Here is a 433,050-nt window from a genome sequence, read left to right on the forward strand (position 1 = left end):
AGTAAAGTAAATTTTGAAACAGATGTTCTTGATTGCTTTTGGTCAGATCATAAAGTTATATATGTGGCCATTGAAACACAATGATTCAATGTAATGATTATGTTATATGCCAAAACCAGTTTGTCTGAAACAATAAAAATGAAACCCGCTGGAAAATATGGCTCATTTCAGGTTGCTGAAAAGGCAACCTCAAATGTGCATGGAGTGGTTACAAAGAACACAAATGGGTTCCACTCCAACAGATTTGCCTTTTCATGAAAAATATATTTTAGAAATAGAAATGAATTCTTTAAAATAGTGGACTTCAAGACTCCTAAAGTCGATTTCACAAAAAAAACTTACCACTAAGATTGGTCTTAAAGTCATGAACAAACCAGTATACCTACGATCAATCTTAGTCGTTTTTTGTGAAATCGACTCCTGATATACAGAATTACCTTATACAGAAGACAGCTTTTTTACAAAACTTTCTTCTTTATAGGTGCAATGTTAAGGGTACCAAAATTAAGAAATTTGAAAGTGTGTTATTTTGACTTCCATAAACCAGAAAGACATTTTATCAGTAGACAGTGTCATGCACTTTGCATGTGAACACTCCTGATATTTACCACAAATATTGTTTATATATATATCCTTGACATATTTGTCTTTTTACACACTCAAAACCATCTCTTCAATATAGATGTAAAATAAAGGAGTTTTATGGACTACATATTTTATGTCACATTTCTCTTCATACAATATTGATAATACAATCTTTATGTTTGATAAACTATGATAAAGTCCTCAAGTCATCAGAATGATTATGAATGTTAAAATCTTTGCTGTCAATTGAATAATAAACACAAATGATGTACATATATATATATTGTTATATTAATATAGATTTTTTCAATACTTTTGTTCAATTTACATTTGTTAGCTCTCGCTGCAATATAGCCTTTTTGTGCTAATGTGGAATAAAGCAATCAACAATTAAATCATCAATCACTTTACATTTGATAACTGGATAATATTCAACCATAATATATATATAATTGTAAATATTTTAAACATTCTTATATTTACATACTAAATAGTGTGTTAAACGCCAATCTATAATTTTAATTGTGTAATTGAATTAATCTCTGTACTGATAATCCACACTCCCATAGATTTGTATGTCATGTGCTGCTATTTATAGGCACTTATATATATAAATGTATGCATATAATTTGTTTTTACTAAACATATAAAATGTTTGTACAATGTACTTTTGTTATGACAAGTTTATTTGTATATACTAGTACATGAATGTCTTATTTAACATCCATTGCTATTTCTTTTCAAACATGGTCTCGTGAACATTTTCATCAGACAAAAACAAATTTCAAATTTGATTATAATATGACTACTTGAAGTTCTTTAAATTGAAATAAATGCATTCATCTGACATTTCAATTTCCAGGTTTTCAATTGTTTGTTATACTTACCACAAGTTTAACAAAATGCATCAATATTGAATTCATTCAAAGGGCTGAACATTGAAAACAAATCAAAACTTGCATTGAAGTGTCATTCTACTCATCTATGTTATTGCTTACATTTGCTACATGTGTATTCAACATTAATTGAACAGTAATAAATGAACAATCAATGTGAACATTTGCCATGTTTGCTTATCAAGGAAAAACTTGAAAATTTAGTAAACTTACTGATGAACAAATTGGAATTATACAGACTGTTTCTGTGGTTGTTATATTGCATACAACAATAATGAATGGATTAAACACTTGGTCTTGAATCTTTCAGTCAAAGTATTCAATAGAACTGAGATGAATTAATTTTCAACATTACAATGAATAGAAAGCAAACAATGTGAACCTTTATGATATTGCATTATTATAACCCAATGCAACACTAAAGGAAGTATACTAACTGCTGAACAAATTGGAAATATAGACACTGTTCCAGCGCTTGTTAGTATTAACATTCACCAATAATGATGGACTAAACTCTTGAATCTTACAGTAAACCTATTCACTAGAATTGATATGAAAGAATTTGTCACAAAGACAAAACTGTATAACTCTGTATGCAATGCACAGAAAGGAATCAAAATTGACAATTCATTTGACAGACTGTTTGTTTATTGCCTAAGAAGAAATGAAATATAAATTCTAGACTTTTAAGTTGAAAAACTGCTAAACAAGTGTTTCCTACAAATTAAAATCAAGACATTTTAAAGGTCAAGTTATGGGAACCATTCTCAATATGTTGCTTTACATGCACACTGTCTTTTACAGTCATATTTTATTTGAATTGAAAATTTATTGTATATAAAGTTAATATTATTCTAGAGGTGAACTGTTTAACTGGACATCATGTACAAATAAAACATTGAAGACAACATATATTTTGATTTAACACTTGATGAGTCCACATTTTCTATCATAAACAATTAGATTTGATATCCTTTTCATATTATTTTTCCAACCCCATTCATACTTCTTAAAACATTAGAAAAAAACATCCAGTCAAGAAGACCATGAAAAACTATTTTGCAATATAGAGAAAATCAGGATTGATTCATATAAAAACATAAAAAATTAAAATACAAGTTTAACACATCAACTTAAGATGACCACACAAAACAATTTAAAATATGATCACATCTTAAAAATAAAAACAACAAATACTCCTCACATGGAAGAAAAACTGTAACTTAAGAGATAGTTGTGTGCATTTATCATGTTTATTATAATTGTGATTTTGAAATTTTAGACTAAATGCAATTTTAATAATTGCAAAATTGAGAAAATCGAGTTAAATTCATATAGAAACAAATAAAACACAAGTTAAAAATTGTGCTATTGTAACCCTGTTGCATAACAAAAAACACTAAATTCACAGTACTAATGAAAAAGGTTGTCTATATATAGTGGAAAAAATTGAGAATAGAATTGACAAATGTGTCAAAGAGACAACTACCTGACCATAAAAGGAACAACAGCAAAAGGTCACCAATAATTCTTCAATGCAGCATGAAATTCCTGCAACCACGTCCTTCAGCTGGCCCCTAAACAAATATATATTCTACTTCAATGATAATGAACGCCATATTAAACTCCAGATTATACACAAAAAATTATAATTAAAAAATACAAGCCTAACAAATGCCAACTAGAAGCACCTGACTTGCGACAGGCGTAAAAATGTGATGGGTTTAAACATGTTTATGAAATCTCAACCCAACCCATCTACCTCTAACCAATGTAGAAAAGACAACATATTTCTCTGTGACTGCCTTCTTATATTGCTTTGATATTTTCTAAAAGTCATATAAGTCATATAATTAAAACATGTCATATTACAGATAAATTTCAATTTTTGTTTCAATCTGATGATTTTTTTAATTCAACTCTTTATATCTCAATTTATTCATCATGTTTGAACATTTTGATATTATATATGTACCTTATCAGGCACATTACATAAGTCTTTCATTTGGTATATATAGTTTAAACATGACAGGTTCTATATGAGAAATCAGTTTTGTTTCAATGGGATAATTATTTGTTAAATAATTAACAAAAGACTTAAATATAAGCAATAATTATTAATCACTTTTGATTGATTCATTATTTTACACTCATTATCAAAATTTTACTTCCAAGCAAAGACTCTATATACAGTGGCCCATCCAGGAGGAGGATTCCAAGGGTTGGAATGTCCTTTTTTGGCCAATCAATGCATATGGCTGGACACATAAATTGGACCCTCCCTTCTTTTTTTTTAAATGGCTGCAACTGCCCCAGACATTATCATATAAAGTCTGTTTGCCAGCATTATAGAATACCTTAACTTAAAACACTTAAATATTGTTCTCATTTTAACAGGGGTTTATTTAACCATCTTTACTAGGCTATTTTTTTCTTTTGTAAACAATTACCCATTTGGGTACTCCAATATTGGAGAAACATTCGCCTAAGACACACAGTCGGTTTACTCAAATATACACATGCCATGATTACAAAGTAGTTCAATGAATCCTGTCATTGTTCATTCTAATGAAATTGAACATGAAAAAAGTGAAACTGTTCACACACTGTACAATGTTCACTAAACCTCTTTTCGAAATGTATGATACAATTTCTCCGTTAATTTTATTTATTTTTATTTTCTTTTAAATTACTACGCATTTTCCCGCGTATATGTCATTCTTAACAAAATGGCTAAACGTAAATTGGACATGGACTCTCTAACTGGTTATTTACACAATGTCTCGACAGTTACTTTATCAGCAAATGGTAAAACAAAGTACTTTACAGGAACTTTTCAAATGACCAAAACAGATACCAAGAGACTTGTTTGTTTTGCACCTGATAAGCATGAAAAATTCGTCTCCGCTGCCACCATGAATTCACCAGTAAAGTTGACAGGTGCAACTGTAAGCCCTGGCCGTTCGGGCCAAGTTGACGTGATTTGCAATAAATCAACAACACTGCAAGTGGCAATGAATGAATTAACATTCAAGAAGCAAAAGATGCAAACAAATGACGAATCCGAACCAAAAGATTTAATCAACTTGTCTGAGAACATGACCGTAAGTATTTCTTATATTCATCAAGATTAAAGATCATCATGAGCAAATCAACAAAATGTAAAGTTTTTTTACTAAATTTTATCATGAAATTTAAATTTATAGGGAGATGAGGTTTGTCACAGAATCAATCTAGTACAAAATTGCTTACAGGCACTTGTCTTTTCTTCTTTCTTCTTAATAGTAAATTAAATTTTTGTATTTATATACGAATTTCTTCTTAAACAAATGCCTATGGGCCCAATCCAGAAAACAACCTGCTAGTATGTCCTGTGACAAACAATCAAAATTCCACCCCCCTGAACACTCCCACTAAACCCACATTATGCCCTTGTTATTGTATTAAAAAAATTACAAACTTTGAACTAAAAGTGTTACACTTTTGTTTAACGTCACAGAACCAAGATATATGTTATCACTAATCCTGGCTGACCAAGCCGCTTGAACTTTTGACTCAAACAACGATCACCTTTCATTGTCACGTCATATATTTTGTTCTATGACAATAAATTTTTTACAGGAACCGGTGTGATTTCTAGTAATGGCGTACAAATAGCGATAAGGTGTATTGCACCAAGTACAGTTGTGAATCTCTGTGTCAATTTGGTCTGTGTACATAGTTTTCTCATTCACAATCATAACACATCTTAAGCTTCTTTTTTATATTGAAATATTCTCGGAATGCATGAAAACACATTTTTAACAAGTCTTTATTTGTTATTGCCATATATATTTCTCACGATAAAACATGTTCACCTTATTGCTCTCATGATTATCTGATGGCATATGTAAATACAGACTTTTTCATTGATAACTTCAATTTGAAAATACCTGTGATTTCTTCAACGTAAAGGCGTCGAATTAAAAAAAAATTATTGCTTTTCAAAACCTCATAATTATTTGGACTAAGGAGAACCCAACTAAGCATTCTCAACCGTTGAGTCAAATCAGGCTTATTTGAAATACCATTTTGTTTCCAAAATTATAGTATACCTACAACAAAGTAAAAGAGAACACTCAAACTTGAAGATTTTAGATAAACTGACAACGCTATACATTAAAAACAAAACAAAACAAACAAACAAATATATGAAAATGAATAAAACAACACACAAACTAACTAATAACAACCATGAACTCCACCAATAACTGGCACTGATCTCAGGTACTATGGAAGGTTAAACAAATCCTGCTCTACAAAAATGTATGGAAAACCTCATGTACACATGTAACATTTCAATTTTTAATCTGCTCTTAATCCAAACTACAATGTATGTCCAACTTATATTTTGATACTTTTTTTTCCAGGCCACAATTTATGTCAAAATTGTCAAATTTATAGAGGAAGAAATGACAATCCCAACAAAATATGGGATGAAACAAAGAAGACAAGCAATCTGCGCTGACAACACTGCCTGCAAAAAAATGTCCTTGTGGGGACATTCCATTGCTGAGGTAGAGGAAGGCAAATATTACAAAATAAAAAATGTTATTTCCAACAATTTCAATGATGAAATGTGGATCAATACCTGTGCCACCACCAAAATCATAGAGATAGACAATTATGGTCAAGTAATGTTGGATCATTCCTTGCTGCTAAATGAACTAAAACAGATTTGTATTGGACAAATAACTGTCACCAAGTCGACAAAATGCAGTAACCAAAAATGCATGAAGGCCATTGCAGTAACCAGTGCTGACCCAACAATCAAATGTGACACCTGCAAAATGAAGCAGAGAGTGCAAAATCTTCACAAATCAACAAAAGCAATGATAAACACAACGGACAACATTTCTTACACAATCTTTGAACCCCAGTTAAAGTCTTTCCTAGAAGCAGAATCTCAACAGGACCTCATAGAGGATTGTGACAGTCTAGAGGATTATATACTGAATGTCAACAACTTTTCTGTAGAAATCAACCAGAATAACAACATTCTGTCATTTGCCAGAAGTGCCATTTGAAATTTCCATGATTCAAGACATTTCTAGTTCCTAATTATTTTTTGTTTTTTCTCCATGTATAATAGAAGACAATATACAAAATTTTATTTTAGATTGAATTACATGAACATGACAAACAGAGCTTTTGTCAATATCAATTATTTTACTTCTTTCAGCATAAAAATATTTATGCTTGTGTTTTCTTGACAACTGCACAATATTGTACCACAGTGATTGTTCATGTCAATTGTTTATTGCTCTTACAATTAATACATTTAAAAACTATTATTGTCAAAAGATAGTTTACGATGGACAAATTTTTGTTGTTACTTATTCTGAAGAAGTCTACAATATTAGACCATAAAAATTACGTTATGAAACATTTTTGAATAAAAATTGCAATGAATGCATATACCATAAACCTTTTTTTGAATACAGACTATCAAGAATGTTTTGATTGTTGTTACTTATTCTTAAATGATAAGAAATTAAAAATTTAATCTGCTCATTGCATCATACATGTATGTACAATGTACATAATACAAAAGTTGACATTTCTACCTCATTATTACATTATCATTACTTTTATGCAAATCATGCTAACTAATAAAAAATATAAAATTTTCCCATGCTGCATGTATCTCAGGAAATTCAATAATGTTCTGTACCTAACTATTGTTTTTTTAATCAAAATTTAATTAACCCAAATCCAAACCATGTTCACACTGCCCATAGGAGACATTTATGTGTACACAAAAATTATTTACATCTTTGAAATCATGTCGCTAATCAATTGTTAAAAGTTTACTAAATTCTATATTGAAAAGTTAATTAATAGCTAAAAATGTTTATAGAATAAAGGTTGTATTTATTTATCATCGATATACAAAATGTCAATTCAACTTATTTCAACCTTGTTTAAACCTCAATGTGAACATGGCCTTATACATTTCTACATGTATACATGCAATTTACTTGGTCTAATATATATGTAAACTATACTTGTGTATGTAAAAAAATCTTTGACCTAATATATATGAAGATTTTAATTGTGTAAATGTATATATTTTTAAGTTTTGCTTTATTTTTATGTTTTTGAACATCATTTTCAAGCAACAGGCCAAATAAGCATTTTTGTGCTTTCCAGTTAATAAGCATCTAAATTTCTCTGAAATTAATATATCACAAGATTCCATACTACAAAAGGGTAATTATGGCTCAAATCACATAGCCATTAGGAATAAAAAGACCAAAAAACAAACTTTTTTTTCTGTTTGGAAGAAGTTTCAAAACACTGTAAGGGAAGTAATCAAATTAAATTTAAACAATACTGTTATATATATATATATAAATATATGATTGATTACTTGTTACCTCCCTTGCACTGCTTGAAAATTATGTATTGAGAAATGATGATTGTTTTGACATGTGTAGCTGTCAATTAATTTTAGAAATTCCTTTGAATATTCTGTCCATACTTGATCCAACCGTCATTGCTTGACCTCTACAGTCTAAAAATACTTAACACAGCCTCAATTTTACATTTAACACTTCTAAATCATCATATACTCTTTTTAAAGTGTGATTTAACAAACTAATGTTAATTGTTCTTTATGTCTCTAAAATTCCATGATAACTTAATCTCACAAATCAAGAATCTATTATTTATGTCTATTTGTTAATTAGCTTTACATCTTCAAATTTAAATGTCCCCATATTTCAACCATACCAAACATGTTCTTTTAGTCAAATGTTTTTAACTGTACAGTTATATCTTGTTAGTAAATAAATATTTGTTCTCAACTGCTGGTTCTTTATTTACTTTTTATTCAAATACCAACATGTACAAACATAATCACTACATAATGCATGAAAGATAACATACAAAGTAAAAAAATGTGTCAAATCACAACACACATGACCTCTATTATTCAACTTACACACAAACAAATTATATATCTTGCTAAAATATTGATAAATTAAATCACAATTCTTTGTTCTTAAGCTCACTTGTACAACTTGTTTTCTGTTATCTGAGGAAGGGAAACAACCCTTATATTTGATTGTATCTGACTGATAGAACTAATTTTATTCTCAATTGTTTATGTTTACTGTTTTACCTCTTTCTGTCCCATGAATATTTTTGTAGCATTTTTCTTAGGAACTACACTACAACGAATTCTGAAATATGGTTTCAGCGTTTATATAAGTCTGCTATACCGTTTGATGCGTTTTCAGACTCATCAACCAACAACTTCCTGTTTACCAAACTCTTGTATTATTTTACACATGATAACCAAAATGAAAATTTTGTCACATTTTTCAGAAGAACTACAATATAAGGATTTCTGAAATTTGGTTTCAAAGTAGAACTACAATATAAGGATTTCTGAAATTTGGTTTCAAAGTTTATATAAGTATGCAATACTGTGATGCGTTTTCATATTCATCACTGAACAACTCCCTGTTTACCAAACTCTTACATACTATACACTTAAAACTATACACTTGCAGTGGGGCATCATCAATGAGCAGTACCTCACAGTTTCACTTGTTCATCTATTAAATATTCTTTTCTGCTTCAAAAAATCAAGAAATATATATAAACTGTTAAACATTTTTCCCTTGACAAATTATTTGCTTTAATTTATAATACCACATGTACCTTAATGAGACATAAGAATTTGCACTAAAGGATAACTGCAAGTCAATCTGAATTACAACTACACTTCATGACTATGAATGTTCTTCCGTCTCTCTTGTGTAAGGTTAATGTCTGTATAAACAGACATTAAAAGATGTAATATAAATGCCAATGAGACAACTCTCCATTTAAATAACAATTTGTAAAAGTAAACCGTTATAGGTCAACATACCACCTTCAACACACAGCCTTGGCTCACAATGAACAACAAGCTATAAAGAACCCCAAAATTGCAAGTGGAATACCATTCAAACAAGAAATAAAAAACAACCAATGAAAAACATGTATATAAAATTACATAAACAAACAACAACTACTGTACATCAGATTCTTGACTTAAAACAGATACAAACATTTATAACTAGATTAAACCTTTTAATGCTACCAAACCTTCTCCCATTTACTGAGACGACAGCATCACAAAACAGATAACACGATAAAATACCAATTCGAACGCTTAACTCAATCAAAACAGCTCATCTCAATCAAGTTAAGGTTGTTTATCTTGAAATAATGTTGAATCTACTTGTAACTCTGTATTGCCTCAAATATAAGTTATGAAACTTTTTCACAATGCTAATTAAAGACACATCAAGTTTGAATTTTGGTAGAAAAACTTTTACCATTCTATTATAATGCCCCTCTACATATAAGAACAACATTTATAATGCAATAACCTGCTTTTAATTTAACAGCTGGACCAAAATAAATCAAACTTAAAAACTCCATCATTATAGAGCTTTTTAAAGCTTGTCATAATGATTTCAATCTTATTTTTCATCATTTATAAACCACATTACATACTGGTGAGCGACACAGGCTCTTGAGAGCCTCTAGTTTTAAGGGGCATTATACCTGTTTTAGGTTTTTGGAAAGACAAAATCAGCTTTTACTATATAACCAAAGGTCCTAGACCCATGGGCTCTTCGGCAATGACATTGGGGATTAATGACCTTGACAAAGGTCAAAAGGTCAAAGGTCAAGGTCATATCCCATATAGCGAATTTAGTTTTTTAACCTTATTTAAAGGATTTTCAGTGTGTTTTAAAGCTTTTCAATACATTCTATGTCTATTTGAACATTTATTTTACATTACAAAAGGAAAGACCTCTCAATTGTTCAAGAACAATTGACAGTTTAATTTTACTCATATTATTGTTCTGAATTAGAAAATATTACTCCTTTTCATGTTTCTTAAAAAAAATATTTTATTAAAATGAATGATTATACTGAATCTACACTAAATCCTGTTGTTAATTATACAGGTTTAATGAACAAATATTTGTAAGAATCATATAAAGTGGGGTCTCATTTTGCTTGTTTTGTTCTACTAAATCCATTGATATAATTATTTTACACATTTCTTGAAAAAAATATTTTTTTAAGATATCAGGTTTAATGGAAGTTCTGACATTTCACAACAAAACATGTTTATTTATTGTTTATGTACAATATAAATACAAGTGTGACTGGTCATTGTATTCAGTTTTGACCACTGATTCATGTGATATATATTTTGTTTATATTTATTACACAACATTGTCCAGTTTATCAGACAAGTTTTGATGTCAGTTGTATTATTCCAGTTTGATGGACAGACAGCATTAATGAGGGCTGCCAGGTGGGGACACCTGGAGATCTGTAGATTCCTCATTGATAGAGGATGTAAGATCGACATCACAGAGGTATGTTATCTACTTAGTCTGATCACATTACTATTAATCTACACCAAATCATGTTGTTAATTAGACAGTTTTAATGAACAAATATTTGTAATAATTATATCAAGTGGGGTCTCATTTTACTCGCATTATTGTTCTGAAACAGAAAATATAACTTTTTTCATGTTTCTTTAAAAAAAATTTTTTTTACTAAAATGAACAATTATACTGAATCTACACTAAATCATGTTGTTAATTAGACAGTTTTAACGAACAAATATTTGTAATAATTATGTCAAGTGGGGTCTCTTTTTACTCATATTATTGTTCTGAATTAGAAAATATAACTCCTTTTCATGTTCCTTAAAAAAATATTTTATTAAAATGAATGATTATACTGAATCTACTCTAAATCATTTGTTAATTAGACAGTTTTAACGAAACAAATATGTGTAAGAATCATATAAAGTGGGGTCTCATTTTACTTGTTTTGTTCTACTGAAACCATTGATATAATTATTTTACACATTTCTTGAAAAAAATATTTTTTTAAGATATCAGGTTTAATGGAAGTTTTGACATTTCACTACAAAACATGTTTATTTATTGTTTACACTACTGGACGAAAAAACAACTGTCCATACCAGTAACAGTCATTGTACGACTGTTTTAGTCTGTAAAAGACCAGTAATGACTGTCAAATCTGTCATATTTCGTTGCAACAGTTTATTTATGTCTGTCCCAACTTTTCTACGGGTTGTGAAAGTCAAAAAATGCTACCATCAGTCATTTCAGAACTGTTGCAGTGGTTTACGGTGTTGTCACAGTCAAAATCTATTTATTACAGTCTTTCTAATAGTTGTGGCAGTTGCATAATGTCCGTCCCAACCTTTTCATAGTTGAGACAGTTAAAATTTGTTTGTGTCAACTATTCAGACGTTGATGCAGTCAAAAAATGTTTGTCACAACGTTTTTAGAGTTGGGACAGTCGTTAAATGTTTGTTACAACTTTCTAAGGGTTGGTACAGTCATTAAATGTTTATAACAACTTATAAAAGGTTGACACAGTCGTTAAATGTTTAAAACAAACACTTCATAGGTTGATACAGTCGGTAAATGTTTTAATACAAATATTTTAGCGTAACGGTAGTCGGCCATCAGTGTAAAAAAATCACGTCTCACCCGGCTCTCAAGATTTGATTTTGTTGTGAAATAGTCTTTACTTATACTATTATCGTCTATTGTGCGATTGTTAACATGGTTAACTTGTTTTGCTGTTTATTCATTTATTTTGCGATCGTAATTTGTCTTTTGTCGTTTTCTATTTATTGCCGTAGTATTGTCCGTTCATTTTTGACAGTCATGTGCGTTTGACTTTAAATAATCCTTCTGATATCCTTACTTTTTATTTTATAATATCTGTTTTATAACATTTTCGTTCATTACTGGTTTTAAAAACCAGCAGCTTTCGTTTAAAATAGAGTTTTAATATTATTGCAGAAGAATAAGAAGATGACAATGAATTCATTCAAATTTATACTTAAAAAAGTTTTGATAAATTCTGCGCAATAGAAAAATGTACAAGGGTGTACTTGAAATAAATTTAAAGATTATGACTCAGTTACCAATATTGTACAGCATAATAAAACAGTTTTAATTCGAATTTCACCAAGAAGGACATTTCCGATGATTAAAAAAATAACTAGCAAAATCTGTCAAGTTTCATTAAAAACGGAAAACAATTCTTCACCGTAAACGATTTACCCTCTTTAATTTTTTGTCGGCAAAAAACCTTGGACCTCAGGTCGGCAAACTATATTTTTACACAGGTAACTACAGATGTTAGACCACATGTTTACTAATCTTAGCTGGAAATTACAATCGGTGAGTAGAAATTATCAATATTTTATAGCATGTCTATCGAATAATCATGGATTCATAATTTTGAAGGGAAAATGTGCACATTTGTCGGCTTACAGACCTTACAATTTGTTCCCATTGGCGGATCAAAAGGGGGGTGGGGGGAGAGGGTTCGAACCCATTCCTTTTTTTTGGCCGCTCAATGCATTTGAATGGGGACATATATTTGGACCCCCACTATTTTGTCCTGGGTTGGACCCCCCCCCTTTTTAAAATGTCTGGATCCACAACTGATCCTACGGAATTTATGTATTTAGATACTCCGATAGGCTATAGCTATGAATCAATGTTCTATATTAACACACTCGTGCAAAGTTGCATATTCCAGGGAAAATATAGGCTTTGAGCTTCAATGTTAAAGTTGAGCATCATAATAAATCATTGAAAGTCATAAAGGACACCGTTCCCCTCCCCCTATTATCATGTGTGAACAGTATGCCATTTTTACCTTAATTATTTTGCATACATCACCCTGAGTGGAATACAGAAAAGGTTACTCTATATCTTCCCCTTTTTTGTGGGAAAAATTTGGTTGAATATATAGGGAATCACTCAAGCATGACTGGATCTGTGTCCCTAAGGGCAGTCAGCAACCCTGTCCCTTATGAAAAGTTTCGGATGTGCCACTGACCTATACATCATGTATCGTACATATTGAATGTTAAAGTATTGCTAACTCGGGTCATAAATTTGCATGAAATACTTGTCACTGGACATTTTATAACCAACAACCAACTGATCTTTACATGTACGTATCCATATAAATGTGTTTCTTATCATGCTTATGCAGGATTACTAGTATTTCCCTGATTTTGCTTTATCAGCTGATAGTTTTTGTTCAATTAGGAATGCATTGCGATGTCACAATTTCCATAAAAAAAAACATGCATAGTACAAAAACATACGATTTGATCATAAAATGTTATGAAAACTATTAACTTTAAGATTAATAGTGACTTATTTAGCAAGTGTCCACTTTCATTTAGATTTTAAATAATTCTCAAATCATGGACAACAAAACATTAATATATATTTTTGATAATACATGATAGCAGGAATTGAAAGTGAATAGGTATTTCAGAAATGGTTTAAAATAGCATTAATCATCAAAATAAAACAATATTATTAAATTAATGTTCTTGAAACAAGGCACAGAGTCATAAACAGTTGCCATTTAAACACTGTTGATTAAACAAATTGTGCTTATTCAATTAGTAATTGTTTTATCATGTACTGCATTGTTTAAAAAGCAAATATTAAAAGAGGAAAGCTAGCATCATAATTTTATTCTTTTTAGATTTAACATAGAATTTATATTAAATCACTATAATTTGTTAATAATTTGAACCTAAACTATATATTTTCATGTGAAATTTTTATATAAACTGTGCCCTGTTAGCATTGTTTTTAAAAATTCATTTGTGCAATACATGTTATGTAACTTACAAGTAGTAACATTCAATGGTCTTTTTATTATTCCCACAATTATTAAGGACCTTCTAATCATGAGTCATATTTTTTGACACGCATTCAATTGTGTTTTGGTTACTTTATTGTTGCCTAACTGTTGGGTTGATGCATCATTGATATATCCCACACCTCCTTTGATTATGTGCATTCACAAACGATTGCTGATTTTTTGCATTTTCTACATAATCATGATAATTATTTTATGTTAAAATTCAATATGTCAGGAAAACATAACAAAACAATCTATCTGTCATGTCTGTATGCATTTTTGTTATGTTAACATGGTATAAACCTTTTTAAAGTATTTTATGAAGCTCAAAATATTTTAAAAAAAATAGAAAAATAAAATCTTTGTATTTACTGAATATGACCATGCAAATGTGACATTAAAATAGGTAATAATCAGGATGTTAACACTGGATAGCTGATAGGTATTAATAAGAAATTATTATATACATGATGTAGCTAATATACAAATTAAGACACAATAGTTTATTGCCCTGGGGATGATATTTAATCTGTCATTGGTATAATGATATAATTTTAGGATAATCTTCACAAATTATCATGATTAAAATTTTGATAACTTTTTCAAAACAAATTATAATTTTAAATAATATGAAACAGCAGGATATACTATTATTTTGGATATAAAAATTCAAATTTTAAAAGTAATTTCAATATTGATTTATTAAAATAAAATTGGTTAAATGACTAAATTAAATAAACAAAAAGTGTTGTCTGAGCTGCAAAGCATTATTTAATGCAAGCTGTAATAAGAAATGAATAAGTAAAAAGTATTCAGGGTAACACAAAAGATGTAAAAAATATTAAACTCGAGGATTTAAAACATTAACTGGGATGGTTAAGTCTTGGAACAATATATTTACATCACAAAGGTTTATTCATTATATGCACTGGACAAAGGTAAAGTCAATATTATCTAGTGCATGTATATAGTAACAGTGCAAAGTTGTTTATTTATTTTATTTTTTCATTCCTTAAACTTTTCTTTGTCATGTTTGTAGTATCAATATATTTCATATTAAATTATAAACATAATTAAAATGAACAAAAGAAATAACCTGTTGTGTTTTAAAGAATTGATGAACTAAAGTATGGTGTGAGCCTCAATAAGACAGTAACCCTTCAATGAAAGTACTCAATCACACTTAAAATATCATTAATGCAGGAAAAAAAGACAACACTAGTATAAAGAATTTAGACCCCCTTAACAGATTTATTTTTCTTGTTAATAGTGACTTGAAAATAGAATTGTATTAGTGCTAGAATTTTTCAGTCAATGAGTGCCATAGTTTTAGGTAAATACAGTTATTGTAATTAACTTTCTTATTATTGCACAATGTATATACATGTACATGTAGTATTATATATATTTATTATTAGTTAAACATTTACTGTACTTGAGTCTTAATGTATATTTTATTTTGTAGAATCATACTGAAAATGTATTGGTTTGACCATGATTCCCACTTGGAATATGATGCCTGCTAGTACATGTGCACTTTGATGCATAGGAAACATGTGCACTTTGATGCATAGGAAATGTAGACGTCACTGAGTCGCTCTCATAGCTGTAAATTGTGAAACAATGGAGTAATTCATTATTTTATACTAGTTATCTATTGTTTTTGAAATAAAGAATAGGGCTTGCAGCATTATTCAATGATGATGATGTGATGTTCTGATTAAATTGAACAAGAAGAAAATTGTGCCTTGTACAAATAGGAAACTTAATATATTGTATAAAAAGGAGGACCACATTACTGGAGGACTAAATACCTGGGATTATCATCAATCATGATCAATTGTGAATTTGGAATAACAAAATTCCATAGTTGTAGTGCATATTAATACTGCAATCATACATGTACATTGTTTCTGAGTTCCATGAATACCCAGGATAATTATTCATTTGAAATAGCAATTTGGAATAATGAAAATTCATAGTTTCAGTGAATACTACTAATAATAGTGCATCATATCTGAATTCATGAATACTTTTAATTAGTGGATTTATTATAATAACAATATCATGAATATGGATAATGTGAATTTCTAGCTTCAGTGAAATTTACAAAACAGTACATGTATATCACATCTGAAGTTTATGTTGGCATTGCAATTGTTAACTACCACCAGCTTGTCCAGGGTGTGTAAAAAGATCTTAACCAACTATGAGGGTCTCGTGCAGTCTGTGTCAATTGTTTAGTGTCAAATGACTGCTTGCTGTACTTAAATTATTAAAGTCTGAATTAGAATTAAATAAAAATCTTAATAAGCATGATTAGTGGCCAAGTATTTGAAACAAATAAACCATGCATGTACTTTAAAGTATAATTTTATTATTCCACCTGCAACAAAAGTTGAAGTACATGCATGCAAGAAATTGGTATTACAATCTGACTACAATGTACCGTTTTGTATTTGAGCTTCAGCAGATACATTTTAGAAGCTGAAAGGCCTGGGTACTTCCTTATGTTATGACATTTCTGTTAGTGACTTGTCCCTTGCACGTAACCTAGTTTGCATGGTACACTACATCATGCTACATGAACATGTAACTGTTTGGAAAAAAATATTACTGTTTGAACAGTCACAGTGGAATATACTCTAAGTCTTACATGTATAACATGGATTAATTTTAGGTAAACCCATTTATATATATACATGTCTGTCAGGCAAGGTTGGCCTGATCCTGACTTCATTTCATGGATCAGTGATTAAGGTTACTTCAGTTAGTACATGTAATTTGTCAAGTTTGTTTCTCACACATGTTAAATACTACAAGCAGTAGGAAAAGTAGGTCAATTATATATATTTGGTGTATGAAAAAATGTCTTAATTGCAAGACTTACATCGGACTTTGACCTCAATGAAAATATCATGGTTCATTGAACAATGCTTAGTTTTTGTTGTTTGATCTATTTCCAAATGTTTCTCAGATGCTACAGTATAGACTACATGTACATGCATGACATGTATAGGATCACTATTTTTGGCATATTATTGGATATATATTCATAAGGTGTACAAGTTTGATTGGCAGGCTTTACATCTGACCATGACCTCATTTCATGTTTCATTGGGCAATGTTTAATTTTCATGGTTTGTATGTTAAGAATGTTAAGTCTATTCCACTGACAGTATAAATCACTAAATTTTGTGTATGGAATGTCAGTTTGTACGGTGTACATCATCTGTCTGGCATGGTTAATTTTACTGTGACTTAAATTCTTTTTCAAAGGTTATTTATAATGGAAAGTTTGTGTGATACCTGTACATGTACAATGTACTAAAACCTTCATACATGTAGGAAAAGCAAGATTATACACATGTAGCTGCTTTTTGATAACAAAAGTCTGACAACTATTAACAATTGTTATAATTCATTTGATAATACTAGGTATTGTATAACATGAATACTGTATGATAACCAGAATAAGGAGATGTGGTATGAATTTCAATAAGACGACCATCAATCGTTAGCCAAGTGATGTAATTGTTAGTAACTGTACATCCTTCAACAATGAGCAAAATCAGTTCCGCATAAGTGTGATAATGAAAAACCTATAACAGGCCTAGCCATATTGGATGATGTAACACAATGTAAACAAGTTTAGATGAGAAACCCAAGTTTGATTTTTATACCATGTACACAAAAGCAACATTGATACACCAATGATGACACATATATTGTGTTTAACCAAAGACTTGTACTTTAAATAGGTGATTTTCTGCCCTTATTCATGTTTTTTTCTTCAAATCCATTCTATCTGCTTTTGAATAAATGCCTTCTAAATATATGACCCAAGATGTTAAGCAACATTTTCCCATTGGTTTCCATAAACACAATAAGCATTACAAAGTCATACATGTATAATGCACTAATAGTGAGCTGTTTGTTGTAATTTAATTATAATATTGATGTTTGGAAGCATATTTTTGGGGTTTTAATTTGCTATTGTCCAGTAGCAAATATTACATGCATGTTCAGGACAAAAACAATTTACAATGAATACACTTGGTAGGTTCTTTAATAGTTGCCATCCGGGATGAAACGAGTCACAAGTCACTGAATCTGTGTATTTGTATACCCGAACTTTAAAAAAAGGGGGGTATACTGTTTTACCTCTGTCTGTCCATCAGTCCGTCCGTCAGTCAGTCCCTCCCATGAATATTTTTCGTCGCATTTTTCTCAGGAACTACAATACAAGGATTTCTGAAGTTTGGTTTCAGGGTTTATCTAAGTCAGCTATATCGTGTGATGCGTTTTCAGATTGATCACTTGACAACTTCCTGTTAACTGAACACTTGTATGATTTTACACATGAAAGCCAAGTTGAAAATTTTCGTCACATTTTTCTCAGGAACTACAATACAAGGATTTCTGAAATTTGGTTTCAGGATTTATATCAGTCATCTATACCGTGCGATGCGTTTTCAGATTCATCACTCGACAATTTCCTGTTTACCGAACACTTGCATATTTTTACACTATTTATATTATCCACTTGCGGCGGGGTATCATCAGTGAGCAGTAGCTCGCAGTTTCACTTGTTTTTTCTAAGGTGTATATATGAATTCAGAATATGGGACCCATTTTCGTAATTTATAAATGTGACCATTTTTAAAATTTCCATTACTGTACTGTCATAGATAAAGGAAGATTGGGTGTGTGTGCCAATGAGACAACTCTCCATTCAAATAACAATTTATAATAGTAAACCATTATAGGTCAATGTAAGGCCTTCAACACGGAGCCTCGGCTCACACCGAACAAAAAAAATATTAAGGGACCCAGAATATTGTCTACATCTAGTAACATTGTTACTTTTCTTTACTAATTACATAGTATGTCATTATTGTACAAGCATTTACAAGATTGAATAATTTGAAGTTGAACAATTGAAATGGGAAAATATTTTGGATAAACGTAATTAGTACGACATCTGATCAACTGAAACCACGTAAGAGAATCCGATGTCAGTCTTTAGAATTGACCAAATACATCAAGTTATAAACCATGATGTGAAAAAACATAAAAGAAGATTTGATTTTCCTGTCTGAAACAATGCGAGTTTTCTTGTTTTGAACATTTGAACTTTCACTTGCGCTAGTTATTTTGTCAGGTCTTGTATGAACAGTATGTCCATCTACTAGTATTTACAAATGTACAAAATATGTATGGTAAATTGTTTGCGAAAATCCGGTGAAAATATGATTTTTTCTCGCGAGTGACAATATTTGTTCACCTCAATCGTGAATGCTGACGTGCTATTTATATGTATCATGTGTATCAATTACAATTGAACTCATTGACCATTTCGTACAATATGAAGAATATACAGTACAAAGTCGAGTTAATATTGAACTATTCTAAAATAAAAAAACGATAAAATAAAATAAATTAAATTTGGATAGATTTAAAATTTGTTTTCCATAGCCGCTAAAGATGTGTTAAATGTCCGTAATAGCTTTGATTATATGTTTTACATGTATAGAAATCAATATGGTTAATACGGCAATATTTATAATTTTAAAAGAAAAAAATGTAGCCCCGAATAAAAAGCTCAGAATAAGTGTCTGAAATAAGCCCTAAAAAAATATAAAGCAGTTTTGTATGGGGATAAGTTTGACAAGTGTGTGTATAAGGAGTTCCCGGCTAGGTTTAGTGTATATCATGTATATTAGCGTTATTATGAAGTAATGTGATTCGTAAAACTACGGGTATTGAAAACAATTGTGTATGCATGAATGATTTCACACCTAACTGATTTAATAATAAAAAAAAAATAATATTAAAAATTGTCAACTGTTAATTCAGTTATAAAGATACGTTTGGTTTACAAATACATTGGGTAATTTTTCGCTTTTTCTGTTAGCAGTTATATTTTATCTAGTGAAATTGCAGGTATCTATGGCTGGTTCCGATTTAATTTGTTCGAAGAGATAATGGCGAGGAAGTGTTAAAAAAATATATAAATTCAACACATTCACTAAATAACCGAGGAATACAAAAATGTGTTCAGCGGCAAATATTTCAAAAAACTATTTTTTTTTAAACAATATACATCTAAAATTAATGTATTAAATGGGAATGAAAGTTGTTTCTCTTTGTCACAACCTTATATTTCACATGGTAAAATTGTTTTACAAATAATTTAACCTTTATCCCGGGCCTGGCTGTCAGACAATTTGTATCCGTGACTTTTAAGTGTACACGAATATCAATGTTTTGAAGTTGCTACGCTTATAAATTAGCTAGGCCTATACAATGGTTGAAGCTATTATATTTTAACTGTTACAACTTTTTCTGCGTTTAGACAGTTTATTTATGACTGTTTCAACGTTTTCCGTGTTGGGACAGTAATAAAATAACTGTTACAACTTTCAAATAGTTGCATCAGTTTTATTACGACTGTGACAACTCTTTAGGCGTTTAATCAGTTTTTTAGTGGAAGAAGACGTCAAGTCTTCTGAAGACGCAAGGGGCCGACCCTTGTCATTGAGTCTCTGTATGCCGCATTCATTTCGTATATTACAATTTCAAAACAACTTAGATTCCTGACACCGATTTTTACACATGATTAGGCATCTGAATCATTTAATTTGTAAATTATGATTGTAAAACAATCACTATCGTAAATATGACCCTTTTATTTATGTAAATAATTAGATTTCATCTCATCCACATGAACGTTATTTGTTTACTTGTAACAGGATGTTTTAACTGTAGATATTTGTATTACGCATGCGTGAATTTGGTATCGGGACAACTCGCCCTGTTTACAAGTTCGCCCTTGAAGTTACGAATTTGCAATCCTGCAGACAAGAAGATTTTGTTTTTATATAAATAAAAAGGATATATAAAGTGTTGTCTTTATTCATGGTTTTCCTTTGTCATGTGAATTAGATACCCTTCGTAACATACATTTCAGGGGTCTCCTCCCGTCCTCCCGTTTAGGAGAAAAAACTCACGAGTATGAAATATTTCATGAATGACAATTTTCAGACGCCATATTTAATCACTTCTTACTACTGTACGGGTGTAATTGACACCTGTGTTAAATTTTACCTGAACATCAAAGAAGATGTATAATTATATGGCTTCACTTGACAGCTTGGGTGTCAAACATACTGGTAATCAACGATGTTTACCTCCGGCTAACTGCCGTTGTGTTATCAAAACGATGTGTATTGGGAATATTGAAATACTTTTTTGTTACTTCCCTTTGTTTTAGCCTGTTTTCAGTTATTTTGCTTTTATATAAAAATGTAAATTGTAAAAATACTATAAATGATTAATATTTTAATCAAATAATCATAAAATGATGTTAATTAAATGTATTTAAATGATTTTGGACAAATAAAAAAATTAAAATTTATAAATTATTTTAGCAATCTAGACCTCCTTTCAAGGATTACATTGAAGTTTATATGGTAAATTTGTTTCCATTATTTAAGTTAACATGCAATATGTGCAATTAGACTAATAAAAGGTCTAGTAGTCAGATTAATTTAAATTTAAATTTAAATTTGTAAAAGTTAGTTTATATTAGATTTCATTGTGTAAGCTAAGAAATCTTCTTAATTTTACTGCCAAATTAAAGATTTTACCTAATTTTCATAGTCAACTGAACATAGAAAGAGATTCACATTGTACGGATGGGAAATCCATGTACTTAAGACCTTTTCTTGTTTGAAGAAAAAAATACATTTTAACAATAATGGAACAAAGCAGCCTGGGTAAGTGGGGCTGCTTTTATGGTAATTCAAGTTACTTTTTATTCACCTTCTTCCACTTCAGAGCTATCAGCTCTTTGATTTATGACTGTTGCAACGTTTTTCGAGTTGGGACAGTTGTAAATCAACTGTTACAACTTTGAAATAGTTGTATCAGTCCTTTAATGTCTTTGGCAGTTATTTCTTGCGTTGTTGCAGTCGATATATGTTGTAGACAAACACTTTTAAAGTTGGGACAGTTACAAAATAACTGAAGCAGTGAAATTTAACAACTGTTACAACTTTAACAGGCATTATCAGTCTTAGAACGACTGTTACTGGTATGGACAGACGTTTTTTCGTCCAGTAGTGTTATATACAATATAAATACAAGTGTGACTGGTCATTGTATTGAGTTTTGACCACTGATTCATGTGAGATATATTTTGTTTATATTTATTACACAACATTGTCCAGTTTATCAGACAAGTTTTGATGTCAGTTGTAGGATATGTTGTATATTATTGATATTGATAACAAAGAGTTGTACATTATAGTTACATGTTATTTGGTTATACTATAGTTTGAGGGAAGAACAGCTTTACATATAGCTGCTGAGAGGGGATATCTACAGATCACAAAATGTCTGGTAGAACAAGGAGGTGCCAGTCCTTTGGTGACAACACATCAGGTAATATTTTATAGTATATGACCAGTGTTCAACTATTAAGTAATGAATCACTAAAATGATGTATAAGATATGGTTGGATTTTATTTAAAGACTATAGTTAAAAGTCATAAGATTATTTAAATTGGACTTAAAATATGAAAAAGTTATATAGCCTTGAATGGCTAAATTTTACTATAAAACAAATAGACTATCATACTGGCTGTAATTTAAGTCAGTGTAAACAAACAAATTGTCAAACAAAACTTACACCAATCCGTTGTCATGACAGTTATAACAAAGACTAATTACTAGACAATATTTGTATGTTCAATAAGGAGGAAATAAAAATTGTTTAATAATTTTATATTGAGTTGGCACTTTGAAAATGATTTGAAAGAGATGATCCTATAAAGACTATAATTTTTTTCAAATTCCTGTATTTAAATTGTGTAGTGGCAGAGATACCTATCATCTTTGTCATCGTTTATTTATTTCCTTACAAGATTGATCGTTTATATAAATATACAGTGTTAATTTCCAATGTTTAACGCAAGCGTACATTTTAGATGAATAAATAGAATGAAAACTACGGTTCATTATTTGTGCATTGCGATTAAAAATTCGTATGTATCATTACTTTCATTTGTTTACAACTCTGTCTTGTATTGTTCTGGTCGTACTACTGCAAATATTAAATTTCATGACTGTATCATGTGTTTCTAACAGTTTACCATAGTACTCTCACATGCTTAGGTTAGAAATTAATGGTAAACCCTAGTGTTAAATGTTTTAATGTCTAATCTTACCGTTTTAATTTATTGACATAACTGCAGGACTCGATTCTCAATTAACAATTATACTGTAGTAAGATAACCATTGCAAAGAATACTGCTCAAACTTTTGTGAAAGACGGTTTTAACTTTGCAGTGTTGCGAGAGTTTTATGTTCTATGTTGAAGGCAATTGTAGTGACCTGCAATACAAGTACCGTTCATTTGAGTTTAGTTATATGTCTTGTGTTTCTGTCTCTGACCTAGGTTTTCTGTATTTGACATGTGTAGTGCATCATGACATAATACATTGTTATGTGTACCATAACATGATGAACTTTTGTGCAGGACTGCTGTGTATTTTTGACATGGAACTCTTGACCAGACTATGACTTTTTTACTCTTGACCTTTGCATGTTGGGTGTGTCATCATGATACAGTTTGTTCTTTGGTATATTACCTTGACCTCAAAATATAACTTCAATTGACCTTGCTTCTGAATATGTGGCATAATGATTTATTGTCATAAGATGGTGAGTCTAGTGGCACGAGAAACTTCATGTGAGCTTGACCTTTGCCCTCAATGTACAACTTGTATATTTTGTTTCAATTAAATGGAGAATTGTCTGATTGGCACTCATACAACATCTTCTTACATCTTTATAAGATATATAGAGATATTTGTTAGTTTTGTGTACCACGATGACCCTTTTCTCAAAATCCGCTTTGTGTTTTTTTTTTACAAGGATCTCTTGACCAGACTATGACTTTTTGACTCTTGACCTTTGCATATTGGGTGTGTCTCTTGGTATGATTACCTTGACGTCAAGTCAGGAGTCTTTGGTTTTTGTTAGTCTTGTATGTTTTTAATTGTAAGTTTATTTTATGATTTGGAGTTTGAACTGGTACACATTTTGTTAAGGGTCATCTGAAGCCCGCCTCTGGGTGAGGGATTTTCTAGCTTTGTTGAAGATATAAAAAAGAAGATGTGGTATAATTGCCAATGAGACAACTATCCACAAAAGACCAAAATGACACAGACATTAACAATTATAGGTCACCGTACGGCCTTCAACAATGAGTAAAGCCCATACCGCATAGTCAGCTATGAAGACCCATTAGTGGCCTTTGACTGCTTTCTGCTCTTTTGACATGGTTACTGTCTCTTTAAAACATTCCACATTTCCATTCTCAATTTTTAAGAATGTTTGGTTCAGATGAAACTAAATCCTTTAATTTCCGTGAATATCAAGTAAGAAAATTCACTGCTTCAGTAGCATCGTGTGCTGCCAGTTGTGATAGATAATGCAAAATGTTTCAATCATTTTACCTTAGACATGTAGGTATGGATAGTCTGATTTTACATCATAAATATTCACACAGAAGGTATACGCATATCAATAAACTTAACTCAATGCTTAGAACCTTTAAAGTACACTTAGACAGAGAGCTCAATCTAGTGAAACACTTTGTTAAGTTGGTCACATTTAACTTGAAATATTACTGTCTGTTACCAAACTGCACCGAGATCCTGAAAAAAAATGTGCAAGCACACAGAAGGTATACGCATATCAATAAACTTAACTCAATGCTTAGAACCTTTAAAGTACACTTAGACAGAGAGCTCAATCTAGTGAAACACTTTGTTAAGTTGGTCACATTTAACTTGAAATATTACTGTCTGTTACCAAACTGCACCGAGATCCTGAAAAAAAATGTGCAAGTTAAGTCTTTTTAAAGCAGAATTCAATGGAAGTAAATAAGCTGATTACTGAAATAAATGTAGAATATGTCTATTAACCACAGATGCCCCTGCTTGTGAAAAAATTAGCAAACTTCCACATATAGATGCAGGATTCGCGTAATTTTGACCATTTTGTGACCATAAGCATTGTGAATAAGTTTAAAAACATTTGGTTGAATGTCATTTTTTATGTGTTACATACTTGTTTTTCGTTCATTTTTATGCCCCACCTACGATAGTGGAGGGGCATTATGTTTTCTGGTCTGTGCGTCCGTTCGTTCGTTCGTCTGTCTGTGCATCTGTCTGTGCGTCCGTTCGCTTCAGGTTAAAGTTTTTGGTCAAGGTAGTTTTTGATGAAGTTGAAGTCCAATCAACTTCAAACTTAGTACACATGTTCCCCATGATATGATCTTTCTAATTTTAATGCCAAATTATAGTTTTGACCCCAATTTCATGGTCCACTGAACATAGAAAATGATCGTGCCAAATTCTTGTTAAAGTTTTTGGTCAAGGTAGTTTTTGATGAGGTTAAAGTTACATCAACTTGGAACTTAGTACACATGTTCCCTATGATATGATATTTCTAATTTTATTCCAAATTAAAGTTTTTACCCAATTTCACAACATAAAAAATCATAGTTGGAGTGGGGCATCCGTGTACTATGGACACATTCTTGTTTGTACATAAATTTGTTCGTTTATTTTCTCGTTTGAATATTGTTTTACAATGTCATTTCAGTGCCTTTTATTGCTGACTATATGTGGTATTGACTTTGCTCATTGTTGAAAGCTGTATATGACCTATAGTTGTTAGTGTTTGTGTCATCTGGTCTTTTGTGGAGAGTTCTCATTGTCACTCATGCCACATAAGGGGGAGGGTTGGGATCCCGCTAACATGTTTAACCCCTCCTTGTTTTATATGCACGTGCCTATCTTGTTTTTCGTTTATTTTTTGTACATAAATTAGACCGTTTGTTTTATCGTTTGAATAGTTTTACATTGTCATGTCGGTGCCTTTATTGGCTGACTTTGCGGTATGAACCTTGCTCATTGACGAAGACCGTGTGGTGACCTAGGCTACATTGTATTAAAAATAAAATCAACGGTACCAATTTTGTTGCACCAGATGCGCATTTCGACAAAACATGTCTCTTCAGTGATGCTCGTGGCCAAAATATTTGAAGTCCAAAGCTTATATAAAGGATGAAGAGCTATAATCCAAAAGGTCCAAAAAGTATAGCCAAATTCGTGAAAAGAATCAGAGCTTTGCATGAGGGAGATACATTCCTTAATTTATAATAATTTTTAATACTTTGAAACAGCAAATTTTAATAACACAAAAAATCCGTATTTTCATGCCAGTACCGAAGTACTGGCTACTGGGCTGGTGATACCCTCGGGGACTAATAGTCCACCAGCAGAGGCATCGACCTATAATTGTTAATTTCTGTGTCATTTAAGTCTCTTGTAGAGAGTTCTCATTGGCTCTAATGCACCAGCTTCTTTTATATATTGTATAAGATTTGTAGTATTTGGTTGAGGCAAACTAAAGTTAGGAGAGCTGAAACCCGTTTTTATGGGACGTTCGGGACAGACGGACTAGTGTAACTCTTTATGCCCCTAAATCATGGCGCCAACACAGAAGTTCTGACTATTGTGCTGGTGATACACATCCCACTAGCACTGTCATTAACACATGTTCACATAATTTTATTATAAAAATATTCAATCTTAAATTTGATTTCTTTATTTTTTGCAGAATGATTATATGCATGCCCTTCACAATGACTGAATGAGTATCAAATTTGACAAATTTAATGTACATAATTATACATTTTATTATATTTTATAACTTTTTTTCCAACTAATTAAAGCTTACCAACTTATTGATCATCACTTTCCTTTATTTGTCTTTTAACATTCTGTTTTGAACAAAAAGATTTGTTACATATACTTCACATGTATTTCTTTCAAATCTGACATTATTAAAAAGCCATTAAATAAAATTCAGTCGAACTTGATAATAAATGTGCAATCAAATATGTATGCAAGTCGTCAACTGGTCAAGTGGCTAGATGCACATATCGTTAGCCATATAAACAACATGTCCTAATTGGGTGGTTTTAACCCCTTTCGTGGGAAAAATTTAGTTGATTATATAGGGAATCATTGAAGCATGACTGGAGCGGGCCCCCCTTAGGAAAAGTTCTGGATCCGCCACTGTCTAGACATATTTACATAAATAAGGGATGAGTAAAGGAAAAAAAAAAGAAAACAAAACGACTGAATTAAATAAAAGGATGTTCGATGTAGCCTGGGAACAGTATAACTAACATATATATGTTCCTGCTGTAGCCTACTGTATACTTCGGTTTGTTTTAAAAATCTATACGATGCTTTATTTTTTTCTAGTTTCCTTATCAAAATATTTAAAATGAGAAGATAAATACCTTATAGCTTCCTTTACCGTCAATGCTTAAATGTTTAATGTTATAAAATAGTTTTAGCTTCTTTGACCTACTTTACCTTTTTATTCGTAGACTTGCGGTTATCTTCTGTTCTGTTATTTTCAACGGAACATTAGAATGATCTAGAATAGAACCCAGATGGAACCAAGAAGTTGGGTTACCATGGTTTTGAACCAAAGAACCAAGGTTTAGAACCAGAGTGCCTGGATATAACCTAATTGAATTCGGAATTCTCATGACTTTTTATACCTTCAATGTATTTTCCAAATCATTTATTTATTTAGTATATTTATATATAATTCTAACAATATCAGTGATAACACTAAAAACTATAAAATGCTGTAAAATAATATAAAGATGTAGGAGGGTAGAAATAATGCATACAAATATAGGAGGGTGTGGATGGGGTACACATATATAGAAGGGTGTGTAGGGGGTATACAGATATAGGAGATTGTGGAGGGGTATACAGATATAGGAGGGTGTGGATTGGTTAAATAGATATAGGAGGTTGTGGAGGGGGTATACAGATATAGGCATGCAGGGATTGGGTATACAGATATAGGAGGTTGTGGAGAGGGTATACAGTTGTAAGAGGGTGTTGATTCTTTAATAGGTATAGGAGGTTGTGGATGGGTTTTGCAGATATAGAAGGATGTGGATGGAGTATACATATATAGGAGGTTGTGGAGGGGTATACAGAAATAGGAGGTTGTGGAGAGGGTATACAGATATAGGAGGGGGTGGATTGATTATACAGATATAGGAGGTTGTGGAGGGGGTATACAGATATAGGAGGATGAAGAGGGGTAAAACAGATATAGGAGGTTGTTGAGGGGGTATACAGATATTGAAGGGGTGGATTGGTTATACAGATATAGGATGTTTTGGAGGGATTATACAGATCTAGGAGGGTTTGGATGAGGTATACAGATATAGGAGGTTGTGGAGGGACTATACAGATTCAGGAGGTTGTGGAGGGGTTAAACAGATATAGGAGGGTGTGGAGGGGTTAATCAGATATAGGATAGTTTTGGAGTGGGTTTACATATATGGGAGGGTTTGGAGGGAATATACAGATATAGGAAGGTTGTGGATGGGGTATACAGATATAGGAGGGTTATGATTTGTTAAAACAGATATAGGTAGTTGTGGAGGGGGTGGATTGGTTATACAGATATAGGAGGGTGTGAAGGGGGTATACAGATATAGGAGGTTGAGGAAGGGGTATACAGACATAGGAGGTTGTAGAGGGGGTATACAGATATAGGATGGTGTGGAGGGGTTAAACAGATATAAGAGGGTGTGGGGGGTATACCGATATAGGAGTATGTGGAGGGGGTATGCAGATATAGGATGTTGTGGAGGGGGTATGCAGATTATCAGATATAGGATGTTGTGGAGGGGGTATCCAGATATAGGAAGTTGTGGAGGGGTATACAGATATAGGAGGAGGTGGATTGGTTATACAGATGGGGCAATATGTGGATTGGTTATACAGATATAGGAGGGTGTTGATTGGTTAAATAGATATAGGAGGTTGTGGAGGGGGTGTACATATGTAGGATGTTGATTGGTTAAATAGATATAGGAGGTTGTGGAGGGGGTATACAGATATAGGCGTGCAGGGATTGGTTATACAGATATAGGAGGTTAAGGAAGGGGTATACAGACATAGGAGGTTGTAGAGGGGGTATACAGATATAGGATGGTGTGGAGGGGTTAAACAGATATAAGAGGGTGTGGGGGGTATACCGATATAGGAGTATGTGGAGGGGGTATGCAGATATAGGATGTTGTGGAGGGGGTATGCAGATTATCAGATATAGGATGTTGTGGAGGGGGTATGCAGATTATCAGATATAGGATGTTGTGGAGGGGGTATCCAGATATAGGAAGTTGTGGAGGGTTATACAGATATAGGAGGGGGTGGGTTGGTTATACAGATGGGGCAATATGTGGATTGGTTATACAGATATAGGAGGGTGTTGATTGGTTAAATAGATATAGGAGGTTGTGGAGGGGGTGTACATATGTAGGATGTTGATTGGTTAAATAGATATAGGAGGTTGTGGAGGGGGTATACAGATATAGGCGTGCAGGGATTGGGTATACAGATATAGGAGGTTGTGGAGAGGGTATACTCTCACTAAAATACTGATTTTTTTTTAACAGCAGAAATCAGGTATTTTCAACTATAGAAACCCCTTAAACTGTTGTGAATGTCATATTTGTCATATAATTAAAGTGCAATGAAGTGCAAATTTTCAAAACTTGTCCTTTTACATAAATCTATTTAAAAAAATTTTTTTTTAAATGTTTTACAGCTCACAGTGACACCCTTTTTTATTAATAAGAAATGCATATGAGTTTTTAAGTTTTTAAGACAATACAATGACATCATATGTATAATGATGTCATTGAATAACGATCGATTAAAATAATGCTACATTTGTAAGTACAGATTGCAGAATAAGATACATGTAACCAACAGTTGCCTCATGGTTTAACTGGAAATGTCGAGTAGAAAAAATCAGTAACTAAGGATTTTAATATGATAGCAAGACCATAGCAACAGTTTACATATCAGCATATATTCAAAACTTTGACATAAATAAAAAAAAAAACAATTTAAAACTTGCCTAATACATTTTAATGCTCACCTGTAATTCAGACTTTTTAAAACCTCTAATTTGCTGTCTCAGGCTAAACTGGAACGAAACGTCTGAAACTGAAATAAAACCAAAAAATTACCTTAGGTTGTGATATCATTTTATTTAATACAAAACAGTATTATTTATAGAGAGAAAAAAACACACTCTTGGAAGTTTTTCACTAAAAAGCAAATTGCTTCTCCCTTGTGGTTTTACAATTTTAATTTTAACATGTTTAATGAGGAACAATCAATAGTAGCTTTATAGTTTACTAGGTGGAAAGGTTTGACCCTCCCCCTTCTATCTTGTGATTTGTTAATGTACATTAAAATGTAAAAATATGTTTTTCTTTATTATATTTGTCTGTATATTTGCATACTTAAGTGACCAGCTGCTAAATAATGATCATATAATGGTTTAAAACACATGTGTCAAATTATACTCATACAAAGTGTTATTTCCCTTGATTATCAGCTATTCCTAAACACGTGTGTAGTGACTGGAACGATAATGACTCAAAACTGTCTTTAGTGTGCTATATTCACTTACAATTTAACAATATTAAATGTTCCCATAATCATAATAAAATCATAATTTGAAGTGAGTGCCTTTTTCAGCCACTGACACTTTCTGAATCTTTCGGGGTAACACCAATTTGATTTTTAATCCATATGGAATCATAGAAAAATTGGTCTAAACTGACCTCCAAACCATCAATGATTCTGAAATGAGGAGTACCCAAATTGCATCTATGCTTAAATTCGCATCGTCAAAAGTCTAATTACAGAGCTTTTGTTTAATTTCTTCAAATATTTTGAACAATTGGATATTAGTCCCTGCTTACTTGTCGTTTTAAAAAAAATTGATACTTGTAACATTGTATTTGCTCATTTTAAAAAGATGACGTTTTGATGACGTCGCATCGCGATGTTTCAGTACATTTTGCTTTTTCAGTAAACACTTTATCTGTTGACAAATACTGTAAATGTTTTGTGCATATCTAAATATGTTTACCTATGTTGAAAGATGTACATAGTATCAAATCATAAAAATACAAATGGATTAGTCTCTAGGATATCTTGTAAGATTTCAGCTGCTATTTTTGCTAAATAGGTGCAATTTGGGTACTGGGTGCAATTTGGGTACCGTTACATTAAACATAGTTTTTATAGTGCCTTAAAGGGGTCTCACTAATTAGCAACAAGAACACTATTTAGCGACAAGAAGACTATTTAGCAACAAGAAAACATTTTTTTTTTAATAGATATAAAGAAATTTGTATTCAATGTTTTTTTTTAGCTCACCTGACCTGAAAGGTCAAGTGAGCTTTTCTCATCACTTTGCATCTGTTGTCCGGCGACCTTCGTCCTTCGTTCTTCATCCATAAACTTTTACATAAATCTTCTCCTCTGAAACTACTTGGCCACAATCATCATTGGGGTATCTAGTTGAAAAATTAGTGGCGTGACCCTGCCAACCAACCAAGATGGCCGCCAAGGCTAAAATTAGAACATAGGGGTAAAATGTAGATTTGTTGCTTATAACTCTAAAACCAATGCATTTAGAGCAAATCTGACGAGGACGTGGTTCTACCTTGGGGTCCATATTTTGGTTTTCTTTTTGGTTTAAAAATAAAAAATTTAGTAATTATATAGTAATATGTACATTCATATCTAACATAATATTTATACATTTTGTACATAGAAATTGAAACCCTGTACCAAAGGGTTCGTTTGATACCATGCAGTACCAAAGACGTACAAACTATACTGATTTATTAATCAAAGGTAAACTGAGATGCGTTTCAGATTCTAGCAACTGCAGAGGGCACATCATTTTGCGAGAATAAGACTGAAATGCTGACAATTCGCCTATCGCCCATATTGGGTTATGCTCCGCCCATTTATGCTAATTAGCTATTACCACGGAGACTCAGACAAACAAAGCGAAAAAGATGGCGACCGCCAAGCCTTATCGAGCGTCAAGTTTGTCTGATCTGCCAAACAATTTTCAGTTGGGGTATCTTAGTTGTGAAATTTCTTTGAAATGCAAGCAGACTGGTTTCAAATATTTCAGCGAGGGATACATTCATAATGTGAAAATGTTAAAACACATCGCTGAGCAGACAGTTAACATCTCCGCGAAATGTCACAGAAGTCAGAGGAAGAACGAGATCCCACACAGTGTTGAGATCGATATAAATGGAGGACAGATAGAACTTTCCAACTGTTCATGCACTGCAGGGTAGGTTTATTTCAATCATGATTTTTATTTGCATGTCAATTCAGCTGTAATCATGTTCCTCTCAACCTTAAAAGGTGACGCCCCCTTTTTTTTACTCCAAGGCCATAACCACATCAAAATTCTGTCTGTAACTCTGTTCAGTTCACAGGTATTTGGGGCATGGATCCCCCCTTTTTTGGACCTCACTAAGAAAAAATTGTTTGGTGTTTTTTTATTTATTTACAATTTTCTACCATGTATATATATATCAATACCTTTTTCACTATCCATACGAGCTGCAAGTGTTTTTTCACTTGGGGCTCGTATGGATAGTTAAAAAGGTATTGTAATCGACTAGCAATGGATTGTTGAGACTTGATATATGTTTATACATTGTCAAAAATTGTAAATAAATAAAAAACACAAAACAATTTTTTTTTAGTGAAGTCCAAAAAAGGGGGGTTCATGCCCCAAATACCTGTGGTTCAGTTGTATATTATATTTTGAAACTATCAAGTATCTGACATTATAAAAATGGTCTGTCTCTTTTTTTCACAAAGAAGTATGTTCCTTTTGGTTAAGGGGAACTGTCCTATTTCTTTGTGATTATTATAATAATTAAGAAACAGTGCCATATAAAAAAAAAAATGCTTATCTATGCATGACATTGATTTTGTCTATTGTAAAGGAAATACCATTTGATTTTTTTTAGGTGATGGGGTTGGGTGTGTGGTAAGCTTTTCAATTCTTTTAGAGCTCCCCTTTTCTGTATTAATTTATCCAGAGGTCGAAACCAAGTTATATGCTTGTTTCCTACTTCTTCGAAAATTATAGGGCAGGGAGGGATTTCCCCCTCCCCATTTTTTAGGGTTTTACATGGAGTCCATCATGTCTATGGGAGAGACAATTTTTACCATTTTTGGCATGCCCAGTCTGCTGTTTGCTTTATCACAACTCCTGTGCTACCTAATGTTTACAATTTTCATCCTATCTCCATGATTATTATTTATTTTGGGGTATTTTTTTTATATTTTCATAATCTGTTATATAATCATGAGTTGGGATTCAGGAAAAAATTAATTCAGTTTTGATCAATGATAAAACATGTTCAAAAAGCCTAAAAGTTTAATATTATGAGACATCTTGTGCATTTATGTTTATTTTTATTTACAATATTAATGTTTGTTCATAATCTGGTGTAAGATGGGAACATACATTTGTATAATATGTATATATTTTATATTCAATATCTTCACATGCAATATATCATAATGATGTAGGCTCAATATACTTCCCGTCAGTGTTATATATCTAATGATCCATTTTGGACAGGTTTCGAAACGATTTATAACAATTTATTAGATTTGGTTTGGTGTCCAGATTTCCAAATTTTTAACCTTTTGTTTTTTTGTTGTTTTTTTTTGGGGGGGACTGTTGAGGGTACATGCATGTGGACCCATATATACCCTTGTCAAGGCAAACAATCAAATTGTAGGATTAAACAAGATTTTTTTGTAATATTAAATTCTTTTCTTATTATAAATAATAAGATAACTATAATTTGGTATGTGCATACCTTGCAAGGTCCTCATGCCTGTCAGACAGTTTTCACTTGACCTTGACCTCATTTCCTGGATCAGTGAACAAGGTTCAGTGGTTATAGTTAAGTTTTTGTGTTTTGGTCTGTTTTTCTTATACTGTATGCAATAGGTCTATTATATTTGGTGTATGGAATGATTGTAAGGTGTACATGTCTAGCTGGCAGGTGTTATCTGACCATGACCTCATTTTCATAATTCAGGGGTCAAAGTTAAGTTTTTGAGTTTGGCCTTTTTTTTCTAATTCCATATGCAATAGGTCAACTATATTTGGTGTATGGAAATATTTTATGATCTTTATGTCAGTCATGCAGGTTCTATTTGACCAAGACCCCTTTACACGGTTCATTACTCAGTGTAAAGTTTGTGTGCTTTGGTCCATTTTTCTTAAACTACATTTATAAGCAATACATATAGGTCAACTATATTTGTTGTATACAGCTCTTCTATAAAAGCATGCTAAACAAAACTATGATTGACTTGCTTGCTATGTTTGCTTGGCTGTTTGCAAACAATAGGTAGATGTAGTTTCAGTCTGTTTTTTTATATTTATTGGGATTTCATTGGACAATTACAGAGTTTTCGAAAAGTGGTGGTCCTCCGGATTTTACCACCAAAATTTTGCATAGTACTGACACAATTTCAGTATTTTTCAATAGAGTTAATAGTGAGGACCAGCAGATTTTCTTCAAGGACCACCAGGGAAAAAAGATTTTGCGAACTCTGCTAAATTAAAATTGACATGCAATGTGGAACTTAATCTTAAAATGAAGTGTATGTTTATTGTCCAATCAAATTCAGGTATATAGTTACAGACTGAAACAGACTACATAACTTTGGTGTACCAAGATCCGAACAAACGTAGCAAGCCAGTTAATCAAAGGTTTGCTTTGCAGGCTTTTATAGAACAGCTGTAATGGCACTTTACAGTATGTCATATCATTTTCTGTGAGGTTATATATATATGTTCCATTTTCAACAACACAATATAGTGTAACTTGATTGTCTTCTCTTGAGTCTGATCATATTATTATTTAGTAGGTTTAATACTGCTCCTCTAAATGCCATAGATGTGCTCCTAAATGTACATGTAAGTTTAATTAACAATGTATTAAATTGTTTGTTCGAAGTACAATAAGTAATATTTATAAAATAATGTCTATGATTGCAGGAAGATCCAAGTAAAAGAATAAGATATTTCATATCTGAACAGCTTAAAAGGTTATCCTATCAGCTACCTAGCACACAACACAGCAGTCATGTAGGACATAAGTTATGGACCCTTTCCACTTGGAAATGCATTAAGTACTCAAGTAAGTTAAATTAAATTATAAACAATACTTTCTAATAATTTGTATACCTTGTTCGGTTTTATTTAAAATTGAATTATTTGGGTTCTTTAATATGCTGAATCTAACGGTGTACCTAAAGGTTAAATTTAAGTACTGTTTTGATAAATTGGTCTACATCATATAAATTAAGGTCCAAAGGGTCCAAAATAAACTTAGTTTGAATTCTTAAAAAATTGAATTCTTGGGGTTCTTTTATAAGCTGAATCTAATTGTGTATTTAGATTTCTAATTTTGGGTCCAATTTTCATATTGGTTTACATTAAGGTCCAAAGGGTCCAAAACTAAACTTGGATTGATTTTAACAAAAATAGAATTCTTGGGAGTTATTTGATATGCTGCATGAACACATGTATTAAGATTTTTAATTATGAACCAAGTTTTCAAGTTGGTCCAAATTAAGGTCGAAAACTAATCTTCAACAAAAATTGATTTCTGGGGTTCTTGGATATGCTGAATATAACTGACCCCCAGAAACCCACTCTGGATCTGCCACTGTAACTGTGAATTAAATACTTGTAAGCTGTACATGTCTTTTGTTTCAAGTTATTGGTTGAACTAGTGCATACTATACTTAAATGTTTAATGCAATATGATAATGAGGGAGGATAGGAGGGGTTCTAATCCTGAAAATCCCAGGATTAAAAACATGAAATCCCTAGGTCCTGAATTTAAAGTAAATGAATTAGCTAAATTTTAATTTAATTGATAATATGAACAGAAACAGACACATGTTCATTGTACTAAAATACATGTAATTATTTTCGGCTAAAAATTGGTTTTTGAAAAGTTGTCAGAAAACATCAAACATTCCAAATCTGGTTCACATGTCCAAACAAGGATAAAGTTACTTTTTGTCCAACTATTTTAAACTTCTTCACAGAACCTATAGTACGCTCAACATGAACTCGATGTGCAGCAATCTTCTTGGTTAAAAGTGCATCTGCTTGAGTCATTTGTAATCCAGCATTAGCAAAAGGTGGGATGTTTAACTTTAGTTTGCATTCTTCAACTTCTTTATGAATATTAAAACCCTTGTCTGCCATAATACCATCACCTTCCTTGATATGACCATGCTGTACTAAGTTTTGTAACATCTTCTTTAATCCCGATTGCTCAAATATATCTTTGTCTGATATAGCACCAGAAAATAAACATGATGTAAATAAAAGTGACCCTCTTGGATCTACTGCAACAAAAGCTTTTAACGTGTTTGTAGACTTGTAATTTGAATATGACTGTGACTGTGCATGCAGAGAAGAAGGCTTCTGTATTTTGATTTCAGTACCATCAGTAATTGCCAAAGTACTAGGAAAATCCTTTTCTCATCACTTGGCGTCCGTCGTCCGTCGTCCGTCGTCCGTCGTCTGTCGTTAACAATCTTCTCCTCTGAAACTACTGGGCCAAATTAAACCAAACTTGGCCACAATCATCCTTGATGTATCTAGTTTAAAATTTGTGTTTTTTACCCGGCCAACCAACCAAGATGGCCGCCATGGCTAAAAATAGAACATAGGGGAAAAAATGCAGTTTTTGGCTTATAACTCAAAAACCAAAGCATTTAGAGCAAATCTGACATGGGGTAAAATTGTTTATCAGGTCAAGATCTATCTGCCCTGAAATTTTCAGACGAATCGGACAACCTGTTGATGGGTTGCTGCCCCTAAATTGGTAATTTTAAGGAAATTTTACTGTTTTTGTTTATTATCTTGAGTATTATTATAGATAGAGATAAACTGTAAACAGCAATAATGTTCAGCAAAGTAAGATTTACAAATAAGTCAAATGACCAAAATGGTCAGTTGACCCCTTTAGGAGTTATTGCCCTTTATAGTCAATTTTTAACCATTTTTCGTAAATCTTAGTTAACTTTTACAAAAATCTTCTCCTCTGAAACTACTTGGCCAAATTTTACCCAACATAGCCAGAATCATTATTAGGCTATCTAGTTTAAAATTTGTGTTTTGTGACCGGGCAAACCAACCAAGATGGCCGCTATGGCTAAAAATAGAACATAGGGGTAAAATGCAGTGTTTGGCTTATAACTCAAAAACCAAAGCATTTAGAGCAAATCTGTCGTGGGGTAAAATTGGTTATCAGGTCAAGATCTATCTGCCCTGAAATTTTCAGATGAATCAGACAACCCATTGTTGGGTTGCTGCCCCTAAATTGATAATTTTAAGGAAATTTTACTGTTTTTGGTTATTATCTTGAATATTATTATAGATGGAGATAAACTGTAAACAGCAATAATGTTCAGCAAAGTAAGATTTACAAATAAGTCAACATGACCAAAATGGTCAGTTGACCCTTTAAGGAGTTATTGCCCTTTATAGTCAATTTTTAACCATTTTTCGTAAATCTTAGTTAACTTTTACAAAAATCTTCTTTTCTGAAACTACTGGGCTAAATTTTACCAAACATAGCCAGAATAATTATTAGGCTATCTAGTTTATAAAATGGTGTTTTGTGACCGGGCAAACCAACCAAGATGACCGCTATGGCTAAAAATAGAACATAGGGGTAAAATGCAGTTTTTGGCTCATAACTCAAAAACAAAAGCATTTAGAGCAAATCTGACATGGGGTAAAATTGTTTATCTGGTCAAGATCTATCTGCCCTGAAATTTTTAGCAGAATCGGACAACTCGTTGTTAGGTTGCTGCCCCTAAATTGGTAATTTTAAGGAAATTTTGCTGTTTTGGGTTATTATCTTGAATATTATTATAGATAGGGATAAACTGTAAACAGCAATAATGTACAGCAATTTAAGACTCAAAAATAAGTCAAAATGACCAAAATGGTCAATTGACCCCTAAGAAGTTATTGTCCTTTATAATCATGATAATCAATTTTTAACAATTTTCATAAAATTTGTAAATTTTTACTAAAATTTTCCACTGAAATTACACGGACAAGTTCATTATAGATAAAGATAATTGTAAGCAGCAAGAATGTTCAGTAAAGTAAGATGTACAAACACATTACAATCACCTAAACAGAATTTTGTCATGAACTGTCTGCTTCCTTTGTTCACATATACCAAGGTGAGCGACACAGGCTCTTTAGAGCCTCTAGTTATAATTTTGAGGCATATTTTAAATAATTATGTCACATGGCGGCCAAATACATACTGCTCCAAACCTTAAGTACATGAAATTTATCCAGTCACAAAAAAGTGTACTCGTCTTGTGTAGATATTTGAAATCTGTATCCCAAATCTGTAAAGTCCAAATTATTTCTCAATTTACATAATGTAAAAAAAAGCTGGTCCTTGATTTTAATCTTTATCTTCATATTGCAAAAACTGCATTAAATTCAGAATTGTTAAAGCCACAGTAATATCTCAGCATTTTATCATCTTTGGTGAAGTTTTCTGCTGAAAAGATTGACCTTTCCCTATGTTGATAAATGTTATGTGATTTCCTGGGTGCATTATGTATTGTTAGCTTTTCATTATCTAATATTTTTCTTGCAAGGTCTCTCTCCAAAATCTCCTTTTGCACTGTTAGAGACAAAATATCAATTGGGTCAGCCCCTGAAATATAAAAAAATATCATTAGATTCTTATTAGTTTTAAATATGTTTGTTAAAGGAAAACAAAATTTGTGTTTGTCGCATGATAAGGCTCCAACCATTCATATTTTGTGGTGGGGCATATATTTTTTTTATTTGAAAAAAAAGTTGGAATATGAATTTCTTGGATTTTTTTTTAGTTTCACACAGATCAGAAAATAATTTAATTTTGGATGTAACGTGTCTTCTGATTTGATGACGGTGTTTTGTCTATCAGCTCATATGATAGACATAATTTGGTCATGTGAGCGTGATGTCATCAACTTTTTTTCATGGTTTACTCCGGTTTAAATTGGAATTTAGAATTAAATTATAAGAAAAAACTGATATATTTTATCTGTCTATTCAAAATAACATAAAAAATGTGGTGCAGACTTAAAAATAAAAAATTCAGTGTGCACCATTTTTTTTTATGTTATTTCTTCATAGACAGAAAAATTATTGCAGTTATTCCTTAAATATTAAAATTAGTAAAATTTTAACAATCCCCTTTCTTTTTAGGCAGACTTTTATTCAGAGAGAGATAGTTCCAGTGGAAACCGTTTGTGGAGATTAAGTTTTTCTGAAAGAAAATGTTCAATCTGTTTTATCAGAAAAATACCACCTTTTGATGAAGTAAGAATAAAGACGAACAGACCAGAGAACAATCTCAATGTGAAAAGAGGTTCAAGGAAAGAGAAAAGAGAAAAACAGCATCAAACTTTCACAGAATTGTCAAAAGAAAAGCTGCAATTAATGACAAGTTCATTCTTTCCATAATGAAGCCAAAGCCTTTCACTAGTAAAACAACATCGTATGGAAAAAACAATGAAATCAAAGCAAGAAACTTATATGTTCAAACTGCTGGCCATCATGTTCATGATTGTGGGTTTGTAGTTAACCCGAGGTACCCTTTTATTGGTGCCACTCCAGATGCCAAAATATGTGAGAATGGTGTAACTGGAATTATGGAGATTAAATGTCCATTTAGCCAAAGAGATAACCTAATCACTGACGCAATGCATGGTGCAGACTTTTGTTTAGAGTTGTCTGAAAATGGACCTAGATTAAAAATCAATCATGATTATTTTATTCAGGCAGAAGGTCAATTACTTGTAACAGGTTCTCAATTTTGTGATTTTGTAGTCTATACAAAAAAGGACATCCATATTGAAAGAATTTATCTAGACAAAGCTGTAATGCAAAACATTCTTAATAAATTTGCAGACTTTTATTTTATTCATGTACATTTATAATTTGATTCAGTGTGTAAGAAGTTTCTTGCAGGTTAATTCAGTCCATGTTTGACAACAAAAAATCATTTATAAGAATAGTTGTCCCATTGGCAGCATATCACATCTTCTTATTTATTTACAATGTATTAGGTGAAAAAAAAAATGTACAATTTATAAATCAGAAAATAAATAAGAAAAGCATTACTTAAGGAACAAAATATAAGCTGAAAATTTGTATATGTTAAGGAACTCCTTATCAAGATATTTGATGTTAAAAAAATGGCAGGGAAAGGATTTCTCTGACTTTTACCTTATATATTTGGCATGAATATTATTTGGGTCACAAATAGAAATCTTCAGGTTGCTTAGATTTTGTTAATGATCATTAAAATATTTCTGTGAAAAGAAAAGTGGGTGTGATGGGGCAAAATATTTAACCCTGTGTCTAAGGGGAAACGCAAGACATTCGAAAATTTGACGTGTAAAACCAAAAATCTCACCCTAGTAAATCTTATGGTGATTTTTGGAAAATTGACGCTTTCAGCGGCATGTTTCCCATATTAGTGAACTGAACTTCCATTACATTTCTCTGCATACCGCACTTGGTTCGTATTTACTTTCCATTACATTTCTCCGTCTACCACGCTTGCTTTCGTATTTACTATTTCACATACAAACTGGAATTTGCTTGTATTATAATTTTTGTGTAATAATCAACTGGGAACCAGTTTACATACCTCAGGTGCTTCTTATTACCAAAAAGATCGAAGTGTACCAACCAATGTTGTTAAGATACTCATAAATCTATTTTTATAACTTTATTGATTATGTGAAGTAAAATTAAAACATTGTTAAAACATTAAAGATATAGAATTAATCAGGGAAAACTTGATAGTCTTTTCTTTTTACAAACAACTGCCTTTTTTATAAGAAAATGTAATGTGTCTGTGTTGGTCCACTTTCTACTGGTTATAAGACAGATCGAAGTACCGGAAACCCGACTCAATCTTTGTTTACAAAGTTACAACAGTAGAGTCTGTAACAGACTGTATCTGTATGATATGTGAATAAATTGTCGATATCGATGCTGGCTTTAATACAACGGTTTTATTGGCGGGGCGGGAGAACAGATTTAAAACTCTCTACGTTTGATGCGTGCACAACAGTGTTGTCTAGCTGATTTGGCGCGATCACTGTCTTACGATTTGACTAGATGTCGATTTAACCAGGTGCCGATTTGACTTTTTCTATTGGTGCCGATTTGACCAGGTACCGATTTGACTTGTACCCTATTATTAAGGCCCTACAGTGAGTTTGAATATTGTACGGTGTTTTACTTGGTGGAATGTCAATACACTCACAGTTAGAGTTATTCTTTACTTGCTTTTCCACAATAATTGTTGCATGGTATTCTTTGAGTTTCTCGGCAGATATGGTTCTCTTTGAACATGCTTTTAAGAGGAATTCGTCTGGTTCAATAGTGTGAATCAGCCCCTCAACTTCTTTGTACATAAATACTAACTTTCAATTGGCTTCAAAGCCTTGTTCGTCCTTGTCTGGTGATCTTGTTGTAGTTCCAGTTTGGCAAGCATTTTCGAGACTTATCCATCCTCTTTTGACTTGTAATCTCTGGTGATAAATTTTGCTGCTTGACATGTTTATTTTTGTTACCGAGTAGGGGTCGCATACGATAGATCCATATTAAATTATGAGATCAATTCCTAAAGGTCTAGCTAGTTCCTTATCCAATCTGACACAAATTTCAATAACTGGAATGCCACCCAAGATGAATATATGGTGACCCTCTATAACAGCATAATTACTTGGAATTGTGTTTAATACCATGATGGTTCAATGGCATAAACTTAGATGGAGACAAAATTTAACATGAAAGGTTGTGGATTAGTGTAAAATAAAAAAACTAGCTTACTAAGATATATGGTTAAAGAATGAATATCAAGGAGGGACGAAAGATACCAAAGGGACAGTCAAACTCATAAATCTAAAACAAACTGACAACGCCATGGCTAAAAATGAAAAAGACAAACAGAAAAAAAATAGTACACATGACACAACATAGAAAACTAAAGAATAAACAACACGAACCCCACCAAAAACTAGGGGTGATATCAGGTGCTCCGGAAGGGTAAGCAGATCCTGCTCCACATGCGGCACCCGTCGTGTTGCTTATGTGATTACAAATCCGGTAAATAGTCTAATTCGGTAGGTCAAATTCATGAAAGGGAAGGGGGTTGTAGTTACGACGTGAGGAACATATCCGATATCATTTGTGAAATGGTTATTCCATAACGGTCAACCAACTCGTGATGGCGTCCGTAAAATTTACGAAGGGATGATTTCAACTTCACCATTTGGAACTCTTGATTTAATAGCTTCCTTGTGAGCAGTAACCCTCTATCAAGAAAATCATGATAGGAAATGCAAGCACGGGAATATTGTATCAATTGAGAGAGATATACCCCGTATGCAGGTGCTGCTGGAATGTTGCTACTTAGAAATGGAAAGTTCACAATTGGAAAGCTGAAATCATCTCTTTTGTCGTAAAGTTTTGTCTTCAACCGACCCTCATTGTCAATTGCTAGATGTAAGTCAAGATATGAAGCTGACTTAACTGTATCTGTAGTATCCTTTATCTCCAATTCGATGGGATAGATGCGTTCCACATAGTCACCAAATTTTGAATTGTTTAGTGAAAGAACGTCATCTATATAGCGGAAAGTAGAGTTAAAGGATATTGCTAACTTCTTATCTTTCTTCCTAAGAAGTTCCTGCATGAAGTCAGCCTCATAATAATAAAGAAACAAGTCAGCAAGTAGAGGGGCACAGTTTGTTCCCATTGGGATGCCAACAGTCTGTTGAAAAACACGTCCTCCGAACGTAACAAATATGTTGTCAATCAAGAAATCAAGCATCTTGATAATATCGGTTTCAGAGAATTTTTTGTTTGAATCAGAGTGATTCTTTACAAAGTAGGATTTATCCCTCCCTAAGACAAGATACTTGTATCTACGTTGGCCATTCTTTTTTATGAAGCAAAGTAATACCAACTCTTTTAATTTGTCTTTAAGTTTGGAATGTGGAATACTTGTGTAAAGAGTAGAGAAGTCAAATGTTTTAATACTGTTACAAGATGAAAGAGAGTTAGATTGTATGTACTCTAAAAGATCTTTGGAATTTTTAAGTATCCACATCTGATTCACGCCACCTCTAGAATAGGCAGTTTCACAATAACTTTGAAGCCCGTCTTTGATTGCTGATAAAATGCATGTTAATAATTTAGAAAGAGGTTTTGTGGAGCACTTGGAAGACCCAGCAATAAACCGCTGTTTGTAAGGACATTTATGTAGTTATGTATCCAATACATTGATGGAAGATCCAGTTCTTCATCTTTGGTTGAAATACCAAAGGAACAAAGAACAGACCTATGATTATCCAATATTTCCTCTTTGGTAAGTGTCGTGAGGGTATATGTTAAGTTTCCAAGTGAATTGTCTATACCTAATTCGTTTATCAAGCAATTAATGTAATGACTTTTACAGACAAAAACGATGTTATTTGGGGCTTTGTCTGCGGGGACAACAACATATTTATCATGGAGGTCGGATAGGTGTTTAGCAACTTTTGGGTCTTTAAAAATTGTCATAGCATGGGCATTGATGGACCCATTCAGTTTCTTAATTCTGATTTGTATTAGGGACCTCACTGCCTTTATCCATTCGGATAGAGTGTCTACGTCTTCTTTCTCGCTCTTAGCCCATTGCCTGGCATAATCCTTGACTGAATTCATCAAAATTTTAATTTTAATCAATTGATGGATTTAGGGTCACGATATTTTGGACCTTTCGATAACACGTTTCGTAGAGAAGTGTTATTAACAATGTTAAGGTCACCGGTAATAACGTGGCCAGCAGGATTATATGTGAATTGGGAACTAGCACAAGTGCAATCAGGAGGTTTAGACTTGAAGTCGTCAATATCGAGATCCTGCAAAACACGTTTGTAATTGAAAATTTTAGTTGCAATAGGTTTGGTATAGGTATAAGAAATTATTGGTACAGACTGGTCTTTAAAATAAGGAGGTATTTTCGATTGAACTAATTTATGATGAAGGATATTGCAAAGGTTGACGCCATCGAGACCCTTGTTGGCAAAGGAAAGATTTAGAAAAGATCTTTTCTCTTTTTCATCTTTTCCAATGCGAACTGGCTTGAAAAGTCTATGACTTGCAATATCCGAAATTATAGCTTGAAGTTTGTATTGGTTTGAATGAGGGTTTGTAACAGTGGATTCCAAACATAAATTGAACAGAGAATGAAGTTTTGAAAGGGGTAATGAATAAAGTTTCGTGCGAATGTGATGAATACCTAACGGTTTTTGTATGAATGGCAGCAAGTCATTAATAGAGACATCATGCAGAGAGGATGATGTATAATGACGATGACCATGACTGCGTCTACGTCGAGGAGTCGAGTTGAAAATATTCATCACATTCACCGAGTTACACGAAGGACTAGATAGAATACCTATACCATCAATTTTGTCATTGCAGCCATACAGTGTTGCAGTTCCCAATTGTCTAATCCAGTAGTCTTCTTTTTGTCTACGGAGAGTCGTTGAAAGATTAGGATTGTTAGAGCTATGGTATATCTTTTCGATAATGCGAACTGTCATAGAAACGATGGAATGATCGGGCTGATTGAAATGCTGGTATAGAATGTCGTTAGCATTGAGGTTAATGTCTGATCTATGACCGCACATCCGTTTGTTTAGCCTTCCTTTCGTTTCACCGACGTATACCAATCCACAAAGGTTGCACTCTAATCCGTAGACGACATTTATTGATTTACAATTCATATCAAATTATATGGGTCATGGGGAAAGTTGTTATAAAATATCAATATGAAAGAGAAGTGGTTTCAAGTTTCATATAAAGGGACCTGAGTGACATGAAATAAAACAAGAACTATCTTTAAAAAAGATATCCGACGTATTTAAATTTGAGTATATGTTTAAAACTATCATTTCGATAACCGTCAGAAGCACAATGGCTTAATGATGCAGGACCTCTTTAATAAATTCTCCATCTAAATGTAACTACAAGAAATTCTTGACTAAGCCTGGTTATATTAAGGCAATAATATATAAGAATATTGTGATGACACCTAAAATTTTTATTTGTCAAATAATCTAGTGCAAATAAAAAGAAACAAATATACATTTACTACTGTTTACATTAAACTTAATTCATGGTTAACAAAGCTAGAAACTATTGGTAGTATAAGTAGTATATTTCTGTTTACATTCACCAAAACCCCGCGGAAATCTCACATGCGTAAGTGCGTTCGTACAACAAAGTTTACATTAAAAATTATATAATTGTCCCGAATAAACAGCTGTCATGGATGCAAAAGGCTATTGGAGAAACAATTATTGTAAGATCTAGTTCAAATATTTATGGATTTTCACTTGCTTTCCATCACGATATAATTTTCGAGACGTTTTTTTCAAACACAACCAAATCACCCACCAAAACAGCATTTTGTCCAATCACAGAAAGAATTTTCGAGCATGCGTAGTCTGTTGCCATAGTGAAGCGTCCTTAAGTTCAAAGTGCACAAACCGAAACTATACCGTCTACGTCGGAAAAATCAAAGGAGTATCCCTATTTGTCTAATCTTCAATGTGAAATAAAACAAGTATAACAATATTGTGTAAATCTACAGAAATAGAATTTGCTTCAAGTAACAGAAGTAACTACATTTGTGTATGTCAATAGTAACTTATTTAATGAGTGTGTGGGTATTAATTAGTCCTATAACATATTACCTCAGGAGCATTATTTACTATTTCTATTTACTGTTCTGATAAAAAAAAAAATTACTATCAATGTGTCATACTTTTCATTCAAAAATTTAAAAAAATGAAAATATTAGTATAAAAACGTTAAAAATTTAATAAGAATGCGAAGTCATATGTTATAGGACTAGTGGGGTATAAGAGCTTATTACAACAGGCTCTTCATAATCATTTGGTTTGAAAGGATACTAGTAGTCTGTATTCTTAATTTAGAAAAATGTAATTGCAAGAAAAAAAAACCACATTACTTAGAATACTTTAGATCATTCAGGTAGTCTTTATTTAGAATGTACAAAAGAAGAGCTAGTAGTCATTGGATATTGTAGATCATGATATAAATAGTCTTGACCTATTTATTAGTACAAAAGAATAACTAGTAATCATTTGATACTGTAGATCATTCAGGTAGTCTTGACCTATTTATTTGTACAAAAAAAACCCAGCCAGTAGTCATTGGATACTGTAGATCATTCAGGTAGTCTTGACCTATCTATTTGTACAAAAAAAAACCAGCCAGTAGTCATTGGATACTGTAGATCATTCAGGTAGTCTTGACCTATTTATTTGTACAAAAAAAAACAGCCAGTAGTTATTGGATACTGTAGATCATTCAGGTAGTCTTGACCTATTTATTTGTACAAAAAAAACCAGCCAGTGGTCATTGGATACTGTAGATCATTCAGGTAGTCTTGACCTATTTATTTATACAAAAAAAGAAAAACAGCCAGTAGTCATTGGATACTGTAGATCATTCAGGTAGTCTTGACCTATTTATTTCTACAAAAAAAACCAGCCAGTAGTCATTGGATACTGTAGATCATTCAGGTAGACTTGACCTATTTATTTGTACAAAAAAAACCAGCCAGTAGTCATTGGATACTGTAGATCATTCAGATAGTCTTGACTTATTTATTTGTACAAAAGAAAACCAGCCAGTAGTCATTGGATACTGTAGATCATTCAGGTAGTCTTGACCTATTTATTTGTACAAAAAAAAACAGCCAGTAGTCATTGGATGCTGTAGATCATTCAGGTAGTCTTGACCTATTTATTTGTACACAAAAAAAACCAGCCAGTAGTCATTGGATACTGTAGATCATTCAGGTAGTCTTGACCTATTTATTTGTACAAAAATAAAACCAGCCAGTAGTCATTGGATATTGTAGATCATTCAGGTAGTCTTGACTCTTAACCTATTCATTTGTATTTAAAAAAAACCAGTCAGTTGTCATCTTCACTTCACACACTCATATACGAATATCAATTATATGCTTACGAGACATGTTGCAATGTTCAACTTATTACGGTATGTGAAAATCAAGACTTGTATAAAAAATATTCCAATATTAGAGGCAGTGGCGTCATTTTTCCTCAGAGCTTTCAGTTCTTTGATTTGCAGAGTTATGGTCCTTGGATTAAGTAACTACACGCAAGAAATAAATGTTCCACTATTGTTTTGTCATACTAAAGGATTTTGATTTGTTATTTGGTTTATAGTTTTACCATTACAAGTTTAAGATCAAGTTTAAATTTTGTTCTGATTTGATGATATTTTGCAGAGTTTTATGATCCTTAGACTTAGAAAAATCACCTAATTAATAAATTTTCTGCACTTTTTTTTAGTGATGTCTGACATCCGTTGTGTTGATTTGATATTTAGTATCTAAAGGGTTTTTTAATATGACAATTTACATATCAAGTTCAAATTTTGTTTTTGGGAACAATGCATTTTTACCGGTAAGGGACTATTTCCATTGTATAGCCATGCAATACTCTCAGAATGATGGATACTATCTATGCTGATCTGTGTCCACACTTGTTCGTTACAAGAAAAGGGGTGCAGTTTCCAGACTATAGCACAACTTCCTTTTACCCTTTTTTAATGTTATATTTCTGTGTGCACAATAATTGTGTATAAAGTGCTCAGGGTCAGGCTTTTTTTTTAATGAATTCAACCTTTCTTTCTTAAGATAGAAATCTGTTTGCAGGATGTCTAAGCATAATTTTTAAAAATATTTTATTGGAAGTTAAGGTTGTACCTAACAATTCAGGGGATTAACTCTGTGAAATCACCTAAACGTTTAAATCACCTTGTATTGTTAATGAAATATTAAGCTTTTTAATTATCAAAATTAGTGTTAGTCAAACTACTATATATCTAACCATTTTTTCCGCAGGAAAGTGAAAAGTTCAAGTTTTTTTAAATTTTTATACTTTTTTCAAAGGATCAAAATAAATATTTTGTAAAAGAATTTATGAAAATTAAACGAGCCAAATTAATTTTAGTCAAGATGTTGGGCAACACCTAAATTGATGTCATTTTGGTATATACATGTATAGTACATATAAATGGTTTGTCAAAGAAACCCTTCTTATTTTTAAGCCTGGGACATTTTATAAGAATCCCTCCTCATGCTGACTTTATGTAGAACATTCTTTTTAATCTGCACGATTTGTACTTTATCAAAATTTTCAGCTCTTAAGGTGGTACCTGTCACTACAGGGAGATAACTTTAAAATCAGCTAAACGTTTTAATTATGTTGCTTTGTTAAGGGAATATTCAGCTTCTCAATGATCAAAATTAGTGTTTGTCAAACTGCTATTTAACCAGTGTGATTTTTCTGATAAAATACTTGGTTCAAAATTTTAGAAATTTTTATATTTTTGTCAGGATCAAAGTAAATACTTTTTCAAAATTTTGTGAAAATTAAACGAGCCAAATTAATTTTAGTGAAAGCGTTGGGTATTCCACCTTAAAAGATTTTTCTATCAATATTAACTTTTTTGTCGCTAAAATTGGTTTCTTTTGCATATTCTTTTAATATTTATTTGGAATAAGTAATTTTAATTAAAAAAAATATATTTTCTTGTCGCTTTAAAGTTTCTTATCGCTTCTTGTCGCTTTTTGACGCTTCATGTCGCTAAAATTCTTTTTGTCGCTAATTAGTGAGACTGCCTAAAAGAAATGCCAGTAATACATTTCAAAAGCAAAAATTGATGCAGATCTTTATAAATAATCTTAATCTAGAAGCAGCAGTGATTATTTGCAGATTATAAAAGACAATTTACCTTCCATTTTCACAATTTTCTCTGGTGTACAAGATGAAATTATGGATACATCAGTCTGACAACTTCTCAGATCCATCTCTCCAAATGGGGAAATATGCGCAATTGTTACTCCATAGGCCGTATTGGTAACGTTTTCTTCTATAGCTCAGCCCATATAATAAACTTGTATATGTATGATGGCTTGTTTCGAAGCTGAGACATTTTCACATCTGTGGTTAAATTTTCGAGGATGAGGTATACAGATATAGGAGGTTCTGAATGGGGTATACAGATATAGAAAAGTGTGAATAGGGTATACAGATATAGAAAAGTGTGAATGGGGTATACAGATTTAGGAGGGTATGGATTGGGTATACAGATATAGGTGGGTGTTGATTGGATATACAGATTTATAATTAAAAATGAAGACACCCAGAATCCAACACCCCTCATGTAGACATTATAAAGGATGCATTTGCCAGTCTTCAAACTGTAAAGAAAATTATGAAGACCAAATGGTGACAGATGGAATTTTTATTCATATGCTTTATAAAGAAAAGTAAAGATAATCTGAATGGTAAGAATGAAAATAAAACGGTAAGCATCTGTAAAAATAAAATAAAACACTGCTACTGGTCTCACTTATTGTAAGATATACGTTACAGAAGCCTTCTCTGTCAGATGAAGGCAATATATATATATGTATCTGTATTTCAGGGTGAAACTCCATACGATCTAGCAGCAAGAGAGAAACTGAGGCAGTATAAAGATGTGATAAAATACTTAAAGGTACATATAGTGATAGATATGGTGTTGAATTACACATGTTTACACCTTAGAATGATTCAAGTAGAAAATAAGTTACAAAATTTAAAGAAATATTTCAAATATTTTGCTTTGAGCATTCCTGATGAAGTTTAATCTAGAAAAGTGCTTCAAACGCATGAAATTATTTTACCTGTTGTTTTTATTTTTTACATCACTTGGTCGATACCTCTGCTGGTAGACTATCAGTCCCTGAGCGTATCACCATCTCATTAGTCAGTACTTCGGTAGTAACAGTAACATGATTTATAACAAACCTTTCCAAAATTGTCCGTTTATAAATTTTGAAATTATAAAGAAACTAAGGTTTCAACTCTCTTAGGCATAGTTGACCTTGGATGGATTTGACTACTTTTTAGGTCCTTTTTAGCTCACCTGGCCCCAAGGCTCAATGAGCTTTTATCACCACTTGGCGTCCGTCGTCCGTCTTGAAAATCTTCTACTCTGAAACTTCTGAGACAAATTTTACCAAACTTGACCACAATTATCATTAGGGTATCTAGTTTAAAAATGTGTCCGATGGCACCGCCTGCCAACCAACATGGCTAACATGGCTAAAAATAGAACAATCTGACTCAGGGAGTAAACATGTTCATCAGGTTTAGATCTATCTTCCTATTAAATTTTCAGACAAATCAGACAACCCGTTGTTGGGTTGTTGTCCTGAATTAGTAAAATTTGAAAGAAAGTTTGCAGTTTTTTTTTTTATTTTGAATATTATATATAATTTTAGATAGAAATAACTGAAAACAGCAATAATGTTCAGCAAAGTAAAATCTACCAATAAGTCAAAATCATCAATTGACATCTTATTAGAGTTATTGTCCTATAAAGTCATTTTCTGCAATTTTTTGTAAACTTTTTTTAAAAATCCTCTGCTTTTAATTTAACTACTAGGCCAAATTAAACCAAACTTGTGCCTCAAATATTATTAGGATATCTAATACTATTTATTATGATTTTAACCTTATTTAAAAAGGTGATTTCCAAAACCACAGTAGATACAGGTGAGCGACACCGGCTCTTGAAAGCCTCTAGTCATATTGCTCTCCAACTGTCTTGGTTCTTGTACATTCTGAACTCAGATTTCAAAATATTTGGCTTTGAACATTCCTGATGAAGGTAAATCCAGAAAAGCTCTTCAGGTGCATGCAAATATTTAACATGTTGTTTTCTTTTTTATGCCCCCATGCACGTAGGTGCATTATGTTTTTCGGTCTGTGCATCTGTTCGTCCGTTCATCCATCCCTTCGTCCGTTCGTCCGTCCATCTGTCCCACTTCAGGTTAAAGTTTTAGGTCAGGTAGTTTTTGATGAAGTTGAAGTCCAGTCAACTTGAAACTTAGTACACATGTTTCCTATGATATGATCTTTCTAATTTTAATGACAAATTAGAGTTTTGACCCTAATTTCACAGTCCACTGAACATAGAAAATGATAGTGAGAGTGGGGCATTTGTGTACTATGGAAACAATCTTGTTTCTAAGAGATTAAATGCTGCAAAACCAAGATACTTCAGGAGAGACAAACATCAAATATTTGAGGTGCTATATTCCAAGCTTTACTGGCATTTAACTAAGCTTAGCCGTCATTTTTTGAGTTCAGGAATTTATTGTTATGTGATTTCTTCAATAAACAACTAAATTAGCAGATGTCTTCTATTTCATTCAAGAGTGAAAGAGACTAGAGCGAGATTTTTAAATTTCGATTGATGAGATTCTTACACTGACAGTATTTTGATAATTAAATGCTTTGATAATTAGGGCCCGCCTTTAGGCGAGTCGCCCTATAGTGATCAGTCTGTCCGTCCGTCCGTCCGTAACACTTTAACTTTGTGTCCGCTCCATATCTGGAGAACCATTATGATTTCATACTTTATACTTTACATGTTTATTAACCACCACCAGAGGGCGTGTCATGATGTATGTACAACTTCCTAGGTAAAAGGTCAAGGTAAAAAAACTTTGGTTTCAGTTGACAACCCTGTGTCCTGTGGTGAAGATCGTGTCCGCTCTATATCTTGAGAACCGTTATGATTTCAAAGTTTATACTTGACATCCATTTTAACCAACACCAGAGGGTGTGTCATGATGTTTGTACAACTTCCTAGGTCAAAGGTCAAGGTCAAAAACTTTGGTTTCAGTTGACAACCCCGTGTCCTGTGGTGAAGATCGTGTCCGCTCCATATCTAGATAACCGTTATGATTTCAAAGTTTATACTTGACATCCATTTTAACCACCACAAGAGGGCGTGTCATGATGTATGTACAACTTCGTAGGTCAAAGGTCAAGGTAAAAAAAACTTTGGTTTCAGTTGACAACCCCGTGTCTTGTGGTGAAGATCGTGTCCGCTCTATATCTTGAGAACCGTTATGATTTCAAATATTATACTTGACATCCATTTTAACCAACACCAGAGGGTGTGTCATGATGTATGTTTAACTTCCTAGGTCAAAGGTCTGTCTGTCTGTAGGTCTGTCCATCGCTAACAAATTTGATCCACACTATATTTTGAGAGGACAGCTGTTATTATTTCATACTTTATACCTGACAAACATTTTCAACTTAACATTTATATTAACCAACACCAGAGAATGTGTCATAATGTATGCATCTTAGGTCAAAGGTCAGTCCGTCGGTCTGTTCATCGGTTCTTTGTTCATAACAAATTGTGTCCACTCTACCTCTCGAGAACCGTTAATATTTCATACTTTATACTTGGTGGGTCATAATATATTGAAGGCATAATTCTAAAAATATGTGACAAATATCAATTGGGCAGCACCTTAAAACATATTGTTCAAACATCAATCCATATATCCAGTAGTCAACAATGAGTTCACATCATGCAGTCATATCACTATTATACTATGAAAGTAAGTTGAGAATATTTATCAGTTTTAACTTAAAATCTTAGAATAAAATCACACATGAGACTATGTAATAACTTCAAATAATGCTTCATATCAGATTATCCATACAACTTATTTACCTCCGTTATTGACAGCGGGGCCCACAGAGATGGCTCCCATCTCAATGGTATCTAGTTTTGTATTAAAATGCATGAAAATGGAGATAACTGTACTGTATTTTTAGCTTGGCCTACATGAAACTTTGTCCTACTTTATCAAATATCCTTTTATCTAGTTAATTTCTGTTTTACCTAGTTTATTTCTGTTTTACCCAGTTAATTTCTGTATCACAAGCCTTCTAACACTCAGGTTGTAAGTTTGAGTCCCTCATATGGCAGGTCCTTGGACTTCTCAAAATTCACTCAAGTTATAGTTTGTCACATTTTTTTTCGTCATGCTTGAAGGTATTGATTTAATATTTGGTAGATAGTTTATCATGAAAAATTACAGATCAAATTCAGATTTTGTTCCGGGCTGATAATTTTGTTCAAAGTTTTGGTCCTTAAAATTCACTCAAATAATCAGATTTTCGAGGATTTTTTTTTTATTATGCTTCAAGATATTGATTTGATATTTGGTATATAGTTTTACAATGACAAGTTGCAAATCAAGATTGCATTTTTGTTCAGTTCAGATGATTATTTTGAAGAGTTATGTTCCTTGGATTTGAAACATTCACGCATAATAAGTTTTACACATTTTTTCTGTCATGTTTGAAGATGTTGATTTGATATTTGTTAGATACATTATTAAGTTTACAACATGATAGTTATAGATCAAGTTAACATTTTGTTCCAGTGCAATGAATTTTTAACCTGTAGGGGACTGTGTTTTGCTATGCAATACTCTCAAAATGCTTATTTTCATTTTTATACGCCCATTTACGGGACGTATTATGGTAAACTGTTAACCGTCTGTCCATTCGTCTGTCCATCCGTCCGTCATCAACATGTCGACCATTTACTCAAAAACGCTTGAACCATTATGCATGAAACTTTGATGAATTGTTTATATCTATTGACTTGAGCTTCCTCTTGTTTTTTTATAAATTTCAGATTTACCGTTTCCGAGTTTTGGGGTTTTATTCATAAAAACAGTGGGGATTTTCCTGTTTTTGGACAATAACTCAAAAACACACCAATTTGCAAGAAACTTTTGTAAATTGTTTGTTTCTATGGACATGAGCACCCGTTTGATTTTTATAAATTTTAGACTATAGGTTTCCGATTTATGGGGTTTTAGTCATTACAAAAAGGGGGATTTTCGGGCAATAACTCAAAAATGCTGAAAGCATTTTTTATGAAACTTTGGTAAATTGATTATATCTATTGTTGTAAACTCCGATTTGATTTTTATAAATTTAAGATTTTACATTTCCGAGTTATAAGATTTTATTCATAAAAAAGGGTGATTTTCAAGTTTTTGGACAATATCCTTAAAGTGCTTAGAGCAGTTTTTATTTAACTTTGATGACTGATTTATATCTATTAAGATAACCTCCCTTTAGTTTTTTTTATTAATTTCTGATATAACAAATTAAGTGTTGGTAAAAATGCCAAGGCAAACGATACAAGTTTCCACTTTATGTTAGCTTACCTGGCCAATGGCCCAAGTGAGCTTTTCTCATCACTTGGCATCCGTCGTCCCTGCTTGCCAAACAACATGCCTGACATGGCTAAAAATAGAACATGAGGGTCAAATGCAGTTTGTGGCTTATATCTCTGAAACTAAGGCATTTAGAGCAAATATGACAATAATATTTAAGGATAATAGATAGAGATAAATTGTGAATAGCAATAATGTTCAGCAAAGTAAGATCTACAAATAAGTCAGACATGACCAAAATTGTCAATTGACCCCTTAAGGAGTTATTGCCCTTTAAAGTAATTTTTTAACATTTTTTTGTAAATTTTTGCAATCTTTTACAAAAAAATCTTCTACTTGAACTACTACATTTCAGGGGCATTACTTAAACAAGTAACAATTAAAATTACCTATACAAGTAATGTTGAAAACGAGGCTTATTTAAATATAACTTATATAAGTTATTTTTCTGAATGTTATTTTTATCGGTGTCCAAGAATACAGATTTTACTAGCTTTTAATAATTTTCACAGTTATCTGGTTATTTTTCCGTTGATATATAAAAACTAATTCTTCAGAAACACTAATTAACTTTCCGACGCACTTATCTTTCATACGGACGCTTCTGGGTCAAAGATTGGTCTCTTAGGACTATTAAATTATCATTTTCCTCTAAAATCTTGAAGGTAGACTGATATAAATAGATAGATACTTGTGAATTATTTAAGACCTGAAGTTATTTACAATTTGTAACCTAAATCAATTACATATGTGCCTTAGATAAGTGTAATTGCTATTTTTTTTCAAAAATGTCTAAAATGACTTATTCAAGTAATATTTTTGTCATTATTTTCAAAGTAACCCTTTATCTCTATACTCCTCTCAAATCTGATAAATTCTTTATTTTATGATATAAAGTGTTGTTTAAAATCATGAAAACTACATTAAGTCTATGTTTCTATTGAAAATTAAAATAACTCTATTAAGTAATTTTACTATTTTTAAAATAAAAAAATACTTGTATAAGTAATTAAAAAAAATTACTTGTTTAAGTAACGCCCCTGACTGTACTAAGACAAATTTTAAAAAAAATAAAAAATGTGTCCGTTGACCCCCCACCCCCTCCCCCCCCTTTTTCCAACCAACATGGCCGACATGGCTAAAAATAGTACATAGGGGTAAAATGCATTTTTTTGCTTATATCACTGAAACTAAAGCATTAAGAGCAAATCTGACAATAAGCAAAAATGTTAATCCGGTTAATATCTATCGGCCCTGAAATTTTCAGACGAATCAGACAACCCGTTGTTGGGTTGCTGCCCCATTTTTAGGAAATTTTCATTTGCAGTTTTTGGTTGTTATCTTAAATATTATTATAGATAGAGATAAACTGTAAACAACAATAATGTTTAGAAAATTACGATCTACAAATAAGACAATATGACCAAAATTGTCAATTGACCCCTTAAGTAGTTATTGCCCTATATAGTCAATTTTTCAATAAATTTTGTAATCTTTTACAAAAATCTTCTCCACTTAATCTACTGGGCCAAATAGCATATAACTTATCCACAATTTTCAATATGGTATCGATTTTGATTGAAAAATGTATCGGATTACCCTGCCATCCAACCAACATGGCTGCCATGGCTAAAAATAGAACATCTAAAGTAGTTTACTATAGAAGAGAGGCGAAAGATAACAGAGGGACAGTCAAACTCATAGATTGAAAATAAACGGACAACACCATGGCTAAAAATAGTACATAGGGGTAAAATGCAGTCTATAGGAAAATTGTAAAAAAAGAATTTCAAATGGTCACTACTTAAATACTAATTGAAATAATGATAAGGGGTCTTCAGTAACTATTGTATGACTACAATGGGATGACCTGTTTTTATTTAACTACTGGGCCAAATTAAACCAAATTTGGCATCAATCATTATTAGGGTAACTTATACTATTTGTTATGATTTAAACCTTATTTTACATGATTTCCAAAACCACTGTAGATATAGGTGAGCGACACAGGCTCTTGGTTGCCTGTAGTTGTTAAAACTATAAAACTTGGTCAAGCCAAAATGATCAGCAGGACAGGTTTTGGACCACAGATTCCACTAAACACAAATATTATATTCTTGTTGCATTGTATATTTTTGACAAAACATACCTGCAAGGGTATTTTACAAATGCAAAAATAACCTGTACACTTTAAACTATATCTCTCTGTTTATTCTGGGCCACATATTTTCCTAAAAAATTGTGAGAATTTGTTCAATATATTTTATATAATGTGAAACATTTGTATTATATGTTATTTTTTGGAAGTTTATATTTTAGAAATTTAATAGTTTTACAAGTGACATGAATGAAGATATATTTACAATGCATATTCCTCCTTTTGTAGACAGGTGTGATGGCTAGACTCGAGATTGAAGGTAATTTTCTATAACTTTATTTCATTATTAGTTTAAAGGCATTATATGTAATATCTTCGCTCTAGGAATTGTAGAATAACAAGATATTTTCTGTATGAAGTCATGGAATTAAATTCAATGTATTGATGAGATTAATCACTATAATAAATAATAACAAACTAGTATAGTGTGCTATATCATTATCAGTTTTCACATATAAGAAAAACATGACATAGCTAGTATCATCATGGTCTTCTGTAGGATGCTGTAGTACATGTTTATCCATACTCTGCAACCGCAATCAATATTCTACTATTCTAGAAATATTTCCCCAAGAAAAAAAGTAGCCATTGTATAGATGACATTTCGACACAATAGCTGTTAGAAACCATTAATTTTTGTCTCATTTGCAACAAAAGTTCTTTTATGTGAGACATAGGGATTACAATCCAGTCATGGGATCAGTGAACAAGGTTTTCCTTGTCATGTCAATATCTCAGATACTATAAACAGTAGGTCGACTATATTTGTTGTATAGAATGATTGTACGGTGAACATGTCTGTCTGGCAGTTTGCAGCTGACCTTCTCTTCGGTTTAATGGCTTATTGGTCAATGTTGAGTTCTTGTGTTTAATTCGTTTCTGGGAACTTGTAAGCAATAGGTCAACTATACTTTGTGTTTGGGATGATTGTAAGGGGTACAAGTCTGTCTGGCAGGATTCCTCTGGCATTGACAACATTTTCATGGTTCAACAAATATATAAACCAATTGGTTGACAACTTATAGGAGTAATTACCCTTAATGACGATTTTCTGCTAACATTTGAATTTTTCTTATTTCAATTTTTGTTTCTAATTTATTTTTCTGTCTGTTGTGGCAGTTTTTTTGTTGTTGTTGTTTATGTTTGTTTTTGCTGTGGTTTTTATTCAGTTGTGTACCCTTTTTTGTGCCTCTAGGCTGTTTATAGGTAAATTCTGATTTCCCCCGTGCTTGTTGGGCTTTCGCAACTTTGTTCTCAATAAAACCTTAGTCAAGCATTAAGACTTATTTACTTATACCACTGTTTCCCTTTATCAATCGTGGTTTCTGGCTCATCTTGCTAAAACTTCTATATTATTCTATTTCTTTTTTGAGCCCAATTCAAGAAAGTTGTCGGTTTATCACTATTCAGTGATGTTTTGGTAAATGTGTTGGTATCATTAAATAGATAGTGCATACTCATGCGCTTTCTTTGGATTATATGAATATGGGCAAGTCTTAAAAGATGTTTTTGTCTGACCAATAAAAATTCAATTTCTATATAAAAATAATAATATCTTAATAATAAAATTGAGAAAGGAAATGGGGAATGTGTCAAAGCAACAACAACCCGACCATAGAGCAGACAACAGTCGAAGGCCACCAATGGGTCTTCAATGTAGCCAGAATTCCTGCACCCGTAGGTGTCCTTCAGCTGGCCCCTAAAAATATGTAAACTAGTACAGTGATAATGGACGTCATACTAAACTCCGAATTATACACAAGAAACTAAAATTGAAAATCATACAAGACTAACAAAGGCCAGAGGCTCCTGACTTGGGACAGGCGCAAAATTGTGGCGGGGTTAAACATGTTTATGAGATCTCAACCCTCCCCCTATACCTCTAAGTGAATCAATATTAAAGCCAAAATATGCAATCTTTAATGATCTGACAACAGTATTGTAACTATATCCCTTCTTAATAGGTTTGTTTAAAGGTGTTGTAAGCTTTTGAGGTAAATACTGACATTTTTGTGCTTTGTAAAGAATATTACCATAAAAGATTGGATGTGAAATACCTGAACGTATAAGATGTCTGCATGTTGAGTTATATTTACGAATTATTTCCTTATACCGGTGATAAAATTTAGTAAATGTTTTGACCAGTTTATGATATCGAAAACCCTGGTGTAATAATTTTTCAGTAATACATAAATTTCTCTCTCTAAAATCTAATACGTTGTTACATGAATGTTAACAAATGGCTAAGATTAGCATCAAAATATATGTCATTCGTCTTTTATGTACAAAATGTACTACATATATATATGTTCTTGAAAAAATTGTTATCTTAATATTTTGTGAAAATCGTAGATACTGCGTCTTTAAATCAATTATGTTTATGTGTGTAACGGCCTTATGATATACAAAGGATATCAAAACTTATTGTTATCCATTCATTTGATTTGTTTGAACTTTTGATTTTGCCATTTGATTAAGGACTTTCCGTTTTGAATTTTCCTGATGGGACAGTATTTATAAAATTAATGTACATTGACTTCAATGTCATTTGATCTTTGATTGAAATTTGCAATCATACCACATGTTCTTATCTTTATATTGATCCAAGGTTAGTTAAGATAATGCATGACATGTGAAATATTGCCTTAAATTTAACAGTTAAGCACATCACTCTAAAGAAAAAAAATCATACATAACAATTTTCCAAATTAAGAGGGAGTTTACTTCACATGTACTTCAATTAATCCCATCAACAGCCGAAACTAATCCTAGCTAAAGTAAAAGAACGAAACCAATGTCGGGACGTATGTACGCACGGACAGACAGACATACGTACAAGATTTAACCTAATGCCCCCTCCGCTACAGCAGTTGCATAACAACTATTCTTCTTTGCTTTTAAATTTTCAAGTGTGCTATGATTTTGCGTCTTGAATTGATACCCCATATATTATCTATAAGAAATTATCATAATAAAGCCTTACCAGAAGTATTTGTCCTTTGTAATCATATTGAAATTGGTGAAAAAATTTAACAGAATATTGAAGACATTAAATCAGACTCAGAAAAGCATTAGTTAAGAAACAAAAGAAGCTAAAAATATTGGTAAGTTATGGAGCTCCTTTTTTGGGATATTTGATTTTTTTTTAAATGGGAGATAAATGCTGACTTAAACTTTTACCTTATATTTAGCATTGGCATTATTTGGGTCTCAAATTGTAAGAAAAAAGTCTAGAATCTTCTTACATTTTGGTAATGACCTTTTTATGAGCTTTTGAAGTCTTCTATGAATAGAAAAGTGAGTGATATGGGCCAAAATATTTTAAAGTGGTTCATATGAAAAAACCCAAGGAGTCAGAACATCTGACACAAAATCATAAACCTGACCTGACTACATCCTTAAGTAAAGCATATACTGTGGATTCATTTATTTTCGTGGGTACCAATTTTCGTGGATTGAGGAAAACTTGTATTTTCTTAGATAATTTATTCCATGGTTTTTCAAAAATCTGCATATAATTAAACAGCAAATTTGTAATTCGTTGAACATTTAAATTCGTGGTTTCCCTGTACCCATGAATTCCACAAAAAAATGGTATCCAAGGAATGATAATGAATCCATGGTATGTCAAGATATATATGATGGATAAATTGACAGTGAATCACTGCACACAATTACCTGTGAATAAGATATCGTAGGCGGCTTTATGTTTGTTCCTTTGACATATATTTCATATTTCCATACAGTGATAACAGATTATGTCAGATAAACAAAAGAATAAAGAAAATAGGTCTTTCAAATATCTTTGTAGATAATAAAGTTCCAACTGAAATCAAATTAATGGCTGACAAAAGATCTGTACCTTTGTACCTCAAATTACTTGAGTCAGGCTCTGAGAAAAAGAGAGACATACGTTTAGTAATAGTTGGGAAGAAAGGTGCGGGTAAGACCTCATTGGTTAAAAGATTATTCAACGAAGGAAAGAAAGGTTCTGGACTAACATCATTTTTTAAAAGATGGTTTGGAGGAAGTAGTGCAGATGTTACAAGCACAAATGGAATAGAAATTCATAGGATAAAATGCAAAACAAAATCTGGTGATAGCATTTGGAATGGATTAGAAGGTATGTATGGTGTTCTAAACAGTTTAACTTTACTGTTTTCCTTTCTCTACAACAAACAGGTAGTTTAAGTCTATGAATTAACCATTACATCATTTTTAGGCAGTTAAGCTGCCTTATACGAGCACCCTAGATTTGTGTTCTACCCAATAAATGCTGAAATACGTGCCATTGTTATTATCTAGCTGGCTATTACGTTATTTATAACTAATTGGACACTTTTTTCATACTTTTAATTCTGGATTACAAAAAATATGACCAGAAAAACCTTAAATGATTGGCGAACCACCCAAAAGTTTTGAAGTTGCACATAGGAAGTAGTGCTCAATAGATATCCTTATGTAGTTTATTTTCCCCTGTGCCTTTGGCTAAGATGTCAAAGAACAATTGTATGAAATATTAAATCGCCGAAAATCTCTAAAGACAAGTCGTTTATATTTCCCAAAATGGCAAAAGTCGTAGTAATATTGTTTGTTGTCAATACGTACTAAATACGTCAGTAGTCTATTAATAATAATATAAGTTGGCGGCAATTTCAAATTCGAAGACGAAATTTACATACCTTTTAAAATTGGAGAATTCTGATGATAGAAAGGTAATTATTGTTAATCATGATACTCTTTTTATTTGAGATGAGTGTTAATAAATTGTGTATTCACATTTGAATTTCATTCTTTTATATTACTTCGTTTTTCACATATAAATGACCTTGTCAAGTAATGCACCAACATATGGATGGTACGTGTTTACAATAGAATAAAACCAGAAATCTAGAAGGTCTCAGTAATTATCGACAAGAAGATTGTAGAGACAATAAGCGACAAGTAGAAAAAAACTTAGGACACTTAGCGACAGTAACAACGAATTTGAGACAAAAAGATAAATTTAGAGACAAGAAAGTTTATACACTATTAGAATAATAAATTTATAGAAAAGGGATTAATTACAGTTGATTATTTTCTGTTTTGTGAAGTTTAAAATTATGTTACATTTAGTAGCCCTAACGTTTAACGTTTCTTGACGCTTCTTGTCCGTAATTAGTGAGACCTTGTAAATATGTCAAATTTACCGAGAATGACAGTAGTATGTGATATATATGGATTTTAGACTCAGAAAGATCGTGTGATAATAGAAAGTCACATGAAAATGTAGAAAACCCATTCATATATCACTGTATACAGGTATGGATGTCTGAAAAATGTATAAATTAAAGAAAATCAAAAAAGAGCAAATTTGAATTGGGAAATACATGCGGATAAAAGAATTCGGTCAACACCACCTTGATCATGACATGAAGCCAGTGTCCTACTCTCAGGCCCTTGTTTATATCCATGGGAAGAGTTAGGAGCTCAAAATATACGTTGATAGTGTGTCTTCCATGCATAGACACTGAAAAGTTAGGATTACTCACCAAGTTGTCTCACGAAGTTGTCTTCGTCTGTAGGGCGCCCTGCTCGAACTCCATGCAAATCAAGAATAATAATTCCCGCCACTTGCGGGTCCGACTGAAAACCAAACTACGGAACATGCTAATAAACGGAACTTAACAAACTCCCCTTCTTTCTTTTGAAGGAACTAACTGTTCAATAATGTTGTCATTAATTGGTAGATGTTCAATTCCTTTGAACTCATTAATATAATCCACATAGTCTATGTACACTATTTACAAATCTGGCTTTAGAAAGTTACTCATCCAAACACCTAGCTGTTCCCTAAGACACCATCTTGAGTGCCCTGAGCAGGTTATGGCATGAAGCTCCTTTTTATCTCACCTGGCCCAAAGGGCCAAGTGAGCTTTTCTCATCACTTTGCGTCCGCTGTCCGTCGTCGTCGTCCGACGTTAGCTTTTACAAAAATCTTCTCCTCTGAAACTACTTGGCCAAATTGAACCAAACTTGGCCACAATCATCATTGGGGTATCTAGTTTTAAAAATGTGTGGCGTGATCCGTTCAACCAACAAAGATAGCCGCCACGGCTAAAAATAGAACATAGGGGTAAAATGCAGTTTTTGGCTTATAACTCAAAAACCAAAGCATTTAATTGTAAGCAGCAAGAATGTTCAGTAAAGTAAGATGTACTAACACATCGCCATCACCAAAACACAATTTTGTCATGAATCCATCTGCTTCTTTTGTTTAATATTCACATATACCAAGGTGAGCAACACAGGCTCTTTAGAGCCTCTAGTTTAGTCAAGCAATCAGCAAGTCGATGTTTTGTTTCAATCCATTTGATCGATTCTATTTAGTGCATTTAATTAATTCTCGAATGCTGCTAATTTCAAGCCTAAGTCTTTTTTTCGGAAACTTGTTTTGTTGATTTAATGGCATCCCACAATGAATGACAGTCCGTTAAGCAAGTTATTGGCAATTGAGTTGGATTAGCTTTACCATACATAAGCTCTGTATACAGTGAAGCTATAAAAATACCACTGTCAATAGCATCAGCCATAGCCAGGGTTTATGCTGCTAGTGTGCTACTTGCCACTCTTCTTATTCTTTTTGATTGCCAAGTTATAGGCGAGAAAAGTCCATTTTCACCAACAAGCACAATGAAATGTCCTCCTTGTGTGCCTCCGTCAGATAAATTACCAAGGGAAGAATCACTAAATACTACAAGTTTAATTGCATTATCATTTCCAAGTTTTTTGAATTTCAAAGTGACAGTTTCAGATTTAAGATTCTTGATTATTTTGTTTGCTTCATTTAAAGTTTGTATGTTTGCATCAAATATCACATCTGGTCGACTTTGTCTTGCAATCCAAAGTATTTGTCCAATTTTAGATTGTAAAAGTTCTCGTTCTTCTTTGGTAAGAAGTTCTTCTTTGACTCCCATACGACTTTTTTCAATAGGAATAAACTTGAGACTATTCTGATAAGTGTTTTGTCTTAAATGCAAGTCATTTTCATGTTTTGATAGTTCTATTCCAACATATGGGAATGACCCATTTTCCTCTTATTCTTCCTTTCCAACACGAAATGTTGATCTTATACTATTTATAACTTTCTCTTCAAATTATTTTGATCCGCCCCATAAAAAGTCATCAACATGACAAGTAAGTACACCTTCTAGGCTGCCTTTATTATTTTTCCAGTAAAATACATCTGGGGCAACCTTGGATACACTTACTTTACATTGTTCAAGAACTTCTTTTACTCTATTATACCAACTAAGAGAGGCATCCGACAGACCATAGACACATTTGTGAAGTCTCCAGATAATATCTGTGAACTGAGCTTCTATTGGTGGTTTGACATAAATCTTTCTTTCTATTTCAGCTCCTTATAAAAAAGCAGTTTTAATGTCCATTGTTCGTGTTTCCCAACTTCTTTGAGCTAGAATAGCTAGAACTAATCTTAGGGAATCTGTTCCACAAGTGGGTGAATCTTTCGGTATATCATCTCTCTTGAATTCTTCAAATCCTCTGGCAACTAATCTTGCCTTATGTATTTTTCCTTCTGAGGTGTCCTTCAAACTACATATCCATCTCGTAGAAATACACTTTTGACCAGTATCTGTGCATTCTTCATAAACACTGTTGTTTTTCCATGAATTTAGTTTCTTTTTGTTTAGCTTCCCTGAAAGATACATCTTCAAAAATCATAACACTATCGTCGTCAGATCTAGGATCTGGAGCAACATTTTCCAATTCCTCCAATTTACTCAAATAAACTGAAATTTCTGCTCCTTTCAGTGTGTTAGGTTCCAAGTATTGCAAGTTAAACCAGTTCTTATTACTACCCGTCACCTTTCCCGCACGTCCAGTGACCTTTGCAACACACTGTTCACCACTTTCAGCATTTCTTTATTTCACCGTTTGTCCTATTTTCATGTCTGCAAGTTTAGGTCGTTCTGTTTCTGCTATTGCATTTTCAACTTGTTCTTCATTATTTGCATTTTCGATTTGTTCTTCATTATTTGCATTTTTACTTGTTCTTCAATATTTGCATTTTCGGCTTGTCCTTCATTATTATCAATTTCAACTGTTTCAACATTACTATCACTATCGTTAAACGGTTTTCATTATCAGTGTCACTGTCACAATAACTTACAGATCTGTTTTCATGAATAGGCATTGCCTTAGATATAATCCTCTTTGCTTCTTTTTCTTTTTCAGAATTATTAGTATTTTTGTTTTGTTCTGTTTCAGGTATTGTTTATACCTTAGTTAATCTGCACTGATGCACTCTTACAAGCATCCAACCATGTCTTACAAAAACAACAGCTCCATCCTGTCCAATCACAACGCCAGGCCCTTTCCACTCTTTGTTATCTGGTCTTTTATAGTAAACTTTATCACCTGTCTGGTAGGAAATACCACTTGAACGAGTTTGTTTTCTCAATGCTCTGCGAATTCTTTCAGAACATTCACTTCTGGTGAAAGCTGTTCTAGCTGAGTGCAAGGTCTCAATATGTTTTCCAACAATTTCACTCATAAAGCCAGTACAGTACCAGCCTTCTTCAATGATGCCTTACTGAGTAACAAAGGGATATATATCAGCTTTTACAATTTCAGTTTCAATTTTGCAATTGATACTTCCTATCTGAGCAGGTATAGTGGCATGCATAAAAGAGTTAACTACTTTTCCATCACCAAACTTAAACGCTCTACTACTTGTCACTGTAGTATTGTCCCCAGTTCTCTCTAAAAGCTGTTTAAACCAATTTTCTCCACACACAGTACGAGTACATGCAGTTTCTATGATTGCTGAACATGCTGATTCAAGTACAAATATTTCATTGACGGGTGGCTGCTCTTTTGTGAAAAGCGTTATATTGCAATTCTCTACAATTTCACTTTCAGACTCAACAAATTAAAATTAACAGAATTCACTTTGACAGGACAGTCCTTGGCCCAATGAAAAACACTCTGGCAGATAGCACATTTTGTTCTTTTTTCAAACTTGTTTAAAGTATAAGTGCCTTTTTCTTTTGATTTACTCCCTTTATTTTGTTGTGTATAATATACTGGTTCTTGTTTAATTGTATTACTTGGAACAATACTAGTATTTTCTGAAGGTCCAGACATTCGTTCACCAAATATACGTTGCAATGCTGACTTCATAGAGGTATATTTTACATCACTAGATGCTGTTAAGGCTAGTTGTTTGTCTGTGGAAGACATTATCTACTAGTTTAAAAGCAAGAACAGCTTCTGGGAGTGTCATATCATATTTTTTAGATTTGCTATATCTTTTGTCGAATTCAATAATGTAGTCTGACATTCATAAATTTTCAGTTTTTACAAACGTATCAAAATTTTTGTAAGCTTCGTAAGCTTTGTCCTTATCATCTCGTAAGAACGCCTTGTCTAATTGTGTTATCAGTTTTGCCATGCCGTCTTCCTTAGCCAGATCGGCAGCCGGGACATCCATAGCCACTTCCCGTGTATTTCCCGTAAGTGTAAGTGAAACAGCAAGTGCTTGTTTGTCAACTTTCAAATCAGTAACTAATTGCCAGATGGAAATTTCATTCTTCCATGTTTCGTTAGTCATTGAGGTCAAACGTAGGTGGATTCTTAAAACTTGTTGCCATTATGATCTCTATGCTCTGCTATCATGAAAAGTTAGGATTACTCACCAAGTTGTCTCACCAAGTTGTCTTCATCTGTAGGGCGCTCTGCTCGAACTCCATGCAAATCAAGAATTATAATTCCCGCCACTTGCGGGTCTGACTAAAAACCAAACTACGGAACATGCTAATAAACGGAACTTAACAGACACAAGTGCCTGTGGTCCGACTTTGACATTTCAATGTTTACGATATTTTTTCTAAACTAGAACTTTTTTTTATTTCTGGGCCTAAAACAAATCTTCATCTATGGCCCATTTTAAAAAAGATATATCTTTCAAGAAGTATAAAGTCCAAGACTGTTTTTCCAAACGTTTATTTATACCAATATTGGTATAGATCTTGAGTAACATCATCTACTTGGAGGGGGCGGGTCATTTACATTTACTAAAGTCAGGTCAATCAGACCTCACCTTTGATATTTTTTATACACACAGTTTTCAGTAATGAGAACAGGACGTTAAACAAAAACACAAACAAATGTGTTAGGGTATTTTAAAAATTTTAATAACTTTCATAAACTATCCTGGATTTGTCCAAACTTGGACAGAAGCTTGTTTATTATCAAAAGCTAGAATCTAGAAGTAAATTTTGTAAAAAAAAATATTTCCTGTTTTTCCGCATTTTTTCTAGTTTATAAATGGACTTAGTTTTTCTTCCAGTTAACATTACATACAGTTTGCAGTTAAAGTTTTTAATAAATTTTGTTGAGCCTGCAACTAACAGCAAAAGTAGGCAAGACACTGGGTTCCGTGGAACCCTTACACATTTGTTTGTGTTTTTGTCTGTTTAATATAGAAGCTATAGACTAAATAAATCGGATCAATACTGAATTTCACAGTAGCAACTAAAAAACATGTAAAGGGGGTATTAGTCCCACTATGTGGAAGCTCTTGTTTGACCAAGTGATTACCGGGCTCTTGGTTTTAGTTTCTTGGGAGCCTCTTGCCTCAAATAGTTTGACTATGTAAACAGCATATAGAAATGTTTTCTTTTTTTCAAATTTTAAAATATTCCTTGTTATTTATCTAAGGGTGTTAACTCTATTCACTGTACAATCTTGTTCGAGATTCAAGAGGAAGAGAGAAAAAGCTGTTTTTGTACATTTTAATTTTAAGAATGACTTCCCCTCCCTCCAACCCACATGGCATCGGTCACTAAGAATATAACAATTAAAAAGCAAAAGCGATGTTACCAAGGGGGCAATGGAGTATCATAAGTCAAGCAATGCTATATACAAGTAATAGTTATATTATCAGGGAAAATATTTGAAAATATTTGAAATAAAAATATGCTCACAATACAAAGAGATATATCTACAAACAACCAAATTTTAAAGACTTTGAAACTTCATAAGTCAAGAAATGCTATATGTTTTTATAAATAGGAAAAATATTTGAAAATATTTGAAATAAAAATATGTGCACAATACAAAGAGATACACCTACAACCAACCACATGTTTTAGATCACTCCTTGTAGAAGTAATTGATCTTTAATTATAAATGATTGAGTCTCACAACATGCACAAACATGAAATTTGGAGACTGATCATATCCCATTCTAGCAAATAACTTGTATATCTTTCAGTCAGATTAGTTTTGAAATTCCAACTCAAATACTTTATATTGGGTTGCAGCCTTACTTGACAACAATAATGATCAGATCATCCCTATTGATTTTAGGTCAATATCATAGACAAATAGACCATTATTTGTTCACATATGACACATACTGAAAGTTGGGGGGGGGGGGGGAAATTGTTTTACCCCTGTCCGTCCGTCCATCCTATTATGGGTATATAGTTATTCCACCTACAGTTTGAACGTGAGGAAGTTTTCACTTTGCTGGCTGGCTGCAGCAAAAGTACGTACTTCTAGAGGACAAGTTACCACACGACCAATTGTGAAATTATATTCATTAGAACTATAGTACTTGTTTAAGGATTTTGTGATGGACAGTTAACGTAAAGTGAAATTACAAAAAACTTTCAATTTGATCTATTTATAGAACTTTAATAGTTTTGATTATTCATCATTTTAAAATAATTTTATTTCTTATGTATTTTGAGGCCCCCAGAATGTCGTGAATATAGGCCAAGAGACTTAAGAACGTTATGTTATGTAATTGTTTCCTGTACTTTTGCGCACACTTTTGAAATGTAACGTAACGCTTTTGTTACGTATCTATTTATCTTACGATCATAAAGCATCTCAACTAGCAAGACGTTATTTTCTTCCACAAGTATTACAAAGTTAATAACCCTCAAAATACTGGCTGTTTGTACATATATTGAAGGTGTGCATAATATTTGCTCTTTATGGAGATAGTTGAACTTTGTCATTTTTTGGGTATAAGCGATTAAATGTTATAGTTATTTTAAAATAATACTTTGCATCTGTGGGGGTATCAATTGTGTCTCCCAGAAACAATAATATCTTAAAGAAAGTCCTACATTGACTTTCTTATAATAAAGTTACTTCGGAGTGAAGTGCGAGGGTATCACTTTGTCTGGTGGTGAATTTGGTGCTTTGTTTTATGCATGGGGATCTATATAGCTATTTAGAGATTCTTTGAGAGGCAGAAATGAAGATTAGGGTTCACAGTAGCTCCTTATTAAGAAACTTTTATTTTCATCTTTAAATGGTGGTTACTTGAGAACCGTGAGTGATATGAAGTCATTAGATATGATCAAAGAATTAAATGACTTACTTAATGACTAAAAGGTCAATGGTTAATATGACCTTGACCTTCGACTTTGATCCTTTTTTTCAAATATCACAAAAACAGATAGAACATGCTAGACACGACGAGACAGATCAAATGAAATATAGAAGGAGTCCCCAAGGGTTATATCCAACCCTTGCTGTTTAAAAGGTTCAAAAATTCCTTCCCCTGAACCATATATTTTCCTGTTTGACACATCAAGAAGCATTAGAAGATAGATAGGATAAGTGCCCAGGAGTCATCTCAACCTTTTCATTATGGCTATAATATAACTATACAGATTGATAGACAAATTTAGTAATAACATCATTAAAGTGGAGTTAAAGTCTTATAGGATTGTAAGTATATTTTATTTTATCACCTTGCACTTTCACATTTTGACAGAACAATTTGTTCAATATTCTGACCAGTTGAACAATTTGATTTTATAAAACAAATTGCAATTTGGTCAAAATTTTGAATGAGTTGCAATCGGTGGATAGCAACACTAACAGTCAAGTCACTGTAACACATTTTAAATGAAAAACATAGTACATGTAGTTTCATTTTTTTTAAATTGTAGGCAACCATGAAGAAACTGAACTTCATGCAAGATTATTAAAACCATACGAAGAAAAAATAGCCAGTGAGGACAGCTCAGCCATCATTGAAGAAGCAGCCCACAAGAAGTTTACGGACACCACTTCAACAACAAGTTTTGATGAATCAAAGGAACCAAGAACAGTATTTCAGCCTAAAATACTTAAACCTCCAGTAGCCACTGAATATAAAACCCAACCTCCAGTAGACATTCAAATTATACACCCAGTAGCCACTGAACATAAAGAAAAAACCTCAGAAGACACTAAATTTAACTATGCAATGGGAGATCATGAAACTGTCAAAGACAACACCCTCATAACTATTTTGTACAGACGTGTTGATGAATCAACGGAATCAAAGACTTTATCTCAGCAGCCTGAAAAAATAAAACCTCCAGTAGTCACTCCAGTTGAACCACAAGCATCTCAAGTAGCCAATATTTATCATGAACAACAGCAAAACCTATCAATAGAAAAAGCTCATAAAGATATCAATTCCATGATGGAAAAATCGGAAGTTGATTTACATGACAAAGAGGAGTATGCCAAGTTGTTATTATGGGATTTTGCTGGAGATGAAGAGTTTTACCACACACACCAAACATTTCTGTCCCAAGATGCAATTTATCTTGTTGTAACAAAACTTAATGAGGCTGATGACAAAAATGCACAAGGTAAGTATTGATATGATGTTTGATACATTTTTATACGACTGCAAATTTTTTTTGGGTTCGTATCATGCTATGATGTCGTCGTCTGCGTTGTCATTGTCCAAAGACACCTTTGGTTTCTGTACAATAACTTTAGTTTAAGTGAATGGATTCTGAATGAATGAATTTTGCAAGAAGATTCAATACCACAAACGGAAGGATGGGGTTGATTTTGGAGGTAATGGTACAAACAGTTTAGGAATTAGGGGCCAAAAAGGGTTAAAAAACAAGCCTTTTTGTAGTTTCCAGACAATAACATGTGTGTAAGTATATGAATCTCTCTGACATTGTACCACAAGGTTCCATATCAAAAAGGGAAGGCTGGGATTGAGTTTGGGGGTAATTGCCCCAAACATGCAGGAATCGGGCAAAATAGGTGCCAAAAACGAGCATTTTTCTAGTTTCCAGACAATAAATTGTGTTTAAGTGTATGGATCTCTCTAAAATTGTACTACAAGGTTCCATACGGTCCGAGACCACAATTATTTCGTAGTGCATTTCTTTTAGAAGATAAATGAAAATTAAAAAAATCCCACCTGCGCTTTCTCAATGAAATTGTACTACTTTTGGGACAAATTATATCAAAATTATAGAAAACTGCATCAGCTCTAACTCAAAATATGGACAATTTTATGTTTAGGGCGTCTTGAAAACTTTTGACAGCTTCCGAAGTGCTAATTTTCACCCTTTTTCAGCTGGACCAAATCACTACTTTCCTTTAACATTCTGAACCCAAATTTTTTTACAGTGTAATTTCACCCCCTTCTTTCAATACGAGGCATTAAACATCGAGAAATAAATTTGGAAGAGGTATAAAAATTAATGGCAAGTAACCCACTGTCAACACTAGGGACTATATTTATGAACAACGAAAATCAAGGGACGACAATTGTGGTCTCCAACCATACTACAAAGGGAAGGCTGTGATTGAGTTTGGGGGTAATTGCTCCAAAGTGGGGGTCAGAAAGTTTGGGGGGGGGGATTTTTTTCCTATTTTTAAGTGGTTCATATTTTATTTTATTTCAAATTTTTTCAAGTTTCAATAGATTTTTAAGATCTTTGACCTTATTTATTTTTTGTCAGAAACCTATATTATGTAAAAAAATTGATCACAATCCAAATTCAGACAGTATCAAGCTTGAATATAATTGTGTCCAAATTTGCCCCAACTGTTCAGAGTTCGACCTCTGCGGTCATATCAGGCTGCGCTCAGCGACGCATTTTATTATTTTTCTAAACTTGAGCATGTTCAGAGATAAACACATTTCTGTTAAATACAGTTTTATAAATAATCCATTTTAAAGTATTTTAACTTTTATTATCGAAGAATATACATATGTTCGTGATGTTAAAGATCAAATTTACAAATGTTACACTCACGAGGGAATATTTTCATGATTATATCATGTATATGGTCTCGACTTGACAGAGTCAAAAGTCGAGATTAAGGTATTCTGTTTCCAAAGGTGGCGGCAGCATTAACAATATGTTAAAGATTGTGATTAGGCCAGGTTATTGGGAACCACTAAAGATAAATCAATGCTATTTGATATGTAGTTGTATATCTTTAATAAGCATTGGCACATCTCATTTCCATGGAGATTATTAGCCTTACCCCCTCAGTCATTGTCAATTGACTTTGAAATATTGAAACTTTTGTAAAGTTTACTGATTATGTCAGTTTTAGAGGAGCCACTTATGCTAAATCTATGATATTTGGTATGCAGTTGACATATTGAAGTTTGTAATTAAGTCTCTTTAAGGGAAATGACTCATGATAAGTTATTCATATATATGTTGCACAGTTGTATTAGCATTGTCATATCTTATGTCAAAGTTTAAAGGAAAAATCATTTGGCTCTGTAACTTCATTCATAGGTCATATTTTGCATATTTTACATGTAAAATTATTGCTTTTTTCATTTCCACATTTGCATTTTACTTTCAAAATACAAAGAGTTGATATATATATCTGTGTGAACAGTTTATTTAAATCATGTTCAATGATGTAAATTAAAGATTATCAAACATTTCCCCCCTTATTGTATTTTGTATTCAGTCGAAGGTTTTAGGATGTAAATTGTTTGGACTGGAAGGAGGAATACTAGTATATATGTCCTTCTGTCACCAGTCCATTTGCCTCTTTTTTGTTTTCAAATGATAGTTAAAGTTCAACTTGACAAAACCTTCTGAATGGATAACGTGCAATATGGTCATTTTTTTGTCAAACCACCAAATTTGTTTTAATTTGTAATTTTATTTCTCTATACAATAATCCTTAAAAAAATGGCTACTTAGCAACAAGTGTTGCAGCCAAGGTCAAATCAATAAATATGCTAGATATGCAGTATTAAGCTATCAAGATTCAAGATTCAGCCTGTATAACAGAACATTTATACTTTCATATACATTTAAATCAAACATACAATATATTGCAGGTGCGTAGCTACATTTACATCAAAACGCTACGGCGTAAAAATCATACTTTATCCTGGCGGCATTGCAATGTTTACAAAATGCATGTCCAGGCGTCAATCAGGCGTAAACCAGACGTAAACCAAGTGTAACTGAGGCGTAAAACAGGCGTAGAATTAGGCGTAATATTTGAATGAGTACGCCTGGTTCACAAAAAATAGGCGTAATATGCAAATGAGTACGCCTGGTCAATAAATAAACCAGGCGTAATATCCTTATATAATACTACACTTATTTTAGTTCAGTGTATTAACCTAGCTGTGTACTGTTGTGTATTTGATACAAACTTCTGTACTGTTTCTTTTATTTCTTATTGTTTGACAAAAAACTTGAAATATAAACCATTGCAGAAGATAATAATATATGCAATAGGTCAACTATATTTGTTGTGTGGAAATATTTTACGACCTACATGTCAGTCTGGCAGGTTTTTTTTTTTAACTTGACCTCAGTTTCACGGTTCATTGCTCAGTGTTAGATTTTATATTTTGGTCTGTTTTTCTTAAACTATAAGCAATAGGTCAACTGTATTTGGTGTATGGACTGATTGTAAGGTGTATATGTCTGTCTGGCAGGTATCATCTGACCTTGACCTCATTTTCATGGTTTATTGGTCAATGTTAAGTTTTCATGGTTAAGTTTGTTTCTTAGATACAATGAGCAATAAGTCAACTATATATAATGGACAGATTTATTGTAAGGTGTACAAAAAATTGTCTGTCTGACATGGTTGATCTGACCTTGACCTTTTTTTCATGTTTCATTGGTCAATGTTAAGGTTTCCTGGTTAAGTTCGTTTCTAAGAAACTATAAGCAATAGTTCAACTATATTTGGTGTATGGAATGATTGTTAGGTGAACATGTATTTCCAGTAAGTTTTCCTCAACCAAATGTTATACACAATGCTTATTACCACAAAACACAGGTCAAGTTTGAATTTTGGCAGCGTCACTATAACCTTTCTAGAGTAATGCCCCTTAACAAATGGAAAAATTGCTATATTTTTTCGTTTATGTTCTCTTACTTTAGTTGCCTCAACTAAATGTTATGAAACTGGTACACAATGCTTATTACCACAAAATACAGATCAAGTGTGACTTTTAGTGGGGTCACTCTTACTGTTCTAGAGTTATGTCCCTTTACAAATGGAAAAATTGCTGAATTTTTCGTTTCCGTTCTGTAACTTGAGTTAACCTCAACCAAATGATATGAAACTTATGCACAATACTAATTACCACAAAACTCAGATCAAGTACAAATTTGAGTTGCGTCACTTTTACTGTTCTTCATGGACACATTCCCCATTTATTTTTTTGGCAATTAACAGACGGCTTGGGATTAATTTCTTTTTACGTGATAAATATGTCAACTTTAATAGATTGTTATGAAACTTGGAAATAAGTAAATCTTTATGATCAAGAAAAAGCATTTAAAACAAAGTTAGATTTTTTTTAAATCCTGTATTTGACTGATAAATGGATTAAATCTTCAGAGTCATTATTACACTTCTACACTGACATCAGCAATCCTAGGTGAGACACATGGTTCCAAGGAACCCTTTACGAATTTTTATATTACACCTAGCCATTTATGAAAACTAATTATTCAATGTGTTTATTAACAAAATATTTCGCTAATGATGGGTATTTAATGACAGAAATGCACTTTCTAGATAATTCCTGAGCTTCCAGGGGCTTAAATTTGATCCTTGTTTTCTGCCATTGACCTGCTAAGGGCTCACAGGCCTCACAATTTTTGATATTCTTGTAACATTCCTTTGGTCATACAACTCTTAACTTTTCTACATATTTATGTATATCCCTTAGTTTCAAATGATTAGATTGGAGTGTTCTTGATGAATTTTCCTTTTCTACATATTCATGTATATCCCTTAGTTTCAAATGATTAGGTTTGAGTGTTCCTGATGAAGATAAATGATTAGGTTGGATTGTTCCTGATCAGGCTGATGAAGATAAATGATTAGGTTGGAGTGTTCCTGATGAAGATAAATGATTAGGTTGGAGTGTTCCTGATGAAGATATATCACTTAGTTTCAAATGATTAGGTTGGAGTGTTCCTGATGAAGATATATCCCTTAGTTTCAAATGATTAGGTTGGAGTGTTCCTGATGAAGATATATCACTTAGTCTCAAATGATTAGGTTTGAGTGTTCCTGATGAAGATATATCCCTAAATTTCAAATGATTAGGTTGGAGTGTTCCTGATGAAGATATATCCCTTAGTTTCAAATGATTAGGTTGGAGTGTTCCTGATGAAGATATATCCCTTAGTTTCAAATGATTAGGTTGGAGTGTTCCTGATGAAGATATATCCCTTAGTTTCAAATGATTAGGTTGGAGTGTTCCTGATGAAGATATATCCCTTAGTTTCAAATGATTAGGTTGGAGTGTTCCTGATGAAGATATATCACTTAGTTTCAAATGATTAGGTTGGAGTGTTCCTGATGAAGATATATCCCTTAGTTTCAAATGATTAGGTTGGAGTGTTCCTGATGAAGATATATCACTTAGTCTCAAATGATTAGGTTGGAGTGTTCCTGATGAAGATATATCCCTTAGTTTCAAATGATTAGGTTGGAGTGTTCCTGATGAAGATATATCACTTAGTTTCAAATGATTAGGTTGGAGTGTTCCTGATGAAGATATATCACTTAGTTTCAAATGATTAGGTTGGAGTGTTCCTGATGAAGATATATCCCTTAGTTTCAAATGATTAGGTTAGAGTGTTCCTGATGAAGATATATCACTTAGTTTCAAATGATTAGGTTGGAGTGTTCCTGATGAAGATATATCACTTAGTTTCAAATGATTAGGTTGGAGTGTTCCTGATGAAGATATATCACTTAGTTTCAAATGATTAGGTTGGAGTGTTCCTGATGAAGATATATCCCTTAGTTTCAAATGATTAGGTTGGAGTGTTCCTGATGAAGATATATCACTTAGTTTCAAATGATTAGGTTGGAGTGTTCCTGATGAAGATATATCACTTAGTTTCAAATGATTAGGTTGGAGTTTTCCTGATGAAGATATATCACTTAGTTTCAAATGATTAGGTTGGAGTGTTCCTGATGAAGATATATCCCTTAGTTTCAAATGATTAGGTTGGAGTGTTCCTGATGAAGATATATCCCTTAGTCTCAAATGATTAGGTTGGAGTGTTTCTGATTAGGTTGGGGTGTTCCTGGTTGGAGTGTTCCTGATTAGGTTGGAGTGTTCCTGGTTGAAGTTTTCCTGATTAGGTTGGAGTGTTCCTGAGGTTGGGGTGTTCCTGATTAGGTTGGAGTGTTCCTGATTAGGTTGGAGTGATCCTGATTTAGGTTGGAGTGTTCCTGATGGAGATAAATCCTGAAAAGTGCTTCTGATGCAAGAAATTTATAAAGTGTTGTTTCATTTATCTTGTACATTTGCTTTATGGATTAATACATGTACACCAAATATCTTTTATGTTCAATTATATTCTAAGATTTTGCCTCTTATCGTGTGTAAATTAAGTATAAACATGAAGAAAAAAATTTCCTGCTTGAGCTGTCTTCAAAGATCTTGACCGATTTCAATTTTTTTTTTAAATATAAACAATGCTTGGAGATACTTTGCATTTAGGTATTATTGGACGTAATTTGAAACTTTTGCATTCTACCAGAGAACCTTGATCTATCTTTGTACCCCTACTCAGAAAGAGTGAATGTAAACGGAGTATTTCCTGTCGCTCTGTTAGTCGTCCCATGAAATTTTCATTTGAGGGGGTTATGGTCCCAACAGTTTAGGAATTAGGGGCCAAAAAGGGCCCAAATAAGCATTGGGTTTGGTGGGGGGGGGGGGGGGGGGGGGGGGGGGGGGGTTATGGCTCAAACTGTTTAGGAAGTACAATACATAATTTAAAAGCAGTGTAAGGGAGGTCTTTCAAACACAACATTTTGAATTACGTCTCTTACACTGCTTTTAAATTATGTATAAAGAAATGTTGTATTGGTTTGAGGTGATTAGCTGTCAATTTATTTTTAGAAGTTACTATTTTAAATATGCTGATGCATGTAATTTAATTTTAGGCATGATTATGTATGTCATTTTCTATTATAAGAATTATGATGTATTTAAACGGATTTTTATGGTTGCAAACTCCATTTGAAATTTGAATTGTGATTATGACCACTACTTTGAAGGAAAGAATTTTTTTATTAGAAAAGGGGGGGGGGGGGGCGGTGAAAAAAAATTGGAGGGACAATTTGTTCAGAAATTAAAAAGATTTTTTTTTTTATTATTGGGCGTAATTAGAAACTGATGCATTCTACAAGAGAACCTTGATCTATCTTTTTACCCCTACTCAGAAAGAGTGAATATATACAGTGTATTCCCTGTTACTCTATTAGTCGTCCCTTGAAATTTTTATAAGGTTCCCGTCATTTTGTATCAGACTTGCGTAATATATTACACATTCTTTGCTCTTCAACATCCTTTAACAGAATTGTCATATATTTTTACACATACTGTTCATGTGTAATGAAATTTTCATTTGTTTGTTTTTTTGTGGGAAATACAAGTCAGAGCGGGGGTCAGAGCTTCCTGGTATTGTAATCAGGCTTCATGGCAAATTACTATCATATAGCCGGTTATTTTCGCAGGGGTGTTTATTTTTGCGGATAAATGAAAATATCGAAAATAAATTCCACAAAAATATATGCGGTATAGGTTAGTTTTAACAACATAAATGCCAAAGGACATTGCACATACATGTATTTTATAAAATGACTGTCAAGTGTGTATAGGTGTAATACCACCATTGATTTTCCCCTATTAGTCTTTGTTAAATTTGCTCTTTTCAAAAAATTTTGCAGAATTTATCTTTGTTTTAAATAAATACTTGGCATGAGTAAAGCATGTAAAGTTTTATCCTGTCCAGTTCTATAGAAAAAGTTTCACATAACATTTCATTGCATATAAGAAAATAACCATCATTGGAAGTTAACCAATCAAATTTCTCCCCTTATTCTATTTGTGTACAAGGTTTAGTCACCATGTAACCTCAAGATTACAAAATTTTCTATAGAAATCACAAATAAAAAATAATGGTGTTTTGAAATACCCAAGACATATGTTTATGACACAGAAATAGTTTTACTGCAATAAAATGTAGGATTAATTACCTACAACGGTCAAATTCAAGGGAATATTTTTTTAGACCTACTTTCGTATGCAACTGGATGTGACGTGACGTACCATGATTTGGTGGTATTACACCTAAACCCTTATCAATTAGTGTCAAATAGATTAAGAGTGTAAGGTACTCTATCAGGTAATTACCCTTATTAATTAGTGTCAAATTACATAAGAGTTGTAAGTCACTCTTGATAATTTTATAACCTAATTAGTAAGTACAAAGGTCCGGTCAATTTCGTAACTAATCAACCTTAAAATTTAAAGAAGTATGTATACCTGTGACAAATATCTAAGTTACCTGTATTCTATTGATTAACTGTATCAGAATATAATCAATAAATAAGATGTCATTCTGGTAAAAAAATTAACCATAAAATATAGACACTTGCTTCTCAATTTTTACAGCTTTTTATCTGCAACAATTTCAGTATCCCCCAAAATATTTAATTGGGATTTTAGAATCCACAAAAATAAAAGCCTCCAATTTTTTTCGTATACTTTGTTGCCTCTAAATCGCAAAATTTTACACCTGCGAAAAATAAACCGCTATACGGTATTTTGTGTGAGGTATTTCCCAATTTGTTGATTTTAAACTTCCTGTATAATTAACACATACCTTAATACAGGTTTTCTTACACATAATTATATATAATGATCATGCAAGAAAGGTTTGTCTCATTTATCAGAAAATACAATTGATAGCCCTGTGAAAATTTCAATCAACATTTACATGAGCATGCTAAAATATGTGAGGTCTTTTCATATTTATTGCTTTTTAAATTTACACATGATAGACTATAAAAGTGGCTTATACATTTTTAGCTCACCTGGCCCGAAGGGCCAAGTGAGCTTTTCTCATCACTTGGCGTCCGGCATCTGTCGTCCGTCGTCGTCGTCCGTCGTCGTCCTGCGTTAACTTTTACAAAAATCTTCTCCTCTGAAACTACTGGGCCAAATTTAACCAAACTTGGCCACAATCATCATTGGGGTATCTAGTTTAAAAAATTGTGTCCGGTGACCCCGCCAACTAACCAAGATGGCCGCCATGGCTATAAATAGAACATAGGGGTAAAATGCAGTTTTTGGCTTATAACTCAAAAACCAAAGCATTTAGGGCAAATCTGACATGGGGTAATTTTGTTAATCAGGTTAAGATCTATCTGCCCTGAAATTTTCAGATAAATCTGACATTCCGTTGTTAGGTTGCTGCCCCTGAATTGGTAATTTTAAGGAAATTTTGTTGTTTTTGGTTATTATCTTGAATATTATTTCAGATAGAGATAAACTGTAAAAAGCAATAATGTTCAGCAAAGTAAGATCTACAAATAAGTCAACATTACCAAAATGATCAGTTGACCACTTTAGGAGTTATTGCCCTTTATAGTCAATTTTTAACCATTTTTCGTAAATCTTAGTAATCTTTTAGAAAAATCTTCTCCTCTGAAACTGCTGGGCCAAATTGATCCAAACTTGGCCACAATCATCTTTGGGGTTTCTTGTTTAAAAAATGTGTCCGGTGACCTGGCCATCAAACCAAGATGGCCGCCACGGCTAAAAATAGAACATAGGGGTAAAATGCAGTTTTTGGCTTATAACTCAAAAACCAAATAATTTAGAGAAAATCTGACATGAAGTAAAATTGTTAATCAGGTAAAGATCTATCTGCCCTGAAATTTTCAGATGAATTGGACAACCTGTTTTTAGGTTGCGGCCCCTGAATTGGTAATTTTAAGGAAATTTTGCTGTTTTATATTGAATATTATTATAGATATAGGTAAACTGTAAACAGCAATAATGTTCAGCAAAGTAAGATCTACAAATAAGTCAACATGAACGAAATGGTCAATTGACCCCTGTAGGAGTTATTGACCTTTGTAGTCAATTTTCAATCTGCTTCCTTTGTTTAATATTCACATAGACCAAGGTGAGCGACACAGGCTCTTTAGAGCCTCTAGTTATGCACCTGTCCTAAGTTAGTTGTTCAGCGGTTGTCATTTGTTGGTGTGGTTTATAAGTGTTTCTCGTTATACCCCCATTTAAAAAAAAGGGGAGGTATACTGTTTTACCTCTGTCTGTCCATCAGTCCGTCCGTCCCATGAATATTTTCGCCGCATCTTTCTCACGAACTACATTACAAGGATTTCTGAAATTTGGTTTCAGGGTTTATATAAGTCAGCTATTCCGTGTGATGCGTTTTCAGATAGATCACTCCACAACTTCCTGTTAACTGAACACTTGTATCATTTTACACATGAAAGCCAAGTTGAATATTTTCGTCACATTTTTCTCAGGAACTACAATACAAGGATTTCTGAAATTTGTTTTCAGGGCTTATATAAGTCAGCTTTACAGTGTGATGCGTTTTCAGATTTATTACTCTACAACTTCCTGTTTACCGAAATATTTGGGCGGGGTTTCATCAGTGAACAATAGCTCACAATTTCACTTGTTTTTCCTTTTTTTTTTTTTTATAGATTAGAAGGTTGGTTTTCCTGTTTGAATTGTTTACACTATATTTTTATATAGTCATTTTGGGGCCCTTTATAGCTTGTTGTTCGGTGTGAGCCAAGGCTCCGCTCCATCTTGAAGGCCAAAATTTGACCTATTTAGTTTTAACTTGTACACATTGTGAATTGGATGGAGAGTTGTCTCATTGGTACTCATACCACATCTTCTTATTTATATTATAGCAGGATATCATTAGTAAGCAGTAGCTCACATTTGAAAGTGTTAATCTTATTTTAGAACAATTGAAATTGATGCAGGGGCCAATACAGGATGCATTTTAGATAGATTGAAACATTAACATTGATATACATGCTGCAATCATTATTTTGTAGAAATGTTTCAGTTGTGGATGAATTCAATACATTGCTACTGTAGACTTGATGATCAGCAAAATAAACCTGGAAGTTTTACTGCTAAAATAGATGAAAGTACTGAGACACAGGAAACAAATATTCTCGATCCACCAGTGATTCTTGTTGGTTCACATAAAGACAAAGTCAGGCTTTCAAAGGGAGAAAAGGTGTGTAAAGACACTGTTCAAAATATATACAATATAAAAAGTAAAATAACAAAAATACAGAGCTCAAATTCAAATTTGAAAGTCCTTTATCAAATGTCAAAATCAAAAGCTAAAACACATTAAACGAATGGAAAACAACTGTCTTAATTCTGAATTGGTACAGGCATTTCCTTATGTAAAAAAATTTACCCATATCAAGCGAAGGCAGAAAGAAATCGTTATTACTGTAAAAACAGAGTTAAGTATACAGGATTGAACAAGATTTAGATTACCATGGTGGCAGAACTTTGAACTGAATATGACCCCATCAGTAGGAGGGGTAAATTCATTGAAATTGTAATTCAATTAATATCCAATAAAACATGCATAATGGAATCGGCTGTCTATATTTTACTGGATCTACTTTTGTAAGGGTTGCATAATATTTGTAATGAAACCTTGATCTTAAATGCTTTCAACCTATCTTTAATCGTCAGTAAGATAAGCATGAAATCTCATGATCTGCACTCTTGTTACTAACGGTAGACATATAAACAAAATAATTAAAAACTGCACCCATCGAACACAAGTCCTGATTATTATAGTATTAATGAATGGGTGTTTTTATAATGGCCCTGTTATATGTCCAAGGTCTGTAATAAAGGTTGAGGAAGTCTGTAATGGCCCGAGGCAACGCCGATGGCCATTACAGACATCCGAGGCCATTATTACTGACCGAGGACATATAACAGGGCCATTATAAAAACACCCATTTGGGACAACATCCCTAATGCGCCTTGAAATGAGGAACTCAAAAGTCACATGTAAAGAAAAAATCTCTGTGTAGTGATATTGGACATGTTTCTATTTTTAAAAAATGACTGAACTTAATTATTTGTGGTGATTAAGAAAGTAGAGGAACATAGAATAAATGTGTAAAAACTATGGAGCTATTGAATGTGTTCAAAGTATTAAATTTTCAAAGAACTTATTGTGTTAAAAAGGGGATATTTTACCACAAGGAGCCGCATCACAAAAGGATGTTCGGGGTTTGCTAATTTACGGAAAAAGTAATCTCACTTCGTACCCCGAAAATTTAACCACATATGTGAAAATGTCACAGCTTCGAAACGAGCTATCATACATATCCAAGTTTGCGATATGGACTGAGCTACAGGAAAAAACGTTACCATTATCGCCTATGGAAAAACAATTAAAGATATTGAGCCTATTTACAAAAAGATAAATCAGAAGTTTCCAGAGTGATCTATGGATGATTTCACCTTGTACACCCGGGAAAATTGTGAAAATGATGGTAAGTATTTTTTTATTTATACCTAGATATCCCAGATGATTTCAGATAACCATTATAGATAAATACCAGCAGATACTCAATGAATTTTTCGCTTTTAGAAAGCATTGCAGGCACGGGGCTGAACACTTTTTTTAGGCACAATTCTAACTTTGTTTACACCCCCGAGAGATCCGAAAGGAATTTGTTTATGAATTGAAAAAGGCATGAACTAACATAATAGTTTTATCTGTAAGTAAACATGACACAATACAGTCTTTGTTATGTAATTATCACTCCGGTTTACAGGAATAACTGATAATCAAGGGAGATAACACACTCCATACGAGTAAAGTGAAATACATCATCATCATGTGCTTTTATCCAATAATGTGACCCATGGTTAGTCAGTAGATATCATATGCAGTTAATAAACAGACAAACATGTACATGTATTAAAGAAATCATGAATTATTATTTGTAATGCACACTAGCAAATCACAAGCTATTGTCTTTTCTCAGTGAAAAAGGGGGAGGGTCAACAAACCTTTCGAAAACAATATTGCTGCACCTTTTCAACTATTAAGCTAGTTAGCTACCACTCGTTGCTTCTAATATAAAAGATTTAAATGAAGGTTGATAAGCCACAAGGGAGAAGCATTTTTCTTTCTTTGCGATAAAACGTTCAAGAATTTGATTTTTGCTCTCTCAATAATATTTATGTATTTAAACCAAATAATAACATGAATAACACAGCCTGAGTATTTTTTTTTGTCTTATTTCAGTTCCAGACATATCATTACTTTTTAACCTGAGATGACAAACTAGAGGTTTTAAAAGGTCCTGAATAACTGGTAAGCATTTTGTTTTATTTGGCAAGCTCTAAATTGTTTATTTATGGTATTTATGCAATTCAAATTACAGTCGGTATGTTAAAAATATACTGATATGAAAACTGTTGCTATGGTCTTGGCATTAAATGAAAATGCTTGGTTACTGATCTTTTCGACTCCATATTTTAAGTTAAACCTTGCGGCAACTGTTCCTCATGTAACACTGCAAACTATAATTAGCATTATTTTGATATGTCGTTATTTAATGACGCCATACTACGTGTGATGTCACAACGTTTCCTTTAAAACCTCATGCCGATATCTCACTGATAAAAGATTTTCACTGAAATACATGTAAAAAACATTTTTTCTCAAATACAATTATGTGAAAGAACAAGTTTTGAAAATTTGCACTTCATTGCACTCTAATTATATGATTCAAATGACTTTTACAGTAGTTTATAGTGGTTTCTACAGTATAAAATACCAGGTTTCCACTGGCTAGAATAATTAAGTATTTTGGTGTTTTTTTTTATGAAATCTTCATTTTTGCATAATTTCTCTGTCAAAATGCACTTTTAGGCACCAGAAAATTTTATTGAATGCTTTAACAGGGTCTGTGTGTTGTAATTTAAGGTTACATTCAGATGTTTTGTCCTTCTTTTGACTAGTGAAGGTATACTGTAAGAAATTAATTATGCATACACATTGTATTCAAAATAAATAAATATAGTGATAAAAGTGTCATTGCCTTATAGTGCTGAAACAACTTTATTTTTTTTCAGAAATGGACAAAAATACACAGATTTATTCAGAATGTCATACCGATGAAGATCACATAAAAATATTTGGAAGAATCAGAACTATGGATTGCAATTTACAAAAAGATAAATCAGAAGTTTCCAGAGTGATCTATGGATGATTTCACCTTGTACACCCGGGAAAATTGTGAAAATGATGGTAAGTATTTTTTTATTTATACCTAGATATCCCAGATGATTTCAGATAACCATTATAGATAAATACCAGCAGATACTCAATGAATTTTTCGCTTTTAGAAAGCATTGCAGGCACGGGGCTGAACACTTTTTTTAGGCACAATTCTAACTTTGTTTACACCCCCGAGAGATCCGAAAGGAATTTGTTTATGAATTGAAAAAGGCATGAACTAACATAATAGTTTTATCTGTAAGTAAACATGACACAATACAGTCTTTGTTATGTAATTATCACTCCGGTTTACAGGAATAACTGATAATCAAGGGAGATAACACACTCCATACGAGTAAAGTGAAATACATCATCATCATGTGCTTTTATCCAATAATGTGACCCATGGTTAGTCAGTAGATATCATATGCAGTTAATAAACAGACAAACATGTACATGTATTAAAGAAATCATGAATTATTATTTGTAATGCACACTAGCAAATCACAAGCTATTGTCTTTTCTCAGTGAAAAAGGGGGAGGGTCAACAAACCTTTCGAAAACAATATTGCTGCACCTTTTCAACTATTAAGCTAGTTAGCTACCACTCGTTGCTTCTAATATAAAAGATTTAAATGAAGGTTGATAAGCCACAAGGGAGAAGCATTTTTCTTTCTTTGCGATAAAACGTTCAAGAATTTGATTTTTGCTCTCTCAATAATATTTATGTATTTAAACCAAATAATAACATGAATAACACAGCCTGAGTATTTTTTTTGTCTTATTTCAGTTCCAGACATATCATTACTTTTTAACCTGAGATGACAAACTAGAGGTTTTAAAAGGTCCTGAATAACTGGTAAGCATTTTGTTTTATTTGGCAAGCTCTAAATTGTTTATTTATGGTATTTATGCAATTCAAATTACAGTCGGTATGTTAAAAATATACTGATATGAAAACTGTTGCTATGGTCTTGGCATTAAATGAAAATGCTTGGTTACTGATCTTTTCGACTCCATATTTTAAGTTAAACCTTGCGGCAACTGTTCCTCATGTAACACTGCAAACTATAATTAGCATTATTTTGATATGTCGTTATTTAATGACGCCATACTACGTGTGATGTCACAACGTTTCCTTTAAAACCTCATGCCGATATCTCACTGATAAAAGATTTTCACTGAAATACATGTAAAAAACATTTTTTCTCAAATACAATTATGTGAAAGAACAAGTTTTGAAAATTTGCACTTCATTGCACTCTAATTATATGATTCAAATGACTTTTACAGTAGTTTATAGTGGTTTCTACAGTATAAAATACCAGGTTTCCACTGGCTAGAATAATTAAGTATTTTGGTTTTTTTTTTTATGAAATCTTCATTTTTGCATAATTTCTCTGTCAAAATGCACTTTTAGGCACCAGAAAATTTTATTGAATGCTTTAACAGGGTCTGTGTGTTGTAATTTAAGGTTACATTCAGATGTTTTGTCCTTCTTTTGACTAGTGAAGGTATACTGTAAGAAATTAATTATGCATACACATTGTATTCAAAATAAATAAATATAGTGATAAAAGTGTCATTGCCTTATAATAGTGCTGAAACAACTTTATTTTTTTTCAGAAATGGACAAAAATACACAGATTTATTCAGAATGTCATACCGATGAAGATCACATAAAAATATTTGGAAGAATCAGAACTATGGATTGCAATATGGGACAACATCCCTAATGCGCCTTGAAATGAGGAACTCAAAAGTCACGTGTAAAGAAAAAATCTCTGTGTAGTGATATTGGACATGTTTCTATTTTTAAAAAATGACTGAACTTAATTATTTGTGGTGATTAAGAAAGAAGAGGCACATAGAATAAATGTGTAAAAACTATGGAGCTATTGAATGTGTTCAAAGTATTAAATTTTCAAAGAACTTATTGTGTTAAAAAGGGGATATTTTACCACAAGGAGCCGCATCACAAAAGGATGTTCGGGGTTTGCTAATTTACGGAAAAAGTAATCTCACTTCGTACCCCGAAAATTTAACCACATATGTGAAAATGTCACAGCTTCGAAACGAGCTATCATACATATCCAAGTTTGCGATATGGACTGAGCTACAGGAAAAAACGTTACCATTATCGCCTATGGAAAAACAATTAAAGATATTGAGCCATTTCTTAATAAATTTATTTACCAACTGAACAAAAGTATATGTGTTGCTACCAACTTGATGTATCCTCTTACTCTTTTAATGACAGTTTAGTTTTAAAATGATAATTTGTACTTCACCATGATAAAGCTTTAAATATACCAAATATCCAAGATATAAAGTTGAAAGAAGTTATGTGTTGAAAAACAGGACGAACAGTGATCCCTTTATATGGTTCTTTATAACTCTTTAATGTTTGTTGCTGGTTACTAAATTACACAAAATACAAAAAGGTATTATACTCTTTACAACTCAATTTTATTAACTTTTTTAAAAACCCAGTCCCTAACTGGGCTTAATACAGACAAACTGGGCATAAATACAGGGCCATTACAGAAAAACAGGGCCATTACAGAAAAAACAGGGCCATTACAGAAAAATAGGGCCATTATAGAAAAAAACAGGGCCATTACAGAAAATATGTAATTTTTAATAAATAGTAATTTTTGGCAATAATGTACTTAGTTGGTTAATAAATATCCATAACAAACAATAATAATGATGCTTGAAGCCTGAAAAGTGCTTATATATATGGTCTTAATATTATAACTTTTGGGTTTATTTCAGGAATTAGAAATATATATTAAAATCATTTTTCGATTCATACTTGATAAAGCCTAAAGAAGATATCAAATAAAATTCACTCTTTTCTTACTTAGGAATTTTGTTTATTTATGGCTCCATTTTGTTTCCATACAAGAATAACTTTGATTATACAAATAAATATATAAACTAGTATCTCAATTGTTTGTTTGAAATGTTTTCGTAATGTAATTTGTACAACCTTTATTTGATATACGACAAGCATACAATGTATACATTATGACCTTTCATTTGATGTACAACAACCTTTTTCTTAAAAGTAAAAGTAAATAGAAATCTATGAAATTTAAACACAAGGTTTATGACCATAAAAGGAAGGTTTGGATTGATTTTGGGTTTTTTGGTCCCAACAGTTTAGGAATTAGGGGCCAAAAAGGGCCGAAATAATCATTTTTCTTGGTTTTCGCACAATAACTTTAGTATAAGTAAACAGAAATCTATGAAATTTTAACATAAGGTCTATGACCACAAATGGAAGGTTGGATTGATTTTGGGAGTTTAAGTCCCAACAGTTTAGGAATTAGGGGCACAAAACAGGTCCCAAATAAGCATTTTCCTTAATTTTTGCACAATAACTTTAGTATTAGTTTGTAGAAATCTATGAAATTTTAACACAAGGTTTATGACCACAAAAGGGAGGTTTGGATTGATTTTGAAAGTTTTGGTCCCAACGAATTAGTGTCCAAAAGGGTCCAAAATTAAACTTTGTTTGATTTCATCAAAAAATAAATTATTGGGGTTTTTTGATATGCCAATTCTAACTGTGTATTCAGATTCTTAATTTTGGGTCCTGTTTTCAAATTGGTCTACATTAAGGTCCAAAGGGTCCAAAATTAAACTAAATTTGATTTTAACAAACATTGAATTATTGGGGTTCTTTGATATGCTGAATCTAAACACGTACTTAGATTTTTGATTATTGTCCCAGTTTTCAAGTTGGTCCAAATCGGGATCCAAAATTAAACTTTGTTTGATTTCAACAAAAATTGAATTATTCATGTGTTATTGGGACTCTGATATGCTGAATCTAACCATGTATTTAGATTTTTGATATTTGAGTCCTGTTATCCAATTCATCCACATTGAGGTCTCAAGGGTCCAAAATTGAACTTTATCTGATTTCATAAAAAAATGAATTCTTGGTGTTCTTTGATATGATGAATCTAACCATGTATTTAGATTTTGGATATTAGACCATAAAAGGTAAATGTCCAATTTAAATAGTTTAAGTTCTTAGACGACATTAATTCTGTGTCAACTATTTAATCACAACCCAAGTTCAGAGCTTTATCAAGCTTGAATGTTGTGTCCATGCTTGCCCCAACTGTTCAGGTTTCGACCTCTGCGGTCATATCAAGCTGCGCCCTGCAGAGCATTTTATTCTTAAGTTTTAAGCAATAGGTTGACTGTATTTGTTGTATGGACATTTTTTTAGCTGTACTTGTCTGCCTGGCATGGTTCATCTGACCTTGACCTCATTTTCATGGTTCATTGGTCAATTCTTGGTTACTGTTAAGTTTATTTGACAGTTGTAATAAAGCTTTAGATTTAGGACTATCAACATAATATCAATGATAAGTAAAGAAGGCGAGACATTTCAGCGTGTGCGCTCTTGTTGTGTATTTTTGGGAAAAAATAACTGATAAAGAGAAATTGTATATAGAGAAATTCATGAGAGACCCTTATCATTAAACTTCCGTTGAGAGGACATAACCAATCTATATAGTGGAAAGTGAAGTTAAAGAATATTTCTGGCTTCTTTTCATTCTTTCTGAGAAGCTCAGGTATGAATTCAGCCTCATATGAATTAAGGAACAAGTTGGCGAGAAAATGAGGTCAGTTGGTTCCCATGGGAATGCCAATTATATGTTGAAAAACATGTCCATCAAACGTAACAAATATGTTGTCAATTTAGAAATCAAGCATCTTAATGTCAGTTTCAGTGAATTTTTTGTTTGAATCATTGATTTTTTTACAAAGGGGAAAATATCCCTTCCTAAAACAAGACACATTGTATCTATCATGTCAATGTTTGCCATGTCAACTTATGTACATATATATATATACTTTTTTCTGAAGAAAATTCCAAATTTAGAAGAAAGATACTTTTTTTAATTATTGGCTTCCAAGACAATAATTGGCCAACATGTTTTCCATATGCAGTTACCTCAGCGTGACCTTTCTCGTAAAAATCTGGTGATTGCAATACACAAGTGCGAAGGGGAAAACCAAATTGGCAGAGAGTGTCAACAAACGTAAACATCGCTCAATCATCGAAATAAACTATATCCTATTGTACATGTTATACACGTGCTTACCTCAATATCCATGCTTCTTTGTTAATTGTTTACAAAGGTGACAATCAGTAAACTTTGGCTTCAAAACACGACCATTAATTAGATGCGATATTTTCACAACAACACTGACCGAGTGAAATATTTTTTTTGACGATTATACGATATGGATGCGTAAAAAATTTAAAAAATCGTGCACAGAAGACTTATTATATATAATGCCTTGGTTTAAGAATTGGATTAACATTAACAGCAGTAACTTGTTTCAAATGAATTTAACAATGATAAATTAGTATTGACATGTTTTTACAGTTTCCTGTGTCAGACCTATTAAAGATTTTTTTTTTATTACAGATAGAGATCGAATGCAAGAAGCAGATTCAAAGCTATGTGAAAGATGTTTCAGATGATGCCTGTGGACATATACGATCTGAATACTTCATTTCAAATACAAAAGATGATGATGTTGTATTCCAGAAAATAAAACAGGACATCTTAAACTTAGCCAGAGGAATGAAATCGTGGAATAAAGAATATCCATTGAAATTTATTCAACTGGAAAAATGTCTTCAAGAGAGGAAGAAAGGGTTATCAATTCCAATTATAACCTTAAAGGAACTTGAGCAAATATCTCTTAAAACACTCATGCCAATGAATACGGAAGAACTAATGTTGTTTTTGAAATTGCACCATGAAATCAGAGCTTTAGTTTATTTTGAGGATCTTCCCGAATTTATTGTTTTAGATACCCAGTGGTTATCTGATGCCTTTAAATGCATAGTAACAGCAAAGAAATTTCAATCAGATATCAGCAGACATAGAATGAAGGACAAATTGGAAGATTTAAATCTTAGAGGAATATTGCATAGTGAAGTTTTAGAAGATATTTTTAACAATGAAAAAAACATTTTGAGCAAACATGATAGACATAAAGATGCTATCCTGAATATTATGGAGAAGTTTGATATTATCATATGTGTAACCATTGACGATGCTGATGAAAAACCTTGCTACTATGTACCTTGCATGGTCAAATCAAAACCAGAATATGACATATATGAAATGTTTAATGTTACCAAAGATACTTGTAAGAAATCCACCTGGTTATGTTTCAAGTTTAGGTTTCTTCCACCACATCTAATTAATCATTTAATTGCTGCACTGAGCAGGAAGTATAGAGTTGCAGAAGTTGCTGCTACTAAACAGGATAAAAAGCAAATTGCCCTTTTCAGTGGAACTGCTGTATTTGAGTTACAGATGATAACAAAATTAAGAAAATTACTCGTTATAAAATGTCCAAATGCTATTCAAATTCAAGTTTTGCAATTTGGGGAACAAATTGAAAGAGGTTTGTACAAATACATTGCTGACTTTATGACAGAGGAAATAATCAAGATAATAAGCACAAGATTTAAGATGCCCAATGTAAAATTTGAGAAAAAGTGGGAATGTGGCCAAACAAAACCAGAGTCTGTAACAGGATCAAATGACTTTTGTGAAGATCAGGATACAAAATATTATTGTGAGACATGTAAAATTACACACGAGTTCACTGGTGAATGGTCAGATCTACAACATGGAACAGTTGATGTAAGTAAAAGATTTATTTATGTTTGATGAGTTTTACATAGAAAATTTGTATTAAGGTCAAGGAACAGTAAATGGGCTATGTCACAGATTTTGCTAAAAATTTGTATACGACCTTGGCTCGTTGAACTACAACTGAAAATCGAAAAAATAATACATTTATCTCTTTTATTATCTGAAAAATTGCAGATTGATTTCTTTTGATATGGGTGAATATTTGTATAGAAAGCACATAAAATCGGCGACAAACCTTCTAAAATTTGTCTTAAAATCGCCAAATCTCTAATTCTACTCCATAGATTTTTCTTAAAAAACTATATATTGTTGACACAAAAAGACGTTACAATTATTTCGACGTTTTGTTGGTTTTTTTCCCAAATAACGCAACTTTGAATGATGTATACCGTAAAAACGAAGTCGGTGACCCTATCTTTATTTTGCATCATTATAACGGAAATTTATGTATCAACAACATATAGTTTTTTAAGAAAAATCTATGGAGTAGAATTAGAGATTTGGCGATTTTAAGACAAATTTTAGAAGGGTTTTCGCCGATTTTATGTGCTTTCTATACAAATGTTCACCCATTTAGTAAGAATTCAATCAGTAATATTTCAAATGATAATTGAGATAAATGCATTATTTTTTTCGATTTTTATTTGAAGTTCATCGAGCCAGAGTTGTATGCCAAATTTTACTGAAATCTGTGACATAGCCCATTTACTGTAACTTGACCTTAAGGTAATTCAGGGGTATACCGCCATCTTGAATTGTACAATCACAGTACATAATCGGTCTAGTTCTTTGCCAAAATCTGCAAATTTGATTTCGATTTATTGATTACACTGATTATTTATATAAAGAAAACTTAGTGATTCATTGCGTTATCGAAAATGTTTTATCAGACAAATCGGACAACCTGTTGTTGGGTTGCTGACCCTGAACTGGTTATTTAAAGGACATTTTGCAGTTTTTGGTTGTTATCTTGAATATTATTATAGATAGAGATAAACTGTAAACAGCAATAATGTTCAGCAAAGTAAGATCTACAAATAAGTCAAACATGACCAAAATGGTCAATTGACCCCTCAAGGAGTTATTGTCCTTTATAGTAAATTTTTAACAAATTTTGGTAAATTTTTGTAATCTTACAAAAATCTTCTCTTCTGAAATTACTGAGACAAATTTAACCAAACTTGGTCACAATCAGCATTAGGGTATCTAGTTTTTAAAAATGTGTCCAATGATCCCTTCTGCCAACCAACATGACCGACATGGCTGAAAGTAGAACAAACGGGTCAAATGCAGTTTTTGGCTTATATATCTGAAACTAAAGCATTTAAAGCAAATTTGACAATCTGTATAAAAGTAAGATCTATCTGTCCTACAATTTTCAGACAAATCAGACAACTTGTATGTGGGTTGCTGCCCCTGAATTGGTAATTTTAAGGAAGTTTTGCAGTTTTTGGTTATTACCTTGAATATTACTATAGATAGAGATAAACTGTAAACAGCAATAATGTTCAGCAAAGTAAGATCTACAAATAAGTTAACATTTATTAAGCAAAATGGACAAATAAGTTAACATAAGCAAAATGGTCAATTGATCCCGTAAGGAGTTGTTGCCCTTTAAAGTAATTTTTAACAATTTTTGTTAATTTTTGTAATTTTTTTCAAAAGTCTTACACTTTGAAACAACTGACACAAATTTAGCCAAACATGGCCAAAATCATCATTAAGGTATCAAGTTTAAAAACTGTGCCCGATGACCCTGCTTGCCTCCAACGTGGCTAAAAATAGAACATAGGGGGAAAATGCAGTTTTTAGCTTATATATCTTAATCTAAAGCAAAAGTATAACGGTTGCATTAATTTTTGCATCAATTGTAAATAAACATATCAGGTGAGCGACATAGGCTCCTTGGAGCCTCTACTTTTAAATTTACCTTGGAGTTTGGTATTTTTGATAAATAAAGTAAAATTAATAAAAAAATAAATAAAATAAATTATCTTTATTTCAAGAAGATGATCCCATTAGTTAAAACAAATCTTCCTGAGAATCCTCAAAAAAATAATAACATATTTATAAGTACATACAGTTTTATAATGATATATTATACACAATATACAATTGTATCTAAATAATAATGAAAAAGCATACTAATTTGCACAATTGATGAAAAATTTGTAACATTTTGTTTTAAAAAATACAGGTATATTACTCATTTTTATTTTATTTGGTAAACTGTTCCATATTTGAGAACCTGAATATGTAAATGTTTTCTTTAAAAAAGTTGTTTTTGGTTTTGGAATATTTAAAAGTTTTTCATCAGCTGAACGTTAGTAATAATTTTGATTATCAGTAAAATGTAAATTTTACTTGTAAATAGTTAGGCACCATATCATTGAGTGATTTAAATACAAGTATTGACTTTTGGTATTGAATGCATTTTTCCACATTTAACCAGTGTTAAATTTTAAACAATTAACCATTTTAACTGTATGATGTCATTATGTCAGCTTCTACTATAACCCTAACAGATTTCTTTAATAACTTATTAAGTTTATTTATTCCACTTTCATAACAACTTCCCCATATATTGCAACAGTAATCAAATAATGGCAGAATATAAGCATTAAAATAGATAATACGTATATGCATAGGTAAATATTTTCTTTCTTTTGTAATAAATTGATTCTATTTGATATTGTATCATTTTATCAATTTGCTCATTCCAATTTAGGTTTTTGTCAATCCACATTCTCTATTTGTTCATTTGAAATATTGATATCTAAACTGTTTCCAGTTGAACAAATCCTTTGTTTTGAACCAATAATCATTGATTTACACTTTTTGGCATACAATTTTGCGAACACCAGTTTTCAATTACATGAATATCATTTTGAAGGTTAAAAGTTAACTGAAGTACATCATTACCTTTACTATGTAATGTAGAATCTTTTGCACATGAATCTATTAATGAATGTTATATGTTAAGTGGTAAATCATTGATATATAAAAAAAAATAATAGAGGCCCTAGGATAGAGCCTTCTGATACATCAGTTTTTTATGCACTTAGTATCAGACATGCCGTTATTGACGTTAACTTGTTTGCTTCGTTCAAACAAGTATGACTTAAACCAGTCTAGTGTATAATCTGAAACATTATGATATTCAAGTTTTTTCATAAAATTATATGAGTAACCAGATCAAAAGCTTTCTTTAAATCTAAAAATATATACTTTTATTTTAGTTAATACAAAGAAAACAAAAACAAACAACTTTACCTGTTTACTGAACGAAATTGTGTATTAATATATGTAATATGTTTAATAAGTATTATGTAAACTTTCATCAGTTGGATGGATAAACATACACAAACGTCAAGTATTTACCTGAAATGAGTAGTGTGTGTGCAGAATTGGACTTAATCTTTTGTCAGGTTGATAAACATACACAAATAGCAAAATGAATAGCTTCGAATAGTAATAGACATGTTAGAAAAAAGGTTTACAATAGACAACTGATAGTCAAGAGTCTACATCAGAGATATTTAAGTAAGGAATCATCTCAAAAGTGTTAATTTATTTATTGATTTACTCTGCAGAACAATAGTTTTTTAACATAACTTCCAATAGATGTTAGTAAAACTTTCGAGTGAAGTCTTTCCGCCTCGTCTATCACTAAGTTGGTTGATTGGTTGATTGAAAAAAATATTTGCAGAACATCAGTTACTTCATCATTTAGATTGGTTGGGTGTGGATTGTTGTGAGATAGCCATTTTCATTGATTGACATTTTGCTTCATGTGATATTTGACAGAAATTGCATTCATTAGTCGATTGGGGTTAGTTTGTTTGCTTATATTAATTGGTCGACATTTTTTCATAGCGTACAGAAGGGCATATTGTATATTGGTTGATTGATTGATTGTTTCTATGATGTCGAGTAACAAATACTTCACTTTTATTCTTGACCCACAGATTGATAAAATAATCCTCCAAATAAAGAACCAATTCTTAATTTAAAAAAATAAATAAACAGGGTTTGGGTCCAAAGAACACACAAAAAAGGTAGGGACTGGCTCCCATTGAATTGAAGGTTTTCAGGTCAGCACAACATTTGTACCTAAATCATTGTACTTTTTCAAAAAATATTTTCGTCGTATATTGCTATCACGTTGGCGTCGTCGTCTGCTTCGTCGTCGTCGTCTGAATACTTTTAGTTTTCGCACTCTAACTTTAGTAAAAGTGAATAGAAATCTATGAAATTTTAACACAATGTTTATGACCACAAAAGGAAGGTTGGGATTGATTTTGGGAATTTTGGTCCCATCATTTTAGGAATTAGAAGCCAAAAAGGGCCAAAATAAGCATTTACTTGGTTTTCGCACTATAACTTAAGTTTAAGTAAATAGAAATCAATGAAATTTAAACACAATGTTTATGACCACAAAAGGAAGGTTGGTATTGATTTTGGGAGTTTAGGTCCCAACAGTTTAGGAATTAGGGGCCAAAAAGGGACCCAAATAAGCATTTTTCTTGGTTTTCGCACCATAACGTTAGTATAAGTAAATAGAAATCGATGAAATTTAAACACAAGGTTTATGACCATAAAAGGAAGGTTGGTATTGATTTTGGGAGTTTTGGTCTCAACAGTTTAGGAAAAAGGGGCCCAAAGGGTCCAAAATTAAACTTTGTTTGATTTCATCAAAATTGAATAATTGGGGTTCTTTGATATGCGGAATCTAACTGTGTATGTAGATTCTTAACTTTTAGTCATGTTTTCAAATTGGTCTTCATTAAGGTCCAAAGGGTCCAAAATTAAACTTAGTTTGATTTTGACAAAAATGAATCGGTTGGGTTCTTTGATATGTTGAATCTAAAATGTACTTAGATTCTTGATTATTGGCCCAGTTTTCAAGTTGGTCCAAATCTGGGTCCAAAATTAAACTTTATTTGATTTCATCAAAAATTGAATAAATGGGGTTCGTTGATATGCCAAATCTAACTGTGTATGTAGATTCTTCATTTTTGGTCCCGTTTTCAAATTGGCCTACATTAAGGTCCAAAGGGTCCATAATTAAACTAAGTTTGATTTTAACAAAAATTAAATTATTGGGCCTCTTTGATATGCTGAATCTAAACATGTACTTAGATTTTTGATTATGGGCCCAGTTTTCAAGTTGGTCCAAATCAGGATCTAAAATTATTATATTAAGTATTGTGCAATAGCAAGTCTTTTCAATTGCACAGTATTGTGCAATGGCAAGAAATATCTAATTTCACAATATTGTGAAATAGCAAATTTTTTTTTTTTAATTAGAGTTATCTTTCTTTGTCCAGAATAGTAAGCAAGAAATATCTTATTGCAAGAATTTTTTTTAATTAGAGTTATCTTTCTTTGTCTAGAATCAACTTAAATCTTTGTTATATACAATATACAATGTATATTCACTTTTTACTACCAACTGATAAATTTAAATGATCTTTACCATTTGTGATAACAAGCAGTTTTTTTACATCTTAATATTTTATGATGTATTTAAATGAGTAGTTATTGTTGCAAACTCCATTAGAATATTTTAATTGAGATTAGTTTTGGAATAAGGGAAAGGGGGATGTGATTAAAAAATTGGGTTCAATTTTCCCATTTGAAATTTCATAGATAAAAAGAAAATTTCTTCAAACATTTTTTTGAGAGGATTAATATTCAACAGCATAGTGAATTGCTCTAAGAGAAAACAAAAATTTTAAGTTCATTAGAACACATTCATTCTGTGTCAGAAACCTATGCTGTGTCAACTATTTAATCACAATCCAAATTTAGAGCTGAATCCAGCTTGAATGTTGTGTCCATACTTGCCCCAACCGTTCAGGGTTCAACCTCTGTGGTCGTATAAAGCTACGCCCTGCGGAGCATCTGGTTACATTTTAATATTTTATGATGTATTTAAATGAGTAGTTATTGTTGCAAACTTCATTAGAAATTTGAATTGAGATCAGTTTTGAAATAAGGGAAAGGGGGATGTGAAAAAAAAATTGGGGGGTCAATTTTTTTCATTTCAGATTTCATAAATAAAAAGAAAATTTCTTCAAACATTTTTTTGAGAGGATTAATATTCAACAGCATAGTGAATTGCTCAAAGGCAAAAAAAAATTTTTAAGTTTATTAGACCACATTCATTCTGTGTCAGAAACCTATGCTGTGTCAACTATTTAATCACAATCCAAATTTATAGCTGAATCCATCTTGAATGTTGTGTCCATACTTGCCCTAACCGTTCAGGGTTCAACCTCTGCGGTCGTATAAAGCTGCGCCCTGCGGAGCATCTGGTTCCCTTCTTAAATATTCTTGAATTTTATAAATTCCAATTGGAACTTTCAATAATTGACATCTTCCTCAAAATCATCCCTTATCAATTTCCCTTTCTCTAGCAGTACTCTAAATTTATGTTTTATTAATTAGATTTTTTTTCGTGTCTATTTAAATCTTAAAATTCCATCGTATTTTCCTTTTCGCATGTTCCAGGATTCTCGAGTTGCCTTACTGAATTTAAAGTCATGGAAGTAGACTACGTATCCGTTTTGTTCTTTTTTTTTTAAAGTGGGATATTTAACCTGTTTCTCTGAGTGAAGAATATTCGTTAAATATTTGTTACTTAAACAATCAATGAATTGGACAATACTTTTCTTTACATTAAGCAAACTGTCAATAAATCAATTCATAAATAAATAAACTAAGGAACCAATCAACGTTTACATCCAACAACCAACCACATGATCATTAAGAAGAACTTATGCATTGATCATGTTGATATCAACCAAGCAAGCAAGAAATCAACTAATAATTTAAAAATATCATTAATATATATAGGAATGACTTTTATTTACAATTGTTTTTTTCTAAAACAAATATTAACTACAACAATAATTATATATTAAATGTTAGCAAAGTAATAAAAGCTGTACCTAGTAAAATCAGTCACAAAATTCATACTTTTGAGATGATCTCTTCAAATGTCTCCGTTGTAGACTCAATTCTCAATTGTAAACATTTTCTCACTGTCAAATATGTGAAGTGAGTACCGTGTACACAGCAACTGTCATATGGTTGATAAAAACATACACAGACACTTAAATGAACTATTATTATTATGTTGAGTGAGTAGGATTAAGGTCAGCTTTGGACGTAAACTTTCATCAGGTCAATAAACATACATTAACAGCTGCAATTTACTATAATGCATGTGAAGTTAGTAGTATTTGTTAAACATTGGACATAACTGTCATCAGGTCAATAAACATACACTAATAGCTGATAATGACTGTAACATCATGTACATGACGTCAAAGTTAAGTGTTTTCAATTAAAAGGCAAAAATGATAGAAAAAAGTAAAATCACAAAAATACTGAACTCCGAGGAAAATTAAAAACGGAAAGTCCATAATAAAATGGCAAAATCAAATGATAAAACACATCAAACGAATGGACAACAACTGTCATATTCCTGACTTGGTACAGGCATTTTCAAAGGAAGAAAATGGTGGATTCATGAATCTAGTTTTATAGCGCCAAACCTCTCACATGTATGACAGTCGCATCAAATTCCATTATATTTACAACGATGCGTGACCAAAACAGACATAATAGGTAAAATGGTCAAAATATGGGTACAGCAGTCATCACTGTGTCACAATCTCAAACCAAACAAATATTTAAGAAAAAAAGCACAAAACACATCTATCAAATATTACAACCACATGAATTGCTTTGCGTGTTTGACGTCAGAAAATGTAAACGTCACACATGAAAAATATAAAATAATGTTGTCGTTCAAAGTATTTTCAAAACAATTATAGTTTCACATGGGTAATGGAGGTATACAGGGTTAAAAAATCAAAAGTATTGCAAGAACTTAGTTCAGAAAAAGACCGAGATTTAAAAGTATCCAGAAGTTCTTTAGAATTTTTAAGAATCCACATATGGTTAATACCACTACGCAAGTAAAATAATTTTGTCGTTCAAAGTATTTTCAAAGATATTATAGGACAATAACATTATGGGCATTATAAATAGAACTATAACATACATGTTATGACGGGATCCTCAAAAGTCACATGTACAAAAAACACACCAGCAAAAATGAAAGACTTCATACTTTATTTGGCCTTTTTAACTTTTTTTGGATTCGATGATTTGATGAGTCTTTTGTAGACGAAACGCGCATCTGGCGTATATACAAAATTTAGTCCTGGTATCTATGATGAGTTTATATATAATACAAACACATTGACGGGATAATACAAACACATAGAATATTCAGTATAATAAATTAAATAACACATACCTGAGAGGGGGAAAGAGCAGATTGGCACGCTAAAAATAACATTATTAACCTTGACCTTGCATCGGTTGACAATGTTTTCTCTGAGTAAAAGTCTGCTCTATCACCCTCTCAGCTATGTGAAATTTATATATTGTATATTATGCATTTTAGAATAAAAAAAACCCCAACTTTTTAATTAAATGCAATCAGTTTGTTTCAAAAGAAACTGTTCTAGATGGCTTCAAATTTCAAATAAGGATGTATTAACCAATATCACAATGAATCATAGCTAAAACAGTGACTTGATATGAAACATGTCATTTAGATTATTTCTTGGTGTCACAAATAGTACAAATCCACATGTTCCACAAAATTCAATGTTCACAAGCATATTTTCATTACATTGTTTTTTAGGAACGGAAACGTAGAGCGCATTGGTCAACAAAAAACGTCTGTGAACATAATGATTATTTGTTATAACAATAAACATATTCACCTCGGATATTTAGTTTGTCAAAGCCTGCGCTGTATGTTCCATAGAATTCAATTTTATAAAAATCAAAACAATTTTGTCAAATTCAACAGTATCTAAGGCAAATTAGGGAATGTAAACACGGTAAATGATAATGCTTGACAAGAAAATGCTGACAAGAATATCTCTTTCGTACATGTATTTTAATCAACATCATGAACATGAACATGGTGAAATATGTTGATCTTGAAACAATGGACCCAATGTTCAGGGTCAAATGAGGTTATTACAGACCTTACTCCTTTCATAGTCATCATACTGCTATGCATTAGTTATTTGAAACAAACATGTACCAAGACAAAATATTGCTGAAATATTTCTGAGTAAGATGTTTTTTATAATAATTTTAAACAGCATTCCCAGATTTATTTGTTCCAAAACATGGAGCAAGAGTTATTTTTAGATGCTAGGTACCAGGTCATTGATTTTACTTTTTAAGTTTTTTTCTTGTAGGAATTTCCATGAGTACTTGACCAAGTTAATTGATTTCAAGAAAAAACTTATGTTAAACCAAATTGTATAATATCTTTTTCATCTTTTACATTACGATTCCTTACGTTTACGTTTATCTTCTTTTCAGTTCACCAAAGAGGAAATCAATTATACAAAAATGGGAATGATCGTGTTGAATGTTCTCGCTGATGTTTCATATGACCTTCTAAAACCAGATAAACCAAATCTACGTCCGAGAAGCGATTGTGATATAACACACTTGTACCAGGAGCATTTCAAACTTAAAAAACATATTCCAACTAATGGATGGGGAGGGAATTGGCAAACCATTCAGGGTACAGACATAGCTGTTGGAGATGATATTGAGCGCATAAGACTTACACGGAATGAACTACAACACTCAACGGCAGCTGAAATTGGAGATACACGTTTCATTGAGTTGTGTAACATATTAAGTGATCTTTTAAAACGTTTTGATCAACTTAACAAACCAGCAAGGCTTTATACAGATCAACTAAATAAAATTTTGTCTAAAACTATGTCTGCTGAGGAAGTTCAATCAATGAAAATGAAACATTAGGTAAGTTGAAGTTCTTAGCCTTTTTAAAACCAAAATGTGTGCACAAAGTTCGTTATGATTTTATCCATTTTATTATACGACCGCAAAAACATTTTGCGGTAGTATATTGGTATCACGTCGTCGTCGTCGTCCGAAGACAATAACTTTAGTATACGTAAATAGAAATCTATGAAATTTACACACAAGGTTTATAACCACAAAAGGGAGGTCGGGATTGATTTTGGGGATTGTGGTCTTCACAGTTTAGGAATTAGGAGCTCAAAAAGGAATTTTTGTATTTTCCTGACAAATGGCTCAAAACTTTTAGGAATTAGGGTTAAAACAAGGGGAAAACAAGGGTTTCCTGGTTAGTGGACAATAAAGACAGTTTAAAAAGAGTGTAAGGGAGGTAACCCAATCACATATTACGAGCAATGTTATGTATCTTTGATTACCTCCCTTACACTGTTTGTCAATTATGTCTGAATAAATGTTGTATTTTCTTGAGGTGATTAGCTGTCAATTTATTTTTAGAAGTTACTATTAATTAATAATGATTTTAGTCATTTTCAATTTTAAGACTTATAAGAAGGAACTAAATGGGTAATTTTGGTTGCAAACTCCATTAGAAATTTGAATTGAGATTATGCCTATATGATCTTGAAGGAGAGAATTGTTTTTGGAAAAAGGGAAAAGGGAAAGGGGGAGGTGAAAAAAATGGGGGGGAATAAGAAATTGTGGGGGAAAGACATTTTTTTACTGATTTCAAAATGATTTCAGAAATTAAAAAGAAAAATTATTCAAATTTTTTTTTTTTTATTTGCAAACAAAAAGGGGGGTGGGGGTGTCAATAATACAACAGCATAGTGCAAAAGCAAAAAAATAATATAAATTCAAATCATATGACAAATTCTTTGACTACAGTTATTCTGTGTCCGAAAACCTATTATGCATTAAATATTTTATTACAATCCAAATTCAGACTTGTATCAAGTGCAAGGGTTGGACTTCTGCGCTCAGCGAAGCAATTTATTACAACAGTATGAACGTATGCAAACATAAAACATTAGTTTTTAGAGAACAGCGTGTTTCCAGAAAGATGTTTCATTGCATGATATTCACTATCATTTTCTTTTTCTACTGGTCCAAAATAAAAAATGGATATCTCTATAAAACTGTTGAAGTAGAACTTAAAACGGAAACTAAAATTATCTTTGCAGTTGTGATTTATTTTGTTTTCATTTCAGAAATGGACATTGAAGTTGAAATTATTCCAACACAATAGAGAAATAAGTTCATGCTGTTTTTAATTGCAATTTGTAATTTCAAAACTTTTTAAGAAATTTACCTACTACCTACTATACAAACTTCTTGGCATTAGACTGATCAGTTTTGACTATATCCGTGTATTGAGAAAAAATGCTACCAATTAAAGTCTGTCTTAAACTGTCTCTACATAGAGTTATACAAATAAATGAACCAGATGAAAAAGTCAACCAAACTGTTTATTCATAGAGTTATGGAATGTGATTGCCAAAATGAAATAGAGAACAAAACTGTTTCATAGAGTTATGGAATGTGATTGCCAACATGGAATATAGAACAAAACTGTATATTCATAGAGTTATGGAATGTGATTTCCAAGATGGAATAGAGAACAAAACTGTCTATTCATAGAGTTATGGAATGTGATTGCCAAAATGGAATAGAGAAGAAAACTGTCTATTCATAGAGTTATGGAATGTGATTGCCAAAATGGAATAGAGAACAAAACTGTCTATTCATAGAGTTATGGAATGTGATTGCCAAGATGGAATAGAGAACAAAGCTGTCTATTCATAGAGTTATGGAATGTGATTGCCAACATGGAATAGAGAACAAAACTGTCTATTCATAGAGTTATGGAATGTGATTGCCAAAATGGAATAGAGAAGAAAACTGTCTATTCATAGAGTTATGGAATGTGATTGCCAAGATGGAATAGAGAACAAAACTGTCTATTCATAGAGTTATGGAATGTGATTGCCAAAATGGAATAGAGAAGAAAACTGTCTATTCATAGAGTTATGGAATGTGATTGCCAAGATGGAATAGAGAACAAAACTGTCTATTCATAGAGTTATGGAATGTGATTGCCAAAATGGAATAGAGAACAAAACTGTCTATTCATAGAGTTATGGAATGTGATTGCCAAAATGGAATAGAGAACAAAACTGTCTATTCATAGAGTTATGGAATGTGATTGCCAAAATGGAATAGAGAAGAAAACTGTCTATTCATAGAGTTATGGAATGTGATTGCCAAAATGGAATAGAGAAGAAAACTGTCTATTCATAGAGTTATGGAATGTGATTGCCAAGATGGAATAGAGAAGAAAACTGTCTATTCATAGAGTTATGGAATGTGATTGCCAAAATGGAATAGAGAAGAAAACTGTCTATTCATAGAGTTATGGAATGTGATTGCCAAAATGGAATAGAGAAGAAAACTGTCTATTCATAGAGTTATGGAATGTGATTGCCAAAATGGAATAGAGAAGAAAACTGTCTATTCATAGAGTTATGGAATGTGATTGCCAAAATGGAATAGAGAAGAAAACTGTCTATTCATAGAGTTATGGAATGTGATTGCCAAGATGGAATAGAGAAGAAAACTGTCTATTCATAGAGTTATGGAATGTGATTGCCAAAATGGAATAGAGAAGAAAACTGTCTATTCATAGAGTTATGGAATGTGATTGCCAAAATGGAATAGAGAACAAAACTGTCTATTCATAGAGTTATGGAATGTGATTGCCAAAATGGAATAGAGAAGAAAACTGTCTATTCATAGAGTTATGGAATGTGATTGCCAAAATGGAATAGAGAACAAAACTGTCTATTCATAGAGTTATGGAATGTGATTGCCAAAATGGAATAGAGAAGAAAACTGTCTATTCATAGAGTTATGGAATGTGATTGCAAAAATGGAATAGAGAAGAAAACTGTCTATTCATAGAGTTATGGAATGTGATTGCCAAAATGGAATAGAGAAGAAAACTGTCTATTCATAGAGTTATGGAATGTGATTGCCAAGATGGAATAGAGAAGAAAACTGTCTATTCATAGAGTTATGGAATGTGATTGCAAAAATGGAATAGAGAACAAAGCTGTCTATTCATAGAGTTATGGAATGTGATTGCCAAAATGGAATAGAGAAGAAAACTGTCTATTCATAGAGTTATGGAATGTGATTGCCAAAATGGAATAGAGAACAAAACTGTCTATTCATAGAGTTATGAAATGTGATTGCCAACATGGAATAGAGAACAAAACTGTCTATTCATAGAGTTATGGAATGTGATTGCCAACATGGAATAGAGAACAAATCTGTCTATTCATAGAGTTATGTAATGTGATTGCCAAAAGAGAATAGAGAACAAAACTGTCTATTAATAGAGTTATGAAATGTGATTGCCAAGATGGCACAGAGATCAAAACTGTATATTCATAGAGTTATGGAATGTTTAATGGATATGATGAAATAGTGAATCAAACGCTATTCGTTGAGTTAAATAGAGTAATGGTCAAGATTAAATATTGGATCAAATTGTCTATTTGTAAAGTTACAGAAAGTAATGGTCTAGATGTAATAGTGTACCATAATCGAAATATTGGACACAACTTAAAATGTGAACCAATATTGGACTGTCTCAGTATTATTTATAGTTTTGCAGTACTTGCAGCAAACCGCTAATGTAAAAATTTCTAACACTACACTCGTTATGTACAGAACTATTTTAAAAATGTGTTTATTAGTATGTTTTAAGCGTAAAAAGTGTTTGTTAATATGTTGTTTGCGTATTATCAATAATACGAAATTTCCAGTTACATGTAAATGTGTAAAGTAAAGACGAATGACAAGAAGACAGTAAGGAAAACATCCGGTTCAATTGAGATTGTAAATGGAGAATGTGTCAAGGAGACAACAACCCGAACAAAGAGCAGAAAACAGCCAAAGTCCACCAATGGTTGTACCTTTTTCATGGGAAAGATATATACATTATTTTAATGTGTTTGTCCTTTAGTAAATCGAATGTAGATGTTCAAATTTTTGTCGTCATTAAATATGTTTACAGCATTTTGTATAAATGGCCCAAATCAATTTTGTCAACATCAGAGGTAATTGAGGTATCGAAATATGTTATTTTCTGATAAGCAATAAAACCCTTGCCATATTAGGTCATATAGCTGTGTGTGATGTTTAAATACGCATTTATAATAGAGACAGTAGATACCGTACTTGGCCTGTTGAAAGGGAAAAGCGACTGACTGTCCAACATACCATTTTTTTCCAGTGGAGGTCCAATTTGTTGCCCTTCATCCAGGTTTGCTATTTGTTTACTTGTTCTTATCCTTGTGAGCTATTCTCAGCAACTGCCGCCTGTCGTCCGTCATCCGCCATTGTTTCTCATCAAAACGATGAGCAAGACATCATCAACAATCAAGTCAACATAGCAAAACAATTAGTTGATTCCTTGTGAATACTTTTAATCGTTTTGATTTAGGTTTAATTGTACGTATATAAATATAGCATTGGGCTGTTTGTCAGTGGGTAACATTGTTATAGACGACTGTTTAATACACAATACGACATTTTAAAATTCACGTCGAAACTCATGGTTAAAGAAAATCAATTAACATGTGACTAAGATTTTAAAATCATTACATAGGTTAATCTCTCATACATTCTGGTTGTTATTTATAATGCCTTTCCAAACAATTTTCAAAAAAAACAAACAATATCTGCAGTTAAATTTAACTGTTTCAGTTTCTATGTCTCTTTAGGCATAATCATTTAAGATTTTTAAGCATTTCTTGAAACACGCATCTAATAGAATCAAGCTGATTAGCAAGTTAGACACATGACACTGTGATACTGTAGACTTTAGACTAGTTCAGAACCTTTTTAGAAATGATTCATTTGTTGAATAGATGAAAAGATGTAGGAGAAAGTTTCCATATATCTTTATTGATTATAGTTGTTATTTGCTTAACGTTCATTGGAAAACAGAGGGGCCTCGTAGTCTGATCGGTCAGTGTATCACAGAAAACAGAGGGGCCTCGTAGTCTGATCGGTCAGTGTATCACAGAAAACAGAGGGGCCTCGTAGTCCGATCGGTCAGTGTATCACAGAAAACAGAGGGGCCTCGTAGTCCGATCGGTCAGTGTATCACAGAAAACAGAGGGGCCTCGTAGTCTGATCGGTCAGTGTATCACAGAAAACAGAGGGGCCTCGTAGTCTGATCGGTCAGTGTATCACAGAAAACAGAGGGGCCTCGTAGTCTGATCGGTCAGTGTATCATAGAAAACAGAGGGGCCTCGTAGTCTGATCGGTCAGTGTATCACAGAAAACAGAGGGGCCTCGTAGTCTGATCGGTCAGTGTATCACAGAAAACAGAGGGGCCTCGTAGTCTGATCGGTCAGTGTATCACAGAAAACAGAGGGGCCTCGTAGTCTGATCGGTCAGTGTATCACAGAAAACAGAGGGGCCTCGTAGTCTGATCGGTCAGTGTATCATAGAAAACAGAGGGGCCTCGTAGTCCGATCGGTCAGTGTATCACAGAAAACAGAGGGGCCTCGTAGTCTGATCAGTCAGTGTATCACAGAAAACAGAGGGGCCTCGTAGTCCGATCGGTCAGTGTATCACAGAAAACAGAGGGCCTCGTAGTCCGATCGGTCAGTGTATCACAGAAAACAGAGGGGCCTCTTAGTCCGATCGTTTAGTGTATCACAGAAAACAGAGGGGCCTCGTAGTCCGATCGGTCAGTGTATCACAGAAAACAGAGGGGCCTCGTAGTCTGATCGGTCAGTGTATCACAGAAAACAGAGGGGCCTAGTAGTCCGATCGGTCAGTGTATCACAGAAAACAGAGGGGCCTCGTAGTCCGATCGGTCAGTGTATCACAGAAAACAGAGGGGCCTAGTAGTCCGATCGGTATAATTAGTATAACTAGTGTATCACTAGCATGTCAATACTGAGGTTGTCAGTTCATTGGAAAACAGAGGGGCCTCGTAGTCCTATCGGTATAATAAGTCTAACTAGTGTATCACTAGCATGTCAATACTGAGGTTGTCAGTTCATTGGAAAACAGAGGGGCCTTGTAGTCCGATCGGTCTAATTAGTCTAACTAGTGTATCACTAGCATGTCAATACTGAGGTTGTCAGTTCAAACCCCACTCATGACTGATACACTGGACTCAAATCATAATTGACAATGATTGTCACTTTAACTGCCTCAGGTCGTTGCTACTCTCCGAGCATTCCTGTTACCTCCTCCCACCCAAACCAAGAAAAAAATGCACCGCCACAAAATTGACCAAGAGACAATAGTGCTGAAAGTGGCTTTAAACAACTATCAATCAAGTGGCAATTATGTAATGCATATTCAGTACAAGAACAATTTAGTATTACATTCAGTGAAAAAAAAATGATACTTTAGAAGAGGGAGAATTAATAAAGGAGCCACTCAATAACCGCGAGTCGAGTTAGACAAAACCATGGACAAACCGACAAATGATTTTTAAGAAGAGAGAGAAGATATAAAGGAGCCACTCAATAACCGCGAGTCGAGTTAGACAAAACCATGGACAACCGACAAATGATTCTTAAGAAGAGAGAGAAGATATAAAGGAGCCACTCAATAACCGCGAGTCAAGTTAGACAAAACCATGGACACACCGACAAATGATTCTTAAGAAGAGAGAGAAGATATTAAGGAGCCCCTCAATAACCTCGAGGCGAGTTAGACTAAACCATGGACACACCGACACATGATACTTTATAAGAGGGAGAAGATATAAAGGAGCCACTCAATAACCGCGAGTCGAGTTAAACAAAACCATGGACACACCGACACATGATACTTTAGAAGAGGGAGAAGATATAAAGGAGCCACTCAATAACTGCGAGTCGAGTTAGATTGAAAGGGGTGCTCCGGAAAGGTAAGCAGATCCTGCTCCAAGTATCAAATTGGCATCTACTGATTGACAGTTCTGAGTTATTTTTGATGTCTCAATCATAGGCTTCTTATTGAAAGGGATGCTCCGGAAAGATAAGTATATTCTGCTCAAAGTATTAAATTGGCATCCACTGATTGACAGTTCTGTGTTATTTTAGATGTCTCAATCATAGGCTTCTTATTGAAAGGGGTTCTCCGGAAAGATAAGCAGATCCTGCTCCAAGTATCAAATTGACATCTATTGATTGACAGTTCTGTGCTATTTTAGATGTCTCAATCTTAGGCTTCTTATTGAAAGGGGTGCTCCGGAAAGATAAGCATATTCTGCTCAAAGTATCAAATTGGCATCTACTGATTGACAGTTCTGTGTTATTTTAGATGTCTCAATCTTAGGCTTCTTATTGAAAGGGGTGCTCCGGAAAGATAAGCAGATCCTGCTCAAAGTATCAAATTGGCATCTACTGATTGACAGTTCTGTGTTATTTTAGATGTCTCAATCATAGTCTTCCCATTAGACAAAACAATGGACAAACCGACAAGGATGTTATGATATTTTAGTGGTTTCTTATTAAAAGGGGTGCTCCGGAAAGATAAGCAGATCCTGCTCCAAGTATCAAATTGGCATCTACTGATTGACAGTTCTGTGCTATTTTAGATGTTTCAATCATAGGCTTCTTATTGAAAGGGGTGCTCCGGAAAGATAAGCAGATCCTGCTCCAAGTGTCAAATTGGCATCTACTGATTGACAGTTCTGTGTTATTTTAGATGTCTCAATCATAGTCTTCTTATTGAAAGAAATGCTTCGGAAGGTTAAGCAGATCCTGCTCCAAGTATCAAACTGGCATCTTCTGATTGGCAGCTCTGTGTTATCTTCTCAGACAAAGGCACCTCACAATAAAGTCTGAGAATTTCCAGTGTCCCTTAAAATCTTAATAGGCTGAGGAGTATCAACAATAGAAACAAACCCATCAGACATAACGGGTTTATAATGCTCCATGTAATCACAAAACTGGACTTTAAAGCCTGACTCGCAGGACATTCCAACGTACTGGTAATATAAGGTGTCGTACACGCACTGGTCTTGGGCTTATTATCTCTTTCATTCTTCTCATCAGAGGCGGATTTAGGGGGGGGGGGGGGGTCCAGGGGGCCCGGGCCCCCCCTTTTTGGGAAAAAAATGGTTGCTTATATAGGGAATCACTGAAGCGTGACGCGAGTGGACCCCCTCTTAGGTCAGTCAATGGGCCCCCACTTATGAAAATTCCTGGATCCGCCACTGTTCTTCTGGTGTCTAAAACAGTCAGCCATCAGGTGATTTCTCAAAAGTACCAAATTTTGGGCTAGACATAATATAACTATACTGACTCTTGTTCTGTGCAACAGGCTTACTATCAGTACTTGTAATTTCCACTCGAAGTATTAAAATTTTGACCTTTGAAACTTCTATTATGTGAAAGGGTATATTTGTCGGAAGTAACAGCTGCATCATGTAATGTCTCAACAGATTTTTCATCTTAATGTGTTTTTAAGTCTAAATGTACTCACTGCTTGAACTCTTCTAATAACATCACTTGTCTTTAATTATCAAAATTTTAATCTATTTTCTTTTACGTAAGCCATTTATCAAATAGAGTTGTTAGCAAATTCAACACAGGTTTGTGAGTAAATTTCAGCGCGCCTTGCCCTCAAAAACACTTTGCAGCATTGTTGTCCAATAAGCTTCAGCCAATTCAAATTTTGAGCAATTTTCTCAAACTGTGTAAAAAATTTATCAACTGTTTTTTTCACAAAATTTGGGAACCAAACGTATATTTTTTGCTGCATCAAAAAAAAATGTTCTGACTCTATATTAGTGTTGTTTTCAACTTCTTTGACCATTTCAATTTTTATTTTCCCATCTCTAACCTTTCCCTCGTTTCAAGTTCTGCCTGTTTTGATTTGAATTCATCTTCTTTTCCTTTCATATTTTCCATCTCTAACCTTTCCTTCATTTCAAGTTCTGCCTGTGTTTCTTCTTTTTCTTTTTCCAATTGTTTTATTTTAACTTAGTTTTCAAAGTGATTTTCCATTTGTTTTAATTTACTTTCATCTTCCTTTTCTAATTGTTTCCTGATGAAAGTGCTGAGTACAATATCATAGCACACTTAAAAAAAATAACCTCCGTTAGAAACACTTTAGACAAAACGTTTAACCTAAATCAGGAACACTTTAGACAAAAAGTTTAACCTCCAATAGAAACACTTTAGACAAAACGTTTAACCTCAATCAGGAACACTTTAGACAAAAGGTTTAACCTCCATCAGGAACACTTTAGACAAAAAGTTTAACCTTCATCAGGAACACTTTAGACACAAAGTTTAACCTTCATCAGGAACACTTTAGACAAAAAGTTTAACCTTCATCAGGAACACTTTAGACAAAAAGTTTAACCTCCATCAGGAACACTTTAGACAAAAAGTTTAACCTTCATCAGGAACACTTTAGACAAAAAGTTTAACCTTCATCAGGAACACTTTAGACAAAACGTTTAACCTCAATCAGGAACACTTTAGACAAAAGGTTTAACCTCCATCAGGAACACTTTAGACAAAAAGTTTTACCTTCATCAGGAACACTTTAGACAAAAAGTTTAACCTTCATCAGGAACACTTTAGACAAAAAGTTTTACTTTCATCAGGAACACTTTAGACAAAAAGTTTAACCTCCATCAGGAACACTTTAGACAAAAAGTTTAACCTTCATCAGGAACACTTTAGACAAAAAGTTTAACCTCCATCAGGAACACTTTAGACAAAAAGTTTAACCTTCATCAGGAACACTTTAGACAAAAAGTTTAACCTCCATCAGGAACACTTTAGACAAAAAGTTTAACCTTCATCAGGAACACTTTAGACAAAACGTTTAACCTTCATCAGGAACACTTTAGACAAAAAGTTTAACCTTCATCAGGAACACTTTAGACAAAAAGTTTAACCTTCATCAGGAACACTTTAGACAAAAAGTTTAACCTCCATCAGGAACACTTTAGACAAAAAGTTTAACCTTCATCAGGAACACTTTAGACAAAAAGTTTAACCTCCATCAGGAACACTTTAGACAAAAAGTTTAACCTTCATCAGGAACACTTTAGACAAAACGTTTAACCTTCATCAGGAACACTTTAGACAAAAAGTTTAACCTTCATCAGGAACACTTTAGACAAAACGTTTAACCTTCATCAGGAACACTTTAGACAAAACGTTTAACCTTCATCAGGAACACTTTAGACAAAAAGTTTTACCTTCATCAGGAACACTTTAGACAAAAAGTTTTACCTTCATCAGGAACACTGTAGACACAAAGTTTAACCTCCAATAGAAACACTTTAGACAAAACGTTTAACCTAAATCAGGAACACTTTAGACAAAATGTTTAACCTCAATCAGGAACACTTTAGACAAAAAGTTTTACCTTCATCAGGAACACTTTAAACACAAAGTTTAACCTCCAATAGAAACACTTTAGACAAAACGTTTAACCTAAATCAGGAACACTTTAGACAAAAAGTTTTACCTTCATCAGGAACACTTTAGACAAAAAGTTTAACCTCAATCAGGAACACTTAAAACAAAACGTTTCACCTTCATCAGGAACACTTTAGACAAACAGTTTTACCTTCATCTGGAACACTTTAGACACAAAGTTTAACCCTCATCAGGAATACTTTAGATAAAAAGTTTAACCTTCATCAGGAACATTTTAGACAAACAGTTTTACCTTCATCAGGAACACTTTAGACAAAAGTTTAAACCTCTATTACGAACACTTAGACACAAAGTATAACCTTCATTAGAAGAAACACTTTAGACAAAAAGTTTACCTCAATCAGGAACACTTTAGACAAAAAGTTTAACCTCAATCAGGAACACTTTAGACAAAAAGTTTAACCTCCAATAGAAACACTTTAGAGAAAAAGTTTAACCTTCATCAGGAACACTTAAAACAAAAAGTTTAACCTTCATCAGGAACACTTTAGACAAAACGTTTAACCTTCATCAGGAACACTTTAGACAAAAAGTTTAACCTTCATCAGGAACACTTTAGACAAAACGTTTAACCTCAATCAGGAACACTTTAGACAAAAGGTTTAACCTCCATCAAGAACACTTTAGACAAAAAGTTTAACCTTCATCAGGAACACTTTAGACAAAAAGTTTAACCTCCATCAGGAACACTTTAGACAAAAAGTTTAACCTTCATCAGGAACACTTTAGACAAAAAGTTTAACCTCCAATAGAAACACTTTAGACAAAAAGTTTAACCTTCATCAGGAACACTTTAGACAAAAAGTTTAACCTCCAATAGAAACACTTTAGATAAAAAGTTTAACCTTCATCAGGAACATTTTAGACAAACAGTTTTACCTTCATCAGGAACACTTTAGACAAAAGTTTAAACCTCTATTACGAACACTTAGACACAAAGTATAACCTTCATTAGAAGAAACACTTTAGACAAAAAGTTTACCTCAATCAGGAACACTTTAGACAAAAAGTTTAACCTCAATCAGGAACACTTTAGACAAAAAGTTTAACCTCCAATAGAAACACTTTAGAGAAAAAGTTTAACCTTCATCAGGAACACTTAAAACAAAAAGTTTAACCTTCATCAGGAACACTTTAGACAAAACGTTTAACCTTCATCAGGAACACTTTAGACAAAAAGTTTAACCTTCATCAGGAACACTTTAGACAAAACGTTTAACCTCAATCAGGAACACTTTAGACAAAAGGTTTAACCTCCATCAGGAACACTTTAGACAAAAAGTTTAACCTTCATCAGGAACACTTTAGACAAAAAGTTTAACCTCCATCAGGAACACTTTAGACAAAAAGTTTAACCTTCATCAGGAACACTTTAGACAAAACGTTTAACCTTCATCAGGAACACTTTAGACAAAAAAGTTTTACTTTCATCAGGAACACTTTAGACAAAAAGTGTAACCTTCATCAGGAACACTTTAGACAAAACGTTTAACCTTCATCAGGAACACTTTAGACAAAACGTTTAACCTTCATCAGGAACACTTTAGACAAAAAGTTTAACCTCCATCAGGAACACTTTAGACACAAAGTTTAACCTCCAATAGAAACACTTTAGACAAAACGTTTAACCTAAATCAGGAACACTTTAGACAAAAAGTTTTACCTTCATCAGGAACACTGTAGACACAAAGTTTAACCTCCAATAGAAACACTTTAGACAAAACGTTTAACCTAAATCAGGAACACTTTAGACAAAATGTTTAACCTCAATCAGGAACACTTTAGACAAAAAGTTTTACCTTCATCAGGAACACTTTAAACACAAAGTTTAACCTCCAATAGAAACACTTTAGACAAAACGTTTAACCTAAATCAGGAACACTTTAGACAAAAAGTTTTACCTTCATCAGGAACACTTTAGACAAAAAGTTTAACCTCAATCAGGAACACTTAAAACAAAACGTTTCACCTTCATCAGGAACACTTTAGACAAACAGTTTTACCTTCATCTGGAACACTTTAGACACAAAGTTTAACCCTCATCAGGAATACTTTAGATAAAAAGTTTAACCTTCATCAGGAACATTTTAGACAAACAGTTTTACCTTCATCAGGAACACTTTAGACAAAAGTTTAAACCTCTATTACGAACACTTAGACACAAAGTATAACCTTCATTAGAAGAAACACTTTAGACAAAAAGTTTACCTCAATCAGGAACACTTTAGACAAAAAGTTTAACCTCAATCAGGAACACTTTAGACAAAAAGTTTAACCTCCAATAGAAACACTTTAGAGAAAAAGTTTAACCTTCATCAGGAACACTTAAAACAAAAAGTTTAACCTTCATCAGGAACACTTTAGACAAAAAGTTTAAACCTCAATCAGGAACACTTAGACACAAAGTATAACCTTCATTAGAAGAAACACTTTAGACAAAAAGTTTAACCTTCATCAGGATCACTTTAGACAAAAAGTTAAACCTCAATCAGGAACACGTAGACAGAAAGTATAACCTTCATTAGAAGAAACACTTTAGACAAAACGTTTAACCTCAATCAGGAACACTTTAGACAAAAAGTTTAACCTCAATCAGGAACACTTTAGACAAAAAGTTTAACCTTCATCAGGAACACTTAAAACAAAAAGTTTCACCTTCATCAGGAACACTTTAGACAAAACGTTTAGTCTTCATCAGGAACACTTTAGACAAACAGTTTTACCTTCATCAGGAACACTTAAAACAAAAAGTTTGACCTCAATCAGGAACACTTTAGAAAAAAAATTTAACCTCAATCAGGAACACTTTAGACAAAAAGTTTAACCTCAATCAGGAACACTTTAGACAAAAAGTTTAACCTTCATCAGGAACACTTAAAACAACAAGTTTAACCTTCATCAGGAACACTTAGACACAAAGTATAACTTTCATTAGAAGAAACACTTTAGACAAAAAAGTTTAACCTCAATTAGGAACACTTTAGACAAACAGTTTTACCTTCATCAGGAACACTTTAGACAAAAGGTTTGACCTCAATCAGGAACACTTAGACACAAAGTATAACTTTCCTTAGAAGAAACACTTTAGACAAAAAGTTTTACCTTCATCAGGAACACTTTAAACACAAAGTTTAACCTTCTTTAGGAACACTTTAGACAAAAAGTTTAACCTCCATCAGGAACACTTTAGACAAAAAGTTTAACCTTCATCAGGAACACTTTAGACAAAAAGTTTAACCTTCATCAGGAACACTTTAGACAAAAAGTTTAACCTCCATCAGGAATACTTTAGACAAACAGTTTTACCTTCATCAGGAACACTTAAGACACAAAGTTTAACCTCCATCAGGAACACTTTAGACAAAAAGTTTAACCTTCATCAGGAACACTTTAGACAAAAAATTTAACCTCCATCAGGAACACTTTAGACAAACAGTTTAACCTCCATCAGGAACACTTTAGACACAAAGTTTAACCCTCATCAGGAATACTTTAGATAAAAAGTTTAACCTTCATCAGGAACATTTTAGACAAACAGTTTTACCTTCATCAGGAACACTTTAGACAAAAGTTTAAACCTCTATTAGGAACACTTAGACACAAAGTATAACCTTCATTAGAAGAAACACTTTAGACAAAAAGTTTACCTCAATCAGGACACTTTAGACAAAAAGTTTAACCTCAATCAGGAACACTTTAGACAAAAAGTTTAACCTCCAATAGAAACACTTTAGAGAAAAAGTTTAACCTTCATCAGGAACATTTAAAACAAAAAGTTTAACCTTCATCAGGAACACTTTAGACAAACAGTTATACCTTCATCAGGAACACTTTAGACAAAAGGTTTAACCTCAATCAGGAACACTTAGACACAAAGTATAACCTTTATTAGAAGAAACACTTTAGTCAAAAAGTTTAACCTCAATCAGGGACACATTAGACAAAAAGCTTAACCTCAATCAGGAACACTTTAGAAAAAAATGTTTAACATTCATCAGGAACACTTAAAACAAAAATGTTAACCTTCATCAGGAACACTTTAGACAAACAGTTTTACCTTCATCAGGAACACTTTAGACAAAAAGTTTAACCTCCATCAGGAACACTTTAGACAAAAGTTTAAACCTCAATCAGGAACACTTAGACACAAAGTATAACCTTCATTAGAAGAAACACTTTAGACAAAAAGTGTAACCTTCATCAGGATCACTTTAGACAAAAAGTTAAACCTCAATCAGGAACACTTTTGACAAAAGGTTTAACCTCAATCAGGAATACTTTAGACAAAAAGTTTAACCTCAATCAGGAACACTTTTGACAAAAAATTTAACCTTCATCAGGATCACTTTAGACAAAAAGTTAAACCTCAATCAGGAACACTTTTGACAAAAGGTTTAACCTCAATCAGGAATACTTTAGACAAAAAGTTTAACCTCAATCAGGAACACTTTTGACAAAAAGTTTAACCTTCATCAGGATCACTTTAGACAAAAAGTTAAACCTCAATCAGGAACACTTTTGACAAAAGGTTTAACCTCAATCAGGAATACTTTAGACAAAAAGTTTAACCTCAATCAGGAACACTTTTGACAAAAAGTTTAACCTTCATCAGGATCACTTTAGACAAAAGTTTAACCTCAATCAGGAACACTTTTGACAAAAAGTTTAACCTTCATCAGGATCACTTTAGACAAAAAGTTAAACCTCAATCAGGAACACTTTTGACAAAAAGTTTAACCTTCATCAGGATCACTTTAGACAAAAAGTTTAACCTCAATCAGGAACACTTTTGACAAAAGGTTTAACCTCAATCAGGAACACTTTTGACAAAAGATTTAACCTCAATCAGGAACACTTTTGACAAAAAGTTTAACCTCAATCAGGAACACTTTTGACAAAAGGTTTAACCTCAATCAGGAACACTTTTGACAAAAGGTTAAACCTCAATCAGGAACACTTTTGACAAAAGGTTTAACCTCAATCAGGAACACTTTTGACAAAAGGTTTAACCTCAATCAGGAACACTTCTGACAAAAGGTTTAACCTCAATCAGGAACACTTCTGACAAAAGGTTTAACCTCAATCAGGAACACTTCTGACAAAAGGTTTAACCTCAATCAGGAACACTTTTGACAAAAGGTTTAACCTCAATCAGGAACACTTTTGACAAAAGGTTTAACCTCAATCAGGAACACTTTTGACAAAAGGTTTAACCTCAATCAGGAACACTTTTGACAAAAGGTTTAACCTCAATCAGGAACACTTTTGACAAAAGGTTTAACCTTAATCAGGAACACTTTTGACAAAAGGTTTAACCTCAATCAGGAACACTTTAGACAAACAGTTTTACCTTCATCAGGAACACTTTAGACAAAAGGTTTGACCTCAATCAGGAACACTTAGACACAAAGTATAACTTTCCTTAGAAGAAACACTTTAGACAAAAAGTTTTACCTTCATCAGGAACACTTTAAACACAAAGTTTAACCTTCATCAGGAACACTTTAGACAAAAAGTTTAACCTTCATCAGGAACACTTTAGACAAAAAGTTTAACCTCCATCAGGAACACTTTAGACAAACAGTTTAATCTCCATCAGGAACACTATAGACAAAAGTTTAAACCTCTATTAAGAACACTTAGACACAAAGTATAACCTTCATTAGAAGAAACACTTTAGACAAAAAGTTTAACCTTCATCAGGAACACTTAAAACAAAAAGTTTAACCTTCATCAGGAACACTTTAGACAAAAAGTTTAAACCTCAATCAGGAATACTTAGACACAAAGTATAACTTTCCTTAGAAGAAACACTTTAGACAAAAAGTTTTACCTTCATCAGGAACACTTTAAACACAAAGTTTAACCTTCATCAGGAACACTTTAGACAAAAAGTTTAACCTTCATCAGGAACACTTTAGACAAAAAGTTTAACCTCCATCAGGAACACTTTAGACAAAAAGTTTAACCTCCATCAGGAACACTTTAGACAAAAAGTTTAACCTTCATCAGGAACACTTTAGACAAAAAGTTTAACCTCCAATAGAAACACTTTAGAGAAAAGTTTAACCTTCATCAGGAACACTTAAAACAAAACGTTTAACCTTCATCAGGAACACTTTAGACAAAAAGTTTAAACCTCAATCAGGAACACTTAAACACAAAGTATAACCTTCATTAGAAGAAACACTTTAGACAAAAAGTTTAACCTTCATCAGGATTACTTTAGACAAAAAGTTAAACCTCAATCAGGAACACTTTTGACAAAAGGTTTAACTTCAATCAGGAACACTTTAGACACAAAGTTTAACCTCAATCAGGAACACTTTAAACAAAAAGTTTAACCTCCATCAGGAACACTTTAGACAAACAGTCAATAAAAAAAACCCTCTCAAATACTATCGAAAACAACGACTGGTCACGACTGGACTGGGACAATAAAACAACCCTCAAACATGAGTGGAAAACAACGACTGGACTGGGACAATAAAACAACTCTCAAACATGAGTGGAAAACAACGACTGGACTGGGACAATAAAACAACCCTCAAACATGAGTGGAAAACAACGACTGGACTGGGACAATAAAACAACTCTCAGACATGAGTGGAAAACAACGACTGGACTGGGACAATAAAACAACTCTCAGACATGAGTGGAAAACAACGACTGGACTGGGACAATAAAACAACTCTCAAACATGAGTGGAAAACAACGACTGGACTGGGACAATAAAACAACTCTCAAACATGAGTGGAAAACAACGACTGGACTGGGACAATAAAACAACTCTCAAACATGAGTGGAAAACAACGACTGGACTGGGACAATAAAACAACTCTCAGACATGAGTGGAAAACAACGACTAGACTGGTACAATAAAACAACTCTCAGACATGAGTGGAAAACAACGACTGGACTGGGACAATAAAACAACTCTCAAACATGAGTGGAAAACAACGACTGGACTGGGACAATAAAACAACTCTCAAACATGAGTGGAAAACAACGACTGGACTGGGACAATAAAACAACTCTCAAACATGAGTGGAAAACAACGACTGGACTGGGACAATAAAACAACTCTCAAACATGAGTGGAAAACAACGACTGGACTGGGACAATAAAACAACTCTCAGACATGAGTGGAAAACAACGCTGTTGATTGACAGAGATAAATGGCCCGGGTTAAAATGTAGTCATTGATATCCAATCTATAGTATGATTGAAGATTGCACTTGTGTGAATAATACACAAATTTAGACGACCCTTTATTTTCAAAATTGAAAATTTGATTTTTAAACCAAACGGAAACATTTAAAAGCACTGGAATTACAAGAGTTGCCTCATTATATGTTTTTATATTTTTATCTCTTTTCCATAGCTCTATTTGATTATATCTTAATCTTTTCATATTTAATCATACGAAGTAGCTAGATTGCAGTCTTGTTTATACTTTCTTAAGTAACTGATCTACTTGCTATCTTCTGTATATAAACAAGTTCCTATATCAATCGCGTGAGTTGGGTTTGAATTGTCAGTACTAGTATTAGCTTGTAGGTAATTTATATATTATATAGAATCATGCACTGCCAACCGTGTTTATATATTTTTTTTATTCTTTAGCTGGTTTTTTTTTAACAATTCAGAATATCTTTTGGCACCAGTGTTATTTTTGAAGGAGTTCGTTATAATAAGCCATGATAGCTATACGTATGATTACAAGTGAGTCATTTATAGCCACCAAATTCATCGAGACAAGGCTATAAACTACGGGTCGTCGTACTGCCTTCGACAATAGTTATGTATATATGATCTCCCCCAGTTTTTGGTTTGGTTGATGTTGCTCAGTCTTTAGTATTCTTTTCTGCCTGTGTAAATTTAACTTGTCTTTTGGTCAGTATTATTTTTTGCCATGGCATTGACTTGTGAGTTTGACTATCTCTTTGGTATCTTTTACCTCTCTTTTTGTATACACGGTTGGTCACTATATAATGCAATGTGAAACATTTAAAATGAGATGATCATGACATGTTTAAGCTTTAAGCATTGTAGGATCGAAAAAAAAAACCAACATGAAAAACAAAAGGTACGACAGCCACTTTGCCAAAGGCTTCTTCCTGGAACAACTCTAATCTAGAACTGTCGGGTACCAGTTTAATATTAGAACAGACAAAAAAAATTGACCAAGCACAAAAGACAAAACAACACAGTAACAAAGGACAGAAATAAATCCAAAAATGCGCAGTAAGTGTTGGGTAAATCAAAACACGATCTTAACTCAAAATTGAATATGTATTCTAATATTGAATTGACAACAAAGTGAGACACATGGACACATAAGCGGAGTATGCAGATTGTATGCCATAATTAAGTATTAGAATGATAAATACAAAAATCCGGGTCAAGTTTATTTTGTTTTTGCAGAAACTTATGTTAAAATGAGAAGACTTGCATTGTCAAAATTATTCCTTATAAGTGTGATGAATTTGCAAACTTACCTGGTTCTTGCTTATTTTATAATCCGATTGTAAAGTCCAACAGAAAGAAATATCATTCATTCCCTTCATTTATTTACACATTGTTTTACTTTCACTTTCGATTTGTTTACATTTTACTGGGTGAGTAGTAATTGTTTTGGGGTCAGGAATTGACCTGTAAATCCGGAATTCCCACCATCATGATCAGTTGTTACAAAGTATATAACCGTCACCATAATGCTTTGTTATATCATATATGCTTAGGTGTTGTAAAACGTTTTAGTGATAAAGTCGTTTTAGGAATAGTCTATTGTATGGATGAGTCTACAATTTACTATATATACCAAGGTTTTCACAGTTCACATTGTTCTGGGTTTAGAATTCAAGCCGAGCAGTTGGATACAAGAGAAGAAGAAAGGTGAGATTAATCTATAGTTCTGAATAAGAATTATAAGTAGTGGTCCTGAATAAGGAGCCAATTGATTAATTCAGTATTGCTGCTGAAGAAGCAGTGGCTTCAGAAAGAAGCATTAGCGGTATACAAAATAAAGCATTTCCAGTGGTCCTGAGTAAGGAGCCAAGTGATTAAATAAGTATAGCTGCTGAAGAAGCAGTGACTGCAGAGAGAAGCATTGAATAAGAGCAAAGAAGTGACCAAACAGTCCAACACACGCACTGGCCCAAATAAAGTAGATATAAAGCAGTGGCTACAAGTAAAGCACTGGCTCAGTATATTAATAATTCGTTGCTTTTAGAAAGTTAGAAAGCACTGGCTAAGCAAAAGTATATCAATATATTAAATCATCCTTGGCATTTATCGTCTGATACCCAAAGCCTACTTAATTTTGACGCCCAACACCAATTAAGGGAATCCGAATATTCAGTTGATAAAATAACGCTACCAATTCTTGAGCCTTGACTGTATCCAGAGAAACGACTCTGGTACGAAACCCAGAGTTACGCAGTTGCGTACCCCCGGTACGTGACATATTTTTGGTGGCAGCGGTGGGATACAGCAAGGCTCTGGATATATTTTAAATCAAATATTAAAAATGGACAAGTATAATGAGTTAGGGCAACAAATAAGTTTGTTAGAAGAAGAATTAAGCGATAGAATGCAGACTTTAATGAGCCAGGGACCAAGTGCAAATTTATATTCTACCCCAAAAATCCCAGTAAAAGATTTAAGTGACTCTGGTATAATTCAAACGCGTCACGGCGATTTCATGCAAGATACGCATGGTGCCAGTATCGGTACAGATCGGAATGTTCCAACACCCGAAGTGCCGCGTTTATATGGGCCATTTACCACTATAAAGACGGACGACAAAGGAGCGCGGCCAAAAGAACAGACAACGCAGAAAACACACACCACAAAGAAAGAAGCAGGAACCGAAGCAATGCCGATGCCAGATGTATCAGCGATACTGAGAGAAGAATTACGCCAACACAAGCCAGTCCGCAACACTAATTCCGCTGACAAACCTAGCCACGGGAAGACACGGCGTGAAATTAAGCTTGCCAACTATGATGGAACGAGTGAATGGAGCGATTTTAAGTCACATTTTGATGCCTGTGCGGTGATCAACAACTGGGATGACCAAGAGAAGGGTCTGTACCTTGCAACAGCTTTAAGAGGACAAGCACAGGGAGTGTTTAGTGATCTACCTTCTGAGAAAAGAATGGATTATACTACCTTAATAAAAGCATTGCAAGAAAGATTTTCGCCTCCAAACCAGACTGAGTTGTACCGAGTACAATTGAAAGAAAGAAGACAAAAAGCTAGTGAAAGTTTGCCGGAGCTTGGTCAGGCCATAAGAAGATTGGTAAACAAGGCTTATCCTAACGCACCAAGCGAGGTTAGAGAAACTTTAGCAAGGGAACAATTTTTAGATTCTCTTGTGGATTCAGAGATGAGAATAAGGATAAAACAATCTAGGCCGGAAAACCTCAATCAAACAATATGTCTTGCCGTAGAATTAGAAGCTTTTTACAAGGCTGAAAGAAAATACGACACTGGCAGAGGTCATTTGCGTGCCACATGCACTGAACCAAATGAGTCTTACGATAAAATGGCAAAAATGATGGAAGACTTTTCAACAAAAATTGAATCCCTCCAAAAGGACCTTGATAATTTTAAAAGCGATATGACAAGGAAAGACTCCGATACCAATATGCCTGGATGGAAAGACAAGATACAGTGCTACAATTGTGGAAGATTTGGACATTTTAGAAATGAATGTAGAGCTCCTAAGAAGCCTTACAATGGAAGCAATGGTAGGGGAAACGGCGCAGTGCGGCCTTTACACTACAACAGTCGGCACAGGCGGATGGAAAGAAGAAAAATTAACGTGGGAGCAGATGCTTCAAACATGGAAGCTGGAGCGTACATTGACGTCGCCGTTCATAACCAGCATACCAAGTTTTTAATAGACACTGGTGCCACGGTAACTTTAGTTTCGCACGCTTTGTTTTACAGAATACAGAAAAAGGAACGACCGGAACTTGAACCAATAACCCAAGTCATTATTTCGGCAAATGGAACAGAGCTGAGCATAGCTGGTAAGGGAATGTTCTGTATAGAGATTGGACAAGACAAGTTTATAGTCGAAGCTTTGGTTGCCGATATATCTATTGACGGGATACTAGGTTTAGATTTTATGAAAAAGAATAATTGTAAAATAGATTTACAACAGGAAACCCTTCAATGCAAAAGTAACACATATCCTATGGCGTTTTCTGGCAAAATAGGCTGTTACAGAATTTCAGCTGCAGAGGATATCAGTATACCACCAGGAACAGAAGCTTTTGCACGTGGTAGGATTAATGACTATGATACGTTAACCAGTAAACTGCAGATAGGCATTATTGAGCCATGCGAGAAGTTTGTAAAAAGGGACAACGCTTTACTGGCAAAGACACTGGTTGAAGCACGAGAACATGTGCCAATTAGATTGCTAAATGTTTCAAATAATGTAACAACAATACGAGCCGGAACCATTGTTGGAGAAATAAGTCCAGTAGAAGATGTCATCACCATGACTGGAAACACCAGTAAAGAACACAAAAATCCTAAATTGGACAACGAACTGCAGAAGCTGGTCAAGGAAGCAAGTTCCCATTTGACCGAGAAGCAGAGACATCAAGTTACTAACTGTTTACAGCAATACAAGTCGCTGTTTGCGTTGTCCGATAACGATCTCGGATGTACTAGTATTGTACGCCATCGCATCAACACCGGAACAAACTATCCTGTCAAACAACCACCTCGGCGGACACCGGTAGCCATGCGCGACGAAATTGACAAACATATTGACAATATGTTAGAACGGGGCGTGATCGAGCCGTCTGAAGGGCCATGGTCATCAGGGATTGTACTTGTTAAAAAGAAGGACGGGTCGACTCGTTTCTGTGTCGATTATCGTCGACTCAATGACCTTACGGTAAAAGACGCGTATCCGTTACCTCGAATAGACGATTCATTGGAGCAGCTAGCTGGCAACAAGTGGTTCTCAACTTTAGACCTTTGCTCAGGTTATTGGCAGGTAGAGGTAGAAGATAGTGACCGCCCTAAAACTGCGTTCGCGACACGGCGTGGACTTTTCCAATTTCGTAAAATGCCGTTTGGACTTGCATGTGCGCCGGCAACATTTGAGCGATTAATGGAAAGAGTTATGGCTGGACTACAGTGGAACATTTGCTTGGTGTATTTGGATGACATAATTGTAGTCGGCAGAAATTTTGAAGAGATGTTAACTAATTTGCGACAAGTTTTTGATAGATTGATTGACGCCGGGTTAAAGTTAAAACCCAAAAAGTGTTCGCTGTTCGCAAAATCAGTGTCCTTCCTTGGACATGTAATAAGTGAGGATGGTGTCGCCACGGATCCACAAAAGGTGGAGGTTATTAAGCAATGGTCAGAACCGAAAGATGTAAGCGAGTTGCGATCTTTTCTCGGCCTGTGCGGATATTATAGGAGATACATAGAAAATTTTGCAGGCATTGCAAAATGTTTGCACAAATTAACAGAAAAGGGTCGCGAATACTTGTGGACAGATGAGTGTCAAGATGCGTTTCAGACATTGAAATCCAAGCTCCTCGAGGCGCCAATACTCTCACATCCAGATTTTTCGAGACCTTTTATACTTGATACGGACGCAAGTCAGTCTGCAATTGGAGCAGTCCTGTCCCAGGAAATAGACGGAAAAGAAACGGTTATTGCTTATGGTAGCCGTACACTTTCGAAGACCGAGCGTAAATATTGCGTCACTCGAAAAGAGTTACTCGCCGTAGTTCATTTTGTTAAGCATTTTAGGCATTTTCTGTATGGAAGAACGTTTGTTGTCAGAACTGACCATAGCTCTCAGCAGTCGTTAATGAATTTTAAGAACGCAGAAGGACAGCTTGCGAGATGGCTGGAAGTCCTTAGTTCGTATAACATGAAAATTAAGCACCGACCTGGAAATCAACACAGAAATGCTGATGCACTTAGCAGAATGCCATGTAAACAATGTGGCTTCGAACAAGACTGGGAGAAGAAACTAGTACGTGTTAATGTTGTTACACAAGCACCACCTATAGAGGTGAACGAATCAGCTATCTGTACAAATGATGGGAGTGATGAAAATAAGACGCTGTTGGTACTACAACAAGAGGATGAAAACATATCATTGATAAAGAGTTGGGTATTAAATGGCAAGAAACCGCTTTTCAAAGAAATTGGGGAATGTAATTATGCAGTTAAGAGTTTATGGTCGCAATACGAAACATTGAAAGTTGATAACGGTTTATTGTGCAAGGAGCAAAGCACGGGAGGCAAACTACGCGTCATCGTACCCATGAAAGAAAGGCGCGTCGTTTTACAGCAATGCCATGACAATAAGACATCGGGACATCTTGGGATAAGAAAAACATTAGGAAGATTAAAATACAGGTTTTATTGGCCTGGAATGCGTCGTGATGTGGTGGCCTACATAACAGGATGTGAGACTTGTGTAAGAAGGAAAGGCCCACAAAAACGAAAGAGAGCGCCAATGCAGATTCAAAGGTCAGGCTTCCCTATGGAAAGGATAGCCGTCGACATTTTGGGCGAGTTGCCAAAAACCGCCAACAACAATAAATATATACTGGTGATAGCTGATTACTATACAAAATGGACAGAAAGCTTTCCCATGGAGAACATGGAAGCATCGACGGTTGCAAATATCATAGTAACAGAAATTATTTGCAGATTCGGGGTACCTACACTGATTCATTCAGATCAAGGAAGGCAGTTTGAGAGTGAGCTTTTCTCTGAAATGTGTAACCTCCTACAAATCAGCAAAACCCGTACAACCCCATATCACCCACAATCCGATGGTATGGTTGAGAGGTTCAACAGTACTCTAGTAATAATGCTAAGTGCGTACGTGGACGAGCATCACACAAACTGGGATCAGCTTCTACCTTATGTGATGATGGCTTACAGAACAGCTGTACACGAAACAACCGGCAGCACTCCGAACCGTATGATGATGGGAAGAGAAGTAGCTACTCCTGTAGATATTATGTACGAACTCCCAAGGGAAGTGAAGTCTATTCCAGCTAACAAGTGGGTATGGGAGTTACAGGAAAGAATGGAAGACGCCCACCAGTTTGTACAGAATCATGTTAACAGAGAAATGCTTCGGCAGAAGCAATATCATGACAAACATTTAAGTTGGAATAAATTTAATAAAAATGATAAAGTGTTTGTTTTCTTTCCTGTTCGTAAGCTTGGCCAATCCCCTAAGTTTACCAGTTATTGGCGGGGTCCCTTTAAAGTGTTAAAACAATACTCAGAGGTAACATACCTAGTTAATTGTGGCAGAAAGGGTCGACCACAGGTAATACATGTTGATCGCATGAGACAATGCAAGGATCAACGTTTGTTAGGTGAACCATTACTAGGTGAGCGTTTACAAGGGCTCGAGCCGTCAAATCAGGTATCCGAAATGAACGATCGAGCCCAAGTTGTTGACGAAAGCGCCCCAATTGAATTTGATTTTGAGAATATATATGAGACCATTGAACAAGACGAACACATTAATTTACCAAGATTAAGACGGGAAAGGAAGCCTCCCACTTGGTTAAATGATTATGTTCAAGATTAAAGTAAAAGAAAATATAAAACAATTTACTATATATACCAAGGTTTTCACAGTTCACATTGTTCTGGGTTTAGAATTCAAGCCGAGCAGTTGGATACAAGAGAAGAAGAAAGGTGAGATTAATCTATAGTTCTGAATAAGAATTATAAGTAGTGGTCCTGAATAAGGAGCCAATTGATTAATTCAGTATTGCTGCTGAAGAAGCAGTGGCTTCAGAAAGAAGCATTAGCGGTATACAAAATAAAGCATTTCCAGTGGTCCTGAGTAAGGAGCCAAGTGATTAAATAAGTATAGCTGCTGAAGAAGCAGTGACTGCAGAGAGAAGCATTGAATAAGAGCAAAGAAGTGACCAAACAGTCCAACACACGCACTGGCCCAAATAAAGTAGATATAAAGCAGTGGCTACAAGTAAAGCACTGGCTCAGTATATTAATAATTCGTTGCTTTTAGAAAGTTAGAAAGCACTGGCTAAGCAAAAGTATATCAATATATTAAATCATCCTTGGCATTTATCGTCTGATACCCAAAGCCTACTTAATTTTGACGCCCAACACCAATTAAGGGAATCCGAATATTCAGTTGATAAAATAACGCTACCAATTCTTGAGCCTTGACTGTATCCAGAGAAACGACTCTGGTACGAAACCCAGAGTTACGCAGTTGCGTACCCCCGGTACGTGACATAAGTTATAACTTTAATATTTGTGTTTTTAAAACTAGTGAAGTCAACCCATGTTTAAGCCAACCCCAAATGGGTAAATTTCTCAAGAAATATGATGGGTAAAATAGTGTATTTAAAAAGAGATATTCCCGGATTCTACCGACTATATTTGCAGAGCAAACCATCTAAATTTGAACTAACAGTTTTATTGAATAAATTTACAAACAACAAACTATTAAACAAATTATCGAATGATTTTCGATCTGTAACACTTCACATTTTAAAAATCGCTAAAACCTCAATGGTTTTACTGCAAAACGGTTCCAGTAATATCAAGTACCTGCCACTTTTATACGCATAAACGTCACACACAGCATCAGTTTTGATGACGTCATTCAGGTAAACGTTGCAATTTAAAAAAAAAATAACAACTTTTTTTTTACAGTCAACCATGTGAGCTAATTTCACTCAGTTAATTTAAGAAATAAAGGCATACAGTTTATAATTGGAGTATAGATTGTGTAAAAATTTGCACATAATCTCAGAAAAAACAGTTTTCAACCTCAAAAATTCAATATATATTTGAGACTTTTATGTGTATTCTTGAATAACAGAACAAAGTCAATTATTTTTCTTTAAATCTAATATGGTTTCGGTAGTCAAAAGATTTTTTTTATATATACATTTTAAATGCTTTGTATGTTCTACTGAAAAGCGACGACAAAAATGTCGTTTTGGCGTGCTAGCGGTAAACGACAAAAATGTCGTTTTGGCGCCGTTGGTAACGTTAACATTTGCATTATATTCTCAACATACTGGGTGGCCGCAAATGTTATCTTTGTATAAAATTAAAATATTTCTTTAACTGTCCATATACGAAACGAAAAAATATGATTTAAAATATGATGGGTAATTACTGTCTCTAGAAATCACTATAAAATCGGACACAAAATTAATGTCTAAGAATTTGTCCAGGTTTTAAAATGTTCTCCTTTGCACGCATAACTGCCTTTCGCATATGCACTGTTCTTCTGGTATCTACTTCATCCGTCTCATCTGCTTTATTTGGTAGTTCCTCTTCGTTGAACTCTAGCGGATAAAGTTTGACGACTGGGCGAGTCGTACGGCCACTGTTAGTTCTGATAGTTGCAGATCTGATAAAATCATCATTTCCAACAACTTATTCTTCAACAATTGCTATTTTCCACCGATTTCGAGGTTTGTCGTCATGAACTTGTACAATATCTCCTACCCGGATGTTGATTTTGTTGTCTCCACTCTTTTTATGAAACTCTCTAAATGCTGTTAAATATTCGGACTTCCAACGGTTCCAAAATTGTTTAATTATAAACGAAAGTCGTTGTGCACGCTTTGAAGCATAAGACGTGTTCATTACGTAAGGTTCGTCAATATTATCTATCTCAATTCTCGAATATGGTACAGATGTAATACGACGACCATATAGTAGGTAGGCCGGTGTTAATGGTTCACTGTCATCAATGTCTGTAGATACATAAGTCAATGGTCGATCATTTAACATCTTTTCAATTTCGGCAATTAACGTTTGCAGTATCTCCATGTTATTTAATGCACGTCCAAGTAATTTCTTTAAATTGGTTTTAGTTAATACGATCAGTCTCTCCCACCATCCCCCGAACCACGGGGCTCGGCTAGGGACAAATCTCCACTCGACTCCATACGTAGATAATGTCTCTTTGATCTTCTGGGATTTACACATTTGTTTAATCTCTTGTGATGCTGAAATAAAAGATGTAGCGTTGTCTGATAGCATAACATGTGGTAAGGATTTTTTACAAGTAAATTTTCTAAATCCTAACAAAAATGATTCTTCTGTAATGTCGGGTTACGTACAACCTCTAAATGAACAGCTCTTGTCGATGCAGAGGTAAATAAACATATGTATGCTTTAATTAACGTTCCGTTCTTTTCCTTAATATGAAGAGCTCCAGAAAACTCTACACCAGTGACGGTAAACGTTGGGGCTTCTTGAAGTCGTATTTTATGTAACGGAGAAGGGTCTGGTGCCCTGTTTGGTTTTTCTATGACTCTTTTACATGTTGTACATTTTTTGTACATCTATGTAATAATTTGCGCGTAAATTGACGCAACGATGGAATCCAAAATGTTTGACGGACTTGCGTAACCGTGGCATTAACTCCAGAATGTAAAACTAGTTCGTGTGAGTTCAATACAATAAGTTCCGATATTCGGTGATTTGGCGGTAAAAGGTAAGAGTGTTTTGCAGATTCGGGTATTGGCGCATTACGAATTCTTCCCTTACATCTCATTAAATCGCTGTTATCTAAATATAACTGAAGTTGTCGAAGTCGTGGCAATTTAGTTTTCTGTATCTGTTTTAGCTTTAGTGCGCGCACTTCATCTTGGAATGCGATCGCTTGACAACATCGTATCCATAATATTGTCGATTGACAACATCGTATCCATAATATTGTCGATTGCTGTAGTTCATCTGTCTACAACGTTTCTTAGAGATTTAGCTGTTCTACAATTGTGAATAATACATTGGACAAAGGCTGACACTCGCAAAATTTTCTTGTATGATCCATAATTGTTAATATCTATAATTCTGTCTATTCCAAACTGAATATCATTTTCGCAAGTTTTGCTCTCTTCGTCGACTAATGGTTCTTTGTCGTCGACGGTAAATACGGATAAAGCTGTATTTATCTCTATAAAAGCTTTCGGGTGTTTTGATTTATCACCTATCCAAATCGGTCCTTTTCTCCATAACTTGCTTTCCTTAAACTGTTATGTAGTCATACCACGTGATAGTAAATCAGCAGGGTGGTAATTTGTCATACCACGTGATAGTAAATCAACAGGGTTGTAATTTGTCGGGCAATACTTCCATTCACAGTTGTCTGTTAATTTCTTAATTTCATTGATTCTATTTGAAACGAAACGTTTTATAATGTTTTGGTAGTCTTTATCCACTGTAATACAATTTGACTATCTGACCATAGTGTAATATTTGAACATTTTAATGTAGTTTGAAGATGACATGCTAAACGGGCTCCTATTACTGCAGCCATTAACTGCATTTCTGACACAAATTTGGTAATTTTACACAAGAATATATGATAAATGAAGATATACTTGTACAAAATGAAAAATCATCACTCTGAGTATGGTGCACCCTCCTTTTTTCGATTTTTTTTTTTTTTTTTTTTCAAAATTATAAAATTTGTTGAAAAAAATGTGGTATCTCTTTGTGTTTACTTGTGAACTAAGTATTTTAAGAATATAAGCATAACACAACTTCTAAAGTTGAGGGCAGCATATGTACCCTCCCTTCAATCTTATATGTAAGATTTGTCATAAGTTTTTAAAAAAATGGTAATACGCAAAACCCGTTGTCGTGCCTTAGACTGATGCTGTCAGTGAAAAAGAATAATGTGGAATCCAAAACTTAACTACTGGTACAGTGGAGATCAGTTCTAACCTCTCATTAAATCTGTCAGAATCTGTCAGGAGAACTGTTCTAGAACAGTACGTAGAACTGTCAGCCTGACACCTTTTAGTCAGTTCTAGGTTAGAACTGTTCTACCTAGAACTGACTTGGTCAGTTCTAGCGAGAACTGATTTGGACAGTTCTACCTAGAATTGATTTGGACAGTTCTACCCTAGAACTGATCCTGACAGTTCTACCTAGAACTGATTTAGTCAGTTCTACATAGAACTGATCCTGACAGTTAACTTTTACTAAAGTTAGAGTGCGAAAACTAAAAGTATTCGGACGACGACGACGACGACGACGACGACGACGCCAACGTGATAGCAATATACGACGAAAAGTTTTTCAAAATTTGTGGTCGTATAAAAACTAACAAAAATTTCTGAATTTACAGTAATTATTTGTCTACTACTTAATTATTTCCTTTATTTAAGCAGATAGCCATTTGTTTTTGGTAAGAACCATGGTGTAGCAAAATACCACACAAGCCTAATATGGGTCCAGGTGCAATCGAAAGCAATTATTAGGGATCTAGAAGGATTATAATTCATGTATATCTTGCTACTTAATGCCAACTTTTTACAATCTAAAGTGGATTTCAAATTTAAATAACACCTGTCATACTAAATATATTTAATTTATTACTTTAAGTCTGCAATAACTTCAATAAGAGTTTTTTTCTCCCAATGTATTGAACAATTCTCATTGATAATCTGGCCTATAACCAATATAAACCTGTTAGGACAACTAGTGAAGGTGTAATGTGATGATCTTTATTGTAATGATTGTAAACTGTAATATGCATACCAACAGAGCAATCAGAAGAGGAAGAAAGAAAAGTAGTTTTATTAAAGTAGCTTTTCTTAATTGACTGCCAAAGCTGTGCAAATCAAATGTGTAGTTATATGTAATTGGGATCCCACATAAATGTGCATACCATGCCATTGTGTATTCTGAATACAGAGATGGATTTAGAGGGTTACCAGCCACACACACCTCCTCTTTTCTGAGGTAAAAAAATGATAATTTAGGGAATCACTAAAGCCTACCACCTCTTTGGCAGTTGGTGGGACACCCTTATGAAAATCTCTGGATCTGTCACTGGAATCCAAAGTGTATACAAATGGTGTTTGTCTGTCCAGTCCTTGCAGCGCTCGCACATGTACAAATCCTGTCAGATTTTTACGAAACTAATACTTTAGGTATAAGCAATATCTCAAACAAGTTATATATTGGTGGCCAATCGACTTTTATAAAAACAGTTATAACCCTTGAAAATAATAAATTTATGGAAAATAGCCCCGTTAGCGCTACCACAGGTACAATTCTTGCCAGATTTTTAATAAAACTTATAAACTAGTTTGACATCAACAATATCTCGGACAAGTTCTATAATGATGGACAATGGATTTTTTTTTAAAAGAGTTATGATAAATTTATGGAAAGTGGCCTCGTTAGCGCTCTCAATGGTATAAGTTTTTTATTTTTTATTTTCGGTTTATTTCTGATAGAACGGACGTAGTTCTTTTTTAGCTCACCGTTTCAAAGGAACTGTGAAGTTTGCCATCACTTGGCGTCCGTCGTCGTCTGTACGGTGTTAAATATTTGAAACATCTCCTCTGAAACTACTGAACCAATTCCAATAAAACTTGAACTGAATGATCCTTAGGATATCGAGAATAAAATGTGTGTTTTTTTTCTATTTTGTAAAAAAAAACATGGCCGCCATGGGTAAAAATAGAACATAGGGGTACAATGCAGTGTGTGGCTTATATCTCAAACACTAAAGCCTTAAGAGCAAATTTTCAGATGAATCTAACAACCCATTGTTCGGTTGCTGTCACTAAATTTAGCAGTTTTTGGTTATTATCTTGAATATTATTAATGACAAAGATAAACTGTAAACAGTAAAAAAATCATTCTCTGCCATTACAGCGGGAGGTTTGGCATGCCACAAAACCAGGTTCAACCCACCATTTTTTCATAAAATGCCCTGTACCAAGTCAGGATAATAGCCATTGTTACATTATAGTTCGTTTCTGTGTGTGTTACATTTCGGTATTGTGTCTCTGTTATATCGTAGTTCTCTTATATTTGATACGTTTCCCTCAGTTTTAGTTTGTAACCCGGATTTGTTTTTTCTCTATCAATTTATGAATTTTGAACAGCGGTATACTACTGTTGCCTTTATTATTCAGCAAAGTAAATAGTTATCAAAGGTACCAGGATTATAATTTAGTACGCCAGACGCGCGTTTCGTCTACATAAGGCTCATCAGTGACGCTCATATCAAAATATTTATAAAGCCAAACAAATACAAAGTTGAAGAGCATTGAGGATCCAAAATTCCAAAAAGTTGTGCCAAATACGTGCCAAAGTAATATCTACAAATAAGTTTATATCACCTTTGTCAATTGAATCCATATGGAGTTATTGCCCTTTAAAGAAATTTTTCACAATTTTTTCATCTAGTTTGCTTACTTTAAAAAAAATCTTCTTAATCTGAATATGCTAAATCAATTTCAGCCCAACTTGGGGGTATCTTGTATAAATTTTGTATTTTATTTCCTTGTACTTCAAGAAACTTAGCCACTATGGCTAAAATGGAATATCGGGGTAAAATGCATTTTTTGCTTTTGAAGAAAAAACGACAGATACAAAGAACATTTAAACGGAATTTTTAAGCCACTCATTGATATATATTGAAAAACACAGACAATCAATGATGCAAGATTTAACCAAAAAATTACAGGTGATCGATTCAGGCTCAAGAGCCTGTTGTTTAGAATTAAAACTTAAAGACAGTCTGAGACTAAGTTTTTGTTTTACATAGATTGAAGTGAAACTTGGACAGAGTCTAATTTTAAAAACCATGAAATAGCATCTAAAGGTTTTTAATTTCAATTTGCACAAAACAAGTGTATTTAGGGACGCAGCTATCCTTCATAATTAAATTCCATCTTTTAAAGTTTTGATATTTTATTGAATTTAAAAAAAAAAGGGGGGGGGGGCACCATGCCCAGAGAGAAAAATTTTCCTTCTCTACCAAAATATCTCTATCAATCATATATTTCATTTATTTATAACCAAATTTGTGTCAGAAATGCACGTATAAATGGAATGATTTAGCTTTTTAAGTTCAAAATGTTTCAGTATTCATCTGTTTGGTAATCTGAATTTTGGTGAAAATTGACAATTTTTGACTAAAATTATTTTTTCAAAGAAAATAAAACACACGACTTTCTTTTTATTTTATTAATATATAGAATGTTGTCTTTCAAAATTTGTCAATGACATGTCATAGTATTGTTGGTCTTGGGAGATAAACAGATTTAAAATTTAAGAGTTTTTAAAAAATTTCATTTTCGAATTTTAACACATTTTTAAATGGTTGCTATGGAAACAAACTATTTAGTAAATTCAAAATTTTAACGTTTTTGTAGAGTTTGGGGTTTTGTTTGTCAATACTGTAAATATACATATTGTTTGTATTGATTACATTTATTTCTATGGTTCTTTAAAATCCCTTATATTTCATTTTTCAAAGGCTACTTTTTTACGTATTTAGGCAAAATTTTGTAAGGATGGTTTCCATGGCAACCAAGGTTCAAAAGAAAAAAAATAATACATAAAACTTATTTTCATACCTTACCTTCTTCATAAACAAAATATAAAGAAATTTGAAGAGGGGTCATGAATCGCCTATCAACAGGAACCTGTAATTAAGGAATGACTGTAATATTTTTTTCTGTCTATTCGAAATAACATAAAATATGTGGTGCACACTGTTAAATAACCCGCTACGCGCGTTATTCAGTGTGAACCAATTTTTTTATGTTATTTCTTCATAGACAGAAAAAAATATTACAGTCATTCCTTAATTATTTAACTGGGAAATAAATGTAATTCATTGCAACCAATGTGATAATAAGTTTTAAATATATCATGATAATTATATTGGAATTTGACTTCTATAGTTGCAAAACGTGATTTTTCTTGGTGATTTTCATAGGATTGTATCTCGCCCTTATGTGTTTTCTTAAAAGTACTGCATGTTATTCCATTTATTTTAAAAGTTCCAAGTTTTATTAAGGAAGTTGAAATATTTTGACAGACAATTTTGTTCCACCTTTTGAAACTACAGCAGATTTTTTCATAGATTTTGAAGTAGAATTACACTTAATTGCAATTCGATAATAGTACCAAGAAAAACGCAAATAGCTGGGTGACAACTATAACAATGCTAATTTTTATGGGAAAAAGTTCAGTGCAATTCAAACCGAACTAATAATGGTCCAAAGTGTTCCATGCTCTTCATCAGATTTTCTCAAAACCTTGTTACAGCACTTTTATGGCCTGCTCTCACCGCTTTCAGTTTACTTTCCATGGCGTCATGGCACCAACATGTAATGTAATAAACGAATAATATAACTCTTTACTTTGCGTTGTGTTACGATCAAAATCTATGTCGAAGGCGCCAATACAAAGGTAAAAATTAACGTCATAAACATAAGACGAAAATATGGGAAACATAACGTTAACTCTAGATGTCTTCGGTTCGTTAGTCTCAGAAGAAGTGATGAAGAACGTACATTGACATATAGATGTCTTTGGTTCGTTAGTCTCAGGAGCAGTGATGGAGAACGTACGTTGACCTCTAGATGTCTTTGGTTCGTTAGTGTAAGGAGCAGTGATGAAGAACGAACGTTGAACTATAGATGTCTTTGGCTCGTTAGTTTCAAGAGCAGTGACGAAGAACGTACGTTGACCTATAGATGTCTTTGGTTCGTTAGTCTCAGGAGCAGTGATGGAGAACGTACACTGACCTGTAGATGTCTTTGGTTCGTTAGTCTCAGGAGCAGTGATGAAGAACGTACGTTGAACTATAAATGTCTTTGGTTCGTTAGTTTCAAGAGCAGTGATGAAGAACGTACGCTGACCTATAGATGTCTTTGGTTCGTTAGTCTCAGGAGCAGTGATGAAGAACGTACGTTGAACTATAGATGTCTTTGGTTCATTAGTCTCAGGAGCAGTGATGAAGAACGTACGTTGGACTGTAGATGTCTTTGGTTCGTTAGTCTCAGGAGCAGTGATGAAGAACTGACGTTTACCTCTAGATGTCTTTGGTTCGTTAGTCTCAGGAGCAGTGATGAAGAACGTATGTTGACCTCTAGATGTCTTTGGTTCGTTAGTCTCAGGAGCAGTGATGAAGAACGTACGTTGACCTATAGATGTCTTTGGTTCGTTAGTCTCATGAGCAGTGATGAAGAACGTACGTTGACCTTTAGATGTTTTTGGTTCGTTAGTCTCAGGAGCAGTGATGAACGTACGTTGACCTCTAGATGTCTTTGGTTAGTTAGTCTCAGAAGCAGTGATGGAGAACTGACGTTGGCCTATATATGGCTTTGGTTTGGTAGTCTCAGGAGCATTGATAAAGAACGTACGCACGTTGGCCTATAGATGTCTTTGGTTCGTTAGTCTCAGGAGCAGATATGGAGAACTGACGTTGGCCTATAGATGTCTTTGGTTCGTTAGTCTCAGGAGCAGTGATGGAGAACTGACGTTGGCCTATAGATGTCTTTGGTTCGTTAGTCTCAGGAGCAGTGATGCAGAACGTACGTTGACCTATATATGTCTTTGATTCGTTAGTCTCAAGAGCAGTGATGAAGAACGTACGTAGACCGCTAGATGTATTTAGTCGTTAATCTCATGAGCATTGATGAAGAACGGACGTTGACCTCTAGATGTCTTTGGTTCGTTAGTCTCAGGAGCAGTGATGGAGAACTGACGTTGGCCTATATATGGCTTTGGTTCGGTAGTCTCAGGAGCATTGATAAAGAACGTATGCACGTTGGCCTATAGATGTCTTTGGTTCGTTAGTCTCAGGAGCAGTGACGGAAAACTGACTTTGACCTCTAGATGTGTTTGATTTGTTAGTCTCAGGAGCAGTGACGGAGAACTGACTTTGACCTATAGATGTCTTTGGTTCGTTAGTCTCAGGAGCAGTGATGGAGAACTGACGTTGGCCTATAGATGTCTTTGGTTCGTTAGTCTCAGGAGCAGTGACGGAGAACTGACTTTGACCTATAGATGTCTTTGGTTCGTTAGTCTCAGGAGCAGTGACGGAGAACTGACTTTGACCTATAGATGTCTTTGATTCGTTAGTCTCAGGAGCAGTGATGGAGAACGGACGTCGACCTCTAGATGTCTTTGGTTCGTTAGTCTCAGGAGCAGTGATGGAGAACTGACGTTGGCCTATAGATGTCTTTGGTTCGTTACTCTCAGGAGCAGTGATGGAGAACTGACGTTGACCTCTAGATGTCTGAGTTTGGTCGTTTCATTAACTGTCACCTAAAATTAACTTGTATATATAATATAAAACGGTAAACATCACATTTTAGTTCTCAAGTCCTTGATTCTAGCATTTTACGAGATCAAATATTTCAATCAGTCATATTGACAGTTTTTTAAAAGGCTAACATGCTAAAACGTTCTTTCTGGATTTGAAGTATATGTTTGCACAAGATTATTTTTCAATTTTAATACGAAATATTAGTAGGAACACTAATTTTCTTTTTATTTTTCGTTTCCATTTTGATATTTCTTACTTCCAACTTGACATTTTTAAGTTCAAATTTTTCATTGCCCACTTCCAAGTTAACATTTCTCAGTTTAAAATTTTGTTTGTGTCACGAAACCCTGACAGTTCCATCTGCATTAGGAACACATCGTGTTACTGCATGGGATGTTTGTCTCATCCATGACTGATCATAGATATAGGAAGATGTGGTATGAGTGCCAATGAGACAACTCTCCGTTCAAGTCACAATTTATAAAAGTAAACCATTATAGGTCAAGGTACGGTCTCATGGCTCATAGCGAACTGATCACTCTGTATTAGGAACACAGTATTACTGCATGGGATGTTTGTCTCATCCATGGCCGATCACTCTGTATTAGGAACACAGTATTACTGCATGGGATGTTTGTCTCATCCATGACTGATCACTCTGTATTAGGAATACAGTATTACTGCATGGGATGTTTGTCTCATCCATGACTGATCACTCTGTATTAGGAACACAGTATTACTGCATGGGATGTTTGTCTCATCCATGACTGATCACTCTGTATTAGGAACACAGTATTACTGCATGGGATGTTTGTCTCATCCATGACTGATCACTCTGTATTAGGAACACAGTATTACTGCATGGGATGTTTGTCTCATCCATGACTGATCACTCTGTATTAGGAACACAGTATTACTGCATGGGATGCTTGTCTCATCCATGACTGATCACTCTGTATTAGGAACACAGTATTACTGCATGGGATGTTTGTCTCATCCATGACTGATCACTCTGTATTAGGAACACAGTATTACTGCATGGGATGTTTGTCTCATCCATAACTGATCACTCTGTATTAGGAACACAGTATTACTGCATGGGATGTTTGTCTCATCCATGACTGATCACTCTGTATTAGGAACACAGTATTACTGCATAGGATGTTTGTCTCATCCATGACTGATCACTCTGTATTAGTAACACAGTATTACTGCATGGGATGTTTGTCTCATCCATGACTGATCACTCTGTATTAGGAACACAGTATTACTGCATGGGATGTTTGTCTCATCCATGACTGATCACTCTGTATTAGGAACACAGTATTACTGCATGGGATGTTTGTCTCATCCATGACTGATCACTCTGTATTAGGAACACAGTATTACTGAATGGGAAGTTTGTCTCATCCATGACTGATCACTCTGTATTAGGAACACAGTATTACTGCATGGGATGTTTGTCTCATCCATGACTGATCACTCTGCATTAGGAACACAGTATTACTGCATGGGATGTTTGTCTCATCCATGGCTGATCACTCTGTATTAGGAACACAGTGTTACTGCATGGGATGTTTGTCTCATCCAATACTGATCACTCTGTATTAGGAACACAGTATTACTGCATGGGATGTTTGTCTCATCCATGACTGATCACTCTGTATTAGGAACACAGTGTTACTGCATGGGATGTTTGTCTCATCCATGACTGATCACTCTGTATTAGGAACACAGTATTACTGCATGGGATGTTTGTCTCATCCATGACTGATCACTCTGTATTAGGAACACAGTATTACTGCATGGGATGTTTGTCCCATCCATGACTGATCAGTCTGTATTAGGAACACAGTATTACTGCATGGGATGTTTGTCTCATCCATGACTGATCACTCTGTATTAGGAACACAGTATTACTGCATGGTATGTTTGTCTCATCCATGGCTGATCACTTTGTATTAGGAACACAGTGTTACTGCATGGGATGTTTGTCTCATCCATGACTGATCACTCTGTATTAGTAACACAGTATTACTGCATGGGATGTTTGTCTCATCCATGACTGATCACTCTGTATTAGGAACACAGTATTACTGCATGGGATGTTTGTCTCATCCATGACTGATCACTCTGTATTAGGAACACAGTATTACTGCATGGGATGTTTGTCTCATCCATGGCTGATCACTCTGTATTAGGAACACAGTATTACTGAATGGGAAGTTTGTCTCATCCATGACTGATCACTCTGTATTAGGAACACAGTATTACTGCATGGGATGTTTGTCTCATCCATGACTGTTCACTCTGCATTAGGAACACAGTATTACTGCATGGGATGTTTGTCTCATCCATGGCTGATCACTCTGTATTAGGAACACAGTGTTACTGCATGGGATGTTTGTCTCATCCAATACTGATCACTCTGTATTAGGAACACAGTATTACTGCATGGGCTGTTTGTCTCATCCATGACTGATCACTCTGTATTAGGAACACAGTATTACTGCATGGGATCTTTGTCTCATCCATGAATGATCACTCTGTATTAGGAACACAGTATTACTGCATGGGATGTTTGTCTCATCCATGACTGATCACTCTGTATTAGGAACACAGTATTACTGCATGGGATGTTTGTCTCATCTATGGCTGATCACTCTGTATTAGGAACACAGTATTACTGCATGGGATGTTTGTCTCATCCATGACTGATCACTCTGTATTAGGAACACAGTGTTACTGCATGGGATGTTTGTCTCATCCATGACTGATCACTCTGTATTAGGAACACAGTATTACTTCATGGGATGTTTGTCTCATCCATGACTGATCACTCTGTATTAGGAACACAGTATTACTGCATGGGATGTTTGTCTCATCCATGACTGATCACTCTGTATTAGGAACACAGTGTTACTGCATGGGATGTTTGTCTCATCCATGACTGATCACTCTGTATAAGGAACACAGTGTTACTGCATGGGATGTTTGTCTCATTCATGACAGATAACTCTGTATTAGGAACACAGTGTTACTGCATGGGATGTTTGTCTCATTCATGACTGATCACTCTGTATTAGGAACACAGTGTTACTGCATGGGATGTTTGTCTCATCCATGACTGATCACTCTGTATTAGGAACACAGTGTTACTGCATGAGATGTTTGTCTCATCCATGACTGATCACTCTGTATTAGGAACACAGTATTACTGCATGAGATGTTTGTCTCATCCATGACTGATCACTCTGTATTAGGAACACAGTGTTACTGCATGAGATGTTTGTCTCATCCATGACTGATCACTCTGTATTAGGAACACAGTGTAACTGCATGGGATGTTTGCCTCATTCATGACTGATCACTCTGTATTAGGAACACAGTGTTACTGCATGAGATGTTTGTCTCATCCATGACTGATCACTCTGTATTAGGAACACAGTGTTACTGCATGGGATGTTTGTTTCATCCATGACTGATCACTCTGTATTAGGAACACAGTATTACTGCATGGGATGTTTGTCTCATCCATGACTGGGATGTTTGTCTCATCAATGACTGATCACTCTGTATTAGGAACACAGTATTACTGCATGGGATGTTTGTCTCATCCATGACTGATCACTCTGCATTAGGAACACAGTATTACTGCATGGGATGTTTGTCTCATCCATGGCTGATCACTCTGTATTAGGAACACAGTGTTACTGCATGGGATGTTTGTCTCATCCATGACTGATCACTCTGTATTAGGAACACAGTATTACTGCATGGGATGTTTTTCTCCTCCATGACTGATCACTCTGTATTAGGAACACAGTATTACTGCATGGGATGTTTGTCTCATCCATGACTGATCACTCTGTATTAGGAACACAGTGTTACTGCATGGGATGTTTGTCTCATCCATGGCTGATCACTCTGTATTTTGGAACACAGTATTACGGCATGGGATGTTTGTCTCATCCATGACTGATCACTCTGTATTAGGAACACAGTATTACTGCATGGGATGTTTGTCTCATTCATGACTGATCACTCTGTATTAGGAACACAGTATTACTGCATGGGATGTTTGTCCCATCCATGACTGATCACTCTGTATTAGGAATACAGTATTACTGCATGGGATGTTTGTCTCATCCATGACTGATCACTCTGTATTAGGAACACAGTATTACTGCATGGGATGTTTGTCTCATCCATGGCTGATCACTTTGTATTAGGAACACAGTGTTACTGCATGGGATGTTTGTCTCATCCATGGCTGATCACTCTGTATTAGGAACACAGTATTACTGCATGGGATGTTTGTCTCATCCATGACTGATCACTCTGTATTAGGAACACAGTATTACTGCATGGGATGTTTTTCTCATCCATGGCTGATCACTCTGTATTAGGAACACAGTATAACTGCATGGGATGTTTGTCTCATCCATGACTGATCACTCTGTATTAGGAACACAGTATTACTGCATGGGATGTTTGTCTCATCCATGACTGATCACTCTGTATTAGGAACACAGTATTACTGCATGGGATGTTTGTCTCATCAATGACTGATCACTCTGTATTAGGAACACAGTATTACTGCATTGGATGTTTGTCTCATCAATGGCTGATCACTCTGTATTAGGAACACAGTATTACTGCATGGGATGTTTGTCTCATTCATGGCTGATCACTCTGTATTAGGAACACAGTATTACTGCATGGGATGTTTGTCTCATCCATGGCTGATCACCCTGTTTTAGGAACACAGTATAACTGCATGGGATGTTTGTCTCATCCATGACTGATCACTCTGTATTAGGAACACAGTATTACTGCATGGGATGTTTGTCTCATCTATGGCTGATCACTCTGTATTAGGAATACAGTGTTACTGCATGGGATGTTTGTCTCATCCATGGCTGATCACCCTGTTTTAGGAACACAGTATTACTGCATGGGATGTTTGTCTCATCCATGACTGATCACTCTGTATTAGGAACACAGTGTTACTGCATGGGATGTTTGTCTCATCCATGACTGATCACTCTGTATTAGGAATACAGTATTACTTCATGGGATGTTTGTCTCATCCATGACTGATCACTCTGTATTAGTAACACAGTATTACTGCATGGGATGTTTGTCTCATCCATGACTGATCACTCTGTATTAGGAACACAGTATTACTGCATGGGATGTTTGTCTCATCCATGACTGATCACTCTGTATTAGGAACACAGTATTACTGCATGGGATGTTTGTCTCATCCATGGCTGATCACTCTGTATTAGGAACACAGTATTACTGAATGGGAAGTTTGTCTCATCCATGACTGATCACTCTGTATTAGGAACACAGTATTACTGCATGGGATGTTTGTCTCATCCATGACTGTTCACTCTGCATTAGGAACACAGTATTACTGCATGGGATGTTTGTCTCATCCATGGCTGATCACTCTGTATTAGGAACACAGTGTTACTGCATGGGATGTTTGTCTCATCCAATACTGATCACTCTGTATTAGGAACACAGTATTACTGCATGGGCTGTTTGTCTCATCCATGACTGATCACTCTGTATTAGGAACACAGTATTACTGCATGGGATCTTTGTCTCATCCATGAATGATCACTCTGTATTAGGAACACAGTATTACTGCATGGGATGTTTGTCTCATCCATGACTGATCACTCTGTATTAGGAACACAGTATTACTGCATGGGATGTTTGTCTCATCTATGGCTGATCACTCTGTATTAGGAACACAGTATTACTGCATGGGATGTTTGTCTCATCCATGACTGATCACTCTGTATTAGGAACACAGTGTTACTGCATGGGATGTTTGTCTCATCCATGACTGATCACTCTGTATTAGGAACACAGTATTACTGCATGGGATGTTTGTCTCATCCATGACTGATCACTCTGTATTAGGAACACAGTATTACTGCATGGGATGTTTGTCTCATCCATGACTGATCACTCTGTATTAGGAACACAGTGTTACTGCATGGGATGTTTGTCTCATCCATGACTGATCACTCTGTATAAGGAACACAGTGTTACTGCATGGGATGTTTGTCTCATTCATGACAGATAACTCTGTATTAGGAACACAGTGTTACTGCATGGGATGTTTGTCTCATTCATGACTGATCACTCTGTATTAGGAACACAGTGTTACTGCATGGGATGTTTGTCTCATCCATGACTGATCACTCTGTATTAGGAACACAGTGTTACTGCATGAGATGTTTGTCTCATCCATGACTGATCACTCTGTATTAGGAACACAGTATTACTGCATGAGATGTTTGTCTCATCCATGACTGATCACTCTGTATTAGGAACACAGTGTTACTGCATGAGATGTTTGTCTCATCCATGACTGATCACTCTGTATTAGGAACACAGTGTAACTGCATGGGATGTTTGCCTCATTCATGACTGATCACTCTGTATTAGGAACACAGTGTTACTGCATGAGATGTTTGTCTCATCCATGACTGATCACTCTGTATTAGGAACACAGTGTTACTGCATGGGATGTTTGTTTCATCCATGACTGATCACTCTGTATTAGGAACACAGTATTACTGCATGGGATGTTTGTCTCATCCATGACTGGGATGTTTGTCTCATCAATGACTGATCACTCTGTATTAGGAACACAGTATTACTGCATGGGATGTTTGTTTCATCCATGACTGATCACTCTGCATTAGGAACACAGTATTACTGCATGGGATGTTTGTCTCATCCATGGCTGATCACTCTGTATTAGGAACACAGTGTTACTGCATGGGATGTTTGTCTCATCCATGACTGATCACTCTGTATTAGGAACACAGTATTACTGCATGGGATGTTTTTCTCCTCCATGACTGATCACTCTGTATTAGGAACACAGTATTACTGCATGGGATGTTTGTCTCATCCATGACTGATCACTCTGTATTAGGAACACAGTGTTACTGCATGGGATGTTTGTCTCATCCATGGCTGATCACTCTGTATTTTGGAACACAGTATTACGGCATGGGATGTTTGTCTCATCCATGACTGATCACTCTGTATTAGGAACACAGTATTACTGCATGGGATGTTTGTCTCATTCATGACTGATCACTCTGTATTAGGAACACAGTATTACTGCATGGGATGTTTGTCCCATCCATGACTGATCACTCTGTATTAGGAATACAGTATTACTGCATGGGATGTTTGTCTCATCCATGACTGATCACTCTGTATTAGGAACACAGTATTACTGCATGGGATGTTTGTCTCATCCATGGCTGATCACTTTGTATTAGGAACACAGTGTTACTGCATGGGATGTTTGTCTCATCCATGGCTGATCACTCTGTATTAGGAACACAGTATTACTGCATGGGATGTTTGTCTCATCCATGACTGATCACTCTGTATTAAGAACACAGTATTACTGCATGGGATGTTTTTCTCATCCATGGCTGATCACTCTGTATTAGGAACACAGTATAACTGCATGGGATGTTTGTCTCATCCATGACTGATCACTCTGTATTAGGAACACAGTATTACTGCATGGGATGTTTGTCTCATCCATGACTGATCACTCTGTATTAGGAACACAGTATTACTGCATGGGATGTTTGTCTCATCAATGACTGATCACTCTGTATTAGGAACACAGTATTACTGCATTGGATGTTTGTCTCATCAATGGCTGATCACTCTGTATTAGGAACACAGTATTACTGCATGGGATGTTTGTCTCATTCATGGCTGATCACTCTGTATTAGGAACACAGTATTACTGCATGGGATGTTTGTCTCATCCATGGCTGATCACCCTGTTTTAGGAACACAGTATAACTGCATGGGATGTTTGTCTCATCCATGACTGATCACTCTGTATTAGGAACACAGTATTACTGCATGGGATGTTTGTCTCATCTATGGCTGATCACTCTGTATTAGGAATACAGTGTTACTGCATGGGATGTTTGTCTCATCCATGGCTGATCACCCTGTTTTAGGAACACAGTATTACTGCATGGGATGTTTGTCTCATCCATGACTGATCACTCTGTATTAGGAACACAGTGTTACTGCATGGGATGTTTGTCTCATCCATGACTGATCACTCTGTATTAGGAATACAGTATTACTTCATGGGATGTTTGTCTCATCCATGACTGATCACTCTGTATTAGGAACACAGTATTACTGCATGGGATGTTTGTCTCATCCATGACTGATCACTCTGTATTAGTAACACAGTATTACTGCATGGGATGTTTGTCTCATCCATGACTGATCACTCTGTATTAGTAACACAGTGTTACTGCATGGGATGTTTGTCTCATCCATGACTGATCACTCTGTATTAGGAACACCGTATTACTGCATGGGATGTTTGTCTCATCCATGACTGATCACTCTGTATTAGGAACACCGTATTACTGCATGGGATGTTTGTCTCATCCATGACTGATCACTCTGTATTAGGAACACCGTATTACTGCATGGGATGTTTGTCTCATCCATGACTGATCACTCTGTATTAGGAACACAGTATTACTGCATGGGATGTTTGTCTCATCCATGGCTGATCACCCTGTTTTAGGAACACAGTATTACTGCATGGGATGTTTGTCTCATCCATGACTGATCACTCTGTATTAGGAACACAGTATTACTGCATGGGATGTTTGTCTCATCCATGGCTGATCACTCTGTATTAGGAATACAGTGTTACTGCATGGGATGTTTGTCTCATCCATGGCTGATCACCCTGTTTTAGGAACACAGTATTACTGCATGGGATGTTTGTCTCATCCAAGACTGATCACTCTGTATTAGGAACATAGTGTTACTGCATGGGATGTTTGTCTCATCCATGACTGATCACTCTGTATTAGGAATACAGTATTACTTCATGGGATGTTTGTCTCATCCATGACTGATCACTCTGTATTAGGAACACAGTATTTCTGCATGGGATATTTGTCTCATCCATGACTGATCACTCTGTATTAGTAACACAGTGTTACTGCATGGGATGTTTGTCTCATCCATGACTGATCACTCTGTATTAGGAACACAGTATTACTGCATGGGATGTTTGTCTCATCCATGACTGATCACTCTGTATTAGGAACACCGTATTACTGCATGGGATGTTTGTCTCATCCATGACTGATCACTCTGTATTAGGAACACCGTATTACTGCATGGGATGTTTGTCTCATCCATGACTGATCACTCTGTATTAGTAACACAGTGTTACTGCATGGGATGTTTGTCTCATCCATGACTGATCACTCTGTATTAGGAACACCGTATTACTGCATGGGATGTTTGTCTCATCCATGACTGATCACTCTGTATTAGGAACACCGTATTACTGCATGGGATGTTTGTCTCATCCATGACTGATCACTCTGTATTAGGAACACCGTATTACTGCATGGGATGTTTGTCTCATCCATGACTGATCACTCTGTATTAGGAACACAGTATTACTGCATGGGATGTTTGTCTCATCCATGGCTGATCACCCTGTTTTAGGAACACAGTATTACTGCATGGGATGTTTGTCTCATCCATGACTGATCACTCTGTATTAGGAACACAGTATTACTGCATGGGATGTTTGTCTCATCCATGGCTGATCACTCTGTATTAGGAATACAGTGTTACTGCATGGGATGTTTGTCTCATCCATGGCTGATCACCCTGTTTTAGGAACACAGTATTACTGCATGGGATGTTTGTCTCATCCAAGACTGATCACTCTGTATTAGGAACATAGTGTTACTGCATGGGATGTTTGTCTCATCCATGACTGATCACTCTGTATTAGGAATACAGTATTACTTCATGGGATGTTTGTCTCATCCATGACTGATCACTCTGTATTAGGAACACAGTATTTCTGCATGGGATATTTGTCTCATCCATGACTGATCACTCTGTATTAGTAACACAGTGTTACTGCATGGGATGTTTGTCTCATCCATGACTGATCACTCTGTATTAGGAACACAGTATTACTGCATGGGATGTTTGTCTCATCCATGACTGATCACTCTGTATTAGGAACACCGTATTACTGCATGGGATGTTTGTCTCATCCATGACTGATCACTCTGTATTAGGAACACCGTATTACTGCATGGGATGTTTGTCTCATCCATGACTGATCACTCTGTATTAGGAACACCGTATTACTGCATGGGATGTTTGTCTCATCCCTGACTGATCACTCTGTATTAGGAACACCGTATTACTGCATGGGATGTTTGTCTCATCCATGACTGATCACTCTGTATTAGGAACACAGTGTTACTGCATGGGATGTTTGTCTCATCCATGACTGATCACTCTGTATTAGGAATACAGTATTACTGCATGGGATGTTTGTCTCATCCATGACTGATCACTTTGTATTATGAACACCGTATTACTGCATGGGATGTTTGTCTCATCCATGACTGATCACTCTGTATTAGGAACACAGTGTTACTGCATGGGATGTTTGTCTCATCCATGACTGATCACTCTGTATTAGGACCACAGTATTACTGCATGGGATGTTTGTCTCATCCATGACTGATCACTCTGTATTAGGAACACAGTGTTACTGCATGGGATGTTTGTCTCATCCATGACTGATCACTCTGTATTAGGAACACAGTATTACTGCATGGGATGTTTGTCTCATCCATGGCTGATCACTCTGTATTAGGAACACAGTATTACTGCATGGGATGTTTGTCTCATCCATGACTGATCACTCTGTATTAGGAACACCGTATTACTGCATGGGATGTTTGTCTCATCCATGACTGATCACTCTGTATTAGGAACACCGTATTACTGCATGGGATGTTTGTCTCATCCATGACTGATCACTCTGTATTAGGAACACAGTATTACTGCATGGGATGTTTGTCTCATCCATGGCTGATCACCCTGTTTTAGGAACACAGTATTACTGCATGGGATGTTTGTCTCATCCATGACTGATCACTCTGTATTAGGAACACAGTATTACTGCATGGGATGTTTGTCTCATCCATGGCTGATCACTCTGTATTAGGAATACAGTGTTACTGCATGGGATGTTTGTCTCATCCATGGCTGATCACCCTGTTTTAGGAACACAGTATTACTGCATGGGATGTTTGTCTCATCCAAGACTGATCACTCTGTATTAGGAACACAGTGTTACTGCATGGGATGTTTGTCTCATCCATGACTGATCACTCTGTATTAGGAATACAGTATTACTGCATGGGATGTTTGTCTCATCCATGACTGATCACTTTGTATTATGAACACCGTATTACTGCATGGGATGTTTGTCTCATCCATGACTGATCACTCTGTATTAGGAACACAGTATTACTGCATGGGATGTTTGTCTCATCCATGACTGATCACTCTGTATTAGGAACACCGTATTACTGCATGGGATGTTTGTCTCATCCATGACTGATCACTCTGTATTAGGAACACCGTATTACTGCATGGGATGTTTGTCTCATCCATGACTGATCACTCTGTATTAGGAACACCGTATTACTGCATGGGATGTTTGTCTCATCCCTGACTGATCACTCTGTATTAGGAACACCGTATTACTGCATGGGATGTTTGTCTCATCCATGACTGATCACTCTGTATTAGGAACACAGTGTTACTGCATGGGATGTTTGTCTCATCCATGACTGATCACTCTGTATTAGGAATACAGTATTACTGCATGGGATGTTTGTCTCATCCATGACTGATCACTTTGTATTATGAACACCGTATTACTGCATGGGATGTTTGTCTCATCCATGACTGATCACTCTGTATTAGGAACACAGTGTTACTGCATGGGATGTTTGTCTCATCCATGACTGATCACTCTGTATTAGGACCACAGTATTACTGCATGGGATGTTTGTCTCATCCATGACTGATCACTCTGTATTAGGAACACAGTGTTACTGCATGGGATGTTTGTCTCATCCATGACTGATCACTCTGTATTAGGAACACAGTATTACTGCATGGGATGTTTGTCTCATCCATGGCTGATCACCCTGTTTTAGGAACACAGTATTACTGCATGGGATGTTTGTCTCATCCATGACTAATCACTCTGTATTAGGAACACAGTATTACTGCATGGGATGTTTGTCTCATCCATGGCTGATCACTCTGTATTAGGAATACAGTGTTACTGCATGGGATGTTTGTCTCATCCATGGCTGATCACCCTGTTTTAGGAACACAGTGTTACTGCATGGGATGTTTGTCTCATCCATGACTGATCACTCTGTATTAGGAACACAGTATTACTACATGGGATGTTTGTCTCATCCATGGCTGATCACTCTGTATTAGGAACACAGTATTACTTCATGGGATGTTTGTCTTATCCATGACTGATCACTCTGTATTAGGAACACAGTATTACGGCATGGGATGTTTGTCTCATCCATGACTGATCACCCTGTATTAGGAACACAGTATTACTGCATGGGATGTTTGTCTCATCCATGACTGATCACTCTGTATTAGGAACACAGTGTTACTGCATGGGATGTTTGTCTCATCCATGACTGATCACTCTGTATTAGGAATACAGTGTTACTGCATGGGATGTTTGTCTCATCCATGACTGATCACTCTGTATTAGGAATACAGTATTACTGCATGGGATGTTTGTCTCATCAATGGCTGATCACTCTGTATTAGGAACACAGTGTTACTGCATGGGATGTTTGTCTCATCCATGACTGATCACTCTGTATTAGGAACACAGTGTTACTGCATGGGATGTTTGTCTCATCCATGACTGATCACTCTGTATTAGGAACACAGTGTTACTGCATGGGATGTTTGTCTCATCCATGACTGATCACTCTGTATTAGGAATACAGTATTACTGCATGGGATGTTTGTCTCATCAATGGCTGATCACTCTGTATTAGGAACACAGTGTTACTGCATGGGATGTTTGTCTCATCCATGACTGATCACTCTGTATTAGGAACACAGTGTTACTGCATGGGATGTTTGTCTCATCCATGACTGATCACCCTGTATTAGGACCACATTATTACTGCATGGGATGTTTGTCTCATCCATGACTGATCACTCTGTATTAGGAACACAGTATTACTGCATGGGATGTTTGTCTCATCCATGACTGATCACTCTGTATTAGGAACACAGTATTACTGCATGGGATGTTTGTCTCATCCATGACTGATCACTCTGTATTAGGAACACAGTATTACTGCATGGGATGTTTGTCTCATCCATGGCTGATCACTCTGTATTAGGAACACAGTATTACTGCATGGGATGTTTGTCTCATCCATGACTGATCACTCTGTATTAGGAACACAGTATTACTGCATGATGTTTGTCTCATCCATGACTGATCACTCTGTATTAGGAACACAGTGTTACTGCATGGGATGTTTGTCTCATCCATGGCTGATCACTCTGTATTAGGAATACAGTGTTACTGCATGGGATGTTTGTCTCATCCATGGCTGATCACCCTGTTTTAGGAACACAGTATTACTGCATGGGATGTTTGTCTCATCCATGACTGATCACTCTGTATTAGGAACACAGTGTTACTGCATGGGATGTTTGTCTCATCCATGACTGATCACTCTGTATTAGGAATACAGTATTACTGCAATGGATGTTTGTCTCATCAATGGCTGATCACTCTGTATTAGGAACACAGTGTTACTGCATGGGATGTTTGTCTCATCCATGACTGATCACTCTGTATTAGGAACACAGTATTACTGCATGGGATGTTTGTCTCATCCATGACTGATCACTCTGTATTAGGAACACAGTGTTACTGCATGGGATGTTTGTCTCATCCATGACTGATCACTCTGTATTAGGAACACAGTGTTACTGCATGGGATGTTTGTCTCATCCATGACTGATCACTCTGTATTAGGAACACAGTGTTACTGCATGGGTTGTTTGTCTCATCCATGACTGATCACTCTGTATTAGGAACACAGTGTTACTGCATGGGATGTTTGTCTCATCCATGACTGATCACTCTGTATTAGGAACACAGTGTTACTGCATGGGATGTTTGTCTCATCCATGACTGATCACTCTGTATTAGGAATACAGTATTACTGCATGGGATGTTTGTCTCATCCATGGCTGATCACTCTGTATTAGGAACACAGTGTTACTGCATGGGATGTTTGTCTCATCCATGACTGATCACTCTGTATTAGGAACACAGTGTTACTGCATGGGATGTTTGTCTCATCCATGACTGATCACTCTGTATTAGGAACACAGTGTTACTGCATGGGATGTTTGTCTCATCCATGACTGATCACTCTGTATTAGGAACACAGTGTTACTGCATGGGATGTTTGTCTCATCCATGACTGATCACTCTGTATTAGGAATACAGTATTACTGCATGGGATGTTTGTCTCATCAATGGCTGATCACTCTGTATTAGGAACACAGTGTTACTGCATGGGATGTTTGTCTCATCCATGACTGATCACCCTGTATTAGGACCACAGTATTACTGCATGGGATGTTTGTCTCATCCATGACTGATCACCCTGTATTAGGACCACAGTATTACTGCATGGGATGTTTGTCTCATCCATGACTGATCACTCTGTATTAGGAACACAGTATTACTGCATGGGATGTTTGTCTCATCCATGACTGATCACTCTGTATTAGGAACACAGTATTACTGCATGGGATGTTTGTCTCATCCATGACTGATCACTCTGTATTAGAAACACAGTATTACTGCATGGGATGTTTGTCTCATCCATGGCTGATCACTCTGTATTAGGAACACAGTATTACTGCATGGGATGTTTGTCTCATCCATGACTGATCACTCTGTATTAGGAACACAGTATTACTGCATGGGATGTTTGTCTCATCAATGGCTGATCACTCTGTATTAGGAACACAGTATTACTGCATGGGATGTTTGTCTCATCCATGACTGATCACTCTGTATTAGGAACACAGTGTTACTGCATGGGATGTTTGTCTCATCCATGGCTGATCACTCTGTATTAGTAATACAGTGTTACTGCATGGGATGTTTGTCTCATCCATGGCTGATCACCCTGTTTTAGGAACACAGTATTACTGCATGGGATGTTTGTCTCATTCATGACTGATCACTCTGTATTAGGAACACAGTGTTACTGCATGGGATGTTTGTCTCATCAATGACTGATCACTCTGTATTAGGAATACAGTATTACTGCATGGGATGTTTGTCTCATCCATGGCTGATCACTCTGTATTAGGAACACAGTGTTACTGCATGGGATGTTTGTCTCATCCATGACTGATCACTCTGTATTAGGAACACAGTATTACTGCATGGGATGTTTGTCTCATCCATGACTGATCACTCTGTATTAGGAACACAGTGTTACTGCATGGGATGTTTGTCTCATCCATGACTGATCACTCTGTATTAGGAACACAGTGTTACTGCATGGGATGTTTGTCTCATCCATGACTGATCACTCTGTATTAGGAACACAGTGTTACTGCATGGGATGTTTGTCTCATCCATGACTGATCACTCTGTATTAGGAATACAGTATTACTGCATGGGATGTTTGTCTCATCCATGACTGATCACTCTGTATTATGAACACCGTATTACTGCATGGGATGTTTGTCTCATCCATGACTGATCACTCTGTATTAGGAACACAGCGTTACTGCATGGGATGTTTGTTTCATCCATGACTGATCACTCTGTATTAGGACCACAGTATTACTGCATGGGATGTTTGTCTCATCCATGACTGATCACTCTGTATTAGGAACACAGTATTACTGCATGGGATGTTTGTCTCATCCATGACTGATCACTCTGTATTAGGAACACAGTATTACTGCATGGGATGTTTGTCTCATCCATGACTGATCACTCTGTATTAGGAACACAGTATTACTGCTTGGGATGTTTGTCTCATCCATGGCTGATCACTCTGTATTAGGAACACAGCATTACTGCATGGGATGTTTGTCTCATCAATGGCTGATCACTCTGTATTAGGAACACCGTATTACTGCATGGGATGTTTGTCTCATCAATGGCTGATCACTCTGTATTAGGAACACCGTATTACTGCATGGGATGTTTGTCTCATCCATGACTGATCACTCTGTATTAGGAACACAGTGTTACTGCATGGGATGTTTGTCTCATCCATGGCTGATCACCCTGTTTTAGGAACACAGTATTACTGCATGGGATGTTTGTCTCATCCATGGCTGATCACCCTGTTTTAGGAACACAGTATTCCTGCATGGGATGTTTGTCTCATCCATGACTGATCACTCTGTATTAGGAACACAGTATTACTGCATGGGATGTTTGTCTCATCCATGACTGATCACTCTGTATTAGGAATACAGTATTACTGCATGGGATGTTTGTCTCATCAATCGCTGATCACTCTGTATTAGGAACACAGTGTTACTGCATGGGATGTTTGTCTCATCCATGACTGATCACTCTGTATTAGGAATACAGTATTACTGCATGGGATGTTTGTCTCATCCATGGCTGATCACTCTGTATTAGGAACACAGTGTTACTGCATGGGATGTTTGTCTCATCCATGACTGATCACTCTGTATTAGGAACACAGTATTACTGCATGGGATGTTTGTCTCATCCATGACTGATCACTCTGTATTAGGAACACAGTTTTACTGCATGGGATGTTTGTCTCATCCATGACTGATCACTCTGTATTAGGAACACAGTGTTACTGCATGGGATGTTTGTCTCATCCATGACTGATCACTCTGTATTAGGAACACAGTGTTACTGCATGGGATGTTTGTCTCATCCATGACTGATCACTCTGTATTAGGAATACAGTATTACTGCATGGGATGTTTGTCTCATCCATGACTGATCACTCTGTATTATGAACACCGTATTACTGCATGGGATGTTTGTCTCATCCATGACTGATCACTCTGTATTAGGAACACAGCGTTACTGCATGGGATGTTTGTTTCATCCATGACTGATCACTCTGTATTAGGACCACAGTATTACTGCATGGGATGTTTGTCTCATCCATGACTGATCACTCTGTATTAGGAACACAGTATTACTGCATGGGATGTTTGTCTCATCCATGACTGATCACTCTGTATTAGGAACACAGTATTACTGCATGGGATGTTTGTCTCATCCATGACTGATCACTCTGTATTAGGAACACAGTATTACTGCATGGGATGTTTGTCTCATCCATGGCTGATCACTCTGTATTAGGAACACAGCATTACTGCATGGGATGTTTGTCTCATCAATGGCTGATCACTCTGTATTAGGAACACCGTATTACTGCATGGGATGTTTGTCTCATCAATGGCTGATCACTCTGTATTAGGAACACCGTATTACTGCATGGGATGTTTGTCTCATCCATGACTGATCACTCTGTATTAGGAACACAGTGTTACTGCATGGGATGTTTGTCTCATCCATGGCTGATCACCCTGTTTTAGGAACACAGTGTTACTGCATGGGATGTTTGTCTCATCCATGACTGATCACTCTGTATTAGGAACACAGTATTACTGCATGGGATGTTTGTCTCATCCATGACTGATCACTCTGTATTAGGAACACAGTTTTACTGCATGGGATGTTTGTCTCATCCATGACTGATCACTCTGTATTAGGAACACAGTGTTACTGCATGGGATGTTTGTCTCATCCATGACTGATCACTCTGTATTAGGAACACAGTGTTACTGCATGGGATGTTTGTCTCATCCATGACTGATCACTCTGTATTAGGAATACAGTATTACTGCATGGGATGTTTGTCTCATCCATGACTGATCACTCTGTATTATGAACACCGTATTACTGCATGGGATGTTTGTCTCATCCATGACTGATCACTCTGTATTAGGAACACAGCGTTACTGCATGGGATGTTTGTTTCATCCATGACTGATCACTCTGTATTAGGACCACAGTATTACTGCATGGGATGTTTGTCTCATCCATGACTGATCACTCTGTATTAGGAACACAGTATTACTGCATGGGATGTTTGTCTCATCCATGACTGATCACTCTGTATTAGGAACACAGTATTACTGCATGGGATGTTTGTCTCATCCATGACTGATCACTCTGTATTAGGAACACAGTATTACTGCATGGGATGTTTGTCTCATCCATGGCTGATCACTCTGTATTAGGAACACAGCATTACTGCATGGGATGTTTGTCTCATCAATGGCTGATCACTCTGTATTAGGAACACCGTATTACTGCATGGGATGTTTGTCTCATCAATGGCTGATCACTCTGTATTAGGAACACCGTATTACTGCATGGGATGTTTGTCTCATCCATGACTGATCACTCTGTATTAGGAACACAGTGTTACTGCATGGGATGTTTGTCTCATCCATGGCTGATCACCCTGTTTTAGGAACACAGTATTACTGCATGGGATGTTTGTCTCATCCATGGCTGATCACCCTGTTTTAGGAACACAGTATTCCTGCATGGGATGTTTGTCTCATCCATGACTGATCACTCTGTATTAGGAACACAGTATTACTGCATGGGATGTTTGTCTCATCCATGACTGATCACTCTGTATTAGGAATACAGTATTACTGCATGGGATGTTTGTCTCATCAATGGCTGATCACTCTGTATTAGGAACACAGTGTTACTGCATGGGATGTTTGTCTCATCCATGACTGATCACTCTGTATTAGGAACACAGTATTACTGTATGGGATGTTTGTCTCATCCATGACTGATCACTCTGTATTAGGAACACAGTGTTACTGCATGGGATGTTTGTCTCATCCATGACTGATCACTCTGTATTAGGAACACAGTGTTACTGCATGGGATATTTGTCTCATCCATGACTGATCACTCTGTATTAGGAAAACAGTATTACTGCATGGGATGTTTGTCTCATCAATGGCTGATCACTCTGTATTAGGAACACAGTGTTACTGCATGGGATGTTTGTCTCATCCATGACTGATCACTCTGTATTAGGAACACAGTGTTACTGCATGGGATGTTTGTCTCATCCATGACTGATCACCCTGTATTAGGAACACAGTATTACTGCATGGGATGTTTGTCTCATCCATGGCTGATCACTCTGTATTAGGAACACAGTATTACTTCATGGGATGTTTGTCTCATCCATGACTGATCACTCTGTATTAGCAACACAGTATTACGGCATGGGATGTTTGTCTCATCCATGGCTGATCACCAATTTTAGGAACACAGTATTACTGCATGGGATGTTTGTCTCATCCATGACTGATCACTCTGTATTAGGAATACAGTATTACTGCATGGGATGTTTGTCTCATCAATGGCTGATCACCACTCTGTTTTAGGAATACAGTATTACTGCATGGGATGTTTGTCTCATCAATGGCTGATCACTCTGTTTTAGGAACACAGTGTTACTGCATGGGATGTTTGTCTCATCCATGACTGATCACTCTGTATTAGGAACACAGTGTTACTGCATGGGATGTTTGTCTCATCCATGACTGATCACTCTGTATTAGGAACACAGTATTACTGCATGGGATGTTTGTCTCATCCATGGCTGATCACTCTGTATTAAGAACACAGTATTACTTCATGGGATGTTTGTCTCATCCATGGCTGATCACTCTGCATTAGGAACACAATATTACTGCATGAGATGTTTGTCTCATCATGACTGATCACTCTGTATTAGGAACACAGTATTACTGCATGAGATGTTTGTCTCATCATGACTGATCACTCTGTATTAGGAACACAGTATTACGGCATGGGATGTTTGTCTCATCCATGACTGATCACTCTGTATTAGGAACACAGTATTACTGCATGGGATGTTTGTCTCATCCATGACTGATCACTCTGTATTAGGAACACAGTATTACTGCATGGGATGTTTGTCTCATCCATGACTGATCACTCTGTATTAGGAACACAGTATTACTGCATGGGATGTTTGTCTCATCCATGGCTGATCACTCTGTATTAGGAACACAGCATTACTGCATGGGATGTTTGTCTCATCAATGGCTGATCACTCTGTATTAGGAACACCGTATTACTGCATGGGATGTTTGTCTCATCAATGGCTGATCACTCTGTATTAGGAACACCGTATTACTGCATGGGATGTTTGTCTCATCCATGACTGATCACTCTGTATTAGGAACACAGTGTTACTGCATGGGATGTTTGTCTCATCCATGGCTGATCACCCTGTTTTAGGAACACAGTATTACTGCATGGGATGTTTGTCTCATCCATGGCTGATCACCCTGTTTTAGGAACACAGTATTCCTGCATGGGATGTTTGTCTCATCCATGACTGATCACTCTGTATTAGGAACACAGTATTACTGCATGGGATGTTTGTCTCATCCATGACTGATCACTCTGTATTAGGAATACAGTATTACTGCATGGGATGTTTGTCTCATCAATGGCTGATCACTCTGTATTAGGAACACAGTGTTACTGCATGGGATGTTTGTCTCATCCATGACTGATCACTCTGTATTAGGAACACAGTATTACTGTATGGGATGTTTGTCTCATCCATGACTGATCACTCTGTATTAGGAACACAGTGTTACTGCATGGGATGTTTGTCTCATCCATGACTGATCACTCTGTATTAGGAACACAGTGTTACTGCATGGGATGTTTGTCTCATCCATGACTGATCACTCTGTATTAGGAAAACAGTATTACTGCATGGGATGTTTGTCTCATCAATGGCTGATCACTCTGTATTAGGAACACAGTGTTACTGCATGGGATGTTTGTCTCATCCATGACTGATCACTCTGTATTAGGAACACAGTGTTACTGCATGGGATGTTTGTCTCATCCATGACTGATCACCCTGTATTAGGAACACAGTATTACTGCATGGGATGTTTGTCTCATCCATGGCTGATCACTCTGTATTAGGAACACAGTATTACTTCATGGGATGTTTGTCTCATCCATGACTGATCACTCTGTATTAGCAACACAGTATTACGGCATGGGATGTTTGTCTCATCCATGGCTGATCACCCTGTTTTAGGAACACAGTATTACTGCATGGGATGTTTGTCTCATCCATGACTGATCACTCTGTATTAGGAATACAGTATTACTGCATGGGATGTTTGTCTCATCAATGGCTGATCACCACTCTGTTTTAGGAATACAGTATTACTGCATGGGATGTTTGTCTCATCAATGGCTGATCACTCTGTTTTAGGAACACAGTGTTACTGCATGGGATGTTTGTCTCATCCATGACTGATCACTCTGTATTAGGAACACAGTGTTACTGCATGGGATGTTTGTCTCATCCATGACTGATCACTCTGTATTAGGAACACAGTATTACTGCATGGGATGTTTGTCTCATCCATGGCTGATCACTCTGTATTAGGAACACAGTATTACTTCATGGGATGTTTGTCTCATCCATGGCTGATCACTCTGCATTAGGAACACAATATTACTGCATGAGATGTTTGTCTCATCATGACTGATCACTCTGTATTAGGAACACAGTATTACTGCATGAGATGTTTGTCTCATCATGACTGATCACTCTGTATTAGGAACACAGTATTACGGCATGGGATGTTTGTCTCATCCATGACTGATCACTCTGTATTAGGAACACAGTATTACTGCATGGGATGTTTGTCTCATCCATGACTGATCACTCTGTATTAGGAACACAGTGTTACTGCATGGGATGTTTGTCTCACCCATGACTGATCACTCTGTATTAGGAACACAGTGTTACTGCATGGGATGTTTGTCTCATCCATGACTGATCACTCTGTATTAGGAACACAGTATTACTGCATGGGATGTTTGTCTCATCCATGACTGATCACTCTGTATTAGGAATACAGTATTACTGCATGGGATGTTTGTCTCATCAATCGCTGATCACTCTGTATTAGGAACACAGTGTTACTGCATGGGATGTTTGTCTCATCCATGACTGATCACTCTGTATTAGGAATACAGTATTACTGCATGGGATGTTTGTCTCATCCATGGCTGATCACTCTGTATTAGGAACACAGTGTTACTGCATGGGATGTTTGTCTCATCAATGGCTGATCACTCTGTATTAGGAACACCGTATTACTGCATGGGATGTTTGTCTCATCCATGACTGATCACTCTGTATTAGGAACACAGTGTTACTGCATGGGATGTTTGTCTCATCCATGGCTGATCACCCTGTTTTAGGAACACAGTATTACTGCATGGGATGTTTGTCTCATCCATGGCTGATCACCCTGTTTTAGGAACACAGTATTCCTGCATGGGATGTTTGTCTCATCCATGACTGATCACTCTGTATTAGGAACACAGTATTACTGCATGGGATGTTTGTCTCATCAATGGCTGATCACTCTGTATTAGGAACACAGTGTTACTGCATGGGATGTTTGTCTCATCCATGACTGATCACTCTGTATTAGGAACACAGTATTACTGCATGGGATGTTTGTCTCATCCATGACTGATCACTCTGTATTAGGAACACAGTGTTACTGCATGGGATGTTTGTCTCATCCATGACTGATCACTCTGTATTAGGAACACAGTGTTACTGCATGGGATGTTTGTCTCATCCATGACTGATCACTCTGTATTAGGAACACAGTGTTACTGCATGGGATGTTTGTCTCATCCATGACTGATCACTCTGTATTAGGAACACAGTGTTACTGCATGGGATGTTTGTCTCATCCATGACTGATCACTCTGTATTAGGAACACAGTGTTACTGCATGGGATGTTTGTCTCATCCATGACTGATCACTCTGTGTTAGGAATACAGTATTACTGCATGGGATGTTTGTCTCATCCATGGCTGATCACTCTGTATTAGGAACACAGTGTTACTGCATGGGATGTTTGTCTCATCCATGACTGATCACTCTGTATTAGGAACACAGTGTTACTGCATGGGATGTTTGTCTCATCCATGACTGATCACTCTGTATTAGGAACACAGTGTTACTGCATGGGATGTTTGTCTCATCCATGACTGATCACTCTGTATTAGGAACACAGTGTTACTGCATGGGATGTTTGTCTCATCCATGACTGATCACTCTGTATTAGGAATACAGTATTACTGCATGGGATGTTTGTCTCATCAATGGCTGATCACTCTGTATTAGGAACACAGTGTTACTGCATGGGATGTTTGTCTCATCCATGACTGATCACCCTGTATTAGGACCACAGTATTACTGCATGGGATGTTTGTCTCATCCATGACTGATCACCCTGTATTAGGACCACAGTATTACTGCATGGGATGTTTGTCTCATCCATGACTGATCACTCTGTATTAGGAACACAGTATTACTGCATGGGATGTTTGTCTCATCCATGACTGATCACTCTGTATTAGGAACACAGTATTACTGCATGGGATGTTTGTCTCATCCATGACTGATCACTCTGTATTAGGAACACAGTATTACTGCATGGGATGTTTGTCTCATCCATGGCTGATCACTCTGTATTAGGAACACAGTATTACTGCATGGGATGTTTGTCTCATCCATGACTGATCACTCTGTATTAGGAACACAGTATTACTGCATGGGATGTTTGTCTCATCAATGGCTGATCACTCTGTATTAGGAACACAGTATTACTGCATGGGATGTTTGTCTCATCCATGACTGATCACTCTGTATTAGGAACACAGTGTTACTGCATGGGATGTTTGTCTCATCCATGGCTGATCACTCTGTATTAGGAATACAGTGTTACTGCATGGGATGTTTGTCTCATCCATGGCTGATCACCCTGTTTTAGGAACACAGTATTACTGCATGGGATGTTTGTCTCATTCATGACTGATCACTCTGTATTAGGAACACAGTGTTACTGCATGGGATGTTTGTCTCATCAATGACTGATCACTCTGTATTAGGAATACAGTATTACTGCATGGGATGTTTGTCTCATCCATGGCTGATCACTCTGTATTAGGAACACAGTGTTACTGCATGGGATGTTTGTCTCATCCATGACTGATCACTCTGTATTAGGAACACAGTATTACTGCATGGGATGTTTGTCTCATCCATGACTGATCACTCTGTATTAGGAACACAGTGTTACTGCATGGGATGTTTGTCTCATCCATGACTGATCACTCTGTATTAGGAACACAGTGTTACTGCATGGGATGTTTGTCTCATCCATGACTGATCACTCTGTATTAGGAACACAGTGTTACTGCATGGGATGTTTGTCTCATCCATGACTGATCACTCTGTATTAGGAATACAGTATTACTGCATGGGATGTTTGTCTCATCCATGACTGATCACTCTGTATTATGAACACCGTATTACTGCATGGGATGTTTGTCTCATCCATGACTGATCACTCTGTATTAGGAACACAGCGTTACTGCATGGGATGTTTGTTTCATCCATGACTGATCACTCTGTATTAGGACCACAGTATTACTGCATGGGATGTTTGTCTCATCCATGACTGATCACTCTGTATTAGGAACACAGTATTACTGCATGGGATGTTTGTCTCATCCATGACTGATCACTCTGTATTAGGAACACAGTATTACTGCATGGGATGTTTGTCTCATCCATGACTGATCACTCTGTATTAGGAACACAGTATTACTGCTTGGGATGTTTGTCTCATCCATGGCTGATCACTCTGTATTAGGAACACAGCATTACTGCATGGGATGTTTGTCTCATCAATGGCTGATCACTCTGTATTAGGAACACCGTATTACTGCATGGGATGTTTGTCTCATCAATGGCTGATCACTCTGTATTAGGAACACCGTATTACTGCATGGGATGTTTGTCTCATCCATGACTGATCACTCTGTATTAGGAACACAGTGTTACTGCATGGGATGTTTGTCTCATCCATGGCTGATCACCCTGTTTTAGGAACACAGTATTACTGCATGGGATGTTTGTCTCATCCATGGCTGATCACCCTGTTTTAGGAACACAGTATTCCTGCATGGGATGTTTGTCTCATCCATGACTGATCACTCTGTATTAGGAACACAGTATTACTGCATGGGATGTTTGTCTCATCCATGACTGATCACTCTGTATTAGGAATACAGTATTACTGCATGGGATGTTTGTCTCATCAATCGCTGATCACTCTGTATTAGGAACACAGTGTTACTGCATGGGATGTTTGTCTCATCCATGACTGATCACTCTGTATTAGGAATACAGTATTACTGCATGGGATGTTTGTCTCATCCATGGCTGATCACTCTGTATTAGGAACACAGTGTTACTGCATGGGATGTTTGTCTCATCCATGACTGATCACTCTGTATTAGGAACACAGTATTACTGCATGGGATGTTTGTCTCATCCATGACTGATCACTCTGTATTAGGAACACAGTGTTACTGCATGGGATGTTTGTCTCATCCATGACTGATCACTCTGTATTAGGAACACAGTGTTTCTGCATGGGATGTTTGTCTCATCCATGACTGATCACTCTGTATTAGGAACACAGTGTTACTGCATGGGATGTTTGTCTCATCCATGACTGATCACTCTGTATTAGGAATACAGTATTACTGCATGGGATGTTTGTCTCATCCATGACTGATCACTCTGTATTATGAACACCGTATTACTGCATGGGATGTTTGTCTCATCCATGACTGATCACTCTGTATTAGGAACACAGCGTTACTGCATGGGATGTTTGTTTCATCCATGACTGATCACTCTGTATTAGGACCACAGTATTACTGCATGGGATGTTTGTCTCATCCATGACTGATCACTCTGTATTAGGAACACAGTATTACTGCATGGGATGTTTGTCTCATCCATGACTGATCACTCTGTATTAGGAACACAGTATTACTGCATGGGATGTTTGTCTCATCCATGACTGATCACTCTGTATTAGGAACACAGTATTACTGCATGGGATGTTTGTCTCATCCATGGCTGATCACTCTGTATTAGGAACACAGCATTACTGCATGGGATGTTTGTCTCATCAATGGCTGATCACTCTGTATTAGGAACACCGTATTACTGCATGGGATGTTTGTCTCATCAATGGCTGATCACTCTGTATTAGGAACACCGTATTACTGCATGGGATGTTTGTCTCATCCATGACTGATCACTCTGTATTAGGAACACAGTGTTACTGCATGGGATGTTTGTCTCATCCATGGCTGATCACCCTGTTTTAGGAACACAGTATTACTGCATGGGATGTTTGTCTCATCCATGGCTGATCACCCTGTTTTAGGAACACAGTATTCCTGCATGGGATGTTTGTCTCATCCATGACTGATCACTCTGTATTAGGAACACAGTATTACTGCATGGGATGTTTGTCTCATCCATGACTGATCACTCTGTATTAGGAATACAGTATTACTGCATGGGATGTTTGTCTCATCAATGGCTGATCACTCTGTATTAGGAACACAGTGTTACTGCATGGGATGTTTGTCTCATCCATGACTGATCACTCTGTATTAGGAACACAGTATTACTGTATGGGATGTTTGTCTCATCCATGACTGATCACTCTGTATTAGGAACACAGTGTTACTGCATGGGATGTTTGTCTCATCCATGACTGATCACTCTGTATTAGGAACACAGTGTTACTGCATGGGATGTTTGTCTCATCCATGACTGATCACTCTGTATTAGGAAAACAGTATTACTGCATGGGATGTTTGTCTCATCAATGGCTGATCACTCTGTATTAGGAACACAGTGTTACTGCATGGGAAGTTTGTCTCATCCATGACTGATCACTCTGTATTAGGAACACAGTGTTACTGCATGGGATGTTTGTCTCATCCATGACTGATCACCCTGTATTAGGAACACAGTATTACTGCATGGGATGTTTGTCTCATCCATGGCTGATCACTCTGTATTAGGAACACAGTATTACTTCATGGGATGTTTGTCTCATCCATGACTGATCACTCTGTATTAGGAACACAGTATTACGGCATGGGATGTTTGTCTCATCCATGGCTGATCACCCTGTTTTAGGAACACAGTATTACTGCATGGGATGTTTGTCTCATCCATGACTGATCACTCTGTATTAGGAATACAGTATTACTGCATGGGATGTTTGTCTCATCAATGGCTGATCACCACTCTGTTTTAGGAATACAGTATTACTGCATGGGATGTTTGTCTCATCAATGGCTGATCACTCTGTTTTAGGAACACAGTGTTACTGCATGGGATGTTTGTCTCATCCATGACTGATCACTCTGTATTAGGAACACAGTGTTACTGCATGGGATGTTTGTCTCATCCATGACTGATCACTCTGTATTAGGAACACAGTATTACTGCATGGGATGTTTGTCTCATCCATGGCTGATCACTCTGTATTAGGAACACAGTATTACTTCATGGGATGTTTGTCTCATCCATGGCTGATCACTCTGCATTAGGAACACAATATTACTGCATGAGATGTTTGTCTCATCATGACTGATCACTCTGTATTAGGAACACAGTATTACTGCATGAGATGTTTGTCTCATCATGACTGATCACTCTGTATTAGGAACACAGTATTACGGCATGGGATGTTTGTCTCATCCATGACTGATCACTCTGTATTAGGAACACAGTATTACTGCATGGGATGTTTGTCTCATCCATGACTGATCACTCTGTATTAGGAACACAGTGTTACTGCATGGGATGTTTGTCTCACCCATGACTGATCACTCTGTATTAGGAACACAGTGTTACTGCATGGGATGTTTGTCTCATCCATGACTGATCACTCTGTATTAGGAACACAGTATTACGGCATGGGATGTTTGTCTCATCCATGGCTGATCACTCTGTATTAGGAATACAGTATTACTGCATGGTATGTTTGTCTCATCCATGGCTGATCACTCTGTATTAGGAACACAGTATTACTTCATGGGATGTTTGTCTCATCCATGACTGATCACTCTGTATTAGGAACACAGTATTACTTCATGGGTTGTTTGTCTCATCCATGGCTGATCACTCTGTATTAGGAACACAGTATTACTGCATGGGATGTTTGTCTCATCCATGGCTGATCACTCTGTATTAGGAACACAGTGTTACTGCATGGGATGTTTGTCTTATCCATGACTGATCACTCTGTATTAGGAACACAGTATTACTGCATGGGATGTTTGTCCGATCCATGACTGATCACTCTGTATTAGGAACACAGTATTACTGCATGGGATGCTTGTCTCATCCATGACTGATCACTCTGTATTAGGAACACAGTATTACTGCATGGGATGTTTGTTTCATCCATGACTGATCACTCTGTATTTGGAACACAGTGTTACTGCATTGGAAGGATGTAACAACTGCACCTCGTTCGGATCCATGCCAACGCCATCTGCATTAGGAACACATCGTGTTACTGCTTGAGTTGTTTGTCTCATCCACCACAGATCAATTGTCTTCCTGATACAGATGGATCTGTCATTGATTCGTAAAACAGACAACCGATACAGTTCAACATAATGCAGATGGCGCTGTCATAGATGAGACTAACAGCCCGTGCAGTAACATGGTTTGGTCCTAATAGTGCAGATGGAGCTTTTACGTTACTGCATGAGAACAACCTTACAACTGCACTCCATTTTGTCTTTGATACCGCCATCTGCTTAAGGAACACATCGTGTTATTGCATTGGTAATTTGTCTCATCCATGACAGATTTACTAGTATTTTGTTCCTACTGCAGATGTAATAGATTCATGAAACATATATATAACCCATGCAGTTACACGATATGTTGCTTATGCAGATGAAGGTGTCATGGATTCGCGAGACTAACAACCCATAAAATTGCACGATGAGTTGCTAAAGTAGATGCAGCTGTCGTAGGTTCATGAGACAAATAACCCATACAGTAATACGATGTGTTCCTAATGCAGATGAACCTGTCATGGTTGAGACATACGATCAAATCAGTAACACAACCAAATAAGTACCACAATGTGCTCATAATGCATATGGAGATTCTAATGCTAACATGTTTAACACCGCCACATTCGGTATGTGCCTGTCCCAAGTCAGAGCCTGTAATTCAGTGGTTGTCGTTTGTTGCTGTGTAACATATTCGTTTTTTGTTCATTTTTTTGTACATAAATACGGCAGTTAGTTTTCTCGTTTGAATTGTTTTATATTTGTCATTTCGGGGCCATTTATAGCTGACTATGTGGTATGGGCTTTGCTCATTGTTGAAGGCCGTACGGGGACCTATAGTTGTGAATTTCTGTGTCATTTGGTCTCTTGTGGAGATTTGTCTCATTGGCCATCATACCACATCCTCTTTTTTATATTTTCACGTATGAAACAAACAACCAATACAGTAACATGATGTATATAGATAAAAGAAGATGTGGTATGAGTGCCAATGAAACAACTCTCCATCCAAGTCACAATTTGTAAAAGTAAACCATTATAGGTCACAGTACGGTCTTCAACACGGAGCCTTGGCTCACACCGAACAGCAAGCTATAAAGGGCCCAAAAATGACTAATGTATAACCATTCAAACTGTTCCTCATGCAGATGTAACTTTGATGGACGAGACAAAAAAAAGACGCAGTAACCAGATCCAGAAATTTTCTTTAGGGAGGGGGAGTATTGACTGCCTAAGAGGGACCCGCTCCAGTCTTGCTTCAGGGATTCTCTAAAAAATCAACCAAATTTTTCCCACAAAAGGGGGGTCCCGGGCACCCTGGCCCCGCCCCCTAAATCGGCCTCTGGTAACCAAAGTGTTCTTAATGCAGATGGAGCTGACATGGATTCATGAGAACAATTACTCATACAGTAGCTCTACGTGATCCTAAAGCACATTGAGCTGTAATGGATGAGACAAAGAACCAATTTAGTACCATGCACGATGTGTTCTCATGCAGAAAATGTGAAAACAGATACTGAAGATATTTTCCCATTTTTTTTTTTATTAAATGGTTGTTCGTAGTTACACGTCCAGTAGCAAATATTTCATGCATATCCAGTAAGAGAACAAATTGACAATTACTTCAATAGAGTCTAAGTCAGCGACTCTTTTCACAAAAAAATCTTACGATTAAAATTGATATACTGAAATGTGTAGGACTTACGAGTTTTTTTACTCTTATGATTTTTTGTGAAAAAAACCACTGGTTCTTTATCAGTCACAGAAAGCCAATACCAAGACAAACAAAAAACGACGACTAGACAAACCACTGGTTCTTTAGCAGTCACAGAAAGCCAATACCAGGACAAACAAAAAACGACGACTAGACAAACCACTGGTTCTTTAGCAGTCACAGAAAGCCAATACCAAGACAAACAAAAAACAACGACTAGACAAACCACTGGTTCTTTAGCAGTCACAGAAAGCCAATACCAAGACAAACAAAAAACGACGACTAGACAAACCACTGGTTCTTTAGCAGTCACAGAAAGCCAATACCAGGACAAACAAAAAACGACGACTAGACAAACCAATGGTTCTTTAGCAGTCACAGAAAGCCAATACCAAGACAAACAAAAACCGACGACTAGACAAACCACTGGTTCTTTAGCAGTCACAGAAAGCCAATACCAAGACAAACAAAAAACGACGTCTAGACAAACCACTGGTTCTTTAGCAGTCACAGAAAGCCAATACCAAGACAAACAAAAAACGACGACTAGACAAACCACTGGTTCTTTAGCAGTCACAGAAAGCCAATACCAAGACAAACAAAAAACGACGTCTAGACAAACCACTGGTTCTTTAGCAGTCACAGAAAGCCAATACCAAGACAAACAAAAAACGACGACTAGACAAACCACTGGTTCTTTAGCAGTCACAGAAAGCCAATACCAAGACAAACAAAAAACAACGACTAGACAAACCACTGGTTCTTTAGCAGTCACAGAAAGCCAATACCAAGACAAACAAAAAACGACGACTAGACAAACCACTGGTTCTTTAGCAGTCACAGAAAGCCAATACCAAGACAAACAAAAAACGACGTCTAGACAAACCACTGGTTCTTTAGCAGTCACAGAAAGCCAATACCAAGACAAACAAAAAACAACGACTAGACAAACCACTGGTTCTTTAGCAGTCACAGAAAGCCAATACCAAGACAAACAAAAAACAACGACTAGACAAACCACTGGTACTATCAGTCACAGAAAGCCAATACCAAGACAAACAAAAAACAACGACTAGACAAACCACTGGTACTATCAGTCACAGAAAGCCAATACCAAGACAAACAAAAAACAACGACTAGACAAACCACTGGTTCTTTAGCAGTCACAGAAAGCCAATACCAAGACAAACAAAAAACAACGACTAGACAAACCACTGGTTCTTTATCAGTCACAGAAAGCCAATACCAAGACAAACAAAAAACGACGACTAGACAAACCACTGGTACTATCAGTCACAGAAAGTCAATACCAAGACAAACAAAAAACGACGACTAGACAAACCACTGGTTCTTTAGCAGTCACAGAAAGCCAATACCAAGACAAACAAAAAACGACGACTAGACAAACCACTGGTTCTTTAGCAGTCACAGAAAGCCAATACCAAGACAAACAAAAAACGACGACTAGACAAACCACTGGTTCTTTAGCAGTCACAGAAAGCCAATACCAAGACAAACAAAAAACAACGACTAGACAAACCACTGGTACTATCAGTCACAGAAAGCCAATACCAAGACAAACAAAAAACGACGACTAGACAAACAACTGGTTCTTTATCAGTCACAGAAAGCCAATACCAAGACAAACAAAAAACGACGACTAGACAAACCACTGGTTCTTTAGCAGTCACAGAAAGCCAATACCAACACAAACAAAAAACGACGACTAGACAAACAACTGGTTCTTTATCAGTCACAGAAAGCCAATACCAAGACAAACAAAAAACGACGACTAGACAAACCACTGGTTCTTTAGCAGTCACAGAAAGCCAATACCAACACAAACAAAAAACGACGACTAGACAAACCACTGGTTCTTTATCAGTCACAGAAAGCCAATACCAAGACAAACAAAAAACGACGACTAGACAAACCACTGGTTCTTTAGCAGTCACAGAAAGCCAATACCAAGACAAACAAAAAACGACGACTAGACAAACAACTGGTTCTTTAGCAGTCACAGAAAGCCAATACCAAGACAAACAAAAAACGACGACTAGACAAACCACTGGTACTATCAGTCACAGAAAGCCAATACCAAGACAAACAAAAAACGACGTCTAGACAAACCACTGGTTCTTTAGCAGTCACAGAAAGCCAATACCAAGACAAACAAAAAACGACGACTAGACAAACCACTGGTACTATCAGTCACAGAAAGCCAATACCAAGACAAACAAAAAACGACGACTAGACAAACCACTGGTACTATCAGTCACAGAAAGCCAATACCAAGACAAACAAAAAACGACGACTAGACAAACAACTGTTCATACACAGAGAACTGAAGATTGACCTACGGAAATATAATCAGTTCTTTCTCAACTAGTTGCACCCGTCATGTCGTTCAGGCCATTAGTGGCACCCGTCATGTCGTTCAGGGTAAATTTCAGTGATTATTTACATTCGGTGACAATCGATTATAATGATGAGGATAGGTTGGTGTTTAAAAGCAAGCAGTAGTAAATTTTACATGTATATATAGCTATGGACGAACGTGTGACATGCAAGCTAGTGTGATATGAACATGTTAACTGACATGCTTAATTTCAATCAGAAAAGTTTAAACTCGCAGGAAGACATACCACCCTATCTGGACACAGTATTTTGATTCCAAGTCGACCAGTATTTTGTTTTACTCCTGAGTACCGTGTGCTATGTACAGAATTAACAATTACTAATTTTCAGATTTGGTTTCACGAGATCACCTAGGAGGTTTATCTCCTGGATATCAAATCTACAATCTGTCACACTCAAGGTGAACATCTACCACGAGATCACCTAGGAGGTTTGTCACATCTACAATCTCTCACACTCAAGGTGAACATCTACCACGAGATCACCTAGGAGGTTTGTCACATCTACAACCTCTCGCACTCAAGGTGAACATCTACCACGAGATCACCTAGGAGGTTTGTCACATCTACAATCTTTCGCACTCAAGGTGAACATCTACCACGAGATCACCTAAGAGGTTTGTCACATCTACAATCTCTCGCACTCAAGGTGAATATCTACCACGAGATCACCTAGGAGGTTTGTCACATCTACAATCTCTCGCACTCAAGGTGAATATCTACCACGAGATCACCTAGGAGGTTGGTCACATCTACAACCTCTCGCACTCAAAGTGAACATCTACCACGAGATCACCTAAGAGGTTTGTCACATCTACAATCTCTCGCACTCAAGGTGAACATCTACCACGAGATCACCTAGGAGGTTTGTCACATCTACAATCTCTCGCACTCAAGGTGAACATCTACCACGAGATCACCTAGGAGGTTTGTCACATCTACAATCTCTCGCACTCAAGGTGAACATCTACCACGATATCACCTAGGACGTTTGTCACATCTACAATCTCTCGCACTCAATGTGAACATCTACCACGAGATCACCTAGAAGGTTTGTCACATCTACAATCTCTCGCACTCAAGGTGAACATCTACCACGAGATCACCTAGGAGGTTTGTCACATCTACAATCTCTCACACTCAAGGTGAACATCTACCACGAGATCACCTAGGAGGTTTGTCACATCTACAATCTCTCACACTCAAGGTGAACATCTACCACGAGATTACCTAGGAGGTTTGTCACATCTACAACCTTTCGCACTCTAGGTGAACATCTACCACGAGATCCCCTATGAGGTTTGTCACATCTACAACATTTCGCACTCTAGATGAACATCTACCACGAGATCACCTAGGAGGTTTGTCACATCTACAACCTCTCGCACTCAAGGTGAACATCTACAACGAGATCACATAGGACGTTTGTCACATCTACAATCTCTCGCACTCAAGGTGAACATCTACCACGAGATCACCTAGGACGTTTGTCACATCTACAATCTCTCGCACTCAAGGTGAACATCTACCACGAGATCACCTAGGAGGTTTGTCACATCTACAATCTCTCGCACTCAAGGTGAACATCTACCACGATATCACCTAGGACGTTTGTCACATCTACAATCTCTCGCACTCAATGTGAACATCTACCACGAGATCACCTAGGAGGTTTGTCACATCTACAATCTCTCGCACTCAAGGTGAACATCTACCACGATATCACCTAGGACGTTTGTCACATCTACAATCTCTCGCACTCAAAGTGAACATCTACCACGAGATCACCTAAGAGGTTTGTCACATCTACAATCTCTCGCACTCAAGGTGAACATCTACCACGAGATCACCTAGGAGGTTTGTCACATCTACAATCTCTCGCACTCAAGGTGAACATCTACCACGAGATCACCTAGGAGGTTTGTCACATCTACAATCTCTCGCACTCAAGGTGAACATCTACCACGATATCACCTAGGACGTTTTTCACATCTACAATCTCTCGCACTCAATGTGAACATCTACCACGAGATCACCTAGAAGGTTTGTCACATCTACAATCTCTCGCACTCAAGGTGAACATCTACCACGAGATCACCTAGGAGGTTTGTCACATCTACAATCTCTCACACTCAAGGTGAACATCTACCACGAGATCACCTAGGAGGTTTGTCACATCTACAATCTCTCACACTCAAGGTGAACATCTACCACGAGATTACCTAGGAGGTTTGTCACATCTACAACCTTTCGCACTCTAGGTGAACATCTACCACGAGATCCCCTATGAGGTTTGTCACATCTACAACATTTCGCACTCTAGGTGAACATCTACCACGAGATCACCTAGGAGGTTTGTCACATCTACAATCTCTCGCACTCAAGGTGAACATCGACCACGAGATTACCTAGGAGGTTTGTCACATCTACAACCTCTCGCACTCAAGGTGAACATCTACCACGAGATCACATAGGACGTTTGTCACATCTACAATCTCTCGCACTCAAGGTGAACATCTACCACGAGATCACCTAGGACGTTTGTCACATCTACAATCTCTCGCACTCAAGGTGAACATCTACCACGAGATCACCTAGGAGGTTTGTCACATCTACAATCTCTCGCACTCAAGGTGAACATCTACCACGATATCACCTAGGACGTTTGTCACATCTACAATCTCTCGCACTCAATGTGAACATCTACCACGAGATCACCTAGGAGGTTTGTCACATCTACAATCTCTCGCACTCAAGGTGAACATCTACCACGAGATCACCTAGGAGGTTTGTCACATCTACAATCTCTCGCACTCAAGGTGAACATCTACCACGAGATCACCTAGGAGGTTTGTCACATCTACAATCTCTCGCACTCAAGGTGAACATCTACCACGAGATTACCTAGGAGGTTTGTCACATCTACAACCTTTCGCACTCTAGGTGAACATCTACCACGAGATCCCCTATGAGGTTTGTCACATCTACAACATTTCGCACTCTAGGTGAACATCTACCACGAGATCACCTAGGAGGTTTGTCACATCTACAATCTCTCGCACTCAAGGTGAACATCGACCACGAGATTACCTAAGAGGTTTGTCACATCTACAACCTCTCGCACTCAAGGTGAACATCTACCACGAGATCACATAGGACGTTTGTCACATCTACAATCTCTCGCACTCAAGGTGAACATCTACCACGATATCACCTAGGACGTTTGTCACATCTACAATCTCTCGCACTCAAGGTGAACATCTATCACGAGATCACCTAGGACGTTTGTCACATCTACAATCTCTCGCACTCAAGGTGAACATCTACCACGAGATCACCTAGGACGTTTGTCACATCTACAATCTCTCGCACTCAATGTGAACATCTACCACGAGATCACCTAGGAGGTTTGTCACATCTACAATCTCTCGCACTCAAGGTGAACATCTACCACGAGATCACCTAGGAGGTTTGTCACATCTACAATCTCTCACACTCAAGGTGAACATCTACCACGAGATCACCTAGGAGGTTTGTCACATCTACAATCTCTCGCACTCAAGGTGAACATCTACCACGAGATCACCTAGGAGGTTTGTCACATCTACAATCTCTCGCACTCAAGGTGAACATCTACCACGAGATCACCTAGGAGGTTTGTCACATAAACAACCTCCCGCACTCAATGTGAACATCTACCACGAGATCACCTAGGAGGTTTGTCACATCTACAACCTCTCGCACTCAAATTGAACATCTACCAAGAGATCACCTAGGAGGTTTGTCACATCTACAACCTCTCGCACTCAAGGTGAACATCTACCACGAGATCACCTAGGAGGTTTGTCACATCTACAACCTCCCGCACTCAAGGTGAACATCTACCACGAGATCACCTAGGACGTTTGTCACATCTACAACCTCTCGCACTCAAGGTAAACATCTACCACGAGATCACCTAGGAGGTTTGTCACATCTACAATCTCTCGCACTCAAGGTGAATATCTCCCAAGAGATCACCTAGGACGTTTGTCATAATCGCGGGAAATATGGGGCCATTGATAAGTGAACATTTTAATGGTCATTTTTTTTTATAACGGTTAACCATATCATGGTGTTGTCTGTAAACCTTTCCAAGGACTCATATCAAATCTTCCATTTGAAAACCTTGTTCTGGTAAACATCAATTTATACCATAGCACTTTCAAGACCAATTTTGGTTATATTTTATACATAAGCATTCACCGATAAAAAAAATAACATTAAACACTGATTAGTTTTTAAATGCTGGGATTATACTTTTTGCTGGTCTTAACCGTGGTTGACTGTATCATTCAATGTTTAATGCTGGGATTATACTTTTTGCTGGTCTTAACCGTGGTTGACTGTATCATTCAATGTTTAATGCTGGGATTATACTTTTTGCTGGTCTTAACCGTTGTTGACTGTATCATTCAATGTTTAATGCTGGGATTATACTTTTTGCTGGTCTTAACCGTGGTTGACTGTATCATTCAATGTTTAATGCTGGGATTATACTTTTTGCTGGCCTTAACCGTGGTTGACTGTATCATTCAATGTTTAATGCTGGGATTATACTTTTTGCTGGTCTTAACCGTGGTTGACTGTATCATTCAATGTTTAATGCTGGGATTATACTTTTTGCTGGTCTTAACCGTGGTTGACTGTATCATTCAATGTTTAATGCTGGGATTATACTTTTTGCTGGTCTTAACCGTGGTTGACTGTATCATTCAATGTTTAATACTGGGATTATACTTCTTGCTGGTCTTAACCGTGGTTGACTGTATCATTCAATGTTTAATGCTGGGATTATACTTTTTGCTGGTCTTAACCGTGGTTGACTGTATCATTCAATGTTTAATGCTGGGATTATACTTTTTGCTGGTCTTAACCGTGGTTGACTGTATCATTCAATGTTTAATACTGGGATTATACTTTTTGCTGGTCTTAACCGTGGTTGACTGTATCATTCAATGTTTAATGCTGGGATTATACTTGTTGCTGGTCTTAACCGTGGTTGACTGTATCATTCAATGTTTAATGCTGGGATTATACTTTTTGCTGGTCTTAACCGTGGTTGACTGTATCATTCAATGTTTAATGCTGGGATTATACTTTTTGCTGGTCTTAACCGTGGTTGACTGTATCATTCAATGTTTAATGCTGGGATTATACTTTTTGCTGGTCTTAACCGTGGTTGACTGTATCATTCAATGTTTAATGCTGGGATTATACTTTTTGTTGGTCTTAACCGTGGTTGACTGTATCATTCAATGTTTAATGCTGGGATTATACTTTTTGCTGGTCTTAACCGTGGTTGACTGTATCATTCAATGTTTAATACTGGGATTATACTTCTTGCTGGTCTTAACCGTTGTTGACTGTATCATTCAATGTTTAATGCTGGGATTATACTTCTTGCTGGTCTTAACCGTGGTTGACTGTATCATTCAATGTTTAATGCTGGGATTATACTTTTTGCTGGTCTTAACCGTTGTTGACTGTATCATTCAATGTTTAATGCTGGGATTATACTTTTTGCTGGTCTTAACCGTTGTTGACTGTATCATTCAATGTTTAATGCTGGGATTATACTTTTTGCTGGTCTAAACCGTGGTTGACTGTATCATTCAATGTTTAATAATGGGTTTTACTGTCCACATTGGTTGTGATTCTGGCTTTGGAACATTTTCGAGTACATCTATACTATTTTTCTCCGTTTTTCAATACATTTCTTTATCTTAAATGTAAGATCTTAAAAAAAATACAGACGTTATATCTTCTACTAGTATCCAAATGTGTTGTGTCCATTTTGTCGCATCAAACATGTGAATACTATACAATAATGGGGGATACTCTACAACGTTTCTGATACGAGTCTCGTATTCAAACATGTGAATACTATACAATAATGGGGGATACTCTACAACGTTTCTGATACGAGTCTCATATTCAAACATGTGAATACTATACAATAATGGGGATACTCTACAACGTTTCTGATACGAGTCTCGTATTCAAACATGTGAATACTATACAATAATGGGGATACTCTACAACGTTTCTGATACGAGTCTCGTATTCAAACATGTGAATACTATACAATAATGGGGGATACTCTACAACGTTTCTGATACGAGTCTCATATTCAAACATGTGAATACTATACAATAATGGGGATACTCTACAACGTTTCTGATACGAGTCTCGTATTCAAACATGTGAATACGATACAATAATGGGGGATACTCTACAACGTTTCTGATACGAGTCTCGTATTCAAACATGTGAATACTATACAATAATGGGGGATACTCTACAACGTTTCTGATACGAGTCTCGTATTCAAACATGTGAATACTATACAATAATGGGGGATACTCTACAACGTTTCTGATACGAGTCTCGTATTCAAACATGTGAATACTATACAATAATGGGGGATACTCTACAACGTTTCTGATACGAGTCTCGTATTCAAACATGTGAATACTATACAACAATGGGGGATACTCTACAACGTTTCTGATACGAGTCTCGTATTCAAACATGTGAATACTATACAATAATGGGGGATACTCTACAACGTTTCGGATACGAGTCTCGTATTCAAACATGTGAATACTATACAATAATGGGGGATACTCTACAACGTTTCTGATACGAGTCTCGTATTCAAACATGTGAATACTATACAATAATGGGGGATACTCTACAACGTTTCTGATACGAGTCTCGTATTCAAACATGTGAATACTATACAATAATGGGGATACTCTACAACGTTTCTGATACGAGTCTCGTATTCAAACATGTGAATACTATACAATAATGGGGGATACTCTACAACGTTTCTGATACGAGTCTCGTATTCAGGATACAATTTACAAATGTATAGTCTAGCTTTTCCGTTATATTTTATCTTTATAAATGGGCACAAAAGCAGTATTTGTCGTTGACGCAATTGAAACCATGTAACACATAACTTAGTAACAAATTATTTTTCTTAAAATAAATGTCCGTATTTAACGGACATGCGATTGCAAAAACAGGACATGAGCTATATTGAATTGTCACTGTTATTCCTGCTTCCCTCTGTCAGTCACACAACCGTAAAAAAACAACAAATCAACAACTTCGTTATATTTTGAATAATTAACAAAAGGATAATTGTATTTCTTTTCGTTTTAATATTTCTAACTAATTCTGTTGCGCAATACTGAGTAATTCGGTTTTCGGACTTTATATACTGTTTTATGTGCCGTTTTCATTTCATCTAGATTTCACACACCAAAAATTTGTTCGACAACTTTACGTACAACATGAGTGACGAGGATGACCAACGCGATGTTACTAACCGAGATAATGAACCGCCAAATCAAAAACCCAGGTAATCATGTAAGATTTAATCCTGAAGACGTCCTTTCTTTGTTTTCCCGTCAACTGGATACTGCCGACCGTCCGAACCCTTATTACAGGAACTCAGTTGAAGAAAAGGCTACTCCTGATCCTTTTCTTCGCCCTAGCGCAGCATATACAGAAGACTCGTCTAGGAGTAGTAGCACGGCTGGTGGAAAAAAACGTTTACACATCAAGCGAGTACTTTGGTGGAAAGAAAGGAGCAACCCAATGGAACTACTGCAACGAGAAAGGTCATTGGGCCTATCAATGTCCCAGGCAAGTAGGCAGATTTCCACAAGAGAAGAAGCAGCAGTGAAACAGTTAAGTACCAGTCATTGGGCCTATCAATGTCCCAGGCAAGTAGGCAGATTTCCCCAAGAGAAGCATTGGGCCTATCAATGTCCCAGGCAAGTAGGCAGATTTCCCCAAGAGAAGCATTGGGCCTATCAATGTCCCAGGCAAGTAGGCAGATTTCCCCAAGAGAAGCATTGGGCCTATCAATGTCCCAGGCAAGTAGGCAGATTTACCCAAGAGAAGCATTGGGCCTATCAATGTCCCAGGGAAGAAGGCTGATTTCCCCAAGAGAAGAAGCAGCAGTGAAACAGTTTAAAAGTACCAGTTTTATAATTTACACAGCAAGATTATGAATATGAAAATTCACTCAAAGATAAAAACCCCATTTTATTTTGGTAGCCTTTACTCGGGCTTTACGAAAATTTTCATTTTGGATAGATATTTTAAAAGCAAACAATTTTGTTCTCAACGTAATTTCTAGTGGTTATTTAATACCTTTCTATGAACAATACTTGTGCTTTTAAACATTCAGTATTCGTTGAGCGTGCTATTAATAAGCTTTTAGAAACGGGGATAGCTATTGAATGCAAAGATCACATTCCTTTTTGTTACAGATCATCGGACATATTTAGGATTTTCGTGGAAATTTCAGAACACAACTAAATACTTTAATAATTTTCAGTTCTCCCATTTAGGTTATCTACAGCAGCACGTGTTTTCAAAAGTTCTACGTCCTGTTGCCAAGCATTGGCGTTCGCAGGGCCTTGAGAGTTATTTTATACCTTGACATTGTTTGTGGAGTAGAGTCTAATGCACAATCTTGTAAAATGTTATCTAATATCTTGCAGTTAGATCTTAAATCCGCAGATTGTTTTTTTGTTATCCAAGAAAAAAGCGTTTGGAAGCCTACTCAAAAATTAACTTGGCTTGGTTTTGAATGGGTTTTGCATAATTTAATTCTGAATCTTCCTTTAGATAAAATTATTCGTTTTTAAAAAAGACATTGAAAAACTTTAATACGCTGTCACTATGTTGCCCACTAACAGGAGGATTGCTAAACACTGGACGTTGCTCACTAACAAAAGATGGATTGCTAAAAACTGTATTTTGCCCACTAAATGTCTATTGGTTATTTGTGTTATTGCATTGTTGTCTCATTGACGTATATCCCACACCTTTCTTTACTCATACGTTGTGTGTTGTCCACTAGACGTCTATTGGTTATTTGTGTTATTGCATTGTTGTCTCATTGACGTATATCCCACACCTTTCTTTACTCGTACGTTGTGTATTGTCCACTAGACGTCCTTTGGTTATTTGTGTTGTTGGATTGTTGTCTCATTGGCGTTTATCCCACACCTTCCTTTACTCGTACGTTGTGTGTTGTCAACTAGACGTCTATTGGTTATTTGTGTTGTTGGATTGTTGTCTCATTTACGTATATCTCACACCTTCTTTTACTCGTACGTTGTGTGTTGTCCACTAGATGTCCTTTGGTTATTTGTGTTGTTGGATTGTTGTCTCATTGACGTTTATCCCACACCTTCCTTTACTCGTACGTTGTGTGTTGTCCACTAGACGTCTATTGGTTATTTGTGTTGTTGCATTGTTGTCTCATTGACGTATATCCCACACCTTTCTTTACTCGTACGTTGTGTATTGTCCACTAGACGTCCTTTGGTTATTTGTGTTGTTGGATTGTTGTCTCATTGACGTTTATCCCACACCTTCCTTTACTCGTACGTTGTGTGTTGTCAACTAGACGTCTATTGGTTATTTGTGTTGTTGGATTGTTGTCTCATTTACGTATATCTCACACCTTCTTTTACTCGTACGTTGTGTGTTGTCCACTAGATGTCCTTTGGTTATTTGTGTTGTTGGATTGTTGTCTCATTGACGTTTATCCCACACCTTCCTTTACTCGTACGTTGTGTGTTGTCCACTAGACGTCTATTGGTTATTTGTGTTGTTGCATTGTTGTCTCATTGACGTATATCCCACACCTTTCTTTACTCGTACGTTGTGTATTGTCCACTAGACGTCCCTTGGTTATTTGTGTTGTTGCATTGTTGTCTCATTGATGTATATCCCACACCTTTCTTTACTCGTACGTTGTGTATTGTCCACTAGACGTCCCTTGGTTATTTGTGTTGTTGGATTTTTGTCTCATTTACGTATATCCCACATCTCCTTTTACTCGTACGTTGTGTGTTGTCCACTAGATGTCCATTGGTTATTTGTGTTGTTGGATCGTTGTCTCATTGACGTATATCCCACCCCCCTTTTACCCGTACGTTGTGTGTTGTCCACTAGATGTCCATTGGCTATTTGTGGTGTTGGATTGTTGTCTCATTGACGTATATCCCACATCTACTTTTACTCGTACGTTGTGTGTTGTCCACTAGACGTCTCTTAATTGGTTATTTGTGTTGTTGGAGTGTTGTCTCATTGACTTATATCACACCCCCTTTTACTCATACGTTGTTTGTTGTCCACTAGATATCTAATGGTTATTTGTGTTGTTAGATTGTTATCTCATTGACGTATATCCCACACCTCCTTTTACTCGTACGTTGTGTGTTGTCCACTAGATGTCCATTGGTTATTTGTGTTGTTGGATCGTTGTCTCATTGACGTATATCCCACCCCCCTTTTACCCGTACGTTGTGTGTTGTCCACTAGATGTCTTTTGGTTATTTGTATTGATGGATTGCTATCTCATTGACATATATCCCACACCTCATTTTACCCGTACGTTGTGTGTTGTCCACTAGAGGTCTACTGGTTATTTGTGTTGTTTGATTGCTGTCTTATTGACATATATCCCACACTTTCTTTTACTCGTACTTTGTGTTTTGTCCACAGTGGTGTATTGGTTATTTGTGTTGTTGGATTGTTGTCTCATTGACGTATATCACACACCATTTTACTCGTACGTTGTATGTTGTCCACTAGATGTCTAATGGTTATTTGTGTTGTTGGATTGTTGTCTCATTGACTTATATCAGACACCCTTTTACTCATACGTTGTGTGTTGTCCACTAGATGTCTAATGGTTATTTGTGTTGTTGGATTGTTGTGTCATTGACGTATATCCCACACTTCCTTTTACTCGTATGTTGTATGTTGTCCACTACATGTCTAATGGTTATTTGTGTTGATGGATTGTTGTTTCAGTGATGTTTATCCCACATTTTCTTTTACTCGTACGTTGTGTGTTGTCAACTAGATGTCTATTGCTTATTTGTGTTGTTGGATTGTTGTCTCATTGACCTATATCACACACACCCTTTTACTCATACGTTGTGTGTTGTTCACTAGATGTCTAATGGTTATTTGTGTTGTTGGGTTGTTGTCTCATTGACGTATATCCCACATCTCCTTTTACTCGTCCGTTGTGAGTTGTCCACTAGACGTCCCTTGGTTATTTGTGTTGTTGGATTGTTGTGTCATTGACGTTTATCCCACTCCTCCTTTTACTCGTACGTTGTGTTGTGTCCACTAGATGTCCATTGGTTATTTGTGGTGTTGGATTGTTGTCTCATTGACGTATATCCCACATCTCCTTTTACTCGTACGTTGTGTGTTGTCCACTAGACGTCTCTTGGTTATTTGTGTTGTTGGATTGTTGTCTCATTGACTTATATCACCCCCCCTTTTACTCATACGTTGTGTGTTGTCCACTAAATATCAAATGGTTATTTGTGTTGTTGGATTGTTGTCTCATTGACGTATATCCAACATTTTCTTTTACTCGTACGTTGTGTGTTGTCCACTAGATGTCTAATGGTTATTTGTGTTGTTGGATTGTTGTCTCATTGACGTATATCCCACATTTTCTTTTACTCGTACGTTGTATGTTGTCCACTAGACGTCTAATGGTTATTTGTGTTGTTGGATTGTTGTCTCATTGACGTATATCCCACACTTCTTTTTACTCGTACGTTGTATGTTGTCCACTAGATGTCTAATGGTTATTTGTGTTGTTGGATTGTTGTCTCATTGACGTATATCCCACACTTCCTTTTACTTGTATGTTGGGTGTTGTCCACTAGATGTCTACTGGTTATTTGTGTTGTTGGATTGTTGTGTCATTGACGTATATCCCACACTTCCTTTTACCCGTACGTTGTGTGTTGTCCACTAGATTTCTTTTGGTTATTTGTGTTGATGGATTGCTATCTCATTGACATATATTCCACACCTCATTTTACCCGTACGTTGTGTGTTGTCCACTAGAGGTCTACTGGTTATTTGTGTTGTTGGATTGCTGTCTTATTGACATATATCCCACACCTTCTTTTACTCGTACTTTGTGTTTTGTCCACAGTGGTCTATTGGTTATTTGTGTTGTTGGATTGTTGTCTCATTGACGTATATCACACACCCTTTTACTCGTACGTTGTATGTTGTCCACTAGATGTCTAATGGTTATTTGTGTTGCTGGATTGTTGTCTCATTGGCTTATATCGCACACACCCTTTTACTCGTACGTTGTGTGTTGTTCACTAGATGTCTAATGGTTATTTGTGTTGTTGGGTTGTTGTCTCATTGACGTATATCCCACATCTCCTTTTACTCGTCCGTTGTGAGTTGTCCACTAGACGTCCCTTGGTTATTTGTGTTGTTGGATTGTTGTTTCATTGACTTATATCACCCCCCCCCCCCCTTTTACTCATACGTTGTGTGTTGTCCACTAGATTTCTAATGGTTATTTGTGTTGTTGGATTGTTGTCTCATTGACGTATATCCCACATTTTCTTTTACTCGTACGTTGTGTGTTGTCCACTAGATGTCTAATGGTTATTTGTGTTGTTGGATTGTTGTGTCATTGACGTATATCCCACACTTCCTTTTACTCGTATGTTGGGTGTTGTCCACTAGATATCTAATGGTTATTTGTGTTGTTGGATTGTTGTCTCATTGACGTATATCCCACATTTTCTTTTATTCGTACGTTGTGTGTTGTCCACTAGATGTCTAATGGTTATTTGTGTTGTTGGATTGTTGTTTCATTGACGTATATCACACATTTTCTTTTATTCGTACGTTGTGTGTTGTCCACTAGATGTCTTATGGTTATTTGTGTTGTTGGATTGTTGTGTCATTGACGTATATCCCACACTTCCTTTTACCCGTATGTTGGGTGTTGTCCACTAGATGTCTTTTGGTTATTTGTGTTGATGGATTGCTATCTCATTGACATATATCCCACACCTCATTTTACTCGTACGTTGTATGTTGTCCACTAGATGTCTAATGGTTATTTGTGTTGCTGGATTGTTGTCTCATTGACTTATAGCACACACCCTTTTACTCATACGTTGTGTGTTTTCCACTAGATGTCTACTGGTTATTTGTGTTGTTGGATTGTTGTCTCATTGACGTATATCCCATACTTCCTTTTACTCGTACGTTGTATGTTGTCCACTAGATGTCTACTGGTTATTTGTGTTGTTGGATTGCTGTCTCATTGACGTATATCCCACACTTCCTTTTACTCGTACGTTGTATGTTGTCCACTAGATGTCTAATGGTTATTTGTGTTGTTGGATTCTTGTCTTATTGACGTATATCTCACACCTCCTTTGACTCGTACGTTGTGTGTTGTCCACTAGATGTCTACTGGTTATTTGTGTTGTTGGATTGTTGTCTCATTGACGTATATCCTACATTTTCTTTTACTCGTACGTTATATGTTGTCCACTAGATGTCTAATGGTTATTTGTGTTGTTGGATTGTTGTCTCATTGACGTATATCATCCCACATTTTCTTTTACTCGTACGTTGTATGTTGTCCACTAGATGTCTAATGGTTATTTGTGTTGTTGGATTGTTGTTTCATTGACTTATATCACACACCCTTTTACTCATACGTTGTGTGTTGTTCACTAGATGTCTAATGGTTATTTGTGTTGTTGGATTGTTGTCTCATTGACTTATATCACACACCCTTTTACTCATACGTTGTGTGTTGTCCACTAGATGTCTAATGGTTATTTGTGTTGTTGGATTGTTGTGTCATTGACGTATATCCCACACTTCCTTTTACTCGTATGTTGGGTGTTGTCCACTAGATGTCTTTTGGTTATTTGTGTTGATGGATTGTTGTTTCATTGATGTTTATCCCGCATTTTCTTTTACTCGTACGTTGTGTGTTGTCAACTAGATGTCTATTGATTATTTGTGTTGTTGGATTGTTGTCTCATTGACGTATATCACACACACCCTTTTACTCATACGTTGTGTGTTGTTCACTAGATGTCTAATGGTTATTTGTGTTGTTGGGTTGTTGTCTCATTGACGAATATCCCACATCTCCTTTTACTCGTCCGTTATGAGTTTTCCACTAGACGTCCCTTGGTTATTTGTGTTGTTGGATTGTTGTGTCATTGACGTTTATCCCATTCCTCCTGTTACTCGTACGTTGTGCTGTGTCCACTAGATGTCTATTGGTTATTTGTGGTGTTGGATTGTTGTCTCATTGACATATTCCACACCTCATTTTACCCCTACGTTGTGTGTTGTCCATTAGAGGTCTACTGGTTATTTGTGTTGTTGGATTGCTGTCTTATTGACATATATCCCACACCTTCTTTTACTCGTACTTTGTGTTTTGTCCACAGTGGTCTATTGGTTATTTGTGTTGTTGGATTGTTGCCTCATTGACGTATATCCCACATTTTCTTTTACTCGTACGTTGTGTGTTGTACACTAGACGTCTCTTGGTTATTTGTGTTGTTGGATTGTTGTCTCATTGACGTATATAACACACCCCTTTTACTCATACGTTGTGTGTTGTCCACTAGATATCTAATGGTTATTTGTGTTGTTGGATTGTTATCTCATTGACGTATATCCCACACCTCCGTTTACTCGTACGTTGTGTGTTGTCCACTAGATGTCTTTTGGTTATTTGTGTTGATGGATTGCTATCTCATTGACATATATCCCACACCTCATTTTACCCGTACGTTGTGTGTTGTCCACTAGAGGTCTCCTGGTTATTTGTGTCGTTGGATTGCTGTCTTATTGACATATATCCCACACCTCCTTTAACTCGTACTTTGTGTTTTGTCCACAGTGGTCTATTGGTTATTTGTATTGTTGGATTGTTGTCTCATTGACGTATATCACACACCCTTTTACTCATACGTTGTGTGTTGTCCACTAGATGTCTAATGGTTATTTGTGTTGTTGGATTGTTGTGTCATTGACGTATATCCCACACTTCCTTTTACTCGTATGTTGGGTGTTGTCCACTAGACGTCCCTTGGTTATTTGTGTTGTTGGATTGTTGTGTCATTGACGTATATCCCACATTTTCTTTTACTCGTACGTTGTGTGTTGTCAACTAGATGTATATTGCTTATTTGTGTTGTTGGGTTGTTGTCTCATTGACGTATATCACACACCCTTTTACTCATACGTTGTGTGTTGTCCACTAGATGTCTAATGTTTTTTTTGTGTTGTTGGATTGTTGTGTCATTGACGTATATCCCACACTTCCTTTTACTCGTATGTTGTATGTTGTCCACTAGATGTCTAATGGTTATTTGTGTTGATGGATTGTTGTTTCATTGATGTTTATCCCACATTTTCTTTTACTCGTACGTTGTGTGTTGTCAACTAGATGTCTAATGGTTATTTGTGTTGTTGGGTTGTTGTCTCATTGACGTATATCCCACATCTCCTTTTACTCGTCCGTTGTGAGTTGTCCACTAGACGTCCCTTGGTTATTTGTGTTGTTGGATTGTTGTGTCATTGACGTTTATCCCACTTCTCCTTTTACTCGTACTTTGTGTTTTTTCCACAGTGGTCTATTGGTTATTTGTATTGTTGGATTGTTGTCTCATTGACGTATATCACACACCCTTTTACTCATACGTTGTGTGTTGTCCACTAGATGTCTAATGGTTATTTGTGTTGTTGGATTGTTGTGTCATTGACGTATATCCCACATTTCCTTTTACTCGTATGTTGGGTGTTGTCCACTAGATGTCTATTGGTTATTTGTGTTGTTGGATTGTTGTTTCATTGACGTATATCCCACACTTCCTTTTACTCGTATGTTGGGTGTTGTCCACTAGATGTCTTTTGGTTATTTGTGTTGTTGGATTGTTGTTTCATTGACGTATATCCCACACTTCCTTTTACTCGTACGTTGTATGTTGTCCACTAGACGTCCCGTGGTTATTTGTGTTGTTGGATTGTTGTTTCATTGACGTATATCCCACATTTTCTTTTACTCGTACGTCGTGTGTTATACACTAGACGTCTCTTGGTTATTTGTGTTGTTGGATTGTTGTCTCATTGACTTATATCACACACCCCTTTTACTCATACGTTGTGTGTTGTCCACTAGATATCTAATGGTTATTTGTGTTGTTGGATTGTTATCTCATTGACGTATATCCCACACCTCCGTTTACTCGTACGTTGTGTGTTGTCCACTAGATGTCCATTGGTTATTTGTGTTGTTGGATCGTTGTCTCTTTGACGTATATCCCACCCCCCTTTTACCCGTACGTTGTGTGTTGTCCACTAGATGTCTTTTGGTTATTTGTGTTGATGGATTGCTATCTCATTGACATATATCCCACACCTCATTTTACCCGCACGTTGTGTGTTGTCCATTAGAGGTCTACTGGTTATTTGAGTTGTTGGATTGCTGTCTTATTGACATATATCCCACATTTTCTTTTACTCGTACGCTGTGTGTTGTCCATTAGATGTCTATTGCTTATTTGTGTTGTTGGATTGTTGCCTCATTGACCTATATCACACACACCCTTTTACTCATGCGTTGTGTGTTGTCCACTAGATGTCTTTTGGTTATTTGTGTTGATTGATTGCTATCTCATTGACATATATCCCACACCTCATTTTACCCGTACGTTGTGTGTTGTCCATTAGAGGTCTACTGGTTATTTGTGTTGTTGGATTGTTGTGTCATTTACGTTTATCCCACTCCTCCTTTTACTCGTACGTTGTGTTGTGTCCACTTGATGTCCATTGGTTATTTGTGGTGTTGGATTGTTGTCTCATTGACGTATATCCCACATCTCCTTTTACTCGTACGTTGTATGTTGTCCACTAGATGTCTAATGGTTATTTGTGTTGTTGGATTGTTGTGTCATTGACGTTTATCCCATTCCTCCTTTTACTCGTACGTTGTGTTGTGTCCACTAGATGTCTATTGGTTATTTGTGGTGTTGGATTGTTGTCTCATTGACGTATATTCCACATCTCCTTTTACTCGTACGTTGTGTGTTGTACACTAAACGTCTCTTGGTTATTTGTGTTGTTGGATTGTTGTTTCATTGACTTATATCACACACCCCTTTTACTCATACGTTGTGTGTTGTCCACTAGATATCTAATGGTTATTTGTGTTGTTGGATTGTTATCTCATTGACGTATATCCCACACCTCCTTTTACTCGTACGTTGTGTGTTGTCCACTAGATGTCCATTGGTTATTTGTGTTGTTGGATCGTCGTCTCATTGACGTTTATCCCACATCTCCTTTTACTCGTACGTTGTGTGTTGTCCACTAGATGTCTTTTGGTTATTTGTGTTGATGGATTGCTATCTCATTGACATATATCCCACATCTCATTTTACCCGTACGTTGTGTGTTGTCCACTAGAGGTCTACTGGTTATTTGTGTTGTTGGATTGCTGTCTTATTGACATATATCCCACAACTCCTTTAACTCGTACTTTGTATTTTGTCCACAGTGGTCTATTGGTTATTTGTGTTGTTGGATTGTTGTCTCATTGAGGTATATCCCACCCCACCCCTTTTACTCATACGTTGTGTGTTGTCCACTAGATGTCTAATGGTTATTTGTGTTGTTGGATTGTTGTGTCATTGACGTATATCCCACACTTCCTTTTACTCGTATGTTGGGTGTTGTCCACTAGATGTCTTTTGGTTATTTGTGTTGTTGGATAGTTGTTTCATTGATGTTTATCCCACATTTTCTTTTACTCGTACGTTGTGTGTTGTTCACTAGATGTCTAATGGTTATTTGTGTTGTTGGGTTGTTGTCTCATTGACGTATATCCCACATCTCCTTTTACTCGTCCGTTGTGAGTTGTCCACTAGACGTCCCTTGGTTATTTGTGTTGTTGGATTGTTGTGTCATTGACGTTTATCCCACTCCTCCTTTTACTCGTACGTTGTGTTGTGTCCACTTGATGTCCATTGGTTATTTGTGGTGTTGGATTGTTGTCTCATTGACGTATATCCCACACCTCCTTTTACTCGTACGTTGTGTGTTGTCCACTAGACGTCTCTTGGTTGTTTGTGTTGTTGGATTGTTGTCTCATTGACTTATATCACACCCCCCTTTTACTCATACGTTGTGTGTTGTCCACTAGATATCTAATGGTTATTTGTGTTGTTGGATTGTTGTCTCATTGACGTATATCCCACACCTCCTTTTACTCGTACGTTGTGTGTTGTCCACTAGATGTGCATTGGTTATTTGTGTTGTTGGATCGTTGTCTCTTTGACGTATATCCCACTCCCCTTTTACCCGTACGTTGTGTGTTGTACACTAGACGTCCATTGGTTATTTGTGTTGTTGGATCGTCGTCTCATTGACGTTTATCCCACATCTCCTTTTACTCGTACGTTGTGTGTTGTCCACTAGATGTCTTTTGGTTATTTGTGTTGATGGATTGCTATCTCATTGACATATATCCCACACCTCATTTTACACGCACGTTGTGTGTTGTCCATTAGAGGTCTACTGGTTATTTGAGTTGTTGGATTGCTGTCTTATTGACATATATCCCACATTTTCTTTTACTCGTACGTTGTGTGTTGTCCACTAGATGTCTTTTGCTTATTTGTGTTGTTGGATTGTTGCCTCATTGACCTATATCACACACACCCTTTTACTCATGCGTTGTGTGTTGTCCACTAGATGTCTTTTGGTTATTTGTGTTGATGGATTGCTATCTCATTGACATATATCCCACACCTCATTTTACCCGTACGTTGTGTGTTGTCCATTAGAGGTCTACTGGTTATTTGTGTTGTTGGATTGTTGTGTCATTTACGTTTATCCCACTCCTCCTTTTACTCGTACGTTGTGTTGTGTCCACTTGATGTCCATTGGTTATTTGTGGTGTTGGGTTGTTGTCTCATTGACGTATATCCCACATCTCATTTTACTCGTACGTTGTATGTTGTCCACTAGATGTCTAATGGTTATTTGTGTTGTTGGATTGTTGTCTCATTGACGTATATCCCACATCTCCTTTTACTCGTACGTTGTGTGTTGTTCACTAGATGTCTAATGGTTATTTGTGTTGTTGGGTTGTTGTCTCATTGACGTATATCCCACATCTCCTTTTACTCGTCCGTTGTGAGCTGTCCACTAGACGTCCCTTGGTTATTTGTGTTGTTGGATTGTTGTGTCATTTACGTTTATCCCACTCCTCCTTTTACTCGTACGTTGTGTTGTGTCCACTTGATGTCCATTGGTTATTTGTGGTGTTGGATTGTTGTCTCATTGACGTATATCCCACACCTCCTTTTACTCGTACATTGTATGTTGTTCACTAGACGTCTCTTGGTTGTTTGTGTTGTTGGATTGTTGTCTCATTGACTTATATCACACCCCCTTTTACTCATACGTTGTGTGTTGTCCACTAGATATCTAATGGTTATTTGTGTTGTTGGATTGTTGTCTCATTGACGTATATCCCACACCTCCTTTTACTCGTACGTTGTGTGTTGTCCACTAGATGTGCATTGGTTATTTGTGTTGTTGGATCGTTGTCTCTTTGACGTATATCCCACCCCCCTTTTACCCGTACGTTGTGTGTTGTCCACTAGATGTCTTTTGGTTATTTGTGTTGATGGATTGCTATCTCATTGACATATATCCCACACCTCATTTTACACGCACGTTGTGTGTTGTCCATTAGAGGTCTACTGGTTATTTGAGTTGTTGGATAGCTGTCTTATTGACATATATCCCACATTTTCTTTTACTCGTACGTTGTGTGTTGTCCACTAGATGTCTTTTGCTTATTTGTGTTGTTGGATTGTTGCCTCATTGACCTATATCACACACACCCTTTTACTCATGCGTTGTGTGTTGTCCACTAGATGTCTTTTGGTTATTTGTGTTGATGGATTGCTATCTCATTGACATATATCCCACACCTCATTTTACCCGTACGTTGTGTGTTGTCCATAAGAGGTCTACTGGTTATTTGTGTTGTTGGATTGTTGTGTCATTTACGTTTATCCCACTCCTCCTTTTACTCGTACGTTGTGTTGTGTCCACTTGATGTCCATTGGTTATTTGTGGTGTTGGATTGTTGTCTCATTGACGTATATCCCACATCTCCTTTTACTCGTACGTTGTATGTTGTCCACTAGATGTCTAATGGTTATTTGTGTTGTTGGATTGTTGTCTCATTGACGTATATCCCACATCTCCTTTTACTCGTACGTTGTGTGTTGTCCACTAGATGTCTAATGGTGATTTGTGTTGTTGGATTGTTGTCTCATTGACGTATATCCCACATCTCCTTTTACTCGTACGTTGTATGTTGTCCACTAGATGTCTAATGGTTATTTGTGTTGTTGGATTGTTGTCTCATTGACGTACATCCCACATCTCCTTTTACTCGTACGTTGTGTGTTGTCCACTAGATGTCTAATGGTTATTTGTGTTGTTGGATTGTTGTCTCATTGACGTATATCCCACATCTCCTTTTACTCGTACGTTGTGTGTTGTCCACTAGACGTCTCTTGGTTATTTGTGTTGTTGGATTGTTGTCTCATTGACGTATATCCCACACTTCCTTTTACTCGTATGTTGGGTGTTGTCCACTTGACGTCTCTTGGTTATTTGTGTTGTTGGATTGTTGTCTCATTGACGTATATCCCACACTTCCTTTTACTCGTATGTTGTGTGTTGTCAACTAGATGTCTCTTGGTTATTTGTGTTGTTGGATTGTTGTTTCATTGACGTATATCCCACATTTTCTTTTACTCGTACGTTGTGTTGTGTCCACTAGATGTCTATTGCTTATTTGTAATGTTGGTTTGTTGTCTCATTGACTTATATCACACCCCCCCCCCCCTTTTACTCGTACGTTGTATGTTGTCCATTAGATGTCTAATGGTTATTTGTGTTGCTGGATTGTTGTCTCATTGACTTATTTCACACACCCCTTTTACTCATACGTTGTGTATTGTCCACTAGATGTCTAATGGTTATTTGTGTTGCCGGATTGTTGTGTCATTGACGTTTATCCCATTCCTCCTTTTACTCGTACGTTGTGTTGTGTCCACTAGATGTCTTTTGGTTATTTGTGGTGTTAGATTGTTGTCTCATTGACATATATCCCACACCTCATTTTACCCGTACGTTGTGTGTTGTCCACTAGAGGTCTACTTGTTATTTGTGTTGTTGGATTGCTGTCTTATTGACATATATCCCACACCTCCTTTAACTCGTACTTTGTGTTTTGTCCACAGTGGTCTATTGGTTATTTGTGTTGTTGGATTGTTGTGTCATTGACGTATATCCCACATTTCCTTTATACTCGTACGTTGTGTGTTGTACACTAGACGTCCGTTGGTTATTTGTGTTGTTGGATCGTTGTCTCTTTGACGTATATCCCACATCTCCTTTTACTCGTACGTTGTGTGTTGTTCACTAGATGTCTTTTGGTTATTTGTGTAGATGGATTGCTATCTCATTGACATATATCCCACATCTCATTTTACCCGTACGTTGTGTGTTGTCCACTAGAGGTCTACTTGTTATTTGTGTTGTTGGATTGCTGTCTTATTGACATATATCCCACACCTCCTTTAACTCGTACTTTGTGTTTTGTCCACAGTGGTCTATTGGTTATTTGTGTTTTTGGATTGTTGTCTCATTGAGGTATACCCCCCCCCCACCCCTTTTACTCATACGTTGTGTGTTGTCCACTAGATTTCTAATGGTTATTTGTGTTGTTGGATTGTTGTGTCATTGAAGTATATCCCACACTTCGTTTTACTCGTATATTGGGTGATGTCCACTTGATGTCTTTTGGTTATTTGTGTTGATGGATTGTTGTTTCATTGATGTTTATCCCACATTTTCTTTTACTCGTACGTTGTGTGTTGTCAACTAGATGTCTATTGCTTATTTGTGTTGTTGGATTGTTGCCTCATTGACCTATATCACACACATCCTTTTACTCGTCCGTTGTGTGTTGTTCACTAGATGTCTAATGGTTATTTGTGTTGTTGGATTGTTGTGTCATTGACGTTTATCCCACCCCTCCTTTTACTCGTATGTTGTATGTGTCCACTAGATGTCCATTGGTTATTTGTGGTGTTGGATTGTTGTGTCATTGACGTTTATCCCACTCCTCCTTTTACTTGTATGTTGTGTTGTGTCCACTAGATGTCCATTGGTTATTTGTGGTGTTGGATTGTTGTCTCATTGACGTATATCCCACATCTCCTTTTACTCGTACGTTGTGTGTTGTCCACTAGACGTCTCTTGGTTATTTGTATTGTTAGATTGTTGTTTCATTGACGTATATCCCACACCTCCTTTTACTCGTACGTTGTGTGTTGTCCACGAGATGTCCATTGGTTATTTGTGTTGTTGAATCGTTGTCTCATTGACGTATATCCCCCCCCCCCTTTTACCCGTACTTTGTGTTGTGTCCACTAGATGTCCATTGGTTATTTCTGGTGTTGGATTGTTGTCTCATTGACGTATATCCCACATCTCCTTTTACTCGTACGTTGTGTGTTGTCCACTAGACATCTCTTGGTTATTTGTGTTGTTGGATTGTTGTCTCATTGACTTATATCACACCCCCTTTTACTCATACGTTGTGTTTTGTCCACTAGATATCTAATGGTTATTTGTGTTGTTGGATTGTTATCTCATTGACGTATATCCCACACCTCCTTTTACTCGTCCGTTGTGAGTTGTCTTCTAGAGGTCTACTGGTTATTTGTGTTGTTGGATTGCTGTCTTATTGACATATATCCCACATCTCCTTTTACTCGTACTTTGTGTTTTGTCCACAGTGGTCTATTGGTTATTTGTGTTGTTGGATTGTTGTCTCATTGAGGTATATCCCACATCTCCCTTTATTCGTACATAACATTGCAATATTGAATGAAAATAACACATATAGTTAACATCTATCAGTGACAGCAATAAATATCGTTTTTATTGTAGAATTATGTATCATTTGAAAATTTTGGACTATAGATAAATTATCAGAAAGTTTTCTCACTTTTTAATTGTATCAAATGAAATATTCTCAAACTTACCATTTACGGAAATAATGGTTAAAACTATTCTACAAAAAAATTATTTGTCTCATTTCGAGCAGATCCCCCCCTCTCGTCTTCTATCTTAGGTAAACAAATATTACGAAAGTGAAAATCATGTGGTATTTAAAATCTAAGTAATTTCTTAAGTAAAATTCGACCTAATAGGTGGAACTAATTTCTTAAGTAAAACTCGACCTAATAGGTGTAAGTAATTTTTTAAGTAAAATTCGACCTAATAGGTATAAGTAATTTCTTAAGTAAAATTCGACCTAATTGGTATAAGTAATTAATTCAGAGTAGGATAGCCGAACATATGCATCCTCTTACTGGTAGATTTCTATGTCTGAGGTAACAAAACTAAACACCAAACATATTTCGGAAATTCTTTTGGAAATATAAAAAAAAAGAGAAAAAGTAATTTTTAAGAGGGCATTTGAACTTTAGTCATACGAATGTCCTGATATCTGAACTTTAGTCATAGGAATGTCCAGACCTTATCATTTAATAACAAATAAAAACATCTCATAAAGTTTAACAGGAAAAATTAATACATTTGTAGTTAAAAATTGGTATCAAACTGTATGTCATATTTCCATTGTCCTTGACCGTTTTTTCGTGGTTCAGCTTAAACATGAGTGCTCACACTGAATTGTTTTTTTTTCTGATCGTGATTGAATTTATGTTAAAAGTCTGTGACATGAAAGTTTTACTGCAAGCACACGTATCACATGAACTTAACATTACCAGTGATCGGTGCGAATGAGGTCAAGGTCTGATGGACCCTACCAGACAGACATGTTTTACAATCATACCAGACACCATACAAGTATATATATAGCCTATTGCAGACAGTATCAGAGAAAAAGATCTAATTACAAAAACTTCACATTTAGCAATAAACCATAAAAGTGGTGTATGAAATGATTCCAAGGTATACATGTAAGTCTGGCGATTACGTATGAGACATTTCTCCACAAGAGAAAAAATGACGTAGAAGTTAAAACAACGGTACGGCCTTCAACAATGAGAAAAGCCATATCATATTGCAATCTATAAAGATCCCAGAAATGACATATGTAAAACAAATTATACTAGAAAACGTACGGCCTGATTTATGTACAAACCAATGAACGAAAAACAAATATAATATGCAGCGAACAAACGACATTACTGAGTTATTGGCTCCTGACTTGGGACAGGCACATACAAAATGTGAAGGGATTAAACATGTTAGCGGGTGTCTCCCCCCTTTAACCTCGAACAGTGGTGGATCAGCACAACACAGGAACAGACTGTACAAAACAATAATTGGAACAGGCAAATATAGAATGTGGCGGGGTTGAACATGTTTGTGGGCGCCAAACCCTCCCCTTACCTGGTACAGTGGTGTAATAGCACAGCATTAGAACATTCTCTAAAACTCAGTTCCAAAAGGCTTAACTCATCAAATCGATACAAGCACTTAAACAACTAACAAAAAACACTAAAGACACAAAGTTAAGATTTGACTAATAAAAAAACATGTATCGAAAGGAAAAATATCTATCAGTACACATCCAACAACTTATATATTTAGTGTAATAAAAGACGAGAAAAACAAGATGCTAAAATATAGATATCGACAGAATCCTCTCATTATTCTGGTTGTTCTGGTGTAAAAATCAATTCAAGACACCAGCAACGCAACGACACATATATATAAAGACACCAGCAACCCAACGACACATATATCTAAAGACACCAGCAACCCAAGGACACATATATCTAAAGATACCAGCAACCCAACGACATATATATATCTAAAGACACCAGCAAGCCAACGACACATATATCTAAAGACACTAGCAACCCAACGACACATATATCTAAAGACACCAGTAACCCAACGACACATATATCTAAAGACACCAGCAACCCAACGACACATATATCTAAAGAAACCAGCAACCCAACGACACATACATCTAAAGACACCAGCAACCCAACGACACATACATCTAAAGACACCAGCAACCCAACGACACATATATCTAAAGACACCAGCAACCCAACGACACATATATCTAAAGACACCAGCAATCCAATGACACATATATCTAAAGACACCAGCAACCCAACGATACATATATCTAAAGGCACGAGCAACCCAACGACACATACATCTAAAGACACCAGCAACCCAACGACACATATATCTAAAGACACCAGCAACCAAACGACACATATATCTAAAGACACCAGCAACCCAACGACACATATATCTAAAGGCACCAGCAACCCAAACACATATATATCTAAAGACACCAGCAACCAAACGACACATATATCTAAAGGCACCAGCAACCCAACGACACATATATCTAAAGACACCAGCAACCCAACGACACATATATCTAAAGACACCAGCAATCCAACGACACATATATCTAAAGACACCAGCAACCCAACGACACATATATCTAAAGACACCAGCAATCCAACGACACATATATCTAAAGACACCAGCAACCCAACGACACATACATCTAAAGACACCAGCAAACCAACGATACATATATCTAAAGACATCAGCAACCCAACGACACATATATCTGAAGACACCAGCAACCCAACGACACATATATCTAAAGACACCAGCAACCCAACGACACATATATCTAAAGGCTCCAGCAACCCAACAACACATATATCTAAAGACACCAGCAACCCAACGACACATATATCTAAAGACACCAGCAACCCAACGACACATACATCAAAAGACACCAGCAACCCAACGACATATATATCTAAAGACACCAGCAACCGAACGACACATATATCTAAAGGCACCAGCAGAGCCAAAAACCAAACGAGAACGAGGCTAGTCGCCACAAAGATGTTTAAATCTCTAAATCGTTCTGATTCTAAATAAAGATGTCAACATACAGTCTTAAACAATAGACAAACGTCTATACAAAATGTCTAGCTCTAAGTCGTCCCGAGTCTAAATAAAGAGGTCAACATGCAGTCTTAAACAATAGAAGTTCTTAAAGGTAAAAAACGGACGAAAAGAGACTACTTTGACGAGGTACTTTGATTGAGATACGTGCGGCTTATCTAGTTCTAAAACGTAAAAAAGGGACGAAGAGAGACTACTTTGACGGGGTACTTTGATTGAGATACATGCGGCTTAACTAGTTCTCAAAGGTTAAAAAACGGACAAAGAGTGGCTAATTTGACGAGGTACTTTGATTGAGATACATGCGGCTTAACAAGTTCTTAAAGGTAAAAAATTGACGAAGAGAGGCTACCTTGACGAGGTATTTTTATTGAGATACATGCGACATAACTAGTTCTTAAAGGTAAAGAAGGACGAAGAGAGGCTACTTTGACGAGGTATTTTTATTGAGATACATGCGGCATAACTAGTTCTTAAAGGTAAAGAGGGACGAAGAGAGGATTCTTTGACGGGGTACTATGATTGAGATACGTGCGGCTTAGCTAGTTCTTAAAGGTAAAAAAAGGGACGAGGAGAGGCTACTCCGACGGGGTACTTTGATTGAAATACATGCGGCTTAACTAGTTCTTAAAGGTAAAAAAGGAACGAAGAGAGGCTACTCTGACGGGTACTTTGATTGAGATACGTGCGGCTTAACTAGTTCTTAAAGGTAAAAAAGGGACGAAGAGAGGCTACTCTGACGGGTACTTTGATTGAGATACGTGCGGCTTAACTAGTTCTTAAAGGTAAAAAAAAGGGACGAAGAGAGGCTCCTCTATTGGATACTTTGATTGAGATACATGCGGCTTAACTGGTTCTAAGAGGTAAAGAGGGACGAAGAGAGGCTCCTCTATTGGATACTTTGATTGAGATACATGCGGCTTAACTAGTTCTAAAAGGTAAAGAGGGACGAAGAGAGATTATGAACCATTTCTACTGGAATCATTATTTTTTGCCATCTTTTCCCGTTTTGAGTATTGAGTCTTGGATATTTTAATATTCATTTTAATACTGTTTCAATAAAAAATTGTGTGCCACAAAAAAGTATTTAACAAGAAAACTAACTCGACTTCTTACTGAAATTCATTGGACATTGCTGTTTTAAAAATGGAAGCAGTATTACAGGGTTTTTTTAAAGATCTGGACGCGCATTTAAAATTTATTGAACATGTTGAAGGACGAACTCAAATTAAATAACTCAAATCATAACTCGAAGTTTAACTTTCAACTTGAAATGCGACTCTAACTCGGAGCTTAAATCGAAGTGTAAAAAACGAAACTTGAACTTATTAATAAACTCGAACTTTAGCTCGTATCTATCTTGAACGCGAAGATTATATAGTATGGCCTTGTCGTCGAAAAAGTGGCTGTATGTAAAAATTGCCTCCACACTTCAACTCAACTTTATCAAGCTGCAGACCAAATATGCGATCATTCCCTTTCCATAGAATAGAAGCAAAGAAAAGTTTGACGACATATTATCTTTTACAATGTGTGTTGTTCAAACTATATATATATATATATATATATACGGTTGTGACGTCATTTATGACCTACGGTATGTTTGGCATTGAAGATACGTTCTGTAATAATTGTTGTAAGGGAGCTACCATTTTATTTCTAAGGGGGATGAGAGGAAGGCTAAGATGTAAAATTTTGTCCTGCATTTTTTTAAAGTGTAATCTCTGTCCTGTCTTTTTATTTTTCGCTCTATTCGGTCCCCTTCCCCCCCACCCCCACCCCTTTTTTACTGAAATTATTCCACAGTCACCATTTTTTTGCACGTGAACCAAAGACGACTGAAATCCCTATAAGACTAAGTTTTAAACGAATAAATATGTGCATCTTACAAACAAGTTTAAGAGCAAAACGGTAAAATATATTTTTGGAAATATGTTAATAATTTTTAGTTATGATTTATCAATTAGTTGTTGCTTAAAACGTCCAGTGGCAAATATTTAATACATATTCAGAACGAGAAACCATCAGTCCCAAATAGGTTGGCCGGTCGGAATGAAGGACGGGAAACTTGAACCCTTTACGAATTTGTTTCAAGTGTTATTTCAAGTGCAGAGGGCCAACCTACTTTCTCTACACGAAGCATCGATTTTGACCGGATGTGGCAGGGTATGTATACATCCCCGCCCTGTCAAACGGACGCATTCCTTCATCAAGGGTTAAAGTTTCTGCCGGAACGGGAGGAGTCCAGATGACCATATTTCCATGCCCCAGTCAACATTGTCAACCCTTGAGATGTTTGTAGTTATGACTCAGCATCATGTGCAATAAATTGTCAAAATGCATGTTTTTTCATCGGTTACCGCAGACCCCCCTTTTTGAAATTAATAGCCTTGGACTTACTAAAATCAGAGACAGATCATATACACATGCATGTAAAATTAAAATTGAGAATGGAAATGGGATATTTGTCAAAGAGACAACAACCCGACCATAGAACAGACGACAGCAGAAGGTCACCAACAGGTCTTCAAGGCAGCGAGAAATTCCCGCACCCGGAGGCGTCCTTCAGCTGGCCCCTAAACAAATATATATATATACTAGTTCAGTGATAATGAAATATGTCTCTGCTAAAATATACAATCTCCCTTTCTTTTATGAATGAAATATTGTAATATTAAATATTATCTGGTGCATGTTCAATTATAATCACTTAACGGCATTTTTAATTGGTTCAAATAAATATTTGTATATTGTATTGTATTGAATGGTATTGTATTACATTCTAGATACCCGTATGTAAAAATGTCTTTGCGACAGTCGTTATGTATGTGTGTTTACATATGAAACGAAAGTGGAAATTCATTTTAACCAAGTGGACAATTGTTTTTTAAAGGTAATTTAAGTTATTTCTGATAATAATTTAAGTATCTTATAATCTATATTTGTGTGTTACACGATTTAATATTTTTTTTTTAGAAAATATCATAGGCTCTGATTGTACTGATTAATAAAAATGGGGCGTACCAAGGAGGCACCTTATGGCCGAACATTGGATTTTATGTGCATTTCTCAGGCTTTTAACTGTCGGGTCCCCTGTTTTTTTTTTGTCCCCCCTTTGTCCTGGGTTGGGACCCCCCTTTTTTAAAATGACTGGTCCGACCCTGTTTAAATCTGGTCGTAAGGTAATACTTCCTTGTACTGGCCCCATATCTGTTTCCTTGGTATGCAAAAATAAATATGTAATAGTATCAAAGACTATTGCAAAGACTAAAGTTATTTAACTCAATCAATAGTAAACCAAATAGAAAAGATGGACTTATCTTAATACAATCTTTTGGTGTAAATTGCCGTGACATATTTATTCGTTTAAAGAAAGTTATTTATAAACTAGTCTAACAGGTTTTTCAATCGTCTTTGGTTACCGTCCCGTAAAATGATTTAAATTGTAATAGCTATAAGTATTCTTTCATAGGAAGCTAACAAAGATAAAGCTATTTAAAGGTCCATCTAACAAAGAAGTAAGCATAACGTCCTTATTGGTTGTACACGCACAGGTATCATTGACTATAACATTTAAAACTGATCCAGTCAGGTGAACTAGACACAGATTATTGATTTATTTCCTTTGCATGTAACCATGGTAACCCTAAACATCATATAAATCGTGAGTAGCATGATATTTTTTTTTTTCGATCAAAAGGAGAGAGATTGTACGCTCTAGACCTCTCCTCGGGCCTGGGTCCGCCACCATGCCACTGCAAGGGCCTGACTAGCCTCTTCTAATAGTGAGGCAATATATATATATTCGCCGAGCGAAGCGAGTCGAAAAAATTTTGGCGAGGGGTCTGGGGGCCGCTCAAGGCCCCCCAGAAGCTCTAAGGAAAATAACGCAAAATTGTGCATTCTGAGCGTTTCCCGGACTCTTTCTGACATTGAAACGTAATTAATTTTTAGCTATTTTTTCTCCGCAAAATTCTGGTCTCAAAGCAAAAACATAGATTCATTACAATTTTAGACTTTTACGTTTTATGGACAACATTAAAAGACCGATATGAAGGATAAAGCAAAAATCTTAATTCTCATAATCATTAATACCGGATCTGTCTGTCTGTTATCATCTTGTATTGTGCTTAGACTTTGTTTTTTTTATGACTAGATTTAAATTTAGTGACAGTGCAGTATTATACTTTAAGTACTAGTACTGCTTAAGTCTACACTAGGGACCAACTCGGTATTAATGATTCTTTTATTGTTTAAGAACGCTCCAGCAACTTTAGTATTTTTTCTATGCATTGACTTTGTGTGTGATTAGGTTTCGTGCACATTTACTCCATATTCCTTTATTTTCTGTTAAAGGGTCTGGACATGACTTAATGCAAGTTTAACCCTTCATATTGCAATACATTACTGTTTTTTGTCTTCAAATTATTTGATATCGGGAAATTGGTGACCTTACTTTAATTTAAACCTTGTCAGCTATCTAGTTTTATCTACAACTGAAAAGCCAGTTTTGTATTCTTTGATATCAAGTTCAATTCTCCATTCAGAAACGACCATTGTTTCTGTGTCTTGTAGCATCGTCTATTCCTTAAAATATCCTCTCTCCACTCTCTGGACATCGGTGGGCATGTAACATTGCAAAACCACACGTTTACAAATGAAAATCAACACTCAGACTACAGTTATAAAGTAGGACCTTAAATGAACAAAAGACAAACCCGGGACACAAAAGTACAAACAATAGACAATCAACTTTGAAAACTAAAAGTAAAATAGAAACATGGATCACGAAAAACATGCAGGGGCGACACCAGAGAGTGAAGAGAACTTGCTTCTTGCTAGACACTTTCCGTGAGAACAATTTGATATTAAGACAATCTTTTGTTTCATTTTTTTTTTTTTTAATTTCTTACATGAGGCATTTGCCTCATTTGCCTCAATGTAGTTACGGCCCTGACTGCAACCTTTTCTTCTTCCAGGTAAGGAACCGGATTCAAAACTGAATTTAATTGGTTCCGCGAAAAAAAACCTCATCTGACTTAAGATTTTCCGGAGAAACAACTCCTGAAACGAGTTGTATATTATACGCACCCGTTTCGCGCCCCTGACAAAAATATGTTTCCTAAAGAAAGGGTAAAACATACGATTTTGGTAAAACCTACTCAAAGATATACCAAGGTATTGTGAGAACACAGAGATTCAATTAAGATATAAGACGGACGTTCATTTTGATAAAGTTGATCCCATGTTGAGGGGGGGAAGGGGGGGTATCAATATCCCATATCCCATTAAGTTTTTATCTCAATATCCCGTATCTCTATAATGTTTACCCCTATTATCCCGATAATTATTTTTTACAAATATCCCATATCCCTAAAACTATTTTGAAATATCCAAAAAAATCATTATAAATTCATTCCCAAGCCCATTTTTTTCCTCATCACAAAGTCAACAATTTTGACTATGGGAAAACAATTTGTGTTAAAGGAAATTTAGTGCATACTTCTAGTGTTAAATATGAATATACAATGTATGTGTCCAAAAGAAGAAGTGTTCCATCTTAGAGCCTTGTATAACAATCTCTTTTATGTGATGTTAAACAGGTTGGGCACAACCCACCAAATGGGGAACTGTTCCCCAAATGAGTAACAATCCCTCATTTGAGTAATCATTTGGTAGTGCTAAAAATCTAAATTTTCTCAATTGAGTCTTTTTTCTTAAAATGGCACATATTCATGAAAAATGCCGCCAATTTTCCAAAAGATGATTATCCCTATCTTGATTTACTGAGAAGATACAAGCCTATAAAAACTTAGAAAATGTAACTATTCTCAAGGTTTCTAACTTTTTTAAAATCCATAATAAAAATATAATTCTTTTGAAGAAGTTCTTCCATTTTCTATTAATGTGTGCCATTTTAACTAAAAAGACCCATTTTTAGAAAATATTGTTTTTAACACTATGAAATGATTACTCAAATGAGGGATTGTTACTCATTTGGGGAATAGCTCCCCATTTGGCGGGTTGTCCCCAACGGCCCAACCTGTTAAAGATAAATTTAGTGTCAGGGGTCTAATTTCAGACTTTTTTTTAAAACCGTGATGCATATGACTGTAAAATATAATTTTGATAGCATTCTTCTTTCATTGATAAGAAACTTCATCCTACACGTTAACCTATGTTGGAAAGAACAGAAGGACGCAACCCTGTCTCTTGTCCAAGATTGCTCTGACATCCAACAGCTGTTTTGCCAGACAAGCTGAGACTGTGGGATGTCAGAGCACTTCCATATCAAAAAGTGGATATTTAGCATGCAAGTTCAATATAAACTCAAAATTTAACACAAGAAAGCTTTCTGCTAATGTACCTACATTACACTTAACTGTTGCAATATTATTACAGCAGGCAAAATTTGCACAGCCCTTGTTTTGCAAAGAAATAACACAACATTTGACTCTGTGATCTTGAACTTTATGAATTACATAGATCCCAATATTTTTGTTACTTTTTTTTAATTTCCTTCCTCACAACACCAGTAATAGGAAGAAAATATATTAATTTACATTGATTATTTAGTAATTATTCGTTATTAACATAGTTTATACAGCGAAATATCTACTTTTTGATATGAAACGTGCTCTGATGTCCCTCGGCCCTGCTTGTCTGGCAAAACAGCCGTTGCACATCAGAACAATCTGTAAAAAATGGAGATCTCTGAAGATCCTCGCCACGCCACGTAAAAAATAAGAGGTAAAACACTATAAAATATCCTGTAATCATATAAAGCATCAAGACAAATGAAAACATTGACAACAATAAGGCTTTACTCATCAGATGGATACATCTAACAAAAATCTCTGATTATTTCAAGAAAATTATCAATGCATATGAGCAAATAATATAAAAAAAGATGTGGTATGATTGCCAATGAGACAACTCGTCACAAGAGACCACGCGACACAGATTAAAATTAACAACTATAGGTCACCGTACGACCTTCATCAATGAGCAAAGCCCATACCTCATAGTTAGCTATAAAAAGATCTGAAATGACAAATGTAGAACAATTCAAACGAGAAAACTAACGGCCTAATTTATGTATAGAAAAAATGAACAAAAACAAATATGTAACACAGCAACAAACGACAACCACTGAATTAAAGACTCCTGACTTTGGACAGGCACATACATACAGAATGTGGCGAGGTTAAACATGTTAGCGGGATCCCAAACCTCCCCTTAACCTGGGACAGTGGTGCAACATAAGAACAAACTATACAAATCAGTTGAAAAAGGCTTAACTCATCAGATGAATACAAATAGAAATACATCTATTAAAAACAGAGAGTGGACGTGACCGAGAACTTGTACATCCCATCAACAAAAAGACACTAAGTACAGATCTGAGAGAACTTGCAGTTACTGACAGCTAGTTCAAAGCCAATTACAACTAATAAAAAGTAATGCATCTGAGACTAAATTATCAATCATTACACATCCAACATCCAATGGCACGGTAAACAACATATCCGTAAAAATGAGGATGTGCTATCCCGTTTGAAATAAATTTTTTACGACCGCAAAAATTTTAAGTTTTTTGTCGTATATTGCTATCACGTTGGCGTCGTCGTCTTGTGTCGTCGTCCGAATACTTTAAGTTTTCGCACTCTAACTTAAGTAAAAGTGAATAGAAATCAATGAAATTTTAACACAAGGTTTATGACCACAAAATATAGGTTGAGATTGAATTTGGGAGTTTTGGTCCCAACTTTTTAGGAATTAGGGGCCAAACAGGACCCAAAATAAGCATTTTCTTGGTTTTCGCACTATAACTTTAGTTTAAATGAATAGAAATCTATGAAATTTTGACACAAGGTTTATGACCACAAAAGGATGGTTGGGATTGATTTTGGGAGTTTTGGTTCTAACAGTTTAGGAATAAAGGGCCAAAAAAGGGCCCAAATAAGCATTATTCTTGGTTTTCGCAAAATAACTTTAGTATAAGTAAATAGAAATCAATGAAATTTATACACAAGGTTTATGACCACAAAAGGAAGGTTGGGATTGATTTTTGGAGTTGAGGTCACAACAGTTTATGAATTAGGGGCCAAAAAAGGGCCCAAATAAGCATTATTTTTGTTTTTTGCACCATAACTTTAGTATAAGTTAATAGAAATCTATGAAATTTAAACACAAGGTTTATGACCATAAAAGGAAGGTTGGGTTTGATTTTGGGAGTTTCGGTCCCAACAGTTTAGGAATAAGGGGCCCAAAGGGTCCAAAATTGAACTTTGTGTGATTTCATAAAAAATTGAATAATTGGGGTTCTTTAATTTGATATGCCGAATCTAACTATGTATGTAGATTCTTAGTTTTTGGTCCCGTTTTCAAATTGGTCTACATTAAGGTCCAAAGGGTCCAAAATTAAACTTAGTTTGATTTTAACAAAAATTGAATCCTTGGGGTTCTTTGATATGCTGAATTTAAAAATGTACTTAGATTTTTAATTATTGGCCTAGTTTTCAAGTTGGTCCAAATGGGGGTCCAAAATTAAACTTTGTTTGATTTCATCGAAAATTGAATAAATGGGTTCTTTGATATGCCAAATCTAACTGTGTATGTAGATTCTTAATTTTTGGTCCAGTTTTCAAATTGGTCTACATTAAGGTCCAAAGGGTCCAAAATTAAACTAAGTTTGATTTTAACAAAAATTAAATTCTTGGGCTTATTTGATATGCTTTATCTTAACATGTACTTTGATTTTTGATTATGGGCCCAGTTTTCAAGTTGGTCCAAATCAGGATTCCATATCAAGTATTGTGCAATAGCAAGAAATTTTCAATTGCACAGTATTGCACAATAGCAAGAAATATCTAATTGCACATAGCAATTAATTTTCAATTGGAGTTATCTTTCTTTGTATAGAATAGTAGTTGATAATATATGTTGGAAATTTGCCAGACATGACTATGATGTCATTTTCTATTTTTATTTGCCAATAACTTTATGTAAATAACTTCATTGGAAATTTGCTAATATAAAATGTTGCTGATGAAGCTTTTTTTCCTTATCTTATCTAAAATGTTTTTAGATAATGTATGTTGGACATTTGCCAGACATGACTATTTACATTTTGGATATTGAACCATAATAGTTTAATATTAAATTTTAAAACTTTAAATTCTAATTTTCATTTCTTAAACCAAATTCATAATGTGACATAAACCTATGTTGTGTCAACTATTTAATCACAATCCACATTTATAGCTGTATCAAACTTAAAAGTTGTGTCCATACTTGTTCTCATTTCAGATTTCATAAATAAAAAGAAAATTTCTTCAAATATTTTTTTGACAGGATTAATATTCAACAGCATAGTGAATTGCTCAAAGGCAAAAAAAAATTAAAGTTCATTAGACCACATTCATTCTGTGTCAGAAACCTATGCTGTGTCAACTATTTAATTTTAGATTTAAATAAGTTTGAAGAAGAAATCTTTAATTGATTTGTAAAATCTTGACATTTGTTTTGTGTAAAAAACCCATATAATGTCAAAAATTTGATCACAATCTAAATTCAGAGCTGAATCACGCGTAAATGTTTTGTCCATACCTGCCCCAACTGTTCAGGGATCGACCTCTGCGTTCGTATAAAGCTGTGCCCTGCGGAGCACCTGGTTTTACAGGTAGAACCAAACTTCAAAACCAAATCTAGAATTTAGTAAAGATTTTAAGTGATTTGTGGTAACTAAATCCCTGATTTAATATTATTTACCAGTAATACATAGATTTCGTTCATTAAAATCCAAAACATTACAACAGACACGGGCATAGCGGAGGTGTTATGATATATATACAAACACTAAGATAGTGCCAAAGGAACATCACCATCCAAAAAAGGAAAATTAACAATAAGGAACGAAGTATGGAAAGCAAAACAAATACTTTTAAAATTATCAGTACACATGAACATATAAATATCGAAAATAGATCAATACTTTTCGCTTGGGTTTGGATGACTTTTAAATAAAACGACCATTAACTCAATTAAAATCATCAAAGCACTAAAATGACCTTTAATATTAAACTTTTTGGGGCAGTTTTATCAAGTGAGATGTAAATATTTCTGTACTTAACTTTTTTCATGTTAAAAATTCAATATCCTTATAAATGCATCAATATCCCATATCCCATTTACTTTTAAGACAAATATCCTGTATTCCTAAAATTAAAATGGCAAATATCCTGTATCCCGTATACAAGCCTCCATGTTGTCTTGGTTCCAATCTGGGTCCGTTCGCCCAAATTCACGTTCGCTCCCATTCTCGTTCTTCTTCTTGTTCTCTACGTAGGCATCAAAGGTTTTGTGCTTTATTGTAATCGTCCTTTTGATAGTGTATTTTTATTAAATAAAGACAATTTGTTTTTTTATTGTTTAAAATAAAATAGTGACATTCTAAAAACGTAAACAGATTTTCTTTTGTGAATTATTTGGACAGAATTGATAATAAATATTGTCATGATCAAAAAGTGGTGGATCCAGAAATTTTCATATATGTAGGGGGGGGGGGGGTACTGACTGACTAAGATGGGGCCCGCTCCAGTCATGCTTCAGTGATTCTCTAAATATTCAACCAAATTTTCCCAACAAAAAGCCCTGGAAAACCCTCTAAATCAGCCTCTGTCAAAAACTAAGTCATCTGTCTATTAGACTTGCTAAAGTAGGGCAGACGAATCCAAATGGCTATCAAACTCATCACAAACTGTTAAAGATAGTTATCTTTCATTTAATTCATTAAAAGTCTTCATTGTTTTACTTATACCAAGCTACATTTGTATATATAGCTAACTACTTGTATTTTACTTTACACCAAACACAAATAAATCAATTTAAAACAGTAATCTTAAATAATAATAATAAAAATATTTCATTATTGGCATTAGACAGCCTGCAATGCTAAAAAACTCCTACACCGAGCTCTGTATGGTACTATGTATATATGGAAGGTTATATCTCTTTCACATGTTTCATTCATGACAAGATACTTGTTACAAGCTAAAAAAGTATATACATAATATATTCAGAAATGGTTTAACCGATATTCATCTGAAACTGTAATTGAGCTATTTTGTATTTTCAGTTTAAAGATCTACTGTTCGTTTTTATTTGATTCAAGTACAGTGGATTTAATACTTAGTAAAGGTAAGTAAATATTACAGTCAAATTGTATTGAATCGTTAAGTTATTTATTTTATTTTGTGTTTTGTGTACTGTTGTTTGTTAGTGTTTCTTTTTAAGCCTTGTCTTTAGTTTGAACATCTATTATTTGTATTTTGTAGATCCTTGTCCAGTCAATGTGATCCTTGTCCAGTCAATGTGATCCTTGTCCAAGCAGTCAATGTGATCCTTGTCCATGCAGTCAATGTGATCCTTGTCCAGTCAAGTTATTATAGGTAAGTGTACATTATATGTGAACTATATAGGATCATATTACTAAGCGAGATATATGTCAATGAGACAGCAATCCAACAAAGCAAGTATGGTGATGTATACAGGTCAATATATAGTCAACAAATCAAAAATAACCTCATATGACAAGGTCAACATTTTAATGAAGCGGGCCATAAAATTTAGGAATTATATTTATGGCAATGATATTATTCAGGCTCATTTTCATTTTCTGATGAGGTGAACACAAAGAAATTATTTGTGGAAAACTTTGCTATGTATTCTAACCAAATTAAAATCATTAAAATTTGCATTTGTGTTTCACCTATCAGAAAATGAGAACGACCCTCACAAAATCATGGCCAGATAAACAAAAAAACTATTACTACATCTTATGGTGTTTATTTTATAAAAATCACTCATAAAGTAATATTTTTTTTTGAAAAATATTAATTTTAGTTGAAATGATAGGACATGTTTTTATTGGGAACTCATTTTTGTCCACTATCTGTACCTTTATTGTAGGGGTAAATTCAGTAAATAAATATACGTCATCAGAAAATGGAAGAGCTTTCTGTATAACACTGAAGTCATATGCTCTTCTGATTGGTAAATAATGTTTGTAATAAATATTTTTTGGCAGATGGATCAAAACTAGAGTTGATAAAAAATCAAATAAATGCTGAATGAACTAAATGTTTTTACTACAGGGTTGAAAAGTAATGGGGGTCAGTATAGGAATTCAGTGCGAATCTACATTGTTTGTAAACAAGGCCATGTGAATGCCCAAAAATGCCGCATGACCCTATGTTTTTATTAATGCAAAAGATAGGGCTACATTTGTACTTTCATGAATGTTATATGAAAGTTTCCAATTTCTAAAGGTAAATCAGGTATGAATTTAATTCCATACATAGATTAGCATTAAAGTCAATGGGAGATTTTTTACTGAATTTACCCCTATAGGAAAATATGCACTCTTTCACTGTACAAGTCCAAGGCCACACAATAATCAACAAACTCATTTCCTGTAAATTTTAATGTAATGGAAGGATTTTGGAACCATTTGAAGTTGTTTTTTACACAAATTTCTATCTAAGCTGCGGCTATCCAGAATGCACTGAGTGTACTGTGAGAGGAAGCATGGGGTATATGGTAAAAATCAGTTTTTGTGTTCAGATTGAAATAAACAATAGAAATTACACTTTAGAGTTATGATATCAATGTAAGGCATAAATATTCTCCCCATTTACATCACATTTTGCACATATTTCTCCTCATAATGTATATAAAATCATATGAAAAAAATGGATTACCTCCCTTTGACATAGCGAATTTTTTTAGCTGTGTTTCCCATGTTAAGTTGTAGAACAAGTGGTAAATAAGCACTTTTCTAGTATTTTAATACTCGAATAATCTGACCACATGAAGGTATTCATTTATTTTACATAACGCATTGCATTTCTTTATTTAAAAACTATACTAGACAACTTTTCATGATTACATGTCCTTCATCTAGGAAACTGGTGTTGAAATGTTTGTAATTAAATTTTATGTTAAATAATTGCTTTTAAATATTCCAAATTGTTACTTTAATCTTCCATATATATATGCAAAGTTTGGTTATACTTAGTCTTATTTATTCATATTTGGCACTTTTTTCTACTTCAGTTCTGGCTGTCTAGTTTTAGCGAAGAATCCATCCTGATGTTGGTAACAGGAATTTCTGCAGAGTGATTGTCAATGACATTTTGTGAACTTTACAAGTAATTAAAAACACAAATTTAGTATTATGAAACATAATTGTTGTTTTAGTTGGTATCAAACTGCTTAAAAAAGCCTTTAAAAAGTTTTTTGTGGTCTTTTCAGGGTATTTAATCAAAAACTTCCATATAAGGAAAAAATTAACTAAAGAGTACACCAAGTCTTTAGTTTCTAGGTGTACTTGCAATACTGGTCAAAGTAAACACAGAAAACAATTCATATTTATTAAACATAGTATTTAATATAAAAAAGAAGATGTGGTATGATTGCCAATAAGACAACTATCCACAAAAGACCAAATGACACAGACATTAACAACTATAGGTCACCGTACGACCTTCAACAATGAGCAAAGCCCATACTGCATAGTGAGCTATAAAAGGCCCTGATAAGACAAAATGTAAAACAATTCAAACGAGAAAACTAACGGCCTTATTTATGTAAAAAAATTAATTAAACACCATTCTTTTAAAAACAGTCAATGTGCAACTTTATATACAGAATATACATTTAACCCCACCACATTATTTATGTATGTGCCTGTCCCAAGTCAGGAGCCTGTAATTCAGTGGTTGTCGTTTGTTTATGTGTTAAATATTTGTTTTTCGTTCATTTTTTTACATGAATAAGGCCATTAGTTTTCTTGTTTGAATTGATATACGACCGCAAAAATTGAAAATTTTTTGGTCGTATATTGGTATCACGTTGGCGTCGTCGTCGTCGTCCGAATACTTTATGTTTTCGCACTCTAACTTTAGTAAAAATCAATAGAAATCTATGAAATTTTAACACAAGGTTTATGACCACAAAAGGAAGTTTGGGAATGATTTTGGGAGTTGAGGTCCCAACATTTTAGGAATTAGGGGCCAAAAAGGGCCCAAATAAGCATTTTCTTTAAGTATATAGAAATCTATGAAATTTTGACACAAGGTTTATGACCACAAAAGGAAGGTTGGTATAAATGTTGGGAGTTTTGGTTCCAACAGTTTAGGAACTAGGGGCCAAAAAAGGGCTCAAATAAGCATTATTCTTGGTTTTTGCACAATAACTTTAGTATAAGTAAATAGAAATCTATTAAATTTAAACACAATGTTTATGACCACAAAAGGAAGGTTGGGATTTATTTTGGGAGTTGAGGTCCCAACAATTTAGGAATTAGGGGCCAAAAAGGGGCCCAAATAAGCATTATTCTTGGTTTTCGCACCATAACTTTAGTTTAAGTCAATAGAAATCTATGAAATTTAAACACAAGATTTATGATCATTAAAAGGAAGGTTGGGTTTGATTTGGGGAGTTTTGGTCCCAACAGTTTAGAAAAAAGGGGCGCAAATGGTCCAAAATTGAACTTTGTTTGATTTCATCAAAAATTGAATAATATGGGTTCTTTGTTATGCCGAATCTAACTGTGTATGAAGATTCTTAATTTTTGGTCCCGTTTTCAAATTGGTCTACATTATGGTCCAAAGGGTCTAAAATTAAACTTAGTTTGATTTCAACAAAAATTTAATCATTGTGGTTCTTTGATATGCTCAGGGGTGTGGAAATATTTGTTGTGAGCAATTGTCCCCGGGCAAGTGAAACCTAAAATTTTACTTGTCCGGAAATTTTTTTATTTGCCCTGATGATCCCAATAAATAAAGAAGTATTTCTTGTTAGCTAATATATGATTCTTACTTAGCACTGTTGTGCATCACAAACAAATGACATATATTTGTTTATATGTGTTAAAAAAATAGAAAAGTAGGAAATGGGTTGACATCAATGGCCCGGGGACAGAAACCTAACAGCAAACCAACCAATGAAATGAAATGTAAAGGACAATTTTGCAGCAGTTTTGAATAAAAATTGTAGCCAGTAGGTACATATACTGAATTTGATGACAGTGATTGAAGAAATGTAAACTAAATAATAGATAAACTATTGATTTTATGGTGTTTCTCTGAACTGACACACTTGGTTTTTTTCTTGATTATTTATTATTGTCTTGATGGGCAATTAATGCATCCCTTTTATAATGTTGTCAATGACCTTTAATCTATAAATAAGACTTCATCTATAAATAAGACAAAAACTTAATTTATTTTCCGAATTTCCATAGATAGCCAGGGGCAATCTGATACCCACGATGTCTGAAATTCTCGCTTCCATTTTTTTTTTAAAATACTCTGTGTCCTCCATTTGCATTTAAGGTTTTCTACTCGACTCATGACTCTTTTTGTCTTGCTTGTCCACCTTTTTATTAAGACGATTCTGAAAATGCTTGAAACTTTAATAGAGTAGGGATACAGGCCAGCCTTCTATCTGGTAAATGACGTCACAAAGGGGTGCGAAATTGATGATATTTTCCGGTGAAAGACATGATTCCAGAAATGGCCTATCACTTGCATGCAGCGACACAAGTCTATTTGTCTAGTTCGAAGTTACCTTAAGGAGGTGTGGTATGATTAACAATGATACAATTATTCCTAGACAATAGGACAAAGATATAAACAATTACAGGTCGTCCAATAGCTATCAACAATGAGCAAAAGTCAAAACCCATACCATATAATCATCTATTAAAAGACATGTTATGATAAAATGTGAAACATTTCAAAAGAAAAATTCAACAGCTTACTGCAACAATGAAGGAAAAACAAATATGGTACACAGCTTCTAACTATATCCACTATGTTATAGGTCTTTCGACAGGCACATACAGAATAAAAAAAATGATTGAATTTAATGTGACTGGTCTAGTTGATCATAGACAGTGTTTCGAGAAGCTGCAATATGATATTTAATATTGTTCTTTATGTGTGTCTTAATGCTGGTATATAAAACTTTTGAAATTCTTAGGTCTGGGAAAGTGCAATAGATGTTCTGGTGTTTGATGGGAAAAGTCACACCCTGCTTGTAGAATACATTTGTACCTCATAAAGGTATGTGATTAGATTTTTAAGGTTTTGAGTTTAGTTCATTAACTTTAAATAGTGCAGAAAAGTTGAGATAGATTACTGTTTCAATGCTATTATATATTATTTGAATGAAATAAGAAGATGAAAATATTAGGTCAGTATTTTACCACCCAAAGTGATCATGTTTTTTTTCAATTGGCAATAACACAAATACCTCAATTAAAACTCAACAGTATATATTAAATATAACTTTTCTTTTCTATTTTTAGGCTATAATGGGAAGATGGAATAGGGTAAGATTTACTTAATAGTCTTCTTGTCATTTGTAGTTTTGTTCTCCATTAGTGTACAATTAGATACAAGTATGTGATAACTTGGAGATAAAAACTAGTAGAATTCTAAGTGAACTACCAAACTAATTCCAAAAACCAAAAAATACAAAACTGGGACAAAGCAAGGTGCAAGGTGAAAAAGGATTCTAAAAGTAGGTGGTGGGAGATAGTGTATTATTTATGTAGTACCTTCAGAATCCTTGTTTATTTGTAACTCGAAGTGGGTCTGTAGAGTTATTTGAAAAAAAATATTGGGACAATTTTTCTAAATAAAAATAAAATACAGAAGTTATCTCCCCTTGCCATTGTTAAGTTCGTGTGAGTTGAATAAGACCAATCTATTTTATGGTATAAAGAGCCGACTGATACAACATACTTCAGTGTTCTCCCCAGGATTTTTGGATAGCACCAGGGTAACGCGTGGCGAAATGAATTTTACAGTATTTTGTGTCGCGTTGCGTCGCAGCGCTTATTTTTTTCTTGTTAGTTTTTGTCATTACCTGTTTCCCTTTGTTTTGTTAACTGTGAACAGTTATGATTATTGGTAGAAAAAGTAAATCAATAAAACAGTTTGTATACTTTAACATGTTTAATATCTTTGAAAAAGAAAAGAAAGCACAAGAAGTCACTTCTTATATTTTGATCAAGCCATTTTGTCCCAATACAAATTTGTTACACTACACATTCCCCATGTTAGATTTGACCATAATAATGAACTTTGAACAAGATTAATTTTTGATACAGAACCTTCAGTAAATTATAAACTATTTTCCATTCTTTTATACAGCATCTAAAAAATTACTTTTTTTTTTTATAGTTTTAACAAATATGTTGTATCGAATGTAAAAGTAATTTTAATACTTCAATTTCTACTATATTTAGGCATTTAGCTTTTCGTCTAAATTATTTATGGAAAATCTACCATCTCAATATAAAATGTCTGTGTATCAATAAAGGTATGATTCTCTAAAATAATTTGCAAAACATTTTTGTTGGTATATTCTTAGAAAGTTTTTATCCTTAATGTAACATTCTAATACAATTTTGCATTCAATTTAAACTTTATTTTAATTTTCAATGAGAAATTATATGTGAGGAGCATTTATTTGTAATAAGCAAAATCAGGGAAAGTAACTCCACAATTAATTTCTAACAGGCAAATTATTTTGACTAAAGACTGGCGTAATAGAGTTTATTTACAAATGTCTGCTTGTCCCCTATTACAATTCTGATATTAAAATTATGATCTCTTAGTTAATTAAAACACAAGAGAATCATGTACATCGATTAAGTCCAATCATCAACAAAGTTAACCTCAACAGGTAAATCCATCATGTGGTGTAAATAATCGATTTGTCAATACTGGATTAAACTGGTTAGAACTGGTCAATTTTCATGTAAAATTTTAACCCTCACTGAAAGTTGAAGTCATCTGAAACTTTACCGATTTTAATACGATTTTTTTACCGAAAACTTTAGCACCACGGAGAAAAATTATACATCGCGGCAAGAACGATACCACCGCGGTAGAAAATTATACATCGCGGGCCCGTGGTCCTTTAAGGGCCTGGGGAGAACACTGTACTTTTTTTCTTGTTAGGTTACATTCTCATTGCTTTATTATATCCCACATCTACATTTATTCAGTCTACATACATTTATATATGTATCTCTTTAAGTAAGTTAATAGAGAGATTTCTACTAGCTGATATAAAAAAGGATGAGAAAGTACCTAGGGGCAATTAAAGGACTAAGTGAATGAAACACAACTACATGTCTTCAAAAGGCAATTAAAGGACTAAGTGAATGATACACAACTACATGTCTTCAAAAGGCAATTAAAGGACTAAGTGAATGATACACAACTACATGTCTTCAAAAGGCAATTAAAGGACTAAGTGAATGAAACACAACTACATGTCTTAAAAAGGACAAAAGTAGGGGCAAATAAAGGACTAAGTGTATTACATGTCTTTAAAAGGACAAAGGTCAAAGTCCAGAAAACTCTACAAGAAAGAAAAATCAAGGATATGCTAAGTCTAGTCCATGATTCTATTAAAAAATAATTTTGGAAGGTTAACAATGAATTTTTGTCGAGCCTGCGACTTAAGTCCCAGAAAGCTCGACATAGGGATAGTGATCCAACGGCGGCTAACATCTTAAAAGCTTTATATTTTAAAAGGTTGAAGACCTGGATGCTTCATACTTTGTATAAAAATGCCTCATGTTATGAAGTTTCCGTCAGTCACATGTCCAATGTCCTTGACCTCATTTCCATGGTTCAGTGACTACTTGAAAAAAATAATTTTTGTAATGTTAAATTCTCTCTTATTATAGGTAATAGGATAACTATATTTGGTATGTGTGTACCTTGCAAGGTCCTCATACCCTTCAAACAGTTTTCACTTGACCTCGACCTCATTTCATGGATCAGTGAACAAGGTTAAGTTTTGGTGGTCAGGTCCGTATCTCAGATACTATAAGCAATAGATCTAGTATATTCAGTGTATGGAATGACTGTAAGGTGTATATGTCCAACTGGCAGGTGTCATCTGACCTTAACCTCATTTTCATGGTTCAGTGGTTACAGTTAGGTTTTTGTGTTTTCGTCTGTTTTTCCTATACTGTATGCAATAGGTCTACTATATTTGGTGTATGGAATACTTGTAAGGTGTACATGTCTAGCTAGCAGGTGTCATCTGACCCTGACGTCATTTTCATGGTTCAGTGGTCAAAGTTCAGTTTTTGAGTTTTGGTCTTTTTATTTAATATATTTAATACTTTATGCAATAGGTCAACTATATTTGTTGTATGGAAATATTTTATGATGTATATGTCAGTTGCTCAGGTTTTTTTATTTGACCTTGACCTCATTTTCACGGTTCATTGCTCAGTGTTAAGTTTTTGTGTTTTGGTCTGGTTTTCTTAAACTATAAGCAATAGGTCAACTATATCTGGTGTTTGGAAGAATTTTTAGCTGTACATGCCTTGACCTCATTTTCATGGTTTATTGGTCAATGTTTAGTTTTCTTGGTTAATGTTAAGTTTATGTGACAGTTGTGATAAAGCTTTTCATTAAGGACTATCAACATAATATCAATGATTAGTAAAGAAGGCGAGACATATCAGCGTGTGCACTCTCGTTGTTTTTCTTGATATTAAATACAAAATGCATAAATTCCAATTGAAGGAAGGATACTACTGATTTATGTAGTCATTGCTAAACAGAAGAAAACATAATTATTTAACCTAATTTAACAGTAAGGACATTCATTACAATATATTTTTATTACGGTTTACTTACAGAAACTTACTACAGCTGCTGGGAATAGAGATATAGAAGGCCTAAGATCACAATTTATTCCCTTTGTTCGTGGTCTAGGAATATAGTTCCTAATTATTATATGGGGTATTTCTTCCTAGGTGATCTGTCTACTGTTATCTTTGAAATGTTTACTATTTAAGTGGTCCTTTCAGTTGCATATATATTGAAATAAGTAAAACATGTGGAAACAAAATATTATTGAAAGTGAAAGTAGTGATTTGGCCAAAATGAAAGTAGGGTAGAAATAAGCCTTCGTCATTTATTCAAGATTCAAATCCTACCATTGGCATGTCAATAGGGACCTCAAAAGAAAAAGCACTGATGGATTGTCCTGGGACAAGCATATTTTATTAGAATAATAATGGTCTATAAGCAGTTAAATTTATTTCATGTTTGAAGCGGTGCAAATTTTTTAATTCAAATTGACTTTAATAAAAAAATGCATTGTAGCCAAGGGGAAGAATAATTGTGTTCTGAGGCCTAGGAAATGAGTTTGGACAAAACACAATTATTGTAAATAAAGGGTCTAACAGGTATAACATGATCTTTGTCTGATTACTTTTAAAGAAAGATAAAAGAAATTACACAAAATTTTTCAAAATAAGACATTTTTATACGACCGCAAAATTTGAAAAATTTTCGTCGTATATTGCTATCATGTTGGCGTCGTCGTCGTTGTCCGAATACTTTTAGTTTTCGCACTCTAACTTAAGTAAAAGTGAATAGAATTCCATGAAATTTTAACACAAGGTTTATGACCACAAAAGGAAGGTTGGGATTGATTTTGGGAGTTTTGATCCCAACATTTTAGGAATTAGGGGCCAAAAAGGGCCCAAATAAGCATTTTCTTGTTTTTCGCACAGTAACTTTAGTAAATGTAAATAGAAATCTATGAAATTTCGACACAAGGTTTATGACCACAAAAGAAAGGTTGGGATTGATTTTGGGAGTTTTGGTTCCAACAGTTTAGGAATTAGGGGCCAAAAAGGGGTCCAAATAAGCATTTTTCTTGGTTTTTGCACCATTACTTTAGTATAAGTAAATAGAAATCTATAAAATTTAAACACAAGGTCTATGACCACAAAAGGAAGGATGGTATTGATAATAATGGTCTATAAGCAGTTAAATTTATTTCATGTTTGAAGCGGTGCAAATTTTTTAATTCAAATTGACTTTAATCAAAAAATGCCAGAAGCCTTAAAATTATGTCTACAGAATGGTGCAGACATTGATTATCAAGATTAAATGTAATTTCTATGTTATACTTACAGAAACTTACTACAGCTGCTGGGAAGGGAGATATAGAAGCCTTAAAATTAAGCCTACAGAATGGTGCAGACATTGATTATCGAGATGTAAGTAAAATAGTCACATTCAAAACTACCTTATTTTAAAAATTCATAGAAAAATCATTTGAAGATACAGCCTTTTATGGTACATGTACAAAAAAGACACAAAACTACATGTTACTTAAAATTAAAGCACAGTGAAACAGTGAAAACTATAAGTAGCTTCAAAATGTTGAATATTGTACATAAACACATGACAACAATTTACTTTAGAACTATAATAACAAAAGTATAAAAAATATAAAAACAAGTTGCTTCAGAACATAACAGATTGTACATAAGCAGTATAAAACAAACAAAGTTCTAAAAATTACTTCAGAACAGAACAAATTGTACATAAGAAATATGTAACACACAACTACAAATTACTTCAGAACATAACAGATTGTACATTAGCATAATAAAACACACAACTACGAGTTACTACAGAACATAACAGATTGTACATTAGCGGTATAAAACACATAACAAGTTACTTCAGAACATAACAGATTGTACATAAGCAGTTTAAAACACTCAACCACAGGTTACTTCAGAACATAACAGATTGTACATCAGCAGTATAAAATCAGAACATAACAGATTGTTCACAATCAGCAGTATAAAACACACAGCTACAAGCTACTTGAGAACATAACAGATTGTATATATAAGCAGTATAAAACACACAACTGCAAGTTACTTCAGAACATAACAGATTGTACACAAGCAGTATAAAACATACATATACAAGATACTTCAGAACATAACATTGTACACAAGCAGTATAAAACATAAAACTACATATTACTTCAGAACATAACAGATTATACACAAACAGTATAAAACACATAACTACAAGTTTCTTCAGAACATAACAGATTGTACATTAGCAGTATAAAACACATAACAACATGTTACTTCAGAACATAACAGATTATACACAAACAGTATAAAACACATAACTACAAGTTACTTCTGAACATAATATAATAATATATCTGTATGGAAACTGATATTTATATCATTATACTGAATTTGATATTAAATCAAAATCTGTTTTTTATTTAACAGTTTAAATGAGAGAAAAAAAGTACATTAAAGTATTTTTTTTCTCTCATTAATTGTTTTTGTTTGTTTTGAATTATAATTGATAAAGTTCTTACTTTGAATATTTACAAGAACTTATTTTACACCAAGGTTTTACAGCGGGTGTAAAACAAATATCACACATGTATGTTATTGCTTCACTTTGACCACATTCCTTAATATATACAAAATTATCTTGTTAATTAGACAGGTTAATGGACAACAAATAATTATAAGAATCATATAAAGTGGGGTCTCATTTTGTTTGTCTCCTGGTGCTAAATCAGGAAATGTAACTATTTTTCATATTTCTTTGAAAAAGTTACTTTTTGAAAAAAATGATCATTATTCTGACAGATTTTATTCTTATATTAACAAATACTTGTTAGAATTATATAAAGTGAGATGTTATTTTACTCAGAGCATTGTAATGAATCCATTGATATAAATATTTTACACATTTCTTAAAAAAAAAACAAAAAAAATTAACATGACAGTTCTGATGGAAGTTTTGACATCTCACAAAACAACTTGTTGTTTATTTGTTGTTTATGTACAATATAAATACAAGTGTGACTGGTCATTTTATTCAGTTTTGACCACTGATTTATGTTATATATATTTTGTTTATATTTATTACACAACATTCATTGTCCAGTTTATCAGACAAGTTTTGATGTCAGTTGTATTATTCCAGGGTTATGGAGGGACAGCATTAATGAGGGCTGCCTTGGGAGGACACCTGGAGGTCTGTCGACTCCTCATTGATACAGGATGTAAGATCGACATCACATCAACAGTATGTTATCTACTTAGTCTGATCACATTACTATTAATCTACACAAAATCATGTTGTTAATCAGACAGTTTTAATGAACAAATATTTGTAAGAATCATATAAAGTGGGGTCTCATTTTACTCGTTTTGTTCTACTGAATCCATTGATATAATTATTTCACACATTTCTTGAAAAAAATAATTTTTTAAGATATCCGGTTTTATGGAAGTTTTGACATTTCACAACATAACATGTTTATTTATTGTTTATATACAATATAAATACAAGTATGACTGGTCATTTTATTCAGTTTTGACCACTGATTCATGTGATATATATTTTGTTTATATTTATTACACAACATTGTCCAGTTTATCAGACAAGTTTTGATGTCAGTTGTATTATTCCAGGAGGATGGATTGACAGCATTAATGTTGGCTGCCATGAGAGGACACCTGGAGGTCTGTAGACTCCTCATTGATAGAGGATGTAAGATCGACATCACAGATGTATGTTATCTACTTAGTCTGATCACATTACTATTAATCTACACTAAATCATGTTGTTAATTAGACAGGTTTAATGAACAAATATTTGTAATATTTATATAAAGTGGATTCTCATTTTACTCATATTATTGTTCTGAATCAGAAAATATAACTTCTTTTCATGTTTTTTATTTTTTTTTTATTTATTAAAATGAATGATTATACTGAATCTACACTAAATCATGTTGTTAATTAGACAGTTTTAATGAACAAATATTTGTAATAATCATATAAAGTGGGGTCTCATTTTGCTTGTTTTGTTCTACTGAATCCATTGATATAATTATTTTACACATTTCTTGAAAAAAATATTTTTTTAAGATATTAGGTTTAATGGAAGTTTTGACATTTCACAACAAAACATGTTTATTTATTGTTTATATAGAATATAAATACAAGTATGACTGGTCATTTTATTCAGTTTTGACCACTGATTCATGTGATATATATTTTGTTTATATTTATTACACAACATTGTCCAGTTTATCAGACAAGTTTTGATGTCAGTTGTATTATTCCAGGAGTATGGACAGACAGCATTAATATTGGCTGCCAGGGAAGGACACCTGGAGATCTGTAGACTCCTCATTGATACAGGATGTAAGATCGACATCACAAATGTATGTTATCTACTTAGTCTGATCACATTACTATTAATCTACACAAAATCATGTTGTTAATTAGACAGGTTTAATGAAAAAATATTTGTAAGAATCATATAAAGTGGGGTCTTATTTTACTTGTTTTGTTCTACTGAATCCATTGGTATAATTATTTTACACATTTCTTGAAAAAAATATTTTTTTAAGATATCAGGTTTAATGTGAGTTTTGACATTTCACAACAAAACATGTTTATTTATTGTTTATATAGAATATAAATACAAGTGTGACTGGTCATTTTATTCAGTTTTGACCACTGATTCATGTGATATATATTTTGTTTATATTTATTACACAAAATTGTCCAGTTTATCAGACAAGTTTTGATGTCAGTTGTATTATTCCAGGAGGATGGAGGATGGACAGCATTAAAGATGGCTGCCTATGGAGGACACCTGGAGATCTGTAGACTCCTCATTGATACAGGATGTAAGATCGACATCACAGCAGTATGTTATCTACTTAGTCTGATCACATTACTATTAATCTACACTAAATCATATTGTTAATCAGACAGTTTTAATGAACAAATATTTGTAAGAATCATATAAAGTGGGGTCTCATTTTGTTTGTTTTGTTCTACTGAATCCATTGATATAATTATTTTACACATTTCTTGATTTTTATTTTTTTTTAAGATATCAGGTTTAATCATGTTAATGGAAGTTTTGACATCTCACAACAAAACATGTTTTTTATTGTTTATATACAATATAAATACAAGTGTGACTGGTCATTGTATTGAGTTTTGACCACTAATTCATGTGATATATATTTTGTTTATATTTATTACACAACATTGTTCAGTTTATAAGACAATTTTTGATGTCAGTTGTAGGATATGTTGTATATTATTGATATTGATAACAAAGTATTGTACATTATAGTTACATGTTATTTGGTTATATTATAGAACAATGGATACACAGCTTTACATGTGGCTGCTTTGAATGGACATTTACTGATCACAAGATGTCTGATAGAACAAGGAGGTGCCAGTCCCTTGGATACAACACATAAGGTAATATTTTATAGTATATGACCAGTATTCAACTATTAAGTATTAAATCACTCAAATGATGTATAAGATATGTTTGGTCAAATGGTTTAAAGGCTATAGTGTCATGTTTAAATTGAAGATATGAAAAAGTTATTTAGACTATCATGCAAGTTTGCTGTAACCAAAATCAGTGTAAACAAACAAATTGTCAAACAAAACACCAATCTGTGTAAACTCCAATCTGTTGTCATGACAATTATAACAAAGTTATTAGATGGTATTAAACTATTAGAAGCAATGCTTTCATCTTGTTTTTAGCTCACCTGGCCCGAAGGGCCAAGTGAGCTTTTCTCATCACTTGGCGTCCGTCGTCCGTCGTCGTTAACTTTTACAAAAATCTTCTCCTCTGAAACTACTGGGCCAAATCAAACCAAACTTGGCCACAATCATCATTTGGGTATCTAGTTTAAAAAATGTGTGGCGTGACCTGGTCAACCAACCAAGATGGCCGCCACGGCTAAAAATAGAACATAGGGGTAAAATGCAGTTTTTGGCTTATAACTCAAAAACCAAAGCATTTAGAGCAAATCTGACATGGGGGTAAAAATGTTTATCAGGTCAAGATCTATCTGCCCTGAAATTTTCAGATGAATCGGTCAATCGGTTGTTGGGTTGCTGCCCCTTAATTGGTAATTTTGAAGAAATTTTGCTGTTTTTGGTTATTATCTTGAATATTATTATAGTTAGAGATAAACTGTAAACAGCAATAATGTTCAGCAAAGTAAGATCTACAAATAAGTCAACATGACCAAAATGGTCAGTTGACCCGTTTAGGAGTTATAGCCCTTTATAGTCAATTTTTAACCATTTTTCGTTAATTAAAGTAATCTTTTACAAAAATCTTCTCCTCTGAAACTACTTGGCCAAATTAATCCAAACTTGGCCACAATCATCTTTGGGGTATCTAGTTTAAAAAATGTGTGGCGTGACCTGGTCAACCAACCAAGATGGCCGCCACCGCTAAAAATAGAACATAGGGGTAAAATGCAGTTTTTGGCTTATAACTCAAAAACCAAAGCATTTTGAGGAAATCTGACATTGGATAAAAATGTTTATCAGGTCAAGATCTATCTGCTCTAAAATTTTCAGATGAATCGGTCAATCGGTTGTTGGGTTGCTGCCCCTGAATTGGTAATTTTGAGGAAATTTTGCTGTTTTTGGTTATTATCTTGAATATTATTATAGATAGAGATAAACTGTAAACAGCAATAATGTTCAGCAAAGTAAGATCTACAAAGAAGTCAACATGACCAAAATGGTCAGTTGACCCGTTTAGGAGTTATTGCACTTTATAGTCAATTTTTAACCATTTTTCGTAAATTAAAGTTTACAAAAATCTTCTCCTCTCAAACTACTTGGCCAAATTAATCCAAACTTGGCCACAATCATCTTTGGGGTATCTAGTTTAAAAAATGTGTGGCGTGACCTGGTCAACCAACCAAGATGGCCGCCACCGCTAAAAATAGAACATAGGGGTAAAATGCAGTTTTTGGCTTATAACTCAAAAACCAAAGCATTTTGAGGAAATCTGACATGAGATAAAAATGTTTATCAGGTCAAGAACTATCTGCCCTGAAATTTTCAGATGAATCGGTCAATCGGTTGTTGGGTTGCTGCCCCTGAATTGGTAATTTTGAGGAAATTTTGCTGTTTTTATACGACCGCAAATTTTGAAAAAATTTTCGTCGTATATTGCTATCACCTTGGCGTCGTCGTCGTCGTCGTCGTCCGATTTCGTCGTCCGAATACTTTTAGTTTTCGCTCTCTAACTTTAGTAAAAGTGAATAGAAATCTATGAAATTTTAACACAAGGTTAATGACCAAAAAAGGAAGGCTGGTATTAACCCTTTCAACGCTACACAAAAAAATAGAAAAATGGCTGCTGCTGCTGCATTTTTTTTAGTTCATTCATTAGAACAGTGTTTTCCTTTTCAGACTGCTGTATCTTTTTTATTATATGAGATACAGAGAAAGTTAATGCATGAAAAATGCTCAGGAAAGCATGAACTGTAATGTTAGGCAATTATTTTACTGAAATTTTTATCAGGTTACCTGCGTTTTCAGGTAATTAACAGGTAAAAGGTGTAATTTATTACATTTGTGTTGAATTTTGAATAAAAACTACTTTTAGTCTTCATTTATTTTGTTGTTTTATCTGCCATATTGTAAAGAAGACATCAGTTGCCTGATTCCGTAGCGTATTGTACCATACATAACGTTTTATGTAATAGTGGCACAAATAAATAGCTCCGTCCTAAAAAAATTCAGTCAACCTCCGTTTTCCCCCCTTTTTCTACGTCTCGTAATGATCAATCAAATCATATTTCCCACACGAACTTAATGTAATAAATACATTGAGATAACAAGAAACTTTTTAACTAATCCTCGTTGTTAGTTTCGCCAAGGAAATGCTGAAATTTTTCCATATTTACAGCTTCGTTTCCGATTTCCTCCATTTGCATTTGTCAAAATATTTGTTTTTTTTTTCCTTCTATTTTCCTTCTACTGCATGATTTTACTATAAAAATTGTCGGGATTTCAAGCGCAAATGAGACCTTGCATATCCTAGATTCAAACGATGAAAAATTAGAGAGAACCCGAATGAAAACCGAATGGTTTAAGAGTCCTAATGAAAAATCCTTTTTCATCGCGGCATATGCCGCGAATAGCAGTGGCGAACGGTGTACGTCATCGCGGCATATGCCGTGTATAGCGTTGAAAGGGTTAATTTTGGGAGTTTTGGTCCCAACATTTTAGGAATTAGGGGCCAAAAAGGGCCCAAATAAGCATTTCCTTGGTTTTCGCATTATAACTTTAGTTTAAGTTAATAGAAATCTATGAAATTTTGACACAAGGTTTATGACCACAAAAGAAAGGTTGGGATTGATTTTGGGAGTTTTGGTTTCAACATTTTAGGAATTAGGGGCCAAAAAAGGGCCCAAATAAGCATTATTCTTGGTTTTCGCACAATAACTTTAGTTAAAGTAAATAGAAATCAATGAAATTTAAACACAATGTTTATGACCACAAAAGGAAGGTTGGTATTGATTTTGGGAGTTTCGGTCCCAACAGTTTAGGAATTAGGGGCCAAAAAGGGACCCAAATAAGCATTTTTCTTGGTTTTCCCACCATAGCGTTAGTATAAGTAAATAGAAATCTATGAAATTAAACAAAGGTTTATGACTATAAAAGGAAGGTTGGTATTGATTTTGGGAGTTTTGGTCCCAACAGTTAAGGAAAAAGGGGCCCAAAGGGTCCAAAATTAAACTTTGTTTGATTTCATCAAAATTGAATAATTGGGGTTCTTTAATATGCCGAATCTAACTGTGTATGTAGATTCTTAATTTTTGGTCCCGTTTTCAAATTGGTCTGCATAAAGGTCCAAAGGGTCCAAAATTTAACTTAGTTTGATTTTAACAAAAATTGAAACCTTGGGGTTCTTTAATATGCTGAATCTAAAAATGTACTTAGATTTTTGATTATTGGCCCAGTTTTCAAGTTGGCCCAAATCGAGGTCCAAAATTAAACATTGTTTGATTTTATCAAAAATTGAATAATTCGGGTTCTTTGATATGCCAAATCTAACTGTGTATGTAGATTCTTAATTTTTGGTCCAGTTTTAAAATTGGTCTAAATTAAAGTGCAAAGGGTCCAAAATTAAACTAAGTTTGATTTTAACAAAAATTAAATTCTTGGGCCTCTTTGATATGCTGAATCTAAACATGTACTTAGATTTTTGATTATGCGCCCAGTTTTCAAGTTGGTCCAAATCAGGATCTAAAATTATTATATTAAGTATTGTGCAATAGCAAGTCTTTTCAATTGCACAGTATTGTGCAATGGCAAGAAATATCTAATTTCACAATATTGTGAAATAGCAAATTTTTTTTTAATTAAGAGTTATCTTTCTTTGTCCAGTATAGTAAACAAGAAATATCTGCAAGAATTTTTTTTAATTGGAGTTATCTTTCTTTGTCCAGAATCAACTTAAATCTTTGTTATACACAATATACAATGTATATTCACTTTTTACTACCAACTGATAAATTTAAATAATCTTTACCATTCAGTGATAACAAGCAGTTTTTTTACATCTTAATATTTTATGATGTATTTAAATGAGTAGTAATTGTTGCAAACTCCATTAGAATATTTTAATTGAAATTAGTTTTGGAATAAGGGAAAGGGGGATGTGATTAAAAAATTGGGTTCAATTTTTCTCATTTGAAATTTCATAAATAAAAAGAAAATTTCTTCAAACATTTTTTTGAGAGGATTAATATTCAACAGCATAGTGAATTGCTCTAAGAGAAAACAAAAATTTTAAGTTCATTTGAATACATTCATTCTGTGTCAGAAACCTATGCTGTGTCAACTATTTAATCACAATCCAAATTTAGAGCGGAATCCAGCTTGAATGTTGTGTCCATACTTGCCCCAACCGTTCAGGGTTCAACCTCTGCGGTCGTATAAAGCTACGCACTGCGGAGCATCTGGTTGGTTATTATCTTGAATATTATTATAGATAGAGATAAATTGTAAACAGCAATAATGTTCAGCAAAGTAAGATCTACAAATAAGTCAACATGACCAAAATGGTCAGTTGACCCCTTTAGGAGTTATTGCCATTTATAGTCAATTTTTAACCATTTTTCATAAATCTAAGTAATCTTTTACAAAATCTCCACTGAAACTACTAGGCCACAATCATCTTTGGGGTATCTAGTTTGAAAAATGTGTCCGATGACCTGGCCATTCAACCAAGATGGCCACCACGGCTAAAAATAGAACATAGGGGTAAAATGCAGTTTTTGGCTTATAACTATGAAACCAAAGCATCTAGAGCAAATCTGACAAGAAGTTGAATTTTTAATCAAGTCAATATCTATCTGCCCTGAATTTTTCAGATGAATTGGACAACTGGTTGTTGGGTTGCTGCCCTCCAATTGGTAATTTTTAAAGAAATTTTGCCGTTTTTGGTTATCTTGAATACTATTATAGATAGCGATAAACTGTAAACAGCAATAATGTTCAGCAAAGTAAGATCTACAAATAAGTCAACATGACCTAAATGGTCAATTGACCCCTTAAGGAGTTATTGCCCTTTATAGTCAATTTTTAACAATTTTCATTAATTTGGTAAATTTATGTAAATTTTTACCAAATATAGCTCTCTGTTACTAATGGGCAAAGTTCATGATAGATATAATTGTAAGAAGCAAAATCGTTCAGTAAAGTAAGAACTTCAAACACATCACCATCACCAATATACAATTTTGTCATGAATCCATTTGTGTCCTTTGTTTAATATGCACGTAGACCAAGGTGAGCGACACAGGCTCTTTAGAGCCTCTAGTTATATTTAAACAGATGAGAGGTGGGTAATGACAGATAATCTTTATGTTGGGTGAAACATATTTCCTATACAGGAATAAACACTACTAGACAATATTTATATGGATTCAATAAGGGGGAAATAAAAATCGCTTAATTATTTCATATTGTATACAGATATAGGAGGGCGTGGATGGGGTTTACAGATATAGGAGAGTGTGGATGGGGTATACAAATATAGGAGGGTGTGGATGGGGTATACAAATATAGGAGGGTGTGGATGGAGTATTCAGATATAGGAGGGTGTGGATCAGGTGTACAGATATAGGAGGGTCTGGATGGGATATACAGATATAGGAGAGAGTGGTTGGGGTATACAGATATAGGAGGGTGTGGATGGGGTATATAGATATAGGAAGATGTGGTGTGAGTGCCAATGAGACAACTCTCCATCCAAATAACAATTTAAAAATTAAACCATTATAGGTTAAAGTACGGCCTTCAACACGGAGCCTTGGCTCACACCGAACAACAAGCTATAAAGGGCCCCAAAATTACTAGTGTAAAACCATTCAAACGGGAAAACCAACGGTCTAATCTATATAAACAAAACGAGAAACATATATAGGAGGGGATGGTTATACAGATATTGGAGTATATGGATGGGGTATACAGATATAGGAGGGTGTGAATAGGGTATAGAGGGTATGGTTGGGGTATACAGATATAGGAGGGTGTGGATTGGGTATACAGATATAGGAGGGTGTGTATAGGGTATACATATATAGGAGAGTGTGGATGTGGTATACAGATATAGGAGGGTGTGGATCGTGGTATACAGATATAGGAGGGATTGGAACGGGTATACATATATAGGAGGGTGTGGATAGGGTATACAGATATAGGAGGGTGTAGATTGGGTATACAGATATAGGAGGGTGTGGATGGGGTATACAGATATAGGAGGGATTGGATGGGGTATACAGATATAGGAGGGATTGGAATGGGTATACATATATAGGAGGGTGTGGATAGGGTATACAGATATAGGAGGGTGTAGATTGGGTATACAGATATAGGAGGGTGTAGATTGGGTATACATATATAGAAGGGTGTGGATGGGGTATACAGATATAGGAGGGTGTAGATTGGGTATACAGATATAGGAGGGTGTGGATGGGGTATACATATATAGGGTGGTGTGGATGGTGTATACAGGTATAGGAGGGTGTGGATTGGGTATACATATATAGGGTGGTGTACATATGGATGGTGTATACAGATATAGGAGGGTGTTGATTTGTTACACAGATATCGGAGGTTGTGGAGGGGGTGTACAGATATAGGAGGGTATGGTGTGGGTATACAGATATAGGAGGGTATGGATGGGTTTACAGCAGATTAGAAAATCATGAATGGAAGAAGAAAGAAATGAAAAAGGAGAGAAATCAGTAAAAAATTAATGAATAGAAATAATTGGGTGCAAAAATATAGAAAATAGAGAACAATATTGGGGTGTTAAAAATATAAAGAACTGTCAAAAATGTGTCCACAAAATTAGAAAAGATAGTTAAAAATGAAGACCCCCAAAGTCCTCCACACCCTCATGTAGACATAAGGATGCATTTACCAATCTTCAAACGGCAAAGAAAATTATAGGACAAAAAAGAGTTATAAGCCTATTTAAAGTCTTCACAAAATTGTGAAAAATAATCTGAATGTCGTCTCATGAGTTATATATATATATGGTAAGCATCTGTTAAGATAAAATAAATCACCACTTAGCTGCTACTGGTCTTACCTATTGATCTGTGTTAAAAAGTCTTCTTTGTAGTTAACAGATGAAAGTAATATAAAGATTTGTCTGTATTTCAGGGTGAGACTCCATATGATCTAGCAGCAAAAAGCAAAAAGAGGCAGTATGAAGAAGTGATGGAATACTTACAGGTACATATGGTGTTAAATTACATATGCTTACAATGAATCAAGTAGAAAATAATTTACTAAATATAAAGAAATATAAAACTCAGAAATCAAATATCACAAAACCAAGATACTTCAAGAGAGAAATCTTAAAAAATTAAACATTCTTTATGTCTTGATCACAAAATTTAAATTATAATGCAATTTATTGATCATCACGATTTTGATTGGACAACATCATACATTTGAGGCGCTAAATCCACACTTAACAAGCTTTAAACTAAGCTTAGTTGTCATTTTTTGAAAACGACACTTCAGCGGCATTGTTCCGATACCATTGACCAGAACAACAGGAAGTCGATTATTGCCTCCGCCTACCACACTCGGTTGCATATTTACTATTTTACAAGCTAACTGGTATCTGCTTGTATTCCGCTACACTCGAACAAAGTGTTGTAGTCGGAAGGGAACCAGTTTACATACTTTATTTTATTTACAACAAAAATGTTGACCTGTGCATATAAAGGCTTGTATAGTCCGCGGTTTTATTCTCCAAAATTGGACCTTCCAGAGGGGGTGCAGACTATAGAGTACAATAAGCAAGAAATAAGAGAACAAGTTCAATTTCACGGCGAGGTGGTTGTTTACGTTTTGCCATCATTGATATTGCAGAAGGCGCTCTCATCATTTTTCAAACTTATAATTTTAACTCATCCATATTAATAAGTTATTTCTATTTAATATCAAATTAAAACTGGTTAATATAAAAACTAAACCTTTCATTACAAATTTCTCGTTTCTTTTCAATGCATTTGAAATAAACTGGTATCTGCTAGATTGAAACGATACAAACATAGTAAAAAAGACAACCGTAAACCAGCTTAAAATTTGTAAACTACAAAACGTTATCGGTTATTGTTCATTCTTTTTGGTGTTTCATACCGACTTACATATTTTGTATTAGCTTAAGACACTTCAAACATTAATGTGATAGGTATAATAAAGACTGTTTTACAAGAGGATGGAACTGTTTTACTTTCAAAGTCGTATTATCGTGATATCTGTCATGTACGGATTTCGACTCTCACCGGTTAATTTCTTCTTTTACACATGCTTTTTAAACTTCCTGTTTAAACATCGCAAGTTTCAAAATTGTTTTTTAAGTGAATTTAACTTATTTTAACAATCATGAAGCGTTCTAGAATTATTTTTAAGCAGTTTCTACTTCTGTTTGACGATGGAAAACAGGTTTTCTCAAGAAAATACCGCAATTGATTGCAGAGGATTTGAAATGTACAAGTCAAATCGGCACCTGGTTAAATCGGCATCTAGTCAAATCGGCACCTATTTGAAGTCAATTCAGCATCCAATAATATTTGTTATAATATTTTCTATTCAGTTGATTAATAACTTTTACCAAGTACATAGTTACTATGCTGTTGTGTATAAAGGTAAACAACGAAGCCCTTACCCAAACTGTTGTTTTAACAATGAGACAATTAGAAAAATAAAATGGAAAACTATGAATCCCTTTCAATAAATTAAACTTTTATGCCAAATAATTAGCAAATTTAAGGTGTTTTTTTTCAAGAAAGTTTATACAGCATTAAACCAACAATCCTGTAAAATGCTCAACTGGTTAAAAAATGCATAAAGAATATCCAATACCTCATATATATGATTAAAAATACACATTTAGTTGAGAAAAATAAATATATACAAAATGTACATGAACCCCCAAAAATGTGAAAGTTAATATTTTTGGACAATCCCTTCCTTAGGTATTTAACTCTTTTTGCTTAAAATACTGTCAAAAATATATTTAACATGGGTGACAAATTGACTATATCAGGTGTCGATTTAACCAGGTGCCGATCTGACTATACCGGGTGACAATTTAACCAGGTGCGGGTTTGACTAGAATTCTTTGAAATTACCTGGGTTTCATTAGACCTTTGATAACAGTAACAAAAAGATTATTTACTTAAAATTTTGTGGAGAGAAGGGGGTTTGGACTATGTACCAGTGAGAAATATACAAGCCTACAGTATTTATTTGTACAATTCAGGCAGTCTTGACCTATTCATTTGTCTTTAAAAAAAACCAGCCAGTTGTCATCTTCACTTCACACACACACACATATATATATGAATATCAATTATATGCTTACGAGACATATAGCATTGTTAAACTAATTATTGTATGTGAAAATCAAGACTTGCATAAAAAATATCCCAATATTAGAGGCAGTGGCCTCATTTTTCCTCAGAGCTTTCAGCTCTTTGATTCAATTCAGGAATTTATTATCATATGATTTCTTCAATATTCAATAAAATTCGCAAATGTCTTATATTTCATATTTTAGAGCGAACAAGACGAGAGCAAGTTTTCTTGATTTTTGATATTTAATTGTTTTTGGTTATTGATTTAAGGATGTACAGCGCCAGGTGGGCGGCTGCCAAAGACTGTCCGTTCATTAACATGAAAAAGCTTTGACGAAATCTTTTCAAATTAAGATATGTTGTTTCCTGTGACTAAATGAAGGTCAAGTTCAATTTTCACGATTTGAGCTGTTTTCGTTGTTGAGTTGTTGTCCTTTCAGTAACAAAAGTGATTTTTACTATGAATTTGAGCTATTTCCCTTTGAACAGAAATGGTGTAATTTATAAGTAATTTCTATGTCATTTGGTCTCTTGTTTATTTTGAGTTATTTCCCTTTGAACAGAAATGGTATAATTAATAATTAATTTCTATGTCATTTGGTCTCTTGTTAGGGCCCCGCCTTTAGGCGGGTCGCCCTATAGTGATCAGTCTGTCTGTCCTTCCGTCCGTCCGTCCGTAACACTTTAACTTTGTGTCCGCTCCATATCTAGAGAACCATTATGATTTCATACTTTATACTTTACATGTTTATTAACCACCACCAGAGGGCGTGTCATGATGTATGTACAACTTCCTAGGTCAAAGGTCAAGGTAAAAAAACTTTGGTTTCAGTTGACAACCCTGTGTCCTGTGGTGAAGATCGTGTCCGCTCTATATCTTGAGAACCGTTATGATTTCAAAGTTTATACTTGACATCCATTTTAACCAACACCAGAGGGTGTGTCATGATGTGTGTACAACTTCCTAGGTCAAAGGTCAAGGTAAAAAATTTAGAGTAGTCAACAATGAGTTCACATCATGCAGTCATATCACTATTATACTATGAAAGTAAGTTGAGAATATTTATCAGTTTTAACTTAAAATCTTAGAATAAAATCACACATGAGACTATGTAATAACTTCAAATAATGCTTCATATCAGATTATCCATACAACTTATTTACCCCCACGTTATTGACAGTGGGGCCCACAGAGATGGCTCCCATCTCCATGGTATCTAGTTTGTTTTGAGTTATTTTCCTTTGAACAGGAATGTTTTAATTATAAGTATCTCATCAATAATAGAATTCTTGGGTTTCTTTAATATGCTTATTCTAATAATGTACTTAGATTTGTGATATTGGACCATAATAGGTTAAGGGGGTACCCAACACTATACCCCAAAAAAATCCTGTTGTTTAATTTTTCTTAATTTTTTTTCATTGATAAACTAGGCCAACCTAAGCATCTTGTAAAAATTTTAAAAGGTGAAATATGTTAAATTTTTTTTAATTTAATCCTAAATTGACAATAGCATAGCTAATAATGATAGCTGAGGTGAATATTAGTTCACTGATACCCTTTTCTTGTAAGTTTTTTATTCTGGATCTAAAATTTTGTCTGAACTTTAATAGGGGTACCAGAAACTGCCCTGAAAAGTGAATGCTGTGCTTCTAGTATTTGAAGAAGATTTTTTTTTTTGAAAAAAAATGGGTCGTTTAATTTTTTCATAAAACTAAGCATTTGTAGTGCTATACTAGTCGGTTGTTCTTGCAATTTTTTTTAAAAATTTAACCGTTAGATTTTTTGGTATTTAAGTTTGAAATACGCCCCACCCTCAAATTGGTTCATAAAATAAGAGCAAAATCTATTCAAAAAGTACATAATGGCAATATTTTTTTTCGTCTTTTGAACTAGGCCTTAGATATTTGGCATGTGGATGTATCATAACGAGATTAAGTGTCTTGCATCAAGATGACCTTTGTGTGACCTTCAAATGTGACCTCAAGGTCAACTCTATGTTTTTTTCGTGAAAAACAACCATGTAGGCCACAACTTCTTCACCTTTTGACCTAGGCCTTACATCTTTGACATGTGGATGTATCATCATGAGGTGGTGAGCCTTCTTAAAATTTTGACCCTCATGTGACTTTGAACTTTGACCTCAAGGACGATAATTTTGTTTTTTGGTAAGAAACACTTGTACCGGCCATGACTTTTATGAAGTTATGAATTCATATTTATTTTTAAAAATCATAATACACAAGCTTTAATCGACCATACAACAATATAGACACATTTCATGACATGTCAACCCATTCCATGCACAAGGAATACATAATGGACATGTAGTCACATAAAATTGTTTGAAAAAGGGATAGTTTCCATTGAAGCGCAGTGTACGTACTTAACTACTCAACAGAAGGCAAAGTGAAAACTCCCTAGGAATCAAACAGTAGGAGTAGTTATTATATACCAATAATGGGACGGACGGAAGGACAGACGGGCAGGGGTAAAACAATAAACCCCCCCCCCTACTTTCAGTTGCAGGGGCAAAAAAAAGGATGTAACTGATTTTTGATTTGAGATACGAGCTGTTGAAGTTAAAAGCATGACACGTAAAAAATACCTATGATACATAGGGAAAAGCTTTAAAGTTGGCAGATGCTTTACATGATCAAGATTTTCAATTTATTGGTCTACAGATTCAAAAATATACAATTCAAAACTTAAGAAAAAAAACTATTCGTGCAAAGAACCAAGCCTTATAATGAGAGATAAAATAGAGCTGACTGTGCAAAATCCTTATACTGTGAAATCAAGTTCGTTAAACTTAGAACTGTTTTTTAGTATTTCTGCAGAGGTTATGAAAATTAGATACAACTGGTTTTTACTTAAAAGCACGGCAGTTACACTATTTATTTTACATTATTTTTTGGGACCCTTATTATTATAGAGAATGATTACTCTATTCAGTAATAATCTTGAATTGATAGTTGAGAAGAAACATTTTCACTTGTCACTTGCAATAACACCACAGTTTCTTTTTTTATATTTATTTCGAAATTTAAATTTCATAAAGCAAAAATAACATGTTCTATTTATATCATACATATGTGTAGTTTCAGTTTCAACCATGATTCTAAATATAGACTTGAATTTCCCTAAATTGCGGACGGAATAGAAGACACCCTTTTATTTTCTACACCTGTCAGGATAAAAGGTTGAAAAAAGATACTAGAAAGATGTAGTATTTTTTTTTTTATTCAGATGAATGTGAGAGTGCATGAATATGTGTTGTGTTTTGTGGACTGAATCGGATGGTTATTTTTCTTCTTTTTGTCTTTGTTCTGTAACATGTAAATGATGCACTGGTGGTTGAGTATCCCCCTCAGTATCTTCTAACTTTTAATAAATACTCAATTGCACTTTAAAAAAATATGCCAGAAATTTAAAAATTATAAATTAATCATAACCTGTTTAACATTAGTGTATTACTAATTAAAGCCCATAGTGTCTTTCATTAAAAACTACAGGTATGTTTTTAAAAAAAGTATTGTGGAGTCAATTCAGTTTTGAGTTTAATCAATTTGGTACAAAGATCTACAAACAGAAGCATTGTATAATTGTCCATGGTTTATTGTCGAGCCTTCGACTTTAGTCGAAAAAGCGAGACTAAGCGATCCTACATTCCGTCGTCGTCGGTGGCGTCAACAAATATTCACTCTGTGGTTAAAGTTTTTGAAATTTAAATAACTTTCTTAAACTATACTGGATTTCTACCAAACTTTGACAGAGGCTTGTTTATGATCATAAGATAGTATCCAGAAGTAAATTTTGTAAAAATAAAATTCCATTTTTTCCGTTTTTGTCGAGCCTTCGACTTTAGTCGAAAAAGTGAGACTAAGCGATCCTACATTCCGTCGGCGTCGGCGGCGGCGGCGTCCACAAATATTCACTCTGTGGTTAAAGTTTTTGAAATTTTAATAACTTTCTAAAACTGTACTGTATTTCTACCAAACTTGGACAGAAGCTTGTTTATGATCATAAGATATAATCCAGAAGTAAATTTTGTAAAAATAAAATTCCATTTTTGCCGTATTTGACTTATAAATGGACTTAGTTTTTTCTGCGGGGAAACATAACATTCACTCTGTGGTTAAAGTTTTTAGAATTTTAATAACTTTCTTAAACTATGCTTGGTTTGTACCAAACTTCGACAGGAGCTTGGTTATGATCTTAAGATAGTATCCAGAGGTAAATTTTGTAAAAAAATAAATCCATTTTTTCCGTATTTTACTTTTAAATGGACTTAGTTTTTCTGCAGGGTAACATTACATTCACTCTGTGGTTAAAGTTTTTAAAATTTTAATAACGTTCTTAAACTATCCTGGGTTTGTACCAATCTTTGACAGAAGCTTGTTTATATGATCATTAGATTGTATCCAGAAGTAAATTTTGTAAAAACATAACTCCATTTTTTTCTGTATTTTACTTTTAAATGGACTTCTATTTTCTTCCAGTTAACATTACATACAGTCTGCAGTTAAAGTTTTTAAAACAATTATTTTATTCATTAAACTATCGTAGATTTTTACCAAACTTGAACAGAAGCTTCTTACAATCATAAGAGAGTATCAAGAAGAATATTTTTATTGATTTTTCTTCATTTTTGTTGAGCCTGCGATTTACAGCAAAAGTAGGCCAGACACTGGGTTCCGCGGAACCCTTACAAATTTTTTACTATAAATGGACTTAGTTTTTTCTGCGGGGAAACAAAACATTCACTCTGTGGTTAAAGTTTTTAGAATTTTAATAACTTTCTCATACTATCCTGGGTTTGTACCAAACATGGACAGAAGCTTGTTTATGATCATAAGATAGTATCCAGAAGTAAATTTTGTAAAAATAAAATTCCATTTTTCCGTATTTTACTATAAATGGACTTAATTTTTTTCTGCAGGGAAACAAAACATTCACTCTGTGGTTAAAGTTTTCAGAATTTTAATAACTTTCTCATACTATCCTGGGTTTGTACCAAACATGGACAGAAGCTTGTTTATGATCATAAGATAATATCCAGAAGTAAATTTTGTAAAAATAAAATTCCATTTTTTCCGTATTTTACTATACATGCTATAAATGGACTTAGTTTTTTCTGCGGGGAAACAAAACATTTACTCTGTGGTTAAAGTTTTTAGAATTTTAATAACTTTCTCAAACTATCCTGGGTTTGTACTAAATTTGGACAGAAGCTTGTTTATGATCATACGATTGTATCCAGAAGTAAAGTTTGTAAAAAGATTACTCCAATTTTTCTGTAATTTACTTTTAAATGGACTTAGATTTTATTACAATAATAAAAAAGTAACAAGAGGAATATTTTTATTGATTTTTTTCCTCATTGTTGTTGAGCCTGTGATTTACAGCAAAAATAGGCGAGACACTGGGTTCCGCGGAACCCTTACAATTTTTTTATTTATTTGGTTACAATTTTATTGTCAGAGGGAGCTACCATTTGAGGGGAGGCTTTGATTAAATTTGAAAAAAGCAAGACAGGCTTTGAGCAAACAAGGCAGGAACAGTAATTTGGCATACACAAGCATAATTACAATTCATGTAAACAATTACAGATAAACTAATGAAAATTGCAGTTCCCTAAAGAATGAAAAATAAAAATCCAGGAAAATGATGTCAGATGAGGGAGGGTAGGAGGGGTCCTGAATCCTGATCCCAGGCTTAAAAACATGAAATCCCGAGTATAAATTTAAATCCTGACATCCTGAAATTTAAAAAAAGAATTCCCGGAATTCGGAAATCTCGAGCTTAAAACAACCGATCCCAGTCCCCCCTCCCCCTCCAATGATTACAACTAAACAAAATGCAGGACAACATTTTTAATTCTAGCCCTCCCACCCGTAAAATCAAATGGTAGCATCGTTGTACTTTATTTCATTTTATGTAAGATCTAGGCATTGGCAAGTAAAAAACGAAAACAGTTTTGGTCCTTTCTATTTCCCTCCTTTTCCAACGTCCTGGTTTTCTTTTGGTAAATTTATTTCACTCTGAAATTTCCCTATTATGTCTCCTTGAAGATTCCTTTATTGAAAATTAGTAACTTTAAATGGATTAAAAGATTAAATGAATAACAATAGGTGTACAGCTGCATGCTCTTAGCAATAATGTAAACATTCTGATCATGATCATTTAAAAGCTTGCATATTGCACACGATTTTAAAACGTAGCAATGAGTAAGAGTTATCTTTTTTAGGTATTCTGTACCCCCTTAATGTCCAATTTCAATTTTTTCAGTTTTGACCACATTCTTTTTGTGTCATAAACCTATGCTGTGTCAATTATTCAATTTTTTTAATTTTGTATAGAATGCATAGAAATGGAGATAACTGTAACGTATTAACTATTTTTAGCTTGGCCAACAATAAACTTTGTCCTACTTTAGCAAATATCCTTTTACATAGCTAACAACTATATCACTAGCCTTTTTACACTACGGTTATGAGTTTGAGTCCCTCACATGGCAGGTCCTTTGACTTCTTAAATTCACGCAAGGAATTAGTTTTCCACACTTTTTGTCGTCATGCCTACAGATGTTGATTTGATATTTGGTATACAGTTTTAGGTTTACCGTGACAAATTATAGAACAATTTCGGAGTTTGTTCCGGTCTGAAGTTTTGTGCAGAGTTATGGTCCTTTGGCTTAAACAATAAAGGAAAGTAATCAGTTTTCAGCATTTTTATACGTTCATATTTATAATGCTATGATGTTGTAGGTGTTGTCGTCAGCAGCCTCATCGTCCAAAGACTCATTTGGTTTCCAGATAATAAATTAAGTTTAATTGATGTCTCTCTATGAAATTTTACCAGAAGGTTCAATACCACAAAAGGAAGGTTGGGATTGATTTTCGGGGTTATGGTACCAACAGTTTAAGAATTAGGGGCCAAAATTTTTGAAAATTGAAATTTTTTGAAAAGTTTCAAGAAGAAATCTTCAAGAGCACTGTATTGCAAAAAGCACAGTATTGCACAATAGCAAGAAATCTTCCATTGCGCAGTAGCACAGTATTGCACAATGGCACAGTATTTGTTAATAGCAAGAAATCTTTATTTGCACAGTATTGCACAATAGCATAGTATTGTGCAATAGCAGGAAAACTTCAATTGAAAATAAAGACAAATCTTTTAACCAATTTTAATGGGATTAATTTAAAGTCTTTAATTTTTTTCAAGGAGAAATCTTCAATTGCACAGTTTTGCAAAAAAACACAGTATTGTGCAACAGCACAGTATTTCGCAATAGCATTGTATTGGGCAATATCACAGTATTGCGCAATAGCAAGAAATCTTTAATTGCAAAGTTTTGCGCAAAAGCACAGTATTACACAGAAGCAAGAAATCTTCAATTGCACAGTATTGCACAATAGCAGTTTTGTGCAATAGCAAGAAATATTTAAGTGTACAGTATTGCACAATAGCACAGTATTGTGCAATAGCAAGAAATCTTCAATTACACAGTATTGCACAATAGCATAATATTGCACAATAGCACAGTATTGCACAATATTGCACAATAGCAGGAAATCTTCAATTGAAAATAAAGACATTCTTTTAACCAATTTCAATTGGATTAATTAAAAGTCTTTTAATTTTTGGGGTTCTAACCTTGTATTACTATTTTAGATAATGAGCCCCATTTTTAAATTGATCTACATTGAGGTCAAAAGGGTCAATAATTAAACTTTGTTTGATTTCATCAAAATGTGTATTATTGCTTTTCTTTCATATGCAGACTAACTGTGCATTTAGATTTTTAATTTTTGGGCCAGCTGTCTTCAAATTGGTCAATATTAAGGTCCAAAGGGTCCCAAATTAAACTTTAATTTTAATTTCAAAAAAGAAATGAATTCTAGGGGTTCTTTAATATGCTGAATCTAAGCGTGTTTTAAGATTTTGATTTTGGGCACAGTATTTAAGTTGGTTAAAATTGAATTATTATATGCCCAATCAAACAGTGTTTTGAATTTTAGATTTTGGGCATGTTTTCAAAGTTGGTCCAATTTGTGTTCCAATATTAAACTTTGCTTGATTTCATCAAAAATTGAATTATCAGTGCTCTTTCATCTGTCTTTGGTTTGCCCAATCTTACACTGTATTAAGATTCTGGATTTTAAACTCCTGTTTGATATTATAAAAAATTGAATTCTTGTGGTTCTTTGATATACTTGGATTGTGGATATTGAACCATAAAAGGTAAATGTCAAATTTTCAATTTTTATTCATTCTGTCATTCATTCTGTGTAACAAATATATTCTTGAGTAATTCATTCAGAACGAGAATTTTCATTGTACATTTACAAATATTTTGAGGGGGTATTTTTGCATTTATAGCATTATTCATAATACTATGATGTCGGCCTTGGCGTCATCTTCAGAAAACGCATTTAGTTTCCAGACAATGACTTTAGTTTGAGTGAATGGCTCTCTATGAAATTTTACCAGAAGGTTCAATACCACAAAAGGAAGGTTGGAATTGATTTTGGGGGTTATGGTACCAACAGCATAATATAAGCATTTTTGGAAAATGACGCAGTCATTGTTCCATAACTGCCGACCTGAACTTCATTACATTTCTCTGCCTACCGCGCTTGGTTTCGTATTTACTATTTTCCATACAAACTGGAATCTGCTTGTGTTATCATTGTGTGAGTTCGTGGTCTAGTGGTTAAGACCGATGGCTACAGTGCTGAAGGTCCCGAGTTCGATTCTCACTCGGGGTGCTAAAAATATCAGTACATCAGAAGGGTAATTTTCACCCTCTCACACACATCTCTGGTACCCAGACCGGAGTTTAAACTAGAATGGGTACTTTGGGGGCCTCGGTTGGTCAAAGTTGTCCCCTACTTTGACCTGGAGATCAATCTTCTGATATCTCTCTGGTTTGTCTGTTTCCACCGAGTGGCCCGGTGGTTCTCTCCGAGTACTTCGGCTTCCTCCACCATAATAACAGACTTCCCGGTGTCCTACACGCTCCCTTAGGTGGTGTTGGGTGGGGATTGTTCTGGTGGTGGGATAATATTGTAAAGGACACATCTCCATTAATCCTTAGGGAGTGTACATGGATCCGCTGTACCCTTGCAATCAATCAAGGGGTGCGTCTAGATTGGCGGAATCTCGAGTACATACATTATGCATGATCATTGCGTAGTAATCAGCCAGGAACCAGTTTACACTCGGTTTCATATTTACTATTTTACAAACTAACTGGTTTCTGCTTGTATTCCACTACACTCGAACAAAGTGTTGTAGTTTGACGGGAACCAGTTTAGAATTTGTAAACTACTAAATTTGATCGGTTATTGTTCATTCCGTTTTGGTGTTTCATACCGACTTATATGGTTTGAATAAGCTTAAGACCCTTCAAACATTAATGTAATAGGTATATTAAAGACTATTTTACAAAAGGATTGAACTGTTTAACTTTCAAAGTCGTACTATAGTGATATCTGTCATGTACGGATTTTCACTCTCACCGGTTAATTTCTTCTTTTACACGTGCTTTTGAAACTTCCTGTTTAAACATCGCAAGTTTTAAAATTGTTTTTTGAGTGAATTAAACTTATTTTAACAATCATGAAGGGTTCCAGGATCATTTTTAAGCAGTTTCTTCTTCTCTTTGATGATGGAAAATAGGTTTTCTCAAGAAAATACCGCAAACGATCGCAGAGGAATTGAAACGTACAAGTCAAGTCGGCACCTGGTTAAATTGGTATCTAGTCAAATCGGCACCTATTTGACGTCAATTCAGCATCCAATAATATTTGTTGTAATATTTTCTATTCAATTAATTAATTACTGTTACCAAGTACATAGTGAATATGTTGTGTATTTAGGTAAAAAACAAAACGAAAGTGAATATGTTGTGTATAAAGGTAAACAACGAAGGCTTCAAGCCCTTACCAAAGCTGTTGTTTTAACAATAAGACAATTATTAAAATAAAATGGAAAACTATGAGTCCCTTTCAATAAATCAAACTTTCATGACAAATTATTAGCAAATTTAAGGTTGTTTTTTTAGCAAAGTTTAAACAGCATTAAACCAACAATCCTGTAAAATGCTCAACTGGTTAAAATAATGCAGAAAAATATCCAATATCTCATGTATTAGTCCAAATAATTATGACGTCTGGCATGGCTATTTTATTTTTTTTCTGGGACGCCTTCCTACGACGTTCGTAGGAAGGCGTCCCAGAAAAATATTAACATAGCCTTTCGGTCATAGGAAGGTGTTCCAGAATAAAATTAAAAAAGCCTTGCCAGACGTAATAATTATTTGGACTACTCATATATATATATCATTAAAAAAACACCAAAAAAGTCATTTAGTTGAGAAAAATAAACATATATACAAAATGTACATGAACACCCAAAAATGTGAAAGTTAGTATTTAACTCTTTTTGCATACTGAAAAAAATTCTGGCAACCCCTTTCTTATTTTTACTCTTTTTGCTTAAAATACTGTTAAAAATATATATTTAACATGGGTGAAGAATTGACTATATCAGGTGTCGATTTTAACCAGGTGCTGATTTGTCCAGGTGCCAATTCAACTAGGTGCCGGTTTGACTAGAATTCTGTGACAATTGTTTGAAATTATCTGAGTTTCATTAGACCTTTGATAACAGTAACAAAAAGATTATTTACTTAATATTTTGTGGGAGAAGGGGGTTCAGACTATGTGGTATCAGGTCTGTTTGCGCCCAATACATTTTCGCACCCTACACGTTCGCACATTCGCACCCTACACGTTCGCACATTCGCACCCAAGGTCCGTTCGCACTCTACTCATTCGCGCCCGATTTTAATTCAAATTCAAGTTGAATAATTGGAAAATCATGGTTGTTGTTTTAAATTGCTTTGGTGTAAATACTGAATGTATTCATAGCTTGGTATGAGTAAAACATTGAAGATTTTAAAGGAAAAACACAAAAGATAATTGTTTTTAACAGCTTGGAATTTACCATAACATTTGACTGGTGAATTAAATATAAACGCAGTACAATCGTAAATATATATATAAAAAATATTTACAATATGCATTGCCCATATATTAGTGTATCCTTTTGATTAAGCAGTCCACCCTGTTTGGTATTTTCATATCTCTGATAAATACGTTTAATTTGATTATTAGTACATATTGACGATCGTTCATTACAAAAATAGGCACGTAAATAATGATATTACTATATATAATAAAACTATCCTTTTGGCTAGACATCAACCATCAAGTTTTTGAGTCTTAAACCTTCACCGAAGCCACACAAACACATACACACATGCCTGGCTTATGCAAAAGTTCTGTTCTGTTCATACTATCGTAACAAAATTTAAGAAATTCATATATCTTTATATTCTTTACTTTAAAATTCCTACCTGCTTATGAATTTGATAATTGTGGTCATTACACGCAGATTGGAGAGTACCCAAAATTACTGGAAACTAGTTGATTGATTGATTTTCATAAATATTTATGCAAGTTCAGGATTTTCATTAATATTTATGCAAGTTCAGGATTTTCATAAATATTTATGCAAGTTCAGGACAATTTGATTTTTTTTACAATAAATACAACAGGGAGCTAGGTCCTGTAATAGGTGTCGTACGGGACGAAGTTCTGAAAATTTTAAAATGCCATGCATTACATCGGAAAATGATGGATTATTGGATAGGAGCAGAAACTTTGCCTTTCAGTAGACCAACTACGAACTCATCAAAGAGTAGCATTCTCTCTACAGCTAAGTGTCGGATTTACTGTCCCAATTCTGACCAGACGTGACTGTGTATTTATACATCCCACACAGCCAAACAGACGACCAACATTGGCAAGGGTTTTATTGTAGGTCGGATGAAGACAAAGTGGATAGCTAGTTGAAAACTAACAACAACTATAATTAAAAAAATCATGGCTCTAAATTGAGGTTCATTCAAATTTTTATTGACAGAAGTGAAACTATCTGAACCAAACTTTTTGTTTAGTTTCTATATAGGTACGTAAAATCATATATAACATTCAATTATATCCAATATTCCATTCACTAACTTAAGGACGAGAGACGAGTGTACAAATGATATTCGTCATCGATGATTAAAGAGTTTTGGCAACTTCACTGGCGTTCATCTACGAATAACGTTGTAACTTGTTTATTATTTTTTTTTAATAAAAAAAATATTTGTGCAAAAATTATGTGTAGGCACGTGCCTATAGTGCCTAACGGCAGCTACGCCCCTGGAAGCCCTTACCAAAGCTGTTGTTTTAACAATAAGACAATTATTAAAATAAAATGGAAAACTATGAGTCCCTTTCAATAAATCAAACTTTCATGACAAATTAATTATTAGCAAATTTAAGGTTGTTTTTTTTAGCAAAGTTTAAACAGCATTAAACCAACAATCCTGTAAAATGCTCAACTGGTTAAAATAATGCAGAAAAATATCTAATATCTCATGTATTAGTCCAAATAATTATGACGTCTGGCAAGGCTATTTTATTTTTTTTCTGGGACGCCTTCCTACGACGTTCGTAGGAAGGCGTCCCAGAAAAATATTAACATAGCCTTTCGGTCATAGGAAGGTGTTCCAGAATAAAATTAAAAAAGCCTTGCCAGACGTAATAATTATTTGGACTACTCATATATATATATATATCATTAAAAATACACCAAAAAAGTCATTTAGTTGAGAAAAATAAACATATATACAAAATGTACATGAACACCCAAAAATGTGAAAGTTAGTATTTAACTCTTTTTGCATACTGAAAAAAATTCTGGCAACCCCTTTCTTATTTTTACTCTTTTTGCTTAAAATACTGTTAAAAATATATATTTAACATGGGTGAAGAATTGACTATATCAGGTGTCGATTTTAACCAGGTGCTGATTTGTCCAGGTGCCAATTCAACTAGGTGCCGGTTTGACTAGAATTCTTTGACAATTGTTTGAAATTATCTGAGTTTCATTAGACCTTTGATAACAGTAACAAAAAGATTATTTACTTAATATTTTGTGGGAGAAGGGGGTTCAGACTATGTGGTATCAGGTCTGTTTGTGCCCAATACATTTTCGCACCCTACATGTTCGCACATTCGCACCCAAGGTCCGTTCGCACTCTACTCATTCGCGCCCGATTTTAATTCAAATTCAAGTTGAATATTTGGAAAATCATGGTTGTTGTTTTAAATTGCTTTGGTGTAAATACTGAATGTATTCATAGCTTGGTATGAGTAAAACATTGAAGATTTTAAAGGAAAAACACAAAAGATAATTGTTTTTAACAGCTTGGTCCCTTTGAACTGAAACAACGAAACAATAAAACATAGAAACCAAAATATAGCAATCCACTAATATAACCAAAACATGATAAAATTTATTCAACACACAGAAAAAAACTTAGTCAGAATCTCACTTCATTATGAAACAAGTCAATGAAACAAAGTTCCTCAGAGTTTAGTATTTTTGTGTTTTTACTTTTAAAGCAATACACTTACCAAACATGATTAAGAGTTATTCAACACAAAATAAAACGTTGACAAAGTACCACTTTATTTAGAAAGGATTATTATTATTTTTAACAATACGCTATCCAAAACATGATTAAGATTTATTCAACACATAAAAAGAATGCTGTCTCACTTTATTTTGAGACAATGACAACAATTATACATGTACTTATAAGAAAACACTTGCTTACAGAGTTATTAAACACAAAACCAATTAAGATTGGGTGCGAACATGTAGGGTGTGGTGTGAAAGTGAAAGGGGGTGAACATGAGTGGGCGCAAATATGAATGGAAGCGAACGGACCCAGATTCAGACTATGTACCAGTGAGAAATATACAATAAAATTGAGAATGGAAATGGGGAATGTGTCAAAGAGACAACAACCCAACCAAAATAAAAACACACAACAGCAGAAGGTCACCAACAGGTCTTCAATATAGCGAGAAATTCCCGCACCCGGAGGCGTCCTTCAGCTGGCCCCTAAACAAATATATACTAGTTCAGTGATAATGAACGCCATACTAATTTCCAAATTGTACACAAGAAACTAAAATTTAAATAATACAAGACTAACAAAGGCCAGAGGCTCCTGACTTGGGACAGGCGCAAAAATGTGGCGGGGTTCTATGGTATTTATTTGTACAATTCAGGTAGTCTTGACCTATTCATTTGTCTTAAAAAAAACAGCCAGTTATCACCTTCACTTCACACACACACACATATACGAATATCAATTATATGCTTACGATACATGTTGCATTGTTTAACTAATTACGGTATGTGAAAATCAAGACTTGCATGAAAAATATCCCAATATGAGAGACAGTGGCGTCATTTTTCTTCAGAGCTTTCAGCTCTTTGATTGTAGTTTCCAGAATAACTTTAGTGTAAGTGTATGGATCTCTCTGAAATTGGATCACAAGGTTCAATATCACAAAGGGAAAAGTGGGATTGATTCAATGAGTAATTGCCCTAAATGTTCAGGAATTAGGGGAAAAAAGGGCCCAAAAACAAGCATTTTTCTAGTTTCCAGACAATAACTTGTGTTTAAGTTTATGGAATCTCTCTTAAATTGTACAACAAGGTTCCATACCACAACGGGAAGGCTGGGATTGAGTTTTGAGGTGAAAAATCCATGGAGGGGTGTCAAAAAGTTTGGGGGGGATTTTTTTCCAATTTTTTGGGGGAGTTCATATTTTTTTTTCAAAATTTTTGAAAAGTTACAAGAAGAATTAAATTGCACAGTATTGCACAATAACTAGAAATCTTCAATTGCACAGTATTGTACAATAGCACAGTATTTTGGAAATTGTAAGAAATCTTTAATTGCACAGTATTGCCTAATTGCACAGTACTGCACAATAGCAAGAAATCTTCAATTGCACAGTATTGAGCAAAAGCACAGTTTTGCACAATAGTACAGTATTGCACAATTGTAAGAAATCTTCAATTGCATAGTAGCACAGTATTGCACAATAGCAAGAAATCTTCAATTACACAGTATTGTGCTGTAGAACAGTATTGCACAATAGCATAGCATTGCGCAATAGCAAGAAATCGTCAATTGCACAGAATTGTTCAATAGCAGAAAATCTTCAATTGAACATAAAGACAAAATTTTTAACCAATTTCAATGGGATAAATTAATTGCAAAATAGCACAGTATTTTTTGTTAATCTTTTAACCAATTCCAATGGGATTTATTTAAAGTCTTTAATTTTTTGGGGTTCTTACCTTGTAATTCTATTTTGGATATTGGGCCCCATTTTTAAATTGGTCTACATTGAGGTCAAAAGGGTCCGAAATTAAACTTTGTTTGATTTCATCTAAAACTGAGTTGTTGCGGCTGTATGATATGCTGAATCTTATTGTGCATTTAGATTTTGTATTTCGGACCCTGTTTTCAAATTAGTCCATATAAAGGTTAGAAGGGTCCAAAATTAAACAGAGTTTGATTTCAACTAAAATTAAATTTTTGGTGTTTTTTTATATGCTGAATCTGACCATGTTGTTTCATTTTGGATATCAGACCATTCTAGGAAAATTAAATGTCCCATTTCAAATTTTTAAGATCTTTGACCACATTTATATGTGTCAAAAACCTAAGTTATGTCAACAATTTGATCACAATCCGTATTCAGACAGTATCAACCTTGATTATTGTGTCCAAATGTAACCAAACTATTCAGGGTCCACGGTCGTATCAGGCTGCGCTCAGCGAAGCATTTTATTTTATTTTGCTTTAAGATATTGATTTGATATTTGGTATATAGTTGTACCATGACAAGTTACAGATCAAGTTCAGAGTTTGTTCTGGTCTGTTGATTTTGTGCAGAGTTCTGGTCCTTGGACTTAGAAAATTCGTTTGTATATATTGGTGTATACTATTGATTTTATTTGTACATGGTTTGTGTCTGTACTCAGGTACTTGTGTGTTTAATTATGATGAAGGACCAAAACATATGGACATTGAATACACAATCATCAAGTGTCATATCGAAAAAAGGCACACTGTTCAAAGTATCTATTTTACACACATCTCATAACTTATTTCATGCATTCCAAATTTATGACAACACACTCAACCTCGGATAAGTTGAACCTCTGATAAGTCGAAAACTTATATTGTTTATAATGTGACACATTTTTATTGTATATTATTTTTGGGGGTAAATATTTTAGAAATTTAATAGTTCTATGAGTGACATGAGTGAAGATATATTAACATTGCATATTCCTCATTTTTTAGACTGTCATGTCAGAGAAATCTTCAGGTGTGACTGCTGGACAAGGGTTAGAAGGTAATTTATTGTGGAGCCTACGACTTTTGTCACAGAAAGCTCGACATAGGTATAGTGATCCAACGGCGGCAGCGTTAGCTAACTTCTTAAAAGCTTTATATTTTAGAAGCTCGAAGACCTGGATGCTTCATACTTTGTATATAGATGCCTTATATTACAAAGTTTCTGTCTGTCATATGTCAATTGTCCTTGACCTCATTTTCATGGTTCAGTGATTACTTGAAAAAAAAGTCAACATTTTTTGTAATGTTAATTTCATTCTAATTATGAGTAATAGGATAACTATATTTAGGAGGTGTGTACCTTGCAAGGTCCTCATGCCCATCAGACAACTTTCATTTGACCCTGACCTCATTTTATGGATCAGTGAACAAGGTGAAGTTTTCGTGGTCAAGTCCATATATCAGATACTATAAGCAGTAGGTCTACTATATTTGGTATATGGAATGATTGTAAGGTGTACCCGTCCAACTGGTAGGTGTCATCCAACCTTGACCATATTCATGGTTCAGTGGTCAAAGTTAAGTTTGTGAGTTTTGTTCTTTTTTTCTAATGCCATATACAATAGGTCGTATATTTGGTGTATGGAAATATTTTATGATGTTCGTGTCAGTCTCGCAGGTTTTATTTGACCTTGACCTTGTATTCACGGTTCATTTCTCAGTGTTAAGCTTTTGAGTTTTGGTCTGTTTTTCTTCAACTTTAAGCAATAGATCAACTATATATTTGTTGTATGGAAGGATTATAAGGTTTATAAGTCTGTCTGGCAGGCATCATCTGACTCTGATCTCATTTTCATGGTTCATTGGTCAATGTTAAGTTTTCATGGTTAAGTTTGTTTCTTAGATACTATAAGCAATAGGTCAACTATATTTAATGCATACATTGATTGTAAGGTGTATGTCTGTCTGGCATGGTTCATCTGAACTAGACCTCATTTTCATGGTTCATCTGAACTAGACCTCATTTTCATGGTTCATTGGTCAATGTAAAGTTTTCTTGGTTATTACTGTTTCTTAGAAACTATAAGCAATAGGTCAACTAGGTCAACTATGTTTGGTTTATTGAATGATTGTAAGGTGTACATGTATTTCCTGTTTGGTTTATCTGACCTAGACCTCATTTTCTTGGATCATGTTAAGTTTATGTGTTACTTGTAGTGAAGCTTTATAATTAGGACTATCCACATAAAATCAGTGGTTAGTAAAGAAGGTGAGACAAAGTTATAACAAGTCAATCGTCCCTGTGAGTCTCAAAATTTTGTCATTCCAGAGTTATCTGCCCAAAACCCAAACCATAAAATCGTGTTAGTAAATAAATGCCTATGAGTGGAATTTGTTCAAGAACTCACACTATGACTTTGATTTATTTAAACCGAAAAGACTCCTTGGTGGGGTTATGCCCCTTTGAAAATTAAACAAAGTCAGTTGACCATTCTAAATCAGAAACCGTAAGTGGTAGACACTTGGGATTTTCACCAATGATTATTCATTCATGTGACCTTATAGATAACAGCTGGACGTTACACAAACAACAATCAATCCATGTTTGACATAGACTTTTAATGATTTGTTAATGAAATATATTGAAAACAAACTTAAATTGGTTAACAAATCTTTATTAAACTTAGACTTATTGATATTTTAATAGAAAAAGTTATAATTACAGATCCAATCCACACACAGACAAAGTCCGCTATGTTAAACAGGTTACTTGGCAGTGGAACGTATGTTTCCTATGACATGCGCTGTATGGTAACAGGCCAGTTCGCGGTCGGAAAATCAAGTCTTGTCAAGCTATTAGCTGGTGATGTCATCCCAGAAGGAAGACATCCTACTGATGGGATTTCCCTAATAGAAGGTCGCTGTGGCCTTGATGTGGAGACTAGAAGCTGGATTTATATTGATCCAGGTAAGAAAATCTACAACATTAAAACTTTTCATTTATATTTGAATACCTCTTTGGTATCTTCCACCTCTCTATTAGCTTCAGAATCAGGCCGTCTTTATAACTTGAAAAGACAAAAACATAGAAAAAACCTGCGGCTTATTGAACGAATTTAACGGTAATACGAACTCAATAACACTATTGTTGGCATTGGTGAATGTAGTTTCTCTTATGATTTAAACACAATTTTAGTCTGATATTCAGAGATATTGTCCTTTTATCATGTTAACGGTCACATTTTTGGCAATTTTTATATGCCTTAACCGGCTTAAGATATTGCTGTGCATTTTTTTTCTACAGGGCCGTTATACTGACTTCTGATAAAAAAATATATAATATTTGATTCTTACAACAAGTTCAAAAGGATATACTATAATGTACTCATCATGCTCATTGCATAGCTCTTTATTAGTACCCTACCGACAGGTTGTTCGTCTGTCTGTCCATCTGTCAGTCTGGCAAATCAGTTTTCCTCAGCCATTGTGGAGGGGGCATTACGTTTTACCCTTGTCGGTCTGTACGTGCGTACGTCCCAAAATTGATTTCTGTTCTCTAACTTAGCTGGCCTTCACCAAATACTATGAAACTAATACAGAATGCCTATTACCACAAAACACATATCAATTTTGAATTTTGGTGGCCTCACTTTTACTGTTCTAGAGTTATGCCCTTTACATTTGGAAAAATTGCTGAATTTTTCGTTTCCATTCTCTGACTTTTGTTTGCCTCAACCAAATGTTATGAAACTTTATATACACAATGCTTATTACCACAAAACACAGATCAAGTTTTAATTTTGGTGACATCACTTTTACTGTTCTAGAGTTATGCCCCTTTTACAATTGGAAAAAATCCTGAAATATATGTTTCTGTTCTCAATTAAACTTTAGTTTGCCTCGACCAAAGGTTATGAAACCTATGCACAATGCTTTTTAAGAAAAAACTCAGATCAAGTACAAATTTGGGTAGCGTCACTTTTACAGTTCTTGAGTTCTATCCCTTTCTATGTATATGCAAACAGGGGCATCATCTGTGTCCCATGGACACATTCTCCATTTATCTACTCCATGCTTGAATATATTGATTTGCTATTTGGTGTATAATTTTATCATGACAAGTTACAGATCAAGTTTGAATTTTGTTCAGGTCTGAAGATTTTTTGCAGAGTTATGGTCCTTTGACTTTCAAAATTCAGTAAAATAATCAGTTTTCCACACTTTTTTTGTCATTCATGAAGATATTGATTTAATAATTGGTATATAGTTTTATCATGACAAGTTACAGTTCAAGTTTGAATTTTGTTCCGGTCACATGATTTTGTGCAGAGTTATGGTCCTTGAACTTAGAAAATTCACTCAAATAATCAGTTTTCCACACTATTTTTTGTCATGCTTGAAGGTATTGATTTGTTAATTGGTATATAAGTTACAGATCAAGTTTTAATTTGTTTTCCAGTCTAATGATTTAGTGCAGATTTATGGTCCTTGGACTTACAAAAATCACTAAAACACTTTGAAGATATTGACTTGATATTTGTTAAATACATTTTAGTTTACATTATGACAAGTTATAATTCAAGTTAGAAATTTTGTTCTTATACAATGAATTTTTAACTGGTAGGGGACTATGTATTGACATGCAATACTCACAGAATGCTTGTTAGCTATTAACTTGGAGTTTATCGTCTGTTTATCTACTGTCGTTCTGTCTGTAAATTTTTAAAAAATATTTCTTCTTCTTAAACTGAACTTTAGTCATACCTGTGGCTTCTAGCTTCAAATTCATTCCTTAATTTCCTGCTTAAAATTAAAACACAGAAATAAAACAGACAAAATGGTAGTTTTTGTCTTTGCTAAAAAGACAGTACGACATATACATATAGGGACTTTATTTTTTCTGTTGACGCATATGTTACGGTTTTGTTAACAATTATTCAATGCTTTTAGTCTTGACCATGTCTTTTGATGATTATTTAAAAAGATGGTATCAGTATAACAGCAGCACATTATTAAACCAAAATATTTTTTTTTTAAATATTATCTATTCAAGTGATATATATTATTTTACAGAAACGTATGACGCTTTAGATGTTGTTTACAATAAGGTGTTGATGACTTCAGTAGAAGAGGATGAAAGAAAAGAAGAAAAAACACCAAAGAAACCGCATTCACCAGATACAAACCCTGTTAGAAGTGATGGTAAAGTGATGACCGCTGGTCCCTCCAAACAGCCTCTAGCAGCCACATCTGTCTCACCTCAAATATCTGACAGTGTGTCCAAGAGAATACCAGAGTTAAAAACACACATGAAATCGAAAATGACAAAAGAAGAAATAAGAAAGAGAATGGAAAAAGTCCTTAAAAGTGGAGACTACAAGATGAAAGTAGGAAGACTGATTTTTTGGGACTTTGGTGGACAGTATGTTTACTATACCACACACCAAACCTTCATGACGTTCAGAGCTTTGTTTCTTGTGGTATTTGACGGAAGCAAAGGATTACATGAACTAGTCCCAGATGTTATGTGTTTTCCAGGGCAGCACATGACACCAACCCCAGCAGGTACTGTATGTTAGTTACAATACAAACACTCATATTGAACATCATTTATTGTTTATTATGTTAAAAAAAAACATCTACTTTATCATCAGTAAAAACAAGGCTTCCAGGTTACTGTGCCAATACTTACTTTAATATTGTGAAGACAATGAAAACTTTCCCAATAATTAGTTTGAATTTACCTGTGATTTAAATATTTGCAAAGTGTACTGTCCCATTGAATAGTAACCGTAGCTTTGTTATCTGTGTTGATCATATTTATGTTGTTCAAGGGAAACTTTGAAATTTGTGAATTTTCATGAAATAAAACTATTCATTGATTATAAATAGGGCTGTACAAAAACAATACTAGTAATAAAAATCATTAAGGTGGTACCTAACAGTACAGGGAGATAACTCTGTAAAATCTGCCAAATGTTTTAATTACGTTGTGTTGTTAAGGGAATATTAATGTTAAGCTTCTCAATGATCAAAATTAATGTTTGTCAAACTGCTATATAACCAGTGTAATTTTTCTGATAAAACGATTGGTTCAAATATTTGAAATTTTTATATTTTTGTCAGAGGGTCAACGTAAATACTTTGTTAAAATTTTATGAAAATTAAACAAGTCAAATTAATTTTAGTGAAAGTGTTGGGTACCACCTTAAAACTAAATAAATGACAGATATTACAAAATTATATTAATAATAGACTAGAAATGTATCGTAGATAATTTCGAAAATCAGTGCCAATTAATTATTTTTAAGCATTCATGCCCCTTTGAAATATTAAATATATCTAAAATAGCTCTACATTTGCATTCAAGTCTGTGTTTTCTAAGTTTTTTAACCTAAAAAGAAAAAAGAACAAAAAAAGGTTATTTTTTAAGAAACTGCCACTAGACCTTGCAAAGGTGAAATATGTGCTATGCAGCGGACAGTTGGTGTATTTTATTTCAAATGGATTTCCGTCATCAAAAATAAATTATCTGTCAATTTGCTCCCCAATAAAATGTATTTCTTTGGTTTTTATCACTATCAATTATGTCATATCAGTTTCTATTTGTAGTAAACTTTTAATCATTTTTTTTTTTTTTTTTATATTTCAGTATTCCTTCAACATTGGGTTAACTCAATCCTAACGTATTGTAAGGTGGTATATGTAGGCATTCCAAAGATCTTGTTTGTTGCCACCCATAAAGACAAAATACCAGTGGTGAGTAAATTAGTTAAAACAGGAGGCTAATCAAGTCAATCTTGTCCCGTGTCCAATTATTTATGTATAGTTATAAACTAAAGATTTAGATTGTCTTTTATTCTTTCGTAAGATATGACATAGTAAATGTTAACTCATGACAAAAGTCTTGTGCAATGGGTCATAATTTATTCATTCTATTGATTCGTATGAATAAAAGCAGATATTTGTGTTGGTATTAACACTGTGTCTAAACCACACCGGCAAAATTTGTTCGGACTCGGATGGTATCTAACATCCGGCACAATGACGGAACATTAATAGACAGAAGGAAGCTAGGTTTCTCCTTATTTTCTATTTTTTTTTATGATATCGAAGAATATAAATACATATACAACTATTTTCTATTGTGATATGCAATATTTTCTTCAACCGTTCTATATAAATGGAGAAATAAGTAAAACTGCACGTCAAAATGACGAATTGAGTGAACCTTGCCTCGAAATTGTTTAATTTCTCTTTAAATTGTTCACATTGTACGGAAAGAAAGGTACGGGAAGATAGATATTGACACGGAGATTGCAAATTTAGTTATTATGAGTATCTCAATAATTGTAACTCTGTATATGGAACGAAAGAAATGGGTCATGTCAAAATGGAACTGGCCGGTTTCGTCAATGTATACAACCCGGTTTCGTCATAGATTTCAAAATGCATAACCCGGTTTGGTCAAATAAAAAAATCATTGCATTACATTATAATTGATTATTTAACTTCAGCGTTCAAAAGGAGTTTTGTGGGTCGTTCGAAAACAAGTTCGTTCACCGGACAGCGGTTCAGTATTATTTATATGAGTCTCAGATTCAAATAAATAATAAGCAAATTCCCACTCTTATAGAACACAAATATTTTAATTTTACTTTGCATTCCGAGCTTTTTTAACAGCATATTGAGATTAAAGCTCTCCAAATATGCGTTTTCTATATGAGGTATGGGAAAATATGTTGAACATGTTTAAACTTGAAATTAAAGTTTACGGTCTTAAAAATCGAAACACACAATTGATATGAGATTTTCTCGCACAAAAGAATGGACACCTTTATAATTAATCTAATCATTCCATGTATGTAATCTTTTCTACCATCGTTAAAAATAAATCTTCTTAAGGATAAACGTTGATAATAAGACAAATGTATATGCACGCATAATCGACATAGAAAATGAATGTAGGATTACAACTACCATGCATTAAAATTTATTGATCACTAATTGTAACTATACTGCTATGAACAAATTAGTATAATAGTCTCAGGTCATCGATAAAATTCAATAATAATTATTTTGCTAACATTATTAAAAAAACCGAGTCTGTACTGTCGCCATTGTGTTATGATGATCGTACACTGACGTTGGTCAATATATTTTGACAATATAATACGGACAGACGGATTCAGTTGATTTCAAAGTGGGCGTATTTCAAACAACTTTTCCATACCGCCGAGCGTAGCGAGTCGAACAATATTTTGATTATTTTTTGCTTTACAAAATCGTTAAGGAAGTACACCACTAATTCATGGTCCCATTACTTTCTATGTTAAATTCCTCTATTTCAACCAGGCACACCTCTTTCATTATAAGTTCAAGTGGCAATCATTGCATGACAAACAGACCGAATGTACCCTCTTTTTAAAATTTAGTGTAGTTTTTTTTAATATTTAAAATGTAAAGTCCAAAAGTATTCCACAATGATCACCAGTCCTTCAGCTTTCATTTGATGCCAAAAATACCTAAATATCCTACATATTTTGAAAGTTACACTCATGCATAGGAAACATTTTGGGTTAAATATGTTCTACTTTCGGGTATGTACTTTATGTGCTTTCTGGCCGGGCCTGAATTAGTGGTGTTACACCTTAAATACAGGAACAATATAGTTTTGGCAACCAAAGGTTGGGTCGGGGCGTGCAACATATACGTCATCTAGATTAGCCACTTATCTTATAAAGTGTATACCGAATTAAAATATTGTAAGAAATGAGAAAACAGGAACACCCGGGAAATCGGATTATGTGAGTTGGATTATGTTTATTATAATAAATGCCGAATATCAAGTTCTTTTTATCGATTTCTATACATTTTTCTCAAATATATATAAAAGTTGTATAGGAATATGATAAGGCAGACAAATATGCAAATAAATCGACTTGGTCGATATCCTAATAAAACTAATTGACCTTTAATTACGATTTTTTTTCATTTCTTTGTGTTTTACACGCCCTTCCCAATTTTGACAGGACGTATTATTGTATACACCCGTCTGTCCATCCGTCCGTCCTTCCATCCGTCAGTTCCTCCATCTATCAGTCATTCGGTCCGTCCGTCCGTCCGTCCGTCTGTCAGTCTAGCTATCCGTCTATCTTTCTGTCACAGCGTAAACATGTCGCACCGTAACTTGAGAACATCTTATCTAGTTTTCATGAAACTTAACAAAGTTATTTCTTCAAATGGTCAAACAATTTGTAAACCTTTTAGTGAAAATCAAATTAAAACATTTTAAGTTACAGAACTTTGTAAGTAAAACAGGAGTGTGTTTTTTAAAGGCAGTGCTTTAAGGCCTGACTTTTAAGTCATGAGGTTCATCTTTTCATACGCAATCCATGCTGGGGGTCTTTTGGCCAGAAATAGATCCGGAAATGTTCGAATTTCTCCTCTTCTTTTTATGGTATGATATGGTTTTTGTTTCTTTCATTTACATTGGGGACTAAAGAAACGATCAGTGTGTATTGTTCGTTTTATAGAACTTGTTATAAGTGTGTATTTTGCATTATAAGCAGTCAACCTGACTACAAACTATCATTATTTGTATATTCCGTGTGGAAAGAGGTCGGGTCAATTTCAAGTGTTATCTGACATCTAAAGATTCTTTAATTAGTTCAGACGTTGATATAACAATGAAAAGTCGACTGAACATGATTAATATTGCATCTTCTATAATTCAAAGCGGAATTCGGTTTATGAACGAGAAACCGTAAAGCGTTTTCAATTTCGGTATTAGTTATGTATGTTATCTACGTATTATCCTGGTTCCCGGTACTACGTTCCGTGTATTAGCTATTTGATATATTTGATGTGTAACATTACAATCGGGTACCAGCCAATCTACGTGTGTATGTGTACATGATTTACCGCCAAAATGACCGACTTAAAAAATAGTCCATAAACGTTCCGTATAATGATATGCAAATTCATAATTAATCGTAACTTTTTTTTATCTTTGTATAATTAATATAACAAAATGGATTCCACAAAATTGAAAATAGCATTATTTTACGAGGATTTCTCATATTTTTTTCACTTCCGGTGGAGTAATACGTATGTTTTGAAGAAGCTCGAAGAATTTGTCAAAGTGAATTGAGAAGGAAACGGATAGATATACGTTCTTGCTATCAGGTAAAACAATTTAAATGTACAGAACAAACACATTTACTTCACACAAATAGTACAGGCTTAAGCTTTTTATTGTCTAGCTTATACACGACTGTAGTCGAGTGTTTAAACGACGGCGGTGACATACTGGGTCAAGTCTAAATATGTAAACATATCCACGTGCTATTTAGGTAGAACGCATCGTAATGCAATATCTACAATTTTTCCTCCTTTATACATCGTTTAACCAGATATATGTCTCCTTTTTACATCGTTTAACCTGATTTATTTCTCTTTCAAATACACTTAAACACGGGTTGTATGTACGTATCTTTTCTAGTGTTTTCTTGTTATTAAAGTTCATTTGTTGATGTTTAGAAATTTTTGAACGACTGAACACAGGAGTGAATGAATGCAACAATTATATATACTGAAGACTTGGGCTGTACAATGATAGTGTACGTATATCATACTGATAATCATTCTAGCAGGAAATTATGTTAATTTAGGATGTAATGTCTAATGACAGGAATTCATGAGCTATGCCTCAGGCTTTCTGAAAAAATATCAATGACAATGTAAACAGGAACAAAACATTGACACGAATGATGCTCTCTTCTATGTTATATAGTTATTTAGGTATATGTGTTGCACAAGTTTCAATTAAACTTAAGTTATAAAACTTTTTTTCAGGGCACAAACCCATTTAAAGAGACTTGTCTACTGCCATACCCATCCTATTTTCATGCACCATTTGCAAGCAAGAGACTGAATGGTTTGCATAATTAAAAATCGGGACGGTGTCCAATTAAAACAAAAGAACTAAACTGGATGAATATTGTAGGAGAAATCAAGACATGCTAGAGGAAAGTTTTGATTTGTGAAATTGGTTTTCCTGAAAAGTCATTCATCCTAGCCTGCAGAAAGGAACTATAACTGTCCACCACCAACTGACGAGCTAATGTTGAGCTTCACATATGGAATTACTCAAATACCATCAATGTCTATGTTTTCAGCACAGATTTCACAATTTATGACACAGCTGTGCTTTTTTTTTATACCGTTAAAGAGTTGTATACTAAATTTTATTTTTTTTATTAATAAATATATATTATATTAATTGTGTCATCTAAGAACAAAGTCTTGTATTTTGCCAAAAGATGCATACTAGTGAATGAAAGTGGTGCAGTTCATTTTGCTTTGGTATATAGAATTGAATTACAATTGTTCACGTTATTGGAATGCATATAAAAATAAGGAGATGTGGTACAATGTATATGATATTTAGTGAGTTTATCAAGCAAAAGTGAATAATAAATAGGTATAAGCAGTTACAGGTACTACTGTACAATCTCAAACAAGGAGAAAAACTCATACTGTAAAGAGAATTTCATATTTACAAGTAAGTTTTGTTTTTGCGTTGAATAATTTTCTTCTATTGTTTTAATAGCAAATATGGGAAGTGGTTAAAATGCTAATGAGACAGCTGTTATGGCCACAGAGCCTTAATTGAAAACTTCTTTTTCATTCATACCGGTAGATTTTGCCTGGAGTTAGAAACATATCTGCCAACTTTTCAAAATGCACATGGGGGTTTTACGTGAAAGATGGTTCATATAGTCATACAAAACCTTCAAGGGGGCCTTCAAATGGAAGCAGGACAAGTAGCCCACTGGCTAATCGTCCCACTTTTTAAAAAAACACCACAAACTGATTTATCAAATCACCCCACATGTGAAATTGGTTAAATCATGTTTAATATTACTCCTGCCAACTTGCCCCACATGTGAAATTGGTTAAATCATTTTAAATCAGGGTTCTCGCTAAGGATTTTTGAAGGCGAGTCCAGGGACTCGTCATTTTTGGCCACGGTGAGTCCTGGTAACTGTGTTCAGTTTATACAAAATATTTCAATATTGATGTATTTGTGGACTCACCAGTTTTGAAAATGGTGAGTCCAGGACTCATGGACTCGCCTTAGCGAGAACCCTGTTTAAAATTACTCCTGCCAACTCACCCTACTTTTAAAAAAACGGTAATTTTTAGATTAATATATATATATATATATAATTTAAAATAAAAACTCGCACCACTTTAATGAAAACTAATCTACACAGAATACAAACAAACCGAAAATTAATTTAATTACTATTATTGATATATACTGAAGAATAAATGTAAGTTTTGAAGCTTAGTTATTTGCATAACAATTGAAAAGAAACCTGTTAATTGTATCATAATGCAATATAAGGAATTGAACTTATATTCAATAGCATAACATCTTTTTCCATACGTGAGGCGAGTTGGCATTACTAAATTCATCCTGGTTAATAATATATTTATCTAGATTTCACCGATTTCCATTAGGTGGGACCAGTTGGCAGGAGTAATATTAACAGAATTTAACTGACTTATATACAACGGGATTACATCATGATCTTTTTACATAAGTGGGGCGAGTTGGCATTACTAAATTCTTCCTGGTTAATAATATATTTATCTAGATATTATCAATTTCTATTAGGTGGGGCGAGTTGGCAGGAGTAATATTAACGGGATTTAACACAGTTCACAAGTGGGGCGATTTGGTAATCCAGGTTGGGGCAGGGTTTTTTTAAAAGTGGGGCGAGTTAGTGAAAAAGTGGGGCTATTTGCTAATGGGGCGATTGTCATGGATTCCCTTCAAATATATTCTAATGTGGTTTTTGGCTTCTTCTTGCATTAACAAGCTTATAGCCATTGTTGAATCAATTGTTTTCTTTAAATAGTCGAAAAAATTGCTCTTACAAAATTTCCATTTGGGAGCCTCGAGCTCGATGGGGGAAATACTCTGCAAATACTGACAGTTGGCAGGTATGGTCATCAAAAAAGTTGACATGTTACTATGTACATTTACCATTATGTTACTTGATGTTCTTGCTATACACACAGTACAGAGACTAGTCAATCTTTGTGAACTATTTTTTTATGGGAGTCATAGAATATGCTTATACAATCAATAATTAAAAATAGTCTACATTGAAGACCTGTTGGTGACCTTCTGCTGTTGTGTTTTTTTATTTTGGTCGGGTTGTTGTCTCTTTGACACATTCCCCATTTCCATTCTCAATTTTATTTATATTGAAAAGGAAAAGTTCTTATATGTCTAAAGAAGAGATACGAAAGACACCAAAGGGACAGTCAAACTCATAAATTTAAAGCAAACTGACAAGGCCATGGCTAAAAATGCATTTCATGGCGAAGCACAGAAAATATACTGTAAACAGTAGACTATAGATATAGGTGAACTAAGGTACAAAAGAACTCTAAATCTTAAATTCTACAAACCACCTCTGTTCTATGGAAGATAATGATATAACTGGACTAGAAATACACACAACCTGTAATTAACTGCCTTTACAGCGCTTTCGCGCTTTGATTTTAACATGTCGCGCCATATCTCAAAATGATTTATCATTATTGCATCAAACTTTACACACTTCTTAGTAATATAAATCTTAACTTCTGCATACTTTAAGGTGATGTTTTAAATTTTGTTTTTTAAGCATTAATTAGGTTTTCTTGGTAAAAAAAAAAAGGGGGGTCACATACTCCGATGTATCTCAAAACCTATATAAAAAAAATAGCATAATGTTAATGTTAAAAAAATAATTAGATATCAGTGTTTGCTATTGAGTATTTATATTCCATTTATAATTAGTTTGAAGATCAGTGAAATAACGGATACGACTTTCATTAGGAAAATGTGTAGTACTATAATTACCTATGTAAATAAATGTAAACACGCCAAGTTTTTATAATACATATATATTTAAATTCTTTCGAAAGACAATGTTCAGATCCGTGTTAACGTTGCTTTTCATAAATTGTTGGTTTTAAAAAAATATAAAAAACCGGGTGATATATATAGACGAAACCGGGTGTTGTGTAGTAAACAACAATGACGAAACCGGTGTATTTTAATTTGGCATGACCCATTTCTTTCGTTCCATACAAATAAATACAAGTATTGAGATGCTTATAATGACTAGTTTTGCAATCTCTGTGTCAATATCTATCTTCCCGTACCTTTCTTTCCGTACAATGTGAACAATTTAAAGAGAAATTAAACAATTTCGAGGCAAGGTTCACTCAATTCGTCATTTTGACATGCATTTTGACTTATTTCTCCGTTAATATAGAACTGTTGTAGAAAATATTGCATCTCACAATAGAAAATAGTTGTATATGTATACATATTCTTCGATATCATTAAAAAAAAAAAGAAAATAAGGAGAAACCTATCTTTCCTATGTCTATTGGTGTTCCGTCATTGTACCGGATGTTAGATACCATCGAGTCCGATCAAATTCTGCCGGTGTGGTTTAGACACAGTGATTAAGTAAGAACGAGAGCAGCCTAACATCATCAAAAACAAAAGAACTTTAGTAGTCAACAGTTATCAACAACAGACAAATGATTTACAATTATCAAGCACTAACTCATTTGACTGAAACAAAATTGTTTGAATTAAAGATCTGCTACTACGCTAATGTAACGTTAGAATACCATCTTCTCTATGGTCGGGTTGTAGTCTCGTTGACGCATTCCCCATTTCCATTCTCAATATTATTTAACTGTATTGAGAGTAGATAACATCAACCTTAAATATTATGTACAACAAATGTTCCAGGTTAGTGTACTCTACAATGTACAATTAAGGCCACACACAACAAATAGTGTGTTCATTGTCTGCAGGCCACACACAACAAATAGTATGTTAATTGTCTGCAGGCAGGTATGGATTAAGGCCACATATAACAAATAGTATGTTAATTGTCTGCAGGCCACACACAAAAAATAGTATGTTAATTGTCTGCAGGCCACACACAACAAATATGTTCATTGTCTGCAGGCCACACACAACAAATAGTATGTTAATTGTCTGCAGGCCACACACAACAAATAGTATGTTAATTGTCTGCAGGCCACACACAACAAATAGTATTTTAATTGTCTGCAGGCCACACACAACAAATAGTATGTTCATTGTCTGCAGGCAAATATGGGAACTTTAAGTACGTAATTGTGAACTGAACTCCCCATCCCTGTTCCTGTACAACCTACGCATGTATTTATGATAATTATGTATGCCTACAGTCCATATCAGTTAAGTTTACATGCAAGAATGAAGTCATGGTCAAAAATAGAACATAAGGGAAAGTTTTCCTGTGTATCTTGTAAACCTGTGTATTATATAAAAAAGTAAATAAGTACTCTGAAAACATGTATTGTTGTCAAGTCCTAGGTATTTTCTATATCATCATTTAGAAAAAATAAAATTTTAAAAAGAAGTTTTTAAAATTTTATTTTTTCTAAATGATGATATTGAAAATACCTAGGACTTGACAACATAATACATGTTTTCAGAGTACTTATTTACTTTTTTATATAAAACACAGGTTTATCAATAATTATCGTTTTTAAGGATGATGTGGAGATCAGACGTGAGGAATTGTACAATGGAGTAGAGGAATTGTTCAAGGACCACGAGGGTCGAAACCATCTAGTTCTAACACAACGGATATTTGTCAATGCAAGGGATAACACAGATACAGAAATTGAAGTCCTCAAGAAAGCCATCACAAAACTTACGTTTGAACATCCTTGTTGGGGGGAGAAGATGCCCAACGCTTGTGTCCCCCTTGAATTGGAGATTGCAGAGCTGGTGGCAGAAGGAAAACAAATCTTGTCATTAGAGGATGTTGAAGAATTGAATGCTATAAGCAAGGTGTCTGTATTGTCCCAAGACCAACTCAAAGATTTCTTAAATTTCCACCACTCACTGGGGAAGATTGTGTACTTTGATACTCCACAACTTCAAGATTTCGTAATCATCAACCCCTTACTCATGGTGGAGGTTATGAGGTCCTTTGTGACAGGTAGTTATGTCAATATTTATTATGGAAGTTATGATATTGTGTGACAGGTACCGTAAAGCGGGTTGATTTAACGGGGTGTAAATTTTCGCTTATTTTCGCGGATAGAACTAAATCGCTAAAATAAATTTCGCGAAGTTATAAATGTACATGCAAAGGTATTGATAAAAGTTTTCAATCCGCAAAATTATTAACCGCAAACAATATTCCATATACTGTGTATTCATTTATTTTCGTGGGTATCAATTTTCATGGATTGATGAAAACTTGCATTTTCGTGTGTATTTGATTTGCTGGTTTTGCCAATCTCTGCTTACAAAGTCTATAGAAAGTTGTTAATTGTTAACTTTTCTGTCCGTGGTTTACCTTTACCCATGAAAACCATGAAAATTGCGAAATATTGAATCCACAGTACCTTCTTCCGTGAAAATTGCGAAATTTTAAACCCGCAAAATGACACGCTATACAGTATTTATGTCAATACTTATTATGGAACTTACATGTATGAGATCCTTTTTGATAGGTATTTATGTCAATATTTTAAATAGTATAGAGGCCTAAAAAAATAGTTGTGTTTCCGGTCACCCGACCGACCGTCCTTCAAAAGTTTTTAAGGCTGATGTGGGAAAAAAAATAATTTGTTTCCCTACCGGACGTTTTTTCTGAAAGAAAATAAAAAATTCTAAGTCCCTCGATCTTTTTATTGCCCCAAAAGAAAACAACACTAATTTTAAACTTGAGGCTTATTTTTAGAATGTACTTGAAAGTGGAATCTTCTTGGCTAATTATATATGCGGGAGCATGCGCAGTAGTTATTTTCGTTTGTCAGTGTTTGAACACGGCAACACAGCGCGTCCTATTCAATGTTCAACGCGGAAAGTGTGGCCATTTCGCGGAGAAAAAAAAATTTTCTAAATTTTAGAGAAAGTAACACCTTTTTTTACATTAGCAATGAAATTCATCCAATGTCAAGTAAGACGATACACCTGCACAATGTGACCTTTCACCTGGAAATATAGTTTCGTATACAAAATTCCACTTCTTTCAGGTTTACACTTTCAGTATTAATGGTTACAATTTACAATTAAAAAATGTTAGGCTAGGTCTTGATTTATTTACGTCGATAAGTAAAGAGTGAAACACAAAAAGTCGGAATACGAAAATTCTGATACTTTTTAATCACACATATTCAAAATGGTGCATCGTGGTTTACTTGTACTGTACACACGCGAATAACATTAAACGAAATCGATCTTGGGAATATTTCACTAGGTTTCAATTTGACTATTATGGCTTTATCATTAAAGGGTTCATCTTTCATTGATATTCAGGATTCAGGTACACTGTTAAGATGCAATGACACAAATTTTACCAAATCCGAAACAAAGCGGACATTGGATCAAAGGCTGATTTTTATGCAAGTTAAATTATTGTCAACACTAGATTATTTATTTTATTTAAAAATAATAACAAAGAGTAGTTAAGAGTACTTTTATTTTTAAATAATACAAAGAGTTGTACAGAATACATTTAAGGTGGCACGGTAGTATTTCCTGGCCCATAAGGGATAATGATAGCCTTTTTAGAATTTTCACCACTTTCTAACACTGCAAAAAATTCTACATTCACAGTTAACTGAAGTACTTTCATTTTACTATTCAGAAATGAATTTGAATATGTATCATGACCGTTTACTTTTTTTGCTATTTTTAAAAACCTAAGGCCACTAGTACTTTTAGGTCTTTTATGGTGCAGTGAATACAAAATTTAAAAAAATTCTCAAAAATTCATTTTCATCTGTATGTAAAATTATTTCATATTTTTCTACACCTGATTCATCCCTCAGTTTGGGAAAGTAAGTTCAGTTGATACTGTATTTTTTGTCCAATCGCACTGTTTAGATACATTAACCTAAGTAGGGTACACAAAAGAGCAACCTAAATTCTGGAATGCAAATACTACCGTGCCACCTTAACCAAGACATAACAAACTTGAAACCAGTCATGACACCTATGATGCATAGACTTCTTATTTTGGTACATATTACAATAAAGAATACTAGTCAGCACTCATTTCTTACCCAAAAAAAATGAAACATTACATCCCTACCCCATCTGGCAGATATTCACTTTTTTTTCATCTTACCATTTTTACTTGAGGAGTGTCCAAAACCAAAATATATGATGTTTCAAATCAACACAGAAGTCAAACATGGTGATTCAGGAGGAATTATTGGATTGCCAACTCTATTTATGGTTAATCTTACTGAAAGAAACAGTTTAAGCACCAAATCATGAAAAATGATATTAAAGTCCATTCCACATTTTACAGCATGCCTTATACTACTTTAAACATTTCCAGATTATGAGGGCAATACAACAAGAGTCTTTAGATTGCAATTAACTATTATTCTAAAATCTTTTTCACAATACATGTACTAGAAAACATCTCTAAGTTGACTGTTTGTCTATTTCTCATGTATGCATTAAGTTAAATTATGTCCCCTTACATAATCAATTTGCCCTTATTGTGTTTTTCACTGTCAGAAAATCTTAACAATTAATCTTATTTGCATGGAAAAGGAATAAACCATTTTATCTTGCTGATACAACATCATAAAAACATTCTTTGTCAAAAATAATGTCTAGTCAATGTAAAGAAACCCCTATTTCTATCTCTATTTCAGACCAACATGAGAGCTAAATGAATAAGTAAGGACCCCTTAACCACTTACTGGTTCCCCAAAAGCTGCTACTGGTGTCATGTTACATCAGAACTACAAATTAAACCTGAAGAAAACTAGTATAGCTGTACTTATGTTGAAAAAAAAAAGAAATTATGCAATTTATTTATTTCGGTGAAAAAAATAGGATGTACATGCAACCGAAGAATGTCGCGTCTCAAATTTCAGAGGTTGCACATGTGTCAGACACTGCGAAAAGTTAAAGCGAGCATTTATAATTGAAAATGTTTTGCAAGTTACATAAAAATAATGAAGTTCTACTTTGTAGGTAAATTTTTACATTATTAACCACAGATCAGGCAAAATTTGCTGAATCAGCAATTTTTACTCTCAGGGGTGGAATTTAAGGCTTGTTTTTATCATAGTTGCCCTTAATCAACATTTTATTGATAAACTTACAAATTGCATAGGTAAAAAAAAATCCTTTATTGATTTAGTGTAAAAATATATATCCCCCTTAACCAAGACATAACAAACTTGAAACCAGTCATGACACCTATGATGCATAGACTTCTTACTTTGGAACATATTACAATAAAGAATACTAGTCAGCACTCATTTCTTACCCAAAAAAAATGAAACATTACATCCCTACCCCATCTGGCAGATATTCACTTTTTTTTCATCTTACCATTTTTACTTGAGGAGTGTCCAAAACCAAAATATATGATGTTTCAAATCAACACAGAAGTCAAACATGGTGATTCAGGAGGAATTATTGGATTGCCAACTCTATTTATGGTTAATCTTACTGAAAGAAACAGTTTAAGCACCAAATCATGAAAAATGATATTAAAGTCCATTCCACATTTTACAGCATGCCTTATACTACTTTAAACATTTCCAGATTATGAGGGCAATACAACAAGAGTCTTTAGATTGCAATTAACTATTATTCTAAAATCTTTTTCACAATACATGTACTAGAAAACATCTCTAAGTTGACTGTTTGTCTATTTCTCATGTATGCATTAAGTTAAATTATGTCCCCTTACATAATCAATTTGCCCTTATTGTGTTTTTCACTGTCAGAAAATCTTAACAATTAATCTTATTTGCATGGAAAAGGAATAAACCATTTTATCTTGCTGATACAACATCATAAAAACATTCTTTGTCAAAAATAATGTCTAGTCAATGTAAAGAAACCCCTATTTCTATCTCTATTTCAGACCAACATGAGAGCTAAATGAATAAGTAAGGACCCCTTAACCACTTACTGGTTCCCCAAAAGCTGCTACTGGTGTCATGTTACATCAGAACTACAAATTAAACCTGAAGAAAACTAGTATAGCTGTACTTATGTTGAAAAAAATAAGAAATTATGCAATTTATTTATTTCGGTGAAAAAAATAGGATGTACATGCAACCGAAGAATGTCGCGTCTCAAATTTCAGAGGTTGCACATGTGTCAGACACTGCGAAAAGTTAAAGCGAGCATTTATAATTGAAAATGTTTTGCAAGTTACATAAAAATAATGAAGTTCTACTTTCTAGGTAAATTTTTACATTATTAACCACAGATCAGGCAAAATTTGCTGAATCAGTAATTTTTACTCTCAGGGGTGGAATTTAAGGCTTGTTTTTATCATAGTTGCCCTTAATCAACATTTTATTGATAAACTTACAAATTGCATAGGTAAAAAAAAATCCTTTATTGATTTAGTGTAAAAATATATATCCCCCTTAAGGTGGCACGGTAGTATTTCCTGGCCCATACATTGCCATAAGGGATAATGATAGCCTTTTTAGAATTTTCACCACTTTCTAACACTGCAAAAAATCCTACATTCACAGTTAACTGAAGTACTTTCATTTTACTATTCAGAAATGAATTTGAATATGTATCATGACCGTTTACTTTTTTTGCTATTTTTAAAAACCTAAGGCCACTAGTACTTTTAGGTCTTTTATGGTGCAGTGAATACAAAATTTAAAAAAATTCTCAAAAATTCATTTTCATCTGTATGTAAAATTATTTCATATTTTTCTACACCTGATTCATCCCTCAGTTTGGGAAAGTAAGTTCAGTTGATACTGTATTTTTTGTCCAATCGCACTGTTACATTACCTAAGTAGGGTACACAAAAGAGCAACCTAAATTCTGGAATGCAAATACTACCGTGCCACCTATGACATTGACAACACATGATGTCTCTGTTTACTTGGCCAAACCTCGTTCAACATCGTATCCCAACTCGGAAAAAAAATGTCATGAAATCCTATAGTACTGCATAGTCCGCACCCCTTCCATCAATTTCAATGCAATGAACAAAGTGTTATGAAACCAAGACAGCAATGAAGCATAATAAAAAAAAAAATTTAAAAAAAAAAAATCCCTACCTACCGTCACCTCAAAATTTCAAAGGGGTGATTGGAAACACAACATTATTTTTTTTAGGCCAGATGTCATGCAGTCCTTCATGACAGTTATTCATGTCGATACTTATAATGGAGGTAATGAGATCTTTTGTGACAGTTATTTGTTTGTATTTAGTATAATGGAAGTTAAATATAAGAGATCTTCTGTGACAGGTATTTATGTCAGTACTTTAAATAATATAGAGGTTATAAAGTCCTTTGTGACAGGTACTTATGTCAAAACTTATCATGGAGGTTATGAAATCCTTTGTGACAGGTACTTATGTCAAAACTTGTCATGGAGGTTATAAAGTCCTTTGTGACAGGTACTTATGTCAAAACTTATCATGGAGGTTATAAAGTCCTTTGTGACAGGTACTTATGTCAAAACTTATCATGGAGGTTATAAAGTCCTTTGTGACAGGTACTTATGTCAAAACTTATCATGGAGGTTATAAAGTCCTTTGTGACAGGTACTTATGTCAAAACTTATCATGGAGGTTATAAAGTCCTTTGTGACAGGTACTTATGTCAAAACTTATCATGGAGGTTATAAAGTCCTTTGTGACAGGTACTTATGTCAAAACTTATCATGGAGGTTATAAAGTCCTTTGTGACAGGTACTTATGTCAAAACTTATCATGGAGGTTATAAAGTCCTTTGTGACAGGTACTTATGTCAAAACTTATCATGGAGGTTATGAAATCAATTGTGATAGGTGTTTGATTATATCGAAACTTTTTACAGAGGTTCTAAGGTCGTTATTAACAGGTGTTTCTGTCAATGTCGCAATATTTCTCAAATGCAGAATTTATCAAATCTGTAGTTTTCTTAAGAGACTTTCTATGCCTTTTAGCTCACAGTTGCACATATACCATGAACTTAGGATATATTTTGAGAAGGGTAAGGTGTCCTTTTAATACAAATTCTAGTTAACCTTCAAGATTTGCTTAAGATAAGATGACAATTGGCTTTCAAGTGAACTTTGATTAATTTCATGTTAAATATTAGATGACTTACATTCAAGTAGGTTTGTCTGTGGTGAATAGTTGTAACATTGATAATCATACCACAGGATCTCTTTTTTAAATAGTTTTTTGTATTATTTTTTTTATATTTTGTAGATAAAGTATTTTGGCCAGAGGAAACGAGAATTCAGGAAACCTTCAAACGAATGTCAACATGTGGGACCATCAGACAGGAAGACCTCTACTTAATTTGGGAGCAAAAAGATTTCAGTGCAATTTTACCATACAAAGAGTTTATATTTAACATCCTGATTTATCTAGATATCTTGGCAGAGCAAAGGAGATATGATACAACTACAGGAAGTCGGTTACCAGTGGAAAACTACTTTGTTCCCTGTATGGTTACAGAGAGAAACACCACCTGCTTCATGGACAAAGAATGCACACCAGAGAAAGCTATATGTTTAGCATTTTTATTTAAAGGGACTATTATACCACCAGCCCTATCAAATCGTCTGATCAGTGCATGTCTAAGCATGTGGACCGTCAAGCAGTATGAAGGGAGACAACTCCTGTTCTCTGGATTTATTGGGTTATCATTTGACAAGTCACATGATATTGTTGTATGCGTTGAAGGCAACAAGATTCTCCTTTACATTATTCACAGAACCTCCTCCGGGTTAATCGTATCTGATATAGCTACAGGTGTTAAGGAATGCCTGGTTGTAACAATGGAAAGAATCTCAGATTTCTATCAGTCCACAATCCATGCAAAACGCAGCCAACAATCGCCATTTCACATTGAGTATACATGTTCAAGTTTGAAATGCTTCATCAGTGAAGAAGAAGCCAACCAGACTAATGGATGGATTTGTGACAAACATAACCAAATACAAAAAGCAGGACACTGGCGTGTTTGGAATCAAGATCAGGTGTGTTTTATATATCTGTCGAAAAGTTAATAAACAAATGAATAACATAATCAAATCAAACACACTTATCATAGAATATAATATGGAACACAATCAAATCAAAAACTCATTAATCATATAATATAATAAAGAACATAATTAAACCAACACTCATTAATAAATGAATATAATATGGAACAAGCATCCGAGAGTCGTTGGTGGCAACATGTTGTAGCAAGTATGCTTCCAAGAGTCCAACAAGTCATTGTACAAACATCAGTTTCACTGCTTAAACTGTTAACCAACTTATTTAATAGCTTTGAGTCCTATCTGTCAGACTTTATATCAATTTACATTCATGATTGTCTAATTAGGCTCCCTGCAAAAACTTTTGTATTATAATCGTTTTCTCTGTCCATCAAACTGTTTGTCTGATCTTGAATGTCTTTCTGTGTATCAAACGTTTTTCACATGATAACTTGAGCATAACCTTGCTTGATCGAAACATAGATAAAAGATATACATATAAGGAAGAAAAAAAAGATAATTGATTTGTGTGTCAACATGACTGCTGTTTAATACCAGTTGAATAAAATATAATGTGCACTTAAAACATACTTATAATATATTATTAGAATCTGCCATACATATTATTCAGAATGATAATTAGGATATTCTTTATTCTTCAGACAAAAGAACAATGTGAAGAGGATTGTCAAGGTAAATATTGTGTCACTTCAAAATAACTCTAATCTTTAGAAAACTGTGTTATTAAACCTGTTAATCTGTGTGTTTAAATGTCACTCAATGTACTTTACATGGTGACTTGTATTGGAAAACCTGTTGATTTTTTTTGTTAAGGCGTCCCATATTGACTTTGAATGGTGACTTGTGTTGTGAAAAATGTTGATCTGTTTGTTTACGTGTCCCTCTATTGACTTGAAATGGTGACTTGTGTTGTGAAACATTTTGATCTGTTTATTTACGTGTCCCTCTATTGACTTTAAATGGTGACTTGTGTTGTGAAACTGGTTGATCTGTTTGTTTACGTGTCCCTCTATGTACCTGAAATTGTGAAATTTTTGTGAAATCTTGAAAGAGGATATGTTTATTAGATATATCTTTGTTTTATCTTCTGTATCACCTCAATCATTGCTGGTGATCCAAATGTACTCGTCAAGTTCATGTATCTCTAATGAAATATCTTCAATTCTGTTTGCATGTGATATTAATTTTCAAGGCTTTCCTGAATTATATTAATTGGATAATGTGTGTGTGAGGTGAGGGAGATAAAATAAAAAGTAAAAAAGTATTTGTTTTTTCAAGCACTGTGTATTTATTTTTATCTTACCTCCTATACATTTGTAGAAATATGATTGGTTAAAAGCGTCGGCGTGGAGGCGGGGATTATTTCATTCACGGTTCGTAATGGTGTTAAGTCCTTTTATATTCTATATTAGGTTAGAAGGGAGGCTGGGCTAATTGCATACACAGTTAGTAGTGGTTCCAGGTCTGTTTATAAAAACAAAATGGTGCTGAGAAAAAATCTTAAAGGTTTCAAAAGACGAAGACATGGATGATTAAGATTGAAAGACACATTTAAACCTAACAAGTTGTTTTTGTTGGCATCTGCTTTGGGTCAAGTAGTTTCTTAATGTTAACAGTATTAAAGACTTGCTCATTTTGATAGGTCACTTGTCTAAATTTATATGTAACTTATTATATCTGGTTGATACTTTAATTTCTTTGTGGTACACATTACATCTATGTAAGTTAAGTCATTACGATCGCTTTTCATAATTCTGCACTTTTTCAAGCATTTTTCATCCTTTTTAGCTCACCTGGCCCAAAGGGCCAAGTGAGCTTTTCTCATCACTTGGCGTCCGGCGGCGGCGTCGTCGTCGTACGTCGTTAGCTTTTACAAAAATCTTCTCCTCTGAAACTATAGGGCCAAATTAAACCAAACTTGGCCACAATCATGATTGGGGTATCTAGTTTAAAAAATGTGTCCGGTGACCCGGCCAACTATCCAAGATGGCCGCCATGGCTAAAAATAGAACATAGGGGTAAAATGCAGTTTTTGGCTTATAACTCAAAAACCAAAGCATTTAGAGCAAATCTGACATGGGGTGAATTTGTTTATCAGGTCAAAATCTAGCTGCCCTGAAATTTTCAGATGTGTCGGACAACCCATTGTTAGGTTGCTGCCCCTGATTTGGTTATTTTAAGGAAATTTTGCTGTTTTTGGTTATTATCTTGATTATTATAATAGATAGAGATAAACTGTTAACAGCAATAATGTTCAGCAAAATAAGATTTACAAATAAGTCAACATGACCTAAATGGTCAGTTGACCCCTTTAGGAGTTATTGCCCTTTATAGTCGATTTATAACCATTTTTCGTAAATCTTTGTAATCTATTACAAAAATCTTCTCCTTTGAAACTACTGGGCCAATTTGAACCAAACTTGGCCACAATCATCATTGGGATATCTAGTTTAAAAAGTGTGTCCGGTGACCCTACCAACTATCCAAGATGGCTGCCATGGCTAAAAATAGAACATAGTGGTGAAATGCAGTTTTTGGCTTATAACTCAAAAACCAAAGCATTTACAGCAAATCTGATTTTGGGTAAGATTGTTTATCAGGTTAAGATCTATCTGCCCTGAAATTTTCAGATGAATCGGACAACTCATTGTTGGGTTGCTGCCCCTGATTTGGTAATTTTAAAGAAATTTTGCTGTTTTTGGTTATTATCTTGAATATTATAATAGATAGAGATAAACTGTAAACAGCAATAATGTTCAGCAAAGTAAGATTTACAAATAAGTCAACATGACTAAAATGGTCAGTTGACCCCCTAAGGAGTAATGGTCCTTTACAGTCAACTTTTAACAATTTTCATAAAATTTGTAATTTTTTACTAACATTTTCCACTTAAACTACTGGGCCAAGTTCATTATAGATAGAGATAATTGTTAGCAGCAAGAATGTACAGTAAAGTAAGATGTACAAACACATTACCATCACCAAAACACAAAGTTGTCATGAATCCATCTGCGTCCTTTGTTTAATATTCACATAGACCAAGGTGAGCGACACAGGCTCTTTAGAGCCTCTAGTTTGCACATCCAAGAATCCTCTGTTTTTTTCTGTTCGAATTTTGAAGGTAAAGATCATGTTTGCAATGTGTATTTCAGGTTTAAGCAATGACGCTTTAAACAAGACACCAAGTGATATTGAACTGTTGCGTTTCTCAAACCACTGTGAATCAAATCAAATGCATGAATTAGTTACACATCTTGGAATGCTTAGGAAATGGAAAGATATCGAATACAATCATCCTAAAGATATAGAGGTTGCCAAATTTTTGCTGTTATCAAAATGGAAAGAGATGAAAGCTAAATCCAATTTCAAAACTTTGTCAGACGCTCTGATAAGAATGGGTTTATCAACCCATGTGTTGTGTCAAGTAAGTTTGTTCATAGTTTTTGATGAAAAGTGTTTTGTTATCATGGTTATATTATCCTTTGACGACAAATGTACTGAAATTTCCCAATCAATAATTATAAGACACCAGGATTTTAATCAAAGTAAAGAAAAATAAAAGGAAGAAAAAAGATGAAAGTGAAACAGCAGTTCTTAACAATTGTAACACTACACAAATAATCAAAGTACAAGCAAACAACAAGAACCCATCATAACACTAATGGTTATCTCTAGTCCACTGAAATGGTGAGACGGTCCAATTATTCAGTTGACTTGTGTCGTCTTTCTAATGAAACAAATACAAAGAGCAACAAAATGTTAACCATTGAACGCACAATTTGAGAGTTAAAGAATTCTTGGAAATCTAATATATTGAAATTGATGAATAGGAATTAGAAAAGGAAGGAAGTGCTGCTAAAAAAGACCAAACTCATTGGTTGTCAATCTGACTTATGTAGAAAAAGTTGTATTTTAGCATTATGATATCAATTTTTGCCTTTCAAACAAGCTAACAAAGTGTCCATTTCATAAGAACTCTGTCGTATATCAAGATTTATGAAATATATTGACTTTTCCTGTTTTTTTCAGTAACTATATAACATCAAATATTGTTGTCAATAGGATTTTAATCTTTGTTTTGTAAAAACATGAAAGCAAATATTTAATTTTTGTTTGCAGGTAAGAAGAATCATCTTAGCAGAAACAGGTAAGTAATATTTTATTCTCGAGTTTAGCTGATATCTTAAACATATTAAAAAAATACATGTTAAAAGTTAATAGAAACAATAAAACAAAGGATCAGCAAGATCTACAATTAAGTCAATATGGTGGAAATCGTCCGACAACTGTTTATTTGCCTAATTTTGCTTTGATAACATTTTATATCGTCTTTTGGCGTTTTGTCTTTAAAAATTATAATAGATATATAGATAGATAGAAACTCAAAGAAGCAACACGAGATCTAATCACAAGTCTTTGGATGACAATAAAGTTAGTAGACTGTCATTTATAAAGGCAGTGCTTTAAGGCCTGACTTTCAAGTCATGAGGTACATCTTTTCATACGCAACGTCCGACTAATCTATGTAGGGGGTCTTTTGGCCAGAAATAGATCCGGAAATGTTCAATTTTCTCCTCTTTTTTTTATGGTATGATATGGTTTTTGTTTCTATCATTTACATTGGGGAATAAAGAAACGATCAGTGTGTATTGTTCGTTTTAAAAAAACAAACTATCATTATTTGTATTCCTGTTCGGAAAGAGGTCGGGTCAATTTCGAGTGTTATCTGACATCTTGAGATTTTTTAATTAGTTTAGACGTTGATATAACAATGAAAGGTCGACTGAACATGATTAATATTGCATCTTCTATAATTCAAAGCGGAATTCCGTTTATGAACGAGAAACCGTTAAGCGTTTTCAATTTCGCTATTAGTTATGTATGTTGTCTACGTATTATCCTGGTTCCCAGTACTAAGTTCCAGGCATTTATAGCTATTGGATATATGTGTAACATTATGATCGGGTACCAGTTCCTTTATTAAAAACTCCTTTTTCATTCATACCGATAGATTACTTTATCATGTTTATACTGAAAATAATTTTGCTTGGATTTAGAAACATACCTGCCAACTTTTCAAAATGCACATGGGGGTTTTACGTGAAAGATGGTTCTTATAGTCCTAAAAAACCTTCAAGGGGGCCTTCAAATATATTCTAATGTGTTTTTTTGGCTTCTTCCTGACTTAACAAGCTTATAGCCATTGTTAAATTAATTGTTTTCTTTAAAATAGTGGACAAAATTGCTCTTACAAAATTTCCATTTGGGAGCCTCCATGGGGGAAATCCTCCGCAAATACTGACAGTTGGCAGGTATGAAGAAAAAGTATGGTCATCAAAAGAGTTGACATGTTACTATGTACATAATGTCATTTACCATTATGTTACTTGATGTTCTTGCAATACACACAGTACGGAGACTAGTCAATCTTTGTGAACTATTTTTCATAGGATGGGAGTCATTGAATATGCGTATACAATTCATAATTAAAAATAGTCTATTTATATTAAAAAGGAAAAGTTCTTATATGTCTTTAAAATGCATTTCATGGCGAGGTACAGAAAATATACTGTAAACAGTAGACTATAGATATAGGTGAACTAGGTACAAGAGAACTCTAAATCTTAAATACTACAAACCACCTCTGTTCTATGGAAGATAATGATATAACTGGACTAGGAATACACACAACCTGTAATTAACTGCCTTTTGCAGCGCTTTCATGCTTTGATTATAGAAGTGATAGCCCTTATATTTCGATTGTTTTTCCTCTTGTGTGTTTTGAGCAAACACCTAAACAGTAGAGAGAAAATAAACGGACTAAATGATCAGGAAAATAAAATCAACAAAACAGTTGTGTGTCATGAATTCTATTCTTGTCTACAATGTTGGAGAGTGTCCTTTGTTAAATAATCATAAAGAGCAAAGTAAGCTTACACAGGCTCTTTAGAGCCTCCAGATTGGTTTGCATTGCTATGAACCTGATATCGTGATAGACACAATTAACACGGCATTCCATCTATTTACCGGGATATAGGATTAGTCGTCAGAGTGCAAACATTAAAAACAAGGTACTACTTATCTCATAGAATTCACATTTTAACAGATTAATGAACTTGACAGTATTTTAAAGTTCTTATTTTTTGTTATTAAATGAGTTAATATTTCAGATATTCCAGACGATTACTTGGATTTTATTCCAACAGATGAGATTTTAGATGCATTAGCGCCCCTGATTGGTCACGTTTTTCTTCAACTCGGCACTGAAATTGGGCTATCAATTCCTGACCTGGAAAATATACAGAGTAATAATCCGTTTGACTTAGCAGAACAGAATAGAGTCGTATTATTTAGGTGGAAAGAAGACCAACTAGTAGTCAAACCAACAATACGGGTCCTAATTCAGGCTTTATTTAACATTGGGAGAGGTGCACGTTGTTTAGAAGAAGTTTTAAAGAATATTGAATTGAACACTCTTATAGTTTCACAACAGTCGAGAAGTAAAGGGGCAATTCCAAAGAAACCAAAAATAAAATTAGAACAGAAAACACAGAATCAGGGAGAGTCACAGATTGATATGAACACCCTGACAGTCTCACAACAATCGACAAAAAAGGGTTCATTTCAAAGAGAACCAAAAATCAGATCAGAACAGAAACCACGGAGTCAGCAAAGTAATGTGCGTAAACTAGCTGCATTGTTTGAAAAATAAGTTATGCATTTAGTTGTAGCTTCTGTATTTCATTTGTTTCATATTTTTTCATGTGTTAGCAAGGTCTGTTAGCAAGCAGTCACAATTTCCCTTTGATATCATTCACCTCTCTCATATTATTTATTTCATAAGCATTCAACAAATCCATAACCTGTTATTTTTTTTATTTTTTTTTTTATACCAGCCAACATGATTATTATCATACAAATACCTGAATAAATTTGTTTTTGGTGAATTGTTTTATCATAATGAGGCTAGTTAATTTTCTAAAAAGAAATTGTTTTATATTAATACCATAGTGTGGACTTTTTATAGCTGACAATGGGATGCACCTTGTTAATACAGCTGTTTCTCAAACCACATCACTTTTAGGAAATATTTAATATTCATAGATAATTTGTGTTGTACTGGTTCCCAGATATCATCTCTTTCTATCATCTTATAGGTCTGTGTTTTAACCTTTGAATAAAATAGTAGTGCATATCAACTTTCAATTCTAAGGTATAACTTTTTGCGAAAACAATGAAAAGTGGCAAACTTTTAGGAAATATCATTGTCTATATTTGCAGAAATGCTACCCTGATGGGTTGCTTTCAATAATAAATTTGTATAAATATAAGAACTGACTCATTACAAATTGATGCCTTTAGGAAAATAATTTATTTTAAAATCTTCATAAACACTTATGCTACGTCGAACAGCTACACATATAAGTATCCAAGGACCTCTAATCAAGTTTGATACCAGTCGAACCTAAAACCATTCAATATACAAACAGCTACACATGTAAGTGACATAAAACCTCCAATCAAATTAGATACCAGACGAGCATAAAACCATTTAATGTACAATCAACTCTACATGTAAGTATCCTGGGGTCTCCAATCAAATTTGATACTAGTCGAGTCTTTAAGCATCAAATGTACAATCAGCTACACATGTAGGAATCCTGGGGCCTCCAATCCAATTTGATACCAGCGGTCTAGCCTAAAACCATGCAATGTATGAACAGCTACACATGAAAGTATCCTGGGACCTCCAATCAAATCTGATACCAGTCGAGCCTAAAACCACTCAATATACAAACAGCTACACATGTTAATACCCTGGGCCTCCAATCAAATTTGATACTAGATGAGCCTTAAAGCATCCAATGTACAAACAGCTACACATGAAAGTACCCTGGGGCCTCCAATCAAATCTGATACTAATCTGAGACTCATTTAAGATTGATGCATTTAGTAAAACAATTTATTTTAAATCTTTAAAAACACTTATGCTACGTCAAACAGCTACACATATAAGTATCCAAGGACCTCCAATCAAGTTTGATACCAGCTGAGACTGAAACCATTCAATGTACAATCAACTCTAAATGTAAGTATCCTGGGGTCTCCAATCAAATTTGATACTTTTCCAGTCTTTAACCATCAAATGTACAGACAGCTACACATGAAAGTATCCTAGGACCTATATTCAAATCTCATACCAGTCGAGACTAAACCATTCAAAGTACAAACAGCTGCACATAACAGTATCCTGGGACTTCAAATCAAATATGATACCAGACGAGCCTTAAACCATTCAATGTACAAACAGCTCTACATGTAAGTATCCTAGGGTCTACAATCAAATTTGATACCAGTCGAACTTAAAACCATTCAATATACAAACAGCTACACATGTAAGTGACATAAAACCTCCAATCAAATATGATACCAGACGAGCATAAAACCATTTAATGTACAATCAACTCTACATGCAAGTATCCTGGGGTCTCCAATCAAATTTGATACTAGTCGAGTCTTTAAGCATCAAATGTACAATCAGCTACACATGTAGGAATCCTGGGACCTCCAATCCAATTTGATACCAGCGGTCTAGCCTAAAATTATCCAATGTACAAACAGCTACAAATGTAAGTATCCTGGGACCTCCAATCAAATCTGATACCAGTCGAGCCTAAAACCACTCAATGTACAAACAGCTACACATGTTAATACCCTGGGCATCCAATCAAATTTGATACTAGATGAGCCTTAAAGCATCCAATGTACAAACAGCTACACATGAAAGTACCCTGGGGCCTCCAATCAAATTTGATACTAATCTGGGACTTATTTAAGATTGATGCATTTACTAAAACAATTTATTTTAAAATCTTAAAAAACACTTATGCTACGTCAAACAGCTACACATATAAGTATCCAAGGACCTCCAAATAAAATTAGATCCCAGTTGAGCCTAAATTCATTTAATGTACAAACAGCTATACATGTAAGTATTAAACTTCAAGATTATAAAAAAACGTGTTTTTTTCTAAAGTGAACATTGATTGGTTAAATATTTGTCAGTGTGTTTGAATTTGTTTGTCAGCTTTTTGGTCATGAATGTTTGTCTCTAATATTTAATTAACTGTTCATTTGTATTCAGATATCGCAGATCATTCGTTCATTGTGTAATCATACGTTTTTTGATTGAGATAAGTCTGCAAATTGATATTTTATCGTATGTTTTTCTATGTTGTGATGTTATGCCATTGTTTCAGAAAAAGGGAGAAGGTTTGGATCCATTAAAACGTTTAATCCCGCTGCAAATGTTTGCACCTGTCCTAAGTCAGGAATCTGATGTACAGTAGTTGTCGTTTGTTTATGTCATATCTACGTGTTTCTCGTTTTGTTTATATAGATTAGACCGTTGGTTTTCCCGTTTGAATGGTTTTACAGTAGTAATTTTGGGGCCCTTTATAGCTTGTTGTTCGGTGTGAGCCAAGGCTCCGTGTTGAAGGCCGTACTTTAACCTATAATGGTTTACTTTTTAAATTATTATTTGGATGGAGAGTTGTCTCATTGGCACTCAACCACATCTTCCTATATCTAAGTATCCTAGGGCCTCCAATCAAATTTTATTCTAGTCGACCCTAAAACCATTCAATGTACAAACAGCTACACATGAAAGTATCCTGGTTCCTCTAATCAAATATCATACCAATCGAGCCTTAAGGGCATACGATACAGTTACAGGGAAGGTAATGACGTTGCTAACGTAATTTGTTATTTTCGCGACGTCAAACTGTGACATATCGGGAAAAGATGCATTTTTCGACTGATTTTTATCATTCAAACTGATTTAATTTGAAAACGAGTTCATGGACCCCTATTTTTCAAAACGGTATTTTGTTTCATTTTGCAGGGAGATGATGTGACCCAAATTTTATAAAACTGTAAATAGAGGATTTTTTAAAATTTTGATAAACATTCAGTAAAAAATGACGTTTTTTCCTCAATTCATGAACATTAGATAAATATGAGTTATTTCTGAATAAAAAAATGCATATTTTTTATGACATTTATCAAATACAGAAATTACCGATTATTTAACAAAAAACAATTTATGTTTATCTTTTATAACAAAAAAGTTATGTCTATCTTTCGAAAAAGAATTTACAGCCACAAATCTGAATTTTGAGCAAATATACAAAATTTCGACCTCATTTTACTCAAAAAGTAGCACATGGAGGTATATTTTTTATTGCACATTTGATTGAATCAGGTAAAAATTAGCCTTTATGCAAATTTTCACGAACTTGTAAATACAGGTTCAAAACTGTATCGTATGCCCTTAAACCATTCAATGTACAAACAGCTACACATGTTAATACCCTGTGCCTCCAATCACATAAAATACTAGATGAGCCTTCAAGCATCCAATGAACAAACAGCTACACATTAAAGTTCCCTAGGCCTCCAAAAAAATCTGATACTAATCTGGGACTTATTTAAGATTGATGCATTTAGTAAAACAATTTATTTTAAAATCTTTAAAAACACTTATGCTACGTCAAACAGCTACACATAATATATAAGTATCCAAGGACCTCTAATCAAGTTTGATACCAGTTGAGACTAAAATCATTCAATGTACAAACAGCTACACATAAAAGTATCCTAGGACCTATAATCAAATCTGATACCAGTCGAGACTAAAACCATTCAATGTACAAACAGCTACACATGTAAGTATCCTAGGGCCTCCAATCAAATTTTATTCTAGTCGAGCCTAAAACCATTCAATGTACAAACAGTTACACATGAAAGTATCCTGGGACCTCAAATCACATTTGATACTAGTCGAGCCTAAAACCATTCAATGTACAAACAGCTACACATGAAAGTATCCTAGGGTCTCCAATCAAATTTTATACAAGGCGAGCCTTAAATCATTCAATGTACAAACAGCTACACATCAAAGTATCCTGGGCCTCCAATCAAATTTGATGCCAGACTAGTCTTAAAGCATCCTATGTACAAACAGCTACACGTTAAAGAACTCTGGTGCTTCCAATCAGATTTTGACCTAGTGGAGTCTTTAACCATCAAATGCACAATCAGCTACACATGTAGGAATCCTTGGGCCTCATCAAATTTGATACCAGTTGCGCATCAAACCATCCAATGTACAAACAGCTACACACATGATACACGTAAGTATCCTGGGGTCTCCAATCAAATTTTATACTACGCGAGCCTAAAATCATTCAATGTACAAACAGCTATACATGAAAATATCCTAGAACCTCTAATCAAATTTGATACCAGACGAGCCGTTAAACATTCAATGTACAATCAGCTACTTATTTAGGTATCCAAGAGCCTCCAATCAGATTTAATACCAATCCAGCCTAACACCATTCAATGTACAAACAGCTACACATAAAAGTATCTTGAGACCTCCAATCAAATTTGAAACCAAACGAGCTGTAAACCATTCAATGTACAATCAGCTACGCATGAAGGTATCCTAGAGCCTCCAATCAAATTTGATACCAATTGAGCCTACAACCATTTAATGTACAATCAGCTACACATAAAAGTATCCTGAGACCTCCAATTAAATTTGATACCAATCGAGCCTTAAACAATCCAATGAACGAACAGCTGCACATGTTAATACCCTGGGCCTCCAATCAATTTGATACCAGACGAGCCTTAAACCATTCAATGTACAATCAACTACGCATGTAGGTATCCTAGAGCCTCCAATCAAATTTGATTCTAGACGAGCCTAAAACCATCCAATGTACAATCAGCTTTACATGTCAATATCCTGGTTTCTCCTAAAAAAATCGATACCGGTCGAGCCTTAAACCTTCCAATGTACAATCAGCTTTACATAAAAGTATCCTGAGACCTCCAATCAAATTTGATACTACTCGAGCCTTAAACAATCCAATGAACGAACATCTGCACATGTTAATACCCTGGGCCTTCAATCAAATTTGATACCAGACGAGTCATAAAGCATCCAATGTACAATCAGCTCTACATGTAAGTACCCTTGAGCCTCCTATCAATTTGATACCAGACGAGCCTCAAACCATTCAATGTACAATCAACTACGCATGTAGGTATCCTAGAGCCTCCAATCAAATTTGATTCTAGACGAGCCTAAAACCATCCAATGTACAATCAGCTTTACATGTAAATATCCCGGTTTCTCCTAAAAAAATCGATACCAGTCGAGCCTTTAACCTTCCAATATACAATCAGCTTTACATGTAAGTATCCTGGTTCCTCCTTTAAAATTCGATACCAGTCGAGCCTTAAACCTTCCAATATACAATCAGCTTTACATGTAAGTATCATAGTTCCTCCTAAAAAAATCGATATAAGTTGAGCCTTAAACCTTCCAATGTGCAATCAGCTATATTTGTAAGATTGCTGTTTATAATGAGCGCTTTCCAAAAAAAATTTAGTTGAATAGTAATGGTGACCATTTATTTTCAAAGGATATGGCTTGACTATATAGTATTTTATTTTATTTAAGGATTTTGTTTATTTCTTATGCATGAATTGTCCCTGCTTATTGTTAAACAATCATTATTTAGTACATGAAGATGTCACATATTCACACAATATGTGTGTTCTTTCAATCTTTTTACAGATATCTTTAAAGAACTGTACGTTTACTTTGGAATTTTTCATATAATTAATATGTCAAAGGGTCATACCTTTTAAAATAGTTCTGACTTTCGAACTTGTCCGAGATATTAATGAATAGTAAGGTGACCATACATTTTCAAGGGACTATATGTAAAATAAGACGATAAGCATTGATTTTCGAATTTGTCCGAGACATTGCTGAAATAATCCCTTGATATCAATTTCACAAGAATTTTGGCAAAATCGTACACTTGATAGTGCTCACAATGTAATTTTGTACTTAATTGCAATTTTAAAGGGATATGTCTTGTTTTAAGAATAGCTGATTGACACTGATTTTCAAGCTTGTCCAAGAGGCACAAATTGTACATGTGAGATGGCTTACAAAGCCAAATGTAAATATGATTTTTAACCTATAATTATGTTTAAATATGATTTGTACCATATGATTATAATTGTATATGATTTTTGTCGAGCCTTCAACTTTAGTCGAAAAAGCGAGACTAAGCGATCCTACATTCCGTCGTCGTCGGTGTCGTCGTCGGCGGCGGCGTCCACAAATATTCACTCTGTGGTTAAAGTTTTTGAAATTTTAATAACTTTCCTAAACCATACTGGATTTCTACCAAACTTGGACAGAAGCTTGTTTATGATCATAAGATAGTATCCAGAAGTAAATTTTGTAAAATGAAAAATCAATTTTTTCCATATTTTACTTTAAATGGACTTTTTTTTTGCCAGGAAACAACACATTGACTCTGTGGTTAAATATAAAAAAAAATTGATAACTTTCTTATACTATTTTTTATTTGTAACAAACTAAGACAGAAGCTTGTTTATGATCAAAAGCTAGTAAATGTACAGTAACTAGAAGGAAATTTTGTTAATATTTTGTACCTGTGTATCTGTATTTTACTTATAAATGGACTTTTTTCTTCCAGTTAACATAACATCCAGTCTGCAGTTAAAGTTTTTAAAACATTTATTAGATTCATAAACTATCCAGGATTTTTTACCAAACTTGGACAGAAGCTTCCTACAATCCAATCATGGTATCAAGCAGAATATTTTTATTGATTTTTTCCCTCATTTTTGTTGATCCTGCAAAATTTACAGCAAAAGTAGGCGAGACACTGGGTTCCGCGGAACCCTTACAAATTTTTACCATATAATAATGTTTATATATAGCATTGTTACCGTATTTGTATGTTTATATATGATTTTTAACCTACAATTATGTATATATATGATTTTTACCATATGATAATGTTTGTATAAAGTAAAATCACAAAAATACTGAACTCAGAGGAAAATCAATTTGGAAAGTCCATAATCACATGGCAAAATCAAAAAACAAAACGCATCAAAAACGAATGGACAAGAACTGTCATATTACTGACTTGGTACAGGCATTTTCATGTATATCAGTTTTAACATACAGTTATATGTAAATATGATGTTTAACCTATTATTGAATTTTAAGTATGATTTTTACAATATGATTATAAATATATATGATTTTTACCAAATTATTCTGTTTATACATGTTATATAAGTTTTAAGATAAAATTATGTGTATATTTGATATTTACCTTATAATCATATTAAAATATATAATTTTCTTCTTACTATGTACATATTATGATTCCTATAGTCTCTTAATTAATTTGGTTATTATCATGATTATATCATGTATATTGCCTAATGAGATTTTGTTAAGTAGACGAGATTGACCTTAAAAAAGATCGTATTGACTCTTGTTGTCCGAAAATAAGGAGATCGACATATTTTGACTTTACTGGCTGCCTTAGTTTTGGATTAGTTTAAATTACAAAACTTCAATATGAGACTGAAAAGATGTATATATTTGTTAGGATAAAAAAAAATGACCTGGCAAGGCCATGCATGTATAGTATTTCAGAATTTCTCTCCGAAACAAAATAGGCAGTTAAAAATAATCTATCCACTGTTAGTCCGGCGGCTTTGTGAAAAATTGTGCACAAACTGTTACAAGCATGAAATTTGGCATAGACCTTCCTCAACTATTATTCTTTTATTTCAGATAGGGAGGCATTTGAAAAAAATGTCTCACTTCCGGTAAAATCCAAAATGGCGGACGTCATACTTAAATCAGCCCAATATCGAAGGCTAGCGTGTAAAAATGTCCTATTATCATGCTACTATCATAATATTTGGTACAGACCTTTGTGTTTTACTACTTTTGGATAAATTGAATAGATTAGATGTCTTTAGAAACCCCACTTCCGGTTAAAATCCAATATGGCGGACATTGTACTTAAATAAGCTTATTTTTTAGGGAGGGTAATTAAAATGTGTTTCAATGTATTGCTACTATAATTACATTGTGTATGAACCTTTCTTTGGTGCTTCTGATGGAGACAAGTATAAGACTTATGTCTTAAAAACCCTTACTTCCGGAAGTATCCAAAATGGCGGATAGAGAAATATCATTTTTTTATTCAAATTTTCAACTTTTTCTAAAATGTAAAGAAAATGAATTTATTTTGTGCTGATCATTAAACTTTTGGCTTGAAGTTATACCCAAAACCACTTATTCTAGCATGTTGTAAATGCTAAGATATTGACACTTCCGGTAAAAATATGACGTAAATTTTAAAGATGAGTCCTCAATTTATTTCTTCGATGTAGAGTTTTGGATAGATTGATTTAAACAAAATAAAATCACTATAGTACTAAAAAATATTTAAAATTACTACTATTTGGCCAAGAATACATGCTTATTCACAGTCACCACCACATGCACACAAGGCAGTGCACGGGGTACCCGATTTTCCACATTAAAAATAACCGCGGCATCCTTTCTTACATCCATAATGTACAAGCTTCTGAAAAAATGATGAGGTCTCAGAAAGAGTTTTTTTTAAAAGGAACCCTCTTTGTTCCTTCGCAATCCATTAGTGACAAGACTAGTAGGTAGCATAAGAGTCAATCCAAAGATCGTCCCATAAACACCTGCATTAGTATATTACTCGTTTTACATGCTTGAAAAGACTAGAACAAGTCGTGGGAAAAGCCTCACTTAAAATGAGTTTTCCCTTTTGTGCAAAAATTGACTTTCTTGCTTCGTTAATCATGTTAGATCTGATAAGTTTGTACAGTACAACCCGGTGATTTAGGCTGATTAATCATCATTCTTTATGCTAAAATCACATCTTCAAATACCATCAATGTCTCCAACGCAGTCTTTTTTTTTTCCTTTTTCAAGCAAAGAGAGAACAGTATCACAACCCATTATAAGGTATGGGTCAGAAATAAAAGTGTGTGATCACTCATTGCCTTGTGCATTTGAAAGGCCATTGATAGATATTAATCAAATGATTTTTGCCTCCCCAAATACAATCCATAGTTCGTCGGCCCCTATGTCACGGAATAGCGAAATAGTATTGACAGCATCATCAGTGACTGTTAATCATGACTCGTTTAAGTGCGCGTTTCACTGCATCAGACACATGCACCTAATTTAAGTGTCAGTCTCTTTATGTGAACATGGTGCTACACTTAAAATACATCACGTGGTGAATAAGATAGAATATCCTGAGCATTTGTTGCTACAACTACCATACTCATTAAAGACTTATTCCACTCTTGTTACAGTCTCAATGTATTTTATTAAGGTAAGGACATAATATCCAATCATCATACTCGGTAGGAAACACCTTGAAACTGTAACAACAGTGGATGTAGTGTTTGATGTGAACATAGACAATACTGGTAGATTGAAAGCTGCTAAAAGAAGCAAGGGCAACATTTAGGAGAAAGGGAATACACAGACGAACCCAGGATTAAAAACATCCTCAAAATTGGGAAAGTTTCCTGGAAATGACGACAGTAAAAAAGAACTTTTAAGTTTTCATTCATGGGAGCTTGCTCAATACAATTTTGAGTACAATGTAGTTGAAGCAACAAATGCTCAGGATGTTCAGTGTTATCCACCACTTGATGATGTTTCAAGTTTAGCCCCATGTTTACATGGAGAGACTAACACTAGAATCAAGATAGATGTGTCTGATGCAGTGAAACATAGACTTAACTGAGTCATGACTCAAACAGTCGATACTGATGTCATTGCTGTTTCGCTATTCCGTGACATAGGGGCAGACAAACTTTGGTTTGCATTTGGAAGGGGAAAAGTATAAGATATATATCAATCAATGACCTTTCAAATGCACTAGGCATTAAAAGATAACACGTTTGCTGGAGAAGGCACTGCATTGGTGACATTAATGGAGTTTGAAGATGTGACTATAGCATTTAGAATGATGATTGACCAATTTATGGATGTGAGAAACAATACCACAGTCTTTGTAAATGTTGGAAATCAGCTCTCCGATTGTGAATTGCTGCCTACTGAGTATGCTGATTGGGTATTATGTCCTTACCTAAATAAAATACCTTGAAACTGAAATACGAGTGGATGAAGTCATTTTTTGAGGCCTCATCATTTTGTCAAAAGCTTATACATTGTGGATGTAAGAAAGGATACCGCGGTTATTTTTAATGTGGAAAATCGGGTACCCCGTGCACTGCGATGTGTGCATGTCATGGTGACTGTGAATAAATAGGTATTCTTGGCCAAATAGTAATAATTTTAAATAATTTTTAGTACTATAATAGTGATTTTATTTTGTTTTAATCAATCTATCCAAAACTCTACATCGAAGAAATAGATTGAGGACTCATCTTTGAAATTTACGTCATATTTTTAACCGGAAGTGTCAACTTTATATCTAAATATTTACAACATGCTAGAATAAGTGGTTTTGAGGATAATTTGAAGCCAAAAGTTTAATGACCAGCTCAAAATAAAATCATCTTTACATTTTGAAAAAAATGAAAATTTGAATAAAAAATTGATATTTCTCTGTCCGCCATTTTGGATATTACCGGATGAAGGGGTTTTTAAGACATATGTCTTATGCATTGTATCCATCAGAAACATCAAAGAAAGGTTCATACACAATGTAATGATAGTAGCAATAGGTTAAAACACATTTCAGTTACCCTACCTAAAAAAAATAAGCTTATTTAAGTACAATGTCAGCCATATTGGATTTTAACCGGAAGTGGGGTTTCTGAAGACATCTTATCTATTTAATTTATCCAAAAGTAGTAAAAAACAAAGGTCTGTACCAAATATTATGATAGAAGCATGAAAATAACACATGTTTACACGCTAGCCTTCGATATTGGGCTGATTTTAGTATGACGTCCGCCATTTTGGATTTTACCGGAAGTGAGACATTTTTTTCAAATGCCTCCCTATCTGAAATAAAAGAGTAATAGTTGAGGAAGGTCTATGCCAAATTTCATGCTTGTAACAGGATGTGCACAATTCGTCTGAAATATGCTTGTAGCCGCCGGATCTTAAATTTACGTATTTAAAGCAATAGAAAGTTTTAGCATCAAAAGTCTACATGATTATTGATTTAAACTGAAAATTCGCCTTTCAAATCATTTAATGTTTCACATATTATACTTGGATACAACGTAAAATCATTTCCTAAAATTTGAAGTAGGATCTGCTCGTCTTTCCAGTGGTTCTCACGTCAGCTATGACGATCACTTGGCGTCCGTTGTGTGGTCGTCTGTTAACAATTTACTTATTTAACATAATATATGCCACTTGTGGAGTAGAAGCTACTCGTCTTTATATGTCATCTCAGTTCAGCTGTTATCACTTGGCGTCCGTTGTGTTGTCGTCTGTTAACATTTTACTTATTAGGCAGTTAAGCTGCCTCATGCGAGCACCCTAGATTTGTGTTCTACCCAATAAATGCTGAAATATGTGACATTGTTATTATCTAGCTGGATGTTATGTTATTTATAACTAATTGGACAGTTTTTTCATACTTTTAATTCTTGATTACAAAAAATATGATCAGAAAAACCTTAAATGATCGTCGATTTATCCAAAAGTTTTAAAGTTGCACATAGGAAGTAGGGCACATTAGAAATCTTTATGTAGTTTATTATCCCCTGAGATTTTGGCTAAGCTGTCAAAGAACAAATGTATGAAATGTTTAATCGCCGAAAATCTCTAAAGACAAGTAGTTTAGATTTCCCAAATGTCATAAGTCATAGGAATATTGTTTGTTCTTCAATACGTAGTCAACTACGTCAGTAGTCTTAAAATAAGTTCCACTGTTCATGCTGTTGGCGGCAATTTTAAATTATAAGACGAATTTTTTGTATCTTTTCAATTTGGAGGCAGGGGTTCAAATTAGCGGTTGTCCGAGGTCTGCGACCTTCCACTTTTGCAGTCGGAATTCGATTTGGTTTCTAGCTACGATCGACATGCCCGACTTAAGAGGAAATAAAAAAATAACTTTGCAAACCTTTTTACCAAAGTCTCCTAATAAACGATCTCAAAACTTGTTTTTAGCATTATTATTCATGACAGCGATGTTCATTTTGTTCAACCGCTACCATTATACAGAAAATTGTTGACAAATAATGTGTAAATTCGAGTAAAATCGTATCTGACAAAAACAACATTGAAAACAAAATGGCTGACATGAGAAGAAAATTATAATATCGGATCTGATTCCGGAAGCGGATATGGGTAATTCCGGGTTTTGGCGATCTTTGAACTTTTAAAAAAATCAGACAGATGACAAAATACATCTTTGCATGGTAATTAAATATAAACACTAGAATTGAAAACCAAAAGATATATGCAAAAGAATGAAAAAACAGAAAATATTTTGTACTGAAACTCAAAATTACTTTTTGACAAATTTTAATGTCAAAATCCAATACAATGTGAGTCTTTGTGACAGCTGGGAACAGTATATCTATCAATATATATATATATAGTCCTGGTGACAGTATACATTTTCTTTACCAGTTATAAATGTTGGTAAAGCAAGTTAGATGCTTTTAAAGTGTAAACATATAACTGCAATTTCAATGGGTATTTTTTTTCCTCAATTTTGATGGGTCAGTTAAAATAGCTGGAAGTTTCTTATTTTATACATATAGTGCAACTAGATTATATGATACCTGAATGTAAGCAAATCATATGATATGTATGTGGAGTCCTTTGGGGCACTCTACCCCCTCCTGTTTGATAACTTTGAAATGGATGAGATCCCCACCTCTCAACCATATACATTCATGTATGCGACTATATAACTAATCAAATGAATTATAGGTGAAGTCCCTAGGGTCACCCACCACCTCCTGCTTTAGAACTTGGAAACAGTCGAGATCCTCACCCCTCAACCATATTTATTCATGTATGGGACAATATAACCAATCAAATGAAATACAGGAGGAGTCCTTGGGGTCACCCCACCCCTAAACCATATATATTCATGTATGAGACAATATAATAAATTAAATGAAATATAGGGGTAGTCCCTGTGGGTCATCTGTGACCCCTCCTGTTTGAGAACTTGGAAACGGCCGAGATCCCCACCCCTAAACCATATATATTCATGTATGGGACAATATAACAAATCATATGAAATATAGGTGGAGTTCGTGGGGCCACTCTACCCCTTCCTGTTTGAGAATTTTAAAACGGTTGAGATCCCCACCCTCAAACCATATATATTCATGTATGGGACAATATAACAAATCATATGAAATATAGGTGGAGTTCGTGGGGCCACTCTACCCCTTCCTGTTTGAGAATTTTAAAACGGTTGAGATCCCCACCCACAAACCATATATATTCATGTATTGGACGATATAACAAAGCAAATGAATTATAGGGGGAGTCCCTAGGGTCACTGCACCCTCATGATTACACATATCACGTGTGAGTTACGCTTATCATGTGATACAGGTTTTATCAAATGCAGATTATTCTGGGTATCGTATTTTCCACCAAACAATCGTACCTCTAACTGCTCTATTTGAAAGAGAGACCAACAAATAAGCAATGCATATGATTTGTTTTATAGTTATCAAAGGTACCATGATTATAATTTAGCACGCCAGACGCGCGTTTCATCTACATAAGAGGGACAAAATTACAAGTGGACGTGGCCGGGTATTTGTACATTCCAAAAACAAAACGACACTAGAATCATATCTGAGAGTACTCGCAGTTAACTGACAGCTGGTTCAAAGCCACTATATATATAGCTAACAACTAATAAAAAAAATCATGCATCTAAGACAAAATTATTAATCCGTACACATCCAACATCCAATCGATTTAGTGTAACGACGTCATAAACAGAGAAAAACATGACCTTGTGCAATATAAAAAAGAAGATGTGGTATGATCATGATGATTGCCAATGAGACAACTATCCACAAAAGACAAAAAAAACATTAACAACTATAGGTCACCGTACGGCCTTCAACAATGAGCAAAGCCCATACCGCATAGTCAGCTATAAAAGGCCCCGATAAGACAATGTAAAACAATTCAAACGAGAAAACTAACGGCCTTATTTATGTAAAAAAATGAACGAAAAACAAATATGTAACAGATAAACAAAGGACAACCACTGAATTACAGGCTCCTGAAATGCGACAGGCACATACAGAAATAATGTGGCGGGGTTAAACATGTTAACTGGATCCCAACCCTCCCCCTAACCTGGGACAGTGGTATAACAGTACAAAATAAGAACGAACTATGAAAATCAGTTGAAAAAGGCTTAACTCATCAGATAGACAAAAAATACAAGTGGACGTGACCGGGTACTTATACATCCCGACACAAAAAGACACAATGAACAGATCCGAGAGTACTCGCAGTTATCTGACAGCTAGTTCAAAGCCACTAACAACTAATGAAAAAATCATGCCTCTAAGCAATGCCAAGATACAGGTATCGTCAGATTGTAGATTCATGAATGTGTATAAGTATATAAGATACTAGTAATATCTAGTTTGCTTTTAAGACTGTTTGAAATAGCTAAGAACTGCTCGAATACAGATCAATGAATTGACTGAACTTCTGGATTTGTCAAAGATAAATAGTGTTTAATTGTTATATTAAGAACCGAAAAATATCAAACATATTTCTCTTAGTGAAAATAGTTTATATTACATAAAACGTCAGCGATTATTTGATTGGATTAATTGCAGATATCCTATATGAGGTCACATGTTCTGGTTTACGTCTTAAATCAGACATTTTGTAGTATATGTAGGCTTCAGAAGGCAATAACAGAGAAGCAATGATACAAAAGAGACATTCAAAATCATTAGTCGAAAATAAACTAATAACACGATGATTTGAACTGAAAATGTGTTTTAAACAACCCTCATTGTCAATTTCTTGATGTAAATAAAGGCAACATTAGTATTCCGCTTAAGATTTTAGGGGGACTTTTTTTCTCATTTTGGTCTATTATGAAGAGTTGTCTCATTAGCAATTTTACCACATCTTTAAATTTTTAATTAACTTTATGTGTTGTATACCTTATATCAACTTTGATAGAATAGATGCATTCAACATACATCCAATTGTTTTCATTATTGTGTGTGTGGGGGGGGGGGGGTCCGCTAACTATACAACACGTTTTTACCTTCCATATATAAGTAAACGCCTGTACAACGCCAAGATATGACAGTTGTTTTCCATTCAACAGAAGTATTTGTGCTTTTCATTTTGCCATGTTATAAAAGACTGTCCGTTTTGTCTTTGTCTAGCCTTTAGTTATTCATCTATATAACTGAAAATAAAGTTAAAGGATCCTGCCTACTTCTTTTCTTTTCCCCTTGCAAGTTTTGCATTTTGTTATCGAAATCATATATTTAGTTGTCAAGAAGAAAATTTACATAACGAAAAGCAACACATTAAAGTCGCAACATCACTGCATTAAGCTAGATACTGTGATATGAGAAATGAGTCAGCAGATACCCGGTATAAAAAGAATGCACACACAAGATGTCATTGTGTTGGTTTATCGAAATACCTTGCAATTATAAAAATATCTATGTCTAATAATTTCAGTTCAAAACGTTTGAAGACATTTCATTTATTTGCATAATATGTTTACTGTTTTATATGTTGTATTATATAAAGAATAAAACACAATTTTTAAATCTTCTCGCGTCTGAAGCGCTTTTCTGAATTTAAGGTCACCGGGAAAGCTCAACGCCGGATATATGAAAACAGAAGCTGTTTATATACCAAAAAGTTAGAAGACCAACATGATAGAAAAATCATACATACAAAAAAGTCAAATCGGAGGTCAATTTAAAATCGCATATAGCAAAATAATTTAACAATCTTACAAAAGGCTTCCCGATGAAAATTTCACCCACGTAAACAAAAAATTATCGAAGGTATGGTTTGCCGGCCTGGATGGTCGAGAGACCCGCGGTAGCTCGCCTGCGTCTAACGTGCGGCTTCCCGATGAAAATTTCACCCTCGTAAAATTTTTTTACCGATGGTATAGTTTGACGGCCTAGATGGTCGAGAGACCCGCGGTAGCCTGTCCGCGTCTAACGTGCGATTAACGAAAATAATGCTAATTTTCAAACTGATTTTTTGGAAAAATATAAAAAATATGCTTTGGGAGTTTGCAAAAAGGTTTTAGCTGTAGTTTAATTAAATGATAGATTTTATTGATTAAATGCAACATAAGGTTAACACATCAATATAGAAAAAGGCGTAAACAATTTCCATACATAAAACAAGCATTGACTAAGTATTTACTGCATTCCGTATCATCAACAAATACAGGAATGGATGACTATTTTATCAGTGCTTTAAGAGACATTATTGACGAAACTAAAGTAAGTTTTAATCTATCTTACAACTCTAAAAAAAAATGTGTGTATCATAGAAAAATCAACATAAATATATCTTTATACTTTTGTTATCTTTAATTAATGATATACAATTTATAAACATTGCTCTTGTTTATTTTTCGACTAGATCAAGATATTGAAAATGTCCAAGTAATGTCTCTAAATTATAACATGTTTTAACCAACATATGTTCAATCATCTCTATATTAAAGTCATATAATTGTAAGTATTGATAGCTTGGCGATTAAGTTGTTTAAGTTGCGACGAAAAGTGTAAAAGTCAATACTCAATCTTGTTAATTAGCTGCTTCGTTAGACGACTTCTTATAAAACATTATACCTAATCTGAATATTACAAGGTTTATATATTTACATTCTATCGCATGACATTGATACGTTCAAACGTTTTTATTTCAATCTATATTTATAAACACTGGGAAATAAAGTAATTAATCTTTATAATTGATAAGATTTATCAAAGGAAAGAGTGTGTGATTTTTAGACATGAATAATATATTTTTCAAGCGCTTTGTATGAACATGATAAAAGCATGCTGATCATATGTGGCTACCGTTTTCTTCCTAGTTAGCATAAATAAACTGCCATAAGCAATGAATTTAATTTTTGGTTTGTATGAAAAAGTCAGTAGCCTGTAATTTTAGATATACTTTTTATCAATTTTCTTTATCGTATAAATTAATTATTTTTATAATATGCCAGTGCAGTATATGTCAAGAAATAAATACAACAATATTAAAAAGCAGCCTGGCGTATAGTTAACTGCTGATCAAACGTTAAAAAAATATGTCCTGCATTAACTAAAAAACACTTAATATGTCTGAAAGATCCCGGAATAAATGTTCTGTATAAGAAACAATAAGCGTTTGTAGTATTGCTGTTGTGTATGAGAGCTTGCACCTTTGCTGATTTATAAGGATGCAAACAATGCATGCCCCCGAGAGTGAGATCGTGTCCATAGTTTATGCATGTTGTGTATCTGCACACCGGGAGTATATTCATGTTTATGGGTTAAACAATGTGTGTATCTGAACACCGGGAATTATTCCATGTATATAGGTTATACATTTTGTATATCTGCACATGGTGAGTAAATCCATGTACATAGGTTGTGTATAGTATATCTGGACACCGGAAGTAGATCCTTGTTAATAATAACGAAGTCCCCTATAACAGTAGAAAAAACATTTTTTTTAAATACATATACATAATTTCCAATGTACTTTCAAACTTTTTTATTTTCCCGCATTTGCGCAGAAATCTTTTTTGTTCTTCCGGTCTTGTTTGTAATGAGACTTTGAGTATTCCTAACAACAGGACCAACATCGGAAACGTTACGGAATTTCCGTTTCTTTTTAAACATTAAAATATGTAATAATAAAAAAAAGAATAATTGATACGGACTTCGCTCCCTTTAATAGGTATCGCCTGTCTCACATTAAGTTAAACAGTTTATGTATATGAACCCCGAAAGAAAATCCATGTCCATAGGTTATACATTTTGTACATTTTGACACCGGAAGTAAATCCATGTTAATAGGTCAAACAATGTGTGTATATGAACACCGGGGTTAAATTCATGGTCATAGGTTCTACAGTTTGTGTATCTGAACATAAAGAGGAATTTCATGTCCATTATTATACATTTTGTACATCTGATCGCCGTGTGTAAATAAGTTATATAGGTGGATTATCTGAAAACCGGTGGTAAATAAGTTATGTATTTTGTATATCTGAACACAGGGAGTAAATAGGTAATACATTCTGTATATCTGAAAACAGGGAGTCAATAAGCTATACATTTTGTATATCTTCTTCTATTAAACGAGAAGACCTCACTTTGTGTGTCGCTTCTCCTTCTTCCAGAATAAATTAATCATCATGCCTCTGTGTCCTATAGGTAACATGTATAGTCGCATTTGTCATCCATTATTATGATCAATCAGTTAGGGTTATTTTGGGATAAAAACGAAAAAGAATGCGTCCGGATATTTTCCCGTCATTGGACAAAACTTTAAGTCAGATTAGACTTCCGGTTTGTGTTTTTCTGTACTTTGAGCATACAAAGACTACGAATAAAGTATATAAATTTGCTTTCTAATATCATTTTGAGTTCTAGCATGTATCATCCTTGCTTAACGTGTTTCAGTTTGGGTTATTTTGGGAGGAAAACGAAAATGAATAATATTTGCTATTTACTATAAATTAGTTTACAGTGGTGGATGCAGAACTTTTCATAAGCGAGGGGGGCACTGACTGACCTAAAAAAAAGGGGGGGGCGTTCCTCTCATGCTTCAGTGATTCCCCATATAATCAACATTTTTTTTTTCGTAATTAAAGTATATATGCATGTTCATAGAGTGCAGAAAAACAGTAGGGAATAAAAATCGGTATTTGGAAAATAGGGGGAGGGCAAAAAAATTTGCTCAGTCCCTAAGTACCTTTGACTTTTGATATCTCTCCTGAAATTCTCCAGTCAGTATATTTTTTTTACAGTTTACATACGCTCTATTTCCCCGCGATTGCGCGGGTGTGTTCTAGTTGGAATTAGATCTAAAAAATGCTGGCAGAATCAAGGTTGTTATGAATTAAGTTGTTCGTCCGACGAATATTTTCTTGACACCGAAAATCAATGTTATACAGTATATAACACATGTTATATCTATATATCAATAGTTGTTGAAATCGTAGGACAAAGAGATTTTTCTTAATCCTGTGTTTGTGATTTTATAACAAAAATCCAGATTGTAAAACATCTTGACTTTATTATGTTCATTGCAATAAGGAAGCTACCAATTGGACATTCAAACCCAAAAGTTGAAAACAAACGTGTAACATGTGTAATGCCATGAATAAAACGACACAATGAGAAACTTAGCAATACTTAGCAGTTAAAGATGTACTTATGTGAAATTAGATTAATCAAGAATTCAAAATTGATACTTTAAGTAGGAAGTACATCAGTTATGGATCAAACCAAGCTGGAAACATTGATAGGTTATGGAGCTCCTTTCGAGATATTTGATTTTCAAAATTAAAGGCTGACTCGAACGTTTACCGTATATTTGCATTGTTATTATTTGGGTCTTAAATCAAAAGACAGAAAAACAAGAATCTGCTTAAATTTTGTTAAATGATCTATTATGAGCCATTAGGTATTATATGAAAAAAAAATGGGTGTTATGGGGTAAACTATTTTACCTTGTATCCTATGGAAAATTACCAAGGAGGCCGAATATCATCTGACACATAATTCAAAAATCAACCTAAGTACATTCTCCATATCAAACTTGTACTTCTCATGACAAGACAATTCAGTGAAAAACATTTCTACCTGTCGTCCAAGAATTGTATTGCATTTTACTTGAGCATCTCTTTATTTCTCGTAGAAGAGAATAAAAAATCAACAAATTGAAAAAAAGTAAAAGCACAAAAATACTGAACTACGAGGAAAATTCAATCGGAAAGTCCCAAATCACATGGCAAAATTAAATGACAGCATTCATCAAACGAATGGACAATAAGCAAACTCATCATAGATACCATGACTAAATTTAGTATATACGCCAGACGGGCGTTTCGTCTACAAAAGACTCATCAGTGACGCTTGAATCCAAAAAAGTTAAAAAGGCCAAATAAAGTACGAAGTTGAAGAGCATTGAGGACCAAATTTCTTAAAAGTTTTGCCAAATACAGATAAGGTAATTTATGCCTGAGGTAGAAAAGCCTTAGTATTTCAAAAAAAAAATTCAACAACTGTCACATTCCTGACTTGGCACAGGCATTTTCAAATATAGACAATGGTGTTTTGAACCTGGTTTTATAGCGCGAAACCTCTCCAATGTACGACAGTTTTATCAAATTCTGTTATATTTACAACGATGCGTGAACAAAACAGACATAATAATTAAATTGTCAAAATATGGGTACAGCAGTCATCACTGTGTTACAATCTTAAAGCAAACAATTTTACAAAAAAGCACAAAAAATAGGTAAATGTTGGAACAACCCATACATAGTGTTTGTTTACTTTGGTTAACAAAACTTGCATGCTACGTCGATCAGTTTGATTTTAAAAGTGTATTCCATACATCGAAAAAAGGACATGTAGAATTTGATTTGTTCATATGACATTTTAAAACTCACATAAATACCAATTGATGCAATATACATTTGATTTATTTCACCAATGTGTCTACGGCCGTGTTCACATTGACCTAAATTCGGTGTTGTGTTAGTGTAACTCACACGTAAACTAAACACAATTGCGTTCCCATTGACAGTTGATTGATAAAACTCAATGTTTACATGTAGTTTAAATCATGTTTTGTCTACACACAGTCGATAGTCAATGTAGGCCTTGTGTAGGTTAAGTGTACACAAAACTAGGCATTTATGACATTAGTTTTACCGTGTATATATTTAAGGAGGAAACTATTTTTGAATAAAATTACAGAAATTGTGGTCTAAAATTTACATGTTTATGTTGTTTTTTTTGTTTAAAAAAAATGATTTTCGGGGGCCTATCATAGTAGAATATAAAACATAAAGGCGGGATGGGGGGGGGGGGGGGTTTGTTTCACTCCAGCTGCCACTATATATAATGCTAAAATTGATTCCGACTTGCCTGAAAAAAATCTATAGCCCACGCCGAATCGACTTGACGTACACAGAAACATTCGCCACTGGTCTTTATTCAAACAACGATTTACGCATAAATGCATTATTAAAAAAAGTTTGAGGTAAATGATATGTGTGTCTAGTATCTCAGATCCGTTAAACAACACTTAAAATAAAAATAAAAAAACGTTACCATTCCCTTTGCCAAATACTCCTTGGAGAAGAAATACCATATGAAACAAACAGAAAAGATAAAAATGTAGTGCTCCCTAATATCTCAATCCTTTTTTTTTCGTCTGTAAGCACGCTGCTGCAGCTTACGTTTTATAATGCATAATCGAGACATCTTTAGTATATTTAAACTACTGAAAATCATCAAAATGGCTTTCATAATGGAGCAAACACTGAACTTCAAAAGTGTGTGTGTGTGTGGGGGGGGGGGGGGGGGGGGGGTATATTTTTTTTTTAACTGAGTCAGGTTTTTTTTTCGCGCTAACGTTTTATTCCGTTTTTGTTTTTTTTCTTCCGATGCTGGTGATCAAATTACTTTTTTCCCAATAGTTAACACTATAATGTATGGGAAAACTCTTGATTCAGAATACTTTTTTTTTATCATCTGTATGGCCAGATTTTTTTTTATCCAATTGGGGATCGGAATATTTCCATCCCCCCTTTGAAGTCAAATGGCCGTTCCCTTACAGCTAGAAAAGATGTCGGAAAACTTTGCATTCGGCTCTACGTAATGAACATTTAAATGACATATAGTTTACAAGTGTGAACAAATCTTATTGACAGGTAATTAAACAAGGTGTATAGATGTGAACAAATTTAATGTGAAACTAGTGTCCATTACATTAAACTAATTGTAAACATGTTTACTGTACACGGTGTTTGGTGTGAACACGGCCTACATTTGTCTCGCTTTGTCAACAATATACCATATGTATACATATTTTCAGTTGCATTGTATATGATTCTCTTATACATATTCTTTTGATTGTTAGAATATGACTATATCTACATGTATCTTGTTTATCCTTACCCGGCTCGTCCTTGGGCAAACACATATTTTTTAATTGTCAAATATACATGCAGAATCCATTTGATAATTATTAGTTTTATTTTGTATTTATTCTTAATACCACATTTGCAATGAAGAGATGATATATAAATGATATATCAGTTTAAGTAACATTGAAAGCTTATTACCTAGTATTGACATCATTTTAAAAGACATCAATTTGTGTTATTTGTAAAGAAACTAATTTAGGCTTCAAACACAAAGGAATATACATATCTCAAACAACACGCAATAAATACGCTTTGTAATTACCAATAGTAATTTACTTTTTTCTTGTCATCATCTTATGCGAAAACAATAAGTTTGTTGTTGCAAATGATTAGTATTGCAAAAAAAAAAGACAAATATAAAATAAAATATAGCAACATTGTATCTCCAACAAGAAAAGTATTGAAAAAGAACTAAGCGTTATAACAGATTCAACCGATTATATAAAACACCAACACTCATTATGTAATGACAATACGACGGGTCCATCGTTCTTAAAAAAAACTAAACAGTAACAAACAACATATATTATAGATATCTTAACTACGTCATAAAGAAATACACAATAATAAATTAACAAGTATTTAACCGAGGTTCAAATCTCGTACATCTATTATAATAAATCAAGGTAAAAAAACTTAGAATTTAAGAATTGATTAATTTAAAATGGAGAGAATCAATGTGTTAACAGATCGTTTTGTATTTTGCTGCCTATAATTAAGCTTTTAGTGCTAAGCGGTTATCAGCTTTATCAAGTGTGCAAGGCAGTTAATGTTGGCAACGTAGGAGACATTATTTATGTCAACCAGGCCGCTACTGGTCTCGATTTGATTAATGTTTGTTAACCTTGGCGGTTGGAGTATAGCATTGAGATTTTAAAATATTGTTTCATCGGTTCTCACATTTCTTTTGTTTTGTTTATCTGAAAAACATTGCTACAAAAATCAAGTTCTTTTGTACAGTTAACTATCATGGTCTTCATCTTGCTGATGCCATGTACTTATATGTATTACTGCACATGTAATGCTCTTTAACAGAATTTTGCCGACAAAAACTTTTGAAACTCAAATCCGTAGTATACAGTTATATTACAAAAAACTTTGTTACATATTATCATATAAGAAATTAAAATAGAATTGAATGCGATTCAATAATCTTCTTTTTCACTTGACACCAGCTTGTGTAGTTTGTAAAGATATCGATACAATTGATAAATTGAAAAGTTGTCTTTCATTTCTTACTTAATTTGTATTTGCATTGTGATTGTGATAAATGTTATTTGACAGAACTGTATTTATTTTATTTGAACATTCATATATTGAAGTTGATAAATGGCAGTTTTTCTTGCCAAATGTGTTTTAAATCAAAATAATACTTGACAATCGGAATAGATATCCTGTTTACACTTAAACACTCTATTGTCATTCTGATTAGCTCATCCAATGTGCCTTTACAGAGGAGATATACTCAATAGGGCTCAGTAAAGTTGGTACCGTTAATTGTATACTTTTCATCAGTAAACAACACAGATAAATGATATCTACAGGATCATGGAAGTTGATATAGCCGTAATTACTTATAGCTTTTTGTTTTAGTTTGATTAAGCATGAGTCGTCTTAGTTTTTTATCAGGTCTTGTCATATATTTAAATAAGTTTTGATAATGTATCATCGTAATACTTGTAATACTTTCAAATTCGACCTGTAATAACCAAATCTAAATTATATCTTTGTTTAAATGAATTCAGTTTGTTACAGTTAATTAGTGCACACAAGCAAGGTGTATCGATTCTTCAGACAGTTGGAGTAAAAGTGTTGAGTGAACTTAGAAATACAATTAAATGTTTAGCAGTTCAACTATCGGAGAAAACTTTAAAAAAAAAAAAAAAGAACGCCAAGGTCGTTAAAACCCCTAATATCAATAGATAACGCGATACATGGATCGATTGTTAACTTTGCCTTTGAATCAATGTAATATATGAAACGCTGTATTGGTGTAATATACCTTTAAATAGGGACGAAAGATACTAGAGGGACATTCAAACTATTAGAACAAAACTTAATATGTTGTCTCACTTCGTAAATGGAGAGAAACGGAGAAAAATATCTAAACAAATCGTAATAGTATTTGAATTTTAAATTTATATTTAATGTAAAAGGACCATATTGAACTATGTCATTTGTATTTAATAACACAGGGCTGTCTTGGCTATTTTCATGAGGTATAGGCCTCAAGCTTCCTCCGAATAGATTTGGTCACTATCCATGTGTTGATATACTGGTAACGTTCCCGAGTTGTGTTCCTATTAGTTGAAGCAGAGGGATCTTATCTAAAACCATACTTCAAAGTTGTACAATTAATGACCTTTTGCATGCTGTTCAACTGTTTTTCAAATATGAATCCAATAACTTTATAAAATGATGTCAATCAAAACGTCTACATGTCTTTTACTTCTAAAATTTTGTTGTTAATCATTATAATTCTTTTTTATTGATTTTGTCATGATACAAATCAAGGAATGTGTATTAATGTTTCTCGTTTTAATAAGGTTGAGAAAATATATATTCCCTGTAATATTTAATTTTGTATGTTTCTTTTTCGCTTTAAATGAGTTTAACTAAGGTTAATAGACAATTAGAACGAACAATTGATAGCTTAATTCACAATGTAAAATTATTATTTTTTTCGATTTTTGATTAAGCTTCTTCAAGCGTACACATGAATGCTTCAGTGTTATTATTGTATCTTAACTGTTTTCTATTAGTAAAGGAAACTAATGCACTGAAATTGGGTGCACAATCTCAAGTTAGCAATTGCATTTTCCTTAGAAAATTATACATGTCTGAAGGATGCACCATATATTCGTGGTTTTAAACAATTGATTTAACTGTTCTATTTTCATCAACAAAATCTTTTAGTATCTTTTGTTGTATTTTGTTTATTAATTTTACAATAAGACGAACTAAATTTGTTTTAACAACTGATGACTTTCTCATTACAGTAGATAATATCTTTACATCTTCAATTTAAAAGGTAAAATAAAAAGAATAACGATCTCCAAGTTAAATTTTAAACCGGGAGTCATAAGGCAAATGACAAAATCAAAATATCAAACACATCAAACGAACGGATTACAACTGTTATATCCCTGACTTGACACACATATGTTTTTGTGTAGATATATAGTTATCAAAGGTACCAGGATTATAATTTAGTACGCCAAACGCGCGTTTCGTATACATAAGACTCATCAGTGACGTTCATATCAAAATTATTGTAAAGCCAAACAAGTACAAAGTTGAAGAGCATTGAGGATCCAAAATTCCAAAAAGTTGTGCCAAATAACGGCTAAGGTAATCTATGCCTGGAATAAGAAAATCCTTAGTTTTTCCAAAAATTCAAAGTTTTGTAAACAGGAAATTTATAAAAATGACCACATTATTGATATTCATGCCAACACCGAAGTGTTGACTACTGGGCTGGTGATACCCTCGGGGACGAAACGTCCACCAGCAGTGGCATCGACCCAGTGGTGTAAATAGTTATCAAAGGTACCAGGATTATAATTTAGAACGCCAGACGCGCGTTTCGATATACCAGGTTTTAAAGTACAGCTAAACCTCTCACATGTATGACAGTCCCACAAAATGTCCTAATATTGACAACAGATGTAATAGGTAAACATGTAAAAAAAATATAGGGCACAACAGTCAACATTGTGTTATAATCTCAAATACTATTAAAACAAGCAAATAAAGATTTAACAAAGACGAACAAAAAGGCATCAAAGCAACGCAAATTACCAACAAATTGAAGACAAGAATACAACGATTTACATTAGCACATTGACGGGATGTTTAAGTACCGAGGCACGTCAAATGGATTTTGCTAAAAAAAGACTTAACAGTAAAAACGATGATTAACAAAGACAATGAGATCAATCAGTACTTAGCACCTATTCTTGAAACCCATCGTGTAGTATTTGAAAACTTGATACGGAATACTAATGAACATAATCTAGGTATCTTCCGATGAACTTTTTAGAAACAGGCAACATGTTCTTTGAAATACCCCTGTTCATCAGCTTTCTGCTCAGACAGTTGGACGTTTTAAAATGTATAAATAGCAGCTGCAAGGTCTAGAATACCAATTGAGTTTTAAAATATATATCAAATAAGCAGGTGAAGTTGTATTCTTGTTTCTTAGGTTGGGGAAATTGATAATTTCAAAATTGAAATTGTCTCGTTTTTAAAAATAGATTCTTGTAATGACATGACTTATAATAGCAAATTGTAATAAGTACATTATGTCAATGTTAAGTTTAAAAGTAGATGATGACTAAAACAGTAGCTCAAGAAGGGCTATATGATCAAAAGGGGCACAAAAAGATACCGAAGAAACCCCCATAGATCTATACCGGTAATATGATACTAATAATTAGATAAAGAGTGTGCTACATAGTCGTTTGAATAAACATTGAAATGTTAACTACTTGGTTTTGTGACAAAAAAGTTACAAAGTAAGGTCAAATGCATGATACGGTCCGCATAGTAAGGTAGTGTGGTACATATTAAAGTGATTTATGATAATTAAAAAGACAGGCAAAATATATAACAAATCATTCGAACTCATATGTAAAAAATAAACGGACAACGATAACCACAAAGAGACCTCAAAACACTGATCAATACAAACACCACCAAACGCTGGGGATATATGAACATGTCTTTAAAAATTGTGATACAAAGTATGTTTTAGTTTTACTTATATTAATAATTGTTTGGAACTTAAAACATATTTAGACTACTCATCCTACTTCTTGAATGCCATATGGACATATCAATGGTCGTCTTATAACTTTGGTACTTTGTGAATCTGGTTTTTTTTTTATAGTTGTAATACCATGTAGATATAGGAAGATGTGGTATGAGTGCATATTTGAATTGGTGCACCATTATTTCTTATATAATATAGAGTATCTTCCAAATTTGGTCAAGGAATACCTGTAAAGACCTGTTTAAAATTCTCTTATTACTTTGATAATTTAATATACATTGTTGACAACTAACAACATTGTTTTCTTTCCAAACGTTTCATATAAAAACTGAGGCGATGTTCAATTTCTAAAATCAAGAAAAGAAGCAGTAGTATACCACTGTTTAAAATTTAGATATCGATTGATAGAGAAACATCAGGGTTACAAACTGAAACTTAAAGAATCACAACAACAAAGAAAGGAAAAGGCTAATAGAAAACGCAGAGTATGAACATGATTTAGTAAAACGCATGAAATCAAAAATGAGACGGATTGGGAGCGTCTGTGCAAACACCACTGGGGTCACTCTGTTAAGATGTCACAAACAGAAAACCTGATGTATTGTCATTATTTAGAGCTGTTTTATCATCTAACCGACAGTTTGTTATGTTTTATCATTTGATTAGAGACTTTCCGTGTTGAATTTTCCTCGGAGTTCAGTATTTTTGCGATTTTTTTTTTTTCAATATATCTTGATGACCATCTACAGGCGGTGATGATCTTAATTTATCTGTTACTTCATTTTATACGGTATTAAATTGTATATCTGTGTAAAATAAGAAGAAGACTAACGGAATAACGAACGATCTACAGTCAGATATCAATCATCCTTTTAGCAATACATTGATCTATAAACTCTTCAACAAATAGACCATCGCTTCTGTTTTGTCTGAATTTCAAAGTCGTAGATATGCAAGCCATTGATATATATATATGTATATAAACTGCAGTTGAGTTATGATATGTATAAATCAAATCGTGATGGAGACAGATACAATGAGAAAGTGTCATTTCCTTCATTGTAAACATATTTATTAATCAAATTCAGTTAAAATAATATTCACAAACTGGTACTACATATTAAAACAAGTGAATAATTAATTGGACCCGGACGCAAGCTCTAAATCACTTTCTATAAGAATTCTATTTCGTATCAGCAAAGAAATGCTGATTACTTATTTAGTGGTCCACGTGTTGATGTTCTTTATATGCTGATGATGTCGTCATATATTTTATGATAAGTACAGTTTGTGTCATTTGGTCTCATTTGGTACCATATCTTTTATGTAATAGTACAAGCCTGAGTTGGTTTTGTAACAAAAACGCTCAAGAATCCAATTTTTGGCAACTTATATCGGATCTTGTTATTCTTTTTTGACTAACAAATGTTTTGTCTTCTATGTGTTTTCGTTTAGTTGAACTTTATACTTTCTACTAGTGTTTATTTGTCGTTTGTTTTTTAAGCCATGGCGTTGTCAGTTTGTTTTCAATCTATGAGTTTGAATGTCCCTCTGGTATCTTTCGCCCCTCTTTTATAATGTATACCAATTAAGAAGACTGACAAGAGAAGGTTATATTAATGTCTGCATATAGAGACGACTAATATTTTGATCATTTATTGACGTCTTTCCTAATATTTTATCTTAAAACAGCAATTTCATCTCAGCAGAAGTAATCTTCTATTATCTCCTTTCATACTTTTAAATTAATGTTCAGATCTCGCGAGTATAACGTTTATCAGGTCTGTCATTCTATATCTTAGCAATAGAAAACTTAACAATCTTTTTGTTCATATTATTGACTAGGTCATTGATCTCTCAGTCGAAATGATTTTTAATTAATGGATATTTAAAGATTTATCTTGACGTTCAAAATGTCTCCGGAAACAGCTTAGTGTTAATAATCTTAACTTTATATGAAGTCATAATATGCATCTACTCTACATGAAATCACCGCAATGATCGAATGTTTCGTGATATAAAAACAATGTATTACATATAAAAAACCACAACTCATAAGGAGTTAATAAAAATCTAGAATTAGAAACAACAGTACTAAAATAATGCAAACATATTCATTAAAACCTCATGAATAAGGGAAAAAAAAGTTGGTAAAAAGAGTACATTTTAAATAAGTTGAAATTGGCTTACGTCAAATCTGTTGGATACCTGACGGTGTCTTTATTTGTTAATGTTCAACTCAACAGGAAATGATACTGAAGACATCATCTTTGATTGAATCATTTACATTGTGATTTAAACATATTCGAGAAAAATATCAAAACTGATGATAAATTACCATTATTTCGAATACCAAAGTTGATATAAGTAATTTTGTTCTTTAATACCAGATGTATATAGAGAAATTAAACCTTGTCAGCTTCAGCTATGATAACTTCAGCACTCTTAAAAAAAAGCAGTATGGCATTATCATAAACATCCGTATTTCAATTCGTGCAAGCCAAAAACCTGATAAATCATATTAAGTTATCTGTTGTAGAAATCAAAATGTCATATAACAATAAAAGTCATTAAGGAATAAAACACCACGTAGAGAGGTATAGTTGAATTCTTTGAAACCAGATAGTTTACATGTGATAGGTCTACTTTTTCAAAAATTAAATTCGATTTATTAATTAAACAATGTTGGTTTTTTTTGGTTTGGTCTTTATTTATTATAAACCTTCACTGTTAAGTCCATGCTTTTGATAATATCATTTTGTTGTGTTACTCAGTAATGATATAACCCACCTAAGTGCGTTGTTCATTTGACATTATGTTTTTTTTTAGGACAAAGTTGTTAGAGCGAATAATAGATATAGGAAGATGTGGTGTGAGTGCCAATGAGACAACTCTCCATCCAAATAACAATTTAAAAATTAAACCATTATAGGTTAAAGTACGGCCTTCAACACGGAGCCTTGGCTCACACCGAACAACAAGCTATAAAGGGCCCCAAAATTACTAGTGTAAAACCATTCAAACGGGAAAACCAACGGTCTAATCTATATAAACAAAACGAGAAACGAGAAACACGAATATATTACATAAACAAACGACAACTACTGTACATCAGATTCCTGACTTAGGACAGGTGCAAACATTTGCAGCGGGATTAAACGTTTTAATGGGCCCAAACCTTCTCCCTTTTTCTAAAACAATAGCATAACATCACAACATATAAAAACATACGATAAAATATCAATTAGCAGACTTAACTCAATCAAAAAACGTATGATTACACAAAGAACGAATAAATTTGATCTGCGATATCTGAATACAAATGCACAGTTAATTAAATATTAGAGACAAACAGTCATGACCAAAAGGCTATCAAACAAATTCAAACACACTGAGAAATATTTAACCAATCAATGTTCACTTTAGAAAAAAACCGGTTTTTTATAATCTTGAAGTTTATACAAATGTTGTAAGAATAAGTGAAAAATTGAAGATATTACAAATAATCAAAGCTGGTATACAGCCAAGATCCATATAAATAAAAAATGACAAAAAAGCATTATAAACAGTATCAACAGGTCGAATTAACAAGAAAATACGATTTGAGAGTACTCTCAGTTACTGACAGCTAGTTAAAAGCCAAAACCAATTAATAGTAAAAAATCATGCATCAGAGACTAAAATCGACTAAAACACATCACAGGGATTTAGTATTTTAACGTCATTAATAGTCAAAGAAGACATGACTTGTGCAATGCCAAAAATAAATGTATCGACAGGTAGTAGTATAGTGAAGAGCGACTTCTATAGAAATAAAAGTTAACGTGGCTGTGTCCCCTATACATCTCGCCTCAAAAGATAATGAAATTTAGTTATGTTTTAATTTGCTAATGACAAAATCAATATTAGTGCCAATGTGAACTATATTCAGAGATCTAATTACAATATTGGTACGATAACCCTTACTTATAAGTTTGTTTAAAGGTTCGATGAGTTTACAAGGATCACATAGTGATTTCCTCGCTTTAAGTACAATATTACCATAAAATTTAGGATGAGAAATACCATTTTTAATAAGCTTTCTACAGGTATAGCCAAATTTACTAATCAAATCTTTGTATCTATGAAAGAATTTAGTAAAAGTTTTAAGTAATTTATGGTATCGAAATCCCTGACACAACAATTTACCAGTGATGCATTGATTACGTTCGTTAAAATCTATGACATCAGAACACACACGGGCAAACCGAACGAGTTGCGATATATAAACACCGTATGATGGAGCCAAAGGCACATCGCCGTCTAAAAAAGGAAAATTAACAATAGGAAATGAAAAATCGTCTCTTTTGTCGTAAATTTTAGTGTGAAGTTTCCCGTTTGAAATTGAAATGTCTAAATCTAGAAAAGGACAACTGCTGCTGTTTATGTTAGATTTAGTTAAAGTAAGTTCGTTTGGGTAAATTTCTGAAGTATATTTAAAGAACTCTGGATTATTCAACGAAAAAATATCATCGAGATAACGGTAGGTATTTTTGAATGTATCAACCAAATGTAACAATGATGGGTCTTTACTGAGTTTGGTCATAAACTGAGATTCATAGCAATATAGAAATAAATCTGCTATTAAAGGGGCACAGTTGGTGCCCATAGGAATACCTACTACCTGACGATACACTTTATCGCCGAAACGTACATAAATGTTATCAAGCAGAAAGTTTAAAGCTTCAATCATATCCTCACATTTCCAGTAAGTGTATCTAGCATACTTTCCTTTTTCGTTACAGAAAAAGGCCTTAAACGAGTTACAGCAAATAAAATTACAATGAGATTTTTCGAAAGACCATTTTATCAAATACAAAAACTGTTTCTTTATAAGATTGTGTGGAAGTGTAGTGTACAGAGTAGAAAAATCATAACTGTCAACAGAATTGTAAGGACCATTGAAAGCATGTATTTTATCTAAAACCTCTAAAGAGTTTTTAACACTTCAAAAATAATTAATACCATTATTTTCATAAGCTTTATTACAAAAGTTAATAACCAGTTCTTTGATAGTAGTTAGGAACATTACACAATGTATAAAGCTGGATCTCATTTTTTTACCTTTTACTTATCTGTTTTGTTTTGTTATCAAATAGTTGTCAATATGATCGAATTTTATGCGACTTTAATACAAGTGATAGGTTTAGCTAACCTTGAATTTCAGGTTTTATCCACTATTTTCTACAAAAGAAAATGATTGTTCCTAGTTGAGGATACGTTATTTGTTTGTCATTAGTTTGTAGTCTTTGGGAGTTTGATTTCGACATTCGATCAGGAACTTTTTCAGTTTTTAATTTTCCTTGGATTTCGTTATTTTTGCTATTTTGCCCTTTTCTTGTATAATCATTAAATAAGTGATTCAAAGTGTATTTGTTTAAGCAAGTTTTAAGACATTTACTTAAATATTGGCCATGCAACAGATTTCGCAACATTTGATTCTTTTTGAAAAGACATTACGACTGTCTATAACTTGCAGAGGACAGAAAATACCACAGGGAGAATGACATATTATCAACCAAAGAAAATCGGAGAATACCACAGCCAACAAAAAAAGTAATTCAAAGCGGTGATAATTTTGTTAATATCCCGTAACGTAACTGACCATAATTTATTCTTTTTACATCCCGAGTTGTAAATGTTGTAATAAGTAACCGACCATATTTAATCTTTTTAAATCCCGAGTTGAAATAAGCAATGTTTGAATCTGTTCTGTCCGTAACTTGTCTGTATTTCGGAAACATTATAAAACTATTCAGCTTTGCTAACTCAGTATTGATTATGTTTCGCCCACTAAATTGAAGCAATGACATACAAAAAAGTCCTGATGTGAAATACATTTATTCGGTGTATGGATTCATTAGGTTATAATTATCACATCAATCAAATTAATGAGATCGCTAATTTAATTTGATTATAGTCACTCTAAATGTCATCGGATTGATAAAGTTCCTTCAATAAATTATCGCTATGATCAGGATACCTAGATCAAAGAAACTTACATCCTAGGGGTACAAAATAGTTAGAACAGGTCGATTCAATAATAGATAGATACAATAGAAAAATAGCAATACTTATAGTTTATAACAGCGAATTAACAAAGATAAACGGTTGTATATATTCAATTTGTAAGATACGTTTGCTATACACTAGTCAGGGACCTACACAGCTACTTTTTCATAGGTACTGTTTCTGTACTAAAAATATGAAGTCCTGGAAATTTACTTTTAATATTCAGTACTATTTTGTAACTATAAAATTATTGTAATATTTAGGTACCTGTAATTTAGAGTACTTGATTTGTACTAAATGTTTTGGTACAGAAATAATACTAACAGTGATCACAATGTTCCGTTTGAAAATTATAACTTTAACAGAGTTAGAATAGAAAAACTTTCAAAATGCTTAAAATGTAACGGAATTAACCAAAAATGTGTAGTACCTAAAGTTCAAGTACAAATAAAGTACTGTAAAACACAGGTACCTAAATATTACAATAATTGATTAAGCATTATATGTTTCTTTTATAACTACCATAAGACTTAAGCACACACTAATACATTGTTCACTATTTGTGGTGTCATGTGCGGCCGTTAATTGATGATGTGTTTTGTTATTCTATGGTTTACTAATGTACTATTATATTATTCATTTATATTTTTATCTGTGCTTAGTGTTTTTGTATTTGTTTGTACTATATTTCTGTCACGTAGTATTGCCATTTTCGCATTTATTTTATTATACTTATATAAGGGAACAGTTTGATTAGCTTAAGAACTAGGTTCAACCCATCATTATTCACATAATGTCCTTTATGATATCAGGAATATTGCAGTTGTTTTCAAAGAATCCATGTATAAGTATGTTTACTTTTGTTAGTGTTGTACATCAGTGTTTCTGTTAATCCATTGTTTTTCTTTATAGTTTATGTGTTTACGTTTGTTAGTGTTGTACATCAGTGTTTCTGTTGATCCGTTGTTTTTTCTTTATAGTTTATGTGTTTACTTTTGTTAGTGTTGTACATCAGTGTTTCTGTTAATCCATTGTTTTTTCTTTATAGTTTATGTGTTTACGTTTGTTAGTGTTGCACATCAATGTTTCTGTTAATCCATTGTTTTTCTTTATAGTTTATGTGTTTACTTTTGTTAGTGTTGTACATCAGTGTTTCTGTTAATCCATTGTTTTTTCTTTATAGTTTATGTGTTTACGTTTGTTAGTGTTGCACATCAATGTTTCTGTTAATCCATTGTTTTTCTTTATAGTTTATGTGTTTACTTTTGTTAGTGTTGTACATCAGTGTTTCTGTTAATCCATTGTTTTTTCTTTATAGTTTATGTGTTTACGTTTGTTAGTGTTGCACATCAATGTTTCTGTTAATCCATTGTTTTTCTTTATAGTTTATGTGTTTACTTTTGTTAGTGTTGTACATCAGTGTTTCTGTTAATCCATTGTTTTTTCTTTATAGTTTATGTGTTTACGTTTGTTAGTGTTGCACATCAATGTTTCTGTTGATCCATTGTTTTTCTTTATAGTTTATGTGTTTACGTTTGTTAGTGTTGTACATCAGTGTTTCTGTTGATCCATTGTTTTTCTTTATAGTTTATGTGTTTACTTTTGTTAGTGTTGTACATCAGTGTTTCTGTTAATCCATTGTTTTTTCTTTATAGTTTATGTGTTTACGTTTGTTAGTGTTGCACATCAATGTTTCTGTTAATCCATTGTTTTTCTTTATAGTTTATGTGTTTACTTTTGTTAGTGTTGTACATCAGTGTTTCTGTTAATCCATTGTTTTTTCTTTATAGTTTATGTGTTTACGTTTGTTAGTGTTGCACATCAATGTTTCTGTTAATCCATTGTTTTTCTTTATAGTTTATGTGTTTACTTTTGTTAGTGTTGTACATCAGTGTTTCTGTTAATCCATTGTTTTTTCTTTATAGTTTATGTGTTTACGTTTGTTAGTGTTGCGCATCAATGTTTCTGTTAATCCATTGTTTTTCTTTATAGTTTATGTGTTTACTTTTGTTAGTGTTGTACATCAGTGTTTCTGTTAATCCATTGTTTTTTCTTTATAGTTTATGTGTTTACGTTTGTTAGTGTTGCACATCAATGTTTCTGTTAATCCATTGTTTTTCTTTATAGTTTATGTGTTTACTTTTGTTAGTGTTGTACATCAGTGTTTCTGTTAATCCATTGTTTTTTCTTTATAGTTTATGTGTTTACGTTTGTTAGTGTTGCACATCAATGTTTCTGTTGATCCATTGTTTTTCTTTATAGTTTATGTGTTTACGTTTGTTAGTGTTGTACATCAGTGTTTCTGTTGATCCATTGTTTTTCTTTATAGTTTATGTGTTTACTTTTGTTAGTGTTGTACATCAGTGTTTCTGTTAATCCATTGTTTTTTCTTTATAGTTTATGTGTTTACGTTTGTTAGTGTTGCACATCAATGTTTCTGTTAATCCATTGTTTTTCTTTATAGTTTATGTGTTTACTTTTGTTAGTGTTGTACATCAGTGTTTCTGTTAATCCATTGTTTTTTCTTTATAGTTTATGTGTTTACGTTTGTTAGTGTTGCACATCAATGTTTCTGTTAATCCATTGTTTTTCTTTATAGTTTATGTGTTTACTTTTGTTAGTGTTGTACATCAGTGTTTCTGTTAATCCATTGTTTTTTCTTTATAGTTTATGTGTTTACGTTTGTTAGTGTTGCACATCAATGTTTCTGTTGATCCATTGTTTTTCTTTATAGTTTATGTGTTTCCATTGCTTTTTATTTTGCTAACTAGATGTTTTTCTCTCATTCGACTCATGACTTTTGAAAAGCGGTTTACAACTGATACCTTTATTTATGACGCCGACGCCGCCGGTCGCAACCATAACAAATAGTACCTCAGATTTGTCATGCTTGTTTCAGACAAAAATAATAATAAAAATCTTGAAATCCAAACAACATAATGTAATCAAAGAGGATTGTTTACTCAAGTTTTGTTAAATTAAAACGTACTGTAATGTCATCAATGTCATACATACAGAATCCTTTTATCTTGCGGATTCTTGAAAAAGGTCATTTGCTCTCTATATAAATGCACATCTCTATTTAATGTACTGATTTCTACAGAAATCTAGTGATATGTCTATTCTAGAATAGGATTGTTTGATAGGTTTTCTGAGTAAACAAAATGACCCCCCTTGATTTGGGTCATCTTATATGTGTTTTATTTAAGATTTATAAGGATAACCGTTATAGATTTGATTTTATACATTTGTACCATGAACAAACATATTTAAACTTGTTAATCGTTTATGTTCATTTATATTTCTTTTGGTCAATTATCACTTAATAAGTGAAACATCATTTTACACCAGTTAAACCATTCGTTAAATCCAGTGATACTGAAAAGATGTTCAGTTGTTTAACCACATTCCGCCTCAAGTTATTTTGTCGGGTTTTATATCGTTAAATCTCTCTGTTTTTATTCCTTCGAATTGATAAGATAAAAGGTTGTGGCATGTGAACAATATAATTTTGTGGTTTAACACCAGACGAATATATATTTTGTTATTCATCTGTTAGCTTCCTCAGCACGGCCATTGACATTTAATAAATTTCTACGTAAGCATTGCTACAGAATTCCAATAAACAGCTGTCAAATTATTTTTTTGGAATTACAGCTGCAGTTTTTAATAAATCTCTGCATGGATCAATACGATTTTTAAATTGAACCATTCCTTCATTGAAACATAACAAAATTAAAAGAGAATGGAAAAGTACCTCACGTTAATAAGTAAAAACTCATTAGTCTGAAACTAATCTTCAAACACAAATAACCTGTTATCTCATTTCACATTTAAACGTCTTATTTTAAGTTTTGATTTGTAGAGATTTCTTATTTTGATATTTTGTTTACGTTTGACCAAATCTATCTTTAATATGGCTTCCAATAACGATTCTTGACTTTATAAGTATTTGCATACCGAATATGTTATATGCTAGTGCGTGAAATGAAATGATGTTAATATCATGTGTAAAAAACAAAATACCGTGTAAAAAGAGCAATATTCAGCATGTTTAGTAGGGAAATTCTACTCAAACCTGTATTTTTTATAATGTTACTGACCGGAAAATGAGATATAATCGGAATATATTAAAGGAAAACAATTCAAATTAAATATCCAAGTAAAGAATATTTTCGGAGGAAAATTCAAAACGGAACGTCCATAATCGGTTGTTATCCGTTTCGGATATATTCCTTACGTCGTAATTACAATCCCCTTCCCTTTCGTGAATGTGGCCTACCGAATTAGACTATTTAACGGATTTTTTATCACATAAGCAACGCGACGGGTCCCACATGTGGAGCAGGACCTGCTTACCCTTCCGGAGCACCTGAGATCACCCCTAGTTTTTGGTGGGGTTCGTGTTGTTTATTCTTTAGATTTATATGTTGTGTCATATGTACTATTGTTTGTCTGTTTGTCTTTCTCATTTTTAGCCATGGAGTTGTCAGTTTGTTTTAGATTTATGAGTTTGACTGTCCCTTTGGTATCTTTCGTCCCTCTTTTAATATATTGGTTCAAACTGGGTCGATGGCAGACCCTAGAATGGACGAACTCGCTTTTCTGGTGTAAGAAAAACTCATTGCAAGGGCACGATGAAATCTTGCGTGATGATCCATACTTATTGGTCTTGTCTGCAAAGTATGGGTGTCAAAATATGGCACTTAGGTTGAGTACTGGAGTCTCTCTGATGCATGTTGGCCTTAAACGTTGCCTACTACTACATCATTTTAAGACAGGAATATGGCAGTTGTTGTCAAATAGTTCTTGTCAATGTGTGCTGACGTTTATTTGGTTTACACTTTAGTGTTTCTTTTGTTTATTTGTTTTCTTCTAAAAGAGGATTTGTTTATTCCGGTTTTTGGTTTGTAACCCGGATTTAATTTCTCTCAATTGATAATGACTTTGACTTTGAACTCCGTTCAGCTACTGTCTCTTCTATCTTTTAAAGTATTTAGATTACAGTCACATGACACACACACATCCATACAATTAAATACCTATTATCGTAAGCAGCTGTTAACAGAATGCTTTTTTCAGCATACTAGTATATTTGGTTGACTCGATTTAACATGTTACAGTTCGTTCTAGGCAGTGTACATTTCTTCATTTGCAAAGTTTCAGCCCCAACGCACCATGCTCAATGTTGACATTATGACAGGTAAGTAACTGTTTACTAATTGGAGTTAAGGAGAATGATGAACGACGTCTTTTTGGACAATATCACAGAGTTATGCTAAATATTACAAGGCCGAATAATCTCTGACGTTTCAAAAACTTTCAGTGTTCGGTTTAAGAATGGGATTTGTCATACTACTGTTATTAAGCACTATTACTCGAACAGATGGTCTATTGATTCTTCAAGCCCAAAACCTGTGTTACACAGCATATGCTTATTAATGCTTTCGTTCAAGACTACAGCGGGTTGAGTGATATTGTTCCCTCCGCCTGTCAATTTGTCTTCAATTTTCTCATTTAATGGACCCATGCTTGTTAAATCGTTACTGGGGTTGTAGAACTGTACACTATTTACCAAAGACCTAATATTTAATGGATCCATGCTTGTTAAATCGTTACTGGGGTTGTAGAACTGTACACTATTTACCAAAGACCTTATATTTTAACACTGATGAGGTCCTCATCGATGTAGATACAATGCAGGTTCTTTTTGGTTTTTTTTACGGTAGATAAAAACGATGAGACACATGTATGTCATTTACAGCGGTAAGCATTATGCATACATATTTGTCCGATAACACATTAGCTTCAAGGTAACGTTTTTCTGGTCATTTGTACAAGGTGGTGCAATATGTTCAAGGTCTATTTGTATGAAAAAAATATGTTTGTTTTCCGTATTATCAATGTGATGCGATAATCTTTATCCTGAATGGCAGTACCTAACATGATATTCAACTGTCTGCGTTCGAATCATTTTTGTCTTGAATATACTTTCTTTTTGTTGTTTCACCTTGAAAAACAAACGTCAGTTTTTTTCATTTAACTATTCATAATTAGAAAATATTTTCAGGACATACTTACAAGTCGTGTATCTATTTTAGATACATAAAGAGTTCATACCAAGTAACCAAGAAATTACTAAGACTACATTTATTTAATTAATCGAATTACAGAATATAACTTCATCACATAAGTTCCTTATTGAGCGAACATTTTATTGACGTTGAGAATTACGTAGCAGACAAGGCATTTCCTATATCAAGTGTTATTCACTCAGAGTATAAATTGATCTAATTGATTTTCCAAGCTGCGCATTGATCTCTAGATCTTTTACACTATAAATCGCTAGTCGTTTGTAGGTTTGTTACTATTCATATGCTATATATTGTCATAATGTATAGTAAATGAGGAATGTATCGTTAAATGAATACAATGGTATGACTCTTTATACCCAGGTACAGCTGTATGTCCATCCGGCATCATATTAGGGTCTAATGGATGTGTAATTAATGTCATTCATTAATTGTGAAGATTTGCTAACTTTGACTTTAAGAGGAAAGTCATTTGTTCCGACGCTGAATCTTTCCTCTACCTCTGAGAAGGAGAATTTGAGTTATCATTTCTATTCAAGCATGTCAATACCGATATGCTCTTGATGTAAAATATACGTTTCAAATGTCAAACGATTCAATTAAACAGCTGTGTTATGTGATACCTCATTAATAATAATAAAAAAAGTCTTATTTCAAACAGATTTTTACAATTGAACTACATCAGTGATATTGAAGGTTAATAAAATCTATTTATAACTAATAACCAAAAGTTGAATTATTCGAGACTTTTCGGTTTTTCGTGTAAAGAATGTGGAATTCTTTTTTGGCACAATGTTTCAGACTTAACTGTTTAAGGTTAAAAGCATAAAGCAAAACTATATGCTCAGGTTTTTTTCGTTGAAACACAGTTTGGATTTAGAAAAAAAACGATATGGTCGGAAAACACAAATACTACCTCCGTTACATACACAATTTCATTTTAATGTTCTTTTAAATACATTAAATAACAGCATAAAAAAACTTAATGAAGGTAAACATAAAAATGCGATTCAGAATTAATAACATGTTGTTCTCATTTTTTACCTCTGCTATCAGTTCCCAAGGGTATCGTCAGTTGAATAGTATTTACTTCGTTACTGACATAACAGTCCTTTCGAAAAATTGTCCTTTTATAAATTTAAAAATTAAAAGAAAGTTAAGGATTTTACTCCTTCAGGCAAGATTTATCTATTGAAGTGGAGCAATTTTAAAAAGTTTTTAGAAGAAAAAAAATCTTATGATCCGAACACATGCATACCTTGATTTAAACAAGATTTTTTATATTTTTCAGGGAAACCTTACAACGATTCCAGCATGTAATTTGAATGGATCTGATTACAATCTACCAAACTGTTCAGACAGCAGTTTCAATTTCACATTCAAAAGTGAGACAGTGATAAGGACAACAGGACAGACATTTTTTACATATATTACACCCATTATATTCATTATCGGAGTTGTTGGAAATACATTATCTCTACTAGTGTTTCTGACGAGAAATATGCGACGATTGCCTGCTAGTTTATACTTAGCGGCCATTTCATGTGCAGATTTGATGGCACTTTTATCATATGTGTTAATAGAATGGTTGCGTAGAGGACTGCCGACTGCATTCGGTACATCTGCGCCGCTTTTTCTAGAAAGAGATGGTACATGCCACGTGATTTTATTTTTAACATATAACTTCCGGTTCCTGTCATCTTGGCTAGTTGTTTGCTTTACAGTTGAGAGATATATCGGAGTGTGTCACCCGTTAAAACGACGTCGGAACATAAGCGACACAAGCTCATCACGAAGAGTCATTACTGTTGTTATTGTTATATCAGTATGTGTAGCGTTGTTTCGTCCTTGGTTAAACAAAGAAATAAACATAGGACCAAACAAAGTGCCTTGGTGTGTGCGACGGAATGAGTACAGACTTGTTTCATTCATTTATGATTGTATTTTTTGTGTATCTATAACATTCATACCCTTCTTCATCATAACATGTTTGAACGCTTTAATCATACGAAAACTAATCAGGAGAAATAAACATCATCGACGGAATCGGATCATTTCTGAGGAAAGTATCATTCGGTTAGAATTTACTCTTATACTGATAGCGGTGTCCGTATGCTTTGTTGTTTTCAACACTCCTTATGCAGTTTTATGGTTAACTCATTTCATAAATTCAGGAGCGCGACATATGGACATAGGAGCAGTGTTAAGCAAATCACAAAATATTTTATACTTTACAAAAACTGTATACTTCATGAACTATTCTGTCCATTTCTTCCTTTATAGTATTACAGGTGCATATTTCAGAAAAGAATTGTTGATGTTATTTAAATGTAAAAGTAAAAACTCCAAATCTTACTATAGGTGTTCTGTCCGTACGACCAGTTCAATGATATCTAAATCAGGGGAATAGATGTCAGATTTATTACCTGTCCATGATATCTAAATCAGGGGAATAGATGTCAGATTTATTACCTGTCCATGATATCTAAATCAGGGGAATAGATGTCAGATGTATATTACCTGTCCATGATATCTAAATCAGTGGACTAGATATCAGATGTATATTACCTGTCCATGATATCTAAATCAGTGGAATAGGTGTCAACTTTATTACCAGAACGACCACTCTAAGATATCTAAATCAAGGAAATGGCTGTCAATTTTATTACCTGAGCTCGTCAAAGATTTGTCTTGCGTCATTATAACAATTCCCTATTGTCTTGTTTGATTTTGATGTACAGTTACCAATATATATTATGGGACCAGTTGTTTTATCTATATTACAGTCATTAGTCTCCATTGTGCGTCGGTTGGTCAGCTGATTTATATATTGAGAAGGAATTCCCTCGTCAAAATTCATCTGCGTTTTATTAAATTTGATATGTTGTATTTTCTAGAAACCCATTGCGTTGAGGCCAACGATGGTAATATGTAATTTTGCGATTGTAGGATTATTTCGATGGTCAAATATTTGTGGAATCGAAATGTTGTATCTTTTATTTGTTTATAGGTATGTTATCAGCATCACAAACTGTAAAAAAAATATTCAACCGTAGATAGCATCAATGTTCATCTTTTTTTTTGCCTAGCCCTGTCGAGAATTATTCTGAAATATATATTGGATGTAACAGAAAAATATGTCATATCTAGTTTATCAAGTTAAAGCATTTCAACCCAGAAATGTTTATTCTATGTTATAAATTAAATGCAGTAGAGACTTAGTTTGTAAGATACTGGTCTCATCCTCTGCTGGCATAAATATACTATTGATATTTACTTTAAAAACAAGTCAAAATTTATAATAATCAAATGTAGATGATATTAATAATGTAACAACACTGCCGTAAATTGAAACGGGGAAATTGACATGTTCTGTTTTGACACACAAAAATATGTATACAAAAATAATGTATGTGTCCTCCGTGTACCGATTATTTTAGGTGATTGCTATCTGCATTAGGTATCTTTTTTATTTTATTTCTTTAAACAATACCATTAGTTTTCACTTTAGAATTACGCTCATATTTTATTATCAATAATCTTACGTGTACTATACTGCATGTATTCTGCTAGTTGTTGAAAGCTATTTTGTGATTAACATCCTGGTACATTTATTGAATGTTGTTCATTAGCACGCTTGCCATATATTGTTTTTTATATTGACATGTGACAAACAAATTAATTTAAAAGAAAAATCACTGTTCTTGCAGCTCACTTAAAAAGTCGACATTCTCTGTGTAGTCACCTACGTTTGCGATATTGACGATAGTGTATACAATAAAATCCAATCGTACCATACAAAGTGGCATTATGTATAAAAACAAAAATATATCAAACATTCATTTAATGATTTTCATATGTCAATACCCGTTCGAATTAAAGTACATTGTACTTGTAAGGATGCCGTATAAGTCAAATACGTATTACTTTTAAGCGGCGACACTTTGAAACGTTTTAAGCTTAACAATCTTAATTGAAAGTAAATGACAAATTTACAGCCCGTTAATCGTCCGTCTTTCTAATTGAAGAAGTGACCACTTCCGTAAATCATTCAATTATATTTATAACATAGATGAGTTGTAACAAGTGCGAGTGACAATATAAAGTGGTTATATGAACGCTTCCCACATCAACTTCATCTTTCGTGGATTTGTTTCATTTACATGTAATTATTCCACTAAAACATTATTGCATATGATCACATTATATATAATATTTCATTTAATAAGTTGATGCAATGTGAACGTCACATTATGGGAATAATGTGCTGTCTGAATTATTGAACAATTGATTAATTATGGTTCTTATCAGATTGTTTAAAAGTTGTCTGTTGAATATAAACTATCTATCATTGGATATCAAACTATCAAATCAAACATTAATTCTTCTTTATATTAGTGAATGTAAAATATCAAAATGCTTCCTCATCAAACGAAAATTCAATTTTTAGTCTTCTGACGTCGATTTCCGTATTTTCCGTATTGCAAAATATAATTTTGTATGTTTTGTGTCACAATTTGTAGGTGCAGTTGTTCGCAGAATTATGAGTCAATGTTAGCCAATGCTCCGTGTTAAATACCATAGGTTTGACTGTTGGTTATCTCGTTTGACTGGTTTTACACCGGTCATGTGTAGGATTTTTAACGACTAGCTGTTCGGTTTTAGTCAAGGCTCCGTGTTAAATACCATACGTTTGACTGTTAGTTATCTCGTTTGACAGTTTTACACCGGTCATGTGTAGGATCCTTAACGGCTAGCTGTTCGGTGTTAGTCAAGGCTCCGTGTTAAATACCATACGTTTGACTGTTAGTTATCTCGTTTGACTGTTTTACACCGGTCATGTGTAGGATCCTTAACGACTAGCTGTTCGGTGTTAGTCAAGGCTCCGTGTTAAATACCATACGTTTGACTGTTAGTTATCTCGTTTGACTGTTTTACACCGGTCATGTGTAGGATCCTTAACGGCTAGCTGTTCGGTGTTAGTCAAGGCTCCGTGTTAAATACCATACGTTTGACTGTTAGTTATCTCATTTGACTGTTTTACACCGGTCATGTGTAGGATCCTTAACGGCTAGCTGTTCGGTGTTAGTCAAGGAAGAATCCTTACCGGCTAGCTGTTCGGTGTTAGCCAAGGCTCCGTATTAAATACCATGCATTGGCCTATTGTAGTCTTCCTTTTACTAACTGTGGTTTCAATAGAGAGTTGTATCATTGGCACACATTTATTTTCGTTCAAGCTTGATTATGGCATCATACTAGTATCTCAATTTCACAGTTTAATTAACACTTTAAAACATAGATCTGCCTAGGTTTTATATTTGATAAACAGATGCACAAACTATTTGTTTAACGTTTACTATGTCATTTTCTTGCATGTACTTAAAATAGTTTATTGTGTCCTTTTTTATTTATATATTAGTATTTAGCTATTATTGTATTAAAGTAGTTTGTAGAACTCTAGAATAAAATGTAACATGTTGTTTGAGTGTATGTTTGTAGTAAGCATGAATGTATATTATTGTGGATTCATTATTATTCGTTGGATACCAATTTTCGTGGCTTTCGTTGGTACATGTGAACCACGAAAATAATTGTTCAACGGTTAACCAATGTTTTATAGGCTTATATGCAGACTTCGACAAAACTACGAAATTTGATATCCACGAACATGCAAGTTTTTCGTAATCCACGAAAATTAGTACCCACGAAAATAAATGAATCCACAGTAATCATTTTTATTAGAAGTTTTAACCATTGCACATGCTAGATTAGTAATAATTCAAACAACGTTCATGTATTTTTTATGTCTGTCAGATAATCGTAACATATAAGTCTGACGTCAGACACACAAATCAATGAAAGTGTTTGTAGATAGAAGATGTTTTTGTGTTCTGTTAAAATGTTCCTTTTAAAATTGTTATACGATGATGACTAATGTACCCATATTTTGACTATTTTATTTATTGTGTCTGCTTAGTTAACGCATCAATGTTAATATAACGGAATTTGATGAGACTGTCATCAAAGTGATAGGGTTAGCGCTATAAAACCAGGTTTAATCCACCATTTTCTACATTTCAAAAGGCCTGTACCAAGTTAGGAATACGACAGTTCTTGTCCATTCGTTTTTTATGCGTTTTGTTATTTGATTTTGTCATGGTATTATGGACTTTCCGAATTGATTTTCTTCTAAGTTCAGTATTTTTGTGATTTTACTTTTTTCTGTTATGTATTTGTTACGAAATGTAAAAAGCAGTACAGCCTTTTAAAGATGAAAATTGTATATAAAAATAGTCCAACGTAAGGAAAATATTCCTAGATTTTAAGATGAAAAAACATTTTTTTCACTTAAATCGGCAAATAGTTTATACAGGGGTATTGTACGGCCTTTGTTTATATCAGAACCTTACCTTTGAGCTTGCGTTCAGTACGAACAAACAAACCAGGTTTAATCCATAATTTTAATCACGAGACAATGTCTGTACCAAGATAGGAATATAGCAGAGGATACCCATATGATTGTGATTGAGCTTTGAATTATGTCTTTTGTTCAAGGACTTTCTGTTTAGAATTTTTATCAAAGTACGGTATATAAAGGCAACAGTAGTATATCAAAACTCAAAAATCCTTGGACAAAAAACAAAATCGGGGTAACAAACTAAAACCGAGGGAAACACATTGAATATAAGAGGAGAACAACGACAAAACACTAAAATGTAACACACACAGAAACGGACCAAGCATCAGACAAAATCCCACGAGAATAACAAATATAACATCAAAACCGAATACATGAATTTGGGATAGACAAGTACCGTGGCACGTCTTATCGCAATGTGAATTTACACTCAAAAGTAAGAGAAAAAAAACGATGCAACGTTAAAATGTAACACACACAGAAACGAACAATAATATAACAATGGCCATATTCCTGACTTGGTGCAGGACATTTTTAAAAGAAAAAATTGTGGGTTGAACCTGGTTTTGTGGCATGGCAAACCACCCTCTTTATATTTGTTATTTTACTGTTTGCTAATGTATGTTATGCTAGCAAACAATATTGAGTGTTTGGTTTTTAATGTATCGTTCGTCAGAGAAAGCAGATAGTGTCCAATATTTGTCTTCACTAAGGGAATTTATTATTGGCAAAAGGAGATACACATGATGAATATCAAATATGATCTTTTACACAACTTTTCATGTTCTCTTGATTTCTTTTAATCATAATAATGGTATTATTGCAAGTCTGAGAAAGAAGAGTTAAAAGAGGTTAAATGTAATGTTTGTCTTTCGATGGACAGAATAATTATTATCAGCAGATAATGCAGTTTATTCGCATGTACCTCATCAATGACTGGTTCCAGAGATTTAATTAGGAGTGACATGGGTTTCCTCTTTACTTAACGTGTGTCGATGATTTAATCAGCAATCAATTTATAACGCAAATTAGTTTATTGTGTCAACTAGAAGAACCTTCAGAATATAATAGTCTAGTGGAAAGACATAAATGCAATAAACAAAAACTAAGGGAACGTTTGAGAGATGACACATAGAGTGGGGCGAAAGATTAAGCGTCTCATGTTTTGCATGCATCACCCGCTAATACAAATTAACACCAGATGCACCGTTCGATATGCTGATTCGTGAAGCAAATGAATTAATAACCCCAAATATTAAAAAAATATTGAGAGATTCTAACATGACGTCCTTCAAACGCTTTGAGTACACACCCGTGGTAAAATATGAAAATATTTCATGGGCTGTTCCCATTGTACCCCCACGTCATATGTTTTTTACTGAATGAGCTACTCGACGTCATAGAACAATGACGTCAGAATATAAGCAATTTACGGAAAAATACACGCTTGTGAAACGGAAAATCATCACAACAAGGAAACGTTAACAAATGATGCTAAAATGAGTTATATTAGCCGTTTTTGTATACATATGAGACATATAAGTACAATAATAATTAGATTAATCTAAAATTATCTAAATATGTTATTATAAATAGTTTAAGCATCATCATTTATTCAGTTTGCTCCGTTATTTTACGTCAATTTAATAGTGCGTTTATATATTGGAACGGCAAATAATGCCATCACCTAGAGCGCTTCGATCCTATATAATTGCCGTATTTGTCCTATTAGAATCGAAATAATTCATGGGGGCTTGAATATATCTAGATTTTACCACGGGTTGTCCCTTTATGCCGATATTTTACCCCTCGCTATCGCTCAGGGTAAAATATTTGTCATAAAGGGCCAACCCGTGGTAAAATCACGATATATTCAAGCCCCCATGAATTATTTCTTAATTATAGAATGAAAACGTAAAACTAGTATAGCCAAATACAGACAAGGACGAAGCGCGTAGCATTGAGGGTTTAAATACCCTTCAGTTCCAAAATGATTTCCTCAATTTAATGCAGCAAATTGCAGTTAACAAAATGTAGTACTAACAATACACCAGCTGTCGTATCGATCCAATAAAGAATATTGCGTGAACCTGTTCTAGCAAGGCATATAATTACAGATCTAGATCTGTAAACGCCATACTATTGAGCAGAAAATATGCTACTGTTTAATATGGTAATTAGAAGATCGTCTTATCGGAGCTAGTTTAAAGACAATAAGCCTGTTAACAAATTCAAATGATTAATTTCATATTATCAAAAATAATGGACCTTTCGAAAACAAAAAGCGGGCGATATCTAAGGTATTTTAAAATCTGATAGGTCGGAGAAAATTAGCAACGTCATAACACATTACATTACAACATGAAAGATGAACAAAGCCGACAAAAATATAGAAAAAAAAGAATGACCAATTAAAGTTGACAACTAACATGACTATTATTACACAGGACTTATTTGAACATATTTGTATTTATATTTCAACTATTTTTTTCGAGTGAATTTGTCCTTTTTATAAATGTAAGATAGGCTGTTTTTTTGGATGAAAAAGGATACGATCAAATCAACTTATTTTTTGTGACATATGTCCCAGTCTCATGAAAAAATACTTCAGCGTATCTTAAATGGTTTTAACAATTGCATAATTGGCATCTTTTTCTCATATATTTTAAAATCATGCTTTACTAAAGTACTAGAGTCGTATGATATTTTTCCCTATTCTTTAAAGCGACAATAAATAGCAACATTTATGAGTCTACAGGAATTCTGAGCCATTCAAACCTTACCAAAAGCGAGTTTAGTTTAAACATATTTTATTTGCAAAAGTAGCAAAAGGGATTAAACCATGTTTAACAACATTAGAGACGTCCTCTCCCAATACAAAAACAAACAGAAAGAACATTAGATAATGACGAAAAACATAGTAAATAAGAAAGAAAAAAACATACAATATCATAAGGAATAATAATATAAAAACTGGACTGGATAAAAGGGTTGTAATGTTAAAATTTAGAATGTTAGTTGATTGTTTTAGATCTTTTTGATATAAGATTGTACGGACTCAAAAATGTTTTTGTTTTGCTGAAAAGAAAGGTCACTTGCACCAGCCAATAAAGGCTCAATTGATAAAGCATATCTTTCTAATTTTGAAAACAGTATGTCTCTTGCTTTGTTGTGAAAAGCGCACTCTAAAACATAGTGTATACAGCTGCATGCTTTACTTTTTTGCGTATTAAAATTGCGTTATTTCACACTTTGTGGGAAAGTTATTCTAAGAACTTATTACCACGTGGACGGTTGATATGTTTGTTTATGTATTGAAATTAAAATATAATTTCCACCACATTGACCGATATCGCTTCAACAGCCTTTTGTATAAAGATTAAATCAAGTGTTATGATTGGTCGATTACATATTTTATCATGTTTATATTACCTACTAATCAATTTTTAACAGAACAATGCTCGCTTTTATTGGTAATCAATAAAAAATGTTTTGCTTTTCTCATTACAAGTCATAGTCTGCTTTCAAACGTGCACAGTTGTTAGCAGATCACATATACATTTTACCAATTATCTAGTTGACATGTTATAAGAAAGATAACTCAGATGTAACAAATGACAGACACATTGATCTTACCAGCAACATAAAAAATACGACAATTATAAATCTAAATTAAATAACCTTTAATGTAAAATATATAAATTCAAAGACATATCAATACAAACATTTTGATTGGATGGAAATATCATTGGTTTTCATTGATCTGTGTGTTTTGTGTCAGTTTGGTCTTTTGTAGATAGTTATTTCATTGGCAATCATACCACATCTTATTTTTTATATTCTATGTTTTCCCTGATCAGATAAGTTTTTGGTATCTCTTTTTATCATTCCTAACATTTTATGAGTCTTTGACTAGCTCTATTTAGGTTTTTGTTCTTTGGACGTTCATATTTTCCATTGTTACCTTAACTTGTTAGATACTGTGATCTTGCGCGCCTGTTCTTATATCACATAAGTTAACTTGTTGATATATCAATAATAAAAGAGAGGCGAAAAACACCAGAGGCACAGTACAGTAAAACTCGTAGATCGAAAACAAACTGACAACGTAATAGCTAAAAAGTGAGAAAAAAACATACAGACAAATAATAGTACACAAGACATAACATATATAGAACAATAAAGACCGAACAAACACGAACCCCTTCAAAAACTGGGGGTGATCCCTGGTGCTCCGGAAGGGTAAGCATATCCTGCTATACATATACATGTGGCACCCGTGTTGTTGCTCATGTTACTACAAACCCGGTCAATAGTCTGTGCCTGATGTTCATATGATGAAATCATAATCTTTCAGTCAGTTTAATTGAAGTCTGGAGCTGGCATGTCAGTTAACTGCTAGTAGTCTGTTGTTATTTATGTATTATTGTCATTTTGTTTATTTTCTTTGGTTACATCTTCTGACATCAGACTCGGACTTCTCTTGAACTGAATTTTAATGTGCGTATTGTTATGCTTTTACTTTTCTACACTGGTTAGAGGTATAGGGGGAGGGTTGAGATCTCACAAACATGTTTAACCCCGCCGCATTTTTGCGCCTGTCCCAAGTCAGGAGCCTCTGGCCTTTGTTAGTCTTGTATTATTTAAATTTTAGTTTCTTGTGTACAATTTGGAAATTAGTATGGCGTTCATTATCACTGAACTAGTATATATTTGTTTAGGGGCCAGCTGAAGGACGCCTCCGGGTGCGGGAATTTCTCGCTACATTGAAGACCTGTTGGTGACCTTCTGCTGTTGTGTTTTTTTTTTTTTATTTTGGTCGGGTTGTTGTCTCTTTGACACATTCCCCATTTCCATTCTCAATTTTATTATTCGGTAGGTCACATTCGTCTTGTTGCTCATGTTATAACAGACCCGGTCAATAGTCTTATTCGGTAGGTCACATTCGTGGTGAATAGGGAAGTTGATACTGATATAATCTTCATTTATTATTTAAATTTATAAAAAAAAATCAATAAATTTAATAAAAATATGTCTATTAATTATACTCCACTTACAGATGTTTTTTGTTTGTTTTAATTATGTTCCTTAGGTATGAAAAACCAACACTGTCAGAACAAATGCTGAATATATTTTTAATAAATATTTTTAAATAAGTTGTGCAGGATTCTTTAATAAAATCAGATTATAATATATCTCTGATTAAATTTAACAAATCTCACACTTTTCATCATTTTTGTGACTGTCATTTAATGACAGGAAACACAAGAAATGTTTATTGTAGTCATTAACTACTGGCACACTTCAAAGGTAAACATAGCAATAAAAATCATGGTGTTGGGAGAAACCACACCAAGGTAATAAACAATTATGGAGTTTTAGAGAGGAATTACTCCACGTTTCTCCCAATTTCCTCCCAAGATTTGGAGAAAGTTGTTGGAGTTTCCTGGTGTGACACCAAGTTTTTACACAGTGTAGGGAGTATGAGATTACATCCTCTCTGTATGTACTGTATTTATGACACAAGAAACATATATCCGATACCATATGTAAAACGGTTACTGTATAACGGTCAACCAATTCCTGATGTTGTACATAAATCAAAATAGTTCTTACTTTTAACTAATGAATCCGGGAGGATATGAAAATACCACCTACAGAAGTTTAGCACACACAATCAAAATAAAGTACAATACTTTATTCAACAATCTTGTTCGTAGATTGAAAATTTTGATATTTGAAGAAAGAAAAACTGCAATATTCATATGCTGAGATTTTCATTGCTCTTTTGTTGTTTTCTTTCTTTATTTCAATATTATAAAAAAAAATTATTTGGTTCAAATAGTCCAAAGATATGTATGTTGACGTTATCATGTTATACTTGTCTTGATAGAGTATCCGGTGATTACGAAACATATTTACTGACTATTAGTTTACAAATGCATACATCTCTCTCTCTCTCTCTCTCTCTCTCTCTCTCTCTCTCTCTCTCTCTCTTCTCTGTCTCTCTCTCTCTCTCTCTCTCTCTCTCTCTCTCTCTCTCTCTCTCTCTCTCTCTCTCTCTCTCTCATAATGATTTAATTTGTTACGTAGCATATGCAAATTTTATGTTATTTCAAATAGACCATGAAACATTTACCGACACAAATTATAATTAAAGCATACAAGATAAAGGAGAACTACGTTTTAAATATTTTCCAAAAAACAACTTTTTACAATTTAAACCGAAATGTTTCTGCAAGCAATGCGTGTTAAGTAATTCGTCAAACGATTATAAAAAAGCAATACAAAGCAATGAATAATCACTGTTTAATAAACTCGGAACAATATCATTAACAAAGATAAAAACAATCGATTAACAACAATAAAACAAACATGACACGAAAAAAAGATTGAACAACAAAATGTACACCTTTAGTAACAATAAAATGGCGACAAATTAAAGTAACAGAAATTTACGTATGTTCAAATGCCGTATTTTAAAAAAAAAAAAAGCAATCAAGGCAATACACAAGAAAAGGCAAATCAGTAACACAAAGGAAGAGGATAACAAATAAAACTTGATAAAAATTTAAAACATTGTTGAGACGTCGTTCTATTGTTTTACCTGTTCTTTATTTCAGTGAGTGGACTATCATTTACCTGTAAGAAACCATTATGTCACCTTTAGCTGTCCAATATTTTTAAGAATAGCCCTCCTCTTTCTTAAAAATATTGGACAGCTAACTTAGCATAACTGATTCTAACAGGTAAATGATAGTTGAATCACTGAAAAAAAAACTATAATTAATTACCCCAATTGTTTTCATCATGTAAACAAAAATGCAACCAAAGAACAAATGACAATTAGAAAAAAACATTTTATTAAAATCATTATCCAATACAATAACTTCAGTCACTCATCAAAATGGATTTTTAACACATCTAACACTTATATCACAGCCATTTTCTCATATTTTGGGGTTGTCTCTTTTAAGACTAATTCAATAAAGTTGATTATGCTCGATGTAAGTCTTGTTTTTTGGCTTTAATGAATTTCTTTTTTCAAAAGAGTTATCCTCATCCGTCTTAAGGCTATCAAAATTGACCTCTGGTGTTGCTCTTATTCTTCCTAACATCATTTTCAACTACAATTAAAATGAAAAAAAGCAATGAAGTAATTCTTCTTAAATTTGAAAGATCATGCTACAATACAAGGGCCATGAACAACCTAAACCTTATCCTGTGTACAAAGTGCGAATCTTGAACTTCTTTCATGAACTAGGGGACTATAAAAGATTTTTATAATTTTCAAGCTTCTAAATTGATTTAGAAGTTATTGTTATTTTAAGTCTGATATTATTGCTTAAATATGACTATAATGCTACACTTCGCTTATGAACGACGATGAATATGGGAAGTAGAATAAAGGAAAACATTCCCGCATGTTATCTGTCAAACAAAACAATCATGTTTTCGATTCGCACTTTTTTGCAGTGATCGTTTAATGAGAGATTTTTTTCAAGAGAAAATCGAGACAAGAATATTTTTCGGTAACATTTATAAAACACAAGGGACTCAAAAAACAAATAAACGAAAAAAGAGCGACGCGACCTTGCAGACAGAAAAAAACCAGAAAGGGGGGGGGGGGGTATTCAGGTGGTACCGTTTGGGTACAGTCTCTTGAAAATTGCAACAAAAGAATATAACTGATAGCATGTTGCTATTTCTTCATTTGTTCATATTTATTATATATTTCTAATAAAATCGACTGCGGTGAACTCGGTATGATTCGACAAGAACCTGTTTTCATATCATATTTTTTTTCTTTTCTTATTCACTTAGTAAAAATAAAACCCAAGAAGAAACAAGAAACTAATAGAAGAGGACTACATTTGGAAATATAATATATATAAAACGTACCATTATTAGCTGCTTTGACTATATCCTCTTTGTAATCCACACTGAATGCCGTATCTGAATACACATTTGATTTAATCAAAAGTTTGAAACAACACAATCACTAATACACGTAACGACATCTTTTTCTCCGTTTTTACATTTAAAATATACTTTCATAACTTTATCCATTTTGAAACACAAACCGTATGTAAATGTATTCAAGGAAACTATGAGCAGAAAATGTGAGTAGTCCTTGCGCATGCAAAAATCATGATACGCATACCCTGTGTCTTATTCTTAATGTAGCAATACACGTTGTTTACCTTCAACTGTACTTTCTTTTTGTCTATTTGTTTTAGGTTTAGTTATTGTTTCAAGGGGCCAACATGTAGGATATATTTGTTTATAAAGAAAGTTTATTCACAAAACAATTTTCATACTTGATGACAATAAATCTTTGCTTGCTTTTTCTTTTATTTAACCTTTTATCGACGTGTAAAACAATGTTTTAAGTAAGATATAAGCATCTTACAGTCCATTCTGTAAAATATTAGACAGGTCTTTGGCCTCCGGCCTCAGACCTGTCAATTATTTTACAGAATGGACTGTTATCGGTTTATACCCCTTACAGAAACTACAATTGGACCGTTGATAGTTTAAGAGTTTCCCACTACACATCCATTACTCACATAGATATCGACACTCATTTGAAAAGCAATTATCGTTAAACGTACAGATCTGTTGACAACTATTATAGTATTTAAAGGCTCAGAACCTAAAATAAGATAAACAACAATAACAAAAAGTAACCTTTAACCTCACATTTAATGCTTCCTCAACAAATGTACTTATATGTAATGTAATGTAAACTAATGTGTTTTTCTGTATACCGTTGTCCAACTTAGGTGATACCAGAATAAGATGATATATAAAAATAAATAGAAAAAAGCATAGCAACGAACACTATGAATACTGATAAACAGGATGTTGAGAAATACAACTATAACAAACGATTTCAGAGAAAGTAAGTTTTAAGTTGTATTGTTATAAAACTCCTAAATCAAAGAAACGTACCAAGATTAAAAAAAAAGTAGTACATGTTAGTATTCATTATGTATAGAATGTAACAAAACTTAGATCCGAAGACAACTTTGTTCTTTCATGGTTTTGTCGCTTTGTTTACAAATGATTTATTCCAAGTTTGAACTTTAATGTTGAATTAAAGGTAAGACTACACTGGTGTTTTATTCATTTGGAAGTAAATAAACCTATCATAGATATCAGAATCTAAATTTTGTACACCAGATGCGCATTTCGTTTATAATGGGCTCTTCATTTTAGCTCCAACCAAATAACAAAACTATCGATGAAGGTCATTAAGGTACACGCGATTATAACAGGGTAATTCAAATACAACTAAGAAAGTGTATTTTTGAGATAGAAAAATATAAGTATTTCGAAGGAGTCAGTTCTGAAACAGGTAATTTGAAATTATGACTACATTAATAATAGTTAATTCCAATACAGAAGTTTTTTATTCGGAAACCTACTAATAGTGACCCTGACCAAGTGGTTTGAAATAAAAACAAAACAGGTACCTTTTTTAAAATTTAATAAGCAAAAACGCGTTTTGTTTACAAAAGACTCATCAGTGAAGCTCTTAAAAAAAGGTTCACATAAAGTCGATATTGAAGTTTCACATATAATAGAGAATATGTTCAAAACATCGTAGCTACCATGCCTTGACCTTTTCCCGAAATGTGCCAAACAAAACTTAACTATAACTGGATCAGTTCTTTTATGAGCAACTCTACGGGTGTCACGTCTGTTTCAGGATCTGCTAACCATTTCAAAGCACCTTTGAAAATCCCCAAATGTCCTGTACCAATTTAGAAACAAATAGCAGTTGTTATCTTATAATTCGTTTCCGTGTGATTTGTATTGTAGTTTGATTTTTGCACTTCAGTTTCTGTTGTTTCGTGGTTTCGTGGTTTCCTCCTATAGGTGATGTGTTTCCCCCCGTTTTAATTTGTAACCCTGTTTTGTTTTCTCTCAATCAATTAATGACTTTCGAACAACGATAAACTACTGTTGCTTTCATTGCTCTGTCTTTACTTTTGCACATAGTGTTGTGTGTGCTATCGCTTTTCTGTTGGCTTTTTTCTTTATTTTCATAGAATTGTCAGTTTATTTTCGACTTATGAGCCTGAATATCTTCTTTGATTAGCGTTCATAAGCATGGTTATGAGAAATAAAACATTATTCCTACATATTTTAAGTTTGTCATATGTTCATCATGCATTTGGTGAGAACACTGAAACACTAACATTAATTAAAGTAATTGGTTAAGGATATGTCTAAAAAAAGAAATTAAATATCATCTCGTTTTTTTAGTTATTACGTAAAGGGTCAAAAACGAATCCAAGGCAATTGATTTTCACTGTCGTTGCGATAAACCATATATTGTTTGAATGTACTTTTATTGTAACTGTAATCGTTCTCATGTTATCACCGAATGAATATATAAATCAATATCGTATTGAAGATTAATGACTGGAAATAACGATAGTCGTTTTACAATAAATTAAACATGTTAAAGGAATGACACTTTCGATTTAATAGAGTATGCCATGCTAATCTGCTAACATTTGCATGGTGGTAAAATACATTTTCAGTTAATAGTTCAATGTGTCAGACTTTTATCGAACTAAAACATCCATTCTCAAACAATCATTGAAATATTTTAACATGCCTCTCAAGTGTATAATGTTTAATGTTCATACGGTCATCAGTTTTGTCATTGATTGTTATTTCATCGATATTTAAGTAATTCACAGCTTATAGATGATGTAATATAAAATGTGCAACGTATTCTTTTTATTTTCAATTTAATATCCTTTTTTAGAAATACATACCAAATAAGTAATATTTAAAACAAGTCAAGATAGAAAACAAATTACGGTATAAAAGCATAAATGAAGATGATACCAGTTTTTGACAAACATCACAAGGAAATAAAACATTTTTTTCGATCGATATTAGAATCAAGTATATAAAACACATCATTAGTTTGTTTTGGGAATTTTTACAGTCAATTTTAGATTCGGGCGCACTATAAAATTAGCCTTATATGTTTTAAAGAGTTACTACAATAGTGTGTAACTATTTTATTTCATTATTTCTGCGAACGTGTTCAGTGCAGATCATTCAAGAACTTTGGGGATTTTTTAAATGTGTACCGGACAAAACAGGAAATTGAATTTCGCTTAGTTTAATTTGATTGGAATTGTTCGACATATTCTTTTGAATGTTTTTTTTTTTGAGAAAATATTCCTGTCACTGCTAAATTTTCTCGAAATGATTGAACATCTATCAATTATTGAAAATACTTTATCTGACAAATTATTTAATAATTAAAAAAAAAAACAATGTTAATCATTTTCGATAACAGGAAGTCATCAAATCTATAATATTCTATCTGTAATTAAATTGTAGGCTATTATAGATATATCTGAATGTATGAATATTTAGATAGTTATTAAAGGTACCAGGATTATAATTTAATACGCCGGAAGCGCGTTTTGTCGAAATAAGACTCATTGGTGAGGCTCAGAGGCGAAGACCCGTTATTCGTTAGAACAGTGGTTTGCCCTGCTCTTTTTTTTATTTTCATATAAATCATCGGTTTTAGATATTGAATGATTTGCTGTATGCTCACAATTCCTTGTCTAATGTGATAGTCAGTAAGATTATTTTAATCTCAAGAAAAGTAAAGACGAATACAAAATGCCTCGAAAGATCACTAATCAGAAAATAGTGAAATCAAATTCATTTAACAGGTTTTTCAATATTTTTTTTCAATTAGTTACACAATATATGGAGCACGGGTTTTTTTTATACAGAATATCTCGTCAGTGATATTTTGATGAAATTCAATCTATAAGATGTAAGATGTTAGAAATAATTAATTGTTTGATATAATATGTTTATTTGTAATTGAACTGCATGTTTTCAATTGATTTTTTTAGATTAATGTAAATTGTTCTGAACTTGATAATTGACAGTAATAGGAAATGAAACAATGCTATAGTCCTGAATTATAAGTGTGCAACAGTTATATCGGATGTCGCTGTTTTACGTCAAAAGCAAAGTAACAAAACTACAGAATGAAAACTCAAAACGGAAAATCAATAACTAAATGACAAAATCAATAGCTCAAACACATCAAACGAATGGGAAACAAATGTCATTATCTTTTTTTGAAACAGGAATTATCTACTGTAGACAGTTGAAAATGAAGCATATTGTATAGCTAGCTCAATTGTTTTGTAGAAAAGACTGTGCTTATCTCATATAATAAGAAGATACAAATCAACATAGCTAACAACAAATGAAAAGCATGGAAATGCACATCCAGTCATTTAATTGTCGTGCGTTTGCATATATTCTTGACCCCAAACAGTGGTACCCTTTAATTTGGCAAGTCGTGTTTTCGGACATCGGCCTGGTCAAACCAAAAGCTTAAAATTCGGAGTCAGAAAAACATTCAAGATATGGGTGACATGGCCCCTTTTTGACTGATTCTTCGTGAAATAGTATGTTTAAATATCTGCCTCTCTGTGTCTGTTGAGTACAAAGCAGTGAATTTATCCATGCGCTTCTCCCAATTCAGGATCATTATGTTCAGTTGTTGTGGTTTGTGGTTTGTAGTTTTTGTTTGTTCTGTTTACTGTTTTGCTGATACACATGTCTAACAATGACCTATAGCTGTGGATATCTGTATCATTTTGTCTCTTGAGGAGATTTGTCTTATTGTCAGTCATGCCACATTTTTCTTGTATATGTATAAATATATATAGGAAGATGTGGTGTGAGTGCCAATGAGACAACTCTCCATCCAAATAACAATTCAAAAAGTAAACCATTATCGGTTAAAGTACGGCCTTCAACACGGAGCCTTGGCTCACACCGAACAACAAGCTATAAAGGGCCCCAAAATTACTAGTGTAAAACCATTCAAACGGGAAAACCAACGGTCTAATATACATTTTCAACATATTATATAATTGTATTGATGCAATATACAGTGCTGAAGACAGGAAATTTGATATTAATAAAAGTACAAAATGATTAATGGTACAGGAATAAAACACCTGGTACAAAATGATTATTGGTACAGGAATAAAACACCTGGTACAAAATGATTATTGGTACAGGAATAAAACACCTGTTTAATTTGCCTATTCCGGTATTGCAAGTTATAATTTTGTTAATACAAAGCCAGAAATAAGCAATAAGAAGGAGAAAACTCCGTGATAACATATGTCTCGAATTACCAGACATCTGTCAATCACAACCACGTTAACGGAGTATTAGAATGAGAATTGCGGCTACATCTAGCCAATACTGGTTGTCGCGTTTCAACACTGTTTGAGTATGTGAATAACATACGTACTTCTCGCCGGAAGTACGCGCCGGTTATACTATATAAGAAGAAATTAACACAGTAGTTCATGTAGAATATGGTACGAGCTATGTAAAGTAAACCTCTCCAGTACTGTAGATTAGCATCAGATGCATTGTCAACATATCTAGATACATATTTAGACGTAAGAAAATTTCTGCACCATAACACAAAGTAGGGTGTATTAAAGGCAATGAAGCAAACGGATATGGCTAAAAGGATAATTGTAAACTCTAAACGTATAACACTCTCTTCAGTTATCACTCTACAGGCTTTGTGACGTTTGTTTCTCGTAAATAACTTCCTCATTATTAAAATGTTCAACACTGTGATTACAATAAATGGCACTAATGTTATTAGAATTGCAAAAATACTATCTAGAACAAAAGCTGCAAAATCATGCTCTTTATTACCAGTGCAATATGGCGTTCCCATACTACTTTTATAAACTCCACTTAGAATAGGTTTATATATTACAATTACTATTGCAACAATGAATATGCTGGAGACAATTTGCTTTGTGCTTTTAGAGCTGCAGATATATCTTCTTTGTAACGGATGACATACACCAATGTAACGTTCAACTGTAAACGCTACAATTATCCAAGCTGATAAAAACCGTGAAACATATGACAGATAAAGTTGTATCTGACACACGCCATTAATATCTAAGAAATATAGCTTTGCATCTGGTACTAAGTACGCCAGTCCTCTTCTGAGCCATTCAACTGCCACATAGAATATGAGGACTAACAGGTCGGATGTTGATAATGTAGCTAGATATGTACTGGCTGACAGGCAACGCATATTTCGGGAAATGAAAACGTTAAGAGATAAAGAATTTCCTATAATCCCTACCATCAGTATAACTGGAGTAAAATAAGCAAAGAAATTGCGTCCAGTGTTATACACTTCAAATATGTCATTATCGTCTATCGAGGCACATTTTGTTTGATTTAAATCATTGTTTAAAAAGTTGTATAGTTTGTCATACACACTCATTCCACCACATATCGCTGTTGATTCATTTAACTGAAATTAAAATACATATTGCAAATGATTATATTATTATTGTTAATTATGAATCATCACTATTATGTCTTTGTCTTTACGGCTGTCAAATGTACGTGTTTAGTGAAATATCAGGAACAAAATTCAATGTCTAAAACTGCAAATATTTTTTAAAAGGTGATATTCACATACGTGAATAGATTAGATAGCGGCATGTAAAAGACATTAACAACAATTTATAGATTGCATTATGTCAAAAAACTTTCCCGGATTTCTTAGAAAATGTCAAAAAACTAAATATACTGAGCCAAAATAGTTTAGCAACAAAAAGTCAGTGCACTACTCTTGTGGTCGGAAAACACTTGTAACGTGTTGACGTAAAGCGAAGGTAGCGCTCCTCCCTTGACGAGTTTTTTTTTTGTCTAAGAGATATCGAGCTATTCTGTGCAGTTGCAATTTGTCGATATATGTGTGTTAGACTCTAAACTGTTGCCTTATGCACATAAAATCGAGCCATGATGTCAGCAACACTCATTCCGGTATCAACCATTCCAAAAGCTTTCTGACGGTCATTTTTCCGGGAGGCCTGGTTAACGCCCTATTCGATTTTTTCAAAGGTGTATGTGTTTTTCTTACCAATGGTGTGTTTTTGAACGTTAGTGAAAAGGAAATTTTTAATATCGTTTTAAAAGGTACAGGTACAGAAGGTAAAACATGAATTACACGTGCAAAGCTGAAATGGTGCGAAATCAATCACCAGGAAAAAAGTACGACTGTTTCAAATTACAGGTAAAACTAAGGATTATATCAATGATGTTTAATTAATTTTTTTCCAGAAACAACAAAAAACAAATTAAAAAAAAGTGTTGCTAAACTTTTTTGGCTCAGTATATTTGAATACTACAGATGTGTAAGAACCGACGCAGTTATAGAGCTATATGTACAAATTATTCAATTTTAGGTCCGAATGTCCCTTTGCTATTTTATAATTTTTTTCATTAATATACATAATTTGTGTTAGGAAGAAGGGCTTCAATCGACACCTGATATTTTTTTAGATCCCCTTTTTGCATTGGTCTCAACGATACAATGTGTCGGTGTCTTAATTAAGTCGTGACATGTTTAAACAGTTTAAGATCTGAAGATACTAGTATAATCGTCTGGTTTACAATTCTATATTTGTAATTTAATCTAGAGTGTGAAAATTTTACTGGGTGTGGATTCGTATGTTGGAAGATGCTGGCATGTTTGAAAATGGCGGGTTGAGATTTCCTGTTTAACTCTGCCGCAATTTTTACGTCTGTTCAAAGTCAGGGCCTCTGGGCTTTGTTAGTCTGGTATGATTTTTAATTTTAGTTTCTTGTGTGAATTTCGGAATTTAGCAGACAACCATTATCACTGAACTAGTATTATTCATTTTTGTTTAAGGGCCAGCTTAAGCACCCCTTCGGGTGTGGGTGTTTCTCGCTGCATATAAGACCCATTGGTTGCCTTCTGCAGATGTCTGTTTTTTGGTCGTGTTGTTGTCTCTTTGACACATTCCCTATTTCCATTTTCAATTTAATAGACGGATTCGTATGTTGGAAGATGCAGGCATAGACGGATTAGTATGTTGGAAGATGCAGGCATTGACTGATTTGTATGTTAGAAGATGTTGGCATCGCAGGATTCGTATGTTGAAAGATGCAGGCATTGACTGATTTGTATGTTGAAAGATGTAGGCATCGCAGGATTCGTATGGTGGAAGATGTAAGCATAGCAGAAGACGCTTAACTTCTGATTGAATCTGTTTCCGTCATTTTTGGAATTCATGCGATGCTTCATCATCGGTTTACGACAAATGATAATCAGTAAAATGAAAAATAACAAAATACCAATCATCATAAAAATTTAAAAAGAACAAAATACCAATCACCATTAAAAATGAAAAAAAAAACGAAATACCAATCACTATCGAAAATGAAAAATAACAAAATACCAATTATCATAGAAAATAACAAAATAACAAAATACCAATCATCATAGAAAATTCAAAAACGGAAGGTCTCTATCAAAAAGTGAGACCAAAACATCAATCTTATAAAACAAATGGAAAATAACTGTCATGTTTCTGATTAGAAAATGTAAACATTTGTCAACTTCATTTTCTGATATCCAAATTGAATGTACATATATGTATATATGACTTTTTTCAAACTGATGACTAATTCATGTCTAAGTGCCGTTATTAATTAATTGATGTCAACAGTTCAACCGTCTTAGTGCCGTTATTAAATAACTGATGTCAACATTCCACCTTTCTATTCTTCGTGTACTTTGAAATTTTGTTTTTTGTAGTTCTTTTTTCATTTTTTAATTACAAATGCATGTCTCATATACTGTCCTCTGGCTTGCTATATCTTAGTTTTATATTACTTCAGTTAATTTGAAATTTAAAGAGTGGATAAAAATAATATGTAAAATTATCAATGCTGCATTTAACTATATACATATTGTTTATTACTGTGTAAAAATGAAATTATTTAAAAGACTGTACCTTGCAGGGCTTTCAATTTTTCTTCGTCAAAGATGAGTTTTGCTAATTATTTAACATTATTGTACTTAAAATTACCAATTATAAGACACTTTTTCAGTACTAGCTTTAATGTTTAATGTCCTTTGGCCATTTTTGATAACTGTTTCAGCTACAATCATGCTATATCATACACTTTGACAAAAATAGTTTGTGTTAACAATTCAAACACAACAATATGGAATTATAACTATCCGTTGTTTCCTCGTAAACGATGCATTTTGCTAGTTATTTAACATTAAAGTACTTGAAATTTACAATTATAAGACGCCCTTTTAGTACTAGCTGTACTGTGTAATGTCATTTGTTCATTGTTGATAATTGTTTCAGGTACAATCATGCAATTTTGTAACGTGTTTGGCTTATGAACTATATGTTCGTATCCGTTTTCACAGAATCTGAGATACTCCAATATCAATATTTTAATTAACTCAAAAACCTTACTACAACTTGGAGGCTTTTCTTAAAAACTACAAGACCAACTTTGAAACTTTGAAACTTAATAAAGAAATAACACTATTTACACGAATAGCTTTGTATCAAAAAGGAGTCTGAAAACTTCCTTGACCCTTTCACTGACTCCAAGGTCCCAACTGATTTGACAAACAATTATATTATAACCATTCAACCACTATTAAATAAGAACAAGCTTTAAAAAAATCATAGGTTCCTGAAACACCTAGTTCTGAGACCCCAAGTCTCTGAGACAACTAGTCCTGAAACGACTTGTCTCTGAGACACCTAGTCCTGAACGACTTGTCACTGAAGCACCTAGTTCCTGAGAAAACTAGTTTAGAAACACCTAGTCTCCGAAGCACAAAAGTCACCATACTATTACAAACTACCTGTTCGAGGGACTGCGACCATACCCGAGGAAAATTACAGTCTTGGAACAACCCGGCAGCTTCTAATAATTGTAAAACTTATCCTCCTAAGCACAAAAGTCACCATACTATTACACACTGCGACTATTCCCGAGGGAAATTACACAATAATATGGAATTAAAATCATCCGTGGTTTCTTCGTAAGGTTAATTTGGGGTTTTTTTAGAGCGATTTCATGGAGTGTACTAAAATTTCTCCACACTATCTCAATGAGTTAGTTTTTGACATTGTGAGTTGATATCCATATTTCTGTTGCATTGTTTTCTTTTTTTTATTTCATTGGTCAGTCAAAGACGTGAATAAATAAGCGAACAAGTATTTCATTTTGTGATACCTAAGAAACATTTGTTTATCAAACTGTTCACAAACAATGTATGTTACATTTATCTTGATCATCAATAAATAAAACGACAAAAACATATTGATAATCAGGTAACATAAGTTAACTAATTAGATATAGGAAGATGTGGTATGAGTGCCAATGAGATAACTCTCCATCCAAGTCATAATTTATAAAAGTAAACCATTATAGGTGAAGATACGGTCTGCCACACGGATCCTAGGCTCACACCGAAAAGCAAGCTATAACAGGCCTCAATATTTCAAGTGTAAAACCATTCAAACGGGAAAACGAACGTTCTAATCTATACAAAAAACGGGAAATGTTCTCGTGTTGCTCAATCTTAAGTTTTATTACTTATAATTAAACATGTTAAAGGTGCAATATTAATGAGGTGAACTTATTGAGTTCAGCCTTCCAATTGATATTTTATCAGGTGTTTTTCTATGTTGTGATGTTATATTATTGGCTCAGTAAAAGGGAGAAGGTTTAGTACCATTAAAACGTTTAATCCCGCTGCAAATGTTTGCACCTGTCCTAAGTTCGAAATCTGATGTACAGTAGTTGTCGTTTGTTTATTTAATTTATATATGTTTCTCGTTTGTTATGCCCCACGATAGTAAAGGAGCATTATGTTTTCTGGTCTGTGCCTCCGTTCGTCCGTTCGCTTCAGGTTAAAGTTTTTGGTCAAGGTAGTTTTTGAAGAAGTTGAAGTCCAATCAACTTGAAACTTAGTACACATGTTCCCCATGATATGATCTTTCAAATTTGATTGCCAAATTATAGTTTTGACCCAAATTTCATGGTCCACTGAACATAGAAATGATTGTGCGAAGTTCAGGTTAAAGTTTTTGGTCAAGGTAGTTTTTGATGAAGTTAAAGTTACATCAACTTGAAACTTAGTACACATGTTCCCCATGATATGATCTTTCTAATTTTAATTCCAAATTAAAGTTTTGACCCCGATTTCACGGTCCACTGAACATAGAAAATGATAGTGCGAGTGGGGCATGCGTGTACTATGGACATATTCTTGTTTTTATATAGACTAGACCGTTAGTTTTCCCGTTCGAATGGTTTTACACTTGTAACTTTGGGGGCCTTTATAGCTTGTTGTTCGGTGTGAGCCAAGGCTCCGTGTTGAAGGCCGTAACTTGACCTATAATTGTTTTCTTTTATATATTGTTATTTGGATGGAGAGTTGGCTCATTGGCTTTCATACCACATCTTCCTATATCTATATTATGTTTCATGACTAAATACTCGGATGAACATTTTAGTCGACACTTCATAATTTGTTACAATCAGCAAGACAAAGTAGTTGGCCAATACGACTCTGTACATCTTTAAACAGTCGTAGGTTTTTAGCTACTAGAAAAGTCGTCTTATTCGTAGTTTACTTATTGGGTTTTTTCCTCGATTCTGACATTTCGACGTAATGAGGAATGTTCTAATTGGTCATGCATTAACAGCAGCAAAGACTTACCATGTCGCACCACCCGGTTCATGTTGAATTTATGCTTTTCCTAAAACTTTGTTTTTATGTTAACTTGAATTAAGATTGAACAATTACAAATAACTGCCCTGTTCAGGGTTTCCGCTGGCGGTCGCCATTTTCGCAATTTGCGAAAAAATAATAATTGTGGCGATTAAAATTCGTCATTGGCGAAAGAATTTGGCGAAAGAAATATATATAACGATTTATTTTCAGCCATCTTGTTTATTTACTTTTTTTCGGGTTTCTCTGACTTTACCTATCAGACAATACTCGGAATTCACCTTGAACTCGTTAAGATTTTGACAGAAATCAATAATCAGCTGATTGCATTCATAGCTATTGATCACATCAAAGGATTAAAGGATATGACAAAATGATATAGTTAAATGGCTTCTGTTACATGTCACAAAAGGGATTTATTAACCACTTTACGACGCACGTGTTTGAAGCAAAGTTTTACGCTTCCTCTTTTTCTTTTAATGATAGTCCAGAAAAGAAAATTGTTGTTATGACCAAAAATGTTCAAAACCGGGAAAAGTCTCTGATTTAAAACTATATCATTTAACTTTCATATAGATCATTTATTTGAGTGGTTACTTCAAAGTCGTTTCAGAGAGACACGTGTTTCAAGCATATAGTTTTACTTATTTACGATGGTCTAGAAAAGAAAACTGTCGTTATGAAGAGATCCATGCAAAAGGTTGGCATGAGAGTAACCCTTCAATGTTATGATTACACCTTACACGAGGGATCAATTCCATGTAATAAGATGGTTCGTTTTATTGTAAAAACCACTTCTTATTTAGGGGGGGGGGGGGGTGTCTGAAAAAAAAAGAAAAAAATTAAAAGAAAAATACATTTGTGTGACTTGGCGAAAAAACTAATAAAGTGGCGAAAAAACTATTCTTTTGGCGAAAGAGGTGGCGAAAAAAATAATTGACCCAGGGGAAACCCTGGCCCTGTTTATAAACGGGCGGTAACCAATGCTAAATTGGGTCTATAGTCCGTATAGGAAAACAAACTGTAACAAAATAAATAAGAAAATAACGGTGCCGTCCCAAGAATATATTCACGAGATACTGAGTGAGTCTCTGCACTTTTATGGGAATTTTAACCAAACATTTTTTTTCTAGTTATGTTATTTGTCAGGGATTAATTTCTGCTCGTCATATCAGATAGTTGTTTATTTTGCGGGTGTACAATTTCGTAATTTTTAATTGAACAAGATATACAAAATATTTTGGCGGTTATGTTTAAGGTAGATTTAAAATCTGTATCAATACCTTTGCAAGTACACTTTTTAATTGGCGGAATTCATTTTTGCGAAAACGGCAAAATTATTCATATCCCGCGAAAGTAGCCCACTATACGATATGTTAACAATTTACTTACACTTACTTGTGTAAAGGATTCCATCTTATAAGGTATTTTGATTGAGCATCATTTCCAAAATAACATTCGTCTATCTGAAATATAAACGGTAAACGTAAAAAAAATAACAACTTGCTACAGGCAATTTTTGAATGAATTGGTGGGTTTAACAAGGTTTTAAACATAGAAACAACACGGAGTTCTGAAATGCCCAAAATGACTAGTGTTAATCATTTTAAGGATTTACAATAAGTAGTTTCTGCGAAATAAGACGATGTGGTATGAGTGCCTAAGAGACAACTCTCCATATAAGTCACAATGTGTAAAAAATAAATCATTATAGCTTAAAGAACGACAATCAAAACGGAGTTCTGAAATGCCCAAAATGACTAGTATTAAACATTTTAAGGATTTACAATTATAGTAGTCTTTGCGTAACACAATTTTCAAATTTTACCACCAATCGAGTCAGTCTCTGGAAGTCAAAATGTTGAGAAAATGGGTGAGGGGTTCAAAACTTGATTTTACCAGGATTATGTGCATCCAAGATCATTTACTCTTCATATTTCTTTAATATGTTTGTTTTAAATCATTTATTGCAAAGAAATTGATATAATATGCTTCATATTGTAAAAAAAAAATGAAAAAAATATGAGATTAACAGCAACGATATTTTGAAACAAAAAGCTACAAAATTTTATTAAACTTATCTTATATCAACACCTACCTATATTTTTTGAAATTTAAATGTATTTCGATAGGTCTAATCTATCTTTATTGAAAGTATGAACAATTGTAATTGTGATAAAGATTTGGTAAAAATTGTGAAAAATACGAAAATCATCAAAATTGGTTACTTTTAAATGGTGGTAGCAAAAACAGAAATGCACCACCATATCAATTTTTTCTTTACAAATTATCTTTTTACATTCATATAAACCAAAAATCCGTTAAAGGAACAAAAGTTGAATTCTAAAACAAATCCTCGGATTAACAGCCATAAACAAGATAACACAGACTGAATTTGGTAGCCGATCAATAATTTTTTTTATTTGTATTTGTATTAGGAGACGATCAAAACCTCCATATATCAAACAGAAACATGTATATTACTGGAGACTGTATTAGGACACGATCAAAACCTCCATTTATCATATATTTAGTACAAAATACAGCTATTTTGTATATCTAATAAAGGTTCTTTTTTTCAGTCTGTATCACCTACCCTGTATCGCATACCCCGTATCGCATGGCTAAACCCGTATCGCATACCCCGTATCGCATGGTAAAACCCGTATCGCATGCCTTTTTTTTTTTTTTTTTTTTAAACTAAAGTCAGTTTTTTTGGTGTTTTTTTTTGCTTAAGAATTTTTTTTCTAAAAATAGGTCAATTTTTTGAATGGCGTCATTGTTTGGTCTGTAACGTCACGAACATCAAGTTTTCATATTGTATGTGACGTCACGAACATCAAGTTTTTACAACAAATTTTTTGGCACACTAAATGCAACTATAAAAAATACAAAACACTCAAAATTATACAATAATAAATCAAAATATTTTCAAAACAACAGATTGTAAGGTAACCTAGGTGCTTCGTATAAATAATTGAGCAGTTATTTTAAAGCTTTGAAACAAGACAAAAGCAGAACTGAAGGTAACCTAGTGCTATGGATCAGAAAACAGTTCATATAATATAAAACTCTTCTGTTGAAATATATGATAAAGCGTATAATACATGGCAAAATCCGTATCACATGCCGTATCACCCTCGACCAATATCATCCCTCGGGCCTAAGGGCCCTCGGGCTGATATTGATGTCTCGGGATGATACGACATATGATACGGATTTTGCCATGTATTATTCTCTATATATCAAACAGAAACATGTATATTACTGGAGACTGTATTAGGAGACGATCAAAACCTCCATATATCAAACAGAAACATGTATATTACTGGAGACTGTATTAGGAGACGATCAAAACCTCCATATATCAAACAGAAACATGTATATTACTGGAGACTGTATTTCGCCGTATAAGTGCCCTGATCGTAAGAGGTTTAACTAACTATAAAACCCAGTCAGAACTATGACAGTTGTATAATTATCCATTTGTTGGATGTGTTTGAGCTTTTGAATTTGCCATTTGATTAGGGACATTCCGTTTAGAATTTCCTGCGCAGTTCGATATCTTTGTTAGTTAACCTTTTGGTAATAACAACTGATATCCCATAGACGTATACTGCACATCACAATTTATTCATACTTATTTGACGTTTATTCAAGATAGTACATGACACATGGACATAGTTACATGTAGTTAACTTAACGTTATCTAGTTTATCAATCTTTTAGTTAAAAATATGATACATTCTATATTTATTTTTCCGCTATTCGAAGTATTATATTCATATTTTCCTAACAAAAAATCACGGTATTTGTGTTTACCTGCCCACATTCCCAAGTATCAATATTTACCGGACTATCATATAATGATTATTCGACAATGATGCGTGGAAGTTTATATTTTTTGTGTGTGATAACTGTTCAAGGTGGTTAACTTTAATTTATCAACATATTTCCAAGTTGTATATAATCTTATTTCAATATAATTCTAGGTAGTTTTTAAACTTTTTCCTGACCATAATTCCAGGTTGTGTTCCTATATGTTTCTAATACTACGTATTGATTTCGAAGCCAGTCGTGACCTCACTCACATTGTATCTCTCATTACTTTTTTAGAATACATTTAACTATAATCGGCTAAATGAACATTCAATTCATTGTTACAGGATTCAAAAGCAGTACATGCAATATTGAATAAGCAAAAATTGTAACAATCCTGTCTTATTTGTATATTTAAAATTGAAAGTATTTCTGTTTTGCAAAAACGAGAATTTATCGTCTGGATTTTTGTTGTTTTATTTGTTTTGTCATGAGAAACCTATGAAATTAATAAACATTCTCCTAGCATTGACGATTGATGAAACTCATCAGTTTTAATAAAAGTCAACTATGGGAATAAATGACAAGAGACACGTAAAATGATACTACCTTTCAACACTTGATTCAAAATGACCTGATTTTAATAAGCGAAAAAAATGCTTTCAAGGAGATACGATCGATGTTTGTTTGCTGACTAGGGTATTAAATATCTATATTTATGTTCCAATCAAAAATTAATATTACTTTATAAAAGGACTTTATAAGCTACATCTACTAATTGTTTTTGAAATTATGAACTGTTATGGCAATATATAAACATGATATAATATGATTGAAACATGTGATATCAGAAGTCAAAAGATTTAAATTTATAAATAGTTGGGAATTAACATGACACATTCCAATACAAACATTTTCATGCTGAAGAAAAGAATAATTTACGATTTAACATAAACACAACCCAAATATTAAAACGATTTAAGTTTTAAAATGTTATCTTGTTTTTTAATGATTTTTATTTGTAAATATGCATTTTGGCTTAAGTTGGTGTTACATTATATTGAAAGACTTTCTGCCTGTTTAAAAAATGCGTGTTAAAATCTATAAAGTAGCTCTCGCTGCGATAAAGTATGTCATGTATAAAGTAGTTCTCGCTGCCATAAAGTATGTCGTGTATAAAGTAGCTCTCGTTGCGATAAAGTATGTCATGTATAAAGTAGCTCTCGCTGCGATAAAGTATGTCATGTATAAAGTAGCTCTCGCTGCGATAAAGTATGTCATGTATAAAGTAGCTCTCGTTGCGATAAAGTATGTCATGTATAAAGTAGCTCTCGCTGCGATAAAGTATAAAGTAGCTCTCTCTGCGATAAAGTATGTCATGTATAAAGTAGCTCTCGCTGCGATAAAGTATGTCATGTATAAAGTAGCTCTCGCTGCGATAAAGTATTTCCTGTATAAAGTAGCTCTCGCTGCGATAAAGTATTTCCTGTATAAAGTAGCTCTCGCTGCGATAAAGTATGTCATGTATAAAGTAGCTCTCGTTGCGATAAAGTATGTCATGTATCAAGTAGCTCTCTTTGCGATAAAGTATGTCATGTATAAAGTAGCTCTCGCTGCGATAAAGTATGTCATGTATAAAGTAACTCTCGCTGCGATAAAGTATGTCATGTATAAAGTAGCTCTCGCTGCAATAAAGTATGTCATGTATAAAGTAGCTCTCGCTGCGATAAAGTATGTCATGTATAAAGTAGCTCTCGCTGCGATAAAGTATGTCATGTATAAAGTAGCTCTCGTTGCGATAAAGTATGTCATGTATAAAGTAGCTCTCGCTGCGATAAAGTATGTCATGTATAAAGTAGCTCTCGCTGCGATAAAGAATGTCATGTATAAAGTAGCTCTCGCTGCGATAAAGTATGTCATGTATAAAGTAGCTCTCGTTGCAATAAAGTATGTCATGTATAAAGTAGCTCTCGTTGCGATAAAGTATGTCATGTATAAAGTAGCTCTCGTTGCGATAAAGTATGTCATGTATAAAGTAGCTCTCGTTGCGATAAAGTATGTCATGTATAAAGTAGCTCTCGTTGCGATAAAGTATGTCATCTATAAAGTAGCTCTCGCTGCGATAAAGTATGTCATGTATAAAGTAGCTCTCGCTGCGATAAAGTATGTCATCTAAAAAGTAGCTCTCGCTGCGATAAAGTATGTCATCTATAAAGTAGCTCTCGCTGCGATAAAGTATGTCATCTATAAAGTAGCTCTCGCTGCGATAAAGTATGTCATCTATAAAGTAGCTCTCGCTGCGATAAAGAATGTCATGTATAAAGTAGCTCTCGCTGCCATAAAGTATGTCGTGTATAAAGTAGCTCTCGTTGCGATAAAGTATGTCATGTATAAAGTAGCTCTCGCTGCGATAAAGTATGTCATGTATAAAGTAGCTCTCGCTGCGATAAAGTATTTCCTGTATAAAGTAGCTCTCGCTGCGATAAAGTATTTCCTGTATAAAGTAGCTCTCGCTGCGATAAAGTATGTCATGTATAAAGTAGCTCTCGTTGCGATAAAGTATGTCATGTATCAAGTAGCTCTCTTTGCGATAAAGTATGTCATGTATAAAGTAGCTCTCGCTGCGATAAAGTATGTCATGTATAAAGTAGCTCTCGCTGCGATAAAGAATGTCATGTATAAAGTAGCTCTCGCTGCGATAAAGTATGTCATGTATAAAGTAGCTCTCGTTGCAATAAAGTATGTCATGTATAAAGTAGCTCTCGTTGCGATAAAGTATGTCATGTATAAAGTAGCTCTCGTTGCGATAAAGTATGTCATCTATAAAGTAGCTCTCGTTGCGATAAAGTATGTCATGTATAAAGTAGCTCTCGTTGCGATAAAGTATGTCATCTATAAAGTAGCTCTCGCTGCGATAAAGTATGTCATGTATAAAGTAGCTCTCGCTGCGATAAAGTATGTCATCTAAAAAGTAGCTCTCGCTGCGATAAAGTATGTCATCTATAAAGTAGCTCTCGCTGCGATAAAGTATGTCATCTATAAAGTAGCTCTCGCTGCGATAAAGTATGTCATCTATAAAGTAGCTCTCGCTGCGATAAAGAATGTCATGTATAAAGTAGCTCTCGCTGCCATAAAGTATGTCGTGTATAAAGTAGCTCTCGTTGCGATAAAGTATGTCATGTATAAAGTAGCTCTCGCTGCGATAAAGTATGTCATGTATAAAGTAGCTCTCGCTGCGATAAAGTATGTCATGTATAAAGTAGCTCTCGTTGCGATAAAGTATGTCATGTATAAAGTAGCTCTCGCTGCGATAAAGTATAAAGTAGCTCTCTCTGCGATAAAGTATGTCATGTATAAAGTAGCTCTCGCTGCGATAAAGTATGTCATGTATAAAGTAGCTCTCGCTGCGATAAAGTATTTCCTGTATAAAGTAGCTCTCGCTGCGATAAAGTATTTCCTGTATAAAGTAGCTCTCGCTGCGATAAAGTATGTCATGTATAAAGTAGCTCTCGTTGCGATAAAGTATGTCATGTATCAAGTAGCTCTCTTTGCGATAAAGTATGTCATGTATAAAGTAGCTCTCGCTGCGATAAAGTATGTCATGTATAAAGTAACTCTCTCTGCGATAAAGTATGTCATGTATAAAGTAGCTCTCGCTGCGATAAAGTATGTCATGTATAAAGTAGCTCTCGCTGCGATAAAGTATGTCATGTATAAAGTAGCTCTCGCTGCGATAAAGAATGTCATGTATAAAGTAGCTCTCGCTGCGATAAAGTATGTCATGTATAAAGTAGCTCTCGTTGCGATAAAGTATGTCATGTATAAAGTAGCTCTCGTTGCGATAAAGTATGTCATCTATAAAGTAGCTCTCGCTGCGATAAAGTATGTCATGTATAAAGTAGCTCTCGCTGAGATAAAGTATGTCATCTATAAAGTAGCTCTCGTTGCGATAAAGTATGTCATGTATAAAGTAGCTCTCGTTGCGATAAAGTATGTCATGTATAAAGTAGCTCTCGTTGCGATAAAGTATGTCATCTATAAAGTAGCTCTCGTTGCGATAAAGTATGTCATGTATAAAGTAGCTCTCGTTGCGATAAAGTATGTCATCTATAAAGTAGCTCTCGCTGCGATAAAGTTTGCATGTATAAAGTAGCTCTCGCTGCGATAAAGTATGTCATCTAAAAAGTAGCTCTCGCTGCGATAAAGTATGTCATCTATAAAGTAGCTCTCGCTGCGATAAAGTATGTCATCTATAAAGTAGCTCTCGCTGCGATAAAGTATGTCATGTATAAAGTAACTCTCGCTGCGATAAAGTATGTCATGTATAAAGTAGCTCTCGCTGCAATAAAGTATGTCATGTATAAAGTAGCTCTCGCTGCGATAAAGTATGTCATCTATAAAGTAGCTCTCGCTGCGATAAAGTATGTCATGTATAAAGTAGCTCTCGCTGCGATAAAGTATTTCATCTAAAAAGTTGCTCTCGCTGCGATAAAGTATGTCATCTATAAAGTAGCTCTCGCTGCGATAAAGTATGTCATCTATAAAGTAGCTCTCGCTGCGATAAAGTATGTCATGTATAAAGTAGCTCTCGCTGCGATAAAGTATGTCATCTAAAAAGTAGCTCTCGCTGCGATAAAGTATGTCATCTATAAAGTAGCTCTCGCTGCGATAAAGTATGTCATGTATAAAGTAGCTCTCGTTGCGATAAAGTATGTCATCTATAAAGTAGCTCTCGTTGCGATAAAGTATGTCATGTATAAAGTAGCTCTCGTTGCGATAAAGTATGTCATCTATAAAGTAGCTCTCGCTGCGATAAAGTATGTCATGTATAAAGTAGCTCTCGCTGCGATAAAGTATGTCATCTATAAAGTAGCTCTCGCTGCGATAAATTATGTCATCTATAAAGCAGCTCTCGCTGCGATAAAGTATATCATGTATAAAGTAGCTCTCGTTGCGATAAAGTATGTCATGTATAAAGTAGCTCTCGCTGCGATAAAGTATGTCATGTATAAAGTAGCTCTCTCTGCGATAAAGTATGTCTTGTATAAAGTAGCTCTCGCTGCGATAAAGTATGTCTTGTATAAAGTAGCTCTCGTTGCGATAAAGTATGTCATGTATAAAGTAGCTCTCGCTGCGATAAAGTATATCATGTATAAAGTAGCTCACGCTGCGATAAAGTATGTCTTGTATAAAGTAGCTCTCGCTGCGATAAAGTATGTCATGTATAAAGTAGCTCTCGTTGCGATAAAGTATGTCATCTATAAAGTAGCTCTCGCTGCGATAAAGTATGTCGTGTATAAAGTAGCTCTCGCTGCGATAAAGTATGTCATCTATAAAGTAGCTCTCGCTGCGATAAAGTATGTCATCTATAAAGCAGCTCACGCTGCGATAAAGTATGTCATGTATAAAGTAGCTCTCGTTGCGATAAAGTATGTCATGTATAAAGTAGCTCTCGTTGCGATAAAGTATGTCATGTATAAAGTAGCTCTCGCTGCGATAAAGTATGTCATGTATAAAGTAGCTCTCGCTGCGATAAAGTATGTCATGTATAAAGTAGCTCTCGCTGCGATAAAGTATATCATGTATACAGTAGCTCTCGCTGCGATAAAGTATATCATGTATAAAGTAGCTTTCGCTGCTATATTGTATTTCCTGTATAAAGTAGCACTCGCTGCGATACAGTATTTCATGTATAAAGTAGCTCTCACTGTGATACAGTATTTTATGCTGATTCAGTGTGAAGCAACCACCAATCAATCAATGGAAAAGTAAAATCACAAAAATGCTAAACTTCAAGGACAATTCAAAAATGAAAGTCCCTTATCAAATTGCAAAGTCAAAAGGTCAAACACATCAATCGAACGGCTAACAACTGTCATATCCATGCATCTTTTTGTTTATAGGCTTTCCGTTGGTTTCCTATTTTCGTTTCAACTGCTCTTCATTAAGAGACCTTTAAATCTTGCTATGCAGTACGATTTTTCTGTCATTGTGTAAGTCAATACTGTGACCGCTATTTGAGTTAAATAATGTCTGCCTCATTTGGTCACAGATTAAAGGTTTTTGCTAATCATTACACATCTTCTTCTTGTTATACTAAACAGACTAGTCAAATTCCTTAGTTAACATTTGTACAAGGGATATACAACCTATTTTTCTTTTTTTCCAAAGATAAATAAGAAAAAGGATGCTTTAAGGTGGTACCTAACACTTTCGCTAAAATTAATTTGGCTCGTTTAATTTTCATAAAATTTTGACAAAGTATTTACTTTGATCCTTAAACAAAAATATAAAAAGAATCAAAAATTTTGAACCAACCGTTTTGTCAGAAAAATTACACTGGTTATATAGCAGTTTAACAAACACCAATTTTGATCATTGAGAAGCTTAATATTCCCTTTACAACACAACGTAATTAAAACGTTTAGTTGATTTTACAGGGTTATCTCCCTGTAGTTTTAGGTAGTACCACCTTAAATGAGTTTATTACCGATTCAAACTATCAATCATCCAACAGAGTATCGTGCCAGAAATTTGTATTGTAGTTTACAAATTTAGTGCGTGCTGTATCTAACAGAAATATAAATGATGTTCATTGAACATGGACGAGAAGTTTTGAATTGTTTAAATGTCTACTCAATTCTTAGACAACCTTCAAACTTATTTAACACCTGTATTCCTTTATTTGTATAACATTTATCCTGATTGACATTATAACAAATGATGTGGAAACCAAACAAAGTATAATAAACTATGAGTTTGATAACCCTTATGGAATAATGCTCAATTCTTTCTGCTGTGAAAGGTCAAAATTACATCATTGTCGACAACTTAGCTGACATCTGTATGTTTATGTCTGCAATCAGCCAAATTTTATGAGAGTGTAGGGTATAACGGCATAGCGTGGCTTCATAAATAAATGAAAGTTAATGTGTTTCTAGACAATTTCATACTGCATAAGATAACTAATAGGTTTTATGAAAACTTTAAATGTCTTAAATAAAGGCAACAGTAGTATAACGCTGTTCAAAACTCATAAATCCATGGACAAAAAACAAAATCGGGGTAACAAACTATAACCGAGGGAAACGCATTAAATATAAGAGGAGAACAACGACATAACACCGAAACGTTACACTCACAGAAACGGACCAAGCATCAGACAAAACACTACGAGAATAGCAAATATAACATGAAAACCAAATACATGAATTTGGGATAGACAAGTGCCGTGCCACGTCTTATCTCAATATCTCAAAAATAAGAGAAAACACAAACTACTCAACGTTAAAATGCAACACACACATAAACGAACAATAATATAACAATGGCCATCTTCCTGACTTGGTACAGGACACTTTTAAAGTGGAATAAAAGTGGTGGGTTGAACCTGGTTTTAGCTCACCTAAGATCATTATTACATAACACACCTTCACAGTCGTGCATACTATCAATAAAAGACATAAAGCTATTCATAAGCTGAAACTACTGAAGGTCGTAGAGAGGATTATGTGAACACTGGAAGATCAAAAACAACGCTCATGTCTCAAGACAATTAAATAAAACGAATCATGTAATTATGTATGTCATCAAATACATTTTGGTTATCACATTTATTTATATTCTCCATTAGAATTTTTGTTATCTTTTCTTACTTAGTTTTTCAAACATGATAAAACAAAAACATAAAAAATATGAAACTGGTCGAATCAATAATTCATAACTGATAATTTTAATACAGTAAACTGATATTGTTTTTAATAAATCTTGAAATAGAGAGCAACACAATTAATAACGTTAGAAAAAGAAAAGTGACTAACGATTAAGTGCTATAATAAGTATGTGTATGGTTTGTCCTCAATCGAACCTAGTAGTTTAATTTGAATGAGTTAAACATAAAGCTGTTGTGATGTCTATGCACTGTTCACAACACAAACATTGATATCCGATGAGAAACTATCATACCTTATCAACACTTTAGTCGTTGAAGACCTTCCTACCGGAAAATTTTATGGAAAACTTCAAACAGACATCGACGACATGCGTTGATACTAGTAATTTGATTTCGTAAATTTTCGTTTCCTAGAATGAATTTTACTTTGAAATAGTTTTTGAAGAAAAGGAGAAAAATGAATAGTTAATCAACACAATTTTGTTTACTTATGCATTGGTTGATTGATAGATAAGTTTAACCATTGGTTCAAAGTGTGATATATTTTATATCATCCGGATTTATGGAATTCCCGTCCTCCTATACCTACTATCTTCAAATATTTTGGCCACGAGCATCACTGAAGAGACATGTTTTGTCGAAATGCGCATCTGATGCAACAAAATTGATACCGTTGATTTTATCTATATTTAAACATAAAGAGCAATCGCATTACTTTCAGACAATTCAATCATTTCTTTGTTTACATTATGTTTGCTTATACTTGGTGGTTTTATCTATTATAACTATGAATGATTTTAGTAAGGAAACATAGTTCTGTGGATTTATTGATTTTCGTGAGTCTCAATTTTCGTGTCAATTTTTGTGCACAAAGCCTATTGAAAGTATGTTATTCGTGGAACATTTCAATATTTGTATACACGAAACCTTCAAAAAAAGTTATGCAACGAAAATAATGAATCCACAAGATAGTAGAACTACCGAAGTCCAAGGCAAATTCAAAAAGGGGATCTGATTTTCCCCATTTTATCGTTGTGTATCACCCAAATTTTTTTGTGACGTAAAAAGCTGCCTTATACTCTCAGTGATTGTCATTCCTAACTTCGTTACTTGTTTTCAATTGAGGAACTTTAAGGCGTGAAAAAGAAGTTGATTATCTTTTTTTTAAGTTCAAAACTATCAATCATTTTTTAACTCATTAATTATCAATTCGAAGTAAAATGCTCGATTTGATTTTTTACGTTCGAATTAAGAAACAATCAAATTCGAAGTAGATTCTATCTTATGAAACTGATGCCTGAATTATTTTATTCCTTTTTACTATTAAATCGGAGCTAAATTATACTCTTTTGCCTAGAGACACGATGTTAAGACTAGATATAAGTTCATACCAAATAAACAAATCACAAAGTGTATAATGTTATCCGAGAACAATTATATAATTTGCCAATCAGTGCATCATTAATTGTTTACTAAATGAATACTTTAAGAAAAACAAATATTTTATTCTGATAACATATTCAACAGTGTATAATATAAATAAAATATTGCTGCAAACTAACTTTAACTAGCAGTACTTTGATAGAGCACAACTGTTCTCTTCATGAGTTATTGAAGTCAATATTTGTATTCACAAAAATTGTGTTTTCGTTCCTATGTTTTAGCGGGATAACCGAGCTTCATCTTCTTGTTAACAAACAGGTCACCACATAAATCGCTTTATAGATAGATATCAACATTATATTGTATTGCTTAATTTTTAAATGCTAGTATAAAACACTGACCTGTTATGTCTAGATCAATCAGGTTGGGTATGCCTTTTTACTCCTCTGTATAAAACACTGACCTGTTATGTCTAGATCAATCAGGTTGGATATGCCTTTTTACTCCTCTGTATAAAACACTGACCTGTTATGTCTAGATCAATCAGGTTGGATATGCCTTTTTACTCCTCTGTATAAAACACTGACCTGTTATGTCTAGATCAATCAGGTTGGATATGCCTTTTTACTCCTCTGTATAAAACACTGACCTGTTATGTCTAGATCAATCAGGTTGGATATGCCTTTTTACTCCTCTGTATAAAACACTGACCTGTTATGTCTAGATCAATCAGGTTGGATATGCCTTTTAACTCCTCTGTATAAAACACTGACCTGTTATGTCTAGATCAATCAGGTTGGATATGCCTTTTTACTCCTCTGTATAAAACACTGACCTGTTATGTCTAGATCAATCAGGTTGGATATGCCTTTTTACTCCTCTGTATAAAACACTGACCAGTTATGTCTAGATCAATCAGGTCGGATATGCCTTTTTACTCCTCTGTATAAAACACTGACCTGTTATGTCTAGATCAATCAGGTTGGATATGCCTTTTTACTCCTCTGTATAAAACACTGACCTGTTATGTCTAGATCAATCAGGTTGGATATGCCTTTTTACTCCTCTGTATAAAACACTGACCTGTTATGTCTAGATCAATCAGGTTGGATATGCCTTTTAACTCCTCTGTATAAAACACTGACCTGTTATGTCTAGATCAATCAGGTTGGATATGTCTTTTTACTCCTCTGTATAAAACACTGACCTGTTATGTCTAGATCAATCAGGTTGGATATGCCTTTTTACTCCTTTGTATCTGTAAATACAAATAATTCTTTTTCCATCAATATAATTCAATATATACTACAGATAACGTTTACATCCCATTATCATTTAAAGATAAACTTTTTCGAATGTATTCTCTTATTGATTTATTGGGGTTTTTTTTAATATTTAACCATATGCATAGTTGTACAATGTTTTCTTTTAGTTCAGTTCACCATTGATATATTCTAAATAGCACTGAAATAAAAAGATATAAAATTTACTTCGATAGCATGTGAATAATGATTTAACCACAATAAAAAAAATCATATTACCTTTTAAAAATATCTGAACAAATAATTATATCTCTATGGTCGTACGATTGATGCATTTATTATAGATACAAAAATATATACAATCGTTTCTTTTGTTATAAGTATGTAACGGACAGGTGCAAATCTGTTAACGATGTCAAACGTACCAATTTCCATTGATCTTAGTCTTGTAATATTCAGTGAAGGCTTCTTAATGTTTTCAAACAACTGCTGGTTTGTGCTTCATAGATCTTCACATACCAACGTTAGTGCTCTTTCGTTCATATTTCAACGTTTTTTTAATTTTTTATTTTCTCAGTTCTGAATACCATGTTAGAGTAAAGACCTTGAAATGAGTCTCAATAAAAGTATGATAAAGCTCGCTTAGCTTATTCAAATACGTTCCCAAACATTTCCAAATACTAGTTGATGAGATGGATTTTTACCTTTTCACTAATACGAGTATCAAAACTCAAGTGATAATCTATGTAAATAACAAGAAGTTTGTTTCATACACTTTTATTCCGTAAACATGGATATGTCTGGAACGTCTTTTACCAACTTCTTTAGCCGGAAATTGGTCAGGATTTGTTTGCATTTTATTAATTGTGAACTAATGACACTATCGTTAATATATGTATTCATTAATAAATGCTCTTCAACTGTACATGATTTGGCCTTTTGGCTTCGTTTTTTTGAATTTTGAGCGATGTATCTCTGAAGTTTATCAATTTCAACCGGCAACTCGTAGTATATGAACAAGTTCACTAATTTTGATTTGTCATTTCTTGCTTTTAACCTTTCTTATATTCGACGTCGTCCTTATATTGTATTCTAGAATATTGTTATCTAGAGGCATGTTAAAGTATATACAAAAAAATACTATTCTGCAAAACCGCATTCGTAGTCTAACCATGAAATCTCTATAAGTGGAATTATCTAAAAGATGTAAAAGTATGTGTTAATCTGCATCTACAATCAATTGTTTTCCCTTATTAAAAGTAGTGAAAGGAGATAGAGGCATGTCATCCAACAGTTAAGCTGGTTAAAGAAAATATGCATTTGTTTTGGGAAAAAGTTATTTTATTGAAATGAAACGATCATATAATCTAAAAAAAATAATTAAATGAAAATAAAACTTTTTATTTTAATATATGTTTTTTTTGTCCTGTACTCTTGTCGTCTGTAATAAACCGACTACAATTGTAATGATAATGAAAGGTAAAAGCTACAGTTCAGATACCCTCGGGTAGCAATCCAAACGTTGATTAATGCCTTGAAACCTATTTCCATATTTTGTTATCAATTATTAAATGGATATCAAATTATTTGAAAACAAACTAAGGAAATCATAATTAAAGTGTAAAAATAGAAATATTGGTTATTTGCATTTTTAAATGTTCTTGCACTATTTCAGCTAATATGTGTAATGAAGGTAATTATATTCCTGTTTTGTAGTAATTATTGAAATGATTTATTGTATCCTGCAATCAGCCAAATATTGTACAATAACAGGTACACCAATAAATATTTGCTTTATTTGTACTTGTACTTGTATTAATAAAGATTCCTGTTACCCCGCAGTCATGTTGAGCAAATGTGGATATTTCATTTTGCGAAAAAGTTAAACTTTGATCCTGTCCGCGGTCCGCGTTTAAATTATGTCGATTGCTTTGGAAAATAAGAGACAATGATTCAGATTTTAACTACTAACGTTTCTAGTGTCGGGGTAAATTTAAGGATAACAAGAATGTGTCCCCAGTACACGGATGCCCCACTCGCACTATCATTTTCTATGTTCAGTGAACCGTGAAATTGGGGTAAATACTCTAATTTGACATTAAATTTAAAAAGATCCTATTATAGGCAACATGTGTACTTAGTTTCAAGTTGATGGGACTTCAACTTCATCAAAAACTACCTTGACCAAAATGTCAATCAAACCATTAACATTAGCAGGACAGAAGGGTCGAACGGACGAACGGACGGACGGACAAATAAACGAACGCACTGACATGAAAACATAATGCTTCTCTACGATCGTAGGTGGGGCATAATAACACTTTGTGTACCTTGTCAAAAAAATATCAAATTAATGTGTACTCGTAACAAAAACAAGGAGAAAAGCTAGTCGAACCTCGTTTTTTTCTCCTGTTTCGAAAGCTCATTAAAAAAGATTTTATATTTTCCGACAATGTACATGTATTGTATATATATTTGAAGCAATGATAATACCAATAAAAGCCCACCATTTTTGGGGAGAAATGTCTTTACCTAGTTAGGAATAATACACTAGCTTACATTTGCTCCGTTCGTTAATATAGTCGAAGTCAAGATGTTATCTAATTTTTATGATCTTCCCTCTTTTTTAAATTACTTTAAAGTTTGGTACTTTTGTTATAATTCGTCTCTATGCAATAATGCTGTATTTCGATTGAATGATTCACATTTTGCTATACATTTGAGATATTCCTGTCTCTAACCGTGTATTTGTCATAAGGGATTTCCATACACCGGGGTATTTTCAAGCAACTACCATAGCAAAAGGGGAATACCGGTATAATTAAGAAAGTTAATAACGTAACTGAGTTGAAAGAAGGACGTTTATTAGCATGAATAGCATTAGTTTGTTCAACGCCAGTTTATTCTATTTAACATAATGGCCAGGATCATTTGTCTATTTAGCATAATGGCCAGGATCATTTGTCTATTTAACATAATGGCCAGGATTATTTGTCTATTTAGCATAATGGCCAGGATCATTTGTCTATTTAGCATGATGGCCAGGATCATTGTCTATTTAGCATGATGGCCAGGATTATTTTTCTATTTAGCATAATGGCCAGGATCATTTGTCTATTTAGCATAATGGCCAGGATCATTTTTCTATTTAGCATAATGGCCAGGATCATTTGTCTATTTAACATAATGGCCAGGATCATTTGTCTATTTAGCAAAATGGCCAGGATCATTTGTCTATTTAACATAATGGCCAGGATCATTTGCAACCCATGCATAGCATTAGGTTATTTAACACCAGTTGATTCTATTTAGCATAATGGCCAGGATCATTTGTCTATTTAGCATAATGGCCAGGATCATTTGTCTATTTAGCATAATGGCCAGGATCATTTGTCTATTTAGCATAATGGCCAGGATCATTTGTCTATTTAACAGAATGTCCAGGATCATTGGCAACCTTTAAATTAATTCTTGGCCTTTGATCGCTTAATGTTCCGTGGCAAATATTTCATACACAATAAGACCAAAAATAACTATTAGATTAATTAGTTTTTCACAGTTATATTTATCTTTTACTAACTGTTGCCTGTCTACTAATATGGTACAGTGATGTCTAATTGTATGCATATTTAAGATGTATGCGGATATTGCAATTAATTTACAAGAGATATAGCCAAAATACTTTGAAATCCGCAAATGTATATTCAAAAATGAGAATGCATGTCATTTAAGATGTTCATTATCCTTTCAAATCGACTTACAAAATATAACGGATAAACTGTTTTGTTTCCTTCATCACGTCCACTGCAGATTTCATGCATATTCCGGACAAGAACAGTAGATACAATAGGTATATGACGGTCTTAAATAACGGCACTCTTCATACACAAGGGTTTTTAATTTAATATTCACATTCTATGCTACGTACTTTACATTCCGCACATGCACACAAACATCCCACTTTGGCATGAATTTACTGTCTGTCAGAAAAACCTAAGTGACAATATTTCTATCATTTCCAGTCACGCTTGAGGTAGAACAATATATACGTTTAAATAAGCACGTTTGTACGTTTTATAGAAAAGGATACTATATTTGGCGTTCTTAGATAGGACTCGTTTGTGTGCTCTTTTACACAAAATTCCTACAGCAGGAAAATATTATATTCAAAAAATAAGGCTTGATAAATTAATGAGAACTACTACATTTTTACATTTGGATGTTAACGTATATACATATTTTCTGTCAAAAGCAGTCTAGCATTCCGTATTTGTCTGAACAGTTGATTGAAATGCTTTCAGAACTTCTCCCGACATATACTATGAATTTGAAAAACGATCAATAAAAATCTTTTATGGAAATCAATTAGCAAAGTCAGAACATAATATTTCTAGAAAGTGTATCATTAAGGTAAAATGTGTATTTGTAATATATTTGTTGTTTCCAGTACATTAAAATGCTGTTAAACTTTTTCTTCTGTCCGAGTTGTTTACACCGTCCAATAATAAATCGATGACAAACTAACCCATTGTACATTAGTTAGGCCATTAGTTTTTCCCGTTTACTGCACATCCTATCATGTCATTGTGAGCTATATGTCAACGAAACATCAATTGAAAGACAAGTTTTATCCAATATACATGATATACAGTCTTCATTTTATTTTTGGTCAGTATTAAGGGTCATACCATACTTTATCTCTTTCTTTTTATACAGGTGTTTCTGCCATATTTTATATAGGATTATATAATTTCTTTAGAAAACAATATAAATGATAAAGAAAATGATATATCTTTAAAAAGCATTGTTTCAGGTCACTGTGTTGTTTATATTCAAATAACATGTAGTTTCGTTTGATAAATTTTATTCAACGCGTGAAATTGCTTGACGTAAAAGCTGAATGACGTATCTGAATTTTACTCAAAATCAATGAACATATACATGTGCACATTACATTGCGTTTATGTGTATTCTATTAAGGGATATAGAAAACTTTTTTTGAAGTTCCGGTCATTCATTTTCTCCAACCTCGTTCTTTTTATGACAAAACCTTTAAACTTTGCGATTCGATCGTCTCTGATAATTCGATTGTAGACACAACACGCGTCCGGGGTCAGGAAAATAATGAGTTATACTAAACGTCTTTCTTCAATTTTGCCATAAAAAACATAATATAAGTAAATCGCAATACTTTCAAATATCAAAAGGTTTTCGATTAAAATACTAGATAGTACTTCTTTTTCAATTTCAAGAATTTCTATGAGGATTAAAAGTTATAAAATTATATTTATATTTCCTTGATTTATTCAATTTTGCTTATCTTTTTTATTATCCTTTTACTGGTATTCATAAAAAAAACTTATATACTCTAATAAGTTCTCAATAACTCCTAGAGCAAATAGTATTAAATGAATATTTTTTATAAATGAAGATTGACTTTTCTCATAGATACTAAATTAATTGTCTTCCTTCGTTTGTATACTTGTCAATCGGTATTTAACCAAACCTTGACAGCTGAAAGGGAAACAAAACGTCAAAAGTGATTGCTTCATGTTTTCCATTTTGAATTGCCTGTTAACGGGTAACAACATGGCAGCTGCACGTAAGAATGAATTCTTTTTATGATATTGAAATCAGAAGAATTAAGGTCACATCTGATTGCATTCGGTGTTTGATAAATGATTTGAATAAATTGGATTCTTTGATAACTAAAGTCGTTAAATCAAGTACATAGCATATAACAACGTTCAAGAGCTGAAGTATCAATATATTGATACAGTTATGGGCTACATTGATACCGTACTACTCTGTTGATATATTGTAGCATCAGTATTATCCGGTTCTATAAACTAAATGGTTGTCATTTCTGTGCAGAGACATTATATAAACAAAATAATCTACATATAAAAATGTCTTCTAAAAAAAGGCAGCTGCATGTAATCAGGTTAACGTTCTTATTGAAATTTCTGTCAGAAATTTGCTCGGAAGAACTACAACGGAAATTGAATTGTTAGATGGTACGGTTCTCAAGACGCGTCAAAATTCCAAAAAATAAAACTTGATTGCAGAATCTCATTTAACAATTTAAAATCGGTAATTGAAATACAAATACTAAACAATATTAATGTCGAAAAAGTTTGGAGTAATTGAAACTGTTTTTAACAAAGATTTTTATTTTTTAACACAAATGCACATAATAGATTTTAGAAAGACCAAATTTATGAATATTAATTGATAAATACACTCTTCGAAATATCTAGAAGTATTTAAAGGATTATATTTTCATATAAGGTAAACAAAATGGTCAAGTAATAGTTTTAAACATATTTATTTATAGTGGATTGGGAAACAAGTTTTGCAACTTATATTAATCCCTTTCCACTTAGCGGGTGCGAGTCCTGCCTTGTAGCGGCATTAGATATAGCCTACACTTTTTCGAAATCTAAAAGGGTGTCTTTAACGTGCAAGAGATATGGCTCTCTCTTAACACGGGTCAGCCATTTATCGTCCCCTTCCGACGGACTATGATCGTAGAAACATAGTCACTATTACAAACAAAGAAACGGATGAACAGAAATTTAAAAAAAAAAAAAGAAACACCGTTACATCTATTGTCAACATTGGAAAATACAGCGCTAGTTCAAATATTTTATTCCTTGTCAGGATTTTATGTTATTATAAAAGTTCCATGTTCATATTATGTTTTGGATTTTCTCGTCTTTTCTTCTTTATTGTGGCCTCAAGCTGAAAAGACATTTATTGTTGGAAGTTATTTTATTACAACCACTTGGTCGAGACTTCTGTCTACAGGCTTCTAAGTTCTCGACAGTATCGTCATAAAAGGTAGTCATTACTTTGTTACTTGCTGGAAAAACGATTATTGTGTTAGGATGATTTTCTATTACAACAATTCGAGAATTTTTTTAATTAATGAAACTTACTGTTTCTGCAAAGCTCAAACTCCTTCTTGTCCGGCCTCTTATGCTTTATTTTTGTCTTTTCATTTAATACACTCTTCGAACTTTTAACAGTAAATTTTAGAATCGTCAAATTCCAAAACAAATCACAACTCGAGAACAGTAAAAGTAACATCAACCTAATGCGATCAATATTTGGTGAACAAAGAGAACGGAAACTACTTACGGGATGTACGGATGACTTTCCAAATTGATTTTCCTCTGAGTTCAGTATTTTTGTGATTTTACTTTTTACAAATAGAGGAATAAAGGAACATAAGCTAAACAATTATGGCTCACACATCAGAGTAAAACAAAAGATTTCAGACCGAATGATTACGATCAGTTAATAATCTACACATATATTTGTATTATGGGTGATAACGTGAAAGTAAATAAAGGTATAACTGCCAAGAGTATAAGAGACCAAATGACGCAGACATTAAATTTCAATTGTAAAAAAAACAAATCCGGGTTACGAACCAACCCGAAAGAAACAAACCAACTATCAGAGGAAAACAAAGGAACAACAGAAACACTGATTGAAACATACACAAGCGACAACAAACATACAAAGGAACTCTTTGATAACAACTAACATATACCCGACTTGTAACAGGACAATTTGAGAAAAAATGGTGGAATAAATCTGATTTTTTGGTCAAACAAACCTTCCATTTATATGACAATGTTGTATGGCCATGCCATTGTCAGTTTATTTTCGATCTATTAGTAAAGCTGTCCCTATGATATTTTTGGCCTTTGTTTTATAAAAAATCACTAAAATGACAACAACACATGACAGAAACACAGCACAAACCATGACAGAAAACACATCACGCGACAGAAACACTGCAAAAACCATGACAGAAAACTCATCACGCGACAGAAACACAGCAAAAACCATGACAGAACACACATCACGCGACAGAAACACAGCAAAAACCATGACAGAAAACACATCACGCGACAGAAACACAGCACAAACCATGACAGAACACACATCACACAAATAAATAACACAAATGTCAATAAGGTTGACAATGAAACTACTATCCATACTATCCGCAAAAGTTTATATGGAGCAGTAGTAGGTTATCGCACGGTCTACAATAATGAACAAATAATACGATTTTATAGAAAGTTATAAAAGGTCACGGATTGGCAAATGTGAAACAATTCAAACAAATAATGCGATTTTAAAGAAAGCTATAAAAGGTAATGAAATGACAAATAATGTGAACCAAATCTTTTGTTTTCTTCAACATATAAAAATTTGGAGCAGTAGATATTCAATTCGGAAAATGGCTGTTCTAAATACTAAATTAGGATAAGGACAGTAGTTTTTCATTCGTTTCGTTTTTTATAAAGTCTTACGTTTAATTTGGATAGTTTGAAAGACAGCCAACTTTCGTTTGGTATTTTTTTGTATTATTAAGATCGACATGTTTTGAATCAAATAATTTTAACATTTTAAAGCAGTTCACATTTCAATTCTTCTTACAATGACATTAACGGTACAAATTTTTCTGCTCGAGATGCGCATTTCGACAATACATGTTTCTTCAGAGATGCTCGTGGCCAAAATATTTGAAATCCAAAGCTTATATCAAAAGTGAAGAGCTATAATCCTAAAGATTCAAAAAGAAATCAAGAGACACTACAACATGTCACCTACTGTAGGTGTTTGATTAACAGTCATATTAGATGAATCATACGATAATTAATCATAAATGTATACTCTAAATATTGGTCTGTCACCTACCCTACAATACAATTGTGAATTACGTTCTTTTTTTATTTTTTGTTTAATAATATATATCATATTGGAAAAGTAATCGCAAATGGTACAGAAAAGTAAATAAGACCACATGAACAACCAACTTCTTACTTTTCCGAACAGATATTGAACGAAAATCCGTCTCAACTTATCAGAAGTTAGTAACAAGATTTCTTGAATGGACTCCTTTATCATTTATTAATTTAAATTTATATTAATCGACAAAGTTGAATTCATTGGAATCTTCCACATAGAAATGAAAGACAAAAAATTTCGATATGTTTTATGAATCATTATTATTATGACGTGTTAATGAAACTGTTTTACCTAAGATTCTAGATCAACAAATGTTACAGCAAAACATATAAAACTTGTAAAGAAAACTAAAAAAACTTTTTAGAAAAATCTTAAATGTCAAAAAAAGAACTATGGGTACAATTTTATCTGCTAGTATAATAAGTCTAAAATAATTTGAACTTAACAGGAAATTTATATCAAATACTATATATAATAATTACAACATAATTGAGAAAGGTATCATATTTACCTTTCTTCGTTCGTTTTTTAGCGTAACACATGTGATCCAAATATCTCATCGGTATAGAAATAGTCAAAATAAAAGTGTAGTTGCTTCTATTGGATGTAAACACTAAATGCATAAGAAGATAACCTTTTCTGAGAAGTATTGGTTTTAATATAAACAATTACAATTTATTTTCCCTTGTATTGATCCTTTTCATAATACCACTACGTAAAACACCTTTAGTGATTGTAAAATGTAAATTATCTCGATTTCGTTTTCATTCTTCATTCATTAATTTTATGGGTATTTTAGCATAATATTTCTGTTCACATCAAATATAAATTAACTTGGATTCTATTTTCCTATCCTTGTGCAATAAAACTAGGCGGCACTGTGGTTTTAAGTACTACATCAATACTTTATAAAAGTTTTACGCTGCTATTATATTTCAGTGCTATTGTTTGGTATTCGGGGTATCATCCATAGCTGCAGTGGGATCATGGGATATATAAAATAAAAGGGAAACCCGATCTCAAATGGAACTTAATGTATATCGACACCTTAACTGATTTGTTGTTCTGGTAATTCCATTATGTTGTAACTAATATATTCGACAAAGCGTACCTTACCAATACGACAATGTATCCACTTCTTTTTTTGATAATTATAAAATCGAACTGTGTTTTCTTTATAGAAATATAAGAATAAAGTGAGGAACATTTTACACCACTGCTATATGAGGTATGGCGCCAGCCATCTAATGTAACCTCGTCTCATTATGTAAGTGTCTGACCCAATTCAGACGACTTTTATTCAGTGGTTGTTGTTGGTTGTTTTTCTCAATAGCAATCATACAACATCTTCTTTTTTATATGAAAGTTGGTGAATGAATACTAATTGTAATAGACATATTTTAAAAACACATGTTAACGGCAGTGAGTGGAATACCATTGAAATAGTGCAGAAATCACAATACTAGAAACATGTTGTAACTGCCCTTCTTTGTAACAAACGTTTAATTAAGCATGGTGTATGAAACAAGTAAATAACTTATGGTTAAATCAACTATTCTTTCTACTTTCATAAACACTTACGCTGTAAAGAAAGCGAGGTACGTAGCATTACCTAAACCTGTCCACAACATTTATCATTTGACAATCGTTTGTGGATCGTTTGACGAAATATTCGATCTAAGCAATTGAATAAAATTTTATAGTAAACGTTTTAATGGAATAGATATTAACAATAGAAACAAATTATGATTTCGTATTTGCGAACCTTATTGTCTAGTTAATTTTTAACTTTTGTCCGTAGTGTCGCCAGATAGATAATGTTTGTATTATAGATACACATCAATACAATACACCTTTGGTTTTGTGAAGAGTCAACAATCTAACTTCATGACTCATTTAATAAACACTAACCATAAAATATATGTTGTCAATTTCTGTGGAATATAAACTTTACATCCTTTTTTTTTTAACAAAATGAAGATATAATCTTGCTAAATACTTCATTAATAAATAAATCAATATTGAAACATTACAAGTTTTATCCTTGTGAAACATTCTATTTCTGATTACGAAAATGAAGAATCAATTCTTTTGATAATTCTCTTTTGTATATGATTGTTAACAGTAGAAAAAGTAATTAAACTCATTAGAATACCTGGAATGAAAGTTTGTATTTGCGTCAAACGCTCGTTTCGTGTTCAAAAGATTCATCAGTGACGTCACAATAAGAACATGTTGTTGTAGATTTATTTATAGTTTTGACCATGGTAGAGATTGCCACATATGATTTATTATTTTTTTTTATTTTGTAAATACATTTTATCTAAGTATATGAAATTTTGATGATGACGTCATTACATAGTATGACAGTCAAATCTAATTCCATTATATTGACATCCATGTGTGAACAGTACAAACAGACAAATTGGCCAAAATGTTAAAAAAAAATCAGCAGTCAACATAGTGTTTTAATCTTAATCACTTACAAAAACAATCAACAAAGAAGCACAAAAAACTTAAGACCAAGTATATAAGCAAAAAATTAAAGACAAGAATACACAAATTTACCATAGTACCACCACACAATGACAGGATGTACAAGTACAGAGACACGTCATATATGTAACAAAGAAACATGAAAAGGCATATAGACAAAGCACAAAGCAAAAATAAAAGACAAGCAAGAAACAATTTTTCGAAAATTATAACACAGAAAGATCGAAGGAAGATTTTCGAGAGTCGCATCAATTTAATTGAGAATGGAAATGGGGAATGTGTCAAAGAGACAACAACCATAAGCATGAGATATTTGTAATAACAGTTCAATTTGAGAAAACATATCTGTAAATAGTGAAGATTATTACTTTAAAAAAAAATTTTCTCTGAGCGTCCTGGTGGTCAGCTAAATGAAAAAGCTCTTGTTAATCAATAAATTGTTTGCAGATAAAACAAATAAGATAAAATTGAATTAGATAAGAATAGTTATCAAAGGTACCAGGATTATAATTTTATACGCCAGACGCGAGTTTCGTCAATATAACGGAATTTGATGAAATCGCATTAAAGTGAGAGGGTTAGCGCTATAGAACCAGGTTTAATCCACCATTTTCTACATTTGAAAATGCCTGTACCAAGTCAGAAATATGACAGTTCTTGTCCATTCGTTTTTGATGTGTTTGTTATTTGATTTTTCCATGTGATTATGGACTTTCCGAATTGATTTTCCTCTAAGTTCAGTATTTTTTTTGATTTTACTTTTGTCGTCTAAATAAAGACTCATCAGTACAATTATGCGTTGTTTTCAAAATGACAATTATTCTTCATCAATATATATATAATTGATTTTTTATTTTGACATACAAACGTCTTAGAGACTGTGTCCCCATGGTTAAATTTATATCTTTATCCCATGAAGTATCTTACACAAAGCTATAAAACACTACTTGATCTAGCAGATAAAAGATGTTTACCTAAAGGTCATCTATTTAGATATCCATTGACGTTCACATAGATAATGCTAAGATAATGCCCTCTATATGTGATGACTATTTGTATCAATTATTATAAAGTGTGTCAATGATGATGTATAATAATAGTGTTTTAAATGCTCTTTAACTTCGTTATGGACAAGGGAGAACAACCATAATTTTTAAAGGACCCACTGTGTCTTCATCAGTTATTAATGTGCTACTTTAAAATGATCTACAAACGTAAGTTATCCGCGTTTTCCATCTTATTATAGTGTTACATGCAAAGTGCATGGTACCAGCCCACATGTCTAGTAATGTATCTACAAACGTAAGTTATCCACGTTTTTCATCTCTTTATAGTGTTACATGTATAGCGCATAGTACCACTTCGGATATCTAGTAACAAAACAACCATACACCAGTCCAGATGTTAGATATGCACATGTTTTCTCTGCGTTATATATTTTACATGTTTAGTACTTTAGAAAAAAAAACAGATCGGAACTTTGAAAAACTGAACAATTATGATGCAATTTCTCCACAATTTACTGGATAAATGTGTCATACGTATATATATATCATTGTTTGTATGGATCAACAAATCAGCAGATGTTGTATTTTTTCCCAATGAACAACTATCCCCGAGAGCTTAAATAACGCAGATATACCAAATTATGTGTCCACAAACGGCCTTCAACAGCGAAAAAACATACCGAATAGAAAGCTATTAATGGCTGAACAACAAAAAAATCCCAACACTTTGTCAAATTTCTGTTTTCGTAAAAAGCTGTTACAATTTGTTCGATTGAGTAATTTTTTACCTGATAAAAACTACTTTGTTCAATATTATTTGAATGAAGATATCTACAAATGGTCTATATTATATCATGTGTGAATTATCTAGTTTTTACTTTCAACAATATTTAATTCATATAATTGAATTTGATTGGCCAACATGCATAGCCTATTTAAGACCTCTCCATAAATAAAAAAAAGTACAATATATTACATTAAAACAATGCAAATCACTCAGAAAAATACTTAAAAAAATATTTGTTTTCTCTCAATGGATTTATGACTTTTGAACAGTGGTATACTACTGTTCCCTGTATTTAAAATTCTAGGTTATAAAGTTAAAAAAATGATTTATAGCTGATCAGCTGATCAATATTAAGATATTGAGAACTCTTTTTTTCATAACAAGATGTTTGATATCATGTACTGATTTTGACTAATTAATCGCACCTGAAGATAACCGACAGTGATTAATAACTATATTAATACATTTTAAGAATCATTATGCTATATATAATAAAATATTGGGAATGTTAATAAGGAAGAATAATTTTTAGAATCTAATTCATTCCAAAATTTAAAAACAGATGGTATAAAACCTCTATAATAGGTAACTGTTCTGCACCTTGAGATGATATAATTCTCCGAATCTCTTCGAAGATTGTAATAATTTATGTGAGAAGACAAGTTTCTAGTAAATCTATCATATTACTTGGGGAAATCCATGTAGTATGTGCATTTGGCAAAACATTCCAAGACATAGTTCGTTCTCAATGCTCTTCAACTTCGTACTATATTTGGCCTTTTAACATTGTTTTTTAGCGTCACTGATTCTTACTGAGTCTTTTGTAGACAAAACGCGAGTCTGGCGTAAATATAAAATTTCAATCTTGGTATCTATGATGAATTTTTTTATGCTTCTTCCTTCTGTCTGCTAATTTTTCCAGACTTAATTCAGTGTATAATTGTTTAAGAGAAGTGTTTTTCGCAGACCAGAATTGTACGAACATTTACCGATAAAATTGCTTCTTGTAAAGTACAACTATCCCATAATATGTTTGCATATATTCTAGAATATGGCGAATAAATGCGATATAAATTGTAATAAGTACATTTCGATCCAAACTTTATAGTATCTATCCGTTTGATGTGTTTGAGCTTTTGATTTTGCAATTTGATTAAGAAGTTTCTTTTTTTAATTTTCCATAGTAGTTCAATATTTTTTTTTAACTTTTTACATGTTAATAAATGTATTCTGGAACATGATTTTTATAAATTGTATCTTTGTATTATTTCCAACTAGTCTTACTCTCATATTTGAGACCTAGGTGACAGTGACGTTTAACTTCTTCTATTTGATCCCAACAAATACCAACAAATAAAAAAGAGGATGTTTTTAGAAAATAAAAGGAACTCTTTTTCAGGGGGATTGAATGTGACAGACCAGCTTTCAGTTCACGTTTTTTATCCTAAAAAAATCATAATTCAATTACACAGAAAACAGTATCATTATTTAAACAGTATCAATTATTCTCTCCCGTGAGTACTAATCAGGTACCATTTTGTTATTTCTATCATGTCTATTCGTTAATTAACTACAATTTGCTGATTTACGCTTTAAACATTGTTAAAATATCAATTAAATATTTGTAGTTGTAGATATATAGATAAAAACCTGATTAGTAACCGGTCACTCGCTTTATGTCTTTTAATAATTAAATATATAATATATTTCTGTATAAGCAACGAGTCGTTAATCACACTTGATTTGAAAGCTCACTTTTATAAATACTATTAATAATAAAGGTTGAAAAACCTTTTGATTTTTTCTGATTATTATTATTAGGTCTTTCAACCTTTTCGGTTGAAAGACCTATAGGTTTTGTTCTGATTATTATTCTTTTTTTTCTTCCGCCTAACTTTTTTCTTGTGTATTATTGATGTTTCAAAAGATGTCGCTTAGATATTTGGAATATGATATCGTAAATTTCATACGCTTTAAAAATTGACAAAGACGTTACCAAAAACTTTACGTTGTAAGAGTTATCTCCCCAAACACTGTTTTTCTTGTGGCCGCTACTCCTTCGCAACCGTAAAAGATAATGACAAATTTGTTTTACCAAATTGCTCGTTACATCTTCAGGATAAGGATTTTAGTTTAACCGAAGCTATCCGGAGAATTATCACCCCTTTTGTATTTAATATAAGTGATATGCATTTCTAACTAGTAAACTATAAGTGATAAAGACCAAGGGTCTTTTGTTTAAGGTCCTTGGTCCAAAAAAATGAAAATGAGGTCATATTTCAATATCAAAATAGATCTTAACTAGTGGAAAGACCTTCAATTGTTCTCTGAACAATTGGTTTTTAATTTATTTATTTTTTTCTTCCGCCAATTTTTTTTTCTTGCGTAGCATTGTTGTTTAATAAGTTGTCGCTCAGATATTTGGAATATGATATTATATAGTTCATACGCTTTACAAATTTACAACTGCGTAATAAAATACATTATGTTGTAAGAGTTATTACCCAAACACTGTTTTTCTTGTGGCCACTACTCCTTCACAACCGTAAGAGATTACGACAAACTTATTTTACCAAATTGCACGTTAAATCTTAAGGATAAGGATATTCCATTGAACCGAAGCTCTGTGGGTACTCCATATGAGAGTTATTCCCCCTTTTCATTTGATACAAGTGAAATGCATTTCCAACTGGTAAACCATCAGTGATAGAGACCTAGGGTCTTCAGATTTGAAGTCCTTTGTCCCAAAAAATAAAAATGTGGTCAAGGTCAAGGGTCAAGGTCATATTCTAAATTTTGGCTTATTTTCACTTCTTTTCAAATACCGTATGACATATTGACAAATACTTGTTCATTAATTGTTAGTTGCAACATGCCCTTACTTGTATATTTTGGTTGATAGGGTGCGCATACAATAAATGGGAGTTTTTGTCCATCTTACATTTCAAATTACGCGTCAAGTGGTATTACATTAAAGACCTAGGGCATTTTGATTCAAGGTCTTTGGTTTGTGACCTTGATATTGAGGTCAAGGTCAAAGGTTAATAGGACGTTCTAGCTTTTGATATTTGCTTTAAATTCATAGTAATACATCATAAAGCCATAGGAATTAACATTTTAAACTGATTTTTCATATTTCAATATCTAGTGGAAAGACCTTCAATTGTTCTCTGAACAATTGGTTTTTAGTTCTGCTTAACGAATGTTCGATCATTTTATATGATTTGACAGGTTTATTCATACTATAATTGTAGTATAATTATTCTTTTCATATGACTATTCAATGCATAAAAAGGAGGAGGAAATTAAACCAATGTTGAAATAATAACCACAAGAACATAAAAAAAAAGAAAACATACACTACCAAAAGACAAAACAATTTACAATATAAAAATAAGGAGATGTGGTATGATTGCCATTGAGACAATTACTTATTCACTCAAGTTAAAATGATGAAGGTTTCCCTTCGTAAATTTTACGGACGCCATCACGAGTTGGTTGACCGTTATGGAATAACCGTTTCACAAATGATATTGGATATGTTCCTTACGTCGTAACTACAATCCCCTTCCCTTTCATGAATTTGACCTACCGAATTAGACTATTTACCGGATTTGTAATCACATAAGCAACACGACGGGTGCCGCATGTGGAGCAGGATCTGCTTACCCTTCCGGAGCACCTGAGATCACCCCTAGTTTTTGGTGGGGTTCGTGTTGTTTATTCTTTAGTTTTCTATGTTGTGTCATGTGTACTATTGTTTTTCTGTTTGTCTTTTTCATTTTTAGCCATGGCGTTGTCAGTTTGTTTTAGATTTACGAGTTTGACTGTCCCTTTGGTGTCTTTCGTCCCTCTTTTAGGCAATTATTTGCACAACTTTTTGAAATTACGGGTCCCTAATGCTCTTTAACTGTGTACTTGTTTGGATTTTTAAATATTTTTGAGAAGAGTGTCACTGCTAAGTCTTATGTAGACGAAACACGCGTCTGGCAAATCAAATTATAAGCCTGGTACCTTTGATAACTGTATGCAACGTTCGCTGCATTATACACATCAAAAACTAAAGCTAACTAACATGAACCCGATCTTTAATCGAGTGTGCAGGATATACGTGCATAAAATTTTACAAATATATCAATGTGCAATGGTGCAATGCATATATTTCACCTGTACATGTGATCCAATCTCCCATCCAATAGTGTACATTGGTAGTGCACGTTCTATGATACAACATTGTGCAGTAAAATGTGTTATCACATGGTAGAGATTTAAGAGAAACGAAAACAACATAGGTTACTGAACAATAGAGGTTCCAGATCAATTGTTCAAAAACAGTTACTTTATTGTAGACGTTTTAGAGAAAACGATCACAATAAGAGTGAAAGAGGGACGAAAGATACATAAGGGACAGTCAAAATCATTAATCAAAAATAATCTGGCAGCATAAAGGCTAAAAATGAAAAAGACAAACAGACAAACAATAATGACACAACATAGAAAACTGAAAAAATAAACGACACGAACCCCACCAAAAACTAGGGATGATATCAGGTGCTCCGGAAGGGTAAGCAGCACCAATAATTAGAAAAGTATTGAAACAGAAAGTGTTGACTCAGTTAAACAATAGACAGAGTAAAGATTTGGACACAGTTCTTGCATTAAATGCATTTCAATAAAGAAAAAAAAATGAGAAACATGACGCAAACAACCCAAGTCATCTCGGTTTGAAAATGAAAATATATTAAATATCCTGTGATTTTCAGCAGTGTTTATACCCTTCTAGTTAAATAATTGTATAAGCTACGGAAATTCCAAACATATTACCGAAAACATGAGCATTTGTGAAGGCGTATAAACTGTAATGATAACGTTCTTCTAGTTTTATATTTTTCTCAAAAATGTTCTTCTTCTGCGGAAAAAAGATCTTTAGAAAGTACAAAACACTACATCCTCACGTCATACCGACATTTTATCAGCCTTTGATGGTTTTAGAGGAGTTGCGACTCAATTAAATCGGCTTGATCGTTCAATAGTACAGATTTTTGTAACAACGTAAAGGACATCGTTGAGTGTCAACGTCACAGAAAAAAATCACCCATAAAAGTACATTGTTTGTACTTTAAAAGTTAATTATCATAGTCTGAAATAATAACATGTCATTAAAGGGCTTCCAAACATTTATTATTCTAGTTTCTATATAACATTAACTCGTCAATGTCATTGACAATGAAGTCAATATTTGTTTTATGATAGATTTGTCGAACTATCAATGATAATCTTCTCTTCAGAAAAGTGGTGTTATATTTTAAGGCAATTTTAATCTGAATAAAACATTCTATAAATTAGTTTTTTTAATATCGTATTTGTCAAGGCTGCGATATGATATTCAAAAATAAATCAGGTCAGACTGCACTTTGAACAACATATGGAAATACTTAAATCCACTGTCGTTTATGAAATGATAAACCTTCATATTTAGTACAATACACGAACAAACAAAGGAAATGTGACACCGCTAACACAACATCTAATACATAACGAAAAACGTAATTATCCAGAAGGGTTTTGTCACATGAAAAAGTATTTCACAAATACCATTTATTGGTTGGAAAAAATTCTTGCATATGTAATTCACTTCTTAAGTAATAATAATTAAATACTAGTTGATGCTTTGCATTAGTGTATCACCATGCATTTTTTAAATGCTTTGCATCAGTTTTACAACAAACAAAATATTTGAGTATTAACATATATCTTTTCTACACGATATACAAATATTCCCCATTTCAAATTAAATGGCAAATTGAGAGCATTAATCCTGTGTTGGGCCACAAAAAAATGACCACCGTAGATATAAGTATGTTACTGTAAAAGGGATATATCAAATTTGCTCCGATTCAAACAAACATTCTCTGAAACTGACATTATGAAGATACTTGGTTTAATGATTTGCAACATGTTTGTTACTTTTGACGGACGTGTTTTGAAGCTAACATTCTGCATTGTAATCTTCTTACCGACTTTTTGGGGCTTTTTTTTAATTAAGTGCCAGTCTTTGTAAGAATCAGGCAATTTAGGTAAAAATCAAAACATGATCAGAAAAAACCCACCAAGCTAATCATGCTATTCAATACTAACCATCATCCTAAGTTTAAAATTATTAGTCTTTTGTTTGTGTGTGTCTGGTAATATCAAATAACTTGGTTAGAAAATTGGTTAGAATGATAGCAAATCACAGAGTTATCTCCCTTTATTCGTTAATTTCTAGTGCATTTCAACCAAATTGTATCTTCTATTACCAGAAAAGAAAACAGAAATTAATATTATTTGTGTGCATAACTATATATTATGAACTGAAATCAATGTCAAATTGGGTGGGGTTTCTTGGTCATGTTTTCACCACTGCCTGATTCTTAGGCAGACTGGCACTTAACAGCAAAATCAGTTTTTATTTTTTTTTAGACATTAAATGCATTTTCATTAGTATAACTAGAGCATGCAATGCCTCAAAATCATAAAAAAGAATTAAACATTATTTTTCAACACAAAATTTACAATGAGTACAAACAATAAAGGCAACAGTAGTATACCGCTGTTCAAAACTCATAAATCTATGGACAAAAAACAAAATCGGGGTAACAAAATAGTGCATCTAGATAGTTTTTAAGGCATTACAGTACCTAGATATATAAAATCCTGTAATAGTAATTTTTATAGAAAATCGAACTTGCTGGATTTTAATGTGCATTATTTCCAGACAGCAAAAGATAGCAAAATAAACAAAATCAACTCTACTTTCCGCTATATAGATGACGTTCTTTCACTAAACAATTCAAAATTTGGTGACTATGTGGATCGCATCTATCCCATCGAATTGGAGATAAAGGATACTACAGATACAGTTAAGCCGGCTTCATATCTTGACTTACATCTAGAAATTGACAATGAGGGTCGGTTGAAGACAAAACTTTACGACAAAAGAGATGATTTCAGCTTTCCAATTGTGAACTTTCCATTTCTAAGTAGCAACATTCCAGCAGCACCTGCATACGGGGTATATATCTCCCAATTGATACGATATTCCCGTGCTTGCATTTCCTATCATGATTTATTTGAATGAGGGTTACTGCTCACAAGGAAACTATTAAACCAAGAGTTCCAAATGGTGAAGTTGATATCATCCCTTCGTAGATTTTAAGGACGCCATCACGAGTTGGTTGACCGTTATGGAATAACCGTTTCACAAATGATATCGGATATGTTCCTTACGTCGTAACTACAACCCCTTCACTTTCATGAATTTGACCTACCGAATTAGACTATTTACCGGATTTGTAATCACATAAGCAACACGACGGGTGCCGCATGTGGAGCAGGATCTCCTCACCCTTCCGGAGCACCTGAGATCACCCCTAGTTTTTGGTGGGGTTCGTGTTGTTTATTCTTTAGTTTTCTATGTTGTACCTGATACATAACAACTTGCAAAACCACTATCACAACGACTTTAGTACAGTTAATATAGAATTCTGATAATTGTATACATACACATCATATCCAAATGGAAGTTGAGACGAAAAGTGGTTTGATGCCATTATATATCCAACGCATCTGATTGGAATTGGGATGTCATGTGTGGTGGTTTGAGGTCGTTACATATACAATATATCCGATTGGAATTGGGATGTCATGTGTGGTGGTTTGAGGTCGTTAACGTATCCGATTGGAATTGGGATGTCATGTGTGGTGGTTTGAGGTCGTTAACGCATCCGATTGGAATTGGGATGTCATGTGTGGTGGTTTGAGGTCGTTACATATACAATATATCCGATTGGAATTGGGATGTCATGTGTGGTGGTTTGAGGTCGTTACATATACAACATACCCGATTGGAATTGGGATGTCATGTGTGGTGGTTTGAGGTCGTTAACGCATCCGATTGGAATTGGGATGTCATGTGTGGTGGTTTGAGGTCGTTAACGCATCCGATTGGAATTGGGATGTCATGTGTGGTGGTTTGAGGTCGTTAACGCATCCGATTGGAATTGGGATGTCATGTGTGGTGGTTTGAGGTCGTTAACGTATCCGATTGGAATTGGGATGTCATGTGTGGTGGTTTGAGGTCGTTAACGCATCCGATTGGAATTGGGATGTCATGTGTGGTGGTTTGAGGTCGTTAACGCATCCGATTGGAATTGGGATGTCATGTGTGGTGGTTTGAGGTCGTTAACGCATCCGATTGGAATTGGGATGTCATGTGTGGTGGTTTGAGGTCGTTAACGCATCCGATTGGAATTGGGATGTCATGTGTGGTGGTTTGAGGTCGTTAACGCACACGATTGGAATTGGGATGTCATGTGTGGTGGTTTGAGGTCGTTAACGTATCCGATTGGAATTGGGATGTCATGTGTGGTGGTTTGAGGTCGTTAACGCATCCGATTGGAATTGGGATGTCATGTGTGGTGGTTTGAGGTCGTTAACGCACACGATTGGAATTGGGATGTCATGTGTGGTGGTTTGAGGTCGTTAACGCACACGATTGGAATTGGGATGTCATGTGTGGTGGTTTGAGGTCGTTAACGCACACGATTGGAATTGGGATGTCATGTGTGGTGGTTTGAGGTCGTTAACGCACACGATTGGAATTGGGATGTCATGTGTGGTGGTTTGAGGTCGTTAACGCATCCGATTGGAATTGGGATGTCATGTGTGGTGGTTTGAGGTCGTTAACGCATCCGATTGAAATTGGGATGTCATGTGTGGTGGTTTGAGGTAGTTAACGCATCCGATTGGAATTGGGATGTCATGTGTGGTGGTTTGAGGTCGTTAACGCATCCGATTGGAATTGGGATGTCATGTGTGGTGGTTTGAGGTCGTTAACGTATCCGATTGGAATTGGGATGTCATGTGTGGTGGTTTGAGGTCGTTAACGCATCCGATTGGAATTGGGATGTCATGTGTGGTGGTTTGAGGTCGTTAACGTATCCGATTGGAATTGGGATGTCATGTGTGGTGGTTTTGAGGTCGTTAACGCATCCGATTGGAATTGGGATGTCATGTGTGGTGGTTTGAGGTCGTTAACGCACACGATTGGAATTGGGATGTCATGTGTGGTGGTTTGAGGTCGTTAACGCATCCGATTGGAATTGGGATGTCATGTGTGGTGGTTTGAGGTCGTTACATATACAATATATCCGATTGGAATTGGGATGTCATGTGTGGTGGTTTGAGGTCGTTAACGTATCCGATTGGAATTGGGATGTCATGTGTGGTGGTTTGAGGTCGTTAACGCACACGATTGGAATTGGGATGTCATGTGTGGTGGTTTGAGGTCGTTAACGTATCCGATTGGAATTGGGATGTCATGTGTGGTGGTTTGAGGTCGTTAACGCATCCGATTGGAATTGGGATGTCATGTGTGGTGGTTTGAGGTCGTTAACGCACACGATTGGAATTGGGATGTCATGTGTGGTGGTTTGAGGTCGTTAACGCACACGATTGGAATTGGGATGTCATGTGTGGTGGTTTGAGGTCGTTAACGCACACGATTGGAATTGGGATGTCATGTGTGGTGGTTTGAGGTCGTTAACGCACACGATTGGAATTGGGATGTCATGTGTGGTGGTTTGAGGTCGTTAACGCATCCGATTGGAATTGGGATGTCATGTGTGGTGGTTTGAGGTCGTTAACGCATCCGATTGAAATTGGGATGTCATGTGTGGTGGTTTGAGGTCGTTAACGCATCCGATTGGAATTGGGATGTCATGTGTGGTGGTTTGAGGTCGTTAACGCATCCGATTGGAATTGGGATGTCATGTGTGGTGGTTTGAGGTCGTTAACGTATCCGATTGGAATTGGGATGTCATGTGTGGTGGTTTGAGGTCGTTAACGCATCCGATTGGAATTGGGATGTCATGTGTGGTGGTTTGAGGTCGTTAACGTATCCGATTGGAATTGGGATGTCATGTGTGGTGGTTTTGAGGTCGTTAACGCATCCGATTGGAATTGGGATGTCATGTGTGGTGGTTTGAGGTCGTTAACGCACACGATTGGAATTGGGATGTCATGTGTGGTGGTTTGAGGTCGTTAACGCATCCGATTGGAATTGGGATGTCATGTGTGGTGGTTTGAGGTCGTTACATATACAATATATCCGATTGGAATTGGGATGTCATGTGTGGTGGTTTGAGGTCGTTAACGCATCCGATTGGAATTGGGATGTCATGTGTGGTGGTTTGAGGTCGTTACATATACAACGTATCCGATTGGAATTGGGATGTCATGTGTGGTGGTTTGAGGTCGTTTCATATACAATATATCCGATGGGATATTCGGCGATATATGAGTTAAAGGTACATGTGCTGGTGTGATGCCATGAAATATACAACACACGTGACAAGAGTTAATGCGGGACAAAGGCGGTTGAGATGCCGTTTCATAAACAACACACTCGACACGACAGAAATTTGCGGTCATGTGCGCTGGGTTGATGCAATGTCAAAAGAAGCAAAGGAAACATATAAAAAAAATACTAATAAATAAAATAAAACTAAACGATACATCTTGAGTTAACTCAATAATCTTAATAAATATTGATATTATAATGCACGATAGTGTATTATGTGTATTAACATAAATAAAACATAGACATAAGAAATAATTTAGTGCTGAGTCAAAAATATCAATATAGTTTATAACGCGTTCTGTGATGCCAGTCTCTGGAACAGGTCTTTCATGGAATGCTCAATTGCTCCTCCTTTGCTTTGTGTTATAGCAGTAGTTGTTTCACCAGTGGTTCTATCCACACAAATACCTATGTATTTCCACTCAATACCAATTACCTGACCTTTAAATGACCAGCTGACCATCTTTCCGTCACCCCGATCAATCTATCAAATACAGGAAAGCAATGCGTTAAGGGATAAATACAACAGTTAGATAAAGGATAGGCATATACAACAATATTCTGCAATATAATATTTTACGCAAACTTGATTGGGTCCGGAGTTATGTTGGTAAACTTTGACTTATTGTAAAGTGTAAGTTAGTAAATATACTTTTAGTATGTAGTATCGAATTTGAAGGTCAGATAAAATGGTTAATTTAATTTTCAGTGACAAAAAGCCACCGACATCTGTCTTGTCAGTATCATTACATAAAACCTCGTTTTCAATGCTTTATATATAACTGTTTGAGCGCAAAATAGCATCTCAAGTCTTGAATCTATTAACAACGTTTAGGATTACATCTCAATGTTATACAACACTTTATCGGAAAATGGACGGTATTTTGGGGTAATGTGTTTAGATCCCATTCTAGACTAGTTCGAGACTAGTCCATTTAGTTAGATTTAAACTAGATCGGTTAACTGTATGTTGTTTAAATGACCACTGTAAATGCTTCGAAAGAGTCTAAACTAAACATCAAAAGAGGACGTTTAGTATGAATCAATCTAATGTGAACCAATTAAACTTTAAATATGAAAGCAGAGATCGGTTAAAAATAATACAATTGAATCGAAATTATTGAATGCGCATGTCTGGCGTCAAAACAAAACACTTATTAGGTATTAAAGAAAACGAATAAAGGGCCGATAGATTGGCTCGCGAATTAAAGTTGATGAAAAGGTACAAATCGAATTAGAGATCACATCAAAAAGACATTTGGAAGTTTTCCGTAGCATATGAAATATTATGAAGGATATGCTAGTCTTTTTATCTAAAAATTGACGAAAACTGCAGTAACACCAGTATCAAAATCTTATTTTGTGATTTAAATGAAACAATAACCTAATCCATAAAAAAAGAAGATGTGGTATGATTGTTAATGAGACAACTCTCCACAAGAGACCAAAATGACAGAGAAATTAACAACTATAGGTCACCGTACAGCCTTTAACAATGAGCAAAGCTCATACCGCATAGTCAGCTATAAAAAGGACCCGAAATGACAATGTAAAACAATTCAAACCAAAAAACGAACGGCCTTTTATCCATTTTTTTTTTAAGTGTGCATATAGGTGGTTTAATACATTAATTTGATTGATTATTTCTATGTTTACGCTATGTTTACAATGTTACGGGTAATTAGGTCAAATCGATTTCAACTTTTAGTTGTAGTATGAACGCAATGGTTAGAACAAGGTTCTACATGTAAATATAGGAAGAACGTCTTTAAAGCAGACAGGTTTTCAGGGGAATCGACGTTGCGTTCTTGGTGTTCCTCCTATTTTTTTAAATTCCGGATCAACATCTGTATCATGGAAATCTTGTAAATAGTTAGAATTGATAACATGTCACGTCCCATGGCTTCCATGAATTATTGCTCAAATTTCTTACCTCTCCTTTACCAGATGTTCCCAGTGCATTTGCCATATCCTCAGCACCTTTTAAGAATTTATCCATTACTATTTATTCGACTCAACAAAAACCTAAAAAAAACACATAACACATTTGCATGGAATAAGTCGTTCTGAGATTAACTGACATTTCAAAACGTTACTTAATCAGTACACTTCACTTCGAATGATATCTTCGTTGTACAAATAATAAACTTTATATATTGATTTCAATAATATTAATTATAAGCCAATTAAAATATAATGATAAATTTTTAGAAGAATCATGATAGACTCGAATAGAAGTATTTAAAGATATTTACCTTTATTCAAAGTTGTGAAACGTCAACTAAAATAAATAATCAATTGGAATTTATTTATATATCCCATTAGTGGGTATTTATAAATCGAATTGAAAAATTCCCGTTGTGCTATTCGTAGTCATTACGACCTTTAAAAGGATTAAAATGTATTTTTAGAAATTTTCATTACTAGTTTGTTAGATTAAAGTTAATTTTTTTTCGAAACTTGAAAACTTATGATTCAGAAGATGACATGGGGAAATTTTGAACATTTTCGGAAATCTTATCTCTATTTTTACGAATTGATTGATAGTTATATCAAAAGTACCAGGATTGACCTAGAAATTCAAAATACATCTGACGGAAGATTCATAATAAAATTTAAAAACAATTAAGTGATTACTGAAATAAAAGTATCCGCGTTCGTGTAAGGTATCAAAGCAGCCTATATGTATGTAACAACTACCAATTAATTAGCTTAAAGTTTACATTTTTAATAATTTTATAAAAAAAAACGCTATATTTTGGGGCCTTAGAAAGGTTATACCGGCCCTTTTTAATTTGAAAAAAAACACATTTTATTTCAAAAATGGTTACGGATTTGTCAAGAGATTTGCAATCTATCGACCTCGTGTGCTTTTTATGTCATGTAAGCATTTAGGGAGAGAGAAAAAAACAGTGAAAGGTCGTTACGCAGCTATCAAATATTCATTCGTTTTATAATTATTTTTTTTATGTTTTTGGCTTCACTAACATTTTGTTTCAAAGCAAACTTGTTTATTCTATAGTCTCATTTAAACATCTTGACTTTACATCCTGTGTATACGTTTGCAATCATGCCTATAAAATATAAAAGTTAGGTTTGTTTAACGTTGTTTATGGTATTAGTAGTTATCAAAGGTACCAGGATTATAATTTTGATACGCCAGACGCGCGTTTCGTCTACACAAGACTCATCAGGGACGCTCATTTCAAAATAGTTATAAAACCAAATAAGTACAAAGTTGAAGAGCATTGAGGATCAAACATTCCAAACAAAGGGACGAAAGACAGTGAAACTCATAAATCGAAAATAAACTGACAACGCCTGTGTTGTTCCAATTTCCCGTAAATTATTATACAATATTAAATTGAAATGATTAAACTCAATCAAAAGTCATATTAACACAAGTCAACATACCCTGAACGAATACATTTGATCTATGACTCAATGTAAATATAAAATAAAAAAATAAGGGGTGAATAAGTAAAGGCAACAACAGTATACCGCTGTGAGATGTTAAATAATTATAGATAGTCACTTATAAATTTGAACAAATAACCTTCCCTTCAAAAGGAATTATGTACACAGGTAAAAAAAAGTAATTTTGTTGTAAGGTTTACAGTATAAATGGAGAACGGGGAAAATAAGTACATCATATACGTATATGTACCTGGGAGTTACCTTTAGGAGGGAAGATAAATGGAACAATAATATTGAAAGTGTTTACACGTGTAAAAAAGTCCCTAGTCAGGAAACTATTGGCCTTGATGATCTTGGAGGTGTTAAAATATTATTAGTAGTTCCTTTAAAAAATATGTTTTAGAGTTAAAAATGACTTTAATTTTCCCTGAACTAGAACACACTTTTGTTTAGAGGCCAAAGTAAGCCCAACTCCAGGTTTTTCTCGCTATGATGAAGACCAATTAAAAACCTTCAGCTGTGTTCTGCTCTTTTTGTCAGATTGTTGTCTCTTTGACACATTGCCCATTTTCATTCTTTATAGATTACAGATGTTCTATAATATGAATGAAAAGCATGCAGCTGAGCACATGAGCAGTCTTGTCACCCTCTTTTTACATGTATACAAAGTACAACCATTATCGTCCTTCCATACGCCTATATCACCCTGATCAGTCGTTCCGTAATTGTATTATCACGGTTTTCAGCAGAAAGCAGGCATAATCTTCATATTATTATATATAAGAGAGACAAAACGTTATATCTTATTTATTTTCGATCACCATCTAGTATGGAGCTTAGTTATTTAATGTAAAGTTACTGCATAACACTCGGAACGGGCCCTTTATTTTGATTCTTATTCGTATTTTTATTCTTCTTATTTTAATTTTATTCTTATTCGACGTCATAATGTCTGAGGAGAAATTATCAGCGTCGTCACATAGTAAGAAGAGACATTGCCAAGCTTGCTATCGTCAAGAGTAAAACTGACTTTTTATAAATATTCACGTTTACACTAGTTTTTCGAAATACTAAGAATTTTCCCAGGCATAGATTACTTAAGCCGTATTTGGCACAACTTGTTGGAACTTCAGTTCTTCAATACTTTTCAGCCTTGTATCTGTTTTTGGCTTGCTAACTATTTTGACCTTGAGTGCACTGATAAGTCTAATGTAGACGAAGCGCGCTTCTGGCTTATTAAATCATAAGCCTGATACCTTCGATAACTAATATGAAGGGGGAAACAACCAGTAATAGAACGATAAACAGATTATCTTACTTTCGTCTGAAGTCTTATACTTTCTCTGTATATATGTCGTAAAATATCAGCCGCCCGACACAATGTGAAATATTTTGCTCGTTTTCTGCGCTCACTCGACAAAAAGGTTAACCTTGGTGTTCGCGGCTGATATTTTACGATATCAAGGTGTAGAAAACCTGATCATTTCGTCATCATTGAGCCACAATATATCCACATTACGAGAGATTAAACGAAATTTGCAACACCGACACTATACTTAATAGTAGTTAAAAAGTTTTTTCCAAATACACTTCATGAAGAGAAACTTTAATCACAATCTTAATTGGCTATTGGATAACTATGTTTTAGATACTAAATTATTTACTTGCAGAGACCTTGAACACTGTTTCATAGCTGTTGCACCATTTCCCCATGACATGGGGAGAGTTTAGCGCTTACGAAAAAACGTAAAATCAGAAAAGTACCGAACTCCGAGAAACATTCAAAACGAAAATTCACATCTGCTTACCCTTCCGGAGCACCTGAGATCACCCCTAGTTTTTTGGTGGGATTCGTGTTGTTTATTCTTTAGATTTCTATGTTGTGTCATGTGTACTATTGTTTTTCTGTTTGTCTTTTTCATTTTTAGCCATGGCGTTGTCAGTTTGTTTTAGATTTATGAGTTTGACTGTCCCTTTGGTATCTTTCGTCCCTGTTTTCTTTTCCTAATCAAAAGTGCAATATAAAAGCTCAAACACATCAAACGAATGGATATCAAGTGTCATATTCCTGACTTGGTACAGCTGGCTTTTTCTTCTGTTGAAACGCGTTTAACTTGCCGTTATATAAGTGAATTTATTTTGTATTGGTAAACATTTTGTGTTACTCTAGGACAATTTGATGAATGACAAAATGATAGGAAGTTTTCTCATTATTGAGAGCTATACAATTACCTATAGTTGTTCACATATTTCTTTTCATTTGTTCTTATTTGAATGTTATCTGAATGGCTTTTATATCTTATTTTCATACTGTGTATCTTCTACACGAGAATTGATATTTCAGCAGTGTACATATCATTTGTGTTAACAAACATATCCCTATTTTAAACTGTATATCTCCTTTCAACAGTGAAAACTATAAACGCCAATCAATAAGCTACAACGATCGTAAAGAAAACTATAAACGTTAATCTACGGAATATGTTATGGTAATGTACTGTATGTTGACATCCACACCAACTTAAATAATCAGGGGAGTATATCACATTTGTTTTCCACTTTAACATATTTTTTTATCAACTTTGAAAGCAATAAGTAGTCAAACAATTATATCACTAGCCTAGTAGTGAGTAGAATCCCGCAAGTATCAGATGATCTTGACTCAAACTTTTAAAATTGATAAGGATTGTCAGTGTTAATTCTGATGGTTCTCATGGGGAATTCTGATTTCTTCCACGAATAAAAACGGACAGCCATGAAATAGTACAAAGTACTGAAAGTGACGTTAACAACAATCAATCTAATGTAAAGAGTCTAACTTTTTGTTATCATGGAATCTAAGACAGCTGGCATACCCCTATCACTAGAATTTACTAGGTGTAAAACGAATGGCTTATTGAAAAGATAAAACATTGTTTTGTAAAAACAAGAACATGTGGTGTAATTGCCAATGAAATAACTCTCCACAACAGACTAAATGACATCGATATTAATGATTATAAGTCATAGTACGGCCTTCAACAATCAGCAATCCCATTCCGCATACTCGGCTATAAAAGGTCATGCATGGAAATATTAAAACTATACAACAGGGTTTCGCAATAAACAAAGAACAGTAACTAGTAAATAAACTCATCATAGATACCAGTATTGAAATTTCGTTTATACGCCAGACGCGTGTTTCATCTACAAAGACTCATCAGTGACGCTCGAATAAAAAAAATGTTAAAAAGGCCAAATGAAGTACGAAGTTGAAGAGCATTGAGGACCAAAAGTTCCTAATAGTTGTGCCAAATACAACATACTCGTACACATTGGAGTCAGTGCTTGGTATCTTGTGGTTTGTAAATAGTTTACATTGAACTTATGAGTAGGTATTGTTTGCACAAAAATAAGAAGCATGTTGATTTATTGTTTATTTTTTGTTGTATACAATTGATAAGTTAGATTAAATTGTAAAACCATAGGCATAAGTATAAGAGTAGGTGTAATACATATAATAAAACTGAACGATACAACTTGAGTTCAGTAAATATGGTTTATGTTGATATTTGTTGTTCTGTATTATATATGTTTGTATGTGTGTTGGCTTGACCCGTATGGGTGTATTTTGCAAATACAAGTTCACTAAAATATCTTAATGTTTAATAAGATTCACAACTTTTCATTAAATATATAAAATCAAAAAAGAAATTCAAAATGGCCGGATGTCTACTTTTTGATATATAATACATAACATAGTACTGAGTAAAAAATAAATATATGAATGTTATAATGCGTTCCTTGATGCCAGCTTCTGGAACAAGTCTTTCATGGAATGCTCAATTGCACCTCCTCTGCTTTCTTGTGTAGCACTCCCTGTTTCTCCAGTGGTTTCATCCACACATTCACCTCTAAATTTCAACTGAAATGCATGTATCTTACTTTCAAATGACCACTGTACAATCTTCCCATCACCACGATCGATCTATAAATTTCAAGAAAGCAATGCGTTTAAATATAAATACAACAGTTATAAAGCTTATGTTTAATTTATATACCTTTGACAATAACCATTACTAACGTTTCCTTACTGACGATCCTTCCCTATTTTGTAAAATCCTGGACCCACATCTGATCACATCTGTTTCTTGGAAAGTCTTGCCAATAGTTAAATAAAGGCAATAGTAATATACCGCTGTTAGAAGTTCATAAGTCGATGAGAAAAAACAAATCCGGGTTACAAACTTAAACTGAGGAAAACGCATCAAATACAAGAGAACTACGACACAACAGAAGCACAACATTAAAATGTAACACACACAGAAACGAACTATAATATAACAATGGCCATTTCCCTGACTTGGTACAGGGCATTTTAAAAAATAAATGGTGGGTTGAACCAAATTAAAAACCAAATTTAAACTGCTTACCTGTCCCTCGCCAGATGTTCCCAGTGCATTTGCCAAATCTGCAGCGGCTTTAATTATGGACAAGAAGTTTCCAAGTTTATCCATTAGTATCTATTGTACTGAAAAAAAACCTAAAAGACAAACAACACATTTGCATAAAATGAGTCGTTCTGAAATAAACTGACATTTTAAAACGGTACTTAAACAAAACAGTACCCTTTAATTCGGAAAATATCTTTATTGTACAAATATAGAATTCCATTTATTATTTCAAAGTCAGTATCAATCATCGGCCAATTAAACTATAAGAATCATGTAAAAAATAACAAAAACAACACAACGACACATTGTTCTATTATTGGTTTAAAACAAATGATGATTATTAGTTTGATACTTTCAGCCATTTATTTAACAACTCCTATCAACAGATGTGAAAAGTTAAAATATTAAGCTTTTATTTATTACTATACATATTTTGTGCTTATAAAAAAATTATTATTTAAAATCGTGATGATGATAGACTCGAATAAAAGCTAATAAGGTTATTTACCTTTAATCAAAGTTGTGAATGTCACTGAAAAAAAATAATCATTTGGAATTTATATATACCATTTGAGAGTATTTTTAATTCAAATTTCCGGTTGTGCTATTTATAGATATTACAGTAACAACCTTTAATAGGATGTATTTTTAAACATATCCAATACTAGCTAGTTAAATTTAAAGTAAATGGTTATGGCTTTTATTGATTTTTTAGAAATTTATCATACATAAGTTGACTTTTTAAAAATGTGAAAATGTTCACAAATATTATATCTATTTTTAACAGATATTTAGGATTTTGTAAGTCAAATTGAAAGTTGCTTGTTTTGTGATTTAATAGCTTTTCGAAATGCAAAGTTTATTACATCACACACAGAAAGGGAGAAGTTCCGCAAAGGGCTAATTTCGGCATATAAGTTTTAGATGTCTCCTAAAAACGAAAATGTCGGAAATTGTGCTCAGTTACTTTTTATATTAATTTATCAATTATATATTCAAATATGTGCTGCCACTTCAATTTTCATACAAAAATCGTTTTAAATAAGTAAAAATGGTAAGATTGTGAAGCACTCCGTATTTTGCATGAAATATTGATTCAAGTACCTGACGTATGTCTATTGTATTGTCAAACCAGTTTATTTTTATTTATTTAACAAAAGTATACCACTTGCCAATAAAAACCTAGAATAAAATTGAGAATTGGAATGGGGAATATGTCAAAGAGACAATCACTCCAACAAATAGTAGATAACAGTCAAAGGTCACCAGTGGATCTTTAACGCAGCGAAAAATTCCCGCACCTGGAGATGTGCCTTAGCGGGCCGTTCAGTGAAAAAAGACGCCAAATTAAACTTTAAAAAAAAGTTACCGACATTTTTTGTGATTTGTAAAGAAAGGTAACATTTTAAAAAACTATGTTAAAACGCTATATTTTTGGGTTAAACGTGGATTTACCGGGACTACTACTTGTAACAAATTGGGTGATTTGTTTCACAGATAGTGATTTACAAAATATTGAGTTCGGAGTGTTTATTCCATGTACGCATTTAGGGAAAAAAATCGTTATTTTCATAACTGTTTTCATTATGTATTGGCTTCACTAACATTTTTGTCCACGCGAACTTATTTATTCCATTGTCTCATTTAAACATCTTGACTTTATATACTGTATATACGCTTGAAATATCTTTAAACAATAGGTTGGTGTTATGTTGCTGATAGTATAATAGTTATCAAAGGTACAAAGAATATAATTTAGTACGCCATACGCACGTTTCGTCTACATAAGACTATTCAGTGAAGCTCATATCAAAAGAGTTATAAAGCCAAAAAAGTACAAATTTGAAGAGCATTGGGGATTCCGTCAATTGTATACATTCCTCTGTGGCAGTGATTCAAATATGATCTGCATGATAGAAAATAAACAGTAGTAAGTGCTGCACAATTCGTCCCCTTCCCTTTGTAAATGTCATCAGATATACACAAGGGATCTGTTCTGGTCCATCTACTCTTTCTTATTGTATCAATTATATATTGCTGATTAGCTTACATCACTGTGGTGTCGGTTATTTGCAGATGACGCTGCATTCAGTTATCCTAGTTACGATGGACAACAGATTAAATATGTGATCGACCGCAACCTAAAACCTGAATGATAAGCCAACTGAATTATGATATTTTTAAATAGTGAGATACTAGATCTCGACTTTTCCATGAATGAAAATAAATTTTCTATTAGTCACATGCGTACCTGGGAGTTATCTTTAGTGTTGGAGAAAAATGGAATAATCATATATTGAAAGAATAATTACAAGTGTAAAAAGTCCCAAGTTACAGTTGGGTGCAGACCAAGCATTACATAAAGTAAACGCAAGTTAACGCGGCGTGCATATATTTCGTTAGTTAACTTTAAATTTCGCGTTTACTAGTTTACTAGGAAACGATCGTTTACCTTATTTACGTTAACGCGGTCAAAATGGAAATTTATTATGTCTGCTCGAGTAAACGCGCGTTTACTCTGTGTCCGTTTAGTCAGTAGTAAACGGCCTTTTACTTCAGATTTCATAAGTTTAATTTAACGTGCACGTAAAAGTAAACGGGCGTTTACTTCAGATTTTTCAATTGTATTTTTACGTGCACTTTACTTTACTTTTTGCGTTAACTAATTGTGTATATGATAAATTAATCGTCGTGTGCATTTGTACATTTATTTATGTAGTTAAAATGATTTAATATCTTTCGTATATGTGTTTTAAACCTTAACATTCAAAGCCACTTTTTATTAGAAATATAAACATTTATTAATTGCAAAAAAGTCAGTTCCACAAACTTTCAACAGCGGATTTTCTATTTTTTCTGACGTTCAAATTTTACATGTACAAATATCGACTCACAATTAAACCGACATATTTAAAAAAAAAAAAAAAAAAAGTATGCCAAGTTTGAATATTGCAAAACTATGTGTACATGTAAAACATGTGTGTAGCTATGTTGTTATAGTAAACTGTCAACAACATAAATTAATTAAAGAGGTGTCATTTCATTAAATGCAATCGTCAATATGTTAATCGAAAATGGACAGACGGATATTTTGATGTACCTTATCATGTGATATATTTGGTCAGTGCATCCGGGATACGAGGACAATCTGCGTTAACGCGCGTTTACTACAAAAAGTAAACGGGCGTTTATTCATTTTTTTACAAAAATAGAAGACACGTCTTTTTCGCGTTAACGCGAAGTAAACGCGGAAGTAAACGCCCGTATAATCGTTTCAAAATTAGAAGACGCGCGGTTTTCGCGTTAACGCGGAGGTAAACGCGAAAGTAACATAATTTTCAAACATGTTTCAAACTTTATTAAAAAGTTAAAACACTCTTATACCTTCAGGATCTGTTATTAATATAGGCACGTACGGTCATCATGATCAAAACATAGGTTATAATCACAGAAAAATATGATATCTCAATCTTTAAGTCTACTTTTCTTCTCTCTATTTATCTATAGTTCATGTAGTAACTAATGCATTTGCGTGGTGTACATGCATATTCTTAGATTAATTTGTAGGATACTTTGCAAACGATAATTCAGCTGATCTGTGTCAATTTCATCTGCATGCTTCATGTTTTGTGTACAACGCTAGTTTAAAACTGGAGCTATTTCCTAATGCTTGTAGTTTAAAGGTTTGGTTGACTTGCTTGTTTTGTTTGTAAATATGGTTGCTCCATAATTACAATGATTAAACAAACATTTAGACAAACAAAGCAAGCAAGACAACCCATTGAAACTCCAAGCATGAGGAAAATGGCTCTTATAATGTTTAATGTATTAGAATGCAATGTCATTTAGAACGAAACAGAAGCTTTGCTTTTTCGGTGACTATATTGTCTTAATTCAGTGGTTGTCGTTTGTTGATGATTAACATATTTGTTCGTTCATTTTTTTTACATTACTTAGGTCGTTAGTTTTCTCGTTTGAACTGTTTTACATTTGTCATTGCGGGGCCCGTTATAGCTGACTATGCGGTATGGGGTTTGTTCATTGTTGAAGGCCGTACGGTGACATACAGTTTTTCATTTCAGTGTCATGTGGTCTCTTGTGGAGAGTTATCGCATTGGCAATTGTTTCGGAGCCTTTCGTTGTATCCCCCAATCCCACACCCTCGAAATAATTTCTAGTAATAAGGGGTATCTGACTTAGATTCCATGATAACAAAAAAAGATTCACATATTGGTTTACATTAAGATTGATTATTGATTAATTGATTCTTTACTTTAGATTGCTTAACGTCACTGTCAGTATTTTGTTCTATTTTATGACGGTCAATGGGCAAATCCCATACCACATAGTCAGCCTATAAATACCCCGAAATGACAACTGTAAAACAATTTTGTCTGTTTTTACAATTACAGATTTAATAAAGACTGATAAATTGTATGAGGAGATGCAGCATGATTACCAAATTGAGATATCTCCAGAGACCAACAGACAAAGTAGTAAGCAAACATATATTGTCACTGGGTAAGATTAAACAAAATACTGCATAGCTAGATATAAAAGGTCCCGGATTGTAAAATTGGAAATATACAAAGGGTTTCCCAATAAACACAGAATAGTATAGTAATTATTACATACAGCATATTCGTACACATTGGAGTTGGTGCTTCATGTCTGGTGGTTTGAAACCATTTTACATTGGCCTACAAGTAGGTATCGTTTGCACGAAAACAAGAAGCAAGTTGGTTTATTGTTTTATTTGATTTTTTGTTTTATATATTAATTGATCATGATCAGTTAGGATTAAGGTTAAATTGTAAAACTATAGGTGTAAGTATAAGAGTAGGTGAAATATATATAATAAAACTGAACGATACAACTTGAGTTCAGTAAATATGTTTTTAAGTTTATATTTGTTGTTCTTCACTTTCTGTTTTATATGTGTTTGCTTCGCCCGTATGAGTGTATTTTCCAAATAAAGTTTTCTTGATCTGTTATTCAGTGGTTGTCGTTTGTTTATGTGTTACATATTTGTTTTTCGTTCACTTTTTTTACATAAATAAGGCCGTTAGTTTTCTCGCTTGAATTGTTTTACATTGTCTTATCGGGGCCTTTTATAGGTGACTATAAGCGGTATGGGATTTGCTCATTGAAGGCCGTACGGTGGCCTATAATTGTTAATGTTTGTGTCATTTTGGTCTTTTGTGGATAGTTGTTTCATTGGCAATCATACCACATCTTCTTTTTTATAGATCTAAATGTTTAATAAGATTCATACCATGTTAGAAAGTATATGAAAACCAAAATAGAAATCGCCGGAAGTCTACTTTTTGAAATATAATACATAACATAGTACTGATGCGTACAAATAAATATAAAAATGTTATAACGCATTCTGTGATGCCAGCCTCTGGAACAGGTCTTTCATGGAATGCTCAATTGCCCCTCCTTTGCTTTGTGTTATAGCAGTAGCTGTTTCACCAGTGGTTCTATCCACACAAATACCTTTGTATTTCCACTCAAATCCATCTATCTGACCTTTAAATGACCAGCTTACAATCTTTCCATCACCACGATCAATCTGTTTTGATAAAAGAATGCAATGCGTTTAATGATGAAACAGCCGTTAAGTAAAATAATGATAGCTATATAAAAAGTTTGTTCGTGAATGTAAAATTTAACGCCACTCTTGATTGAATGGTTGACTGTCGAAGTCATTGGCAACGTTCAACGTTTCTAGTGTTAATGTTAAATTTTAAATATTTACGATTAAATCTGCCTAAGCTTTAAAGACAGACATCACGATCTCCCTTTATTCACATAACAAACTATTAGGGTTAATGACTGTAGAAGGTTAAAGGGTTCTCTTCGACGTTTGTGTAAGGTTTTAGACTTTCAATAACTTTGGCATCGAGTATCACTGAAGAGACGTTATTTGTCGAAATCTGGTGAGCACAATTGGTACCGTAAATGTTATTCATAATTCAACATGTTTTCTGATTTAAGAACTAGAGTCTCTAAAAGACCCTATGTTGCATACCTTTATTACCAACAATTTGCCACTTTCTGGTAAATATCATCATTTAAATCCAATAACTCTATAAAAAAATTACTACATAACTGTATTTTTAGATCTAACTTGCTATCATTTTTTCCTGTTTAAGGAATCTATCTTTAAAATTTATTATTGGTAATTTGTCTTTTGGGAGATAAACATGTTTAAGATAGCATTACTTTGTTTGGTGCAAATTAAGGTCAAACGTATTGTAAATGCAATCGTCGTGAGCAATACAAAACAACGTTATATATCATATACCTAATGACTGGTTGTGAGGGTACTAGCAAGTTTTTTGTCCTACTATTACTCGGGACGAAGACGATATCAATAGTTAGTATCAAACGTCTTGAAGGTCAGATGTGAATTTATGGAGCTACGTATATATTGAGTATTTGGAATTATTCTCAAATAAACTCATCATAGATACCAGGATTACATTTTATATGTATGCCGGACTCGCGTTTCGTCTACAAAAGACTCATCAGTGACGCTCGAACCAATAAATGTTTAAAAAGCTAAATAGATTACGAAGTTGAAAAGCATTGAGGACCACAAATTCCAAAAGGTTTTGCCAAATACAGCTAAGGTAATCTATTTCTAAGGTAGAAAGGCCTTATAGTTATTCAAAAATTCAAAGTTTAGTTAACAGTTAACTTATTATTATAAACATATCAATGATAACTCAAGTCAACACATAAGTGCTGCCTAGTTTGTGCCCCTCTCTCTCTCTCTTTCAAAATTCTGGATCCGCATCTGTGAAGGATACCTTTCAAATAACAAAAATCAAGTCAACTCCCTACCTCTCCGCTTCCATATTATGCTTGTCCCATATCTTCAGCACCTTCCAAATGTTATTTCTTATGTATCTATTGCAAACAAAACCCTACAAAACGAATAATACCTTTGCATAAAAGATTTCGTTTTAAGATGGTCATACATTTTTTAATAACTCACTTAACTTCGTGTAACATAATCATGGTTTAGATTTATGTATTAGTCCCATTTTAAATCAATAAAAATTAAACACGACAAACCATGTTGCCTATTTTTAAAACATCTATACTTATGTTTATCCATGTCTGTCCCGACAGTAATCAACGTTGACATTTTTAGCTTTACGAGCATATAAATATTTACGTATTATAAAGTTTTCCTCTTTATCTGGCAATCTTTGAAAAAATTCATGGATAGACCTGAATAAAATGATATACAGTTATTTACCTTTAACTAAACCTGTAATCGTCAATTAAGAATGCATACGTTGCAATTCATATATTTATATATAACTTTTGTGAGTTATTTAAAACCCTATTTCCCATTGTTCTATTTATAGTTCTTATGACCGTCATGTTCCCGGCATTATGTGATCAGAAATATGTGAACATTTACAGAAATAGTTTATCTTTGTGTAACATATTTTTTTTTAATTGCCATGCAAACTCAGATGTAGCCGAATGAGGATGCGGGTTTACAGAATATAGAATAATGGCGAAACAAAAAGGAAAAATGGACCAAAATAAAAAAAAAAGATTGAAAATAATGCTGTCCTACAATGATAAGAATAGAAAATATTGGGCATAAAGTGTAAAGAAAAAAGAATAAATGGCCTGAAAAATAAAGAGAACAGAAATGAACGAGCCCTCATCTTCACCCTCGAGAAAAATAAAGAGACTGTGCATCTTGATCCTGTGTATCATTGCCCCGGATATGGAGAAACGAAACGGAGAAAAACGAAAACATAATAAACTAGGGAAAAGTTCCTATAATTTGAACCATTTCTACCGTTTCGATGAGGTTACTGCTTTGAAACGATTTTTTTTAACGTAATAAAGATTTTAAAATTTGAAATGACAACATGTAGCAAACAAAGAAAAGATTATTAGTTTTAAACCAAAACTTGTCACTTAATCCGTTACAATTTCGATGTCAATCGACCTCCGTTCCCCCTCTGGTCATATATTCAACTGTGTCTCATTCTTCTTCAAGACAGTTTTTAGATTATGATATCGTGACTTTATAATTACTTAAATTTGCTATCAAAAAGACGTTTTCTAAAGAATACGACAAAACCATTTTGTTGTTCGGCAAATTGCATGAAGCTGTACGACGAATTGCAAAATAACAACTTGGTTAATTATGTACGACCGTCTTGCAATAAACTATTATGTAACGATGATATGAAACAACATAAAGATAATAAAAGCGGTGATATTGTCAACATTGCAATGTGTAACCAGATTACAAACATACGAAAAAATGTGTGTTTCTATTGAAAAATTAAGGGTGCGGTTAATAGAACATTGTGTTTCTAACTAAATTTTTTGTTAATGTATTTTATTAAAAAATGACATTTTGTTTATCAAATTCGAAAAAAAACTTTTCATGACGAAAATTGCCCCCCCCCCCCCTTTTTTTCCACCTTCAAACAAAAAACAGTCGGTGCCTATAAAATAGCTCTATAATAATAATAAAAAAATGCAGCGAACAAACAGCTTGCTTGGAGGATTTAATTATTTTGTAGGAGGTTAGATATACAAACCTCAGTAAAAAAAAACCAGGGTGAGCAACTTGACAAAAGTCAGATTGAAAATTATGATAAAAAAAAGTCAGGATGAACTAATAAAAAAAACAGGACCAGATAGAGTGAAAAAATAAAAGGCAGGACAGAGATAACAACTTGAAATCCCCCCTCCCACCAAATTTTCGAAATATGCAACAACGGGGTGATTTTTTAGATTGGTGAAAATCTGTATTCCGTAAAATATAAACGCATCGAACATTATACATATAAGATGTCTACGGTTAGCCATATATTATACATCATACATAAACAAAGTCCCAAGTTGTAGGTACAGTTACATGATGTTAATTATTTTTTTATTTTGGAATCACATATATCAATTTACCGTTTTTTACGAGAAAAATTTTAAAAGTACTAATATCAAAAATGAAAATAATTCATATGAATATGACAGTGTGTTTTTCGTATTACGCTCACTGTTCAAATTAACTTTAAAAAATCAATTTAAGATTTGACAATTACCATTATAAAGTCTCAAGTGATTACTATATTTCCATAAATAGACAGTAAGATTTAAAAATAAATTGTTTATTTTTAGACTTTTTTTATTAATACGTGTACTTAAAGTTCATGTGGACCTTTTAGATTAAATGGCTATGTTATAACTTGAAAATTTACTATGAGTACAGACAAACCTGTGTATCTTAAAAACAAAAATAAGGCATAGCATACGTTGGTTAGGAAAATTTTAAATAAATTTTATGGTTTAGCACATATAAAACTTTAAAACTGGATTGGAAGAGCAGTATTTTTCTTTCCTGTTGCAGATGCAAAAATATACAAAATAAGAAAGAGGCTTGAGAACTTCACCGGTAGAATACTATTATGCTATATGCTATATCGTGGCAGTCAATTTTTATTAGTGGAAGAAACTTAAGTCAGTGTGAAATCTAACGAAAATTAAAATCCTAAAAAATACCGAACATCTAGGATACTTCTAAACGGAAAATCCCTAATATAAAAGTGCAAAATCAAAAGCCCAAACACATCAAACGAATGGATAATAGTTATCAAAGGTACCAGGATTATAATTTAGTACGCCAGACGCGCGTTTCGTCTACATAAGACTCATCAGTGACGCTCATATCGAAATAGTTATAAACCAAACAAATACAAAGTTGAAGAGCATTGAGGATCCAAAATTCCAAAAAGTTGTGCCAAATTCGGCTAAGGTAATCTATGCCTGGGATAAGAAAATTCTTAGTTTTTCGAAAAATTCAAAGTTTTGTAAACAGGAAATTTATAAAAATGACCACATAATTGATATTCATGTCAACACCGAAGTGCTGACTACTGGGCTGGTGATACCCTCGGGAACGAAACGTCCACCAGTTGTTGCTTCGTCACAATGGAGTAAATAGTTATCAAAGGTACCATGATTATAATTTAATACGCTAGATGCGCGTTTCGTCTATATAAGACTCAACAGTGACGCTCAGATCAAAATACATAGTAGTGATACCCTCGATACAACTGTCATATTTCTAACTTAGTACAAGCGTTTTGTTATGTAGAAAAAAGGTGGATTAAACCTGGTCTTATAGCTAACTAAACTTCTCACTCACGACAGTCGCATAAAATTCCATTATATTGACAACGATGTATGAACAAACAAATAGACATTAAATGTCAAAATGTCACAAATAAGGGTACATCAGTCAACACATTTTGTTATAACCTTAATCACTATAAAAAAAAAACACAATGTGACAAAAAAAGCACAAAAAGGCATAAAAACAAAGCACATTGGAAAAACAAAAGACAAGAATTCACATATTTACAATAGCACAATAAAATAATGTCGGGATGTTTAAGTATAAAACCACGTCAAATGTATTAAAGAAACACAAAAGGCATACAGACAAAGCACATTTGCAAAAACGAAAGACAATTATACAAAGATTTGCATGAAACAATGACATATTACCTCCCCTGTAAACGCTTAAAACTAGATCATGTCAATGGGTTCCATTTTAGCAAGGATTATATCAATTATGGATTTACGGGGAAAAAGTAAAAACGTAAATATGTTAAAATAAAAACAAAACTTCCATTTAATGGTACTATCATTTCCTTTGTTAAATAGAAAACAACTAGCTCATCATCACAAAGGAGTTTGGTGTAAAATTGAATTAAAATGCTGCTATGCGAAAAAAATTATGGAGTACCAACCAAATTATAAACTTCCACCAATAAGCTACTACGATAAAGTGACAACAACGGAAAGTAAAATTATAATGCTCAATGCATTCCCATCTTCTTGAGACGCTGTCTCGTACTGATTAGTTTTGGTTCTTAAAGGAATATCGCTTGTCTGTTCTGTTCAAAACGTAATATCACTCTAGACTAAGCATGAAGATACGAAATATTTACCAAGATGTAGCATCGATAGCAAATTATAAGAAAACAAATAATAAAAATTGCTTCAAATTATCTTTACGATTGAATTATGAACTATATTACAACATTCTATTCGTTTTCCAACTATAGCTCTAAAAACCCATCACTATTATAATTTTCAATTATATCTTGTGGGATAATTGAAATCATTATATCAATGTTTCTCGTCGTAATCATGAATCTTTTGATAATTATGGGAAATCCTTGTCATATCTAACCTGGGGTGAACAAAGTTTAACACATACAACACGTCTTTATGTTTTTCTTGGGATGTTTTATTTTCTGAAATATATCTAATTCCACTAGTTAACATGAGAATGACGACATGTGTGAATAATTTAGTACTCTCAACACCCGTGGTAATTCTATGTTTAATTTAGATCGTTTTCCTTATTTGTTTATCAATCAAGAATTTATGTCATGACAAAAAAGGTTTGTTTTCTACTCTGAATGTCTGAGTCAGTTCCCCTTCCTTATAAGGATCATTTCATTTTCTCTTCCAATCACTCACTTTTGTCATGCAGAAAGGTTTGTGTTCTACTCTAAACATCTGAATCCGTCCCCTCTATTCATTTGGATAATTTTCCTTTTTTTCTCCAAATCACGAACTTTTGTCATGAGGAAAGGTTTTGTTTTCTATTCTTATCATCTGAGTCTGTTCCCCATGTTATTTGGATTGTTCTCCTTTTTTCTCTAAATCACGAACTTTTGTCACCAGGAAAATTCTGTTTTCTTCTCTGAACATCTGAGTCTGTTCCCCATCTTTATTTTGATCATGTTGTTTCTATCAATAATTGTCCTGTGTCATTTAGAACGTAGATATATCATAGTTATCAAAGGTACCAGGATTATAATTTAATATGCCACACGCGCGTTTCGTCTACATAAGACTAATCTGACCCTAACCCTAACCCAAACCACAAGACTCATCAGTGACGCTTAGATCAAAATAGTTATAAAGCCAAACAAGTACAAAGTTGAAGAGCAGTGAGTACCAAAATTCCAAAAAGTTGTGCCAAATACGGCTAAGGTTATCAATTCCTGGGATAAAAAAAAATCCTTAAATTTTTGAAAAAAATCAAAATTTTGAAACAGGAAATTTGTATAAAAGAAAAAATACCATATAATTGATATTTATGTCAATACCGAAGTGCTGACTACTGGGCTGATGATACTTTATTGAATGACATTTACAAACGACATCACTGACCATCAGGTTCCTGACTTAGGACAGGTGTAAACAAATGCGGCGGGTGCAAAAGTTTTAATAGGTACCAACCTTTACCCTCACCTGAAACAATAGTGTTACATCACAGCATAAAATCAACCAAATATATTTCAGTTGTATTGTATGATATCACTTATCTTTTTATTGTGTGTCTTGCATGTAAATGTATATGTATATATGTAATTATTAATGTATAATTTTATCCTCTTGTAGCACCATACGTGTGTAATTAATTTTCTTGTCTTCTCTAAAAAGCAAACAAAGGTTTGTTTTCTATTCTGAACATCTGGGTCTGTTCTCGGTCTTTATTATGACCATGTTTCTTATTGTTTCAAACATTCATGGTCGTTTGTCATGAATAAAAGGTCGTTTTTCTACTTTGAATATCTTAGTCTGTTCTCATACTATATGAGGATCATTCTATCTTTTGTTTCAATAGATTATGGTCTTGTCATTACGACATTTTGTTTTCCCAAGTCATGCGGTTAAACATCATCAATGATGTAAATATATAAGAATTATCGCTGGTATTAGTTGAGCGACAACTATGTGTCTGCCATTTTATCACCACTTCAGTTTAAGATACATTACCTAATGTTTAAATGCCTTTTCTGTGTCAACCATTAAGAAAGGAGTTTTGAAGATACCAATTATCTGAGGTTCTTTTATTATTCAAGTCACAATAAGAAGTTGAAATTGATGAAAGAAAATACCATATGTTTGGGTCGAGAATTTTCATGGTTGACAAACTTTTTTTCAAGAGGTATTTGGTGTGTTAACTGGAACACTGACTCACAAACTTTACATAAAATTCCGGATTATTAACGTGCCAGTTTATACGTCAATGCCCTAGGAAAGACATTATTGATTCTGTAATATCAATATGTCTTGATAATTAATTTTCGGATTGCATAAGTGTGTTTTTCGTGATTTCAATTGCAAACCGGCTTAAAAATTATGAAGTCGAATGTGTTTCCATGTAAACGTTAGTAAGGCCGAGTCAAAATCATTAAGCCGTTATCGGGCGTACGTAGACGAAACGCGCGTCTGGCGTCTTAGATCATAAAACTGGTACCTTTGATAACTATAATCAACGCATTGATATCGATAAATATCAGACGCGAGCCGTAATGAGAACTTGTTTAGCGAATAAGGACAGCGAACACGCTAAATCCTTTCATATTGTGTCAACCGGTACATATAAAACGTTGTCTCTTTTTTTAAACCCGATAATAGGTCTATCGTGCTATTTATTATTCTGTTTCGCCTACCTACAATTTTTCAGAGGATGAAATTGAGTTTGACATTTAAATGATAACGTCGCCTCCCTCATTGTGACGTTGTTGATAACCTTGTCTCATATAATTTGGCGTTGGTGATAAAGTCTGCTCACGTCTCGAAGTCTACTGAGGAGTTTCATAAAGGGAAGAACAACAAGCAGTTTACTGAAGGACTTTCTAGAGTGGATCCGGCAGAGAGAAGACTATGTTAATTATATGTTGCAGCAATAAATCTACGAGTATTCAAAGTCATGAATTAACATACTATACCTGGACGTTAAGGAATTAATCAATGTACTAAAATCAGCCGATCAATGTTAAATAGGAAACGGAGTGGTCATTATATTGTAATGTTAAAATTAAAACACAATGTTGACTGCTGTGTCCCTATTCTTAATTTTTTAACTGATACCGTATTGTAGGTTATTTTCGAGAGGTGTACATTTTCGCGGATAGATTAAAATCGCCATAATGAATTCCGCCAGTTTTGAAGTATGCATGCAAAGGTATTGATAAAAGGTTTGAATTCGCCAAAATGATAACCGCCAAACTATTTCGAATGACTTTTTTGATGACAATCGCGAAGTTTTACACTCGTGAAAAAAATCTATTATACGGTAGGTATGTTTGGGTTTTTCACACATCGTTGTCAATGTTATGAAACTGTTTGCGACTTTCATACAGGTGAATGGTTTGTCTAGCTATTAACAAAGTTAAATCCAACTTTTTTTACATAAGAAAACAGATGTACCAATACTGTTTACAAGTGTTACAGTTGTTCTCCATTCGTGTAATGTGTTTGAGCTTTTGATTTTGCTATTTGATTAGGGATTTTCCGTGGTGAACTTTCCCGGTAGTTCGATATTTTTTGTTATTTTACCATCTTCCTGATGTAGGTGATTTATTCAAAAAAGCGCTTCGGATGTATAAAATCAATAACGTATTGTTTTTATTTTTTTTGTTCTGTATGGATACCTCGGCTGGTGGACTATCAGTACTGGGTGGATACCTCGGCTGGTGGACTATCAGTACTGGGTTGGTACCTCGGCTGGTGGACTATCAGTACTGGGTGGATACCTCGGCTGGTGGACTATTGGTACCGGGTGGATACCTCGGCTGGTGGACTATTAGTACTGGGTGGATACCTCGGCTGGTGGACTATCAGTACTGGGTGGATACCTCGGCTGGTGGACTATTAGTACTGGGTGGATACCTCCGCTGGTGGACTATCAGTACTGGGTAGATACCTAGGCTGGTGGACTATCAGTACTGGATGGATACCTCGGATGGTGGAGTATCAGTACTGGATGGATACCTCGGCTGTTGGAATGTCAGTACTGGGTGGATACCTCGGCTGGTGGAATATCAGTACTGGATCGATACCTAGGCTGTTGGACTATCAGTACTGGGTGGATTCCTCGGCTGGGGACTATCATTACTGGGTTGATACCTCGGCTGGTGGACTATCATTACTGGGTTGATACCTCGGCTGATGGACTATCAATACTGGTTAGATACCTCGGCTGGTGGACTATCAGTACTGGATCGATACATCGGCTGTTGGAATGTCAGTACTGGGTGGATACCTAGGCTGTTGGACTATCAGTACTGGGTGGATACCTAGGCTGGTGGACTATCAGTACTGGGTGGATACCTAGGCTGTTGGACTATCAGTACTGGGTGGATACCTAGGCTGGTGGACTATCAGTACAGGATCGATACCTCGGCTATTGGAATGTCAGTACTGGGTGGATACCTAGGCTGTTGGACTATCAGTACTGGGTGGATACCTAGGCTGGTGGACTATCAGTACTGGATGGATACCTCGGCTGGTGGACTATCATTACTGGGTTGAGACCTCGGCTAGTGGACTATCATGACTGGGTTGATACCTCGGCTGATGGACTATCAGTACTGGGTGGATACCTCGGCTGATGGACTATCAGTACTGGGTAGATACCTCGGATGGTTGAGTATCAGGCCTGGATCGATACCTCGGCTGTTGGAATATCAGTACTGGGTGGATACCTAGGCTGGTGGACTATCAGTACTTGGTGGATACCTCGGCTGTTGGACTATCAGTACTGGGTGAATACCTAGACTGGTGGACTATCAGTACGGGGTGGATACCTAGGCTGGTGGATTATCAGTACTGGATGGATACCTAGGTCGTTGGACTATCAGTACTGGGTGGATACCTAGGCTGATGGGCTATCAGTATTGGGTGTATACCTCGGCTGGTGGACTATCAGTATTGGGTGGATACCTAGGCTGGTGGACTATCAGTACTGGATCGATACCTAGGCTGTTGGACTATCAGTACTGGGTGGATACCTAGGCTGGTGGACTATCAGTACTGGATCGATACCTAGGCTGGTGGACTATCAGCACTGGGTGGATACCTAGGCTGTTGGACTATCAGTATTTGGGTGGATACCTCGGATGGTGGACTATCAGTACTGGGTGGATACCTCGGCTGGTGGACTATCAGTACTGGGTGGATACCTCGGCTGGTGGACTATCAGTACTGGGTAAATACCTCGGCTGGTGGACTATCCGTACTGGGTGGATACCTCGGCTGGTGGACTATCAGTACTGGGTAGATACCTCGGCTGGTGGACTATCAGTATTGGGTGGATACCTCGGCTGGTGGACCATCATTACTTGGTTGATACCTCGGATGGTGGACTATCAGTACTGGGTGGATACCTCGGCTGGTGGACTATCAGTACTGGGTAGATACCTCGGCTGGTGGACTATCCGTACTGGGTGGATACCTCGGCTGGTGGACTATCAGTAATGGGTAGATACCTCGGCTGGTGGACTATCAGTACTGGGTGGATACCTCGGCTGGTGGACTATCCGTTCTGGGTGGATACCTCAGGTGGAGGACTGTCGGTTCCCCGAGAGTATCATCGGTTTCTTTACTGACCTGATTAATTTCAATCCTTTCTTAAATGATCCCTTTATACATTTAAACTCAATACTAGTTTATTTTTTTTAACGTTAACATGAACATTCAAACCTTGAAACTGAAAAAAAATATTGCAGGAATGTTATCCCGAAAAATATGACATTTCTGCTTTCAGTGTAATTTGTTTGTAGCCTTGACTTAAAAAACGGAGACAAATTTGGAATGATCAACAGAATAGATTCAATTTACACTTCCTATATTATACCATGTAACACATTGTATTATTACTTTTTTATCGTAATGTTATAAAAGACCATATTTAAAAAAAAAAAAAAACAGAAAATTATCAAGGGAATAAAAAATAATAACTTATCACACCTAAACTAAATCTAACCATTAACCTGATTATGAAGAACCATTTGTCATGAAGAGTTTCTCCCTAGATAACTACAATTAACATACTAATGTTCACATCGCGTAAAGTGACTTTCGTCCACGAGGAAAAGTAATTACTAGTCTGTTATTTTTTTCGATTTTGTTATATAACTAACGTCATCATGTTGCAATCGTATCGTCAATTAACAAAATAGCAGAAAATAAAACGGGTAACAGACCGCACGAACAACAAATATCCCACTCTTCGGATAAAATAGTCGTAGAAAAACAAATACTAACACCAGACTCTTCGGTAAAAATTGGTGTATAAAAACAAAGAAAAACAACCGACTCTTCGGATGAAATAGTTGTCTAAAACAAAGATAAACACCCGACTCTTCGGATGAAACAGTTGTATATAAAAACACAGATAAATACCCGACTCCTCGTACAAAATAATCGTATAAAATAAAAACAAGCACCCGACTTCTCGGATTAAATAGTGGTATCAAAAAAATAAAAAAAACACCCTACTCCTCAAAAACAAACACAGACACCGACACTTCGTATAAAATAGTCATATAAAAACAAAACAAGCACCTGACTCCTCTAAAACAAAAACAAACACCGACACCTCGTATAGAATAATCGTATCAAAACAAAGAAAAACACCTGACTCCTCGGATAAAATAGCGGTATTAAAACAAAGCCGAACACCTGACTCCTCGTACAAAATAATCGTATAAAAACAAAATACGCGGCCGACTCCTCGGATAAAATAGGGGTATTAAAACAAAGCCAAACCTGACTACTCGTACAAAATAATCGTATAAAAACAAAACAAACCTTTGCCTTCTCGGATAGAATAGTCGTTTCAAAACAAAGCCGAACACCTGACTCCTCGTATAAAATAATCGTATAAAAACAAAATACGCGGCCGACTCCTCGGATAAAATAGGGATATTAAAACAAAGCCAAACCTGACTACTCGTACAAAATAATCGTATAAAAACAAAACAAACCTTTGCCTTCTCGGATAGAATAGTCGTATCAAAACAAAGCCGAACACCTGACTCCTCGTATAAAATAATCGTATAAAAACAAAATACGCGGCCGACTCCTCGGATAAAATAGGGATATTAAAACAAAGCCAAACCTGACTACTCGTACAAAATAATCGTATAAAAACAAAACAAACCTTTGCCTTCTCGGATAGAATAGTCGTATCAAAACAAAGCCGAACACCTGACTCCTCGTATAAAATAATCGTATACAAACATAACAAACACCCGACTCCTCGGATAAAATAGCGGTATCAAAACAAAATCGAACACCTGACTCCTCGTACAAAATAATCATATAAAAACAAAACAAACACCCGACTCCTCGGATAAAATATCGGTATTAAAACAAAGCCGAACACCTGACTCCTCGTACAAAATAATCATATATAAACATAACAAACACCCGACTCCTCGGATAAAATAGCGGTATCAAAACAAAATCGAACACCCGACTCCTCGTACAAAATAATCATATAAAAACAAAACAAACACCCGACTCCTCGGATAAAATAGCGGTATCAAAACAAAATCGAACACCCGACTCCTCGTACAAAATAATCATATAAAAACAAAACAAACACCCGACTCCTCGGATAAAATAGCGGTATCAAAACAAAATCGAACACCTGACTCCTCGTACAAAATAATCATATAAAAACAAAACAAACACCCGACTCCTCGGATAAAATATCGGTATTAAAACAAAGCCGAACACCTGACTCCTCGTACAAAATAATCATATATAAACATAACAAACACCCGACTCCTCGGATAAAATAGCGGTATCAAAACAAAATCGAACACCCGACTCCTCGTACAAAATAATCATATAAAAACAAAACAAACACCCGACTCCTCGGATAAAATAGCGGTATCAAAACAAAATCGAACACCCGACTCCTCGTACAAAATAATCATATAAAAACAAAACAAACACCCGACTCCTCGGATAAAATAGCGGTATCAAAACAAAGACAAACACCCGACTCCTCGTACAAAATAGTCATACAAAAACAAAACAAGCACCCGACTCCTCGGATAAAATAGCGGTATCAAAACAAAATCGAACACCCGACTCCTCGTACAAAATAATCATATAAAAACAAAACAAACACCCGACTCTTCGGATAAAATAGCTGTATTAAAACAAAATCGAACACCTGACTCCTAGTACAAAATAATCATATAAAAACAAAACAAACACCAGCCTTCTCAGATAAAATAGCTGTATTAAAACAAATCGAACACCTGACTCCTCGTACAAAATAATCATATAAAAACAAAACAAGCACCAGCCTTCTCAGATAAAATAGCTGTATTAAAACAAAATCGAACACCTGACTCCTCGTACAAAATAATCATATAAAAACAAAATAAACACCAGCCTTCTCAGATAAAATAGCTGTATTAAAACAAAATCGAAGACCTGAATCCTCGTACAAAATAATCGTATAAAAACAAAACAAGCACCCGACTCCTCGGATAAAATAGCGGTTTTAAAACAAAGCCGAAGACCTGACTCCTCGTACAAAATAATCGTATAAAAACAAAACAAACACCCGACTCCTCGGATAAAATAGCGGTTTTAAAACAAAGCCGAACACCTGACTCCTCGTACAAAATAATCATATACAAACATAACAAACACCCGACTCCTCGGATAAAATAGCGGTATCAAAACAAAACAAACACCTGACTCCTCGTACAAATTATTCGCATATAAACAAAACAAACACCCGACTCCTCGTACAAAATAATCATATACAAACAAAACAAACACCCGACTCCTCGTACAAAATAGACGTATATATAACAAACACTTGACTCCTCAAGTTATCCTATGAATTAGTAAGTTGGTCACGTTCCTTTCAGGTTAAGATAAGAAAAGTGTATTTTGATTCGACATAAGCTTAATATACGAACATAAGCTCTAATAAGCATTTGACTGAATTTAAAAATATATACATAACAAATAAACGATCTAATTATAAAAATCGTAAAAATAAACAACTACGAAGTTAAATCTCAGATTCATAGCATGCACTACAAATTAAGCAACAAATTTAGAATGAAGTAAAACATTGTTTTCATACATTAAAGTTAAAAAATTCAGATTTAAAATATGGTAACTATTTAAATAAACATATATTTTTAAAATCAAATAAAAAGTGTGACCTATAGAAGGTAAAAAAATGCTTTGATATCTAGAAATGGATAAGAACAGCATATTTTCAACATGAATTGAGTATCAAATTTCTGGAAATATGTGTCAGCTGCGGAATTTATCCAATGGATTAAGTTGTTTGTGTTGTTTTCTCCTTGGGGGTTGTGAATGTTTGCCTATGAATTTATATAGGTGGTCATGTTGCTTTCCCCTTGACCGGTTTGGCCTATGAATTAAATTGGTCGTGTTGCTTTTTTCCAGAGAGTTTTGATTTTCATATTGCATCGTTTTCAGGTTTCAGATGTTTGCCTATGAATTCAGTTGGTCATGTTTCTTTCTCCTCGTGAGTGTCAGTTGTCATGTTTCGTTGTCTGCGGCGGTGTCGGATGTTTGTCTATGAATTGTGTTGGTTAAGCGCTTTATTTGCGGGAGTTTCGGGTGCTTCCCAATAAATAATCTTGGTCATTTTCTTCTATCTTGGAGAGTTGAAGAAGTTATCCTTGTAACTTAGTTGGCCGTGTTTCTTTTGCCTCAAGAGTTTCAGATTCATGTTGCTCTGTCTTTAAACCTTTCGGATGTGTGTCCATGACTAATTTAGTTGGTCATGTTGCTTTCTCCTCGAGAGTGTTTTGGATGTTTGCCTATGAATTAGGTTGGTGTTGCTTTTTCTCCATGAGCTGTGGAACTTATCCTATAAATAGTGTTGGTCAAGTTGCTTTCGTATCGGGAGTTTCGGATTTAAGCCTATGAATTTAGAAGGTGTTGTTGAATTCTTCTCGAGAATTCGGGTGTTGTTTATGAATATAAATTTTTCATGTTGCTTTATTATCGCGAGTTTTAGATATTCCTCTATGAATTAAATTGGTCATGCCATTTATCTCCATGAGCTGTGGAATTCATCCAAATAATTTAGTTGTTCGTGTTGTTTTCTCCTCGGGGTTTATGAATGTTTGCCTATGAATTTATATAGGTGGTCAAGTTGATTTCCCCTTGACCGTTTTGGCCTATGAATTAATTTGTTCGTGTTGATTTTTTCCCGAGAGTTTTGATTTTCATATTGCTTCGTCTTCGGTAGTTTTGGGTGTTTGCCTATGAATTTAGATGGTCATGTTTCTTTCTCCTCGTGAGTGTCAGTTGTCATGTTTCGTTGTCTTCGGTGGTTTCGGATGTGTGTCTATGAATTATGTTGGTCAAGTGCTTTATATTCGGGAATTCGGGTGTTTTTAATGAATTCTCTTGGTCATTTTCTTCTTTCGTCGGGATTAGTGGTTGTCCAAATAATTATGACGTCTCGGAAGGCTATTCTACATTTTTGCTTTGACGCCGTCCATGCAAGGCGTCAAAGAAAAAAAATATATATAATAGCCTTTGAAGATGTCATAATTATTTGGACTCGAGTCCAAAACTATCCTATGAATCCAGTTGGTCGTGTTTGTTAATCTTCGAAAGTTAGCTTTTATGATTTCTCAGTTATTTTGATTGATCTTCATCCGTTTCCAAAATTAACTGATAATTATTTTATTGCTTGAATTGAAACAACATATGAGCTGCGTCTAATAAAAAAAAAGTAAATAACAAAAATACTGATCTCCGAGAAAATTTCAAAACGGAAAATCCCTAATCAAATGGCAAAATCAAATGATAAAACATATCAAACGAATTGACAACATCTGTCATATTCCTGACATGAAACAGACTTTTTCAAATGTAGAAAATGTTGAATTGAACGAGTATAACAGTCGCATCAAATCGACCTTATTCAAGTGCAGGTTTGAATGTTCATGTACCATTTGTATTCTATTTTAATTATTCTTTTTGGCGGCATTTTGTTAAAGGTAATGCTTGTCTGTTTGCAAATGTTTTATTATCTAAACCTTTATTTTATTGATTTTTGCATTTTCGAATGGTTTTACACTAGTCATATGCGAGTCCCTTTATAGCTTGCTGTTCGATGTGAGCCAAAGCTCGGACCAATAGTGTTTACTTTTACAAATTGTGACTTGGATGGAGATCTCATTAACACTCATATCCCATCCTCGTATATGTATTTGATTGTTTTTTAAGGTCGATTTCTATTCTGATTTCTTAATTATCGTGATAATCTAAATGACATTGAAGATACCAGTGTATCATTGCATTTATAAAGTTAAGACATTTTTAATTCAACCTTGGATTATTTCTATATTATTACATTGCAAAAAAGATCTCTTCATTATAGCGACAAAATTCAGAATGGATGGGGAGTGTGTCAAGGAGACAAAACCCCGACCAAAGCAGAAAACAGAAAAAGGCCACCAATGTTCCTCAACACAGCGGGAAAATCTTCAAGAAAGTGATGCTTGTAAATCTACCAATAATTGACAACTACAGGTTATTCATTCGTTGCATCTTTTCAATTGAACCACCCTTTAAGCATATTTTACTTATATTTATATTGGCTACTTACAAGGAAGCTATTAAACCAAGAGTTCCGAATGGTGAAGTTGAAATCATCCCTACGTAAATTTTACGGACGCCATCACGAGTTTGTTGACCGTTATGGAATAACAGTTTCACAAATGATATCGGATATTTTCCTTACGTCGTAACTACAATCCCCTTCCCTTTCATGAATGTGACTTACCGAATAAGACTATTTACCGGATTTGTTATCACATAAGCAACACGACGGGTGCCACATGTGGAGCAGGATCTGCTTATCCTTCCGGAGCACCTGAGATCACCCCTAGTTTTTGGTGGGGTTCGTGTTGTTTATTCTTTAGTTTTCTATGTTTTGTGATGTGTACTATCGTTCGTCTGTTTGTATTTTTTCCTTTTTAACCATGGCGTTGTCAGTTTATTTTAGATTTATGAGTTTGAATGTCCCTTTTGGTATCTTTCGTCCCTCTTTTACATTTAAGAGTTTTAGTTCTGTTGGTTTATGGGGTTCACTTAGAACTTTATTTCCAATGACATTGATTTGTCAATATGTCACATATTTACACTAATCTATAACCATGATAACGACAGTTGTCTATTACTGGTTAGTCCATAGTAATGACTGTCTGTTGTAATCTTTCAAGTCATAAGTTTTAGATTTACTGCAGACCTCATGGTAGATAAACTAGTTTATTATCAATTTGCATACAAGGAAAAAATGATTTCCAGACAATTTCAACTGATGTATTTCAAAGTAACCACTAATCTGTTTATCGAACTTGATTTTTTTAGAAATAAGCACACTTTTCATAACTCGTAAAAGAACTGGGTTATTTCAACCTTATAAACCGGCGAGAAATTTTTGCTGAATTCGTACCAAATACATTCAGAACGGCGTCATTTATGTTTATTACAGAATAATCTGAAAATGACGTAAAAAACATTAAGTAGAATAAAAATAATCAAGAATGCTCACGCTGATATATCTTGCTTTGTTTACTTGTATGTAACATGTAGGTTTCCCTATATAAGTATCATATAACTAGCAATAGTTATTCTCATGGTGATCTCTCTCTCTCTTAAATGTTTAACTACGCATTTTGTTGTTGGTCTGCTGTCACAATGAGGAATAATTTACATCACGTATGTTTGTATTAATAATTGTCACTATTGATAAAACATAAAGTATTTGAATTAAATTTTAATATGAAATTATAAAGAAATAACAAATAGTTACTAAACAATAAGCAGTGTATCACAAAAACAATGAGTTGGCACAAAAACAATGTAGTCATATACTAAACATACAAAAGAAGTGGGGTTTGCATGCGACATCAGCATCACATTACCACCCCTCTCGTTTCAAATAGCTATGCGCTGTTATGGAATCCTGGGTATTAAATATTTAATACAGTATCCCTTACCCACTGTAAGGTTAAATTAGATGAATTTGAATTTTACACATGCAAGTATATTATTCTGGTACTCCATCTTTTACTTCTTATGAAAACAAAGACATGATTAATCAAGTATCAATTGTTTCGGGCATGGCAGATCAAGGAAACGGAGGAGAAACTTATATGTTTGAGTTCTTTGGATTTCAAAGGACCACTTTAAAAATGACTTATTCCGAGAGAAAAAAACGCTAAACCCCAAACAACAAATATATACTTAAAATATGTAATTAATTCATCAAGACATTCAAGAAAGAAAAATTCAGAAGTAACGGCCACAACTTTCACAAAAACAACTTACATGACTAAATTGGAACTAATCTCAACTCGATCTGACATTTTGCAAATAACTAACAAGACACGGATCGAAATGATATAAATGTCTTGAAGATTTAGAAGATACCTGCACACATTGACGAAAGGATTGTAAAACGGTTGTATGTGACGTAATGGGTTTGCAGTGATTTGGGAACGTTTGCTCAATTCAAAGGGTCGTACTGTTAATTCTGGATGAAAAACGCCAATTCCTTAGGGTTTGGTGTTAACATGTGAGCGTACTGATTTTGTAACATATCGTATTTATTTCCTTTCTTTTGTGTTGCAGAATATTCATGAACAGGACAAGATGAAACACTAAATACATGTATTTACATGAAATACATGTGCACAAAATAGAAAATAAATCTTCGCTAGGTACCATGCATAAACAAAATAAGCGAGGCTTGCATTAGAAGACTGATTATTCCGTCAGAGAAAAATCCTTCTGTTGTAAGTTCCGGAGTATCTGAGAACTGCTACATCCGAAGTAAGTTCATATATATCACTATGAGTAAACCACTTCCGGTATACATGAAGAAGTGGAATACATGACATCTACTTCGTATGTTGTAAATTCATATTCAGAATGTTATACCACGAGTTTACCACTTTCGGTATAACCTGCTTTGTCTGTTGTAAATTTAAATTTAAACGTTACACTATGAGAATACCACTTCCGGTATACATGACTCCTGCTACGTCTGTTGTAAATTTAAATTTAAATGTAACACCATCAGAATACCACTTCCGGTATACATGGCACCTGCTATAACTGTTAATCCATACGACCAGGATAAGTCCCGATTTTTAGCGCCATAAATCACAATCCCTAATACTGTAAATCCAGCTGAAAAATAAAACAAACAATTCATCCTTTCCTTCACTCGAAGTGAGTACACATCAAACATACATTTATTTTCTTTTGTTACATCTTTTGACATCGGACTCGGACTTCTCTTGAACTTAATTTTAATGTGCGAATTGTTATGTAACATTTCTACATTGGCTAGAGGTATAGGGGGAGTGTTGAGATCTCATAAACATATTTAACCCTGCCGCAATTTTGCGCCTGTCCTAAGTCAGGAGCCTCTGGCCCCTGTTAGTCTTGTATGATTTTAAATTTTAGTTTCTTGTGTATAATTCGGAGTTTCGTATGACGTCCATTATCACTGTACTATTATGCATATTTTAGGGGCCAGCTGAAGGACACATACGGGTGCGGGAATTCTCGCTACATTGAAGACCCATTGGTTGCCTTCGGCTGTTGTCTGCTCTATGGTCGGGTGGTTGTCGCTTTGAGATATTCACCATTTCCTTTCTCAATTTTAACTATTATAACCTAACTTTTTCGGCATAAAACAAACAAGATGGAATACTACTGACTAAACAGGTTTGTAAAGTATTAAAGTGTACGCAAAATGATTCCTTGTGACTTTTTTTATATAGGATAGCTATTCAAGAATAGATGATATGGATATAACAACGTTAGTATATTGGTTGTATGTATTTTAGTTATACAGTAAAAGAGAGTGGACGAACGATACCAGAGGGACATTCAATTTCATAAATCGAAAATAAACTGTTGTATTACACAGTTACAAGTAACAAACTGACAATTTACCGATTAAGAATGTTGAAACTACAATAAGTGCAAGTTACTAATTGACAATTTACGAATTAAGCATTATGAATTTCACAGTAACAAGTTACAAATTAACAATTTACGAATTAACAATTTAGAAATTACATAGTTACAAGTTACGAATTGAGAAGTTACGAATTAAGAATTTTGACCCCGTTGGCTTTCCATAGTTGTAAGTCTGAGATTACCATTGAAATATTCAAGATAAGGAGATGTGGTATGATTGTCAATGAGAAAATTATCCATTAAAGACAAAAGAAATACAGTAACCCCCACTGAACAAAGTCTCCTTGGTTGTATATAATAGTCCGTATTTTATGCCTAGATTTAGTATATTTAACCTGTAATCGGCGTAAAAACTTGAAATTAAACAAAAATGTATATTAGTTTTACATTGGTCATATCAGTGCGTTCTAGAACTTAACATGACTGTGGTAATGAGTTTTGCTTTTTTGAAGGCCTTTCGGTGATCTATTGCAGTCAACTTCTACGTCATTTTTGTTTCTAGTCGAGAGTTGTCATTGACAAATTTACCTTATCTTCTTATTTTTATATGATTTTTGCTAGATAATGGACAAGTCAACAACATGTTTCTCCTTCGGAGGATCAGGAGGGTTAGGGATAATACAGTTTATGATGCTCGTTTAATTTTTATATAAGTGTCAATAATTAGTACACTCTTATAGTCAACGTACTTATACCTCTTACAATAAGTAGATAGGTACTTGTTACATGTATGAAATAGTATGTTATTTTACCTGCGACAAACGTAGATACCATTCCAATGATAAATATGGCCTTGTTAGAAGAGGACTGTGGATGGAATATAAACAGCACCAAAAATACTAAGGCCAGGAAAGCAGCAAATAGACCCAACGTTTCCAGCGCTTGTGTTGCTTCAAACCAAGCTGAAATATAAATGCAATAAAATAGACCCAATGTTTCCAGCGCATGTGTAGCTTCAAACCATGCTGAAATATAAATACAATAAAATAGACCCAATGTTTCCAGCGCATGTGTAGCTGCAAACCAAGCTGAAATATAAATACAATAAAGTAGACCCAATGTTTCCAGCGCTTGTTTAGCTTCAAATCAAGCTGAAGTATAAATACAATAAAATAAACCCAATGTTTCCAGCGCATGTGTAGCTTCAAACCATGCTGAAATATAAATACAATAAAGTAGACCCAATGTTTCCAGCGCATGTGTAGCTTCAAACCATGCTGAAATATAAATACAATAAAATAGACCCAATGTGTCCAGCGCATGTGTAGCTGCAAACCATGCTGAAATATAAATACAATAAAGTAGACCCAATGTGTCCAGCGATTGTGTAGCTTAAAACCATGCTGAATACCATCAAATATACTCTTGATATATATACAATATTCTAAATATTGTCAATTTCTGTCTAGCTTCTTATATCTGTATATGAATAAAGTAAATACTATAAAATTCAGAATTGAATTGGGAATGTGTCAAAAAGACAACAACACGACCAAGGAGCAGAGAATAACCAAAGGCCACCAATTGGTCTTCAATGCAGCAAGAAACTCCCGCACCTGGAGGCGTGTTTCAGAAAATACTTTATACGTATACTAGTATCAAAAAGAATTTTACTCGATATTTTAACGTCTTATGTTGGAAGAAGTGGCACATTATATATGTATGTGCCTGTCACTAGTCAGGAGCCTGTAATTCAGTGGTTGTCGTTTGTTTATGTGTTACATATTTGTTTTTCGTTCATTTCTTTACATACATAAGGCCGTTAGTGTTCTCCTTTGAATTGTTTTACATATTGTCTTATCGGGGCCTTTTATAGCTGACTATGCGGTATGGGCTTTGTTCTATGTTGAAGGCCATACGATGACCTATAGTTGTTAATGTCTGTGTTATTTTGGTCTTTTGTGGATAGTTGTCTCATTGGCAATCCTACCATTTCTTCTTTTTCATATCAAATTAACAATTAAGTAGAGAAATAAAGACGTTGGGTGGTAGATACTTAAAAGTCATTTTTTTAAATCATCACATCAAAATCCGACGTGAGAGGTCAGAGGTCACGATGTGACACATCACTGGTTTGAAAAGAGATTATGGCTTTTCTTCAGGTTAATTTCAGGTTTTAGTATGAATAACGTATGAATAACGTTTTCTAAAATAGTTTGTATGTATGGACGTCATGACGGAGTTATACGGCATTTGTACTGTGTCATGCAAATTAGCCTATGGATATATATATATATTACAATCAATTACAAAATGAATTGTCCTTCATTTAAAAAAGTCAATTTTTTACAATCAATAACAAAATGAATTGTCCTTTTACAAAAGTCGGTTCAGTTCCAAAATAGCCATAGGATAATTTAGTAATCAACATTTGATTTTCTATGTATTTCAGAATAGAATCCAACCTTCTTTGGCAAAAGAAAGACAATTAATTCCTGTTAAATGTAAATACATTGTTGCACAATTTTTTTAATTGAATATGAGATAATAAAATGAGTATTGCTGAGGTAAACATTTAGGGATTAAGGTCGAACTCGTGAAGCACGATTTAGCTCTAAATTAAAAATTTAATATTTATCTATTAATTTCTGTGCAAAAGTTTAGGATATTTTTCAAAACTATTTCTTTAACATCTATAAAAGGGAGAATGTTCATTGCAGAATAATAAAAAGGATAAACTATAGAAATAAGGACGTCATGCTAATTTTGAAAAAAATATTTTAACACTAAATTTCTTTTAAAAAACATTCTTAAACAGATCTCTTTAGTAGACAAATAAATTATAAGAGATAAACTTAAAACAGCTGATCGATTCATTTTTACTTCAGATAATTTAGTTGAAATTAAAACTATATATATATTACCAAGGAATCTTATATTGATAATATAACCAGTATCATTAGCCCGTAATTCATTACATACCTAAATCTGAACAGTTACTGAGACATATAAATGTGTAACAATTGTTCCATAGTCCTTTAGAAGAATATTTATCCACTGACCAGTAGGGGGTACCAAACCCCAGTACATGGAATGTAAACCCGACCACAAACACAAAGAAAAACGTCCGAATTAAAGTCACAATCTTTTTAAAGTCGTACATTTCACTGACGTCTGTAGCCCAACTTCGTAATAATAATTGGCAGTATCAAAAATAATTTTCTTGTCTTTTTTTCTTCTCAAGATGACAAGTTTTATGTCACATTAACAAGTGTACCTGTTATTAATTATTTTTTTCAGGTTAGACAACAGGTGTGACCCGGGGAGTTATGTGTTAAATAAAGATCGTGATTTATATCTGAAACCATTGGACGGTTATGTCATGTGAGGTGTTATATGACAATTATAGACAGTCAAAATAGAATGCAGCTAAACTGGAGAAAATATCCCCAGCCCAAAGCAAATTTGTACATCTATTTTTTTTCTCAAAAATATGAACTTATATAAAGCCAAAATACCACTTTATTCTTCATCCCTTTCCTCTCCGAGTTATTTATTTTATTTTCTCTCCGAGTTTTGTATTTTATTTGTATCAAATAGTATATTAGGTGTTTTTCTGTAGAGCTCCTATCAAAAATAAAATAATCAAATTAAAAAAATCTCACTAGCTATCACGTCATCATAAAATTCTGCAATCGTCAGATAAGCCTTGCCGTATGAAAAAAACACAAGATGGAGATCAAGACCAATATATATAAGCTAAGACAACAAAATGATATGCCAACCACGTAATAAATTCTCACTGTGGACTTCTTTAAAAAGTTGTTGTGCTGGTTTTTTTTATTAGTTCATCAACACCTTGGTATATCGTTTGGAGTGTCTACTTTGTAATATTATTGTAAGGTGATAGTATACATGTATAGAGTTTGGTGATCACTTACATGAACTACATGTAACAGACATTTCAATAAATATCACAATGCTTTGCCAAGTTAACAGCTTTTATTTGTTACAAAGAGTGAAAAATTGAATGCGTCCAAATCACTTTTCTGGATAGTATTTCACCAGGAACGCTCAAAGCTTTCGTTAAAGTAGTAAATATCAAAAGAGGATGTGGTATGATTGCCAATTGTTTAATGTAAAAATTATGAAAAACATCTGAAAAAAACAAGCAAAAAAGATACATAAATTTCGTCTAAAAGAGAAAATAACAATCAAAAGAAATAATAATGATCAATGACTTCCGGTAATGTTTCTACTCTAATTTAAATCTGCACTGAACATGACATTATAATTCATTAAAAGATAATCTTTGATCATCATCTGAAGCAGTAAGACTAACAGCTGTTGCAAATATAATTGTGTATCCGTCAAAAGACAAATTTAAGACAAGAGCGGTGTACTATTTTAACATATGTTTAGATTTGTATCTGTGCTGAGAATCGGCGACATTTCTGACTATTTCTACCGGCAAAATAGTTGGTATTTAATTCATTCAAGTCAATGCATTTGGCTGTACTTCTTTGTACATGTTATGTGGTTAAAATGGTTATTTAAACATTCTTTTTTTTTAATCATGCTGATGCATTCATATTGAATCTATGACACATGGTTTAATTTTACAGTTAATTAACTATGTTGATAAGTTGGTACCAATTTTTCAAATTCTACTCAAGATCAGAATCAAAAGACTATCTATACTAACCATTGCTAACGATTTGTCCTCGAATTTATAAAATGACAAGTATCATTGAGTATAGGTATATGTCTTATATCTGTAGGAGATCTTTGTCACATCTGTTTTTTTATTTCACAAATCAGATAACTTTCTGATGCTGTCATGACTGTTACAATCTAATTAATTTGTCTAAGTATTTTCCAAATGATAAGTACTTGTGTTATACATGTATATGGGTATCTTGGCATTTCTTTTAGTGTCTCAGTTTAGTGACTATAATCGTTGTTTTCCTGATTTTTTTTTTGTCAGTAGAGTGTTTTCCAACAAACAGAAACATCTCCCCCTATCATACGTAATTCGTCCTCTAATTTATAGCTGTATGATATATTTACCTGCATGATATGGTAGATATTGACACTTATGTTTATTTATTCCACACAGAAGCCACAATCCTGTATGATAGAAATCCTCTCCATGTGACCAGTAAGCAGTTGAAAATCCAACTAAATGTACAATCAGTGAACACGATAAAATATTCAAAATGATATAAACCAAACTACAAAACTTGGCACCAGATTTTCCACATGCTGGCATTCTACTAGTGTCATAATGTGCACATAGAATCCCTCTCTCGTCGTCTTCGGAATCGTTATCAGCCATTTTGTAAAAGTTTACATGATTAACCTAAATGCACGTCCTACAGAACGTGTGGTAAGGAAATATCAAATTACTCAGAATAAACAGACAGCGCGTAATAAGAAAATCGCAAGTTATTTTAACCTGCTGTAGAATCAATTAATGTGTCTTCAAGCATAGTCTACTACTTATTTACACATTCTCTTATTCAAATCTATCACTGAGATCTTTGGACGAAAAGTTTTCAAGCGATTTTACTTGTTCTATTTCAGCAACTTTTGATAATTGTTCTGATAGTTTAAATTACGACTATGTCAAAGTGAAAACTACAATGGGACCGACCTTGCACGATCAGGGGTCTGTTTGAGCGAGTAAATCCTTATCACCTACCATTGAGGCAATAACATGTATGCTTCATTTGAAAGGGTAAACGTACGCTACCTTTGTGGATGGTAAGCATAACCTACCATTAAGGGGTGATTTCGGGTGCTCCGGAAGGCTAAACAAATTCAGCTCCTTATGTCGCACCTGTAGTGATTATTTTATCGAGTATTAGATAGATATATATACTCACATGTGCCAAATCATATATAGTAATATATCTTTTATTTTGATTTTGATTTCAATGTCATCAATTACGGTAGTGCACAAATATGTGAACAACTTATCTAAATACAATTACATGAATATATGTAATAGTTATTTGAAAAATAAAGTCGAGGTTCGTTCTAGTTGCCAGTATTCTGCACAGCTAAGTTAACAAACGTCCATGGAATATTACTTCCATGAGTGACGATACTTTCACAAAACGATGTATAGCTGTTTTACTGGTATCAAAATTATAGGATTTCTATTTTAGCTAAAGTTATTGACGAATTTCTCAAAGTAAAAGTCGAAATATATATAAAAGTTTTTTTCAAGGTGTTTTTTCTTCGTGAAACAATTCTCCATATTGCCGAGACTGAGCAACAAAAATCAGTCCATAAGACCATTGCAGCGAGGAAAACGTGAATTTGCTGTAACGATACAGGCAGACGACATTCGTTGATGACCATCAAAGACCAGATCAATATGTACTGACAATGCCATGTCAATAGAATTTGATTACGCAGCGAGAGATGTTTACGGCCACAACGTCAACTGTTTATCAAATCGCCGATGGTAATGACAAACAGATTCATGCCATTAATGTTTCCCGTAAACTGAAATGCAAAAGAATCGACTGCAGAAAACATGTGAAGGCATGATTCAGACAAAGTCAAACTAAGATGTACAAAACAACTCGGCAAAACATGCCGAACAGTAGTATAATATTGGTTGACCTTTCAGATAATCATTTTTGGCATTGGTTACGTATACAGGAGTCAACAGAGAAAACATGAGCTCTTAAACCGACTATATCTGATAAATATCATGTCAAATATATATATATTTATCAGATAAAGTTATATATATCCTTCTTCGGCGATATCTCGTTTTTTCTCAATAACGTATGCTCAATGAAAATTACATTTATTGATATTTTGGAAAAAATGTCTATTGAAAGACGATAATTCAATACTGCAAAAGAAAATAAACTGCGAACCTACAGAAAATAAACTGTGAACCTACAGAACATTTAAAGCGAGGTATGAACTTGAAAAGTACATTCTACTGTCGTACTGGGTTAAGATAAAAAGGTTACAACAAAATTATGCAAAAATAAGAATAAGATCTAGAAAAGCTATTTAACGTGGTCGGTGAATAAAACAGCATTGCCATACGGTATGTCCCTTATGTAGATGCATTCTATTTTATTATGACATGTATATAGAACCAGAATTCCATTACTAGACGGTCTAGTAATGGACTTCTTGTAGAACTTAACCATATAACAAAATGTTTTAACGAGATTTCTAATATTGTCCCCTGTTTTATTTGTTTTATTTTGATTCAATGAGTAATGGAAAAAAAATGATTTTATATTTTCTTGAATGTGACATATTAAATATTATTGTTAATTGAACCAGTCACTGATAATTGAAATTTATAAAGAGAGAAACAACTGTATTATTCAATGTATGAACTGTGCGTGATTCGGGACTAATATTATATAGATTTCAAAAGAACATGTGGTGTGAGTGCCAATGAGACAACACTTCATTTAAGTCACAATTTGTAAAAGTAATCCATTATGGGAAAAAGTAAGGGCTTCAACAGTTACACGGAGCATTGGCTAAAACCACCGTTTGAGATATCAGAATTGATAACTTTATAGAGGAGGCATGCATGTTGTAAAAAATTATAAGCATTGTTATAAATATTAACATTATTTTCAATGCTACACGTTTGTAGTTTTTTTTGTCTCGTTTTGATATATAAAATATGTGTTTTCTTTAGAAACAATCCTATTGATTGAATTTTAAAGTAATAAAATTTTTATGATTATTCTTATCTACTAACTTCTTCTGTATTAATACACACAACTTATATCTTGGAACCGCTGAAGTCTATCCTTTAACTATTTTTAAAAGGATTAACTTTTTTTAAAACAAGTCATCTATTTACAGCTTGTCACCTAATCCTATCTGTGTGTGCTCCAACGCAGGAGGGAAATACTGACGAGAAACGCTTCCGTTTAGGACATTGTACTGTGCCGGCATCGTTTGTATTCAATAACTTTAGTAAGTGTCTTCATAAGTCACATGTAGTGACATGCTCAAACTTTCTTCTAATATTTTCCAACTGTTTCTTCTCTTCATCTTTATTTTAATGCAAATGCATGTTTGCAGAATTAAAGACACAAATTTGTAATACAATGTTCATATGCACCAGTTCGGCTTTGAACGTTTCGGTCCAATATTTCATGACTTTGTAAAGTTTGTACCGTGATCTTAAAAAAATATTTAATTGTAAACTTGTACAAATAATTAATTCCCCTGTAATATTTTATAAATAATTGCCCCCCCCCCCCAAACAAAAAAAATCAATACGGTGCGGTCCGGTGTATCCGCGCACCTAAGACTTGTGACTTCACTTCATTCAACTGATAAAACCAATAAGTGGATAATTTTGTGTGAACACATTCATAACATACTTTTATTTCATAAAATCTTCTGTTTGTATGGTTTCATCCTTTAGATTTTGTGTAATGTGTGTCCAAAATTAGGAAAACCCCTGTTCTGAGAGTTCCTCCAATGTCCGGTGATTTCGCGCATGCCTTCCAAAAATAGCTTATTTGAAATAAAGGAAAGATTTTATACTACGAAATATAGCTGAGTTTGTACCAAACACACTTCCAAGGATGTAGAGCAAAACATATTTCAATCTGATATTAATTTGACTTAAATAAAACAAAAATAATCCGGTGATGTAATTTTTTTAATGGAAATTGGCCAAATATGGTAAATCACGGGATTGCAGTTATTAATTAATTCTTGAACTTATCAATTTTATTTTTTTTTATTCCTTCGGAAGGCTAAAACAATAACAAGAACGATTTTGTATGTGTTACTGTGTTGATATGACAAAATCAGCTAATGCGCGATATCACGGACCGCGCGGACACCGGGGACTCCACTGTAATTGTCTTATAAAGTGTATAATCTTAAATTTATGCTTATACATGTTATATATGCAGTCAGTAACTGTATAAAGTCACAGAAGTTTGAAATCATAGCAATAAAGGTTCAAAACTCGACTATCACAGAATAAAAAAGTAAAGTGTGTCAATCCAATATATAGAAATATTAAAGAAACAAAGATTTTGAGTAAATGTCTAAAATTTCAATTGAAACTTAGAATAAGTTGATGACTGTCCTGTAATCTATTACTGTATATATGTTACAGCAAATAGGTGAAATTAGGAATTACACTAGTCCAAATAATTATGACGTCTTGAAAGGCTATTATATTTTTTTCTTTGACGTAAGGCGTCAAAGAAAAAAGTTATAATAGCCTTTCAAGACGTCATAATTATTTGGACTAGAATTACACGTAATAACTAAACATTTCAGTAAATACCTGTAATTACTAGCCAATTTAGTAATTACATGTATTTACTAGTTGTTTCAGTAATTACTGGTAATCACTGATTTTTTTTGTCATTTTTACAGCTATTTACTAATTTGATGTTTTTGTTTTAAAATTAAAAACATAATACAAGATACCAAATAAGAGGGTAAAGGGATAGTGATTTTAAGGGAGCTTACGTAAGGATGTAGGAATATAAGGCACATCAAAAGTGCATACTCTTTAATGTTTGTGAATTGAAACTGGAAAACGGGTGTTTTATAGGTTTTAAAACTCTGTAAATATATGCATGCAAGACAATGATATCTATCCAAAATTGATTTTTTTGGTAAATAACTTATAAATGGACTAGTTTTTTCCCCAGATTACATACACTCTACAGTTAAAGTTTTTAAAACATTAGGTTTTATAAACCATCCTGAATTTTTACCCAATTTTGACAGAAACTTCTTACAGTACTAGTCAAAAGATAGTATCTCATGGACAATTTTAAGATTAATAGCAAAAGTAGCCTATTTGTTCTGCAAAACCCTTACAACTTGAATAGCTTAATACATCGACAACCCATCTCCAGCTAGAGGTTGAATTGAAGGTCACATGAATACATATTCAATGAGGTCCAAATATTCACTTGCAAGTGCACAACTCGTTACCCTTGTTTCTCAGCTAATTTAGCAAAGTAGAATCAAATTGGCTGCTAACAGTGAATTATGATTTCACTATATCATTTTTATTAATGATTTAACAACAACAAAAATAAATCTTTTTTTATATCTCGAAGCTAATGCACATAACAGTTCATTCTAGTTCTTAACCTTCATAACGTTATCTTTTCTTTATAAGGTACAAAAATGTAGTAAGTCTAAATATTCTTCAAATTCAAAGTTTTCTTTTTAGAAATTTAAAACATACTGCTTTGGGAGAATTTTTCATTTCTGATTTCCATGTCTGCTGAAATTGGTCAAAAATTGTTAATGCTCAACTTGAACCATTTTGGATTTAAACTAAACATGCTAAAGTTACTCTGATTTAACCAAATATTTTAAAGTCCATAATTATTTATTCAAGATATTTTTAATACAAATCAACCATTCAATACAAAGTTTAAGAGTACTAACTGATCTTCTAGTTAGTATTACCATAACTTTTGATGATCTGAACATAGTACAACATTGTTTTAGCAGTCAGTAAATAGGTGTAAAAATTCATTTTAAAATAAGTAATTACTGGTAATAACTGGACTGTTTCAGGAATTACTTGTATTTACTAAGTGCATCGGGGATTACCTGTAATTCCTAAATTTTAGTAAATACATGTAATTCCTAATTTCACCTATTTACTGTAACATATATAAGTGGATGACTGTCCTGTAATCTATTACTGTATATATTTCAGCTCCCATTCAGGTAAACAATCTAGGATGGCACAGAACAAGGTTACGTTTAAGTCTGAGAACAAACTTGGGGACTGTCCAGGAGTTGTGACGGGTGATCCAGCCGTGACAAAGAAAGGGCTTGTAGTAATCCAGGAATGGTGGGGTATGAATGAGCAAATTATTCAGGAGGCAGCACTCATAGCAAAGTCAGGGTTTGTGACCTTGAACCCTGACCTTTATAGAGGAAAGGTGGCAACAGATAACGAGACTGCTGGACATTACATGAATGATTTAGACTGGCCAGGAGCTGTGGCTGACATTAAAGGAGCTATTTTATATCTGAAGAATGCTGGGTGTACAAAGGTGGGTTCTATATCTGAAGAATGCTGGATGTACAAAGGTGGGTTTATATCTGAAGAATGTTGGATGTACAAAGGTGGGTTTATATCTGAAGAAAGCTGGATGTACAAAAGTGGGTTTTATATCTGAAGAATGCTGGGTGTACAAAGGTGGGTTCTATATCTGAAGAATGCTGGATGTACAAAGGTGGGTTTTATATCTGAAGAATGCTGGATGTACAAAGGTGGGTTTATATCTGAAGAATGCTGGGTGTACAAAGGTGGGTTTATATCTGAAGAAAGCTGGATGTACAAAGGTGGGTTCTATATCTGAAGAATGCTGGATGTACAAAGGTGGGTTCTATATCTGAAGAATGCTGGATGTACGAAGGTGGGTTTTATATCTGAAGAATGCTGGATGTACAAAGGTGGGTTTATATTTGAAGAAAGCTGGAGGTACAAAGGTGGGTTTATATTTGAAGAAAGCTGGGGGTACAAAGGTGGGTTTTATAGTTGAAGAATGCTGGATGTACAAAGATGGGTTTATATTTGAAGAATGCAGGGTGTACAAAGGTGAGTTTTATATATGAATAATGCTGGGTGTACAAAGGTGAGTTTATATCTGAAGAATGCTGGATGTACAAAGGTGGGTTTATATTTGAAGAAAGCTGGAGGTACAAAGGTGGGTTTATATTTGAAGAAAGCTGGGGGTACAAAGGTGGGTTTATATCTGAAGAATGCTGGGTGCACAAAGATGGGTTTATATCTGAAGAATGCTGGGTGTACAAAGGTGGGTTTATATCTGAAGAATGCTGGATGTACGAAGGTGGGTTTATATCTGAAGAATGCTGGATGTACAAAGGTGGGTTTATATCTGAAGAACGCTGGGTGTACAAAGGTGGGTTCTATATCTGAAGAATGCTGGATGTACAAAGGTGGGTTTTATAGTTGAAGAATGCTGGATGTACAAAGGTGGGTTTATATTTGAAGAATGCAGGGTGTACAAAGGTGAGTTTTATATATGAATAATGCTGGGTGTACAAAGGTGAGTTTATATCTGAAGAATGCTGGATGTACAAAGGTGGGTTTATATTTGAAGAAAGCTGGAGGTACAAAGGTGGGTTTATATTTGAAGAAAGCTGGGGGTACAAAGGTGGGTTTATATCTGAAGAATGCTGGATGTACAAAGGTGGGTTTATATCTGAAGAATGCTGGATGTACAAAGGTGGGTTTATATTTCTGAAGAATGCTCGGTGTACAAAGGTGGGTTTATATCTGAAGAATGCTGGATGTACAAAGGTGAGTTTATATTTGAAGAAAGCTGGGGGTACAAAGGTGGGTTTATATTTGAAGAAAGCTGGGTATAAAATGGTGGGTTTTATAATAGTCTGAAAAATTATGGGTGTAAATAGGTGAATTTTATATCTACTTTATATTTTCAGGTTGGTGTGACTGGGTTTTGTATGGGGGGAGCCCTCACTCTTGCCTCAGCTGCATTAGTTCCAGAGGTTGATGCTGCAGCACCATTTTATGGGATTCCAGGCAAAGCACTTTGTGATTTAAAGAATATAAAGTGTCCAGTTCAGTGTCATTTTGGTAACTTAGATACCATGGAAGGATTCTCTGCTCCCAAAGATCAGGAATTGTTGGAACAAACATTAAAAGAGACTGGAGTTGTTTTTGAATTTTACCGCTATGAGGCTAACCATGCCTTTACCAACACCACTGGCCCTAACTACAACAAAGAATGCTGTGACTTAGCACTAAAACGCATGTGTGAATTCATGGGCAAGAATTTAAGTTGACTTGGACCTCAATTGTAAAACTACACAATATATAGTGCTAGTCAAAACTACACCTAGTCATTTAATGATTGGTTGGTTGGTTATTTTTGGTGTGCCGGCAGCATTTTGATTCATATCAGTACTTATTTTTTGTATGAAGTGGACTTTTTACATGTTTAAAACTGTTTGAAAAAATATTAAATGAGAAAATCATCTTAGAAAGAATTTTATTACTTTATTACACAAAGACTATAAAGTACTTATGAATACTAAGTGGGGAATATATTAATGAGACAGCAACCCTATAACATAGATAAAAAAAATAACATGAATTCATGGAAAGTTGGGGTAAATGCTCATGAACAGCAACCCTACAGCTTAAATAGATCAGATAAAGATCAAACATGCATACAAGGAGATGTGGGTTATATGTTCGTGGACAGCAACCCTACAGCAAAGATAAACAAAATAAAGATCAAACGTGAAAATAAGGAGATGGGGGTTTATGTCCATGGACAGCAACCCAACACTGGTCAACAGCATAGATAAATTATATAAAGAATAAAAGTATATACAAAGAGATGTGTTTAAATGCTCATGGACAGCAACCCTATAGCTTAAATAGATCAGATAAAGATCAAACATGCATACAAGGAGATGTGAGTTATATTTCTATGAGCATCATCCTTACAGCACAAATAAACAAAATAAAGACTAAACTTACATATGAGTAAAAAGACATGTGGGATATTTGTCCCTGGACAGCAACCCTACAGCACAAATAAACAAAAAATGTACACCATATTGAAATAATATAACAGAGTAGTTGACGAGGCAGTTTGTGACCAGTAATGTTAAAAATAAAGTTCTATTTCATTAAACCAATTCATTAAAAAAAATCCTAAAAGTCCAACTGCAGTGTACACCTGGAAACCCTAAAAATCTCACTGCATTGTACACCTGGAAACCCTAAAATTCCCACTGCAGTGTATACCTGGAAACCCTAAAAATCTCACTGCATTGTACACCTGGAAACCCTAAAATTCCCACTGCAGTGTATACCTGGAAACCCTAAAAATCTCACTGCATTGTACACCTGAAAACCCACAAAATCTCACTGCATTGTACACCTGGAAACCCTAATACCCCACTGCAGTGCACACTTGGAAACCCTCAAAATACCACTGCAGTGTACACCTGGAAACCCTTAACATCCAACTGCAGTGTACACCTGGAAACCCTTAACATCCAACTGCAGTGTACACCTCGAAACCCTTAAAATCTCACTATAGTGTACACCTCGAAACCCTAAAAATCCCACTGCAGTGTATACCCGGAAACGTTAACCCCAAAAAAATCCCACTGCAGTATACACCTGGAAACCCTAAAAAGTCACTGCAGTGTTCACCTGGAAACCCTAAAAATCCCACTGCAGTGTACACCTGGAAATCCTAAAAATCCCACTGCACTCCCCATGGAAACTCAATAAATCATACTGTAGTTTACACATGGTAACCCCAAAACCGGTTGCCATGTAGTCATGGAAAATCTGAAAAAAAATACACTTCAGTGTACACATAGAAAATTTAAAAAATCACACTTTTAGAAACTTAAAACGGCTCTGCAGTCTACACATGGAAACCCTAAAAATCTTATTGTATTGTTCACAGAAAGTTTAAACACACCAAAGCAGTGTACTATACATGGAAACCCTCAAACCCAAAGTTTAGTAGTTAAAGGAACTAACATTTAACTTCAAGGTGTTTGTGGTATAAAATTGAAAAAAAATTGGTCATATATTGGTATCACGTTGGTGTCTTCTGCGTCGTCGTTGTCCGAAGACATTAGGTTTTCGCACTATAACTTTAGTATAAGTACTAGTTTATAGAAGGCATGCCTTTATAGAAATCTATGAAATTAAAACACAAGGTTTATGACCACAAAAGGAAGGTTGGGATTGATTTTGTGAATTTTGCTCCCAAAATTTGAGGAATTAGGGGCCAAAAAGGGCCCAAATAAGCATTTTCTTGGTTTTCACACTATTACTTTAGTTCTACAAAATGGAAATCTATGAAATTTTGAAACAAGGTTAATGGCCACAAAAGGAACGTTGGGATCGATTTTGGTAATTTTGGTTCCAACAGTTTAGGAATTGGAGGCCAAAAAGGGCCCAAATAAGCATTTTCTTGGTTTTCGCACTATTACTTTAGTTTAAGTAATAGAAATCTTTGAAGTTTTGACACAAGGTTTATGACCACAAAAGGAAGATTGGGATTGATTTTGGGAGTTTTGGTTCCAAAGCTTTAGGAATTAGGGGCCAAAAAAAGGGCCCAAATAATCATTATTCTTGGTTTTCGCACAATAAATTTAGTATAAGTAAACAGAAATCAATGAAACTTAAACACAAGGTTTATGACCATAAAAGGAAGGTTGGGATTGATTTTGGGAGTTTAGGTCTCAACAGTTTAGGAATTAGGGGCCCAAAGGCTCCAAAATTAAACTTTGTTTGATTTTGACAAAAATTGAATAGTTAGGGTTCTTTGATATGCCGAATCAAACTGTGTATGAAGATTCTAAATTTGTGGTCCCGTTTCAAATTGGTCTACAGTAAGGTCCAAAAGTCCAAAATTAAACTTAGTTTGATTTTAGCAAAAAAATGAATCTAAAAATGTACTTAGATTTTTTATTATTGGCCCTGTTTTCAAGTTAGTCCAAATCGGGGTCTGAAATTAAACTTAGTTTGATTTCATCAAAATTTCAATAATTAGGGTTCTTTGATATGCCAAATCTAACTGTGTATGTAGATTCTTAATTTTTGGTCCCGTTTTCAAATTGGTCTACATTAAAGTTCAATGATCCAAAATTGAACTAAGTTTGATTTCAACAAAAATTGAACTCTTGGGCTTCTTTGATATGCTGAATCTTAACATGTACTTAGGTTTTTGATTATGGGCCCCTTTGCAAGTTGGTCGAAATCAGGATCCAAAATTATTATATTAAGTATTGTGCAATAGCAAGAAATTTTCAATTGCACAGTATTCAGCAGTAGCAAGAAATCTTCGATTGCACAGTATTGCGAAATAGCAAGAAATCTTCAATTGCACAGTATTGTGCAATAGCAAGTATTTTCAATTGCCCAGTATTTTGCAATAGCAAGAAATATCTTATTGCGCAATAGCAAGAAATTTTCAATTGGAGTTATCTTTCTTTGTCCAGAATAGTACATTGTAGTTGAATCAACTTAAAACATTGATTTATCCAAATTATAATGTATATTCACTTTTACTACCAGCTGATCAATTAAAACAATCTTTACCATTCAGTGATAACAAGCACTTTTTTACATTTTAATATTTTATGATGTATTTAAATGAGTAGTTATTGTTGCAAACTCCAGTAAAAATTTGAATTGAGATCAGTTTTGGAATAAGGGAAAGGGGGATGTGAAAAAAATGGGGGGGGGGGGGGGGGGGGTCAATTTTTCTCATTTCAGACTTCATAAATAAAATAGAAAAATTCTTCAAACATTTGTTTAGAGGATTAATATACGACAGCATAGTGAATTGCTTAAAGGCAAAAAAAAAATCAGTTCATTAAAACATTCATTCTGTGTCAGAAACCTATGATGTGTCAACTATTTAATCACAATCTAAATTTAGAGCTGAATCCAGCTTGACTGTTGTGTCAATACTTGCCCCGACCGTTCAGGGTTCAACCTCTGCGGTCGTATAAAGGAAACTTTAAGAAGATCAATTGAGTGCACACAATGAATGAATAATGATGTATTGAAATTCGAAAAATAACCTGCAGTATACACAAGGAATGATAATAATAAAAAATGAATAAAAACTCTAAAATTCCCACTGCAGTACACACATGGCCACGGAATGATGAAAAAAATATGTATTGAAACTTTAGAAAACCCTACTGCATTGTACACATCGAAACTCTAAAGCAGTATTACGTTTTCGAAGTGTCCACATTGAAAATACAAAACCCCACTGCAGTTTACAAATCGAAGGCATAAATAAAGATGTATGAAAGCTCCAAACCCCATGCTGCAGTGTAAACATGTAAGATAGATAACTGAATATGTCAATTATGTTCATGCAAAAATATTAAATGGAATTCAGAGACCAGACTGATCTAGCAGACACACAAGTTACACTCTACCAAAAATTGAAGCCGATCTCACGATTTCTAAAGTTAGAACGGGAATAGAATGAAATTCGAACTTAAAAAAAAAGTATGTGTTTTAAACTTAAGTTTCATCAGATCATTCAAAATAAAGGTTCCGCCATCTGCTACACTGGACACATACTGAGCTTATACCTGCGCCTAATAATGAGTAATTGTTCATTCAGTTTCATAAATTTTCAACAACAAAAAAAAATCAAAAAAAAATCAGCAGAGGACCATTTACCACCTTTTCTCGTCTCCTGCCGTTCTGGGAAAGTACGTAAGAATTGTCCTTCTAATTTACTTTTTGTTTGTACACCGTTGTACAGAAATGAACGATGTAAAGAATAAAGTAATCATATCATGATTCTAGAAAAGGTAATTATAGTATTATAAATAAAATCAATTTTTATTGGAAATTAAAGAATACGTTTATTTTTATATAATAATCTTGCCAAAAAAAAAGAGTATTACACTCTCATATCTTACATAGGGAGGACATTACGTATGTTGTTATAACTTGTGTCAAATCCCCTTTGCTACTTTAATGAGGGGGGGGCAAGGGGGGTCCCAATAACAGCAAAACAGCAAATTGATTTGGCTTATAACAGATAACAAGGAGTTGAAATGGACAAAAACAGATAACAGTAAATGAAATATTAAAATAAATCGGGTCCTTGACAAATCCAGTATTTCTTATTACGGGTAAAATCCTTTGTAATGAATTCCATTTTCTATGAACATTTGGTATATTCTTGTCCGTCCGTCATCAACATGTCGGACATTAACTCAAACATTCTTTAACCAATTTACATAAAATTTTTGGAAATTGTTTATATATATAATTTATCTTATCTTATCTTATCTTATATATCTATTGACGTGAGCTCCCTATTGTTTTTTTTGTAAATTTTAGATTTTAAGTTTCTGAGTAATGGGGTTTGATTCAATAAAAATGGTTTTTTTCCAGTTTTCTGATAATATCTCAAAAATCCTTTCACAAATTTGCAAGGAATTTTGGTGAATTGTTTATATCTATTTACATGAGCTCCCTTTCAATTTTTATCAATTTTAGATTTTACATTTCCGTGTTAAGGATTTTTATTAATTAAAAGGGGGGATTTTCTAATTTTTGAATAAATCCCGAAAATGATTTGAAACTTTAATACTCAATAGCTTTCCTAGAAAATATTCACATCCCTCGGGGATTATTAGTGTACGTCCAGTTGCATATGTCGGAACAGATGTGGTGATGACGAATTTCTTTCTTTATTCGAGAACAATCTAATTGATATATAAATCTGTGATTTTACTATGTTCATAACTTCGATGAACCAAAGCAAGTTATAGATCGACCTGTATTTAAATCAAATTGGTCCTCTTCTTCTTCTTCTTCTTCTTTTGGTATACAATAGTCTATCGAATTGGATGATTACATACTGTTGGTATACGTGGACTAGTCTATTTACAAAACTTTTACCCCAATTTGCACAAAATGTATGTTTCTTTCTTATGTTCAATGTATACATGTATATATTTTAAATTGCGCTGTAGTTCCGTAACTTTCTATCCGGGCGTATAAACGAATCGTCGACAAGTGCGCACATTTTTTTAATCAACATTTCTGGAATGATCCAACTATGTCCTTTACTATTGACAACGAGTAAATATTACATTGTGCCAGAGACATATAATACAATTATATGTCTCTGATTTTCCCCAAATTAACCCTTGGAAAAAATACGTATATTTGTATATCTTCAATTTTTTTTTTTTTTTTTTTTTTGGTATCATTTTTTTTTTTTTTATAAATAATATTCTTTACACCAGAAATTTTATTTATAAACAAGCGTATGAGTTAAGTAATGACAAGTATATTATATCACTTTCGGACACGCAAGACAGAGATGTATATTATACATGCACCTGATAGTTCAAAATGGAAAGTTATAAGTTATCGGCCGTGTACACTGATCAATACCTACAGAAGTGAAACGATGCATGAACTTGCAGGCCCGACAGGAAATCGCTTGAATACCTGGTCGTGTCACCTTACACCCCTCACAATACCTTTGGGAGTAATACCTTAAGCCATGCGGGTGATCAGTGGAGCGAAGATCCTAATTTATTTGAATAAAGTATATTACTTTAAAGAATTATGAACGAATTAGATTTTCGAAAACAACTTTCACGGAACTCTTATTTATGATTTGAACTTTGACTTTTTAACTAATTCCAATATTAACAGTTTAAAAATAACAGACTATATGGTTATTAAAAATATAAGAACATTTTCCAAATCAAGTTAGTTAGTCAGATAAAACAACCGTACGATTGACAAGATATCGACACGTAATTACGACAACATAGGTTACTGTAGTTTTGTTTCTTTATGGTTTATAGACATATCGTGATTTTTATTTGGACAAGATAACAAAATGGCGGAACGCAAAGAACTGATACTCAAAATTTAAAATCGATGGTGATCTCTTATCTAGCGGAATAGAACTTTAATATTTATAAATTTGAGCATTTTTATACAGAATGGACATAATATGAATTTTTGATTTTTTTGCGAAGTTTCCCTTTAACACAAAAACATTTTCAGCAGTTCTCATGAAACTTTGCTGAATAGTTTATGTCTATTGTTGTAAGCGCCCTTTCGATTTTTTTTTATTTCCGTTTTAATGTTATTCAGTTAAGGGGTTTATTCATTAAAAAAAATGGTATTTTCCAGTTTTCGGACAATAACTCAAAAATGTTCTCTGCAGTTCTCATGAAACTTTGATGTATTGTTTATATACATGATATATATTGACTGATTTTTATAAATATCTGATATGACATTGAGAAGTTATCGAATATTTCAAAAAGGTGACGGGCGTATCATGCACTCATGGCGTAGCTGTTTATTTGTTATGGAATACTTTTTTGTACAAATATCGAAACTCACACATGTTTGTAATTTAAATAATGTGTAATAAAATTGAGAATGGAAATGAGGAATATGTCAAAGAGACAAAAATTATATCTATTAAAAATTCAAGGGCAGTTATGGTATCAAAGTAGGTCCAATTGACATAGTTCTTGTGTTTGTTGCTATTAAAAAATAACCTAAAAGAGTTTGAATATATATATTCGCATTCTGACTTTTTTAAATGCCCATTTAATGAGGTGTGTGAATTTTTCTGAATAAGACTATGAGGCGAAGTTGTATATTGGGTAGAAAAATCAAAATCACCTTTATAAGCATGCAATTTATCAAGTAGGACCAATTTTGACACTCCAAAAGTAATTTATTCCACTATTTTCAAAGGCCTTATTTGAACAAATTTTTATCAGGTTTTTGATTGTACCAAGTCTACTAGTAAGTAGAATACATAGTTCAATAGGGGAACTATGGCTTGAAGTTGAAATACATCTTTAATTGTAATGAGTTATGTGCAGCTTCGGAACCTAGTACATGGTGGGAACTTTCATTGTACAATGTAGTTGGTTCTGCTTTGAAAAGAACTGAGTCTATGTACCATATAATATAAAAGCTTTTACGGAGGATAATCGTAAGATATAATGGAATTGTCCTGGACCTCACTTTTGTGATGGGTATATGTTAATGGAATCCTTCTCCAAATACGGGACCAACATATTAGTAGTGGTAGACTCCAATGTCCAATGATCTTCAATTTCTACCGAATTTTGCACAGGCACTTGTCTCAAAAAAAAATTCCTGTATACCTTAATGTTATATTAAGGTATACAGGAATTTTTTTTTTGAGACAAGTGCCTGTGGAATTTTGGCTGTCTCAAAAATGTTGGCATCCCAATTTTCAATAACAGTTAACAGCAAATACATTATCACAATAACAGATAACAAAAAAACTAAAAACCCAATAACAGCTAACAAAGAATAAGACAATAACAGCTAACAGCAAATATATTTTCAGAATAACAGATAACAAAGAATTAAAATGCCCCATAACAGCATAACAGCTAAACCCCTTGCACCCCCTCTTTAATTTTGCAAATAAAATATATATTTAAACTCACCCTAACGTTCGACTGGTCCACATTTTATAGCAAGCCAGAACTACTCGCTTCACCTTTACGCGCTACATCGTGTTGCGGAAATTTCGGATCTTTTCAATGAGTGTACCATTCGGAAAAGTTGTATATCGTCGAGTTGGCAGGTCGTCTGTAAATAGACAGTTTAACTTATTAACAAAAAGGGTTAGAAATTCAGAAGCTCAATTTTACTGACATGAACAATACGTCCATTTATATATATTTCTTATATTGACTAAAATACCTATGATAACCGATTTAAAAGTTAAAATAACTGCCTAAAAAAAATATATAATTTTGGAGGATGTTTTTGCTTCTTCGAATTTCAAAGCAAAAACATCCTCAAATACAATTTATCCATCTGTACAAATGTTATGTATATGTATGAGAAAGTTGTAGATATACAGCAAAGGTGACAGGACCCTGATAACGCCTTGAGAAAGTAGATTGG

At 34.0% G+C, this 433,050-nt stretch overlaps 7 protein-coding genes and 4 long non-coding RNA genes across 12 annotated transcripts in view; 8 read left to right on the forward strand and 3 right to left on the reverse strand.

The window, feature by feature from the left end:
- Window positions 1–84, forward strand: part of LOC134702078 (uncharacterized) — a 4,659-nt gene extending 4,575 nt beyond the window's left edge. The window contains exon 1 of the mRNA XM_063563170.1: window positions 1–84. This exon is cut by the window's left edge and continues 4,575 nt beyond it. Coding sequence (XP_063419240.1) covers window positions 1–84 — 84 coding nt within the window.
- Window positions 85–4,201: 4,117 nt separating this feature from the next.
- On the forward strand, window positions 4,202–6,547 carry LOC134702079 (uncharacterized). Its single transcript, XM_063563171.1, has 2 exons — window positions 4,202–4,585; window positions 5,891–6,547. Exons 1-2 carry the CDS (start codon window positions 4,211–4,213, stop codon window positions 6,545–6,547), a joined length of 1,032 nt encoding a protein of 343 aa, XP_063419241.1. The 5' UTR covers window positions 4,202–4,210.
- Window positions 6,548–22,618: 16,071 nt separating this feature from the next.
- LOC134702070 (uncharacterized) lies at window positions 22,619–275,362 on the forward strand. Its single transcript, XM_063563166.1, has 12 exons — window positions 22,619–22,718; window positions 227,511–227,582; window positions 246,025–246,076; window positions 247,745–247,987; window positions 250,093–250,584; window positions 251,672–251,778; window positions 260,651–261,104; window positions 267,330–268,105; window positions 268,774–268,804; window positions 271,285–271,556; window positions 272,252–272,279; window positions 274,303–275,362. The coding sequence occupies exons 2-12, from the start codon at window positions 227,568–227,570 to the stop codon at window positions 274,842–274,844; spliced, it is 3,012 nt and encodes a 1,003-aa protein (XP_063419236.1). The 5' UTR covers window positions 22,619–22,718; window positions 227,511–227,567; the 3' UTR covers window positions 274,845–275,362.
- LOC134702084 (uncharacterized) lies at window positions 32,041–39,689 on the forward strand. Its single transcript, XR_010104314.1, has 3 exons — window positions 32,041–32,576; window positions 35,325–35,466; window positions 39,579–39,689. It is a non-coding gene; the product is annotated as an uncharacterized LOC134702084 (long non-coding RNA).
- LOC134702076 (uncharacterized) lies at window positions 49,852–103,156 on the forward strand. Its single transcript, XM_063563169.1, has 8 exons — window positions 49,852–50,006; window positions 56,945–56,975; window positions 60,528–60,839; window positions 69,697–70,389; window positions 80,915–81,102; window positions 89,598–90,833; window positions 100,272–100,724; window positions 101,951–103,156. Exons 1-7 carry the CDS (start codon window positions 49,899–49,901, stop codon window positions 100,722–100,724), a joined length of 3,021 nt encoding a protein of 1,006 aa, XP_063419239.1. The 5' UTR covers window positions 49,852–49,898; the 3' UTR covers window positions 101,951–103,156.
- On the forward strand, window positions 81,874–86,302 carry LOC134702077 (uncharacterized). Of its 2 annotated transcripts, none has more exons than XR_010104313.1 (5): window positions 81,874–82,624; window positions 83,158–83,226; window positions 83,991–84,165; window positions 84,926–84,994; window positions 85,762–86,302. It is a non-coding gene; the product is annotated as an uncharacterized LOC134702077 (long non-coding RNA). The 2 variants fall into 2 exon arrangements; XR_010104312.1 differs by having other exon boundaries at window positions 81,877–82,396.
- LOC134702071 (uncharacterized) lies at window positions 197,845–216,196 on the forward strand. The gene is made up of 7 exons (XR_010104309.1): window positions 197,845–197,963; window positions 206,211–206,272; window positions 206,410–206,523; window positions 208,190–208,284; window positions 211,121–211,203; window positions 211,449–211,472; window positions 216,108–216,196. It is a non-coding gene; the product is annotated as an uncharacterized LOC134702071 (long non-coding RNA).
- Window positions 275,363–333,827: 58,465 nt separating the features above from the next.
- On the reverse strand, window positions 333,828–334,943 carry LOC134702080 (probable G-protein coupled receptor 139). The gene has a single exon (XM_063563172.1). The coding sequence runs from the start codon at window positions 334,941–334,943 to the stop codon at window positions 333,828–333,830; it is 1,116 nt and encodes a 371-aa protein (XP_063419242.1).
- A 55,548-nt stretch (window positions 334,944–390,491) lies between these two features.
- LOC134702092 (uncharacterized) lies at window positions 390,492–393,028 on the reverse strand. Its single transcript, XR_010104318.1, has 3 exons — window positions 392,974–393,028; window positions 392,553–392,635; window positions 390,492–391,275 (listed from the first exon to the last, which is right to left on the reverse strand). It is a non-coding gene; the product is annotated as an uncharacterized LOC134702092 (long non-coding RNA).
- A 16,333-nt stretch (window positions 393,029–409,361) lies between these two features.
- On the reverse strand, window positions 409,362–414,845 carry LOC134702075 (uncharacterized). The gene is made up of 3 exons (XM_063563168.1): window positions 414,519–414,845; window positions 412,349–412,498; window positions 409,362–410,795 (listed from the first exon to the last, which is right to left on the reverse strand). Exons 1-3 carry the CDS (start codon window positions 414,697–414,699, stop codon window positions 410,644–410,646), a joined length of 483 nt encoding a protein of 160 aa, XP_063419238.1. The 5' UTR covers window positions 414,700–414,845; the 3' UTR covers window positions 409,362–410,643.
- A 2,063-nt stretch (window positions 414,846–416,908) lies between these two features.
- Window positions 416,909–424,580, forward strand: LOC134702074 (protein usf-like). Its single transcript, XM_063563167.1, has 4 exons — window positions 416,909–416,925; window positions 419,400–419,513; window positions 422,257–422,599; window positions 424,017–424,580. Exons 3-4 carry the CDS (start codon window positions 422,282–422,284, stop codon window positions 424,377–424,379), a joined length of 681 nt encoding a protein of 226 aa, XP_063419237.1. The 5' UTR covers window positions 416,909–416,925; window positions 419,400–419,513; window positions 422,257–422,281; the 3' UTR covers window positions 424,380–424,580.
- Window positions 424,581–433,050: the final 8,470 nt, after the last annotated feature.

Source organism: Mytilus trossulus, unplaced genomic scaffold (genome assembly GCF_036588685.1).
Source record: "Mytilus trossulus isolate FHL-02 unplaced genomic scaffold, PNRI_Mtr1.1.1.hap1 h1tg000396l__unscaffolded, whole genome shotgun sequence".
NCBI lineage: Eukaryota > Metazoa > Mollusca > Bivalvia > Mytilida > Mytilidae > Mytilus > Mytilus trossulus.

What these genes read in the sequence shown, in the direction of transcription:
- LOC134702080 (XM_063563172.1), bottom strand. Translation starts at nt 334,943, where the DNA reads ATGAGTGTGTATGACAAACTATACAACTTTTTAAACAATGATTTAAAT.
- LOC134702074 (XM_063563167.1), top strand. Translation starts at nt 422,282, where the DNA reads ATGGCACAGAACAAGGTTACGTTTAAGTCTGAGAACAAACTTGGGGAC. An exon ending in AGAATGCTGGGTGTACAAAG is followed by an intron (nt 422,600 to 424,016) that starts GTGGGTTCTATA and finishes TTATATTTTCAG; the next exon opens with GTTGGTGTGACTGGGTTTTG.
- LOC134702070 (XM_063563166.1), top strand. An exon ending in TATGAGGTCCTTTGTGACAG is followed by an intron (nt 261,105 to 267,329) that starts GTAGTTATGTCA and finishes TATATTTTGTAG; the next exon opens with ATAAAGTATTTTGGCCAGAG. An exon ending in ATGTGAAGAGGATTGTCAAG is followed by an intron (nt 268,805 to 271,284) that starts GTAAATATTGTG and finishes TGTGTATTTCAG; the next exon opens with GTTTAAGCAATGACGCTTTA.
- LOC134702079 (XM_063563171.1), top strand. Translation starts at nt 4,211, where the DNA reads ATGGCTAAACGTAAATTGGACATGGACTCTCTAACTGGTTATTTACAC. An exon ending in ACTTGTCTGAGAACATGACC is followed by an intron (nt 4,586 to 5,890) that starts GTAAGTATTTCT and finishes TTTTTTTTCCAG; the next exon opens with GCCACAATTTATGTCAAAAT.
- LOC134702075 (XM_063563168.1), bottom strand. Translation starts at nt 414,699, where the DNA reads ATGTACGACTTTAAAAAGATTGTGACTTTAATTCGGACGTTTTTCTTT. An exon ending in CAGTAACTGTTCAGATTTAG is followed by an intron (nt 412,499 to 414,518) that starts GTATGTAATGAA and finishes TTTATATTTCAG; the next exon opens with CTTGGTTTGAAGCAACACAA. An exon ending in GGTATCTACGTTTGTCGCAG is followed by an intron (nt 410,796 to 412,348) that starts GTAAAATAACAT and finishes TTTATTTTTCAG; the next exon opens with CTGGATTTACAGTATTAGGG.
- LOC134702076 (XM_063563169.1), top strand. Translation starts at nt 49,899, where the DNA reads ATGAAGGCAATATATATATATGTATCTGTATTTCAGGGTGAAACTCCA. An exon ending in GGCTTTCAAAGGGAGAAAAG is followed by an intron (nt 81,103 to 89,597) that starts GTGTGTAAAGAC and finishes TTTTTATTACAG; the next exon opens with ATAGAGATCGAATGCAAGAA. An exon ending in TACAACATGGAACAGTTGAT is followed by an intron (nt 90,834 to 100,271) that starts GTAAGTAAAAGA and finishes TCTTCTTTTCAG; the next exon opens with TTCACCAAAGAGGAAATCAA.